This window comes from Peromyscus leucopus, chromosome 8b (assembly GCF_004664715.2).
Source record: "Peromyscus leucopus breed LL Stock chromosome 8b, UCI_PerLeu_2.1, whole genome shotgun sequence".
Classification (NCBI taxonomy): Eukaryota; Metazoa; Chordata; class Mammalia; order Rodentia; family Cricetidae; genus Peromyscus; species Peromyscus leucopus.
Genome location: NC_051086.1, coordinates 3,505,823 through 4,082,538, shown reverse-complemented (window position 1 = coordinate 4,082,538; position 576,716 = coordinate 3,505,823). Strand labels below are relative to the sequence as shown.

Genomic DNA, 576,716 nt, shown 5'->3' with positions numbered 1-576,716 from the left:
TGCTTTTTTGAGGTTCATGGAGGAACTGAGCTCTCATCACTTCCTGTGGGCCTTCCTGAGCACAAGATCCTCTCTCTTGCATCAGCCAACCCAGGAGCTGCTGATAAACCACTCCACAAGCTTGAGCCAGAGTTAATGTTACCCATTGACCACCCACTGAGCACTTGCTGTGTGCTAAGCATTATCTCATTAAGCCCTCACCACATTCCTGCAAGGTAGGTGCTGCTGCTGTCCCCATTTTACAGATGAGGGGACCGAGGCCTAAAGTTCCACTGTGGATAACTTTCAGCATAGGAATTCAACTGCCAGGCAGGTATGGGTGCAATTCCTGGTAATAGAAGAAAATAGTTGTCTTGGGAAGCCATCCATGGTGATCACAAAACCATTGTTCCTATACCTTACCTTGAGATAGCAGGATGAAAATACTCAGAATGAATGAGTTTGTGACTTTAATGAGGTGATTACGTGGGTTGCATTATTTAGTATGGGTGAGTCTCTGGGACTGCTTTGTATTTAGGCCAAGGCTGTGTCCCCTCTGCTCTTCCTGTGGGGTTTCATTGGTGGAGAAGATGGAGGATGTTGAGCAGGAACAGCTAAACACCTTGGGCTTAGCTGAAGAATCTGGTGGTGATTTTACCCCCAAACCCTTAGAACAAAGAACAGACATCTTTTCACTATTTGATCTTTGTGCTGGGGAGGAAGCCCAGACCTGGTGGTGTCTGTGCCAGTGGGTTAGGGTAGAAAAAGGAGTCTTCTTGATACCCAGTTTTCAGTGGAAGTTTCTGTGGCTGGATCAGTAATGTCACAGGATGCTTGTCTATTGTGTTTCGAGCCCTCTTGTCTTGTTTCCAGCCTAAGAACGAGTCACTCAATAGGAGGAGGGGGTTGAGACATGATTTCTCTTTTCCTCTTTTGTCCCCCCACCCCTTCTCCTTTTAACTTAGCCTGGGAAATAATTGAGTGGTTGTTTTCAAACTGAGCTTTTAAGTACAACATTTGTGAGTGAAGTCGCCCCTCTTACTTTCAAGGTAATTGAATCGTATTTTCCTGTGGGTGATTTTCCAAGGCAGGTACCTCATTAACCAACATGTGAGCGAGGCAATGACATTTCAGCGTGGATAGACGACACTAGCCTCTACCGTCAGGCAAACTTCACCAGCAAGCCTTAGACAATGCATTGAGTTCACTATGTTCTCACTTGAAGCACCCCCAAAATGTTCACACATGCCCTTGGCTCATGGCAGGGCTCAGAGGGCCTGGACTCTTGTGTAGAATTGTATCATTCACATGGTGATGCAGGGTGGTCTTCAGGGAAAGCGGGGAGCCTTGGGCTACCTTGCTCAGTGGTGATCTCCAGCACTGGGCAAACGAGAGTTGGTCTTAGGTGGCATTAGGACAGGACTCCACTTCACACTGCATTCTACAGTGACATCACAAGCTGTCTTTCTAACTCTCAGTCCTTAGGAATGCATGAGAGACAAAAATCTCAGCTTTGTAAACTTGTATCTGAAAAAGAAAAGGCAGACCTGGGTCTTGGGCATTTTGAAGGTAACAGTTTCTCATTTGGAGGTGTTAAGCTTTAATTGCTTTGTAAAAATGCCTCCCCAATAATAGTACTTTATGGAAGTTCTAAAGGTAGGATGGAATTTCATTTAAAAATGAATTGACTCAATTCCCCTGAGTCTATAGTGCCTGTGGCTGTGCCAGAATGCACTGGCACAGCACTGTGACCCTCCGAGATTTGGTGCAATGGCAAAGGCAGAGAGTGAGGCTGGCTTCTGCCACACTCTGGTGATTCACTGCTGTTTTCTCAAATGCCACACTGAAACAAGACCATGGGCGCTGAGAATAGGGCTGGCATCACCTTTCCCTGTCCTCATTTCTTGTGTGCCCTGGCCTCCTGGGTCTCTTCATCTTACAGTGAGTCTTATGAGCAGTTGGGGAAAGGTGGGCAGCCTTAGTGTTAAGCAGGATGGGCGATGTGTCTAATAAATTTGTGTCCTCAAGGTCCAGGCTCCCCACCTCCAGGCCAAGTGACTCCCGTTTTCTTATTCATGGGTTTAGGTTTGCCTCTGGAAGGTGGAACCTAGCTTACTCCTGCAGCCTGCTGAAGACCTGTGCTCCAGGGGCCAGGAATGGATGGGGCAGGTGCGGATGGGCCGGTGGACGAAGCAACAGCCGCAGCCGCAGCGCGGAGACAAAGTCACATGTGAGTTCTGCGCTACAGCAATTCCTCGGCTCAGGCTGCAAATCTTTGGCAATCGGAGGCAGGCTCTGAATTAAGCTTAATTAAAATTCACTCTTAATTAGGGCCATTACTTAAAATCAACTCTATGTAATAAAGCTGTGTAATCATAATTAAGCCCCAGGAATGGAATTAGGAAGCACAGGATGTGAAAGCCAAACACAAGGTCTTGGTGTCGGTGGGGCATCGACAGAGTCGTCTGCAATTAACAGAATCTTCAAGTAAACAAGGATCAGCCAGTCATGGTGAGGACTTAGGTAGCTATGGGGATGGTGTGCCCATCAGAAAGGGGACTTGAAGAAAGTAGACCCCAGGGGCAATGGGATCAGGTAGCGTGATGGGCGACAGGGTGGGTCACTCTGAGGAGCCGGGCCATATTCTCACTCGGTGAGTGATGCTCACAAGCCCGACTCTGGATTCTGTTTCCTCAGCTGTGAATTCAGGGATGAAAGCAATGTTTCCCAAACTGCCTTTAGTTCAGAATCCTTGCTTCCTATGGAGCTCCCGTCAGGGGAGCTCAGATCAGCACAGCCAAGGTCAGCGCCATTCACCTGTTTCCTGGTTGTGAATGTCACAGTCACAGTGCTTGATTTTAAAGTCTAAAAAGGAGGAAGTGAAGTGACACTTGATGGCAGCCTCCTACTTTGACGTCATTAATAAGCCACTAAAGAATGGGAACATAATTGGGAATAAAATGGTCAGTTTGGGATTAATAAAAGGGTCAGTTTTGCAAATCAGATGTACCAAGTGCTGGCAGTGGTCTAGGGTTGTGTTTCCTTCTCAATTCCTTGAGCTACAATGTGAGAATTAAAACAGGCAATGCCTTAAGGTTTTCTGATAAACATAAAGCACTTACTTAGCATAGTGCTTATAGTAGTGCCTACAAATAACAGCAAACCTTAGATAGGTTTAATATATGTATGCTACATAAGGCACCGTTCTTGTTTGTATACATGAGACTGCTATTGACCATAGTTATCATATTAAGAAGACATCATTTTCTCCAAGTTATACATAAATAACTGTGGTCTCAAAGAGGCTAAGGAACTCACATAGGAAGCATGACATCACATAGGAAATAAACACATAGCAAGAGCCACACATATGATAGCTATTATAAAGATAATATCTGCCCATCTGTCTTGCCCACTCACCAGAGTCAGTGAAGCTGGGTGGAGAACATGGGCCTAAAAGCACATGTCTCCTGAAGGAGACCGCTCTCCCATGTCCAGTCTTCAGGCCCAAGCTGGTCCATCTAATTCTGCCAGAGAATGAGGCTTGCTTATTCCAGAGCTGTGTGTGGAGTTGGAGGGGAAGGGGAAGCAGAGAGAGAGAGAGAGCTCCTTCTCCCAGCTTCCCATCCATTTCATTTTCTTTGCTGGGGGTTTTGGGGGGTTATTCTCAGAAGTGGAGAAGGGATGTAGACAGCCATAGCCTTCATCACCTGCATCCCTTTATTCCCCTATAAGTCCAAAAATGTCTCCTTCTGTGTGCTGGTGCCAACATCATGCCTGGTACTGAGTTAAACTCTGTACATACGGTGTCTCTGTTATTCTGCATCCTGGCTTCAGGAGTTGGGAATCACCATCTGTGTTCTGCAGACGAGGAAACAGAAGCTCAGAGAGGCAAAGCTCAAACAGCTCACTGGCCACAGTGAAACATGCCATTTGACCCCAGTTGGGGTCCAAGAGACAGTATGTTCTTCCAGAGAGACACGCTGGGCCAGGGCCTCCTGGACCGTTTCTGCCCGTGGCAGCACCAACACCAAGGCTTACGCCTTTGGTGCAGCCAATGTCTTGCAGCTCACATTTCCCAAATATCCTCAAGTCCACACAGCAACTCCCCTCAATGCTTGCAGGCCTCACTGAACTCACTGTGCTCCGTTCTCATGTTTGGCCACCAAGACAGAACTGGGTAGAAATTCGGCTGAGGCCTGGTCTTCATGAAGCCATCCAACTCAGACCTTTAGTATCATCATTAAGCAAATGATCCGCATGCTAATGTTGTTTGGGTGAACTACATTCAAAGTGTTAATTAAGTACTAAGGTCTTGAACCTTTCATAGTTTTGGCAAGGTTGCGGTAGCATTTCCTCACTTGTTAATGAGCAGAGGAACCAGCTAACCTGTGTAGGCCTTGTCACCCTTGTTGAGCTCTGACTGGGGCCTTTGTGCTTTTCTGTTCTCTGGGAGAAGCCACCTTGATACAGGTGTGGGCCTGGAGGGAGAGGGCATTCTGGTTACCACCAAGATACCACTACCAATCACCCACGAGCCTTTCATTCTTGGGGGAAGGAAGCATGTGGTAGTCAGGGGAGCTAGGGGCCAACTTGGGTTCCCCAGGCTCCACTCCCTGCCTGAACAGGGTCCCCACCTGACTCCCATCTCCACACCAAGCTGCCCACGTGGAGGTCCCGACCTGTGTAAACCCATCATGGAGAGCAACCACAGAGTGAGTTAGTACCACATGGGAGGTGAAAGTTCCCTGAAGTGTGTGGTTGGCTTTCAGGTGCTTACAGACCCCCAGCTTCTGACCAGAAGAGGCGGAAGTCTCTTTCCTAGCATGACCCCTTAGTCCTTCAAGATCATTTGCCTCTATTTACACTAAATAGAGCCAGCTCCACTTTTGAGTTCCTGTATTTTGGGCAAGCCAAGCTGGAGGTCCCCACAGCCAGTGCAAGCAGGCATCAGCTGTCCTGGAGATGGTCATGTGGAAGGCTCTCCCAAGCCCGATCCTCTGACAAAGTTTAGCAAACAGCTTATCTCCCACAAAACACGTGAGGTAATGTTTATGAAATATCACCCTGTTCCCTTCACGAGGCCGTGGGGTGCTGGCACGACCGAACAATGCTGGTGGTGGCTGGGCCACCCTGCCCCCTCCTTCGCCACTTCATTAGGGTGGGAAACCACCACCATTATCTTTCCCACAGCGGGTCTGGGAAAAGTAAGGCTCTATAGACATGACTAGTGCTTCTAAGTCTCCATGGTTCAAGACATACTTGAGTGTGGGGTGGGCACAGTTTTCTTCAGGAGGAAATGGAGGCAGAGAGTAGCAGGGCATTTTCTCTAAAGCTGTAAAGTCAGTTGGTGGCCTCGCTGGGGAGCTGGGTCTGACGCCCCAAGTCTCCTCTGAACTGTTCTGTGCTGAACATTCATTTAAAGAAGCAGAGTGCTTAGTAAGGACGGAGAGACAAATAGCTACCTGGGCGGACAGGAAAAAGATAGCTGGCCTGGTGTTCTGGCCCATGCCTGTAATCCCAAAGCTCAGGGAGCTAAAGCAGGACAGTTGTGAGATTCAGGTCAGTCTGGACGACATATACTGATGCTGTTTCAAACAAATAAACAGGCAAACATGAGGGAAGGAAGGGGGGAGAGGGAAGTAGTGGAGGGGGAGATGGAGAGGGGAAGAGAGGGAGATGTACGGGGAAGAAGAGGAAGGGAGGGGAGAAGAGAGGAAAGGAGAGAATTGTTGAAAAGGTGGTTAGAGAAGAAAATGTGTAAGTAAATTCTGGAGGAGTACACCGGGAACTGCAGTGTCTCTGGAATGAGAATGAAGGGCTGGTGTGTGTGTGTGTGTGTGTGATGTATGAGTATATGTGTATATATGTGTGTATGTGTGTGATGTATGTGTATGAGCATATGTGTATATATGTGTGTGTGATGTATGTATGAGCATATGTGTATATATATGTGGTGTGATGTGTGTATGAGCATATGTGTATATATGTGTGTATGTGTGTGTTGTATGTGTGTAATCAGAAGAAAGACCATCACATTCATTACTCTCTACTCCCCTCTGAACTTCTGCATGCTGTGGGTGTGAGCACACTTTCAATACCCACAGGGATCAGGTCCACACTGGTGGGAGGATGCAGGAGATACTGAGAGAAAAACACGGTCATTTCCGTGACTCTGATGCTCTCAGGACCCGGGCAGCTCAGATGTGTCCTGAAAGAACAGCGGTGGAGAGTGAAGCTCAGACTAGGATGTCCGGGAGCTACACAGGGGCTGCCCCGCGACTTCTTCGAAGAACTGGTGACCACAGACTGACTCCCTTAGCGGTGGCCCAGAGCAGAGATGTTTTCTTTCTTGCTGTTTGAGAATATGACAGACTTTAAACAGCCTACATACTCAACAGCTGAGAAGTGGTTAGATGAGCTTTGTTTCGGCTCATGATGGACTACCGTACATTAAGAACAAATCATGAGCCCTACCTTTCCACAGCCAACATTATGGCAAAACAACCAAGAAAACCCTGAAGTCAAGGATCCTCAGGGTGGGGTGTGACTGGAAGTCAGGCCCGAATATGACAGAATGTTAGCACTTAAGGCTACAGAACTAGCATTATTTTTCAATATTTTCCCCATTTCCATGCACCGAAAATGCCATTTTTATTGTAAACATTTTATAAATAATGATCTCTTCAATCAAGAACAATAATATAAATCTGTGTAGAGAAATGAAAGCAAAATGATATATTTGGGTGATAGGATCACATTTATTTTTATGTATTAATCTATTTTGTTTCTAGAGACAGAATATTAATATGTATCCCAGGCTCATCCTGAACTTACTATATAGCCCAGGCTGGCCTCAAACTCACAGTGATCCTTCTGCCTCAGCCTCTGGAATGATGGGATTACAAGTGTTTGCCACCATGCCATGCCTGGCTTCTCCCTTGACTTCATAGTTTCTGAATTTTAAGCACTTCCTGTGGTTTCTTTCATACTGGGACATTCACATTTAAGATGGTTTTTAAAATACAGGTGGAGAGGGAAAGAGATCCACTGCTAAGCGGTCAGTGTTGCCGGCTTCCCTTGACCCACTCCTGGCAATTGGTTGGGTTGAAGCTTTTTTCATGAGCTTCTCAAATGTGCAGGTCAGCTGGTGCTGGGGCGTGGTGCGGGGGTGGGAAACACTAAGTCAGACACAATGCCAGCCCATGAGTGGGGTCAGCCAGGGTCTAGCTGGGGAGACAGACCCTTCGCAGTACAAGTTACAGGTGTCATCCTAAAGGTTCTCGAGAGGAATAATAGCAAAGTCTGTGGCTTCACAGTCACCTCATTTGCAGAGAGGCTCCCCTCCTTTCCTGCTCCCTTCAGCTTCCTTGTCTGTGAATGTAAGCTACGTCTTACTGTCATTGTGGGGGTTAAATGATGTCTGTTTGTAAACAGCTGAGCAAATCCATCCTCAGTGTGAGTCGTATGGTCAGCATCGTGTTGAAGGTGTCTATGACCAACCCTCAGCAAACCAGGGCCCAAATGTGCAGAGCTGGTATTTGATTCACTGAAGAGCTGGTAATTCTGTTCTTAGCAGGCACTTTATCTATCTTCTGTGCTTAGCTGGAATGTGTTCTAAACCTTACCATATGGTCTTGCAGAAAGAACGGCCAATTTTTCACTCAAAGATCACAGGATAAATTAATCCATCTCAAAAAAAAAAACGTAAGAAGAAGCCAGACCTTTCTCTTTACTCTGGATGTTGTGATTTTGTCTACACTGCTGCCATGTTTCTTGGTACAGAAGAGTCCTTCTGAAGCCCATGGTAGTGATGCAGCTGTATGTGGCTTGACTTCTCACTGTGGATGTGACAGAGGCAGAGACATTGCAGTGTAGAAGGTCATGACTGGAGATCTGAAGGTAGGGTTAGGAAAGGGCTGTGCAAAGGGAACAGACCCAGGGACTTGTAACAAAGCAAAGATCCGCAGGGTAGCCTTGGAAGTCCTGGATACCATCCAGCAAGGGGAAACTTGGAGATAAAATCACAGGGGAAAACCTATTTATAGATGTCCACATAATTCCTTATCAATATTAATGATTTGTGTCTGTCCTTTGGGTCATTGGCCTTTTAGAGAGCTACCTCAACTCTCTTACAACCTTTCCTGTCCCACCTTATCCTGCCTTGTGCTGGACATCAGAGTGAAAAGAGAAGATAGCAGGGACCATTCTTGAATAAGGAAGCCATGGGGGAGAATGGAGCAGGGACCACGACTGTACTTCAGAGAGGTGTGAGCCAAGGTAGTGTCTAATGAGGCCAGATGGGCAGAAAAGGTTAAATGCTGTCCAGAGGAGCAGCAACTTGAGCTGAATTCTCAAGGGCGGTGCAAACTGTGACCCAGTAGTAGCTCCAAGAGAGGTGCTTTCGGATGTTTCAGGAGTAGGGTAGTGATATATGAGAACCTGTGCTGTACCTAGATCACAGATGAGTTCCAGGAGTGCTGAGGCAGGAAGGTTATGGTGCAGTGGGATGGCCCCAGGGAGGTCACACGTGACAGGCTAAGGGGTCTACTGCAGTAGTGAGGGGTAGAGCCTGACAAAGGGGTCTAGGTGCCCCACACATGCAGTTGCAGGCTCCTTGTGTCCTCAGGGGCAGAGATTGCAATGAGCAATTTGGAGGTGCAGGCCCCTCATCCTTCATCCTATGCCTTCAGTTAGGAGAGGAGAATTACATTAGTCTATACTGTTATTTATCAGATAACTTTGAAAAAGCACACTGGATCCTAGTGAGATTCATTCATTCAATCATTCATTCAGAATTGTTCTGTGCACCCCTTTCAGACCAGTGCTGCTGAAATTACTTTGGGGGCTGCATGAGTTATCAAGATCTTTCTCCAATTTCAGGAACCCTCCAGCCAGGAGGAGGAAGAGGTGCATACTGACTGATTCCATCGTGTTATCTGTGGGCTGTCACTGTACCTCCATCCAGTACTTGGTGGACTTGGGAGGCCCTCAGGAAAAATGCTGGCCCTTATTACAGCAAGACTGCACCAGCTTCTCTAGCCGCTGTACATTTACTTTTAACGATCTCCATCGTTTTTGTTTTTTTTTTTTTTTTTTTTTTTTTAGCATAGGCAGGTGCTTAGCACATGCTGTCTTCTTGGCCCATGTCCCCTGTCCATGCTATCTGTACTCTAACCTCAGATTAATATTACTTCCAGGGGGAGACTTTCTCAATCTGTCTGACTAGACCAAGTCTTTGGCGGCCTCACACTCCCTAACATCCCTCATAACTCTTATTCTAGTCATCATTATTTTGCATTTATTTGTGCAATGACTATAATGTATCCATACCATCATTTTTAATAACCAAATTTATTGTAGTGTAATTTATGTATAAGAAACAGTATTATCATTATTAATAATCAAATTTATTGTATAATTTATGTATAAGAAACAGTTTTGTTTCAATGAGTACTAGCAAATCTTTACAGAGCTTTTAACTTGTATACCTATCACCATAATCAGTCTAGAGCATTCTATCTCCCCAAAAGTTCAGTGCCCCATCCCAGTCATTCATGTGGTGAACACCGAGTCCAATCCTTTAGACTGCTGAGCAACACTGTTCCCATTGGTTCCTGGGAGTTGCCGTTGGTTCCTTAGGCAGCCTTCAGCTTCTTTAGGGCAGGAGATACATTTCCTGATATTTCACAGGGACGGCCTTTGGAAGTGATGTCATCCATCTTCGTGGATTTGAGTGACTGCTCTGTACCCACACTCAACAGTTGTGCCAACATAGAAAGTGTGCTTTCCCACCCCTTGTCAGGTCAGAGAAGCATGCTCATGCCTGGCTCCCTCCAGGATCACTGATGCCTCCTGGAAATACACAGAAGTTCTGGACCAGCCTTGGCAATGAAGCGGTATGGCCGGTGATGGCAGGCAAATCCTTCTAGTCCTGTGAACTCGGACACCCTCGTTTGCAGTATGGAGACAATGTTGTCCTTACCCAGTCACAAAGCGAATCCAGGTGTGTGAGGGTCTGTATTCTCTGTCCCTTGCTCTCGCTGGACCTTCAGTTTCTTTCTCTGTCAGGCAATGGACAAACTACAGTTCTCCAAGGTGCCTTCCCTCTTGGACCTTGATGGAACTGGAAAGGGGCCTATAGTTTTCCAGCACAGGAAAAAAATTGAGGTGAGAGTTTAGACAATGGCCAGTTTCTCTGACAAGTCTTTTCCTAAATAAAAGGAAATCCACTTCAGTTTCTAGAACAGGCCTGCGGTTTTTTTGATCACTGGGCCGATAGCTTAGCTATTTTGAAGCCCATTAGGGAATGTAATAGAGTTCCCAATTTCCACATGTGACCTCTGGTGTTGTGAAGCATGTCCTTTGCTGGGAACTAACCTTTGATGGGGATAAATGAGTCACAAGTTAACTGAAGGGTGGGGACAGTGTCCCATTTGTAATTCAATAGTTGAGTTAGAACCAACTCTAGATAGGCCCTGTCCTCGACATCCAGCAACAGAGGACTCATGGGGACCTGCTATGTGTCAAGTGTATTATCACTGTCAACTGCTAGAAGTAGTGGTCCTCATCTGTAGATGGAGAAATGAGTTTCTTCTACATGGCTTACCATGTACCCTGATGACCTCTAGGTGGGCAGAGGAGACACAGTGTGTGATTCTCTGTGGCCAGGGATGGGGTGAGGGCAATAGCTTCTGGTTGAAATATGAAAATGCCAGGAACTTACAACTACGTTTAATTCTTCAGACCTCGTGCCCGGACATAGTGGCAGCTGGAACTGTTTCCTACACCCTTGGATTCCCAGATCTGAGGTTTTTACTCTGCAGCCCATTCAAGGACAGAGCGGCAGCTGTTGTCGGAAACAAACAACGGAGCTATTTCCAGATCGTTGTCTCCAGTGCCCAGGGCTCCTGGTAAGGAGAGGGGATCTCCAGAAACAGTGAACAGAGACCGTGTCTTCTTCACTGAGCTCCACAAATATCACAACGTGTCTTCTTTTCCTGCAATGTGCCCAATGCCTGAAGCCAGCGGTGTTCACTAATTGGGAGCTGCTGTCCTTATAACTCACAGATGATGGTACTCAGCTTCCTCCCTGACCACAAGCCCAAAATTGCCTGGTTGAGCATCCCAGAGTCTGTGCCAGCCTGAGAATGGGCTGTGGCTTGGGGGATATTTTGCACTGGCATCCAGGAACCCCATAGACCTCTGTGAATCACGGCCCCCTGCTTCACAGTCTAAATAGAAGCACCCGCTCTGCTGTGTACAGACTGCGGCTTCCCCCACGCCGGGACAGTGATGCTGGCATTGACTTGGAGAGGCTGACATGTAAACCAAAGGAAGACAAAGGAGAACCAAGAATGGATGAAAGCAGATAGAAGAAAGGTGTGAAGGTGATAGCGGAGGCACACTGCACTCACAGGGAGGCAGGACATGACGGGGGCACGGGCATGAAGGACAGGGGTCTGGGTTCACCATGGCTCTCCTCCTCGTGAGTGTGTGATTTGGGACATTGAGGTTTACTTTTCCTATTTGTACAAATGAAGACACTATGAGCTCCTCCATCAGAAGTTGGCATTTAGAGAGATGTAATGGGGTGCTGTGGTGAAACACACTGCCTTGCTCACAAGTGCTCAATAAAATGTATCTGTAATCCTGATGCCTATCATTGTCTGCTGATGGTCAAGTAACCATCCGCTTCTCTGAAGGCTGAGCGTGGGAGACACCGTTCGGATTTACAGGCAGCTGGACCATCCCAGTGTGTCACCCCTCCATTTTGCACCCTGCTGCCATCACGGATGAGTTCTCAGCACTCACCAGTGAGTGGTGCCCAGGGCAGAAGTTGAGCTTTCTCAGCTTCAGACCAGCCCCCTCTGTTCCAGCCCAGACCTTCCCAGCTTCTGAAAAGCTGTGGTGGGGTTTTGAACTGCAGCAGATGACCTCAAGAGGGCAGCACAGTCTTAACAAACCCAGACAGAACACAAGGCCTGGACTGAACTGGCTGCCAGGCTGGTGTCTAGCTAGGTTTCAAAGGTAGAGGGACAGAAGGCACATTGAATTGGAACGTGTGATCTGTCCTGATGTCCCCCTCCCCACCATCCTCACACTGTCCAATACATGAGATGAACCGGGCCAGCAGATACGAGGAATCACTCTCTCTCTAGTGATGGGGAAGTACGGCCTGGGGCTGGAAGACAGCGGTAGTGTACTGAGTGACCTCTAGCCAGGACTGTTGTATTTTAAAAACGGCAGGAAGCAGACACACCATACAACAGGGCCCACGTGGGAGGTTTATTGAGGGGAGGGGAGAGAAGGGACAGAGAGGGGACAGAGACCACTCCCAGGGGATGAGAGCAGAGGAAAAGAAAGAGACAAGAGGTGGGCAAGGCCTGCCTTTTATAAGGTAAAGTAGTGAATGTGCACAGGGGGTGCTCTTAGTGGCTGCAGCTGAGGACATATCCTGTCAGGACCCTAAAGGCCGGCCAGTGCAGATGCCTAAATGCTAACAAAGACTGCATTTCTTAAGACCACTCAGGACTCAATGGTACCCAGGATATTTCTTACGGCTGGCTGTGCCCAGCCCTTTTGGTCTCTACTCACTGTAAGGTTCTGGGTCCCCTGGTAGCTAGGCTCCTGGACCCTCCCCAGATCTCTCAATCAGAAACTATGTCATTTTGGTCAATGGTCCAGTGGAATTCTGAAAGACTCAGCTGGTGACAGAAAATCCTGAAGGGTGGGAAAGGGGAGAACATGGGCATTTACTGATGATTCCCCAAGCTTAGCACTTCATAAATGCTATCCTATGTATTTCCCACCTCCATGCTAGTTCTTATCTGCTCTTTATGGCAAGGGACTAGATCACACTCAGAGAGGTGAGGTGGCCTGCCTGAGGACATAGAGTAGCCAATACTTAGGGTAGTCTCAGAACCCAGAGCTGTCTGGTTTTATAGCCCGAGACCTTTCACTTCCAAGAGATTAGCCTGGGGTTAAAGAAGGCACCTGGTCCACGGTCCATCCCTTGCTCTCAAGAGTGGGTTCTGTCTTGGGCTCCTACCTTGAGGTCTGTTCTATACGGAAGACTGAAATGCATTTTATTGTTCAACATCTGGAAACACAAGTATCTATTCTTGTCTATGGCCTCTTCCTGAAACAGCTTAGTCCTCCTGATCAGACCAAATGTCTGTGGTCCCTGAGCAGAAGCATTGGGAGGAAGGTGGCTGGCAGCGGGGAGGAGGGTCTGGGGTTGGCGTTGTCGGTTGATCCTATTTTTGAATCCTTTCTGCCTCTGGATAGAAGGCTCCTCAGTCCTGTTCCTCTGTGCTTGGACCCTCGCCATGATTTCACTTGGGGAGCAGTGGCTCTCCTGCTCTGTCTGTCCTGGTCACTTGCAGCCACTCTGTGAAGTCCCTTGGAAGGATGGCCTCAGGGTGGTGAGTGGGTGAAAAAGCCAGTTGTCACTGAGAACTGCTGCTGGCTACAGCCTTGCTTCTAGAGAATGGTTTGGGTTTAGGGTGGTCTCTGGCTCTGGTGTCGTGTCTCTCTAGGACAGGAGCCTCTGGTCCTCTTTGTGAGTAGTGCGGGTGAGAACGGTGCCAGTCTTGGTTCTCCCTTCACTGGTTCAGACATACCTTCCCCTACGTTGTATCTCCCCATCCCATCCCATTGCATCCCATCTATAATCTGTCCATCTCGACCTCTTTACTCTTCGGATTAGTTATTGGAATGATTACAAGCCATAAACGTCTTCCCAGACTCAATGACTCAGAATTTGTGGGAAATTCTGCCCCTAAGGTTTCTATGGGATAAAGAATGCCGCCATTCCTCTATGGTCTGATCTACTTTTGCCCCCTGAGATTTCAGTGAGTTTGTTCTGTCAGGCCTTGCCACCCATCCACAAAACACCTGCTTCCCTCCCACCCCCACCCCACCCAGCCAATGAGGGGTGAGGATAAAAAGAGGCTGCCCCACCTCCTCCAGAGGACCAGATACGGGGTCCCTCCATCTTTCTATTAAAGACGGCTGTAGCCAGACTTTTGATGGATTGGTTCCAGGAGGAAGAGGAGCAGAAACTTTAATGACACTTGTTGTTCTACACAGAGGCAGCCTCTTGGGCTGTCCCACTGCCCTCACACCAGACAGCTCTCACTTCTGGAATCTTTCTGGTCTCTCACATCAGGCATCTGCATGCAGCTAGACAGACCCACAGCAGCGGCTGTGAGCTGGTGATAGCCTTGGCTCTACAGCAATATGCATTGGGCTAGGGTCTCAGAATACCCCAATTTGGGCATGTCCCTTCCTCTCTGGGAACTTCCAAGTCCATGTCACACAATGGTGACTCTCTATCCCTGTTTTCCCGTGTCAGGGAAATGGGAGGGTAGACAAGATCACCCACAGATGTAGTATGGCTGGCTCATAGTCAGCATGGCCCTACCCCTTTGCACCACATCTTCAGGCTCTCTGGGATGCTGTGTCGAATCAACCAATGTCTGGCTCAAGGAAAAAAAAACTTGCAAATGCTGTTTTCACCTCGACTAGGAATTGTATTTCTGACACTACAACCAGGAGCAAGGAAAGCTTGTAAGGAACTATGCATATGGGCAGCACGTGAAGCAATGGTGGGGTCGTCAAGAGGAGACTGGAAAAACTTCCAGGACTCCTGCAAATCCACAGGGAAAGCGCTCAGTGAAGTCAGTCAGCTGTGGGACTCTACCCTTGTGGATTCAGAAGCGCTGGATAATCATGAGGGCTTGGTGATCCACCAGGAGACAGCTGCTATTTGTAGCAGGCTTTCTTTTTTTTTGTGATATATATTTTTTATTTTACAATACCATTCAGTTCTACATATTAGCCATGGGTTCCCCTATTCTCCCCCCTCCCACGCCCTCCCCTTTACCCCAGCCCATCCTCCATTCCCACCTCCTCCAGGACAAGTTCTCCCCCGAGGACTGTGATCAACTTGGTAGACTCAGTCCAGGGAGGTCCAGTCCCTTCCTCCCAGACTAAGCCAAGTGTCCCTGCATAAGTTCCAGGTTTCAAACAGCCAACTCATGCAATGAGCACAGGACTTGGTCCCACTGCCTAGGTGCCTCCCAAACTGATCAAGCCAATCAACTGTCTCACCTATTCAGAGGGCCTGATCCAGCTGGGGGCCCCTCAGCCTTTGGTTCATAGTTCATGTGTTTCCATTCATTTGGCTATTTTTTTTCAATAATTGAGTAAAACTGAAATTTATTATATGCCACAGTCGTCCTAGGGACCTCCATGCTATATATATATAGCCTCTATGGTTCTATGGGTTATGGTCTGACTGTTCTCTATTTTATATCTAGAATCCACCAATGAGTGAGTACATACCATAACTGTCTTTCTGGGTTTGGGTTACCTCACTCAGGATGATTTTTTCTAGTTCCATCCATTTGCCTGCAAATTTCATGCTTTCATTGTTTTTCTCTGTAGCAGGCTTTCTTTTGGGCCACCAATCAGCTCCTAAGAAAGACATGGAGACTTACTATTAGTTATGAATGCTTGGCCTTAGCTTAGGCTCCTTTCTTACTAGCTCTTGCTAGCTCTTATAACTTATTTTAACCTGTTTCTCCTCATCTACATTTTGCCTGGGGGGGGTACCTTTCTTTCATTCTGTATGTCTTACTTCAAGTCTGCCTGGCTGGCAGCTGCCTGGCTGTTTCCCTCTCTTTCTCCCTCATTCTCTCCTTTCTCTCAGGAACCTAAGTTCCTCCTACTTATTCTCTCTGCCCACCAGCCCTACCTGTCCCTCCACTGCCTAGCTGTTGGCAGTTCAGCTTTGAATTAGACCAATCAGGTGCTTAGACAGGCAAAGCAACACATCTTTACATGGTTAAACAAATGCAGCATAAACAAAGCTAACACATCGTTGCCTAGTTAAAGTAATATTCCACAACAACGATTCAGTTGGAAAAACAACATACAGAGAGCTATGTGTAGTTGGGAGTAGAACACGTTTGTAATCTCAGTATTCAAGAGCAGAGGTAGGAGGATCCTGAAGTCACAGCCTGGGCTGTATTGCAAGACATTGTCTCAAAAAACACATATGGAGGGGGGAGAGAAGAAGAGAGAAGGGGAAGAGAAGAGAAGAGAGAGGAGAGGAGAGGAGAGAGAGAGAGAGAGAGAGAGAGAGAGAGAGAGAGAGAGAGACTTCTTTCCCTCCACTATATATGAACAAGGATGTTTTTACAATCCCAAAGACAGCTTGAGACGATCCACACCAGCTACTAACATCTTTTACATGGATGGGGACAGACAAGGAACACAAAGGGAAGAAAGAAGATTTTAAAAGTCTATTAAAAATCTTTATTTTTATTAATTTCTGAATAATTCTTTTTCTTAAACACTTCACTTTTTTTTTTTTGAATGAAAGTTGTCAGAAGGCCGCTTCACAGAAGTCTTCAGTGAATGAAATGAGGGACTGAATAAAGGCCAATGATCCTACTATTTGCAAGCCACCAAGCCACCCTTTAGAATTGAGATGTTTACATGTTCCATATTCTCTACCAATATGCAAATATGCTTGCCTGGGGCTGATAGAGCCTGTATTGTCTTTGTTGTCAAGATCTTGAACCAGGAGGTTTTCACTCTCAGATCAAGGTCTCAGCTGCTCGCTCCCTCCCTCCCTCTCTCTCTCTCTCTCTCTCTCTCTCTCTCTCTCTCTCTATCTCTATCTCTCTATCTCTCTCTGTGTGTATGCACATGTGCCGAGGGGAGAAGTGTTAGGTTAGATATCCCTGTGATATCCCTGTGCACCTGACAACTTGCTGGTTATGTAAACACACACACACACACACACACACACACACACACACATCCTGGAGTTCAATGAATGCAGGAAGATTCCTGCACAAGCTCCATTCACACCATTTCATAAAGAAAGGCACCATGAGCTTATGAGTTTCTGACCCAATACATCCTCTGAGTGGAGCCATATGCAGGCACAGGTCACTGCACCCCAAATCAAGGGAGGGAGGTGCTGAAGTTCCTTGCTCACATCACGAAACTTCTGCTTTGAAATGGTGCTGAGGGTAACAGTAGGAGCTACTCACTGTGAAGCCTTAGGCACATCTTTACTCACACTCTATGAAATAGTATAAATGATAGCTTTCAGCTCATCCTCACAAAGGTCCTAGTAGCAGGAACCATTATTATTTCCTTTCGTAAGTGAGGAAACTGAGCCACAAAGAAGACAGGAACTTTGTAGAAAGATACAAACTCAGAAGACTGAAGAAGAAGGAGGTTTGAACCCTGCCATGGCCCTGGAGATCACAGCCACACATTGCGGTTACTCTAGCACTGGGACCCAGGCTTCCGAATGCCCTGCCCTCAACTTTTTATATGACACCAGACTGGTACTGGTGGACAGACATTGCTTAGAGTTAACAACTCTATATGGATAGCCTAGTGTGAATATTCAGCTTGTTCTCTCTCCTGGCTTGTCTTGACAGACTTTCTGAAGCTTCCAGGACTGATTTTGATCATCTCTGGGTCATCTCAGGGCACTTGGGTCCCAGCAAGCTCTTGGACTTCCCATTACCCACTGCCCACAATCCAAGCCCTGTGCAGCCTGGCCTGCTGCCGCTTGCCTCCAGGGTGGTCAGACAAGTTCCTCCAGGGCTGTGTTAAGAACAAGGCCATTCTCATTTACCTAACGCAGTGTATGCCAGAATCCAGCCACTTCCTTCCCGCTCCAATGCTGTCTGCCATGTCTGCCAATCACCTGGAACATTATTTATTTACTGTCTTAAATTAAATTTAAACAGCCCTATTCCTAAGAGAAAAATCTATATATCATGGGTAAAAATGGAGACACAATGTGTCTCGCCACAACAGAAGGTAACTACGCCCTGAAGATAAAGCAGATGCAAAGCGCTCACTGACATTTCTGCAGCTTCTACAGCATGGGGGCTGAATGGAGAGATCACCAATGCTGGAGAGGCAGCGGGGCACCCCAGCATCCACCAGACTTTCTCCTCAATGGCACAGACATTCAGGGGAGCTGGCGTCTGTTGATCTTTGGTACGGCTTTCTGGGTAATTACATGCCTAGGAGGAAGTGAGACCGAGAAGCCCAGCGAGGTACTGCACAATGGTGCCCTCATCTCAATGGCTGTTCAGATGTCTTACCAAAGGTTGGTTTGTGCACAGCTAGGTAAACCATACTCCCCTTCCCTCCAGTCAGCCTCTCCGTCTTCCCATTAACAAACGGAATACAAGTCAATGCCAAACTAGGGCCTACTGGTCAACCCTGCCCTTCAGACTTGTTAGTATAAGCCACATAGTACTTTGTGATTCCAACATTTAAAACACAGAAGACTGATTGCATGCCAATGTCCAGAGTATGTTTATGAGTTTGTGTAGTTTCGGGAGTATCTACAGATCTGACACCCCTGTACGTACATGGTAATGTTCCCTGGGAGCTGTGTAGGGCTGCTTGCTGAGACAAGATTCAGCAACACGGACTTCTTAGCTATTAGGTTAGTAGCTGTCTAGTATTCACAACATATTAGGAAATTGAATTAAACAGAAAGGTTTACTCACCAGCCCCAATTCCCACAAAAGTAGATGGGAGAATTGGGACTGAGGCCCAAGCTGACTCTTGGCTAGGAGACTAAGAGCAGAGCTAGAGCTTCAGAGGACAGAGGTGGAGCTGGAGTATGATGTGCACTCTTTTCTCCACAGGGGTCTTGTTCCCATTCTGAAGCAGGGAGGAGAGAATTAGCATACCCAGTTTCCCCGCCCGGAGACTGCCAGGATGGACCAGGCAGGAGCACAATGTAGGTGGAAAACAGTGCACCCCCTCTCGTGATGACTGCTATTGACCCTGAGAGGAGCCGGAAGCCCAAGCTGACCCCCAGCTGGCCTGGGTGTGCCCCCCAAAGAGTACAGGGGGAGTCTTGCATTTTCTCTGTTTTGACTTGGCAGAGTTGCATACACCCCCCCACCCCCCACCCCCCACCCCCGCCCACCAGTTGCTCCAGCCCTCCTGTTTATCCTGAAAACACTCAAGTGCCCCACACCATCATTTAGAGGCCAGAGGAGCGGCTGGCATGGGGCACCAGGCAGTCTAAGCCTGTTTGAGCTGTCCCAGGACTTGCTGCCCACACGTGCCTAGAACCCATTTGCCTGGGAATTAATGGGCCCACGCCCCTGCTAGGTGCAGACACAAGCCTGAGAGGCAGCCAGGCAAGAGAAGGCTATGATGTGATAAGAGAAAGCACTGCTGGGATCTGCCTGACTAGGCTCCTGTTGAGCCCTGTGACCTTGATCCCCTAGCTTCAATACCTCAGTTTCCACATTCTTATCTGATCTTCCAGAACTCAGACTAGCAAACTCACAACTCAGAAATATCTGCTGAGGGCAAGAGAGTGGACCCTGCTAGTCATATTAACATTTATTGTAATATGTTAACAATATAGAGTTAACAGAGCTTCGCGCTAGGCTTTGAACTAACATGGTGAAAATGTGTCATTGATGTTTACCACAATTTCACAGTAGTAATGGTGCCTAGCTGAATGCATTTGCATACCCTGAACACACTTCTACAATCAGAACCCAGAACTCCCTCACTAGCTCTAAGCCTCGAGGCAGGGTCCTGAATGAACTGTCCTTACAGTCACTGCTTGTCACTGCTTGTCATGGTGCCAGTAGATCCCCGCAGATGTAGACTCACTCAAGTAATTAATAGGCCACTCTCTTACTCGGGTCTCTGAAGCCTAAAAGTCTTGCATTCAAGCATGTCCGTCATCATAAGTAAAATTCAACTGCCCAGCCTCCATGAAGCTTGAGTGCATTTGATTTCAAGGACATATACTGGAAGTGAGCAAGGAGGAAGGGTAGGTCATGGGAGGGATGGAGAAACAGATATCAATGGGCAAGAGGCAGGACTGGGCTCCAGCACAGTGTAGAATGCTGGCCTGGCATGTTCCAATCCCCAGCACCTATTTCAAAATATGGCAGAAGTACAGCAGGGTCTGAATTTTCTCCCCCACCTGCTATTCCCTTCCAATGCCCACTTCTGCTCCTCTCTCTAGTACTTTACAGCCAGATCCCAACTGCCTTGTGTCTAGCCCTAACCCCAAGCATTTCCTCTTTGGGAGGGTGGATGATTCGGCCCCCACTCTGGGGCCTTCCCCAGTCCTTTCTCCTCTCTAATATTCAGTTTTCCTGTCTGTGAAACCAAGGGAAGAGCCAGGTGGCTGCTGTCAGGGTCCTCTGCTCTGGTCATCTGACTCTGCTGTAGTTTACTTACGGAGAATCTTTCCTCTCCTTAAAGGGCTGTCATTGGTATGAAGGACTCCTTGTGTTCCCCTGAATTGTCAGCCAAGTTTCAAAAATGTCAGAAATCTAACAGTAATGAGAACATCAACAGCAGAAACAGAAAATCAAAGCTATCATTTGTAGAGTATTTGGTTTTCCCAGCAGAAAATGGGCATGTCCCATGGGTAGCTGTGGGTATTGTGACTAGGAGAGGCAATAAAAAAAATCACTTGTCCAGGTTTACACTAGAAACAACTGACAAGTTCAGTATTCAAAACCGGGTCATCTACAGTCTAGAGCACATGATATGTGATTTTATTTTTATACCTTGACTTTTCAAGCCAGGGTATCACTAAGTAGTCCAGGCTGAACTCAAACCCAAGATCTTCCAGCCTCTGCCTCCCAAGTGCTGATCATAGGCGAATGTCACCACACTTGTATCAGATGGCCTTAGTGATGACCAGCCTCTAGTCGAAGCTCTCTGTACATGGCAGCAGGTGTCTGCCCTTTGAAGAGGGTCTTAAAGCCTTGACTGCTCTTTGCTCCCAAATCAGAACCAGTGGTGCCACCTGAGGACATTAACTTCTCTCCTAGAAGGAAACTGAGGCACAGATGTTTTAGGGACTCGTGCAGTATGGGTGACTCAGAGGGATTCAAGGAGCAAGTGGAAAAGTAAAACCAGTAACCAAACACATTTTGGGAGCTGGTGGCCATTGTGGTTTGGTGTTTTTTACATGCATGAACAGGGACAAGTGCTTTAGAGTGGCCTCCTGTCCCGCTTCTCTGGGGCCAGTTGCTGTTGGGTCGATGGATGGAGTGAATGTGAAACATTCCTGAGACCTCATGACTCCGCAAATTCTCTCTGGAGGCCTGGGATGCCCAGAGTGACAGGGTCCCAGATCTGGTCACCTTAGAAACCTTAAAGTCTGCAATTCCTACCCTGGCCAGAGGAGGGCAGTAAGAAGCTTGAGGAGCATCTACTATAAAGTGTACCCCCCACAACAGCTCAGATGTCTTTCTCAGTCCCCAAAAGGCTATCACTAGGATGATGTTTTGTTTGTTTATTGAGACAGTCTTGCTATATAACTTAGGCTGGCTTACACTCAGGGTTCTCTTGCCTTGACCTCCCAACTTCTGGGATTTTAAGCACATACCACCATCTCTGATTAAGGATACTTTTTTCTTCAAATACAAATTGCTTATGCAGTATGTTTATTTATTCTTCTATGTAACAAGAACTCAGGAACCATGGAAGTTTCAGAATGTTCTTCCCATGTTTGGATCTTTTTCACATTGACGTGATTTCAGCTCACCCTGTTCAGTTGCAATATGATAAATGCAGCTCCCAGCATCACAAATTCCAAAGTCAACATCCACCCAAGGAAAGATGCCTCCTTCCAAGAACAGATCACATGACCAAGTCTAGGAAGCCTGGAAAATACCGCACCACTGTTTCCAAAATCTACGATGGATGAGTAATGGGCTCTATTTTCTAGGAATAAACCCTTCAGCTTTTGGGAGAGTGACTGTTGGCTGGGAATCACCTCTGCAATGGGTAATGCCCATTCCTGTGAGCAGTTTTGAAGCTGTTTGTGCCATGGGACCAGGGATAATCTAGCCAAGGCAAGCTCCTGCTGGGACTCTGCTTCCTGCTTCTCCAAGACTGCCCATTTATCCATGTCCTTCCACGACATGAGGATGACGTGACATGCAGGCGAATCTCTTGCTACAAAAACAGGCTGCCTGACCCTCACACCATTGCCAGGTCAGTCACCAGCCCCTCACCTGTTGTCTCATTTATCCTTGCAATGTCCCCCATGCTGTAGATTAGGATGGTTCGGAGAGGTGAAGGGACTTACCCAGGGCCACACAGACAGAAAGTGAGGAGAGCATCAGTTCTCCAGGATGCTAATGCCTACCCTCTTAGGGGCTATCATTAAACGATCCTGACTTGAAAATTCTGGGCTCCAGCTCTAGAGCCTGAGCTACAGCCTCACTTTCAATCTGCCAGCATGAATGGCTCAAGACCAAGGAGACATTGCTCCTGCTTCCCCAGCTGGTCTCGCCTCAGCTGACCCTTCGTCTAGATCCTGCTCCTGGCTGAATCCTTTCTACCAGCTGCTTTCTTGGCATGTATATGAAGGTGGGAAGTAGGGTTAGAGGACTCGTGTCTATCTGGCCCTTTCTGGCATACCTTTCTCTGGGCGACTCAGACACCAAGTTACCCCGAGCCCCCACCCTGCCCCTGGCAAGCCTCCGAGGGTGCATGGGCAATCAGACCTGATCTTGGAATCAATGATGTGGAAAATCCAGGGGAACAAATCCTGCCGGCTCTGGGCAGGTGCAGCTGTCATTGTCCCCAGCCCCAAGTTCTGGCTGGCTGGCCCCATCCTGGGGTTCAGATCCAGGCCGGGAGGGGGAGGGTGCTGCAGGTGAGCAAGGACCTGGGTGCTGTGTGTACTTCAGCTGGCCATAGCCACACCAGTCCCAACAGCCTCTCGACTAGAACAAACCTGTTCCTCATCCTGGAGAGAAAACACCTTTGGACAGAGTGATATTGCACCTGCCAAATAAACACGGTTACAATTATTGAACGTTTTCCCCAAAATAAACGCCATCAGACATCCCCATCTCCAGGGCCAGGCTCTTTGAGAAGTTTCCACTCCTACAATTCACCCACACAGGTAAATTAGGCCTCAGAAGTGATTTTTCAAGCATGGATCCAGTGACCTGCTTTATCTTGTGTTTCCCAAGTAGCATCTCTCCTCTGCGTCTAAAATGTCCATAAATGAAGAAGATCTCCCTCAAACCGTGTAGAATCACATTAGGGAAGGAACCTAGTTCCTAAAAAAATGTTACTAGAGCCCACGAAGTGGACTTAGGCTAGCGTCTGTAGCTTGGAGCACTGCATATCCATCTACCTGTCCATTTGTTCATTTATTTATCCACCTGCTGAGTCTATGTCCACTGCTAGACTGTGAGATTCTAGGCAATAATGTTCAATACTAGACCACGAGGCTCTGGGGACTGAGCCCTACTGCCTAAACAGAACTTACGGTGAGTAGAGGCAGACAGATCAGCCTGTGGTCAAAGCGAAGGGAAACGGGACTTAGAGGTTCATTCACGCCTCACTGCAGAGCTTGGCAATGCAGTTTGCTTTACTCTCGCAGCAGCTGATTTCTCTTAGGAAACACTCAAAGCAGTGAGTGGCCAGATTTCCATTTGGAGAAATCACCCTGAGCTTGATGGGTTAGGACTGGACGCAGAGCCTGGCTGAGAGGCTGAACCAGGAGTGAGACACGGAGGTCCGGAGTAGCGGCAGGGTGTGTGCAGAGGAAGGTAGGACTGGAGTGGAAAAGAAAAGGATTCGGGAGCAAGTGTCAATGGAACTAGGTGAGAGATGAGGTGGGGGTGGGGAGGAAGAGAGGACGTGAGTGACACCCACATTTCTAAGATGGGTAACTGGTGGATGTTACCCCATCATCCCTCGTTAGAAGAATTCTGGAGAGCAAGTTGGCTCAGCAGGTGGTACAGAAAGGAGCTGTATGGTACAGGGCTCAGGGAGATGATGATCTTGAGGCACTGGGGGGCAGAGGGCTGCTGTGCACTTTGAGGGGAAAAAAAAAAGATGTCCCCATAGAGCTGCAGTCCTTTGTCAATGCCTGAAGACATCTTTTATTATCACAAGTTAGATATAGACAATTAAATATCCCATGGTGAACAGGGAAGTCCCTCAATAGCCAACAATGTCAACATAACTGAGGTTGCAGAAGCTCACTACAGGGAAGCTGACTAGTGAAGTGTGATCATGGCAGCTGTGGAGCCAGATGCTCAGTGATGCTCTCACATTGCCACTTAGTACCTGTGTGATTATGGACAAAGAACTTAGAAAACTCTGGACCTCTTATTAAGGCAGTGAGTGTGTGGCTGATGCAAAGGATTTCAGCAGTTAGTAAAAGACGACACATGGTCTCTAAGATTGCCCATCAGTCAATACAGGTGACCCTCCCTAGGCCCAGCTCTGGAGACTGGAGGTAATACCTTTACATACACTGCTCATAATCACAGTTGTCATCATTGGGCTTTTATGGCATGAAGGAACCATGCAATGTGTTTTACATGGATTAGCTCATAACTGGGTCTCAGAGAAGTTGGTTGCAGCAGCATACAAAACACAAGAATGTATAGGATACGCTCATCAAGGATCTCTCAGAACTCAATTTAGATATGCTATTGGTAAACAAACCAACACTGCAATATAGAAATAGACATATGCTCATGCATTCAACAGGCCATGGATAAACATGTATTATGACCTACTGTAGACCACCTGTCTTGGTCAGCTAGGTTCTTTACCTTGTGTAGCTTACTATCCACTGGGTGAGGCAGATTACAAGAGGATGCAGACATGCGGCTCACACATCTCCTTTATCATGTAGATTGCTTGGCATTTGGTATTTCCAATGGTCTGACACTTGTAAGCTTTGGCTCATTCGGCTTCTGCTTCATCATGAAGAGGTATTGCTATTCTCATTCTGCAGTTTAGAGACTGCAATTTGAAAAAGTCAGTAACCTGTCCAAAGTCTTATGTGGTTTGTTGTAGAACCAAGTTTTGAACCCTGGTCTCTCTCACTCTAAGGCATAGCAGCTGGAGCAGAATGCTGAGAGCTCACATCTTGAACCACAGGCAGGAGGCAGAGAGGGCAAACTGGGAATGGTGTGTAGCTTTCAAACCTCAGAGCCTGATGCCAGTGATGTGCTTCCCAGTAAGGCCACACTTCCTAAACCTCCCTAAACAGCGCCACCAACTGGGGGCCAGGTGTTCAAACATCTGAGCCTATGGTGGACATTCTCACTCAAACCACACTTCATCTACAGTGTCAGCTGCATGTGCCTGGCACCCAGCAACCTGCCTACTGCCTCATCTGTTTATCTCAGACACCCCTTGGAATGCTATTTTCTAGAAATACAGTCAGGTCCTGGGTTTGCTCAACTTCAGGGAGAGAAGCCTTTGTGCAATTCAAAGCTGTTGGGATCCTGAGAGATGACAGCCAATTGCTTGTCCCCAGAAACCTGAATACACAATAGACATGGCCAGGCAGCTCTAAGGCCTCAATGTGTCACCTCCTCCCCACCTAGATAGGATCTCTTGCAGCAATGTGATCTCTGGTTAGAAAAAATACAGGCTCAGTGTGTTCTCTGAGGGAGGCTGTGGGTCAGTGTGTATCAAAACACCAGGAAGAGGGAATGGGAAACAGTGGTCTCATAAACTGGTGTTCCTTGCCAAAGTCTAGCAAGTTTGATTGCTCTCCCTGAGTCTCTTTTCAAGTATCTTCAATAGAAACCAGTCGAAGTCTCCGAGGAACTTGCATTTGAACAAACCACCAGCCACCAGTTCACAGTCTTGGATACAGATGCTAGGGGACCTAGGGCTATGCTGTGTACTGATGGGATCACCCCCAATAGCTAGCAAGTGCTGCCCATTAATAAACAAGAGCCTTTTTGGCCCCCAATTACTCCCTTTGCATTCTCTGAACATCTCTAAGATGCCAGGCACTGTGTCGGTGAACTGAAGACTGCAGAGATGCCTCCTTTTCCTTTTTCTTCCTTCCTTCCTTCCTTCCTTCCTTCCTTCCTTCCTTCCTTCCTTCCTTCCTCCCTCCCTCCCTCCCTCCCTCCCTCCCTCCCTTCCTTCCTTTCTTCCTTTCTTTTTTTCTTTCTTTCTTTCTGAGACAGGGTTTCCCTTTATAGCTCTGGCTATCCTGGAACTCACTCTGTAGCCCATCCTGGCCTCAAACTCAGAGATCTGCCTGCCTCTGCCTCCCAAGTGCTGGGATCAAGGGCGTGTGTCACCATGCCCGGCTGCCCCCTGTTTTAAAGGGATACACTTTTAGTGGTTTGGGAAATGGCTTTAAAGACTGTCTGACAGAGGTGTGGCGCCTTGCCTCCAGTCACAGTCTCTGCAGGCATTGGGAAGTGGGCACATGTGACAGACAGAGTGTTCTGAGATGAAAGTGTCAAGAAGGTCCCCACAGTTGGCTGGAAGGGACTCAGGAATCCTCTTGAATGTGTTGTCCATTGGGCAGCAAATATTTTCATTAGCAGAGTCAGATAGTCTTTAGGTGGAAGAAAACTGTTACTGTGGATATCTTGGGAATGATTTTGGGAAACTTGCATATTCTGGTCTCAGAGTGAGCATTAGAACTCCCAGAAACAGCAGGGCTTTTAGCAGGGATGGACCTGAGTCACTTCCCTTCATTCCATTCATTTGATGTGCATCTAGTGACGTGCCACAGACAGCACATGGGTTTCCCACTTCTGTTCCTTAGCATCACCGTGGTGTAGGTGCCAACAGCACCATAGGATACAGACAGAGAAACTGAAGCCCAGAGAGGGAAAGATGGAGCCCATAGGTTCACAGTCAGTGGCACTGAGCAGACTGAGTCAAGCTCGGTTCTGCCACCTCCAGCAAAGTGACTGGGAGAAAGGGAACAGGCAACTTGACTGTCTCGGCTTTCCTATGTGCAACATAGCCATAATGTAAAGCTGAGAGGAAGTCACGTTCTCAAGGGACCTGGTTCATAGACACCTTCAGCAAGCTACCATTTTCTCCCGTTTCTCACTCCCAGGCGTCAGGAGTATACTTCTCTCTAGAACCAGCCAGAGCTTTTTATGTCTCCGCTGTGTGTGTGCACTGAGACCATCCATTACCAGTTGGGCAGAGAGCTAGCTGGCATTTCCTTGGTGCCCGACCCATAGAGCACTGTTGGGGAAGGGCAGGAGTTCCCTCCAGCCAAGACTCTGGGGACTCGGCAGCTCTGGCTCTCATCTCTGTATGCCTGGACTCCACTGCCGGAAGCTAGCAAGGCAATAAATGTTTTAAATGGAAGGTAATGAAAATGTGTAGACAAAAATTGAACTGTCGCCTAGTCATCAGTCCCTGAAAGGGGCTGCTTGTCTTATTTGGAGCCAGGTAAACCGGTTTCATTGGAGACACTCATGTCAGCCAAAGACCTGGCCCAGGCAGAAGGGATCACTACTGGCCCCTAACTACTGGTGGCCACTAATGTGGAGGGTTAGTAGTGAGGGAGGACTGGTCTGCTTGCAAAACTCCTGGGCCCTTCTGGGCTGGAAGGCTCAAAAATCAGTCTACAGAAGCTAAGAGGGACGTGGACAACAACAGAGACAGAAGGTAAACAGCTCTAGCCCGGTGGGAATCAGCTTGTCTCCTACCAAGTGGTGTGATAGCTGCTTTCGTCCACATAGCCCCGAGTCTGTACATCATCCCTGTGAGGGGAGAACATGGATGGGATGAGGCTCTGTGCTAGGGCTGGAGGAGGGTGATATGAGGGATGGAAGGTGAAAGGTTTATCAGGGGCCCTACTCTTGGAGGGAAAGTGTGAAACCGCCACTGGAGAGTGGGGCCTCACAGGCTTTCTCCTCATCCCTGTCTTCCTGTGTGCCTAGTGCTGTTGCGTTTGTGGCCTGCACAGCCTCGGTGGCCCAACTGTCTACTGAAGCCACCTCTCAGGCTCGTGAAGGTATTTAGGTGATTGTGTGCATTTCCTTAACATGAACTGGAGCCATCACCAGGGCATTTTACAAAAGAGGAAACGGGCTTAGTGAGATCGCTCACTTCCTAGAAAGATTTGAACCCAGGCCAGGCCAAAGGGCTTGGAGTTATGGGAAAGCTGGGATGTCTGTGAGTTTAGCCTGAAGACAAGGTGAAAGATAAGCCTGATACCGTGGGAGGTCACGTGAGCTGGTGTGGTGACTGTATTAGGACGTCGCTTTCAGAGTTTGGATGTTTCCTGCAGGTTTAGCAAACTTTGTTGAGGAACTGAGGGAAGCTGGAGACTGTCCTCTAAGAATGAATACTGCCACTCCCATGTGGCTTGTTGCATACAGTCTAAGGGGTCTTGTGGCCTTCTCTGAAGCCAGCCTTGGTCCCCATACAAAAGAAGCTCTTGGGGCTGAGGGGATGGCTCAGCACTTACAAGCACTTGGTGATTTTGCGGAGAACCTGGGTAAAATATAGATAAGTATTTTTAAAGTGTTCTTGGCCTTGGCATATTACATTGTACAGGTGCATTATGAAATGAGTCCTGGGCACTGTCTTTATGTTTGTTTTATTGTTATTTATTTGTGTGTGTGTCTGTCTGCTGTAGCAGTCTGTCATGGGGTGGGAGTGAGAACGTAAGACTGATGAAGAAAGCAAGACTTGGCCAGACCATTTGAATACCTGAACCTGCTGGACTGAAGGCCCTTCCTGGTTTTATAAGCCGAGTAACCTTTCGTTTGGTTCTTTCTCTATGTGTGTGTATATGTACGTATGTATGTCTGTCTGTTTTTCTGTCTTTATTTCTTGCCTTACAATGCTAGTTTGCATGGAGGTATCTCTCTCCTGTAACTAAGAGTCCTGACTTTTAATACAGCCGGCTGAACTGTAAGTAGGAGTATTGGCAAGAAGGTGGGGCTTGGGCCACATCAGACCCATAGACCTCTGCGCATCATAGGTCTCTTGCAACAACACAGGGGTGGAGGCAGCCTCTAGAGGCAGCCAGAGAAGAGGACTCAGGAAGCCAGGGGGAGAAGGTTCTGGGAAGAGGGAGGTGGAGGAGAAGGCTCCTCACTCTGCTCCGATGAACTACCACACGGATTGAGAAGTGGATCACATAGATGGGACAGGGTGTTAGGATCTATATGCTCAGGACCCTGGGGGTGATCCCTCTGCACACTATGCAGCATGCTAAGGAAGGATGGGCATTCCACGAGCATTCGCAGTGACACGTTGGCATTGCATGCCTTTGGTTGAGCTGTGAAATATTTGGTATCAGATGCAGTTTTGCAAACCAAGCTTGGTTGCAAACCCACCAAAGGAATTAGCTAAGGAAAACAACCTTAACATTGGCAGCAATGACGAAAAGCAAGGCTGCCTTGCTTTATAGTGTGAAGTGTTACAACGTCCCTCTGGCGGTTGATATCTTAATTAAATTTACTTAAATCGAACCATGACCACACATCCAATTTCCATGCAGCTTCTGTACTTGGTATGTGTTGGGCTGTTGGTAATAACAGGAGCTGTGCTGGATATTTTACATGCAGAGTTATGGAATCCCCACCCCACCCCCTTAGGAGGTAGATATTATTATCGTAGCAAATGAACAAATTAAGGACCATTCAGGAGACATCACTTGGCTTTGTACATTCTGCGTTGACTTTTACTTTCCTTTGGAGATCTTTTCCGATCTAAGCCCCACCCTCATCGCTGCCAGGCTCTCAGAACTCAACTTTGAGTCTCCAACATGAGTTGACTTGTGGTGGTACTGTATTTGTTGGGTTTTGTCAAATTGACATTTTGGAAGAAGGAATCTCAGTTGGGGAATTGCTTTTATCTAGTTGACCTATAGATAAGTCTGTAGGGGCATTTTCTTGGTTGATGATGGATATGGGTGGGTCCAGTCCACTGTGGGTGGTGCTGTCCCTGGGCAGGTGGTCCGAGTTGTATAAGAAAGAAGCCAGTCTCTACACAGCTTCTGCTTCAGTTACTGCCTCAGGTACCTGGCCAGATTTCCCATAATGAAGGACTATAAGCTCTAAGGTGAGAACCCTTTCCTCTGATAAACTGCTTTTGGTCCTGGTGTTTTAGAAATCAAACTAAGGCAGGTAGGTATCAAAGACAGACTGCGTGGTGCCTACCACATGCTGTGCCTGCCGGATTATGAGGCCTCCACACTCCCTTCTCTGAGGTATTTCACATTAAGGTTGCCTTGGGCCTTGAACAGCTGCTATGCCCACTAGGAACATGAGTAAGTCTACACATTTTTCAGGCTAGTTGCCTCAACTCCAGATTACCTTCAAGGATGCTTATGCAGAGGCTGGCCATGGAAGATATGGCATCCCCTTCTAGAGTGCAGAGCAAATATTTACTATACATAACAATAAAGATTGTATCTCCCTATCTTAGTTGGGGTTTCTATTGCTGTGAAGAGACACCACGACCTTGGCAATTCTTGTAAAGGAAAACATTTCATTACAGTTTCAGAGGTTTAGTCCATTATCATCATGGTGGAGCATGGTGGCATGCAGGCAGGCATGGTGCTGGAGAAGAAGTTAAAAGATCTGTATCTTCATCCACAGGGAACAGGAAATGAACTGTCTTACTGAGTGTAGCTTGAGACCTCCCCTTCAACAAGGCCACACTTCCTAATAGTACCCCTCCCTTTGGGGCCACTTGCTTTCAAACCGCCACACTCCCTCAGGAAAAACTCACGTTGGCCTGCTGTCTGTCATCATATGTTTGTGTTCTCTAATCCTGGAGTTTCTTTCTTTAAGTTTGGAGTGCCTTTCACACATACAAGTGCCATCTGGTCCACCCCACTTCATCCTGTGGGAAAGAACAAGAGAAAGTGACCAAATATGAAGGCTGTCTTGCTTGTGGTCCTGTAAACAGTAGTTTTCCATATCTGTCTCACGAGTCTTAGATTGTTTCCCAGGACCAATGAGACCACAGCAGATAAAATTATCAGAGAGCAATGGTAGACTCAGCACAATAGTTTTTCTGGTTCATAGAATTAAATACACAAGCCCTACTTGCTTTGCAAGGCCAGAATTGGTCCTATCCGACGGGCGGTGGTGGCGCATGCCTTTAATCCCAGCACTCGGGAGGCAGAGCCAGACGGATCTCTGTGAGTTCGAGGCCAGCCTGGTATCCAAAGGGAGTTCCAGGAAAGGTGCAAAGCTACACAGAGAAACCCTGTCTCGGAAAAAAAAAAAAAAAGAATTGGTCCTATCTGTATGAAAATCCTACCCTTGGTCTCTATTCCTAAGGATGGGTCAAGTCTTATAGGGCATAAAGCAGTAAGTCTGAATGGCCTTGGTTTGAAACCTATGTGCTGGTAGAGGGCAGGTTTGTAATCTTATGGAGTCCTCCATATTCTCATCAGTAAAATGGGTCTAGTGATTGTTCCTCAGATTAACATGGAGATTAAAGATGATGCATTATCTACAAATGTCTGTTTATATTAGTATTTTCATTACTGCTATTAGTGCTACTATTTTATCCCCCCAATTTAAAAGCACTTGTATATGAGGGGGCCAATAAGTAACTGTTGACATAGAAGAAGAGATTCAAATGCAATAGAATATCCCTCCACAAATGATGTATGTGTTTTAAAATTTTTTAAAAAGTGTCAACCAAATGGATATGATGTTGCAGTGGAATCTGTGGGAATGAGTCTCTAAGCCTTAATATTCTCATCTACAGGATGTATGACATCATACACCGCTCAACAGAGTTTTCTATCTTAGAATGATAGCCATCAAAAGAAGTAGATGATGTCCCCCGGAGAAGCCGGAAGTGATTTGAATCTAACAGGTCCCCTGTCCTCTGCCAAAACAAACAAATAAAAAAACAAAAACAAAAAAAACCCATGTTTTATCTTTTATAATCCTGAGGACTTTGTTGTTATTCCAGTATATAAAATGTCAGTGTTTATCTTAATAGAAAATAGTATGGCTTTTTTTGTTTTTGACTTTTTTGTAAAGGTTATGGCCTGTGCTGACACAAACTGGTATAGCTTGTCATTTTCCTGGCTTGTGTGGTGTGTGTGCCCATACATTCCTTCAGCTTCCCATGTCTGAAAAAGTCCTTATTTCATCTTTTTGTTTGTTTGTCTATTTGTTTCTTTTTTAATTTTTTTTATTTATTTTATATACCAACCACAGTTTCCCTTCCCTCCTCCCCTCCTGTTCCTTCCCTCTACCTCTCTTTTACCCCCTCCCCCATCCACTCCTCCTCCATCTCCATTCAGAAATGGGCAGGCCTCCCACAGGAGTCAACAAAGCAAGGCACATCAAGTTGAGTCAGGACCAAGCTCCTCCTCCTGCATCAAGGTTGGGCAAGGTACCCCAGCATAGGGAATGTGTTTGTTACCAAAAGCTAGCTCAAGCACCAGGGACAGATCCTGATCCCACTGCTAGGAGCCCCACAAACAGACCAAGTTACACAGCTGTCACACACACACACACACACACACACACACACACACACACACACACGCACACGCACGCAGCTGGCCTAGGTCAGTCCCATGCAGGCTCCCTAGCTGTCGGTCCAGAATCAGTGAGCACCCAGGAGCTCAGGTCAGCTGTCTCTGTGGGTGCCCCTGTCATGACCTTGGAGAATAATGAAAGGGTTATCTTGATGGGGCATCATTTTGGGGTTAGGGAGAAACCTGGTGCCAGGGAAACTCCCAGGAATTGATAAGGATGACCCCAGCTAAGACTCCTAATAATAGTGGAGGGGTGCCTGAGCTCTCCTTCTCATGTAATCAGATTGGTGACTATCCTAATTGTCATCAGAGAGTCTTCATCCAGTAACTGATGGAAGCAGATGTAGAGATTCACAGCCAAGCACTGGGTTGAGCTACAGGAGTCCTGCTGAAGAAAGAGAATTGTAGGAGCCAGAGGGTATCAAGGTCATGACTTGGGGGGGGGCGGGGATAGTGTTTTGGATTACTTACTAAGAGCATGATTTAAAAGACTGGATGCTCTATCCGAATACAGTATAGCGCCTCATAGGTAACAGTGATGGGATCAGGTAAAAATTCCATGTCTTGGTGTCAGTTCTGCCTTTTCATGTTTGTGTGACGTTGGTGGAGTCACAGTCTTTTGAAGATTTTTGTTTTGTTTTGTTTTTTTCATCTTTAAAAAAATCAGAATGGGATCTGGCGGAGGATGCCACCCATTTGACAGAGGGCTTGCCTAACATGCATGAAGCCCTCAGTTCAGTCCCCAGCTTGTATCAATCAGGAATGGCCAATCAGGCATGGTGTTGATATACATCTGTAATCCTGGCATATGGGAGGAGGAGGCAGGTGGATCAGAAGTTCATGGTCATCTTAGCAGTAAATTTCAGGACAGCTGAGCTAACCTGTCTACACACACACACACACACACACACACACACTTCAGAATGACACTGATCACAATTACAATAGTAAAGCTATAATCACCACTGACTCCCTAGGGAGACTTTATAAGAAAAAAAGGCAGCAATATGCTTCTGGATGAACAAGAAATTCCAAGCAGCATGCAGTCACTTTAGTCCTCTGACAAGGTCTTTGGCCTCTCAGAGCTTGAATGTCCCCACCCACCCAAGGATTCCTACTTGGCGCTCCTAATACTCTGTTCCTCAGAGGTGTATAAAAGCCATGTGCTCTATGTAAAGAATTGTTCTCATCTACTGCAGAGTGCCTGTTGTCCATGGGTGGCAGATTACTAAGAAGACACCTAGGGTAAAGGGATTCTTGCTAAGCCAGTTGTGTTTGTCTATTTTCTGTGACTATGACAACATACCGAAAGCTGGGCACTTACATATAAGGAAAAAGTTTTAGTAAGTTCCCTTTCAGAGGTGGAAGTCCAAAACCAGGGGTCAAATCACTCCAGCCTTTGTTAGGGGCTCTCATGGTTGCATCACACACGGTCTTGGCATCACAGAAGGATCACATGCCAAGGGAGTAATTATATGCTGACAGAAACAGAGAACACTCTAGGGCCAGGTTTGTCCTTCCCAAAAAACGATTTCATGAGAGCCAACTGTGAAAATTACATTGGTATCTTACAAAGGACAGATGCCCCAGTGACTAAGTACTAAATACTTTCCACAAAGCCCCACCAACTAGAGGCTCCACATCATCTCCCGAAATGCTGCTCTGAGGACCAAGCCCCCAACACATTAACTCAGGCACACACAAGCCATAGCCAAAACGGCACCGCCAGCCTCAGAGCTTCCTTCATAAAGGCAGCCCAAAGACTCAGGTGTCCAAGTTGAGGGTGAAGGATTTGATCTGGTTCTACAGGAGATCAGACAGCCAATGTGTGGAGCGCTTTCTGATCTAACTCAGCAAACCCTTTCTGCAACTGGGCTAGGCAGGCCAAGGCCAAGGCCTAGTCCAAAAGGGACACAAAAGAGCCTGTCTAAAGTTTGGTTAAGGAGAGAGCCATTATCAGCCGGAGTTGGGGGCCTCCTTTTCCTGCACCCCATCTCCTCTGCACTAGAGCAGCTCTGTTTGGGTCTGTTTTAATTTGAATCTATGGATCTTATAGTTCCCTCTCTCTGCCTCTCCCTTTCTCCCTCTCCCTCTTTTTTTCCTTGGGAAGTTCCTGTTTACAGATGGGAAAATGCCATATTGTCAAGACACTCCTGTTTGTTTGGTTTTCCAACTTTATCTGCAGATTTGAGCTAACCTCTATCAAAATCCCGGCAGGTCGTTTTGTAGATACCAATGAGTGGATTCTACCTATGGATTCTAGGAAGAAGGAAAAGACCCAGAAGAGCCAGCACCATATTTCAGAACAAAGAAAGTCAGGAGACATTTATTCAACTTCAACTCCTGGCATTGTGGTACTGGTAAAAGGTAGACAATAGAATAAAACAGAAAGTCCAGGAGTAGACACTCAAATATAGTCAGCTACTCCATGTGTGCATGTGTATGTGAGTGTGTGTGTGCACATGCATGTGTGTCTGTATGCCAGGGACAGAAGCCAGGGCTTTGTGTATGTTAGGCCCTCTACCACTGAGTTATAGCCCAAGCCCTTGGTTCACTGAGACAGGGTTTTTCTATGTAGCTCAGGTTGGTCTGGAATTCATGATCCTCTTACTTCTGCCTCACTACTGGTATTGCAGATGTGCTCCCACTGTATGGCATCATCAGCTGGCCTTTGATAGGGAAGTATAAACGTCACAACAAGGGAAAGAAATACATACTGCTGGAAAAATTAAATACTCACATCGATGACAAAACTAGATAAACAAGTTACATTTCTGCACACACACACACATACACACACACCTGGCTCAAAGTTGATCATAGATATAAAACACCAAAATATAAAAAACTTCTATAAGGTAGCAGGAGACAATTGATAGGAATTTTGGCGTGGCACATGACTTCTTAGATACAGTATCAAAGCCACAATTTGTTGAGCAAATTTGCAGCAAATGTTAGCTGTTTTTATAGTAAAATTATTATGTACATATGGGCAAAGATTAAAGAAACCTTATTTACTGTTAAAATGAAACATAGATAAGCTTTCTTACAGGAATTAAGATTTAAATTACGTTAATGTTACAAAATCTGTAATTGTAATGGAAATGTTTCCTTCCTCTGTCTTTTCCTTTTCTCCCTCCTCTTTATTTCTTCATAAAAAAGATAAATAGGAGTAAAGCTAAATGTCTTCTCTAGGAAGTGCTGGTGGCCTTCATGGAAACGGGTGATTTGCTAAATAGCCCCAAGAGCTTAGACCCCCTGTGGAAGAGGCAACCTGTTAGCCTTTCACCTGAGTTCATGCCCAGGAGTGTGGGGGACACTCTCTCACTGAGTTACAGCCCAAGCCTTGAATCTAGGCAGCCTAGAATCAAAAGGTAAAGCTTAATCCCCCCCCCCCACACACACACACAACACACAGACACATACACACACCTCAGTATCACAGGAAGTTGTCCTGGATCCTGAGACTGTTTCTAATCTTGGAACTCTCCATTCTGGTCCATGGGAACCTCTGATAAAGACCTTTCATGTATGTTAGGGGAATTCGCCATAGCTGTCTGAAGCTGTGAGGCATGCCATGACTCCGGCATCTCTAAGATCTTACAGGAGTTTATGGCTTGGGCAACTTAGAAGGTCTGGTCCTATGTCAAATGAGAGTTAGGCAACAGAACTTCCTGGCAACTATGAGGGTTGGAAATCTGGTCACCATCCTGTGTCTAACTATAGGAAACAGTTGCTAACAAATGGCTGAAACATAGGCCAAGTGTTTCTGGATCTTTCCAGATCTTTTCCATGTGAAAACAGGCAATTTACAGTGCTGTATGAAACCCCTAGATTTCTGAGTGACAATGGTTTGTTCCATATACTTAAAGAACCACACAGGTCAAATGCAGCCTTGGGAACCTTCTTGGTGTGCCTCTGAATAGAGGGAGTCAATTTTTAATTCTGTGTGTGTGTGTGTGTGTGTGTGTGTGTGTGTGTGTGTGTGTGTGTGTGTGAGAGAGAGAGAGAGAGAGAGAGAGAGAGAGAGAGAGAGGAAATTGACCCCCAGAAAATGAAGACTCTTCACTCCTGAGCTAGTGTAGCTTTTCCTTCTCTTAAAAATATCCCTCAAAGACTTCGGTTAAAACAAATGGAGGAGCTGCAGGACTCTAAGTGATTTATTTCAATATTTAGGTAACAAATGGGCCTTTGGTTTAGGCCACCTCACTGGGCAAAGAAAAAGCAAAGAGCAGATTGAGAACTTCACTCAGTTGAACGTGGAACCACAGTTAGACAGTACGTGCTAAGCGATCTCCCCTCCAACACTCGTGGTGTGGACAATGCAAGTGTCTATAAAAACAAACCTATCAAAGAAACACGACCATTATGAAGAAAAACTGGGGCCTGGAGAGCTGGCTCAGTGGTTAACAGCACTGGCTGCTTTTCCAGAGGACCTGGACTCAGTTTACAGAATCCACATGATGGCTCATAACTACCTGGGAACCCGATGCTCTCTTTCTGGCTTCTGTGGGAACCAAGCATGTGTGTGGTGTACATATATACATGCAGGCAAACATTCATACACATGGGAGTTTTTCAAAAGGAAGAAAAATTGGGCTGATGTACTCCTCAATTTAGCCAAGGATCCAACAAAGCCATGATCCATTTTCCTCTCTGCTCTCAGGGAGCAGAGTTCAAATCCCAGATTCTATGCTCATTACTTGTTATGGTCTATGTAATACTGGATCTCATTGAGCTTCTTATAGGTCTTTCAGAGATAAAATTCTTAGAAAAATAATGTACCTACTGCTTAGGCTATTATGGAAAAGAAATGAGACAACCATAAAAACTCTAGACTGCTGGACATTCCTTGTATCTCAGGAATACATCATTTAACCTCATTACTTCAGCATTATTAGCATCCTTAATGCTGTGAGGATGTACACAAGTCCTCAATATATAAGAGACACTGCATTAAGAATTAGCAACACGATGCCATTGTTATCATCATTCTCGTGTTTATTATAGAGACATGCACACTCCTAAGTACTAGGGACATTTCTCTGAACTAAGCTCCCAGCCACTTCAGGAAGCCTGGTATAAGAACTGTGCCTCAAGAGTCATTCTCTAAAACACAAATCTACTCTCTCGACTTTTCTGTGACCCCTTGAATATGTTAAGTATCTTGAAAGAAGATGGACTAGCTTTGTTTGTAAGTAATTTGAAGCTTTTTCTTCTGCACTGATTACGTCACAAGAAATGCTTGTCCAAGGACTGGCCATGCAATAGCCACTAAAGAAATACCTTGTCAAAGTCATTACAAAATGTCAGAGTCAGGAGGGCCTCAAGTTGCAAGAACTGGGTGTGAAACTGTAAATCCAGGGGGCAAGAGCCAGGTATACGAGAGGCAGTCCTGCATATCCAAATGACGGGCATGCTTCTCATGAGAAATCCCAAGGAGAGTGAAGACGGCCGCAAAGAGAAGCAAGGAGCTCCGTGTCCAGACCCAGAATCCCCAGGACATGGGCACAGGGCAGAGTGCAGAAGGATGGAGGCAAGTTAACTGTGGTGAACCTTTGAGCAGTGGAATTGTGGGGGATATGTTCTTTATTTGTTTTTCACTTTGTATATTTGCATGATGATTGTTTTTTCTGCAATGAACTTACAGGACATTTATGATGTGATAAGCGAACATGTTTGAGAACAAGTAAAAAATATATCCATATATGGCTTTTCTCTAACGACATATTATTTGTCAGCACAGCTGAAGGGGCCCAATACTGAGGAAAAGGCAGCATGCTTAATGGGCTCTCAATGTTTATGTCATGATTAATGGCATACTGGACCAGCCTCTGGTAGAGGGAGGGGCACCCTCTCCCTACTTCTTACAGGTGAGCTCAACCAGACCAGGGGGGACATAAAGACTCCTTTATCTTTCTCCAGGTCCCATGGCATTTGTGGCAGGTGGTTTTTTTGAGTCCCTGAGGCTTGTTGAAATTGAGAAGGTCAATTATCAGCCCTGGTTGATGCAGATACTACCCCTGAAGCCCAAGGGCTTCAGGCCTGACCTGTTTCTGTCTGGTCCAAGCTTCCCCACAACCATCTGATAAGACACACTTAGCTGTCTAGTTTGCATGTTCCTGACAATTTTCATTCAAAACAGATGCAAATACTGAGGGCTCGTTGCTGGGGACAGAGGTTGCGGTGAAATGCTTCAAAACTTTTAACCAAATCACTCTATTAACCCCAGGAAGAGGCCTTTTGATTTCGGCTTCTATTTGCATCAAAAGCACAGTTAGGCCCCCTGCTCATCCCTACTCCCAGATGGCAGCTTATCTCACCTCAGGTGGAATTAGTGCTGTGGGACCGCAGTGGTGCCTTGGCTTCTTGCCAAGAGGTCACCGAAGCCCCTCTGAAGGTACAGGCTGGACGCTGGGGGATCCAGAGACTTAACCAGCCCCTAGCTGGTTCCTCAGCCACAGGACAGCAGTCTGGGCCAGAGCCAGCTTGCCAAGTGCAGAGTCTGGGCACCTGCCTGAAGTGTTTATACAGTGGCCAGGTCCGCAGGTTGAGGCTTTAGTGCACAAAGAGAAAAGCGCTGCATAAACCTGCTGATGAATGAAGCTCTGAAAGCAGAACACAGGAGTGGTAATAGGATATCTTACTTAGGCAAAGAACTGATCTGGGCAGGGGTGGGGTGGGGAGTGGGGGTGGGGTGGAGGCAGGAATTTTACAGAGGTATTTCCTGTTTCCTGGTCCTCACCTAGTTGATGCACCCAGCCCGTCAACTCAAAAGTCCCCAGACAACATCTCCCTGTTCAGAACAGTGGTCCTGGAGTCCGCCTCGGACTGCCAGTGTCTGGGGAACTCTACCCTCTCTTTCATGCTTTGCTGTGTCTGTCTTGAAAGTTTTCATAATTTTAGAACAGAGTCCACATTTTTGGTTTGCACTGGGCCAGTTTGACCTCGGTGACCACAGGGCTGGAAGGAGCAGAGGTCATCTCAAGCTACATGCATAACATGGGACACAGAAATACACAGACAAGCACGTCCAGGACTCACTTAAATCTGTACGTCCATCTCCTTGAAATGCACCACAGATCTATACACACTGTAACACCCCCAGATGCCTGCAGCCAGGAGCTCCTGTACAAGCCAGAGCATCACCCAGATTGGCGTCTCTGATGGATTAGGACAGTGGTTGGAAATTAGGGTGGAACGGGTACCCTGAAGGGACAAAAGCCCAGGAGTTAGGAGGCAGAGGAGGAGGCTCAGTGTACAGAGAAGAGTCTAGCTGAACAGGGACAGCAAGGTCCTGCCTACCTGACATAGGAGGGACAGCGTCAGGCCAAGGGAAATAAGGGTGCTGAGGGGAGGTTGGGAGGTATGGGACCTGTGCACAACCATCCATGGACCCGGCCCACACTAGCCATTTCCCAGATGTGGGCATTTCTAGTCATCACACCTACACCATCCAATAGGCAGGATTTTTATCTCCATAACCAGGCTCGGGCCAATGACAGCCTCATTAACTCACCCAGAGCCCAACAGGCAAGAAATTGAACTCATGTGTAGACAGGGTCTTCTGGATTCTGGAGTCTGGGCTGTTTCCACCAGACATTTGGCCAAGGAAGGTGGGTGTTGACCTGTGCATTGTTCTCCTTTCCTTAAAGGACACACACTTGGGTGACTGCCTGCCTCTGGTCACCTCCATGACTCCATGGGAGAAGAAGCAACAGCTGCAAGGTGTGAGATGAAGTCAGACCTGGGCTTCTCTGCCTTGCTACCATTGTAGTGGGGAACTGTTCTAGCTATGACCTTGAAGCACCGCCCCTAGTTAGGTAGCAGGTAACTGTTACACTTGCCTATGACCTTGAAGGACATGCCCCTGAGGCATGGCCGCTAGGGGGCCCTTAAGACCTGGGATGCAGTAGGCAGCTCTCTCTTCACTCCCTTGTGGTTTGGATGCTGGGACTGACCAGGCAGATCTTGGAAGAAGAAGAGCATGGGACATAGCTCGGCTTTCCAGGACCCTACGATAAATACCAGTGCTGTAATGAGTTACCCCCTAATAAATTCCCTTGCTCATTAAATAGGCTCCGTGGGTTTCTCACCTCTCACATTATACCATAGACTTGACACTTGGGGCAAATGGTTCTTTGTGGTGAGGGCTGGAAGTCTGGGAGGAACATGCCCACAGATTGACACCCCCTCTCTGGATTGTCACAAGATGGTGAGGAAAGCCCTATTATATGAACACTGATCCCTTCCTAGGGTCTCCATCCACCTTTTTGACAAGCAAAGGCCCTACTTCCTAATCCCACCATACTGGGGACCAGGATTTCAACCTGTGAAGGTGGGGGACACAAGTGTGCCACCCGGGGAAGGCATGGTGCCTGCAGTATGATGCCTTCTCCCAGTTGCTAGCGGGATAAGCACAAATGTCTCCAGATATTACCAAATGTCCCTCCTTAAATCACCCTCAGGTGAGATCTTCCAGCCTGCTGGGCAGCTAGAGTTGGGATGGTCTGGAGGAGACTAGACAAGTTCATGGCTCTTTCTACGTACTTGGGACAGACCTTTCCTTCTGGCCCAGATGCTGACAAGTCAGACCAGCGGCAGTGGATAGGAAAATGGTCTTCAGAAGCCTTCTAGGTCTTGCAGGCACTGTCCCCACGTTCCCCCATGGGCCACTGGGTTGCCATAGAAATACTTTGTCCAACAGTGCCCTTCAATCTGTACCCCTGGAGCGTGCAGATTCAATGGCCAATTATGAAAATGAAAAATCCAAGTCCTAGCCTCAAATGAGTGTTTTCCTTTGGCACTTTAATCCTCTGGTAATGAGTGCCTGGCGACCAAGGAATTCCAGGAATGCAGCCTTGATAATGAAAATAGGTACCTGGCCCAGAGAGGGCCCCCTTACTGTCCTGGCAGACCTGCCCCATGTGGATGTCCTCTGCATTAGCAGCAGCCACTCCCTAGCTGGGCAGGAACCTTGCTGAGGTTGGCTGTCCCCTCTGGGCCTTGGGCTTGCTCCCACATCCCTGTTGCAGGCTGCCAACTGCAGTGCCTGCCTCCTGGGGAAAGCAGACATCTCTTTGAATATTTGGCTACAAATCAGGAAAAACAACCCCCAATCTAATGTTTTTAATTGTTTTATTTTCCTTTTAAAAATTACTTTTATTTTATATGTAGGAATCTTTTGTCTGCATGTATATAAATGCATTATTTGCATGCCTGGTGTCCCTATAGGTCAAAAGAAGGCATCAGACCCCCTGGAATTCAAGTTAGCAGGTAGTTGTGAGCCACCATGTGGGTCCTTTGGAAGAGCAGCAAGTGCTCTTAACCACTGAGCCATCTCTCCAGCCTCCCTTGTTCTCAAACATCAAAATAATGGAATTCCTGTCTTAATGATGAAGAAGTTGAAGCACAGAACAATAAAGTTAGTGTGTTAACGGCCTGGAGCTTGCAAGGAGGTTGCTGTGAGTGGAGCCAGACATTGGGCTCTGGAGCTGATGCTTCTCAAAGTGGCTGAGTAGGGCCCAGGGTGGTACCTTACTCGGTACTGAAGCAAACTAGGAGGATTGGATAAGTAAAAAGAAGTGCCTTAACTGGCCAATACGTTGAGGTGATTTTTTTTTTAAATTTTTGGTGGTATTTCACTATGTAGCCCAGGTCAACCTTGAACTGTGTTTCTCAAGTGCTAGGGTTACAGGGCTGCATCATGGTGCCCAGCTTATTTCTTTTGCTTTACTTCCAAAGAGCTTGCCCGGCATTCAGAATAGTGATGTCTGTCCAGCCATCAGTACAGTCGTATGGTTTAAGGCACAGACTCAGGTGGTGATGGACTAAAAATGTGTCTCTGCCACCTGATGGCATGAGCTCTCCGGCTCCTTCATCTGTGAGCTAGGGACCGATACCCATTTCAAAGTGTTCTGATATTTGAAGAGATGCAAGGTGTGGGAGTCACTTGAGGCTTCTGGAAGTGAGGAGCCCTGTGTAACCTGGGGACAGGTTCGCCAAACCTGTCTGAGACTCAGAGGGCTCACCTGTCAAGTAAGGGAAAACACAGTTCCGTTCTGGGCCAAGAGCTGTAGGTGAAGCTTGCAGCAGGAGCTGGTGCCTGATTGCAGGTGGGGCAGGATGCTCAGCTGGGTACCAAAAGCCACTCCTGAGAGTCAGACTAGATAGTAGGAAGGGTCCAGGTTTGAGGCTGAGTTTTTCTCTGGGCTTCTGGAGTCCAGGAACCTTGAAGGAACAAAAGGTCCCAACAAGAACTTGAAATGCTTGCTGACTATGCCCTTTTGTTCCCAGTAGCCCTGTGGCCCAGCGGACTGGGTGGGGAGAAAACAGCTTGGCTCCTCTGGAAAGGAAGAGAATTGCAGCAGTAAGGCCCCAGGGGCAGGTCCCTCCTCCTCCTCCTTCCCTGTGCCCTGGTCCCTTCTCATACACACACACCTTTATGTGGTACTCACAGTAGGCTGATTGTGAGCACCAAGGACTTGGGGCAAGGAAGGACCAGAGGGAAACATGACTAATAATTGCCACTCTTTCTGAAGGGCTGACGGCATGCTGGACACCTGGCTGAGGCTTCTCAGGCATTATCTCATTTAAGGTCTGTGGGGATGTGGAGATTATGTTCTCTCTTTCATGAGGAAACTAAGATTCAGAGAGGTTAACTACTGAGCTCAAGGTCAAGGTCATCAATGTGTCAAAAAGCCAAGATCCAGTTCCAAGGCCTTCACTGGTCTACCATCTACAGCCCTTCCCAGGACCTGTTCCAATAACGGTGATGGAGGTGAGGTAGGTACCCCTTAGATCTCCTTTTCCAGCATCCTTAAGAGTTTAGCCCATTGTAATTCAAATAAAGTCAGTTCAGCATTAGAAAAGTCTAGAAATTGTGTTTCCATGTTCAACATTATGATATGTTTCAACTCTTAATGTTCACCTTTGACTTAGCGGTGACTTTCAGAGAGGCAATATGAAGGGAGGCTATGTTTGTGTAAAGGGCTCTGGAGTCAGTAGTTTACACCATGAGAATATGAACATTTCCAAATGAAAGAACTAAAAAGGTCAGGTTTGTGGAGACCCACAGGCTATCTAGTAAGAAATTACTCAGGGTCAGAGAATCTGAACTTGCTTTACCCAGCAGGGGTACATAATGGGATGATTTGACCACAGGTGTGGTTACCGGGTGTTTTGAAGGGTCTACACTTGGCTGTGCGGTGTGCTTGATCTTGCAAGGGGGAGGCCTTTTTGTCTCTCCCCTTGGCATATTATAATAAAGCTCTTTTGAATAAACTTCTGGGCAACTGGGTATTGATCCAGGGCCCTCCTGAAGCTGTCCTGTGTCTCTCTTTGTCTTTCTCCTTGTCATCTAGGTCTATCTTTCTACCTAGTATTTCCTTATTCCTCTCTCTCCTCCACCCAAGAACCCTTCAAAAGGTGGGAGCAGGTTGGAGCTGGTCTCCCATGGATTCCCACGCAGGTTCTGTGTTAAATACTAGCAATTCAAGTATGAGGAAGAAGGCTCATAGTCAAATCTATGCCCATCTATTCTTTCAAGTACTCAGTGCATTTTGTGTTATCTTTTATTTATTTTTTTTTACTATATAATGTACATCCAGCAAGATGCACACATACTAAGCTCCTTCATGAGTTTACATGGAATTACCACCATCTTTGGTGAATATTTATTAAGCACAATTTCTCAAAGGCCATGACCATCATTGGCCAGTTTTTCTTTTTTCAGTGGGACAGAAAGTCTTAGCAGGCAGAAAAACAAGAGCATCTACAAGATGCCTACAATTGTATCAGTATTCAACCAGAGAAAAATCATGAAGAACAGGAAGTCTTTGCCCCATTTTGACCAGGGGTCAGGGGGATTCATGCAAGTAGCTAAAAAAAAAAAAAAAAAAAAGGCGTTTGTTATCCTTAGGTTAAAGAATTCAACCAGGGTGAACAGAGAGCGTGAAATCCCTTAGATGGTCAAGAGCTGGCATTTGTGAAGTCTGACAACAGCAGATGTGAGCAATGGGGAGTGGTGACTGGGGAGATGACATGGGCCTGCCAACTGAGCACTTTAGGTGATCTGGGCTTGCCTCTCTGTGTGAATGTGTACTATAGGGATGCTGGTGCTGTGGTGAGGTCACAGGGGCCTCCAGGAGGTGGCAGTGTTCCAATGCCAGGCAGGCTAGGCACAGGCCGAGGATTCTGAACAAGGTTGTGTGTGTCCAAAGACACAATGGTAGGTATGTTAGTCAGGGTTTCTATTACTGCAATGAAACATCATGACCAAAAAGCAACTTGGGGAGCAAAGGCTTTATTTGGTTGATACTTCCATATTGCTGTTCATCATCAAAGGAAGTCAGGGCAGGAACTCAAACATGGCAGGAACCTGGAGGCAGGAACTAATGCAGAAGCCGTGGAGGAGTGCTGCTTACTGACTTGCTCCCCTGGCTTGCTCAGCCTGCTTTCTTATGGAACCCAGGACCACCACCCCAGGGATGACATGACCCACAATGGCTGGGCCCTCCCCCATCAATCACTAATTAAGAAAATGCCCCACAGGCTTGTGTACAGTCGGATCATATGGAGGCATTTTCTCAACTGAGGCTCCCTTCTCTCTGATGACTCCAGCTTGAGTCAAGTTGACGTAAAACTTACCAGCACAGTAGGAAACAAGGGTTTCCATTCAAGTGAGTTCTGTCTGGCTAAAGATTACAGAAAAGGGGATCTGCAGTCTGAGGGTAGGTGAGCAATGGAGCAGGGGAGGTACCTGCTGATACATTTTTAGGGGAACTCTGGGGAATTTGGATGTTGTCTAAAGAACAAGTCTTGGAAAATCCTCACTGTATCATGGCAAGAAGCCGTGATAGCTATGGTATGCTGTCCATCCCCAGGGCCCTGGAGACATCCCAAATCCTCACTGGACGGATGCTTGTGTTTTGAATGTGAATGTCCCTCAGAGAATCATGTGTTAGAACACTGGGGCACTAGTTTGGAAGGTTTGGAAACTCAAGGAGGTGGAACCTTGCTGGAAGAAGGGAGTCACTGGGAATGAGCTTTAAGACTTTATAGGTAAACTCCTCCTACTTCCTGTCCATTCTGGGCTTCCTGATTGGATGCAATGTGAGCAGCTACCTCATGTATATACTGCTGCATTTTTCCTATCATAATGGACCATATCCCTAAAATTTGAATTCGTTATGGACCCTTCCTCCATATAGTTATATTTTGTAAGTATTTGTTCAGAGCAATAAGAAAAGTAACCAGTACCATCCCTGTGAGCATCCCAGTGCTGTGTCCACTCATAGGACAGAAACCTCTATCTCTGTTACCCTATTCAGGAAACAGTGGTGTGCTTTATTTTTAGGTGCTGATGAATAACAGAATGAGTGAATGAAATCCCCTCTTATACAGACTCCCATCTCCCTTTGGGTGCAGCATCTCCCTATGAGTACTGCCAGTATCCCAGATGCCACCCCACTCACCCCACTGTGTAGCCAGACACTTGACGGTCATGGGCTAAGGACTGGCTCTACTCGTAACTCCTGGCTTTGCTTGCTCACTCTGTGAACTTGGGCCTTGTAGTTGACCTTTCTGAAATACAGTTTCTCTCTCTGTTCCCTAAGCAGAGATAATGATTCCTAGCTCCTGGGGCTGTAGAGAAGACTCAGCAAAGGAACACACACTTCCTGCTGTGATCCCTTTTAGGAAAGAAGGAGGCTGGGCAGCAGTGGGCCTTTTCCATCCAGTCTTCACCCTCCTACTGCTGCCGAGCAGAAAGCGCCAGCCTGCTCAAAGCATAGGCTGTGGCAGCAGACACGGGGCATTTATTTCCTCGTTATCTTGGGTCTGGGACTGTGGGCTGCTGCTTTCCCCAACTGGTACCTCGCTGTAGCTTAATCCAACAAGAGTCCACCCACACTGCTAGCCCAGTTCAGCATACACTGATGGGACTCATTGAAGAGGCGTCCCTGCCACTGTCCCCTGCTTCCTTGCCAGGCCTACCATGAAGAATGTTCACTACCTCTCCATTTTGGGGAGAGTGGCTCCATCAGTGGAGTGGGCTGTTGAATTTGAAGATACAATGATGTAAGAAGAATGGGATGATCTAGGGAGCACCAAAGCCAGGACTTGATCAGATGCTTCTCTATTAGAATTATACCTTCTATATAACCTTTCTTAGCATGAAATTAAGACCAAGAGGCTGGTCAGGCATCCTTGTACATTATCCCACTCCAGCCCAGAACTCTACAGAGTCCCTGGCCTGCTGGGAAACTGTGGTCTAGAATTCTGCTGTCAGGGATCCTGCAAAAGGAATCTCCATTTCTTCCTGGGAATGAGCAACAGAGTTAAGCGTCAAATAATGCTCTGGTCTGAAACCCCGAGGCTTCAGCCCCAGAGTCCAACCATGTGTATACAGGTCACTTAGGGAAACAGAAGGGCTCAGCATGGGGACCAGGGTTGGCATCACGTCATTATATTGCCCTTTATTTGCCCTGTGCTTTTGAAATAGCAAGTGGGATTAAATTAATGTGAAAATAAATAGACACAAAAAAATAATAGCAGCTAAATAAGCCAGAAGGAAGAGTCTGAAATTCAGTAAACTGAGACAAATATGGCACTCCTTGGTGCTAGAGACCCAGGCTCTACTGTACACTGACACACACATACAAAGTTTACCTCATAGACTAAGATAGCTGCTGAGGCTCCAGTACTGAGACTCATGTTCAAGTCAACAGAGAAAATCAAGGAGGAAAGAGAAAGACCACACCCTCTCCTTTGTTTTAAGGATACTTTCTGGAACTGAACATAGCACCTCATTGTACAGACTGTCCTTTAAACCAAACTGCTACATCTTCATAAGTTCAGCTGTGAGAGCATCCCATCTGGGTTTGTTGACTGTTGAGTTCTGTCACAGAAAGAGGGGGTGGGAAGGTCACAGACCCTCACTTGAGTATCCAGCCACTTCTCCCAGCCCAGCTGTGTGCAGTTCTGCCCCAATTACATGTGGCTTTGGGGAGGGGCTAGAGTACAGAAGCCAGGAAGGACTGGGGGGGGGGCTGCATTGGCACAGACGTGGACAACTCAGTCTATTTGGGGTGCAGGTCTTCCAGTGTATCTGCTTTGAGGTCACCCAAGCCTCTGTCCCTAACCCCTCACTCACTGCACGGTAAGCCTGATGAACTCGCTGGTTCCCCAGGTGAATGCTGGTAGAACCAAACCTTGCCTTAAGAGGGGAGGGTAGACATTGTTTAGGTCTCCTCCTGGGAAAGAATTTTAGCAACGTACCTCCACCCAGAGCCCATGGGTTGGTCTTCCTCACCTAGCCTATTTGGATAGAAAGGAACCTTGAGGAAGGTCACTATTCTGTCTGGCCATCGTTCCAGACAAAAACCAGGAAGTCTAGACCTCAATGACTAGAAAGATTATGTATTGAGAAAGAGCTAGCAGCCACTGCCACCACTGAGGAAAACCACTTCCACCCTCAGCTCTCTGTTTTGTTGATCTGTAAAATGTAGTCATCATTTTGTTAGGAGAATTAGCTAAAATTGTATGAAGTGCATACAATTGAAATCCCACTTGAAATAGCAAGTGGGATTAAATTAATGTGAAAATAAATAGACACAAAAAATGTCTGGATATGGTGGGCATTCCATACCTCTCAAGAAATATTCTTAGGACTACATGCTTGCCTTTAAATATACTCCTTACGAAGAAGAGGAATCACTGACTCATGTCCTCTCAGGTGGTATTGAACCCACCCTGGGCTGACTGAATGTTGTGTGATGTAAGCAGAAACATCTGGTCCCCACCAACAGCTGGCGGCTCACAGGGGCTCAGCTGCAGCCATTACCATCATCCCTGTCTCAGCTCAGTGCAATGAGACCCACAAAAGTGCAAGCACATATGCAGAGCTTCCATGCAGAGCCCAGGTTCTTCCAAGCCCAGGCCCTAATCCACTGCCTGGCACCCCATTCTGGGAATGAATGCCACAGAGTGCAGCATCCTTATGGCTGTGGGAATCCAGAGAGAGGCTTTTCTTGCAAGCCTGCCTCGGTAGCAAGGACTTTATAGCCAACTCTGTGTTTGGCAGGATGTTGGCCTGCATCTTCTGCCTGTGCAGAGTTATGGGAAACCCCAAAAATTATCCCCAGAGGCCTGTAGATCCATAGCCACGGAGAATGCTCATTTCCTAGCGGGCCAGAGCTTTCCTCTGGCCCACCAAGGACCATACTCCTCAGAACCGGTGTGTAGTGTGGCTTTGCATGGGTCCATCAGAGGTCCTGTATACCAGTGAGAAACACTGCCGTCAGGAGTGACATCATTAGACTGTCTTTCTCCTCTATAATTACTGCCTGTGGGTGCCATCAGTACGGGCTTAGAGCTGGGGTTCCGGGTTGGCTGCAATACCCAGAAGGAACCACAGTAGTTGCTCGAGGGCCTTATACCAGAAGGATCCAAGAAGGGCCAGCCAAGGAGTGCTGCCAAGCCTGGCACCAGCTCTGCCTAGAGATGGATTGGCCAAAACAAGGCTCCTTCTACCCTCCCCTGGAGCTCTGGAACCGTATGCACCACAGGATCATACACTCCGTCTAGAGGGCAAAGTTTGGAAAGTCCTATGGGTATGAGGAGAAAGACTGCAGGGATGTGAAAAGACAAGCCACTCTGAATCCTGGGCTCCTGTGCTCATCTGTCTGCTGATAGCTCGGCCTCGGGGAAGAAGAGGTGTCGGAATGGTGGGGAAGTGCCAGGGAGTTGGGGGACCTGAGGCTGAAGCTTCAGTGAGTTCTCCATCCTTGGTGGGATGGAGAACCCAACGGATTTTCATACTGGGAGCGTGGAGGATCAGAGATTGTTCAAGCCAAAGTGAAGCCAACCGAACAATGGTTTTAGAAAATTCTCCGGGGAAATATGAAGACAAACACCAGAAACTGTCCTTCAGGATTCTCCAGGGAACTATCCAGAGAGATGGGGAGAAAGGGAGAGCAGGGAGGCAAGAAGGACTGTGTATGTGGTGTGGAGGAGTGGAGAGGAGGAGAGGAGGGAAGGGCGGAGGGAGAGAGGGAGGAAAGGAGGTAAAAGAGACCGCGCGCACGTGTGTGTGTGTGTGTGTGTGTGTGTGTGTGTGTGTGTGTGTTCATGTATGTACACATGTGTGCATAGTTGTATTGGGCAGAGGCATGTATGTACTTGGGTGCATGTGTGTGCCTATGTGAGGAGACCTCGGGTGTCATTTCTGGAAACTGTTCACTTTTTTAGAACAGTCAGGATCTGTTCTAGTCAGGGTTCTTATTGCTGTGATGAAACACCATGACCAAAAGCAACTTGGGGAGGAAAGGGTTCATTTGACTGACATATCCCAAGTTACAGTTCATTGAGGGAAGCCAAGGCAGGAACTCAGACAGGACAGGAACCTGGAGGCAGAGGCTTATGTAGAACACATGGAGGGGTGCTGATTACTAGCTGGTTCCTCATGGCTTGCTCAGCCTGCTTTCTTATAGACCACAGGACCACTGGCCCAGGAGTGGCCCCACCCACAATGGGCTGGTTCCTCCCCAGTCAATCACTAGTTTAAAAAGAAATGCCCTGCAGGCTTGTCTACAGTCCAGTCTTCTGGAGGTATTTTCTCAATTGAGGTTTCCTCCTCTCGAATGACTCTAGCTTGTGTCAAATGGACATAAAACTAGCTAACACAGGATCTCTGGCTGACCAGCAAGCCCCAGGGATCTGCCTGTAGTCACTTTCCCAGCACCGGGATTACAAGTGAACACCACCACCCCGGGTGATTTTCACGTGGGTTTTCAGGATCAAACTCAGGCCCTTGCACTTGCAAGATGAGTACTTCACTGAGCCATTGGCGTCTCCCCAGCCCGCAAGAGGCCTCCCATAGAGGCTCACTGTAAGGGATTGCCCCACCGGGTTCTACATGAGGTCAGAAGGCTGGAGACTCAGGCAGACTTGATGTTTTAGTCTTGGGGCAGGAAACTCTGAGGACTGTATGCTGGGATTTGCACCCAGAGGCCTCTGGGGGTTGTAGAGCTCTTCATGCCTCAGAACTGTGAAATGGTTTCTGCCCAAAGCCAACCTTGGTTTGGGCTTGTCTTCTCCTCTTGGATCTACCTGTTCTGGCCAGGCAGTACCAACACATCTTCTCTGTCCTGCCTAACTTGTAAACTCACCAAAGGTAGAAGCCATGTCCTCTCCCAGAGGCCGCTGCATTCACGTAGGACCTGATGCATAGTAGGTGCTCAATAATCATGAGAGGACAACTTTCCAGCTGGAACCTGTCCCTGTGTCATGTGCATCTCATCATCTCTTCCTGCCTATGCCACTCTGGGTCCCACAGAAACTGGCCGCCACATATCCGTGCAGGACAGAGATGCTGACAGGCTTTATGGTGTAGTACAAAGCAGGGCTGAATCATCATTCTGATATTGGTGTGCAAAGTGTCAACGGGTTTGTTCACTCTCCTGTGTCCTGTTCATTAAATGTCACAGGGACCTGTGTGCAGTCACAGCAGGTCTGGAGTCACACAGCAGAGAACAGCATGGGTTTTTGTTTTTACTCTGAATGAGTTCACTAAGTAATGAGTTCAAAACGACAAAACAGCGCATCTCATGGACAGTGAGGGAAGAAAGGCAGGTTAGAGAAGGGGCAGAGTTGAGACACCCATCCAGAACAAACGGAGGGTCCCCTCTTCTACCAGAGGAGGCAGCTGAGCTGGGTCTGAATGATAAGTAACCATCATTCAGGGCTCCTCAAAGAGGGGCAGGCTGTGAGCTGGCAGTGAGAAATGACATGGGGAAAGTTCCCATGGCACTGCCAGGACAGCCCTGGAGGCCAGTGTGTGACAGAGGAACTGTCCCAATAGAACAATTCTTTGGCTCTCCTGCTGGGAACAGGGCATTTTTTTCCGTGACTTCAGCATCCAGGCCAGCTGCTCATCTGATTCTTGTTATGAACTCCGCTTGTGCAGGCCTCCCTTCCCTTTGCCAGTCCTTGCCCTCATCTGACTTGGCATCTACCTCCTTCAGGAAATCTGAGCCAAGTGGGGAGGGGCCTGGGCCATGGAATGAGGGAGCCAGGAAAGACAGAATGAACAACCCCCGTTAGCTGGAGGATGTCAAGCTCTCTCTGTCCACAGAAACCCCTGGGCAAGTCAAGGTTCTGCCTTGCTAGTCCTATCTGTAAAATAGGGGTGGATAAACATGTTTCACCTACAGACTAAGCCCTTTAATGGGCCAGGGCTGACCTCTGGTGGGCTAAGGTGAACACTCAGACTCAGCCTGTGCCCTACTGAATCCTCAGTTTACCTTTTTCTGGCTCATCAGGGTGGAACCCTATCATCTTGCAGCTTCCTCACAAAAGTTTCCCTGATGTCCCTTGCCAAGGAGCACCTGGCACCCTTAGCTGGCACCCTTACCTTGTCACCCCCGTTGTATCTTCAGTTTTGCTGGGCACCTGTCCGCCCTGTACCTCTGGGTAAACTGTGTCTGGCGAAGCCTCGCTGCTGGAGCATTTTTGTTCCTTTGTTTCCCTGGCATGGAAGTGGCCCAGGGTAGAAACAAGATGTGGGAAGGTAAATGGAGAGCATGGGATTCTAAGTAGTCGTGGCGTTTCTTCCACGAAGCCCCCACGAAGCCCCGCTCCGTCGGACGGTATCCCTTAGGATCTTCTGAGGTTACATTGAAGCCAGTGTTAGTACCGCTTCCTCCTTTAGGACAGGGGGTGTTGGGATCATGTAACTCAAGGGCCTAGTTGAGCCTGTGAATGTTAACTGCATGCCCACCATGTGACAGACACTGACAATGTAGAAGCCTTTTCAGAGATTTTTACCTCCCTAAATTGTCACCCATCACCTTTATATAGTTAGTTGGATCACAGGGTTTGCTCTAAACGAGAGATTAGAAAGGCTTTTAATCCACAGGATTGTATCTCTTTGTCTGGGTCAGTTAATACAAGCATGCTGCTTGTTGTGGAAAAATATCCTGTGTCTATATGGGCTAAATGGTACCCCACAAACCTTTGCCAATCACCTCATCCTTGAAGCCTAAAGATTCTGACCTTACTTGGAAAAGGATTACCAAAGGCAGATACCTTAGAGAAAATGTTTGAAAAAGAAAGAATATTTTGTCTTGTTTGAGATTGCAATTGCTCCCAAAAACATTACAAAGAGGAGATTCTATTAATTACCTAGTATATAAGGTAAGTTTACAAAAAATTCAGCCACAGAAAGTACAAATCAGGAAAGATCAATTATGAAATCTTAATGATTTTCAAAAATTGCTGGTACAACACTTTGGACTCACCAAGTAAGATAAATAATGGAATATCTTCTCTGAATTTGCCAAAAGCAAATGGACTGGACATTGCTAATGTAATTCTTACCTGTATCTATTTGTATATAGTTATTGTACTCACTGTATATAATTTTACTATGTTAGAGTTAAAACCTTCCCTTTTTACTTAGACAAAAAGGAGGGTATCTCTTCACAGGAAGTTGGGGTGGGGGATAGCCAAGTGAAAATGAGGCAGGTACAGAAGTTGTACAGCCACAAGCCAAGGAACACCGGGGCTACTGGGAGCTGGTAAGGGCAAGGAAGAAGTCCTTCAAGTTCTAAGACACCCAGTGTAGCTAGAGTTTTCCTGCCTTGCCCACAGTCAGTACAAATCTCTGTCACCCGCCAGTCCCACAGCCACTCAGACCCAACCAAGTAAACAAAGAGACTTATATTGCTTACAAATTGTATGGCTGTGGCAGGCTTCTTGCTAACTGTTCTTATAGCTTAAATTAATCCATTTCCATAAATCTATACCTTGCCATGTGGCTCGTGGCTTACATGCTGCTTGTCATGGCGGCGGCTGGCAGTGACTCCCTCCGCCTTCCTGTTTTCTCTATTCTCCTCTGTCAGTCCTGCCTATACTTCCTGCCTGGCCACTGGCCAATCAGTGTTTTATTTATTGACCAACAGAGCAATTTGACATATAGACCATCCCATAGCACCCCAGTTTGTGGTGATTTGTCAAGGAGACTTAGGAAGAGAGCATGGTGGTCTTTCCAGGGCCCTGTAGGCAGGAACGCCATGGTACTGATCACGGATAGACTGACTGACTTGAATGCTCTAATCCAGGTCTTCTGGCTGAGGGCTCCCTTGGCTTAGCAGATCCCAGACAATTCTGTTGCAGTGACTCAGCATTACACAGCATACACATGGAGAGAGGAGAGTGGAGATGGGGGGCCCAATGGCCACAAAGCTACATGGTCATCATTGACTGAATGAGTCATCCTGTAACATGGGGAGAGAGATGGCAGAAGCTGGTCTTTTCCATGCACCTCCTGCCACCTCTAGATAGGACCACAGCGAGCCATCCAGGAAGCTGCAGGCCTGCCAGTCAGCCCAGACAGGGTCACTGCTTTTGTTGGACTCATCTGTTGCAGTTTCACATTCTTCCCATCAACGCTTCCCCATCCCTGTGTCACCTCTGAAGCCTTGGCTTCCCACCATCCCCACAGCAAAATAACAGCCAATCTCTTTCCTTCTAAGGAAGGAGCCTAGGGTGAAGACATGCAGTTTGAACCACCATGTAATTGTGGCCTATAACCAGGGGAAACTTCTTATCACTGATCCTGTTTGGTTGTCTGCAAAATGGGAAGAAAACAACAACACATCCTTGTTTGTTTATTTAGGATTCAAGATCGTCATAGGTATAAGCATTCTCCATGCATGCATTTAATAACTGCAAAACGTTAAAGGCAAACCACTGAGACGAACAAGCAGCAGTTGCACACTCAATCCCAGCTCCGATTCCTTTGTTTTCTGGCTTGTTTTTCCTGTTATTGAGCATTGCCTGTATGTCAGGCTCTGTGTTAGGCATCCTCCACGTCTCATTATTCAGTAATTAAGATAGCCCCCTCTTCAGTGGGGGCTACCGTTATGCCTACTTAACAGGGGGACAAAAAGGGCTCAGAGAACAGTGTCTTGTCCAAGGTGACACAAGAAGGTCAACTCTTAATCATCTTGGTCTCCACCCAGAATGCCCCTTTCCTTCATGGGTTTGGAAAGCTGAACCACAGAATGCACACCCTCTGTCTTTACATCCCACAGCACAGGATAAACATCAGTGTATCAGAAAAAGAGTAAATGAAATAAAAAATAAGTGAGTAATCAGGAGTTCTTAGCAAACAGCTTTACACTGAGGTGAAAGAGATTGGCAGGATTGTTCACCTTCTGCTCTCATTTCCTGTGTGACCCTCTGCCTGTCAACCTTCTTTCAAAAGAAGGCGGTGATAATATGCTCTCAGCCTTGGTCTGGATTTGGGCCAGGGGATGATAAAGAGTCCTTTCAGCTTGAACGGAGCCAGCTGCCGCCTCCTGCATTCAATCCTCCGTCCCTAACGGTGTCGTATGGTCTGTGCTCTGTGGTATTTGCAGAGGGGTGAATGACTGCTTGTCTCAGCTGTTTTAGAGTTATTAAAAGTGGAAAAGCCAACTTTGCATAGCTGGCCCCAGAGCCGCAGGGTGGTCTGCTTTGGAGGGACCCCTCCCTCTTCCATCAATGCAACCAGCTGAACACAGAGCCCTGTCCACATTGGCCCCTCAGGGAGGAGAATGTTCCCAGCTGAAATGTCCGCTGCTGCAGCCTTAGAAAGGGTTAAGCCTTGGGCTGTCTCCAGGCCTGGGCGTTCTCCAGCCCTGCCTTGCCTCACTACCTTGCCTCCTGCTGAGACCGGGCCATTAGTTTACTGATAAACAGGGGGCACACTCCACCGCGGCTGCCAAGCACACTGCTGTCCGCACACCCCTCCCCACCTGGAGGCTGCCTTTCCTAGGCAGCTCTAGTCTGACCTTTGGAAACCCTGGGTTTTGAATCAGATTTGGAGGCCCAGATGGACCACTCAGACATACATGAGATCTAAGATGAAAAGTCTTGAGCCACGAAGAGCACTGACAGGCAAGTCTACCCAACCTAGGAGTCAGGCCTTGTCCAAAGAACCCTTACTCCAGAAAGAAGGCCTGAATCTTTCCCCAGGGGAAACAAGTGACTCCTACTTCTTGTCCCATTGTATCTCAATTCTTTGGCCTGCCTCCTTGGTTAGACATTAGGGATAACCATGCGCCATTAAGGAGGTCCTTTGATAGTCCTAATGAATGAATGATATCTTCACTGTCCTGCTCCATTAGAGCCCGTCTGTCAAATTTGGCCGGCCACATGCTAGAAATGAATTTTACATTCTTTCAATGACCGAAAGGAAAATCAAAGACCCTCTATGATGTGTAAGGATCACATGAAGGTCAAAGCCAGTGTCCGGAAAACTTCACTGGAACAAGACACACTTGCTCATTTACACCCTGGCTGACTGCTTTATTGCAGCACCAGCTGGCCTGAGCAGTTCTGACCATTAGCTCTGCCGTGGGACACACTCAAAGCCACAGTGGTGTCTGTCTCATCCATCCATGGGAAGAGACATTTTTAGACATGCCATGAATCTGTCTCAGATCTGCCCTGATGGACGGGCATTTCTAGTTGAATTCAGGTGAGGGACTCTAACTTTGAACCCCAACTACATAAAATGTTATTTCCTCAAACTGGTACCTTCCTCTCATGCTTTCAAAAACTGGACCTGGTTATTATTATAACATTTTCATTTTTATCCATAAACTTTTTTGGACGCTTTTTTTTTTCTGTCTTTATGGCTCCATCATATCCTAGCTTTCATTTTTTGGTTCACAAAGTCTATGTGAAATCTTACAGAAAATCTTTGCTGATCTTTTGACCTTGACCATTGAACTCTGCCAGGAAATTCTCTTTGGATCACACAGCACTGGTAGAGAAGCCAGAAATCATTTATGACCACAATCAACATTTTGGTTCAAGAGCTCCCCTTACCTTGGGAGGCCATGAAAAGCTGCCTAAAGACCTATCAGTGGCACTCACGCCTTGCTTTGGGCCACCTACAGCTCTCCCTTCTCCCTTCCTGGATTCTTCAGTCTCCCTTACTCACAGTGTGTGGGAAGCCTTCTTGCATCTCAAGGACTCTCTTCTCTTCTGCTCTGACTTCCCCTAGGAGAAATTGAATTAATTGCAGTTGTTTGATGGATCCATGGATCCCAAACCAATGGAGAATGAATTCCCTTCTTCATATTCTCAAGCATCATGTTGGTGGTCAAGTCAATAGGAAGCGCTATTTGGCATAGGCCTCATCCTCTGGGATTAAAATGACTTGGGGACCCTGGACTAGACTTTGGACTCTGGAGCCTACCCTGAGCTGAGCTTCATATGTCCTGACTTCGAGGCTTTCCTTTTCTTTGTCTCCAGGGTTCGTCTCCTCATCTGTGAGGATGGGCTCAGGTGTCTTTCCCTCCAGACCCACTCCCTGGACAAGCTGGTAATGAACGACACCATCGGGCACGGAGCTGCAGTCAGTGGCTTCCTACCCTCTAAGGAAAATAGCCCAGGCTCCGAATTTTGACATCCCCAGACTGAGACAAAGATGTCTCCTGAAGCCTTTGCAGATGCCATCTCCACTCCCCCTTCTTGCTCCCCCTCCACTGCATGCCCTGAGGAGTTCTGGATCAGGGATGCACTTCCCACAGCCTGGGGCACAGCCAAGCCCAAGTTCTTTATCCAGGATCAATACTTTTTTTTCTTGTTACCTTAAAGAATAATAATGCATGGGCTGCCAATGCCACAGTCCTCTCTATTAGTCCCTCTGTCTGCCTCTGGACTTCCTCTCCCATTGTGTAATGTGTCCTTTACAATGTCCTTTCTGAGTTAAAAATGAAGCACTTGGGATGGGGGGTGGGAAGGGGACTTTGGTCTGTTGAGCTCTGAATTTGCTGAGTTCTTGACTCTTATTGCTGCGGCTACAGTCCCCAAAGCCTGCTGCCTTTTCTGCACAAGAATAGCTCAACTCCATGGACTGCTTCCAAGTCCTGAGGCCCCAGTGCTAGCAACGCCATCTCTCTCAGAGATGGGACTCCAGCCGCTTCCCCTTCCCCTTGCTCTCTGCACGGCAGCCATAGAAACCTTGTTCAGGGCAGGGCTGCTCACACTTCTCTCTCCTCTTGTTCAAATCCTTGTAAGGTTTCCCACCACCCAAAGGATGAAATCTAGATGTCTTTACACAGAAGAGGCTCACAGCTGGATCATACACACATAGTATACTGGTCTCGAGGGGGAGTTCTAAATGTGATTTTTTTTTTCTTCCTCAGTAGGGCTGCATGCTCAGTGGACTCTGAAAGCATCTGGGCTTCAACTCCTGCTCCATTCTTGCTCTGCTTGCCCCTGTAATCACCTCCCCTCACCCCAGATTAGTGTCCAAGCCTGTCTTACTCTGTGTGAGTCCTAGAAGGAGGCAGGACCTAAGTACTTACCTCTCTATACCCAGGCAGAGTGGGACACAGGACCCAGTGTGGTCAATCAGATGTCTTCCCTGTGTTTTGAGTCTTGAGGACAACACACAGGTGGAGGTTAGGGATTGCTCTTGGGCAGGGGCTGAGGCATCAGCACTCAGGCTCTAATCACATGCGTCCACACTTGACCCACACTGTGTCTTCCTAGACCCCCACTCTCTGCCTGACCCCGACTGATTCTCTAGCCTTCCCTTTGGCTCCATGGGTTACTCCACAGCCTTCCTTTCTGCCCTTTCCCGTGTGTTGTAACCAGAGTGAACTGATGTAATAAGCTGTCCAGCTTGGTGCCCTGGGCCAGCCACTGCAGCCTCTGCTCTTCGACCATTCCGCTCTTCTACATCATGTCCGTCTTTGCTGCTGCTCACGGAGATGCCAGCCTTGTCACAGGACTCTTTCTCTGAGTAGACCAATGACATTTTTCCAATGGCAAGTTTTTGCAATCTGCAAACAAAAGCATCCCCAAACAGCCATTAAATGTAATATTGTCCCCTTTACTTGACACACATTTACTGAGCACATACTTTGGGACAGGCTCAAGGGGAGTCAACACAGAGCCTCTGAGTGTTGTTACCATAGAGAGGGAGTAGACCATGGGAGAAGACAAAATAGAACCTCTTAATGAATACTAATTATCACCACTGGTAGTTTATTAAGTGAGAATTGAACAAATGTACTCTCACTGGTAGGTAAATGTAAATGGACATTTCCTGTTCTGACCACCCAGTTCCAAATAACCACACAGAGGCTTATATTAATTGTAAATGCTCAGCCACTAGCTCAGGCTTATTACTAACTAGCTTTTATGACTTAAATTAACCCATTTCTATTCATCTACATTCTGCCACATGGCTCATGACTTTACCTGTCCTCTAGTATGTCTTGCATCCTGGGCAGCTGGCTAGCATTTCTCCTGACTCCACCTTCTTTATTCTCATCATTTTAAGTTTGGCTTTTCCACCTAACTTCCTGCCCAGCTACCAGCCTGTCAGCTTCTTATTAACCAATGAGAGTAATACATATTCATAGTATTGTTCCACAGCAGGTAAGGAACCCTGAATAAAGCAGACAAACAGGGACCCTGGACCAAGTTTAAGGGGCACCTTCTCCAGTGGGCCTGAATGCCAAGTCTTCAATGCTGGGCAAAAAAGTTCATATATGGCCACCACCAGCCAATATTCTATTTATACCCTCTCAAATGCTTACCCCTAGAGATTTGCCCTGGTGAGTATTATCAAGAAGGGTCCGACTTGCAGTAGTTCTCAACATGTGGGTCACTTTGGGGTCAAACTATCTTTTCACAGGGGTCTCCTAAGACCATTGGGAACCACAGATAATTTAAAATATGATTCATGACAGTAGCAAAATTATAGTTATGAAGTAGCAATGAAAATACTTTTATGGTTGGGGTTACCACAAAATGAGGAACTGTCTTAAAGGGTCACAGCATTAGGAAGGCTGAGAAGCAATAGGTCAGAGAGACATAGAGTTACTTCTACTACCCACTTCTTAGTCCCCTCCAGTCCTGCATTTATCCTCAAGGCTGATGTTCAGAGCCGAAGATTTTGCCCTGTCTGATCTTGTCAAGCTCTTATGCCCTTGTGCCTCAGTTTCCCATCTGTAGCATGACAGAGAGTTGGAACTGCATTATTGATTGGCAGAGTGGCTATGAAGATGGAGATTCCAGTTTTGAGTACATTGGATATGTAACAGCCACATAATTCTACTGGTTAGCTTGACCCAAAGAGCAACTGAGCTCGTGTCTCCAACAGACTGAAGGCATTTAAATTACTGTCATGTTTTTGTAGAATGAGTGGATGAGTCTGAGTTCTTCAAGCCAAAAGGCCCAATAGAACTTTCCCACTGTAGGTCTCCAAATTTATCACACACCCTTTCAGACCATCCCCTTTCCCCACCAAAAAAACAAGACCTGGCTGAGCCTCAGGTCTCTTCTCTTCTTGTTTACCATCTCTTAGGCTTAGCACAATCCTGAATTCCTCCCAGAAAATTTCCAGGACACTTGGACCAAGTCAGATGCCCAGAATGGACAGATAGTAGTGAGCTTGCCTTGTTAGCCACTCTGTCAATTACTGTTGTTTATAATTGGCTCATTGGTACCTGTCTTTCTTTCAGAAACTTACGTTTCTTATAAATAGAGACTATAGGTGGCCTATTTGGCATTGATCCCTAAAGTATCATTGAAAGTGCTCAATAAATATTAGTCAAATGAATAATTTGTTTTTGAGACAGGGTCTTTCTATGTAGTCCTGGCTGTCCTGGAACTCACTGAGTAGACCACGCAGACTTCAAACTCACAGAGATCTGCTTGACTCTGCCTCCCTAGTGCTGGGATTAAAGTTGTACCCCCACCACGCCCAGCACAAATTAATATTTTAATAAACATTAATGTTATTCTTTCTTCACAGTAGGTGTTGAACTAGACAGTGTGACATATCTTGTCTACATCAAAATTCAAGGGCAGCTACGGTGAATTAACTGGTTAATAGATGTCTGAGGGTTACTTTGCTGTGATCAAACACATGATCAAACAACTTATGGAGGAAATGGTTTATTCAGCTTATGCTTCCACATCACAGTTCATCAAAGCAAGTCAGGACAGGAACTCAAACAGAGCAGGAACCTGGAGGCAGGAGCTGATGCAGAGGCCATGGAGGAGTGCTGCTTACTGGCTTGCTCCTCATGGCTTGCTCAGCCTCCTTTCTTATATAACCTAGGTCCACCAGCCCAAGGATGGCCCCAACCACAATGGGCTGGGCCCTCCCCATCAATCACTAATTAGGAAAATGTCCTATAGGCTTCCCTACGGCCTGATCTTATAGAGACAAATCCTCAATTGAGGTTTTAATGACTCTAGCTTGTGACAAATTGACATAAACTAGTCAGTACAATAGAAATATGTGCTTATTTAGGCAGAAATGTACATGGAACCACACCCAGTGGACCTAATCATACATGACTGTCATGCAGTGCCCATTTGGGTCTGACAGAGATAAATCCTTTCTGGTAATATTAAAAACCCAAAAGATTCCAAGGCCTGTCTGAAGGGTTCACAACACGCCCCCACGGTCGCATATACCAGGCGGACACTTCCGCCTAGCCAATTCCAGGTCAGGATAGGCATTTCCGGGTCAAAGCATCTCTCGTAACCAGGATACCCGGAGGACCCGGACACCTCCACCTAGCAAGTTCCGGGTCAAGGCGTCTCGCGTGACCAGGATCCGTGACGTTACATGGCCACATAAGTGTGCAATGTGACCATGTGATCTACGCACACGCGTGGAGTAGTGACGTGACCTGGCCACGCCCCCAGCCGGTTTTAAAGTGGAGCACCATGCTTCCCAGTCCCTCTTCTCCACACACGTGTCTCTTCCACAGGCCTGCACACTCTGTCCCTTTAACTCTAATAAACTCTATAAGCGGATTCTGTCGTGTTTCGTGACATTTCCTTGCAGGGTAAGAACACAACGCAGCTAAATAACTAACACTGTCCAACACTCAATCTGCAGATAGTTAATCAGCACCCACAATCTAGAACCCCATAGATATCAAACTGAGGATATCTAAGCCCATAAAATGGCATAATACATGAGTATAATCTGTGCATTTTTAAAGAATCTCTAGATGATTTATAGTAACCAATACAATGCAGATTCTGTATCATAATTATTATACTGTATTGTTTAGGGAATAATGACAAGGTAAGCCTGGGGATATAGCTCAACTGGTAAAGTGCTTGTAAGCACAAGCATGGGGACCTGAGTCATTTCTCACATCAAAAGCCGGGCACTGCAGCAGAAGCCTGTAATCCCAGCACCAGGGAGGCAGAGATAAGAAGCCGGTGCTGGTCAGCCAGACTAGCCAAGTTGATGAAGAGTTCAGTGAAAGACTCTGTCTCAAAATATAAGATGGAGGGCAACTAAGGACAACATCCAATTGCAACCTCTGACCTCTATGTGCATGTGTGCACTCACATATGCATGCAATGCGTACATGTTCAATACTGGTGCATTTCTTTCCAATTAAGAAAAGTTAAGTGGTTGAATCCAAGGATGAAGAATCAGTGGATACAGAAGACCAATTGTACTGTCTACTGGGGGCCTTGTGTCCTGTACTGGTGTGGCTGAAATAATCAATACTCTGTTCTCAGAGAGTCTACATGCTGGTTGGGGAGACAGAAAACAATAAAGCAATAAAGTATTGGTCTTGAGTAAAGTGTTTTCAAAAACTGTGATTAATTACCATGAATTACCGTATGAACTAGCCAGAGGCAGCCATGGTTCTGAGTTAGGGATGAAGCTCAGAGAGAAGTACCATCCCAAGGGAGTGGATGAGTGGCAGGGCTGCAGTTTGTCCATGCATCCCTCAGGAACATTGCTTCTTTCTTTGTCCCACATCCTGAGCAAGGTGGCAAGAGTCAGAGGCTTTGGGGGCCCAGATGGCGCTGCAATTTTGCATTAAGAGGGATTTGCCCAGGTGTTTCCCGCTGGTTGGAAAGCAGTTTGTCACCATTTGGTGTTTTGGGGAAGACAGCCATAGTGAGAAGCACTGCTAGCTGCAATGTAAATGACAGACCCTGCATGACACTGTGGCAGCCCCATGGCTTGGGTGCTAAGCATGAAGGAGCCCTTTGATTGTTCCTCAGAAAGCCCTGAGCTTATTAACCACCTCTACAGACGCCACCCCACCCCTCGCTCCTGATGCACACATTCTCACCCCAGCAGGTTATCCCCAGGGGGTGTGATCAAGGCAAGGACCTTGCCCAGGCCTTAGAGGACCTATGAGCTTTTGTGCCTCATGCTTCTGTTCATACCAGCCTTGGTCATTTCACAAATAAGCAAAGCTCATTGTACTGAGTGGCCCCAGAAGCTCCAGTTATGCCCTTAGGAGTATCTTTTTAGAGCCGCCTTCTTCACAGGCCTGACTGCTTAAATGTCACCTCTTCAGACAGGGTTTTTGTACCTCCTTGTCTTAAACAGTGTCCCCGGTCACCTTCTGAGGCTTCACTCTGCCTTGTTTCATGTCACAGCCATGATGACTCCCTGGCGTGGAATTAACCTTCACATAACTGTAGCACCTGCTTGTGTTTTATTGGCTGTTTCTCCCACCAACTGGTAAATGCCAGGAGGGGAGGAATTTTACTCACTGCTCTATGTCCTGGATTCAGGGTAGGTGGGAAGGAAAATCTTACTGAGTGGATGAAGTCTCCCTCTGCCCTTCCAGATCATTCCCATTCTACAAGGACAAGCTTTCCATGGTTAGTGGAAGAGGGTGCCATGTGCAATGTGTTCAGTGTCCTGATCCCACTCCCTACCTTCTGCCCCCAACAAATTCCCACAGCTCTGTAGATGACAGTGTGAATGATTGATTGTGGACTTGTACAAGGGATATCTTTGGACAACCATGAGCCTTAGCCACACCACTCTGGGTTTTGATTCTGGCTTTATAACCTCCTGCCGATTGAGTATATGTCTAAAATCTCTGAACCTTAGTCTCCTCTTCTGCAAGATGGGATGGTGGATAGGACCTTCTTCAGTGGTTATAAGCTAATTTATGTGAAGTGCTTAGCAATCAGCATGTATAGTGCTCTAATATAAACATACAACTATGTGTGTGTGTTGCTGGTAGGAGCTTAAGTGAGATGCTGAGGGATACATGGAAAAACCATAGGAGGTAAGTTGGATAAAAAGTAATAATAACTGCTAACATTCTCATCAAAGAGTCGCAGACTCCAAGTCCACTTGGGTCTGGCAAGCCACTTAAACAAGTGGACCAGGCAGAATGGCCAACGGGATGGCTCCATGTAAGGGATAATTTTGTTGCTCATTTCCTGCCAGGATTTGGCAGGGACAATCTTGGCTCAGCAAGATCAGAGCTTCCAGTTCTCAGAGAAACCTTTGAGTCTTTGTGTTGGCTAGAATCTTGCAGTTATCATGTACAGGATCCTCTTTGATGTGGGTTGACATCCTGATAATCCCATTCTAAGTTGAAAATATGCTAAGTTGGAAATGCATTGTAAGTACTTACACAACAGAGTACCCCATCTTAGCAGTCTGTGTAGATCAGTTGTCACCCACACCCACTCCATCCATGGGTGGTTAGGTGCTGCAGCCTTCTGTACTGGCCAACATCATGAAAGAGTGAAGCACAGCAAGTCATGAGCATGGAAAAACATTAACACTTGGAATGTGAGGTACATTTTCTATTGAATGCATATTGTTCTTGCCCCATGGTCAAATCTGTAAATCGTTAGTTGAATCACCCTTAGCCAGGATGGTCTATACTGGCAAATAAGTCATTCAGTGCTCTGCAACCACCAAGCCAAGGTGGGCCACTTCCTGTTGTGAACTGCTAGAGTCTGGTTTTAATTTAATTGACTCCATGGAAGTATCATTTACCTGCAGAATAATGAACCTATATTAAGTGTACAGGTCCATGAACTTTGAAAAATGGACCCATGTAGCCTCATTATCAAGGTATAAAATGCTTCTGCTATCTTAGAAAGTTCAGTGGAGTCCCTTCCCAAACAGCACCTCCACCCCAGCAGGTCTCAGACAACTGCAAATGAACTTCTGTCCCCATGGGACTAGTTTTGCTTATTCTAGAATTCCATATGAACAAGCATGATGGGCTTGATGTGTGTTTGGTTCCCTTCACACACACACACACACACACACACACACACACACACACACACACACATTGTAAATTTCTTTTATCTTTTGTGAGACTTGCTTTATGGCTCAGTGCATTGTGAATACCCCATCTACCCTTCAAAAGAACATGCATTCTACTTTGCGGATGTAGTGCTCTACTAATATTAGTTAGCTGTTTGCTGGCATTGTTCAGATTGTCTGTGTCTTAAACTAATTATTTCCATCTGTTTGTTCCATGGGTTTCTGGGAGGAGGGTGCTAACACCTCTAGCCAAGGTTGTGGGATTACCTACATTCCCCTTCCATTTTGTTAATTTTTGCTTTTTTTATTCAAAATTCTTCTATTTTTGACTATGAATGAACTTAATGGATGTTTAGTAACTAATGATATATGTAATGTATATCTACCTGTCTGTTTCATCACTTGAAAAGTCCTCATTTTGCTTTCATAACACATGTGGTCTCAAAGTCTTGTTTACCTGGTGTTTCGGTGGCCATTTCTACCTATGATAACTGCATCTGTTAAGCATGTTCCATTACTTTAAAATGGGTTTCTTATAGGCAGTGTATACTTGGGTCACTCTTTTCTTACCACTCTAAAAGGTTTTGATCATTTAATTACAGTATTTAGTCCATTAACAGCTAGTGTAACAATTGACATGGTTGGGTTTGGGATTTACTATTTTATTGTATCTGTTCTTTAATTTTTAGAGGATTTATTTTCATAGTTTTTCTGTTCCTTGGTTTCTGTCTTTAGAAATATCACATGAATGTTTCTTACCAGTCAAATTTCAGTTTATCAATTAGCTATCTCTGCTTTCAGCTCCACTCCTTCTAATTATTCCCATGCATTCTCTTTTTCCCTCTCAAATGCAAGAAGCTACACATAAATGTGTAAATATAGCCTGCTGAGCTGATTCAGTGCTGCTTATATATATACAGTTTCAGGGCTAACCACTTGGTAATGTATAACCAGTCAGGAGGCTCATTCCTGGGGTATTTCTCCCTCTCTCAGCAGCCACTAGCTGCCTATACTTCTTTGTATAGGAGTAGGGCCCCATAAGATTTTGACCTTCCACATTAGCATCTCTGTTGGCATTGTTCACATCTTTATTAGGCAACCATATTGTTGCAGTCTCATGGGTGTGACTTCCCTGCCATTTCTAGGAGACATAATCACATAGCAGACTTCCTGGTCCTCTAGCTCTTTCAACCCTCTGTGTACTCTTCTGTGATGGTCCTTGAACTGTCAGGTGCAGGAGTTGTATTGTAGATGTCTCCATAGGGATGGGAGCCTCATGGTCAGTTGTCCTCTGTATTTTGACCAGTTGCGGGTTTCTGGGATGGTTTCCATCGGCTGCACAGGGAAGCTTTTTGGATGAGGGCTGAGAGCTATCTGCGCATATAAGGATGTGTGTTTATGATGCAGTTAAGAGTGGCAATAGCAGGTCCTTAAGACAAGACGACAGTGTTTTCTCTCAGATGTTACTTAGGCTTCTGGTCACACTTGACTTACTGAAACAGATAGTTCTCTCTACATAGACCCTTTTATTCAGCTGCTGCTTCCACTTGAGATGTTGCCTAGCATCTACTTTTCAGTGCCCTCGGACTTCAGTGGTGGCTTGTTTCTGTTTGTCTCAACAATCTGTCGTTTGCTATCTGTTCCTAGGTGGGATCTGTTAAGAGGCACTTTGCCAGAGGCAGAGGCACACAGTGATTTTGAAATTCATCTGCTTTGCACATATCTGCATTTTATTCCTTTTGATTGTTAAGTAGCATTCTGTCTCATTGATATGTGCCACGGCCTTTTTATTCTCATCCACCTCCCTATGGACACTCAGGTTAGTTCTAATTTGGGGACCATAATGAATACAATTACTAGGAGATAGGATGACAAGCCATTGCTTTTAAATATTAGTCCTCTGTACCTTGCACAGTCACTTGATGTCAGAAATTCTGGAAGGCAAGGACTATCACTCTCAACTTATAGATGAGGTTCCTAAGCTTCCTAAGGCTCTCACTTCTTAAACCACACCCAGGGTCTGCGCCATCCCAGTCACCTTGTAGATCTAACTAGGCAGCCCTCACTTCCCACCTTACAGGAAACAGGCAGAGGGGAGGACAGGCAAGCCCCGGATGGACTATTTTAATGTAAATTCATAAATAGTAACTGGTGCTAAATGTACCTTAACATGTTCATCTCTTTCCTCGTTAGACTATGTTTAATGTGGAAACTGTGAGTTTCACCCTTCCACAATGTGTATGCTATTACAAAACTTTTATTTTTTTTATAGAAATAGGCAAGCTTGGTTAAGAATCAGAAAGCATTCCAGCATGGATAGGGAAGGGATACCTGAAACCCCACCCGCCAAGCTATTGACTACTGATGGCCGCCAGGAGAGGGGGAAGTGATGTTGTTCAGTGATGTGGCCACTGGTATTTCTCCCATGCTCCTGTGGATGGCCCCGTATCCATGTGTATACAGGCACCATTTATTAGACTCAGTGGGTTAGCTTTAATTTTAAGTAAGAGGATATGAAGTTGGGAGGGGGATGGAGTATGGTTAGGGAGGAGTTGGGGGAAGGGAGTGGGAGAGGATATGATCAAAATGCATTGTGTGCATATATGAAAACTCAAAGAATTAGTACTATTATTGTATTTTTAATTATTATACCTAACAATTGTTGTATTTTAGAAAAGAATCAAAGCACACGAATTCTTAGTTTTGTTGCCAGTTTACTGTGTGACTGGAAAGTCCCTTCCCTCCATCTCTGGGCCTCAGTTTTTCTCCTTTGCACAGTGAATGAGGGAAGGTTCTTAACACCTATGGGAAGTCAGCTTCTGTGAGTTTGGGGGACTCTGGGCTTTGGGCCTCCGAGGGGAATCACGGGCCAGGAAACCCTTTGACAGATGACCCTGCCACTCCGACAGTGTCTTTGCAAGGCATGCAGCGGTCAGCAGGGCCAGTCCTGAGCACACTGGAATATGTGTGCAGGGTGCTTCCAGCCTGCCTCCTGGGTGTCACAGGGCCCGAAGACCAGGCCTTCCCTGTGGCCTCTTGCTGGGGACAATTCACCCAGTTTCACTGAGATGAACAGAAAGACCCCTGCAGATGATACAGGTGCAGGCTGGCCTGGAGTGAGGACCCAAGCAGCCTCAGTTACCACAGTGGGCAACACCTCCCAGACTTGCCAGTCGACATGCTCCTCCAAGAATACAATCGCTCAGCAGTCTGGAGCAGCTGGCAGGAGGGTCTGGAAGGGCTTCCTGCTCCAGTCAGCACAGACAGTGGCATGTCCTCTGGAGAGGGCAGCAGGGAGAGTCGTCCCCCTCAAGCAAATCTCAGGGCACAGGAACCAGCTCTGTACTCCTCTCCAGTAGCAGAGTTTCTCCAAATTTAGCCACTCAGGTATCACTTCTGCTTTCTTCTTTCTATTTTATGGGAGGAGAGGGCACATCCACATATTATCTGCACTATTGAGTGTGTGTATGCGCGTGTGCGCGTGTGCGCGTGCGTGCGTGCGTGCGTGCGTGTGTGTGTGTGTGTGTGTGTGTGTGTGTGTGTGTGTGTGATTTGACTTATATCCCAGGATGGTCTCATTTCGGTATGTAGCTGAAGCTGGCATTCCACTTTTTTCTGCATTATTGCTCACTTCTATTCTATCTATAATTTCATCCTTATTCTAAAACGAATATAGAAAGGAATCTTTACATTATTACTTAAAAAAATAAGCCAGCTTTACTTATCTAGAGAAGGTAATTGTAAAAGAAAATTCAGTCAAACAAACTGCTATTCAATGAGAGTTGAAAATCATTTTCTGCAAAGGGCTTTGAGCCTTTGCAAAACAGGGAGATAAGCAAGCATTAGGATGTGAAAATGTAATCTGGGGAATTTCCCCTTGGAGGAAATAAGGCCTGAGCAGAGGTTGAAAGGATAAACTTCCTTGACTTAGCGTCACTCAGCACCCTGTGCCCACATCATCCAGGATCACCTTGTGTGTCCCCTCGACAGGTTCTCCCCTGCTTGGGAATTCAGCCTTATCTTTTTGTCCTCACCGTCCCCGGGTGACTTCAGGAGGAGGATAGTTATCTTTCTATGCTCATTGTGAGAGACCCAAAGTTTGGAATTGGACATCTTTTTTTAATGCAAGCTTTGGGCTGAGATGGCTCAGCAGGTATGGTTGCTTGCTGCCAAACTTGCCAATCTGAGTTTGGCCCCTGGCACCCAATCTAGTGTAGAGAGAGCACCAACTTCTGAAAGTTGTCCTTTGATCTTTACAGGTTTGCTGCAGCTCATGTGAGCACCCCCACATACATAAATGAGTATAATTAAATTTAAGAATTAAGGTCTTTGTTATGCAGCACTCCCCACGCATGGCAGAGCGGGACTTGAGAGCTACCCAGGGTTCCATTGGCCTGAACTCCTCCTGGGTCTCTTTTTGGACCAGTACTTTCTCCCCTGCATAACTGAATGCTGTGGCTGAATTGTGTCCCACCACTACCAAAATGTTAAAACTCCAATGGGGCTGTGTTTCGGAGACTTCCACCTCTGTGTCTGTCTTTCGGGCAAAGGAGAGAATTCTAGTCCTTCTTTGCCCCTGTGAGGTCTTCAGAGCATCAGGATAGGATCATGGGTACAAAACAGATTGGCAACACTAACGGAGACAGGGTTCCCTTGGCTCTGCCCCACCTCTCCCGTGAGTAAACCACAGTCAGCTCCATCCTGTTGTGACAGAGTCAGATCTGGAACTGTGGACGTTATTACTCAGTCCAATGCCATCTCCAAAGCTACTGGATAAAGTAAGATGTGGCCTCTCTTGTCAACAGATCCCTGGCATCTTTTCCCTGAGATCAGATAGCATTTTTATTCCTTCTAACAGTTTCTTTTACCTCCATTGTAACTGTTGACCGAGGCTTACCTATCTGCTTCTCTATCATGGGTGTTTCACTAATACAAGCTCTGCCCTGATCCAAACACCTCCATGAAGCACAGTCACGTGCGTGTGTCTTTGCACTGTCACTTTTAAAAAGAAATTCCCAGACAAAAGACATTCCAGATCAAAGGAGATGCAATCAGACCCTCTTATGCTCACTATCAAGAAAGGCTCTTCAGAAAGGCTGTTTTACTTTGTTCTCCATCCAAAAGGAGAAGAGGCAGGAACTCATCTCATCCTGAGCTTGGCAGCCCTTGGCTGTCTTAATGTGCAGGTTGAGGAACATAACATCCATGTGTTCTTTTGCACATTTTCAAATCATTAGTGGGACTGCACATCTCTCCTTACACTGATCATCTATTTAAAGGTCTTCCTTGGTGAAAATAGATTCGCCTATTTTCTACTGGTTAAAAAAAAATCACAAAATAAGAAAAAAAAAAAAAAGCCTGCTAGTTTACCAGAGATCCAATCAAATGGTTGTGAAGTTTTGAGTTGGATGTTGCAATATTGCCCTTTGCTTTGGTTTTCTCTTCTACTCCACAAATAGAGGCGTTGCCACAGGGAAACAGCTCATTTGTATGCGGTCCACTTTGCATACAAAGTTCTTTGAGGGTTCCCTTCAGATGTCAAAGAAGGGGCTTCCATCTGGGCAAGGGGCCAAGCACTTGGCTCTCACTAGAAGACAGTCGGGAGTCGGGGGAAGACACCAGTGTGGCTAAGGTTCATAGCTTCTTGTGCCGCCATTGCAAGGCTCCGTGTGTGTGTGTGTGTGTGTGTGTGTGTGTGTGTGTGTGTGTGTGTGTGTGTGTGTTTGCGCATGCATGCTCTTAGCAGGAATTTGAGGCCTCCAAGGCCCTGCCCTGATTGCTGCTCTCCTGCCTTCTCATTCTTTACTGCTTCAGCTCTGAACACTTGCTCTCTCCTCCTGGTCTTTACACATGCTCCACCTCTGCCTATAATACTCTTTTCTCCTTCCCCAAGGAAACACAACCCTCCTCATACTGGCCCAAACGCCACTGACTCTGGGGACCCTTCCCTGAACCCCTCATCTGAGATAGCTGTCTCTTCCAGTCTAACCCATCCCAACACATGCTCAAACCACGTGCTACTTACTTTGCATTTCTCTACCAGACCATGAGTTCCTCAAAGGTGTGACTGGAATCTGCCAGCCATCATAGTTTTAACACCCAGCACAGTGCTGGGCACACAATGGCTGCTTAATAGACATTTGGAGAATATGTGAATGCATGAATGAGTGTCTGATACTCAGCGACAGCATCCTCCAACCTGTGACTGACTAAGTTAGCTGATCACTGCTAAGGAGGAAAAGCATGTACCATGGGAGACCATGAGGATCTCAGGACAGAATGCTGGAGGACTAGAGGGTCTGAACTTTAAGACAGGTGTCAGGAGGACGGTTTAAGGAAAGGGGCAATCTTTGGATTGGACGTGGTGAGAAAGAGGCATCCAAGGACTGGCCATCTCTGTAATTCTTGCCCAAATGGTGGAAGACTAAGCTGAGGCTCAGGCTGAGCTGGTAATGAGGTAAGCATGCCTTCTTCTTACCCAAAACAAGGGGTGTGTGGCACATTGCAGGATGGACAGTGTTTATGATTCTGTCTTGACCTGTGATGATAAAAAAAAAAGTCTTGCATGGATATTTACGGTCTGAGAAACTGTTTCACATTCAACAGGAGATCATAAGGCCTAGCTTGAAGGGCCAGGCAGCCCCTGCCAGATGCTCATCAGCCCAGTCACCGGCCTGCACCTCTATTTCCCACTTCTTTTCCCTCCCTGCCCCTTTTTATATAGACAGTGTGTGGAAGTGTAGAGACACAGACACGTAGGAAGCCTGGCTGTGGGTGCCTGAGGGCACATCTAGTGTGAACAGGCAATAAGATTCTGACTTTAGTTTTATTTACTTTGTGGGGTTCAATTACCTCAGACTTAAAAGTGATGACTTTCAAACTTGATTCCTAGGAGAGCATTTTGTTCTGCTCTCTGGGGGGGGGGGGGGCGGAAAGATTCCACTATGGTCTCAGGCTACAGCCCAAGTCCTCATTCCCTGTTCAAATCAATGGCATCCAGCACCCATGGATGAGTGTGAGAAAGCTTGTGCCCATGTGCATGCATGCCATGTGGTGTGAACTTTTCTGGCACTTTTAAATTCCACTGTGGATGTAGTTCCCACACGTTACCCAATTCCGGTGCCACCACTGATTTGGGAGTTTGGAATCGTGAGAATGGAGGTGGGAAGTCTAGAGTGGCCCTTTGACTCGTGTTTTCCCGAACTGCTGGGTTAGGAAAGGCATGCGGGGTGGAATAGTGGAGAGAGACCACAGTCCTTCTATAGCTTGTATGTTTCCTAGGTTTTGGAAATTTGTACCTTAGTTCCTAAAATTTATTTTTAAAATTTAAAAAAAAAACATAAAATCAAACAAGTGAGGGAGCAATGATTTAATGATTTGTAAGAAATTGATCATTTAAGAGATTTCCTCTTAGAAAGGCAGTTCTGGACATGGAGTCAACATGAGGATCGAGAAATGTTACTTCTGTTCTGGGCCATTATACCCGGACCACGGCATAATGTTTGTCCGCAATGGTGTTCCAATTCTGCAAATCCAAGTGTCATAAAAACTTCAAGAAGAAGCAGAAACCACGCAATGTCAGGTGGACTAAAGCCTTCAGGAAAGTGGCTGGCAAGGAGCCCACCATGGACAACTCATTTGAATTTGAAAAACATAGAAATGAACCTGTGAAATACCAGCGAGAGCTCTGGAGTAAAACCATTGATGCAATGAAGAGGGTTCAAGAGACCAAGCAGAAATGCCAGGCTAAGTTTATAAGGAACAGGTTGAAGAAGAACAAAGAGCTACAGAAGGTTCAGGACATCAAAGAAGTCAAGCAGAGCATCCATCTTATCCGGGCTCCTCTTGCAGGCAGAGGAAAGCGGCTGGAAGAAAAAATGGTCCAGCAGTTGCAGGAGGATGTGGACATGGAGGATGCTTCCTAATGGTGCCTCCTGCAACCATCCCTGGGCACACTGGAACCCAGTGGAGACTGTCGGTCCCTAAGTTACTGATTGGTTATGTAAGGTCCCTCAGACAAAGGTGATTCACATGCTTCCTTCTTATACTGCAGCCTGTAGAAGCATCCATCGTGGGTGTTAGATCTCAGCTCCATGATCTGCGTCACCGTGCTATGCTCACATAAACACAAAGGTTTGTGTGTAGATGAAGGCATGAACTCTGGGCATAACATGGTTTGAGTTGTTGCTTAATGGCACCAGGCAACATTTCTGTGCTGACTGTCTTGCTAGTATGAAATCTGTCACAATGTAATATTTTCCTTGCACTAGGATAGTCTGTTTATTAGGGTCATTGAAGCAGAGGTCACAACAAGGAACTAGCCATTCTCAGGTCAACCTCAGTCTCTTGCTTTGCTTTAGTCTCCTTAGTAGCTTCTTAGAGTTGCATGCTGGCTGCATATAATGCTGCAATGCAGCCGAATTATACTGGGCTGTCCACCTCGCTTCAGGCAGTCCAATAGGCAGCTTGTGAGGATGGGGGTGGGGCATGGTTGAATAAACTTTGCCGGAATGGTACCTTATTACTGCTTTGGAGAATGCTCAATTCCAAGTTGTATCTTCTGGCCCAACACCCCTCCCCCCACCCCAATTCTCTTCAGCCCAGCAATGGTCTAGAAGCAGAAGAATCTTGGTATCTTTTAAATTTTATTATGTGGCTTTCTTTTTCAGCTTTTTGAGACAGGGTCTTTCATATTATGTAGCTCTGGCTGTCTTGGAACTCACTCTGTAGACCAGGCTGGCCTTGAACTCACAGAGATCCACCTGCTTCTGCCTCCTGAATGCTGGGATTGAAGGTGTATACCATCACACTCAGCATTTTTTATTTTCTTAAAAAAAAAAAAAACAATTGTTTTTGGAAAATAGAATGTATGGATAGAATGTTGCCTATTATTTGTACATAATAAAACCATTTCTGATTCTACTAGAAACACTGACTTTGGCTCCTTTGATCATCTCTTTGATCACGGAGGCTCAGAGAAGTGAGGTCGCTGGTCCACCATTGCCACCATGTCCAAGGTTTGAATCCTAACTCAGACTAGATCCCAAGCCCGCCTTCTCATTCCTTAGCTTGTTTTATGGTCTTTCCTTTCCAGTGCTGGCAGGTTATAATGGTGACTGTTAACCTTCTGTCTTTGCTATAAAACTGGGCCTACCCCATTCTAACACAGTAGCTACACAAGCATACAAGGGTCCGGGGTCAGGGCCATACACAATCTCGTGTGTGTGTGTGTGTGTGTGTGTGTGTGTGTGTGTGTGTGTTTATCATTTAGCCCTTTTCTTGTAATCTAGACTCCAGTAAATCCAATTCTTTCTGGACAAAAAAGCATCAGACCACTTCAGGAAAGCTAGGATTGATAGAGATTGAATTTGGGAGTTAGTCTAGAAAGATGTCACCCATCTAACTGTCTCCTAGAGGGATAAGAGTGTTGGAGTAGCCTGCAAGGCTGAGGGTTGGGGACACTGAAACTTCTCCTGGGGATAAAGAGAAAGACAAAAGGATTAATAACTAGTCTTAAATTACATTTGTTCATTTGTATACCCTATTTCATTCAACATTATTTTTCATTCAACATTAAGCAAACACATTCCCGTCAACCAGGGACTGTGATGATGTCCCTGAAGACCCTTGAGATGAGGTTCTAATCCTTAAGGTCCACAGCTTATAAACTCTAGACAAAGGGAGGAAAAATGGTAACACATGGGTCAGGGACTAATGCTGTAAAGACATGTGGTTGCTGTAGGCACCATTTCCCAGTGCACATACAGTTGTGTGCCACCTGACAGTGAGAACAGGCTAGGAGGTATGCACCCTCAGATGGCGCCTGTCATGAGAATGTTCACACAAACCACAGTGGCTACAAAAATCACCAGGCAGAAGGATCTTAGGACAACACTGTCGTTGTCGCATATGCAGTCTGCCCTTGGCTGGTCTATCAACGTGACTCATGTCTGGAGCTTCTCAGATGAGAAACAAGGGTCCAGGCAGCAAGGAGGGGCTTGGAGAAAGAAAGGAGAGCCTGACAAGGACCGTGGCGACAGCAGGAGCTAGACTCCAGCAGGCTTTCTGCTTTGTTTTATTTTCCTTTTCCCTGAGGAGGAAGTTTAGGGGAAGAGGCCTGTTTATGCCCATAAATTAGAACAAACCCAAGCTGGATCACAAGTGCTGATTTCTAAGTTAGTGGGGGTTACTCTATGCTAAATATACCCATTATTATAACAAAAATTAAATTAAAAACAGAATAAATTTCTCCAAAGACAATAAATTCTCAACTTCAAAAAGTAAATTTTCAGTCACCTCATTGTATTCTTCAATTAGTGGTGTTCTGGATGCTGTCTGCATCTATCCTGTCTGCACAGGAGAGATCCTATTTAATGGGCTACTGTGGGATGGCATGTGGGAACCCTGAGACCAGCCTGCCTTTTCCTCTACAGAGAACCAGTGAGACACCCACCTCACACAATTGAGTTCAATGTACACAAGTAAACATGTAGCAATCACAAATGGAATTTCAACCCTTGATAGTTTTCCTACTGTGAGCATCCCTGTGGCATTACTCAGTTAGAACAAGAGATACTTGCCAGTATCCCAGAAGACCCCTTAGAACCTTTCCCAGATCCACACCTCTCACACAAACACACATAAGGCTAATTACTGTCCTGACTTCCAACACTTGTTGGGATCTTTAAGGAAAGTTGGCTTCTCCCAGTCCCCATTTCCATAACTGTTCACCGACATTTTGGTGTTAACATCTGGGCATTTATTCCCCAACTGTACCATTTTAAATATTTCAAATTTACACTCAAAATACAGCATTCCTAGGCAAATATCATCTTTTCAAGTAGATCAGTCAAGGAGATTGATCCTCTGGGACAAGCAGAGGGACATTGGCTGTGGTTACGTCTGAATCCTGGGGCAATGATGGAGCTGGAGCTGTGACATCTATGCAAATGAGCAAGGACCTAAAGGAAATGGAGCCACCAAAGGCTCTATGCTAGAGACTTTTTTTTCTTTGAGACAGGGTTTCTCTGTGCAGCTCTGGCTGTCCTAAAACTAACTCTGTAGACCAGACTGGCCTTGAACTCACAGAGATCTGCCTGTCTATGCCTCTGGAGTGCTAGAATTAAAGGTGTGCGCCACTATGGTCCAGCCTGCTAGTGACTTTTCTTACCACTGTGACCAGTATCTGAGAGAAACACAGGGGAGGAAGGGGTCTGCTCTGGCTCATAGTTTCAGAGTGTCAGTCAAGGATGGCTGGGGTGAGGACATGGCAAAGAACAGCTCACATCATGGTCGGCAGGAGGCAGAGAAAAAGGGCATAGCTAGGAAGGGGCCAGGGCAAGATATATTCGCAGAGACATGCCCCTAGTCACCCACTCTCTGCACCTGCTACTCTGTACCATCGCCCAGTAATGCCATCAGATTAGGGATCCATCAAAGGATCAATGAATTCAAGAGGTCAGCACCTTCAGGATCCGATTGTCTCTAGAGTGTCCCTCAGAGGCCTATGCAGAGGTATGTGTTACTAATCCCATTAGCATTTCTTAATCCAAGCTGACCGTCAAAGTTAACCATCATAGGACCCAAGGAGTGTGAAGATCACCTTGGCCCCTTAAGAGGGTACCTCTGCAGCTGGAAAGAAGAGAGTGGAGGCAGGGATGCTGCTGTTGGTCAAGAAGATGTAGAAATGGTTGTGCCCCGAGCTGGAACAGCAGCTTGCTTAGGACATTCTTCTACATAAGGTTGTTTCAGAGCACGTGGGTAAGAAGCTGTCTATAGAATCAGGTGGAGAGGAGGAGGCGGCTCTGTTCCCCGTGAGTAGACTTTCTTCCTGTCCCCTGTCCCAAGGTGTTCCCCTAGTATTTAGGTGGAGAGCATGGGCCCTGGAGCTGGGATCACCTCTCTTTGAGGTCTGCCTACTCTGCTGTGTGAACTTGGAAAGTTGACTTCACACTTCTCTGAGTACTAGTTTGCCTCTGAACCAAATGAAAATAATGATCTTCCAGGGCTCAGTGGTGGCTGTGGCTTGGTCTCCAGGAAGCACTTGGTTTACAGGGAGTGGTGGTGGATGTTGGTACTTCTGCCGTAGCCTCTGCCTGGACTAGAAAGAGAATGCATTGCAACACTTACATCACTTTCATGACAAGTGCCGCCACAGGGCTCCTTCCTCCAGGGAGGAAGAGAAGCAAGAGAGAGGGACGGAGTGTGTGCAGGGTAAGAGTCTGAGCTGAGCCCCTCATGAGGATAGGGCTCAGATCTCCAGTGGTGTTCTGGCCAACATGTCCCTCCTGATCCAGATGTGTCGTCATGTTGTCTTAGTTGAGAAACTTCCTTCTGGATTGTTCATCACCAGGTGCCACAATGCCTATTTCCAAGGAAGCATACACCCCCTAGGTTTAGATTATACAGAATGCTGTTTGAGGTCCTGGTGGGTTTTCTAAACTTTTTTGTGCCACTGTGTCTTCATGGCCCAAAGGAGACCATCACAGCAGCAGCTGATCAGGGGTAATGTGATTGCAGGTGCTAGCCACATGCCAGCATGTTCCCACATAGCTATGATACCCACACATGCTGGTGATTCTTCTGTTGACCAGTTTTTCTGTCCTTATGCCCCACTATGGCTTCTTCAGTCCTGCCTCCAGATCTGTCTCATCTGCCAGGGATGCCAATGCCAGCTTCACCCAGCTTGAAGCCTGCACCAAACTCCCATTTGTTTGGCTTTGACCTTACAACAAGCAAGACTTGGGGGGGGGGGCATGTTCTATATAAGCCGCTGGCCTCACATCAATTCCCTTTCATTATAATGTAGCCCTAATGTGTCTGCACAAAGGCCATGTCTGAACTAGGAAACCCATTCCTCCCCCATCATTGGAAATGGGCCTGGGTCACGTGCTATACTAGAGGCTGGTCAACTATTGCATAGGTCGGGGCCAAGCATCAACACAGCAAGTCCTCTGGGTTCCTTTCACTGGAGGAGGTTTCTAGCAGTGGGCTGGGCAGATAGTCTAGTCTCCAAACATGAAGATACATTGTATGACCCAGGGGGAAAGATCAACCTTATATTTCACCACTCACCAGAAAGTGACTAGGACAGCTTAATATTTTATAGGTAGCATTTCCTGACTTTTACCTCCTTGCAAATTTACCCATTAAAATAAATGAGATTATTATATATGTATATAACATGTTATATAATCTATATTATGTAGTCTACTTTGAGGCATTATTCCCCTGACCTCCATGTTAGAAATGCAGACCCTCTAATTTGGGGTGGGTGGTGTAAGGGTGGCTGTATAAACACTGGTGTGTCTCACCTCTCTGTGTAGCCTTCCTGGTCCCTGCAATACTCAGGAAGCCCTTCTTTTAGACTCCCATTGATGCTGGAGTATGCTTTCAGTGCAGAGATGGCTGGTGAGTTAAAAACATTTATAACCTTGCTACGTCACTGAATTTTCTCCATCCCCTTCTTCCTTCCTTCACACCATCTCCCCTCTCTCCAGCTTGCAGCATCCACAAGGTTGAACAGTTAAGATCTTCTTGCTGGCTTCCCTCTTTCTCCTGTACCCAGTCACGTGGTCCCCTTTTCCCATGAACCCCCCAGATGCTACTCAGAGATTCCCCCTGAAGAGCTGTCAGGGTCTCCACATTATAGGAATCCCCAGACTTCCCTCTACTGCTGCCCCCATTAAATTTTGAGCCAAAGAAAACTAGAGAATTGCGTTGTGGAGTTTGGTTTTAAGTTGCTGGCTCCCTTCTGGGGGTGATTTGGCTGCTGTCTTTTGGCCCCTTCCCATCCCTGGCCTTGCTAATTCCCTAACTCACCGCACCTCTCTATGGGAAGACGTTGAGGATGAAGAGCGACCAGCAAGATAAGCAATGGTGAAGGTAGGGTTCTGGGATCTGGGCAAATCTGGTGACAGTGACATGCACTATGACAAAAAAAATCCTGGTTTGGGTTTCAGGGATCTACATTTTCACTCTGCCTCTGATCCATTGCCCCAGAGGCAGAGCCCTTGTCCTCCCAGCAGCAGGCAGCAAGGGGCAGCCTATTCTGACTTTCTTGGTCAGACACAGTGTCCCTTCCCTGCTCTCTGTTAACGGCTGTGAAATAGGCCTTCTATCAGTGCTTTCCTGTAGCCTGGGAGTCCTGGATATGTGGCCCACACAGCAGCAGAATCTCTCAGGGACTTGGTGTGCTCACCCATAACATGGAAATCAAGGAATGGCGGCATTGGATGGTTTTATAGATAAAACACAAAAATCAGGTCAAGTCCAAAAACAGAGCCTGGCATTCAGGAAACCCAGGGTGGATGTGCTTATCATCATAGTATTACTGTGGGTCACCTCCTCCTTTCTGTCACTTCAGAAAAACAAAAACAAAAACAAAAACAAAAAAACCTTGACCTGGCTTGAGCCCTTTCTCTTCTCAACCAAGGAGGAAACCCTTAAGTAGAAGACCTCCAGCTTCAGTGCACGCACGCACGCACACACCACCACCACCACCACCACCACCACCACCACCACCACCATGTACAGGACTGCAGGATGTCACCAGTGCAAACAGACCTGCTGCTGCTAGCAGTGGCCATGGCTGATGCGTTATGGCCATTGCCATAGTGTGATGAGTGCAAAAGTCAGAGAGACCTGGGCAGGGAGCCCATGTGGGCTTCAGGAAGAACTCTTGGACCCTGTTTTTCCCTCTAACTGGACTTGTTGTACCTTCGCATGATTGTGCATGTTCATAGCATAATCACGAGGTTTGCATGGGCTGTGAAGCTGGGATATGTCCATGTCCATATCGTATGTGACACAGGTAGGTTCCCTGCAGGTATGTGCCTACCCCATCCTCCATAACCTTGACTTTACACTGGGGGCCTTTGACTAGCTCCACAGCAGTGTAGCCATGGGAAAGTTTCATTGGTGCCCCAAGCACCTTCAGCCTTAGGCTTCGACCAGGCAACTGAGAAACAGGACAGCTCACAAGGAAGGGCCACACACTTCTGAACAGCTTTCTTTCTTTTCTTTTTAATGAAAAAGAAATAAGAAAAGCAAACAACACTTCTCTGGGTGTGCTGTGATAAGACACCACAGCCGTAAAGAAACTTACAAAACCAAGAGAGAGCAAGCAGTCCCAGAGGCTGTGCTTACAACCACCCTGCCCTCCGAGGACAGAGGACCCCTCCCTCCAGGCCATTGTTTTCTGAGACAAGTGTCCACCTCTCCAGGGCTATAAAAAGGGCCATGCTTATTCTGCTTATTTGGCTTGTTTCTCTTGGAAGCCCAAGCCATATCTTGTTCACTGGTCCATGACACACACACACACACACACAGGAAGCAGGGATTTATGAGATTTTGCAGGTGGGAGGTACTGGGCTGGGATTTTAGGGGTGCATACCACTCTTCTCACTGACCTCCAGCTCTGCTCAAGTTCTGAGGGAGGACAGGAAAGTGAGACCCTGCATTGCACCTGCTAGAGTTACTGTCCTCGGGGGACACGTCACTGGGCACGCCGCTGCTGCTTCCCCTCTTGAGTAGCAGCTAAAGGAGTGCCTGTGTAAGCCAAGGCAAGAAGGAAAAGGACAGCGGGGACAAGTCATACCCAAGTTGGCGTTAAATTCTGATGGGTAACCAGAAGGCAGTGGGGAGGTACGCATGCGCTTGCCATCGCCAGCTTCTTATGCTGGCCCTCTCAACCAGTTCCTCCACCACTGCCCCCTTTGAGTCAGTCTTTGAGGGTTGCCCAGACCCTGCTTTGACATCTTTGTCATTTCTATGACCCTGGAAAGGCTGACAACATTCTCAAGCCTTAATTTCATGATCTGTCAAATGGAGGGGGGTCATATGAACCTCAAAGGATGACTGCCCATAGTGTGACCATGTCATTAAAAAGCCCATGAACGGACCCAGCACATAGTAAGTGCTCAACAAATGGCCACATCACTGGTCTGCCCACTGTAGTTAACACATCTGTGTAGATTCAGATGTGATCATCGGAAGCATTGGACAGTGTTCTAGAAAGAACACAGATTCTTTCTAGCTTCCTGTGCTGTCTGTGAAGTTTAAAGGTCTCAGATCTTGGGGGTAGTGGAGGGTCTGGTCTGGAGGACCTCCATTGCTTTCCCCTTAGACAGCTCTGTGGACCAGAAGCTTCTGTCCCTAGACTTCGGTGCCTTCCCTGGGGAAGAGAACACTGTTGGTGTTGATGCTATTGTAGAAATGTGGGCTGAACTGGTTGAGGACAGAACCTCCATAGCCTAGAGCATTGGTGGGGACCGGGTTGGCCCATTCACCCCCACTCCCGTGGCTACTGAGGTTGGTGAGGGGGGTGTAGGAGTTGAAACTTAGTGAGTTCTGCCCCATCTTGTCAGTCGGCTCCGGGCTCAGTCCTGGTGTGGCCACTGAGCGGCTCATGGGGTTTGTCCCACTCACATAGGCTGTCATGGTGGAGAGGAAGTTGTTGAGGCATGGGGTGCCGGAGGGGGCAGGGGAGGCCCGCTTCTCTGGGGAGCTGGTGGTGTCTGGTGAGGCAGTGTCTAAGACATCCTGAGGCTCCGTGGGCTTGGGACTGCCTGCCAGGAGACCGGTCTCCGTTTTCTCCGATGCCAAGGAGCCTGTGCTAGAAGACGCGTCTGATTTCCTCTTCCTCTTCCTGCGGAAGTTTCCATTGTCGAACATCTTCTCACAGTTGGGGTCCAGAGTCCAGTAATTCCCTTTGCCTGAGACAGAAGTGGGAGATGTGAAGGAAACAGAGAGGTAGACACAAGACCCGGTGCTATTCGTCTGCAACATCCTAAACTAAAATCAGGGGCAACAATGCACAGAAAAGAACAAAGCCTGCCACAGAAATGAAGAAATTTCATAACATCTGCCCACCCTACCACCTCTCTCTAAACACACCCCACACACCTACCTCTCTCTAAGCGCTCCTCCCACATGCCCATCTCTCTGTGAGCACACTCCCACACACCCATCTCTTTCTAAATACCCCTTACCCCCCCCCCACAAGAGGCTCTGGGAGTGCATAGAAATGAGCATAAGTTATGCCTGAAGGAATTGACAGGATTGATCCTTTTAAGAGTAAAGTGTCAGAATGAAGGGATCCAGGGAGGGGTAGGGCAGTGGTGGGGGCCTCTATTTATTACTAAGGTCCAGGAAAAGCCAGGAAACAGTTCTGGACTCCTGAATATGCATCCTGAAGATGACTTGAGCCTTAGCTTTGCTCCTCAGTGACAACTGACTTTGGATAAATCTGTTTTCTAGTCTGAAAAATTCCCGTCTCCCCAGACTCACTGATGGACAGGACAGACATTACATGTGTCCAAGAGCTGTACAACTGAGGTGCCACCAGAAGGGAAACCCCGACTCTTCCCAGCTACTCTGAGCTGGAAAGTGGGAAAAGACCTTGAATGGGACAGTCTCTCTTCTGAGGGACAAATAGATCTGACGAAGGCTGACTTCAAAGGGGGCAGAGGTAGGGTTCCAAGCCATACCCTGGCTTCCTGTGGGAGAACAAAACTAGACTTCAATTCTGGAAACTGGACCCAGGAATATTTTACACTCCTCTCTGCAAGCGTCTGTGGCTCATCATTTGACAGGAACATTCCAGTCTCAGCAATGGAACTGCGTTTAAGTCAAGCGCCATCACTACCACTCCAAACCCTGTCACTCTGGGAAGGCACCTTCACCCATGAACGCTATTTTCCTCACCTGAGCAATAGGTTCACGAAGAGACACCTTGCAGGGTGCTGCCAGGATTAAAGGAGGTTCTGTATGGAAGGGAGGACAGGCAGAGCCATGTCATAAGGCCATCAATGGTGCCCAACCGAGGCCAGGTCCTGTCTGCTACAGGCCTGGCTGCTGTACACTTGGGCTTGGCTTGGTCTAGTTCTACCAAGGACTTCTTATGTGCTGGGCACTGAAGCACAGGGGAATTATAATGACTGCAGCATATTGAGCTTTTGTCCACACCAAAGACTGCGCAGAGACAATTTTTTAATAGACATCCTTTGCATCTTTTTTTTTTTTTTAAAAGAAAAGGAAACTGAGGCTCGGCAAGCTCAGCCTCCCTGAGACAGGGAAGCCTGAATCTGCTTCCAAAGCCCATATTCTCCTCCATGGCAGAGTTTCTTTTTGCCCTGTCTCCTAGCAGCTTCCAGGGTTTCTTTTTGCCCTGTCTCCTAGCAGCTTCCAGTTTTGTGGATCGAGTGGTGGCTGTAGTTAGAACTTTCTAGAATAGAGTTCGGAGCAGAAATGAAGTAAGTCCTTAAGGATCTGCAGCCTTCCTGGGGGTGGTCTCCTACTCCGCATGCACTGCTTGCGGTCTTACCTGGGTCGTCCTCATCTCGGGGCACCTTCTTGAAGCAGTCGTTCAGTGACAGGTTGTGGCGGATGGAGTTCTGCCAGCCAGCCTTGCTCTTGTTGTAAAAGGGGAAGTTATCAGCCACGTACTGGTAGATCTGGCTCAGCGTGAGGCGCTGCTCGGGCGCCCCGTGGATGGCCATGGCAATGAGAGCCGAGTACGAGTATGGTGGACGCACCAGCTTCATGAGCTCCTCCTGAGAGGGGATGGGCAGCCAGCCCAGGTCGCTGGGCAGAAGCTGCCTCTGCATGCCATAGGCCTGGGGCAGGAAGGGACTGGCGTTAGTACCAGGCAGGTAGGGCGGTGGGGTCATGGCTGGCCCATTGAGCCAGAGATAGGGGTTAGGGGTAGCCCCATACTCTCCACCACCCTCGAAGGAGGGGGCGCGCTGAGGGCTGGGCATGCCCTGGGTGTGGAAGAAGTTCTCATAGTAAAGATTCATCTCCGGGGGCTCCTGGCCGATGCTGGGGAACTGGGGGCTGCATCGCGGTGGCGAGGATGCCGGGAGGTCGAAGGAGCTCATGCTGGGGCTGGGTTCGGGTAGCCACCTGCTGCACCTGTGCTCGCTGGAGCTGTCCCTGACAGGTGTTCAGCTGGCCCTGGCCTCCTGTGACTTATACCCCGAGGGCTTGGCTGGGTGGCCCCACCCAGGGGCGGCCACCTGCCAGCAGGTCCGGGCCAGGACCCGCCTCCCTCTTTTCCCTGCTGGCTGTGGCCTAGGTCTCCACTAATGATACACTAAAGGAGACTTATTACAGCGGATACCCCAAAATGACAAGGGTTCCCTTCATTTCTTCTCTCTGCTTACTTTCCCACCATCCCAGCTTACCCTTCTCTTTCCCTCTCCTTTTCCTTCTCTCCTCACTTTCCATCTCTTTCCCCCTGTCTTCTCTACAGCTTATTCTGTTTCTTTCTTTGTTTTTCATATTTGTTTCCCTTCTCTCTTCTGGGTTCTGTCTCTGGCTCCCACTCCCTCTTGCTCCCCACCCCCACCCCTGGTTTCTCCTCTCACCCCTGCCCCTCATTCTCTAACCAATGCCCCGCCCCCACTCTCATGTAGCAACAGCTCCTGCTTTGGCGTTTGGAAGGGAAGATGCATTTTCTGGAGTTGCCAAGGCACCCCCCCCCCCCCCCCCCGAGAGTCAGAGAGGAGCTTGGCCTCTGGAGAGGACTCATGCCGCCGCCCCCTACTCCTCCCCCCCCCATCTCCTCTCTCTCTCTCTCTCTCCCTCCCTCTCTCTCTCTCTCTCTCTCTCTCTCTCTCTCTCTCACACACACACACACACACACACACACTGCAGGCAGGCAGAAGGCACTGGGAAGGCTACCGTGGACATGGCCTGGGGACCCACCAAGATGAGCAGCAGACTTCTTAAAAAGATCATCAATAGGGAGAGGATGGGAATTGGATTTTAGGGAGAAATGAGAAAGAACATCCATGATTCAAGTTTATTTCTAGCTCTAAGGCACAGAAGTCTCCCAGCTCCTCCGTTGATCTCATGTCTGTGGAAGTCCCTTGTGCAGAGGCCCCTGGCACCGAGGGAGCTGGGGCAATGCAAGTGCCCCCAGCTGCCCATGCTCTGCCCCTGTCTTTCAGCTTCAAAGACAATGCTTACAACCAAGCCTCGTCTCCCTTTGCTGCTCAGCCAGGGCCAGTTTCCTCGTGGTTCTATTGTAGATCCGGCTTGAAGATGCCTTGCTCAGCCTCTCTCTCGCTGCTTTAACACACATCAGTCTCTGAGCTTGCGAAGTGGCTGGAGGTCTCCTCGTGGGGCAGACAGTTCTTTCCTGATGAGGTTCTAGAAACACCTAAACCATCACTCTGATGGAACAGGTGGAGGAAACTTGATGCAAGCTGTCTCTAATGCCTCCTGTGGCCTTCCAGCTCTGCTTCCTTCTCCTGACCTCTCCTCACTTCCTCCGGATGCCCATGTTTCTTTGAGGCCGAAGAGAGGGTTGCCACCAAGAGAGGTTGCTTGCCTAGGACTTCTCAATCTGATCTCCTGGACGGTTGTGCCTGGTCACATGAGGAAAGTGACTACCACAGAACTGCTTTCATTTGTAATGTTTGGATGCCTGGTGAGGAGGTTTCTCTAGATTCCAGGAGCCACCTGTCCCCATCATGGACAGTCAGGGAAAGGGCTTCCCTAACAGGGTCTAAACTTTATACTCTAAAAGCTCCCTGAGGTTTAAAATAAGCAAACTTGGCATGTTTTTTCAGAACACATTTCTGTTTCATCTCCCACCTAGGAAGCCTTAGCTAGCTGACAGTGGAGCCCGGATTATCAAAATAATGGGAGCCCAGCAACATGGACGAAAAGATGTACAATTAACCTTGCAACTCTGTTTTTCAGTGTTCATTTTCCAGAACTAAGAGGTGGTGCAGGATCGCCTCCATGGAGTTGCTTATTCCATCACTGTAGCAAACCAGAGCTAACAAATGGCCAGCAACGAGGGCTTGGTTAGTTAAATAGCGCCTCCTCCAAATGATGTGGCCATATGCAGTTATGAAATATAGATTGTGAAAGAACAATTAAATATGAGTGGAGTGGAAAGATGGCTGTGTTTAAAAGAAACTTGGAGAAACGGGCTTTAAGACCATGTTTAAAAAAATAAAACCATACTTATTTTCATATATACACACAAATACAAGATATAGAAACATAAAGATGAATTTTATGGATGGAGATTGTTTTGTTGTGTAGTTTCTAATTTAAGTGACTGGAGAAGCAAGCATGCCATTGCTTTGCTTTGAGGGTGAACGTAAAAGGTCAAAAATAAGGGGTCTAGAGGCCTGGCCCAGCAGTTGAGAGTGTTTGCTGATCTTCAGAGGGCCCTAGTTCAGTTCCCAGCACCCACACTGGGCAACTCGTGACCACCTGTAACTCCAGCTCTGCAAAATCCGATGCCCTCTTCAGGTTTCTATGAGCAACTGTGTGCATATGCATGCATGTACACACACACACACACACACACACACATGTACACCCACATACCCATAAAGAAGCAGTGTTAGAGTCACAGCAAACACAGGTTCTGAGCTCTGGTGGACTCACCTGCCAATGCTAGCTCCCTCAGGGTAGTCCTTACCAAGTGACTTAGCACTTCTCATCCTCAATTTTCTCAGGTGAAAATGGGGGAAAGGCCAGTACTTAACTCACAACTACGTTGTGAAGTAAATCATTTCATATGGCACAGAGCGGCAATGATGGATATTATACTGTGGTCTCTATGGACTTGATAGACACAATCAGGCCCTCCCGGAGCTTACGCCTTGTGGTTAATTGATGGCTTTTGGCAGCCAAAAGCCAAGGGAAGAGGGACAGAATTACAATAAAGGAATGGTGGGGGACATGTTCTGTGTCACAGATCACATACCCAGACTCTGATAGTGGCAGATGATGGGGCTCCCCTTAGGGGTCTCCTAACTGGGAGACATTTTTAGAGACATGCATACCCAAGTCTCCTGAGTTACACATGACTCTGGTTTCTTTTCCCCAGGAGGTCCAAGAAAACCTGGCTGGGTGTAGGAGGCCTTGTCTGGTACCCAGAGGACAGAGGGTCCCTTGCATCATCACAGGGTGAGTCCTTAGACCAGGGGGATCCAGTGTAGGTTTTCATAAACCCTGGCTCAGGCACTGCGGATGGACAGACAGCAGGAGCTGCCTGGCCAAGCTTGGGACTTCTGGGGGAAAAAAATCAAACATCTCATTTATGGAAGAAGTGAAGTCATTTTATACCTTTTAAAAATTCCCAGAAGTGAAATTCAAATCTGAGGAAACATGTTCTGGTTAATCAGACAGACAGGCAGACAAACACATAACTAAAAGATCTGAGTAGGTCTGAGCCATCCCAGGGAAGACTACAGCAGCAGTGAATTTAATGCAGTACAGAGAGACACCTTCTCGAGTGAGAGCAGTCACGTGTTCTGAGCCCCACGTGTCATACGGGGACGAGACAATCGGGCATCACAAACCTAGGCTTGGAGACTGAACCTGGCTTTGCCACGGGTAGCTGTGTGATCTCGGCCAAGTTTCCTAATCTTACAAGGCCTCACTTTGTTTATCTATAATGCGGAGACACAAATAGTATCCTCCTCAAGGCAAGTGAGGAGAAGATTATGTGATACCTGTAAAGCTTAGAGCCTGGAAGCGGTCAGAGGGGCCGACGGTGAGAAGGACAATGCCCGCTCCCAGAGGCCAGGCACTGACAGGCGGGTGGCTCTGGGCAGAAGGCCTGGCATTGTGTCTTCTTCTGTTTGCTTTGGCCATTTGGGAGGGATGCCCCTGGAGGGAAGGAGGAAGGACCTGTCACGTTTTCTGATGTGTGTTCCCAGCATTCAACTGCTGTCTTTACTGGTCCAGAAGCCGGGGTTTACCTCACACTCTGCAGAAAGGGCAAGCTCACAGATGCCTGCCCAGACTAGCTGGCCAGGGGAAGTCACAGCTGGCCTTGACTTTGAGAGGTAGACCATCATCATCTTGCATGATATCAATTCATCATGGGTGCCTCTAATATGAATTTTCATAAACAATGGTTCATGTAGTTCTGTGGACCATATTGTGAAGTGAAGATTCTGTTTTCTTGCCCAGAGCCGGGGACAAAGGCACAGGGCAGGTGAATCACCACAAAGACAGAGAGCAGGTGAGAAGTGACTCGGCTGCCTGCCGTGCCCTGGGACTGAAGCGGACCACACACGGCACACTCAGGAAGAAGAGAAGCCAGGCCTTGTCATTGGGCTTTGAGTTTCCCTCTTACCTGGACCCCTAAGACGCTACTATACCTCAGATTGTAGACTAATGAGTCTTCATTGTTAAAGGGAAAATCCAGCTGTCTCTGAGTGTTGCTTCACGGACTACACAGTGGGCAGGCAGACACAGTAAAACCCAGTTCTCATTTGGCATGCAGGAGATCCCACCAGCTGTGGAGATCCTGCCAGCTGTGGAGATCCCACCCCCTGTGGAGATCCCGCCAGCTGTGGAGATCCCGCCAGCTGTGGAGATCCCACCAGCAGGGCCTCATGGACCTTACCTGTCCTGTGCATTTGCCTTTGATGGGGGCTCCATGGGCTTGTCCTCCTCCCTACACATGAAACCCAAATAGCTAGGTTTTGTGGAGGTTCTTGCTGTAGAAATGGGTTGTGATGGGGATCAGGGCAGGGACTAGTTTAAAGCTATTGCATTATAGTTTTTCTCATCTGCAAGATGGGGATGAGAGTCTTCTTGCTGCATACCTACTCTCTAGGAAGGGCTACCCATAAGAACAATCAGCCCCTACCTGGTTCTCTTACCCTGCCTCGCCAGCAACATTCACAAGAGCATGTTTTGAGTTGTTTGGGGACTTGACACAGGGATCTGATGTCCGTGCCCTGGGGAGAGATTGGTAGAAGTTGAGCTGGAGTGTTCCCCATGCTGAGGGTGATCTTGGTGCTGTCTATGCTTTTCGGCAGCGGCAGAGTTTAGGAAGTAGAAACATAGGTCAATACCGCCCTCTGGCGGTCTTCTCTTTAAAAGCAGGAAAAAGGGAGATGCTGGAATGTGAGTTCCAGGCCAGACCAATGGTTTAAGTAAGGACAGGAGACACAAGTTGAAGTGTCAAGTGTAGTACTTCCAGAACACAACAAAGAACATTTTAGGAAGGAGGCATGACCCTTAAGAAAAATCCCTTGTCTCTCTGCCCTGGCACAGTGAGTACTTGGTTGGAATGACGCGGAGACTTTAAGAGGCAGCCTGGCCATGTTTGAGCTGCATAGATCTGAATTCTATTCCTACAACTGTTTTCTGGGTGTCTCGGTGCTGTTTAGCTTCGGGGCTTCTGCTTTCTCATCTCTAGAATCTGTTGCAAAGACTGAAGTAATACAGCGTACGAGGCAATGTGTCTGTAATTCCACATAGGCTAGGCTGTCTTCACAGTTCTGTGGGGCTGCTGAGGCTGACACCCCCCTTTGGGGTGGCTATATTTGTGCCACTTGGTTTATTTAGAATATTTTTAATTGCCGCTGTATTTTTTAAATGTGGTTAACTTACTTTAAAGATAAAGTTCTGTGAATCTTCTGGAACTGGATCATCAGCAGTTGGCATCATTTTCCATAAGTAGGAAATACAGGTTCTTTAGGCCCTGCAGTGTTCTGGGTCTGAACTCACCCAATTTCATAAGTAGTTATAAAATAACTCCTGTCACACAAATCTCCTCACTGGAGTTATTAAGGGTGGAATCTAAGAAAAAGCAATACGGTCACTTGTGCTTCTTGTTGCAAGAGTTTGGGCTATAAACCCTGATGACTAAAAGGGTTACTAATTACAGACTCTAAAGAGATGAATTCATATCTTATAAACCACTGTGTAAGCCAGAATAGTGTTTTCTCTGTGAGTTCAGTGGGCTTCAACGTTTTTTGTCACTCTCTCCCGGGAGCAAGAGGAGTCTACTCTAAACTCCCTGCTCCAATCTTACCACCTCCTCCCCCTCCTCTCCTCCACTTCCTCTTTTTTTTTCACTATCCCTCTGTCCTTTACCTAATCCATACTCTTCCTTCTAAAGCCACCTCTGAAGCGAACCCCTGGAGAAGGAAATTCTAGATTGGAGCTGGTACCTTCCTCTCCAAGAGACACTCAACCTGGGTCTCACGTCCGTCCGTCCGTCCGTCCACCCCCCCCAAATATTCTCCTTCTCAAACTATCACTAACATGAGCCAATGGTGTACTTGTAGAGAAAACCAAGGCTCTGCACGTACAGAGCACAGTCATGCATCGTGTGATGTTTTCTGGTCAATGGCATGATTGACCGTTCCACATACAGTGGTGACTCCACTGGCTACAATGGAGCTGAGTATTCTTGCTGCCTAACTATGTCTTATAGCTGTGACGATGCTGTAGGAGCACATTCCTTTTGTGTTCATGCTGTTAGTATAAACACACAGAATGCGGCCCGTCATCTGAGCATATATTAGCCACATTATGCACAGCACATAACATTGGAGGATAAACGACCATGTTACTGTTTATGTGCTTCACTGCGCTGCACCTATATCCATTATGACACAGTGAATTCCTCCTTATACAAAATTAAGTGCAACACTGTATGCATTGTGACATCAGCCTCCTATATCCTCATGTCCCTCCATTGTAACAAGAGCCCATCTGGAGTGATTGGCCCAGACCATCTAAGTTTGTGGCAAGTACACTCATGAGATTTGCACAGTGACAAAAATCTCCCATCTGCTTTTCAGAATGCACCCTGATTGCTAAGTGCCACAAGTCCATATCTGTAGGGTGTCAGGTGCTGAATACCCAATTCTTTAGCCTAAATTTCAGAATGATTACAAATTCTAGGGTGGGAAGCTCACCATGGACCCCTTGCTCAATTTGCTTTCCTTTGGGAAAGGGAAAATAAGGTTTTTCTGGGCCCCTAACCTTGGCAATCCTCCACTCTGCATTGGCCAAAGGAATGTTTTGGTTCTTCCCAAGAGTACATATTGTCTCCTAGACAGTATAGCTGGACCAATGGTAATCTGCATCCCCTTCCTAATGATCATTGGATCCTTACGTTTGCTTCAAAGGGCTTCCCTGGTTGCTGCTGCACCCCTGGCATCTACTACAGATCTCTCTGTGTCTGGAGGTATTGGAGTAGTTGAGCCTGGAGGCATGAGCCTAAGTACCTCTGAGGAGGACCCATTCTCCCTGTTCTCTCAATGCTTGAGATGTAGTGCATCCTTCTCAGTGGTCTCTAGACAATACCTTGGCTATAGGGTTGAGGGCTGTATGTGTCTATGTATGTGGCATATCAGTAACACAGCTGCAAACAGTCATATGCACACTTGTGGGAGTCTGCCGGAGTCCAGCTCTGACCTGACCTGTGAAGGGTTCTTGCAGGGAGGAGAGAGGAATGAGGAAATGATAGAGACAATAAGAAAAGACAGAGACACAGGATAGCTTTGGGAGGGCCCTGGGTCGATACCCAGTTGCCTTGAGGTTTATTCCAAAGGGCTTTTTATCCAATGCCAAGGGGTGAGGCAAAAGACCTCCCCCTTTCAAGATCAATGCACAATGTACAGTCAAGTGTTGGCCTTTCAAAACACCTGGTAACCACGCCCATGGCCAAATCATCCCATTATGCAGCTCTGCTGGGTAAAACAAGCTCAGATTCCCTGACCTTGAGTAAGGTCTCGCTAGGAAGCCTCTGTGGGCCTCCACACACACTGAGAATTTTGGGACCTTACCAGGTAGCCATCCTAACCATCCCTTGGCATCTGAAATTTCTCATCTGTGGAGTCAACCACCCATAGATCAAAACACTGAGGAGAAAATTGCATCTGATTACATGTAACTCTTTCTCATGAATCCTGAAATGAAATGTATAACTCTTTCTGTAGAATTTGCATTGCATTAGGGATTACAAAGAATCTGGAAGTCATTTGACATGTGTAAGAGCATTTATCATATGCAAATGCTATGGCATTTTACACTGGAGCCCTGCCTGAGCATCTGTGTCTGTTAGTGTCATGGGTGGTCCTGAAGCCAACTCCTTCATCATGGGTGGTCCTGAAGCCAACTCCTGCAGACACTGAGTGATGACTGAGCCTCCTTAGAATGTAGGTGGAAAATCAGGGAAGGCAGCAATAAAGCCACTTCCAGCTCTGGCCACTGTAACCACTAGGAAGGTCCTAGCCTCTGCTAAGAACTTAGTGAGCTCAACCCGTTGGCAGGAGCTGACTCGGAACTGGGAGCCACCGTTGTCGTATTTTCAGTTCCTTGGCTGGTTTAATAGCCCTCTAGCATTGGCCCCAATCACAGGAGAGGAAATGGGGCTTAGCAAGGTCAAGGCCTTTCTCCAAGGAATCGCAGATCCCAAAACGCTGTGCCCCCATTTGTGTCCTTGAATTTCTAGGGGCTTTGCTGGAAAAAAACAACAACAACAACAAAAAAAAAAAAAAAAAAAAAAACCAGAATGGGTATTGTCTAAGCCATTTCAATTTGGGGGCTATGCTGGTTAGGTTTTTGTTTGTTTGTTTGTTTGTTTGTTTGTTTGTTTGTTTTTTGTCAACTCAATAAGAGCTAGAGTCATGTGGAAAAGAGGAACAGCCTCAATCAGACTGGTCCATAAGCAACTTTTTGCAGTATTTTCTTAATGATTGATATGGGAGGACCCAGCCCACTGGGGGTAGTTGCACCTCTGGGCAGGTAGTCCTGGATTGTAGAAAAAAGCAAGCTGAGTGAGCTGAGGAGCAAAGCAGTAAATAGCAGTCTCTGCCCCAGGTTCCTGACTCAGTTCCTGCTTTTACTTCCCTCTGTGACAGACTGACCCGGCAGTGAAGGATGAAATAGACCCTTTCTTCCCCAAGTTGCTTTTGGTCTTGGTGTTTATCACAGCAACGGAACTCAAGCTAGGACAGGGGCTACGACCCTCTGCATCCTAATTCCTCTGGTGAAAATTCTCCCTTATTCTGAAGAATCAAACAGGCAAGCAAGGTGGTGGGTTAGGTGGGGGTAAGGGAGGGGGTGGTATGCTATTTTTCCGGGCCTTGGCAGAGATTCCAGGCACTGTATCAGGTTCAAGAATGATGAAGTCTGGGTCATACAGGTTCTCCTGTATAAGATGGCCCAATGCATTCCAGTGAGAGTGGATCTGGACTATTTGCAGGTCTACTGGGACCTGCAAAATCTTCCACCCAGGGCCAGTGAGCCATTTGGATGGGAGGAGACTATTTCCCCACCCCCTACACCCTCCACAGCCACACTGGCCAGCTGAATGCTCTGCACCTCGGCTGACACCCATACAAATGAATGAAGTATGGTGGATTTTAGGATCTGTCTTCCCAAGAGCTGCCAAAGGTTGACACTTAGGAAGGAGTGCACGGAATTAGTAATTCTCAGTTTGGCCGATGAGAAATAGGGGATGGGACATTCTCCATCTAACCTGTCCAGGGGTGCCAAGAGCGGATGAGCAGGCACATCTGCCGAGTGGTTGGCTGTCTCTTTACAGTGTGTCACGAAGCTCTGGGCAGCACAGTGATGCATGAGTCTGAATTGTCCCCGTATTTCTCTGCCTCGCTTCTTGGTTGCATAGACATGCATTCCTCACTCTCGCTTTTAAAATACCAACATCTATATATTTAATGTTTCCTCGAATTACCTGGGACTCTTGTTTAGATGCGGAATTATCAGGGGTAGAGCCTGGGTGTCTGCCTTTCTAACCACCTCCCAGGTGAGGCTGATGAAGGTGACCTGTGAATCTTTCAGTGTTGCAGGATTCTATGGGACTTGGGCATGATTGCAAGCAGGAATGGGTTTTCAAAACACAGTCTCAGAATAGGATTTTGGAGTTGCATTGCACAAGGGTCTGAGAGCAATAGTTTCCTGGCTGTTAGTAGTGAGGTCAGCATGGTCATGTCATAAGCCCTGCATTCCGTGTACAAAATGAGGGGCAGGTGCAGCATGTAGTGAGGTATCAAGGTAGTCAGGGTGCTTAACTGGATATAGATGATGACAGTCACAAACATGGCATTGGGTAGCTCTTGGTCACTCTGGAGACCGTTGAAATAGAAAATGACAGGCAGGGGTGACAGAAGGCATGATCTCGAAAGCAGGGGCTCTGGGTTCGCATCCCATCACTGTAACTAGCGGTCTCCCATTTCATGGGCTACGATAACTTGGGCTTTTCCTTAGTTCTATAGGTCAGAATTCTTCTATGACTCTTACTGCGTTAAAATTGTGGTACTGACGGAGATGGTTCTGTCCTTGAGACTCTGGAGGAGATCCTGATTCTTGCATTTTCCTGCTCTAAGAGACTGTTGCACCCCCGAGCTTAGGACTTGCTCCTCTCTATTCAAAACCAGCTGTAACAACAAGTCCACATCCCCTCATGTGGCTTCCGGCCAACCCCCATTTCCTTTTCTAAAGGCCTTTGGATGACACTGGGCTCCTGGGTAATCCAGGGGTGCGTGCACTGTTTGAAGAAGCACTGACAAGTTGATTCTGTTCGCAACCTCCATCTTCCTTCATCACATTACCTATGGCACTTGGGAGCTCCAGGGATTTGGATGTGGACATCTTTGGGTAGGGGTGTTATTCTGCTGTCACAGGTCCTGTGGGGTTTAAGAGACCCCATCTCAAGCAGCTGCAGAGCAGACTATGCTAAAATCAGGACAGAATCTGCTTGAAAAGGAGACAAAGTTGCAAGATAATTAAGGCCCCATCCACTCTCCCAAGGTAAAGTCCGGTCTCTGGATGGGAAGATTAGGTCCTAAGACTAGGCTAGTCATGTTTGGGCACACGAGACAGGACATTGTGAACCTCCCTGCTTTCTCTCTGGTCAGTGGGAAACAGCACCACCTTTCTTTGTGGTCCCACTCATTGGCCAAGTACATTGATGCTTACTCCCCTACCACAGTGATCATGCTATTGGCCTCACTGCCTCCACCGGTGAGAAAATCCACATCTCCCGGCAGCTCAGGAGGGAATGAAGTGTCACGCTTTGGGAAGATGCAGCTTGCAAGCCAAAGGCTGCAGGATCTGAGTCCTGGGACACTGGGAGGATGCGAGTCAGTGGAGGATGCTAACACTTAGGAGACTGTAGGAGTTGCCCCTGGATGGAGAAGAGTTCATTAGCACAAGAGCATGTATTCTTGATTCAGTGTCATGGCAAAGACACCTAGAGCTGCCCTTGTGTTTTCTAAGATGCTCTTTGCAGCTTGGTCTGCTGTATGGTAGCCTACAGTAAATGTAGTAGATGCCAAAACCTCCTTGGTTTATTCAATGCTATTATTTAAGAAAGGGTCAGCAGGCTCAGAGAATAGGGCCTTGGAATAGAGTTATTGCAGACATCCTGAGAATAGATTACCTTCCCAGGGGAGGTTCCATGGCCATATTTTTTTTATTTTCGATAAGAGGAATGTGTTGGCAAGGAGTACCTGTACTGTAGGTGGAATTGTCTCCTCCAGAGATATATAATAATGCCTTCATCCTCCGGTCTCTATGATAATATTTGGAACTAGGGTCTGTGTGGGTGTAATCAAGTTAAAATGAGGTTATACTGGGTTGGCGTAGGCTGCAAACCTGGCCCTTATAATGAGGAGATTTGGAGTCACAGAGACACAGGCACACAGAGGGGAGATGAGCACATAAAAATAGAGGCAGGATTATGGACATAGTGCAACCATGACAGCCAAGGAGCTCCTGGCACTGTGGCCACCAGCAAATGTCTTCCTGGGGGCTCTGACACATTGATTTCAGACTTACAGCCCTGAAACTGTGAGAACAAGTTTGTGTTAACAGATGAAGCCTTTCGTTGTTTGATTATAGCTTTTGCAGAAATCACAGGCAAGGGTCGCAGACCAGTGGACTAGTGACAGGCTTCACAGCCAATGTGTGTGTCCCTCAGACTTCTTATCTCTGAGACAATCACCCGACAGAAACAACTTAAAGCCTTGGTTTGAGAGGTTTCTGTCCGTGGTCATGTGGCTCAGGAGTCTGGGCTACTACCTGGTGGCAGCCAGGAAGCCCAGGACTGACATGAAGGGACAGATGACCAAATGCAGGTTTCCAGGGCACACCTCAGGGACCTACTTCCTCCAAGGAGGCTCTACCTCCATTTTTCAGTACCTACTACTAGTATCACTAATCCATTGAGGGATTTATTAAATTCTTTGTAGTGGTTTGAATGAAAAGGACCTCTGTAGGCTTATTTATTTGAGTGCCTAGTTCCCAGTTGATGAAACTGTTTGGGAAGGATTTGGAGGAGGTGTGTCACTGGGGAAAAGCTTTTGAGGTTTCAAAGCCCACATCATTCCTAGTTAGTTCTCTCTCTCTCTCTCTCTCTCTCTCTCTCTCTCTCTCTCTCTCTCTCTGCCATGCTCCCCACCATGATGGTCATGGACTCTAACCCTCTGAAACTGTAAGCCCCAAATAAACATTTTCTTCTATAAGTTGCCTTAGTCATGGTGTCTTGTCACAGCAATAAAAAAGGAAATAAGACAGTCCTCATGATCTAATCATATCAGTGGAAGCCCATTAGATGACAGCTAAGCCCTCAATACATGAGCCTATGGAAGGCATTCCATATTCAAGTGATAATAGTATTGATAGCTGGGTAGGTTTATACCACAAAACCAGGTTTCCTGATACAATGAAGAGAATGGATTTCCAGTTTGGGAGAGGCAGGTAGCTATACCTAACCATCAGATCCTAAGTGGATTAATCTCCATAGTGGGCAGCCAGCAAGACAGAAAATTAGAGTGTCCTAAGTCACACTGACTAATGGGTCACTGTGTTTCTAGAAGTCAATTCAACGAGCAGCTTCTTAGATTGTAGCTTAATATATATGAGAAAATCAGCCACAACAATAGGAAGCTGTAACTTCCCCGTTCAGCTTTGCAAGCCAAGGTGCAATGGCTATGGGAGGCTGGTCTCTTCAGAGAGAACTTGGCAGTGCACCTGTGTCTTTAGCAAGTAGACCTTTGCTTTGTTCCCAAGGGAAATTCTGGCTAGTAACTATGGAGCAGGGAAAAGGGAATATATAGGAATCTGAAGTGACGTCAAGACCAGGGGACTGAAAACTCTGTTATGGTCCTCAAGTTAGAGAGTCTCCACAGAGAGAAAATGGTAAGGAGTCTGGCCTGATAACTTGATGTATGCATACACATTCGTTTGTTGACCTGTGCTGTAAGACTCATTGTATAAGGAAGTCTGAATGGAACCTCCTACTCGATGAAGCTCCAGAAAGAATGCTTCCAAAGACCTAACAAGTAAGAGCAACGGTCCCCATAGACTTTCCAGTCAATGAATCTGCCTCAAGAGACCATGACTGGTGAGAGTGGACTACTGGATGCTTTTATGGGTTTTTCTGGTTTGCTTGGAACAGATTGACAGTTTCTTCTGCCTGGTGATAGTTGTTCACTTGGTGAAGGCTGAATGCTTTCTGCTCTTCTTGCATATAATAGGAAAATTGTCCTCAGGGATCTTATTTATACGGACACTTCAGGAACATCACACTGTTCCACTGTATTGATAACATCTTGTTCATTAACATGGTAGGTGTAGAATGTCAGGTGTCCCACATTCCTATTACTGAGGGTTTTATGGGACCGGGCATAGAGTCATGGGACTCACTGGCTTTATCTGAAATTTCATCACTCAGAAGCACCCAAAATACTATGGATAATGGGGGATCCTAGATATAACATCTCCAAAAGCTCCTAAACCTAAAAGCCACAACATAGGAGAAGAAGCCCTTCTTACCTTCTCATCCAAAGACCTGCTATCCCTACAGATTTTTTTTTTTATTTTGTCAGGTTTGAGATCCTGGTCTGTATTAGTTTGCTATGGAAGCTGTAACACCAAGAACAAAGTGGGTTAAAGAACAGACATTTGTCACTTAAGATCAGGGTGTCAGCATGCCTGCCTCCTTCTAAGACTGTGAGGAGGAATCTAACCCATGCTTCTTTCTACTTGCTGTGGCTTGCTGGCCACATTGGCTGTCCTGGTCACTGTTTTCATTCATCTTCATGTGATGGTTTTCCTGTGTGCGTTTGTGTCCACATATCCTTCCATAGAAAAATCAATAACATTGAATGATCACCTGGTCTTATGACTCTGCTTCCAAAATGGTCCCATCTCGAGGTATTAGGGTTTGTGACATCAACAAGTTAATTTGCAGGGGACATAGATGAACCCGACATGGTTGCAGGGTAGGAGATGAGGAAAGACCTCAATTGCTGGACATGGCAAAGTCCGCACTGAATAGAGTTGTGACTGAAGCACAGCTGCTGTGACTTTTCATGCCTGTAGACCAAGGGTCTGGGGTGACTGGCAACACAGAGACCTAGATTGTCTTGGTCCAATAGGCACAGGGAGAAGTGTACTCAGAATCAGCGGGCTCAGTGGCATGTTTCTAAGCACTCTCATGCCCACTAAAGACAGTCAACAGGAAATACAAGCAGCCCAAACCAATAAAGGCAGGGCAACTAAGGGCATGGACCATTTGGAGATGGGATATCTGGTCACCCTGCCAGACAAACCACACATGCCTGATGAAATCCCATCATAGGTCAGAGAAACCTAAGTGGATGGTGGAAGAAGGAAGCGATAAATGTTTGTTATAGTCCTGATCCTTTGCAATGATACTGTTGTTGAATCACAAATATTGCTTTCTGATGCATATGGGTCATAACTGGCCACTTCCTTCAAATGGATTATGACTAATTGGACTTGATCACAACAATAGAGGAGCCATGTGACCGACAGGAGCAGGCTGCAACTGGAGGGGTCTGAGGATATTGGCTGTATCAGAGCATCTCACACCCCAGCCCAGCTCAGACCCTCACAGGAATCATGGTTTGCTGAGCGTCCTGCTGTCTGCTCTGCCCCAGTGTCCAGTGAGGTCAGCTGCTTCCACAGTAGCTCCTACCACGAGGACCACCAGTTGCTTGTTTGGAGGCCAGGTTTGCTTCTCCTGTTTGCTGCTGCAGAGACCCTGGCTTCACTAGCCACTGGTTTTTTCAGACAAATCTTGGCCACGAGTACATTACCACCTTGTAGGATGTGGGATCAAGCAGCTACTGAAAGGACCAGGTTTTACAACCCAGAATTACAATCTCAGTTGGATGTACTGGTATACGATTGAGAAACAATAGACTGGGTTAAGGAGAAGCTGGGCAAATCTGTCCCCTCTCTACTTCTTCCCTTGTACAGACTGTGGTGAGGGGAGGTTTTCCATCCATCCTGTCCACAGGTGTCCTGCTCTGTGATGCCTCACAAGCTGAATCTTCCCATGGCTTGCTGCAAAGCAGAGCACAGAATGCTAATGAAAAAAAAAAACCATAGCCTTTCAGTCGTGACCTCAGGGGCTGTTTTCTAGTTAGTTGGAGCTACCCAGGTAAATAGAGGCACCCAGGGTTCAGATAGGATAGTAGACAGAGGAGTGCCAGTATGTCTGGAGAGGGAAGCCATGCTTATTTTTAGATACTTGGAAAGACATTGGACTCCTTCAATTTCTCTCCTACTTTCTGACATGAGCCTGCAAATATGGAAGAAGGAATGCTGACTTTCCATTCCATGCTTTGAGATTTCTCCTATGGAGAGGGGACTTGGTACCCTAGATCATACTGAGTGCAAAGGGATGATGTCATCTGTGTTTTGAGGGCAGGAAGCTTAAGATTGAGTAGAGTGACTGAGGGTCTTGCCCAGGAGGAGACCTAGACTTGGAGTCAAGTCAACCTGGAGCCCAGTTAGGTCCTGCTCATCTCAGCTATGTGGCCTTGAACAGCTCCCTGAACGAGAAAGTGAGAGAGTGGAGTGATTTCTCGGGGTCTGTCATGGTTTGTACCTGGAATGTCCCACATAGACTCAAGGTTTGAATGATCACTAGTTTGGTACTGTTTAGAAGGCTGGGGAGCCTTCAGGAGCCTGGTGGAGGAGATCACTAGGTGGGGGACTTTGAAGGTTACCTGCTTCTGGCTTGCCTGCTTTCTCTCTTGCTGGCTGGCTACCATGTGAACAGCTCCAGCCTATACTCCCAGGCCATGCTTTCTCCATGGCCATGCTTTGTTTTCCCTGTGGCCATGCTTTCCCTGTGGCCATGCTTTCCCCATGGCAATACTTTCCCCATGGCCATGCTTTCTCTGTGGCCATGCATTCCCTGTGGCCATGCTTTCTCTGTGGTCATGCTTTCTCTGTGGCCATGCTTTCCCCGTGGCCATGCTTTCCCTGTGGCCATGCTTTCCCTGTGGCCATGCTTTCTCTGTGGTCATGCTTTTCCCATGGCCATGCTTTCCCTATGGCCATGCTTTCCCCATGGCCATGCTTTCCCTGTGGCCATGCTTTCTCTTTGGCCATGCATTCCCTGTGGCCATGCTTTCTCCGTGGCCATGCTTTCCCTATGGCCATGCATTCCCTGTGGCCATGCTTTCCCCGTGGCCATACTTTTCTCATAACAAACTGAAATTCCCCCTAAAGCCCTGAGCCAAAAACAAGCCTTTCTCTCTTAAGTTGCTTTAGAAGCTATTTTGGTCACATTGGTGCCCCACCCCCAACCACACCACCCATCAGTCCTTTCCTGTGGGAACCTCCTCCTGGGCATACCTATCTGGATTTGGACAGACCTGGCTTACAATTTGGGGGCATCTGGAGGCCTCAGATGAGTTGTACCAAATATGACTCCCCTGCCCTTATCTATCATGGGTGTCACCATCAGCGCTATTGGGGATGATAACCTACGAGCATGGGCTGTGGTATTAGCATCTGGAGCCAGGCTGATGTCAAATGTAAAAGTGAATTAACAGAGGTGGATATGCCTCTGGCTTGGTGGCAAGGACACAGCACAAACCCTCCAGTTCTGACATGGTTTGAATGTATTTCTCCAAAGCTCATGCACTAGAGAACAAATCTTCAACCCTGGTATTAATGGTATGGGGAGGTCATACCTTTGAGGGTGATTAAGATTAAATGAGGTCATAAGAGTGAGGACCCCATTGAGCATTAGTGGCTTGATAAGAAGAGCCACACAACCTAGCACACTTGCTCTGCCTCATCATGTGATTCTCCCTGCTAGGCCATGGTGCAGCGGGAGTGTCTCACTGGACCCCAAGCAGATACAACACTTTCCTCCTGGACTTCCCTGAAACTAGACTTGTAAGAAAGACACTTTTTCCTCCTTTACAAATTCCCAAGTCCCAGGCATTCAGGTATGATAGTGGTAAAGAAACAAAGACTGAATTTTTGCACCAGTTTGAGTGACACCCTGGTATCTACCTTGTAGGGTTGATGTGAGGTGAGGATTTAAGAAAAGGACGTACAGAGTGAGTACCTGGCCAAGGGCAGCTGTGGTATAACTAGTTGTCCTTGTCTCTATTAGCAGGGTTGTGCATATTGGTGTGTACCCATAGCACATGGGATTCTGGCGAAGTGCCAAACCTATTTCCGCACTAGTGACAGTCCTCAGATGTGACTTAGCACTTGATGTGCTTTAGCTGTGTGAACAGGGATCCATGGGTCTCACTTTTTACTCTGTTCTACTAGGAAAACAAATAGAGGTCAAAGGCAATGGTCCTTTCAGACCCAGTAAGGCAATTCACAGATATCGGTAATTTTATGAAGGTAGAACTCGGGGGGCGGGGGGATGTGATTATTACAGGAGTCTGTTGAGGAGCAGGGAGGTGATTGGAGATAGAACTTAGAGAGTTACGGCTATGAAAACAGCCCCTGAGTCCATGTTGCACAAGCCCCCTCCCCCCCTGCACCCCCATGAGAAGAAGTTGAATCTGCAGGCCTACGACAGTCCAGACAGGTCTGTCTGGAGTTACAGGGAATGCAGGACTGTTCTCATTTGCTTGTTGTCATTGGAAGTGCTTCTGTTGGAAGGTTAAACACTAGGATTCTGTTAGTTCATGCTGGTAGGAAAAAGCAAACCCATGAAGTTCAAATGTAGAACTTGGAGAGAAATGGTAACAGAAAGAACAAGGGCCACATGATGCTGACATCTGCATGGGAAGCCATGAGGATACGGTACCTCCCTTCAGCTCCTCTAAGGTCCATCCTCTGCTTATGCATTGAGAGGGATTTTGGGAGGGGGGTCCAGAGGCATTTTGATCTGGGCTGACTCCAAAGCTATCTGTCTGCTGCAACCCAAATGCCCACAGCCACCATAGCAGAGCAAAAATAGGAAGCTAGAGTAGACAACGGGTCTGAGACTTGGAAACAGGGCATAGATACCACCTGGGAGAGACTGGCAGACATAGGTCACCAGGACTCAGGATATCCTGGGAACTAAGTGGTGCTAGAGTATTAGCTAGTGGGAAAGATTTTAGCTTCCCATCAAAGTGCTGGATCCAATATTGGCCTTTTTTAGTCTTAGGTCATTTCTGCCTGTGCCTCAGTTTCTCCATCTGGGTAATATCCTACCTACCTTTTGGGACTAGCTATTACACTTTAGGAAGTAATTTTTTTAAAATCATTCTATCTTATCCTTCACTGGACTTAGCATCTAAGAAATAACCACCCACACCCTAGTTCTGAACCCTACGTTGCCACTCACTTAATTTCCACAAGGGCACAGCCTTATGCTCAGGGCCTTCTTCTCTACACAGCTCTTCTGTCTGAGGCAGAAGAGTTGGAGTAGTTCTCATCTCCCCTGCTCTTCTTCCTTGGGTCTCATCTGAGAAATCTGACCATGGATGTCCTCACGATTTCACTTGCAGATGGCCCTCCAAGAAAGCCACCACTTCTGACCTGATGATAACTCAGAGGCTGGTCTATGAATCCACCAGCCCTCCAACTTCTCCTTTCCAATACTGCTTGGAGGCTTCACTAGACTATCAGGCTAGGTAGTGTAGCCATCTCTGTGTAGAGACGGAGGAAGGTGGTATGGGAATCTTTGCTGTCAAGCTCTAAGAGAAAAATTATAGGGTTTTTTGGCATCCTGATACTCCAGGATTTGGCCCCAAAGAAACCAAGAGTCTTAGAGAAGATTCTCGAGGTGGCCTGAGCTAGGAAGGAAAACATGGCATTGAGATGAGTTAACAGAAGCCTTCCATACTGCTGTAGTCTCCTGGGAACCACCCTGGGAACTTTCTACCCAGTCCTCCAGGAACAGAATTGGGTAACAAAGTTTGTTTCAGCCATGAGACCATTTTAATGTCAGTAAGAAAGAGCAACATTTTGGAAGTGATTGACTAGAAAGGGGCTTATTAAAAAATGTTAAGTACAAAAATGTTAACTGAAAATAGAACATTTAAAGGCTTTTCAGTTCTTTTAAGTGCTGAGACCTAGGAATTAAACAAAACGCAGCTCCTTCTATCTGTGAACCTGAGTTATGATGTGTATGCCTTGGATGCCGGGGAGAGCATCCATCTGGGACTTGCTGACTCCTTGAGGTCCATGGATCCATGGTGGGGCTTCTTTGTCCAGTGAGTCATCCATCACCCTGGTGGTGGCGTCAGGAGACACAAAGCTTGTCATCACTTGGTTTCTGGGGCCCCACTGGGATCCTCTGTCTCTTTTAAGGCTTTGTCCCCTCCTGTAATTCCAATGTCATGTGCATGCCTCTCTCCTGGAGCTCCCACGCTGCTCTGCTCAGCAGTGTCTCACAGGTCTGTGGACAGGAAGTCTGGGAGCTGCTTGCTGTCTTCACTTGATTTGCTGGCCAGCTTGGTGGGAAGACACACAAACACAACAGCAAGATGGGATTCTTATATGCATCATCTTAGAGCACCCCAGACCCCACAACCATGACTGAAGCCTAAACACAAGTGATTGGGAATTGCTATGACCTTGAATTTGGTCAGGAAGCAGCTTTGGGGAAGTTTCATAGACCGCTTGCTAGCTGTATGAATTCTGCACATCACTTAGCTGACTCTGTGAGCCTCGCAAAAACCCTTCTGGAATGGGAGGATCAAACAGGGTAATGACGGGGAAGTGCTTAGCGTGGTGCCTGACTCACTCACGCAGGCTCTCAGGCAACCTGTGATTTTTATAGTATCTGAGCTCTGAATCACAGAGCCCGGAGGATCGGAAGTACGTCCATCCTTTCTTGATCCCAGACAAGGACCGACAGGGTAACAACAGGAGGTGGGACTTCAAGAGTCAGTGATTCAAAACCAACTTTTAATTTGAAGGCTTTTGTAATGTAAGCAGAAGAGAAAAATGCTTTGCTCCCCCCCTCCAAAAAAAAAAAAAAGCATACTTTCAGCTTCTGAAGTTAGATAGCTGGCTGTGGGCTCAGAGAGGAGCTCTAACGGAGAGTTTAAGTCAGGGCTGGCTATCTACTGGCAGTCCCAGAAGACTTTGTGCTCTAAAACTGGGGTCAGTCTTACTCAAGGGAGCCCCAAGAAGTACCACATGATGGACATTGCTGGACAGTTGCCCTAGCCTTGGGACCCGTGGCCATACTCCCCAGGGAATAGCCGAAGGCGCATACCCACAGGTGAAGAACAGACACACCTGTGTAGACCTTCCCTGATTTTTTCTTCAGGTCTCCTCTCCGTGTGTTCCCGCGGCATCCCCCCACCCCGACTGCCGCCATTTCCAGCCACTGGCATCCTCACCATAGTCTTAAAGAACTGATTGACTTTCTTCTTTTTCAGGGTCTTTTTGTCACCGTCTGAGACAGGGAAGAAGGTCTGACTCATCCGGGGAGATGTGCTGGCCTCATCCAACCCAGGCACGCCTGCCACCGAGAGTGTGAAGGCTGGAAAGACAGTAGGGCCCCAGACACGAGTGAGTGGGTGCGGGAAAGGTGGGTCCCAAGGGACAGAAAGAGTATCTTAGGCCTTTTTTGGGGTGGTCCTGTCTCCTGGCCCTTTGAAAAGCCTTGCCCAGAGGTGTCTAGTTGAGAAGAGGGATGAGAAGCGGGGATTCCTTGCCACTTGGGCTGGTATCTTCAGGAAGCACACGACTGAGTCTGGACTCAGCCTCCCACTGACTAGTCGGTCTGTACAGGAGCCTGACATTCAGTGCACTGGTTTGAATATGCAACAATGGATGGGGTGTCATTTTCTACATCATGGGTGGGTACCATGGTGTAAGGGGGATAATGAGTTAGGACAGGGCCTGGCGGGAGCAGGCACTCTGGTGGGAGCAGATGTCTTTACTGACATGCACTGTTTGGCCCCAAGGGGGCAGCACTGTTCCGCCTTGTTCTGTTCTGCCTGGTCCTCAGCACAGGGCCTGTGTGGAGTAACAGACACTAGAACTAGCTGCATGGATGCTGAGCGCCAGCTGTGCATGGGTCTCCCTCTGTGAATGGGGAAGTGAGTGGGGGCTGTCCCGCGTCCCTGAACAGTAAGAGATGGGTACAGGCATCATCCATACACCCAACACCACAGCCACGAGACGCAGGGGCAAGCTTTGCAAATGTAGAAGTAGGCTTCCAGGTTAGCAAAGGTGCCATGGACCATAGAGATATGCCAAAGGCATGCTCCTGGACCTGGAGGAGCTGCGGCCTGCAAGTTGAGGGACTTTTGGTAGGGAGTGGTTCCAGAGGAACAGCAGACTTCTTCTGCTTCCGGGAGAGCTTGGTCACGTGCTTCCTCCATGGGGGATGTTGAGAAGAGTGCAGAAACCAGGGGCTTTGGGCCCTGGATACCCAGCCTGCCTTGCTCTGTAGGAGTAGTTCTCATCCATCTTCTCCCTGACAGCTTGGCAACCCACACTACCTCTTCCCCTGGGTTAGCAGTGGCAGATACATACCTGGGATGGTGGGCATGGACTGGCTGGCAAAACTCATCTGAGAGAGGACAGACACCCTGGTGGGGACGGCTGCATGCTCTGAGAGATTGGTGTCGCTCATGAACTCATGCTTTCTGGAAAGCTGGATGAATACACCACAGATCACAGGGGCTTAGCACAGGCAAATATCCAAGTCCTCAAAGGGCAGGGAAAAGGGATGGACGTGGTTTCTATGGGCCTGGCAGCAGAGAAAGTTCATTTGTTCTGCTTTATACCATTCTGTATCAGTCTGCCTCTTACGGTTACATATTATATAATGGCAGGAGTGTTGGAAAGGGTCTATTCCGTTAGACTACAGATGAATGGTATTCTGTAGAATCCTGGAACATAGAAGACATGCCCATCCTCTTCCTTCACAGGCCCACTAGGACATTTATGGGGTTTTCTTTCTTCACCAGAAGGCGTCAGCTGGCCCTGACGTTTCATCTAGAACCATCCCGACCCCTACGTGCCATAACAACTAATGCTGACTCTCTTTCAATAAACATTTCCAGGGGAGGACTAACACTGAACTCAGGGCTCTCCGATACCAAATCTCATTAGTAATTATTATGGGATTTCTTTTTGAGATAAGGGCTTACTCTGTAGATGAGGCTGCCCTGGAATTTACTATGTAGCACAGGCTGCCCTCAGCCACTCAAAAGTTGATTATATAATCTCTCTTCTCTCTCTCTCTCTCTCTCTCTCTCTCTCTCTCTCTCTCTCTCTCATATATATGTATATATATGTATATATATGCTCAGAGTCTGCTCACCACCACACCCCACAAAGCCTGGCACTCAGAAGCCCAATGGAGTCAGGACAGCCATAGGAGACTGGGAGTTGAGGCCCCGAGTGGCTGCCCTCCTCTGCAGTAGCTGTTCAGTCTCTGGAGTCTTATGGCTTGGGTTCAAATCCTGCCTGTGGGCATGAGTATTTGCTCTACACCTCCCATTGGGCAGCTTCCTTCCTCTAAGACCCACTGCAATGAGGGAGCCAGGCTACAGTCCACCCTCTCGGGAGCCCTGGGCTGCCTGGCACAGTGTTCTGAGAAGAGCTGAGGAGAACCTGGCACCTCTGCTCACCCGCTTCAGTTCTGACTCGGTCGCTGCCTTCTCATCTGCAAACACCACACTGCTCCTCTTGGTCCTTTTCTTGGACCGGCGCAGCTTGACCTCCGGCAGAGTGCTCCCTGGAGAGATGGGCTCCTCCTCCACTTTGGGAGTCTTGGGTGCTGCTGACTCCAGGTCAAAGCTGAAGGGCATGGAAAGAAGCAGTGGAAACTGTAGTTAGAGTTTCAGTGGAACAGCCCGGGAGGGACACGGGAGACCTAAGAGGACCGTCATGCTGACTGAGCTATCACTGTAAGGCTGATCGGTTATCTGGACAGCAAATTGAGGAAGTCACTCATCCACAAACATTCAAAAAAGGTTAGAATGATTGAAGGTGGTAAGCCATCAAAAGCAAGAGGGATGGCAAGGAGATGAAACTGGTTAAGATGTAGGTCGAGGTTCAAATCCAGGGACTGCTGCTTTTTATGAATGACTCCGGGTAAATCCCTTGACTTCTCTGAGTCACCACTTGCTTAGTAAGTGGGGATGTGCAACAACCTGGACACTGGGCACATGGTGCCTAGCATGCAGACAGTGAAGTGGGGTAGGAGAAGAGCCACAGGGCTCCAGGACACAAAGGGGACAAGGCAGGAGATGTGGGAGGGGACATGTCACTATGGAAGTGATGTGGGAAGGATGGGACCCCTGTTAGAGGAAAGAACGTTTACAAAGCAGGCTGGGTGAGGGATGCTGATTGCCAACAGACATCACTGAGCAAGGAGCCCAGTGGCAGCAATGGGGGTGTGTGTGTGTGGCTGCAGTGAGTTCTGGGTTCTTGGGAAAGCCACCAGCCTCTCTCAGCTGCCCAGGATGCTTTAAAAATTGGCACCAGCTAAGGCAACCCACTGAGTGGCTCCAAGGCTTTCCTGAGGTCCTAGCTGGGGAAAGACTTTAAAGGGAAAGGGGAGGAGGCCTGGGCCAGGAGCTCCAGGAAAGGACTGACCTCTCTGAGGTGGCCTTGCTGGGAGTGCTGCAGTCGGAATTCATGGAGGCCAGAGAGATGATGGACATCTGCCGGTAGGAACGCAGCATGGACCTGGGGCGGCCCACTCTCCTGTCATCGAAGTCAGGCTGCAGGTATGAGGACAGTGGTGAGCAGCCAGCAGAGCAGGGCTTTGCCATCGGAGCCCTCCTCCCCTCTGGGCAGGGTGGAACTGTGGGCTGAGGGCATCAGTACAAAGCTTCCAGCCAGCAGGACCATGGGGCTGCAGCCTCTATCCCAGGGGAACAATCGCTAGTCCAATTTCCCCGGGTGAGACAGCATCTGTATTATTCAGTGGCCTCATGGACCATCTTTCTTTATGCTAATGAGATGGCTTGAGATGGAGCCTGCCTGTGCCAGAGAGACCAACCCCGTCATTACAGGGCTGAGACTTTGAGCCATATATTATCAACTCACTCTCCAGGGAGGAGGCAGGGGACAGAGATGAATCTCTAGCCCATGAACAATGATTCACTCAATCTTGGCTACATAGTGAAAGCCCTGGAAAGACACTCCACACTTAAGCTCTAGTGAGCTCCCTGGTAGGTAATCACATACTAGTGTGCCTGACATCACCCTCCAGCGCCCTTTCATACCTCACCCTCTGTGTTCTTCACCTAGCTCCTCTTAAATCATATCATAATCTGAAAGCCTCAGTACAGAAACTCCTCAGTCGATGAGAACACATCCTAATAAGCCTATTATTAAGTTGAAAATGTGGTATGAAAATGTATTGAATCTACCTGGACCGCCAAACATCCTAGCTAGGAACACCATACACAATAGCACACTGGTGCTCACACCACTGTGGGCCTCTTCTTCCATGGCTGCTTGAGAGTTGTGTGTAGGTGCTTTAGTCTAGACTCTTCAAAAAGTGTGTGGTCACACAGCTCTAGCCTCAGAAAGATCTAGATTTGGAGTTCACTTTCTATGGACTGCATATTGTTTTAAAATCATCACAAAGTTCAAAAACTGTTGAGTCACTGCAGTCAGGCGTTCTAGTAAATTACTAGCTCTGCAGGGAGGATGAGAGCCCCCAAATTTGTAGTCATTATGTGCAGAAGTGTGGGGCCTCATTCCCAGGGCCTGGAGTTTGTGGCTGATATCTAAAGTGGATGGAGGACTGTTCTCTCAGCCTGGGAGGTCTGGTCTAAATCCAAGTGTTTAACATCAGAATTGCATTTCAGGAAGAGAGCATGGAAAAGGTCAACTTGTTTCTGCATGAAGGAAAATAGACCCAGGTCCAGCTCTAGGCCCTTCCTGGAACTACGGCTCCTCTCTGAATGTCTGTAGATCAAGAGGGTTGGGGCAAACACTCTTCAAGGTACTACATAGCCCTGACATTTGATGATTCTACTTTATGTGAAAGACACTGTCTCTGAGGGTACTGGCCATTGTCCTCTTCAGGCGGTAGAGTACGGTGGCTTTGGAGATAACACAGCTGGGTAGACACCCTGGCCTTCACTTAACTTGCCATACAGCCTTTAGTAAGTTATTTGATTCTCTTAAATCTAAAAAGATATATAAGGACTTAAAAGCCCTCCTATTTGCCTGTATCGGTCAGTAAATATACATCCACTGTATTTATAGAGGGCCAAGTACATGCTAGGAGCTTCATTAATGTAACTTTTATACTTATATAGTTCCTTGTGTAGTTTCATAGATCTGATATATAACTGGTTTCTCTTTTGGAAGTGACTTTTAAGGGACCAGGAACATATATGGTTACCCCATGTCAATCCCTTCCAGCCTTTATTTCTATAATCCTCCCGCTTGCAGGTCACAGGGATCACTCATACCATTTCTCGGACACCATACTCCTTTTCCACCTTCATTTTCAGGTTCTTGAAACACTCCTCCATCCGGTCATGGAAGGGCCGCAGGTTGTCCGACACTCTTTTCTCGTGGATCTTAATCCCTGCTCCCAAGAATGGAATCTGAAGAGAGATGGTAAGTGAGAGGGGCCTCAGCTTGGGCGCTAGCTCAAGAGCTCGAGCTGGCCTGCTATCTCTTCCTGGAGAACTTCAGATGCTCAGAGACCCACACAGTCCCCAGGACAGCTACAGCCTTAGAATTTGTCATGCAAGGAGACAGCTGCCTTTGCTTCCTTGAAATTGTAGTTGTCCCAGGCATTAGAAGCCACAGGCATGGGGAAATCTGAGTTCGTGAAAAATCTACAAAGAGTCAGAGTTCAGAGGACAGAAAGGAAGAACCTCCAGGGCTTAGGCTTACGGTCTTGCTTTAAAAGTACTTGGCAGTACAAACGTGAAATCATGGGGAAAATGCCTGGCATCAGGGAAGAGCAGAGGAAAGGAGTGGAGAGGAGAGGAAAGGAGTGGAGAGGAGAGGAGAGGAGAGGAGAGGAAAGGAGAGGAGAGGAGAGGAGAGGAGAGGAGAGGAGAGGAGAGGAGAGGAGAGAGGCTACAGTCCAGTCCATCTTACACTATGGGTCACAACTGTTCTTCTCATGGCCACTGAACAAAGCTATGACTGTGCTGGTATCAAAAAGTTCTCTTATTAGTAGAGAGTTTCTAGAAAGTGTTAGCAAATCTTGGGATGATGGGGAGGAGGGGAGAACAGGTAGGAGAGATGCATGAAGGAGATCAGGGCACTGAACCTTAGAGACCTGGGAGGGCGGGGGACAGAGCCATGGGGCTCCCTGCTAGAAGAAAAATGTGAGAAAGTTAACTGCATGACCCTTGGGTAAAATAACTAAGACTACTAGGGTGGAGGATGGGATCTTTCTAGAACAGTAAACACTTCCACCACGAAGTGGAGTAAAGACGTTTCTGTCTCCTCTTGGATGTCTTGAGAGAAGAGTAGGTGAAGGGAGAAATACACTCTGAGTGAGATGTGTACTCGGCTATACACACTCCATCATATGTGCAGGAGGAAGATGGCTGGGGGCTGTAACTGACCTCCAAGAACAGAGGAGAGACTCAGTGGTTAGAAGAGGCCACCCTGCTTCTAGGGACCAAGGAGATACTCAGGGGCAGAGGCAAAGATGCCACAAGAAAGCTGAGAGAGGCACTGAGAGTCTGCACTGGGCCAGTTCCTTTCCCAGGCACCCACCACTTCACCTTGCAGCTATGTATAATGTGTTCCACTTTCTCAAGAAGCAGCGACTTGTCCTCTAAAACAATCAGATCATGAAACCTGGGACTCGGGTGTACCAGACCCAAGGGTAGGAGGAGGAACAGCCACTACCAGACTAGGAACAAGTAGATAAAAAGGAAGTGTGCTTATGGTTAGCTAGATGGCCACTGCACAGTTCCCAAACTGCCCAGTGTAGCATCTGTGATCATCTTCCCATGAACTGTTTTGAAGGATCTACTTCTGGAGAATGTAAATGGTCCCATGCAGGTGTGCAGGTTCCAATGTGTGGGTCACTCAGTTACCAAGCAATGATGCCACCGTGCCAACAAAGCCTTCTCCCAGGCACATTGATTTCCAATTAGCTTCACTATGAACTAGGAGGAATCTGCTGGGGTCACTAGACACTGGAGGAAATTCACCCACAGGAGACAAGACCAAAGCTAACAGGCAGGAGAGAGACCAAGTAGGACCAAAAGGGACAGATGAATGAACATGGAAGAAAGACGATAGAGTGCTTAAGATGTTACTTAAAAAATATTTCCAAAAGTGTCTTCCATAAAGATAATAGAGTAAGATTTAAAATGGAATAAATTTATAGCTTTAGTGTTACACTTTGACAAGACAGGAAATTGGTCCACTTAGCATCAGTCTCAAGGTGTTAAGAGGGATGAGGGAGCCAAGAAGATGCTGAGAGACACAGTGATCTCCAATGAACAGATCAACCAGACCAAAAGAAACCAGCAAAGAAATATGGGCATTGAACTACAGATCAACCAGACTTGCCATTCACAGAACTCTCCATCAAGAGCTTTGGAATGTGCATTTCCCGTCTGTACGTGGCACAGACTTCACAACAGACTTTTTGCTAAATCCCATGGGTTTGGGTATATTGTATTTCTGTTTTCATTCGTTTCAGGGGATTTTTATAACTTTTTCCTTTCTCACATCCTCAATGATCCATTGTTCTTCTAAAGGTGTTATTATTTGGTCTCCATCTATGTATATAATTTTGAAGTTTATCTTGCTATAGATTTTGAGTTTTATTCCACTGTGATCAGAAAGGATAATTAATATGGTTGCCATTTTTACAAGCTAACTTTTGTGTGAGTGTAGGTGAGAATGGAGAGAGCTTCAGACTCTCATGTCTGCTGGTAGACAGAGAAGCTGGTTTGAACACATTGGGTTTCTTATAGCCAGGAAGGTTGAACTTGAATGAACCAGCAATTCACTACTACCTGTACCTTGAGAGAGTGGAGTGTATACACATGTACCAACAGGCGGGTTGGTCAATAAATGGGTCTATGGTTTGTATGCTATACACTTAGACACGGGGCACAAAAGTCAAACCTCTGATATATGCAGCAACCTGGTGGGCTTTAAGGACACCATGTTGTGCAAAGAAGCTAAACACAAGGCAGTATATACTGCATATTCTATTTATATGATGTTGGTTGAATAAACCCTTGCCGATGGAAATGAAGTGATATATTCTAAAGCGACATTTTCCCCTATGTTAAGAGCAAGCATTTCCATGTCTAAACACACCCAACAAAGACACAGCCAAAAGCCTCAAATTGAAACCAACCTAATTCTATGCCAGCGGAAAAATTAATGCATCTGGTATCATTGTATGACCTATCTTATAGACTTCTAGACAGCATGAATACATGATAGTGAGGTGCAACAAAATGGACAAATTTTACAAGCCTAACTGACACAAACGACTGTACATAGTGGTTCCGATTATATGTAGGTCATCAGGAATCCAGGGCAAATGGTGATGCCTAGGAATGTGTGCTTCGAGAGTAGAACACTATTTTTAAAAAGCTAGGAAGTGATTTCTATAAAAGCAGGAAAGTGGTCAGCCTTGGGGAGGGGTGGTGATGTCTACAGGACTATGTAAGACGGGCTTGGGGTACCAGAATAAGCTTATTGCATGTAGGTTAGAGCTCATGTCTATGGATGCTTGATGATAAACCAAAGAACCATGTATATTTGTATGAAGTTTCCTACATGTAATGTTTTGCAGCAAAAAGCTTCAGAGAATAATGTACTGTAGATATTGTCCCATGTAATAAAATCTTTTTACAAAGGAAACACATAGAAAGAGTACAATCTAGAAAGATTCCAATCTTGAAATCTACAAATTCTGACATGAGCTGCCCATTGGAAGCTTCAGCTTTCTCTGGTTTGGTAAGACCATTTCCTTTTAACGTCCAAGGTTCTCAAGTCTTGAGAAAAATCCCAAAGTGTGTGTAGCCTTGCAAAACTATGTCCTCCCTGGAGTTAAGCTCCAATGGACAGGCTCAAGTTTGCCCATCACTATTTCTTTGTTACCTGGCACTGGGCCTGGGACCCAGTGGGAACCCAGTAAACAAGGGCATTGAGGGTGGATGGAAGGGAAACATGCAAGCTGATTTGATGGGAACAGCGCTGTGCCCACACAGCAGGACTGCACTATTTGAATGCACTGTGCCCGCACAGCAGGACTACACTATTCGAATGCACATACCATAGTTAGTAAACCTGGGCAGAGCAGGAGGGACACAGCCTAGTATTTTTTGAGATTAAATCCTTTGGGATTAAAGGGCCTCTGTAACTTGTGGCCTTGGGAGCACAGGCATGCTATGAAGGTGGACACTAGGGGGCGCTGCATGAATGTCCCTCATAATCTTAAGAGGCAGCGGCTTCTAACGCCTGCTGCTTTCATCTATTTGGAGCCCTTCTACATAGCTCCAAGGCTGGGGTAGAATGTTCTTAGAAGGTGTAGCCTACATTAACTTCTCTGCAAGGCTAAGCTCCATCCTCTGAAGGCAGTAGATTCAGCATGGAGAACTATAACCAGAGGAGACGCGGTGCCCGACAGAGTCCTGGCAACGGCACAAACCTGGTAGTATGTGTAACCTGGTAGTCCTCCCTGGATGCCCCAGAAGTACTCAGGGAAAGGACCCACTCAGTTGGCCTTCCTGCCTCTCAGATCAGGGTGGTGAAGGATGTGCTATTGTTTGAATATTAAAGGATACAGGTGGTCCCAGAAAGATGGAAAGACCTGAGGGATGTTTAGCTTTCATGGGTGGTGCGGAGTGGGAAGGGGAGAGAAAATTCCAGACGCACCTAATGCATTCAGGAAAAGTATGTCTGCTGCGCTCGCTCAGCGTTTCATTTTTAAAGTCCCACTTTGCATAAATTGGCAGAGGCAGAGAAGGACCTGAATTAGGAATACTTATTTTAAGAAGAGTCTGCACCCAATGCTTCTCAGTCCCTGATTTCCCTGGAGTAACCAAACTCCCTAGCAGGGAAAGCGCACTTCTCTTTGCATGGTGACTGGCAAGGAGGGAGGAGGAGGGGATGGGCGACCTGTAGACTGCTACTCCTGGCCCAGGCTCCTGCTCACCTCCTCCCCAGCTTACTCTTCCTATAGCCATCCGTGCGCCATCTGCACAGAACCCAGACAGGGCAGCTGTCTGAGGAGGCTGTCTGTCACAGGGCTGGAGCAGGAAGGGTCTGGTTATTTCTTCTCTGGAAAAAGGAGAGAGAAATAAAAGAGGAAGGGAGAGCAGAGAAAGAGCAGAGAGAGGAGGGAGATGTGCAGGCGTAGGAGGCAGAGAGAGAGGCAAATGACAGAGGGGAGAAGAAAGAGCTTCTAAGAGCTAAGAGCGGCGGCAGATGTGCAGAAGGAGGTGGGGAGGAAGAGTGGGCCAGGAGAAGAGAGCAGCAAGACAGTGGATAGGGAGGTAGACACATCACAAGTCCTCAGGCCCAAATCTGCCCGAGCTAGGCAGATGTGGACCCTTTGGACCGCGAGCCAGCCCAACAAACACCTCAATTATTTGCAGGCCCCGATATCCATCTGTGCACTATCTGCAACAAACTGGGTCAGCCTCACAAGGAAGGGGGGAGGACGACAAGTCTTCTATTGTCTGATTGGCACAAGCTGGGGATGGTGGTGGATGTGTGTGTGTGTGGAGGGGGTCATTTGAGCCCCGCTGTGAAAAGCTACCTCCTGAATTTAACATCAAAGAAAGCAATCTCAACCAACTCCGGCACAGCATCCATTGCTGGCTGGCACTACACAATACCCAGGGTAAGGTGCTCCAAATCTGTGTCCTGGTAAGCCTGCTTGGTAATCCAGCCAGAGGTGAGGAGTAACAGAAGGTCATAAGGTCATGTGGAGTGAGGCCAGGCTAGGTGAGCCGAGGGCCAGAGAACTGGGGCAAGGTGAGGGCCTGGATGGATGCTCCCATACCCAGCTAGGCTTTACCTGCCATGCGATCAGGTCCTTGAGGCGGCTCAACTTGTCCTGGTCCTCTGGGTGCTCCCTGCTGTACTCGTCAGTGAAGAAGGCCTGTGGGGGGGGGGCAGGTGGGGACTTAAGATTTCCTGTTTCTCAAAGGAAATCTCAAGATTTCCTTTCTTCACCAGGGACACATGATCCAACTCTGGTGTTGAGACAAAACGTTATGTGAGAGGAGTTTTGAAGCCTCTGGCATTGGGGTGGACCTTGCCCGTATCTGATATTGCTTTCTTTTTCTTTATGGAGGCTCCCTCAGATCAGCACCCGCTGGAAGCAGGCTGCAAACTCCAGGGGAGTACTGCCAAAGGGGGGTGCCAGGACCCCCAGAGCAGCTCCCCTGGAAACTGTTTTGAACTGAGAACTTGACACATTCTCCAGTCCTAATGAGGTTCTACTGAACCAGAACTCTGGGGGCTTGAGTTGGGTGGGGTTCAGGGTAGGGGGTTTCTGTGTTAGGAAGCCTTCGAGGGCTCCTGGGGCTCCTGGAGATCATTGCTGGTGGAAGAGAGCTGAGTGAGGAATTTGCCCTGGTGCTTGTTCAAGTCTGCCTCCCAGAATCCCTCCTGGTTCCTCCATTCCTCCCGTCTCCTAGTTTCAGAGTTCCCATCCTGCTTGTGTGCACACTCTACAAGGACATATTGCAGCAGCTCTGAAGGCTGAGAAGAGTGTGAGCACAGAGGTGTCAGGGTAGACAAAAGGACGGGCTGGGTGAGGGGAGTCACACTCTCTGAACGGGTGTATACTGTGGTATTCTTGCCTTTGCATCAGGGAATGGTAAAGGGCGGGGGGATGTGCAGTGAGGCTTTGTAGGAAGGAGCTCATTCCTCATTCAGGGTCTGTGAACTGAAAGCCAGCTCGGGCTTTCTGTTCTATGCCATGCTGGGGAAAGCATGCCTTCCTGTTGGTACACTGGCGTATCCAAAAGGGGCTACTAGGACTCAAATAATTGATGGTATTTTCTTTTGGCCACCTACACCAGGAGGGCCAAATACACAATCTCAGGCTCAACTGTGTGGGGCTTCTTGAGAGGACTCTGTAACTTACATGTCTAGGTTATGTCTCTGTCTATGGAATTGGGCTCCCAGATTTCTGCATGTTCACATTCTGGGTTTCTTTCTTTCCCTGTGTCTATGTTATATCAAATCCTCTATGGAAGAGGTGAGTTTGCCAAAAGTCATGGTTTGTGGTCACCTCTGAGTCTTTCTTCAACGGAGATGCCAGGGGACTGGAGACCCTTGAGAAATTGCTTCTTGTGTGTCCAGGATGGGAAGGAGATGGGAGGTCAGGTTGGAACCTGATGTCCAGCCAAGCTGAGTATCTGTGTGGGATCAAGCAAGGACAGGTACAGGGGGATAAGTTCCAAGGTCCCTCACCTTCTCATACTTGGCAAAGCCTCCCATGACTGCAGGGTCCACGATCCCATTGAGGAGCATAGAGAGCGGGTTGATGGGAAGGCTCTCATCACTCTGGTACTGGTTTATCATCATCAGGATCTTCTCATTGGCTGTGGACATGGTTTCAATAGCATTCTCCAGAGGACTAATTGTGGTCTGTTGGAAACAAGATTGGCAGAAGAGCCTTAGAGGGTGGCCTGAGAAGCCAACGTCATCATTGGTATTGATTTCACTTGGGTGGGAATTAAAGATAACCCCTAGTCGCCAGGCTACAGCAGGATCTGAGGGTAAGGAGTCAGCTCGGAGGCTGTCTTCTGGCCAAGGACAGGCAGGCTGGCTTTCTGTTCAGAGGGAAAGAATTTCTCTGGGGAGACACAGGCAGGAAGTGCCAGGCTCTGCTCTGACTGCACAGGCTAGTGTACCCAGAGAAGGATTCTCTCCCAGTTAACTGGGTAAAACACACATCGACCCAATTCATCACATACTGGTTGAAAGCTATTGTGTATGCTACTAGCTGGAGAAATCAAGAAAGCTTGCTCTAGGAGCACCCAGCAGGTCCTGAGCGCTCAGGTTAAAGGGAAGAGAAAATGAAACTCAGGAAGCAAGGTAAACAGTGGTATTGGATGACAACAAACACTGCAGTTTGCAGAAGCTTATGATCCAGAGTGAGAACTAAACTAGAGGTCAGCAAACATTTCTGCAACGGGACCAGAGAGTCAATATTTTCGGATTTGCAGGCCAGATGGGCTCAGCTGAAACCACTCCACTCTGTTCCTGCCGGGAAGAGACAACAGCCGGGAAACTGGATGGAAGAAAAAGTATGGTTGTCCTAACCAAACTCGGTGGGTGTTAGGCTAGGACACAACAGTTATTCTGAGAAGGGAAGATCACGGTGGGAAAGGCTGGGCTGGATGGAAGAGGTAAGAAATCTGAGAAACTTCATGGAGGAAGAGAGCTAAATTCATCGTGTCCATCATGGTGGTGATGTGGTGCCTGCTTCGTTGGCTATTTAGTGAAGATTAATTGAGACAATACAACACCCGACGCTGCAGAGTCCTTGAGAAATGCCTCTTACAACATGTACCTACTCTATGTGTGAGAGAAGCAGGTCAGCTTCTGTAGCCATACTCTTAAGTTATTTCTGTAAATCCTGATCTAACACAGATTCCCCAACCTTTTCTCTGAGCGCTTGCTTTTGGAGATTGTGGTGGTTTGAATAAGAACGGTCCCCAGAGGCTCATATATCTGAATACTTACTTACTCCTCAGTTGCTGGAACTATTTGGGCAGAATTAGGAGGTGTGACCTTGGAGGAGGTGTGCCTCTGGGGGAGAGCTTTGAGGTTTCAAAAGGCCACGCTATTCCCAGTTAGCTCTTTCTCTCTGGAGATCTCTTGGAGATCAGGCTGGAAGCTCTTAGGTACTTCTCCAGCACCATGCCTGCCTGCTGCCATGCTTCCCACCATGGCGATCATGAGGGCCTAACCCTCTGAAACCGTGATCTCTGATAAACATTTTCTTTGTTGCCTTGGTCCTGGTGTCTCTTCACAGCAACAGAGAAGCACTAAGACAGTGATGGACGCATCTGCAATGAGAAGCCCTTGAGAACAGACTCTCTGTTGCTGCAGCTGTCTTTCTAATACTGTCTGGTACCAGCGGTATTAGTCAGCATCGCGCTACTACAACTAAATGCATGTGGCAATTTCCTTATCAGAGAAAAGGGTTTGTTTTGCTCATGGTTCTGGAGGTTCTAATTGAATCAGGCAGTTGTCTTGGTTTGGGCCTCAGGTAAAGGCACTAGTTGGCAATGGTGGGAGGGTGTCTCAGTGCAGACTGTCACATCCTTCTTAACTCAAGAACCTCCCCAAGGCACTGCCTTTTAAAAGTTCATAGTTCCTACTATCAGAGCTATTTTGGGGACACCATTTTTATTCAAATTATAGCGACCACATCTGCATACATGCAGGCACATTGACTCACATGCACGTAAATAAACACATAGGGTATGAACTGGAGGGGAATACTGATAGGCCTATTGTGTAAAATTGAAACCCATGTCTGATTTGTGTCCTGCATACAAATCAACTCTAGGGAGCTTTACAAAGCTGAGGTCCAGAATGACTTCTAAGGAAAATCTATCCCTCAGTTAAGGAGCTCAGCACTACCTGGATGCCAACACAGCCTGGGGTGTCTGGTATACGCAAGCTCTGAGGCAAGTCCCTAGAAATGGGAAGGTGTGTTGACTGGCTTGCCTACACACCTTGGAGACTATTTCTGCGTTCCCAGACCTGAATTCTCATTGCAGTCATCAGGAACGGAGACCGGGAGCATAAAAGCTCTGGTTCTCCACAGATGGCATTTGAGCAGGGCACTTGCGCAGCTCTGAGTGGAACTCGGGGTGCTGCATTCGGAGGGAGGCATGGGTGTCAGCCGCTGACAACAGAAATCAAAAGCAAAGCCATCACAACCAGGCCACGGAGATGGTTCCATCCACAGCCGCCTCCCCAGTCAGTTCGTGCTCTCAAGGACAGGTGGAGGGATGCCCGATGGTGGTATGGATGAGAATGACCCCCATAGGTCCAGGTACTGGATCAGTAGCTCCCCATTTGGTGGTGCTGTTTGGGAAGGTGATGTGCACTTTCTGGAGGAAGTATATGTCACTGGGGGTGGGCTTTGAGAGTTATAGCCTTGGCCTCCTTCCGGTTCATCCTCCCTGCTTCCTGTTTATAGTTGAAGATGTGAGCTCTCAGCTTCCTGTTCCTGCCATCCTGTCTGCTGCTTGTTGCCATACCTCCCCACCACGAGGGACTCTTATCCCTCTGGAACCCGACAAGCAAAAGAAACTCTTTCTTCCGTAAGTTGCTTTGGGCCGCGGTGTTTTATCACAGTCATAGAAAGGTAACTAATAACACACATGCCCAAGGGCAGTAGGTGCCAGAGCTGGAGAGGGAAGCTGGGCTGTTCTTGGCTGCAAAGGCTGGCTTCTGTGACAAGCACATCAGACTCTGTCACCAAACCTGCCATCAGCTTCCTGTTGGGACTTCATTAGGCCCTCAGCTCTCTGGCATCCTCGCTGAGCCGAGCCTCAGTTTCTATGGGCAGTGCAGGCAAAATAACTTGTGTCCAACTTATGCCATGGGAACAAGTGCAAAAGTGAGCGGAAAGGGCAGTAACTTCCATTCCCCGCAGCTCCTCCCACCTACTTCCTCAGCTTGAGCCCCACTGTGAGCTAGATGCATGAGGCAGACATCAACAATTGCCATCAATCTGACAAATTCAAGTTCACCACTGGCCTCAGTTTCCTCATGTGCAAAACAGTGCCCTGGACAGTAATCAAGAAAAAATCTGGAGAACAGCAGGTCATGCTGGTCTGCAGAGGTCTGACACTCAGCAAGTACTGGCTAAGAGTCCCCCAGTGTTAACTCAGAAGGGGGAGGTAAGTAGCTGGCTGCCTGCCTTTGCTTCAGCATCTGCCAGTCACTGGTAGCCTAACGTGACATTGTATTTACTTTGTCTTACAGGACTTGGAAGATATTTGAGTTTATAGCTTTGGGATCCAATGGGATCCAATGGATGCTTTTGACATCCATTGCAGCTCTGACATTCCATATTTTGCAGTTCCTATTTTGCAAACTGAGGGTGAAGAAATGTGTAATGGTCCTCCAGCAACACACTGTCATTTATGGCCTAGCTGAATTGGCATATTCCTAGATAGGGCTAAGAACAAGGTAAAGTCCTCAACAAATAGGAGAGACTGTTCCTGAAAGTCCATCCTAAAACAGTTCTGGGGTCATGGCACCACATGAGGGAAAGAACGGGGAATAAGAGACAAGTTCATATAATGAAAATGAATGCTTAGAAATGTCATCACTTAGCAAGGCACCAAACCTCTGTGTCTGAGACACATCCTGAAGCGTGATAAGAGAGGCCAGTAAGAACAAATCTACTGTGACAAACCCGAGAGAGGGTTCCCAAAACCTTTACCAGAAGATGTACCAGATTTGTTTGCATTCCTGTAACAACACACACACAAAACACACACACACACACTCACAAGCACACATACACATATACACACTCATGCACTCACAAGCACATACACACATAAGCACACACAGATACACATACATACACATGCACTTACGAGCACACACACACAAGCACACATACACATATAAACATATACACACGCATGCACTCACAAGCACACATACACACAAGCACACACAGATGCACACATACATACACATGCACTTACAGGCACACACATGCATTCACAAGCACACACACACAAGCACACATACACACATGTAGACATATATACACACCCACTCATAAGTATACATACACATACATACTCATGCACTCACAAGCACACATACACACACATATATATACACATACACATGCACTCACAAGTATACATGCACACTCATGCACTCATAAGCATACATACACACACATGCACTCACAAGCACACATAACATATCTCTATACACACATACACACGCACTTATAAGTACACATACACACGCATACACACTCATGCACTCACAAGCACACACACGCACACATTCACACACACGCACACATGCACACATGCACACACACACACTCTCTCTCTCTCACACACACACCCATGAACCAAGGGAAGGAATAACTTGCTCTGGCTCTCCGTTTCAGAAGGCCCAGTCCGTCCTGAAGGGAAAGGTATGGGGGAACAACTTCCAGCACACAGCAGACAAGAAGCAAAAAGGGGGAATGCTGACACTGGACTGTGTCCCCCCCCCCCGTTTATTCTATCCTGGTCCTCAAACTGTGGGATGGCTCCACTCACATGCAGCATTAGTTAATTCTCTCTGAAAAATAGTGTCATAGACACACCCAGAGGTGTACCTTACCCATCTCCTAGGCGATTCAAACTCACAATCAAAATGAACCACCCCAGAAGCCAACAGCATGAAAGTAAAAAGACGCTGTCTGCTTTCCCCTGGTTTCCGAATTCTGACGTGAAAAATGCAACTCTTTAGACACAGTGGGTGTCAGCACAGCAATTACTTATCTGATTTACTTAAACGTTCTTGAGAAGCAGTGTGGGCCTGGGGCCATTCTCGGCACTTGGAGCAGCACTTCAGGGAGAGAACAGCAGACAAGATGCCTGTCCTCCTGGAATTTATATTGCAGTGGAATCTACAGTCCAACATTGTCTTTAATATTCGGTTAATAAACACTGAAAATAAGCACTCGGAAAATTGTGTAGTCTGTCAGGAAGTGCTAAGAACTTGGAGGAGGAAAGGACACAGGAGGGACTCAGTTTCAGGCTATGGAAAGCTGCAAAGCTCTCTCCCCTCAAGAGTGGGTCTAGTAATGGTCCAGTCATCCTTCTGTATCCATGGTGATTTGGCTCTGGGACCCTCTGAGAATACTGAAATCCACAGTGTTGAAGTCTCTTCTGCAGCATGGCGCCATGCTTCCACATCATCCATACAACCCTCCCAGAGACCTCACATCCTCTCTAGACTACTTACAACCGAATGCAAGGCAAATGCCATGTAAATGGTTATTTTAGCACATTGTTTGGCAACTGACAAAAATACATCCTTACATATTCCGTTCCGATGCAATTTTACCCAAATATATTCAATGTGCAGTCAGTTGACCTGTGGATGTGGGACCGGTGCATACAGAGTGACAACTGTGTACACCTCACAGGATTTTGTCATAGTATATAGGACAAGGCGGGAAAGCCTTTGGCACAGTTCCGGCAGGGGTGGGTTGGGGGGGCATTTGTTGACACTTAACACATGTTAACATGTCTCTGAACCAAAAGCACACCATTTGATTTCTCTCAAGGACACTGCTCACTAGGATGGATGGGACACTCTGAGATGAAGCGCTATCCAGACCCGGAGGATATTATGAGAGGTTAAAGCCAAACTTGACCTCTTCCACTAACCTTGACAACTTAAGAACTCACTCTGTGCCTCAGTTCCCCCATCTGTAAGTGGGAGAAAATATCTATTTCTAAGATTTCTGGGGGGTTTAAATGAAATTATGGTAGTGGACAGTTTAGCACATGTTCAATAAGTATTTTTTTTTTTTTTTTTTTTTTTTTTTTTTTTTTTTGGTTTTTCGGGACAGGATTTCTCTCTGTGTCATTTTGGTGCCTGTCCTGGATCTCGCTCTGTAGCCCAGGCTGGCCTCAAACTCACAGAGATCCGCCTGCCTCTGCCTCCAGAATGCTGGGATTAAAGGCATGCGCCACTGCCGCCCAGCCTTTAATAAGTATTTCTTGCTGACATCATTATCATTCTATTTTCCCAAGGCCTAGGCCATGCCTCTGAAATGGAGCCTGCAGGCCTATTGGTCCAGACTCACTAAAGAGGGCACTGAAGACCAGAGTCAGGTGATCTTAATGCTGACAAAACAGTAGCTTAAAAACCTTAGTCAGACTGTATCCCTCCTCTGTACAGGGCTCTGTGTCACTTACATAGAAGACAAAGTGTCCCTAAGATCCCATATGACCTTGGATCTGATTGCTGTTATTCATTCACCCCTTTGCTGTTGTGATTTGGACATGATCTGGCCCCAGGGCCTCTGTGCTGGCTGCTTGTTCTATTAAAAAGCCTATCTCTTCAGTCAGGCGTGGTGGTGCACACCTTCAATCCTAGCACTTGGGAGGCAGATACAGGTGGATCTCTGAGTTTAAGGCCAGCCTGGTCTACAGAGTGAGTTCTAGGACAGCCAGGAACTACACAGAGAAATCCTGCTTCAAAAAACCAAAACAAAAAACAAAAGGAAAAACAACTGTTCTACCACCAACAACACAAGGAGGGAGGGAGGGAAAGAGGGAGGGAGGGAGGGAGGGAGAGAGGGAAGGAAAAAGAAAGGGAGAGAAAGAGAAAGAAAGAAAGAGAGAGAGAAAGAAAGAAAAAGAGAGAGAGAGAAAGAAAAAGAGAGAAAAAAGGCCCATCTCTTAAATATCTTGTGGACTATTGCTTTCTGCCCCAGGACCCTTGTTCAAAACCATTTGACAGGGACGCTCCCCCTGACTCTGCTATCTAAAATGGCCACCCCTCCTCCTTTTAGCCCTCCCTCACGCTTATCACCATCTGACATTTTGTGTTTACTTTGACTTTTTAGTCATTCTCCCCCACCAGCATGGAAGCTGCACCGTGGAATCTCCAGGTCTCAGGACAGTGTCTGATATGTGTTCGGCACCCACGAAATAGTTTTTGAATGAATAAAAAAATTAAGATATCTCAAATAGATTCCCACCCATAAGGGTTCTCACAACTGTGCTGGCCTGTCCTGAGGATCTTGGGAACTGCGTGGTCCTTAGCTGACAGAGGACATGGAGACTCTAAGATGTGCTGTAAGTAAAGCGTCTGTGCTGGAGCTCCTGGGATGGCTGGGGGGGGGGGGGCGGCAAAGAAACTTTCCACCAAGCCTGACTCTGAGTTCAATCCCAGGAACACACGTGGTGGAAAGAAAGAACAGACTCCAAAAAGTTGTCCTCTGGCAGAGAGAGAGAGAGAGAGAGAGAGAGAGAGAGAGAGAGAGACTAGCATTCATACAAAGGCACACAAAAATTAGAATAAGTAAATATAACAAAAAACATCAATATCTATATATACGAGGGAGCTCAGACATCTGGATTCCAGCCACCTCTGGCTCTCTGAGTTTTCCTCTTTCAGCCTCAGTCTATCCAAATAGAAAATGGTTCACTTTGGAATTCTACAGAATGTCAGACTGTGGTCCTGGGTCTGGGTCGGGATGGAGAACTTTGAAGGGGTAACCAGATGGATGGTCTTCCAGAGCCTGCTTCTTCTCTTTCCCTTCCTCATAGTCCCCACCACAAAAATGTTCCTCATCTACTGATTTCATTACTGGTTTCTAGAGAGCCTTTTATTTACTGGGGACAAAAACTTACCTAGTGATTAAAACACGAAACAAAAAACTCTGACAGTAGATGCCCTGGGCGCTGCCTACTCTGGGATTCCTAGAGGACCTTCCAACAAACTGTCCCCTTTATAAAGTCATCGAGGTCTCTTGAGGCTCACTGTGCCCTGACTGTCAGAGGAGGAGGAGAGGAACTGCTTTGACTTCCCGAAACTCACCTGAGACATGTGAATCACCTCAAACCAGCGCAGGATGCCGGGCAGCTTGTACGCAGTCAGGAAGGAAGTCCTCTCGATCCACATGGACTGTCGGGAGAAGAGCAACAGACTAAGGAATTCTGCTAGTCCTGGCCCTGGTGGCCTCCCGTGCACCCAGAGAAGAAACGTTGCAATTCCCAGATACACAGTGACACCCGACACCCGAGGAATTAACAGTTGTTTCATCTCTCTCTGGACTTAGGCCAAGTTAGTTCTACCCGGTTTTACTAACAGTCTGGATTCTTGGGCAATTTTGAATGTGTCCATTTGTGTGGTCGAGGGGAAGAGTTCACAGTGTTCATCGGATTCCCAAAAGGATGCTAATTCCTAAAAATATTAAGAATCACAGGCTGAGAGCTGAGGGGAACTTAGAGTCACCTCCTCATTCCAGCCTTGTCCTTGAGGAAAGATGACAGGTCCAAGCCAGGAAGCATGCACATAGATGCCTGGCACTCAGGACAGTGACAGCATTTACTCTACAGTGGGTGTGCTGGAGGACTTGCTTCAGCCACACTCAGCCTCCTGGAAATGCACAAGTGTCCTTGACTGTCAAGGTCATCTGACAGGAATCCCCGTTACATCTCGGAAGGAGAAAAACTCAAAGAATGGGAAGACCCAGCAGACATGAGGTCCTGTGTGTGATGTCAGTGCCACGTTCCTTGACTCTGGAACGAGTTCCCCAGCACCTGTGGTTGGCAGAGGTGTGTTCTGGTTGCTCACGATGGCTGAGGAGAGGAGATACTCACAGCAAACTCATTTTCTGGGTCTACAGTGCCCCTGCGCACAGGCCTGGAGTAGTGGAACTTTTGCACGTAATTGGACTTATAAAAGCTGAAAGAAAGGAAAAAGGGGAAGTTTCAGGAAGCCATGCCCAGCTTCTAACATCTTAAACATCAGATCTGTCAGAGCCCTGGTGGTGGCATTTCAAGGTCTGTGTTGGGGCTCCATTAAAAAAAAAAAAATGATTTGCACAGGGTTGCAAGGTGATTCAGAAGGTGTGCTAGGCTTATACCCCGGGCATTTGAAATTTTGGCATTAATGCACCAACAGTGGCCTGTTTCCTGCAGTCCATTGCAGGGTCTAGAATGCCTGAGGACCAAGCTAAACATTCCCAGAGTGACCTCCAAGGATTGCTTTAGGAGCCTCAGACATCCCCCTTCACTTTTTCTGAGCACGTAGGGGAGGACCAATCATCATTGAAAACAGGGTACTATGCTAGTTATAGAGGAGCCTCTGTCCCCAGGTGCCTGGCCAAGTGGAAGAAGGCCACCATCTTATCCGCATTGCATCTATTTGCTGTGATGTTGGCATGAGGCTCCTGGAGGGGCTCTGTCTTCCCAGGGAGCTCTTGCTGCTGGACCGTCTACCCAGAGGGAAGAACTGGGTGTAGGAAGTGGTGCAGCCAAGGACCCCACAGACCACCACCTCATGGCCTACTCAGTGATTGTACAGTCTGATGTGAAGCAGATGGACACCTGCGTGCATGCTGCTTACTTTAACTTTATGACTGTCGGAACATACCCATAATTAACTCACACCTTTGCCAAAGACTGGAAAGACGTTCCTTTGGGAGAATGTGCCCAGCACGCCCAAGGCCACTCTGTTCCATCCCTCTACCAGTCTGCTAGCTGCCAACCCACACTACTTACTTTCTTGGGTCCATTCTAGGATCAGCTTGAGCAACAGGCTCCCACATCAGTTACGTTTGATGCCTACTGAGGACTCGCTATACACAAAGCTAGCCACAGCCCCCCAACCCCGCCCCTCCCATTCACCTCTGACTTTAGCCTTATATCCCGGGTAACTGGGGGCAATTCTATTCCCAGAAGGCAAAGCAGGGATATACTAGCTAAGGAGAAGGGTGCTGGGGCCTATCCTGCTACCAGCTCAGCCCTTTGGACTTCTACCCATCCTCCGCTCAATGGGCTGTGGGTCTTACTTTATGATCTGGTCAGGCACTGGTTTGTTCTTGAACCTGGGGTGTTCATCCAGGACGGGCTGCACAGTGAAGCACTGGATATCTGATGTCACCAGAGTTAAGGATTTGAAACATGTTTGTTGGCCATAGGAGAATTCCAAATGTATCAGGAGCCAGCTAAGAGCGTCTGCGCTGGTCTTTGTGGGACCATGCTTTTATTCAATGGTCAAGTTGCTGGCTTCCGACAAGGCCCTAATGACCAGTGAGCACTCGCTATGGTCTTTATCAGAACTGATTACCACCTTGCAACACTATCCCAGGGTTCTGCTCCAACTATCAGAATTGCTTAGCCACACTTCATCACCATTACCATTGCTATACTGTCATTGACAATAATACCCTCTAATGAATGGATGGCTCGCTATCAATTACAGAGCAGGGCTCCCCACGGTATCCTTTAATCTCTCCAATTCTACTAGATGTCATTGTTAACAATTGTTCCTGTTGGCTCAGAGAAGCCAGGCAACTTGTTGAAGGTCACACAGCTTGTAAGAAAAGAGCGGAGGGGGGGTTATTTAGGGTTCTTAACTCTATGCTTAGAATTATTTAGATATAGTTTATTTTAGATCCACCATTGGGGTCACAGGAAACAATGGCACAAACCATCTTGGGGGCATCAATGCTGTAATTCCAATTCCCTGGAGAATCTGGGGGAGCTGTGTGCTCATGAGAATGTAAGACCAGTCTATCTTCTAAGTTACCTTGCTAAAAAAAAAACCTCTTCATCTGAGACCTTGTTATACATGGTGGATCTCCAGCATTCCCTCAGTACTTCTGAGTCAGGAGTTCTTCATTTTCAAAGACCCTGAGATAATATACATGCACAATAAAGCTGAGGGACATTCTGATCTAGAACACGCAAACATATCATTTTGTCCTCCAACTCTTGACAGCCCCAAAGGGACAACCTATAGTAGGAAGTAAGGAACAGCTGGAAGAAGTTCTGTGAGTGATTAGCGATGTCTGCCACCAGCACAGGATGCAGGCTGGCCAGGCGTTTTGGCCAGACCTTTGGCTTTCCTATTCTAGCCCCATCTTTACTCATATTAAACTGGTCATATGACAGACAAACTAAGTGAAAAGCGTCAGTACTCACTGGTTCCATCATGGACCCCTGCTTTCCTTTCCCTGTTTTTCATTTCTTCTTCCCCCAGCTCTCTTTAGGCATTCAAGTTACTTCCTCCCTCTCTTCTACCCAAAGACCACCGCAACTTCAAAAGTCTTTCCTGAGCCTGGCATGTCTGCCAGCTAGGGACTCAAGAGCTGCTCTTACTGGCTTTTGAAGCTACCCCATGGTGGATAGTAAATGCCTCTATCCACGAGGACTAACTGCCCTCGTCAGGAGTCGTTTTCCTCCATGGCTCCCATGCCCTCTGACTACAGGCCCCCCATTTGATGTGCTAGCATGCAGGGGCTTGACACTTTCCATTCTGAAAAGTACTTCCACATGGAATGAGGATCCCTCAAAGACAAACAACACTTAGTGCATTGGACCAGTCTCACCGGAAACATATCTGCAAACTTCAGGAAACCCCTGAAATCCCAATCAGCCTGTGCTGGGAGATCATTCATTCCCTCTGGAGTGAGTATCTGAGCTGAGGGCAGGGGCTGGCAGACTGTGGTGAGCCTGATCATTGCCCATTTCTATGGCAAGCACAATGGCACAGATGGCCTATTTTCAAATAGCTGTGACATGTGAAAATGATACATGATTTAGTATGTCAATGCCTACATATAAGCCTTTGTGGAAACATGGCCTTGCTCACTAGTTACATGTGATCAGTGACTGCTTACACATTGGGACAGTAGTTAAGGACTTGTGGCCGGGGGCACAAAGCTCTCAAGACTAACCTTTACATGAAGGTTTGCCAACACTTCCTTTAGAGACAATTCTAAGCCATGTATATTGATCTGAGCTACTGGCACTCATCCAAAAGGAAACCCATTCTTGGGAAGCCTATGACATCAGCACCCTCAAATTATTTAACTAGACTCTCCGTCTCTGGTGCACAGATTGGCAGACTTCTGCTAGACCTTCACTTCTAAGTGCCTTCCACTATCTGAACCCCCTAGAGAAGATGTGAGACCCGCCACTTCCCCCAAACTACCTGTTGATCTTTAACGTCAGAAGGAAAGAGGACAAAGTTAACTATTCAAGGTTGTGGCAAGCAGCAGGCCTGAGCGCAAAGCCCAGCTCCATTGCCTTCTCACCACAGCTTTGTGTGAGTTGTTTGCTTTATGAGCCTCAGTTTCCCTAGGGGTCAAATGCAGAGAACAATAGGCTCATCTCTAGGGTTTATGATGCAGCAAAGAAGGGAAAGACACCTGAATGTTGTTTACAGGAAACAGTTAATAGTTTCTGATGCCAGTTTTAAAATCCAAATGATGGTATACTAGAGCACAGATATCAGACAGACAGAACTTGGCATTAACCCACGGCTCCTTCTCTAAACAGCTTCATGACCCCAGGCAAACTGCTTTATCTCTGCCTTGTGTGTTCCTCTCATTGAGATATGGAAATTTAACACCATTCTAGAGCATTCTATGGGGTTTAAGGAAATAATGTTCATGAAGCACTCAGTCTCCTGAAGAGATCTAGCAAATGCCAGAACTTTCTCTTTGATTTACCACCTTGTTCCTGGTACTGAACCAGGCCACGGGGCCCTAAATATGATGCCATGGTTGGGGACACATGCTCTCTCCTCTATACCACATCAAAAGGCCATACAGCTGTTCAGTACCCGGATGTCCACTCTCGGGGCCTCAGTAATAATCCAGACTCACTCGTGTGTAGCCCAACTGGCCTTTGGTGGCAGCCAGCAGCCACCAGTTGCACCTTCTCCAGCAAACGGCCGTGGAGGGCAGGCAAGAAGGGCAGGCGGGCATAATGAAAAGGTCACAGATGAATATTTATCACCCAGGGGGAAAATGTTTGGATTAGGGTTTTCAGCAGACTGGGCAGAGCAGCCCTGCAGCCTGACACCCCACCTTAGAAGCTGTAACTTTATCTGTGCTAAAGGGTGTGGTGCCGCTGGGGCCTCAGCTGAGGTAATGGCCTTCCGGACTACACAGCCGGCCTTAGCCTGGCATTTGTGCCCCCTGCCTCCACAGTCCCACCTCCTGTTAGTGGCAGCACATAGTCCCTGTAGACACCAGGCTTGTTCCACAGCTGCTCAGCTGTGCCGCACTGCCCCACTCCCAAGCTTCAGCTCCTGTCTCTTCACATTGCTCCATGTAGTCCAGGGAAGCCGGTCTCTGCTCCTCCCTCCCTCTCTCTCTCCCCTGCAGCCTTCCCTCCTTCTGATTTCTCTCTCCTTTTCTTTTCTTTCTGTTAAACCATAAATACTTTCCAGAGTGGACTTTGTGCCAAGGACTCTGTGTGTGTGTGTGTGTGTGTGTGTGTGTGTGTGTGTGTGTGTGTGTGTTGCATGTCATGGAAAGCAGGCAACACAGACGTCTTTTCTCAGGGACCTGCCATCCTCTTTGTGTTCATGTATCTTTTTTTTTTTTTTTTTTTTTTTTTTTGGTTTTCCGAGACATGGTTTCTCTGTGTAGCTTTGCGCCTTTCCTGAAACTCACTTGGTAGCCCAGGCTGGCCTCGAACTCACAGAGATCCACCTGGCTCTGCCTCCCGAGTGCTGGGGTTAAAGGCGTGCGCCACCACCGCCCAGCGTGTTCATGAATCTTTAAAAATGAAGAACAATGCAGAACAACAAAGAAAATCAAACAATGAGGGCTGAGGTCACAGGGTCCTGAAGAGCCCGGAAAAGGCCCCTTTAGATCAGGTGCCTCGGAAAGGCTCTTCCTGGAGGTGGCACACCAAATTAGGATCGGACAGGTGAATGGAAACCAGTGGAGCCAGGAGCTCAGGGAACAGCATTCTAAATTGAGGGAACAGAAGTGGAGAAGAACCACAGTAAGAACGAACAGGCCTAGTTAAGGAGTAAAATGGAGTGGCAGAGAGAGGGAAAACTAGAGGGAGGAGCTGGGAGTGAGAACGTCGCACCGCTGGGGGTCAGGGACAGCCTTGAAGCCCGGCTTGAGAGGGGGTTCTTTATCCCCTACTGGCAATGTAAGGCCTTTTCAGTCCTTGGGAAAGGTATCTACACCCAATGCCCTTCCCCATGTCTGGGCCATCTCCCCGCTAACACTAAGATTTGGCTGCTTCTTCAAACCTACCTCATCCAGGAAACCCCAGTCTCTCAGACACAGCACCCTGTATGCCTTCCTCTTGACGTGGGTTATAGTTTTATAATAAATACCTAGTAGTGTAATTACTGGTCTGTATCTCTTGTAGCATTATAGCAACTCTGTACCTACCTGAAAGCAGACCACTTTGGGTGTAAAACCCTGCACAAAGCCAGACACAGAGCCGGGACACAAGGGAGGATTTTCGTGATGAGAACCAAGACATGAGGGAAGGGTTCTGTTCACCCACGGGTGGTGTTGTGTTTTGAATGCACCCCTCCATGAGCACTGGGATGCCACTTACACAAAATGGGTATTCTATCTATACATCTTCCCACACACTAAGCAATCTTAAAATGACCTATGATGCCCAAGAGGGTAAATTCTATATAGGTAGTTGCCATACTGTGTACGTAATAATGATCCCACTTTCCCCCCTCCAAACACCCTAAACTGCGGTTAGTTGAATCCACGCATGCAGACCCCAGGGCTACAGATGAGCAGTTGTACTGACATGAATCTCTGGATCCTCACTGGAGACCCAAATCAGCAGCCAGTGATTCTGATGTCAGCTCTGAGCTCTAAGCTGGCTCTCGTTTAAAACTATGGCCAGCCCTCTGGCTGGGACATCCTCCAAGGATACACTGGCCTGGGGCGTTCTTCACATCATCTCCTGGGGCAGAGGTCGTGTTCATCTTCTCTGCATTGGGGAACTGGCTCAAAAGCTGCATCTGGAAGTCCTCTCTCCGTTCATACTCCTTCCCTCGGTAGATGAAGACTTTGTTCTGCGGAGAGGGGACACACCTGTCAGAGAGGCCAGGCTCTGGGTGTGCAGGACATTTAACTCAAGCAGAGCTGAGAGGCTTTCAAAATGAGCCTGGAGCTGGCGGAAGGGGATGCTTTGGGGTATATCTTTGTCCTTTCAGCTTCTCATCAGGGATTGACTTAGCAGGGTTCGACACTGCTCTAACAGGCCAAGTTCTGAAGGGCAGGGAGATCACGGATGCTGAAGATCTTGTTTAGAGCAACCTACAAACAGCTTCTGGCACCATTCACCATGTCACACCCACTTTATTTACATGCCTGTAAAATTGCCCAATTCCCTTCAATGGGCCTTGAGAGCTGGGACCAGGCCCTTCATTAACTGGCTCCTGACCTTGAACCTATGCAGGTACTCTCTTTACCTGTGACCACATTAGTCTCCTTTAAGAAGTTGTTAATGGGTGATTTGGGCCACCTGGGGACATTGGCAGTTCCCGAAACCTTGTCTTTTGGTTGTTATAACTGAGGGTGATGATGCTCTTGGCAGGGAAGGGAAGAGGCCAGGGATGCTCCTGAGCACCCTACAATACACAGGGGAGCCTCCACAGCAAAGCATTATAAGGTCTACATGTCTAGATAATGAAGTAGGAAACCCTGTTCCAGCCAGACCATGGCTGTGCCATCCTTGTTGAGTCTAATGGCGGCCAAGCTCTTCTGTGCAAACCGAAGTCTATAACTTACCTGTCTGTGCAGCACCAAGCCATGTGGGCATCAGAGTGGCCTGGGGATCAGATTCCCAGGCCTCACTCTAGACCTGCTAAAGTGTAGTCTCTGGGAATCATCCCAGGAATACACATTCCCAGTAAGTTCTCCGGAGTGTCTGACGTGCAGACAGAACTGGGCAGCCACACTGCTCCACCCAGGATGCTCTCCCCACCCATCTCACGGCTGTCCACGGCAGTCTCTCCTGTAAGTCCACTGTGGCACCCATGTGGACTGGAGACAGTGGAAGGCTCAGTTCCTGAACTACACTGTAAACCAAGTGAGGTCAGATCAGAGGTCAGATCTGCTATTTCCCGGCCTCTCCCTGACTAGAATCACAGCACAGATTTGCATAGAAGCAATCCCATGGACGACAAAATCCAACCTGCTACATGCTAAAAGCAGCCACCGAGACACTGATTAGATATGATGCTACAGGGACTCTGCAGGTCCCCACGATCCTTCCAGGGACCACAGGATCAGAATTTCTTCCATAATGATACTAAGATTGCCATTTGTCTTTTTCACTCACGTTTGATCCTGCACACAAGCAGCAGCCTTCCCGAGGCGTAGGCACCCTGTGATGACAACAGACTTCAGAGGTATGTGCCCAGATATAAGTGAAGTCTGCTCTTTTTGCTGTTTTTGTTTGCTTCCTTGACACAGGGTCTCTCTACATAGTCCAGCACAGTCTGGAATGTTCTACATAGACCAGGTTGCTCTATCCTTCTGCCTCTGTTTCCTGAGTCCAGAGATCACACAGGTTCCTCACTGACTTTTTAAGGTGGAAAATTATAGCTATTGTTTTTAATTTATGCTAACGTGTGACCCTACACATGGGCTTATTGTTATTTTTAAGTAAGTTGCCAGACATTTTCAATTTTTCGTTAGTTTTCATTTTTGCATATTACTCATTTGCAGAGATAGTTCACGATAAAGAAGTACTCTGTGCTTCAGTTAAGAGAGCAAAGGAGCCGGGCGGTGGTGGCGCACGCCTTTAATCCCAGCACTCGGGAGGCAGAGCCAGGCAGATCTCTGTGAGTTCTAGGCCAGCCTGGGCTACCAAGTGAGTCCCAGGAAAGGTGCAAAGCTACACAGAGAAACCCTGTCTCGAAAAACCAAAAAAGAGAGAGAGAGAGAGAGAGAGAGAGAGAAAGAGAGAGAGAGAGAGAGAGAGAGCACAAAGGAGTCCCATGACCAAACAGGTGAGAACTACTGCCTTGTAACTCCTCAGCAGTAGATCTTGCCTAGTCTTTTCTTGCATGCCTCCTTCCTGAAATGGGGCCCTCACTACTTCCCCCAGCAGCTCCATTGGTGGCGTAAGAAAGCTATCACTACCACTGATGGTTAGGGTGGAAGGGCCAGCTTAGGGCTCTACTAGGAACAGCGGTAGTCCTTGGCAGAGCAGAGCTCAGCTCCTGAGCCGTGAGCTTCAGAGAACAAGCAGATCTTCAGAGCACAGGGGAACAGCTATGACCCCACGGTTCCCAGACCCTAGCCTGAGTCACTGGCAAACCCACCCGCAGGAAGGTGGGGAATCCCTGGCCGTAGTATCCGACAGCAAAGTAGTCTGGTTTGGGTCTGAGGATTTTCATGATGTTTTCATAGAATTTGGCCTGCTGGATCTGAAAGAGGAAAGCACGGCTTGTATCAGAGGCACATTCAACTGAAAGGGTCCACAGTTATGACATTACTCTCACCCCAGAACCAATGTACAACAGCAGACAATGGTGCATCTCTGGCTATGCCTGTACTACCATGGACAGAGCCATGCTCAGCGCCCATGCCTGCTGTGCTCGGTGTCTCGCCTGCAGGGGTGCGTGACCTATCTCACACTCAGGCCGTTCTTGTGAGCATCTCCAGCGCTTTAAGTAAGGAACCAGCAGCTGGTGGCCCGGCCACCCCTGCTGTACTCTGTAGCAGGAATCTTAAAAGTTCTTATTAATAAAATCAAACCCGAGGCCAGTTATTGGGGTCCATGCTGGTAGATCAGAGAGACAGAACAAGCCACAGCCATCTCACCTTGCCAATTCCTTAGCTGGTCCTGTTTCCTCAGACTGGAAACTTCTGTGTCCTCATCCCAATGAATCTCAGCTGAACTGTGTTGCTCCAAAGCCTGAAAGCTTAACCAGCTGAATGCTTAACCAGCCAAAATCTTCTAGCCAAATGCCTTCTAGTTTCTGGTTCTCACGCCTTATATATCTTTCTACTTTCTACCACCACTCCCTGGGATTAAAGGCTGGCTTTCTGGGATTAAAGGCGTGTCACCATGCTTGGCTGTTTCCAATGTGGCCTTGAACTCACAGAGATCCAGAGGGATTTCTATCTCTGGGATGCTAGGATTAAAGGTGTGAGTGCCACCATTTTCTAGCCTTTGTATCTAGTGGCTGTCTGTTCTCTGACCCCAGATATTTTTATTAGAGTACACAATATTTTGGTGAACACAATACCACCACATCTCCTCTCTTTTTGTCTAAAATTAAAAAAAGCTTATAACTAATACAAGAAAAAACTATCCAATAAGTATATACAATATATACAGCCAAAACTTACATTAATGATGTCTAGTCCATTAACATGACAGATTCATATGAAAACTCCATTATATATATTAACAATGTCCAGTCCAGTAACATCTGATAAACTCAGACCAAAAAATTTTCATTACTTATCTTATTTAAAACAAGTAGTTCCTTTTTAAAAGTAGATTCCATAATCTCCCTTTTTATCTTATCATATCCATATTCTTTTTTTCTTTCATAATACATTCAGTAGTCTACCTTTTGTCATTTTTATATCTTCCCCTTTTCTTCAGTGTAGATTCAGTGATCTACCTATTTATCCTATTATTTCTTTATCTTTTTTCTCAGAGTAGATTCGATGATCTATCTCATATCTATATTCTCTTTTTCTTTTTGCTTTCTAGGGGTGAAGATATCTTTAGGGAATCTTGAAAAGAAAAATTTTGGGGTTAATCATCAAGTCCTGTATCATTTGTCCAGTCTCTGCATAATAGGAAAGTTCAGGGCTTGTTTCAAGTCCTTGTTCAAGTAGTCTGTCAGGCTGGATCATCTCAGCTAGCCATCTCGAAATTGTCCTGACCAGTTTGTAGTCCAAAGTCGATTTTTCCATGGTGTTAATCGGCTTAATAGCTTTATCATAGTCCATGTGGAATCATCGTTGTAGGATCCTGTCATCTTTTTGAAGATTTCAAAGTCACTGTTAGGCATAGTCATGGTTTCCTTCGGATTTTTTTTTTTTTTTTTTTTTTTTTTTTTTTTTTGCCTCCTCTGTGGTTTGGAGCAATCACAGTCTGATAAATGTCTGTCTCTTGGAACCATGAACATTCTTCCCTAGAACAGAAAATCTTCACAGCAATATCTCCCCACCATTTGTCTTGCCAAACTTTTCCAAACTGACCTTTGACGATGCTTTCTTGTAACACGATGGTCCTGTCAATTCTTCTCTGAACCAGCAGCAGTAAACCCTTCGTCCCAGGTAGCAGCATCACCGAAGTCACCAACACGATGAGAAGGAGCTGGCAATGTGGAGCAGTAGCTACTGCTTCCATGGTCCCACCACTGTTTGTGGTTCAGTCCGGGCTAAAGCTTCTCCCAAGCCTCCTAGGCCGGCCTCAAACTCGGGATCCTACTGCCTCTGTCTCCTTCAGCAAATCCTACCGGCATGCGCCACCACAACTGGCTGAGTGTAGCTTGGGCCTGAGCTGGGGCTCACAAGGCCACAGGCAAACAGCTTTTTCATGAATTCGTAACACGAACGTTGGGCGCCAGATGTTGCAGGAATCTTAAAAGTTCTTATTAATAAAATCAAACCCGAGGCCAGTTATTGGGGTCCATGCTGGTAGATCAGAGAGACAGAACAAGCCACAGCCATCTCACCTTGCCAATTCCTTAGCTGGTCCTGTTTCCTCAGACTGGAAACTTCTGTGTCCTCATCCCAATGAATCTCAGCTGAACTGTGTTGCTCCAAAGCCTGAAAGCTTAACCAGCTGAATGCTTAACCAGCCAAAATCTTCTAGCCAAATGCCTTCTAGTTTCTGGTTCTCACGCCTTATATATCTTTCTACTTTCTACCACCACTCCCTGGGATTAAAGGCTGGCTTTCTGGGATTAAAGGCGTGTCACCATGCTTGGCTGTTTCCAATGTGGCCTTGAACTCACAGAGATCCAGAGGGATTTCTATCTCTGGGATGCTAGGATTAAAGGTGTGAGTGCCACCATTTTCTAGCCTTTGTATCTAGTGGCTGTCTGTTCTCTGACCCCAGATATTTTTATTAGAGTACACAATATTTTGGTGAACACAATACCACCACAGTACTCCTTTCTCTGCAAACATGTGGCAGGGACAGGCATTTGGGAGAGTAAACGGATGCCCAAATGTTTCCAGATACAGACATCTTCCTGTGTATGCACACCTATTTTGTCCGCTCCAGGAGGTGTACGCTTTTCAGATGTTAATATCCTTGAAAGTGGTTTGCAGCTCACTCCACACTTCACAGGACCTTGCAATTGCTATTGGTCCCAAAGAAATCTTGATGTAGCACAAACATGTGAAGAGTTGCGTTATAGGGATCATTTGATGTGACATAGAACATACATGTGGATCTTGACAGGTGCCTGGGTGGTATGTGAATGTGCATTGGTAGTGCCCCGGCATGTCTCTATATAAACTCACACATCTGGAAGACTGCACACCTCTGCGTCTGCAAGCGTCTGCATGTTCAGGGCATATTGTCACTGAGTGTCCGTTGGTACAGGCCCATGTTTGTATCTGAGTCATCTCTTACATGCAGCTAAGAGCTCAGCAGATTTTAACACGATTACCACTCTAGCCCTCCATCCCCCACCCTAGCTGTTGACCTTCTCGACATTTTGACTCTCATTTTACCGTTTTCCTGGAAATGTCTACACTGGCCTTTATAGACCGAGTAGGGCGCCTAAGAGCCTGGCACTTGGCAACCAGGGACTGTGGGGAGTTTGGGGGGAGTATGAGGGGCCAAGGAGCAACTGAAAAGCTCTGCATTTCCCCTGGTGAGGCCAACTCCCTGCTAATTCCTAACCTCTGCAGTGTAGTCAGGGAAGGCCGGTCCCTCTACTTCCTATTTCCCCCACCAAGTCCTGAACATCGACATGCTAATGGGAACAGCCAGATGGGGAGCGTGTTAATGTGATTTATCTGTTCATCGAAAAGCACGAAGTTGTGCTTTTATTTAATTGGTTCGGTGATTTGTGGAACTTTTACTGCAAATGTAACAGAACATTTATTGGGTGTGCCACAGCTGCGCCAGCTGGGCTCCATCTAACAATGCAAGGGTGATGCTAACCCTGGCCTCACTCAGGCCCGTCTCCACCCTTCTGTTTCCCTAACCCACGGGCCTCCCTCTTCTCTGTCTCTGAGACGAGTGAGCCCTTTGCACGAGTCTCCGGGCAGGTGGCTTTCGGGGGAAGCCTTACCAGGTTCTGGCTGAGCAGCTCATAGTCAAAGATCTCCATCTCATACTGTTCGGCCAGCTCTTTGCACAAGCTGATAGCCTCTTCCCACATCTACAGGATCATCATGGAGACAAAGGTTAGAGGGGTCTTAGCTTCCAAAGACTTGAGCCTAGCCATGGCCCCCTGGAGTTGCACTGCAGACATCCTCTTACCCAGACAGAGCAAGCCTGGGACTTGGTAGCAGTATAATTTTTCCCTGGCTTCTCATCCTGCTCCTCCAATGAATAATGGAGTGGGCTGTTTAAATGCTCTCTGATTCTTCCCAAGCACCTGGAGAGAAGTCACTAACGGCATCCTCACATTCCAGATGATAAATGGAGGTTCATCTGCCCAAACATGAGTGGGCTTGGAGGCCAACCTCGTGGGACATGACTCGGTTTGCTGCTTTGTAAGTGCCTAGTGGCTGATAACCACCCCCTAAGTCCCTTACCTCCCCAGTGTGTAGCCTAGGCAGGGGAGGCATCAGAACCCTTTTCTAGAGAGGAATGGTTCTCAGTGAAGTAAACAGATTGTCAGCATTTCTGGGGATGGAGTTGGGTCCCAATGTTCAGTCTCTAAAGTTCTCCGCTACCAGCCAATGCCACTTCTTAATGGGGCGATGTGGTTCTGGAAGGCAGTAGGGAGCAGAACCAAGGTGGTGGCAGGAACGTACTAGAGCATTAACACTTCTAAGGTGGGTCTTCTCTGTCTTTAAAGTAAACTGAAAATATCGACCTCAGATATGCAAAGAAGTCCACTCGATTTTATGCCAGAAGCCAAGATCATCCCCCATCTTGGACTGCAAGGCATCAGTATGCTCTGCAGCCAGGCGTGGGGAGATGCAGGGCTGGCTGGAAGCTTGACAGTCTCAGAGGATACCCATTCCCATTCCGCACTGGGTTGAAAACAGAAAGTGCACCTAAATGGAGAAGCTGGGGGCGGCAGGGGAGGAGAGAGTGGAGGCTGCCAAAATTCATCGTGAGCTTCTTAACAAAAGTGCTCTCTGCATCCAAGCATTAAAAATAAATAAAACCAAGTGTGAAGCAGAGGAACCATGGCAGTAAACCCCAGACAGCTTAGCGAGCAGAATAAAAATGCTTTATGTGCCAGGAGGACCCCCGTTTGCAGGCTTTACCCTGAACATGAAGGTTGGGTAATGATCCTGGCTGGGCCAGCGCACTATTGGACACAATGGGGGAGGGGGTACCTTTGCCAACTTCCCACCAGTACAGGAACAGAAAGAAGCAACAGGGTCCCCATGTGCTAAGAGCCTTCTAAGAGGCAGAGAGGGGGCAGGCAGTAGTCAGATGCCCAGCATTTCCTCCAGTCCTCTGGGGCCTTTGACTGTCGTTGATCTCATTGGGCTTCACACATTGGTTATGGAACAGTGACTGGGTTCTGGGAACAGTGCATGGACATCCCTCTGTGTGGTCACTGAACAGCTACAAAGATGGGGAAGACAACATTTCTGTTCTCATGAACATCAGAGGGGAGGCAAAAGGAGGTGGGGAGAACTGTTGGGTTTGGGGAGGCACTATATCAGGTGGTATCAAGATAGACTCGTGGAGGGATAGCCACTGTGTGTGTCTGTAGGGAAGGAAAGCTGAGGGGTGCTAAAGAGTTCAGGATTTATTCTAGAAGCTTCCATGGCAGTGGCTTTCAGGGTGAGCTGAGGCACCATCATGTTCCCCTGTTCCCACCCTCATTATTGTGCAATACCAAAAGATAACATGCAAAATCTGATAGTGATTGGCATGTCTGCTTTATGAACAAGACGATAAATGCTTTGAGCATAGGGCATTTGTGCCTTTTTCCTCTTTGCTCAGTCCAGGGTGGCTGAATCAATTGCCAGCTGGAGACAAACCTTATCCCCTCTTGGGGCTCTCTCAGTGGGACTGATGTAATCAGCAATAAACAAATAGAAAGCTCTTATTTGATGGCTAGTAGGGCAAGAAGTTCAAGAGGTGGCAGGGTCTCTGCCCTCAAGAGGCTTATAATCATAAATTCTAGGACAGTCTTTTCCAACTGCTGAGCCTTAGGAATTTATAAGCCTTCTGTAGACATTACCTCATTTCATCATTCTGGAAAAGGTAGGAAGAGCAGACCAAGACAGAGGCGATGAACTGAAGAGGCAAGACAGGCCTAAACCAAGCATCCAGTGGTATCCCACGAGATGGTGAGAGATCTTGCCAGTCACATGGAAGCAGGGCTACATGTGAGCCAGAGGGCTTACAGAGGGCTTCCGAGAGGAAGTGGCACACACTGGCAGCAATGGTGGCACTTACCGTTGAACAATGTGACATCACTGCACACTAGCTACCATGCTGCCATTTATGACATTTCCCCACCTGGTTTTCACCTTACAACTAAGAAACAGGTACTGTTAGTCTCTCACTATGGTAGAAGGAGAACTAGAATGCCAGAGGGGCCAAGCAAAACTGTGGATAGACATGAGGGATGAAATGTTCAGACATAATGATGCTATGCTGTGCTGTGTTGCCTACAGGGCAGGCAGATGGTGGCATTCAGGCTGGAGATGCCTGAAGATCTGCTAGAAGCCGTGGCTGGGTAGCAGCTGGTCTGCTCCATTTCCTGGGCAATCCTGTTAGAATCCTTGATGAAAAGGTCAATGATGGAACAGTGTCACTTATGAATCTACCCATTTACTCAACACATATCATTGGCTCCTGCACATAAGGTTAGCCACCAGGGATCCAGCAGTGGATGAGCAAAAGTCTTTGCAATTTAGGGATTTCAAAGTGAGGTGCCAGATAGTAAGCCAGTAAATCCCAAGTGAAGGAAGTGCTATCAACATAGCATAGTGCTTTTCTCTGGAGAAACAAGAAGGGTGGCTCAGGGCATGGATGCTGAAGGTCATCTGGGATACTCTTGTGACATCTAAGTAAAACTCTGAACAGTGAAAAGATCCAACCTCCCAGTGGACAGCTGTGTAGGGGATGCACCAAGCTGGGCAAAGCAAGTGCAGGGTTCAGGTGTTAGAAAGAGCTCAACATAGAGCATCCTCCTCAAGGATGAAATGAGAGAGGTGCTTAGGGAATCACATGGGGGAGAGTTATGTAATTTATTCTATGTATAATGGGGAAGTCATTGAAATGATTATTCACAGGTACCTTGGTTAGCTTGTATTGTCAACATGGCACAACCTAGAGTCATCTGGAAAGAGGGAAACTCAACTGAAGAATTTCCTCCATCAGACCGAGGAGGCATTGTCTGTGAGGTCTTGTCTTGGCTCCTAAATGATGTAGGAAGGCCCAGCCCACTGTGGGCAGCACCGTCCCTAGGCAGGTGGTAACTGGGTTGTAAAAGAAAGCTAGCTGAGCATAAGCCAGGGGGCAAGTCAACAAGCTGCATTTCTCCATGGTTCCTTCCTCCAGGCTCCTGTCATGAGTTCCTGCCATGACTTCTCTCAATGATGGGATGTAATTTGAAAATGTAAAAAGCCTTTCCTCCCTAACGTGGTTTTAGTCAGAGTGTTTTTTATCACAGCAACAGAAAAGCAAACTAGAACAGGTAAATGGCATGTCCTAATGTATGTTTCATGGCCCCTTTGCCTTCTACATGGTGGATGCTCTGGTAGGGCTGTAGAGGAAGTAGGGAAACTGCTTAGGATCTGCTGCAGCTCCACAAGTGATGTTTGTAATTAAACAAAGGTGGAAAAGAGATGGAAAGAAGTGATCAGACTTCAGTTGCAGATAGAGAGCTGGCTGGACCTGAGGGTGGACCAAGGACAGAGCACAGGAGAGACTTGTCCTTCCCGGTGGCCAATGTCCCCACATTGAGAGGAGGGCAGGCTCTGATTACCTTTCCTTTGTCAAAGTAACCTATAATGGTCTCATAGAGTGTCTCCTTCAGCTGCCGGTGGGTCTGGGGATGCTGCTGGCCTGTCTGCATGACCTGTGACGCACACTGTTCATCTGACCACTGCAGAGAGAACATAGGGAGGAAAAACAGAGCAAAGTGGCAGCCAAGGACAGATGTCTTCCCAGGATAAAAGGCAGAAACTACCCTCTCCAGGTCCTATCCTTTCTCTCCTGTCCCCATCTCAGCTCATCTTTGAAAACCTGGGGCTCCATTGGTAGAGATGCATCATGGGTATGTGTCCTCAGGATGCTTGGAGGTTGCCCTCCAGCAGCACTGATGATATAAGACAGAGCAGGTGAACTAGTGACCGTGAGCCACGAGAACATCTCTGACGAGGAGCAAGATGAAGTCTTGCGGACACCTGCTAGCCTCCCCAGGGTCCCTGTGTCTGCGGTCAGACAGATGCTGTCTGCAATTTCCATTTGTGAAGTGATTCTGATTTTGGCTAAACTGGACATTTTGACTTTCTAGTGCTTCTATAGTGTGGAGTTTGTAGGGATTTTCTCTAAATCCTAATGAGACATGGTCTCAGTGCTTCAAAAGCCAAAGGAAAGAATTCTTTGCTTTTGCAGCAATGTTCTCTAGATACAGAAAGCAGCTCAGTGGGCATGCTAATGACAACAGATTGGATAGTATATACTATTGAAAATATATGTCCCGGGGACTACTGCAATTATTGAAAGTAAAGGTCACTCAGAACCTCTGGTGTGCAGGTGAAATGGCATACAGAAGTATGCTGCCAGGTTGGGAGTATGGGGGGCACCAAGAAAAGGAAAATTCATTCAATTTGTTCCCTCCTTTTGATTCTTTCTTTCATTCTTTTTAAAAAACACTCTGACTTGCTGTGAGGATCTGATGGGGGTCTCAGCACGGACGTCTTCCTGGGACAGTACCTTGAGAAGCCAGGTGTGGAGGAGGAGCGTGTAGGCAGCCTCTGTGTAATTGTCACAGTCCAGGTGAAGATCGCGGAGTTTGTACAGGTATCTGTTTAGGGAGAAATGGGATGAGTTACAAGATGTGGTAATAAGATGTCTAGTAGGGACAGGAAGGAGCAGGACAAAACAAATGGGCTCTTGCGCAGGGACGTCTTCAGTCCAGGTGGCCAGGCTTCTACGTGGGTGGTAATGATAGCATCTGGCATTTGTTGGACCCTTAGTATGCACCAGGTACTATGCTAAGTGATGCCAGGTACTATGCTAAGTGACTTCTCCCATTTTGCTCCTGAAACAGTTCTGAACCCTGAGGAAAATCCTGTGGAAAGGAACTAAGAGCAGAACCAAGAGCCAAGGTGAGGAGCCCTAATAAGTTGTTGATAATTGATTCCACATTTGCTATCGCAGGCAGTGAACTACGATTTAAGACCCAACGATACCAAGTAACAATGGACTAAAGATTCTCAACCAAAGAGTCAAAATAGAACTTTATTATAAGTTCATTTTCTCAGAGATTCTGTCACAGTGATGGAATGCTGACTAACACAAAAGACTTCTAGCCACACAATTGAGCTGGGAAGATGGTAATGGGGGAGGCAGCCTTGGCAGAAAGATTCAACTCACTCTGCCAGCATTGATCTTAAGATGAAAAACCTGAGGCCTATTAGAACAGAGGGAGAGAGAGAGAGGATGCTGTTTTTACCTCCGTAGCGATGCTCTTTCCTCTCTCTTCCCTAACCCACAATGCTCTGCTGACAGCAGTCAGCAGTGAAATTGCACATGGCCTCCATATAGAGTTTGGAATTTGGAAGAACCTATTCTATATATATGGCTCAATCCTATCTCATTGATTCCTGACCAGCCCATTAGACCCCCTTGATGTCTGAGCTCAACAACCTCTAGGAAAGTGTCCCAAGGAAGACCTCCCCCTGCTATGGTAACTCCTGAACTGACTAAGAGCCCCCACGCCTCTCCTTTGTTAACTTAAGGGCCTAGACATCTGCTATACAGCCCCAAAGAAGACAATTCAATTAGCTCACCAGGGCTACTGAGTCTGATGCCTCTGCATGCTTGAGTGGGGTACCATGGGGAACAGAGAATATCATAGCCACCACCCAATGAGGTGACAACTGTCGGAATGGAATGAGGGGACAATGTTGGGACAACTTCTGAGCTTTACAGGAAAAAGAACTGTTGGTTTTTATAAGGTCTCTAGATTTAAAAATGTTGGCAACTAATTAAAGGTGTTTTAAATACTATATTTGCCAAACAGAGCAGGCTTCCAGAACATCCATTGCCTGTCTACAACGTCTGGAGTGGCCAATATGGCGGCTTTCCTAGATTAACACAGGCCCCAATCTCCAAGCCTGTGGGGGTCTGGGACTTACCATCTGTGCTTCTGAAGTGGAAAAAGAGGAAGAGTTTGGATAGAAGAAAGCCTGTACAGGGCATGCAGCCTACAGTCTCTCATCTTACCCTCAGAGCAGAAGGCAGAATGATTTTTTTTTTAATAGAGAAAAACCATAACAGTGACTGGAGTGAGTCATCTCAAAAGGCTGCTCTGGCCCTGCAGACCCCAAAGTTTCATGTGTTACATGAAGCCTGTGGAATGACTTTTTCTCCACACAACTGGACTAAAGTAAATAAGAACCTAAAAGAAATAAAGTAAGAACCGAAACATGGTGGTCAGAGCAGAGTGAGTTTAGATGTACAGGGTCAGCTTTTGACAGAGCATGCATGGCTGTGGACTCACAGGAAGGAGCAGAGGGGCCTGTGGCCAAGAAGCCTTTGTTGCTATTTATTGTAGAAAAATGTTGGAAACTATGGAACAACACAGGATTGGCTATGTAAATGACAGCATATTCTAGAAAGGAACTTTTATGGTTTCATTACAAATGATGCTGAAATATATCTTGTCAAATGAAAAAAAGCAAGGAGTAAATTATTAGCAATATAACTCCATTTTTGCAGAAATAGCATATGCACAGAATTAGATGCATATATAAGCATAAGTCTGAAAAATAGGTAGGTATTTTAGAAACTTATTTCATATTTTGTTTTGCTAGTCTGTATTTTATGAGGTTTTTTGTTTTGATAAAAAAAAAGTCTGTGTTATTTTTATAATGGGTAAAAAATAACAGTAATACAGTTTTTTTACAGGAAAAATATGAGATTCTGAGTAAATTGGCAAAGGAATATTTTTGCTCCAGGCTAATGTCCTCAGAAAAGCTTCTCATGATAAACTTAAATATCTAGTAAATGTCTATCAGGAAGGAGACATCACGCCATGTGGTATTTTTCTCCCTTTCATTTGTTTATTTATTTTCCTATCACATCTACTTTGTTGTGTACATGTGTGTGGTATGTGTGTGGAAGGGAGCACACATGTCACCGCACATGTGTGGAGGTCAGAGGTTCACCGTTTCATTATGCGGATCCCAGGGATGAACTCAGTCTTCAGGGGGTTAGAAACAAGCACCATTACCTGCTAAGCCATCCCATCATCCCCTTGTCTTCCTTTCAAAGCCTGTTAGCCAAGGGCTTACCATGTGCCTGGGCCACGGAGGATTCCCCATGCTGTCCCATGGCAGAAGCATATGAGTGCACAGCTCAAATGACATGGTTTAGGGGCCATGCACAGAGTAGGACAACAGGCAGTCTGAGAGCTCCAGGCAGTTTCGTGGGGATGACCACAGGAGAACAGACAGTGCCACCAAGTCCTGGGAAGTTGAGAGGCATCAGAACACCAAGAGGTGGCAGGAGCAGTCATGGACGCTGAGCAGAGAGGTACAGAGGCCGAGATTTACGATAAAAATCTTACCTTATGTACATCTCCTCCCGGTTGTTATCTTTGTAGAAATTCTAGGTGGGGAGAAAAAAATAAAACAGTATTGAGTGCTTCTCTTTGCAGGGCTTTGGGGAAAGAGAATACGACGATTGGGGATGAGAGAAAGATGGCTGTTTACTATTTGGGAATCCCAAGAGGGAGCAAGAAGTTCACTTTGCTGAATGCACCCAACATCCTCCCTGGGAGGCTTTGCTCTGCAAGCTTCTTCCCAGCTGTAAGGGACAGAGCAGGCGTCTCAGTCATCACATATTAGGGGGTGCGGCGAGCTATTTGCTGGGCTGAGTGGCAGGTTGCCAAGACCAGGACAGTCTACTTTAAAGGGTAGCCTGGCTTAAATATAGCCGCTCAAAAGCCTATTCTAACTTCACAGAACCTTCTGGAGTTACATAACTAAAGCACTTGAACTTGACAGTGTCCAGTAGATAATACCCCAGGGCCAGCTTAGATGCTTTTTGTTTGTTGTTTTGTTTTGTTTAAAAAATTGCTTTTTGTTGTTACTGTATTTTGAGGTTGTCTCTCTATATAGCTCCAAACTGGTCTCAAATATATCATCTTCCCACATTAGCCTCCCGGGATTACAGGTGTATTCCGCTAAGCCTGGCTCTTAGGAGCTATTTACCATTTTTTTTTTTTAACTTATGTGTCTGTGTGAGGATATGCCACATGTATGTCAGTGTCCATAAGAGCCGTAAGGAGGTGTCAGATGCCACAGAGCTGAAGTTATTACAGGCAGTTGTGAACAGGCTGTTGGGAACTGAACTTGGGTCTTCTAGAAGAGCAGTAAGTGCTCTTACCTGCTGAGCCATCTTTCCAGGTAGGGGTTGTTTAGCCTGGTAGATGGCCTGGACTCTGCCACTGGAGGTCCTAGTCTTGGGACAATTAAAAACAAGTCCTTACAGATTCTGAGCCAATCTAAGGGCCACTGTGGGATATGAGCATCCGCATGCTCTTGAGGCTTAGGGAAGGATGAGTGACTTGTTCCAGGTCATGCAGGCAGCGGCTGAAAGTACTCATCTGCATGCCCTTCACTGACCTCAGTCCCACACGCTGCTCCTCTCTGATTGCTTTGGATGTCCCTGTCCCAGGAACATCCTGGCCTGGCTGGTGAGGGTCAGTTTTTCCAACCATCTCTTGACCTTCCTTAGAGAGACACTGGAAAACCCCTCTCCATGCTGTTTATGTAAATAGGGCCTGGTGGAGTTATTAGCATTGAATTCCTTTCTGCTGTAGTCAGGATTTTTAAAGTCCCTTTGGCATTCTGAAAAATCAATGGCAATATCTAAGCTGTTATAAAAGAGTCCACATCAGACAGGAGAGGCCACACAACGGAGCTGGAGGGGCAGGGTTTGTATTTTCAGCGCTCCAGGAATGGCAGGTGGCACGTGTAATGGCCTAGCGACAATGTTATCTTCCTTCTGTGGGATACATGAAGTCCTTAAAGGAGATCTGTGTACCACCTACTTCATATACAAGGAGACAAAGGTACAGAGAACCTCAAGACACAGAGCATAGATGCCGAGCTGGGATTTTAACTGCCTTTGTCTGAGTTCCACAGCAGTTAGCTCTGCTTCTCTTCCAGGAGCAGAAGGGAGACCCAAGCTTAGCCTGCAGGAGGATATGGATCCCACGTCGTCCCTGGGGACCTGGCAGTCACTCACCAGCAGGTTCACTGTGCAGCTCATCCGGTTGTCTTTGCTCTCGTCCGTCATCACTCCCCGGTAATCCAGCAACTTCTCCAGCAGCCCTTTCACCAAGCTCACAAAGTTCTCCACCGACTTGGCGATGGTCGGGTGCTCCGCTGCGCACTCCATCAGGCTGTGAGGAGAGAAGGCTGCTGTGTTCACACCAGCAAACTGTGTGGTTGTTGAGTGCGACACTACACAAGTGGCCGATGAACTCAAGCTCCGGGTTGGCATATTTTCTTCACCCAAAAACTAATCTATCCACACAGCACAACAAATATTCTTATATTATCAGAATGGGAAAAAATAAAAATTAAAAAAAATTCCCATGTGGCCAGTCGTGTGTGGGCAGGGGATGGTTACATTTACATCCACACTAGGAGTGTGGCAGGGTGACTATCTTGGGTAGTGATTTTCACAACATCGAGCAACACTTTATATGTGTATATCTTCTACTTCGTGATGTCTTCCCTATAGGAGTGTGCACTATAGAAATATTTCCAGAACTACACCAGGGTATATTTATAGGGTTTTTAAATTGTACCAGATAGTGAAACAGCTGGGACCATCTCAAGTGTCCATCAACTAGAAAATGGTTAAGTACATAGAGGTATTTTTCACACAACATGGTTCTATGAAGCCATTAAAAAGTATTAAGGAAGGAATTGGTATTGACATAAAAAGCTCTATAAAACATATGGCTAAATGAGATGTGTAAATACCCAAACAAGTTTATTTCTATTTATTTAGTTGTTTCAGAACTGACCATGTCCCTAGTGCTGTTCTTAGCATCATAAAAAGATGAACTCGTTTAATGTCTCATCGTGGTCTAATGAGATGAGATTCTTATGCATAGGGATACTAAGGGAGGGCAAGGTACCTAACTCGCTCAAGGTCACACAGTCGGTAAATATCAGTAGCTTGACTCTAGCATCCCTGTCTCAATCACCCAATACTGTGTGTTCGAGCCCACAAGGTATCAGGAAGGAGAAATACCAGCCACTGAATTGTGGTCCCTTCTGGTGAGGGGCCCAGGTAAAGAACAGAGGGAAATGCTGTTTCCTATTTAAGCATAGGAGTGTTGGCTGAAAAAAAAAAAAAAAAAAAAAAAAACCTTTATAAAATCAATATAAATTTTTTACCCGTGCCATTCCTAAAACACTTATCAGCTGCTAAATACCATACTAGGCATAGTGTGGTGGAGAGAGTGACACCAGTCTATGCCTGTCCCTGCAAGTTGGGGTGGGAGATGAACAAGGTAAACTTGGGACGGTGACATTACTCTCAATCACACGTGCCTGCCAGGTATTGTATAGAGCCCTTGAGAAATTCTCATGGCAATCTCAACAGCTAAAAATTCTTCCACCCCAGTTACAGAAGATGAAACTGGGACAGAGAAAGGTTTAAAGGACAGCTGGAAGTGTAAGGGGTGACCTTCGGAACAAAGCCAATCACATCGATTTGGGAAGAGATTTTTCCCACAGACATTGCAGTATGTTGTCAGGTGTCTCAGGTCACCCAAGCTGCTGGGTTTATTTCTCGTCGTTTTCCTCTGGGCAGTGGAAGTCCCCAAGAGATCTCAGGAGGAAAAAAATACAAAACAAAAACAACAAGGACTTCAGAGGGTCATTTCATTCCAGAAGCCATGCCTGACTGAAAGGAGGTGACATCTCCAACTGTGGCTGGGATCAAGTGCATCTATCTTCCCCTGGGGAAAGCACTTGTTCCCGGCTCTCAACAAGCAATCCAAAGGGCCTGTGATTTACACCTGTCTGGTTCAGCTGCAGCTGTACCTACTTCTCTGAGACAGGCACTTCCAGCCCTGCTCTCCCCTAGATGATAATTCAGCCAGACTCTGTCTAGCATTTGGTGTGGAATTCCAGGCAAAGGGCCACCCAGGTCCAAGCCTGGCCAGAACAAGATTTCTCAGCCCACCACCATGCTAGAATATCTGGGGGAACTTTCACAAAGCCATGCCCAGCCCAAGCCACATCTTTGGAACCTCTGAAGGCCTGGGCAGCCATGATTTGTTCTGAGGCTCTCCAGGTCATTCTAGTGTTTAGCTGGCATTGGGGACCGCTTCTACAATCGACTTTGCACACTCCAGCCTGGGTGAGCATCATCTGAACACTCTTCTCATGGAGTCTGATTCAGTACTCTGGGCTGGAATCTGAGACCCTGCTACCTAGTTCCAATGCTTCAGGGTCCTGGGCTACCCTGTAGACACAACTGTTTAAAAGGTTTGTCTTGAGTGTCTTGGTGTCTTTGTTCTTTTGGAGTGAGGTAGGAAGGCTGCTCACACTGTAGATGATTGGTGATCTGGGCGGTTAGATATCACTTAACTATCTACCCACTCAACAACCCTGTATTGTTCTACAAACTATGGGTTTGGAGAACATCAAGACCCAGCCACCTGGAGGTCCTTAGTTCAGCAGAGGAGTAACAGAGAGAGATAAAAATGAACTCCAGGGTGCAACCATACCACTCTGCACTAAGAACTGCCTGCCCCAACCCCACACCATGCTAAGCCTGTTTTACTATTTATCCTGTCTAAACCCCGAAACTTTTTAAGGCAGTCATTAGGTTGATCCCCAAACCATATGTGAAATGTGAAGCCTTCGGGGCTGTATTCTGATGGCTGTCCTGTCAAGGTCACACAGTTTTCTCCTTTGTATCCCACAGCAGTCTTAAGTGACAGAAATAAACCTGTGGGGATTGTGGGTCCATGCAGATGACTCCTCCCTCAGTGGATGGAGTATGCTGTCATCATTTTGCAGGTCAAGGCCTTGGGGCTGAAACACTTAGCATAGGAGGCCTCTAGAGGGAGAGGTCTCATTATTCCATCCAAGGTAGGAGGAGAGCTCTGAGGGTAGAGAGGACTGGGGTGCTCTGTAAGTCTGTAGTGCCTGTGTGCTGCACAAAGGCATGTGGAGACTAGGTCTCAGCCTCACTCCATGCCTAAGGTTGTCCCTTGATTCAAAACTAGAACTGGCATACGACAGGAAGTCCTATTCTAGTCACAAAAGCACTATCTAACTTCTAAGCTGAACCAGAAGGCTGGATCTGTCCAGAGAGGTTCTAATCCAGCTCAGGTCCTGAAGGAGGTACTGGAAGGAAGTGCTATAGGAACTGGGGGGACCAAACTGGAGAAAGATGAGCAGCCTCAGGGCTCCCAATGACTACGTTATATTCTACTTGGGCAATAGTAACAATAGAAGCCAATGCACTTACACTATCTACTGGGCATTAGTAACTATGTTAATGAAATAAAACTAAAAGAAGCCAAGAAAGAAAAGCAATCATGAGAAACACCCTGCAGACCTTCCCATTCAGCCCTGACATGTAAGAGGTGGACTATATATTTACCTCTAATTTACAGGCAGAGAAACTGAGGCTCAGGGAGGATGGAAGAAGGATCGGGGACCAGGACCCTTGGCCATTCTGAGGAGGCCCTGACTCCCGTGTTCGGCCTCTTTTATTTTGTGTAAAAAGCATTCACACCTCCATCTCAGGAGGAAAATAATGAGCTGCCTTTAATTTCCCTGACCGCCAAGGACTCCTTTGATAAAGAATCACTCAGGAAGACTTTTGCAAGCCCTGCTGGTAGTCTGAAGCCTGCCACCATGGGGGCTCCTTCTGCTTATAGAAATGGAAATTGCCAGAGCAAACAGGTGTGTGTGTGTGTGTGTGTGTGTGTGTGTGTGTGTGTGTGTGTGTGTGTGTGCAGCTTCTGGTCAATATTTAGGTTTTTCCCTCTCAGAACTTTGAGATAAGCACTGATTTCTGGTCCTGAAGAATCAGATATTCTCCAGGGGTTCTCCCAGCTCTCCCCTAGTGGATCTGGTGTGCAATACAGGTGTATAGGAAACCCGTATACAGCATCAGGCAGAGCCAGGGCCAAGCTGACACCATGCCCCCAGGGGCTCCAATGTTCCTGCTGGGCTCTGACCATGAAGGGCGGGGCGGGGTGAGGACCATGATAGGGGGCCAGGGCAAAGCTTTTTGTTTGCCTTTGCCATGAAAGGCAAACACTCAGAGAGGATTGAGGAAAGAGGCCAAAAGCAGAGCCACACCAGAGCCTCAGTGAACACAGAGGACAGGAAATTGGGATGCCTGACCGTCCTCCTAGTCTCAAGAGAAGGCCTCTCAGGCAGGGCAATTACCAGGCAGCCAATGACAGGAACTGGGAGCCAGGCCGAGGGACCAAAGCACATTCATTAAACATGTACCTGCTGTGTACCAGATGCTTCCTAATTACTCAGTCTTCAAAATAACCACGGGAGCCTATTGTTCCCCCTTTAGAAACGGGGATACTGAGGCCAGAGGGGTTGTGCCATTTGTCCAGAGTCCTACAGCTGCAAAGTAGAGCAGCCAGGATTCAATGCAACGTTCCCCCAACCCCACCCCCAAAGATACAAGTGGATGATAAGCCCCAGAAAAGTGTTCAGTATCTTCAGCCATCATGGAAATGGAGATCAGACCACAAGGGCCTTCAGCACGCTCTCATAATCGTGGCTATAATGGATAGGACAGATAGATGTAAACAGGTGACAGAGGAGGTGGGGGGTTGGAGCCCCCCTGCGTGGCCAGTGCAGAAGGATGTGGAGTTGTGCCTTGGTGTGTCCGTGTCACCTCAAAAGGCTAACGACCTTTGTCCTGATCTCCCTGTGACCTAGCAATTCTACACTAAGGTACTACACTTCCGCGCTCATGGCAGAGTCAATCTAAGAGCAGAGTAGATACAGCCTAAATAACCATCAGCTGGTTGTTGAAAGACAAAAAGGAGTGAATAAACAGTGGATCACAAAGGGCCATAGTCTAGGAAACGTTCACAACAGATAATCCAGAGTCAGAAAGTAGTCACGGCTGCATGGGGCTAAGAAATGGGGAGTGGATTTCTACATGCATGCATATGTGTATAGAGCAGGTGTGCCTGAGAAAGGCAGGGCTCATTTTGCAGAGTAATGAAAATGGTCTAATATTAATGGTTATGGTGGTTGCTCAGCTCAGTAAACACACTGAATCAGTGAGCAGTGCACTCTGGGTAGACAGCATGGTATGTGAATTATAACTAAACATTTGTGAAAACAAAACAAAAATGTCTTGACTTCAAGTCCAGTCATGCTGAGTGCTGTCTCCTGCACAGTGCCTGCCGCTCCGGGTTTGGACACTCAGTCTTGCAGGGCCCAGTGCCTGCCCTGGGACTGGACACTAAGTCTTGCAGGGCCCAGTGCCTGCTCCAGGCTTGGACATTAAGTCCTGCAGGGCCCAGCTCTTCCTGGCATCCTTTGACAATGTCCTTACTTCCCTGAACTTAGGGGGCCACCCAGTGAAATGTGGATCCAAGACAGTAAACCTGATCAGAGAGACACACAATGTAAGCTGCTCACAAACAAATTTGTCAAAAAATGGAAAAGGAAAAATGGCAGTAATTACTCCACACTTCAGATCTTAAGGGCTGATTTCACACTGGCAGCTTCTTTTCTCTTTCCAACACAACCATGATTCTTTTTATCCAGCCCATCCTACCAATACCAAGGCACAACTGCTTCCTGGGAAATGTGTGGTTTCCTCCAAAAAACCAGTTACTTCAGCACCATGAGCTTCTGGGAGAGTCTCCCCAGGAACACAAGCTTCTCAAGACGCTACAGTCAGAACCCTCTACCCGTGGCCAGCCCTTCACAGACTTCCTGGTCCTCCAGCCTGAACTTACATGGACTCCAGCAGCTGCATGTACTGCTCATCACCCCGGCCTCCTTCTACCTCGTGGTCCAGCTTGAGGATGATTTCATTTTCAAACTGAAAAAGTGGATGAAAATCAACAATAAGCACATTAGAGGGCCATGTGTGGGACCAGTTGATTCATTAGTGGAACCAAAGCTTTAGGGAGTAAGTATTATCTCCCATTCCCAGTGTCTGGACCTGTGGATTCAAAATTGAACAGGATTCCATTCATTCTATGAGTGTTCAGAGGGTGGAGGGGAGGGACCTGGGTGGAAGGCTAGAAGATGGGGATATGGGAGGGAGAGGGGAGAGAGAGTGCTTCTCACACACTGTCATTGGAGCTTATTTTCCAAGGTTAAACAGAAGTTTTGCAGGAAGATGAAAGAAAGAGAGGAAAGAGAATCCAAAGCACACACAGAGGCAGGTGACAAGGCCCCGCATCAACGGCACATTGTCACAGGCCACTATTATTTCCACCCTGCACTCTTTCTCCATAGTCTGGCAGTCACACCAGACCTAATCTCAGTCCATGGGGCTCAAGCAGGGACACCTCTTACATGTCAAATGTGGACACCAGGACACAGGCCTAGCTCCTAATCAGTGTATTCCAACATTCAATGTCCCAGGAGTCATGAAGACTCAGGTTGATCCAGTGAATCTAACCTGAGACTTTCTTGGAATGCTTAGCAATGAGAGTCTTGTTGTTCAACATAGAAAGGGAATGTTCTAAGTCTGAGGCTGCTAATGATGACAATAATGAACGTCTGCTTGGATTTACTCCATGGAGGGAAGCAGAGAGGAGGGGTTGAGATGTACACCTGATGCCACTGAGTCCCTGAAAGCCTTTATTTTTATAAGTTGATATGTTTACACACTCCCCCCCCACATACACAGGATGATATATATATATATATATATATATATATATATATATATATATATATATATATATATATATGGAGTTTCATTACCTGCAGTGGAAAAATTGCTGGAAAATATAAATAATATATAAGGTAAATAAGATATAAAGCAAATAGCAGATCTCAAGTTCTCAGGGAGTCAAGACTGATAACAGCAGCAAAATCAGAGATAAGGTTAGTTCCAGTTCCAGAAATCAAGTATCCTTCCATGGTTTTTCCAAATCTTGTTGCATTGAAATCAGAGAATGTTTTCACCCTAGTGCCAATGTCAAGAAGCATTTTGCTCAGTGAGGATCATGGCTTATTCAATATACTGTCTTGACGAATCCTACTGTGTCTCTTCTACAAGACAGTAACTCAAAACAGTTTGCATTGTCTTGATACATACTCTGAAGAATGCATCCAACCAAGCATGCGGTCCACCTCTCCACCATTTATGAATGATATTGGTACCCGTGGAGAGGAAGGGGGACCTTGGCAAAGGCCTCTGAGATCAAAGGAGGCATCTGGGCATATAGCTTCTAATGCAGCCTCTTCACACTCAGTCTTCATAATACCCCATGAGACCTGGAGGTCAAAAGTCACCTTTGAATGCAATAATGCATGAAGAGCAGCCATCTCTGGCCAGGCACGGCCCTGGGTAAGTGTCAGTTACTATTAGAGATGAAGCAGGGCTGTGTGAGTCCTCGGATGAGCGGTGGAAGTCTTTGGGCAGCTCTCTCCTGTGCATAAATGATGGTACCCACTGAGTCAAAATCTTGATGGGATAAAATATTCCTCTGAATTACAATTCATATGATGCCACTGTTCTCCCGCTCAGGGTGCCAGGAGTCAATAGACAGGACCAGAAAACTTATCCTGATCTAGCGCAAGCACAAAGGAGTTTTCTGTAAATGGCCAGGGTTTGAGGAAGACTTTCTGAAAGAGATAAAGGGGGCCGGGAACAACAGGTAGGGCTGTGAGCAATATGAAGGGAAGGGCAGTCCCCACAGGGGAATGGCGTGGCGGCGGTAGGGGTGCAGGGTATTGCTGGAGCAGGAACTTCAAGCGAGGCAGGGAGGAAGGGTGGGGAGAGAATGCAGCCAGCCAGGCAGTCCCTCGATCCAGCCTCTCCCGAAGCCTTCACATTCCTCTCTGTATAAAGGAAGGAAGGAAAGAAGAGAGGAGGGAGACATGGTGAGGACTGTCTGAAGGGACTGGGATGCCAGTCTGTAAACGAGTCTACCCTTTATAGAATGCATTTGGTAGGCATTTTGTCTGTATTAATGATTTCCATGTGTGAGGAGCTAGAGGTATGATACTTAGCGATGTCTTCTATATTAAGAACAGAAAGAAATAAACCCAAAGACGATGAATAGAAAAGCAGGTTCTGTGCCTGGGCCACTGAATTTGAACCTTCAATCCCCTGCAGGCCCAGGTGTTGAATGCTTGGTTCCCAGCAGGTGGCGCTGTTTGGGGAGGCTGTGGAACCTTATGGAGGTGGCCATAGTTGGAGGAAGTAGGTCACTAGGTGTGAGCCTTTGAAGGTTGCACAGGCCTTGGTTCCTGTGATGCTCTTCTTCCTGGCCTACTGTGATGTGAAGATCCTGTGTAAAACACTAGCTTAACCCATGCTTGCCCTCCCATGATGGACAGAAACCTTCTAAAACCACGAGCCAGAATACATCTTCCCAATGTTAAGTTGTTTCTATTGGGTACTTTGGCAGTGGAGGTACAATAGTGAATACATAGGTGTTGGATCCTCCCTCCATTCGCCTGCCATATTGAAGAACTAGAGGGTCTTTCTAGGCCCCAGCTAACTAAGCTATACCATGAGCTGGCAAACATTTTCTGCAACGGGCCGGTGGATCAACATTGGGCCCCAAGGGCAGGATGCTCTCTGTCGCAACTGCTCAGCTCTGTTGTGCAAAGGCAGCCCCAGACAGCACAGAAACACACGGGCATGACGGCTTCCACGATGCTGTGTTTATAAAACAGGTGTTGGGGTGGCTGTAGTTTGTCAACCCTCGCCAGTTCAAAGAGCATCACAGCAGCAGCCACGGCATCGCCGTGTCATAAGGAGGAGAGGAGGTTTGTGCATACAGCACTACAGCTGTGCATAAGTTCACGCGCCCTGAGAGAGCTCCCCCGTTATTGCCAGTAATGTTGCTGTTATTGCTGCGGAATGCTACTGGAAAGTGGCTCTGGGCGAGAAACACAGAATTTCTGTTGCTATTGTCTGAGCGGTTCTCTGGGAAATGCTGGCACCATTCCTCTTGGTGAGATGAACTGCTCTTTGGAGCAGAGCAGTGGATGGGGGTAAATAAGCACTTGTCTCAGGGTCACAAAAGAGCCTGTCTGGAGAGAAATTGCAGGGTACTAGGGAGGGGGCAGAGCCAGAGACTGCACACAGCTCCCGAGCCTTCCGGGGTGGGTAGGAGGGTTAAGGTCTCTGACAGACACATCCTGTGCCATGTTTAGGGTTGCCTATGGCCACGGGCTTTGGCATCAAAAGAATTGCTTGAATGGTACTTGGATGTTTTTTCCCTGGCCATGAGGTTATGAATAAGTAATCTTTCTAATGTCACTCTTTTTATCCATTACACGCAGGTTTGAAACAGCACCTACTTCATGGTAGCAGTGTAAGAAGTTGCTGGAAAAACATGTACAAGACCAAGCCTGGTGCTTTGGGCACAGTGGATGCTCAGAAAGTGTTTGCAGTGACTACCATGGACAGGTCCTTGCTGCGGACATCATAATCGCATGTAATCCTTACTTACAGCAGCAGAGGGAGATGGACAGTATCCCCACTCTATAAATGAGGATGCGGAAACAAAGGCCCTTTCTCTTGGGTTGCAAAGAGAACTGAACTTTAGCTAGGTTAGACTCGGGGCTGCAAGCCTTCCCAGACATACTCTGCCACGTCACTGTAACAGGTCTTGCCACACCGACACTGTCATTATGCAGCACTTAGGATGCAGTCTGCCTCCTCTAAAATAATTCCATCTTCACCCCCGACTTCACATCTACATCCCTTTGTCATTTCCTCTTTCCATCCCTGTCAAGTGTGCATTTGTTAGGGATTAAGTTACTTTAGCAGAGGTCAGATTTTACAGAGGTCTCGTGTGAGCCTTGAGAACTGATTCAAACCAAGTGTGAGAACTCTACACTTCCAGAAAGGACCCTCTCTTATAGCTCTCGAGACTTTCTTTCACACTTCTGCTGCCTTTCTTAGCTGCTGTACAGTATCCCAGGTGTTCCTCTTTTTTTTTTTTTTTTTCTGATAGAATATTTTCTGATGGGAGCCCTGTCCCTCTAACGCTGATGTTTAGGGACCACTTCCTCATATTTTTAATGCTGACTTTAATGGGATGGGGTGTTACACGTCTGGGTGGCAGAGGAATAACAAAGATGAAGCTGTCCATCAGCCTTTGGACTCCTTTGTTAACAAAATGCTGGCTGGTGTGTAGGGGCAGGATTGACAGGAAATTGGAGGTGATGATGTCATGTGGCAAGGGAGGCCTGTGGGAACCAGGGTGCCTTCTCTTGATCTGGTCACTAACTGACCCCATGCATTTCCCCAAGAGCTCAAGTTAGCAATCTGCAATGGTATATAATACTCATCTCACAGGTCAGGAGACAGAACTGGAGAGACCCAAACTAATTCAGCTTACAGGCAGTGGGCCTCACAAGTTGTAAAGCAAAAGAGGTGTTCAGAACATATGTCTGTGTTGATCTTTGCCACATTCATGATCTAAACCATTGGAATTACCATGCCTACTCCACGCCAAGACTCAGTCTCAGTAGAATCTGCTGACCTGACCTCTTGATCTGCTAATTCATTCAGCAATGATTGAGCTCCTACTGTGTACAAGCATGATGCTAGGTGGTGTTACTAAAGGCTATGTTCTCCTCAGCATGATTCTCTCTGGGCTCTGGAGTCTCTCTCCATAGTTAGGGGCTCAGCACTCAGCCTCTCTGGGACACAGTACCATTCTGTAATCTTCACCTTAGATGGTCACTTCACAGTTTCTACCCCAGGGCCCTACCTTCCTACCACCATCAGCCAGGGAGCCTTTATTTTCCTTTTCCACAGAGAAGTGACCTGAAAGTCAGGTCACCTTTTCACCACAGGGCATCACAAACAATGATTAGCATCCCTTAACTTCTAGAACTGTCTCCTTGTAGCTTCTCTGCTCTCTTGCCTTTGACTACATTGCCCCTCCCAAAAAAAGATCATTTTTAATAAAATTCACTGGAGTGTCGTCCTTCAATATGCTGGAATGCCTTTCCCTATGCTGAGGCCATTTTCAAGGAATGTGCTTGGATGGAGGACTTGACATCTGCGTTCAGTATAGGTGCATTTAGTGTTCTGGGCAGAGGACCAGCTTTGGCCTACAGGCACTCCCGCTATAGTGTGGAAAAGGCTCACTAACGAATCTCCACACCGGATGGGTGCTACGGCTGCACCTCACTGGCTGGACACAAGCAGTTTTCCTCCCCCAGGGGAATGGCACCTCCTGCCACAGCAGCCATGATGTGGCCAATCCAAGGCCCCTCTTATTCACATCTCCTCTCCACCAAAAGATTCACCGAGTATACCAGGGAGGGGGCATCCCATCCTAGGCTATGATGGAGTTCTGGAAGGGAGGGAAGGAACCCCTCATGAAGAAGACATCAATTTTATCCCTCAGATCAGTTGCCTATGGGATTTGGGACTTGGGCTAGAGGAGGACACAGGACAATCTGGCCTTGAGATGGCCAAAGAATTACAAAAGAGAGAGGAGGGGTATTCTCCTAGAGTTTCCCCTCCCCAGCCAACTGAGATGCTCAGAGTCTCACACTCTCGTGGCTCCTATCAAGCCTGTTATAATACCCTTGAGCCAGTCTTGGTCTCTGCAGATGAACCATTGCCCCAGGAAGCAGCATAGTCTTTCCTGAAGCCTGAGGCCTGAGCCATCTAGGATCTCTTCAGGCAATTAAGCAAAGGAAGAGCCCACAGAGGGGCAAGACAATTAGTTCTAGGCCAGAACGCCTGTTATGAACGGGGAGCAAAGGCATGGTCTCCTTTTCCTCTTGGCTCTCCTAGCTCCTCTGGGAAAGCTTGTTCTCTAAGAAGGGCACAGGGAAGGGTCCTCTCCTCTCAGACTGTTTGGGAATGATGTAGTTAGCCTGGTTTGCCCAGGAGAGGTCCTACATTCTAGACCCCAATCTGGGTTTTGCTTTTTGGGGGGAGGAAGGGTATCACGGCTGCTTGGGGGCTCACAGGGCCTTGCCTGCCTCCTTTGCAGAGGAGAGCTTCCACAGCCGCTTCCCTGAGCCCAAAGCACGCACCTGGGCCAATTCCTCTCCTGCTGAGCCCCCCTCAAACATCCCTGATAGTTTTCACAAGGACACCTGCCCCATTAGTCAGCCTGATTGTCCTGTCTCTTTTGATAAGGGAGAAGCAAAAAGAAGCAATTGAGGACCGTGCTTACAACGAGGTCTCAATCAGACAGCCACCAGATCTTGTTTAGCACACTGAATGCCATTGGGTACAGAAATGTTTCCTCTGCATACCCTTGTTCAGGACCTCTTCCAAGGTGTCAACTGGTGGGAGGTACTGCTCTGAACAGAAGCAGGATAGCTTTACATCTAATTTCATAGACCCATTTTCCTTTAAATGGGGGTTGATCCTAAATCATCTTCAGATACTCACTCTGGGCTGTCACCTCCAGGTCACTCCAGCCCAGAGGATCAAGTGGAGTTCTTTCTTCCATCTGCACTCCTCTGCCTGATTTCTTCTCAGGCTAACTGCAAAGGGGAAGCTGGTCTTTCTGGGACCTGGGAGCTACCAGTATCCCCAAGGGGCATTCAGAGCATCTGTTTACAAAGGTAACATAATAGCAAACTAGTCTCCTATTCCTTTAGAACCACTCTTTCCAAGTTGGATTTGGAAGAATGTTGGGCCCAATAGATATGTCTTCATGAATACATTTGAGAAATCAAACAGGCCTGTTAGTCATGCAATGAGTCAGCTCCCAGTTAGTGTGCACCAGGAATCTCCAACAGTGTCCACAATGCACAGTGGTGCCCCAAGACCTTTCCCTGGAAACACTCTTCCTTGGAGGGAATTGCCGGACTGATGTTCCATGGAATGCACTGGAGGAAGAACTGCCCTAGAGACTGGCCTTCACTCCTTCCGTTGGTGTTTACTAGAAAATACTGGTGGGTGGATATACAGTAGGCAGAGCATGGGTTTAGGAATAATGCTAACCTGTGTGTTGTAAACTCTGCCATGCCAGCTTAGCAACCTGGGACTCCACTTAGTTTGGGCTATATGCATACACCTAAGATCTCCACTTGCATGTACCATGCATACACATGTCTCTCCTAACAATGTACCTAGCAACCTAGGACTTCCATCTACACCAAGGTGCACATACACTCCATTCTGAAAAATGTAATGTTTCTCTGTCCCTAACAATCATCAAAGACTCTCCTTTTGTAGACAGTTTCTATTCAAATACAGTCTCAACCATACCTTGGTAGGAAGGTAGGCACTTCATCTAGGCTACAGTGGTGTGAGGTGCATGCACAGTAAGACAAACTGTTCTGCAAGTGATCTTTGAGGGAATAATTCCTATGTATCATCTTATATCTGTACATAATTAGACATGAGTATGATTAAAATTAGATGCTCCATGGGAAGGAACACGCAGAGTAGAAAAAAATAACTCTAATCTGTCCACCAAAATAGAGAAGCACCCAAATTACACACCTTACTAATCAGGCCCTCCTTACTCTAGACCCTAGGAGGGGAAGCCCCAAACATGAGCCATGCCCTGGTACTCTCTGGCTCCTGTGTCCTGCAGTCACTCTTGACAGTATATCTGACCTGCATTATTCATTAGTTGTGGAATTGTTTCTCTGCTCCCTGGCCATCGCTGTATGCCTTCATTTCAGTTCTTTGATTAAGACACTAAGAACCTGGACACATCCAGTAGAGACATCAACCACCAGTTAAAAACTTCACTTCTCTGATTTCCGTAAGATGGGCATTGGTGTTACCCATCTCAAAGGGAATAAGAGAGACTACATGAATGAAACTAAGGAAAGAGTGCACCATGTCTGCCACACCGTGAACACTGGCTAGTGTCTGTCACGGCCATCATTGCCAATCTGATTAGGTGAGGTTGAGGAAGAGCCCGACACTTACACAGAAATATCCTATAGGCAGGATACAATAGTCAATACCTCAATACACAAAATGACAAGCAGGGAAGCAAAGATCTCTGAAAGGACACAGCACTTGGGATGTGCCCTACAGGACCAGTCAAAATCTAGAATGAAGAAGTAGGAAGAAGCAGGCAGAGGGAATACATAAAGAACACCCCGTGGGGGCAAAGTCATCCAGGGGAGCTATGGGGAGGCTGGAGAGTGGGTGAAGAGGAGAAGAGAAGGAATGACTGACAAGCTCAACAGCCAGCCAGCGTCGGGGTGGGGATGTGGAGCTGGAACACCAGCCAGCAGGCATGGCCTCCGATGGACAGGAACCTAAGAAACAGTGAGCCAGGGAAGGGCCATAGGAATATGGTTCGTCTAAGAGCACAAGGAAAGGGAATCAGAATCTCTCTTACAGGGGTCGTTCCAGGAGGATTATTAGGAGGCAAGATAGGGCTTGAAATGCTGGGTGAAGGTGAAGAACTCGGAGCTCCCACTGGATGAAGGGCTCCTGGAATGTGGGGCTCCTGGGAAGTCATCAAAATGCAAGGGGAGTGCTCAGGCCGCCTGGCGATGGCTTTGAGACCAACCTTCCTAACAGGGAAGTGACGCAATGGTCCGGGCGCCTGCTATGGGAATGGACACTTTCTACTCCTGTCAAGCTTCTAGAACTGTTTGGCCTTGATAATGCCTCCCGCCCTTTGCCCTCTTCGTTAGGAGTCCCGGTTTCTAATGAAAATACTCGGCCAAGAATTCTTGCACTTGACACGGGTTCTGGCTGACATGCTGAAGGAAGCGTTGAGTTCCTGACACACACACAGGTGCCGCTTGAGGGGCTGGCAGGGCTCTAACTCCATTTGCTGTCTGTCCACTTTGAAGTCCAGCCTGAGTGTGACACTTGGCTAATAGGATTCTTTTTTCTCTGGATAATGTAGATGTTCAAAGTCACTCAGGAAGATGGAGTGCCAGACGAAGTTGGGAGCAAGCATGATGTGGCCGGAGCACATCTAAGGCACGCAGTTAGGCAGTCACTGCGTCTGGAAGGAAGATCCCCTCATCTTGAGAAAGCGATGGAACAAGAACAGAGCCGAAGAGTGCATTTTCATCTTGGCCTCAGGCAGAAGCTGTGATAGAATCCTGGCCAAATGTGATCTGCCAGCTCATTCTGGGCACACAAATAATGTCCCTGTCCTATTGAAGCCTCTGAATGGAGCCCAGGCAGATGGAACGAGGGTGTCATTACGGGGAAATGGGCTGAGGGTTAGGGATGCTGGTGTGAATTTCCAGCCTCATTTTTATTTTTACCTTTTTGAAAGCTCCACTCCTTTGATATTCGCACAGCATCATGTCGAAGAAGATTGGGATGGTGGCTTTCCTGAGCTCAGCCTCGGGGATAAGTGTCATCTCCAATATCGGTCCCACCATGCCTGGGATGAAGCAGATTTTGTTCTGGCCTGCAAAAGAAGAGGGACAGGGGTACATGAAGCAGTTCCATGATGGACAGGTCCTGCTCCTGGAAGCCGGGAAAGGAAGAAAGGAGGAGGGAAGTCAAAACAGCAGTTAACTTTTCTGTAGTTGTTTACTGGGAGCCAGGCAGCTTTGAGCATTATGCATAGGTTGGCTTGCCAAGAGAGGAAGGTGCATCCTCCCAAACAAGCCCTGTTTATGAAGGCCAGTAGCGTACGAAGGCTGGTAGCGATGGCACGTGTAAGTGCGTCAGTGTTCGGGAAGGCTGACAGCGACGGCGGCATGCTTAAGCGAGCCTATGTTTGTGAGGACTTCCACCCGCGTCATCCCTCTGCAATACACAGCCCTAATTGAAAAGAAACGACGGTGATGGCTGCACAAGCATGTTTAGACTTAAATCTGTCTGCATCGTAAGCTATGCTTCTGCAGTCTGGATAAAATGTTTCTAACAACGGCTCCATGACACAAGAAAAGCACATCTCTTTGCTAAGAAGCTGTAGAACAGCTTGGTTAGGGGGAGCAGGATTTAAAACAGCACTTTAGGGCAGATGGACCCCTGACGCCTTCTGCCTCATTACAGGGCATGCCCTTTCTGTCGGCAGTTCAGCCACACCGGCTTGGCTCCAGGGCCACAAGTTTGCCTTGCTTCTGCGGCTCTGAGGCCTTCCTTGAGGATGCTTTCCTTGCCTGCTTCCTGCTCTTCTACATCATCACCTGTTTCCCCTGGATGGCTCCATCTTAGCTCTGACACAAGGAGACAGGCGCTTCCCAACATGGCGGCTGTACGTTTTCTGCCAGTTCTGTGAGTCATCAAGTCTCAGAAATAGTGGGTCTAAGCTTTTATCAAAGCAGTGTGTAGCCCAGAAACCTTTTTTTTTTTTAATAATAATAAAGACTAAATCTACCACACAGCTTAATGTGCCGCTGGCAGACGCCTCATTTCCGCCATACTGATGGTCAAACGCACACGACAGGAACCCGCCAGTGTTCAAACCTGCATTTTGCGGTGTCTAGCTGCCCGTATGAGACAAGTAGCAGGAACCTGGTTTTGGCTCTGTTTAGAATTGGTTATTAAATATTCTCAGGTTTAAGGTGGAAACTCGAGCCGTTGGGCGCCATTTGTTGCTGGAGGGCTTCTCTCCAGCTTCCACCAAGTCCCGCAGTCCCACAATCCACGTATAAAATAATCATTCAGATGCTTATATCACTTATAAACTGTATGGCCATGGCAGGCTTCTTGCTAACTGTTCTTTTATCTTAAATTAACCCATTTCTATAAATCTATACCTTGCCATGTGGCTGGTGGCTTACCGGTGTCTTTACATGCTGCTTGTCCTGGCCGTGGCTGCAGTGTCTCTCTCCCCTTCTTCCTGTTTCCCCAATTCTCCTCTCTCCTTGTCCCACCTATACTTTGTCTGGTCACTGGCCATCAGTGTTTTATTTATATAGAGTGATATCCACAGCACCCCTGCATCTCACCCTCCACCTCAGCTAGACAGACACCTACTCTGTTCTGCCCACAACCTCTCACCCTACTTTGAAATGTCTTTACTTATAGACCCATTTGGTTGATACCTGCTTCCCGTCCTGAACTCCACGAGGGCAGAAACCTGCACCCGTTCTCATCACGTTGGCAGCACTGAATGGAGAACAGACCAGAAACCCAGGCAGTATCAATCCACTGAGGAAAACGCTCTGCCTGGCTCCTTCAGTCACTAGTTATTTGGACATGTGTCTCACAAAAGGCCAAGCAAACCCAGCTCTTGCGAAGACATGTCAAATTATGTCCTCTGTGCGCACTTGGCACAGGACCCCGCAGCACCCCATGGCAAAGACAAAACACACAAGGGCACTGGTTGTGGAGCCTCACTGCCTGAAGTTGTAAATGAAATCAAATCAACTAGATGTACGATGTTGTGCAAGTGCGTCTCACCTCTGGGGCCTCAGTGTCCTCACCTACAACTTAAGGTAACCATAGTATTCATGTCATGAAGCATTTTTAAGAATACATGAGTCATGGGCTGGGGAGAAGGCTCAGTGGGTAAGAGGGCTTACTGCCCAAGCATGAGGACCTGAGTTTGAATCCCCAGAATCCATGTAAAAACCAGACATGTAGCACAAGTGGATATGATCTCGGCAGTACTATGAGGAGATTGGAGGACAAAACAGGAGAATCGCAGAAGCTGATAGATCAGCCTGTCCGGTCTAAACAGTAGAAACCTGACAAAGAGATCCATCTCAAACAAGGTGGAGGGGAGGGCCTCCACATGTATGCCATGCCACGTATGCATCATTTATATTCATGTTTCCCCCCCCCTCATAAAAAAAGCCATTATGCAATGAGCTGCCAGTCAATGCATGGCACATGACATATGTCACAGGGCATTCACTATTGCCACCATGCTGTTCTGTTTTCTCGGAATGAAGCACAGAAAGCAGGCTGTTGAGCAGAGCCCCAGAATGATGACATCCCAGAGGTGAAGGGTGAAGGCTAGCTCTGAGGAACGGCGGCGCCCCCATGGAGCGAGGATAGACAAATCCCAGCAATGCCACCCGAGCAGCTGACACCGCGACTCTGCCTCAGCAGTGGCCCCTCTTTCCCCTTGAGCTGTACAGTGCAGGAGCCCACCTGGTTTCCTCCACTGTGGGGAAGGACATGGGCAAAGGGCTCCTGAGGGGACAGAAACTCAGATGGCACCAGGTGCGGCCTGGCAGGGCTCCTTTCGATTAAAGTGGGGAAAGGAGCTGAAAGGTCAATGGAAGTCAATCCTCATTCGGCCTAAACTGTCCTGTTGGAGGATTTCCCCCAAATCCAGGGAAAAGAGGCATTGCCCAAGGAAACCTGCAGTTACAAGAAGTAAATGAGGAAGTCAGGCAGAGTTGAATGGCACAGAAATGCCTTTCTGGGCGGCCAGCCCCATCACTGAAGGCACTGGGATTAAACTTGAACCTCGGTTCCTCACTTTGGCCCAGATAGACAAAAAGAAAATGCCCTTACTTCTTCCACCTGGTGTGTAGTAGTTGCTAATACAGGTTTCTTTTCAAACAACAGGAGGGTTTTCAGACTCGAAGTTGAGTGCAGCATCAGGCAGAAGGTAACTGGAGCTATCAGATAAGCCACTGGGCTGGGAACGGTGCTTATGCAACAAAGGCCTCTAGACTATCAGAGGGCGCCGGGATGATAGGGATATATTTAAAATGCTTTAAAATAAAGGATGGAGATGCTGCAGACAGGAATTTTTTAGATACTTTTGACCTGTTTTCTCTGAAGTCAGTCTGTTGAGATATTTGGGAGAAAGGGGAGAGAGGAGAAAGAGAGACGCTGATCTTTAAATACACCGTGATTACAATGGCGCTTAACATTGTTCCCAGAAGAAATTTTATCCCTTTATTGAAAAAAATTAGCACATTGGAATTTTTGTCTAAATAGCCAAGTGAGTGCATGGATTTGTATATCTTTATATACATAGGCACATAAACTCACAGAGAAACATTTGTAGCTAATTGAATAGAAACTCATTTGGAAGAAAAGAATTCTCATTCAAGAAACACACCTGCTGCTGTATGAGGGGAGGAAAGAGAGGAATTGGTTTGAGAATTTTTTAGATAATAGATGCTGGATACCACTGGGAAGAGGCCGCGAGGGAAATGTCAGGAAGTTAACTCCAGGTGTGGCAGTGTTGGATGCTGGGAGGGTCCTGCTAGAAATGGGAGTTCAGGGAACACCCACGTGTGTGGATGCAAAGGGACCCTGTGTGTTCTACCTGAACTGCCCATCTACTCAATGGCACTGCTCGTCATTCCTTCAGGGGAGACTGACAATTGAGCACAAAGGCTCTGAGATCACTAGGAAGATGAGCAAGGAGAGGAAGATAGGAAACCTGTGGGAATCTGTCTGAGAAGTAAGCTGGACAGGTTGCTGACCTCATGAGGCTAATACAGGACAGAGGGGGGCAGACTATAATAGCTCACTACATGCTGCCACAGACCCTGACTTATACATCGACAAAGGCAAGCTATGACGTCTTGGGTGTCAGAGTCTGGTAGACCTCCTGGGGACTTACAAATAAAGAAAACATGACTCTGTTCAAAGGGAGAAAAGTGAATGTAGAGCTGTCCATCCTTCCAACTTCAGCTTGGAAAACCATCCTAGCGGCGCTGAGAGGTGCCTGGTCCTGCTTCCCTCAGGCCTATGGAGTCTCTGAGGCCGACACCCGTGGTCAGGTCTCATTTCTTCTACTTCATGGCTTTGTGGTACTGATCATATCACTCAACCTCTCTGGACCTCCAGAATCCCCTGGTACAAGGCAGAAGCTTAAATGGGTGAATGGAAACACAGAAACACCGGGCTTGTCAGTGTCTGGGACCCGAGAGAACTCAGCAGCATTGATGCTGATTAAATATGGTAACATGGAAAGAGCAGGGAATCTTTTGGCCTCAACACTATATCGGGTTCTAGAAAGAGCAGAATGAAAACATAGCATACCACTACGTGAAAGCCATTGGGCCTTTTCATAGGAACTTATAGACTGCTCAGCTTTTTGTCTTATACTTTATTTCACTTATATTGCAAAGAATTAACCAGAGAAAGGATCTAGATGGATTTTCCTTCATTGCTGTGACACTCACAACCCTTCACACTGCTCTCAGGCCCATTGAATACTGTCTGGCCCACCTTCACAGGTGTGTGCAAAGCATTGCACTCGGCAGGCCATTTGCTGGAGGCCCTTTGTGCCCTGTCCATGCCTCATACCTGCCTTCCCTCCGTAGCCTGTCTTCTGCTTCTCCAGTATATCCTGCCTCTTCCACTTTGCCTTTCACACATGGCCTCAGCCTCGCTCCCCACTGGGAACCCCACCCCACATGTGCTCCTGGAGTAAACTCTTAGGCATTTTTTAGGGCCTTAAGGTTCATTCCAGATGCTGTGAACCATGTGCCTTTTAAACACTTGAGATATGGCTGTCCAGATGTAAATGTAGTCCGAGCATACAAAAATCTACCCAAGAATACATTTTTTTAAAACCATAAGAATGTTTTATCTTGATTATCTGTTAAAGTCATACTGGCTGGTGGCCATGTCAGAGGAGCAGCAGGTGGCAATTGAAGTTCAAAGTGTCAGCCCACCAGGAGGAAACTCTCCAATGGGTGAATCTCAGTCAGAGATTCACAGACCCCAGAATGCCTTTTGCTTCTGCTGTGCCTTTATATGTTTGCTGCTGATATCTTTCTCTGCTACATGGCATGGTGTGAATGGGTGTGGGGAGATCCCCACTGCCTGTAATGTAGTGTGTTTATCTCATAGAAACATCCCATTCTACTGGACATTTTTACCTGTGGATTATTATGAAGATGATTTCTTCCTAAGCTGTACCATCTAAATGATAATAGTAATGTTAGTTTAAATAGCGTTTTGATGATTGAAAATATAAACAAGGAAGTATCACACTGCTACAACACATGAGTTTCTATTGAGGAGCCAAATAGACTGTGGCTTAGGTTAATGATTAAGAAAAGCAATGAGTCCCAGTTAGCCCAGCTAGCTTAAAGTCTTTTAAACTTAAGGTTGGGAGATGTGCTCACAGGTTTCAAACTGCATCACAGCTGAAACAAAGCTTTGAAAATACCTAAAAGTTAGACCAAGACATTTTTGTCAAATAGCTTTAAGGCAGAAAAACCCAAGACGACTATCTTTTTTAGTTTTAGAAATTTCAGAAAGGCACACAGTTGAATGCAGAACTCTTTAAGGCCAGGGAACAAGAACAAAGCAGCCCAATTATTACTAGCTGGTGCACTTTCCTTGCTAGGTGATCAAAGGTGATGATTAATTTCTTGTGCTCATTTCTGCCCTCAATCTCCTGATATAAGATACTATTGATGAGTGGGTATGTACCCTAAAGATTTAAAGTAGAGCTGACTATAGCAGGAATCTTAAAAGTTCTTATTAATAAAATCAAACCTGAGCCAGGTATTGGGTGAACTAGAAGATCAGAGAACCAGAACAAGTCACAGCTACCTCACCTCACGGATCCTCAGCTGTGCTACTAGAAGCCTGAATGCTTAACCAGGCCTAATACTTAACCAGGCCAAATGCTTCTAGTTCCTGGTCCTCACGCCTTCTACCACCACTCCCTGGGATTAAAGGCTTGCTTTCTGGGATTAAAGGCGTGAGTCACCATGCTTGGCTGTATCCTTGAACACATGGATTTCTGCCTAGCTCTGCCTCCCAAGTGCTGGGATTAAAGGTGTGTGCTACCACTGCCTATCCTCTATGTTTAATATTGTGGCTGTTCTGTCTCTGACCCCAGATAAGTTTATTAGGGTGCACAATATTTCAGGGAACACAATACCACCACAGCTGACTGATTCTTCATATATAAAAATTTAGGTTTGTGAGTCCTTTAAGATTCCTTATAAGATTACCTTTCAAGATAAGTAATAAAGTAATTGGCCTTTTCTTTGTAACTGCAAAACTGTAGCCTTCCAGTAAAAGATCTGACTGAGAAGAATACCCTGCTTGCCCACACAGTTAATCTATAACAAGCTGCTTGGGTATGAATGTATATGATTTCTTAAGATAATTTGTTTTTCACTGTAATATGTAAAATGTTTAATCGTGTAAGGGATATGGAAAACATGCTGTTTTTTACTGTTTGTTTTGTATTCATTGTAATCATTCACTTGAAAAATAAAATGTAACTACACTGTAATTTTTATATTGTCTGAAAGATTTTGCTGGGGCATATAAGCTGTAGGGGGAAGAATAGAGATAGAGTAGGAGAGAGTTAAAATAGGCTAGAAGGAAAGCATCAAGAATGAGAGTTAAAATGAGTTAGAAGGAAGCATCAGGAATGAGAGCGTTAGAGGAGCTAGAAGGAAGCATCAAGAATAAAAATAAAATTAGAAGGAAACCATCAAGAATGAGAGAAGGAAATCACCAGGAAAATAAAGAATAGAGAATGCAAAAGAAGAATAAAGAAAAGGTCTGAGCCAGGTGGTGGTGGCACACACCTTTAATACCAGCACTTGGGAGGCAGAGCCAGGTGGATCTCTGTGAGTTTGAGGCCAGCCTGGTCTACAGAGCAAGATCCAGGACAGACTCCAAAGCTACACAGAGAAACCCTGTCTCGAAAAAAAAAAAAAAAAAAAAAAAAAAAAAAGAAGAAGAAAGAGAGAGAGAGAGAGAGAGAGAGAGAGAGAGAGAGAGAGAGAGAAGGTCTGAAGGAAACCATCAAGAGAGTGTGTGAGTGTCTTTTTCTCTAATGCCCTCAGATAAAAAAAAAAGTCTAGTATGTGCTGGCGCCATGGATCCCTTTCAAGCCCTGGGCCATCTGGAGGCTGGTCCCCTAGGCAGAGATACATACAACTTTGGAATATGAAGTTGAATAAAATAGAGACCATTCCTTGTTTAAGAGATTAAGTTTAGGATATTCAACTTCACACTAGTACTAAAGCAAAATACATTTCATACAAATTATCTTGAATTTTACTTTCATTTATCTTTTTTTCTCCAGTGCTGGAATTGAACCCGGGGCCTTGTGGATTCCAGGCAAGCATCCTACCTCTGAGCTACATCTCCAGCCCTGTATTTTGAATTCTGAATTTGGATCCTTTTTCTTTTCAGGCTAGTAATATGCAATCCAATCCTCTCTCTTGATGTCAGGCAGATGCAGAAATTTGCACACCCAGCAGCTCACCACTGTGAGGGAAAGCCACCAAAACTCAGTGTGCTGAGTTATTACGCTAGGTGAGGGGTTTGTGATGTATTTTCCACTTACAGTATTTTCAGCTTATGCTGAGTTTATTGGGATATAACTCCATCATAAAGAACATCTGTGCTTCTTTTAATTCTCTCTTTCTCCCTTTCTTTGTCTTTTAGGACAGGGTCTCCTACAGCCCATGCTGGCCTTGAACTCCCCATGTAGCTGAAGTTTAAATTAAACCCCTGATCTTCCTGTTTCCAGCTCCCAAGTGCTGGCATTATAGGCAAGTACCACCATACCCAGGCCTTTTTAATAGTCTGTTAATGTAGGTACTGCAGTATTTAAAACAAGACATGTAGCTCATATTCTATTTCAATAGGATGGGACTATAGAAAGAATAGCTTTTAGCTCATCCTTGTTGGGGTAACCCATGGCTCACTCACTTCACAGGGTCCTCATAGACTTTCTTTATGCCTCAAGTTTCTACTCTACAGTTATTTCATCTTTACAGACATTAATTAAATAATTGCAACCAATATTCTAATTCTCAGTGGTATGGGTGAGTCTATGAGGCCAGGCCTGTGTTGTTCGTCTGTTTTCAGTTTTAACCTCAGTCACATGACCTTAGAAGGTGCTTATACTGGATTCCTGTTATTGATGTGGTAAGTCACAACCAACTGATGACTTCAAACACATTCATTATCTCATACTCTTGGAGAATAGAAGTCTAGAATGGGTTTCACTGTACTAAAACACCAAGGTATGAACATACATGACTGAGGTCAGAAGTCCAAGGAAGAATCTATTTCCTTCCCCCTTCAGGCTCTTAGAGTCTCCTTCTATCCCTTGGTTTATGACCTCTCACCTTCATCCTTATTGGGCCTTCCTCAAATTTCTCTGGTTCTCATTCTCCTGCCAATCTCTACATATATAAGGAACCTTGTAATCATATTGGGCCCATCTGGATAATCCAAGATCCCCTCACCATAAGGATCCTTAATTTGATCATAATATTTGCATCATTTGCTATTTAAGGTATCAGCGTCCACAACTTCTGTTATTCTGTCCACCACAGTGCTCAGTGTTTGCCATTAAGTGTATAGATGTATGGATGGATGTCTCCTCTAACGCCACTCCGTATTTCTTCTGGGCAGCCTATCATCCAACTCTAAGAAGCATGTTTGCTTAAGCTGCTTTCCTGGATCACTTGCCTTGTTGTAGCTTTCCTTCAGCCCCGAGGTGGACCACTCACTCTCTGATGTTCTTTAGGAGACATTTCTCCCATGGTCTCTGGAGCTGTATCATTTCACTTTAAATAGCAATATTCTAAATTTCCACACCTAGACAGTAGGTCCTTCCTTATAGGGTCTGAATCATGCCTTACTTCCCCTCAACCTTCTCACTATTAGTCCACCTGGCTAATAAGGAGCTGTATAAAAAGAAACAGCCCGTCGTTCTCATGGGCTGGCCAGAACTGGTTGTCCCACACATGTGGTCAAGATGCCACAGTCTGTCTTTCCCATGATGACTGCTAACACATCAGTCCAACATTAAACCAAGGGGATGTGGGAAGGTTAAATGCAACGTCATTTTAACAAAATGAGCATTACCCCATGCCCAGCAGAAATCCAGTGTTAGAATACTATACCATTGGCAATGGTCCAGGACCCCAAAACACAAATGGCACAGACCCTTAAATGGCTGGGCTCCTAACAATATGTAGTCTTCCTCACCAAGAACTCCCATCACATGCTTCTTCTCCCAGACCAACATACATGCAAGCATGAACACATACATGCCTAGACTCTTCCCAGAAGAATGATTGTTAAATAACCTTCAAGCCTGAGATGAGCCTTGCAATTAGTTCTCTATAATCACATGGCTGCCACAGACTTTCCTACTAAGAAGAAGATACTGATGCTGAGTCTTATGGTTGCTGCTGGCATAACTAACACGCACAATGATTTACTCATTATCGGTATTCTCTGAAAAAGTTAGTTCACTATTTCATGTCATTTGAAAATGTAAATTATATGGAAAAAATACTCATAAGAACATTAGACTTGGGGTCCAAAGACAAATTCTTCTAACTGCAGCTCAAGGAACCATTTGTTGTTGACCTTGGGTGTGTCCTTCTGCTTCTGCAGACCTGTCAGAGCTACATGACCTGTAAGATCAGAGAGCCAAATTATCTGATTTATTAGTTAGAGGTGTAATTGAAAATCTGGCTACCAAGGCTAACCCAAAAGCTGATTTTCTTCCTTAACAAAACCTCAGAAGATGGTCAGCTCAGAGTTGTGAAATCTGAGAAGACAGAAAGAACTCAATGTCACCTCCAGCCTCAGCATATGACTTTTGTCCTCAAGGCACCAAGACAATTGCTGCCTCTCCAGCCATCATGTCATTTTCCAGAAAGAAAGAAGGGCAAAATAATGATGTGCTGTGCTCTTTGAGCCTCTCTCTCCCCTCTCTCCCTTTCCTCCACCCCCTTCTCTCTGTGAAGAAATACTTTGCTGAATACATACAAACATGTTTCCGCTGATTTTTTTGTGGGGCAGATCTGGGTCACACGACCACCATCTACTCCAAGACATTGTTAGCTGAGCAAATTGCAATCTGACAAAAACAAAAACAAAAACATTATCAGGATCCAGTCAGCTAGGAAGAGAAGAGCTACTGCATGGGCAATCAGCAAAGGCTGCTTCGGAGAGCTCAGCTATTCAATGAGCTGCCCTTTAAACCCATCATTAACTATGTAGTGGTCTCACTGCATCGGTCCCTAATGAACTCAGAGCTTGGTCCTGGTGTGGATTATCAAGCTAATCTCATTAGTGTGCTAACACCAGAATCCCACAGAGCAACAGGGAAGGATGTCAATGAGGCAGCCACTCATCCTCCCTGCCTGGGATTTCTGCTCTTATTCCTGCAAGAGACAAGGAAGGAGAAGGTAGCCGTGACAGTAATGAGTGGAAGCCTGGTGTGTGTGTGTGTGTGTGTGTGTGTGTGTGTGTGTGTGTGTGTGTGTGTGTGAAGGGAAGACCCCTTCAGAATGATGTACTTTCTTCTTCCTCAGAAGTCTGGCCAAGAGGTGAAGGGTGGCTCTTTTGGCAAAGTTTCCTTTGATTTTTTGTTTCCTGCAGTAGACATCATTTGTCTGAATAAGGGGCCATCTAAGGAAGGCCAATGCAGTGGTGCTGTCCTCGACCAGGTCTTTAGCAGGGTGGTGTGGGAATACAGCATTCAGATGACAATGTCAGAGGCCATCTCTAGCCCTCTTTGACACCTAGGGTGGCCTGGGCCTCTCTGTTCTTAAGTCTGCTCTTCAGCAAATGCCATCACCGAGGGCAGTCACAATCGATGGCTCTTTTCTTGCAACCTCCAGACAGGTCTTTTAATTGTGCTAATTCATTCTGCGGGCAGGTTTGAGGAGCAAAGAGCTCTGTGATGTGTCTGAGCAAGGCTTCCTGACAGTATGTGTGTTGGTTTTCCACCTCTAATTCCCTAAATGGTTGTGAATGAGCCCTTTCTCCTCTCTGAGCCTCAGTTTCCTCACTGGTAAAAATAAGGGTCAGATCATATAAATCTCCTTTCCAGCCATCCTCAGGGGTCTGTCCTGGGAGTCAGAAAGTCATTTATAACAGGCTTTGCACCCCTGCTCACTTTAATTACAATATTTCTACTTTTTAATCCCATTTACTTATTGAGCATGAATTCTTCTTTTTATTGGCCCTTAGCTAAAAATAAATGTTTGAAAAATGCTGGACAATATGATCTCTAAAGGGCCCTTCCAGCTCTGGTGTTCTGTGATTCTAAGCAGGTGGAATATTTGGTAACAGCTTTTCATTCATCAGCATAATTGGAAGTACAAGACTCCCTGCCAAAACATAATCTATATCTAAATAAAATCTTCTGTGTGCAAAACAGTGCAGTGAAGGATGTTCAGAGGGGAGCAGGCTGTGTGGAGCCGCTCACAACAAACAAAACAGAGCTCCTTGTTCTGTGATTCTGGCAGAGCCTGGGGTGTGGGGCTGGGAGCAGAGGCCCACCACAGCTTCAGCTAGTCTCTGTTGATACAAACAAAGTATGCAAACTGGGAAGCCATTCTTTCACTGGGAACACGCCACAGTTTGAAAACACTCAATTAATCATCATTGATATTCACACACACACACAGGAAAATGCCTTGAAAGAACTAAGGTATTGGCTTCTTTTGAAAAATCGGAAGATGTGGTAGTGATCAGCTTGCATTCTAGCCAGATAGCAAGCGGCTGGAGAGCTGCAGCCCCTGGTGGTGGCTTTCTGCTGAAGCATTCCAGCAGCACTTTGCTCCAGGCCCTCGTTTCTCCTTACACGTGTCTGCACTGACGTTGTCTCTCTTTTTCTTTTCTTTTCTTCTCTTTCTTATTGCAAAGCAGTGGTGTTAGGGTGAACACACAAAGTCACACATAGGCTCCAGTATTAAAGGCTTGGCTTCTAGCTGGTGTCAATTATTTCCTGGAGGAGAATAAAACTTTAAGAGGCAGGGAGGGTCTGGCTGGAAGAAGTAGGTCTGCGGCTGTATGTCATTGTACGGTAGGGGTGGGGTTATATTGTGCCACCCTCAAGGCCTTTCCACCAGGAGGTGAGGAGCCTCTGCTACACACTGGGCTGCTGCCGTGATGTTCACCACAGGCTCTGAATCCACAGAGCCGAGACTGGTGGACTGGAGCCTCTGAAACTCCACGTCAAGTCAAGGAATTCTCCCAGCTGTTCTCTTGGCTCTTTTGGTCGTTGTTCCCAAAAGCTACTAACACAAATGGAAAATGAGACAAAGTATTTCTGATAGCCCTCTCCTTATCCAAAGTAGCCAGACAAAGGGCACACTAAGAGGACATTCCCTAGGGGACAGGTCACAATAGCTGAAGAGGTTTGGAGAGCTGCAGCTGGGGAGAGTGCCACCAGCATCTTAGAGGATAGAGCCCAGAGTACCCCAAGATAGCCCCTACAGCCAAGGTTACCCTACTCCAAATGCTGGCAGAACCTGCACTGTAGAATCTCTCTGGGTTGTAGGGTCCACCCTACTTCACTTTTTCAGATTACTGCCTGGACCCCATTCTTCGGGCCTTAGTGGTGTATACTGGACTGAGCTTTTATGACAAAGGAGATAGCCCAGTTCGGTTCCATCTCACTGGACCACAGTAAGAACAGGAATAAGAATTCTGACATGTGTGTGCAGGCCTCCACAGCCATATTTACCCCAGTCTTTGCTCTTGCGACCTTCGTAGGCACCTTGTGAGACCGTGTTAGTTCCTTTACTTAAGACAAGGGATGTTAAATTCTCTTGCTTAAGGCTTGGTTGTACATGACTGGGCAAGGCCCCAAGCAGAGCTGTGACAATCTGTTCTGGGCCTAGGTCCTTCACTCTGCTTTAGGCTCTGTGAGCCGACTCGTGGCTTCCCTATCATCAAATGTATGGTCTTAACTGGGGTCTGATGTCACCAACAACCACAGAAACCAGACTGGTAATCTCTCTACTGTACTATACTCCTCCTATTAGAGGATAGACCTTACTCTAAAAGTTATCCAGAGCATCTGCTAAGGGCCAGCCCATATGAAGAGTTCTAGGGAAGTGGGAAACAAAGTCCAGGATGGCCATAGAGGTTAAAGCCAAAGGGCAAATCCCCTTAAAAATGCCCAGAGCAGAAAAATTGTACACAAGAGAGTCAAGGAGAAAGCCAAATACCAGAGATGGACTTGCTCACTCTTCATTGACTCATCCATCCTTCTTTCATGCAGAATTTGGTCCATAAGCAAGATTAATGGACCCCTGTGCTCATAGAATGAAAACCACACTCAGAGACTTCCAGTTGTCTGAGCTCAAGCAAGTAACTTTCCATTTCGAGTTTCCTGATCAGTAAGAGAAAGGAGGGGTGGTCCTAAAGGATGCAATGTGAAGTTTCTCTAGGGTCTCTTTAGTCCATGCCTCACTCAGAATGTCACTAAAGGTCCCTCTGCTTCCATCTCTCCCTTCACCATTAACCCCAAACCATCCTTGCAGCTCACTGTGACAAGGGGCAGCTTCTGGAGTCACTCCCCAGAGAATCCATTCTCCCACCCTGAAGGTTCCAAAGTATTTTATGGACCACATCACCCAAGAAGCAGGATGTAGACTAGCGACCGCCAATCAGCAGCAAGCATTCCTGTGACGCATGAGGACAGTTCCCACGGTAGCCCTGCCTCCTCCTCCCTCTTACAAATTCCTGTTTGACTTCCTAGGTCTGCAGGAACATCACACAGAAGCAGATTCACATATGCTGGGAAGGACAGGTTGGGGACTGGTCTTCAGGGAGGCACTGGAAGCATGCAGATACATCTTTCTGACAAGGGCGCCTACTCACCAAGCTTATACCACATATCACGAATGGAGAAGCCAATGAGCCGTCTCATGTCCCCATACCTAGAAGAAGCGAAAATGCCTGCTTCAAACCCCATTCCGGTGCATTTCATGAAGCCTCACCCCCTCAGAAAATCCAAGACTGCAACCTACTTATTCAGGATTTTGTTGTACTTAGCGTGCGTGAACTGCTCCAGCTGCAGAGAGTCCTGAGTGATAAAAGCCACTGCCAGATGAAAATAGTTGTTCCACAGCTGTAAAAGAAAGAGGAGAGCAGTCATGGAGAGGGTCTGGAAGAGGGGAAGCATATTAAACACTGTGTAATGTGAATAATTTATAAAGATGGCAGACGACAGAGGCAAGACCAGTTTAATTGTGTGCTCTGCAATTTTCTAACTGGCACAGACTCTGAAATTAGCATCCTGGCTGAAGCTAGGACAATGGATGGCTTTCTCTGGGCACTGGCCATGCCTTCCCCCCTCTGACAATGGGCTTGGTCGGGGAGGATTTCAGAGCTGGAATCTTGTCGCTGTGGTGCTTTTGTTGTTCTGGTTTTTGAAAGACAAATAACTCACCTCGATTGGTGAACTGGTTCCTGCCCTGAAATTATAGGTGTGTGAAAGATAAGGCGACTCAGGAAGTTAGAGCTTCACCGGTCTCCCTCCCTGATCAACCTGACAACTCTTAGGAGCCAGCCTGGAATCTGTTCTATCTTCTCCTCCGTTCAATGATCTTAAAGTCTGGTTCCAGGACCATCAGCAGCATCACACCTTTAGGGGCTGGGGAGTGAGGCCCAGAGACGTGTGTACCAAAAAGCATTTGGTGAGGGTGATTCAGGGGCTTTCTAAGGCTAGAATCCTGTCTCTACCAGCTTGTATGTTCTCAGCTGCTGTAAGTTTTCCAGGCATATGATCTGCTGCTGACTGTGAAGGAGACTCGTGGAATCCACTCCCCCAGCTGGTGGTGAGACAGAGCAGAACAAACTTTCAATACATACATATGGAAAGTATTCAGAAGGATGAGCATAGTGATGACAATATTGATATGGGCCACAGATCAGAAAGAAGAAGTTCCAGATTGGGTGTTACTGAGCCTCGGCAAATTCATCTGCAAAGTTGAGGTGACCTGGTACTCACTGCAGAGGGCTGCAACAGAGGCAGCATGAGACGATATGTTTACAGGGCGTGGACCACAGCAAGAGCTTGAAAGGATCTGTCGGTCTCACTGTGGTTCCCTGCTCATTATCCACGTGGATCTCTTTGTACCAATGCTGAGCCTAGCAACTTGGATGCTCACGGGAAAGTCTTTTAAGATGCCTGACTTGCCAAGACTTTGTACACTGTGTAGCAAAAGGACAGACCCAGCAGCAAGAGAGACTGCCCTGCAGTGGAATCGGTCACCTTTCATTCCAGCAGGCCCGTCACAGGCTGCAAATAGCCAACACTGCCAAGGTCATGACTGCTAACAGCCAGACCTTCCATAGGCCTAGGGGTCCAATTTCAGAGACTAGCAGGCCCGGGGGAGGGGGGGGCCGTTTTCCATGAGCTACACTGCTTTATGTCAAAGCAGGAAACTCTAAGAACCAGATGTGTCACATGACCACACACAACTATGTCACTGGTGGACATAAGGATAATGTAGATATTTTTAACTAACCAAAAAAAAAAACAAAAAACAAAAAACCTCTCTTTTATTGCTTCCTAGTATTCTTTCACCTTTAACCTTTCTCCTATGTGTAGACATGTAGCGTGGTCCTGCTTCTTTTCCTCCAGCAGTAGCACTGTATTAACCCTCTCGTTTAAACCTCTTGCTGCCTGAGAATCTCTCTCTGTGGTGTGCATTCCTAGGGCTAGAATCACAGAGCCACAGGACAGAGACAGGTACCACTGTTCGCTATTTGTTTTTGTGGATACTGCCAGGATGCTTTCCAGGGCTACAATCTAATTACCATCTCCACCTTCAGGAGCATGTTACCCTACCTGTCTGAGACTCGGTTCTTTCACCTGGAAAATGAGGATAATGGGCCCCAAAGGGTGCAGTTATAAGGACTAAATGAGGAAATCCTGCCCGGCAAACTCCCATGGACTCTTGCAATATAGGTTTAGACATCAATTCCTATAATAGCCTTCCCCAGTAATGGACACTAAAGCCGAACTGCTGGCATCCATCCTCATTACACCCTGTTCACGGCATTCATGACATATTTTAAACCAAGAAATTTACTTTCTATCTTCACTACTGAATGTAAAGGTCATAGAGACAAAGATTTCATTTTCTTGATCACCATGATATATATGATGTTTAGCTGTATGCCTGACCTAGCATGTATCACAGCAGTATTTGTGGAATGAGTTCATAGTGAATGGCCACACTTTATATGTATTCTTATCAATCCCCCTGAAAAGCTGGAGAGACGATACAGTGGTTAAGGGTACTGGCTGCTCTTGCAGAGGATCTGGGTTCAGTCCCCAGTATCCATATGGCAACATACTTTAAACTCCAGCTCCAGGGTATCTGGTGCCCTCTTCTGGCCTCTATGGGTACCACACACACACATATACATACCCACACACAGACACATACGTATACATAATTTCAAAAAATAATAAAAATCAAATCCCTCTGAGAAGTGATAAAACTTGTGTTTTTCTCCTCATTTAGACATCAAAAAACCGAGGGCCACAGGGAGGAAAATTGCTCCACCCTATTGGCAAACGCAGCATTGGGAGCCAAGTTGATCTCACCCCTGAGCTCTGTTGCTGTAAAAAGCTTTGAATTAAATTACCACATGATCATAGTACAAATTCACATGTTCCAATGAGAAGTTTGGATACATGTATACCACTAGGGCAATTAGTATACTCGTTACCCAAACTTCATAAATTCTTTGTGGTAAAAGTCTCTAGTCTAGTTACTTTAAGATATACATAGCTACCAACTGCGTAGTCTTTCTCCTGTGAAGGACACCAGAATGTACTCCTGCATCATGGCTATACCTTTGTGGGTACTGACCAACCTCTTCCATCTGTCCCCTCCCTAGCTTCTCATAATTATTATTCTACTTGCTACAAATTTGACTTTCATAGAATCTACACACAAATGAATTCACAAAGTGTGTGTCTTTCTGCACTTGGCTTATTTCACTTAACATAGTGTTCTTGAGGTCTATTTAAGCTAAGGCAAAAGACAGGGTTTTGTTTTCTATGGCTGAATAGTATTCCATTGTGTATAAGACATTTCCTTCATGCATGGCTCTGCTGATGGACATGTAGACTTGATACCATGTCCACAGCATGACAATGAACATAGGAATGAATAATGTCCCCTTGGCACTGATTTCCTTTTGTGTCTATGCTTAGTAGTGGAATTACAGAACTCCATGATGAAGTAGCCTGGACCCTCAGCACAAGTCTCTGCAAGGTTAATTTATATCTTCTTCCGGTCTCTGTGACCTTACAAACAGCCATGAGCAGCAGTTCCAGCATCCAGAGGGCACCACTGATCTTAGCTCCCAGCAGAAATCATCATTTCTATAATGCCCGGGCCTTGGCACCTATGGAGTGGGCCTGTGGAACTGTTGGCCTTTTGCCCTTTGAATCACAAAACCACCACTCAGAGGAGAGGTTGGGGCCAATCTCCTTTCCCCTGTCCCTGCTCTGCACAGAGGTGGTTCCTGCTGGTATCACATGCATAATACATGAGCCCACAAGAAGGAGCCCAGGGTGTTCCAGGCAGGATACAGAAAACAAATCCATTCTCACAAGGGGGAGGAAAAGTTAGGGGGAAAAGAAAAAGAGAAGACTGAAAAATGACCCAGTTTTGGGGGGTACTTTTCACTGAATATCTGTGGAAGCCTCATTAGAAAAGAATTATTTGATTCTGTGTTCCTAGCTCTTTGCCATGGTTTACAGAATCCTGTGGGTGTGACAGCCGCGGGCTATGTTGTGTGATCAAAAAGCTGCTTCCCTGCTGGCTTGCCTGTCAAGAACTGACCTGAGTTCCTGATGCTTTTAAGGTCACTACAGATTACCACCACCACCACTGCCACCGCCACCGCCATTACCATCACGATCACCATCACCACCACAATCACCATTATCATCACCACCAGCACTATGATCATCACCATCATCAAAATGATGCTAACAAGGTAGCATTCATTAAATGGCTCTTACATTGCCAGCACCATTCTAAGTGTGTTACATGAACCAATTCTCCTACCCCTTAGAGCTGTCCACAGAAATAGCCCCTAATGGCATCTTCTTTTAACGCTGAAGAAACCAAGGCACAGAGCTGAAATGCTTTACCTAAAACCACACGATTTGGAAGTTTAACATTTGCATATTTGGGATATCCATTTCCTAGGTATCTTTCGTATGTCGTTTTTCTTTCAGGAAAGTTGTATGAAACCTAAACAAATGGCATAGAGGACTGGAGCTCATCCTGTTGTGGGAGAGTGCCTCTTTAAGACCATGGAGGAGAGAGGCAGTCAGACCAGCAGGTCCTGAGGCTGGAATTGCCGACACCAGGGGCAAATGACAAAACAGTTGGCTTTTTTATGGTCACATACTGCCTCTCTGGCCCCCAGGTATGTTGTTCCAAGCTGTCCCACCAAACACAATGGCAATATCCACTTCTCTGAACAGGCTTGTAAGTGGAAGCTGTGGGCATCTGTGCTACATTTTAAGGGAAATAAAACCTTTCTCTTGATTCTAAACAGCCAGAGTGATGTGTTTTGTTGCTCTGTGAAAGATGCATCATCCAGAGAGAAACCCTCACCCAAGACCGTAGTAACACCCTGAATCTAGAGTGTAGCCATGGTTCCACATGGAAGCCTCTCGGCCACTACAGGTTCTAGTCCCAAATGCGTTGACTTCAGGCTCTCTGTGCATGGCTTTTGGGTCTCACTCCTGCGACTTCAGAGAGGACACTCTCTGGCAGCAGTCTCGAAATGGCAGGGCAGCTGAATGGCCCTTGGAGTGATTTCTTCTGAGCTGCTACATAAACTGTGGGAAGATGGCAGCTGGTCTTCTTATCATGAACATTGGTCACCTCAGTTCCCTGATCTGAGCAAGGTCATGGGAGAGAGCAAGAACCTCGTTCAAAGAGGACCATTATCCTTTCAGCCCAGCAAAGGTATCTCATCCCATCTTCCCAGCTGGGTGCATGGCACAGGTCTCAGGCCAGATGCCACCTCCCCCAGGGGACACACTGTACACCAGGCACAGGGCACAGAGTGGCTATGAATACAAGACTGAAAGTCTCATTTTACCAGAAGGAGGAACGAAACATGCCCGGAAGCAGAGGAGCAAGAGCAATGATTTCAAAGGGCAGTCAGTGCCACAAAGAAGCATCCGGAGGCCCAGACGCAACCTCATGACTGCAGGCTCATGGGACAAACCTCAGAAAGGAGCCAGACAGGGCAGGCTCTGTAAGGAGCAACTATTCCAACAGCAGCTGACTGGTAAGCTTTCCCAGCATGTTCCTGGGCTGGGAAAGCCTCCTGAAGTGAGAGGGCAGCTGGCATTTTACGGATGTATCACTCAGGTGGGATGACATCTTTGCCTGAGCCGATGAGTTAGAGAGGCCAGTGTGAGGGAAACACAGCCTCTCAGATGAGCAGGCAGGAAGTAGCGTGGCCCTGAGTGGCTTTACTGGGTGACTTCTGTTCCCGTAGACTCTGCTACCAGAGTCTACCGGAACAGAGGCTCTAAGGTTGAAGACTTCCCTGGAGGGTTTTGTGGGGTTGGGGGTGGGGTTTCTTCTCTCTCACTCCTGCAGAAATGCATGGGCAGTAGTACAGACTTTCCCATCAGGCTTTGAAGAGCATGTTCCTTGTGGGACATTACTCTACTTACCTCAGGGACATTCTTATCATCCCCTGAATGTCTCAGAGGCCCTGAGTCTTGGCTGAGGAAGCACATCAAAATGACTTTTAGAGGAATTGAGAAGTCACAGAGATGTACTTGAAAGCTTTACTGTAAATCATACTTCAGTGTCTGTGACTGGCTGTTTCTAGGCGCCAGTGAACAAAACAGTAAGAAAACGTTACATTTGAAAGGTGGCACCTGCTGGACAGTGAGTAAATGAGAGCCTCTATTATGGGAGGTCACATTTGCATGTGTGTCCCTGTCAAAGCTTCAGAGCGTCTCCTCCTCCCTCCCTGCTTCCCTTCTGCACATCTCCAGAGACCTCTGCAAGGCTTCTGTGTGCTTGCAGGTGGCTGATGGTGTAATCAGCTTGATGATGCCAGGATGGCCCTGAGCATCTCCAACACTTCACACTCACCTGGAACTCAAAGCTTGTGTGTTCTAGAAACTTCTGGTTCATGGTTTCTGCAAACTTGTTGATAGCTCTCAAGAAGACCCTAGAAGAGGAAACAAGGTTACTGGAGCATCTTCTCTCTCTTCTCTTCATGACAGACTAAAATCTCCTCACCTTCTCCCAGGGCAAGGTTGGTCCTCAGATGGGGACTAATGCAGGTCAGCACAAGCGTTGCAGTTGCCTTGCTAAAATTCAAGAACTATCTGTTTGACTTTTTAGGAGTTTGTGTTGTCTTACATTCAAACTCTTAAAAGTTTATGGCTGAACAATCCATGCCATCCAGAAATGATATAAAGATCACTCCTTCCCCAAACAACAGACAGCATTCCATGGGATCCCCTCACCTAGAGAAGGCTGCCACCAACATGTGGGTGAACATCATTTCAAAGGTCTCATGGAAGTGTCTATACAAGTGATATTTTAAGGATGTCATTTTGATAAATAGTGTTACACAGTGAATGCAATTTCATAGCTTGCCTAGTTGACTCAATAATAAATCCTGTGCTCCTTTCACACCAATGAGTGCAGCCGCACGTCATCGTTTTTAATCACCAAAGAGCATCCCACTCTTTGGCTGCATCACAGTTTATTTAATCAGTTTCTTATTGATGGGCCATTTTGTGGTTTCTTGGATTTTTTTCCCCTAATAGACAATGTTCCTATGATCACTCTTCCATGCACCTCACACTCCTTCAAGCGCCTCTTTCTAGTCCTCCGTCCAAGACCCAGTGCCAGTCAAATATCATCCGCATTTCACGTCTTGGTACCTGCTGTAAAAGTACACTCTCTCCATCTCCCTAATCACCTGGTTCTCTCCCTCCTTCCCCACTGACTGATCCTACAGCCTCCCTTCTCTTGCCCTGCCATTCTCAGGGACATCTGGGCCTGTGGAACAACCCCAGCCCCATCGCTGACCTCCATGACTCTCCACTGCCCGTGGACCAGCCAAGCTCTCTCTCTACACTCATTGGTCTTCATGCTTTGGCCCTGACCTTTCTTCCTATGCTTACATTTCACTATTACCCTGTGAATCAGGTCACTGCCTGAGTGACATGTTTTCATTTTACAGCCTGTCCCAATTCTTCTAAGTTAAAATTATGCTTTTCTGGTATATACTTGAGGGTGTCCTGTCCAACCTCTGGACATCGTGATGTGATTTCATCATCTATAAATGTGCTGGGACACATTCATTGCTATCCTGGGACATATGAAGCTCAGGCAGGGCTGCAGGTCAAAAACACCCAGAATGCACTACTCCTTAAAACCTTTGACCATTCTCTTGTGCATAGATCACTGCCCACTTTCTCACTCTCTGGGGGCACTTTGTGTGCTCTTCCTACCACACTTGACATCTTAGATGTCTCCACGACAGCCAAACTTCTGTTTCAGGCCATGGGTCAACCCCAAGGCGGGGCCCTGAGCATGCTCCTTGCAGCTTCATCTGCAGCGCCCTATGTGATCCCGGAGGACCATCTGAATGGCCCAGTGTCTGTTTCCTCCATCACATCACACTTCCCTAGGGATTAGGAACATCTCATGCTTACATGCTTGCTTTCCCAGTGTGTATCTTCATCCTAGGCCTCTCATGAGCCCCGGCTCTCTGCTTTTGACAGAGCTAACTCTCACGGACCTCCTGCCCCACTCCCACTTCTGGACAGTTTTCCCATGGAAGTGAAGAACACTCTCCCAGCCCCCACCCCCCGGCCCCTTGCACTTGCTCCCGGAAGAGGAACGAGACTCAGCCCTGATAACATTGGCTTTGGCTTTGTCTCCTACCCAACACTCTGCCTCTCTGGGCACATCCTCAGCATTGCTTTCAGAACAGATCTAGAGCCACCTACTCCATTCACCCCCTGCTCCAGATGGGGACAAAGCCATAATCATTACTCTTCTGGAGGTTTACAGCTGCCTTCCAACTGAGATGTGGCCAAGGATCCTTTGTGTGCCTACGCTTGTGACTGTGCCTTCTTTTCTCAGGACTGCAGACTGATCTCAGACCCTCATGCATTCTGGGCAAACACTCTGCCACCTTGGTCCCACCATCTTTGATGAGCAGCAGGCAATCAATATCTCCTTGTGCCCTGAATGGCCGGTTCTGGCAAATACCTACAGCCTGCCTGAGGCAACAGAGGAGGCCAATACAGGAAGTGCTGATGAGTGTGGGTAATAATTTGAGCTCCATTCTGCTTAGGAGCCCCTAAGAGACCTTAAACAACACATCTGCACGTCAGAAGTGTCCCCTCCTACGAGACAAGTAAGCTGGGCTACTGATACCACTCTCATTGTCCCTCCGCGGTGAGAAGTTGTTCCTGGGTCGGTCACTCATTCCAAGGGACCAGTGCATTCACACACACCCCTCAGGCAGATAGATGTGCTGAGCACCCTGAAGCCAGAGAAATTCCAGAAAATAAAAGAGGACGCTCACAGGACGTAGGGGACTGTGCATAAAAACTGGTGCTATATTTTGCCTGGGTTGTTGAACATGAGGAATACTCGAGTATTTGCCTCGTGGGGCCCTGCTTGTCAATTGGGCTGTGTCAGCAATTCGTTAAATACTTAACATGTTGTTTGCCAGGGGGAAAGGCAGCATATCCCTGTGTTGGAATCACAGAATTTGGAACATGCACACACCCCTAAATGTTATTTCTGACTTTGCCACTTTCCAGCTCTGTGGATTTGGGTCATGTTCTATCCTTCTGAAGTCTCCAGTTCCTCTCTACTGCACAGTGGTGAGGAAACCATTCCCTGGAGTTGCTGCAGGGAATGATGGGTAAGTACCCAGTGAGCACCCAACCCAGAGCCTGGAGCTACACAGTGGTCATGAGAGCTTTGAATCCTTCCAGTTGCCCAGTTCTCCTTCTAAAACCAGGCACAAATAGTTGAAAAGACAATGCAAACAAGGAATATCCAGCAACCAGGTTTGAGCCAGGTAGGACCACACAGCAACAGAAATGGAAAATCCCACAAAATCCACCACCCTGTCAGGCTGTCAAAGAGCAGGATTTCTTTGGTTCTGCTTTTTTGCCATTTGCTAAGATGCCTTTGAAACAACATCTATATTTTCTCCTTAAAGATTAGTTATCTGATTCTCTAGATGGAAGTGCATTGAGTGGCTGTCATATTGTGTATAAACATCTCAGGAGCTGAAATGTGATACCCAAATGAGGGCTTTCTACGTTCCTGCTGGCAACAAAGCTATCAGTAACTCCAGAATAGACACTATGTAGGTTGTCAGTTTAAACCTGTCTGGGGTGCCCAGAAGCTAGACTAGTGACTGGAGACTGATCAGCCATGTGCTGGTGGTGGCGAGAGTCAGGTGTATCCCCTCCCCCTGGCTTCTCTGATAGCCACAAGCTGAATGTAAAAATCCCACTTAACTCTTGAGTTGTATTTAAGATAGGAAGCATAAGGCTTTTTTCTTCTTTAAAAATTGTTCTGAAGTGGGTAGAAATAAAAACACACTCAACTCTCTGTTGTCCTTAGCAAGAAGCACAAGTTGTTTAAAGCAAGGTTCATTTTCAAATTTCAGCAGAACACCTCTTATCCATGGTGTGTTAGCAGGCTGCATGGTATCCAGGGTGTCCTCTCTGCACCAGGCTCAGTGCATGGAGCTATTGCAAGGACAGCAGTGAGCTTTGCCTGGTCAACTCCCATCCTTCTGAGCTACAACCTTGACCTCCCCAGAATCTCTCACTGGCATCATCTACAAGAGGAGCCAAGTGTGAAGACACAACAAGAGGCAATTTAGAGTCCAGGGCCTCTGCACACGGAGGTCAAATGTCAGGCACTCTTCTCCCGAGTCTAAGCTGGTTGCCACCACATCCAGCAATGGGGGAATCTGAGGCTGGAAGTACTTTGATGTGACAGCACAGCGCCACCCCACGGTAACAAGTTGTATGACATGAATAAAAGCAGAAAAGAGAGTGAGGATCCTCCTCTGTAGAGAACCATCCAAGGGAGCAGCGGACTTCTGTGACTCCCACTCTCCTTTGCCCTGTGGTTCATGGGGTATAGCTGGTTCTATTGGTCAAAACTTAAGGATGGACGTAATAGATACGCCGAGGGGGTGGAGCTCTTATGCTTCCCCTGAGCCTGCCGTGCAGCATGTTCCCAGGATCCTTAAGCTGCTCCTATCACAGTGCCTCAAAGTTCATGCACCAAGAGGTTAAAGCAGTGGTTCTCAGCCTTCTTAATGCTGCGACCCTTTAATATAATTCCTCATATTATGGTGACCCCCAACCATATAATTACTTTGTTGCTACTTCATAACTGTAATTTTGCTACTGTTATGAATCATAATGTAAATATCTGATATGTGACCCCCAAAGGGTTTGCAACCCACAGGTTGAGAACCACTGGGTTAGGGAGAGGTAGTACATCCCAGCTCGTCAGGGCACAGCTCACCTAAAGTGTCTTCAGCGCCAGGGATGTAGCAGGCTCACCAAATCTGGATTCTTTTAGCCAATTGCACTTCAAGATTAGATGTACTGTGTGGAGTAAAGAAACCATGGACCAGCGAGAAGGCTCAGCAGATAGAGGTGTTTGCCATTAAGCCTGCCAAACTGAGTTTGGTCCCTAGAACCTGTATGGTGGAAGGAGAGAACTGATTCCCTCAGGTTGTGCTCTGTTCTCTGTCCTCCACAATGCACCATGGCACGTGCCGACTGGTGCATATACACGTGTGTGCACACGCATGTACATACACACACTCACACACACATTAAAATAAAATGAGAACACATCTTCTGCCTCTGTCTTCCTCTCCCCTGTTCTTTTCTAGTTGAGGTGTATCGCAGGAGGTGGGGACTCTGAGAAGGAATACTCACTGTAGCCTGGGGTAGGCAGCAGGAGGGGGGGCGGGTACCAGCAATTTGCTGTCACACAATGGAAGTGCTAAGCGGTGTCTGCTCAACTTCCTAGAGCCGCCTGCTCTGACCCAACTGGGCACCTATTATGTGCTTGACACTCTATCTTGAAATGCACCACTGAAAAAGATAGTCAAGGTCCAGCCTGTGTCTGCCTCTTCTGCACAGAATTCTAGATGAATCCTGACCACAGGGATAAAAACAATAGCTATACAGTTCTTGCTATGTGCCAACTCTGTGCCAATTACTTTATGCCAGTTAGCCTTTCATTTTAGCCGCATAAACCCCACAATCCTCTGTGGTGGGGATTAATCCCATTTTACAGTGAGGAAAACTGAGTCCAGAGCAGCTAAGTGACTTCCCCAAAGACAATAACTATCTAATGAAGGGCACAGGATTTGAACCCAGGAAGTCATTAGCCTGTATGCCTCCATGCTGTCTCTGGATTCTGCTCTCATGAGGGTCACTGCAGGACTTGGACATGTTTCTGCTCAAACTTACGGTTTCCCTTCCTAGAAGGAAGCCTTCAGGATCACAGCCTGAACGGATCCGTGCCCTCCCTAGAGCCTTAGACACTCAATAAACGTTGATTGACTGCTCTAAGAGAAGCTGTAGAAACGTGTTTAAATCCCTAACCCCCTTGAAGTGCTATGATTCCAGACTGAGGCACAGACACAAGAGAGGGAAGAGAGGTTTCCTGGCATAATTGTGTTAATTTACAACATTAAGAAGAACTTGATCATTTAAAATGTAAACATGTCATGTAAATCAGAGCATGCTGAAGGCTGCATCTTACCAAAAGGAAAAATGCTCCACCAGAAAGTGTGTCTTACAGTAGAGATGTCATCACCTGCACGTACACGAACAGCACACCCCTGGGGGAGACATCCAAAGCTGGACAGCACCCTCCCTCCACCCCCAAACAGAAGCACAGGTAATAGACAACTGATTCACACACGCAAGCCTAAATCAGAGGTAGTAATAGATTAACCACAGTGACACAGATAATGAAGGGCGAGAGATAGCGATCAAGGGAAGGAGAAAGGATTAGAGGGAGGGAAATAGGGAAAGCAAGTTAATTAGTTACAATGCCCAGGCTGACTTAGGGATTGGCTCATTATGTAACTGGGTTGTTTCTTTCTGGGGAAGAGGAAATAGTATCGCAGGTGAGTGCCCCACTAGGCTAAATCATGGTGCAGCTTCTGTTAGCGTATATTCTGCAAAGTAGCTGCATGACCTTGGCAGGCTGTCTCCCCTTCGGGCTGCTGTCTGGATGTCTGTTCAAAGCTCTTCAGATAAATGTCTCTGGTACACAAGGTGAAGAAACCCGGCTTCAGAACTTGGCTCGGGTCGAATGTCTTCGCTCTCTTTCACTGGCATTGCAGCGATGAGTAAGTCAGCTTTGTCGCTGATGAAATGCAGATGGTTGTGGTCCTACCTCATAAGGTTGTTGTGAGAAGAGGGGGAGCTAATGCCTGCAAAGCATTTATAACAGTACACTGATCTAGGTGCTTAATATCAGCTATGAAATTGCACACAAAATGCAGATGTCATGAGCAACCCTCAAGAGCTCCATAAATGGAGACATCCTTGTAGCCAGAATATGAAAGAAATCTATAGACTAAGCTGTTCTAATGCAAGAACAGCCATTGTTAGAGGGAGGTGACATCAGCAGCCCAAGGCCAAGTTGTCATCACTTAGTGATGCCAACATCTGCTTACTGAGGTCTGACTTGTTATCCGGTGTGGTGCTTCGGAACAACTCCATCCTCCCCAAAAGAGAAACATAAAGCCCTGTAAAATGGACCATGGTTATCCTCTCTCCACAGATTAGGAAGCCAGCACTCCAGGAGGATGAATGAATTCTGGGAAAGGGAGGGCAGCCATGCAGGCCTGGAATCCCAGGACTTGAGAGGTTGAGGCAGGAAGACCAGAAATTCAAAATCATCTTCTTTAACTGTCTTTAACTATCTTTAACTAACTTCTTTAACTTCTTTAACTATCATCTGCATAGTGAGTTCAAGGCCAACCTGGGCTACATGAAGACCATGTCGTACCCTCGAGCCTGAGTTTATAAGACACTGAAATGTCAAGGCATGCATTTCACTGCCCAGAGCCATAACTGTTTTTATTTAGGAGGCAACTCCACTTTCTTCAGTTCCTTGGGTTCCATTCTAATTTTCTCATTCATTTTAATGGTCAACTCGACACAGTGTAGAATCGGGTGGGAAGAGAGTCTCAGTGACAGACTGTCTAGGTCAGGTTTGCCTGTGGGCAGATTCCTGAGGGATCTCTTCATTGGCTTGAGGTGAGAAGACTCACCCTGAACGTGAGTGGCCCCATTCTCTGGGCTGGGTGTTCTAGACAGTCTGAGAGTTCAGGAAAGCCAGCTAGGCACAGACATACACACATTCATTTCCTGTCTGCTATTGACTAGTTGTAGTGAGCTGCTCAGAGTCCCTGCCTTGACTTCCCTCCAGTAACAGACTGGGCACAGGAATTTGAAGCCTCATACAAATTCTTTCTCCCTGAAAGTTGCTTTTGTGAGGATATTTAATCACAGCCTCTGGAATGAAACCAGGGGACGTAATGGCTCCACTGCCTGTCCCAACACCTGCTCACACAGATCACCAAGTACTTCTCCCAGAATGCGTGGTACAAGCTCCAAAGGGGAAACTTTGCCTGGTGAACTCCACTCCTGGCCTTGTATTAGCTCAAGTCATCTGCTCCCCTTTCTGCCAGTAATCTGTTCCTCCTACTTACAGCAATTCTAGAGATTTCTTTGGAGAACTACCTTCTCTGTTACTTTCCTGGCTGCCTGTTGTTTGGATAGGATTGGCCACACTACCTCCAGTTCAGAAGGCGGATCGTAAGATCAAAGCTTGACTTAACAATGTCTTTCATTTCTCTGCCATAGGTAACCTAAACCAGACTTTGAAGGTTGGCCTTGGAAATTACACTATTACACTGCACTGAATGAAAAAAAAAAAAAAAAAAAAAAGCTTCTCTTGGAAGATTCGTAGAGAGGGCTCAGCACTTCAGAGCATTAGCTGCTCTTGCAGAACTCTGGTTCCATTCTCAGCCCCCACACAGAAGCTCACGGTTGACCATAATTCCAGTTCCAGGGACCTGATACTCTCTTCTGATGCCCACGGGCATCAGGCACTCAAGTGGCTCACCGGCATACATGCAGGCAAAACGTGCATATGCATAATAAAATGAAATGGTACAGTTGTGACTGCAGAGTGCATTTTCACCCCTCTAAAGGGAGTGTGTCTGTTTGAGAATGAAGCCAACAGAGACAAGATTGAGGGAGAGGCATCGATTTCTTCTGTCATGATCTGAACACCTGGATACAGCCAAGCATGAAACCAGATCTCTGAGCTTTTCAAATTATCTGAACCAGTACGTTTTTTTACTTTCAAAAGTCCAGGTTCCTTTAAAAATCCCAGTCAGGAAGTTCTTTGTGGACACAGAATATCAGTGTACGTGTTCATGAATGTCACGTCATGCTCTGTACTAGGACTAGATACACAGAGTCAAGTTGCCCACGAAGTTTGCTCTTGAAACGTTGGTTCATTGTGTAGAGACTGAGCAGTCCTGTGGCAAATCAGTTACAGGCCCTGAGGCCAGCAGCTAACTGGACATATGAACTAACGCTGAAGGGGAAGCAGGCTTTCCTGCCATGAGGGGGCCACTGGGTTCGGAATTTTCACAGTGATCTCACGGGGAGTCTAGTCTGGAGGAGGACAAGGGATGAGGCAGAGCCATGGCTTATAGAAAAATATATGAGTGTAGAGAGTAAGCAGCTGGAGAAGCTGGACCTATCCAAAATGCAAATGGCTCCTGTACTATCTCTTGGATGCTTCGTATAGTTCGACAGACTTTCTGTTCATCTTCTGGCACACGGTGAAGGGCTGTGTGTAGCATAGCCAGCAGCCCCTACCTCATCCAAGATGCCTCACCATTGGCATCTGAGCAGCCACACAACTTACAGAGCCAGTGCAAGATGAAAGTGGGGGTCCCATTGTCTAAAACTTACTGTGAGTCGAGAGGTGGTAGCGCATGAGCACTAAACCAAGCCTGGGGCCCTTCCAAGTGTGAGGGTCTACGTATCTACACAGGGCTCATGATCAGGAAGCTGGTAGGACACAGGGCCAGGGAGGAGTCTACTTCTGACCCACAATGCACCTGGGAGAATCATCACTGGCATGTTAGTCACTTAGAACCAGCTTCCGCCTGTGAGATGTGAACCATCTGGGGTTAGCCCAGGCCAGCGATGGGATACACCCCGGCACTGTGCTTCTGAGAGAGCTCCCTCTCTCTACAGTAAGCAGAGGTGTCAAGACAGATGGCCCCTTCTGCCTTGACAAATCTCTCCTCCCCAACTGAAGTCCTAAAGCTAGTCCGAGTGTACTGTAGCCAGGTGTCTCTCACACGGTGGGTACTTGGACATCCAGGGAATGGAAGAACAATTTTCCAGAGATCAGTAGGCATTGCAATCAGCTCTTGCAATCATGCAGAAGACAGATCTTCTCAGACTTTATCCAATGACAAAATCATTAATATGTAAATGTGCATAGTCTTTCCTCCAGTTCTTTCGGTAAGGAAAATTCTGGTTTTTCTTCTCTACCACTCTCGGGGGACATCTCTGTCTCTGTCAGCCAATACTTGGCCTGCATGATGGAGAACAGAGGTGATAGGTACAGGGAGATAAAACTAGAAGCCCCTGGGAGATGAAGGGCTTTCCACAGTAAGGACCTGAAATAAATATAAGTAGCCAAAGGAAAGGGGGATAAAGGAAGGGAGGAGCTGGGAAGGCCTTGCTGAAGAGAGGACACAAGTGAGACTTGAGAACGAGGTTCTGACACAGATCAGGGGAACCGGGAAGTGCAGCATGGGAAAGATGCTGGGGGCGGGAGTGGAGGGAGGGCCTGTTAGGGTGACCTAGCGCTGGGACTGGCATTCGCCTGGCAAGATGGCACTGGAGAGACAACAGTGAAGGCTGGGAGCATTTGTAATGGCTTATCCCAGGCTGCGATCGCTCATGTGGGGGTCTGGATTATTCTTGGGTTACACTGATATTCTATGAGATATGAGTAGGTATTACAGATACAAACAAAAATGTGTAAGTTGTACCCTACATTGTTCCAAAGGCATCTGTAAAACATTCCCTCCTATTTCTTCATCTTAGAAAATCATAGTAGCATATTAAAAGCACCCTCCCCCAAGTCCTGTAATGTGGAAACCTGTTTAAAGTTGTCAGACACTAACCTATGGCACGGGAAATATTTTATTATCTTAAACTTTAAATTAATATAATCATGTAACACTTCCCTAAAATTCTCCTATCATAGACAGAGTATCTATTTTAATGGGAACATGAGCACCTCAGAAGGATGGGGGCTATTTAGAGTAGCTTCAGGACTGGTGAGCTCCTTCTTGTATTTGAGCTCAGAAAGGAAAGGCTCTCTCAACATTTTAATCCCTTCTCTCCCATCCACGGCTGCTGGTGTTCTTAAGCCTGGGTGGCCAGTACACAGGTGGCACTCCGGAAGCACTGGCCACTTACCTGTTCTGAACCATGCTCATGGCCATCCAGTCACCGGGGTACACGTTCTTCCCAATCAGGTCCTTGAACATGATGAATGTCTCCATCAGGAAGTCCTGCAAAAGTGCCGAACACACTTGTCACCCCATGTCACAGGGACAGACTGCACCTGTCTAGACCTTGGTGGCAATTTAAATGCCTTCTTTATTTTCCTTTAGAGGGTCAGATTGGGAAGGGGACAGGTTTTGCTAAGGAATTCAAAGTCATAACAATAGGTTGAAATTGCAAGTTTATAAGTCAGCTACCAAGATTCTGCCTCACCAGACACAAGTGGAATTTGAATAATAACTAAAAATGGACTCTCCAAATAAAGTACTATTGGTTCTGTCTTAAAGAATAAAGAAGCAAATGTATTTGCTGATGATTTCGTAATCATCTTCCTAAATATGTATTCAAGAGGTAAATAATCCACACTATATAGTATTGTCTCAGGTCATTGAGCAAACACTATTATTTAAATGAACATCTAATTAGCAATGCGTAGGCACAGCTAATCCAAATGTCACACATGCATATAAGCTCCTAAAGAAGGGAGGTAGCAAGGGTCTTCCTCTCTTTTAAAGAGGTTCAAAGTGGATTTAAACATTCTCCAGCAGATTTTGCAGCAGGCTAACCTTCATCTTTATCTTTAGAGAAAATAAATTCAGCACAAATCTAGTCAGCAAAGTCGAGAACCACCGGTACCAAGAGTGTCTTGAGCTGCAGGTAATGAAGCCAGATCCCCAGGTGATTTAGGTAAAGCTTCGAACTCAGAGTGAACCCGCCCATCTGCAGTTTTTTCGTTAAGCAGTACTTGTCAAGTCATGTTCACTGCAGATTCTGTTCAAAGAAAATCTCACCTAAAACCCAATATATGAAATAGATAAAAGCAGATCAGCTCTGTTTGGTGTGTGTGTGTCTTTATGGTAGGGTAGTAAGGAGACTATATAGTATATCATTTCAAAAACACCGCTTTAAGCTAAATTGTGAAATTCTGGAAATGGTATTGGTTTATTTCCAGCAAATTTTGCTTTTAGAAAAAAGTCACCTCTGTGGTATAAGTTCCCAGCTTCCACATCAGCAGAATGGGGTTATGTCTACCTCCCAAGGTTACCATGAGGATCAAGCATATACTATATACTGGATGCTTGGCAGAGAGCCAAGCTTGTGAATGTTCACTAAAGGCCTGGTGATGGTGGTGGGTGCAGCAGATGAGTACTGAGAGGTAAGTTGGGCTCAGGAACTAGCTTTCTCTGTACATTCATCACAGCACAGTAATAGTTAACTTTTGCTGAGTGCTTACTATTATTCCTATGATAGTAATAGCCTTGTAACACAGATGCTACCATCCTAGTTCAGAAATTAAAAAACAAAACAAAACCAAACCAAAAACAAACCAGCTGAGGCTTAAGAGAAGTTAACTTGCCTAAGGTCACAGTGGCTGATCGAAGATTCCAATGCAAAATTTTCAGGCTCCAACACTCATGGTCTTAAAGCCAAAGCATTCATGATTCATCAATGAATGTTTGCTAATGGGAATCTAGATGTGGGAGCCACAGCACTGAACTCTAATGGACTGCAGATACATTTTAGAAATGAGTCATACAAGATATGGAATCACACACATATGTCATAATCTTCAACACACATACTTGAGATCTGTAGGGGGATCTTCTTGCCCCACACTCATGAGAACAAGAGTGTGGTATGCCATGCCCCTCTTCTCTATCTCTTGCCTGCCCTCCCCCACCATGTCCTGCAGACTTACCACAAGGTCTGAGCTGCTCTTGAAGGTCTCAATGTAGAAGGAATAGTGTTGGTCACCCATCTGGTCTAAGATGGCTGTCATACACGCCACAAAGTGACTCTACAAAACATAAGGAAAAATATAATGACCATGAAATTTGTCCTTTCCATCTCCTTGACTACAGACTTGAAAACATACAGCCATCCCAGGCACTGATAAAGGGCTATCCACCAGTGAAGAGTCTCCTCTTACTGGATGTAAAGCTCCCTAAGAGGAAATGTCCTCACTGCTAATTCATTAAAAAAGCACTCATTGAACACCCATTCTGTGCCTGTAGCTGTGCTAAGAGCTCCAGACACAAAGCTAAGAAGAGATCCAATGCCTCATCTCTGCTGTTTACACATTGGGAACTGTACTCTGTGTGGATGTTGGGAGACTCAGCTGATGTCAGTCAAGATCCTTCAGGGCAGTCAGTTTCATTTTCGGTAAATAATTTTGTCTGTGTAAATCCCCATTGTCTCGTCTGTTGCCATATCCACTCCCAGAGGAGTTCCTGGAAAGATCAATGTCTCCAACAGCTCCGTTGCATGCATTGCAAGTCTCTGTTGAGAAATCAGCTACTGGATCCCCATGAATCAATCAGCTATGAGTGAATTTAGTACCTACCAGAATTGGCACTTGCTGGGGTTAAGGAAGACAAAGGAGATGCGAAGAGACAGCCTTTGCCCTTTACAAGCTTATTATTTAATTGTGAAAGCATGACTAATGTCCATGAGGGAAGGATTCAGACAAGAGGGAAATCAAGGTAGAGACCTGAGGAAGAGGTGGGTCTTGAAGGAACCCTGGGAGTGGAGGAGCCTGAGTTAACCCAGGCATGCAGCAGAAGGCATCAATTCAGCCTCTTCTAGGTCCTCCCTCCCTGAGTAGTAAGTGTCTGTGCTGGGGCATGCTGGTATACATGAGCAGCCCTTGGGGAGATACATTCTGGGAGCCAGTGAAGAAAGCACTGGCCACTGATCAAGGAGGCCTGGGGTGACATTCGCAACTGTTTCTTGTAAGATCCCATGTGGGCTACCATCTTGGCCAGAGGAGGTCTCACTGTGGCCCAGCCCAGGACATGTTTTTAGAAGGTGGCCTAGATGATGGGGTACAGGGACTGTCTAGGGGCTCTCACTGCCTGGAAGTTTCATGTCTGAAAAAAAATAAAGGTGTGTGTGTGTGTGTGTGTGTGTGTGTGTGTGTGTGTGTGTGTGTGTGTGACAGACCTTGGCCTTTATTTTAAAAGTTCTCACTTTGTTAAAAAAATAACAAATATATATGTATGCATGCATGCATGCATGTCTATCTATCTGTATGCCAGCCAGCCTGTAGGCATATTCTAGTGACAGAAGAACACTGGAAATGACCCCAGGAAGCCCTCCCTGCATTCCTTGGTAGGTCTCTTAGGTTGACTAAATGTTTTCCATGCTCTCATTTCCAAAGTAGCTCCCACAAGTATAGGCTCTCATTTGCTTCCTGGTTCTTTTCAGTTAGGAAGTTAGGGGTAGCATGCTTTCCCATCAACAGGGCCAGCTATATAACAGAACAAGGTGAAAACCTTAGGGTCCTCACTTTAAAATACTGATAATTTTGAAATAGCTGAGTGGCTTTTTAAAAGAAGGAATTCTATGATTAGCCAGGCCAGCTGCACAGGAGCCAGTGGCCACTAAACTCACTCTGTGTTTAGGAAACGTGGGCATCTGGCTGAAAGCACCAAGCTGGACTCTCAGGGGCTCCAGCCACTGTATACATAGGAACCTGCAGCCTTGGGGTAGGGGTGGGGGAGGGAAGTAGGAGGGGGTGGGGTCCCACCTGCTTGTTATTTCATGTTCAAGCCTCCAGGGGGTGGTAGTGAGTTTGTGAAATTGTTCACTGCTTTTAATCCAGGCTAAAACAGCTGCATCCTGGCTAACTTAACCAGATCCCACTGAAACCAAGAAATGAATTTTATACCTCTGCCCAGGTTAAATGTAGGAAAGGAAAACTGTAGAGTTTGGAGAGATAGGGGTGTGTGTGTGTGTGTGTGTGTGTGTGTGTGTGTGTGTGTGTGTACACATATACTTCTGCTGCCTCCATCTCTCCTCTCCCTTCCTTAAAGAATTCAGCCTGTGACCACTAGAGGGCTTTCCTTTTCACATGGTAGCTGCCGTGCGGTTTCTTCGGCTTTTTATTTATTCCTACGTGAGCAGACCCACTACACTTCTTGCATATAAACAGTGAAAATTACAATATAAAGGGCTTCTTTTTCCTTCGTTTGGAGTTACCTTGCTGCTGGTCAAAGCCTGGCTCGTTGTGAGGGGAAGGGGGCAACATCCTCTGCAGGTAATTCTACTGCTCTGAGGTAAGAGATGTGGGGAGGCTTGATTTTTTTTTTTTATTTTGTCTTTTTATTTTTATTTAATTTTAAATCGGTGATCTTGTAGGAGAAAATGTGGTCGTCTCTTGGACAACAGCTTACTTTAAAGCTTTGGCTAAATGAGTGCTGAGACTCGTGTGTGTGTGTGTGTGTGTGTGTGTGTGTGTGTGTGTGTGTGTTGAAAATCCACCATTGTCAGAACTGCGGGCTGCCCCAAAAGCCTAGAACCGGAAGGCTTGTTATTCCCAATGGCTTGATTTGAATTGGAAAAGGAGAAAATGCAAAGAGCAAACCTCGGCAGGGCTCAAGTTGCTTGGAATTACCTCGAACAGGCTGCGTTCTCTGAGGATTTGTTTAAGGAAACTTCTATGCTTTTCTTTCTTTCTTTCTCTCTTTCTTTCTTTCTTTCTTTTTTTTTTAATAATGAAAGAGAGGTTTTCCATGTTTCATTAGAGAGCTTGACCATTTTGTGAAATAAACCATTACTGTTATATTGGGAGTCAGCCAGTGTGTGAGAGTTCATGGATCAATCAAAATCACTTTTACCAAAATCACTTGTTAATTTCTTTGTCCTGATCAGCACATAGAAAAGCCCAGTTGGGGTGTCTTCCCCTAGGACTGGTAGTGTACCGTGATGGAAGTTTGCACAAGTCACTTGCATTTGCCTGTTAATCAAAACATGACTCTGTTTTATTTCAAACCGGAAGCATCCTGTTTTCCTACCACGGTACCTAGCTCACTTGGTTATCAATCCTTAGGTGATCACACAGATGGGACTAACAGATACCTAAAATGGAGCGAGCCATAGGTGGTAGGCTCATTAGAGGTTCTTTTTGAATTGAATGGTCATACACGCTTTGTCATGCAATGAAGGGATAATGGAATCACGCTGTGTTTCTCCGACCCGCAGCCCCCTTTCAGGACTGTCTTCAAAATGGCAATTGTGTCTGGGCCATCTCCCATTCTCACAAGTTTGACACCATACTTCCATACCTGCCATGTTTTAAATGCCTAGAGGAAATGGGGTAAGGGTGACCATCAGACTGTTTTTGCCCTGGCAACCAACAGAGCCCTGAGGTTGATGCTGCCCAAACTTTATATCTTTAAAAGTTCAAACTCCCATCCCCACCAACAACCTAGAAAAGCCTCAGCGTTGCGTGGGGTATACTCGGGGCGTTGGGGGATCCCCTCTAATCTGGGCCAATTAGAAGCCTCTTCTTATTCCTGGCAGAAATTCTATAATCGACAAGTATTTACTCCCAAGCACGAGGCAGCCACTCATCCATACCGAAGCAGCCCAGCAGGTGCTTCCGTAGGAAACTGCTTCTAGAAACAGAGTGCCAGTGGGACTTGCATCTTCAATTCCAGAGAGAAACTGAATCCGAGACTGGCGCAAACCAGGCAGAGTCACCTCGCTCCAATCGGGTGGTTTAAAATGTGGCTAATGAATCATAGCACAGAGAGACACAGTTTGAAACTAGGTCAAACGTGTAAAAATAAGTACAATCATCGCAGGCCCTTGGCTGATGAGGGGCTGCTTAACACTGTGAGTGGTGGGGCATGTTTGCCACATAGGACCCTCCCAGCTATCCGAGACGATCAATTCTTTCAATCAATTCAGGCCATCACTACACTCAGAGGTCTCGCACATCTGGGAGAGAACTGAAACTTTGAGGGAAAACAGTCAGGGTCTCTTTACTATGTGCTGGCAAGAGAACAAGAGAAAACCAATCCCGTGTGAGCAGTTCTGGTAGGAACTCTCCCCAAATCATTACCCTGGCTCCTTTGCATGAAAAGTCACATCCATTATCATATTATTATTGGAAATACTAATAGCTCTGCATACAACATTCAATTTAACCATTTCAACTTAGCAACCTTTAGTGCACACACACACACACACACACACACACACACACACACCAGGACTCTTGCAGTGCTGGAGTAAACCAAGGGCAAAGACAAAGCTATCATTTGCTCTGTTTTGACGCACAAAATCGAAGAGGGGGTCTTGGCTGCTGGGAGGCATCCCCGCTCACCTGAGATTGGTGGGAGAGGTGAGATCACAGAGAGAAGGAAACAGGCAACTTGAGGAGCTTGCTACCTAAATGCCAACACTACTATGAGATACCAGCTGGTGACACGTTGCTATAGTAACTTCAAATAATGTGCACGACCAAAATAAAATACAATATAGAGAGCACCAAGGAGAGGAGATGAAGGAAAGTTTGCGTACTGAGGGAGGCTCACAGAGAGATGAAAAGTTCTCTGGAAGGGCCATACTCTGGAGGCTAAGAGTGGACAAGTGCTGCTCTCAGGCTGCTTCTCTGCTCACCCCCGTGTCTGCTATGTGCTTATGTAACAGATTTTATTCTTGGATTAAACTAGTGCTGTCTGTATGGTGGATCCAGGACTGATTGGAGGTGGGAGGCTATGGTGTCAGGAAAAGCAAGGGCTCTGAAATCCATTCATCTTAGAGCTTTGTCAGGCCGCTGGGAGTTGTAATTTGGAACAATCTTTAGGGCGGCTGAGGTGTCAAGTGTGTTCTTTTATAGCAATGCCAAGTTTGGGTCCAGTGCTGGGCAGCGGGGGCTCCAGCAGGCTGGCTGTGGTTATGCACCAAGGCGCTTACATCTAGTGCTTCCTGGACGCAGAGCAGGGCCATGGAGCCAGGCAGCCACAGTTCCAATCTCAGCTACGTGCCCATGACCTTGAGCAGGGTCCTGTGTGCCTTGCTTGTCCAGTGTGTAAAAGAAGATTTAAAAAAAAAAATCTCTATTTCATACGGAGAAGAAAGGATTAATTTATATAAAGAGCCTTGAGTGCAGAGGGCCTTCAGTAAGTGCCAGCTGCTATTATTATTATTATTATTATTATTATTATTATTATTATTATTGCCATACTGCTGACTGTGGTCCAGAAAACTACACAAATCAACCAGGTAAAATTCCCAGGAAATTCCCAGCCTGCACCAGTAGACTGGACCATCTACCCGTGACAGTCTACAAACCTATTAACTGTTCCCTATTGCAACCTGGCACCAGCGGCTATGTGCCCTTCAACTCTGAGTGGCCTTTGGTGACCATGTCTCAAGTCCAGCTGCTCAGTGAACAGAGTGTATGCCTCTTGGAGCAAAGCAGGCTGGGAGCTTCCTTTTTCATGGCGACAGTTGCTGGAAGGTAGGAAAAGCGACTTCGGTGTCCACATTGTTCAAAAGCACGCTCTACCGCTGTCCTTTTGGAAACCTTAATCCCTCGGTCGTCTGGATTTAGGAGGTGCCTGTCTTTGTGTGTCCTGAAACACCTTTGCTACCCAGAGGTCCTGCTGTGTGGTGGGTAAAGCCCGTTCCCTTCCTTCTTGGGGAAGTGAGCACACATCTGGGAGGTTTGGGTGATCTGTTCCACATCAAAGGCAGAAATCTGGACAGAACAGAGAGGTGCCTCTTGGATGGCGTGTCTCTGTGTGCATCCTAACATGGCTCTTTTTAGCATGATAACTCCAGGAGGACTAGAACCACGCACCCCTGCCAGACACAGTGGGCATTAATGACTCTCTAGATAAATCAGGACTAGACCTGTAGATAGTGTCTCCTTAGGCAACAGTCGTCACTGAAGGACTAGTTAGGGAAGCTCGGGAAGGCTGCTTTGAGTCAAGGCTAGAAAAGGAACCTGTATTCCTCATACACTCTTCTCTGTATCAAACACCTCTGATCCTAGCTGGAGCATGGGCCCGCCTGTGAGATCACTTCAAATCTTCCAAAGAGAACAGCGGGGTATTTTGTGGCAAGGGAAAGTCAGAGGAACTGACTCATTCATCCATCCCTCGTTCCCAAGACTATGTTCATCACCTCCCCGAGACTTCTCAGCACACACAAGATAAGCTGTGCACCCATTTTATAGATGAAGGATGTGAGGAGTATAAAGCCAAATAACTTGTCTAGACAGACATTAAGTTTGCGCAGTTGTAGAAATTAAGATCAGAGCAGTTTAGATTCCCAAACTTGCATTTTCGCGGGCCTGTATTTTCATACCACGCCTTCTGTGTCAGCTCCACTCTGCACAGAACTGGGTCTGAGCATTTGCTGCTGTATTGCTAGACTCTAGAATGGAACCAGACTATTGCATAAATGTTATAAATACTAATAGAGAGTGGATTTATTACTGCATTCTCTATCTCTAAAGGAATGGTATGGGGACTCTCCTCCATAAACTGGAAAATTAGTTAGGTATTGTCACCTTTGATTTAGCAGAGGCCAGAAATCTAACAAGTTTTGTCCTATTTCTCACATTCTGCCAAGCCCGAGGGAGGTAACTCTTACACATCCTTTGATTCAACATGTATTTCTTGAGCACCCACTGTGTGAGCACTCACTGTGTGCCAGGCATGGTTCTAGGTGCTGAGGCTACAATGTGAAGATTATCAATGGCATTTTTCTTGTGAAACTCTCATTCCAGATGAGTGGGACTAAAATATGGCTATTACACACCTGAAATAAGCCAGCACATAAAACAATTGTAGGCAATAGTTTTTTCTACTAGGGAAATCCTATAAGGCAATGGACAGGGACAGAATGCAAGGACACTTATTTTGGACTGGGGAGACAGTAGTGGATTCTTGGAGCTAACATCTGAGTAAGAATCTGAGTGATGAGAACAGCTGTGTAAGAAACTGGACTAGCATCATGGGCCAAGTGAAGAACAGAATCATGAGGATAGGCTGAGGGCATCTGAGAGACCTAGCAAAGGCCAGCATGGCCAGAAGCTATGGACAAGGAAGAATAAAATACAAGGTGATGTTAGAAAGACAGGCAGAGGCCAGCTCCCAAGGGTGCATGGAGGTCAAGGGCAGGAGTCTGGCTTTTCTTCTTCTTGCAACGGAAGCTCTCCATCTGAGTTAAGAAGCTTGCTATCTGCCGCCAGCCCATCACCAAGGAGGCACTCAAATACTGTTTCCAGGGTCATGGGTTTGTAGAGCATGTTAAATTGTGCTTTGGTGTTGGCCCTTCCTGGTGTCTGGCGGTATCATGACTCCCGAACAAGTGTTTTTCACTAATGATTACTTCATTGCCCAGGCTGGCCCTCCTATGGGAGCACACGGGGACTCCGGTTTGACATCGATTGCATTTGCCTTCAGATGCCGAGTGCTCGGTGCCCTGGTGTTCACTGCTGACTAAACAGAACGGCTGCTCCTGTCTACTCCCAGTCTCCAGTTAAAACCATCTGAGACAGGGGGGCCGACCCAAGAGGTCAGCTTGCTAGGAAATGGGCTATTAATTGGGATGATTCATGTTTTTTTTTTCCCAAACAGAAGATCATTTTTCTAACTTCATCCATGAAGGTATGGGCAGGGAGGGTCACAAATTTGATTGTGAGAACAACTTTAGAAATAAAGCATTCTTCTCATTGTTCACACCAGTGACAGGTTTCCAAGCATCATACTAAATGTCTTAGGAGGATCTCTAAGTCCTGGACAATAAGGTATAGTCCTCAGCTCACCCTGCCCCACAAATCAAACCCGAGTCACCCTGCCCCACAAATCAAACCCGAGTCACCCTGCCCCACAAGTCAAACCCGAGGTACTGATAGGGTTTGGAGTTTGGGGTACATATCCTAAGAAGCATTTCCACTTTCTCCTGTAAACATGTACATCTAAGTTAAATGACTCAAAGGCACCCCCTCCGTGGGAAAAGGTGTCACAAAAGTCTATGAAATCTGAGGTGGGGGAACTTCAAACTAAATGACAATAGTGACTATCATTTAAAGGACAATGTGCCAGGTACCACGGTAAATTCTGTATTCTCTACCTGAACAGACTGTTTCTAGAGTTATCGCAAGGAAAGAGAAGAATTAGAAGGAAGAGAAACCATTGCCAGTCAGACGCTTCTGTGTCAGGTACAGCTGAGAAGTATGTTGATGGTCAGAACAGTCGTTTGTGTATCACTGTAGGCCAACTGTTACACATGCTTTTCCTCGCTCACCAACTGTGATGGCTGATCTTGGTTGTTGACTTGATACAACTGGGAAGAGGGGATCCCAGCTGAGGAACTGTCTCTACCAACTGGCCTGTGGGCATGTCTGTGCAGTATTTTCTTGATGATTAATGTAGGAGGGCCCAGCCCACTAAGGGTGGTGCCATCCCTGGGTAGGTGGACCTGGGCTGTATAAGAAAGGTAACTGAATGTACGCCTAGAAGCAAGGCCTTCCTCTGTGGCTGCTGCTTTATTTGGTGCCTCCGGATTCCTGGTTTGGTTTCCCTTGATGATGGACGATGAGGTGTAATGCAAATAGCATTTCATCCCTGAGTTGGTTTTGGTCAATGTTCTATCACAGAAACAGGAAAGCAGACTAAGATGTCAGCATTTACTAGATGTTGATAATACTGTTTGTACCTTACAGATGAAGAAATCAAGAAGCAGGGGGATGACAGAATTTTTCTAGACCAACTTGGCTCCAGCAACGCTTTTGCTTTCTTTTATTAAGGAAAAAAAAAAAGCAGGACTATTGAAATAATAACTTATTGTAATTAAAATTAAACAATACCTCAAAACTCAATGAAGCAAAACAATGATAGATTTCATCTTAGCGCTACTGTCAGGTAACTCTTAAATATTAGGAAGCATCCTAGGCATCTTCTGTGCTCCCGTAGGGATGGAAGGAGGGAGAGAGGGAGAGGTGAACACTCACATGCGCTTACGTAAGGCTGCACGGGAGTAGATGAAGACAGGCAGACCAATCATAAGGGAAAACACAGCTTCACAGACAGCCAGGTGCTCAATAACTGTGCTACATTGCTTTAAGACTCTCGTGGCTGTAAGTCCCAGTGAGACTCCGTCATCTGCGCTGCTTTGGGCTCTTTACATAGGGAGAGGTCCCTTGTGTGACACCAATGCCACAGACTAAGAAACATCTGCTGTTCCCTACTGGTAGAATTGCTGGGGCAGCTTTTTTTGACATGCTCGGGGACTCTGGACAAGGTGCTTTATCTCTTGAAGACCCTGTTTTCTCTTTGTGAATGTGGTTATGATGGCCAACTCTAGGACCAAGGTGAGGATGAAGTCAGAAGCCACAAGAAGAGGGTCCCCTAAAATGTCTCTCCCACTGTGCAGCCTCGGCTCCTTCCTGGTACCCCAGGAACAGTGAGTTGACCTGTCCAAATTTGCTTCCATTTGGCTGCTAGAGGGTGATTTAAACCCTCCCCATGGATCCAGGAGCTGCACCACAGATGAGGACTTACACGGTGTCTCCTGCTCTTCCCTTGGCAAAGCCTTCACGATTCAAGGGACAGACGGTAGGCAGAGAGATACGCTCACAGGCAGCCAGGCCAGACGGGGTCAGAGTTTTCTAAACTGTGCATCAAAGGATTCCCTCTGTTAGTCCCCCATGCCTCCCGAGGACTGCAAAAGACTAAGAACTACCTCTCACATCTTACTTTAAACATCAAGCTCCACTCCTTAGCCTAGCCATTGCTAGTACCTTCTTCTAGCTACCATTGCTGTCACAAGTGAGAAACAGGGTTGCTTCAACTGGGTAAAGGCTAGTGCTGATTAAACGCCCTGTAATGCATAGGACACCCCACAAAGCAAAGAGTGACCCAGTCCGAGATGGACCTACCATCATAGTTGAGACACTCTGCTCATGAGGACAAAGACACCTGCGTTAGGATGCTGAATGAGAAGTGAGAAATGAGTGCTGGAGGTGATGTTGGCTCTGGGCTTTTAAGTGAGGACAGAAGTGGGTTAGAGATATTCAAGGGAACGTTCAAAGAAATGTAGATTTGAGGAATGGCAAGGTTGGGAGAGATTAAACTAAGTATGGGAAATGACATCTTAGATATATAACAGAAAATACTTTTCATCTTATAATTTGATTAATCTAATTGATTGGTGGTGACTGCCTAGAGAGTCGTGTCGGGAATGATTTTAAGGCCAAGTCTTAGCTCAGCAGGAAAGACTGTGGTGATCGATTAGTGATGTCTGCCAGAGGCCGGCAAAGGGAGTTGATAGTACAAACACTGAGAAATTGCTGTCCCACTTTTAGACAGTGGAACAGAATGAGGACAGGGCAGAGGTGGAAATGAGCAAGGGGTTTTCGGTGCTGCAGAAGTTTACAGGGGGAGATTGTGAGAGATGTGGAAGGGTCTGGAATGGTAGGCTCTGGGTGGCAAAACTCAATCTGTAGGTAATGGGATGGCGTGCTGGCACCTGCCTACTGTGTTGCCTCTGGGCCAGCTCTGCTGACAAGGTAAAGAAAGCTACTCAAAGTCCTTGCTCCTCATTTCTATAAAGGGAGTGCTATTTCATCTGCTAACAGTGGTAGGATCATGAGGCTCTGGCTTTTATGAAGCTCATCCCAATGATGAAAACACCCCTATGAAGCCGAACTCGGGGGTGACTGAAAAGCTGACTCCGAGGGTTCGCAGTAATGAGTTCCTGTAAAGCCCTTTTAGATGCAGCGTGCCTGCACATGCCCAGGCTCAAGGAGGAGGGGGCAGGAGGGAGGGATGCCCATTCCTGAGCCTCCCAGGCCGCTGACCCTGGCCCGAACACAGCTTTGCCAGCCAACCCAAGTCTTCCTGTCAGGCTCTGGCTCCTCACAGGCAGGCTCCTTTCCTGGCATTGGCCTCCCTGCTCTGGGAATGATACTTACCCATTCATTCATTGCTTTGAAAGTTTTCAGATGACATCATACTAATTTACTGCCCCCCCCCCCATTTCACCCTCTTTTCACCTCTCCCCTCTTTGGTCACATTTGTCCCACGTCCCCGTCCTTCAGAATGGTGGCAGTGCCCTGGCCATCCCTGTCCTCTGCAGTCAGCCTTAGCTTAGCTGCCTGCAGACTCCTACTCCTGTCTCCATTAATAAGGGTGACACTGCAGCTTGGCATGGACACAAATACCCCCCTTCCCGCCCGCCCGCCCGGCCCGCCCTCTGCCTCGGAGCAGAAGGCTCCCTGGCCACAGACCTGCATGGGAAGCTTCCTTCCTGCACGCAGCTCCCATACCTGCACTCCTCTCCACACTCAATTAAAGAAAAGGCAAGTGACACAATGAAAAATGTCATCGAGAGAGCTGGCCCGGGAGTACCCCGATATCAGATCAACGTGACTAAAGCAGGCGATCTACTAATTCCATCTAGAAAAGGAAAAAAAAAAAAAGATGTCAGCTTTGTCTGTAGTGACTTGTTCCATAAATCCCTTGCTGACTCTCTTGCCCCAGCAGGCTGCAAAAATCCTGGGAGAAGTGTAATCGAAGTTAAAGCTTAGCGTTAGAGAGGTGTTGGAGCGAGGGTTTCTGGGACACTATCCTGAAAACCAGCTTCTGTAACATAGGTGAAGGAGACAGAGCCCCAAAAGGCTGGGTGCTTTGCCCCAACATCACACAGCCTCTGGAAGTGGCAGAGCTGAGACCAAAAGCCAGCTGTGTGAGCATGTGGCTACACTGACTATACAACCCTCATCCACCCTCCAAATCGCAGACCCCTGACCCACCAAGCTCCCACAAATTCCACCACCCCCACCCCGAGTCCAGTATCAGTCACAGGGGCGATGCCAATACAGAATTGAACTTAACCCATAAATAAGTCTCATACTTGAAATGTATCTTATTTCTCTCCCTCACAATCTATATTTTGAGGCTTCAGGCAGAACATGCTGCTGTTGCACACTAATTTTATCTTTCAAAGCATTGAATAGGTGTCCCTGTGACCACCGTGGCTCCTGTTTAATCCATCACTCCCTGAGCATCGTCAAAAACCAAACAGATGACTATGGACTTCCCTCTAGAGAATGGCAGTCATCTGAAAGTGTATCTGAGAGGCATGGGGCTGGGCAGTGTGATGAGCCACAGCCCACAGAAATGCTTCGTTTGGCTGACTCCACTTTCTAAAAACACTGGCTCATAAGGCCAGCATGTGAATACCTGTAAAGACTGCATACGATACTCAGTTTTCTGTTTCTCCTGGGCATCAGAAGGTTTAGCAATATTGGGCTATGTTCCCCTAGCCCTGTCAGTTCCACCCTGCAGGGATGAAAGGACATAGCTTTTCCAGGTGGCTGACACTGCCTTATTCAGAGTGGCCAGCCCATCAAAGTGGGTATAGAACCTTTGGGTTTCTGTACGGCAAGCCCTATGTCCCAGAAAGCCCAGCAGTCATACCAGGACTGTTGGTCACCTCACCCAGTTATCTCGTGTTACCAGCCTGACCCCCTGTGAGCACTGTATATGTGATCCCTTCCCATGACTTCTTCATGCTTATAACCCCCACACCCCACACTGGCATTCAAAGTTGCATGCCATCTGGATCCTGCTGCATTTTTCTCTTTATTGTCTACTGTAGACGTCTCTTCCCTCCCTCTCTCCACGATCCAACAGCAGGAACAGCAGTCATTGAAGGATCCACACAGGTGTTTCTTCCTCCAGGAAGCCTTCATGGACTCCACCTAACTCTTTTGTCCCAACCAGGATAGTCTTACCCCTATACTGAGAGCTCCTCTTCCCTTCATTGATGTATCACTAGTGACATAAAATTGAATGAGGAGCATAGATACAGCTAAGATTTGGGGATCTCCAGTTCTGAGTCTAGCAATGCCCACCCTTTTCCGAAAAACATAAAAATGCTGGCTGCACACCTTTGTAAATGACCATAGCCCTATAATGAAGCATCCAACATAATTGACATCACGCGATAATTAAGACAATAAATGCTTACTACACTGAATCAAGTCATCAATTACACTTAGCAGAGTGGGGTTAGAGGTTTGATTTGGGAATGTTAAAGGCCTTGCAACTTTAGAGTGTTATCTGCTGCATATTACCATTTCAAGATTGGCAGCCCATGAGGACAGGACCTTCCCTGTCATTCTGAGGTCAACTGATTATCTTCTGAGTACCCTTGGGTCTCCCAGAAGCCCATGGACCTCAGTTAGCAGGAGGGCATGGTGTGTCTCTACAAGCATGATGCTCACTGCTTCTTGTGTCCATTTTCTACCCAGAAGCCATGTAGGCCACCACCTTAGCAAGCTGGTTGGAGCAAGGGATTGACAGAGAGTAGAGATCAAGAGGCTTGAGTCTAGTCCAAACACTGCCATCAACAAGCTGAGAAAACTTGGGCAAGTCTCTGTTGCACTACAGGTTTCAGTCTCATCTATAAAACCATCAACGGCTCCAGAACTCCAAATCCTAAATGTCTATAATGAGTGTATGACATGGGAAACTGAAAACTTTGATCCTCTCTTTTACTGCTTCCCTGGTTGACTTTGGGCTCTGAGGTCATGGTTTCCAAATGGTATTTTACAATAGAATGCTACACTATCCCTCTCTGTAGACACTGGGATATCATAATGGTTAGCTTTAGTTATCAACTTGACATAACCTAGAATGAACTGGAAAGAGAGTCTCAGTGAGGTGTTGTCTACATTAGGTTGGCCTGTAGACAATGTACATGTGATTTTTATCTTAATTAACTGATGTGAAGACATTCAGCCCACTGTGGGCTGCATCATTCCCTAGGCAGGGAGTCCTGGACTTCATGAGACTAGAAAAGTCAATATCACGTAACAGAAATGAATCTAGGGCATATGTCTACTATTCCCTGAGTGACTGATGGGTGAGATCTTCATGGCAGTGAGTTCATTAAGCAAGAGTGAGCCAGGCTTTATCTGACTTTTGGGCTAGCTGACTATGAGATCTTAGGCAAGGCATATAATCCCACACAACCCATTTCCTCATTTCTAAGCATCTTCAAACAATAAGTGATACAGTACAAGAGGGTTCCAGCTCCTTCCACTCCACTCACCAGTGTGGCCATCTACCACCAGCAGCAGAATTGCCCAGAAGCTCATGAGAAATGCAGACTCTCAGGCACCAACCCTAACCTCAGGATCATAATCTCATCATATGACCTGCAGGTGGGTACTAGGCCCCTTGAAACTTGCACAGAACTGCTGAAGCACACAGTAGGTACTCAATAAAATACAGTCAACCCTCTCATTTCATTTGTTAGTCCTTAATGCTTTCACACTGTGTACAGGGCCAGGGGCATGGGCCTCTACCACAGGATTAGCACACAGTAGGACTTCAGTAGACCTATGGAGATTGATTGAATGTATAGAAAGGGGAATCAGACCTGGCCCATTCTCTTAAACAATTGATGATCCAGGAAGAAATAAAGACAGAAGCCGTGATATCCAAAGCAGAGTAGGACTGCTAGAAGGTAGGGGCTCAGATTCACACTTCTATGAACCAAACATAAACCAAGGAGAGGATAAACATTCTTCTTGACAGTCTTTACAGCCACACCACGAAGTAGATTCCAGTATACACGCCTTTAATAAGCAAGGAAATTTTGGCTCAAAGAGGTAAGGTAGCTCGGCCCAAGCTGCTTTCAGCTAGTGCATACATTGTCAAGACTTAAAGACAGGCAGCCACAGCAAGACCTTTCTGCAGGGGGCCCTGGGGAGAGGAAGCGCTAGGCATGATGACTTGACTTTGACCATGGGCCTCTCAAGGGCATTACCGTCTCTCCGTGCTCAGGGGAGAGGTGGCAGGAGGCCCCACAAGCGAGAGACTGGGTTGCTATTCCCAGTAGAAGAGCTCATCACAGGGCTGCCTGTTCCACGGGCCACTTGTCTGATACACTTCACTGCATCTGGCTGCCCCTGCCCAGGACTCTCTCCTGCACTTGGACATTTTACTTGCAAATACATGCAGCAGATGATGCCAGGCTTCACAATGACAAGTCCAGGCTACAGAGAGAAAGGCTGTGTGAACTTGGGAGTGGAAGAAGAGCCGCTTCCCCAGAACTGTGTCATGTGGACAAGCCTGGGAGTCCTAATCTAAGGAGTCCTAAGCTCCAAGCTGAGCAGCAGTTGTGCACAGGACAGGCCCAAGGTCACCAGAGATAAAGGATGTTATATGGTTCCCCTGGGTCTTCCTCTCCAGATGGATGAGAGTAGAAAATCTGCATGGCAATCATGTTCCAGTCAATATAATTTCACCACTCAACATGAGGCGGTGGACGGCAGGGCACCTGAAGGAAAGATCTATTTCTACTTCAGCCTTGCTGACTTTCTCCTTCCACACTCTCTACTCTCATTCCTCCATTCCTACAGAGGTTGGGCATCTGTTCCCTTCCCAGCAGCAGTTTTTTCAATGGGTTCCTCATGCCCACACCAGCAGCAACTATCTGGGTGCCTGTCTAGAATACACCTTCTCAGGTACCCCCTCACACTCACTGAATCTGAGCCTCTAGAGCAGGCTGTGCCCTGAAATCAGTGAGTAACGAGCCTAGTAGCAGTGGGGGTCTCGGATGGATGCTCAAATTTGAGACCGGGTGCCTAAGGGAGCTTCTGGGTTGGCATTTCCAGTGAGCAGCCCCTATAAGGGAAAGAAAGAGTATGGTCCAATGTGGCTGGTAAGGCCAGAAAGCATAGTGATCCACGCTTGTAATCTCAGCATTTAGGAGGCTGAAGCAGGAGGATGGCTGCCAGATTGAGGCTAGCCTGGGCTATAGTGTAAGACCCTGTCTCAAAACAAACAAACAAGACAAAAAAGACTCCCAAGATTTGGAGAGGGGTGGGAAGTGAGACTGGGAGTAGCAAAGCCCTACTATGTGCCAGTCCTCCTAGCAAGAGCTCATGACCTTGGCTGTGTGCAGTGTGAAAGTACGAAGAGTTAATGAATGAAAGCAGAGGGTTGAGGAGGATGCACACAGAGACTACATTTTATTGAATACCTACTGTGTGCATCGGCAGTGTTGTCCATACTTCAAGGGGCCTGGTACCCACCTGTGGGTCATATAGTGAGATTCTGACTCCTGAGGTCTAGGTTGGCACCCCAGAGTCTGCATTTTCCCTAAGTTCCCAGGTGATTCTGCTGCTGCTGGTGGTGGACCGCCACAACTGGAGTAGAAGAAATCAGAACCTCCCTGCGCTGCCTCGGTGTTCGTAGATGCTTAGGAAATAGAGAAACAGCAGTTTACAGAATTTCCTACATGTCAAGTTGCCTTTGACATGCCTAAGAGAGGAATGTCCCTACCAGAGCTAGTCCTTGAGCCCAGCCCTCCCTCATCAGTACCTGCTCGTAAGAATCTGAATATCTGGACAATGACAATATCAGCAACATCATGGCAGGCTCATGAGACAGCTGTCTATGAACACCGTTGGGAGCAAAGTCTCCAGGGACGTTCATGTCCTCAGTGTGGGGAGGGCCAGATGAAAGTTTGAGACAGGTTCCTTGTCAATGTCAGCTAACTCAGGCCAGGGCTGCTGTGGGTTATATTTAATATGATTTAAAGAAAATGCAATTTGTCATCTTCTAGCTCACCAAGGCAGGAGGCAAGTTTATACCCACCACACATGGGCTATTTTCAAGAGGCTATGGCTGGGGCCTGGAGACACAAAGACAGCCCCATGGCCCACTTCTGTGTTCACTGGGTTTAGGGAACGGAAATATTGCTGTCTCCAAAGCCACCATGTCCACTGATCCTCTTAGCTTCTGTAGGGGGTGGGGTAGGTTCCCTGAAGACCTTCCAGTATTCACCAACATTTTGGTAAATTCTCACCCCCACGGACTCGGCAAGCTGCAGCTGAGGATTTAGTACTCCTCCACCCACACCTGGGAGGACACAGTTCAGGCAGAGTTGGGGCTCATGCAGAGGGAATTCCACCTCCTCAGTCTGGCCCTCTGCCTACTTTCACTTCTGCCACCCCAAAAGAAAGTGCCGTCCGTCTTCTGTCTTCCATGACTCATCAACTCTCTCTCTCTCTCTCTCTCTCTCTCTCTCTCTCTCTCTCTCTCTCTCTCTCTCTCTCTCTCTCTCTCTCTCCCTCTCCCCACATCTCATATTTTTAAAGTCATTTCCCACCTTTGATTGTAGTGTTTCCCCACATACCATCACAACATCACAAGCAGTTGATATTGAGCCCCCAGAGGTCAGGAATCATTACCCGTATCTCCATTCCACTCCCATCATAGGACCTGATACAGATTAGGCTTTCATAAATATTTGCGGGACCCATCATGTACACAGCCTCCTACTTGACAACTCCAGGTGTGTATCTTACAGGCGTCTGAGACTGCAGGTGCTTTGCTTAGAATCCTTGATCTTCCTTCCTCTCTTTACTCCAGCCTCCCACCTGATTCTCTTTTATATCGTGCCAGTGGCAGCCCACCCTCCCTTCCCTTGGCCACCTGTATGGGAGACTTCAGGCACCTTTGACACTTCCTCTATCTGGCCAATCCATCTTGTGGCCAACTTCTTTCCAATTCCACCTCCAAAATATGGCTAGACTCTATTTCTGTCCACCCCAGGGTAGCTCATCCAAGTGTCTCTCATGTACTGCAGCCATAGCTCCAAGAGATGTTCCCCCCTTGCTCCTGATCCTCAAAGAAGCAATCAGAGCTGATCTCACACACTCCTAAGCTCCATGCTCCTGCCTTTACCCAGTCACCATAAAAACTACTGTCCTTACCTGGCTTCTATCTGCCACTGTAGCTTTGGGACAAATGATTCTAATAGCTTCTACTTTTGATTCTTCCTACTCAACCTTACAGTTTTCCATCTCAGCATTCGTCCCAATCCTTAGTTAGGTATTTATTCATACATCGGATTGTTTAGTGCTGGTCTCTGTCCTAGATGAAGCTCCTGAAGGACTGAAAATGTGAGTGTTTAGCCCACCACTGCCTTCACAACACCCAGCACAGGCCCTGGATGTAAGACATACACAGTAAACACCTTCTGAACGAACACATGCTTAAATTCCAAACATGAAGCTCAGAAAGCCATGCTTACTCTCGCTCTGTTGTTAGTGCTGATTGGCTAGCAAAGGTGAGCCATTCCCCTGATGTGAGGCAAGAGTAGGCAATTCAATTTAATTCTTCTCAGTGTGGTACCAGTCGCTTCAATTACATTCAATTCATCTTAATTTAATTCCAAAAGCCTTCACAGACACCAAAGCTCTGACAGCCTTTATTCTAGAAGTAGAAACTTCACTGAGGAAGACAATCTATTCTTTGCCCTGAAGAGGTGCCACCTTTATTCACTCACACTTCTGGCCTAGGACAGGTGTAGGACACATGTTTGATCTAACCCACACATACATGCCTGCAAGCAGGTAACTGGTCAACCTAAACTGGCTCTCAAGGCATCACTCATTGACGAGTGTGTTTCTCAAGGTAGCTGCAGAGGTTCAACACAGCACACTACCAACAACAGTGACTAAGGACATGGGGGTCAAGGGTGCAGAGTCCTGTGCCTGCCCTTTTATGACCGGTGAGGCCAAAAATTGTGACTGAAGTCCTCTAGCCCACCTTTCAAATCTGTTAAAGGGCTTCATGATTATTTTATTAATTGCCCCTATTTTTTTTCACTTCATCTTCAAAATATGAGATTTAAGAGCACTCACTTCGTCCAGTATGTGAAATGACTGACAGTTGAAAACACGTGGTGGATTACCAATGGCCTGAAGTGGTTGTGTTTACTATCAGAAGCAGTATCAGGGAATGCAGCCATCATAGCCAAGCAGACAGAAACAGCAGAGGGTCTGGCTGAGTTCTCTGGCAACCAAGGCATACGGGGAAAAAAGGAAAGAAAAAATATACCAGCTTAAACAGTTTTAATTTTCTGGCATGGAAAGCATGCACAGCTTTCTAAGGAGGCTACATTACTTTCTCTGGTACAATCGTAGCCTGGCAGGAATTTATCATGAGTCCTTATGAAAGGACTTGGAGAGGCAGAGTAGACCTTGCCTTAATCAGTTTCACATAACAACAAATGCTACTCGCTCTGATGCTCCCCCCTCATCCACCCTCAATAAAGGTGAGTCTTTGAGGGGAGGCAGTCTGTCTTCTGAAGAGTAGCTTCATCCCGGGCTTAGTTTAACCAATTTACTTTTCTTTAGATCACAGTGGTAACCGCACAGCCACTTACTGGGAGACTCAGCAATCTAAGCTGTGTCTGCTTCTTCCTTTCCTGGATGAGTTTCTTTTGCATTCTACCCATGCTCCATGGTCTTTGTTCTATAGTTCTGGACCCTTCTAAAACACTCCAGATCTTTACGGATTGTGATGACTTGTGTGTGATTTCAAACGCAATCAGTAGCACAGTCTGGCCTTGAACCTACATCCTCCTGCTTCAGCCTTCTAAGAGCTAGAACTATAATTCTGTGCTATAAGGTCCAGGTTCTACCATAACTCTTAAGAGGTGTGAAGCATAATCAAGGTGTTGTGTTAATAAAATATTGGCACAAGGAACTTGTGAGACCCCAAAATTGCAGAAGCTTTCTATGGGGTTTCATCCCAACACCCATCCTTATAATATCCCAATTAAAGGCACAATGGCCTCAGAAAGAGAGATAAATGCTACCTTCCCCTGGTGCTCTGACAGAGATGTGAGAAAGTTTTCTTATGTTTGGCCTTAAACTTCTCACGATGTGAAGACATTGAACAACTACTGCTTCTATAGGGTGATATAAATGCCACAAAATAGGATTTCTACTGGCCAGAATATTCTGAAATAATACTAAGTTTTCATTTGTTGCTGCTGTCCAGCCCTTGGCTTCAATACATTGGAAGTCAGGGATCTGTTAGTGAGAGCTGTTTGCGTGGGATTCTAAGAAGTCATGTCATCCCTTATGGAGCCTGCCCCAGCTGCTAAGGACAATGAGCCACAGAGCCTGCTGGATGCCCCCACTGCCTTAAGTAGTTTTAGTGAAACAAAAGCGCTAAGAGGTGAGGATCCTTTCCCCCAGTCAATTATAAGGATGACTGGATGGCTGATAGATGACGAGTCTGCCGCCTGCATGGCCTCTCTATTCCGGCTGTCCCTGCCACTCTGTCTTTTCTCCTGGCCTTACTTACCAATCTTTAACAGAGCTCTGTGACTAACACTGAATATTAAAATGGGACATTGTTCTCATAAAATCAATATTTAAACCACATGCTACTAATTCATACCAAAGGGAGAAAAGGGCCCTTCTCTCCCCTCTATTTCAACCCTGGGGGGAAGGGCTACTGTGGCGAAGATAAGCGCCCTGCATGTAAGGGAAAGCTGCAATTTGAATATGTGTGCAGGTTCTCAAGGGGAACATTCCACCCCACCATCAAATGTTATTCCAACGATGGGTTTCCTGCCTTGGCACGTGCGCCCCTCTTGTTTTGTCCACCTCTGGGGCTTTTCACTCCCATAGGAGCCTGCGTTTAGCATGGAGAAGGGGAAAAAAGGCAATCTCTAAAGGGTTGGGGAGGGAGTAATCAGGGAGCTTTCTTCTGCAGTGTGAAGTTTCTAGATTCTCCCTGTGCCCCACTCCCTCAGACCACTCCTCACTTCCTCCCCATCAGCAGAGCAGAAGACTGCCTTGAGGAACATCTGGGCCTTTGCCTTCTGCGGGCCTATGGCAGTAGGTGTCACGGAGGCATACAGGTCTGCTCTGTCCTTGCAGGCAGCACACCCATGGTACATTTTCAAGGGCCCACTGCGCTTGCTCTTTAACACCCAGCATGGCAGCATCCCCGTGGAAAGGAACTGGGAGCCCCCTGCAGGTTCTGGGCTCCCTCAGCACTGCCTTCCCACCCCTGACCTCCCCTGCTGAGCTCTGCAGGCACACAGGCTTGCTCAGGGAACTAGCAGGGCCTGCATGGAGCATTGGGCCAGAGAGGGAGGTCAGCAACACTAAGAGGAACTGAGAGCAGCCTTGGGGCATGAGCAAAAGATCTGCACCCCCAAGGAAAACCCCTCACCCAAGAGCAGAGCGTTGTGTGTGTGTGTGTGTGTGTGTGTGTGTGTGTGTGTGTGTGTGTGTGTGTGTGGTTCAAATGGTCCCTTTTTGTATTTCTCAGTCTTCCCTGAGCACTCAAAACTTCCATAGGCAGGAATGAGGGGCTTCCACAGTGTCAGAATGAACAACCTTCTGCCTGTGACCTTGGGTACTTCCTGACACCCCTGAGCCAGTTTTCTCTCATGTCCAATGGAGACAGTTACCCTTACTCTCATAGAATATTTATTGCAAAGGGCAAAATAGGAGTCTTGGATAGAAATAATGATGAGAGGAATAAATAGTATTTGAGCGCTGTATTTCAGGCAGAATGCTAAATGCTCAGTGTATTTTGTCCCATTTGGTCCTTATGAAAATTCTACAAGGTAGAAACTCTCCCCATTTATGGATGCAGAAACTGAGGCTCAGAGCAATTATGTAACTAGATGAAGGCCACCCAGCTGACTAGTAGAGTGTAATAGTGCCTGTAATCGTTTCCTTGTTCCCTCCCTCGTTGTTATTTATCCGTGCCTCCTCCATACTGGCCATGCAGAAGCCAATCACGTAGCCTCAGGGCACTAACAGTCTTGTTACTGTAACACACAATGTCCAGAATCATGGAAGCTGAATCAATTCCAAATCCCACTGAACCCCAAGTTTGGCTCTGAACTGAACCTCTGGGACAATGCTGCCCCTGTGGCTTTATCTGGTGATAGTGATTGAGACATTACCAAGGAGAGACAGCATGGACTCAGGTGGGCCCTCCAGGGATGGGACCTAGATGCATTGGCCAGGGAAGAATGGTGTACGTGTTTTCCTTATATCTGAAGCACTCCTACACTTCCAGATCAGAAAGGAACCTTGAGAAAGGATAGAACCATTTCTCTGACGAATACCATATCTGAACCCTTCTTTGCAGGAAAGTTGCAGCTAGGGAAACATGCTTTAAAAACCCGGCCAGACAAAGTCTGTATTTACAAACAGGTGGACTTAAGGGCATTCCTGTGCCCTTAGAGATGGAGCCTTCTGCTGCATCTTAAGTGGGATGGATTTAATGAGTTTTCTTAGCACACAGCTTTTCAGGAATGCGAAACACCCCTGCCCCTGGCATCGTCGGCTTTCAGAAAGGTAAACCATGCCTTCTTCCCCATTCTGTTTTGTGTTTATACCTCTAAAAAGAAACTCTGTGGCAGTCCTTCCTTAGATCTGGCTTCCACAGCACTGCACCTGTGATACCTAAGTCATGTTAGTGATTTTTCTTCCTCCTAACACAAACCCAGAGAGGCACTGGGTAGCAGGAGAGGCCGAGTTAGACATTCCCAGGAGACCTGCGGCAGCTCCTTGGTTAATAGTGTCACTTGGGAGTAAAGCTTGGCATCATTGCCTTGAATCTTTCTAGCTACTTCCAGGGTCTCAGGCTGTCTACAAATCCTCTTCTTGAAGACACTCAAAGGGGACCGTTAAGTGGCACTACGCTGTTCTGTGTTTGCTGAACCAGGATGAACCTTCAGGTCAGGTTCCTGCCCTTGCTGCCCAGAGCAGGACGCTCAGAAGCAGAGAATTACCAAGACTTGACAGATGGAGTGAAGCAAACTTGTGGCAGAACCAGAAGGGTCGGCCAGATGAAAGGCCCTGGCACACCCTTCCCTTCCCAGTCTAATGTCCTGCTTGTCATTCCTGAGGTTCAGAGCTATGTCTTGGCCTTCTGTAGAGTCCCGTGACAGATGCAATTGCCCAGCGCTGCTTGGCCTCTTCAGGTTGGGCAGCAAGTTATACCACTGGTTTCTGGCTTGACCACTCTGACCTTGAATCAGGAAAAGGAACTGAGTCTGTGTGGCCTCTGCCACACCAACTACTATGCTCTTCAGGGGCCCTTCCCTTCCTTCCCTTCCCCTCCCCTCCCTTCCTTTTTTCATCTTATCTTCTTTCCCTGTTTCTCTTCTCTTCCATGAGTAGTGTGTGTGTGTGTGTGTGTGTGTGTGTGTGTGTGTGTGTTTGAGACATGTGAGTGCAGGTGTGCACATATCTGTAATCAGAGGACAACTTTTAGGATTCAGTAGTTCTCTCCCTCCACTTTGTTTTGAGGCAATGTCTCTCTTATTTCCACCTCTCTACACTTTCCATGTTAGATGGCCTACAAGCTTCAAGGCCTCACCGCCCATCTCATCATAGGAACGCTGGGATCTCAGATGCACCTCACAACACCCAGCTCTTTGTGGGTTTGAAGACTGAACTAAGGTTGCCAGGCTTTCGTGGCAAGCACTTGTATTCAGTGAGGCCAAAGCATGCTTTCTTGGTGACCATTCTTCAGATGAAGAGGCTGAGTCTCAGAGATGTTAGCCAATGGCCCTATGCTCCACAGCGTAAGGTGACAATGAATGCAATTTGTCATTCTCCTCCTCTTATCTCTTATGTGATCTTGAATTATTCAGTCTCCCGATCCTTAGTGACTGGGGTGGGGCACAAGATAGCAAAAAATAAAAAAAGTGCCTTATTGTCCTAATGACCAAGAAAAGGCCATTTCACCAACTCAAAGATATAAGGCAGAAGCCTCATGCTGGAGATGAGGAATGCTCACGACTGACATGTCTACAGTCCAGATCCTTCATCTTCTTCTTCCTTTCTTAAATATTTGAGCACGGCACATGGTAGGCACTCAGAGATAGCCTGAGCCCATATCCTTCCTATTGACAGGAAAGGCCTTTCACCCTCTGAACATGCCTTGAACTCCGCAGATGACCACTGAACCCCATGATTCTGAGTAGGGGACACCCATCTACTATACCACCCCACAGACATGGCCTCGCTATGATGGCAGCAGCCTGGTGCGCTCGTGTTCCTTGGGGTGGCCCAGAAATGTCTGAGCTCTCTGTCATTCCAAGATCATTCTCTGCATTCCCTGTAGCTGCTGCGTTTTTCGGGAGGGCACAGAGGTGACAGCTCTGTCCAGGTTTGCTCTTAGTGGTCTGAATGCTGCCACTGCTCTTGGTTACCATACTCTCCTCCTAGTGGAGAGGCCAGGCTGCCCGAGATTGATAGCTAATGCCCCCATTGATAGAGATCTGGTGAGGACACTTGCCTGCATTTTACACACAGCCCAGCTAGCATTCAAAGAGCTGTTGATTCTACCCTACAGTTGCCCCACAGCTGAGCCTTGTGGGCCTCCCGAGGTTTCTTGTGACTGTCTGTTTTGACCAGCTGCAATTACTCCCCAGATCTTTGCAAACCAGTCCTTGCAGATCCTTTATGGTGGGAGGTGACTGGAGAGATGGCTCAGTGACTAAAAGATATGTAGTGCTCTTGCAGAGGACCTGAATTTGGGTGCATCGCAGTTGCCTGTAATATATATATTACATTACAAAGATATATATGGATCTGGGAATACTCAGATTGCTACATTTGGGAAACAAAATTCTTCTTTGGGCAAGTCATTCACTACCTTAGACCCCAGAGTCCCCACATAAAGTAGAAGAAACGTCTCCATTCCATTCATAGTTGGATTTGACGGTCCATTCTACGTGTAATCCTGCCTGGCTCTGCTGAGCCCTGGCTGTGGGGAAAGTGGCCAGAGGGGTTTTCTTAACTGCCTGCATCTATTTCCTGAAATTTTAAGATGAAAAATTTTGCTTCAAATATAAAAAAGAGAAAATTGTAAAATCAAAATGAATAAATGTTTAATTAAATATCTACATAATGGGATGTTACATAAACATCATTAATTGTTAAATTTGATAGCCATAAAATTTTCATTATATTTGAAAACAATTTGTTCCCTTGAATTGCTCCCTCTGAAAGGATTTTTCAAATGTGTCCTGTGATTGCTGAGGGCTCACAGCCCTACTTTATTCTTTGCCAAATGCTTTCAAAAGCCAAACCATAAAATTCCCTTTTAAACGTATTACAGCTAAAATTGTTAGCGTGGAATGTGGGTGACTTGCAATATACTTGGTGAGAAGTAGGGTTAAAATCTCTAAAAGTATGAGTGGTGGTGGGAGGCGGCTGAGAGATGGCTCGGTGACTAAGATATGTAGTGCTCTTGCAGAGGGCCTGAATTTGGGTGCATCACAGTTGCCTGTAACTTCTGCTCCAGGGGACCCAACACCCCCTTCTGTAGGGATAACATTCACATGTGCAAACCTACACACAGACACGCACAATAAATAAAGTACAAATGAAAACAAAATCGATATTTAATGAAGCAGTTATTCTGTGCTAGGATCCTGTCAAGCCCTTTGTGTGCATGCGCTTGTCCAATCCTGGAGATAATCTTGAATATACAGTTACATTTGAGCGCCCACGCTGGCATCTATTACATCCACAAACTCAACCCTCATGAATCACAACTATTTTATAACAGTGTCTACATGACATGCATGTGCACTTTTTGGGTCATTGTTCCCTGAACAATGTAGTATAGCCGATCTGTACAGGCTTTACAATGTATTAAGTATTTTAAGTGGTCTGGAAGTGACTTAAAGAACAAGAGACTGTGTACAGGTTATTTAAGGGACTCGACCATCTGTGGGTTTTGGTATCTACCAAGGGATCTGCAGTGCCCAAGATGCAAGAGACCACCGCACTATTCTCATTTTACAGGCAAGAAAAAGAATTCAAATGTCAGTCATCTTTCCAAAGACATGTGATAGCAAGCCATAGTCAGAATTGAAATCAATGGCTTCAGGCTCATGCTCCTAGTGACCTTACCAGATAAGATGCCTGACAACCCTGGATATTTCCAGAAGAGAAAATAAATCCTGGCAGGCTGAAAGGAAGGGATATACACAGCCAGAATTAGGAGTGCAATTCATACTGCATTAAGTAGATTGCAGTTCCTGTTTGCCTCTGCACCCTTCACTCGGCAGCTTCCTGTCCAGAGGTCTTCTTTATCGCTGACCCTCAGACCCACCTACGTGCTGTTAATAATTCAAGTCACAGGTAATGAAGAACTGATGGCTACCAACAGTCCATCAACAACTTCCAATAGCATTTAACCTCCTCCTGTTCTCACAAGAATCCCATTTTATGAACAAGAGAGCTGGGGTGCTTTATAGATTTGAAATATTTTTCCCATGACATCAGCTTTCAGTAGTGAATCACAGAAAACACACTCTGGGCTTACTGGAAAGGTAACTCTGTCTAAACAACTCTGTGAGTTTATTGCATGAAAACCAAAGCCCTCTCTTGGCCACAGCCAACAGCTGATTGCTCTCTGTGTTCTACTGTGAACAGTTTGGTGTGCATCCTTCTAGACTTCAGCCATATGCTTTAGCATCCTACGTATCCATTGATCTGTCTGCTCCTTCTCTCGTTTTGATGGATTCCTTCCCTCTGCGTGGACAGACAGATGCAGAGAGACACTTAGAGAAATGATAACTCTCACTAGGGATGCTCTGACTCCTGGGGCAAGGCTTAGATACTCATGTGATTAGGACAGGTAGGTGGGGTGTTTCCCGCCCCTTCCATCACACTTCTACCTCTTGGCAGGGTTTCTCTCGTGACACACAAGTTATGTCTGCTCTTACAGTGAGGTGAAATGATGTGCCATAGTCTCAGCCATGGGAAGTATTAGCAGCAAGGGAAACCTGCCGAAGAGGAGAGGCAAAAATCTGACTGGATGCTGTTTCTCTGGCCTTTGCTAAAGATGAACCATAATTCAAGTCATCCAGAAAACAGTGTTGGGCAATCAACTAAATTACAGAGTGGTACTGTCTCGATGCATGCCTGCCCAAGGCCAGCAGAACATGTGTAAGTAGGGACTCACTAAACTGTCAAGTGAAGAACTTGGCAGGAGAAGAATGGAATCTCCTCTGGGAGCTGAGTTGGTTACGGCAGGTTCTTACTTGAAAAGATGAGAGAATTCTAGTTCTCCGAGGCTTCTCCTCGCCCCTCAGCCCAGCCCTGTTCTGTTTTCATAGCCACAGTTTATGGCAGAGAAAAGCTTCCATCTCACTGAAACAGCAAGAGAAGCCCTGGGGGTTGGTGACTTAAACTACAATGCTCTTGCTTTTGCACACTGCCTGTGTAGGAGAGCTCGTCAGCCATACTGTCCTGGAGGAGAAGGGTGGCTGGTCAGCATAACACAGCCAAGGGAGAGGCTGGGAGGCCAGGAAACTGGGAAGCCTGTGAATTCAGGGCTGTGTGATCTTGGGCAAAATGCTTACCTTTTCTGTTCTGGAGTTTCATGTGTGAAATGGTGATTGCAACTATATACCCAGGTCATGTAGAACTTTTGCTTGCATAGTATTGTCAGTCCTGCTTGAACTCACATTGTCTATGGAAGAGTATTTTAACTATGTACAAGACAATACAGGCAAAATATTGAACACGATGTTTGGTGTATCTGTGTGTGTATAAAGTAGTTCAAAATCACACTGTTATTCATATTAAAAATGAACTGTGAACCCTCATCACTTATCATTTCAACACCCAAACCTTGATTTCCTTGAACAACTATAGGTTGAGTGACTGTATATACTAGATTGGTCACAGCGAGGTGCTAAAGTGGGAACGTTGCCTGACCCATCTCTCAACCTCTAGACCTGGACAGGCACCACCAACAGCCTCTCTTAGAGTTAGTTAAGGCATCTCATTTGGGAAGTTAACTCTAAATTGACATCCAGAAGATCTAGGTTCGAGTCCTGACTCTGCTACTCATTATTTGGGAGCAAGCATTAAACACCTTATTGCCTGTGTTCACGCATAGCTTCAGAGGGAAAACCTAGGAAGTAGACAAGAGCAGTAAAGGAAGCTGGAAGGACCCCAAGACTGTCCACACAGCAGCTAAGATATGTTCCCCTTTCCTCTGTCCTGTACTCCCTCTCTAAGGCTGGCTTAGGGATGAGAGTGAGCTGCACGACCGTAACACCGGCAAGCAAGCAAGCTGCTCTCCTCAGCATTTCCAGTCCTTGAGACAAGGAACGTGGAGGCCTGGGCTATACTGACTGCTCTCATGCCTCAGGAGCTTTAATTTAAACTTTCATGTGAAACCTCCCACATATTACTCATTACCATTTACCACAAAATTAACTTTAGGACTTCAAGTGGACCAATTACATGAGGATCAGACAAGACACCTTGGGCCATATCTGCCGCAAGGGTATGGGGAACTGTGTTCCCTAGTCTAGCCCAGCAGACTTGGCCTATGAGACAGCATCCTGAAGTCCAGGTCATAGGAGGAGCCTGCCTACAGAGTGATTAGTCATCGAGGTGGGGGTAGAATTTGGTCTTAATATTCTAGCCAATCTTCCAAGCTCACCTGATGCTGTACAGGATGTGGCTATTATATGGAATAATGACCTAATCCCTAGAAAAACACAACACTGGCTGAAATACTTCAGAGGTGAAAATGGCACACCTGAGGCCTCCTGCCTCACAGAAAATCCTAGCAGGAGCCAGTATGTGAACCAAACCAAAGAGAAACCAGTAGGATCCATGTAGAAACAATACTCCGCAAGTCAGACCAGGTCAACACTCCCAGGTGCAGGCCTCTCAGCCTCGGCCATCAATGATCCCACTCTTGTTTGCCCAGATTTGTCTTCTGAAAGCTTGACTGTTGCACTGAGATAATACTAATATTTATTGAGCTTTCTGCACACACCAGACACTGACTAAGCCCTTTGAACGTATCTGTGCACTTAATCCTCAGATATCCTGGTGAGGAAAGCTTGCTAATTCTGTCTTGGGAAAACTGACACCCAGGAAAGGCAGTTAGTTCCCCAAGGGCATCAGACTAGTAAATAGCAGAGCTGGACTTTGGACTCAGACAGGCTGGCTCCAGTATCTGAGCATTTAGCCACCACTCTGATGGTCCCTGTCTCCTCCTGGGATAGCGGGGAGCAGAAAAGGCCACCACCATCTGCTGAGAACCCTGCAAGATGGCGGAGCATGCTGCAGAGCAGAGGGCATCGGGTTGCTTAGTGTGAAACATCTGTGATCCCCAAGATGTAGAGCATTCTTTGCCGTGACTTTTATTTCCCCTTGTAAATGTGAGCTCTGCCAAATGATAAACTACAGCAGTATCCACAGCAAAAGAGTGAGTGTGCTGAAGAGGCGATTTGCATTCCCCACTTGAGAAAAGGAGACCTGGGGCTCTTCTAGCAACACATCTCAAATGACAGGCAACAGCCTCTCGCATTGGCCCCTTTAATTAAGTGAACTCTGAGACGTCACACCTTCATGTACACTCAGAAACTCTCCTGCTCTGCTCCCTTTTGATCTCTGTAATTTATTTTAAAGATCACATTGAACACATTATTTGCCCTGTGAGCCACAGCCCAAATAAATCCAATTCTAACCTGATCACAGCATTCTGAACCGCATCACCCCCATCATTAAAAAGCTCCTGTGCTCTCTCCTCTGGTAACTGATGCCTCCTCCCAGTTACGCTGGGGTTCAAGCTGAGGTGCCGGGCTCTGTGTGCCAGCTTCAGTTATCTTTCACTTTTCATTGACTTGTTCACTGTCCTTTTAAACAAAATGAGTTATGGTTCTTACTGCCTTTAAAAACGTTCCAGGGGCCTGAGGAGGTGGCTCAGAGGGTAAGAGTCCTTCCTCTGCAAGCATGTGTACTAGAATCCCCAGCATTCATGTGAAAAGTCAGAGATAGCTATATGCCTGCAACCCCAGTACTGAAGAGTAGAGACGGGCAGATCCCAAGAGCTTGCTGGCCAGCCAGCCTTGTCCAAACAGTGAGCTTCTGGTTCTCCAAGAGATCCCGCCTCAAAGCAATAAGGCATAGTGATAAAGAAAGACACTTGATATTCTTCTCTGGCTTCTGCACAGGCATGTGTGCTCACACACTCATCACAGAGTGTAGCAAACATGTGCACACCCATGCACTACACCCTGTGAATATGTGAGTACACATGCATGTGCATGTGCATACACACACATATGCGCGCACACACACTTCCAAGGACAACCCCTTCATACAGTCCTAAGGTACCTGGAATAGGCAAGAGCTTCTTATGGGTACTCTCAGGCTTCTGGGCACTTCTATTTACAAGTCTGCCCACTGTTCAATTGGCATCCTCATTCTCTTCATCCTGGACAATCAAACAAGAGGGCACAGGCTCCACCCTCAGTGACCCTTTCCACTGCACACAAGTAAGTGTTCAATGAAGTGTTTCCGAGGTTGAGTCAAATAGTCTGGGAACTGATTCACAATGGAACAGCCTTGGAAACTTGTTGAATTAAAAACAAAAACAAAAAAAGCTAAGGCAACGTGCCAAAGGCTTGAGCTATGCATTTGCCTTCTCCCTTCTGGGTTCCATATTCCCAGGCTCAACATGTTGTAGATAAATCAAAGAAATTTGGGGAAATTTTGCATCTGTATTGAACATGTACAGATTATATTTTCTCCTTGTTATTCCCTAAAACTGTAATATAACTATTTGCTTGGTGTTTGCATTGTGTGGAATCCCAAGTGTCTTCGTGTGATTTCAGCACACAGGTGGATGTGCACAGGTTCAAGCAAACACACTCCTTCTACAAAGGAGAATCAAGCATCCTCAGACACTGGTTACCCACAGGAGAGTCTGAAACAGATCTCCTACAGAGGGACAACTATACATCTGTATGTGAATGTTCTTCTTTTCATGTAATAACGATCCCCTGGCAGCAGACACAGGGTATGCCTTGCCATCTGTTACACCTGGGTAACTACATGTGTAGAAATATGTAGGCCTTCGGTGCTTTTTTAATACATGCTCGTCAGGCCTGTCTTACACAGAACAGGCATGTAGAGGTCATTTGTGGCCAGCAAAGAAAGGGAACAAGATAAACCATGCTTGGCATCTAGTCCTGAGTGGGCATCAGAAATGGTCTAGAGAAAAGTGATGATGAAGGAGACAAGGGGTGGAAAAAAAGTCCTCAGAAGAATTCGTAGATGTTCATGTGTCTACATGAGTGTGACTACACCTGATAGGCAGAGAGAGAGAGAGAGAGAGAGAGAGAGAGAGAGAGAGAGAGAGACAGACAGACAGACAGAAAACAAGATGGAGATCCAAGGAAAACAGAGAAGACAGGTATAGATGAAACAAAACAAGAGATTTTCACTCTCTGTCCCAAGTTGCTCTCCAGGTCATTTCTCCCATTTTATCTTCTTAGCAATCATCACCATCTGAAACTAATATATGTGTATGTCTGTTTGTTTACTTTTTAAATGTTCTCAGGGCCTTTCTGACATGCAAGCTCACTGGGAGAAGGACAATCTGTCCTGCTCCGACACAGAACCCCAGAGACGCGGCCATAGGGACAGAGGAATGCCTGTTATATGAATGGTGACTATTCTCACACCCAGACTTTAACGCAGGAAGGAAAGAGAGGCTGAAAGGAGTTCTCAGGGCCTCTTGGGAGACAAGAAGTCTGCCTCAGGGAAAGTGGGGTAGGAATGGTGACTCACGAGCCTGTTTCTGGCAACTGCAAGGACCCCTGGATAAAGCTTTGCAGAGGCCCTGAGCTATGTGGCCTGGCATTTATTTATGGAACGCCTGTGTGCTCATGCCTGGCCATCAGGTGCCATGACAGTAAGGGATCCTATGAAGCTCCTCCCTTCCAGATATCTGGCAATTTGGAGAAAAAAATGCATGTTAGCTGACAGGTAGCCACTGCATCTCCAGGCAAACAAGTACATTTTTTGGTCAGGCTCCCATCATCAGGGAGATATCTATTTTCACTCTTAGAGGAGGAGAATAAATAAATAATGAAGCAAAAAAGGAGGCAGTTAAATGTCAAGCGTCAGAGAAGCCCTGATGCTAGGGCAGATAGATCTGGACCCAATAGGGCAATCTGGTGCTAGCTGAGTGGCCTTGGACAGGACATATCACCTCTCTGAGTGTGTGTTTCCGCCATCTGCACAGGCTACGTTGGAGCAGGGTTAGGGTAAGGATAATGGATGAGAAAGCATGCCATCCAACGCCTGGCATGCAGCCACAACCCTGTCTAAGTGCCAGCTCTCTCCTCGTTCCCCTTGGGAATGTGCTACCTCTTCCAGGAGCCTTGTCGCCCCTATCCTGGCTCTGTCCATTGATCATTCAAGGGAGTTCACAGTGACTGTACCACACACCAGTTAAAAGAATAGCTTCACTTCCAGAGTGCTCACGTTCATATCAAAGCTCCATCGCTCAGAAGGTGTGTGACCTTGGAAGTGTGGGTAATCTCTCTGGACTCCAGTCTCCAAAACATTACAGCATGGAGAGAGGATAAATGCACACTGTAGGCCATGCATTTAGAGCACTGCCAGGCCCTTCCGTACCTAGACCTCTCTTTTGTCCCACCACCATAGAAAATCCCTTTGTAAACACAGTGCTTCTGCCTAAGCTGGGCCCTCTCCCTGGAATACCATGATCCCATATCTTCCTGTAACTGGTACCACTTTAACATGTAGGTCCAGCCTCAGGGACCTCATCAAAGTGAACATTTTGTTGACTACCCAATCTCAACTTGCCCCTCCGTCCCAAGACACCTCTACGACAAACTTCCACCGTGTCAGTTTGTCTCTTATGATACAAAATTAGTCTTCCTCTGTGGTTGGTTTATTTGTTGTCTCTCCCTGTCCCCCTGGACTGTAGCCACACAAGAATAAGGACTGGCCTGTCTGTCCCTTGAAACAGTGTCTGGTGTATAGAGGAAGGTGAATGAATGAAGTCAATGAATGAATGGATGGATGGATGGATGGATGGATGGATGGATGGATGGATGGATGGATATGCTAAAGGACCTGGTTGCATGCCATTGTTTTCTTAGAATTCTGCTATTCTATGCCCTATTCAGGAGCTGTGGCAAAGGCCAGTTTCTAAAAGTCTCTTCTCTTTCCTCTAAATATGGAACCCAGCTAACTCTGCACTTGACAAAGCCCAAAGACAGCTCCCACAGGGCTCTCTGAGGCATTTTTGTGAAGTGTGGGCTCCCTTCTTCAGTCATGGGGACTCGCAGACTGCCTCCTGAAGCTGCTGCCCCCATGTGCCCATCTCAAAGGTCACAGAGGCTGGGACTGCCTCTTCCTGTAGCCTTCCAAAATGACTCTATCAGGTGGCAGCTTCATCTTCTCTCCAGATGACCAGAAACCTGGATTCCATCCACACTCAAGGGAAGAGGTGGTCAGGCATTCCTAGCAAGGGTCTGTGGAAATGAGCTGCTCTTGGCTCTGATAATTTTCACTCACTTAAGCATTTGTGAGTGGCTTTGGGGCACAAGGAAGGAATGCCACTGGGGCGTTGCCTTAGGGTTCCAACCTGCCTTTGGGGAGCAGACAGCATGAGGGCTGTCCACTTTCCAGAGAACTGTGTGTGGGTAGCGGAGACTCTCATGCAAATGAAGATGTGTCTAAGGACTTGAAACTGGAATAAAATCCAGACTTAATTAAGGATAGGGACTTTGGACAGATGAAACAGTAAGTGCTGGCTGCTATGGAAGAGGTGTGGAGGACCTCAAAGCAAGCATTCTGTAGGCTAGAAGCACAAGTGACTTTTAGATGGAAGGGGTACACCCAGGAGCCCCTCTACTTCTCACGGCATATAGAAAAGGCCTACTGCAACCTGCAAATCCAGCCAGTCAATCAGCTGCAGACCTGGGGTAACCTATGCTACTTCACTGAGCTTCAATATTCTCACCTTTGAAATGGACATAATAATCCTCCCCTAATTTAAGATGCAGCATTAGCTCAGTAGGTAAAATGCCAGACATGCATAAGGATCTGAGTTCAGATCCCCAGCACCTACAGAAACGCTGGGCATGGTACCTCATATCTGTAACACTGGCACTGGGGAGGAGGGAGAAGAAAACTCAGACCAGCTAATTCCTAGAGCTTGCTGGCCGGTCAGTCTGACCAATTGGTATTCTCTGGGTTCAGTAAGAGACTTTGCCTCAAAAAGAGTAGTGAACAATAGTGGAAGATGCCCAGTGTCAGCTCTGGTCTCAACATGTGTGCACACCAACATGTACCCGTATGTACACACAGAGAGACATACAGAGGCGCGCGCGCGCGCGCGCGCGCGCACGCGCACACACACACACACACACACTCCAAAATATTAGAGACAACTGAATGAGATGATACATGTAAAATACTTAGCACCACACTGGGCACTGCCGAGCAACTCAATTAATGGTATCTATCACCACTTCAGTTGAGTCTATTCCCACTGGCTTCTCTCTGTGAGACCCAACAGCTCACATTTGTTCTGCTATTTCTATCTGGTATTTCCTCACAAATGACCCGTCTTCCCTGAATGGAGGATGACCGCCATTCCCATGCACCTGCCAACATTAGAAGATGTCAATGACCTTTGTGGTCAGGTGACTTTCTCAGAGCTGGTAAGTCAGAACCGGGACAACCTACTTTCAAAATCACTTTCTTTTAATTATATCATGGGATTCTTCCAGAGTCAGGAGAGAGAAGAGAGACTACGTTTCCTGCCCTGGAAATTGAGTGGCAATGGATACAAAGGCTCTTTCATCCCGGGCATGCCTGGGAGACAACCCTAAGGTTATAGTCAGGAGCTAATCTTCCCAGAATCCTTCTCCACCCCATTCTGTAAGGACAGATCCCTGAGATGCTTTTTCAAGTCAAAGAATTGGAACATGTGTCGGGCAGAGGCGGGGCAATGAGAAAAGACATTTAGGAAATGAGGTCTGAAAGGCTTCCTCCTATGGCCAGAGAGGATCCCAGCTTTTCCATCATCATGACAGTGATACAAGGTATTTCTAGAACTGTCGAGAGATGGTGAGGATGCTGTGCTTAGGATCGTCACCACTGACTGGGCCCGATGCTTATTATAAACCTATTTGTTCTCTTCATCTTCCCAGCCACTGTGAAGCAGGTATTGTTCTCATTTCACAGACAGGAAAATGAGGCTTGAGGTGACGAAAGTGTTCTCCCAATGGTGCACCATTTTAAGAGATGAACTGAGGCCCTGAGGGGGCCTGTGGAGTTCTAGAGCCTGGCTGGTACACACTCTCTCCTCTCCTCTTGCTCTTTTCTCTGCTCTCCCTCTCCCTCTGTCTCTGTCTCTCTCTCTCTCTCTCTGTCTTTGCTTCTGTCTTTCTCCAGTCCTTCTTTCTCTCTCTCTCTCTCTCTCTCTCTCTCTCTCTCTCTCTCTCTCTCTCTCTCTCTCTCTCTGTGTGTGTGTGTGTGTGTGTGTGTGTGTGTGTGTGTGTGTGTGTGTATCTGTCTCTCCCTCTCCCTCCCACGAGGCCATATTCCTCCCTCTATGAAGGTCCTTTTTGCACACAGGCAGGGAAGGGCACTACTTGTGTTTTTTATTCCTGACGGCTTCCTTACTTGGGAGGATCTGTCCCTTGCCTGCTGTAAGAGACCTGTCAGCTTTAGATGCTGCCCACAGGACCTATCATTGCCTAGCAGACAGGCTAGTGTTGTGCTTAACAGGAGAGGCAGAACAGCAGGGGGCCGAGGGCTCCCTGCCCTCGGGTGACATCTAAGGCAGGTGTCCCCTTACTCCTCTGTGCCTTGCTTGCTTTCTCTGGGTTCACAAAGAGAACCACAGCCACAGTTAGGGTTAAAGACATCTCGGGTAAGAGTCAAATGTTTACCAAGCACTGGCACCTAGTGAGCTCTTTACAGAGGCTAATTATGAGCCCCCAGGCCTACAGAATTAGCTAACTAGATAGCCAGCTTACCACTCTGCAGAGAAAGCAAGTGAGACTCCACAAACAAGGACTCTCCTCAGCTCTCAGGAGACTTACACTGAAGGGTCGACACAGAGAACAATTCTCACTTCCCGGCACTTGTGCCATACCTTCGGCAAGAGTTTCCAACACAGGAGCTTTGGGGCTACCTGGGCAGGGGGCCTAGTCAACCATTTGCAGGTTGCTGGATGCTCCCCTTGGACTCAGCAGGGCTGGGTAGATGGGTGGTCTGTGCTTCTCGGGAGTGCTCAGTGAGGCAGTGGGTGTGGGTCCCAGAATCACCCTTGAGAACTATGGCTGGAGGGTCTGTAAACTGCAGTGCCTGCTGGGCCCGGCTGGTTAGTTCATAGAACAGTCATGCCAGGCGGAAAATGAGAGAGGAATGGGCTCTGAGCCAGGGTAGCTGAAGGGGTGCCAAGTCTTGTGGGAAACGCTGTGCCTCGTCAAACTAGGACGACATGGTGCAGGAATGTGGGAACTTCTGTTTCCTCAAGGAAAGCAGTGAAAGTGTCCTTTCCATGAAAACTAGAATTTAAATGTTAGCAACTAACTCACTCATGTTTTAAACGTTTGCATCACCAAATCACAGCCATACGTTGAATCCGGCTTTTAGACCACAGATTTGGGACCTGCTTAACTTCTGCCCACATGTCCACAGGGGTCCTAGCCCTCAGCAGGCACCAAACCAGTAGACAGCAGTGGCTCATTCCACCAGAGAAATCAGGAGATGTAACCAATGAATATTTTAAAACCTATTCATCCTATTCACATTCCAGAAGCATTCTCCAAAGCTAAAACTAAAGCTCACAGCAAGGATGTCTGTGAGCTGGGCATGGGGGAAAACTCAACATGACCATTCTTGTCATGGAATACAGAAGTGACAGGAAACCTGAGTCCTGCTGGTTCCACTGGTCCATCCTATTTATTCCTAGCCACCACCACCCCGATCCCCTGCCGCTGTTAGAGTCAACAACCATGTTTGTTATATGCATGCGACATATACACTAGTCTACATATGGTCTCCTCCTTTAATTTCTTAATATTATGAAGGGGTTGTTGCCATGCCAATAGTTCAGCTGAGGAAGAAAAACCCACCCAAGGGAGAGAACACGTATCAGGGATGGCAGAGGCGCTCAAGGCCAGGCACAGCAGTACCACGTGCCCGACAGTTAATTTCCTCCTGGTAGTCTGGTTGGTAGTTTAACTGCTGCCTGAGCCAGGGTGTAGACAGCGCACAGAATCTCAGACTCCATGTCTCTGTGACTCCTAAGGCAGAGTCCTGCATGCTCTGCATCATCTCCTCACCATGGAAAAGCTGTAGACAGGAAGCCCCACCATCTTGGTATATATTTCATGTACCTCACCAGAAGGGAGGCAAGGAAGGAAAATTACAGTCTTCCCTAAAATATGGAAATAGATGCTTGCCAACAAGTTCAAATTTATGGTAATTTCCCCATACCTCAAGACATCCCACTTGAACATCTGTGTGGTTCACGGACGAGTGCGTGAACTGCGGCTAATCAGAAATGACTCGTGCCTGCTCCACAGACCCATGTTCCTGGGCATTTCTCAATTCTTCTCTCTCCCACCCAGTCTCCCTTGAAGTTAATTAGACCATGGGAGAGGCATGGATACACTTTGTGATTCAGAGGAGCCAGAAGCCGTGGGGGAGAGAGAACAGACTGAGGAAAACCGTATTTTTCTTGCCTTGACAGCTGATTTTTAATTCCCTTCTCCATCACCGGTACACACACTACCGTAAATAAGATATACTACTGACTTTCTCAGGTGTCAACATCTTAATGAGAGAATCTGCTTTCTGACATCTTGGAAAAGGTCAATAAAGAAAAAAGAAATTAGAGCCAGGCCGGCATCCTTCTCGTGCTGAACTGTTTCCGCGCATGCCAGCAGCACGGCGGAATTGTTGTGTTGCCACTGCAGACCAGATGTGAAGCTCAAATGATATGGTGGGGTGTTATTTTGGAAAGGTGTATATTTTTAAGTGGGGGGTAAAGGCTGCATCTTGACATTTATGGCGGCAGGGCTCCTGCTGCACAGGGACCGGCTGTTAAGCACAAACTCACACAGGCGGTGCTAGATAAGGAGGGGAGCGGGGTTCTGAGCAGCAGGGGCCTGGCCAATCCCAGTTCTCCACCTGAAGAAAGCTGATAATGAGGTCGGCTGGTTTCCTGTGACCACCTGGCTCTGCTCAGCTTGCTTATTCTAGACAACCACCAGAGTGATCCTTTCCCGCCCACGCAGGTTCATGCCCTGCCCTGCAGAAGATTCCCCTTGGTCCCACAGGTATTAATAATTAATATCAAATCCAGAATCTTTGAGATGATCAAGCATTCTTCTGGGTCTTTCCCCTCCTTTTCCCAGTGTTCCCCTCACCTGCTGTGCTCTCCCTTCAAGCTTGTGGGTTTTCAGTCACCTGCCTTCACTCCATAGGACCTATAGGAACTATGCCTACAACTCCTCTCCTCTCTCTCTCTCTCTCTCTCTCTCTCTCTCTGCTTTCTGTACCTCTTGTATCTTAGCCTCCCTAACCATGGTTCTTTGCCATTTCTTTTCCTTGTACCACACACGTTCCTGTCAGGGCACTGCTCTCATGGCGGGTATCATAACACACACCTCCCTGTCCCACAGGCACTCTGTTACTGTCCATTTGGAGAATCTAAGCCTTAGTGTGGTGTCTGTGTGTCTGCGTGTGGGGAGGCGGAGGTTCTTATCCTTTACAAGAAGACATTTTGGAGCAGACAACTCTATGCTGGGGTGAGAAATTATCTTGAATATTCTAGAAGAAGCTGCAGTAGTCCTGCCCTCTATCACTGGAACCAGCAGCAATTTCAAAGTTGGGAAAAACAAAAATGTTTCCAGGATTTGCTAAATGTCCCATGAGACACAAAGGCACCATAAGCTGAGAACCACTGGACTGGAGATAGCCACAGAACTGGCACTCTGAAAGTGAAAGTGTCGTCCACTCTCCAATGACCTCTCCTCCTCCTCCTCCTTCTCCTCCAGAGTAGTAGATCCATTTTTACAACCAGGGAATACAGTAAACAAGGCAACATGATGGTGCCTATGGGTATCCTGGGACACACAAGAAACTTCCAGAGGCCTAAGAGGCATAGGGGTTCAAAGTTTTAAAAATAATACAACTTTACCTTTTTTTTCTTTTTCTTTTTTTTTTTTTTTTTGGTTTTTCCGAGACAGGGTTTCTCTGTGTAGCTTTGCGCCTTTCCTGGAATTCGCTTTGGAGACCAGGCTGGCCTCGAACTCACAGAGATCCGCCTGCCTCTGCCTCCCGAGTGCTGGGATTAAAGGCGTGCGCCACCACCGCCCGGCACAACTTTACCTTTTAATAGCCAAGAATTCCCCCAGAAAGTCATATGCTGAGAGTCTCTGCTTTGTCATTTGCAAAGGCGGAAACCCCTATGTCAGCTCTACAAGCTCATGACAGAGAGTAAAGGCCTGAAATGAGCAGAGTGCACTAACCAGTGCCTGAGAAACAGGCAGAGCTAACCCTAGGGTGACTCACCTTGCTTCTTTCCTTACGTTCTTCAGGGAGCTCAACAGAGAGATGAATCCCTCTGTGTAGTCTAAGGTATCTTCCTAATGTTATATGAAAGCAGATATTCCGGTATGGAGTTTCTAGGAATAGCATTTTTACTTTGATGCAAGAGGAGAAACAAAGGGATATGCTTAAGGTGCAGCTGTCCTGGACACTTGGTTGAGTAAGCAGTAACAGAAAGGAAGCTGTAGATGGTCGGGGACTTTAAATCCTGTAGGGATTACCTTTAAGACCAGTGCGTTCCAGGTACACAGTGGGAGCTGAATAAGCTGACATCTGTCTGCTTTAAGGCTTGATCGCTCCCCTAGACCTTGAAGGTTTCTTTTGAGAGTTTTCACTCTTGGCTTCACCATAGCCAAAGAGGTTGTCTGTGCCTCCCATCTGCCTGGGAGAGTGGGGCATATAAGGGAGGTCAATCTAGGAAAGGCTGACAAGTAGGCAGGATGAAAGAGCAGGACGAACTCTTTCATCATTGCAAGATTAAAGTAGTTTCAATATCTACCTTATAAGATTGTTGTGGGCATTCAATGAAGGCTCGGAACAGGGTCAACAGCACAGTGGACACTCGGCACATGCTGCTGTTATCGTCATTGCCTCATTTTTGAACAGTGTGCTCCAAGGATCGTACCATTTCACTCCAGTCTCACATTCTCAGCAAACAGGCTTTTGCCTGAGAGAGATAATCTCAAGGAATTGGGGGTTATCTATCCAAAGTCACTCATCCAGGTACAGATCCACTTTTGGGTCTGGTAAACATTCTTAAAGGGCCAGATTTTTCAGAAAAGTCCAGGTAATACACATTAGCTTTGGGGACTGTAACACCTCTGCCACCATTACTCGATTCTTCACTGTGCTATCAACGCAGCCGTGGGCATCATGTAAACAGTGAATAGGACTGTGGTCCAATAAAACTTTATTGACAAAAACAGTTATCTGGCTCAAAGTCTGCCAGTGAATTCCTATGCCCAGAAGTTGGGCAGCTCCTATCTACTCACCAGATAGGAAGCCTCCACTCCAGAACATCCAAGCTGCTGTGTTGGCAGAGCAGCGTGTGGTGGGAAATCCCTTCTGTGATGGAAAAGCTTTGTTTGATTTTTCTCTAAGTATGTTTGAATTATTAAGTGCCTGGCTCATTAAGTGAAGGGTGCTGTTATAATTCTATTGCTGGAGACAAAATTGCTATTTAAATTGAGTTTTACCAATTTAGCTAATTTACTAAGTGGGCATTGCCATGTCTTAATTATTATCCTCTGATAAGAGATTATTCAAGGGGACAATGCAGTGTGCATATACCAAGTCTGCATGGGCTGGAGGAGTGAGCCCCCTAGGAGGTCTGTGCCCTCTGGAGAGAGCTACATCCTGTCACAGATCACTAGCCAGATGATTTTCTCTAGTGCTGTTTGAGGATCTGCTAAGTCATAAGGAAAAGAAACTTAGGAATCACTCCAATAAAGACCTGTCGATGATGCTCACCTCCCCTACCTGTAACAGAGGGTGCAATAGATGGTATTATTCATTTTGAGCTCACAATTGGTGGTTTCCCTCTCTGGGCACTAAATTTCTAAGACAAGCTGTGAAGCGTCTGATAATAAATAAATAAAAGCCACTTCAACTTATGATGCCTCCATTTATTCATCTGAATGGCTAAGTGCCTTCAGAGTTTGCATGCAGGGCCAGGATTAGGATGAGCCCAGGGAGGAGCTCTCCGCTTGCACAATGCTCCTTCCAGGTTCCATCCTGGGTACCTCTGTCCTTCCACTCCTGCACATGCTCTATCCTAGAAAGCATCCATAGTCCATTCCCTTCTTGGTGGCACAAAGTTCAGCAGTATCAGCGCTCAGGGTTCTCAGGAAGTTCCATGCTCCTGTAGATGAATTCCATGTGCGTGTCAAAATGTAAATACTGTTCAGTTGGTTCTTTGTCTCTTAGACGGTAGACAGGTGTTTGTGTGCTGTTTTTCCCACCACTAGGAAACGATTATGAGGCTCTTTGTAAGAACGCTTAGAAAACTGAAAGATGCTTCTGCTACATTGTTTGCCTCCACTCCAGTCAGGAAAAATACCCTTGCTAACCTCCCCGAGGCTGTCGACCTGGCCTTTTATTAGTGTGTTTAGAGGCATGAAACTGGAACCATTTAAGGGCAGAGCTGATAGCGAATGCTGTTTTCTGTCTGTTCTCCTGGGTAAATGTCATTCCTAATTATTATTTATCTGCAGGACTTTTGAGTTATAATGCCTTGTTCTATTAGGGATGTCTGACTTTTGATGTTTTTAGAGAGCCCATTTTTCTCCTATGAAGTCAGTGTACTGTGCACAATTTGACAAGTTTTAAGACATAATGTAGCAGTTGGAGCTTTAAGCAAAATAGCACAGTGATGAAAGATGACTTCCCTGGGTATGCAGCGTTCATCATGCCTCTGTATGAAGACCTTCATTTCGCAGCAGACTAGGTAGGACATGACAAAACGTGTTCTCCTCCACAGGCATACTTTAGTGTTCACATCTTAATGTGGAGCCCAAGCCTTGACCTGATATTCCAATGTACAAATGTAGCCTTAGAAACAGGCTTTCATTCTACACGCCTCCACGCTGTTGGCTGTTTAGCATGTCAGCCTTTGGTGACCGAGCACAAAGACAGGGAAGAGGACCGGCAGTGACCTAGTCTTTGGACTGGCTAGGGAACACCAAAGAGACAGTTTCTCTACACTAAATGGGAGTTGAAAGCATCACCTTAGCTGATTTGAAAACTTTGATCCCATGATACATAGAAGACGATCTTGGCCGTGGTGCTGCATATGGCATATGGATTCACTGTGAAGTGACAATGGCCAGGTGGTCTGTAGGCTGTCCCTCCACACTGATGCCCATCCAAATGCAGAGGCTCTTTACTGGCCAGAGCTCTACACAAGCCCTGCCCAGCTGTCAAGCTTGCAGCTTGCCTGCAACAGATTTCCTCTCCAGTGCTCACTTAATATCTTCACCTTTCTGAGATGGCATCCCTGTCTAATGATCACATCAATATGTCATTAACGGAAGTCCATGGATAACTGTCTCCTGATCATAATCACTTTGCAAGCTATTTTCTCAGGTTGTTGCTATTGATTTCTAATCAGAATTCATAATCAAGTTTAAGGTGGTTGGTTGGTAGCATTTCCTACTTCCTTTGTCTGGTTACCAATGGTGCCTACCACAAGGTAATAATGGATGTTGATGACCACAGCGTGACAGTGAGCATTTCCCAAGTACTGACCCTGTAAGCCTCACAACAGTAGCACGTACAAAGTCACATTTAATGATGAGTAGTACTACCACCTACTTATCCCCACCAACATTTAATTCCAGCACTTGGAAGGCAGAGGCAAGATTACAGCAAGTTTAATGCCAGCTATGGCTACAAAGCAAGACCTCCTCAAAAAGCTGAGACATTTACAAAAGAAGAAAATAATTTAGTAGTTCCCAAGTCAGTGGGATCTCCGCAGCAGTGGAAATCTAGAACTGTCGGTGACCAGACTTAGCAAGGGTCTTGCCCAAGGTCAGACAACCAGGAAGCAAAGGCGGGGCTTCGAATGGGACTATGTGAGCTCAGAGCACACTGTTGGTTGGGGGAAGTGGGGAGCAGACAACACTGCGTTCCTGCACAGGGGTGTGTGTTCCCCACTACCTAGGGGTGTGGTGCTAGAGTCTGGGAAGTCCTGCCCATAGGGGCTTGTCCTTAATGGCAGGAAAATAGGTAACTAAATGCACTTTGGAGAGCTGGGATTGACTATGATCTGTCCCAGAGACCATGATCTTGGTGCTTGGAAGAGAATGTGAATCAGTTCAGGGGATGGGGGCAGGGGCTGGGTGGGGGCGTCTTCAAAAACAGCACTAGTCCAGACCCAAAAAGCCACAGTTCAATTCCATTTCTCCTAACTGAAGGAAGTAAATGGCACAAGCCTCACCCCAGTTCGTGGATACTTCCAACCCCCCAACTTGGGACCTGATCCCAAAGCCCTGCTTCTCAGTTCTCAAGCTAGAGTTCATAACCACACAGGTGTGCACTGAGCTATCACTGCAGTGGCCAGTAGATGCACGGCACAAACAAAGACAAGATTGGCATCCTTGGCCCTAGATGAATAAACCATCTGCAGCCACAGGGTCTTCAGCTGAGTGAAGACAGGCATCACACGAGGCCCCCCAGTCTGCACCAGTACTGATGACACCAAGGGTGTGTTGTGCAGAAGGGTTGGATTCTCCCTCCAGAACATTCGGCTCATTCTTCTCTGTGATTATAGCAAGCCTGGACTCCAGCCACCTGCATCCATCCCCTGCCTTGTAAATCGGCACATTGAAATCTTGAATTGAAATCCAAGAAGGGAGGGCAAAGGTCAGCGACTGCCTGGAAGTCAGAGAAGACAGTGTCCAGCCTCACAACTGCCTGAAGGCTGCTGCACACACGAGCTCTCCTAGCGTGGCAGGAGTTCCAGGACAGGGCCAGAGAGGTCTCATGACTTCCTCATGCACCGTTCCTTCCCACAGGGAGAAGGTCAAATCAGGCAAGGAGAGGGAATGTGTTGGACTAGCTCCCTGAAGCATAGTTTCTGAAAGGTGGACAAATGAACAGACTCCCTTCCTGGCGGAATACAGCATCACTATTAAAATAAAACAAAACCCTGTCTTCATTTCTGCTGACTTTTGATGCTTGCTCAGGATGATGACTAATTTATCCTACCAGGAGGACTTGTCTCTGTGCTATGCATTAAAACCATCTATGGACGCCAAGCATCATCACAAGCAAATGAAGCCCCTGGGCTTAGGGGTGGTATCCAGGCACCAATATTTACACAGCCCCAGGAGATCTTAATAGCCAAGCAGTGCTAGGAACTACCACCCTGTCAGATACCAGCTAGCCTGCTATGCTCCAAGTAGAGAAAGCTTCTAGTAAACAGAACCTGGTTTCCATAGCAACACAGCCTTCAGCTTCTTCTCTCCCTTTCAGGGCACACTCAAACGTAAATTATTGTGTTTCCCTGCCCTTATCCCTACCCTGTTCCAGATGATAGGGTTATCCCTACCCTGTTCCAGATGATAGGGCAAGGAGCGAGGGTGTCTCTCTTAATGGCTAGTGGATTGAGCTGAGGCCAGTGATAAAATCTTGTCTGTCAGGATCTGCTACCAGAATCATTGCTTTGCAGAGAATGACAGGCAGACCTGAGTATGCCAAGGATGTTAGGGCATGATAGAGAGACCAGCAGGAGGCTTTTGGCTTTTTAAAATACAATAGCTGTAGTTTGTGGATATTATAACATCAGTGCTAGAATATTCTAGCACTTATTTGGGGGTTTGGTCCCTGAGAAATGATGAGATGTCTTTTAAATAGCCAATAAAACCAGTGTTTAGTTTTTAAACATTATACATAGGTGAATATTTTTATATTTTTAAGAAAAGATCAGAAAGGATGGAAATGTTCACTTTCAATACTAGTCGCTCTCAGAGGCTGGAATCAGGGAAACTGTCTTTTTTCTGTTGATAAGGGTTGGATTATGTCCTACAAGGAGCAACTGGATATTGGCTGGTTGATCCATCCTGGCTCTCATCCAGTGGAGAGTTTTCATAACCCAGGTCTAAAAGGCCCAAAAATCAGCTGTAAGATCATTTGGGATCTGTGGCATTTTCTTGAGCCTTGTCAGGGCTGAGGGTGGGAGTTCAGGATGACACACGTTACTGTGCTCCATCCACAGGGGAATCTTGTTCCTCCTAAGATTCCCAGGTGGCAGCAGCCATCTTTCTTCTCCTATTCCACATAACGTAGCTGCCCCTTCTCTTCAACTCCTCTTCAGTCTGTATCCGTCTAACCACTGACCACCGTTTAGATGAGCCCCAATCCAGCACTCCATGCTCTTTGTTCCCATCACATTATGCTCTCTGCTCATGGTGCCCTACCCTCTATATCATGTGTGTATGCATACATGTACATGCGTGCACACACACACACACACACACACACACACACACACACGAGATGCTAGAGATGGAAGAGTCTAATTAGGTCTCTGCCATTTTTCATTACCCTTAGCCTACATTGCCTTCCACCCAGCACTTACTATTATTGGACACATCTTCATGTGTTTACTGCATCTGTATCTAGGTCCCCACTAAGACATGAACATCATGATCAGGACTCTGGTGGTCAGTGCTGCATTTACAGAGCCTAGAACTGCTCCTGGCAGGCAGTAGCAGTGGTGTTTATTGAGTAGTGAATGAGTCAATCAATGCTATTTTCCCTAACTCGCCATAAACAAGAAGAAACAAAAGAAGGGAAAAGGCATGTTGGAAACACCTCAGAAGGAGTCACTCCCTAGAGTGTTCTCTCTCTCTCTCTCTCTCTCCTCTGTGTGTGTATGTGTGTATATGTATGAGTAAATGTGTGAGTATGTGTGTATGTGAGTCTGTGAGTGTGTATATGTGAGTGTGAGTGTAGGAGTATGAGAGTGTGTGTGTGTGTTATCAGCTTGGTTTCATAGGCCAGAGATGTCGTGACACTTTATATTAAATTCCAACAGCCACTGAGTGACTGAAGTGGAACTAACCCTCTTGGATCTTACCCCAGAGCACTTTCCACTAAACCATAAAATAACCACATAATTTTATGTGCCAGAAAGTCAGTGTACATGGGTATGGGGGAAGAGCTACTCCAAAAAGGTCCAAGATCAAGAAACCAAGCTGATAAGCAAAAGAGCAACATCCACATCAAGCCATCTTGATCTGCTGAGGGATGGCAGTGTCAAGCCAAGGCCCCCCCCCATGAGTGACTCTGGGTTTGTGCCCTTCACATTGACCCACTGTTGATGACAAGCCTGTGCTCCGATGGCTTTTCTTATAATACCTTTCCCTGCATACATACTGTCTCTGCTGAACCTCCTTGGGATGCATATATAAGTAAGATGGTTTCCTGGGACTAGAGAAGTTCTTTTTTTTTTTTTTTTTTTTTTTTAAATTAATTTATTTCTATTTTATGAACATTGGTGTTTTGCCATGGATGTCGGGTCCTCTGAAACTGGAGTAACAGACAGTTGTGAGCTGCCATATGCATGCTGGGAATTGAACCCAGGTCCTTTGGAAGGGCAGTCAGTGCTCTTAACCACTGAGCCATCTCTCCAGCCCCGAGAAGTTCTTCATGGTAGATTTTTTGGGCTTAGCCCTGATGTCAGCGGCACTGTACACTCACCCATGAGCTGAGCCGACCAGGAGGGAAATGAACTCCCGAATTTCCCTGCCCACTTGGCCTGCTTTCTTTAGCACACATGTGTGTGTACAGTATGGCTTCACGGGGACCTGACAGGACAGAGAGGGACCCACAAGGCTGGATGTAGATATGTTCATGCTTCATATAGGTCTTTTCTATTTGGTTTTATTTTGCCAACTGTTCCTTGTATGGTGAATTTGTCAGGAACATGGAGGAAAATAAAATGCCAGCTCTGAGAAGGATGGTGAACAAGAGGAAAGGAACCAAGGGAAATGCTTAAGGTTCCTATGTGCAGGGCTTTCCACATAGCACTCCAAGGATGAAGTCGTGAGTTGAAGAGAGAGAAGCAACCTCTCTTGAAATTAATAATTTAAGGCAAAAATCATCACAAAATTTAATTGCTCTCTGTCAGCCACAGCTCATCCTTTTCTTCCATTATTTTGCACAAATTGACTTGGCAGCATTTCCCAGCCAGCATGTCCGTTCTTAAAGGACTCTCTTGTTATCTATAGCTTGTTAATATGTTCATCCTTCACCTCCCTGAGTAATTCCAGGCAGCTTTTACTCATTTGGAGTGACTGAAGCTCTCATTGACTAGGAAGAGGGAAATTGCCCAAGATGAAATGTCACATATCACCCTAAGGGGCTGTGCAGCTCCTGGGGCTCAGACAGGCAATGCTAGATACAAGTTCACAGGGAATGGATCACAGCCAATGTCGCTGCTGAAGTCTTGTGTTGGTGACTATCCATACACAGCTATTTAAATGTAAGTGGAATTAATTGTAAATAGAACTAAGTTCTATCTTTCCTATTAGTCATCGGATTTCAACTTGGCAGGCATAGCACACTGGTAGCACAAAACAAGATCCCTATGACCATAAAATGCTCTTTAGACAATGCTGGGTAAGAGCTTCTGAATTCACGTTAGGATGGCATCTTACTCTCCAGTCTCTGTCCATGAAAAGATGAGCAATGGAATCTGCATACAGTGTGTTGGGATCTGCTTTGTGGAAAACCCAGATGTGAAACACTAAGAGCTTTGTTGGTGTCTAGTCATACATATGTGGGATGATCATGTGAATGTCAACAGGGCACGAAATGAATGTTTATCATATGGTAAAGGAGGGATAGACACATACACACAAAAAGAAAAAGAAAAAGAAAACAAGATCTTGTACTTGGGTGTCTGGTTCATAAATGTGTCATGATTTGAACTCAAGACCAAGGTCACCTTTATCCTCCTGGTGTTTAACTGTGATTGGCAGTTTGCAAACAGCCTCTGAGCTGGTGCAAATATACAGCATGCTGGTTTCTAGAATTCTCCCTGTAGAATTTCATTCCCCTGGGCCAGAGGTGGCTCAGGTTGACATCAAGTATTCCATCTGCTCTACTCAGGGCATAGAGATAAAATAGGGACACATTGACGGTCATCATCTTACAGGGTTGGTCCTTAGGTCTATTTCTAGACAACCCTTGGCATAATTAATAGTACAGTTATCTGCTAATTATTCCACTATTTGAGCAGGACTAGAAGTACCCGGGGCACAGAATGAGCTTCATGTGCACAATTAATAATTTTCAACACTAAGTAATTACGTGTATGGTATTTAACCTAATAACATTAGATGCACATTACTGGGCTCTGATTGCTGTTTTCTTCCAGCCACCCACTCTTGGATAGCTGTTCTCTATAAAGTAGACATAATGCACTCATATATCATGTTGGTTAGTTTTTAGATTTCTTACACTCCTGAAGAGTATGGATGCATTGGGACCTTTATGCCTATGTGTCCTTCACACTGACCCACTGTTAATGGCAAGCCTATGCTTCTGTGGCCTTTGTTAACAATTCCTTCTGCTACTCTCAAGATCCTCTTTGAGATGTACAAGTATGTGTAAGGGTTTTATTTTTAATATGCTTTTTTAAAAATCTCTCTTGCTAAGCCATGATGCTATTCTTCCACTGTATCCTGACCTCAGTGGTGTGGACCATGCTTCATGTCACTCACTGATTTTGTTCTTTTGCCCAGAAGCATTGCTCTCCTATCTTCGATGCATCTGCAGATTGATGAGAAAAAGGATATAGGACTCTTCTGGAACTAAGGCTATGAAGCTGTCAGGTTGCATGGGAACAGTGGAATGTTCTGGCTTGAGAAGCAGGACAGGGCTGACCAGACCTGGTCCACTTCATTGAAGTAGAAAATCCCAGGAAGCATGGTCAATGGTCAGAAGAAATGGTCTGGTTCACTTTCAGATGAGCTGTGATCAGGATGATTAGAATGCTTTGTCACAGCAAGACAGACTGAACTAGGGCAGGCATCTTTGGGATAGACTTCTCACTGCTGACTTGGACAGGAGTCCCCTGGAGGGCCTTCTCTCTGGACCAGCAGTATCAACATCACAACTTGCTAGAGATGTACCTTCCCAGGCCCCTAGAACCTCTGGGTATGAGGGCCAGAAACCCATAGCTAATGAGCCTTCCAGGTGATTCTGATTCACTTTCAAGTTTGAGGACTTGTGTCCATTGCAGGATGTATTGAAACGTCTCAAACCCCTTGCCTGGCCCAAGAACTCTGACTCCAGTTGCTTCCCTCCAAGCATAGGTGAAGGCGAGCTGCCTTCCTCTCTTTAGCCAGTGGCCTGCTTCAAATCCCGGAGAGGACTGCGATCTCCCTTCCCAAACCTCCTCCATCTAGAATGTCCTTGTGCTTATTGGCCCCCTTCTCACTCTCCACCGATAGGCTCCTTTCACTTTAATTCTCAAGTGGCAGTGAGCTCGTGCCTGCTCCCTCCTGAGGTAGCCTGTGGCCATCTCGCCTTCTGTTTTGCACTTTGCTTCCTGCAGGTCTGTCTCCCATGGTTTTCAGTGTCATAAGTAGATCCTTTTATTTCATTACCATCATTTTGATTGAATTACTGATGGGAGTGAACAAGTAAAATTAAAGTCTACTGACTTCTTCAAATTTTCCACATCATTTAATTTCTTGCCTCCTTAACCAATATCTCCAAGAAATATGTTAAAGTTTTCCCATTATGATAATTTTTTCATTTTCTCCTTATGATTATGTCATTTTTCTCTATCTTAATTTGAAACTTTGTTTTTAGATGCATTAAAACTGAATAACTTCCTCAAGTAAATGTTTTCTCGGTAGCTAAAAAAAAAAAGAAAAGAGAAGAGATCTAGCCTCATTGTCTTGTTTACCCTTGAGTTTCCACTGGGGCGACTGAGACCCAGCAGCAGCCTAATGATTAGCTGGCTGCGGAGTGAGGAGGTCCAACCCACCTTCGCTTCTGTTTATCTCACTACAAGCCTTGGAGGCACTGACGCTTTTCAAGCTCTCACAGTGGCGTGGCGGGCGATGCACGATATGCACGTTTGTGTGACGAGGCCTAAGCCCCGCTCTGGCCAGCTTTGGAATCGTTGCTGCTCTCATTGCCCAGCCTGTGCAACCGCCAGGTTCTCCTTCTCAGTTCCCCCTTCAACAACACAATCTTTGATCACGGCCACAGGCACTTACAGAGGGTCCATGCTGTCTGCTTAACTCCAGGGCTTGTGTGTCAAGGGCCAGCTATGGCCAGAGGTAAAAGATTAGAGATTCATTCTGCAGCCGCATATCAGAAGTAAGAAAGGTGCCTTTAGACTTAAATAACAGTGTTTCTCCTTTAATAGCAAGAAAAAAAGTATGTGGGCAGAAGGTCTGCCTGGGACAGGTAGAAACAATGAGGTGAGTGGCCTCCCTTTGTTGACACTGGGTGTGGAGTTGAGGAGACACCTAGTCTTAGACCCTTTGGCTTTATTTTGCAGGTTCATGAGAGATGGCTTAGTTTGCTATGCTCATCCCTAGATTAAGAGGCTCACAGATCCAGGCAAATGCCATCCTGCCACACTATGAAGCCATGTTGTGAGCTCCTGGGCACACAGTGATGCTCAGGGGTGAAGCTCACAAAACACCTTCAGGAAATTCATCCACATTTCTAGGGAGATGCAAGGCCTAATACAGGCCTGGTGGTGGGAAACATCTCAGAAGCCATCTAGAAGAGAAGATCCGAAATTACTAAATTCCACAATAATGGAATAACAGCTAATAGACAGTACAGGTTGGGCACTCCTATATGAAATAGTTCAGATTAGAAATATTTTGGATGCTTTTCGATATTGGACTATTTGCATGTACATAATAAGGTATCTTGGGGATGTGACCCCCAGTCTAAACACAAAACTCACGTATGGTTCGTGGATACCTGACCTACATATCCCAAATGCAATTTTATACTGTGTCTTCTTTTTTAATCAGTTTTTTTCTATGAAATTGATGTCAAAATGTTCTCAATTTTGGAGTGTTTGGGGTTTGAGATTTTTGGATTTGGAATGCTCAATCTATATATTTGGAGAACTTATTTTTACCCAAAGTGCCAAAAAACACTTTAAATTTATGACTCCATTGAATCTCCCCAGCACCCTCAGAATGTATCAGCTATCAATTATTGATTATGTCTCTTCTGACAGCTTTTTTGCTTGAGGAGCCAGGGGGAGAGAGACATCTATGCAGCAGGTGTCATGGCGTCTATTCTACAGGTGAAGAGTCTGAACTACTACAGAGGTCCCCAAGTGTCACAAGTACTCATCACCAAACTGGGGTCCTATCCCAGGACGGCACACTCCCTATGCCCTCCCTGTCTCAGTGCTTCCTCCCGAGTCCCCAGAGGCAGGTGTGGCCTGGTCCATCTTCACGTGAAGACCAATGAATCTGGACCCAGGCACACTGTATGCTAGACAGCCCAGTGTTTCCCCGTGTTCTATGTACCACCTTTAGACCTCACCTACAAAAGAGCATACAGATGGGGGAGGGGGAGGAGAAAGCAGAGCAGCGAAGCTGAAGGTCAGTCTGTTGTCACAGATGTGAAATGACCTGGGTAAACAGTCTCAAACGGAACAAGCATGGATTTCCAGGACGAAAGAGCCCCTAGGGGCGCTGCAGCGGAATGACTGCACGCAGGGCCTGCACACAGACCATCAGTGTTTAGTTCTAGGGGCTTCGAGGGATGTCATTGCCAGGGAAGTCTCAGATTGAGGAATGCAGTTTGGCCTTCCACAGTGTCTCCCTATTCTGGTGCCAGGCCCAGCAGAGTGTCAGCCAGAGTTCTTTATACTGATGAAAAAAGGCACAAGGGACTGGGAAATATGGTTTTGTTTAATTATTCAGTCTTCAGTCCTCTCGGATCTGCTGTGAGGGCGGAAGGAGACCTCATTTTTTAAACAGGATGGAGATGCTAAATAGGAAGTCACAGACACTTCAAATGAACTCCAGTGTGATTGAGCAGAGCTGAGGAGGAGAATGGGTGTTCAGTGGGAGCCTAGATTGCTCTCCAGGAAGCAGCTGAGAGATCAAGAGTCCTGGATTGTTAGATCTTCTCAACAACAAATGAATGTGAAGCATCAGCCAGACTTGAAGGGTGCCCAGGAAGGGAGCACAGGGAGGATGGAACTCACTAACTGGATGGTAGGAGAACTGGGAAGTGAGTCATCTGGATGCAGAGATGATGCAGAAACCCCATGTAGGATGGGAACTCATGGGTCAGAAAGAAGATGGTTCTGGGACTCGCTACCTCCGATAACATGCCTCATCACTCATATTTAGTGTCTTCTCAACTTCTAGGCCTGCTCTCAGTCACTCCCATCTCAGGGTCCAGGCCAGCGTGTTTTCTTAGTAAGTCATCCCAGTACCCACTCCTGATGACTGTGGCCTACAGGGATCAGCAGGTAGGGGCAACAGTGAGAGAGCATCCAGCAGCACCACAGGTCGGGGAGGAAGAAGGGAGCAGAGGTGGCCAAGGGACAACTAATTACCAAGTCCTTTGCAAACACAAGGGCTTCAGAACTCCCTCTGCTCTGCCTTGCCAAGTTCACTGCTTCTACTTGCAAATGCAGAGAATTCTCCAAGGAAGCAGCAAATTGCTTAGCCCACAAAACGTCCCCCCAGTAGCTGGCATCTTGTCTGGCAAAGGGCAACAGGGGAGAAAACCCTTCCTGGCCAACCTTCCGGCACACAGGCAGGCTGCATAACATCCATACCAACAATGGAATGTGGGAGGTTTGAAGATATGTGCCTCCCCCGCCTTGTGTTTTTCTCTGAACATCATCCACATTCTTTCCATGATTTATATGTGCATATCCATTGGTCTACCCAGCCCTCCTGATGTCCTCCTGATGTACCGGAGGGGGGAAAGTGGCTCACAAACTTGCAGAGCTATGCCCGAGATTGCAAAAGCAATGGCTATGGGTAGGTACCACTGGGGTCTCGGGTAGAAAGTTCTCTTTTGTATGAGCCTGTGTGTGTGTGTGTGTGTGTGTGTGTGTGTGGCTCAGGATGGTGGTGGTGTACAAATATGTTGCCAATATCAGCATCAGTACCAAGGATAAAAGCCACAATCCTATACTCAAAATACACACTTTGGGTGGTTGTCCTTTGATTATTATGAAAATGATACACAAATGCTATAGGAAAATTAGAGAATATATAAAAGCACATGACAGAAAAGAGAGGGAGGGAGGGAGGGAGGGAGGGAGGGAGGGAGGGAGGGGCAGGGAAAGAGAACTCTGGGGAATGAGACAGTGTAATATGAAGGAGAAGTAATGGGCTGAGATCTGGCTCTAGCTCTGCTATGGATTAGCTGTATGACTATACACAAATCACTTAACATCTCTGAATCCTACAAACTTACAAAACGAGATTCCTCTGCCAGCCTAGGAAGAGAATGTAGGCAATACTCTAGAAACTGCAAGCTCCTTTCTCACTGGCTTTGTTTCTCTAATGCGGCTATTATAAAAGTAATGGTCAAGATCTACCTTGTTGACAAAATTAAAAGGATTTAATAGCCAAGGTCCTAGGAAAGGCAAATTGACTAAATGGATCAGTCCTGTTTCTGCTGATTCCATTTACACTGCCGTTTACGGTTTACTATTGTTGCTTCTTAATATTCCTGATAAATAGGACCACGGCTCTAATTTGTGTGAGTGGAGGCTGGGTTCTCTGAGCCTCTAACTCTGCATGCATTAATCAGGAGGACTTGCTCCCTGGAGCCTCAGACGCTGGAGACAACCTATTGGAATTGTTTCTGGAAAGCTGCCTTCCAAAGCTGCACCCCAGCTTCACAAGTACTGAGGAAATGACATTATTGCACGTTGTGTTAACATTGTCTTTTGAAAGTGGAGTGACCTTAAAGCCAAAGAGCACAGGAGAACTGAATGCAAAGGTCATCAGAGCTCAGGCAAAGCACTCCCATAACACCTGCCCACTCTCGGGATGCGCATGGCTGTTTTGTACCACACCGCCCACTCAGTGACTGCTGAGATACAGCTGTCTCCCTCCATGCCCGATAGGCTTTCGTTGCATTACTGTGTATGAGTATGCTCCTTCCAGGAACGGGACAGAGCACTGTGATGTACACTATTCACTAGAGAAAGTTACAGGTTCAGTTCAGATCTTCTGGGAAATGATTGCCACTAACGCTGCCAACAGCCTGTTCTCAACAGCAGGTCCTAATCATCAAGAAAGCAATTATTTCAATGAACTCCCCAGGTGCAGTCCCACACCTGTGCTGGGCTGGTCCCGAGCACTGCTGATCTACAGCTGTGAAAGGACTCTTTGATGAAGTGAGATTGGAAAATACTGGGTTAAGCAAAGTTAGAGAGCTATCTACACTTGCTGCAGGAATTCTTGAGCTTTCGGGGCATATGGAAAAGTCCTGAAAGGTAGAAGCACTAGGTTTCCTAACTAGGAGCCCTATGTTGCCAAGAGAAGAAAGCCATACTGTCTCACTTTCCAAGTTGCTGTGATGAAATACCCCAATAGAAGCAAGTTCAGGGAGAATGGGCTTATTCTGACTCACAATTAGAGGTACAGTCCATCATGGCAGGGAAGTTGAGGCAGTAGGAGCCTGAAGCAGCTAATCATAATACATGTCTAAAAAGAAGGCAAAGAGCAAGGAAAGCCTGTTGCTGCCCAGCCCCCTTTATCCACTTACATAGTCTGGGATCTCAGCCAGGGAGTGGTACCACCCATGGTGAGCATGTCTTTCCATCTCAATACACTCAAGATACCTCCCCCCACGGGCCTGCCCAGAGGCATGGCCTATCCCAGATAATTTTTGATTCAGTCACATTGACCATGACCACTAACACACACACACACACACACACACACACACACACACACACACACACAGTGGAAGAAAATATTGGCTGCTTCTCATTAGGAAATGACAATCTTCAATGTCTAATGTAAAACTTTTCATCGTGGGGCCTGGAGAGATGATTGAGCAGTGAAGAGCACATCATGTTCTTCAGGGGACCCTTAGGGGAAGGGGAAGACTGTGGGCCTCTCTTTTAAAAGAAGGAACTGGAATACAAACAGTTAAAAAGAACCAATCATATTCTCCAAAGGCAATTGGGAAGTGTCTATAAATTGAGCAGTCTTAAAGAAATGGATCTTAGTTCACTTAAGGAATCACAGAGCTAATAACTTGACAATCAGACCTGCCAGTCTCTGGCAGGGCTTCCTGTTCCCAGGCTTGGAGGACCTCCTGGAGGTCAGTAAAATGGTAAGAGCCTTGCTCACAGATCTTGATAAGCTCAGCCATTCAGCTCATCGGCTTTCCTGTAAGTCCAAAGGAAGGGCCAAGGCCTAGCCATAAATTAAGCCTGCAGAGATGGGAACCAGCAGAGCTGATGTGCTCTTGAGGTACCCCGTCCATCATCTGCCACCAGGGCCCAGTAATCACCTTTATGACGTTGGTGGAATTCTTCCACTGAGTGACGACTGTGCCCTCCTACCAAGCCCTGTGGTTACCCAGGAAGTGATGCGTGACCCTACAAGTGCTGTGAATGGTGGCATCTGGGGCTACATTTATCTTTTATGGATGAGTTCCAGCCAGCAAACTGTTGAGCCAAGAAAGAAGTGGTGAGAAGCACTTTATAAAAGCAGCCCAACCCACCCAGTTTCTGGAATTCTATTAACAATCCTCTAAGAAAGTGCTTTTTCTCCCCTTTGGCATCTCTGAGATCAAAGTATGCAAATGAGTACCCACACAGCTAATGGCGTGTAATTACCCCTTGCATAATATTGTATTTGATTGTATTGCATTTTATTTTCACAATCATAATAATTGCGTAACCGTTACAATAGTAGCAGCAATGTGACACGCTGAGGAAGAACCAAGGCTCTGAAGTCACCTTGCCTGGGTTCAGAGCCAGCTCTGCCTCCTCCCTGGCTGGACTGTTACATCTCAAGAGGTCAAGGATGGAAACAGACTCTACCTCATAAAGTGGTGTTAGGAGTTAAGTGACCTAATTCCTGCAGAGTACTGTACTGGGTTCTAAATTCAACAGCATTGACAATGATTGCCAGTAGGATCTGTGCTAATAATCACCAGAAAGTGTAATTGTTTGGGTATAAATGAAGGAAAATTAGGAAGGCAAAATATGCAATAAAACTCTACACATACTAATCTTCCAGTTAATGTCTAAGCTTCTGCCTTTATGGCACCATCAAACTCAACTTCAGGTCCTGTTGTGTTAGCTTGCAGATACTCCGGGAAAGAGTGATATGTTAGTTGCTTCCAGCCACCTGCCCATTAGCAGTACCCACTAGCACTCAAGGGATTACCAGAGAGAAAAGGCCATGAGCACTGTTTATCCAAGGTAGGACATGGACACAAGCCAAGGCGAGTGGCCTTCTGATGAGTGTAATTCCTATGCTAGGAAACACCTACTCACCATCTACTTCACCTTTCCAGCCCATTATTGACATTACATTCTAATGCTCACAACAAGTAAGCATAAGACAGAAAATAAAGGTAGACTCCTAAGAAAAAGTCAGGGGGCCTTGGGTATATGCTGCTGGGCTTAGCAGTGTGGCCATTACTTTTTACTTTGTGACTCAGAGGAAGTAAAATTTGATGAGGATTGTTCAGTTTGTGTCCAGCCATTTATTTCCATGGAGTTAAGTCAACTTAATAACTCCACTGGAGCCCGTGTAGGAGAGCATTCTCCAGCCGTGAATCAGGGAGCAGGAGTTAGGACACCCGGGGTTCTGTCCCTGCCCAGATGTTGGCATGACTCCAGGTCATGACTGCAGTTCTCAGGACCCCAGTTCTCTTGACACAAAACCATGAGTTGAACACCACCACCCCTGGTCTGCGTTTCAAATTTATTTAAAAGCAGCACTCAGTTCTATGAGATTATAATGTTCTTAAGACAAAGCTGAGCTCATAGAGGCTACCCTAGCAAACCCCAGCCCATCCCCCCACCCAAATCAACTCTTGTCAGGACTATGACACGTGTTTATTTTCTATCTTACACACAGAGATACAGCTGTAAAATATGTTTTAAGTTAGTTTTCATTTTCAGACATCTAGGGCAATGTACACAGTTCGACTGCAGGATATCGCACCCCAGGGTGGCACCCCTAGCATCCTATGGCTGCTGTGTTGGACTTTATAACCCATGCTGCAGTGTGCTCTCTGACACATATGGGGCCACTTATCTAGTCTGAATCGTCTGCTCATCATTGCGTTCGATGTAGAGTTTAGTTTAGCATCCAAACCAGAACACCTATGTGAGACAGTTAATCATACAGCACAACAGGTAGAAATGGGCCTTCCCCAGGAAGAGAGTATGTGGTCTCCGTAGGCAAGGAACCTACACAGCTCCGGAATTAAAAAAAAAAAATCACTGAAACTGATTAATGCTGTCCAGAGAAATTGAATGTGACATTTAAAGCTTTCAATGCTGCTAAGGTTTGAAATGAGGGTAGACATATCCCAAGTTTATGCTAATCCTCAGATACCAGCTAAATGCCTTTCCTTGCTGAGAGGCAGACTGCTTTCACAGGGAGCACACATTAGCTGGGAGCCCCTTTCAGCCCTGGTAGTGATCCTTTGTAAGTCTCTCTCCTTTGAAATGTGGTGGTCCTCTCCATTTAATGCTCCATTTCAGCTTGCAGAATGGAAAGCTTGTGTGTGGGGGGGGGGGCGATCTGCTTCCACACAGCAAGTTCTTCCTAATTCCCAGACTTATCTCTCAAGTGCAATGTCATCATTTTCTACACGTGACCAGAAAAGGTTCTGCATGAGTCTGGTGGTTTCATGGTTTCTGCCGCCCTCAATTACTTTCCCTATGGATGCCTCCTCTTGGCTTCTCTTTTTATGTGTATCTGCTTCCTTTGGGACTTTACAGAGATTTTACAATCACTGAAACACAGCAAGCCATCAATTAAGTAATCTTCAACAAACATCCAATTTTCATCTCATCCTGCAATTCTCCTTACTAGAAATCAAAGGTGGTCAGCAGAACTTCGCCTCTGTATGGAGCTTTCTTTGCAGACAAAGGCAGAGACTGCACTAGCTACAGGGCCAGTGGGCTATGCTAACAGCCCCGGGCATTAAAAAGCACTAGAACTTGAACTTGGCACCACAGGAGAAACCCTGGCCTGACTATGGGAAAAGTCATTGTTGGTATCAATAGCCCAAAGGTTGGTTTTTGTCCAAAGAAACATTTGAGTTGACAGTTTGAATATATGAATTTCACTAGTTTTCCTTTCTCTCTCTCTTTTTTCCATTGAGCAATTGTTTGTATATGTATACACTCTTTGCACACACTTGCTACAGAACACAGTTGGAGGTAAGAAGACAGACAGCATGTGGGAATCTACGTGTGGGTACCCAGGGATCGAACTCTGGCCAAGTTATCAGCCTTGGCCAGTGTGTTTGCCCACTGAGCCATCTCACCTAGCCTTCACTGGTGTTCAGTTGCAGGTGATGAGACAATAACATTTGTACCCATCTTTTGCCTCAGCAAAAGTGGCCCTGTGTATCCGCAATGAATGAACTCAATCTTATATTTAGAACAGTAAGTATGGAATTCATTTGCATCTCTTTGTAAAGTAGTAGCTAAGTACATGGGTTCCAGAGACTGCCACCTGCTTTTCAATCTGGACTTCCTTACTAATTGTGTGGCCTGGATGCCTCAGTTTTTCTTAACTGAAAATGGAGGTGATAATTGGTGGTATTTGCTATAGTCTGCAAATGCATCTTGAATACTCTGAACACTAAATGGCTTGCTGTGTGCCAAAGTCTTGACGCATAAAAGAGGTTGAATAGTTGTGCTTGTTACTAAAAACAAGTCACGTCTTGAGGTTATAAAACAAGCCCAATAGGATACTCACTATCTGCCAGATACTGCTGTGAAAACTTTAAATATATGAAGTAGTTTGAACCACTAACAATTTTGTGAAGACGATCTCATCCTCACAGACAGGGGAGTGAGACACAGAAAGTTTCCCCAATGCCAGAGAGTGGCAGAGCCAGCACTTAAACCCACGCTCTAGGGGTCATGCTCCCAACCACTCCATTCCCATTGGCTGTGCTCACCCTCTGAGTGACCTCAGGACAAAGTCTCTTGAGTCTCACCACAAGGATATGAGGAACAGCAGCATACGACAACCAGAGGGACAGACACAAAGGTCCCCGTGAAGTGGCTGGCTCCTCAGCTCCATGAACGTTCAGACCTGGGTCCGACACAACAGGTTCTTATCCAACAAACACACGTAGCACTTCCCAGTGTCCAGGAGGCAGGCAGAGTGTTTTCATGGATTATCTGTGAATCCCATGCTCCGAGGACTCTAATTTCAGTCTGTAAAGCTGCTTATGCTTCAGCCTGGCAGAGAAGAACGTGGCAGCCAAGAACACCTCAGCTCCATCTTGAATTCTCACATCTCCCAGCTAACCCTCTGCTCTGCCCCATGAGCTGCCTGCTTATATTTGAGTGCAAATATGAGAAGATAAGAAATAGAGAATCAAAGGGCTTTTTCTCTCCTGTATTTCTGTTCTAGTGTGACCAGTTTAATCTTACAGAATTCAGCATAATTTTTTTTTTAAAAAAAAAAATAGGATTTGCTCTGATACTTTCAAAACCAAATTGTATCTTTAATCAAATTTGCCATGGGGCTCAACTCCTGAGTCACCCAGCTACACCTGGATTTCTTGTATCTATCTGCCACCTCACTTTTAGTGCATCATCTAGTTCCACATGTGGACTCTTGTATGGAACACGTTGCTCGTGGGCCATTGGTGGCTTATTACAGCAGAAATAAGTATGATGCCAATTCCTTTTTAATATTGAAGAAAGGTCCAGTTAATAGATCTCTGTCTGTCCTTCATGTGTCTCAACATAATCAAGCAAATTTAGAAACGAGGTAAAACTCACTAAAACATTTAACACATTAGTTACATGACCATTGTAAGACAGGTAACTCAATTCACTAAGGTCTCAATTTTATACAACTATAAAATGGGAATAGGGGCTTAAGTTAACGACCTAGGTCATTATATAAAGGGTCCAAAATTAATATTAACTGCCATTTCTGTTGCTTCTCTTGGTGATCTTTTTTATTTTTATTTATATGTATGTCTGCGTGTCTGTTGAATGAATGCCACATGTGTACAGGTACCCATGGATTCTAGAAGAGTGCATCATGTTTCTCAGGGCTGGAGTTACAGGCAGTTGTGAACTGCCTAATGTGGGTGCTGGGATCTGAACTCACGTACTCTGGAAGAGCAGAAATTGCTCCTAACCACTGGGCGATTTCTTCAGACCTGTTGCTGACCATCAGTAACATTTTTAAGCTACTACAAACCAAATTTAAAGATATTGACAATAAACATAGTTCCGGGACTTAAGAAGCCTTGGTATTCAGGCAAAGGAACTTCTCCACACTCACTGTTCTCTCCTATTCATTTCTGATTCACTTGATTCCTATCATATAATTCACAACTATTTAGGTTTGTTGGTTTTGTTAACTTAAACTATATCTCTGGGGAGTTCTAAGTGTTGAGACCTCAACACTGAAGTCCGGCACAGAAAATGGTAGCAGGTCACTGTCTAAGTGCCAGATATACTGTGAGTCTGCCTGGGACCCTCTGGGACCACACAGATTTTGTATGGCTTCCCACTCTAGATCAGGTAATGACAATGAAGAGAGAACTCTTTGAGTCTATAGCATGCAAAGCAGAGGCCCTGTTAGTATATGATTTCGTAGGTCATTCAGCACCCAGAGGCCTCAGAGGAGTCTATAGAAATCAATAGATGGATCACTTCTGCTTATGAAGCTGGGTATACAAAAGCATGGATAAGATGCAGGTAGCTGCAAGGCCTTCTTCCCTCCCATCCGGGAATCTCGGAATACCTTTATCATATGGGTTGATGTCAAGTGTTCTCAGTGGACCCAGGTTACCACTGAAAGGCTGGAAATTTGCATTGCTTTCTATCTGGAATCCCTTGCTTTTAAAATATTAACATTGGATTCAATTTTGAAGATACAGGCCAAATTAAATATAAGCATTCACAAATTTTAGAATTCTGAGTCATACTTTGACTTTCTGTTAGCATTCATATTCTGTGCTTCCCAATGACCCTTCCATCCCAAGAGTGTAGGCTAGAGGAGAACCCATTGGTCTGGTTCACCAATGTATTTTAACAGCATTTGCTGGCTCAGAAGGGGCAGTGGATATTATTCATTTTCTGAATAGACAAATTGATGGGATTCTTTAAGAAAGGTTTAGGAAGATAAAACTGTTGGTATGAGTTATGAAAAAAAAAAAAAAAAAACCAGAAAGCACAAAGCAAAGCTAGTTAGGCTTTAGAGGGACCGGGTATGAAGGAAGAATCCACTGAAAATCAAGGAAGCTTAGTGTTAGGAGGAGATGGTGGAAGAGTATAAGGATCACCAGCAGGTGTAAAACACCCAATGCTCAGGGCTTCTGAGAAGAAAAGCATCCCTGTTCCTGTAGCTGGAAGCCCCCTTGGAAAGGGTATCCTTGTCAACTTAGACATCCACCCAAGTCAACCACCAACCTGCCCTGTGGTGTGAGTCTCAACTGCTTTTCCCAAGCTTAATCATTTGTAGAAATGGCCATGAGCCCACCTTGGCAGCTAGAACTGAGGATTAAAAGATAATGTTTTCAAAGCCTCTTAATGGGCACCCAGAATGTTCTTCAATGGGATCAACACTGTGTTTGCTGTAATAATACATAAACACATAATCCCCCCTTGTTAAAATGAGAGTCAGATCACAAGGATCATTGTTTAGACCTAATTTGGCTAAAGATATGCCACGATAAGACCATGCTGACCTCCCACTGAATATAACAGCCAGGTAGAATCATTTTTGCTCATAAACTTCTCACTTCCAGAAAACCTAAATCCTACAAACGGTCAGAAATAGCATAGGGAATGTCAATGTGTTCCTTTTTGTTGTTGTTGTATTTCAAAATTTCCAGGGCTCCTTTTGAGTCACACATTTGAGTGCCATCCTCCAAAGAGCAGATTGAATATAGATCCAAACAGTACTCCACCATCAGTGAGTTTCCTTGGCAATGAGCTTGTCCAACTCCCAGGGTGTCACTGGGGAGAGACGAGGGCAGGCAAATTGTAAACAGGTTCTGGAGAGTCTCCCTATAGTCCTAGACATACATCAGGCTGATAAATAAGACTCAGGCAGAGTAGAATTTCAACCAAACAATTTTGTGTACAAAGAAAAAGGTTATCTCTCCTCCTGGGATGGGTAGAGCCGAACTGTTGGCATCAGGAGCTGCTGAGCTCTATAAACTTCAATAGTGCTTCCCCACTTCTCCCAGCACACTAATGAAACTGAAAGTATAGTTGTCCTTTAAATGTTTGTGCCTGGAGTTATGACCTGTTTCAAATGACAGGGAACTGGAGACAACATTTTAATGGTTATGAATGCATTTAGAAAGAAGCCTTGGTGTCTAATGAGAGTGAAGAAGGCACTACAATTGAGGAACAATTTACTACCAAGAAATCAATTTGAAAATTCTATACAAGATTATCACCCATTAAATTGTCTTTCTTCAGAACTGCAGGCCCTAAAATGGTACTTCTGGACAAAGAATTTTACAAACAATAAATGCTAATTAAGTAATCTATTCAAATGGTTGATTGAAAGAATAAAAGAAGTATCCTCTGGTTGGGGGGGGCACCCCTCCAGCTGTTTCTACTTTAGACCCTCTTTTCTTTCAAAACTGATGGGTATCAGGCAAGAGGCTGAAACACTCCAATATTCTACTATTGGTACTTCATAGATACAATGCAGTGTGAATGTGAATACACACCACACACACACACACACACACACACACACACACACACACACATACACACACACACACACTCCTACCTGTATATATACATATAGTCTAACATCCTACAACACACAATACATCTACCACATACATATGCACATACATTCTAACACATATTCTACCATACAGGTATTCTAATGCACAGACATATGCACATTCTAACACACTCTGTACATCCATTCTAATACATTCTAACACACACATTCTTACACATTAAACCATACACATACACATTCTAGCAGATATATTTTCTAATACACACATATGTACACATGTGTATACACACACACACACACACACACACACACACACACACTACTCCACCCAGTTGCACCTGAAGATTCTGTTTAGATGGAACAAGTCACATAGGCCGATTTCTCTGTTGCAGCAGTTAATGTGCAGGAGAATGCTGGTCATTCCAGAAGATTCTAGAACACACACAGAGAATGCAGATACAATTCTAATACTAAAGAGTGAATCTGTGTATGGCTAAAATTATTTAAGACTCTTGATCAGAAGAATCTTGAAAGCCAAAAGATAAGAAGAGAATATTTATAATAAGAACCACACTTTCTCCAAGGAAGCCAGTGCGTTTCCTAATCAAAAATAAGAAGAGCTAGCCTGGCCAATAACTAAAACACAAAACAAAAGGTGTCAGAAGGGAAGACAGACACAATCACTTCCCTGTTCTCACAGCCTGGGTACCTCCTATCACCAGGACCTTCAGCAGATGCCAGTTCCTAGGAGAACAAGGGGCTCTGATAGCTCTCTAGCCTGGAACGCATAGGCAAGCCTGTGCCCTGCCCCCAGCTCAGAGATGGGGGGTGTGATTAAATCACCTAAAGAAGACAGTTCCCACCCAGAAAGCATCATGGGAATTGAAAGCAGGAACAGCACTCACAGTCCCATAGGGACATGGGTGGTGAAGACTCCCCCAAGGGGAATAGAATATGGTTCCCTCCTTTGATTTTCTTTCCTTGTCTCTAGGCCTCCAAGGAACCTGTCGTTATGAGCTGGTGACTGGCATGCTACCTCCCTGTCTTTTATTGGTTTTGAAGTCAGACAAAGGATTTGTAGTCCATTTGCACCATTTGTATGGCGTGGACTTCTGGGCTAATTACAGGCAACTTTAATGTTGTTCCCTTTTACATGAACACAGGCAAAGATGAGCCGAACGTGAGCACTGGGTTAGTATCATGTGAAATTAAACCTGAAGGGCATTATGCCCTCATAAAGTATAATCACTCCTAAAGTTTTACCTCAGATTGTCTCAGAGGAATGCTCACCGGCAGGTAATAAACCGACTTGGAGAAATGTCACTGGCCACATTATACATCCCATAGTTGGGACAAGGAGGGTAATTTGATGAACACCTCTGCAGAGTGATAACAGCTGTTGGTGCCTCTGAAATGTTGTGTGCCCCACACATGAGGGGGGGAGGGCTCTCTCATAAACAGCAATTTGTACAAGACCTACATGTGCGTGGAATACAGTGTAACCTTAATAAGGATCTGAGGAAGACATGCAATTCTTAAACAAATAATAATAATCTCTTTTTTCCTAAGCATAGCACCTGTTAAATAAATTAATAGGGGTCATTGATAATAAACCAAAATAAAAGCATCAGTGAAAGAATAAGCCCAGAAAAGATGCTAAGTCCCTAGATTAGCAGCCAGAACAGTAGGTGCCCTTTGCTGGGTGGCCAATGAGCATCTACAGATGTGGAAATATATTTCCTGGGTGTCTTGGAAAAACCTCAGGGTTTTGCTTGTCATTCTTATGCCTAGATGACCATACCTCAAATACATGCAGCGTTTAGAAATTGGACCTTATTAGGATAGTCTCTTGGGAGCAAATGGTTAACCTAGCCAGAATGATAAAAAAATCAAGGCGAACTAGACACAGTCATCTGCCCCAGAGTGACAGGCACTGGTTGCCTGACCAGAAACAAGGAGACACCCATCATATTTCTCTGGAAAGTGACCTTAAAACTCACAGTCCCAAGTTCAGGTGCCTCTGGGAGCCCATTAGAAATTGCTGGCCTGCCTTCCCCAGCCTTGTGGCTAAAGGTGTGATGGGTCATTCTGGGGACTTCATTTCCACTCCTCCTCCTGGGCCACCTGGTTGAACATGGCATGCTGTTTTCATTCAGTGCTAAACCTTTAGTGCTGTGACCTCGGGTGGCGGGCGGGGAGGGGGGGGCGGGGCTTGCTATGCACAGAGGGAATGGTACCAGAAGCAGGTCAGTGATGGTTTATGAATCAGGCCCAAGAAAAGGTGAGCATGTCTCCCACCACGGGCAGTGCAATCTATCTGCTGGTCTTTAAAAAAAAAGTTTAAAGCCAGCAATAAATCAACAGGGAGGAGTGGTAGGTCCTCTGCCATCAAGCTGCCTTGAGATGCAATTTTAAATGACTTTATGGTGACCTTGCCTACTTGTAATTTCAAGGCTCAAAAGAGAGTTTCCCTACACATTCCATGAGGCAGACTGCTTGGGAAAATATCCTGCTTCTTTTAGATGGCTACGTGTAGTGATTGTGTGTCTGTCTGGTGGGCAGGCTCAGGATGTGCATTTGGGATTTTGGTCATAGAGAACTGTGAAAGCCATCTGGGCCAGGAATGTGTATTGTGAGAACATATGTCTCAGTTAACACCAAGCCCCAGACATGGATGAGCCTTGTGGCTTTGGTGCCATTAAGAGTAAACACTAAGTGTCGTCAGGACCCGTTCCGTGCCGAACCTCTTCCAAATGCTGGGAGAAAGGCACCCCGGTGACTTGCAGTCATTAAAACAACAGTGCTGGTGGCAGAAGCTGAGTGGCATTTTGTGGTGCAAACTGTCTGAGTGCCAGCTGTGTGGCTAGGAAGCAAAGGCTGGGAGAATTGGGATGAAGAAAAGTGAGCGTTCCTGTGTGTTATGCCAACACTTACACACTCAGACCAAATTCCTGGAGCTGGATGGCAATTACGTTTGCCCCTGATGAACTTGGAGTATACTTGACTCAAGGTGACACTGAGAGACAAAGTTCTTATTTGTATTGAGGACTGAGGTATAGATAGAGAATAAAGGGGATGTGTAGGCTTGGAGAGCAAACCTGGGTTTGAATCTCTCTTCTGCTACTTAGAATACTCAATCATCATGTAACTGAACTTCAGGGGCTTCAACCACCCAGTGGGGCTAACAGTTCTCCCCAGAGGACTGGCTGAGAATGAGCATGAATTGCTTGTCACATGACTGAGGGTCCCCAACAACTCTTAGAATTCCTTTCTTCAAAAGCAAAAATCTTAGAGGTCTGTACTTGTTTGTGTTGTTACAGACTGACTTAGCATCTTTCTAACCCTTCCTGAGACACTAGATATCTAGCCCCCTGGCTTTCTTTCCTTAATCTCTCTAATCCAGTGTGTTTTAATAGAGGGAAATGTCTTGTATTGCCCAATGTGACAGCTACTAGCTGCAGTTGGCTATCAGCACATGAAAGGTGGCTCCTGTGACTAGGAACTAGATTTTTAATTGTATTTAATTTTAATCAAGGTAAATGTAAATAGCTTCATGTGGTACGCAGCTTCTATGTTCTAAAGGTGTCAAGTGATGAAGAACATGGTCTCAGCTAATAGCCATGGTGTGGATGATTAAATTACTCACCGATGCTCTCATAGTCCCACCACCAGCCTGTTAGGTGGATTAACTAACAAGGTCTTGCCCACATTCACTGCAGGAGCTCTCTATGCCAGAACTGAGTTCTGTGACCGTGAACATGTTTCCAAATGTTCAGAACCTGAATTCTCATTTATAAAGTGGGATGAATGCTCCAGAGCTTGTTTTAAAGTGGAACACAACAAGAGATGCCCAGTGCACCAGCACGGACAAGATGAGAGGAAACCATAAAAGAGGACAAGACTAGCTCGCAGTGCCCTTAGTTCTCCAATACTGGTCATGGTGCTGCCATTCATTATGTTGCTTGTCCTTATGGACTGGCAGGAGTGCCATCGAGGATGCCATGCTTTAAGAAATGCCCTCTCTGGTCCCAAATGTTTGAGTTGGGCTCAGTTTTAAAATTTGGACTATATTCAGAGAGCACGTGTGAGTATGTCTGTCTGTCTATGTGGGTGTCTGTACAAGTACTGAATTTTATATTTGCAAATAACAAATCACATGCTCCTGTGCTTTATTGATTTGCCTCAGCTGTTAAAAATGCCCTAATAAATCTAGTTGCTACCCAAGGACCAGCTATAAAAATAAAGCCTAGCTTAAATTAAAGGTGAAGTTATTAACATTTGTCCTGCAGCCTGTAAGACTCTAATGAGTTCTTTTCTGGCATTCATGAACTTGAACCTGAAATGGGGCTGCAAAAACCCATTGGGGTTTCCCTTGTTCTGTTGTTCATTGAAAGCTTTAGCTAGGAATGGCTTGATCTAAATTGCTCCATTGCAGATTCTAGATGAGGTCAGGGCAAGCGAGGGTTTTAAGAACAACCCTTTAGTGAAGGCCAGGACTATTTTGTGAGATGCAAAATGATATAGATTGGTGATGGTAAGCACTGTGGTTCCAGAACGGGGCTGCATTGTTGGGCCTTTTGGCATTTGAGGTTATTCTTTGATGTAGGGGTGGGAGTGTGCTATCCTGTGTACTGTGGAATATCCAGAACATCCTTAGTGTCTACACAAGTGTGTCAGTGAAACACCCCTCCTAGTAGTGACAACCAAAAATATCTGCACAGTTTGCAAAATGCTATGGATGGTGAGTGTGCCCTAGATAAGAAGCAAGACAGGCTCTAGAGCTAGCCAGCCCTGGTTCACTTTTCCCTTTGTCAGTTTCCAGCAGTGTGACCTTGAGTGAGGATTTGACCTCTCCTAGCCTTAATTTCCTCCTGGATAAAACAGAGATAACTGCACTTTTAAACTGGAGGGGTTCTATGAGAAGTGAATTACATAATGCAAGTAATGCACTTACAATGCCTGGCAACTAGTCTTCACTAAATGGTAGTTACTGTTATCATTAACTACTTTGACTTTCTAAACTGTTCCAATCACACAAGCCACAAACTCTAGCTGCTTCTCTGCATGAGCCCAATTATTAGGCACTTAATCCCAACAGAGTAAACAGAGAAGAAGTGGCCAGGGAATTTTTCCCAGAGTACCCTCCTGGAAAGGCGTGCTGCTTCTGCCTCCAGGTAAGAGCAGACTTCTCCTAGGACAGGCTTTGTGAGTATAAACTCAACACCTCGGCATGCCTCCGCATCCCCAAGATTGAGCATGGCCAGATGCAAAATCAGATTCTTGGCAATAAGGAAAGAAGAAAAAAAGAAAAAGAAAAACAAGCAGAAAGGCATCATCACCAGAAATACTTGAGCAACCGTCATGCCTGGGTCTCAAGTTCATGTCTAGCCTTATCTTTTGCTCCATTTCATTGATAACTTCTCAGTCCTTACATGTTTTGCATCTTTCCATCTGCAGGACTTTAACAGGTCATAGCTTAGTGAGGTCAGCAACTACTCCACTCACTGCCCAGTTCCTAGTCAGCTGGGCAGTGCCCGCCTCTGAAAAGGATTCAAGACATATTTGTTGAGTGGTCTCATTTCCCTCTGCATAGCATCTGTTTTCTCAGCACCCTGAGCACATTTCCAGTGGTGGTAAGAGCTGCTCAGTTGTCTCTCTACTTCACATTCTCAACTCCATCACAGTCTTCCTAGGAACACTTAAGGGCAGGAATGCTTCCGACAGTAAAGCAAGCTGGCCAGGAGTGGCTGGTGACTGGCTTGAACACTTGCTTAGGCACATGCCTTCTAAGTTAATTAATCAACCATAGAACTATTTGCTCCTACTAGAATGACAAGGGGGAAGAAAAGTCTGCACATGTTCGGTATAAATGTAACAAGACTTTGCTGAATGCTTTTGACAAACAGTTGATGGAATCTGCACATGTGGAGCCTCAGATCCAAAGGACCAATATTGCCAAACTCAATTCAAGAAAGTAGGTTTTATGACATCACTTTGACTCTCTGAATGATTGTTTAGGTGTGCCTCTGTCAGTGTGTGATAACTTCTTGCCCTGCTATAATTACCCCAAAGCTTTCTCATTTGTCCCAAGTCCTTAAATGACAGAGGGACCAATCACAGCTATGTTGATTACTCTTGTGTTACCATGACCACCAAGAACACAACCTAAAGGAGGAAATAGTCATCTTGGCTCACGTTTCCAGAGGACTTGGTCCATAGCCAATGGCTCCTCAATCCTGAGCACAGAATCATGGCAGCTGGAGTGTGTGGCTAGAAATAGCTGTTCCTATCATGTGGGGACTGGAAGGAGAGGGCAAGACAGGAAGCAAGCAGAGATAATATGCTTCCAAAGCCAACATCCCCAGTGACTTCTTTCAGCTTGACCCTACGTCCTAAGTTTCTAGAACCTTGCCTAATAAAGCCACCACCTAGGTACTAAGCATTCAAATCATGACCCTATTGTGATGGGGGTTAGCAGTAGATATTGCATATTCAAATGAAAACAGCAGCCAGAATGAACACAGAATACATGGTTTAGAATTTCAGGATGTAGATGCTGCCATTTTGCTATCTACCTTCAAGGGATACTTTACTGTGGTGCCTACCTGCCATACCCCATCTATCTCTATTTTGAGTTGATTGTGAATATCCTACAAACTTATACGCAGGGCCTGATGAGTAAATGATATTGCCCCAGAAGGCTAGGGCATTTCATTGCCTTCAACCTGACACAGCCTGCCATCCCTCAGCTTTGTAAAAGATAGCCCCAGGCTATTTACATCTAGGACCCAGGTTTAAACCACCTCTTTGCAGAAAAGGAAATCCAGAGGGTTCCAAGGGCTGCTTTCAGATGAGTTCAGTTTACTCTTAAGTGATTTAAAAACTAAACCAGCTACCAACATTTAAAGGCTGGTGTATTTCACATACGTTCTAGCTTCTTTCAAAGAATTATTGGCTCTAATTATATTGGAGCTAGATTTTATCCAAACACAGGGCTGTAGTTACTGGTGTTACTTGGAAGGCATTTAAGTCCAGAGCTCTTAATAAATACACTATAGAAAAACATGCATGGCCTCCTTTTACCATGACCTACAGCAAAGTGAGAGGATTTCAACTGCTATTTTAACATTGCAAATGAATAACTGAGGCCTGGGGTCATCCAATAGCTTGTCAAAAGTCGCACAGCTGGAAAATGGTAGAGTTGGGCTTCAAACTTGGGTCTACCTGGTCCAGGGGCCATTTTCTTCCGTGATAATGAGCTGCCTCTGTTGGGGAGCAACTGTAAAGCTCTGTCCTCTGCATAGGCATTCACACATAGAGATAATCTCTTTTAAGAGTGTTGTGGGGTTAATAAACCTGCCAACCAGCTCTGTATAGCATTGCCAATTGAAATTCTGGTATGGTCAATCCAGTTCCTGTTTGGTGAGTTGAGACCACTCCCAGTATCCATCAGTCACTTTCCATTTAAACGAAGAGACTCTTTTCAATTGATGGAGGAACCCTCACTAGAAAGAGAAGCTGAATGAGAAGTCTTCCTACAAATGATAAAGCAGAGGCTGTCAGAGCTCCTGAATTCTCCAGCATCCTACAAGCCCAGAGTCTCAGTTGGCCCTTCCCAGACTGTCCTGTAGTTTTTTTGGGGAAATGCCCACTTAGGCCAGTATAACATCAACCAAAGAAAAGAACTGAGGATGCAGACCACCCTAGGAAGGCACCTCCTTTTCCTCCTACAAACTCTCCAGAGGACAGAGGACCAGAAATCCCCCCTTCCTTATGTCTCTAGCCATACTGCCCCTTCAATGGATCTTTCTTGGAGCCCTGTCCTGTTTCCATACCCAGAGGCCTTTGCACCTACTGTTACCTGGAGTGATTTTCCTCCTCCCTGCTCCTGGGCAGTGTGCTGACTCCACAGGCCTTACTCCCTAGGGGTCCTGTTACGGAAATACTTCTCCCAGCCTCTTATACTTATACCACTACAAGGTATCAGAGAGACCTGCTGGACCCATGAATTCCCTAGGCACCTTGACCTCCAACCATTTCAGTATTAATCCAGGCCTTTGCTTGTTCTGGAGGAATATCTGAGCTCATGGCTACATCCCCAGACCAGACTCATATCCTATATACCTAGTGTGCTCAGAAAGGAATTCCAGGGGGATTTTAAGAGTAACAGGAGTGGCCTCTCCACAGTAAGACAGACACACAGCTTCATGCCTGAAACCCAGCTTCTGGACAGCCTCCTGGAAACTTGATGGCATGTATCTGCAGAGCAACGGAAGTACAGGACTTTCAATTGGTGTCAACCTAAGTTAAGACGTCCCCCTTCAGAGGACCGCATCTCCTGACCTGAGCGGCTTGTGGCCTCTTGCTATATAATCACACAGTAGGTGAGAGCATGCGCGGTAAACTAGACACCCCTTCTTCATACCCTGCTGTGCTACTTGCAGGAGTTTGGCGAAGTCTCCACTTCTCTGGGCCTCAGCATTCTGTGGTTGTGAGGATGAGGTGAGAAGGCACCCACAGTCCTCAGAGCAAACATGCTCAGTGGTGCTAACTGTTGCTGTGTTCTCCCCACAGGGGAGGCTCTTCTGGGTGGTTCACTGGCCTTTTGTGGGGGAGTTGGAAGGGTAGCGTGAGTACCAGGGCTATGCTATCCCACCGTTTTCCGTGTTTTCGTTGTTTGGGGTGGTGTTTCTCACAATGGCGCAATCACTGCAGATTTGGATGTCCAGATTCAACCTTTTTGTTCCTTTGGCATGGGAAAATGGACCATGTGGGCATTCTGGTACTTCCTCCAATGCAGTGTGCGCCTGAGACAGCGTGGTGCACACCACCCTATTCCAAGACCTAGAGCAAGACATTGTCCCCAGACTTCCTTATAGAAGAATGTGCTTTCTCCTCCAATAGATAGAAGCAAACATGGCAGCCACATCATACTACACAGCCAAGAAGGTCGGGCCTCATGTAGCCCACAAGCTACCTGACGGTACCAGGGTAACTGTCTCAGAAGGTTGAGTCCCAATGTCACGAACATAGAAGTATTTCCTGCTTCTACATTTTCCCCTCCAGCATCACCCTGAACAACTAACTTATGAAGCTTACCCCATTTTAAAAACTTATTTATGAGGGGAGGAGGCACGTGCCACGTGGAGGTTAGAGAACACATGTGTAGAGTTGGTGCTCTCCTTTCACTATGTGGGTCCCAGGGATTGAACTCATGGCACAGGGCTTGGCAGCAAGCGCCTTTACCCTCTGAGCCATTTCACTAGCCTACCCAAAATGTTTTTTTAAGCTGTTCAATTCTTACCACCTTCACTATTCAGCTCACCAAACTGCCACCATTTCCCACCTAGATGATGGTGACAGACACCTTGCTGGTCACCTTTGCCCATCTGGCTCATTTTTCTCAGGATAACCAGAGAGATAATTTTATAGGGCAAACATTGCCCTTTTATATGCCTCCTAGCTGCACCCCCCCCCGCCCCCGGGGACTAACACTACTTTAACAACTCATGATGTCATCCTATTTTTTTTGTATCAGCCAAAACCCAAATATTATGTCCTTTGGGACCAACATTACTGCTCCCATAAAACTCTTCAGAACTCCGTTCTCCAGCCACTCCAGCCTTCTGCTAGCTGTCACAGATACCAAGAGCCTTTGCTGCCTGAGGCATTGTGTGCAGAGTTTTTCTGCCTGGACTCCCCTCCCACCTCTGGGAACCCCCTCCCCAAGCAATGCCCACTATCTCCCATGTGCCACTCATACCCTTCACGTCCCCAGGGTAGGTTGTGCAGCTCATTATTATCTTCTCATAGGACTCCGTTTTCTTTGTCACAACACTTAGTCCACAGTCGCATACTGAGCAGGACCACAACTGTGTGGCATATTGGATGCCTTCCAAGATGGAACGCGGAACCAGACAAATGGCTAATCTACCATTGGTTTGTTTCTGTTTGCCGCTTTATTGCAATTCAATTCCAGATCACGTTTGGTCTAATTTCAATAATAAGAAGGAATATTTTCCTGTCCTTCACTCTGATGATCCTCTTTGGTCTGTGCCCCCCCCTTCTCCTTCCCCAGCCCTTGCTGGTCCCTGACTCCAAGCATTAAGAGATAGTGGATATCAGCTTCTACACACTAAGTCAAAATCAGTTTATGTTATCAGTTCATTCATCAAAGGCATGTAATACTGCTAATCAGTTTCCATTTGGTAGCAGTAGACTAAGCAGACAATATTCTTAACATAATTACAGCAAGTGCTGAGAGAACTGATATTTAAGCCAGCTTCCTACGTGGACTGTTTACCTCAGCTTTCACATGCTGGGAGTAGTTCCAGAAGACCTGTTTAACCTACAGAGTCCTTCAGACGAGGCCTCCCACCAGCCAGGTTTCTCCAGACATTTGCCCCTTTCCTCAGTCCCACCCAGACCACCAAGGTCATATGGAAAGATCTCTCAATTCTTCATCTTTGTGGAAGTCATTTCTCTGGAGCTGATGTGACCTATTTTACCACTTGAACTTGTCCATATTCCCAAATCTCAGCTGAGCTTTTTTTCCCCTCCAACAGACAGGATGGTCAGAGGCTAGCTACATCTAGGCAAGCTTGGGGGCCTAGCAGAGGACAGTCACAGCATGTACACTTGCCTAGGCCAGCCTCTCACCACCCTGTCTTTTATTGCCCATCTCCCTCAAGAGCTGGAAGGTGTTTCTGGTGTTCAGTACAGTGTTTGGTATATAATGGGAGCTTAATGGAACTGTAGAAAAGGGAAGAAGGGTAGAAGAAGAGAGAAATGAAAAAACAAGCTTGCGGGTTTAACACTGGGGTCCCTGATAGAAAAAAAAAAAAAATGTGAGAATCTTATGATCTTAGGGGAAGGAGATGACGTAAGTGAACATCAATGCCAATTAGTATATGATTGGGGCAAAGGCTTTATAGCATTAGTTAGGACTCTGGGAATCCATTTCCTCCCCCTCCAAAAAAAAAAATCTAAGGCAAAGAAAATGTTAAAAAAAAAAAAAAAAAAAAAAAAAAAAAAAAAAAAAAAAAAAAAAAAAAAACTTCTGGAATAGATAGAGGCAGATAGACAGACAGACAGCACAGTCTGCACCTTGGGTATACACGTCTGTCAGGCAGCCTTTGTGCACAGTAAAGAGTGGGAAGGGACACTGTGAGCCTCACCTCTGACAGCAATAATCATCCTCCAACACAATGTGCACTGCAGACAGTTTCCAGGACACTAATATCAAGCAAAGCAGTGCAGCACCGAGGGGTTTCCAAGGGCTGCTCCAAACCTGTCCCTAGGCAGCTCCGCACAGCCTGAGACAAAAATTCATATTCTCCAAGACTGATCTTTGACCTAGCTGTTCTCAGATCCACTTGAGAACAGTGAGAGGGACATGCCGAGGCTTTGTATCCAACTTGCAGTCATCTGTCTGCTCTGGTGCTCTGGTGCTGAAGGGGTGTGGGAATTCTAAGTCACTGGTGAGCAGGCTCTCCTTCTACAGTCCCATCCCAGCTGGCTTGGGGTCAGATGGCTGTCAGGAGTCTGTCCCCCACACCCTAGAAGTGAAAGAGACAACTCCCTCAGGATCCAACTCTCCAGTCTTACAGCAGTCATTTGGGTTTTAGTTCTGTTTTCTTCTGATCTTATACTTCCACATCTGTCATCAGTCCCCCCCCCCCACTGTATGCTTTACAGATGAGAACACTTTGTTCCTTATCTCCAATAGATCCTAAAGACAGTGCCACCAAAGAGTAAAAAGATTTGCCACCAAGTTGTATTAAGTACTTCTAACCTGACGGGTACTTTTCTGATGGGTGTGTCCCCTTATTTAAAGCACTCTGGGGGCTTCTGAAGGAATAGCACTAGTCATATATGAAGATGGGAAAATTAAAGCATGGGGTTGTTGAGTGATTTACCCTCCAAAATAGACGGAGAAATCAGCAGGGCCAGCACAGAAACCTAAGTAGTTGGTGCTCAGAACAAAAATGTCTGCCCACTGGGCTTCACTACCTAAACTGATAGACCTCTGATTACTTTTGGGCTCTTGGTAGTCCAGATGATGCAAGCCACTCACAGCAGACCTGGACCCAAAAGACTCTGGACCTCCCTCTTGAGAAGGCTGCCGTGAGCTGCTGGAGCTCCTCATTTCTGGCTGACTACAGAGTAGCAATGGTGTCAGCTTCCTACCATCTGTCCAAAATGCTAGGATCGCCTGCCAATTCCTGTGTCCCTAGGCAGAGAGTCGGCTCAGATCAGCTCTGGGAAACAGAGGCCACCCCTAGTCAACAGCCCAGCAAGGACTGTGGCATGTAGCCACAGCCTGGCTGAAACAGGATCCCTCATATTAAAGTTCCTACTAAGGCAACACATTGAAGCCCCACACAAGGGTATGGAGGGGGACGGCAAGGGACTATCTCTAGGCCAGGAGATGGGAAGAAAGGAAGCCACACTAGCGGTCCTCACAACCTACTGTGTGCCAGACACTACCTCTAAGAGCCAAATGAGGAAGCTAGGCCAACAGATATGAGTGGACTTATCCTGGGCTACTTTGCAGAGTATGGTGTGAGCATAGGACTTCCTCCTCAGGGACAAACCTCACTGTGTCATCAGAGGTTGTCACTCAAGGAGATGGGTGGCAAGTAGGGTAGTGGATGTAACTAAGGATGTAGAGGAAAGGTAAAGGCCTGTGGCTGGAGTCGAGGTTAACAGGACACTGAAGGGCTCCAGGAAGTATGATCCTACTGCCAAAGAGAGATGGAAGACCAAGACGTGCTAGCAGATTTACATCCCACACACCAGCCAGGGAGGAGGACAGTCAAGTGGGTGTGGGCGGCTAGGAGTGAGCAACGCCTACCCCTTGGTCCCTAGTCAGGTCACCAGTGATGAATGGGTGATGAATGAGTGATGAATGGGCTTGGGGCTGCCCAGACTACTAACAGTGGGTGATGAATGAGTGATGAATGGGCTTGGGGCTGCCCAGGCTACTGACAGTGGCCAGTGCTTGGTTTGATCAGCCCACATGATCTTCTGATTGCAAGAAGTCAGAGACGGAATAAGAATGTTTACCCAGGAGGCTTTTTTAAAACGTTATGATTTAACGCAAGCAGGACATCCTTGTTATTATGCAAACACCATGGACCCATCATACAGGAAATACATAGAAGAGGTACTGTCATCATTAAGTCACGTGAAAGACACGTGGGGCTTCTGTTCTGAGCTAGCACAGATAACATGTCTCACAACGGGATGCTATTTCAGCCATGGTAGAGTATACCAGGAAGGGATCCAAAGGAGGAGGAAACCAATCACAGGGAGGCAGAGATAGTTCTTGGTCCCACGGCACCAAAGCTGGGGATACCCACAGCAGCCCTTTCCCCTGAGGCCTCATTTCCTTACTGCTCTGAATGGTACTTGAGGCTTGCCAAAGCTCTCAGTACGGTCTCTCAGACATAGTCCAGTGCACTCCAGTGATGTGAATGGCAGCCACTGTTTGTAGCATTGGCGGGCGCTGCGGTACACTATTGACTCACCTAGAAACAAAGCATGGCCCTTTAATGGCACCAGTGTGCTGTGCCTCTGCCAACTGCTGGCCGCCCTGAGTTCTCTGTTCTTCTGGGATGAGCTCCTACCATAAACTCCCCCCTTTCCTTCCTCTCGTGAAAATTCTGCAGTGTAGGCAGGGATCCAGAAGAGGGAAAATCGCTGCAGTTCCCAGCAGCACTCAGCAATACGACAGTGGATGGTTCACTGCAGAGTGCATGGCTGCCATTTGTCTCTGGAAGGTGTGCCGTGATTGCCTGTCAGGAGTGGGGCTTCCTGCCCAGTCCACATATTCTACAATGGGTCCTCAGTTTCCTCCAGCTCCCATGGAAGTTCCCAAATCGAAACAAGTTTTGCAGCTCTTGTGGTCCTGCCAGACATTTTGGTCAAATATTTCCTCACCATTACAGTTTTGTCAGATGCAAAATGACAGGGGTGAGGGCTGGTTTGTAAGACCTTGAAGAGAGGTACATAGGAGCCGCCTTTGATGCTTTGAGAACATCAGCAGAGCTACTGAGGGGCAAGGGGCTGCAGGAGTCTTTCTTATCTTTAATCTCAGGACTAATATTTTAATCAGGCACATATGCCTGTCAAAACAGGAGCAAAGGTTCCTTTGGGATGGAAGAGGTCACTTAGAAAGTACACAGGTTGAGACCACCCAGTACAAATAAGCCTAATTAAGAGGGAAACAGTCTCAGGCATCACAAAATCAAAGGAAATGGTCCTGAGGTGGAGGACAAAACTGGACCCCACCCACCATGGAAACAGAAACTCAGCATTGACCTTAGGAGTGGCTGTAGTTGTTCTGTAGCCTCCAAGCGAACCTTTCAAGCACTATGCGCCATTGCTGTGGGCTACTTGTCTTCAGAGGATACAGGAAGGAAGTGGGACACTGTCACTTATTCCCACCCACACTCAGCTGACACCGTGACTCCCCCAGGTACTCCTCCAAAAGCTCTCAGTTCTTTTATTTCTCTGAACAGACAGCTCCCCTAGTGTGTGGTCACATAAAGAATAAATCAAAGGCAAATTAAAGATAAAGTGATATAACCTAAGAAAACAGTAGAAAGCATCCCCAGTCATGTGATGAGGTAGAAATGCCATCTGGAAATACCAAGAGAGCCCCTGGGAGGAACTCTTAGCGCCACACAAGCTCAAGACAATATTAAGACAATACTCTTTCACCGATGAGACCACGCTGGACCACCTGGCTGGCAAGCGTGGCAGTGGCAGTAAGGTTTTCCCTTTGAGAGACCAAGCTGGAGATGACCTTTTGGAAATACCAGCATGAGTAGGCAATGCCTCTAACTGGGACACTGTGGAGAGGGGCAGAATCCCCATGAGGCTGATGTCCCAAGGTCTGCAAGGTAGGTGATCTCAAGAGATGCTCACCACCACCTTCACTAGGCTCCCATACCCTTGGCAAAGAAATCCAGAAGGATGAATCACTAATCCAAAACACTTATTAAAGATGCAGAATGAAAAGGTTGGAAAAGAGGCTAGAGAGGGAAAAATGAAAGAAAGAAAGAAAGAAAAGGAAGAGGAGGAGAAAGGAACAGTGTACGGAAAAAGAGGTTGAGAGATAGGGCATAGAAGAGTGAGGTGAGAGAAAGGGGATTTGGTGGGGTTGGAGAGAGAAATGAAGATTGTACAGGGGAAAGATGAGGAGGAAGAGGGAGTTGAAGGAGAGAGGGAAAAGTGGGGGTGGGGGGACTTTGGTTGGATCTGTGGCATTTGATGTCTTAAGCTGAGCTGAGTTCGTCCAGCACAGTAGGCTCATTACAGCATCCCCTGCACTGTTCCATATGCCTGAAGCATTTTTGTTAATTTTTTAAATGCACGATGAAGGAGAAGAAGAATTAAAATGAAAATAAGGTGAAGTTTTCTTCTCTGGTTTCTTTGACCAATGCAGTTAGTGGCCAAGAGCGCTTGGAAAATAATAGCAGCCATGACCTGCTTTCTGGGGAACAGGGAGCTGGCCTTCTCCCTCAGACTGGCTCCACGGGCTGACTCTGACCCTGACCCAGATGGAGATCAAGCTTCCATCACCGTTCTTGATGCTCTAGGGGAGAACAGGATGCCCTAGCCCTCTAGGCATGCCACCAGGTTTCTGCCTCCTGGGCATGCCACCCAAGCCACTCCACTGCTTCCTGAGCCCCTGGGACTTGCCAGGAGCCATACTGCCTAGGATATAAAGCAGTAACACTATTCTTCAGGCATTTACAGATAGAGCAGGACAACTTAGAGCCCCACCTCTTTCTCATCTATAAAATGAAGAGAATTGTCTTGGGAGGTTTTAGGCTTGGTTTTCTTGAACATCTCAAATCCTATAGGGTAAGGCTCAGAGTGACTGGGGGATACTAAGATTCCCCACTTTTCCTAGAGCAGCTCTACTTCATTCTGTTGAAGACATTGATATACTACCTAAGCTTGAATTTGTAAAGATGCTTCCACTACTCAGGGAGCTTTGAGAACTGGTGAATAAGATTCTTCCATGTTCTAAAATTTAAAGTTCTCTGTTTTATTACTAAGGTTGTATTAGTCCTTGGAGGCTCTGCCTATAGAGAGAATCACTATAGATTGAATCACTCATTCAATCATCAAACACTCAAGGAGATTCCTACCATGAAGGGAGCTAATAGACAGCAAATGAATGAATGAACAAGCTAAGAAGACAGTGCCCACTATACAGAAGGACATGGGAGGTAAAAAGAGGCAGGAGAGAGAGTCATAGGTCTGATTAGCCTTGGAGCCAAGGCTTCAAATGAAAGGGACAGCTTTGGAAGATGAGGCAAAGATGACTTTAGAGACAGAAACAAAGGTGAAAGCCAGATGAAGAGAATGACCCTGGCATTCCAGGACCAGGAAAACCAGGTCACAGAGGGCCCAGGAAGAGTGGTAAGAGATGAGAGGGGATCAGGAGGGTGGCAGGGCCAGGTGGCTGTGGGACTTGCAGACTGCAGGGATAGCTTAGAATGAACTAAAGTGCAGAGGGACATCATCTTTGTTGGGTTACATGGAGGGGCTGGTGTGATCTCACTGTACTGTATGAAGAACACTGAAGAGTCAAAAGGAAGGCTGAGAATCAAACAAGCAAAAATGGAAAGCACTCTCAGGCTGGTGCAGATACCAGACAAGGGAGAGCTGAGGCTGGGTAGCTGGAACTGTGTGGGAAGGTCCAGTGAGGCATGGGCGGGGCGGGGAGAGGAAAAGAAGGTCCTGTCATCGGTACGCAAAGGACTATAGTCTTTTGATATGGAACACATACAATTTGGGGTCTTAACCTCACCTTCCAGAGACTAGTTCTGCCTTCTGCTCACCCATTTTGGTAAAAATACCAAAAGTTGAGCTAGTTTCCTTCATCTTTTTGAGCACTTGGGGGGAAGTGCGGCTTTAGATAGACCCAAAACATGCATATCCCTCTTTGAAAAATCTTATGGCGAAAAGTGCTGGGGCAATCTCCATATTGGAAACTTGGATAAAATATTTAGACTATAGCACTAACTCTTTGATTGTAGATGTGTGTGCAGTAACACCTGCCAACAGATAGGACCAAGCAATTAAATGGAAAGGAATAGAGACTGATTCAAAGATCCAGGGGAGAGTGATCAATTGTGACGCCAAGGGCCTGCCACAGACTCAGAACTGTGCCTCAAATTCAGAGACCGAGGGGACTACTACGACACCCTTTTCTCCTATGGGAACATGTTCTCCAGCTAGGAAAACAAGACCACATAAAAATAGACAGACATCTAACTAACTAAAGGAAAAGAATAAGGGATCAGGGTCTTGAGGATGATAGCTTGTTCGAGTACCAACCCTGAGACTTGGGTCAATTTATATAATCCTCTTTAAACCAGATGCAATGCTTAACAGCTTTCTAGTGGGGATTACGTGGGATTTGAAAATATTTTGTTATAAAATGTGGCATAAATAGTAAGGGTCATTGCTGATTCTAAGCACAGAAAGAGAAGGGAGGGGGTAAACGTGTCAGCAAATAAAGCTGTACAAAAGGAAAAAGAATCAAATTAAGAGCCTCCTGCTCAAACTCACCAATGGCTTCCCAGTATCTAAAATGGGGATTGGCAACCCATGGCCTCAGGCCTATTCCACCACCTGTTTTATAAATAAATGTGTATTAAACACAACCACAGACATTGTCTACACATCACTTATCACTTCTTCCCACCGTTAACAGACATGAATGACTTAAACAGAACTACAGCAGAGCAAAGTGAAATGTTTGCTCTTTGGTCCTAGGCCTAAAGGTTAAACCCCAGTTAACAAAGAAAAGTGTTCTGATAGTTAAATAAATGTGAAATGAGCCATATCTTTCCTCCATGTCACCTACAACTCTGTGTCACATTTGGTACCACTTCCCAAGAGCCCATTTCATCCCTCAGTGGCATTACAGGATCTCATCCCCCTACCACAGTAGGAATGTGGATGGATTCTTGTTCAGAGTCTGTATCATATCCTTTATAGTGCACACCTCTAACAAGTCCCAAGTTTGACCAAGTCAATCTGAGTCATATACGGGAAATCATAATATACTAAAAGGATGGATGTATTTCATTCATTCTAAAAGTATTGATAACACATTATTGAGAGGGAAAGAAAGCTGAAGGCAAATGTGCTCTTAATTAAATAGGTATGCAAATATTGATGCCACACTAGCTATAGCACTCTGTGCAGTGGGTGTAGTAGTGTGTGCGTAGAGTCCCAGCTGCTCTGAAGACTGAGGCAAGAAGTCAAGGATACCTTGAGCAACATAGCAAGATCTCACCTCTTAGATAAATTTTTAAAAATCGCTGTATGACAAAAGGCAAGTTAGATAATATGTGATTCAATTCATTTGTTCTATGAAAATTCATTGAAGATCTGCTCTGTGCCAATCCAGGGGCAAAAGTTCAGAGCAGACTATCACCACGTTTTGTTCTCGGGGAGCTCCTGGTTTAGTTGAAAAGGCAGAGTGTCAGGAGATAATGACACTACAGGAGACAAGGACATACCAAAGTGTGTCAAGCATGGGGGTGATGGGGAGACAAGTGTGCTCCCTGGGAACACCACTTTCATGTATTCCCCCGTAAGTTGTGGCAGAAGGTCCAAGACCCACTTACAAACATCTCATGCCTTTATTTGCCTTCTATCAAATGAGCTAGTGTTGACCTAGTAACCACCATAGATATATCTTTTAATCATCACAATTATGTGATGTTTTATGTCGCCCAATTCACATGTCCCAGACCAGCAAGTAATCCAAGCCAATCAAGAGTCCAATCCTATTATGCGCTTAACCCTTCACAGTATCACCTACACACACTCCAGAACAGAGAGCTGGAGTGCGGTGCAGAGGAAGCCTGAGGTGCACAACTCACAGAGGTGACATTGGTGGCTCTGGCGGCCAACCAGATGGACACTGACTGACTCTCTGAGGACCTCTGATATGGGCAAAAGGCACAGTTGGAATACAAACAGTTTGTGTTTAGTAAGTCAATGACCAAGGGAAAACTAGAAACTACTGCAGAGAGCAGCCCGGACTCCCAGGCTCCAGGCATGCAGCAGGATGCTGGACCACTCCGGGAATGATTCTGGACTCTAGCCAGGTTATTAATTAAGCCCTAACCACCAAGGCCAAAGGAACTCCCTATCAATTAGTGGATAGCTGAGAGCCCATGAGACTTAAGGCCTCCCGAGGGCTGTGTCTTTCAACCAGGTGAACTCCCCAGGATAGGGCCCAGACAGGACTGGAGACAGAAGAGTTGGAACACAAATATGTGGCTCATTGAAAGAGAAGACTGTGTTTCCTAAACTTCCTAGGCCCTGTCTAGGACACAGAATTTTCACATTAGCTTAGTGATTCAGATACTCAGCTTCAAGTTCTCACTCTGCCTGTACCAAACACAATGCGGGACACAAAATTTTAAATGACCATAATTAAAAATAAAATCAAACTTCTAAAAATTATGTGGAGCTGGAGAAACGGCTCAGCTGTTCAGAACACTTGCTGCTCTTGCAGAGGACCAAGTTCAGTTTCCAGCACCCGCTTCAGGTTCTCACAACTGCCTGTAACTCCAGCTCCAACATTCCCTGAACCTGTCACACTCTGCACTCACATGTGCACCCCCAATTTAAAAATTAATTGTTAAAAAACATTAAAAATGCTCATTTAAAATAACATCCACCCAAGAATGAGCTATAGCATTTCCTTTCCTTTATTAGCAATGATTAAAAAACATTAGTCGTCATGAACTGACCAAGTGTAAGGGCAGAGGCATTGGTGAAAGAGCCTCCTGTACACAGTGGTGAGGGTGCAGACACACAAAACTTTCCAGAAGGCGAAGCTGTAAAGTGATCATTTCAACAGAGAGTTAAATATAGTTACTTTCACCTGCTAATTCTTCTATGAATTTATTCAGAGGAGATAATTAGACAAATGTGCCAAGGTTTACACAGAAAACATGTTGCTTATGGCATTATTAAAATACCAAGTATTTAGAAATATCTAAATATCATCAAATGGAGATTATTTAAAGAGATGAAGGCACATTACATAACAGAGTCCTGCCCCTAGTTAGAAGGATATCTGAAACCTGGGAGGCACAGTGTGACACTTCTTCAGATTCTTCATTGAAGGGAAGACTTCCTATCCACCGTTCCATCCACACAAACAGACAGCATGCACACATACTGCACCATAAGACCCGTCCAAGTTTAGAAGTGCTTACTGGCCCTGGGTGGTGAGGTAGCCATGATTTTTTTCTTTCTTTATAGAAATACCTATGTTATTTGAATTTTTATAATGAGTGTGTGCTATCTTTACAAACAGAAAATCAACTATATTTAAGGGTCAAATGAAAACTTCTAAAAGGGGCATAGCTTTCCAGAGAAGGGACATAGCTGAGATTGGAATGACAGCTAGTTTTAGAGGAGAATGGAAAGGGAGTCTGAAACCTGCTGCAGGTTTTGTGTGGAGTAATTCAAGCCCTAGACAAGCTAGCAAGGCCCACCACTGAGGAATCTGCTCCAGAGTCAGTCCTGAAGCTGAAAGGCCACTCTGTCATTTTCCAAATAACCAAACGTGGGACAAATTACTTATCCTTCTGTTTCTTGGTGTCCAAATTTATAAAGTAAGAAACTGATACCACCTGCCTCTAAGAGTGTCAGGAGGACTCAGAGAGTAATGAAAAACACCCATCACAATGCCTGGCATATAACCAATGGTCACTAGACACCAACACTCACAAAACCCAAGTCTATCTTGTTGAGTTCACATTCTCAGAGTTGAAGTGCTAATGAACGGTAAAGGACCATTAGACAATAAAATCCACAGAAGCAGGCATTGGGATGTCTAGGCTGTGAAGTTCAAAGTGAAGGGTACAAGATGCATGGGTTCAGGCATGTGACCTTCTCATCAATCTCAGTTTTTCACTTTGTAAGCTGAGAATCATGTATAGAAGGTCATGTTGAGGATTTAGTGTCAAATGCCCACACCCCACTTAGTCACAGTGAGTTTTCAATACATACTTCTTACTCTAAACATACACTAATCATCTGACAATGAAGCAAGCAGCAAGCTTCCTGTCCTCACAGGTATCCTGGTAGACTTAGCAACCACTTACGGAAGGATACAGGGACTTATTCATGAAAGGACCATACTTCTAGATTCAACTAGACCTAAAAACCTATGCAAAGTCATAGGCTGATGGGACTGACTTTAAAGCTGTTGGTTGGCATGACATGCAGGGTGAGATGACAGGGTCATCACCTTAGGGAGTCACACGACAATGCCATGGTCAAAGACTAGCCTGATTTTCAGGCCGGTGAGCCAGGTGGTGATGATTCTTCTAAACTGCTCATTCTTCCTTAAACCCAGCTCTACTGCTCTGGGAAAGCTGAGGAGGGTGGTTTACAGAGCCCATGGGTATGGCTGGCTCCAAGCTACATTCCCTCTCCCCACAAACACACACAACTACACAGTCCCTGGGACCCATAAGGAGACATGGTTCCAGGCAGATACTACCCCAACAGGAAGCGCATGCTAGTCACTTCCTGTCTGCTAGGTTGTGCTCTTAGCTCCTTGTCAACATTATCTCACTTACTCCTCATGAGACTGAGCCACTGCTGGGTATCAGCCCATTTTACAGATGACAATTTAAAAAAATGGAGTCCTTCAGTGAGGAAGAAATAGGGTCTAAGGTATACTTAGAACGTGAAGGTGATTGACTTCAAAAAGCTTTATGGCAGCATCTCAAATGGACTTGAATCCATTTTAGAACCAGACACATATGTGCACCCAGGATCTGGGTCAGGTGAACCCTCTCAAGGCATTAGGAGTGGGGGAAGCCAGTGTGGTCAGGGGTAATCTAGAACCCTAGAGAAAGCAGAAGACCGAGAGAGAAAGTCTAGGCTGCACTCCACCCGCTACACAGGAACCGACACGCAGCAGAAACTGAGTGTGTCTTCAGGAGTTCCTGCTTCAGGAGCAAAGGACTACTGTTAGAGAAGCCAAGAGTTTGGGTCGGCTCAGTAAGATGAGGTGCCATACAGCTTACTCTCTCTAAGATTACCAAGTGCTGGGAAGGGAGATGTATTTGTCACTTACTTTCTTTTCAGATCCCTCGGTTAACCAGGCAGGCTATGAACTGGCATCCATGCACACCTCTCTGGCTTGCTTTGGTGTGCCAAGGCTAGGTCAGGACAGTCCCCTATCTCTCTCATACCTGGAGTGATTTTTCAAACCACTGCTAGCATCTGTCCACACACCAGGCAGATCCCTGGGGGACAAGCCAAAGCTTCCTGACTTGAGATTGCAGATACCCAGATTCAAATTGTATCTCTTTGACCTTCTGCGAGCCCTGAGCTTTCTCATCAGTCAGGATGATACCTCACCCTCCTGTTGTAAAAGTTAAATGAGATACTCATATACTAGAAAGGCAGCGGGGGCAAAGTCTGTGAGCCAAAGTCTGGAGCTTCACAGTTTAGGGTCAGAACCTGGCTCTACCACTAGCCATTTATCTTTAGACATGCTACTTAACCTTTCTGAGCCTCAGTGTCATCGACTGTAAAATGGGTGGGATAGCACCTATCTACGTAGGAGTTTTGGGGTGAGTGAACGGGTTCAGAATTGCAAAGTGCTTGCCACCACCCCTGTCACATTAGTGGCAACTCAGTAAATGTGAGTTGTTATGATTAATGTGTGGAAAGCCCTCAGCACGGTAAAAATGAGTATTCAATAAATGGTGGCTGTTATTCTTACAAGGTACATGCTCCTCGGAGAATTTTGTGCACATTTATCTCCTTGAAAGCAATAAAAATGAAGATGTTAGCGAAGAATCTGGTCCTTAAGTAAATGTCAGTCATAGCTGAGAAAAGCCACAGTTCCTTTGTCCCTGCAGGGTACCCGGAACCTCCACCCGCCAGGCCTATGCCTAGGCTCTCCTCTGCTTCCTGTGGACCTGTCCTTCGCTCAGCCATCCACCCTCTCAGCACATGTTCATTAAGCACCTACAGAGAGCCCAAAGGAGGCCTGGAAACCCAAGCATAGAACGCAAAAGCTCCAGCTGCATCCTCTCTAGTTACAGGGTAGTGGGCAATTCACATTAAGTAAGTGTGCACACAAACGGTTTTTTAATGGCAGCTGGTTTTGTATCCTAAAGGATGTGAGGGTAGGGATCCCTTGTGATACCATTTTGCCACTGTCTCCACTCCCCTGCCCTCCCACCTCCCTGGCAATTAAAATTATCTATTAAAATTCTGTTTTAATTTCAAGAAGGCTGTGCAAATGAAATCATGCAAAGCAATCTTTTGAGACAGTCTTGTTTTTCCTACTCTGCCCGGGTGATGTATGCCAATATTTTCTTCCTTTTTATTGCTGAGTAGTATTTCACGTGTTGGACGTAGCATAGACATCTAAGATGGTGTGTGTGGTCTGGCATTAGGGATATGGCTAAGGAGGAAGTCCTTGTGAAGGCTCCTTAAAGAAGTGCTATTTAAGCTGGTTGCTCACTGATGGCAAGTTGGCTGGGTGGTGATTACAGGAAAAGGAAATGATCTAGGTAGATCGGGGAATTTCGTTTTAAGGCCCTACACCCCAAGGGCACCTCACTCACTCAGGGGACTGAGAGAAGGTGGCATGGTGGGTTGAATCCTAGACCCTCACTCAAAGGAAGCTCGGCTAAGAGGTTAGAACTTGCTGATTGTGGTTTCTCCCTTTTCATGGTTCTCAGCTGAACACCTCCAAAAAAAAAAAAAGGCTGCGGAGATGACTCACTGCCCACATGTGAACTTCAACCAAGACTCCACAACCAAGCCCAGCCCTCTGAGTTTCCCTGATGCCTCAATTCTGTCCTAGTCCTACCCTTCTGGGTTTAGTGAGGCTGTTTAAGAAGTTAAGTTACCCTCGCCGAAACACGGGGAAGCAACATGGAAGAAAATGGCCCCAATGGAGAAATTTCTGATTGACGTAAGTGGGGACGTTCCCTTAGGAACATCATGTACCATCTAAGCAGCAGAGCCCCAGGTCATCTCTTACTCTGTTTATTTACATGCTATGACAAGAAGATGCGTTTAAGGCTCCCATAGCCTTGCACCGCAATTCAATGCTCTGGGAAAAGCAGCCATATGGTCTAGACATAGCAGGTTCATTTCAGAGTTCACACATTCCGAGTGTGGCACTGTCCCCTAAATGGTACTTTTGTTGTCCTTCTGTTCAAGACAACAAGCTTCTTCTAGGATCAGAACTGTTTCTTGGAATCCACTGGCAGACAAGCCCATCAGTTCTCTTGGAAGGTCAGATGTTTCATAATTAGCCTAACTCACTGGTTATCTACTCAGTGATCATGACTACAGTGACATAATATTTCAACTGCAGGGGAAACATTCCAGACAGCTAAGTAGCACAGTCAGGCTGGGAATGGCCGGCAGGGCTTCCTGCATCAAGAGGAGTGGACCACTACATCCTGCCTGGCCATTCTCCTTGTCTCCATCATTAGACAGTACTCTAAAGACCTAAAGGAGATGTGCCCAGGACAAGTGTGTGATCCTTCTCCCTCTCACTGAGGCTCGATGGCCCAGCAAAGTATGAAAGTGAGGCCCGTGCTCCTAAAGCGAAGCAGTCTGGAGTCTGTGGAGCTTGTGAAACCACCACACCACCGCAGGAGCAAATCACAACAGGTGCGATTCAAGGAAGATGGGAACACGAAGAGTCCAACTGGTGTAACTGAGGCTGATACCCAAACGCCTGAAGACCAGGGGCTAATGGGGAAGACGCAAGCATCCCGGCACCATCACCCTGCCACCTACTCACTGTCTTTCCCCAGGTCCCACAAGGCAGGAGGCTTCCGCAGCATCTCTATCCAGACCTCCCCCAGTCTCAGGAAGCATTTCCCAGTTTTCAAAAGGAAGAAACTCACAACTAGCAAGTCTCTGGTGGAAATGCCAACAGCCTCCCCAAGTGCCATCCAGGTCAACGGCAACCTCTCTGAACAGGATATTCTGTCCTCTGACCTTGCCTTCCTGAGGCTGGCTCAGCATCTCGAGGATGGGCCTCGAAGACTCAAAATGCCCCACCCATTTCTCCCTAGGATGTCCAAGGTGCAAAGCAATGGGCCTGTTAGCTTCTGCTTGGAATCTGGGACTTGGAGGTCTTCAGAGAAAGCAACAGCTGCCATTCAGGTTCCAGATGATATTTGTCATAGTCCAGGCTGGGAAGCTAGAGAGCCTACTTTCGGCCCAGAAAGCTCAGTTGAAGGAAGCAACTGTATACCCGCTTTGGTCACCACGTGCCCAGGGGATGGGCAAAGAGTGCTGACATCAGATCTGGAAAGATTCCCCTCCTGCTTAAACACCAACAGCAGTGCCAACAACACCCCAGGCACAGGAAAACTCACACCTGAATTGCTTTTGCCCAAAGATAACCCTGACAGCAAAGACCTTGGCCTTCTGTCTTCTCAGTCAAAGAAGACGTGTGTTCCCTCACCATCACGGACTCACATCTCCTCTGAGCCAGGCTCCCATAGCCAGCCAGCCCATGTAGGAAGAACCTCTGATTGCCCAGCATTGAGTGACAATCACCAGGACCTGGAGTCACTCAAAAGTGGCAATGCATCCAAGTCTGTCCCTGTGTGTCGGGAGCATGTGACAAAGCTCCCCAGCCAGTCAGACAGCTTAGACCTTCAGACTGGCCTTGGAAGTGAGCACCTTGCTTCCTCCTTCCCAAGGCACGAGAACAAACCTCAGAGCAGCAGGGAGCTTGGTGGTAATAATCACAGTCACCTGGCACAGGGCGAGGAGCTCTGTGACCTCCAAGGCCGGCTGCAATCAGTAGAGGAATCACTGCACTCAAACCAAGAGAAAATTAAAGTCCTGTTGAATGTGATTCAAGATCTGGAGAAAGCTCGCGCTCTCACTGAAGGGTAAGGTGAACTTCTTTATATTAAAATCTCTGGGTGAAGTAAGTCATTTGCTGGGAAGGGGTAGAATGGAAGCGCAGGATAATGATGGATGAGGTTGTGTCCTCCGAGTGAGTTAACAAATTTGTATTGCTTTAGTTTCATGTGTGTTTGTCCCAAAAGAATTAAGGGAACCATTAAGCTAGGCTTCGTCTCTACTAACTACTTGGATGACTTGGGCTAGTCTGACACTGAGCAGCTCTGTTATGTGAAAATGAGGCCGAAGTTCTGACAGAACGATGGGCACGGTAACGGTATGGAGAACATCAGGCAGTATTTGTTGAGGTATAGAGTGTCACCCCTCTAGAAAGGCTCTGAATTCCAAGAGAAGCAATGGTTGAAGCTCATCAAACAAGGCTGGAAGGAGAAGAAAGTACTAGGAATCACCCCAGACTGCCTTAGGAGACTGTGCTGACGGAGAATCACCAAGCACAGGGATCAGGAGTCTCCATATTCACCGGCTACTCATTTGCAAAATTCCTCATCTTTCAGGACCAAGAGCAGGAAAAACACATAACATTTGAAAGCAGTTAAAGATAGACCAAGCAGCCCCCAAATGGGGGGTTCCATTGTCACAACCTCATCCATCATTATCCTTGTATCTTCATGTCTCTTGGGGGCATCATGAATACTGAGCTGTGGGGACTAAGATCATTTGCTGAGGTGATCGAATGTGTGTCTCACGTGGCTTTTGCCTATGTGTTTATCATCAACCCGTTCTGTCTTACAGGAGGAACTTCTATCGGACTGGCCAAGATCTCAACAACTGCAGCACCTGTCAGAACACGGCATGCATCATATACAGGTATCAGCCCAAACTGTGGCCTGCTCTACAGAGCAGGAAGCTGTGGGTCCACAGAACACACAAGCACAATGTCCAAAGTGCAGAAAGCTGGGAGAGGCAAAGACAAGTACCTGAGCCTTAAAATGGAAGGTGTTTGTGCAATGTTTTACCTGGTTCCAAAGCAGGGACTCTTTCTTTTCTTATCTACAGGGTCTAGGAGCAAATCCTCTGATGCAATAGGTAGCCAGGAAAATAGGTGCCCATCCACCTCTGCATACACATCTGCATCTCATCTCAGTTATTTGTCAGGAGGTGGGGAGAGGAATTCAGGAAGTTTAGAGGCTTGCCCAACTCATGCAGAATATCTTAAGAGCAGAAGAGGCCAGGATTGGGCCTCATATCCAGATCTTTCTAATCCTAGTCCCTATCTCACTGCCTCTTCTCTACACTTAATCTCCTATACCACACATGTCTTCTATGTCAATAACCATGAGTACTTTGTGTTCACTCGTAAGTACACCATTTCTTCCCAGGGCAAGACAACCTGCAGCAAAAACAATTATTAGACCTGTGTTTGAATCCCCAAATCTGAGCGCAGCCTGCTGGTCCTGGCCTCACTTTCCTTGTGTGGAGTAGGTTTAGTGGCCTCTATTCAGACTTGCCAGGAAAACAACTGACACAACATCTGTGAATGCACTTGGAGACTGCAAACATCTGCTCACACCTGGAGGTTCATTGCTGTGATTACTGGAAAGATCAGTGGTCTCCTCACCAAGAAGCCCGCTTGGCAGTACAGTGCAAACACAGCCAGAGCACTCATTCTAGTTGACAACATCTAATTTTGTTGGACAAAGAAGTATGGTTTTGTTTTCTACATGACATTTCTCTTTGGAAAGAAAGAGCAAGGACCTGAGCAAACCATTGCTCTACCAGGCTGCCTGTCTTCTCTCAGAGCTTTTCCTTCCCTCTGTAGTAGCCTGGGATCTCATCCTAATGAGGCACTGTATACCTGGACACCAGCCAGTTCTCCCATGTAGGCAAGGCCCTGAGCATCTTCTCATTGGCCAGTTGGCTCCCTACATGGAAGATCACGTGCCTACACCAAATAATGGGAGACTCAAGACTACTTGCAAAGTTTCTCCAAAGCTAAAAGCAGGCCTTCATATCTCAAAGCAATAGCCCCTCCAGAAAAGAGGATTCTTGAGAAAGGCCTGCAGCACTGGAAAGTGAAGTAGGAAGTCCTCTCAGTTGCTGCTCTCTGTTTTTAATCTCTCATCTTAAGCAAAGTTCCTAATCAAAAAAGAGTACAAAAATTATTACATGTCTAGACAGCAAAGAAGAATAAAAAAACTATTCATCAGAAGCAGAATTGATTTGGACTAACTTCCACTTACATTTTAGACAGAATTCCTTCAAGTACCCAGGTGATGTGTTTTCTATTATTTTTAGTAATTTTCTTTTTTAATATAGCTTATGTTAGTAAAAGAAGCATGTGATTGTTTTCCAGTCTAATGCAAGTTTCATGACCTTCCCCTGAGCAAGTCATTTTTGGCTTCTGGGATTCCTTATTGGAGAAATGAGAGGTTTTAATTAGATGGTCCCAATGGTGCCTTGTAGTTCTGACATTATGTTATTCCAAGTTAAATTAACAGTGACAATATTTGGTGAAACTGTGACTTTCCAGAGTCTGAGACTGTTTGCTGTAGCACAAATTGTTAGAAGGTCTTACTAATAAAATCAAACCCAGGTATTGGGGTAAATTCTGAAAGATCAGAGAGACAGAATAAGCCACAGCTACTTCACCTTGCCAATTCCTCAGCTGATCCTGTTTCCTCAGACTGGAAGCCTCTATGTCCTCATCCAAATGGATCTCAGCTGAACTGCTGCTAAAAGCCTAAAAGCTTAACCAGCTCTAGTTCCTGGTCCTCATGCCTTATATACCTTTCTGCTTTCTGACATCACTTCCTGGGATTAAAGACGTGAGTCACCATGCCTAGCTGTTTCCAGTGTGGCTTTGAACTCACAGAGATCCCGATGGATCTCTGCCTTAGGAATGCTAGGATTAAAGGTGTGTGTGCCACCATTTTCTGGCCTCTATGTCTATCTAGTGACTGTTCTGTCCTCTGACCCCAGATAAGTTTATTAGGGTACATAATGTATTGGGGGACACAATATATCACCACAGTTTGCATTTTCCTAACCCTTGATTCACAGATCCCAAGCCAGCATTCTAAGGCAAGTTACATCCCAGCTGGCATTGCACACCTCCATGCTCTCCTCCCATGCTTCACCAGCATGCATTGTTTGTATCTGTCCCTCAAAACATCCAGTCTGTGTTGCCCTTCAAACCTGACTGTCATCCCAGACAGTATCTGTATCCTTGCTTCTAAATCACTGCAAAGGAATGGGCAATTAATTTGATGAAAGCAAAAAAGATCAGAACAGCATCCCTGTCATGGCAACAGTGAGATGAGAGTTGTCATTTAAGGGAAAAAAATTCAAATGACTTCAAACTTGTGTTGTGTCCTGGAAAGTCAGATCTTAGAAGCTAATGAGCAAGTGATGTGAAATACTCATCCGCAGGCTGTGGTCTCTCTCCCTGATGATGGATGGGTCCAGGACTCGTCACTATACATAAAGCACATGGTACATGATGGATTGCCCACTAGCTTTTCTTCCCCAGAGAGGCTGCTAAGTTAGCAACACATAAGGTTTGCTAAGTGCTGTTGCCCACTGGCCTCACCTCATCAGCTACGGGCTATAGCTGTGCTTCCTGCTCCTGTCAAGATGTTGAGGTCACTGGTTCTAAGCAGCTCGTTCTCTCTGACCCCCAAGCCTCCTTGGCTCCCTCCTCTTGCCAGGAATCTCTTGGATAAACCATCAAGGAATACATCCTTGCTACCGATGCCTAAAGGCACCAGGCATGGCTCTCCAGGCAGGGCTTCCAGAAGTTCAATGTACCAAGGAGAATGACTTGAAGTTGTTTTTTTTTTTTTGAAGGGGGGGGGCAGTATCTTGTTTTGTTTTTTGTTTTTTTCAGGGGTGGGGGTGCTGTTTTACAGTACTGGAGATCAGACATGGGGCTTTACAACACCAGGCAAGCAGAGGACCACTGGGCTAGGTCCCCGGCACTGTGTATTTTCTAACTAAACTCCCAGGGGAGGGGTGGGAGTTGGCTTTACCCCAGCTTAAGCTGCTTCTAGCCTGTTCAGCCTCCATTCGCTCTTGTTAGCTTTAGTCTCAGGTCATTTACCCAAGGGGTTGTATGAATGCCACTGGTGGTTCCCGAGATTAAATAACACAGAATTACTTAGTGAGAAACTTGTTCTCTTTTCAATTTCATTTCAATTCTTCTGATTACCTAGAAGGGAAAACTCTGTGCTCCTTGCCACAGCATCTTTCAACCCTTCCTAGTGCGCGCTTATCACATTTCTTTGCAAAGAGAGAACAGATCTCAGGTTCATAGCCACAGGCAAGCAACAGTATCTAGTCAGATTGTAGGCATTTTAAGCATTTTTGTTGAAGCTTTTAACTTGTAAAACTAATCTCTTAAATATTCATGAGGAATGATACAGGTCCATGTTTCTAAAATTATCTTGCTTGGTTTGTCTACTTGTTTAGATTTTAAAAGTAGACTGATTTTGAGCAGAAAAGGTTAAGTAAAAAATTGTGAAGTGGGGGTGGGAAACTCTCATAGAGACCATGAGGACATCGAGGTGTGGTGGGACACACCTGTAATCCCAGGATTTGGTAGACAAAGGCAGGGGCATTGCTGCTAGATCAAGGCCATGGTGTGTGTGTGTGTGTGTGTGTGTGTGTGTGTGTGTGTGTGTGTGTGTAACCACAAAAGAGGAAAATATCTGGTTGAAGTTTAGAAAACAGTCCAGCCCCCTTTTCTTCTCAATAGCAGGCCATCTCTAGGAGACACACCCCTTTCCTTCATCCTTCACCCTGTCCCCTTGTAGCACAAATTTTAAAAGGTCTTATTAATTAAAACAAACCCAGAGCCAGGTATTGGAATGAATGCTAAAAGATCAGAGAGACAGAACAGGCTCCAGCTAACCTCACTTCTCAGTTGATCTTGTTTCCTTAAACTGGAAGCCTCTGAGTCCTCATCCAGAATGAATCTCAGCTGAACTGCTGCTAAAAGCCTAAAAGCTCTAGTTCCTGGTCCTCATGTCTTATATACCTTTCTGCTTCCTGCCATCACTTCCTGGGATTAAAGGCATGAGTCACCATGCCTGGTTGTTTCCAGTGTGGCTTTAAACTCACAAAGATCCAGACAGATCTCTGTCTCTGGAATACTAGCATTAAAGGCGTGTGTGCCACCATTTTCTGGCCTCTATGTCTAATCTAATGGCTGTTCTGTTCTCTGACCTTCAGATAAGTTTATTAGTATATACACATTTCCCCTTTTTTTGTCTAAAATAAAAAAGAGTTATAACTAATGTAAGAAAAACTATATACACTAAGTATGTACAATATATACAGCCAAGAATTACATTATCAATGTCTAGTCAATTAACATTTGACAGATTCAGACAAAAAACTCCATTATATTCATTAACAATGTCCAGTCCATTAACGTTTGACAAATTCAGATAAAAAATTTTCATTACTTATCCTATTTAAAACAAGTAGTTCCTTTTTAAGTTTAGAAAACAGTCCAGCCCCCTTTTTCTTCTCAATAGCAGGCCATCTCTAGGAGACACACCCCTTTCCTCCATCCTTCACCCTGTCCCCTGATCCCCCAGCCATATCTGCCTGAATTTCATCATTACACTCTAAGAATAGTCAGCAGAGCCTCTTTGGAGGACTTTGGTTACATGGTTCATGCATTTATTTTTCTGGATATAGCTCTCGGGGAGAAAAATCTGCTTGATTTAAGTTGTAAAATGCCTCTAACATTTTGAGGGAAAATAATAGGATAGTTTTTTTCTCCCTAAGGGGCTGGAATCCATCTCCCATTCAAGCATATTCCTTAGGAAGTGGAAATAATTTGCAAGCTTGTGGGTCAATAGAAATTCTGGCCATGTGATATTTGCAAGGTGCTAGAGAGAAAAGGGAAATGGAAGAACATCAGGGGTTCTCTGTCCAACGTCTCATTCTTAGCCTCTTCCCATCCTTTCAGGGGCACTCATGGACTTGAATTCTGTGTCACACTTTTCCTTACCTCTTTTTTGAAATATGTAGGTCTATGTATGTTTTGTGGGCATGCGTGTGCACACACATGTACACACACACACACACACACACACACACACACACACACACACGCAGTTTTCAACTAACTACTGATAAGTAATGCTTAACATCTATCAGTTCCCTGTTTCTATCACCAAATACCTGAGGCAACTAGCTTATAAATAGTGAAAAGGGTTATTTAGCTCATGGTTCTAAAGGTTTCAGTCCAAACTTGGGCTGTCCTATTGTATTCAGCCTCCTGTATGGCAGCACAACCCAGCAGAAATCCAACATGGAGCAAGCCACTTATATCATAAACAAGGAAGCAAAGAAAGATTAAGACCAGTTCACAATTATCTTCAAGGTTAACCTCCCAATGACCTAAAGATCTCTCATAAAGACCCACCTGTTAAAAACTCACAGGAGCCCCTAACACTTTGTGGCCAAACTTCTAACACAGGACACCACTGGGGTACTCATTTAAATCACAGTGACACCCCAAGTTCATATCATACTCTTCATTTTCCCTTAGAAAATTAGCTCCCTTGCCACACTGTCTTGCTCAACACCATTGGCTGTGTGGGGACTCTGTAAAGACACCACAGTCCCTTTGTCATTTACTCTGGTTCTTTACAACATTCACACCTTTAGCTATTAATTCTCCTTATTCAAACTAGTTCCCACATGTCAACCCCTTTGCTCTGGCTAAGTAAATTTCCAGACCACAAAGTTCTGTCACTTCAATGCTGGTTGGTGTTTTTTTCCAACAGGTCTTTCTTGTCCTATCCTGAATATTCCTCTAGGCACATTACCAAATTATACCTGAAAATAGAATCTGGCCAGGTAACTCCCCTGCTGAACAACCTTGTCCTGGCTCCCCTTTCCTCGAGCTGACTTTTCAAGGCCCTTGGAACATGATGCTAAGGCTTTCATTTGCAGTGTCTCCAGCTCCTCTCCAGACACACAGACTGCTGAGCTGCGTGCTCAAGCCTCAGGCCCTTGGCCTGGGCCACCTCACTCTTCTGGAGTACCTCTTGCTCCATGATTCTTTATCAACATATTTTTTTAATCTTGCCAGGAAATCCAGTTCTTCCCTGAAAGACTCAAAAAAGGCCCCAGTGGCATACCTGTTCTTCTGCTATACCATGAATCTGTATCACAGTCCAGTGTGTAGTACACAGTTAGGACTTCATTGATGCTTACAAGGGAACAAAAAGTGTGACTATATTGATGTGAGGTGAAGAGTTAAAAGTAGTGGCGGGCCTGAGACAGCTGTGTGGATCACCCAAGAATAAAGTCATTGTTGCCATTTATGTGCAACCCTACTTTGAATGGGGGGTTGGGGGTCTGTAATAATCAAATGTTCCTATTAGGAATGAAGGACTTCTACATAGCAGGTCCTTTGAGCTGAATCCAATAAAGACTGGATGTAGCCCATGGATTGTCAATTTAAAATACTTGGAACACTGTATACTCTCAATGAGATGGAACCTAATCAAATCTTCCTCAGATGACTCAGACAGCCGCTGCACTTTCACAGGACATTGAGATCCTGCTCTTCAGGGCTGTCTAGCATTACCGTTCAGGACTTTTGTGCCAGCTCTGGAAGGAAGGGAAGATTCGATTGTAGACAGCCACAAAACTCCCCTAGGCCAAAGTCCCCTTGCCCTGGCATCCAGGCAATCCTGATGCTCTCTAAAGCATTAGAGCTGCAGGCTCTCCAGGGTGATGAGCAGGTGCCTCCTCAGATATTTACACTGTAATTCCTGAACCCTGGGAAGATGCAACTTTATCTGGCAGAAGGGATTTTTGACCTGCTGACGTCCCACACAACCTAAGTCAGAAGCTCATTTTTTAGTAAAAGGGGAACCTGTAGGGTCCTGGCCCCCGTTTTAGGTAACTGTTGCCTTGCTTGCTGACCTTGACCTTGATATCCTCCCTATGCTAATTCCCTGCCAGGTTCCACCCTCCTGAATGCTTAAGGGAAGTTCCTTGTCTGTGTGTCCTGCATAATGGGTGTTAACAGCTTAGATGCAAGATTGTAAAACATCATAGTGAACTTCTGGGGTTCTCCCATTGTGCTGTAAGCCTGTATTTAAGACCTCTTCCCTCCTTCAATAAACAACATTCGGCATTAAAAAAAAAAAAAAAAAAAAAAGCCATGCACCACCACTGCCCAGGGATATATACATTCTGAAGCACTGGTGGTGTAAAATAACAAAACAAAACAAAAAAACAGAAAAAAAGTGTGACTAAGTTAAAGTCTTGAGATGGGGGAAATTACCTGGGTGGTCTGAGCATTACACAGAGGTCACCATGAGGATAGAGAGAGTGGAGAGTCAGAAGAGGAGACACAGTGATAGTGCCAGATCTCACATGCCTAGGGATGTGTGCAGCCCCCAAATCTGGAGTGGGTAGACTCCATGTCTCCTCACAGCACTTCCAGAAGGAACTATTGTCCACACCTTCACTTACAGTGCTGGAGGGTTTTGGCTTGCCACAACAAGAAGATTGAAAATCATGATTGTTTCTCAAGCCATGAAATTTCTGGCCCTTTGCTCAGTGGCAATAAGAACCAGACCTTTCACATTAAACACATGTAATATAGAAATCCTACTTGTCTCATTGTAGGTCAGTTTGTCAGATTTTATTTGATCACTTTCATAACTTCAACAGCTGAGGACAGGTATCTGAGAAGAAAGTTAAGGGAAAGAAATAAGAGTTACCAGTGAGTGAGTCACAGCTTACTGCCCATCTATTATTTGCAGGCAAAATGTCACAGCCCTACTACATAATATATAGGATACATTAAAGTACCCCCATTCTACAGATGAGGAAACGGGGGCTGTGGCAGAGCCTGGCATTTGTACAATACTCAAATTAAGCAATCAAGACTGAAAAAAGATGCTTACTTACAATTGTCTTGGTACTAGTCATTGAAAGAGTCTCAGTGCCGAGTTGTGACTTCCTACAAGGCAGATCCTAGAGCACACTATTTCCAAAGGCCAAACCCATTTGATGGCTGCTGGAACATGGTAAAAGTTGTCTTATTACTGAATTCTACTCCATCAACAACATCGTAAGCCTTTGCACTAAAGATGCATTCCCTGCATGGGACTCCCAGAACACCACCATGGCCCACTTGCTTCAGAAACTCAGCTCTCTTTGTGTCATTGGTTCATTCCCTGCTCTCCTCCCTCTGAAGGAGTTGTAACAAGGTCTTTGGAAAGGTCTGAGGACCTCTGAACAAGGTGAAATTGGGGAAACCTTAAGAAAGAGGAAATGATAACTTCTTTGTTAGATTTTTTCATAGCCCATCCATGAATGGAATTGTGGAACTCATAGCACTTCTCTGTCATACATTTTTGGGAGGCTGAGGTACCCTGCTTGGCCTTGATTTGGGGGTTAGATGGTCACATACAGACCTCCTCATATTCAGTAAGGTGCCATGGGAATGGAGGTGAACAGGAAGGAATGAACGAAGGTATTGTTCTTGGAATGAGTGTTTTCTTCACATGCTTCTTGTTTGTGAAGCCACTCTGGGGCTTTGGCTTGTATTACACATTGCTTAGGGAAATCATCTGAAATCTTTCACCAGAGATGAGGTACCATTGGCAATGCAGGCTGACATTTCTCCTGTAATTAAAATTAAGAACAAAGAAAGCCCAAGCCTGCTTCTCAGCAAAGAACTCAAAGGCTGGCACTGCCCTCTGCAAAATCCTAGGAGATTCACAGCAGTTGCCTGACCAGGTGGGTGTGCCAAGCACTGACCTTCACAACCATGGCTTCCCTTCAGGGGAGGGGTGTGATCACACAGGATGCTAAGTGCCACACAGGAAGCTTCCGCAACCCCCCTAAGCTCTTCAAATTCGGCAGACCACAAGATACTTGAATTCTGTTACTCTCATTACAGACATCTCCACTGGTAGAGTCCTTCTGAACACACTGGGAAATGGGCAGATTTTCAAAAGGAGGTTCCCTGCAGGAGCTTTCCTTTGTGCCTAGCGCTCTCTTTCCAGGGGCTTTCTCCTCTTAGTTTTGATAGTGACAGAACATGACAAAGAGGCTCCCTGGGACACAGGTCACAGCCTCACAGCTGTGCACCCTGCAGGGGAAAAAAATGAAGGCTTCATTTTACAGAGCAAAGAGAGCCTCGGAGAGCCAGTGAGCTGCCTCAGGTCATGCGGTGGGTGGTGCCCTGAGCCCCTCCGGGAGTTTCTCTCTGTGGTTAAGCTGTTTGGCCACCCGGTCTCCATCCTGCTTGTCACTTACTGCTATTACCTAACCAGAGAAAAAGGCATCTCTAGAAACTGCAGTACGCTTCAGCCCTGTGGGTTTAGCAACCAACTCTCCCCTTAAATTATTTAGTATCTTTTTTCCTTTTGTCTGTTGCTCATGCTCTTTTGGCATGGAGGCAGGTAAAAAGAGAACCACCGCTTTCTGCTCTCTAGACAGTGATGAAATCTTCAGGGGCGGGCAGGTAGGACATTTCTAAAGCACACAGCAGAACTGTCCTCTCTGGTAATCACAAGTGCGTCTCTAGCCCTCGTTAAATTCCATTACGGACTGAGCCACACTATCTCAATATGAATGTGACCATGAGTGTCACCTAGCATCATCCAGCTACTGGCCACAAGCACAGCTTAAAGACTCTCTTGGGGTACCGGTGGCAGCTTCTCAGAGGCCGGCAGGTTGATAGCCAAGTCATTTATTTGTCCTTACTCCCTGCCTCTTTTGGTAGCTTGATCCCTTTCTTCTCTCTTAAGAGTGGGAGGGGAAAGGAGTAAGATTTACAGCAACAGCAATTTATCTGCAATAAAAAGTGAAGCCTACTTTAATGCATTAATAGCTAAAGAGGCTAAAACATGCCATAAATACAGTCAAGCACATCGAGTATCACACAGGAATAACAAGAGGGTGCTGCAGGGACACAGGCCACAGATGACAACACTGTGACCCAAGCCTTTACTTCTTTGTCAAGTCCATAGAGAAATCATTAACATCCATTAAAGAAGTCAACATGCCAGGGATTTGTGCTAAATAAATACTGCACTTGGGTGAGTCATCTCATTTCAGAGTCCAGATGGCAGGGTTATTACTCCCATCGTGCAGATAAGGAAACCAAACCTTGGAGAGGTTGAGTTGCCCAAGAACCTAGTTTACTTAGTTAGGTTCAAACCCTGGTCCCTACTTGCAGATGGCTTTTCTGTTTCCTAGTTCCTTTTGATCTTGCTTTATCAGTTAAAACACGTGTTACAATTCTGAGAGATGGCCGACCCTTTAAGAGAGCTTAGAAAGCTTCTCATCATGGAGGTCTAGATTGCTCTACAGCTTAGCTCTGTTTTTCTGTGTGCTCAGATAACAATCTGTGGTCCTCTGAGGAGTCACCAGCAGACAGATGCCCTAGGAGAAGGGGTGTGTTTGACAGTTGAAAATGGTTCCAAGTTATGATGGCCAAACTTACAACCCATAAATAATCAACAGTCACAGAGAAAAAGTTAGAAGGACACTACCCCTTGAAGCAGTAGTGGCATTTGGGGGGCATACACACTAAGGCTATTTTCCCAAACCGTGATTGTCCCCCCCCAAAATGATGTGATTTGCCCTCCCTAGACACATCAACACCCACAGCTGATTCTCTGTAAAGGAAAGCTGCAGGAGGCTAACTCACATGTGGTATACTGTTTCGGTGGAGAGGACTGCAGTGTGCTCCAAATAGAGGTAGGAAAGGAGCAGAGATGCATCTGGAGGGGTCCTAGCTCCAGGGAAATGCTCTAGAGTCCAGCTGTCTCTCGGTGTAGGCTGAGGACAGGAACACTCCTCTTTACAGAGCTGTGAGAACCACTTTCCAAGAAGAGAGTGTCAAGGGCCACTGGGGAGAGACATCAGCAGCCAAAACCCAACACGCAAACTAATGATAGCCGAGACCACATATAATCTTAACTAAGTTGTCCCCTAATGGGGAATGTCTTTTCTGGGTACATCGGCTTCCTGTGAGGGCTTCTCTGAAGTATAGAAAGGATATTGGCAGATGAGAAGTCAGCTACGATGTCGGGACCACCCACACAGCCCAGCCGGAGCCTTGTTCTACAGACAACTGTGGTGTCACACAGGCTATCTAGGTCTTTGTTTCCACCCTATCCCACATCTGCACACCTCTGGCATCCAGCTCTTACATGAGTACATGGAGCTATGCTCCTTCAGCGCAGTGTGTGTGTGTGCTGGTACATAATCTTCAGGATTAGATTTATGGTCCAAATCACTGGAAGAACTTTTATCCCCTCTGCCTCAGTTTCTTCAACTGGTAAATGAAGATAATACTGTTTTTCTCCTGGAACTCTGAGAATTATGAGAGGGAGTGTTACTTTATAGTATGGTGTATAATAGTATAGTATAGTATGGTGTCTAGAATATAGAGTTAACTCCATAAATGACAGTTGCGCTTCCTCTTATTATTATTACTGCACATTTAAATTGCTACATATCCAGCTCTAACAGGGTTTAGGTACTCATTGCTTCTCTTCAGAGCATGACCCTCATGTGGACATATTCGCTCTTTAGAGATAAAGAGCAAAGAAGTAAGAATCAGGAAGGCAGGCACTATAGGCTATGGCCTTCCTGAATCCATATATTAAATCTATTTTTTTTTTCCGAGACAGGGTTTCTCTGTGTAGCTTTGCGCCTTTCCTGAAACTCACTTGGTAGCTCAGGCTGGCCTCGAACTCATAGAGATCCGCCTGCCTCTGTCTCCCGAGTGCTGGGATTAAAGGCGTGCGCCACCACCGCCCGGCCATATATTAAATCTTAGTGTCACATTTCATGGCAATTTGAAAGTGAGAGATGATTGGATCAGAAGAGTACAACCTCCATGAATGAGATCGGTGTCCTTGTGGACAAGACTCTAGTGAGTCTGCCGGGCCCTTCTACCATTTAAAGTGCTGGGAGGTGATGGCCATCACCAGGAAGCAGGCTCTCACCAGACACCAATCTATAATGCTTTGTCCTTGGATGTCCCAGCCCTTTGGAACAATGAGAATTGCTTATCTGTTGTTTGAGTCATCTACTGTACAGTATTTGTTTTTATAAAAACCTGAATTACAGGCTTAGACACACAATTTAGGTTTAGGTCTGATCATAGCTCCTGGTATGATTTATCTTAACTTGCTCATCAATTAAGTAGGTTTAACAATCTTCCATCTTCCTGGGACATCTTGAAACTAAAATGAAATACATATTTGAAGTTTTGTAAAGCTGAAGATGTTATATAAAAGCAAGAGCCCCCTACCCCAATCTCCTACCTTTCTTAATTTGGTTCTATACATTTGTTTTATTTTTGAATGTTGAATCTTAGGATGAAGCTCTTCATTCTGGGAATTGTGCCTCATTTTGGCTTACCCAATTTCTGCATACCCAGCCAAGATCATCAAGAGCCTAGAGATGGTGTTTGGTCATGCATTTATATGTTTTTTTTTTTTAATTATTTTTAATTATGTCTGTGTTTCTCTGTGTGGGCATGTTGCCAGAAGAGGGCGTTGGATCCGCTGGAGTTGGAGATAGAGAGGCCGTTGTGAGCCGTTCTACCTGGGAACTGAACTCGGGTCCTCTACAAGAGCAGTGTGTGTTACTAACCACTGAGTCATCTCTTTCCCTTACTGGAACTTCAGCCCGGGGAGCCACAGCACAGGGCTCCCTCTGTTTCCTACAACATTCTTCTGCTTTGCATCCACATGATGGCAGACGCTAGATCAGTCGTCTGTCCCACAGCTTGCCAATTAAATGCACAGAGGCAGCATGCTTCGACGTGTCCTTGGGTGTCAAGGGCGCTCAGCCTCCCCAGGAACCGGGCATTCCTGACCTCATACACCCCCCCCCCCAGAGGAAGACCTTCACACATCTTGACAGATCTAGGCTATCATAGTGCTTCCGGTTCTGGATGCAACATTGTAACAACTCCTTGCCTAATGTTTATTCCTCACAGTCCTCAAGGAATCTGCCCAAACTAGATGGCAAATGCTCAGCTTTCTGTTTAGGACTCTGCCTGGACTGCCGGGAGCATTGATGGAGGGCTACAGTGGTGGCGATACAGGGGGTGGGAAGGACAAAGGAAAGAGGGGGGAGGGTAGTACTGTCAAGGTAGTAGTGCTCTACTCAGACCTGGGGCCCCGGCCTCAAACATGCGGCTCATCCCTAGAATTTACAAACTAAGCTGCCAATTTATTCCTCTTCCCAAGGGGTTGATGAACATGGTCTAGGCTGTCATCTCTTCTTGTCTACTCAGCCTTGAGATGGAAGGCAGATGAGGGAGGCAGGGCACGGCCCCTCCTCGTTTGTAAGCCAGCTGCCACCAAAGCAAAATGTCCTCCCTCCTCGCCTCTCTAAACTAAACAGTAGTTTGTCAAACGGGTGAATAAGAAGAAAAGTGACAATTTTCCTTTATGTTAATAAATTGCTTTGGCCTAAAAAACATTAATCAATTTCTTTCCAAAGCACACACACTTCTCAATACTCTGCTATTTGCTTGGCCTTGAAAAGAAAGTCACTTTCAATCCCCTTTAAACTGTCAAGACCAGTGGGGGGAGACACCTGGGGGAGGGGCAGCTCCCTAAATCCTAGTGATTATAATGGAACCCTGCTGTGTTTCCATAGAAACATAACGATGTATTCTTCCCTGACTGTACATGGGGGAGGAGTGAAGAGCAAGGTGTACGATGTCTGAAGCGCTGTAGCGCGGGTGAGGAGGTGAGACATTTGTCCCTACAAGAGGAAGACAAAGCACTCAGTGAGGAAGAGCCAAGTGGGCAGAGACCGTGCCCCACAGAGCAGGATCACACCTGTTACGCCTCCCAGCAGCACGGCTACCCAGTGCTTAGGTTGTTATTATAACTCCCACATACAGCTGAGTCCTGGGGAAAAAAGAAAGTTGTCCAAGGTCACCCAGCCAGGAAATGATGCAGCTTCAGTTCAAACCCAGGAGTGCTCAACGAGAAAGCCTTTTGCTTTCCTCTGTGATGGGCAGCACTTCAAGTTGAGGAGACGGAGTTTACATTGTCTTCTAGCTATTTCCTTCCCAGGCCTGCTAGTTCTGGGCACATGATTAGACCCACTCAGAAACGTATTTTCTAGTAGGTTTGGAGATGTTTGTAAATCTTGGGAAATATAGGCAGTTCATTGTTGTTAGTGTGCTTTGGACTAGGCAGTCAGAAACTTCACACAGAAGGAGAGAAAAGGAGCCGGTGGTACATGGGTGCTCAGATAACGTGGCAGGAACACATGGACAAAGACCTGGAAAGAAGGGCTACTTGAGAAGTGGGGAGCATATTTGGATCACCTGTCTTAAACTCTGGGAAGCAAGCTCCACAGAGATGGTGTCCCAGTCTGCCTAGCCAAGTCGCTGGAACACAGCGCCAGAGCGGTTTGGTAGGTGGATAGATGGGGGGGGGGGGTGTAGATGGATGGGTAAGTGGGTGGGTGGATGGGATGTTCTATACCAGACAGCATGGAGTCTTAGCATGAGCAGGCATTATTCGTTTCCTTTGACTCCATCTTGTACTCTATAATGAAGATTGTTTCCTGCCACGGTAGGTAAGGCAAGGCTATTTCAGGAGCTAAAAGCACTGTGAATATGATTGTTCCTTATCAACCAAGCATGCGTGCCCCCAGTGACATAGAGGCTGAGAATCAGAGCTTGCAACTTGCTGCTTTAAAGACCTTCCTTGGTGCAATGCAGAGGTTGCCTGATGGCCGTTCCTACCCTCTGGATATGGCTCCCAAGTTTCCTCTGGGGGGAAGCAAGTATCGGTGATGTTGACAGGGGGCTGCTCTATCACCCAAGACAAACTAGGGTGCAATACTGGGCAACCATGGAAGGATGAGACTCAGGGTGTGGGTTTGGATGTCTCTGAAGACTGAGCTAGCAAAACCATGGACTTGGAAGGTTTCAAATAGCTGATGATGTGGGATAGCATTTGCTAGGGACACAGAGTCACTGGTCAAGCAATGCCGGTGCTCGCTGGCCAGACATTTACTCTATCTGCCACTCCTTTCTCAGCATCTAGAGGAGGATCTGGCATATGGACGATACCTAATCTTGGTTGAATGCCGGGGTGGACATGTGGTGCCTAATCTGTGTTACATATTGAACATGCACCTGTTTGCTCTCCTTGCCGGGGAGTGGGAATCATACTTCTTCAGCAGAGTACCACTCTGCTCCTTGAGAATCGGGGAGCGACTCGCGGTTGCTTCGCTCTGGAGCCTTGTTTTGAAAAACACAATCTGTGTTTCATCCATTATGTAGGTCAACCTGCCAGGAGTATGTCCCTGTAGAGAGAACCAGAGAGCAGCAGAAAGACAAGGATGTCTGAAAAGGAGAGGAAGATCTGGAGGACAGTTATTGATACCTCCTCCTGCTGGCCACATGACAGGCCACTCTGCCCTTCTGTCTCTTCCATTTCAGAATGCTCGGGACAGTGCTGGATTCGGGCTTCCTTTCTCACATGTGACAATTGTGATTTACTTCTACAGCAGTGCTAACTCTGATCTTCAGCTCTGGGAGGTGACATGGGTATCACAGGCGAGGGCAGGTGGTCTTTTCATGATGGCTGCTTTTCAGCACTGCTGGGCACAAAGGCCCCTGCCAGTCACCCTGCATCCCAGAGCAACGTGGAGTCTTTTCTTCCTTACACAGCATCTCATCTCTCCCCAGCTAAACAAGGGGCATGCTCTGTTTTCGTGACTGCACTGCTGCCATTTTCTACAACCCCGTGCTAGATTCTCAGCGTGGACCTTCTGAGGATCCACGTAACAAGCACTTAGCACAGAAATGCACCCAAAAGCGGAAGTGAAGTGACCAGTCAAGGATACAGGCTGGGTAGGATGGCCTAACAGGAGCTGTTCTTCCTAGCCCAGTTCCCTGGGTTCAGGGGAAGCCAATCAGAGAGAGGAGGAAAGCAAAGGATCCTGACACATGTTTACCTCCTTTCCAGGCACAAAGAGGCTGAGGGAACAGCAGGCTCCTTCCCTAGGCCCAGGTTCTTTGCTGACTCTACATTCCTGGGGCTTCTGGGCACCTTGGTCCCATACGACTTTGTGTTTACCTCACACACCTTTGTGGTAGTCACCATGATACAAATGAAATACACTGTACGTTAATGACTCCAAGTCACATGTGAAACAGGAAAAAGGAGGAGCTATCTACCCACAGAAGAGTATTTCAGTCTCTCTGTATGGAGGAATGCAGAAAGGCAGCCTTATACATAAAGCTCTCTAAGACACATCACTGAAAGGTCATTCAAAAAGCACAATGTATAAATGGTAATAATGTTAATAATGTTACCAATGCAGAAATAGGAGTCAACATATGCAAAAGGAGTCTAGTATGCCAGGCACTGCTCTGAGCATGTCATTTATATCATCTTACTTTACATGTGTTGATTTCAAAGAAAGCATTAACGTTAGAGGCCTTTATGATTTCCACTTTACAGTGTGCACCTTTATATTGTTTACATGTTAATAAATTAGTTTTCATAAATACTGTTTAAAAAACAACAAACATTAGCAATGAAGACCACTAGATGAGGATGAGAAGAAAGCTAGCCCAATATATGCTGACAGGCTCTGTGCTTGATTCATTTGACAATATCCCCGCGAGGTATCATCAAAGGTACTAATTGAATTCCATGGGGAGGAATGGGAGAATCTGAGAAACTCTCCCAAAGCCACACAGGCACTTGGTGGACCTGCTCTTGTGTGCTCTGGGTAATAGGATGCTACATCAGTGTGTGTCATTTTGAAGTTACCCTCCTTCCTTCCTCTCTGTCTTCCAGCGTGGAGTATGATTTCCGGCAGCAGGAAGGCAGATTCCATGAGGTTCTTCAGAGCCTGGAGGAGGCGGAGCCAGCTGAGGAAGCTCCTTCCCCACCCACGTCCCCAGCAGAAGCCCCGGTCCCTGAGAAACAGGACTTACGGCGAAAAAGCAAGAAGGTGAAGAAGAAATGTTTCTGGTGGATATAAGAGGAGATGGGGGATCCCCTGCCCTCAAGGCCACCCTGCTTCTCTACAAAAGCCCAGGCTGAGGTCCCTTGACCTGTGACATGGGAGTGCCTCCGAGCTGGTACACTGTTGGACACCGGGCCATCAACCTTAGCTGAGTGTGTGCCACCGCTTGCTGAGGATTGTGTGGCCACTTGTGTGGCCACGTGCTGAGCTGCCTGTCACACACAGCCAGGCCTCATCCTCCTCTCCTAAGCTCAGATTCCCACCATAAGCAAAGCCCCACTGCACTCCCATCATTTCCATGACAACAAGCATCTCCTCCCCACCCTGAGTTCATCAACCCCAGAGAAACAGAAATAGGTGTGTGCCATGCACTGCAGAAAGACAAAGGTGATAAGCAGGTATCCTAGAAAACATCCCACAATAAACTAACATGGTTCTAGGATTTGTTGTTCAAAAGCACAATAGAACCGAGCGGGTCCTAACAATGCCAGGTCACCCTGATGGGTTAAGTTGTCCTCTTTTTTTTTTTTTAAACTAGTCCTTAGACCTCAAATCGAGGGGCTGCCTTTTCACAAAGTATGGGCCATGCAGGGTGGCAAAGTAAGTTTCAGGTGGGTATTAGGCACCTGTTGTGTGATTGTTCTATGTGACTGAACTCAAGTGACTTTCACAGCCGTAGTCTTTCTGGGGCCACTTAACTGTCATATGTCTCTGTATGGCAAGTGGGATATAAATGAGAGGGGCTTTAACTTTAGGATCCCATCATTTACCTGTAACATTAAGGGTCATGAGACTCAGCAACCTATATGTCAGTATATAGTATCAAGCAACATTAATAAAGCTGAGCTACAATACAGCACCTTTTCTCATCCATGCATCCTTGTGACAACCATGTAGATAGGCCTAAACATGCTACTCGACAGTTTCCCTTCCTGGTGACCAGGCTGCCGTCACCTGATCTAGGAAGAAGTGGGACTGAGAACTGGTACGAAAGCCCCATCTTCCACAAAGTTTGAGTTCCTTAAGATCTGGCTCATTCTGTTGACAAGACCTCCGCCCACGGATGTCTGGTCAAGCTTGCATGCCGAGCAAACTCCTAAGGCAGTGTAATTAAGTGATTGCTACATACTCGGGCTGAGTCGGGAGCAAGGCTTGGATTCCTTTGCATTAAATTCAGTATTCTGCCAGCCTGTGATTGGACTGACACTGTCGAAACGTGAGCCACACCTAAATAAGGAAGCATTTTATAAGCCCCCACACCCCTGCCGAAGACCTAGTGTCTGAGTGAGTCTCTGCTGTGCACGTGGGATGTGCGTACCCCACTACAAATTGAGATTAATTGAGCAAACCGCCCCCAACAATTTCACTTCCCCATCACAGTGCTGCAGTGCAAAAGCTATTTCGGGGAGAGCGAGGGAAATTTGGCAAGGAGTCTTGGCTTGCACTATTTAAGTCTTGGGATGTCATTTGAGATGTTCTTTCTCTGTTTCTAGTGTAATGTTTAAATCCACGAAGTGAGACCAGAATATATAACATCAAGTTAGAATGAAGATAAATACACTTGCCTTGCTTAAGAAACCACATTTCAATTAGATATGTTACCACTGGCCAAAAGCCACAGATCTTTCTTTCTGTATCTACACACTCAACTCTCAGTTGGCCCCAGCAATGGAAAAAAACAGTACAGAGGATAATCCAATAAAGCAAAATCATTTGGGATCTCTTATGTAATTTTATCTTGTAGTGGTGCTTCTGTCTTAATTTGTTTTGCTTACACTAATTTCAAATGAGTTTATATTCCACAGCATCAGGCTGTAATGAAAATATTCTTGCACTTAGATTTAGAGACCCAGGCAATAGAATAGCCTATTCCACTAACCTGGAGAAAATGGTGTAATCGTGTCCTTTTTTTGACTGGGGAGAAGAACGGCTGCTCCCCCTGATTTCTAAGTTCTGTGTAGCTTCTGACAGCCAAGGAGCACACACTGTGAGAGCTAGCTGTAGCCTTTGCCCTGGCTAGCCTGGAAAGGTGAGGAGATGTCTGGGGTAGCTCATGTCTTTACATACACATGGTGAGTTAGGGGCCTTGCATAAACTCTGAACTGAAGGAGATGAAATTAGGATTGGAAAATGTTGACATTCCCAGAAGTAAAACAAACCAAGAATATGTGATTCTAAACCAAAGCACAACACCTCATTGCATGGCTTAGGCCACTATCCTACACCTGGAGAGGAGGTTCCTTCTGATAACTGAATCCCCAAAGTCAGGATGTGGGAAAAGGATTGATAACCACCAGCCTGCTGCTGAACAGGAAGGCTCATCTCTACATGTAATAAAAACCATACACATATATACCAAAACTCTATACTCCGTTACTTGTGTCGAGTACCACTGCTTCTTTGTAAACTAGTGTGTAATATGATCATCTACAGAAATGTTATCCTTGAGAGTATATGGTTTTATGGAAAGAGATTAATTTAGCAAAAATTACTTTTGTGAAATGGGAGGGACTGATTCATCTGTTCAAATTGCAGGGGTTTAATGTAGCTGCTCGCTCTATAGTTAAAACACTCACTATCCCTGGAACTTAATGCCAGCTCATCTGTGGAGCGCCTTCTTGAAGACAATGTATCACTGTAAGGTTTTGTAAATTTCTAAACTATTTTAAATGGGATATTATCTTTTGCAATAAACTTAAGTATTTTTCCTAGGTCTTAAGACTCCATTATTAGTTTGGGTTGAATTGAGTTGTTAAATTTTAACTCAAAAAAATAAAAGCCTTAACAGCCCCAAAGGCAAAGATAGTGATAATGTTTAACATACTATTTGTTTCTAAACAAAGAACTGATCCAGAAACGCCTGTGACAGACATCACAGGAGTCTTGTGTCCTGACCATAAGGGAGGTGACCTGAACCAAGGAGACATTCCCAGCTGCATTCCAGGTGGGACACATCTCATCCATGGTTTATCTTCATGCACAGACACCTGACTCTAGCTTGGTTAATATTCCTCTTTAGTTAGTTTCTGATGAACAGTTTTCTTTAAAAGACATCTTTGGATCATCAATACTGAGAAAATTAGTGTCGTATTCCAAAACTGAAACATGAAATAGCAGTTTGATTAAATTCAAACGAGCTCCCACTTTTGAAGGTTGAGGGATCTAAGCATGAGACCAGCAATTTGTGGAAAACATATTTGCAAATATCCAATGTGTGCTAATGGCACATTAACACCAAACCAAGTTCTATTTGGCTAGTCAGAGGGAGAATTGAAGGAAGAGGATTTTTTTCATCATGTGAGTCCGTGTTTGCCCTGCTGTGTCACTGGAGACTGGTTTCTGTCGGGAGGATGAGCCTCCCGCTCTGGAAGATACCACCTAGGAGGAAATGAAAGCAAAACAACACCCTGGACATGGAAACAGAAGTCTTGGTTTGACAGCCTTCTTTTTCCTGAGTGACCTTCTGGTTCTGGTTCTGCATCTTATGAACTGGACCGCCCATCTTAAGGGGACACCCTGGCAATTAACTAAAGGAAGCTCTAAACACAGTGTAGGGTACACAGCAGGTGCCCAGTAAACACACACTCATCCGTTTACTCATTGAAGTAAACTGGGAGGAAGAAGAGCCAGTGTTTCTATGAGGTGACAGTTGGTATCAGATACAGGTTTAAGACCCTCTCAGGGCAAGGAACCAACTCATTCTGGCTTACCAAAACCTTAGCAAGCAGGACAATACGTGTTAAGTAATTGTGTTCAACGACTCAGTAGAACACACGATCCAAGAGCACCCAGCACAGTATTGAGGAAAGAAGAGTGCTGTGCCGAGGTCTCAAATTCCCCAGTGTGGGAAAGCCTTGGAGGGCCAGACCTTTCCATATGCAGCATGAGACATCCAGGTATAACTGGATGGTTTGTTCAAGGCTACTAGAACTGGGGAAATGGGCCAAGAGCACCAATGTGAGTGTGCAATATGTGAGACGCCAGCCACCACTCACCTTAGACCTGAAGTCTGTTCTTACTCTTGTCAGCTGATCAGAGTCCCCAGCATGATCTTCACTTGAAAAGGATCTAATTTTAGGTCACTCTGGGCAACTTTGTGGGATGCTAAAAATACATCTGTTTTTAAGTTCCAAGCCACAAAGATGTTTTATGAATGTTACTCCAATCAAACAGGAAAGGGCTGGGGCACACATCCAAATTCAAGGCTGTTTGCTATGATCCGTGTTTGGCCAACTTAATGATCATAGTCACCCTTTTGAATACTTCCACCTCAATTTCTTCCCATCTCCCTTAAACCAACTGATAGCCCCAAATAATTAGTAGTGACCATGTGATACTACCCCTAAACCCAAAAGTTTCACAAGTTCATGATTTTTTTTTCCTGCCTTCTATGGAGCCCTTAGCCCACAAAAGGCAGAAGGCAGAAATGCACATTCAGACACCACACAGCTTGGTTCTCCCCTAAGGTCAGACAGCTTCCCCATGGCAGCCATCTTAATGTCTACCACAGTAACATCCCTTAAAGGGTCTCGAAGAACCCTTTTTCCTGCCTAGAACATACTTACATCACACCCCTCCCAGCCCAGTTTCTGGCAACAGGTAATGCCATCTCAACCAGCCACCACCATGACCACAAACCACACTAGATGTTCTTCTTAGTCATTTACCCGCACCAGGGACCCTGCCCTCAAATTCCATGACAGAGCTGCCATTGAACATATATCCATGTCATTCCTTAGTGTATGTACTTGTCTCTATAATGTTCCTGGGGAAGGAATCCTGCTTATTGTCAATTGCCTGTGCATACCCAGCACTCACCACAGTGTGCCTTAGGGGGACAAGTTAATTAGTAAATAGGATCGAGTGAAGGAGATTCTAACTCTCAACCCCTACTTTCCCCTTGCCCATTGGAGGGGCACTCACAAGGGATGGCACAGTGCTGGCACCCAACCTCGGTATCTGCACCCATGGAGTTGGAGGCTTTAGCAAAAAACACTGCCCAAGGCCCTCAACTCTTCCATGGTCTGCCTGGGTTTCAGGACTTAGGAACATCAGGACACAGCTGTCCTCACCCTGCACCTTTGTTGACAGCTCCCACTTAACCTTGTTTCAGAATAAATTGCCATCATAATTAAATCCCAATGCATTTTGCACATTTTACCAAGATACTGCCCAACTGTGTGAGAGAGAAAATGAGTTTTGAAATTAAAGCAGATTGTTAACTATTTTTCCTGTAATGTTTCTATTAAAATGCCAGCATTTATCACATGTGACCTAGTCCATTTCAGACACAATGCAATTTAAAGCAGACAGGGGCTGTCTACTCAAGGAGCATTTTAGGCAAAGCGTTTTGCCTTGACTTCAACCATGATTAAAGTGGAAAAGACAATAACATCACACCAAAGGATTATTTGCTCCCAAACAAATAAAAGCTTTATTATCATGAAAGGCTTTCAAAAAATTCTCAGAATCCATAAATATATTAAATTTCATTCAAATGAAACCCATTATTTTCTTCCTGACAGAATCTGAATATACATTTTGTAGACCATTAGCTAGTCCAGTGACCTCTACTTGGCACACCAGCCTGGTTACCCAGATAGCACACTCAATATTATGAAACCTGGTTATGCTTTAAAAAAAAAAAAAAAAAAAAAAAAAAAAAGCAGCCTTCTTTCGAGAGTACCAAACCAACTGACGTATTTCAACTGCCAGACTCCAGAGGGTTCCCACAGCCTCAGCACGCAGCTCACCAGCTACCTGAACTCCACCCCACCCCAGGCAGAAATCAGACACAAATGACAGAAGGACCTTAGATTTGCTTGCTGTATTGTCTTCTGTTAGCAATTTTTTTGTTTCAAATACAAAATATTATATCTTCAATGGTTTAGGTTTGAAGATGAAAGGGTAAAATCAAAATGCAACTCCAAACATCAACATTTATAAATCCAGACTGCTGGCCTGACTGCCATTTGCAGGGTTAGACGTTTGTCTCTCCTCCACTAAGAGGTATCCCCCGGGCTCTGAAGAAACATAGATGAACCTTAGTCCATCATCAATGCACAGTTACCCAGCATCTTCTCTGTGTCATGACCACTACCAAGGACACTGAGAAGCCCATGGTAGCCCTGACCTCACCAGGTATGGTCTAAGGAGGACTGCCCCACTGTAAGCAGAGGACCATCCTGGATTTTCTCTACCTGGATGTCACACCGCTCTCCTTTGAACTGAAGATGAGGATATAAATACTCCTGGGACTCTGTCCATCATCTCGCCCTTACCCCCACTGTGTGGTAAACTCCCTGGAGGAGCCTTTTGAGATAGATGTTCGGCTAAATCGCCCCCGATTCCCGTGTCTCTAACTGCACCCCACCACCACCCCAGAGCACAGACGCCCACTTCCACAGTAAGTAATGCTCATAACTGGACTCCAAGTTAATGTTCATCCCCTAACCTCCTGCTAACTCCCCTCCCCCCCCATCTCACTGCCACTCTGGAAAGTCAGAGGGTGTTAAATGTCCGTGGCTGCATCTTCTCTTCTCTGCCCGAAACAGCCATCAGCCATCTATCATGAGGAACAGCATGCACTTCGAGGAGGATACAAGATGGGGTTCACACTACTATATTAATTAATAGTGATGATAAGCAGCAGATGCCCGAAATCTCAGCACTTACGAGGCTGAGGCAGTCTGGGCTTCATAGTAAGACTCCATGTCAAATCAAATCAAAACCAACCAACTAAGCACCAATCCAGTGATAACGAGCTCTCTGTTTCCTTGAGGTGGCAGTGGGTAATGACCAGGGCTTCCCTGCTTGTCACATGTACCCCCAAACATTTCCCACCAGGTATTTATGACGATGGCCACTTTCCAGCAGAATGAATGGAGGCTTGAGGACAGAGGAACAATTCGTCAAAGTCCAAGATATGGGGGGGTGGTGAAGAGGATAGAGTTCTCTTACAGTCTGCCAAACTTGGCTCTTAGAACTCCCAGGACAACAGCGAGCACCAAATTAAATATCGTCTCCTCCCTGTCGCTCTCTCGTCATCTCCTGTCCCTGCGCTGGTGCTAGTCACTCCATCCCGAGTGCCCACAGGATTGCACAGGCCGTCACTTTTCATGGGACAGTGAGATTCCTCTCATCGATCCCTCATGCTCATCTCTACGAGGATGCAATGTCCTTGGAGACGAGAGTTGTCACTCCATCTCTGGGAACCTCCATGGGCTTCCCAAGTCAGGTGAGATGCCATAAATGCTTTGTACATTCTGTTGAGTGAATTAAGAGAAAACGTGGCTAGGAGCACACTGAGAGGAAACACTGGGGCAGACAGACAGACAGACAGACAGGGCCAAGGCCCAGTCCTGACTGTTCCCTCCCCCCATCCACTGCCCTCATCTTTCAAATGAATCCCCAGGATTTCCTGGCTTCGACTGCTATTTAGAAGGTGAGATTATATCCAGGAAAGGGGCTTCGGGGAGCTGGGCTTTCTCAGTAATTCCTATTTTTAAAGATATGGTATTTGAGGTTTTCTGATCAGAAAAAGAAAGTGACATTATTTCAGAAAAAAAAAAAATGAAATTCTAGAAATTTGCGAACCCTGGGTCTGCCTAACAGAAGATGCAGAACACTAGTCCCTGGGTCTGGCCTCTGGGAGGCTGCTGGTCTAGTGAGGACAAGGCTTCTCTCTCCCTGTCTTTAGCCTCCTTGATGACTTTCCTATTGTTCTCCCTGTGGCCCTTCTTCCAGGTGAGTCACAGAATATTATTGGTTACTTGAGAAAGCCCTGACAGATGCCCACTAAAGAATAAAGGGCACCCCTGAATGAGTTTGGCAATAAGTCTAGAAAAGTAGGTTCTGACTGTGAAGGACCACTTGACAGAATTAATTCCTTTAACTCAAGAAGAGCCATATCCTGAGAGGGATATCAGGGACCAGAGGTTCATGCCTGTTTCATTACAGCTGTTCCAAGGGCTTGATCTTTCTCCATGGGGAGTCAGTCCTTAGATGACTGGGGACACCATTAGCAGGTGGTTCTTATGGAACTTTTTAGTAGCTCTCATGAGAGGGTTGCTATAAGGGCCCAAGTTTGGTGCCACCCAGCTCTCTCTGTTTTCTGGCTTGGGATATTACCGCTTAAGGTGCCAGGCCTCACCAGAGCCATCTACCGGTGCCTTTAGGTCTTCATACAATGAGTGAGAAAATAGAGCTGATGGGCCCTAGAGCCTCCATAACATGGGCTATTTAAACTTTTTCTTACTTTATAACTAGTCTGTTTTAGGTTCTTTGTTATAGTAATAGAAAGCTGACAGACACATGCTACCTTACATGTCCACTGAACATCCCAATAAAGGGCCATGGAACCCTCGGAACCTGTCACCATGTCCAGTCAGGAAAATGGACTTTAGCATGAAAAACTAAACAAACAAACAAACAAACAAAAAACCAAAAAGAGTACCAGCAAGATCTTGGCTCAACACTCAAGGATTCTCACTGCCTAAGGGCCTGCTATCCGTTAAAGCCAATTCTTCTAAGATAAAGAAGTAAGGACCCACGTCATTAAAGAGGCTCACCATTCCTTGAGAAAGGACGATATCAGTTCCCCACCTGTCAGATCCCTTCAGACTCCACAGCTTGCTTCATGGCCCTTCAAAAGCAACACTGGCTGAGATAGTGGTCAGCCAAGGCCAAGGGCAGACATTCTGTTCTAAAGACCGGCCCCAGTGCCGGGAAACAGGACAAGAGATTCTGCGGAGTCTTCATCTTTAAGAACACACTTAAAATCACTTGCCCCAAATCAGATTTGCATAGTTCCACTAACAGAGGCCAAAAAGCACTGGCCTATCTGGAGGTAATTTGGTTAAAATTTGATGACATAATAACAGTTCATTTCCCGGCATTTGCTGAATGATTCCCAAATGCTCTGTGCATCTCCCTCTCTGGGTGCTGATAGCTGCAGCCCTGGTGTGGCCAGGGATGGTCCCACTGGGATACCAGTTTCCCCAGGTCCCAAGCTGAGCTGTTCTTCAGAACCCCAAGGATAAGGTCCCCAAGTAAAATGGGAAACACCTTTGGCAGTAGTGGTAACAGCATAAGTTTACCAACTAGGGCCACTGTCCCTGCACAGGCTGTTCTGTGGACAGACCAGAAATGAGGCGTGCCAATGAATGCCCTCTGAATCTCCATCTCTGAAGCTGATTTGGGATCACAAGGATGGTTCTGAGCATGAACCAGGCTCTTCTCCAATCTGTCAAAAAGAATTCTCTGATGTGGATAGGGCAGAATTGTAGAATTATATGTGTGTGTGGGTGGGTGTGTATGTATGTATGTATGTATGTATGTATGTATGTATGTATGTATGTATGTATATGATCCTTAAAGGGAAACCTGGCATGAAACAGACCTTTTCTCGCCTATTTTTTAAATCAGAACTTTAAAAAATCTCATCATCCACTTGTCCTTTGAACTGGTTTGTCCTTCCCATTAATTCATTCCCTAAGTTTGGACTGAGTGTCTGCTATACATCAAGTCCTTGACAGTGGGACAGGAACCCCAAAGACCCTAAGACACAGCTCCTTCCCCCAGGAATCACAGCCCACTATGGAGCACAGATAGGAAAAAGAAGAAGAAAATCTCTGTCCAGTGAGGAAATAACGCAATTGCAACAGCTACAGGTCACTGAAAGTGAGGCCTAAGGAATGGAAAACCACAAGACAGAACAAGGCAGAGTCCTGCACCCACTTGAGTTCAGTCCACCCATCAGATCATTCAAGAATCAGCTTCATTTCTGGGATGCCAACCCTAAAAATCACTTCTGTCCTATATGCAGTGGTGCTCCTTGAGAGTTGAAAGTTTCTGTGTGTGTGCATGCGTGTGTACGTGCATGTGTGTGTGTGTGTCCAATTATTTTCTGATATGCAGTTGTGAGATTCCATACCAGAGCACTGTGTTCCCAGCATAGGACCCATGCCCTCCCAAACACCACCAGCTTAGACAGCAGCCAAGATACCCTGAGCTAATGATGCCATCTTTGAGTTACCAACCTGAAGTCGGGTCCCTTGATAAACTTTAGTGATTTTTTTCTTACAATTTAACTTTCTTATTCTTCCCCCCCTTAACAAACACATATGCATAAGCATAAAATTCCCATGCACATACATAAATGCACATACATATACAGGGATGCTCACATACTGTGTGACTTTAAGCCAGCAAACTCATATCTTAAACACATGGAGTGACAGGCTTACCATGTAGGCTTAGCGCACTAACAGAACCATGATATAGATTCCAGCTTCCTCCTTACTGGATTTGCAGCACTGGGCAGGGTGTTTCCTCTGTAAGAGGGAACATTAATTTTTTTTTTTTTTTTTTTAAAGATTTATTTATTTATTATGTATACAGAAGAGGGCACCAGATCTCATTACAGATGGTTGTGAGCCACCATGTGGTTGCTGGGAATCGAACTCAGGACCTCTGGAAGAGCAGTCGGTGCTCTTAACCACTGAACCATCTCTGAGGGAACATTAATTTTTGCTAATGCCCTGAACTAAATTTGATTATGTTCTCATGGTGCGTGGTCCATCTGTTCGCACAAGTGTTCCCTCAGTGTGCATGGTTGTTATCACCAACACACGTGTCTTCTGGAGATGTACTCCGCCCCCACTTTCCATTCCTTTCCCATAAAGTTATTACTTCAGAACATTGCCTGCTCTACCTGGCATCCCCTGGCCTGACCATGGCATAAGGGAACAGTAAGTGACACTTGAGTGTCAGGGAAAAGAATAATAGCTTGTATGTACATGAAAACAGACCAGAGAAATGCTTCATTGAGAAGATGTTCATTAGTATCCATGCCCAGGGCCACATTATTTGCTAGAGATAGAGTGGTGGACATGGTAGGCTTTGCTGGAGGAAGAACACACCTACAGCACTGTGATGGGCACATCAGCAGGGTACGCAAATGGAGCAAGTGGTCTGAACTTCGGGGAGATGGTGTGAGTTGAGGTGTACATCTCTGCTCAGCACAGACACATGGGGGGCGGGAGGAGAGGAGTTCTAAGGTTGATAGCCAGACGGTCTGTCAAAAGAAGGGTAGAGGGGAACACAGCAAGCAGACAAAGTGACCAGTAGGAGAACCCAGAGTAGAAAAGGAGCATGGTGGATAACAGAGCCGACGTTCCACTGCACTGATGGGGGTTGGGTGGAAACACTGTGGAGAAAGACAGATGCTGGGTACCCAGAGGGTCCCACTCCAAGAGGCCTCCATCCTTCAACGTTGTGGGGTCACAGATTCTTCCTCAACCAGAAAGGTCTTCGGGGGACCCCTTTGGTTGAAGACTAGCTCTAGACTGGACAAGTGGGGAGGCCATGTGTGCTCTTAGGAGAAGCAGCAGGAGCAGAGATGACGGCTCCACCCTGGCTAGGAAACATTGTTAGCTGGGAGGTCTTCAGGAACTGGATGGGTAGCTGGGGGTGAAGGAGGAGCCTCCCCAGCACTTAAGTGATTCATCCCAGCCTCCCCCTCTACTGCCAAGCTGGCTGGTCAGCCCCCCAGCCCCAGTAAACACACTAAATATTTCAATAAACAAAGGTTTTTTTCCCCTCTAGTTTTAGCTCTGAGATTTAAGTGTCAGAATTGAGACAACTGTCTCTAAACATGTCTTTGCCATCCAAATCGACCCCAAATCTATGCCTTTCTGAAGTTTTCTGAAAGGTCATCACATGGGCTATCTCCTTAGTTCCCACAGTCAAGGCAATTGGCAGCTGAGAGTTCAACATGCTCACTAGGAACCCAACGGTATGCAATGCAGCCTTAAGAGAGGGGGTTCTAGAACAGCCATCCCCTGTTTCAGACCTCAGCTCCTCCACTACCATCAAGCTGTGTGCTCACAGGCAAGTCACACAACCTCTCTGTGCCTCAACTGTCAACTGTACAACAGCAGTAACCGACCCAAGCCAAGTGAGGTCAAAGACGTTAGCCTGTCGGGTGAGCATCTGCTCAGCAAGCGACCAAGTTTGATAAACACTGTAATTTAACAAGGGGTCGGGTTGCCGAGTGAAGGTCCAGGTGGGCACCACATGCATCCTCTCCGTGGACTCTCCATCCAGTAGGGTGGAGGTGGGAGAAGGTGTCGCTAAGGGTCTGGCCGTGGCTCTGAGCAGGCCACCTGGAGTCCCTGGCTCATCTTCTGGTGGTGGCGTCCCACTCAGCACCACAAGAATGAAGAGAATTGAAGTCAGGGCATAGACTCTGGTGACACGGGACGGGTTTCCTGGGCTCCTGTTAGGTGAGGCAGTAGAGTTGGGGTGACTTCCGGATTTCCCCCTTGGTTCCTTTTTAACAAAGTGCTCTGAATGCCAACGGCAGTTACCTTCCCTTAATCACTCCGCAGACAGACTCCTCTGTGAAAAGCGGGGTAATTAGGCCCAAAATATATCACCCAGAGGCTCATTTGAACTACTCGAAATAAAAGCTAGATCCCAATTTCAACAAAATTACCAGATCGCTTTCCTCCTGGCAGTGGGTGTGTTCTGTGCTTGATTCTTGCTGTGGGGTGACTGTCCCCAGCCTGGGTAAAGGAGGGACAGGGTCCAGCCCTCTCTGGGATAAACAGGCCTGGAAGTCTGCCTTGCTCTGCAGCCCTCAGGTAGGATAATACCTCTCCAGGAGGGAAACTCAGGTGATGCTGTTTGTATCCTGCCTCGTTCCTCTAGCTGTGTGACCTTAGCTATACGGGACTTCCTCCCTCTGACTCAGTACCGCAGTGTCTGTTCTAGCCTTGGACAGAATGGTTAAGTCTGCACCTTAGACCTCAGGATAGGATTCATATACCACAAGGTCAAACTTTCTTGTATGTGCAAACATCTCTGAAGGAGACAGCATTTTCTCTGTCTTATGACCACAGAAAACCAAAGTGCACCTTATATATTGGATACAGACATGGCATATTTTACATAGGAACAGTTAACAGGTAAAATGTGGGGTCTTCAAGATTATGTGTCTTTTTGTCATTCTTCTGCTCCCACATCAGCCTTCATAAAGGAAACAAAGAGGTACAGAAGAAAATATCGACTATAAAAACACTTTTAGACTAGGCCAGAACAGAAACACCAACAGTTGCAGTCAATGTGTAATATTTACAAATATTTTCTATATATCACTGTTCACTCATTCCAGCTATGACAGACAGCACTAACCAGTTCAGTTCTTCACATTGAGCTAACATGGAGCTCTTTCAGTCGTTTTCAAGACAGTATTTCAGGTGGACATCGCTAGTCAACAAGAGTAGTCATGGGCAGCACACTATTTTATGGCCCTGACTGAAGCTAGGAACACAGAACTCTTACGGGCTGTAAGAATATATTATAGAGATTCAGCTGGATATTAAAGCTATACCTAGAAATTTCAAGACATTTTTTTCTAGAGGAAGCCATCTATCACAGAACATTTGGTGTTATTCAGCTTTTAATATTTCAGCTATCTTCTGCTATGAAATTCTTGTAGGTCCATATGTTACTAGACCATTTGGCCAACAGTTCAGCTTCTCAGACCTGCTGAACCTCTAGGTAACTAACCCACCGCCCCCTGAGCCTAGGAAACAAGCAGGCTGTAGATGCATAGCTTTGCTTCTTGTGCAAATGAAGCTCAGACCATCCCTTGCCTTCAGGCCTAGTGGCATTCCAGAGCAACTGACAGAGGACTGAGGTTTTTGCATAACCAGGTGCAGTAAGGACTGGTGCAGGATTCCAGAGGGGCAGACCTGGTGAGGAGGGGAAGGAAAAGGGCAGTTTTTCTGTAAAGGGTAGACAGAGTCACTTGACTAGAGAGAAGAGAGAAAGGCAGAGATTCTGTAGAGTGGAAGGCAGATCTCTTATAGAGTTTATCAGCGCCAGGAGTAAGGAGCCAGGAAATATAGATGGAGGACGGAGGAACAGAGGACGAAGATGAGACCAAAAGCATAAGGGCTTAGTTATTACAAGGGCTATGAGGGGACAGAAAAAGTAGGTACAAAGAGGAACTGAGACTCAGGACAGAACTGAAGCTGTGTAGAGTTTGTCATAAAGGAATAAAGTAAACGAACAAAAGAGTGTGGTGTACATAGATTCCTTTCCCTCAGATATCCCACACCTGATGTAGCCTCTTCCCCAGGACTCTGGGAGGAGTTTTCTCAGGGCTAGAACTTGGGAAAACTCCATTACAAAACAAAAACCAAGATTTAAAGATGTTAAATTGTGTTTTGCTCATTCTCTGTGGAGAGATTGTGGAGCCCTTCTTGTCTCCCTTCTCAAATGCCCCTTCTACCAAATCAAGCCACCCCTCTCGCCATCAAAGTCAAGCTCCTCCTTGGTAATTCAGGTGAACAATTTGTTCTGTGACAGATTAGAATCTGGCAAAGAGAAATGGAGATGCATCAGGCTTCTGAGTCCTTGACTTTGGTTTTTATAGACTTTGCTTTGCTCATTTGCCATCACCAGCAATCCATTGTTCAAGCAGGTGACTTACAGCAAATCAGGGGTGGCCATCTCTAGCAAATGATAATTACAATGTGCTGAGCCACAGCAGATACTATCTGACCCATAGAAAGAGGCATGCTGCGGTTGCCACCTGCCTCCAGTCAAGGTCTTGTTTGGGATTTCAGAAGCACTGTTCATGAATGGCGTGTGTCAAAAATATTGATTGTTTAATATTCCCAAGCAATGGAAACTAACCAATAAAAATCAAGTCTGGAAAATTAAAAGTGATGGGTGGAATGGGAATATCTCCTCCTTGTCAAATCTCAATTTGAAATTAAATCAGGGCCTTGGGCACTAAGACAGGGACCCCTGACCCCTGAGTAATTACTTTCCAATATCATTTTCTTTACTTTGAAAGAGATCTTTCTATTCTTGGAATTTCTAGAAAGGTCTCTTTTGTGAAAATGAAACTTTCACAAGGAAACTCCTTTTGGGTTTTCCTTCTGTTTCTTATTTTTCCCAATTCAGCTCTTTCCTCATTGTAGTTACATCAGCAAAGACTAAAGATTAGCTTGTAACAGCATCCCCACAAGGCTCTGGGACCAGACCAAGGGACAAAGAAATTGGGAACAGGCCAACCTTACATCCCCCTCTCACTCCCTGAAATGTGGGCACCTGTTACTGAGAAAGCACATTTGCTGAAAAGAAAAGACAATCTGGGGGAAATACCCAGGTTTCGCTTCCCCAGCCTTTCCGGGGAAAGTTTCCTTCATTCATGAGTTCCTTTACTTGCTCACTAAGTGTGTGCTCCATACCCTCTCTTCACAAGGCTCTCTGCTAAGGATAAAAGGACATGTGGAACAAAGTCTCTCCCCTTCGGGGTCTTAGAATGTAGGAGAGAAACAACAGAATCTCGGCTTGTTGTGTACTAAGGAAGTCCATGAGCCGATGGCCCTACCTGACACTTGGGCTCTGAAAACAAATACCTAGAGGGTAAGGTATAGATTCCTCCAGCCCTAGGAGGGAAGGGAAAAACCTGAGCTCCCGAATATATGGATGGTGAATGTGGGGGACCATGAGATTGGAATACTTGGCAGATGTCCCACCGGATGAGATCTTTTTTCTGGAGGACACAGATCATGTACCACTTGTGTCTGAGCCTCTTCTAAGGATAGCACAGGTTCTCACAAATGTTGAAGAAATGCATGAGTACTCTGTGCAGATGGTACATGCACAAATGTATCTCATATGGAGAATCCGTTTTCAAAGCAATTGCATGAAGAAGGCAGATTATGCACTGGACAGACAGGTACAACCTTTCAAACATCATATGGCAAAGAGAGGAGCTAGAGCAAGCTCACAAACAAAAGTGACTCAGAAACAGAACAACAGAAAGGTCAGATGAGATGAAAAGGTCTCAGTAGTCCTGTTCTAAGTCCATTAGGATTGATAGAGTCTGCAGCTTTGTCGATGCAAGAATGGGGGACTAGATCTGTCAGTCACAGCTTGTAGAATGTGGCATGACACAGCCACTCTGGAGCATGGTTGGGTGGTTTCCTAGAAAGAAATTAATTGCCTCAGCAATTCCACTACTAGATTTCTACTCAAGAGAAACTAAAATACGCTCACACTAAATCTATAAGCAAATTACCATAGCAGCATAACCTATAACAGCCAAAAGTTGAAGACAATCCAAAAATCCAGCAACTAGTACATGAATAAGAAAACATTATGTTCATACACTGGGATATTATCCAGCAATAAAAAAGGACAAAGCATGACATGTCCCCAAATATGGATGAATTGCAGAACACGCTAAGAAGCCAGGCATGAGAAATGAAACTTGTGTAATTTCACCTTATGAAGTCCCCCAAAGAGGCAAATGGATACAGCCAGAGATATCAGCAGTTACTTAGGGACAGGGGCAGGGGGATGGAGAGTGACCACAAATGAAGTTGAGGTGGGGAAGGAAGTGATCCAGACTGTGATGGTCATACAACTGCATAAAAGTATGTTTGGCGGTTACATTCTAAAGCATGTTCTAAAGTGTGCATCTGGGCTGGACCTCGAAAGTTAGGTAAGCGATTACCAGGCTGAGAAGGCACACGAAGGCCTGGTAGACAACGCAAGATGCCCAGGCAATGGAGAAAGCAAGGGTGTCAGGTATGTGCAGGCAATACCCAGACATCACCTTTCTAGAAATAGAGACAAAAAGTCAGATGAAAGCCTAAAGGAAAGAGTAACTGAGACCACAGTGGACTCCAGACAGCGAGAATGATCTCCATGTCTTTATGAGCTGTATCACAGACAGTGGGGAAAGCACTGGACATTTGAGAGGAGGGGCATATCCAGACAGCAAGAGGAACCTGTGTTGGAAGCCCAGTCACGATAGTAAAGCATCAATGAACACACACATAAAACCGGCAGTAGGGAACCAGGACCACTCTGCCATCACTCACTGGAGCTGATAATGCAGAGGGACAGAGACTCATTGGACCAGATAGACAGGAAAATAACACCAGACACCACTTACTTAGTGTGTTCTACAGTTCAGATCCCGCTCTAAAGAACTGGTGCTCTAAAGGAAAGGCAGGGAGTTAAGAGCCTGCTATATACAGAACGAGCCAAATGGATTGATGATCACCTTCAGGTTCGTTTCAAAGAAAAGGAATAAAGATTAGGAAGGTCATAAAATGCTTATCTAAGGTGCGCTCCGGGAACCACGCATGGGAGGCTTCTAACTCAGTAAGAAATGGTGGTACTTCAGCACTGGAAGAATGGTAAGTGAGAAAAATGGTAGACTACTGACAAGACTGTGCAGCCCAGGAAGCAGAAGCTCCTGACACTGCAGCATTCTGTGGGTGCCACCAAATCTTCAGTGTTCTGTCTGTCTGTCTGTCTGTAGGTCTGTCTATCTATCTATCTTTATCTACCTATCACTATCTATCTATCATCTATCAACCTATCTATCATCTATCTGTCTGTCTATCTATCTATCTATCTATCTATCTATCTATCTATCTATCTATCATCTTTGCATGCTAGGACACAGAATTCTGGGTCTTACACATATAAAGCTCACTTCCAGCCCAGCCTTGCTTCTTTAGATGTATGGAACACACAGTAACTGATCAGGCACAGAGAGTAAATAAGCAGGAGTAGACAGAGCCACATTCATAGAGGACTGTGGCACTCAGGCTCCTTTTAGGAACCACAGTCTCCTCAGCCACCATTAGAACAATATTTGTTTCTTGGGCTCTGTATCCATGAAGCAGCCATCACTGGATATCCCCACCCTGGCTCCTTCCACACCACAGTAAAACAGAGATGCCACTCTGCCTTTGGAAAGCTGAAGCCAGTTCATAATCATTCACTACTTAAATGTTAGGAAATTTCACACACAGTATTTCTTAATTAAAATTTTTCATTTAATGTATTTTGTTCATACTTTTTCCCTCTTCTCACATTTCCCAGGTCCTCCCCACCTCCCAACTTCATGTTCTCTCTTTATCTCAAAAAATAAAGAAAATCAAAATAAACAAACAAAAAACAGTAAGACAAAAAATGCTAAAACAAAACAACATGAAATATGGGGTTTGTTATGTGTTGGCCAACCAACTGGACAACGTGCAGAGAGTGAGACTTCAAAGCACTCAGTCCTAAACAGGATGTCTTCCTCAAGCCCCGCCCCTCAAGGTTCAGGGATCTATGTGGAAGAGGAGGCAGAAAGATTTCAGGATCCAGAGGTGGGGATGACACCAAGGACAACAGGGTCTTCTGGACAAAACAGGACTGGTGCTCGTATGGACTCAGAGACTGTGACAGGGCAGGTTCAAGCCAGCCAGTCCCAGGACTGAAGGAACAAGGAGACACGAAGTCCCACCCCTAATCAGGAAACATTGATACCTGGTGGGAAAGGGAAAATCCATTTCCTCCAATGGAAAGTCACTGGCTAGGTCAACCACACTGCAAGGCAGGCCCCATGGCCAGGAGTAGTTAGTCATCACAAAACATACAGGATGATTTTTATCTTATCTCAGGGACATGGGAATTCTGTTAACTATTATGATCTTCTCTAGCATGGAGCCAGTCAGTCTGAGCTGAATAGCATTGGTCTTTACACATTAGCACATATGCTTGGTGTGCTTCATTCATTCACTCATTTATTCATTCCTTCATTCACTTACACATTCATTCACATCTTTATTCCGTTTTTATTGAGTACCAACTATTCTGGCTGATGTTAGGGGACTCAAAAATTCTGTAGGGATTAAAAAAGAAATCGCTTCCCTGGGCTTCCACTTTCAAAATGAGAACAAGACAATAACCAAATACAGCACAGGGGAGACATGCTGAGAAAGAGTCAGAACCATGTCACAGTGTTGGAAGTGGATGGAGGGATCCAAGCGCGGCAGACTGGCATCAGAACCAGGAAACCTCTCTGATTAGATGATTCCTGGGCCAATCTGATTACAGCGAGAGAACTGGCATGCAGACACCAAGTAGAATTCTGTTTTATGTGTGGGAGGAACACATAAAGGAATGAACAAGGGGGAAGGGGGGCCTCCAGAGCTGGCAGTGGTTTGAATTTTCTCCTACCTGAGATGAGAAACTGCCAGTGGGTTAGAGCAGAGGAGAGGCATGGCTGGGTGTGCTCATCTCTGCTAGTAATTGGTCCCTGTTAGGGTCTCAAAGTTTGGCCCTTGTTCAAAGCAAGATGGGAGAGATCACAGTGTTAGTCATGGGTTTTTTTTTGTTTGTTTGTTTGGGAGCAGCAATCTTCCCTGCTTCAGAAAAAAAAGTGTTTGTGCAGAAAATTTACCCCCAAATTAGCACTGACCTCTGTATGTGAGAGGGTATAGTAAGGAAACTGCCAACATGACCACTCCATGATATGGTTAAGGGGAAGGTTTTTATTGCAGGTAAAAGAAAGAAAATATCCAGAGGCATCTGGAAGAGTACAAAGCAGAAAGAAAAAGAGACTGGCCATGGCCAGGGCTATCTACAAGAGGAGGGAGAATAGCCACAGCCTGGTCGGGGTCGGGGAGAGGAGGACCTGGCCATTATAAAGGGTATCTGGGAGGAGGAAATCCTGGGAAGTGAGAAAGGCCAGGATGCTCCTGGAGGGTTTTGGAATGTATAACAAGTACTCTTGGGTAGGGACCCAGGGAGCCTGTAGCCAGCATGGGCTTTGGTGTGCAATCATAGGTGGATCCCAATGGAACCATTTGTCTCTTCTGTCAGAGGCAAGGGGAATAATTCCTTTTGGCAGAGGGGAACCAGTTCCTGAGGAATGCTGGCTTTTACCACCAGAAATCCTCCTAACAGTCCATCTCAAGCTCATTTCTGGATATATGGACTACCTGTTGGACTGCCTGAGACCTAACATAGGCAGAGTTCACACAATAAAGCCACTTAGAAAATCAAGTCCATAGAACCCTGAGTCTAAGCCACCTCTTGAACAAGGCCAAAAGAAAAGATAAACAAGTCTCCAGAACATTCTACCTTGTTCGTTTGTAAAAGCCCTCTCCCCTCTCTCTGTTTACTGGCGACACCCCACACCTGCTGGTATTCTCGACAAACCCCAAGTCATACAAATTTTGACAACTTGAGTTCAAGTTTCCATGTTCTCCCAACTCAGATGGGGAAAATCTAATCCTTTATTATAAAAACGAAGCAATGACCAGTTGCTACATTCAGCGAAGGCATCCAGAAACATCCACTCTGAGACTTTAAACTTGATTGACAAGAAGAAGGGTTTACTCACAATCAGAACGTGATCACGGCCCATCGTGATGACTGTCCGGTTCACTGTGCGCAGCAGCTGGACCATGATCTCTTGGATGTGGTCATAGGTGAAGGCCTACAATGCATTGAGAAACATCACTGTTATAATCATGACGCTGGACCAGCTCACTCTTCCAAAGACACGGGAGTGAGCAGACAGATCATGCACACCACGGATAGAACCAGTCTCTGGGTCCATCAAGCTAAGACAGATCTCGGTCTTTGTCTAGACTTGAGCTCCACTCTCCATCCCCATAACCTCCCAAGATTCAAGGGTAGGAGGGACAGGGAAGCTCTCGACTTCTTTATTTTTACAATTCCTTTTGCTGACATCACTTCCTATAGCTTGTATCACATAAGTATGTCATTCATGGTTACAGTACAAGGAACTAACATTTGAGTACTTACTAAACACCTGGTACTCAGCTAAGCACCCATTTTCTCATCAAGAGCAACATTATGATTGCCACTATTCAGATGAAGAGATTTGAGCTCAGAAAGGCGAAGGAACTTGTCTGGGGGTTACCCAGCAAGGAACTTGGGGGAAATGTCGAATCTGGCAGTCCGGCTCTGAGTGTGCTCCTTTTTCACACTCACTGGCGCATTGAGGACAGGGTCACAGATCTCTGGTTGCTGCGGAGGCTTCATTAGTCTCCCCCATCTGTCAAGATGGATATACTGTTTTCAATTGGGCCAACTTCTAGCTCCTTCCATGACTTCTGATCTTTTTTCTCTTAGAATATCTTCAATGCTATGTATTCATTACTCTTTTATCTTTTCTTCATTCCTTTACAATTGCATCAAATTTATATAATGGCCTCCATGCAGCGTACTTTTCCCCAGGATTACATCTCTTGCCTTACAAAAATAGATATTAAAAGTACCCCTTTCCTCTAGACCTCCTGACCCTAGCTTCTTTTAAACATCCATTTCTTTTTAGTCCGAAGAGCATCAATTAGGCTGTTGGAGAAGTTTGGTATTTAAAGTGCAAACCTGTCACATTCCATTCGTTCATTCTGAAAGTCCCACTATGGAACTGTGTCAGGGAGTGTTCTGAGATCAGGTGGACTCGACTTTCCACTTGACTTTGTATTCCACCTCACCTAATCGAAGCTGGGTGACCTTGGGCAAAAATCTCTTTTCTTCTCTGTATTGCCATTTCTGTATGTATAAATGTGGCCAACTTCAAAAACTTGAGGTTACTGACTTGAAGCATCAGTTAGGGACCAAGGTAAAGCCCTCCATGCCCAGAGTTTTGAAGTGTCCACCTACAACAAGTGCTGAGTGGCTGCTGTGACTCAACATTCGCTTGGTCTGCATCAGCATCCTTGGCCAAGCTTGCAGATTCCCTGCACGTAGCAGAAAGTGCAGTCTGAGGCAATGCATAATATAAACCTTGGCTGATATGGAAATGTCACCCAAAGAATGTATAGCTTATATGCAAATGGAAAACCTTCAAGATGATAAACCTGTGCTAAGCCATAAAAGTGCAGCCACAAATCAGCCACTCTTAATTGCTCCAGTGCCAGGCAAGTGGAGGCTAACCCAATCGAAGTGTCTTCCAGACCCAAACCGAACGGTGGCTTGTAATTGAAATGACAAAATCAGTCTTCCTATTATGGCCCTGGCAAAGAAATTAATCCACCCAACCTAAACACATTGCAAATTGCGGTGATTTTTTTTTTCTTTTAATAATTATAGGTGATGATATCTGGAAGGGACTCTAATTGATCTCTCCTGTACAAGCCCAGTAGGAAGAGGAAGAGAGCTGGGGGTGGCTAGGCTGAAGTGTGGCCAATCCATCTTTTTGAGTCACCCTAAACCCTTGGTGTTTTGAAATACAGAACAGTATCTCCCCAATATGAGATCATATCACCTATGAGGTGAGTTTAAGCCAAGAGAACCCAGACATGGTTCTGAATCACAACCCAAATCCAGTCGTAGGAGGGGTTATGCCCTTTGTTCTTTCTTTCAACCGTCTGAAAAGTGAACTGGATAATCTCTCTCTGGTGTGAACGTTTTTTAATGCTGCTCTTCCATTTATGCAAACACCACCCCCCTTTTTAATTGACTTTTCTGTTTGTTTGTTTTACTGTGTACCCCTGGCTGTCCTGGAACTCACTCTGTAGACCAGGCTGGCCTCGAACTCAGAGATCTGCCTGCCTCTGCCTCCAGAGTGCAAGGATTACAGGGTGCGCCACCACTGCCTAATGCACACACTCCCTTTTATCAGGGGCAGTCCTCTCAGGGCAGAGCAGGCAGGAGGTGAATAGCATCTAGTTAGTAAGACTGCATTGTTTTCAGTGGGTTTTAAGGTTAGATTTATGGCAAATGTGCAAGGAAAAAAAAAAACCCAAAACTTGAAAAGAAAGCAAAATAAGGATTACATGACACTTTAATAGAACATTTTTGATAAAATCAACTGAGGAGACTCTCTCGGGAAATACAGTTCTGACAGACCGTCCACAGCTGAGTAGATACCAAAAGTTTATTTCTCTGCAGAGCTTGAGAATTCTACAGGGGTGAGAGGTCACCATGTGGAAGATAGCATCTCGTGTCGGCTCATTGCTTTGGAAAAGGCTATGGCTTATTGCTCTGTGCTGACATCACCTGTCTGAGACCTGATGGCAGTGTTCCATCTCTTCTCCCACAAAAGATCAGGGCTTATATGCTTTCTCTAAAGATTTACTTTATTTTTATTTATGTGTGTCTCTGTGCATGTGAGTGCTGGTGCCCTTGGAAGGCAAAAGAAGATGTCAGATCCCCTGGAGCTATTGGAACAGAGGGTCATGAGTCACTGACCTGCTATGGATGCTGGGAACTGAACCTGGGTCCTCTGAAAAGGCAGGACATACTCTTAACCAGTGAGCAGTCTCTCCAGGAAACCAAGGTTCATATACTGTGAAGCATCTCATTTGTTATTTGTCTCTTTTCCTATTTTATCAGTGAAGTAAAACCTTGACACATGCCAGCTTGTAATTGGATAACCTGATATTTTTTTCCATAGTTTGAGAATTCTACTTTGACACAAGGGATGCTGAACACTTACAGTGGGTAGCTATATAAAATGTTATTAATTTTTATGAAAATTATAAATGCATACATTTTTAAGAATTTTCAAAAAATCTATTTCAAACAAAACAACAAAATCCTGGGTCTCTCCTTCACACAGACTCTCCACTATTCCAGTTGTCAGAGTTGTGACTCTGGTATTTGTGAGCATGCCACCTACGACAGGCTTACATCATTCCATTTTAAAACAGTTTGTTTTTTTTCCCACCTGATGGCTATATAAACTGAGGACATAAATCCTCCAAGGTGTGGATTGGGGGAGGATTTTATTGTAGATACAAGGGGGAGTATAGACAGAGGCATCTGGAGAGTCCAGAGCAGAGAGAGAAAGTAGTGAACTGAACATGGCCAGCAGACTGGACCAGGCCATGAGAGAGGGCAGGAGAGAGGAAGATGAAGAGAGTGAGGCCAAGGGAGACCAAAAGAGGGAGCAAGAGAGGAGGACAAAAGAGGGTGGGGACCAAGAGAGCACAAAATCGAATTGGCAACGTTGTAAGGGAATCAGACGTTGGGTGAAGGGAAGTCCGTGAGCTGGAGACATTTGTGGTAGGGGCAGGAAGAGAAGAACTGAGAAGAGCCAGGGTGCCAGCATGGACTCTGTAACAGGTATTTGTGATGCCAAGGCAGCCTGGAGGCCAGCATGTGTTATGGTATGCCAATAGGCACTACCGATGCCAACGCCATTTGTCCAGAATTCCTCTTGAACCTGACAGTGGTATTATGTATTAAGCACTGGCTTGAAAGACGAGTACTTTACTCTCTTCCTCATGTATCCTACCATTCCTCCTGACCATCAGATTATCATTTTTAATATTTATATTTATATTTTAATATTTATATGTTTTAAACACATACATGCCATTTCATCTGAGTCATAAGCCATGATCAATTCTCATTTCTTTGTGTATAGTTGTGTGTATGTATTTATATATGTATATATGTATGCACGTGTATGTGTATACATGTGTATCTATGTGTATATGGTATATGTATGTATACATTGGAGTGGGGGTATACATGTGTGTGCGTGCACATAATGTGCTTATACCTATAGAGGCCAGAAGGTTCCTCAATCACTTTTTACTTTATTATTTGAGACAGTCTTTCACTGAACCCAGAGCTCATCCATTCAGGCCAAAGTCCTTGAGGGATTTGCCTGTCCCCCCAGCACCCCACCTCCAAAGACTGGGGTTAGAGACAAGATTAAGGATAAAAGGTCATATATACAGCATTAAATCTAAATGGAGAGAGAGAGAGAGAGCATGAATTCACCCTCTGCCCAGGAACAGTTGTAATATGTGGTTGTTAGCATTTTCCTTGGCTGTATTCTTGAAGAATCACAAACACTCACCTGGAAAGAAAGTGCCTGACTTTGAAGAGACAGTAACAGCTACCGTCTAGCACAGACTCATACCCTTGCTCCCTTCGGCCACCACTAGAGATATGATTTTTCATGAATGTGAGGTTTGATTTGGTAGTCTCTCTTTTTTTCCTCCCGTTTTAATTAGATACTATCCTTGAAGAGTTTGCTGGACCAACAGCTGACTTTGGAACACAAGCTGCAGAAGCAGCCGGGGGTGGTGGGGACTCAGTGTAGTGGAGTCAGGGCTAAGGTGGGCAGTAGTGCCACATCCTGTCACTTCACAGGGTGACTGTTCATTTTCTGGGTAAAATTGGGGCAATATCTGCCTGAGAATTACAATGGAATTAGACTTTTGCGGGGAGGAGAGATCTAGAGTCAGCAGCAAAGATATGGTCAAATGGGGGGTGGGGGGTGGGCATGGGTTCTAATTCTGACATTGTCGGCTAATGTGGTTTGTAGTCTCACTGCATCTCACAGTCTATACATGCAGACGTGGCGACTCATTAAATGTCTCACTTCACTTAATATAAAGCTCCACTGGGGTCCCAGATGTAAACCATCAGGATTATTAGCTAATTCCATGACTTATCTGAGAATGATCTACTCGGACCCAAGCTCTGTTCCAACTGCTTCAAGATCTTCCAGTGGTTCAAAGCGTGATGCTGCCTTCAGCCCTCCAAGACGACTGCAGCTGTCTTCATCAGTCTGAGCAGTGCCGTGCAGAACAGTGTCTCGATGCAGAAACTGCAGAATGGCCACTAGCCATGCTCTCGCCTTGTCTGTCTCCACTCTAAACAAACTTAGCCCTCTGGGCCTCTGTTTCTTCATCTATACATTAGGTACAATGCCCCCACACTGCCAGAACTGAGAAATTCTGACTAGTTCTAACCCTGACAGGTCATGTTTTCTGAGGTTTTACTTCATTACATATTCTTCCAAGTACTTTGCAGACATTAACTCAATCTACTACTTCTAAATGCAGAGCTAACTGCAGCTCAGCACTCTCAAGGATGTGAGTGAGTGCCCAGTCTCCTGTGAGCAGGAGACTCCTGAAAGCATCTAGGAAAGAAGGGAAATGCTTCTATATTCCAGATGTTCAAATGAGGAAAATGAGGCTCCAGATTTGGTCACACAGTAAAGAAGTGTCAATCCAAGCCCCAGTCTCAGCCTGCCCAATTCCAGTACCAGCCTGCCTGATTCCAGTTCAGGCTTGTCCCATCTAGTCCTTGCCTGCTCAATTCCAGTCCAGGCTTGCGCACTATCTACCTCTCTAGGAATGAATTGGTGAAGGGATAGAGCATTTCGAGAAGCAAAGTCACTCTTCAAATCTATCCAAAGAGCATCCTAAGATATACATCTGTGTTCACATCTGTTTATATAATATCTCCCTGATTATTATGTCCTCAGGTAGCAAGTCATAAGAGTTCTCGAGTCAGAAATCCTATTCGATGCATGGTGTCTCATCCATACAATGGAGTAAACAATAGACATACCTTGATTTGGAAAGAGACTCTTGGTGCATTCTGTAATTGACCACAAAGTACTACTTTAAAAAAAAAAAAGCTTACTTTTTACCAAAAATTCTGGGAAAACGCATGAAATTGTTAATGCTGAAGTCTGACAAAGAGAAAGAGGAATATATATGATACTAAAGGGAAACTTTTTACTTGCTAGGGTTCATTGAAAATTTTCACAATAGTTGACACTAGAAGAAAGATAACCTCTTTCCCTGTGACGGAGTAATAAAGGGCAGCCTGTACCGCTGAGAAAATGAACTCACAGGAGACACTGGATCCATCTCAAGGACTGCAGTGCACTGTGGCAGCCCTCAGTCTCCCTGTTAGGGAGGTGACGTGTTTCAGGAATGCTCCCTGCCCCCTTTTCTGAGACCTCCCACCCATGCTAGGGCTACAGATGCAACCCTAGTCTCACATTCTGGTCGCTCTTGTTAGCATCACTCCTGACAGAAATGCAAAGTAACGTGAGTTAACCTTTTCTTTTAAATGGTACAGCTACGAAATGTCTTATCCCATTTACTGAATGCTTTTAACTTCCATTCCCTGACAGATTTAAAAACACACACATACAACAAAACCATCATTTTCAACGACAATGCAAGTCTCGATGTGCTTAGCAAATCGCTGCTTTTATGCAGATCTTGCATGCTGTTTTTTGAGGGCTTTTATTAGAATACACAGGAATCTCCAACCTTCAGCCTAGAGAAGCAAAAAAATTCAAACCTTTCTAAATGTGTAACTCTGACACTTTAATGCTGATAAATGAAGACTGGATGAAGCCACATATATAAGTATGCATATCAGACATGCTCTAATCTGCTCTCCGTTCTTCAAAATAAGAGTCGCTTATGGAGGCTGAATAAAGGGATCGGAATAAAGACCATAATTCACATTTGTTAAGTTCTGACTACATTCCAGGCAATGGGTTGTGTGCTCTGTATTTATCTCAGTGCACCTTGACAAACATATTGGAGCTAAGCACTGTCCTATTGCAAGGTGTAAAACAGGATCTGTTCTAGCTACTATCATTCAGTTTACACCTGAGGACTTGATATGCACCAGGCATTGTAGGTGCTCCATATCTCCGAATCCTGAGAACAAGCTTGCATGTCTGCTACACTGGCTCTTCCCATGATTAAGGTAAGGAAACAGAGATGTATATGACTGGTTTAGGCAGGGAGCTCTGGTGATAGAACCAGAGGGGAATCCTTGTCTTTCTGGTTGCAAGGCTCCTTTGCTTCCTGTGATAATTATAGCAACACTTCACTATCTGTAATATCCAAATGGACAAGCGAAGTAAATGTTCCCAAATCAATAATCTTGTTGCAGCTGGGTATGGTGATGCAAGCCTTTAATTCCAGCACTTAGGAGGCAGAGGCAGGTAGATCTCTGTGAGTTCAAGGCCATCCTGGTCTACATAGTGAGTTCCAGGACAGCCAGAGCTGCATAGTGAGACACAGTATAAAAAGAGGAGGAGGAGGAGGAGGAGGAGGAGGAGGAGGAGGAGGAGGAGGAGGAGGAGGAGGAGAAGAAGAAGAAGAAGAAGAAGAAGAAGAAGAAGAAGAAGAAGAAGAAGGAGTCTTGTAAAACTGACAGCTTACCCACAATAAGGAATAACAAGTATTAAATGACCAGGGGATCTGCAACCCCAACTGTTTCACCCTAAAAACAGGTTCAGCAGCCTTCAACTCTGAGGCTGTGCTTCTCGCTATCCTTTTCAGAGTTCCTTGAGCAAAGCAACAGGCTTAGACAGACTTACTTTGAAAGCCCATCTGACACATATCAAGGCTATTAAAAAGAAAATTCCCTCCAGTAAAAAGATAATCAATACAATCACACAAGAATTGAGTTGTAATTGAGTATTAGCTAATATACTATTCATCTTTAAATAGTTACTTAAGCAATTATTAGTTTCAATTATTTGTTTCATATTTTGGTGCTGATTAACCATTTATGTCCAAATACTCTAGGCTTCTTTATCTAAACTGTTTTAAAATATTAACTCTCCATGCTTAAATGCAAACTGAATCAAAAGAGTAAATGGCCCTGCAGCCATGGGTTCCTCTGAGGTCTCTAACATAAAAGTGGGACGCTGTAGGGTATTTGTAATCATTCCAGAAACTGCATACTCATCTCTCATCAATATTCTTGCATGGGCTACTGAAAATGTCAAGATTCATTGGAACAAGAACACATTGAACAAGGCAACCTGTTCATTAAATTTAATGGTCAGAAAATTCAGAATGGTGCTTACGTAACATTGATTTTTATTAATGAGTAAACAAATTACTTAATCTTTAATAAATGCTGCTTGTTTGGTAGATGATATATTTGAAAAGCATCCATGGGAACAGGATAACAAAAGAATTTCATTATGTTAAAGACTTTTGAAACTCCTTATTTAGAAAGCTATCAAAGATGGACTTTCCATGCCTTCACACCCCACTTCCCAGTGAGTCCCCTGTCTGCCCTCAAGGTTTCTCTCCCTTCTCTTTACCCCTTCCTTCACTGACTATTGAGTTTCATCTCCACTCAGTTTTTCTTCTTTCCCCTTTCATCTTCAGCTTTCATCTCCACTTCTTGCACAGCTTTAGTCATACTGTGGTACCTGTGTGTGTGCCTGTGGATATCAGCAAGATCTCCCATATCCCAGACATACCTGTAACTCTGACACCTGAAGTATTGCATCCTTGACTCAAAGATAACTCTCTTGTTACAATGCAGCCTTAGTGAGAGGCTTAAGAAAACAAGCTCCTCTGAGGGGGAGGTGGTAATACTCCCACCCCTACCTGCCCCCTCACACTCCCAAACAAGTAGATCGTGAGTCATCAGAGAATTCTCTTGTGAATAAGAATTGGGTCCATGTCATTGTTTTAGTTCACCATCTAGCAGGAGTAGCTCACACATAAGTAATTGTGAAGATTCTTATAAAGTAGATATAGATCTTCTATAATTAATTAGGAGATCTACTAGGAGGGCAATAGTAATGGTTGAGAGAATGAGGAGTGATTCTTTAAACAAGGAGATGGAATCAGTGAAGAACCTGGGAGCTTCAGGGCATAGAAGTTTTTTTTTGTTATTGTTGTTTTGTTTTTGTTTGTTTGTTTGTTCATTTGTTTGTATTTTTGTTTTTGTTGTTGGGGGTTTTTAGCTGCTATTGAAATACAGTTTGACCTCACACAAAAGACAGGGGGAGAAAGAGAGAAGCCAAAATCAACACAATCTTTTCTCTTTCCTATGGTGAAAATACCCCTAATCATCCATCCTATCATCCTTCAGGGACAGAACATAGATATCAGCAACTCATTCAGCGATGACTGATAGAGTTCCCACAGCAGGAACTCCCCGAATTAAAGCACTATGGCTCTCTTGTTTTACAACATGCTCTCCTATCATTTCCTTCCAAGTCAGGCAGACATGACCCCAAGCCTGGAGTCAAAAGAAATCTAAGTATGCTATACCTGCACAGAACTCAGCACTCTCACTAACTAATCCACTAGGGATCGATTACACCAGTGACTGTTGAGAAATTGCCAGCCAAAGAGGCTTTAGAATCATAGCCCTGAACTGCTTTCCTTTCACCAGGACAAGACTGAAGAAGGATGCCAACCTCAAGTGCATGAGAAGTGGCCAGAAAAGGCCCGAAAAGCTGAAGGATGAGTATGTTCCCTCCACCCTTACACAAACACGTCACCATTGTTCCTTTGGTTCGGAATGGATATGATGATGAAAGCCTTCCCCAGAAAGCCATGGCTGTAAAGAATGCCTTCCTCTGGTCTGGCCCTGTCCATGGTGCTGAAAAAAACAAGCCTTGTAGTCGAAGTTATTTCTCCTCGTTTGGAAAGGGGCAACTTCTCTTCTTCCTGATCCCGCAAAGAAGGTGTTTTCATTTTAATGGTGACAACTTCCATGTGCTTTCTTTTTCTCCACTTCCGAATTTGACTGTATTTTTAAAGTCATATTTCCAGTCCTATCTTATTATTAATAGTGCTTTCCTCACCCAACGCCTTCCACATTTAGGTAGTGTGCACCATTTCATCAACTTTTTCTTCTCTCTGTGATCAACCTCTATTCCTACAGTAAATTTGGGAAAGCTAGATGTTGTTTTATTTTTCCTGATGTGTTGAAAATTTCTAATACCATTATGTTTTCTTGGCCCTCTATTTTATTTTTAATGTAAAATGAAGTTATCTACCTCATTCTAAGTCTATGTCTTCAGTGTCCTATTTTTAAGAAAATTGGGGGTTTTTAATTGAAATAAATTTTTTCATACTATATTTTGGTCATGTTTTCTTCTACCTCAATTCATCCTGGATCTTCCCCACCTCTCTACCCACCCAACTTTATGTTCACTTTCTCTCTCTCTTTGATAAACAAACAAAACATACAAAAGCAAAAAAAAAAAACACATACAAACCCCCACAAAAATGGAAAACAAAATATACAAACAAAAGACCAATAAAAAAGGTGACAGCACCCACAAGATCTGCACAGATCAAGACAAAGCCCTTATATCTAATGCATAGTTCCAGTCCTTCCCTGACCAGCTCAAGGGTAAGAAAGGCTTTCTTCTGAATGTTCAATCAGAAGCAGGTCAACCTAGTTGATGACTATAATCAAATTTTTTTCTGAGCCAAACACCCGTGTTCATTTCTGGAAGAACATTGCGGGTTTCTTGGGGAGGAGTATTCAGTGTTTGGAAGTAGTTATCTGCCTCTTCTACTTCCTAAGATCTGAGGTGATTTTGGATCCTTTCAAAGCTACCTGGATGCCAGGCTGATGTTCCCCCACAACCTCTATTCAAGTGAGATGGTCAGAAGAACATCTGTTAGAATTCAGCACTTAGCATTTGCCATTTCAGCCAACAATGTTGTGAGATAGTGTAAACTCTTAAAGCAAGGGGTTGCTTTTCTCTGTCTCTGACTTTCTAGCATTAGACACAGCATGGGAGGGTGGGACATAAAAACCAACCATATCTGCTTCTCTAATTGATGTGTAGAGCTTCCCAAAAGTGCTTCAGTTTCACTCGCAGATATTAGTAATTACCAAATACATATGTAAATACATGACCATTACCTGTCAGCGATGGACATGCTAATGAAAGAATAAGCAGGACATGCTAATGAAAGAATAAGCAGGACATGCTAATGAAAGAATAAGCAGATAAGCCAAAGAGGATTGCCCAAGTCTACTCGATATTTTAGCATCAAACTAGAATTTAATGCAGAAATAATAGATATGCCAGACATCTGTTAAGATCAAAGATGCTAGCAACCTTTTTCTTGTATGTACCACCTTATTTTCAGTTTTTACCATACAACTATAAAGACGTAGCATTGCATTGTCTTCCAGGACAGATTTCAAATATATTAATAATTAGAAATGGGGAGTGCTTTAGGAAGATTAGAATTATTCCTCTCTGACCTTCTTCAGATGATGTAATTCTTGCACCCAGATATGAAGGCACCCCTTTTCTCTAGGGACCAGCTCTATCCACAGGAAAAAATATTTCACTTTTGCAGAGATTGGTTTTCCGACTCTTGTCTTCAGAGACATAAACAGTATCAGCCTTGCCAGCGTTCTTACACCTCTGGCCCCGGGGGGAAATGTGTGGTATAAACTGTAATACCGAGCGAAGTCAGCCATCTCTTTATCCATTCAGATTACACCTCTAAATTATGCAGGGTATTCTTTTTAAAAACATCTATCATTTACTGTACAAGCATTACCAGAAATGAAAATGAAGTCATACATATGAAAGCTCTGGGTTCACAGTTTCTCATTCTGTGATGTGCTCAAGTCCTTCTGCCTGCAGACGCTCCATGCAGCATGCAGACATTTGTATTCTGCTTTTCCAGTTAATATGTCAGAAGCGTTTTTATGAACACACTGGGTAGATAAGGGGCCTCTCTGTTTTTATTTACCCTTGATGAGATGCTGGAGGAAAGGTTTAGATCTAAACAGATTAAATTCTGGCTCTGCCACAAAACTGCTCTGTAGCTGGAGACTACTTAAGCCTCCATTTTGTTCATCGTAGCACTTAACCATAGGGTTGAGGCAAAAGCCCTTTGTTATATTTTGTATATAAATTTCTTGATATTGTATTCAATTCATGTATAGCATATTCATATTTTAATACATGGATCTATCATGAAGTTTAATATAAAGCCTTATATGAATCATTAGAACTAAAGACTGAGTTCAGATATCTCAGCCTTTGGGGAGCATCCCAGAGCACTGAGTGTTTACTCTCACCCACCTGAAGTCACCACACTCAGATGGAAAAGTCAGAAGACAAATGAAATCCAGTATTCCTTGGCAGATGTGCTTGAGTGAACTGCCTCCAATCAGAGTCTATTAGACATGAATCTAGAAATAGAACCCGCATGTCCCTAAAGACTGCTGGAAAGCCCTGACATCCTACATCATTTTTCTTGCTACCAGGACCTCAACCAGGGCTGTACAGGCGTTGCTGACTAAACAAATGCATTTACTTCTTTTGTGATAGTTAAACTCTAACTACATCATTTACCCCCTTCCTCCGTCCATCGTCTCTCACACAACCCTCCGGCTCTCATTCAAATCCTTGGATTTTTCTTTGTTATTTCATATGTATGTGTATATGTATATATGCCCCTAAATACATAAATAAAATCTGTTCGGTATGTATAATGTTACTTTTGTGTACATAATCTCAGGACTGACCACTTGGTATTAGATAACCAATTGGGGAAGTATCATACACATTTTTGAGGAGTTGCACTCCAGTAAAAGGGAGGGAAAGAGGAACCACATTAAGTACTACCGTCAGCAACTTCATAGTTACTGTTGACAAATTCAAATTCAAAGAAATTCCATCAAGATCCCACAGCTGGTTTGTGGTGACACTGGACTGAAATGCATTGCCTGTGCATTCCCAACATCCTTGATCTTTGAACTAGAATTTAACTCAATACAAACCAAATTGCGTACTCACTATCCAAAATGTGTTTTGTGTTGTATAAGGATGTGACAGTGAACAAGAGAAATGCAGTCTTTGTGCTCCTGGGTTTGTTGTCTGTTGAGAAAGCAGGCATGGTAAAGGCAAGCCAGATGTGATGTGCATGCCACATATAGTAGTGTGCGCACAGGGTCCATGCACTGTTTAGATGAGGAGGGAATGGGAGTCTCTAATCCTGGCCTCCGAGTTCAGTTACTCAGTGAGTTAAGGATGCTTGAACAGCCAGTCTGAGAATGACATATGATCTCGATGAGAAATGTTTGCAATGCTCTAAACTGAGGGCTCAACAACTTTTGGGGTCACTGCCACATTCAAGGTTGGTCCCTGCTTTTTATGTAGCATTTAATGCAGTGGCAGCAGATTTACCTTTCTCATTAGGTTCTGCTGAGCATCAAATATAAAATCAGTGTCAGCATGTCTTTCTAGGAAGTCGACTAATTGAAGATGGAAAGATCAATCAAACAACAGAGACTCATTATGCAGTGTCTGCTTAAAATTTGGAACTATGTCAAGAAGTGTAGACATACAGGAGAAACATGGGGTTGGCTTTAGCTGCTCCCTTGTGAAGTCTACAGACCTGATATAGGACCCTTTAGAAGAGTACTTTTGGGAGCTAGAGAAATAGCTCAGAGGTTAAGAGCACTGGTTGCTCATCCAGAGGACCTGAGTTCAATTTCCAGCACCCAGTTTAAAAAAAAAAAAAGAGTACTTTTAGTAAATGAAAGTCTATGTCACATTTTCAAGAGACAAGGGGGATCCCAGTATGTGGAATAGGCTTGGTGGATCAGACAGTGAAAAAACTGACCATGGGCTTCAAAAGACTGCCATGCTTAAATGCTCAGAGCAAAACTCACTATAGACATGGTACTAGTCATGGTTCTAGGCCAGTGATAAAGTCCTCCCAGACATATTAGTAGACTCGGTACTAGAGACTGAAGCTGGAGGATGCTGGGAAATGCGATCTCTGAGGCAACTCATCTTCATTGCCTTCCCATTCCTAATGCTCAGCATGCTGTCTGACAAACAGTAGCTGCTTAATTAACATTCAGTGAGTGGTTATATAGAAAGATGTTGCTTTAGTTCAAAGGGGAAATAACAAGATGTATGTAGTTGTCCCAACATGTGCCAGAATTTGAAACATGAACAAGTGTAAAACCACACACCATCACTCTCTGAATTGGAGCACGCTGGCTGTAGTGTTATCAGAAGGCAGTAGAGATGACTACAAAAATTATGAGAGGAACATCAGAGGGTTTCTCAATGGACAAGGAAACTGGATTAGGCCTGTCAGGAAAGGCAAGGGCCGCCTCTGAGGGGTCACAATTCAGATATCTACATGGGAAGAACAGATCATTCTAAGAGTGAATCCAGTCACCCAGAAAACAACAAGAAGTGGGACTGTGGCTTTTGTTGAATAATTTCACAAACAAAACAAGATAGGTGTGCTAGATTCAAGGTGTGCATCACCTGCTGAATACCTTTAGGACTGGCAAAAAAAAAAAAAAAAAAAAAAAAAAAAAAAAAAAAAAAAAAAAAAAAAAAAGGAAGGTGCCTTTCAGTGTATTCAAAACACAGGACAGATGACATGGGAGGAGGAGAGGCTGTTAGGATGTAAAATGTGAGTTACAAACAGCAGGAAAGAGAGGAAAAAGCTGTGTGCAGAACTTGGATTCCAGGTAGGAGACAGGAGAACAGAGACTCACAAAGGAGGTTAGCATGCCAGGTTGCTCAGAGAAACTTCAGGGATTAAAGTTCCTTTCCAATTTGGGCTCCTGGATCAATTGTGTTTATCTCCAGCACATCCCTGAGAAAATGTCCGTTTGTTGAAGTTCCCCTGCTGTAGTCCCTGGTTACTGTCCCCAGATGGTATGTGACAGCTGAAGCCTTGTAGACAGAGGGATGGCTCAAAAGCACTCCCCTACACACACACACACACACACACACACACACACACACACACACACACACACACACACTTCACCCTTTCATATGCTTCACTTCAGGATTTACATTTATACCCACTGAACTATCAAAGTCACGTTTCCCACAGTAACTAGTGGGACCATGCATGGCCAGTACTTACTGCTGCTGAGGGAGCTTTTGACTCATCCTCCAAGTGGTGGAGGGGAGAGGTAATTCAGGTATTATGCAAAATATACTTTTTAGGAAGTGAGTGGCCAGCCACTGAAGGCTTAGTGTACATGGCAGCTCTTTCCAAGCAGGGCCTTTATGCAAGGGTTCCCTGTGTGCAGACTTCTTCCACAGAACCAGCACTGTCTTGGGTTATAGAAGGGGCAGGATCCCCTCTGCCCCTCACACTGCCATACTCATGTGTGAGTTACAGCTCCACTTGTATTACAGGGGAGAAGTTATTTTGTCTTTTTTGCAAGAGTGAGAGAAAAATGTGAGTGAGGCATTCATCTACTGGGAGAAGTTGAAGTGTGCCTAAAAAAAAAAAACCTCATAGTCAAGGAAAACAAAATCTAATGTACTATTTTTTTTAATTTAAAAGTAAGAAAAATTGCATGATGAAAAAATACTATTAATACTGATGTTTTAACTTTTGTATCAATATTCAAGTTTTTTTTTTCTTTTAAAAGTTGTTTTTTACTTTTGGTGTGTGTTTTTGAAATAGGGTCTCTCTCTGAGCCCAGGCTGGCTTGAAACTTGTGGTGATTCCCTTGCCTCAGTTTCTCAAGTGCTGAGGCTAGAGGAGTGTGCCGCCACACTGCACTTTTTCTAGGCTACCGAACTCTGGTGCCTACTTGCACTTCGCACCCCCAGGCATGTGGCTCACTTCTGTCACACTGTCCTTGACGCTAGGGACACAAGAAGGGGGAGGGGCTGAGGAAAGAGTGGAGTAGAGGTGGAGAGCCCACCGTGGCTGTAGGCAAAGAAGTCTTTCAAACTTTGGTCACGGGAGATTAAAAACAGCACGGAACCCTTCAGGAAGCATTGTGAGATGGTGCTGAGCTGATGAGACAGAGCACGTTGGATTATTAACTTTATTGGGGAGTCCTAGTCAAACATCACCAAGGGGCTGTCTTCTTATTTTCTAAGTAGATCTCTGAACAACAAATGACCCAATGACCATCTGGAAAATGAAGCCAAATCCCCCATTTTCTGAGTCTGTCAGGCAAACAGCAGGTAGCTAGCACTCAAGCTGAACATTCTTGCTTAGGAATTGCAGTACAGACGTGGCTGTCCAATAGCCCAGGCGACATGCTGCAGCATGGGAAGTCGGGAACAGGCAGTAGTCGTATGCACCTCAAATCACTGGTCCTGGCTCAGTCTTGGGTAAGCGTTCTCCAATCCGCTACCTAACTGGGCAGCACTAGGAAACTCCATTGGCCCCTCATGATCTCAGTAGCCAATGGCTATTTTGCTAGTGCAGTCCCCTAGTAAGGTTTGCCCTTGGTAGTAGATTCTGTTGTTCCTAACTATAACCAGAGAAAGCCTTTATCTACACGCTGGCACAGGTGACCTGAAACCCCACTCTCTGGGCTCCCCGTTTGCAATGAGTCACCACTTAAATACTTATACATTTAAAATGTTTCCATTTGGAAATAACATTAGGTTTACAGAAAAGTTACAAATAGAGGTTCTCTCTCACCTTGGCCCAGTACCCCCTCTAAGATGTTAAACAAAGAGGGTACTATTATCTAAATGTGGGTTTTGCTGTAATTTTTCCCATTGTTGCTCTAAATGTCCATTTTCTGGCCCAGAAGCGCACTCAAGGGCCCATGGTGATAGTTTCCTAAAGCCTCTCCAGTCTGTGCCAGTACCTCAACCTTCACCAACTTTTGGAACTCAACTTCTGTAGACACTAATCTAGTAAGGACTTTGTTCTCCTCAGCCTAATCTCCTTTACTACCTTGCTGTTAGGTGAAGGTTGTCTGGGCAAGGCTACCAGAGAAGTGATACGCCTTTCTCAGGGTATCCTACAAAGAGGCACATGATGTTAGCTAGTCCGTTTCCCTGCCTGTAATCTCTCCTTCACTTGATGAATATCATATACAATAATATGATATGAATTGGGTGGTTTTCATCTGTGGTTTCCTCCATCAGTCAGGGCACAGAATCTAGGCTCCCTCTTTTCAGAGACTGGTCACAGAAACTCCAAATCCCTTCCTCAGTTACTCTCTAGTGCTGTGTGTGTGTATCAGGTACATGAGCTTATGGGGCCATTCTCATTCAAACCACCACACTCCCCAATATTCCTGTCTTAGAGTGGGGGACCATAACGAATTTCCCATAGGTCCCCTTGTCTAATAGCAAAGATGAGACCTTCATTCTAGGTCTGCCATCCAGCTTCAAGGAAGACATGGAGAAAAATGCAAACTCTCAGGCCAGTGGTTACGCTCTTGCTGGTGCAGTGATGTTTCCACAAAACTGCACAGGCCAGGCTTGAGACAGCTTCCAGACTGCTGGACATGTGGAAGGTTCTAGAGCAGTGGTTCTCAACCTTCCTAATGCTGTGACCCTTTAATATAGTTCTTCATGTTGTGGTGACCCCCAACCATAAAATTAGTTCATAACTGTAGTTTTGCTACTGTTATGAATCACAATATTTGATAAGCAGGATAGGTGATATATGGCCCCCAAATGAGTCATGACAGGTTGAGAACTGCTGTTCTAGAGGGTGAAGTTCCCATACAGAATCTAGAAGCCTAGAGCCCATTTTCCCATATGGATCCATCATCCCTTTTAATAAGCCAGTAAACACAAGAGCCTCCCTGAGTCCTAGGAGTTGCTCCAGGATATCAATTGAATCAAAGGAGGGTGTTAGGTAACCCCAAGTTATCTAACAGTCAGAAGCTCAAGTAAAGCAACTAGCTCCAGAAGTAGGGACAGACAAGGACTGAGGGACAGCACTCCACCTCCAGGTAGACAGGGTCAGAGTGAGGGGTACCAAGTCGGTGTTTGTTGCATGAATTATTGCTTACCTAGCCTGTGGGACTCATCCCTCCAACCTGGAATCCAAAGCGTCCTGTGTTCCCAGAGTACTATAAGAAAAACTGGAGCCAGAGTTTCTTTTCTACTGGCCATATCTGTCTGGTCCCTCCACTCTGAAGTTAGTGCTTCTCCCTACCATTAAAAAAATAGACACTTCTAGCACAACAGTTAGGGCGTTTGGCCATCCGATCACCAGAGTAGATCAGTTCAGGCTGTCACTCGACCATTGCCAGTAGTCTACTATGAAAGTATCTTTGTGGATTTCTGGGGACCTCTCTAGCACTTTGCTTCTTCCTATTCCCATGGGGTCTTCATTTATCAGGGGAGTCCTTGCCCCACAGGAGATGGGAATGGGGGGTGGGCTGGGGAGAGGGCGGGGGGGGGGCAGGAGGAGGAGGACAGTGGAATCCGTGGCTGATATGTAAAATTAAACCAAATTATAAAATAAAAAAAATAGACACTTAAGAAAAATGCTTTAAGACTCCTTAAATATTCTGCTTCTCATACTTTTACTCATTTCTTTAGGACCCATTGTTGGCTCTTCCTGTTAACAATGAATTCACTGGTGCTCACTTAATCAAAAGATCAACTTCTACACTGTCATTAAGGGTAAAGATAATCCCCAATAAAAGCTGACTTTCCCACAGCCATAGGTTCAGACCTCTAGAGGAGATGTAGCAAATCCACTGTCCCGCTCCCTCCCCACTCTCTAGGCTCTTTTTTTTTTTTTTTTTTTTTTTTTTTTTTTTTTTTTTTTTTTGCAGTGGCCTACACAAGACTTCATTCAAAATCCTCAGCACTCTTGGGGAAGAAGCCATCACCAATCAATATGCACTGTCACAAGAAATGAGCCATACATCCCCTCTCTGGCCTAAGGTTGGATGTTCAGTTTGTCTTCAAATCAATACATCCCCAGAAGGTTTTCCCACCAATCCTGTGAGGACCACAGCACACCATCAGATTCAAAGTCACCAGGGTCAGAATGGTAGCACCTAGGCAGCACCCACAGGCTTTGAGGTTTTTCTGGTTTGGGGTAACCCATCTGGATCCTTGGCAGCATTATGAAAGTAGACTTTTGTGAACTGGCTTCCCTGGGAAATTTAGTTTTAAATGCTGGCCATGATATATAATGTTTACATGTTTACTCCCACCTTTTTGTTTGTTTGTTTGTTTGTTTGTTTTAAATATTCTTCCTGGTTGATTTCTAGGCACAATAACCAAACATTCCATCGAATTTCTGCCACTCAGATTATAATAGGTATAAATAATCTTAAGTGCATAGGTAAGAATAAAACCTTACAAGCTAATTAGGAATGCTTTGAGTATCTACTACTTTTGATTTTAATGTGACCCATTTAATTACAGACTTAAATAAATGTTTAATCAAGGCAGTTACTTAGCAATTGTCTCATAAAATTCCTAAGAAGTCAACCTCTGACACCCGGGAATTGGTATAAGTGAATTCCAAGATACCACAATTGGTACAATGGTTTTCATAAGGCCCAGGAGATCTGGAATGCTCCAAAGGAGCCCTTGAAAAGCAGCATGACATTTCCCTCTAGGATCCCCCGATGGACTAAGCCCTGCCACCACCGAAAGCTGTACCCAGAAGCAACATCTGCTGCTCCTTGGCAAGCCTCCTACCAGCCAGAGAGGGATGAAAACATCTGTAACCACCAGTTCTGGCCTGGAGCTTACCTTCCAGGCTAATCAGGCTACAGTTTCCAGTCCCTGTCTGTCATTCCCACGGCAGGCTGCTTGGCCCTTTTGCTGACCTTAAAAGGATTCTACGTTTGCTTTCAAAGCAGCTTGCAATAGTGTAGGAGCACAGAGGAACAGGGGACACCAAGGAAGAAGGAAAGCATCACAAAGAGCAGGTTATAGGCCTGGAATATGCTGGCTCTTTCCACAGGCATTCATTACTGTAATCCAGACCCTGCTGGAGACTGTGTCCAATTTTTAATGAGAGCTTTTATGGTTTTCCAGGACTCCAGATAAAAAGCAAAAGTAGGACTTCTTCCCTACCCTAGTGGGTGGCACCATGTTGCACATACTAAGAACAGTCCAAACACTAGTGGAATAAGCCATGAGCTTATCCATGGAATAAGCTCCAAAGTATGATCACTGACCTCTAGGGCAAGAACACTAGAGAAACAGCAATGTCAGTGTGCAGTGGTGGGGGGCAAAGGGCTGTGACTTGGGGGTGAGAGGAGAGTTTTCCTCCTGGTGGAGTCACAGTTGGAATGATAACCCACTGCTCTCGGAGGCTTAGCTTCCTCCGTAGCATAAGGAGCATCATGAACCCCATTTCTGCATGTGACAGACACAGATAAACAAGAGTTGTGTCATCCTTTCAGGACAGCCATTGCAGCAGCCTGGGGAGGGCACATTTCATCCCATGGAATTGGAAGAAGAGTGAGGGGGTAGAGGGACCGGGTTTCCCAAGTGTTCAGCTTGGAGTCTTGCCACCATGCGCTGCTCTATGGAACGCCCCACAGACAAAAGAATTTCAACAAACCTTGTCTCCATGCCTTTAATTTGAATACTAGGAAGGGGGCAGGTAGGTTAGAAGAAACCCTGGCTGCTTTGGCGGGGTGGTATTGATTCCAGGGAATTAGATGGTAATGGCAAAAGGCAGCAGTGGCCTCTTTTGACCCTCTTCCAGGCAGGTTGCCCAGAGCTCTGGGTTCTCTGAGAAGTGGGAATAGAAAATGAGGATAAAAATGTAAGAATTATTAGGTGGAAATAAAGAAGGCCATTGGTCAGAACCAGGCTCCTGCCTGGAGCCCAACAGAGCATGCCAAACAGTCAACAATACTAAGTGCAGTATAATAATAATAATAATAATAATAATAATAATAATAATAATCCCTAAAGAGACCTTTTTTCCCCCAAACAAAATAACAAAAAAAAAAAAAAACCTAGGAGAGTCAGAACAACCAACTGGAAAGGGCTCAGCTAAGTGTGAGTTTTCATAAAAGTTCCCACCCCACCCCACCCCACCCCACCCCATTTTAATCCTTACCTAAAGAAGCGTCATAATAAACAACCAGCATTATGCATCATTCTGTTTCCAAGGCAGCCCAGGCTACTCTGCACAAACCAGCTGTTCAGCCACACCCAGTGGGATTTCTTCTAATGTTGAGAAAGGACACTGACTGCTCCACTAATAAAAACCAATTAAGTTCTCCAAAATCAATTGAATAAAAAATTGGTTTTGACAAAACAGGAGGTCTCATGCAGACCAGTGGGAAGCTGGGATTAATTGGACCCCTTTGCCAATGACCTCCATAGAGAGCAAAGAAAATGGCCCTCCAGCACCAGAACATCCGTGGAGAGATTCCTTGTTTGAGAGGGCATGTGAAGCACTTAGCACACCTTCCTCCAGGCAGTCTCAGGGACCATTCACTGCTGGGCTGGCAGCAGCAAAGGTCAACATAGCTGGTCTCTACCTCAGGCCACCTCTGCCCTGCAGCAGACAGGCTAGTCCTCAGAGTATGACCACACAAGTGCATACTGCAACAGGTAACTGGCTCCCGGGACCGCAGCAGAAGAGGGGAGGAGGATTAGAGAAGACTCCCCAAGGATGGTGACATTTGTGTGACTTCAGAACTAGGCTTAGGTAGGCAAGAGCAACGGCCACTTTCATGTGTCGCTAAGAGGACATAGAAGCTGAGAAAGGAAACACAGTACAAATTAGGAAGCTTAGGACTTGAGCAGAATGATGGAGGGAGGTGGGACTGGTCCATGGTGACATGAAGGGTGAGGCTTGTACTCTGAGCATCTGTGCTCCAAGCCTGGCTGGGAGAGATGCAGAAGAGTGTAACATAAAAGAGTTGGTCCATGAATATCTCAGACAACACACAGGAAAAATGCAGAATTAAAGATAAGGAAGTTCTTCATTCTACCTGGGGATGGCGGGGAGTGGAGATGAAGGGAGAAAGCTCTGAAGATCTCTAAAGCTGACTGTAGCAAGAATCTTAAAGGGTCTTATTAATAAAAACAAACCTGAGCCAGGTATTGGGTTAAAGCTGGAAGATCAGAGAAGCAGAACAAGCCACAGCTAACTCACCTCGCCAGTTCCTCAGCTGATCCTGTTTCCTCAGGCTGGAAGCCTGAGTCCTCATCCAGAATGAATCTCAGCTGAACTGCTGCTCAAAAGTCTGAAAGCTTAACCAGCTCTAGTTCCTGGTCCTCATGCCTTATATACCTTTCTGCTTCCTGCCATCACTTCCTGGGATTAAAGGCATGAGTCACCATGCCTGGCTGTTTCCAGTGTGGCTTTGAACTCACAGAGATCCGTATGGATCTCTGCCTCCCAAGTGATAGGATTAAAGGTGTGAGTGCCATCATTTTCTAGCCTCTGTATTTAGTGGCTGTTCTGTTCTTTGACCCCAGATAAGTTTATTAGGGTGCACAATATTTTGGGGAACACAATACCACCAAATTTCCCCTTTTTTGTCTAAAATTTAAAAAAGCTTATAACTAATACAAGAAAAACTATCCAATAAGTATATATACTATATACAGTCAAGAATTACATTAACAATGTCTAGTCCATTAACATTTGACAGATTCAGACAAAAAACTCCATTATATATATTAACAATGTCCAGTCCAGTAACATTTGATAAACTCAAACAAAAAATTTCATTACTTATCTTATTTAAAACAAGTAGTTCATTTCTAAAAGTAGATTCAAAAATTGACCTTTTATCTTATCATATTCATATTCTCTTTTTTCTTTTCATAATAGATTCAGTAATCTTCCTTTTTGTCATTTTTATATCTTCCCCTTTTTCTTTTTAGAGTAGATTCAGTGATCTACCCATTTATCCTATTATTTCTTTATCTTTTTTATCAGAGTAGAGTCAATGATCTACCTCAGCTGACAGGAATTTGGAGTCCTCCCCACAGAGAAGGAATGGGGACTTGGAAGAGCCCTCTGGGTAAGAGAAGCTGCACATGCAGAATTTCTCCATCCCAGTGTTGACGCTAATGAGAAGCCAAAGGCTCACATTGAGATGGACTGGCATTAACACTTTCTTCATGCCCACACCCAGGCACAGGCAACAGACTAAAAAACCCATGTCTTTAAAAGATACTTTGAGACAGGGTTTCAGTTTGCATCCCAGATGGGTCTTGAACTTGCAGGTGACCCTCCTGCCTGTGTCTGCCCAGTGCTGGGATTAAAGGTATAGGTCACCACATCTTCCGTTTTTCTTAACTGGTGATTCTAGGCACCCCTAGCTCCATGGTTCAGGTATGAACAACCCTTTTCCATTTTGAGAATGCAAACTCATCTTTACCCACTTGGTTGCTATGTGAGGTATAAAATGGTCACCCTCCTTTCTCCTCATGGAATAGGATGTAAAAATGAAAACCCTGGTTTGAGAGAGAGAGAGAGAGAAAAACCCCTAAAACTCCATCAAGTTCAGGTACAAAATTCAATTGTATGAGTTCCTCAGAAGGCTATGAGGTACAGAATGAGTCCCTGGAAAGCCACCTTTGGGGGTGACTGGAGCTGACAGCCCATCTTGCTCAGTGACAAAGAAAAAGGGGAGTGAATGGGAATAGAAGGCAGGCTGCTCCTCCTCACCTGAACCAGCACCTTTCATATGTTAAGGCAAAGTATGGCAGCTGTGTGAGGAAATTTAACACTATCGTTTACATAGATAATAATTAAAACCCTCTGCCCAGGCTAAGACAGACAGCTTGCCCGGAGTCATAAGCCACCCAGGCTTACAGAGAACCTGGTAGGCCTCCTGGGTGGCACTGTAATTACTCCAACAGCGACAACTAAAGATAAGCATCCTTTCCCATCCTCCAAACACAGGTGCCAGCCTCAAAGGGAAACTTGTCCTACAGGACACTCTAACTGCTGCACTTACACACACGGTTCTTCCCCAGAAATAGTTCCAGTCAGCGGTCATTGTCTAAGCCTGGGCTGGTAAGGAACTGCCACATGGCATCAACTAAGAATCAGCAATTACTGGCTGTTCTGGTATGAAGATAGCAGGTCCAAGCAGCAGAAGGAAAATTCAGGACATTTGCTCTGGGTAGCTGTTCTAAATGTGTTTCCAAAGTCCAAGCTTTGGGAAGTTGGCACCTGTGCAAAACAAACATGATATCCCGTGGTCTGGGTTCCTTCCCGCCCCTCTTCTAAACTGATTTGGTATGTGGACATACAAAGCAATGGGTCTCACCCTCAAACCTGTGTTGTTACGCATTGTTCCCATTGGCTCCACTCCCCCACTGCCCTGCCCTGTGGCCCTCCCACCTCCAGCTCTCCCTCCCCTAGTTAATCACATCTGCTTTCCTGTTACATACATTCCATTACCCTCTCTATTCCAGACTTCCATAAGGTCTTCTCCTCCCTCATCATGATCCCCTTTTTAGCTTTGTAACCTACAAGCACATATATAAGCATAAATGTAAAGTGACACATATGTATATATAATTTTAAACTTAGGTTCTACGTATGAGAAAGTACGTGCACACTCATCTTCCTGAGTCTGGCTTATTTTGCTTGACATAATGATTTCCAGTTGCATCCACTTTCCTCCAAATGTCATAATTTCATTTTTGAAAATGTCTGCATAAAATCCTGTTGTTCATATGTCTGGATTTTCAAAGTCGGGTCTCTGCACACTCCATGTCACTGCTAACCTGCCAGAATGAATTCCTGAGTGGGATGAATAGGTTGGGAGCCTTTGTTACCCTGTGGCTTATTAAATGTATATTGGATAGGTTCTTGAATTAAGGAGATAAAGAAGTGAGAAGGAGCCTAGCTAGTCCTCTAGTTCAGTGATGCTCAACCCATGGGTCATGACCCCTTTGGGGATCACTTACCAGATCTTTTCATAATGATTCGAAACAATAGCAAAAGTACAGTTATGCAGTACCAACAAAAATAATTTTATGGTTGGGAGTCATCATGACATGAAGAACTGTATTAAGGGGTCACAGCATTTGGAAGGTTGAGAACCACTGCTCTAATTCAAGGAAATAGTGAAAAAAAGGTGAAATTGGGCACATTCCCGTATGATCCTTAGCCCAGCAACATAGAAGTCACCTGGGCACTTGAGAGAAACAAGCAATTGGGTATCGGATCCCAGTCTCCAGAAGTGATGATCAAACCATGCTTCAGTGTTCCTCCAGATCACTAGGGTGTAAGCTAAAGATGGAGACCCTCTGCACAGGAACCATGGCCCTTGGCCAGCCATTCATTACCCAGCAAACTTCTCACTGCAATGCCTCCTCTGCTCCCTTAGCAATGAAATCCCAGTGCTTGGGCTGGGGCTCAGCATTGTCATCTTTCAAAAGCTCCCCAGGTGAAGTGACCCTGAGAGTCACAATCAACTAGAATGAGAGAGATTTCAATTAGGTAGTTGGGGATTTCCGATGTGCAGCCCCGGCTCCCTGTGCTCAGAACCAGAGTCTTAGAAGAAAATGTTCAGCAGAGACACAGTTTTGCCTTCATAAACTGGAGGTGTGTGAAGCTTACCAGATTAGAATCTTGCACCGACTCAGTGGTGATAATATCATTGGATAACTCACCTACCAGACAACCGCTTATCCTGAGAGAGGAGTGGACTACAACTCTAGTCAGACCTCATTACCAAAGTGACTTAGGCTGTGAAGGAGACAGCACACCTCCTACACACTGAGTCCAGGAGTTACTCAAGGGCCTCCTACTCCCTGTAGGCTTCTGAAGCCCTGAGTCCTGAGGCTGGGTGAGACAGCAGCCTCCTCTCACCGAAGGGAGGCAGGGTCTGTAATGTTACTGACGTTGCAAAATGATAATGATGACAATATGTAGAGCCGAGCTGGAAGCACCATTTCCCTGAGGTGGATGGAGCTTCAGCGGCTGCTGTTCAAAAGAACTGGACACTACCTACATTGGGAATAAGAGGAATAGGAATGCTCATTATAGCTGTGCTTCCGCAAACTATGAATTCCCAAGCATTTATGAAAGGTAAAGAACCACTGCATATTGGCTAGTCAACAGAAAGAAACATTCCTTCAGATGGTTCTAAAGAAATGAAGACACACACACACACACACACACACACACACACACACACACACACACAACAATAAGGATTAAATGGCAAAGCCCAGTGCCAGCTCAACAGCTGGCAGGCAGATGTACTGAGAAACACTATCAGCCTGGTCTCATCTCAGGAAGGACTGTTGTATTCAAGCTCTCCGGGTCCATTTTCTGCTTCCATTCCAAACAAGGATGTGGAGTGGAGGAAATGGCATTCCCTTGTACCTTCACATCCATGATTACACAGACCACATAGTCTGATGAATCTTAGCTTGAATTACTTTGTCTGGCCTTAAATATTAATGGATTATGAATTTCAATGTTTTTCATGAAATGGGAATAACAAACTTTACTGCTTAGGAGCAGATTAATAAGACTGCATGGATTGCATTTTGCACAGTGCCCAGCAAACAGAAAATAGCAAGAGTCATAATTATTTTTAACCTTTGAACACCAGCTGAAGTTTCACTTTCTTTGTGAATGCTTCCTAGATGAACCCCCCCATACACGAGTGCTCCCACATACACACTTAGTCACTCCTTGGGTGACTAAGTACATTTAGCATCCTATAGTTTAGCTATGACATTACATGTTGTTTTTTGATTTTAAAGACATGTTTATTCCATATATTCCATGACATATCTTGTGTTTGGGACACATGTCTAAGCATGAAACTCTTTTCTTTTTCACACATACTTTAGATATATAGTATGAAAATAATTTTATTAAGATATATAGAATGAAAATTATTTTAGGCAATTTTATTAACCAGAGTATAAACTTTTTAACCAAAATGGTCATAATTTAGGGATCATCTATTGATTATATAATAAATAATTGGTAATATTAATTTGTGCATGAAACAAGATTTCAAGGACTAGAACTTTCTACCTATGTCCTCAACACGTGGCACTTTGAAGTTTTCATTCTGGGGGCATTTCAGAGTTGGGATTTCAAGTTACAGATGCTAAGCCTGCATATTCCAGTTGCTTATTTACATTTCTGTAATGACATTCCTGAGGAATCATTTCATGCTCTGTATTCCCAGTGCCTAGCACACACTTGTGCACTTCATGTATTTCCTGAGTGATAGATGAGTGAATAAATGAAGCAAAATCTGCTCTCACCCGGTGATCAGAAGACTGTTACTTAGGATGGTAAGGACAGAAGGAAGAAATAAGAGAAACCACAATAGGGAGGTCAATCATTATGGCTGACTATGAGATTTAAGCAGTACAGAAACATCACCATTCGAAGGTTTAAACCACAGAAGAGAGTTCATCCAGAAAGCTCTTCTCTGAGGACTGTGCAGGAAGAGAAAGTGGTGAGGAGCAATGTTTGCATAAATACTCAGGAAAGACTTCTTGACTGTTTGGGCCTAAGTCTTCTGAGTACAGTCCCACATAAGGGCAGGGCACATTGAGATCTTTCCACACAAACTTAGGCCAAACCAACCAATAAGCCGTTCCTCTCTCTTGAGGTTCTCAGCAAGTCTGAGCTGTGTCTCAGCACTGCTTTCCAGCCTGCGTCACTCTCCTAGGGTCTGTCCTTTGGACGCCTCCAGCACTCCATTGAGACATTTCCCTTAGGCTCCAGGTCTGTCCCTGGATGGCTGGACAATGACAATCAAGTGCACACTGGCTTCACAGTTTCAGCCCTGCCCCTCCCACACTCACACACCACACCCTTTCTCTGGAGCATGGGCCTGGGAAATTGGCTGAGGCAGGAAGTCTTTTTTTTTTTTTTAATTGTATTTGTTTTTATTTTATGTATAAGTGCTCTGCATATATACCTGCAGGCCAGAAGAGGGCACCAGATCTCATTACACATGGTTGTGAGCCACCATGTGGTTGCTAGGAATTGAACTCAGGACCTCTGGAAGAGCAGCCAGTTCTCTTATCCACTGAGCCATCTCTCCAGCTCCAGGAAGAGCCTTAACTATTTCTACCACTATAAGAGGTCTTCTGAGACACCAAACTCAAGCCCCTTGGGGTGAAAACTGCTGAGCTTGTTCTCTTGCCCATATGAGCATAAGAAGTTCCCCTTGGCAGCCCTGAACTAGGGATGCAAAAACAGACAAGCTATGTGCAAACCACCTAGAAAGGCTATGATGATATTCATGCCTGCATTTGGGGAAACCTGTCCACTAGGACACAGGATAACAAAATGTGCACTCGTGACTGCTGTCTATCCCAGCTCCATCATTCACAGCCATGAAAGACATGTCACTGGAATAGCCAGGCTGCCGAGCAGGTGTTGATTTCTCTCTTTAGATTTCAGATGCTCTTCACCAAGCATCAATAGTTTACAGCTTAGTCAGCTGAGCCCAGATCTGAGCCCAGGGCAGCAACCGCATACTGAGGACTCACCGCATCCTGACAACTAAGGACCTCCAAGATGCTGTTGAGCAGTTCCACACAGTACTTCTTCTCCAAGACCTGGTGCTGCCCATCATCCCTCTGCTCCAGTAGCTCCTTCAGCTCTTTGGTGATGACAGGAAGCAGAATGTCCCGGCATTCTGGAAGCAAAGTAGTGACAGGCATGTATATAGGCTTCCTGTTTAGTTTCCTTTCTTCCCTTCATATATAATATGTATGTATGTATACATATAGGAACTCCATTGTTCTTTATCATTTCTCATGAAAACATTTACCTTTATGTTACAATACAGTCATAAATGCAATGTGCTATATATAATTATAATAGATATACCCTATTAAATATTTGTAATTATATTATTACAGAACTTAAATAACAATTTATATGATTTTTCATTAGCTGATAATTAACAAATATATTTTCTGTGTAAAAAGATTAAGTATTAAAGGTTAGGGTAAGATTTCCTTAGAATATAATTCACAATTCTGGTTTCTCCCCTGTCTTTCATTCCCTAGAATCAACTAGCTATTTTATTTTATGTGTTTAAATATGTAAATACATATACATGTATGCACATGTTGCAGTATAAATTCTCCTAGTCTCATTTTCATTTTGTGCTTACTTTAATTCATATAATATTGTGGTTATAAACTATCATGATCTTTGTGTATGACTTTCCATATATAGCAGAATAAATCCTACAGTGTCCTCTGCCTCTATCTGTTTTCAAAAGGAGGCATGGTTGAATGGAAACACATGAACTATGAACCAAAGGCTGAGGGGCCCCCAACTGGATCAGGCCTTCTGAATAGGTGAGACAGTTGATTGGCTTGATCTGTTTGGGAGGCATCTAGGCAGTAGTACCAGGACCTGGGCTCATTGCATGAGTTGGCTGTTTGAAGCCTGGAGCTTATGCAGGGACACTTGGCTCAATCTGGGAGGAGGGGACTGGACCTGCCTGGACTGAGTCTACCAGGTTGATCACAGTCCTGGGGGGGGGACCTTGATCTGGAGGAGGTGGGAATAGGGGGTGTGCTGGGGGGAAGGGGAGGGGGCAGGAAGGGAGAGAACAAGGGAATCTGTGGCTATTATGTAGAACTGAATAGTATTGTAAAATAAAATTTAAAAAAAAAGGAGGCATGGTTACAGGTGTGGCTTAGTTCCTTGACACCATTCACTTACCAATATTCCTTGGAGCAATTTTTATATTTTTATATGTAGCAACTAACTTAATTCTTTAACTACTATAACATTCTCACATCACAGATATGTTTTCTTATTTGGCCATAATCCTATTGTTGGACATTTTTCAAATTACAAAACAATACAAAGGCTGAACAATCTTCCGCTTGGCTCCTGTGCACATTGCCCTCAGAGTGAAATAAACTAGAACTTGAGTGGAGAAGAGGATCTCTCCTAACAGTGCTGTCTCAGGACATTTCTGGAGTGTTCTAAAGTCTTACACAATTTTATCTCTACATTTCCCTTAAAAAACAAAACCTTTAAGGGGAAAAAAAAAGATCCAAAACCATTTCAAATCATCTACAGCCAGATGCCACTTGAGCTAAGACATGAATCATATACACCAGAATGTCATTTAAATTCAATCCAACAACTAGATGTTGAATGTTTCCTTTATTTTTTGAGGCACCAGGTTTCTGAAGGTACAGGGATGAGCTTGATTATTTCCCATTAGGTACTTAAAATCCAACCAAGGTAATGAACAATAAGAAAGGGCAGAAGCTAAATCAAGGTGAAGAGGAAAGACACCAAGCACAGCTCTTGCTTTCTACCCCGACATCTGCACTCCTCTCTTCTGGCCAGCGCCCTGACTGACTCTAGGGAAGACATCCCACCATGGGCTCCAACCCTGAGAAACTGTTGAAAGGTGTCTGTAGTCCTTAGGATAAGGGCTGAGCACTGAGTCCTAAATATGGTGGTGTCTGACATGGGAATCTCCAAGGACCATTTGTAATAGTAACCGATGACATTATTAACTGCTAACATATATGGGGTGCTTCCAGCATGCTAGGTTTAAATGCACCATTTGAAGTATTTAGCAAGAGTTAACTGAGTTACTCTTTCTGTTCACTAGAGGAGAAGGTGCTATCTCCTCATTTTGCCAATGTTATGTGTGCACAGGTAGGAAGTGATGGATCCCTGTACTCTGAACCATTGCACAGAGATTCCAGACCTCATGGAGTTCAGCTGTCATCTGCATGGAGGAGGCCATATCCTCACCTCTGTTCCCTCCTCAGAACTACTCTAGCTCTGCCCTCCCTGTTGACTCGCTCTACAGCTTCTCCAGGGTCTACGAATGGCTCATCTTCTGAATACATTTGTTTAGATGTAACTTTTCTAAAGTAGGTTTTTGTTGCTCGCAGGTCCAGAGAAGAAGTGTCCTACATGTTTGTTCAGATGTTTGCTTCAAAATGCATTTTTAAAGGGATATTGACTTGCAACTTGAAAACATTGGATTTGTTAGAGGAAATCCCAGGTGTTAGAGTACATGCGACAGGAAAACCAAATAAGATCATTTCAGGCAGGAAGCCCTTGCTCAGAATATGGAGAATTCCAACTTCAGAATACTCCACTGCCCAGTTATGCCTCGCAATTGTTCCTGTCTTTAAACAATCAGAAGATGAGCACCATCCTTCTCCTCAAAAGTTAGTTTTGCAAGTAAATTCACAACAGAGATCTACAGTGCAGCAGAATGTCTTCCTCCTCTACAGCTGCCTGGACAGAGAGTCCCCAAAAGTGCCCCTTGAGAAGATTCATTGTCACTGCACTGTATAGAACGGCTGGAGCAGCTGAAGAGCACAGAGCTGCTACTGTGGTGGACCAGTGTGACAGTAAGAACAGGTGTGTGCACTGGTCCCTCATTGTTACACCGGGTTCCTACTTCTGACATCAAATGTATTCTTTTGAGGCTAAGGGTCTCCAAAGACCTCGAAGGAAGGTGGAAAAACTGATGAAGAGTGGTCCGTTATCTTGAGTCTAAAATATGGCTATGGCTGGGAATGTAGTGCTGAGTAGAGCATGTGCTTAGTATGCATGAGATGCTTGGCTCAGTCTTCAGGATCCAAGAGAGAAAAGGTTAGGAACCCAATGAGTTAGGGCTGTTGTAACTTAAAACTTAAAAATCATTTGTAAAATGAGATCAATCGGACCTGCAAGAAGAAGACGTCAAGTCAGATAAAGGATTAACCCATTTGTGCAATTTAACTAACTCAGTCACACACCCTTTGTTAAATCGAATCATCGTTAAAGCTTCATCCAAAATTCTACAACCACATAAATACAGGTTCACAGAAGTGGCAGGCAGAAGGGCGGATAGATGGACATTTGCACTAGAGTAGATCAGGCCCCTGCAGAAGCAGCGCTCCATCCATCTGAAAGGTGTAGGCTTTACATATTAGCAAAACCAGCATCCCTGGATGATGGAGGCTGCTGATATTGAAACTCAGCAAGATTCTCACCAAGGAAGCCATCAATATTGCAGCCTACTTTGCAGAAAAGACTTTGTCTTCTTGTTAACTCTGATTTCTCAGAAACGTCTGGCTCCCCTGTTTGGGGATGAAATAATTTTTTTCTGGTTTGTAATTGGAGCTGTGAAATTACATTAGCTAGTGAAGCTTCAGGAAGCAGCATTTCTAAATCATTGCTTGATTGTCAAGCAAACAGACACAAATGGTTTAAAGGACAGATCTTGCAAAGCCTTAAATCAATCTTTGTAGGCAGAGATAATGAGGATCACAGACCTGCATCCCATGTGAGATGGTTGCCTCAGGTACCCACACTGACAAAGGCTAGGCGATCTGCCATCAGGTGTCAAGTCCAAATTGTAATTCAGACCACTATTGAGGAGTCGGCATAGTTACTCGATTCTCTGTGTTTTAATCGAAAGTTTCTTTTGTCCAAGTGACTGCGGAGAAAAATGCAGCATGCCTGGGCTCTGTTTTCATTTTTTTTTCTCAAGAAAGTTTGGTCCATGGTGGGTGGTTTTGCCTGCCTGACCTCATAGCCTTTCTGAAGTGGGATGTGCCTTTTCAGTGTGATATCACCCAGGGATAGAAAGAAAGAAAGAAAGAAAGAAAGAAAGAAAGAAAGAAAGAGAGAGAGAGAGAGAGAGAGAGAGAGAGGGAGGGAGGGAGGAGGGAGGGAGGGAGGGAGGGAGGGAGGGAGGGAAGGAAGGAAGGAAGGAAGGAAGGAAGGAAGGAAGGAAGGAAGGAAGGAAGGAAGGAAGGAAGGGCAGTTCCCACCCTCTTTGAAGAACCACCTTGAAGAGCATTGAGCCAAAACTGCTTCTGCGGCCACAGCCACAGCCTGAGCTCCAGAGGAAAGTGGTCCACATCTGCATGTGACATCTTCCCTCAAACCTGTCCTCTTTGGCTTCCTCTCAGAGTGAAGAAAAAACCCTGTCACAGTCAACCAAGAAAATTGGGGTACCATCTTTGATTTTTATCCCTTTCTCAATATCAACACCCAACCTGTCATGAATCAGCTGTTTTCACGTTCTGGGCCACATGTCCTAAGTTATCTCTCATCTCTCTATACAGTCACTGCAGTCTAGAAATTTTTCAGTGACTTCTAGTTGCTCTCAGGGTGTCTTAGAGCCCTTTTGGTACAGCTACAGACCCTTTGTGAGACCTCTTTTCCACCTCTCCATCACCGTCCTTTACTTCTGGATCTTTCTACACATTGCTTTCATTGACAGGAATACCCTTCACCTGACTGATCCTTGCCTTCTAGGTCTGAACTGAGAGGTCAAATCCTCTAGGACAGCTTTCTTGGTGCTTCCATTCTAACCGGGGTGACCGTCCCCTGTGTCCCTGTAGCACCCAGAATGTGTTTCTATTTTACCAGGAATCATACTATGTCATTATCTTTGGAAATGGACAGACAATGTGATTCTTACTGATCACCCTGGAAATAAAGCCAAGACAACAGATGCTAATCATCATGCATTCTAAACCTCTCCCCACTAGATGGGCTATGGCAGCATTCTTCCAGATTTCTGAGCGGTACCAGCTCTGCGCCAGCACAAGGCCAATGTCTGTGCACTCATTCTAGGACAGAGTGGGTGTCATCAGGAGCCTCTGGATATAGTGCAGCACACACAATAAGAAACTTTGACCCTTCTCTTCTGAAAAGAAGGTTGAGAGAGAGAAAATGCAAACAAATCTCTCATAAACTAAGAAGGCAAGACTGGCACCTCATGTCACCAATAGAGAGACGTTTGCTAGTCTCTGGCCTCAGGTACCACTTCAGTCCATCCCGTGGGGAGTCTGTGGAACATTCTACAGATTGGTAAACTCAGAGGAAGGGGTTAGACACAGCACATGGCTATGTCCTGTTGTGTCTTCAGGTGGTTACCCAGCCCTGTAAGCCTGACCGTGGTATCTGTAATTTCATTCCAAGCCAGCCTTCCACTTTGTCACCAGCACTAGTTAATCGTCTCTTCAATCCTGGTCAATATTTCACAGACTTTAAGGTGAAACTCATTGGGCTTTGGCCAAGTTCCTATTGACTGGGAGGCAAAGTCAGCTCAGCTTAACCCTCTTGGGGAACTGAGGGCTTCTGGCTGTCAAGGCTCACTCTGCCTCCCCAGTGTGTTCTGGCGCACTGGGAAAGCCCTTGATTAAAACCCCAGCTCCACTGGGCAGGGCTGAGCTCAGTAAGCAGGGCTCTGCTTCCCTTTTTCCCTTGGGCTCACGGAGCATCTGCAGATGTGAAAGGCCACTTGGCTGGATCAGTTACACGAGAAGGAGGCACTCCATAGACACAGCACGACTCTGACAGTCAGCAATTTGTTCTCCCAACCTCCCTGCTCCAGCCAGGGTGTCACGGAGCAAACACATTCCACCTACTGAGGGAAATCAATAACCGCTCACAAACTTTATATTCCAGATCAGGTTACAGTTCTTGTGTGATTCTACTAACATCTCTCCCAACTCATTTTTTCAGTGGCAACTCATGGATTACTCCCAGAAAACACACCTAATTACTATATCCAGATCATCACTGCCCCCTCCAGCCCTTGCCATGATGTACATCTCCCCACTTTAAACCTACAGGCCAAAATATGCCTCCCCAGCCAGACAACATAGGCTATTTAGAGATCATAGAACTCAGCAATGGCTAAAATGACTTCAGAAATCTCAGCAGAAGCAGATCTAATTAGGTGGCAGTGGACCCTCCGGAAGAGACATGATTCTACAGCTTTATTCCAGACACCCACTGACACTCCAAAACAAACTCCCACTTTGATCAGATAGATTTAACATTCAAGGCTTGTAAGCTTCTATCACATATATTTTATAGTTAACATAAAATGGGATTTTTGCAAGCAGAAGCCCTATAATGACTGGATAGTCCACAAAGTAGCGCAGCCATGGTAGAAAAAAAAATAGACTGACACAAACTCACCAAAACTTTGTACTTCTCCCTCCCTGCCTGATCCTCCTTCTCCTCCTCTCTGTACCGTGTGTGTGTGTGTGTGTGTGTGTGTGTGTGTGTGTGTGTGTGTGTTGTGATTAGGTATACATGTGCATGTGTGTTGGCACAAGTGCCCTTGACAGGTTAATATCATCTGTCTGTATCATTCTCCACCTGGAGCTCAGATTCCAATTCAGCTAGACTGGGATCCTCTGTCTCTGCCCCTACAAACCTGGAACCATCTCCCATATCCAAGTTGCAGGAATTTTTAAGAGGCAGTGATACGGATGTATCCCTCAAGTCACACTGATTATAGATAGATACATTTTAAACCTCTGACAATCTATATGTTGCATAATGTATGCCTGCAATATGTATGTGTCCTTTGTATATAACATGTATGTCATACATTGTTTACTGTGTGCTGTGTGTATATACATACAGAAACACATCTTGATGACTTCTTATTGTGACAAGCACTACTTTTGAAGATGTTCTAGTCTACAGGCTGTGATAAACAAAGAAAGAAACTAATGATTGGCTTGTCCATTAGCAAGGCCCAAGATAAGGTCTGCATGCAACAGCAACTCCTGGAACAGGAGCGGGAAAGTGGGGACCCATGGGGAACAGGAAGAAGAGGGCATAATCCTCCAGACCTCCTGTAGCCTCTCTGAAGGCAAGCCCATGGGGACGGAGGACCTAGGGCATTCAAACCCAGAGGATGGACAGCCCAAGGCCCTTTTTGTGTTTCCAGTCCACAGATTAAAGCAGTCCTGCCAGGGAGGCAGCCTTAAGAGCAGACTCTGGCTGTGCTAGGCAGAGAATGGGGATAAGGCTTTGACACAGGATCTAGTAAACAAGCTATAGAGAACCTGAGTGAAAGAACCATTTCCTGAATGCCCTCACAGAGGTGTCTGAGACTAAATCCAGAGCTGATAGGAAACAGCCATACAAAGAAGATCTCAGGGCAGAGCATTTGGAAGCAGAGGAAACAGGAGGCCCTGACCCTCGGTGCAGATTTGATATTAGAAATTTGCCTGGTGACAAGTGTGGCTAGAATGTAGAAAGGGGTGGACTGTAACATGGGACCGAAAATTTGGAGAGGAGGGCAGGGGGCAGGACTCATCTGGGCTATGATGAGGATTTGTCAGTACAAAGAGTTAAGCCAGATTTAGTGCACAGATATAAGCAAGGTTTTGTTTCTGTGTTTCTCTGGGGACCTGGGGGTTAGTTCTAGAAAGGAAGGCAGTCAACAGAAGGAGCTTCCTGGAGAGGAAAGGGAGGGGTGTTGAGCCTCCACGCTCTCCTGGCCATTCTTCCTAAAGCTCAGGATCTCACACCTCTTCTATGGACAAGGGTTCAGAGACATTCATTAATTTAACAAAAAACTAAAGCTAGCAGTGAGAGAGCTGCTCTAAACCCAGAAAACAGCACTCTAGAGCCCATGTTCACAGCTCCTGAACTATCTATCCTACCTCCTTGCTATAGCAGTGTGGATGAGAGAAGATGGAAAGCTTGGTGAGTTTTGTTTGCTCATTTGTTTTTTAATAGCAATGAGGCAGAATATGGACTGACTTAGGCTACACTTTGGAAACTAGGTCAATACAGCCTGCAGATGGACTGGTACACACGTGGTGAACATTGGCATCTTTAAGTGTTGGGTACCAAGCAACAGATTCCTTATAGAGCTTATCAAATTAGAATCTAATCAGGAAGCCTCTTGCTTCAGCTAGCAGGTCATGAAAGGCTCCTGTGAACACCTCCCAGGAGGTGCAAAGTGGCTGTGGCAGGGACTGCCTAGCATCACACTTTCCAAAGCTGTCAGGACAGTCATGTGCTAACAGGTTCTTGTGCTTTTAGTTGGACCCACTCCACTGCAGCTGCTGACCTGCCCCCTCTCTGAAGCTTCTTCATTAAACCACACAGCTCCAAAGAGGATGGTCTTAGGAAAACAAACTTGTAACCCAGGCTAGCTGAGTGGCTAGCTCCACAATTCGACATGCCCCTTATGCTCAGAATGGTCACATTTGCCATGCTACACTGTTTATGAGAGCAACCCCACCTGGTAAAAGACCTTGTCTCGCCCACCTACCAAGCTAGGAGAGCTGGGGGAGCTGAACTGAGTTACCTCTGTCCTGGATGATCCTGGATACCTGAGGAAGCAGTGTGTATCACCTCAAAGGCACTTAATGAAGTGTGCTCTGTAGCCTTTTGAATAATGCCATGAACTGGCTCTGACATTCCTCTACCATATTTGGCTCCAAATCAATAATACATGCAACTCAGCCCCATCTCTAAGCATCTGGGACATTGCTGGAACAGTCAGTCAGCAACACCCACATCCGTCCAGAACTAAGTCTTCTTGACCCACTGCCTCTCCTATGTACCACATAGCACAGAGTTCCCAACTCCCCTCCCCACAACCTGTCCCTTCTGGACACACCTGTACCCATGCATTCATGAATCCCAAACTCTCCCTAACCAGGGACTCTAACTCTGTAACTTTTGTAAGTTAGTCTGTAATAATATGCTTGAACAGGGCTTCCTCAGCAGGCAGGGGCATTATGACAGACATATCTTAGTCAGGGACAGAGCTATTAGGAAAAAGGAGGAGAGTGGAATGTTGACTTTGAGTCTCCTTATCTCATTCCACTCAGCTAGTGAACAGCAATTGTGACTTTTGCACAGTTTGGTACCTTTCCCCCAGTAGACCTCAGAAGCTGGGGAGAAATAACCAAGTGTAATCAAGCCACGTCTCCCACAATTCCTGCACAATCTTGCTCATGCAGTGGGATCCTACTAAGTGTGGGGTGAACTATGAGTGTCTGCTAATGGCAGAGGGGATCTTGCCTGTCTGAATGTAGGGATACTCTCAGGACCAAAATAATGCTTCATGTTGGTGTATTACACTATTATTTATTCTGTAATCCTTAAGGAAATGAGATGGTCACATCTGGGGACTGCGTGGTAAAGGAGAATTGTATGGCATATCTTCCTCGACTTCACTACTTCCTGTGGTCATTCCTTCTGGTAATATCTCACCCTTCTGTGGCTTTACCTTACTACAAAAGGAGGTGTGAGGAAATGTATAGAGCTCTGGGGTCAGGGTTGAAAGACCTAGGTTTCAATACCAGCCTTACTATTGCCTAGCTGTGTGACCTTGGAGAGGACACTTCTCTTTCCCCATAGATGGAATTTCAAAAGCCTCTTTCATGAGATGATCCAAATGCAATGTGATCTACATTCTAGTGCAGCTCTTGTGTGTAATGAGGCATCCGGATTGGATGCTGAGTCCAAGAAGTTTTGGGTCCACAGTAGAGTGTGCTGGGCCTTCAGCTGGAGCTAAGTTATGTACGTCACCAATGCCTGGTCCAGTCACACTGGGATGAAGTGGACTGGAGTGATCCTCTGCATCACTCAAAGTACATTGTGTGTGTGTGTGTGTGTGTGTGTGTGTGTGTGTGTGTGTGTGTGTAAGGGAAAAATACAAAATGCAGAGAACTGAGCTCTGCCAGGCAGGCGGGTATAAATCAAAGTGATTGCTACATGTGCCTTGCATTTGCCTTCTCCTTTTCTGTGTGGGGACAGACTGCAGAGGGCTCAGGCAAGCTCTCTATGAGTGCCTCTTACATTGCTCTTTGCAACTTAGAGTAATAATGCCACTTACAGACAGTCCTCAAGCCACCCAGGAGCCCTCTGCTACTGCCATCACCAAACTTACAAATATCAAAAAGAACAAAACCCAACAGCGATGTCTCGGATCAACGGGAGTGCTAGTATTCCATTTCTGGGAAAACCGCACATTAAAAAGCCTCCTGTTTGCATTTTAAGGCTAACAGAGGGGCTCCTGCTTTCAGAGAAGTAAATGAGAAAATGCGTCTGGATTCAAGCATTTTCGAAATGAAATGGTAATTGTTTTCAATCATTCCCTGGCTCCCTCTCCCTCCCTTCTCCTCCTCCCCAGCTCAGCTGCAAAGAAGGGTGACTGGCGCTGCACTTAAAGCTCCCCACCTTTAAACCCACCATTGTCTGTTATGAAGGGAAATCAGAGACATGTCACATGCTTCAAACAAGCTAGAACTTCAAAAGGGAAAGTCTAAAATCTACACCATTCCCCTCCCTAGAAATAAAAATGGAAATGGGAAGGTTTATCCTCCAGCTTTTCTTTTCTAAGTGTGGACTAAGAAAGTGGAGAGCAGAGTCCCTTGAGGGCAGGGCCTCTTATTGTTTTGTTGTTGTTGTTGTTGTATTTGAGTAACAGCCACCAGCCCCTATGCGTCCTGCCCCAGAGAGCCCAAAGTGAAGAGTGATTTAATGAGCCACACGCTTAGGCCTAATATTTAAATAAGAGAGTCAAAGAGATTCTGCTTGGACTGTAAAGCAATAGTAGAGGAGCTGGGGAGAGTGAGAGGAGGAAGCTGGGAGAATAAATATCCCACAACGACTTGTAATGAGCTCTCCGCACAAAGCAACAAGGATATAGAGTCCTCACCCTCAGGGCAGTCCAAGTGGAATAGAGAAAGGAACAGACAATTGACAGGAACAGTATAAAAACCACACACAATGAAACGCACTGCATTTCCAATTATGTTCGGTCCCTGAGGATGAATCTCAGATTGTGCTCATATGAAACTGATATTAATATTTTATTTGGGGCATTACTTGTTCATATATTCATTATTAGTTGCATATACTTCCTCATATGCTACCTTAGTCCAAAAAGAATAAAAAGGAGAGAAGATGTCAGAGGGACCTGAAGGTCAACACACAGGCCCAAGCCATCCTCCTTGGGACCATGAAGAAAATCAGCCAAACCCTGGAGGTCTCTGAGCAAAAGAGCACTTTTCCCCCAGTAAACACATGGTCTTCCAACATTAAAGTTTTAAAGAAAACTCTTCCTACCGACTTTGAATGTTAACATTCTGAATCGCTGTTCTACATTAAGTGATCCGCTGCCTTCGATGTCAGGTAGTACAATGCTCATTCTGAAAAGAACCCAGGAAAAGCAAGTGCTGGCAGCTCCTTCAATGTGTCACCAGCTCTTATACAACTAAATAAAGGGGGAACAAAGGGGTTCCACAGCCTGTGCTAGTCCTTGACGTGCCGTATACGACAGTGAACCACTGTGTACTGAACAGCTGCAAACGTCAACAGGGAGGTACCTGACCAGGACACAGGTGATAAGAACAGATGTGATCAGGGCCAAAGCGAATGTGATGCCAAGCCTTCGGTGATGGGCAGAGAGAAGAAAAGAATGTAACAGAAGATCAGCAGGCGAGGGTGCTCAGTCTGAGGAAACAAGATCAGCTGAGAAATTGGCGAGGTGGTGGCTGTGGCTTGTTCTGCTTCTCTGATCTTCCAGCATTCACCCCAATACCTGACTCTGAGCTTTTTATTAATAAGACTCTTTAAGATTCATGCTACATCTGGCGCCCAACTTATCGGGTACAAATTTGTGAAAAAGCTGTTTGCCTGTGGCCTTGCGGGCCCCAGCTCAGGCCCAAGCTACACTCGGCCAGTTGTGGTGGTACACGCACATAGGATTTACTGAAGGAGTCAGAGGCAGGAGGATCTCAAATTTGAGGCCAAGCTACAAATGGTGACGGTGGGACCCTGGAGGTGGTGGCTGCTGCTCCAAGTTGCCGACTGCTTCTCATCCTGTTGGTGACTGCGGTGATGCTGCTACCTGGGATGAAGGGTTTCCTGCTGCTTGTTCAGAGAAGAATTTCCAGGACCATCATGTTACAAGAAAGCATCCACAAAGGTAAGTTTGGCAAGACAAATGGTGGACAGAAATTGCTGTGAAGATTTTCACTTCTAGGGAAGAACATTCATGGTTCTGAGAGAGAGACATTTATCAGACTGTGATTGCTCCAAACCACAGAGGAGACAGAAAAAAAAAATGTCTGCAGGGAACCATGACCACACCTAACAGCAACTTTGAAATCTCCAAAAGGATGCCAGGACCTACAATGATGATTCCACATGGACTATGGTAAAGCCATTAAGCTGATTAACACTACAGAAAGATCAACTTTGGACTACAAACTGGTCAGGACAATATCGAGATGGCTAGCTCAGATGATCCAGATTCACAGACTACTCCAGCAAGGACTTGAGACAAGCTCTGCACTTTCCCATTATGCAGATAGTGGACAAATGATACAACTAACTCTCTCAGGACCTGACAATTAACCCAAAAATCTTTTCAGGATGCTCTAAAGATGTCTTTGCCCCCAGAGAGCAGGAAGTAATTTAAGAACATGACACCCACATTCACAAGAGGTGGGGTGGATGTTTTTTCATCATTTAATGAGTTATGGATATTGTCATTGTTTACTATGGCTGGTTACAAGTTATTAATTGTTAATGGTCAAAAAAAAGCTAAACAAAGGAGATTATATACAAGGTTCTTGTTTTTTAAAAAAAGAGGATGTAGAAAAGGGTAGATCATTGAATCTACTCTGAAAAAAGGGAAGATATAGAAATGATAAGATAAAAGGTAGATTTTTGGATCTACTCAGAAAAAAAAGAGACTATGGATATGATAAGATATAAAGGGAGATTATTGAGTCTACTTTTAAAAAGGAACTACTTGTTTTAAATAGGATAAGTAATGAAAATTTTTATCTGAATTTGTCAAATGATAATGAACTGGACATTGTTAATATATATAATGGAGTTTTTTGTCTGAATCTGTCAAATGTTAATGGACTAGACATTGTTAATGTAATTCTTAACTGTATATATTATATATACTTATTGGATAGTTTTTCTTGTATTAGTTATAAGCTTTTTAAATTTCAGACAAAAAAGGGGAAATGTGGTGATACTGTGTTCCCCGAAATATTGTGCACCCTAATAAACTTATCTGGGGTCAGAGAACAGAACAAACACTAGATAAACATAGAGTCCAGAAAATAGTGGCACTCACACCTTTAATCCTAGCATTCTGGAGGCAGAGATCCACCCAGATCTCTGTGAATTCAAAGCCACACTGGAAACAGCCAGGCATGGTGACACACGCCTTTAATCCCAGGAAGTGATGGCAGGAAGCAGAAAGGTATATAAGGTGTGAGGACCAGGAACTAGAGCCTTGTTAAGCTTTTAGGCTTTTAGCAGTAGTCCAGCTGAGATCCATTCGGATGAGGACACAGAGGCTTCCAGTCTGAGGAAACAGGATCAGCTGAGGAATTGTCAAGGTAAGGTGGCTGTGGCTGGTTCTGCTTCTCTGATCTTCTAGCGTTCACCCCAATACCTGGCTCTGAGTTTTTATTAATAAGACCCTTTAAGATTCGTCCTATAGTGCTCTGACTGACTAGCAGAAATAGCATGGAAGAGAACAGAATAAATACTGCCATGGAAATAGCTTGAGAACCTGTGAGATATCCTGATGGGCTTCACAAAAGCCCTGGTGGCTAAATACATCTAAGAATGGGTAGATACCAGTTTAGTTACGTTTAATTATGTGAACGATACAGTGAATGTGGCTGTTTCCCACCCACAAGAGTTCACAGCAGGGAAATGGGATATTGTTGGCAGAATGGCTGCCTAGGTTATTTGGTGGCGACCGTGATGAAATGAGAAGAAAGGGGAAGGAGGAAGCAACGAGAGGATGAACATGAAGCAAATCGGAAGGGAAGGGAAGAAGATGCAGGGGAGAGGAAGAGGGAGGGAAGGAAAGCGGGAAGCAGTACTTGAAGGGCAGTGGGGATGGATGTACAGGGGTGCATCTGACAACAGGTGCTCAGAAACATGGGGGATTTTCACTTGAGATGCTTAGGCCAACACAAGACTAAGGCTTACACATTGTCATGTGTCCAGATCATGCTAGCTGGGTGGGAGCTGAACAGCAGGGTTTTCCAACAGGCCAGTCAACAGCCACTGCCACAATCCTTTCCCTGTGCCTCCAGAGGAGGGCCGGGGGAGAACAACCTACTCTCTCCAGGACACTCAGCAAGTGTTTCAGCATCACCTGATTGTCCACGTACGTACCGGAAGCCCCAGAAGACAAGGAAGGCAAGAGGCGAAGAGAAATGGCAGCCATCAGGCAGGCTCTATTTGTGTTCCTCTGATGTTCTTAGTAACAGGCCACGGGACACACACAACACAATCTACACTTAAGAAGAGTATGAGAACAGGGTTTCAGTCACCATCTTCATATCTTGGGCAAACTTCTTAACCCCTCTACATATCTGTTTCCTCATCTACACAGTGGAGTAAAACAAAGTTTGTGAGATGGAATACAACAGTGTGCTAATCAGGCTTTTCAGTGCTGACAACAAATACCACTCCCCGAAAACACACACACACACACACACACACACACACACACACACACACACACACCATATGGAGAAAGGTCTCCTTTGGGTTTTCTAGTCCATGGAGAGCTAATGCCATTACGTTTAGGTATGTGGCGAGACAGCCACGGTGGCAGAAGGGCATGACAAGGAAAGCTTGGACATGACATCCAGGAAGCAGAGTAGCAAAGCTGGACCAGGGGTCGGGTACAACCCTCAGGGTTCAACCCACGGTGACCCATTTCCATCAACTAGACCACACCCACCAAAGTTCCACCACTGCCCAATAACTTGTTTAAACTTTGATTCAATCAAACTCTCTGCAAACTCCCTCATAGGGGAGTTAGGCTTTTCAAATTTCCTGGGTGCTTCTTGGGCCAATCAAGTTGACAGCCAGTGCTAACCATCACTAATCCTGCTCACAAAGAATTCAGTACCACACATCTGGCTGACAGTAAGCACCAGAAATATATGAATTGGTATTACTTAGTTTTTAATATACTTATATCTCACTGTCCAGATAATAGAACTGTGTTGGTATATATGGTGGATAGAGGCAAGAATACATATGCAAAAAAAAAGCACAGGACTATGTACTTAAGCTGTGTATTCTTATACACAAATTACATTAAAATTAAATCTCTGAAATTGTATAATAAAACAAATATATATAAATGCAGTATGCTTGGTAACCTATGTATATAAATAAATAAGTGTATGTACTACTTTATATTACATAGTATTATAAAAATCCTTCCTTCAGGAAGTCAGGGAAGTTAGCCAGGGCATAATGCCAGAACTGACACATTTCCATTCATCTTTCAGACTCTATGCTCCTCCGGTTTGGGTTCCACTGGACCTTAGTACTTAACAGGGAGGAAGACAGTACCCAGTTACCCAAAGGTGCTTTATTTACCACATAGCATTTGGAGAGTCACCTGCCACTGGGAGAGGGAGAGGCTCTTCCCTCCTCTGGCCCACCACCCACCTTCCACCTTGCTTCTCATTTCAACTCAGCCTCAGAGTCTCATTAATGATTAACAACAAGATCCCTGCCAAATGGGAACCCGGAGGGTGATGAAGTACACACATCCCAGCAGGGCCACACCCAGCAGAGGGCTAGCAGTGTAAGGACCGAAAAGAACATGCCCAAGCTCCCCACAATGTTCAGGGGCCAAGGATACCCCATGACTTAAATATGCCCACTCAGGGCATGCATGTGATACTTGCATAGACCAAGTATAAGCCAAAGAAGATGGAGGGGTGAAAATTTATGAGGTGCTGTAGAAATTAATTTTGTATGCCTCCTCCATTACCGGTGTGTCTGAATTAACTTTAATATGCAAGTTATCATGTTAATCTTTGGTACTAAAAAAGAATGTATCATCATTAACCTTGCTGGCCCTGCATTTAGCAATGCGGTCTTTTTATTAGCAGGGATCTCAGCAGTATTACTTCTTGGTGTCTCAATATTTTTACTTATTGGTATGCAGTCCTTCCAGTCACTCTGCAAAACCTCCGCTGACTCCAAGGCCCGTTTTTCAAACTTTTGACTCTAACTGCCCTTAAGTCACCAGACACTGACTGCCCCTCCATCTCCCCACCTTACTCTAAATGAGAGTACATTCCCTACAGAAGGAGCCATCCTCAGAAAACACATTGACCACAGGAGGAGGGCCACAGAGACGGGGACAGGAACAAGATCGGGAAGATGGTCGTGAGAGGCAAGTTCGCCTCAGGCCATCAGGAGCTGGTCTTCAAAGCTCTGGATCCCTGGATAACACAGCTGTGAGGAAATCCTGCTTCAAGGAGCAGGAAAACAAATTAAGTGATCCTGGGAGATTCACAGTAAAAGATAATAAGGAAATCACCTAAATCGTGTAATCTAGTACATCGTGTCCATGTGTTCACATGATATAAGGAAATAACAGGTTTAAAATGTGGAAAGTTCTATGCCCCATTTTGATGAATAGCTTTAATATCCTATTTCACTTAGCCATACATGCTAATCTTTAAAATGTAGTAACAGCAGGGAAATGCTGGATAAATTGCATCTTGCCATTTCTCTCCTCCATGTATTTCCTCTAATTGAATAATAGGTAATCAGAGAACTTCTTAGGGGGAAAGCAGAAAAGCAGAGAATAAGGACTAAAATATGATCTTCAAACAGAGAAGCAGTGCCTCAAAAATAAAACTAGCTTTTGCTCTCTACAAGTGCAACAGGGCATGGCTTATGATTCAGGATACAGGCAAAAAAAAAAAAAAAAAATACCAAACACTGGCTGCTGGTCAAGCTCTCTGGCTTCTCTGCTCAATTTGATAAGCTGCCAATAATGAGACTGTTGACACATTTGAATTGATCTTTGGTACATGGCTAGTTCTTGGTTTTCATTTTAGGGTTTCTAGTTGCTTTTGTGGCTACTTATTCTATGAATAAGAAGAAGACGGAGATTCATCTCTCTCCTCTTTCCCTAAAGATGCTGAACATTCTAGAGGGCAGAGTTGAAGAAAGCATTTCCAGAGCTTTAGCTAGTCATTGATTTTGCCAACAGGAGACCCACTGGGTGCCCACCCTAGTTCCTAACCCACGGTTATTTCCTTGGTGTTGTTTTTAATAACATAAATTCATTTTAGGCTGTTCATACTTGTTTTAGAGCATTTTTCTATCTCAGACAGAAAGTCAGCAGCACTTCCCACAACTGAATGTAAGGCTGACAACTAGTACCAGGAAGACAAAGGAGTTTTAGGACAGTCCAAGAAGAGGGTGAGCCGGAAATGCTTCCTCTTTGTTAGCCATGGAGATTAGTAGGAAAAGAGTAAGGTGCGCACGGGGGATGCTGGATCAGGAGGAGGCCATTGGTGCCATTCTGACTGTCTTCCCCAAGTAGTAGGCCCGGGATAGTCTGTCCTTGGTCTTCTCCTACTAGGAAACCCACCTACCTATGGGGCGGATCCGTACTTCAAGAAACACTAGTAAAAGGAGAGAAAGAATTTTTGGCATTCATGACCTCTAGTCCCAACTCTGCCTCTAACTCATATTGTGACTTTGGACAGCTCATGAGATTTGATTCTCTAGTCTCTCCAAAGAGATCCTCAACTATACCCACAGTGTGTTCTGTGGAATATTCAAATGTCTTCAATAATCTCTCCCCAACACCTCAGTGTGTGACTGTTAATTGCAATTTGCCCTGTTATCTCACAGGTTAACTGGCAGAAATAGCAGAGCTTTGGAAAGATCAGCAACCTGGGGGCAAAGTTTAAAAAAAAAAAGTGCTTAAAGTTGCAATGTTGAAAAAAAAATCAATGAGATACACTACAGTCTACCCACAACAGAAGTCAACTTTCCAGGTGTAGGCTGATGCATCTGTGGACATCAGAAGTGGGGTGCTGCTTCAAATAGATATGAGAGACCCCTTATCATCTGCTAGACTCCTCAAATAGTAGTCTATGAGAGAGAGTATGGAGATCAAATGGCCAATTGTATCTCCCTCTTCCTATGACAAAAAAGGTAATGGTAAAAAAGAAAAAAATAAGCAAAAGCCAGTGGTTTAAAATTAGCTACGTATCTGCAAGCATGTGGACAGCATCCCGCATAAAGATTCCCTGCCAGTGATGACCGCGACCTCCTTTATAAGGCTCCCATAAGAAAATGATTGTCTTAGTCATTTTGCTAGACATGCATGTCTTCTCTCACACAGTTTTTGTTTTCTGTCTTGATATTTTGAAAAAAAGTTAATTTCAATTTAAGCAGTGCTTTATTTTTAATATACTACTTTGGATCCAACTCTGAATTGATGATAAAAGTGAGCCTGGCAATGGTAAATGAATAGCTGAGATGGAACTAATAATCATGCTAATGGGAAGCTTCCCTGGGTTAAGCACTTAGGACCATCCAGGAGTGGTACCGGGTGTCATTCCATCTAATGTCCGCATTCACTCCATTGCTATTTCCATTGTAAAAACTGAAAACCAAACGAGTGACAGGACTTTTCCCAAGTCACTGATGGCTACGACTCAAGAAATTACAAAACAAAATAAAAAACAGCAGCAACGCTTCCCAGCTCCCGAGAAACCTTCCAAAGGATACCACTGGGAAGCTCTCTTTACACATTGGAGGCGGAACTCAAGATGATGAAGAAATCAAAGGTTGCCCAAATATAACTGAATAAGGGCAGAACCATGATGATTTCAAAAGCCCTATGATGTCTCCTGTATGTTTTTTAAAATAAATTTCAATGCTTTTTTAAGTTATATTTAATGTATGTGTATGTGTGTGTGTCTCTATGTGAGTATCCACATGTATAGAAAGGTGTCAACAGAGGCCAAGAAATAGTCAGCTCCCCGGGAGCTGAGAAGTCAAGGCAGTTGTGAGCCGCCTGATTTGAGTGCTAGGAATTGGATCCCGGTCATCAGCAAAAACAAGTGGTCTTAACTACCTAGCGTTCTCTCCAGCCCCTTAAATATTTTAATATGTTATAAACAACACTGTGACTTTAAAATCCTTTGGTTCCTCTGGATTCCCAGGGCACTTTGCTTAGACCTCTACCAACCACAGTCTTCACTTTGCAGCACAGGCAGCCTCCTTGTGGCATCACTATATTGTTGTTACTTTTGTGTCTACTCAATGCTTTGTTTTTATAACATAGTCAATGAACAAAGAACGGGTTGTAAGACTCATTCTAAAAATCATCTCTCCTCTTAGGATCTCTGGGGAATTTGATGCGACAGATAACTGTTTTATTTGTGAAGACAAATACTTAGGGTGAGGTGAAGTTCAGGACTGTATAGTCTGGCTGGACTGGGCCATTGGGTGGCCGTTTTTTACTGGGCCAGAACAGGAAGAACAAAACCAGAACCAGCAGGGCTGGAGCTGAACATGGACATTCAGTGAGTTTCTTCTCCCATAGGGTAACTGTCCTCTTTCCTGAAGGCACAGGCATCCCATCTGTCAATATCAAATGCAAGGGCCCTACTGAGAACCATCCAGTGTTGACCTCTAGGATGGCAAAAGAGGTAGCCAGGTGTAGACCTGAAGAACTTTGCTACAAGGAAGGGGCCTCTGTGTATCCACTGCTGCCCTTCCAGGACAGGAGCCGGAAACAAGCATCTCTCTTGCTTGCCCCCAAATCCTGGGTGTGATTATATGGATGTGATTATAATCTTACGGTAAAAAAGAGATCTGCACATCTTGACTTCAGGGAATTCCTTTCTCTTCTTCCCACTGAACCACAACACAAGCTACTATCTATTGTGCATACAGGTCCCACCATTTACCAAGATTTGCAGCCCACTGAGGGACCCTGAAATACAACAAATTTCCTGAGTAGTAACTAGGACCTATTTGATTTATTTTCACAGGCAGAACTGTGGTGAAACTCCTGTTACCTGGCTTGTAATTGATTTTAAACCTGCCAGTGCAACCAGAGATGAAGCCCAGAACACACAAAAACCCACCAAACTCAACAAAACATTCTGCTGTTCACACAAATCCTGGTAAATCTGGGCCACAGGTAGGGTGAACGTGATGAAGGATACCTTTTCAAGACCCACACAGGCATTTGTGTGGAAGGAATGTCCCCCTATAAAGGACAACATTGTCCTGACGGCTGCCACCTCTCTCTGGTGGCTGGCAGCTTGAGGATGCCAGGTCCCAGACAAGGCCCCATGCAGAACACTGCCCGCTGGACCCTACTCCCCAGCACAGTATAGACTCACATTCCAGGGCTGGGAAGCCCTGCAGTTCATCTGAACACAGCCTTTTGGTGTCTCTCATGTCAGGCTGACACCAGCGCCCTCAAAGCCCTGGGATGACGATGCTTCTCAAGCTGTTTGCATAGTACATGAAGCTTTTCTTTGTTGTCCTGGTAACAAAGACCTGCTGACAGGATCTTAGAGATTCAACTCTGATCCCAAACATGGGCAATGGAGCCCCGAAAAGTGGCTTGTCTGAGGTCACACTACTTATCAGTAACTTTCTTGAAATGGAATTCAAATCTTTTAAATCTTCGATAAAGCATTTCCTCTTGGAGAAGGCTCCTTCAATTAAGACAGCTGTCCCTTTCCTGATCACCTACTTGATTCTCCTTATTAGACACACAGAGAAGTGTAGGCGCTTGACCGGAAGTCACACACAAAGTCAGCAATGTATGAACACAGTGAATGTCTCCAAGAAGCATGAGGGCTCCCGAGATCCAGAACATGCCAGTTTTTGCTGCATTTCTTTGGATTTTAATAAACAAACATTATAAGAAAGAGCTCCTAGCCTGGTTTGAGTGGGGGTTTGGAGGTACTGTAATGGGTACCAAATTCTTTTTATTCATCACAGGAGGAAAACCGACCGATTTTCCAACCAACTTACAGCATCCTCACAAATCTCACCAGAGGAGGGCATAACCACATCCATGTGAGCAATGCACATTAAACATGTACCCACAGCTAGATACACAGCTACTCATTTTTATTGAAGGCTTATGACTAAAACTCTCGTCACAGTTGACACAGTCTCCTCTAGGTAACAGGATGATCACCAACTAGAAAGATAAGGCAATTCTCAGGCCAACTGGGTCCCAAGTTTGGTGGGAATAAGCCAGCAGGACCCCTAGATCCAAAAGAATCAAGGCCAAAGTCACATTAAGGGAAAATATGCATATCCAAATGAGATTAGCCTGTGCTGCATCTGAGAAAAAAACATGCTCACCTTGGTAGGTGTCCCTTCTCATGTGACCCAGAAAGGAAATTGCTGGGAGCACTCTCCAGGAGGTAAAGCATAATGAGACAAATTGCTCCAGCCCACATTCTCTCTGTGGAGACTACAGTAAGTCACCTGATCTGCCCCACATCCTAGCGCTGAAGAGCCAGGGCAGCAGAGAGCCCTGCTGAGACCTGGCTGATGACGGAGGCAGGTACAATGGGTTCTGATTTGAGATGAGAGCAGGGGGTGGGTAGATCTTCTGGATGGTGACTGAAGGCGGTGGGTTTATAGAGGGGCTGCATGAGATGATGTGGGGCTGGAGGAAATGACAGAGTAAACAAGAGACCTGAAGGAGAAAGACGTAAAAAAGACATACAGCTGCTAGTTAGGACAGGAGGAAACCTGACCATAGTCCCATCTAAGCTCTAGCATGGGAATCCAGCCCATTACGACCAGCACCCTCTGCAGAAACACACTAGCCCAAAGCCAGCCATGATGGCTCCTGCTGGCACAGGCGGTGAAAACAAAGTCCCCCAGCACTTCCCTAATGCGCTGCGATGTCCTTAGAGCCAGAGTGTGTGTGTGTGTGTGTGTGTGTGTGTGTGTGTGTGTGTGTGAGAGAGAGAGAGAGAGAGAGAGAGAGAGAGAGAGAGAGAGAGAGAGAGAGAGAGAGAGAGAGAGTAGTTGTTGTCTCCCAAGGTGAGGCAGTAGAGCCTCTGGACCTAGGCACTCTTAATTACAGCCATAGAAAACCAAATCTTCCCAGGCCTTCTGAAAATGGACCAAAGGGAAGGAGACTGGTGAACTAGATGGGGCTGTGTGTTCTCTAAAGGTTTAATTTCTAATAGATACTTTAAAAAGAAGTTTTAGGTTCATAGCAAAACTGAATAGAAAGTACAAAGTACCCCACACGTCCCCTGCTTTCATGCACGTTTAGAACCTCCCCAACTTCAAGTTCCCATCAGAATCAGCTCCATCTCCACACTGTGCTAAGTCAGCTGACCCAGGCATAGGAAACACATGTCACGTGTTGACTTAGACTTAAGACCTTTATTTTGCTTGAGGTTCTCTTGAGATGGAGAGAGCTGTTCGGTCGGATGCCAGGAGGAACCAGGTTGTTGCGTGCATCAGGGTGAAGCCTCTTCAGAGTTTCCCTAAACTGCTGACGTGGATCTTTCATCAGCTGGCTGTGGAATCCATCCACCTCAGACACTGATAAAGGCAGTGCATTAACCTCTTTAATATTCTCTCTCCCTCTCTCCCTCTCTCCCCCTCCCCTTCTCCCTCTGTCCCCCACCCTCTCCACTAACAAGATAACTCAAGCAGGCAGGTAGGGTTGTGTTTGCTGGTCTCATTTCACTGTGAAAGTTGGGCAAAGCTTGTGTATCAGAAGATCCTCCTGAAGTCTGACGGGTCCCCTTCTTAACTTCCATGCCTTTAATTTTGGGGAAATGGAATAAATGCCTGAGACAGGAAGCATGTAACAAGGGCATCTCAAGAGAACCTCAAGCAAAATACATCCTGCTTCCAAAGTTTCAGCTGCAGCAGCTTCCACAAGACAATACAGCTCTGAATACATGGGGATCATGTGAGGATTCTCAAAGATGACGCCATGTGGTTTCAGCACAATGGCCACTCAAAGCTGAACCTCTGGGTGGTCAGCTCAGTCCACAGACATTGGGGTGAAAGTGGGCAGAAGCACCCCTAATTCAGGTTTCTCACTTGAGATCAAGGAATGACCCCACTAAATCGTAATGCGCAGGAAGGGCCAAGTAAGAACACATCACCACTGACTTCCAGCCCGTTAACACAGGTAAGAGCAGGCCTGGAAACACTTACTGCTGACCAGGGTGATGACACTCCACCTATGAGTTCCTGACTAAATGCCAGACTCTGCCTTGCATGGGAATGATTCTACTTAATACTCACAACAGAGCAGCAAGGAAACCACGCCGCATCTGCGTTTGTTAGATGGAAGCCGATGCTGCTAGAAGTAAAGGGTCATGGTAAGGGCGGCAACGTCAGGTCCTGATGTAGGCCTTTGCTCTGAACAACTATTCTGGGCAGTACCTAACTGGAGAAGCCTCTCCTTCAATAATTTCCCCTCTTCAGCGCAAGCTGTAATTAGAGTCTCATTTGCCTTTGGGTAATTGGCTTCCTTCTTTGCTCTGCTGTCTGAATCCACTTGGCAATCTCTCCAGCCAGGCGGGTGTCCCACAGCTAACCTCCTTTGGCTGTCCTGGACGACTGAGGGCTCTCAGTGCCCAGTACCTCCCACACTGGAGCTCTCCAGTTCCAGTTCAAGAAAACCTGACTCTGCTTGGTGCCGAATTTTTTATAGAGAGGAGGAGAAGAAAAAAGGCCTGTGTTAAAGTTTGTGTGCACTGTGCACAAGTGCACACATACATAGCTGTATGTGCAGATGTGAGGGGGTTGCAGGTGTAGGGGTGTGTGTGTGTGTGTGTGTGTGTGTGTGTGTGTGTGTGTGTGTTTCTAATGAGGTGGAATAAGGAAGAATCAAAACCCTAGATATACCTGAGAAATCTGGGTGACATTCATAACCAATATTGGGACCAATGAGGAAAGAGGATGATGACTTGTCTATTAAAAGTAGGAATGCCAGTGAGTTTCTAGCACATGATAGAATGAATGTATGTGTCTATACATAACAGAATATGAAATTAGTTATGGGTCACTGATATGAAGTCCCTGAAAATATAATGGGAACATATTCTCAATAGTTCCCAACAGATGACAGACCTACCCTGCTTACACAAAATCTACAAGACACAATGAGACAGGTGATGAGCAGAGGTTAGCTATAAACCATGACATCACAGGTTAGTTATAAACCATAATGTCACAGGTACATTAATACATCTCCAAATAGTCTCTGTAAATCTCACAATGTTTGGGTAACAACATTACCTTCTATTAATTGTCATTTTTCCAGCTAAGGAGAGCATCTCCAGAGATTCCTGTCAGAGCCCGCCTGTAGTCTGAGGCCCAGCCCTAAGGGCCTGTGTCAAGCAAGAACGGACCCTGAACTCTCGTGAGATTTGAGAAGAGGCTGTCCGCAGCTCCGACCCTCCAGGGTCCTCACAGACTGGTGTCTGGATAGCACCCATGTCACACTCCTCATGTCTCTTTGGGTCTGATTAACACCCTGCCTCCTCTGGAAACCCGTCCCCAACATTTCAAAAGTCTGTTTCACTGAATTCTGCTGATAGTCATTCTTTTAGGATAAACACAATCTATAAAACCATATTCAAAACTAACCCATAATAAACGTATGAAAAATTCTCCATTTGTCAAAGCCTTATAAACTATGAATGACAAATTTACAGAGGCAGCCAACATCACGAAACTGTGTGTGTGTCTTGCTCAGTCTATAGTGTTTAAAAGCAAATCAGCTCACTCGCTCTCTCTCGTCCCCCCCTCTCTCCCAATAAAGATCTAAAAAGGTAAAAAAAAAAAAAAAAAAAAAAAAAAAAAAAAGCAAATCAGCAGATTCCACAGATCTCAACAAAGCCTCACGTGCAACTGCTTTCCAAAAACGCGTTATACCAGGCAGCAAGCAAAGAACTCTACCTGGCCCTCCTTTCTCACCCCCTCCTTCCTCACCCCCTCCTTCCTCACCCTCTCCTTCCTCACCCCCTCCTTCCTCACCCCCCTCCTTCCTCACCCCCGTCTCGGCCTGCTCCCTAGTCCTCACCTCTCACTATCCTCCTCTAGCTAAGCATCATTGATCATTTCCACTCTCGTTCCCTTAGAGAAATATCCCCCCAAATACTGAACTTGGTGATACACAAGGAAGGACCAAAGGAAGGCCAAATGGTACCATGTTTTAAAGGAAAACGAAAACCAACAGCACAGTCATACTTCCCCGTGCTAAAACTTCCCACCAGCTGAACAGGTGGGCAGAAAATGTGTTGTTAAGACTGGGGGTTTGAACGTATCTGTTTGGTGAGCTAGACAGGACCCTGCCCTCTTCCTCATCTGCATTGCTTACCTGGTCCAGATATGCACACGTCTCAGAAGACTTTAGGGCCTGTCTTTTCTCCTGCAGTGCAAGCTTTCTGGGGCAGAAGCTCTTTGTCCACATGCCATAAAGCATGGAGGTTGAGAAGATGCACCAGGGATCGGGCAGATTGCAACAGGAAGGCTGGCCCTGCCTTATTGAGACGTAACTGGCTCTTGTCTAAAGCTCTCTAACCTTCCACTTCACCTGTACAATGAGGATAAGACATACACCGTGGGGATGTGGAAACAGCTAAAGAGGATAATGTGTAGAAGCTTTACATAGAAAATACCATAAATAATGGTCAAAATGGTAGCCATAAAATTATGTGCCACTGTATTTCTATTATATTTGCATGTTCTCAATATTTAAAAAAAATCTCAGATTTTTAAAATAAGTATCACTTCAACTGAAATGAATCAGTAGCTGGATTTCAATTTAATCATACTGTAGTCTTAAGGAATCTTCTATTTAGGAAAATATCAGGGATAAAAATAGCAAAAATCAAACATTTACAGTCAACCTAAAAGTCTCAGAATGCTCTGAAAACCTGCCTCACTGTAATTCAAACTGCTCATGACTACAGTTCCACGGTGAAAACCACAACCAGATTGTTGGGGTAAACATAAAACCTCATGAACATTTATGTGAACTCACATCATGTGGGCATCCGCTAACAGAATCACTTCATTAGAAAAGAATCCTGTGTCACATGGGTAGGAAGACATAACCAGCCTGACACCTGTGGAAGAATTGGCATGAAGTGCCATTAAAGAAACGACCTGGGATATTTTCTTCCCCAAGTTAATTGTGCTTCATTCATAGCGCCATTAGAACATGGCATTCTGCGTATTTTGTAAGTCAAGAGAATTTTTTTCCCTTTGATTTAACTTCAATATGTTTTTTAACTTCAGCCCCCGCCTTTTCCCCAAAAGACTCTTTTTAAAACGTCTCCTGGATTTGTTCTATAGCCTATTAAACCACTCTCCTCTCTGATTCTGGATCTGAAGGCTTCTCTCTGAGACTCTCTGCAATCAGTCACAAATGGGGGAAGAGATGGGAGGGAGTGTTCTCAGATCCGCAGAGGGACTGGGAGCCTGGAGCTGGGAGCTGGACATGGCTCTGTAACACAACACTGCAGACCGGCAAAATGGCCTCCCTATTTGAAGATCTTTGATGCCTCAAAATGTTCTGATGAGAAGCTTAACTCCTCAAAACTCAAGGACACTTTCTTGAAGAAACAAAATTGGCTCTAATACTTAAATCCTTTGAACTTTCCCAGGGTTCTGAGAGGATGGACTAGGCGAACTAAAGACATTACATAATCTCTCTTCATCCAAAGCAGCTTCTGTGAAATGGTCCAATTCCTTGTCTTTAATGGTGAAAAGAGATTTGGGGATATTATTGTGGGTTGCAGGATAATATTTGAGATAGACTTTCATTGTTGGAGGTACTCTAGAAGACCTTTTTCAAGCCCATCATTTAATGGGTCACGTGATTTGCTGAAGCTCACACAGCGTTTATGAAGTGAGCTGACACACATGGCTGCGGCACACAACGCCTGCCGCATGGTAAGCACTTAGTAAGTTTCAGCTGCTGATGCTGATGGAATTGTTGCTACCACAACAGAGGTTTCCCTGCTCCCAGTTCAATGTTGTCTTTGTGAGAGGTGTAAAGAAACTCTATGAAGCTGACCCTATGGGCCCCAGCAAGTTTTTGGCATGGGGAAAATTACTTCTCTCATAACTAAGCAAGTCTAAGTCTGTACAAGGTTAAGTGTTATGCCTTGGTAAATAATTCCCATGATGCTCATACCACTCCAGAGCCTAATATGGAGATGCCTTGGTGGGAAGAGACTGCCCCCTTTCCTGACCTTTCTGATCGCTCGCTGTTGAAGCAATCATAGTGCCAAGGACCTAGGCAGCTAGTATTCCATGGACCAGGGATGGAGTCCAGGCTGTGGGAAACCCTGCTCTCAGTCTCCAAGTAAAACAATGGCCCAAAAACATAAAATGACTTCAACATGAAAAAGGAAAGTCTGCCCAAAAGGAGAAACTAGGAAACATGAATGGACAAGCAGAAAAAAAGACCAGGTTTGTGTATGAGATTATACACAAAGTATAAGCTCACAGATGGGCTAGAAACCCATATGTCATAAATAAAACTATAAAACACTTGTTTTTCTTTTTTTGTTTGTTTGTTTGATTGATTGGTTTTTGTTGTTGTTTTTCAGTACAGGGTTTCTCTGTGTAACAGCCCTGGCTGTCCTGGAACTCACATTATAGACTAGATTGGCCTCAAACCCACAGGGATCCACCTGCTTCTTCCTCTTGAGTGCTGGGATTAAAGGAATATGCCACCACTGCCCGTATTTTTGACTTTCTGATTGAAAAAAAAATTCTGAAGCATGAAATAAAGAGATTTGGTTATTAAAATGACCAATAATTGTATTCATTTCTTTTTCTAAAACTGTACCTTAAAATGAAGAGAATCATTAGGAATAGAATATTTTTAAGTCAGCAAAATAAGAATGTGAGAAATATATAAAATATACTAGAATCAGTAAGAGAAATACAAATCTTGGGCTTCATATGTGAAATGCTCCCCCATAGGTTCATGTGTTTAAATTCTTGGTCCCCAGTTGGTGGTCCAGTTTTGAAAGATGGTGGAAACTTTTTGAGGCAGGGCCTTGCTGGAGAATGTGGGCACTGGGTTTTTATGGGTTCTCTCACTTTCAATCTACTCTCTGCCTCCTGACTGCAGATGAAATGTGATGAACCACTGCTCACCATCCTGTCTCCATTTCTTCCCCAGCATGATGGACTGTAACCCCCAAAACTATAAGCCAGAATAAACTCCTCCTCACTTAAGTTGTTTGTTGTTGGGCATTCGGTCACAGCAAAAGGAAAAAATAACTAACAGTGCCACAATTAACCCAGTAAGAAAGCTGACATGATTTGTAAATAGGCACTCAAATTACATGCCGCAAAGAAACCCAGGGAAGACGGTGAGCAGCACTGTTGATCGGGGAGCACACACACACTGAGAGATGAGGACGTATTTTAAAGCCATCTTATCGGCAAAAACTAAGAAATGGGTTAATCCTAGGTGCTGAAGAGTGTCTGGATCCATGGGATATCTCCCAGGTTGCTGGTGAGAACAAACATTGGTGCAGCCACCTTTGGCAAATAGTTTGGCATCATCTGCTAAGGTGAAATATTCAGATCCCCCAAGACTAAGAGAGTCTTCCAGTAATTAACACCCTCCCCAAAACTTCAGTATTTACAAAACAGTTGAGTGAGACTATCCACATCAGAAAAGCTTACAAGTGAAAAAAAAATGGCAACAAATGTGTAAAACCCAATGCTTAAAACAGATGCATGGTGAATAAATTGATTTCTTCACGCAGCAAATCTTCCCAGTCATCAAAACAATGAACTTCAGCAGCCTATGAAATGGATGGATCTTAGGAAAGTATTAAATGGAGACGTTTCCCAATTACCAATAGTTCAAAAGTTCAAATAACTAAAACACTAGCAATAGATATAGACTCAGTACAATTGCACTAAGAAAGCAGCGCAATGATGGATTCAAGATCTGGCTGCTCACTAGGAAAGGGGTTGTGATTTTAGAGAAGCAACTGCTAGCTTTCTAGTTTTTGCTGGGAGTAGGGGTTGTATGGGTGCTAATTGGGTTGTTACTGATAACCAAATGAGTATGTAGTGTGGGGAGTGAACGCATGTTGTTGACATGAGCATCACCACATCTAGGACCCAGTGCCTCAGACACATAGGAACGACAATGCTTTCTCTGGGTCTGCCAAAGCCTTCCCCTGGTCCATCTGCAGGTGTTGACAGAGGGTGCAGAAAATGTGCACCAAAGCTTACAACTTGAGGCTGATCGCTTGCAGAGACCACTACCAAGATTAGCTGACCTGTCCTCCTCCATAAGCACTACACAATAAACCCACCTTCTGATTCAGATGTATATAGTAGTAAACACACTGAGTTTCTGGGCTGCTAGTGAGTCTCTACCAGAGTGCACAGCAATAGACCCCAGCTTTTCTGTATCTGTGTGTCTGTCCCTTCTTCATTCCACATTGCCCCAGTTAGGTCAGTCTCTATGCTGTGCAGGTCACAGCAATATAGATCAATAAAGGCAGACCTTGCAACAACCAAAGGAATCAAAATCCACTACTCTTCCAGTTGGGCACAAGTGAGGTACTGACTTCCCTTGGTTTTTCTTGTTTTGTTTTGTTTTGGTTTTTTATTTTTGGTTGTTTGTTTTTTGTTTGTTTGTTTTTAGGTATACTAGCCATTGACCGTGGAGTGTTTTTCTGCAAGGTCTAAGGGCAGGCATTCAAGAGCTGGTGCCATTAGCCCCTAAGCAGACAGTGCACAGAAAGAGATACTCTTCTTTGGGACTTCATTTCCTCAGCGCAGAGTTGCATGAAGAAGGCTAAAAGGAGAGACCGAGTGCCACGAGGCAAGCTCGGCTGGACAGGAGCTGCTTCTCTCTGCCTCTTCCTCCCCCCAGGCTCCTGAAGCTGTGCTTTATCCTGATAGGGCCCACCTCCTCTATCAGAATCCCTGTGATGACTGGCATCATGTACAGTCATGCCCGCCCCAAATCCTTCCCTGGATTTTCAGAACTTGCATGTTTGACATAGGGTTGAGGATGCTACCATTTAGACAAGGCTCTCAGCTGTATCTAAGCTTGAGGAATCTCTCTCAGAGACCGAACACCTTCTTTCCTCTCTGTGAATCCATGATGCACTTCTGAACATATTAAACTTCCTACTGTCATGCCTCCCCTCATCTGGTCCACTGTATAGCCCCAGGGAAAGAACTAAGGAAGAGGACAGGAGAGAGTGGACAGGCCAGCTGCTGTTTCATCTGGCATGGAGACTCAAAGCCACCAAAGACATGTGTATCTAAAATCCCTTCTTAGGTGAAATCCCCAGGTCGGGGGAGCTGTTTTAAATAATTTTTAAAGGAAATGCCAAAGGCAGTCTTTCATCTCTGTCCTAATCGAGTATCTGTGACACTGGCTCAGATGTCATTTGGGAGAGACAGTGTGAACTGCTTTGCTAAACCTCAAGCCATAAGGCATCTCTAATTGTAATTTCAGGTTGCCACTGTATAAAGTAAAGACCAAAGGAAGATGAAAACCACAGAAACTAAAGCAAGCAATTTCATCTCCTCTGCACAGGGGCATGGGGACACGGTGTGCAGAGCGGTGATAGATAGTTGTCCCCCGGTACAGTGCTACATCTGACCTACAGCAGGGATAGAAAACAGTGTTGGATGATACCAGACTGAATCATATGAGCCATTGGGGGGGCCTGCTGGAGAATGGATGGTGAGTGTACCATGACAAGGGGGACTAGGAAGGCTGGAGAACTCCAGGCAGCACACCAAGAGCAGAGGCATGCAAGTGTGTGTGCAACAGATGGGAAAGGGGGCCTGCATAAGGCTAGAGTCTGCCCTGGGTATGGGGTGGGATCCGCCCCCCTACCCCCCCCCCCACACACACACATTTTCCTCTTGGCTAAAGCCTGATGCCAGCATGCTACTCAGACTGTCTGCTGCAGATGAGCTGCAGGCTCACGCCTCTGCAAGGCCTCCTGCCCGCATCTGCCAGAGTGTGACACTCAGCACTTGGAGCGGGGTGGCCAGGGAGCAGTGAAAGAGACCAAAGTCCTTCAAGGGATTGGTGAGACACGGTTTCAAGTGGGAAAGGAAGCGCTTGTAACAAAAAGAAAATGTAAAAACAAAACATGCTAACGTAGGAAAAGGAGATGGATTTTGATTTTAAACGATCTGTGTTCTGGTCCAATTCTAAAATGCAGTCGCAGCAGGAGGCAGGCGTGGTCTCCCCGAGTGTCCTTCCCATCACATCCCCGCAGTGAGGTAGGCAGTGTGGCTTTAGCCAGCACACTGGGTGGAACTGGCAGGCGTCACTGCAGGCTGAGATGGATCCTTGTCATTCTGCTCGGCCCTTCTGTCATCTTCCTGCTAGGATGCCTCAGGTACCAACCGCCTGAACTTTCATGGGGACAAAAGGCCTATGACCTTCATCAGATACAACTCCACAATGTTCAACTCACTGGGAATTGGGGAGAGACTTGTTACCCCAGAACCATATTGCTCAAAACCCTAAAACACCAATAGATTGTATATCCTTTGGTCTCATTGTCATACAAAATGTCCCGAGTTTCTAGGCTTCAGTTATCCCAAATGTAAGTCAAGAATGATGATGCCTACATCAAGTTATAAGAACACGATATATATTCTTGTTCTAAGCAGTACCTGATGCATGGCTGATTTTAAAAAAAAAACAACAGATTTCTTTTTAATGTGTGTGTATCTGGATGGATTTATGTGCATCACATGTGTGCAGGCATCTGTGGAAGCCAGAGAGCATTACATCCCCTGGAACTGGAGTTATAGGTGGTGGTGAGCCATCCGACATGGTGCTGTTAACCAAACCTGGGTCCTCTGGAAGACCAGTAAGCACTCTTGACTGGTGAGGCATCTCTGCAGCCTCCATAGCTGGCGTTCACTTGCTGTGACTCTCCAGCAGGATGTTGTCGGCACTGTTACTGTGCTGGGGTTGTTACAATTATACAGCAGACACAGCAGACACTTTTTAATATGCAGCTAGCCCATCTTGGGATATATGTGTGTGTGTGTGTGTGTGTGTGTGTGTGTGTGTGTGTGTCTGTGTGTCTCCGTGTGTGTTTGTGTGTGTGTCTATGTGTGTGTTTGTGTGTGTATCTATGTGTGTGTTTGTGTTTGTGTGTGTGTCTATGTGTGTGTCTATGTGTGTGTTTGTGTGTGTGTGTGTGTGCAGTTTTGTCCCTAAAGAAACTGAAGCCCAGAAAGGCTGCTCATTCAAAGCAACATGGCAAGTATGCAATTCAGCCAGGACTCAGAGCCAAGGGTGTCCTAGACCAAAGTCCCTTGTGTTCGGTAATATTCACAGTCACATTTTTCAGACATGAAACTGGAGGCTCAGAGGTGTTCCTAACTTCAGCAAGGAAGTTTTAAAAGCTAAGTGAGAGACCTACTGCCCTGCCAAAGCTACGGGGGTGTGATGATTGGAAAAGTGCCTATGGTGTTGGGCACAAATGTTCTTGCTTCTCCCCTGTATCTCCAGCAGTCTCCTGTCCAGTGTGCATTGTTCCTGGAGAACATGGCAGCTCTAGACACTTGGCAAAGGACAGGGATGGGACTCAGAGGCAGCTGCTCCACAGTGGACAGCCAGGTGTCTTATAGTCTCCATTCTGCCTCCCCAGGAAGTTCTCAGTGAGAAGACCCAAAGACTGAAGCTAGATGGTAGAAGAGCTTCCAACCCCTGACCCATGCCCGCCTCTCCCTCCTCTGTTTTGGAGAAGTTAGCAGTGTGGATACTCAAGCAGCTTACACTGGCCAGATGGAGCATGTGATCGGCCTCAGACTGAATGACGGCCGGCCTGAGAGGTTAGTTCTACACCATCAGAGCCACTCCATGGCTACAGATGGCTGGCTTTCCCACAGACTCTTGCAAGCTGTCCAGGTGGATTTGAACACTTCTCCCCCCTCGCATCCCCAGGCAAGTCTGGGCTTGTGTAGAAGAAAATGCAAATTAATATATTGGGTTTTCCTGCTGCAGTAAAACACTAACAGGGACAGCCATGCACAGTGGGCCATGGCTACAGGACTCCTCCCTCCTCATGCCCAGAGTAACACGCCATATGATGCTACCTGGTCTATATAACAACTCAGTAGGACCTGGGAGAGCAGCCCTGCTTTACATATGAGGAAATTAAGTCCACTAAAATTATGTGAGTTACTCAAGGACACAGGTCAAGTAAATGGAGGTTAATGGAGATTCACTTACTCTCCATAGAACAAAGTGGAGAGGGTCTTATGGGTGTATTTTAAAGGAACCGTGAGGGACAAGAGAGGGCAGTGGGGATCTGAATATGATCCAAGTATGTTATATTCATGTATGAAAATGTCACAATGAAGCCTATTATTTTGTACAATTGATGTTATGTTTTTAAAGGGGCAGAGTCCTGGGTATAAAACCATCAGAGAAGATGGCTCCCAAGTGTCACAAACTATGTGGCTACATGACGTGAGGCAAGAAAGAAAGAGAACTTCAGACACTGTGCCAGACCCAGACCTGGCCTCCTATGTGCACAGCACACAGGCCTTTTGCAAAAATACTCTAGGAAAACATTTTTTAAATGGGAGAAAGGCATTCAAATCCAGAATGGGGAGAACATACAGATCGGGGGCTTCTAGTCACTGAGTCCTGTGTTTCTTGAGAAACAGGGAGCGTCAAGGAACCAGGAGTCTTGGTTAAGTATCCAACACAAAGAGACATCCTTATTGCAAGAAATCTGAAAGTCAGAGCAGAAGCTGGGACAGTGCCAGGAGAAGGAAAGATACCCACAACTCTAACCCTGCTTGGTCTGACCCTGCACTGAGACTTTTAAAAGGCTCGTCTATGTCAGTACCTTACCAGACCGACTTTTGAGACACGCATTAGTTTTATTATTCCCAAATTTACAAATAAGCTTACTAAGGACCAGAGAGGTTAAGAAAACCACCCATAGTCACACAGCTGATAAGTGAATGAACCAGGAATGAAACTATGGTCTAAGTGTGACCCATGAACTGGCACTGTCCACCCTACATCCTATCAGTTCTCCACAGGAGCCAATAGAGTAATATGTCAAAAGCTCAGCAAAGGGCTTTCAAGTCTTCCAACTCCTCTGCTTGGTGGTTACACAAATGATCCAGACTGCAGGTACAAGTTCATGCCACTGACAATACGCCAGACAGCTTTGCACATCTGGCATTTCAAGGAGTGAAGCTCAAAGCAAACCATATCCCTGAGGCACAGGACACTCCACAGGGTGAATAACAGGGATTTCATCGCAGCTCAAATGGCAGAGAATCAAACTCACCGTATTCAGGAGTTGAAAGAGAGATGCTCACTGAAGAGCAAGGGACCCCGGGATGTCCCCATGAATTCAGACTTGATTCATTTTGAACTTAAGAACATGAGAAGCTCAGGAGGCGAAGCTTCCCTCCTGACTTCCTTTGTTAACAGGGTTCACTTAGCCAATGCATCCTGGGAGAGGCATTACCAGAAAGCTTGGTGTAAGAGCCCACTGTTTTCATTTGTGAGCCATGGTTGGACGGACTAACTATTCTTTGCATACTCTGGAAAATGGATCCCCCAAGGGACACTTTGTTTTTGAAGGTAGGACTTTTATATCTCTTTTATAATGGTGTGCAGCTCCAGGGCTGTCCTTCTGTCGGTTGGCATTAATCAGAGCACTTTTACTGGATTTAAGCCTTACACACACAGCAGGAGAGATGAGCAGGAGCTATCTAGGCTGCCTTGTGATTCTGTGAACCCTTAGGGGCCCCCTCCTGGCCCAGGAGATGGGGCTCCCATAAAGGAATTAGCCTTCTTCCCCAAGGCTGCTGCAACTGATACCACGTGCCATGCTTGGGCCCTTGCTAGCACTCCATCTGTCCTCTGTGCAGAGCTGGCCCCGGACAGTGATGGAAGCTCTGAGCAGGGCGGCAAAGCCCACTTTCTACTGCCTGTGCAGAGCTGTCTATGTGCAATGAATGCCGTCCTCACCATGTCTCTCAGCCTGGCTTCAAGCTCTCTCCACAATGACACACTCCAAAGTCCTGCTAGGGTGTGCCAGGCCATGAAGGGCTAGACATACCTCAAAACCTTCAGAGTAAGGACAACCAACTCATTGGGTTATGGAGTTGGAGTTTTCAAAAACATAGAAATCTCGCCAGGCAGCGTTAGCGCAGGCCTTCAATCCCAGCACTCGGGAGGCAGAGCCAGGTGGATCTCTGTGAGTTTGAGGCCAGCCTGGTCTACAGAGCGAGATCCATGACACGCACCAAAACCCTGTCTCGGAAAAACCAAGAGAGACAGACAGACAGACATCTCCCTTTGAAAAGCCAGTGACAAATGAAACACAACTATGAGAACTCATCTCCCTTTCCTGGAGAAGCTGTATATGTCTTGGTGTACTCTGTGGCCACACATCTCTCTAAATGTCAGGAAGTGACACCCATGACCAGGTTGTCTTCTAATCTTTCCTTAACTCTGGCAGGTGATTTGGATAGCGACTGTGCACGCACCATGCTAACCAGACACTGGGGAGGAAATCATCTTTACAGTGAAGTGGTTCCTGAATAGTTCTGTGATTATGAGCTAATTTGCGTAACTATTCAAGCTTTACTCCCTGAATAAATTCCAGTTGGGTAACAGCTGATCCTCCATATTCTAAGGCCTCTTGTCTCTTCCACAGTTTGCTTCTGGTTTTAGAACAAAAGAATTTAAAACCAGAAAGGGCTGGTCTTGGGGCATAGAAAACAATGATGACCGACAAGGTTGGTTGGTTGGTTGGTTGGTTGGTTGGTTGGTTTGTTTGTCTGTTTTTTCTTCATGGAAGAAAGAGGGAAGAAATGTCGGGTTTCTGGATAGACGAAGCATTTATGTGAAGCAAACTGCACGGTTGGTTTAGTTTGATCCAGAAATGCAAAGTTGCTGGAAAAGATGTGGAGGGTGAATGTGAACATCTAACCCTCGCACTGCCATCTCTGGAAGGAGCCCTGGACCGCCTGAGTCACTGGTTGCAAAACAAGGGAGCCGCTGGTCCTTCACAATGACTAATAGATAACATGGTGGAACAGAATCACGGACCACAACTTTGCCCAAATCTTCTCTCATTCCTTAACTCCCCAAATTATCATTAAACAAAAAAAAAAAAAAAAAGACAAAGAATGGCCACATGAGACACAGTCATTTACGGGATATAGTAAAAGGGAGAGAGAGAATGTATGCGCAGATGGATTCCATTCTACCTCCAAGGAGCAAACACCAGAAGCTATGGTCCCTCCTCCAAGAAGGGACTGTCCAGGGTCTGAAGGACCCTCTTCATGTGGCACCTTTCATGCTTCGCATTTGATTGTGTAGATGCCTCACCTAGTCAAGAATAATTTGCACTTCTTCTAAAAGCTCAAAAATGCTGCTAATTCCTACTTAATCAGACTCACTGAGACGGGCCCAGAAATTTGCATTTCAACAAGCTCTCCAGTTTATTCTGACACATTCAAGATCTGGAGAACTGCTCAGCTAAAGGTTCTTTCTATTTAAGGAAACGTTGCCCACCTCCCTCCAAGTAAAAGACAGCAGTAACAGATGATACAGGGAAAACTGGCACTCGGCGGATAATGCCAAACTTCTCAACTCATTAAACTGTCTCCAGAAAAAGGAGTAATGCAGCTTAAACTTCCTTAAAATCAATGCAGATTCTAAGATCCGAACTGTTCACTGCTTTTCACACCTACGGAGGAAGAACACTGATAGCCAAGAGGCACTGTAATGCTGGGCAGGTCTGCTCTCTAGCCCCAGCTTCCCAGAGAGGACCCACCCAGCAGGAGGCCCCACACTCACCTTGCTTTTTGAAGAGGTTGCTCTGTACAATCTCATTCATTGACTGAACCTTCTGCTTCTGCAGCTTCACGGGAGGGATACATGTGTAGAACTCATATAGGAGCTGGCTGGAGAAAAGAAAAATAGGAGTTGTCAGAGGTTAGACCTAAGCCATCCACATCATGGTACTGAGGCTCCATCTTGGGCAGTTAGTGCTCTAGGGCCGGAATTGGCATCACTCCCAAGTCCTGCAGAGCACCAGGTGCACAGTGAACCTTCAGTGAACATGCTGATGTTAGCATTGAATAGTAATAGCATCCAAACAGATGTGAAAATCTGAAAATAATACCAATAACCCTGAGCACGTACTATGCAGCAGAGGAATGCTTTATACATATGTTCACTCTGTGTCGTAAACATTCTAACACTATGATGCTAAGGAAAGGTGCTGTGGGATGTTCTGTATGTCCTGTAGGAGCTCGTTCACGGGTTCCTCGTGGCTTTATCCAGCAGGTCCACATAGAGGATGATTAGGACCATGGGCCTGAGTGCAGGTGTCTGAGATGGTCTGCACTTGGCTGTGCTGTGGGATGTTCTGTATGTCAAATTGCTCTGATTGGTCAATAAATAAAACCTGACTGCCCAGGGGCTAGGCAGGAAGTATAGGCGGAACTAACAGAGAGGAGAAATAAAAGAACAGGAAGGCAAAAGGAGTCACTGCCAGCCGCCACCCTGACAAGCAGCATGAAAAGATGCCGGTAAGCCACGAGCCGCGTGGCAGGGTATAGATTTGTGGAAATGGATTAATTTAAGATATTAGAACAGTTAGCAAGAAGCCTGCCACGGCCATACAGTTTGTAAGCAATATAAGTCTCTGTGTTTACTTGGTTGGGTCTGAGTGGCTGTGGGACTGGCGGGTGACAAAGATTTGTCCTGACTGTGGGCAAGGCAGGAAAACTCTAGCTACAGAAAGGTATCCCAATTTTTTATTTTACCTATTTATTACTTGGTGGGGGGAGGTTGAGGCAGGTTCTCTTCATTCAGTGAAGGCTGGCTTTGAACCCCTGACCCTTCTATTTTGGCCTGAGCGCTGAGGTTACTATGAGGACACTATATCAGGCTGACAAGTGTGGAGAACTAAGGTTAGAAAGGCCAGCTAACTTTCCAAAGGTCATGCAGGTAAAGCAGTAAAGAAACAAGCATTGAAAACCAGATTCTGATTTTTTTTTAACTGTATCCTTTTTCCATGAGAGGCACTTAGCCAACTAGCTTCTAAGCTACATTACTAAATCATTTCATTTAAAAGTGTCTTATACCTGGCAATCCTTTATAATTCATCTCAAGATCTAAAGGGGGTCCTAGTATTTTTCAGAGGGCTATGGAAAAGTTGTGGGGTTGGAACCAGCACAGGACATCGGAAAGGAGGTGGCTCTCCCCAGAGGTTAACATCCCCTCCCCTCAACTACAGCTCCTGTCAGCTCACTATAGTCACCCACCCCCACTAAGTAAACATTTACGTAGTGTGCAATGGGCAATACGCAGAGAGGTGGGGATATAACGAGCCAAACTTGGTGAGTGTTGGCATGACAGATTCTAATGAAGGCCGGTATATAACACAAAACAAATAAACCAATACAAATGCAACAGATGCAATGTGTGCAGAGAGTTCCAGACAATAACGGCAAGGAGTGTAAGGAGAACGTAGGGAGTGGGAGGAGTTGAATTTATTTCTAATAGGCGGAGGCAGTTTTCCTGGCGATATTAATGCTTGAAGCCTAAAGAATGAGGAGGCGCTGCACTGCATAGAAAGGGGGAAGGAAAGGGTGATTTAAAACAAACAAACAAACAAGCAACAACCAACTACTGGTGCTGTCCCAGCCGGGCCCAAATGCAGCTCAGAGAACAGCGCCCATGGTAATGTCTCAGTCTCAATCATTTGTTACAGTAACGGGAGTATCTGCGGGAAGGGCGTACAGGAATGCTTCTAATCTGAACGTGTTTCCATGTAAAAAGTGTTCTGTTTTGTTTTGTATCATCTGTTATGCCATCTGGTAATTTCAGGGGATTTAAGAAAAAGTAACAGGTATGGGTCAGACCCAGATGCCCCAGTCCCACAGTGTAACCTCATTAGAATCATTTGTTCATCCGTGGTATGAACGGAGCTAAAAAGGGGAGAGCAGTCTCCAAGATCTCTTTCCCATTGGCAGCTACGGGATTTACCAGGCAGATGCTGGGACCTAAAACAAACAACCCACAGGTCCGTGTGCCGCAGGTCTGTGTGCCGTGGAGCGTTCCGGGTCAAACAAAGCTGCATGTTCAAGTCACATTCTATATCTTCAGAGAAGGATGATGTTTTCATTACGCACTGGTTATCACCAAAGCCTGGCATAATGAAACTAAAAACTCTCCCCCTAAGCCCCACCCCCACCCCCCAGCAAGGCTCCCACTGTGTTTCCCTCCTGGAGCTGAAGCTGAGAGTTTGTATGGAACCCCACGGGAGGGCCCTGCTTTTCTTTCAATCCCTGGTGCAGCCTCGGAGCTGGGGAGAGAACATCACAAGCCCTCACCTGAGCAACTTTGCATCAAAGACCGTTTCCACATCGTGAAGGACAGACGGGATGTATTTCAAAGCCGCCACCTGGGTAGAACATGAAATAAACATGAATGATGCCCACATCCAACACCGCCGTGCTGTTGAGGCAGACACTTTGTGACATGACGCAGATCAGAGAATGACCCTGTATTCCAGACACTTCCATAGTCGCTCAAGGCTCCAGGGAACGTGAGCTTCTTTGTGTGCACAAGAGAGATCACAGGTGGGGAGGACGGCCTGTCCAGTAAACAAGCTGATACACAGATGCAAGGAGTGGAGTTCAGGTCCCCAACACCCACGTGAAGGTCAGGCAAGGCAGGCATACATCTGTCCTAGCTTTGAGAACCTGGACACAAGGAAGATTCTAGAAGCTCACTGTCTAGCCAACCAGTGAGCTTTTTTAAAATTATTATTAATTTTACATACCAACCACAGATTCCCCTCTCATCCCTCCTCCCTGTCCTCCCCCACCTTCGCCCCCACTCCTCCAACAGGGTAAGTTCTCCCATGGGAGGACAGCTAAGCCTGGGAAATTCACTTGAGGCAGGACCAAGCCCCTCTCAGCTTTATCAAGGGTGAGCAAGGTGTCCGACTATAGGTAATGAGATCCAGAAAGCCAGCTCATGCACCAGGGATAGATCTTGCCTCACACTGCCAGGGGTCCCTCAAACAGACCCAGCTGCACAACTGTATCCCATAAGCAGAGGGTCCAGGAATCCACAAGGATGACCCAGATTAGACCACTAGCAACAGTGGTGAAGGTGCCTGACTTGGCCTTCCCTGATAATCAGATTGGAATACCCTAACTGTCATCATAGAGCCTTCATCCAGTAACTGATGGAAGCAGATGCAGAGATCCACAGCCAAGCACCAGGCTGAGCTCCAGGAGTCCAGTCAAAGAGAGGGAAGAGGGATTCTATGAGCAAGGGGCATCAAGATCATGATGGGGAAATCTATAGACAACTGGACCAAGCTCAAAGGAACTCATGAACTTTAGCCCGACAGCTATGGAAGCTGCATGGGACTGGACTAGACCCTCTGCATTCGAGAGCTCTTACTTTCATTGAGACACTCTGTTCTGGTGATAAAACACTGACAAAAAAGAGCTTAAAGGATTTTTATCACCTTAGTAGTTGCAGTGTGTCATTGAAGGTCAAGGCAGGAACTTGAATCAGAAGCCATGGCAAAATGACACTTGTTGGCTCACTCACAGACTCACTGTTAGCTAACTTATCCTTACATAGTCCAGGACCACCTGCCCAGGGAATGGTACCACCTACAGTGGGCTGGGCTCTCCTCTATCAGTTAACAATCAAGACCACCCACAGACCGATCTGATCTGGACAATTCCTCAATTATGACTCCTTCTCAGCTGACTCTCAGGGTGTCAAATCCACAGTTACAGCTAACTAAAATGAACCCTGTCACAAAAATAAGGTGAAGAGTAAAAGAAGAAGCCACTGATGTCAACACCTGACCTCCACAAGTGCTCTTGCACATGCACACACACACACACACACACACACACACACACACACACACGAACACACATGCATGTGCACAAGGAAATCACAACTCCTACCTTCAAAAAGGCAGTCACGTGAGTAAAATGTTGGAAGCACCTTGGCTCTGTGGATGGATTCTGATTCCACCTTCTTAGCCATGTGGCTTTGGACAAAAACATCTTTACTGTCTCAATTTCTGTACATATGTGAGGCATCAAAGCCGGGCATAAAGCATGTTTGGGGTGCTTAATAATGGACACCTCTCTTGCAAGGTGCTGTGCTGGAACTGATCTGCTGGTGGCTAGGGATGTGAACTGAGTTATTTATATTTTCTCTCTGTGGTCACTATAGAGTCAGAAAACAGTACCCATGTCTATAATAGTATGTTTTGCCCCAGTGGCTGGGCTAAGAAAACTGAACAGCAAGATGGATTTTCTTTTCCTCTCTTTATCCAGAGGTACAAACCACTCTCCAACCCCTGGAAGGAATATAGTTTGCTTAGCCGTGGGCAGCCTACAATTTCAGCGGGAGCCATAAGTCACATGGAGGGAGCATAATGACTACGGGTCTAATAGAAGTGTGTGTTTTTATTTTATATTCTCTGGGCTCTCCATGATACCAATATGTATCATCCTTGTGCAATCAGTCTAGAATAAACAGAGTGAAGATTATTTTCTTCAAGAATATCTTGGGATGGAAAAAGTGGTTGAGTAGGAACACCACCATGCCTGATGACCTGAGTTCCAGTCCCTGGATCTACATAGCGGAAGGCGAGAACTGACTCCCACAAGTTGTCCTCTGAGTGAAGTGTGTGCACACACATGCACAGAGACACACACAAATAAAAAAATGATAAAAAATATCTTACCCCTAGATATACACCAATGAGCTTCTTAAATAATGACTGACTTTTCTCTGAGGATTTATAATGGGGGCAAATACTGTGCCGAACACTGGGAATACATTATCTTCTCAACCACAGCCCTACAGGGGTTACGGGATTTTCAAAGACAAGGAGGCCTGGTCACATCTGGATTCAGCAACTTGCTTCAGGTTACTGTGGAGTCCCTCAGGGTTCAGATTCAGGCAGCTGCAATGAGAGCCACTCCTGTGACCTCTGATGCCACGGCCACCTTCCTCACACAATGCCCTTCTCAGCACATCAACCTTTTCTCCCTGATTACGGTTTCTAAAAGTTGGTACTATGTTTTTGTTGTCAAAGAAAATCACACAAAATAAGGGGGGAAACTACCCCTCAAATCGCCTCTCTTCATCTGAGCTTCAGTCTCTATGCCCCAGACAGAAAGAAACACAGTTAACATCACAGTGAGTTTTCTTCTGAACTGCTTGAACATGCATGGACATGGACATGTGTGTGTTTGTACACACATGTGTGTATATATTGAATTCAACTTGGTTTTGTGGCTATTTTCCACTAGATCCTTAGCATGCTGTCTCCTGGAGCACATTCTCTTAATTTCCAAGCCCCATTCAGCAATGCCCAATGGGTGCACCATGCTTCCTTCACCTTACCCTGCTTGTGGAGACTTCAGAAATTGCTATTGGAAAAGACTTATTTTTTACTGTGGAAAACTTGAGCATTATTAATATCAAAATGGAAAGTTTGGATTTAAGGATAACATGACCTCAATTAAATGTTTTCTTTTATAAGAGTTGCTGTAGTCATGGTGTCTCTTCACAGCAATAGTAACTAAGACAGCTACTGTCCAACCTAGCACTAACCACAAGACCCCTTGTTTATGATCTTCCCTTGAAATACATGAGTTGACTACAGCAGGTATTACCACCACCAACTCCTAGGAAGGAACAAGTCAATCATATAACTTATTGGAGCCCTCTGCCTGTTGCATGTCTGAAGCTTGAAGACTGGAAACAGACTGGCTTTGTAGATCCGCTAGCCACCCAGGAATGGTACAACTTAACTGTACTTCCTACTGCTGCTGCCCTCATATCTACTGTTTTAACTTGCATTCCATAGTATATGTTCCTATATTGTTGCATTATTTTAAATATATGGTACCTACATACTTATGTAATAGGATTATTATTCATAGGGTTTTCAAGTAGGAGCCATTAATGGAAAGTTCCTGTGTACTTTACATGTAATATCTTGCTTAATTTTTACAACTACTCTGAGCAGAAGAATACTGTCATCCCAATTTACCAATGAGGAAATCGTGGTACATAGATATTTAAAATTTCGACAGAAGCCATATAGTAACAAGCCAGGATGTGTCCTGATGGCCCACATGACTCTTAACCAGCATGCTCTCCTACTGCCCTTCATGCTGAATGAAAGGCATTCTGTCTTGGCAAACTAGGCCATTTCTGTAGGGTACAGAAGGCTGATTTGGGAAAGAAATGAATTAAAAACCATCTCTATTTTGTCCTTTTTAATTTTTTTGAACAAAAGTACAGTTTTACTGGCATTCTTTAAGTCAAGGACCCTCCTCAGCACCTGTATGTATAGTCAAAAGATTGGCCATCAGGAAAACTAGCCATATCAGTAAGTAGTCTCATGACAACAATGGAATTTCCCTCCTTCCTCTGTCAAAGGCCAGGCACTACCCTTGAGAAGAGACCTGGACCCAGCCGCAACTCAATGTCCGCCTGTCTCAGACAGAAGGCATAGGAGGATACTAGAAATCAGCACTGTGTAGATCAGTGGTTCTCAATCCTACTAATGCTGTGACCCCCAACCATACAGTTCCTCATGTTGTGATGACCCCCAACCACAAAATTATTTTTGCTGCTACTTCATTACAGTAACTTTGCTACGCTATGAACTGTAATGTAAATACCTGATATGCAGGATATCTGATATGTGACCCTCAAAGGAGTCAAGAACCACAGGTTGAGAACCACTGGCCTAGATAGACATGACCTAGATCTGACCACCTTGGCCTGGGAGGAAACAATGAAAACAACACCAAACAACTGATCTCCAAAAACTCTGAGGGGCTTGTATGTTGAGTGTTTCCAGGTATACATTAATTCTACCCCCCAACCCAAGTGGCCATCATTGTCACCAACAGATACAGCTTTATTTCCAAACAGGACATGTGTATGAGGAATACACAATTACAAAACAAAGCTTGACATCTTTCTCATTGTCACAGGTGTTTCAAACAAACACTAGTCTCTCCTGGCAAGTTTCAATCATTTTAGTGTAGCCAGAAGACAGGTAGTCAAGATCCATGGAAATGGGAGACACGGTGTCACAGGAATCCACCACAGCATGAAGGCAGCTTCCTTGGAGACACTGAACTGTCTTGGAGGAAAGCAGACGCACTGTTGTCTCAGGGCCTGCTCATTGCTGCAGTCCTTGGCTGTGAATCCAGGCTGTAGACAATTAGAGCTCAGGCTCCTGGTCACCACCAAACAGCAGTGTCTTTTCATTCAAGAGTATACACTTCCTGGCTCAGGCACTGAGAAGAGGACCAGAGAACTCTTGAACGTGAGTTTTTCCATTTTTTTCTGCAACTCAATATCATGTTGGCCCTCAAGGTTGGCAGGAAGCAGAAGGACTCGGTGCTTAAAGTAGCAGGGTCTAGGCTAATGGTGTAGCTCAGAGATAGATTCCTTACCTACTATGGGCAAGACCAGGGATCTGATCCTTAGCATGGTGGGAAGGTGGAGGAGTAGCGGAAGCAACCAAAGCCACAGCAGCAGCATGAAAAGGCCGACTGTCTGCGCTCAAGTTCAACAAGAGTCTACAGCTTTATTCTGTGCTCCTGTTACCTAACCAACAAAAGGAAGAGAACACAGTTGCCTAACCATTTAGTGTTGGTATGAAGAGTGCATTTAACAAACAAACAAAAAACAGAGCTAGTAGTATCACTCCAGCTTTTTGGGACAAATTTCCGTAACTACCCACCCCAGAACCTGTCATTCCCAAACATTACCCCAAGTATGGAATGTGTGGTAGAGAAACAGGACAAGATTAAGTAACCACGAATCACTTGAAGATCTGAAGGAAAATTCCTGGTTTTTGCTGTTCAAACAGAATTTCATCTCCCTTGCTCTGGGAATTCAGGATATAATCTGTGAGCCACATCTCAGGAATGGGCTATTTTTTTTCCTGTTAGTTTGGATGTTTGGACATTTTACACCTATTAAAAAGGAGAGTAGAGCTGTTCTAAAACAGCTTGCCTTCATGACTGGACATCTGCCCATCTTGCTATTATGTAGCTTTCATCTGCCTTTTGCCAAAAGATTCGGATCTTTAGTGGAACCATTCCACACTGCTATTGATGGTGACTAAGAAATCTAACTCAACTCTTCCACAGCTTTCGTCCAAATCCAAGTACAAATTTTTCATGGTTGTGATTAAGTTTCTCAACCTCTCAGAGTCTCCCTTTCTTCATGTTAAAAGCAGAGATAGAATATTTACATTACAAGGTGTTGCTGCAAAGATCAAAGGAACTAACAATATCTGTAAAGATTTTACTCCATAACATGGCATTCACTAAATGATAAAACACAAAAGAAGCAGACTGAACACAATAGGAAGACAGAAGCCAGTTCTCACCCTTTCGTTCATCCCACCAATAGATGTTTGAGCATTTACTGTTGCCAGCTGTTGGTGAATACCCCTGGCCCTCTGGACAGTCCAACCGCTGTAAGCATGAGTGTCAGAGAAGAATGCAAGAGAGCATGGCATTGTAATCCATCTATTCACTGAATTCTGCTGGTACCATCAAAATGGGCATTATGCAGGATCATGAATTTAGAGGAGAAGGTGACAAATTGTCTGTTCAATTATCACCATATTCCCTTCACACACAGTGCAGCTCCACATAGATCAGGAGTGTCTACTGCTGAGCCTGTCAGTCTGCCCTCAGCTTTATCAACCCTTAAGACACAGCTTGTGCACACAGGGACTTCTGAACATTATTGAAAATACTTAGAAGCCTTTGGCCCAAATCATTCCTGAGGTATGGAGAAGAACATTGACTTTGGAGTCAGGAGGCCTTGATGGCATTAAATTCTAGCCCCACCACTTTGGGCAGGTCTAATTTGGAGCGAACTTATTAATTTATAAGCCTCTGTGAGCACTGAGGACCATGGTTCCCTGCAGATTTCTGATTAGATTAATAACGCTGTATGTGAAGAGCCCCGCTCTACACCAGGCATATATATATTAGGTACTCAAGCCCTGGAAAGCATTTGCATTGTTTTTTTCTACTCTGAACAACTGGCTTTAATGTCATGGTTTTGAGTGAGCTGTTGCCATGCCAACAAAGAATAAAGAAAACCACAGAAAATACCTCACAAAGCCAGATGAGCCTTAGGAACAGGAAATAACTTGCTTAGGCCCCAGAACTCGTGATGGACAAAGCCAAGATTTGAACCAGACCCACTTCACTTGTAACTAAAGCAATCATGAACAAGGGCTTCTGCCTTAAGTGTCTACCCAGCTGCAAGTGTTCAGTCTGAACCAAGAATGTCAACGATGAGCATTCTCACACTCTCACGCAGACTTGCCCATGGACCAATAGGATCGAAGCAATTCCTCAATTGAGATTCCCTATTCCTAGATAATGCTAGGACATGTCAGGTTGACCAAAACTAGCCAGCACAATGACTAACAATTATTTGTTAAATTAATTTAATCACTGCTAGATGATGTAACAGGCCTGTGTTTCATGTTTTCCACAGGTTACTTTCTTTAATCCTACAAACTATCCCAGCCTAAAAAATGAAGTGATATGCTTAACACTGAGAATAGCATGCCCATGTTGTGGAAGACTGACTTCCCACTCAGGCTTCTCAGCGGCAAAGTCACAGCTCTCCCTCCTACTGTGAAGGTCATAGACTGTAGAATATTCCTCGTGTCGGGTTTGCTAGCATGAACTTGACCTCCCTCCTGTGTTTAGCCCATTCCTCACACCATAAAACAGGCTTACATTGTCTTCCAATGGTACTGCTCTTAATTTTTGAGATAACTCTAAATCCCTTCTGATAACTTTTCAGGAGCCATATAAATAGGTACAAAGTACCTTTGACTTTATGCAAATCCCCAAAGCTAAATTTGGCCATTGGAGCAAATTTTAAAATGAGATAAAGCCCCTTTGCATGGCTCAGGGATGGAAGCCTTGAGAAGAAAGTAGTGTGATCAGAGAAAGTGCGGCTTTTCTAACAGTTTACCCAGACAATAAGAAGCGGACTAAAATGACTTATGCACAAACCGTAGCAATCGCATTAGTTTTACACAGTTGTACAGCATTTTGTAATCTGCTCTTTTGCAGAGATTGTTTCTTGCATTTTCCTCAAAGAGTGCAGTTTTATGTATAAAGAAACAGAGGCTGAGAAGTTGCATGATCCACATAATTAGTCCACACAGTCCATGAAGAACATTCCCCTTAACCCAGGCTCCTGATAGGTAAGTGTCCACTCCCCCTCGCTGCTCCCTGACTGCATCATTTCTTTTTTCTTCTTTCCCTACCTTTCTACTCCCTCTCTCCTTGTCTCCCCTGCAATCCATCCCAGGGAATCAGGTGTAGAAATGGGACAAAATGGCTCTAGGATGGCCTCTTTCTCTCTCTCTCTCTCCATGGCACTTCTAGCTCTTTGGGCCTCTGCTCCATTCTACTTTTCTCCAAAGAGCTTTCTCTCTTTGCTTCTCTGGAGATTCTCTCATGGTAACTGGTCACCCTTGGCCCTCACTGGTTATCCTAACCCTCCTGCTGTTCCTACCACTGTACAGCCTCTGCATGATACAGGCCAGGGTGAGAGACAGGTTCTACCCCTGTCACATTTCAAGCTACTCCTGCTCCAGTTATCCATTTTGTTATAGTAAATTTTTAGGAATACAGAAACTACGTTTGTAAGCAGCAAAGGGAATATTCGAAAGGCATTTTTAAAAACTGGCAAAGGGAAAGGAAGGTGTAAACTGTAAAGTCAGTGGTCCTAAATAATTCCAAGGACATCGGCATCCATGGTGGGCACTTAATGAGTGGTATCAAGCACAGTGGAATGCAATTGGTGGAGTCCTGTTCCCAGAGCTGGGCAGGAAGATCTGAATCCCACTCATCCCACTCGCCAGCATGAAGATTGAAGGAAGACATGTCAACGGGCTGGATTGCAGCTTCCACACTGATGTGTATTCCCTCACTCCACCATCTTTTCTTAAGTACCAACATCAGGACTCTCCTAAGTGCTAAGGATATAAAGATGCACGACTCCAAGACCTCTCTAATATTCACAGGTTCTCAATATTCATCAAACCCAAAGAAACCAATAGTTCAGTGATTCTCAAACTTGGCTTCAAGTTAAAATCTCCCAGAGAGTTTTCTCCCCCTTGTCCTAGTCACACTCTGCACCAATTAAATGAGAAAACCCCTATGATGGTGACTCAGTATCCAAGTGATCATATGTGCAAAGTTTGGCACCCAAGGCACCAGCAGCAAATGCCCTGTAGGCAGATGCTGCCTCTGCCTCTTCACCTCCTTCCTCCCTGAATGCTCCTTTCTCATTAACTCCAACCAGAGGCTAGGCAGTCCTGGGCATAATGGCAGGCATCGTGGCTATTTAAATTAGCAACTAAAAGGATAATGTAGGTTTTTGTTTTGCTTTGTTTTGTTTTAAGAAGCAATCTGCATTAACTCATTGATCCAGATAAATGTGTTTGGGTTTTCTTTATTCAGAAAACATCAGGCTAAATTCCACCCTAGCTCCAGTCCTTGGGAGTTAATGCTGTGAAACTTTTTAATCACAAGCTGCTGGGGTTTTTTTTCCCAACACAGAAAGAGCCTTCAAGAAGTCTACAGGCTTGCATAGTGTATGGCTGAGTACCAAAAACCACTGTGAGATGACCCATCCTCTATTTTACCCATTGAGGAGATGCTTTAATCCCAAAAGGATACCTGAGTTGATGGTGATGAGAACTAAAATTTAGACTATCAGCACCCTAATGGATAAGAGTACCACACTCCCAGTCCCACCACTAGAAGTAGCCAGAGTTAGCCTCTTTCTCTCCAGATAACAAAAGCTTCAGAGTTATTTCAAAGGGAAATACTGGTACGTCCATGGGAAACAAGCAATAAATCAGTTTCCTCCCACCAGTGGAGTCCCTGGTCCTCACAATCCTAAAAGCAGGTTGCCATTTCAGCCCTTTAACAAATGGTTAAAAGCAGATGATTCTGAGCACACTCTCAGCATTGGGTGGCCAAGGACAAACATGGAAGCTGAGCACACTGTCAGCATTGGGTGACCAAGGACCAACATGGAGGCTGAACACACTGTTAGCATTGGGTGGCCAAGGACAAACAGGGCATCTTTCTGTAGTGTGAACCAACCTGCAGAAGGATGGTGGTTTTATACTGACTTTTCATCAGGTTGTTGATGGATTCGAAGAGCCGTCTCATAGATTCTTCAAACTCCATCTGTTCTTTGCCTTCATAAAGCCTGAAAGGAGACACATCTGGGTCATTCTCAAGCCAGCTGGCGAGACATCTGAAAGCGTGCACCACCACAACCTTCCTTTCCAGTGTGGGAGAGGAGGACTTGTGGGGAGAGGGAGGAGCTGATGTGGTAGCTCTCACAGAGAGGAGCCGCAGATGCTCTGTGCTAAGAGGCACCTTTGGACTCAGAGTGTTATAAAGCTGCCCCTCTTCCAACTTCTTCCTTTTACCTTGAAGAACCACAAAGAGAGGAATGCTATCTGAGCTGTGGACCTTGGATTTTCAAAGTCTCCTGGAAACCCCAAGGGAAAATATTTTCAAGTGTACAGTCCCTTCCACTTGGCCACCACCTGCGGGTCACTTGAACTCCCACAGCCAGTCCTGGGGTCACGGCTAATGCTACCCTGCCCCCTCAATTCAGAAGCACACTTATGACCTATTGCAAAACTGCATTTCTCTGATTATAAAGATCCTATGTTAGCATTGTAAAAACTAACATTAACATAACAGAAATATATAATTTACAAAACAGACCCTCATTCATCTAACCAAGGAGATCAGTTACTATGAAAATACTTCCAAAGACTCAGGTCCTCTCCTAATATAAACATGGGCTGCTGCCTGGAAACCATCCCTCACAGAATCTGAGCCTCTTCCCCCAGCCTCGCTCAGCTCAGAGCTTCTCCAAACAAGCTTTTATCAGCAAGCATGAAATATCCACAGCCTAATCTGTGGCATCCAGTGTAAAGCACACACAAGAGCACTCTTGTCCTCGGCTCAGATAAAGAGTACCTCTCCTGTCACAGCCCACACGTCAGGAACCAGCCTGAGCCTGTTCTGGTAAAGGTGCTTTCCTGAGATAAAGCTCTGACACACTTAACGGGTTTGTTCGCTCCCCTTCCCCAACAGGCCAGCCAATCACAGCCACTTTACTACTGCCTCCTCCTCCTCCGTGAAATCTCTACCTGCTCCTCACCTTCTCCTGCCTTCCCCGGGCTCTCTGTCTCAGCTTGCCATCTCCAGCCACACTTACTCACTCTCCCTGTGGCTCTGTCTCTAGTCCCCGCCCCATCCCTTTCCTCCCCTCTGTCCTTTTTTCTTTCTGCCCATCACTCTTTCTGTCCTCCTCCCTCAGTCTTCCTTCCTCACTTCCTTCCCTACTGGCCCATCTTTTACTCTTTCCCCCGCCCACAGCTGCCTGGAAATCATCAATAAACTGTATCACTGTGGCTCTTTCTGGTCTGTGGTCCTGAGCTTGTCCACTCCCTCTAGCCTCATTAAACCTACGGATTGGCCGCCCAGTATTTCTGCACAGATGTGTTTTCTCTATATGAGGCATCCTGCCCTGTGCATTTGGATGTGACAAAAGCAGTTTTGAGCAGGCCCTCTTCATGAACCCACCTGCTCCACTCACAAAGATGGTTTCTAGTCACATTTTTTTTCTGCTAGATGACCTGCCCATCCTTCCTCTACCCTCCACATAAAAATTCTTTCCCCTGCCTGTGGGACTTGACAACTTTATTTAAAAAGAAAACATTATAATGGGTCTTATTGGTGCTGGAGAGATGCCTCAGTGGTTAAGAACACCTGCTGCTCTTGCAGAGGACGTGGGTTCAGTTCACAGCAACCACAGCTTAAAAAATAAAATCTAGAACTTCAGTTCCAGGCAATCCAATGTCTTCTGATCCCTGGTAACACTACACACACGTGGTATACTAACACACATACAGCCAAAATATTCATGCACATAAAATAAAAATAAATCTATTTTTAAATGGGTTTTGTTGAGTCGTCTTAACAGTAGGACGAATGTTTAGGAACTCTCCCCTGAAGAGATTTTGGGGACCATCTGGGGTCCCAGTTGTGCCACATCTCATCAAATCTATTTGAGTTTTGTAAGTTGTACAACTGCCCTTAAGATAAACTTCCTTCTTTATGCAGATCAGCCCCAATTGCTTTTGTCTCAACTTCTCTGTAGTTAGATCTTCACAGAGTACTGCTTTTTCATGTAGCTCCCTGGTTTGGGGTTCAAAGCCAAGAGCTCTTGGGAAGTCTAGTAAGCCTTTAGTCCATGGCCTAACTAGACAAAGAAGAGACACGGGGCCAGAGTGGGGAGTAACTCAGAATTGCTCTCTTCTAAATATCCTTTCATTGAGGTGGGAAGGACAAGAGACTTGCAGAGCAAAGCAAGGACTTCACTGACCATTGCCTTTGTAGGACACTGAATTTAGTGTCTACCTGCAAGAGATGCGATTTGCTCTAGGTCACAGGATGTACCCATAGCTTGAACTCAGTGTTCTTCTCCTATGCTCTGGGGCTCTAAATAGGGAAGGCAGATGATGCTAATCCCATGAAGCAAAGACATGGGGTCCCTGCCTCAGTGGGAATCCAATCTGCTTCTTTTACATATGTCAAAGCTAAGTATCTATGTACCACTCAAGCCAGGGATAGGAACAGGTACTGTGCCTGCCTGGCTTCCACAGAGGAAGCAGAATGACATGCCCATCAGTCAACAGCTGGGATGGGCAACCTTGCAACAGCTGAGAGGAAAATAGGGATCTACCTCCCAGAAATGACTTTATGGTGGAGTCATGCTCCTCCATGTACTGCCCCCCCCCAAAATAAAAATCCTGCTTTTCTGGACTCTTACTCCCCTTGTTAACATATAGAAGATATACTGTTCATGGAAAGGTATTTCCTAAAGTAGTTTTATTTATTTTTATTTTATGTGTATGTGTGTTTCACCTGCATGTATGTCTATGCATCTCTTGTGTGCCTGGTGCCCATGGAGGCCAGAAGAGGGTATCCAGTCTCCTGGAACTGGAGTTACAGACTATTGTGAGCCATCACATAGGCATTAGGAATTTAACCTGGGTTGTCCACAAGCAAAATCAGCCAGAGCTCTTAACCAGCAAGTCAGCCCCACAAAAGTTATTTATTGTGAGAACAACAACAACAAAAAAAAGATGCGTTTTGAGTGCCTAATATTTTAGCTGTGACTTAATAAGTGCTTAACTGAACATCAGCAATCATTTGTTGCTTGCTGAACATAGATGTTCTTATGTTGACAAGCTCTCTGATTTGAGTATAAATAAGTAAATAGAATATTTCAAGTTATTAGGGATTAAAGGAAAAAACACGGGCATTTTAGAGTATATGGAAAAGTTAACTGCATGAGAGTGAGGCAGTTAGGCATCCGGGTATTCCCTGGGAAGGAAAAACTAAGCCTCATATAGCTGGCATGCTTTAACCATGGCCTTGAAGTCAAGGGTATGGCAGATGGACTCTCTACATCATTCCCAGCCCTTGCTCTGTGTCTTGGCTTTGTGAAGGAAACATTTTTTTTTCTGGCCTAGAACATTAGAAAGATGCTTCTGGAACCTGCTGAGTCTGCCAGAGAACAAATTATTGAAGGGTCCTGAGGCCCTGACCACAAGGAAACCTAGAGCAGCCTGTGAGGCCCGGCTTCCGGGCGTGCCAGCCTAACCACAGCTGGCACTGCGGCCCCCACGGCCTGTGGAACTAGCCCAGCATGCTGGGAGACGCTGTGCAGCTGAGCACTCAGTCAATGCAGCAGGGCCCATCTGGTATGCGCAGGACCTGCCACCACCTCCTCCGTGGGAACGAAAAGCCTCAGCCTGTGCTCAAGATGCCTGCCGAGTCCTGAACAGCAGCCCAGGGAAGGCGACCTAAACAAAGCAGCCCCGGGCTGGGAAAAGACAAAAGAGGGTCCCCTTCTTTCCATATCTCAGCCAGTTTTAGATGCTCTGGCTAAGTCATCTTTTCAGGTACCTTCCCAACAGCTTCCAGATTCTCCGAGATAAGACTTTTTGGGTCCCCAGCCATGCTCTGTCACTTATGAGGTCGTGACCTTGGCACTGTTTTCTTAACTAGTGAAATACTGTTCCATAAGGTTCTTCTAAAAATCAAACATAAATAGTATAACGCTTGGCCCTGAGAGGGACGAGGGAAAGGTGCTTCAGATTCAGAATGCTTTCTGGGGTTTCTGCATGTAAGTAACGATCTACCTCTAGACAGGAAAGTCATTTACAGCCCATCTATACCTTATATACAAAGTGTGAAGGTAATTTTATACACCACTTCAAATAATTCTGTACAGAAAATGAAATTTCTGCGTAGGGAATTTTCTGCTTGTGGAGTTAGGTTGGCACTGAGAAAATCTTGGATTTTGGAGCATTTGAGATTTCAGATGTTAGGATAAAGGACACTCCCACCATGCTATGCATATGAAACTACCAGCAGTCTAGAGCATAGTCCACAGTTGGTAAATATTAGCTATCATTACAACACCCCCAGTTTCTCCTCTGGATCCATCTTATTCGGCTTCGTGCATCTGATGGAGGAAGAGGTCAGCATCTCCATAAGGCCTGTCCCTCACTGAGCACGTACCACATGCCAGGCACTGCACTGGAGACTAATGGGGAAAACTCACACAGAAAGGAGTCCCACCTCAGTCACTGACCACCATACACTGAGAAAAAGCAGATAATAGTGCTGTTGCTCAGTATTCCCACAACTCAGGCACTGTGCTGTGTCTCTGCTCCAGACTGGCTCATTTGACAGAGCCTGTCAGTATCTGTGTCTCCCATGGGAGAAAAGAAAGGCTTCGAAAGGTGTGACGCTCTGAGGGAGCCTGAGCTCTGGGTGGCTCTGTCACCTCCTTGGGAGCGCCTCTCTGTCTTTGTGTCCACTCCTCCTGTGTTTCCACCCACCACTGCCTGTCTGTCCCACCATCTCTCCTCGGTGGCAGTACCAGAAATCCACCCCACAGGTTAGTCCTCTGCCCAGGACCCTTCTTCTCTCTCACCCTGTCACATTCTTGCGTAATTTTTTTTTTTCTTAGCAAGACACACACCTCACATCTCACAGAAGTCTGGGGGAAAGATCAAATGAATTGAAAGCTTTTTAAATGAAAAAAAATCTATTTTAAATGATTTCATGATCTTCTATAGAGCCAGGTAAAGTTACTCAAACAGTGAGATCACTACACCATTTTGTTATCTTGCATACAAGGTCAGGATACTTTTGTGCCCCCAAGAGACACCAGGCACTCAATGAACGCTGAAAAGAGGCCACTTCCTTACAGTGAACTCCCCATGCTAACTGATACATGCTCAATACACCACTCATTCCCAGTAACAAAGCACCTAAGATGTCCCTGTCACGGAGCTTTGTTTTTCATGATCACTTGTATGCCTGCTTTCTCCACCTAGGATAGAACCCCAGGACAGATACTAAAGCATTTTGTGTCATAAGAGTCTCATCTCCAGCAACAGATATGGACCATTAAGAACAAGTCAGAAATAAATGATAGATCACAGAGTAAACCAATTTTGCCCCTTGGTGGTGACTCTGAAGATAATACCTTGGTAAGTCAGAACTGAGTCTCATTCTTCTCAGTTCAAGAACAGCCGCCCAAGCTCTCGAGCATGGTCTGAGCGTTCTCTTTGGCTACACAGCCTGCATTAATATCCCATTTATTACCAAACAACTATGGCTACAAGAAATTGCTACTTACTAAGCATTTCCTTGGCATTTTGTGGTTTGATTGCTTTGATCTACACAGCAACCCGATGTTGCAGTTGCTGTGACCATTCAGTGATGAGGACACAGATGCTCAGCTACATTTCACTCCATAACAAAGGACACAGCCAGCACGGGTGCCTCCGAGTGTCCCTGGCTCCACATTTCACCCCTGTATGCACTAGACAAGGTCACCACTAAGAAACAGAGCCTGACAATGGCCAGCATAGCTGGAGCGGGTGGGTGCACGGGGGGGGGGGGGGAGGATCATTTACCCCAGGGGTGGCTTTGGAGGACTGGTGGGAGTGATGGGGGCAGCTGTGTAACTGGTTCCAGCCTTTTTCTAGTTAAGCTCTAAATCCAAGGTAACCTGGCTGTGCTCCTACATCTGAGCCCATCACTTGTTTTATTAGGACAGCCTGTCCAGTGAGCAGCTCCTAGTTTCTAAAGAGTGATTGCTCCAGATCAGAGCCAAGGGCTCGGGTGTGCTTTCTCTCTCCCTCCATCTCCATCTCTGTCTTTATTGCTTCACTTGAGTTAAGAATAATTACAGCCACACAACCTGTCTGAGTCTATCTGAAAATTCTCCTTGCGCTTTGCAATTCTTCTGATTGAACAAAACTCAACGCATTCTTCAGGCTTGTTGAACATCAATGCAGCAGGGCAAGAAAGGGTCATGAAAGGGAGGACCTTATCCACCTCCTTCCCGGAAGGTCGCTGTCACCACCCCACCCTTCCCAGAGCACCAAGATTCATAGGCCTTTAGTAAGAGCTTGCTGGTGGAGACATGGAATTTTGGTACAATGAGCTGAAAGGCTGTTACCTCGCTTCACAGTAGCCAGAGAAAAATCTCATTTGAAGAGTGACCCGCTTGAAAGGGAAGCAGGAATGAATAAAGCAGAAATCTATAAGGGTGGGATGAATATGCTACAGTCAATAACAATGTGAGCTGTCAACCGGCCCTGCTGGCCAGAGAGACCCCACACAGCCGTTATTTCATGGAGCGCCGACAGCAGCCAACAGGCCGGGCTCAGATGGCACCTGGTACCAGTCCTTTTGTCAAGGACAAAGTTATCTGTGCTTAAGTCCTTGTTCCTCCAGAGGGTGACAGTTAAAGAAGGATCACCCCCTCAGGGCAGACTGCAAGGAAGCATCCTAAAGAACCCGTCTCTAAATCACCCCAGGGGAGAATGATTTGTGGACGGGAGGAGAGAAGACGAGCTCAACCCGTGGAGAATCTGCTTTGAAAAATGTCTAGATTGGATGCGCAAAAATTAATGTAATCACTGAAGAAAAGCCGCCTCAGGTGAAGAGTAAACAGTCTGAATAATAATATATATATAAAAAGAAGTCAACAATATGGGGGGAAATGAAAGAAAAATAATCCATCCATAGCGTTCACTTTACTTCTAAATTATGGCAACCTTGTGTGATAAATTAAGAGTTAAGGAGGTAATAAGATACAAGCAAAGACTTGGAAGGAGCTGTAAGTCACGAGCAGACTATGACGTGTGTCTTGTGCCATCCTTCATCCTACTGAGAGAAGCCACCGGCTTTATATCATTTGGCAGGAACCACTGAGTCACATAATTCTGCTCTTAAGTAAATTTCTCCATTAACATGAAAAATGATATTCCAGGCATTTTTACTCTGATATAATTAGAAATTGAATGTTCCCAAACAATGTTTCTAAGGATAGAAACACATATATACTCTTTCATGCTTCAAGACACTTAGAGAAAAATCCAGATTTTTCAAGGAGAATCTAGTCTCCACCAGTGTGTTAGCTCCCTCTCTATGGACCAGTTGGGGTAAAAGTGCAGGTGCCTAGAAGAAACTAAGTACTTCCTGTATGACTTACCATTTTATCCAATAATTTTTTCTTTTAATAGCATACTAGACCTCTATGAGACCTTAAATGGTAACAAAAAATAAGCTTTAAAGTGACTACTCACACGCAGCTAATAAAACTAGAAACCAATGCTGTCTTAGTTAGGGTTTCTGTTGCTGGAATGAAACACCATGACCAAAAGCAACTTGGGGAGGAAAGGGTTTATTTCACTTGCATTTCCATATCATAAATTCATCATCGAAGGCAATCAGGGTAGGAACTCAAATAGGACAGGAACCTAGAGGCAGGAGCTGATGCAGAGGCTGTGGAGGAGTGCTGCTTACTGGCTTGCCCCTTACGGCTTCCTCAGCCAACTTTCTTATAAAACCCAGAACCATGAGCATAGGGGTGGCACCGCCCACAATGGGCGGAGCCCTCCCCATCAATCACTAATTAAGAAAATGCCGTACAGGCTTACTTATAGCTGGAGCTTATGGAGGAGGCGTTTTCTCAATTGAGGTTCCCTCCTCTCAGATGATTCTACTTGTGTCAAGTTGACATAAAAACCAGCCAGGACAGATGTATTAAGCTGGTAATTTAGTTACCTCTTAGAAAAGGGATAAGTGACAACTGTCCCACAATGCACTTGCATAACATACTGATGTTTAAGCAAGAGAATATTACAGTTTTTCACAGGGAGAGCTACTCTTTCTTCGGGGTGAATGTATCTTGCTCTCCAGCTCCTTTCTACAGCCTTCCTTTTCTGCAGTCTCCCCTGATTTTCTCATTTCACTGGGGACACGGGGCGAGTGCTGGAATCTAACACAAAGTCACACAACTAGAGGCAGATTCCCTGGATGCTCACAGAGTGGAGAATCTGATCTTTCTCCTGCCTCCTGGTTTCTGGCATTGACTGCGGCTAGACAGACAATTACCCAAGAAATGTCAAGTTATTATTGCTCTAAGCTGTGGTCATGCCTCAAGCATGTGAACCTTGTTCTTTGAGTCCTGGCTTCCTGAGAGGGATAATTAACCTCAAGCTTCCTGCTCTGTTCCACTGAGAGCCCTGGCATTTGGTATATGTAGTTAAAAACAATTCTTTAACATTTTCCCTACTAATACCTTGGATCATAAAAAAATACCTGTGCAGTAAAACTTGAGGATATCCAAGGAAAATCAAGTTCAAACGCAGTACCGTTTGCATCACTGGAGACCTCACTTTACTAGCAGCGAGACAGAAGGCCAGGAGGCTGCCAGCAGAGGGGAACTCAGCTGAAGGGACGATGGTTTGAGTTTCAGGGACTGAGTTATAGACTAACACCAGCACTGGTAAAGGCTGTGACCTTCCCTCCTCTCTCTCCCTCCCTCCCCCTTTCTCTCTCTCCCCTTCCCTCCCTCTCTCTCTCTCTCTCTCTCTCTCTCTCTCTCTCCCTCCCTCCCTCCCTCTCCCTCTCTCTCCCTCCCTCCCCCTTTCTCTCTCTCCCCTTCCCTCTCTCTCTCTTTTCCCTACTACTGCTGGGAAATGCATCTAGGAGTTTTTACCATTCATACAAACACATATGCTTTACTGCTGAGCTACAGTCAAAGCCCCAAATCTCAGGGAACTCCCTCTGGCTTCATTCACCTTTTGTACCTTCCTCCACTTCATTTCACCCCACAGCACATGCTCAGCACTGAGGCCACAGTTTGGATGACATTTGTCCAGAAAAACCTCCAGGCTCCATGGCAAGACTAATCTCATTAGGCTACTACCGCACACCTCTTGATTGACATGCACCGACAAGATTATCTGCTCAATGATTCTTCCCCACTCAACTAAAAGGTCCAGGAACCCTAAGTGTGAGTTTACCCAATTCATGGGTGCATTCCAGTACCTGGCATGGTGACCTGCCCAATCGGCATGTGTCAGTGCTCAATCGCTAATGCTGCCCGAGCTGTTACCACAGACAGAGATTTTTTAACTTATTTGAAATGGAAACTTGTGCTATCAATGCAGGTGTTTAAAAGAGGAAGAGTCTTATGGGCTAATGTGCATGGAACAGACATTCACTGTGTCATTGCTGAGTGTTAGGAAGAATAAACGCTAAGCTAAAGCATTAGAAGCTGTCAGCTCTAGGAGCAGCTCGAAAACTCCCAAGAAATACCCAGGCGCTGAAAGGCTGTTCATCTCTATTTCCAGACCTTGATATCGCCTGTGAATTAGCAACAGATCAGGCATTCTACCTGCCCAGCAGATGCCTAAGGAAGCCGGGTGGGGAACAGCAAAAGCCCAGGCTCAGGAAAGCTGATCCTGGAATGCACACAGCAGATAAAGGCTGTAGTGTAAGCCAGGGGAAAGTCTTCAACGAGTTATCTGTCTGTAGACATTTAGAGCTTAGGAGATGCCAAGTTCTGCTATTTGCTGTAAACGGGGAGGCAACAGATTTTATACAAAACCTAATCAAAGTAGGAAATATTGATAGAGGAAGAGATCCCTGGCCCAAGCAGGCAGGCTTTACAGTCCGGGGCAGCATTTTTGTCGTTGGACCGTGCTGACTCAGCAGTACATACCTGGCGTGAAATCAAATGAGTACTGCAATCGAGTTATCTCGGGGAGAAAGCCGTAAGGCAAGGGGAAGAAGAGCTGAAAAACAGTTGGCCCTGAGTCCTCGGCTACAGTATTTAAGCAGGTGTGCTTTCACAAGACGATCATTTGGCTGACAAAAACATGTGGAGGGAGCATTACCGTGCAGCAGATGCTCTGTGCCACTACAGTCACCCTGCACAGTCACCATACACAGTCATGATGCAACTGTCGCAATGTGTCATTCACTACACACAGCTACCACATACCGGTCACTGTGCACAATCACTCTGCACAGTCACTGTACACAGTCATGATGCAACTATTACAATGTACCAGTCACCATGCACAGTCACTCCAAAGAGTCACTATCATTTTGCACTGTCACTGTGCTAACAATGTATGATGGGAGCCAGGCAGTGGTGGCGCACGCCTTTAATCCCAGCACTCGGGAGGCAGAGGTAGGCGGATCTCTGTGAGTTCAAGGCCAGCCTGGTCTACAGAGCGAGATCCAGGAAAGGCGCAAAGCTACACAGAAGAAACTCTGTCTCGAAAAACAAACAAACAAAAAAAAATGTATGATGGGAAATAAAAATAGCAACCAAACAATTAAACAGCAATTGTGGCATGCGCTGCACAGAGAAGTCACATAGACAATGATTTGGCCAAGCCAGTAAAGACTGGGCTGGCAGGGCATAGAGCTTAGGGTGACACAGGAAAGCAGAGTGAAGAGGAGAAAGGCACAGTCACATCAAGTTCACAGACCCTCAGCAGGAGGGACTGCGGGAATCAAAGGGACGGAGGGCAGAGTGGCCGAGGGAGATGGATAAACCGGGATCAGATGGAAACAAGGGGCAGGGGCTGCCGGGAGCATGGCAGCAGCTCTCCCAGGCTCCCAGTTTTCCTCCGAAGTCCAGGAGTTGGGGTGCAGCCGCCTCACCCCCTCCACCTGAAGTCTCACTGCCTGCAGTGTCAATCACCTTAACTCTTGGGAGACAGTTGGGAGAGGGAGAAGGAAAGGGGACATAGTCACGTCACCTCCACGACAGCACACTGTTTCAGTTGCTGTGTGCTACCCCCGGCCACTGTGTTTAGTTTATTACTACGCTAGTTTATAAGTTAAACGTCATCACAGGTATGTACAGGATAAGAATGTGCAGAGCTCAGCACCTTCTTCAGTTTCAGGCATCTACCGGGCCCTAGTAACGAGGGTCTTAGACTGTATCCCTGTGAACAAGGGAGGCAGCAGCCCTGCATCTAACTTGAACTCTGGAAAGATCCCTCTGGTTACAACACAGGATGAAGTTTGCAGAGCTCTAACACTGACTGTTTGGTGGACAAAATACCCCAGGAAGAATTGCAAATGCGAACTATTGCCAAAGATGGATTTAACATCGGATCACAAGGCTGCCTGGAGAGACGGCTCAGCAATTTGGAGCACTGGCTGCTCTTCTAGAGGACCCGGGTTCCATTCCCAGCATTCACATGGATGTTCACAACCATCTGTAATTCCAGACCCAGAAAACCCAACAGTTTCTCTCTTCAGGCATCACCTCCACAGGCCTGGCTATGCATGTGGCACATTTACATACATGCAGGCAAAAATAAGTACATCTCTTTTAAAAATTGAATCACAAAATTGTCAAGAAAACAAGGCATCCACAAGGGACAACCCAAAGCAAAGCCGTATAATAAATCCAGCCTTGCCATGAAGGATTCTGCCAGACTCTAGTGTCATAACATTGATGGCTACTGGGGAATGTGAACAATATAGAGGCTCCTTGGGCCTTCTTATTGGAGACTGTTATGGTTTAAATAGAAAGTATCCCCTTGCCCCACCCCAAAAAGCCTCATGTGTTGAAGGCTTGGACCCCAGCTGGAGAATCCAATCATTGAGAGGTGATGGGGTTGTGAGGGCCCTGACATAATCTCCTGGATTAATCCATCAGTTGATTTATGATTTGATAGCACTACTGGGAGGTGGTGGAAACTTTGGGGGGCCTAGAAGAAAGAGGTCCCTAGGGGCGTGTCCATGAAGGCTACATTATCCTGGGACTGCCTCCCTTGTGTCCCTCTCCTCCCCAGCCACCATGCAGTGAGGTAAGAAGTCTCCTCTGCTGTACATCCCCGCTCCACAGTGTTCCTCCTCACCACAGACCTGATATCAAGGAAAGCAGCTGGCCATTAACCAAACACTTGAAACCATGAGCCAAAAGGACTAATTTCTCCTTTAAGTGCTATGTGCCAGGTGATTTATCAGGGATTAATAGCTGGTTAACCCAGAGGCCCTAGCCCACAGCAGTTCTCCCAGTCTGTTACACCTTCTCTGTAAGGAAGATGAGAAGACATGGATTGCAGCGAAGGGAACACTAGGAAGGTACCCGTCCTTGGCTCTGAGTGAGAAGGAAAGCACATCCCTGCTGAGGACTCCTAATCACAAGCCAGTCTTCTCCTGGGCTTTGGGGTTCTGTTGCCCAAATGCATGCTCTTTGCTGTGTCCACAGGCAGAACATCTGGTTAAAGAGGTCTCTGGTTGGAAATGCTTTTAGGTAGCAGTGCCTGAATGATAGAGGGGGAGTCTGATTTTCCTTAGAACATAATACCTGAAGTCATGCGAATACACAGACATACAAACAGTGTACTCTGAAGCCATACATATACACACACAAACACACACACAACACAATCTGAAGACATGCATACACACAGAGATATACATACAACACACTATAAAGCCATATATATATACACACACAGCACAATCTGAAGGCATGCATACACACAGAGATACACACAACACACTCTGAAGCCATGCATATACTCACAGACACACACATCACACCCTGAAGCCATGCATACACACACACACATACACACACAGACCTACACAGCACACTCTGAAGTCATGTACACACATAAACACAACACATGCTGAAGCCATGAATACACACACAGACACACACACACCACACTCTGAAGTCATGCATATACTCACAGACACAAACACAGTACATCCTGAAGACAAAGACAGACACGTACAGCACATTTTGTCATGCATATACACACAGACACACAAACAGAACACTCTGAAGTTGTGTGTATGCACACAGACACACACAGAACACTCAAGTCTACTGCTAAATGAAACTTAGCTTCAATAAATATGGCTGAGCTCTTCAACAAATAGCTCTCAGAAAACTGAGTATTCACACTCGGAAGGATGCAGGCAGGTCCTTACCTCTCACCCAGCACAAAATCAATGAAAAATAGATCAAGGACCTTAATATAAAACCTGGAAGTCTGAAGCGGCTAGAAGAAAACACTTCAAGACAGACATTGCTAGGACTTTCTGACAAGTACACAGTATCATAAACAGGGCCAAAAGGAGAAATCATGTTCACAGTCACTGTCAGCCAGGCCCAGTGTGCGCACGGCAGCCCCAGATTCCAGGAGAATGAAGCGGGAGGGATGCTGGGAGGTCCAAGCCATCTAGTACACACAGCAAGACCTTGTCGCAAAAGAATAGAAAATAAAAAACAAGACAAAAGCCCACACAATTATCAAGAATGAATTTCAAAAACCAAGAAAGTAAGGAATATGAATTTATGAGGAGCCAGGTGGTGGCACACGCCTTTAATCCCAGCACTCGGGAGGCAGAGGCAGGTGGATCTCTGAGTTCGAGGCCAGCCTGGTCTACAGAGCGAGTTCCAGGACAGTCAGGGCTACACAGATAAACCCCATCTCGAAAAAAACAATAACAAAAAAGCAAACAAAAGAGTTTGTGAGACCTGGAGAACAGGAGTGAGATGCATCACACTCGTACACCTGAGACGGGACAGGAGGAAGAGAGTGTGGAAGAAGCCGGATCTTTCCGCTTGGGTAGTCACCACACAAGACCCCAGATCTGAGAAGACTTGATTCCGGCAGGACAAGCAAATCCCTCCCTGCAGACACCCCAGAGACACTGCAGAACATGGCAAACAAGGCAGAGGCTCACAAGGCCTCAAAGAAAAGTCAGCTATGCTTAAAAAACACAACTTACTACAGCTCGATCTTACCCATATGCCCACCATCAGGAAAAGTTAAATATCTCCTCAGACCAGTTCTAATACCAGGTCTTTTTTCCAAGCCTCCAACTGTTCCAGATAGCCTGTTAACCCCTCTTTTATGTCACCTAAGGTCTATTCTATGGAGCTATGCGGACTGCTCACTGCCTCAGCCGTGTGACAATCCTTGCCCATCTCCAATACACATTGGGGATCAGGTTCTTCTGTTTCCTCCAGGCCAGCGCCCTTTACCCCTTTCCCCTAAGTGGCAGGGACCCTTCAAGGTAATTCTTGTAACCCCCACAGCTGCTAAAATCGAGGGCTTTCCTCACTGGGTCCACCTGTCTCACCTAAAACCTTTTATCTCACCTCCATCCCAGAAAAATCTCTCTTCATATACAGTGAAACAAACAGGGCCTCTCACTCTCAAGCTCCAGAGGACATCAGGATTCACTGCCCTGTCACCAATTCCAGAGGAATAAGGTATCACCCCTCCCTTTCCCAACCAGGGCCACACAGAGCCGGAGGCAAAAAAGGACCATCAAAAATATCCAGGTGGTAAGGAATAATGTAATACAACAATTTATCATTGTTCAATACTCGGCAACTGATCACCTGTGTTTCCTAAGTGCTAACCAAATAAGGGAAACAGGTGCCTTAAATAAACCACCTCCAGCAAGGCTTGACTAAGGAAAACAGGTGCCTTAAATGAACTACTTCTAATGAGGCTTGTCTCAGATAAAAATTAAGCAGGGTACTAAGACCAGATCTACCTCTGGTAAATGTCACATGCCTCTATCTGGGCAGGCCAGATCTACCTCAGACAAATGCCAACTCCAAAATAAAATAATAATGATTCTTTCTCTCTAAGCTCTCTCTATGTCAACAGTATCTTGTTAAATGGGAGGTCCCCAGCAGCAGCATGGATGGACAGCCGCAGAACCAGGAGACGGCGGAACGTCGTTCCAGGACCTCCACCATCATCCCCGGACTTCACAAGATACCCCTCACCCCCCCCCAAGAGCCAACCAACGCCCACTATTCAGCTGGAAGCAGTTTTTGAGAGAAACGTCGCCCCCGTACCCAGTCAACCACAATTTTTTCTTTTTTTAAAAAATAAAAGAGTCGGGAATGAAGGGTTCACAACACGCCCCCCCACACACGGTTGCATTTACCAGGCGGACACTTCCGCCTAGCCAATTCCGGTCAGGCCAGACACCTCTGCCTAGCAAGTTCCGGCCAAGGCATCTCGCATGACCAGAATCCGTGACGTTACATGGCTACGTAAGCGCGCAACGTGACCATGTGATCTACGCACACGCGTGGAGTAGTGACGTGACCCGGCCACGCCCCCAGCCGGTTTAAAAGCGGAGCGCCATATTCCCGGTTCTCTTTCTCTTCTCTCCTCTTCCTCTTCTCCACGCACGTGTCTCTCCCACAGGCCTGCGCACTCTGTCCCTTTAACTCTAATAAACTCTTATAAGTGGAAAAAAAAAAAAACACTTACAAAAAGCGCCTCAATACGACACGATAAAGTTAACCCTAACAGCAGACAGCAATCAGCAGACAAATGACAACCAAGTCTATAGCTACAAAAACTTTCTTTCACACCTCCGAATAAAATCAGTCAATGAGAGGTTTGCAACTGATTCTAAAGTATTTCCTTCAGAAATAGGAAAACAAGCATGAAGGGCACAGGAGGTGTGAAGAACTTCTTTTAAATCGTTATCAAAAGCATCAAATTTACATCCTTCATTATTTTTAAAAATTTATTTATTTTTACTTGATGTGTATGAGTGGTTTTTTGCAGGTCTGTGTTGGTGGAAGCCCAATGAGGGCCTCGGGTCACCCCGAACGGAATGGTGCGCAGTTGTGAGCGTTGGTGCTGGGAATGGAACCCAGGTCAGAGCCAGGGCTCCTAACACACCCACCTCTCCTGCCCCACCCCTCAGTCATTTTTAGGTATTGTACTGGTCCATGTTTACCAGTACAATAGTATTGGTGAAATTTTATTGATTAAAAACATACAAAAATGCCAAATATTTAAAATGATACTTTATAAAAGTCAAATTAAAATGCTTCATAATAATAGCACAATATTTAAGAGAGAAGTGAGTTTTCCAAAGATCCCTTTATTATTCAGGAGGAATGTAAAAGATATTAACTTTGAACTTTATTAAGTTAAATATGTATGATACAATGCCTGGGTAGCCATTAAAATTCGACTATAAAGTATAACTCCCAAAGTAATAAAAAGGGAAGAAGAAAATGAAAAAATTGGAGACAAGTCAAAAGAAGGAAAAAGGACAAAAATCAGGGAAAAAATGAACAGTTAAGATGGTTGAAATAAATCCAAACCATCACAATAAAATCTATTAGCCCTTCACAGTGAACATCATCATCAAATTACTAATAGCCCATAATTCCTTAAGCTCATAATAGACAGAGAAGGTACAGTGTGTACACTATTTCTGTCCAGTGCCGACCTAGAATCCTAGCCAGGGCTATAGGACAGGGAGAAAAAAGAATCTGGACTGGAGTGAGAAATAAGCTTCTCCATATTTGAGATACTAGAGCTATCTATTGAAGAAACCCAAAATTTCTGCAGAGAATTGGCCATTTGCAGAGACTGGATGCTAAAGGATACTGGGCCTCCTGTTCTGTGAGAAGGAAGGGGAGGCAGATGAAATAAAGATGGTAAGATGTGGTAGATTACAAGACTTAAAGGGACAAGCATTCGGATTCCATTGTGGATCGGGCATGGAGTACTTACAGCCTCAAGAATAAGGCCTTCTGTTCTGCCTCCTGCCGCATGCTGGGTTGTGGGTCCACTGTGAGAGCGGACACATTGTAAGTCTGCTTCTAAATGTAACTTTGAGTTTCCGTCAAAGAAGAGAGAGAGACAGAGACAGACAGAGACTGAGACCGAGACAGAGACAGAGAATGCATAGATCTGGAGCTTGAGTCTCTGCAGAGTTGACAGCTGAAGTGATGGGTTTGGGTACACCGAACAATGAGACCTAGGTGACAGGTGGGGGATGCCTGCCTGAGCACTTGGGACCTCCAAATAGAGAGCAGCAGGGCTGTCTGTAGAACAGGGAGACTAAGAAAATAAGTAATAGTACTCTAGGCTGGATAAGATGGCAGGACTAATGCTCTCTCTGTGAACCAGAGAAGGAGACAGTCAGAATAAGAAAATTATTCCCAACGTGATTCTATCCCAATGTGAAGAAAGAAGAAGGGCTTTGGAGTTCCACCTTGGAGGAAAGGGTACCAGAGAAGAGCTGGAAAGAAGACATGCCGCTGAGAACAGCCTCGCAGCCTTAGCTGCACAGTTCCTGGAAAGGAGAGGGACAGACGCTACCTCCACAAGGTAGCGCTGTCCAGCGCTCAGGTGTCTGGGCCAGGAAGTCCCCACAACAATATGAGAACACGGGTTGGGGGCTCTAGATTCTGCTCTTAGAGGTCTCCTAATGCCTCACAGCCCCTCAGTGAGGCAGAGACTATGCACTTGGGAAAGGCCTCAGCATGGTGGGTATCCCAGCACCTTTGGACAGAACCATGCTTCCCAAGGCAAATCACAATGATGTCAGGTCAGTCTTAGTTCCCAAGTCTGTGAGCCCCAGGCCAGCACTGACCAACCATGATGGCCTAGAGCTTGCCCTTAGGGTGTCCTCAGCATCTCCACAACCTGCCTTGCACCCTTGTCTGGGCTCTGGTATACCTGTTTTCCTCTACAAAATAGAAGACTAACTACCTTGGACCAGATATTCAATCTGGTCTAGAGAAGCACTCGGCAAACAGCCCATTCACTGAGGCCACTGAGTAGCCAGGGAGGGGTGGGACCCTAGGGGCTCCTCATGTTTGTTTGGTATACAAGAGTGCTAAGTGATTGATTGATTGATAGATAGATTGATTGATTGATTGATTGACTGATTGAATAGATGAATGTAGTCCCCGTGTCTCTGCTTGAGCTACATCAGGGAATACATCTAGGAGATGCAAACGAGGCTTAGAGACCGGAAGGACAGTACCCAGATGTGCCTCATAAGGTTCCTTATAGTTTTTCTTCTATCCTAAAGATATAATAAACAGCAGGTTCAATAATTGAATGATATATTATTCTTACTAAGGAAACAAACGCTTCTTCGGGCAATGCTTACCTCTAGTGCATTAGAAGCACATGCAGCTATCCTAACACAGCTGCCCATCCCTGACAACCACGTTAGCTTGCTGACCTTTACTCCTCTGGCATACTAGACCTTTCTTACCCAGGAAGTTCATACTTAGTTACAGGGATTTGCAAACACATTTGCTAAATCTCCGTATTATTCAGTAGATAGCTCCCACGTGTGAGTCATTCTCCGAGGAACTGTGAGCCCTGACACGACAGAAACAGCCATTTTTGCTCTTGGCCAAGGATTCATCTAGCTAGCTCACAGACAGCTAACGAGGAGTTAACAAGAAAAGAAAACCAGCTCCCGCTTCATCCTGAAAGGAGAAACATCTCATGTCCTCCATGGCTTCTTCCTACCTGTCTACAGCGGATAGTCTTGTTCTACAAAATTAAGCCATTTAAAGGGACAATGGAAGCAGACAAGACAGTGTCTTATACTTGGCTGTGAGCAGAATATGAAAAAGTTTGCCCAGCCACTGAAGGCCGCAATTAGAGAAGTGGGCCTAGGATCATACCCCAGCACAAGACATCCAAAAGTTGGTGATTCACATGCGGATGATGGGAAATCAATTCTACGTTGAGCCCAGATCTCTTGGCTTTCTCCAGTGGCCTCTAGACTGAACGGTAGAGAAGATGCTACTAGGGCTTGAATGTGGTTTGTCTGTGTCCCACCCACAGGGTTCCTAAGTTGGGAGCCTGGTCATCAGTGTGGTGGTGGGGGGTGTGGAACCTCCAATGGCCACTCCCCAGTCATCTAGCTTCCAGACTGGTTACATATCCCTCCACTCTTGAATCATTCCTGCCATGGGATGCAGCCCACCATAAAGCCTCAGCAGAGCTGAGGTGATGCAGGCACCACTCTAGAACTGAGAGCTTGCCTTGGGTATTCTGTGATTGTAAGAGAACACAAGTTCAAATAATGCTAAGCTCTAGGAAGGGTCGGCTCCTTACTGGAATTCCCATGAGCTCTCATGCACCATGGCCTCACTTGCATGCACCATGAAGTTTTCATGCACCTCACTGCAGCAGGCAGCGATGCTGACTCTCCCTCTACAAGCTCCCAGAATACAGGTCCTTCCTGCTTCTTCTCCTGTGTCCCTGACCTGGCTTACTTGGAACTCTTGCCCACCCCTTTCAATGTGCTAATTTCCTGGATCACATCCTCAATGTTATCATACCCCTTAGCTTGTGCTATAGCTTCAAAGGCAGTTACAGATGGATTTGCACAAAAACACTATTTCCATGCCCCATTCTTACCCAAAACACACACACACACACACACACACACACACACACACACACACACACACTTATTAAAGCACACTTTTGCTCTGCACTCATCATGCTTGGAATTGCTAAGTGATGAATGTCTTTTTGCTTGTTAATGAGATGACAGGTGACTGGGACTTTTAGTAGCTTCCAGATAGAGGGTGATCCCTGGGAAGACCAAGGTAAGATTATTGGGTTGGGACCTTGAGCCTTACTCTTCAGTATCCAAGCAGGTGAGAGATGCCTCAGGTTAAATCACTCACCAACACCTTATGGTTTAGCTCACCATATCCATGAAATAAAGCCTCCAGAAGCCCCAAAGGGAGAACTGGACAGCTGAACATGTGGAGAGCCCCAGAGGGTGGCAGTCTGAAGGGTATATGTGTGGCAGCAATACATTTTTATGAAAATATCTTTTACATACTAGAAGACTAAACTGCTGGACCTCACAGCAAATTAATACTGCACGTTGAGGTCACTTCAGACCTAAAACTGCTGTCCTGCTGTGCATTCAGCCTGTTTGTTTGACCTGCTTTTAAGAGAACAATGTAACAAGCAACCTGATTTGCCTCGAATTTCCCATGTACTCAGTTTCTGCAACGATGCATGGCTTTAATCTTAAGTTTTGTACTCTTCCATGTCCCTGACCCAGAGAGCAATGCCTGTGTAGACGGAGGTGTGCTATCATAATCATTTGCTGAAAACAGCACGCACATCAAAGATCTGTATCTTATAAGGCAGATGTCTGCCATACGTGTTGACAGTAACATGGATACAGGTTGCTAGTCTGTTTGTCGTGTTATATTTGCTTTTCTGGGTGCTTCCGGGTCATGGAGTCAGTAAGCTGCAGTCCCTGTAAAACTCTGCTAAAGATTTATGCATGTATCCCTCATTCCTTCCCTGAGTGATGCTTTCTGTGTTGCTCAATAAACACAGAGCAAAAGTTCTTTGTTAGGGACTCATACGTAGGGACAGACAGACGTAAGGCAGGCATTGACAGACTACAGACAAGCCAGAAACCGTGCACTGCAAAAGACACAGGGAGAGAAGTGGAGAATTCGAATCTGGGCTGGCTCTTGGTCAAATTAGCTCAAGAGGAAGCGCTTTGATTTTTTTCTTTAATGGGACACCGATGCAGTCGGTGCCTCTGGGGCTACCTTTAAAGGGTTTAATTGACACACATATTCGAGCTGCTCACCTCTGCCCTGTCAGGCAGCTCTTTACCCAGTATGCTCTGGTGTCGTTGTAATGGCCTATGTACTTAGTAAATGTAAGTGTTCCCTTAGCTCTGCAAACTACTCTAACAAGTTATTTAGTCTGAGAGGGGTGTTGTGGGAAACCCGATTTATAGATTTGTAGCTGGTTAGTCAGAAGCACAGCTAAAACACCTCTGGCTTGAGCTGGGCCCAGCATCTGAAGTGGGGGCAACCTCAGGAACTGAGCCCCTGACCTGTGGGATCCGACACCACCTCCAGGTACACAGTGTCAGAACTGGGCTGAAGTGGAGGGACCCCCTCACGCTTGTCGTGCGGGAAAGCTCCACACACATTTGGTCACAGATATCTTTCCTGCTGACTCTGGTAGGGAACAGGGGACAAGCTTGTTTTTCTACAGACTTCACTTTTTCCTTCCTTCTCCAGGCCACTACGCCACTGAACCTGAGTTCAAGTCCTCACGCCCACATTGCCACAACAGCTTCAATTTTCCATTGTCTTTCTCCCACAAAGCAACTCCACGGCAGTCCTCCTAAACCATGGTAATCTGCTGCGTCAGACCTCCAAAGGCTCCTCTCCCACAAAGCAGGGTTTTTTGGACTGTTCCTATAAGAAAACAACTTAACCAGGACTTTCATTAGATGTTCATTGACTTGTAAAGTTTGTCCAGATCCTATGCCAACTGTTTATAAAGTCTGATTTCTTTATATACAATGAAAGAATTGGCTGGGTCAGTCGGCACATTTTCCAGGAATGAAGAACAGCACCTAAGCAAAAATCTCCCTACGTGAGGATAAAGGCAAGCTTTCACAAATTAGCTTCCACCCATCTGTCCAGGTGCCCTCTAGTCCCCTGCCTTTACCAGGACCACTCTACCCACAAGCTACCTGTATTAGCCAGCTGTCCCTCAAGGTCACAAACACCTGACATAATCAACTTAGAAAGTGAAAGGTTCATTTTGGTTCCCATTTGGAGACCCAGTTGGAGACACCTCGGGAACAAAAGATTCCCTAGGGTCTCTAATCCTCTCCACACGGCATTTCTCCACTAGTCTAAACCCCACCTCTTAAAGGGTCTACCACTTTCCAAAAGCACCCCAGGCTGGGAACCAAGCATCCAACACATGGACCTTTGGGGGCCATTACCCAAACCATAGTGCTGTCCTTCACACACCTGCTTTCGTATATAACAGAATACACTACAAGTGACAGTCTCTCCCATCAGCATGCGGCTGGGTGACCTACAGCATGTTCTATACCTTTGCGGGCTCTATTTTCTCTTCAATATAACACATACAATGCTGATGGCTTGTATGTTTCTTATATCAGGTGATGCAGAGTCAAGATCAGAGAAGACTTCAGGGACGATGGCAAGAGCACCCAGGGTTCCTATGACATGGTATCAGGAAGGAGGGATTGTCTTTTCCCCCACGGCTTCCTTCCCAAACACCTTTCAGCATTAAAAATACCTCCTGTGAAAAGAGCCACTGATGTTTGCCAGGTGGGGCATTGTTGCCACCTCTGTCTGTCTCCTGTGAACCACTGGCAAGTATCTAAGGTTGCCCTTCATCATTGGTCATTGCCAACCCCTGGGAAGAAGGACTTGATGGCGGGTGGCATGTTTATTGTACCTAATACATCACCATGACTTACTAATTTCCCCGCTCTTAGCAAAGTGCCTAGCCTATAAAACATACTCAACAAATGTTTACCAATATTTCCAAAACCAAAGGAAAAAAAGAACTGTTTAAAAGTCTTTGCATGTGCACAATTTATCCTAACAGCAACTTACTCCACAGTTGACAGAGTGCTTCCATGTATGCTCCTGAGAAACAGGCTGTTAGCTCCCCCTCAGCAGCTCAGCAACTCACAAAACAGATAATAAATTAAAGAGATGTAACCGTTAGACAATATTCCTTTGATGACACTTTTCTCTTCCATCTTGATATGATGCCAAGTTAATGTTATCATAAAATAACCCCATTTAACTGCAATTGTGCCATTTACAGAGCCATTACTGTCATCAAAAACTGAAATTATATTCAAACCCGAAAACAGAGGCTTACATAGGAATAAATGGCATTAACATGCAAACAAATTACATGCGGGAGAAGTGGGGACAGTGGTGTGACAGGCATTCCAGTTTGTGCTCAGCATAAACAGATGATTGCATTTTAATATTTATTCATACATGAACAATGAAAACAAATCACACCGGCAAGTTGAATTCATATTTGTTTAAGAAGACGGAGGTTTATGCATTCCCTCTAAGTACAGACTGCACTGGGCATGCCTGGGCTTTTTTCAACCTGGCTGCCCAGTGCATCCATGACCTGGAGGTCAGCTACTGTGACTGTTTTCATGGGAGAAATCTGGACTTCGAGAGGTGTGAGTAGAGGCCAGGGAGGCAGGATATGGGCAGAATAAATCAAGATACAAAATGAAAACGCCAAGGGAGCTCTGAGAAATGCTGCCCGGGTTCAGCTTGATGATATTAAAAACATACAAAGAAGGGGAGGGAGTGTTCAGTTCAGGATGAGATGAGCTAGACCGGAGGTCCTGACTGCAGCTGTGCACCATACTCCTACAGCCCGTATTAATGAATGGCACCAATGCAGTCTAAAAACACCATCTACACCGTAGCAGTCTTCCTAGGTGAACTGCAGAGAGAAGGCTTACACTTCAGATGTTATGACTCCCGTAAGAATGTATTGTGTGTGTTTCTCTTCCTAAGGAGCTGCTCTGTAGCAGTTTTTCTTTATTCATCCCTTGGGAATGAGGATAAACTCATAGCGGCCTGCAGGGTTTTATCAATAGCAAGGATGGCTTTCCACATCCTCCCAGGACCTCACATGCTTTACTGATTGCCTATTGAGTGATAAAGAGGAATGACATGTGTCAGTTGCAGGAGAAAGGATGCAACTGGAGACAGTCATGTTAAGTGAAATACACCAGACTAAGGAAGAAGTATGGCGACTGTTTTCTCTCATATGCAATATCTAGAATTAAATACACGCATGTGCACTCGCGCACACACAATGTGAAAGGATATGCAAACTATGAGAGGGAAGAAGTCTAGGAGACAAAATGTCTTATGTTTTTCTCATGTATAGAATCTAGATTATACACAGATATCGGTATACAACCTATATAACTTAATTGGGGTTTCTATTGCCTTGATAATACACCATGGCCAAAAGCAATTTGGGGAACCATGACCAAAAGCAATTTGGGGAGAAAAGAGTTTATTTTATTTTACAAATCTCAGGTCACACTCCATTACTGAGGGAAGGAAGGGCAGGAATTCAGGGAAGAAACCTGGAGACAGGAATTGAAGCAGAGACTGTGGTGGAATGCAGTTTACTGGCTTGCTCCTCATGGCTTGCCCAACCTACTTTCTTATGGCATCCAGTGCTGCACTGTTGATAGTGGTCTGGGCCCTCCCATATCAATCATCAATTAAGAAAAATGCCCACAGGCTGTCCCACAGGCCAATCTGGAAGGAGCATTTTCTCAACTAAGGTTCCTTCTTCCCAAATGACTCTGGCTTGTATAAAGTTGACATGAAATGAGATAACACACTATGTTGTTCTCTCATGTGTACAATATGAGTGAAGAAGGGGGACCATTGAGAGAAGAGGGTAGGCTGGAGAGATGGCTCAGAGGTTAAGAGCACTGACTGCTCTTCCAGAGGTTCTGAGTTCAATTCCCAGCAACCACATGGTGGCTCACAACCATCTGTAATGAGGTCTGGTGCCCTCTTCTGACTTGTAGTCATAAATGCTGTATACAAAATAAATAAATAAATCTTTAGAAAGAGAGAAGAGGGTAATCAATGGAACATGGTAGTAAAGGTAGATATGAGCAAGACTCAATAATACATGTATGAAAATATCATAATAAGCACCATTATAATGTACATTAACTAAAAAGGGTAAAGGAAAGAAAAGATGTTCAATCAAAAGTATGAAAGAGGTTAGGGAATTAGCAAGCAAATATACATAGGGAAGGATACAGAGAGCTTCATTGAAGCACCTATTGAAGTCCAGTGTGGAGCATGGGTGTAACAGATGCAGTCCTATGCTGGGCTTCTGCAAATCCTACTGGACTTGATGTATGACATGCTTCATGAATAAGAATGGCTGTACATTTTTGCTGTATAGCACCTGCAATGTAAGTGCTCCCCATCCTCCAGCTGTTAACACACCCTGAACAGTAACCCTGCCTGCATGGCAGGTACTGTTGCTGTGCAGTTATATTTGAGGGAACTGGGCAATCTGCAGATTAAGTAATTTCTCTCAAGGCCCTAAACACCTGTACATGGTGATGTACCGAATCCAAACTCAAGCAACAGGGCTCTGAAGACTGTGTCTCTCCCATGCAAAGGGATGGGGCTGGAGAAGGAGGAGAAATTGTGGAAGGCAGATTGGTCTAGGAGAATGTGCCTGAATGGAGGAGGAGAAGGAAGCAAGGACCAAAGAAGCAGGGATGGAAGGTGTGCAGAAGACAAGTACAAAGAAAACACTGGCACAGGAGTTAAGGTGGCCAAGGGGGCCCAACCACCCTCCAGGAAAACCAGTGCAGCAGAGCTGGGGTCCACCCACACAAGCCAGCAGCAGACCAAGTGAGTCACGGTATCAGGACAGTCTCTACATTGTGGTCCTCAAAGAAGTCAGACACAAAGTCAAAGGTATCTCAACACCCAGGAAGTAAATGTTTATCATAGCTTGATTAAGAAGTCACATTTTAAGCATGAAGACACCAAAACTACTTCTTTCTAATTTAAGTCTGTTCAAAGTTCCCAAAACAGGAAGTGTCCTATTTTTCTTTCTGTTGCTGACAAAACATTGACCAAAAGCAACTTGGAAGGAGTTCATTTGCCTTGCACTTCCTTATCACAGTTCATCATTTGGAGAAATTAAGGCAGGAATTCAGTTACCTGGAGGCAGGCACTGAAGCAGAGACCATAAAGGAGGGCTGCTTACTGGCTTGCCTGCTATGATTTGTTCAGCTTGCTTACTTATATAGCCCACTTGCTTACGGATGGTACTGCCCACAGTGGGCTAGGCCTTCCCACATCAAGCATTAACCAAGGAAAATGCCCCCACAAATAGGACCACATGTTGATCTTATGGAAGGAATTCTTCAGTTGAGGTTCCCTCTTCCCAAGTGACTCCAGATTGTGTCAAGTTGACAAAAACTAACCAGCATAACCAGGCTTTCTGTATCTCCTAGGTGATGGCATGGCCACATCCTACTATCCTGGTATCACATTCATGGACTCCCACAAGGAGTACATTATCTGAACAATTTCATCATTAAAACACTAAAAGATGGGTCCCTGCTTATAGATAGGGAAACTGAGGCTAGCAGAAGCTGAGTCCTTTCCTCAAACAAGTGCTTCCTGTGACAGAAATACCCTCTAGGTCTGCATACATGACCGTGTGCTTGGGGGCCATCACACCCAATGCCTCCTGAGTTATAGCACTATTGGGATCTGTGAAGAGCAAGGATGAATGGAACCAAAGGATGATGCAGCTCCAGGCTCTGGGTCTCCTCCCCTCTAGCACCATCCTCTCATTGGCTCTGCAGATTCATTGATCAGTGCCTGGCCAATGTCCATCACAGAACTAGGGAATGCAATCTACTTCCAACTCCATGTAAAGCCACAATTCAGAAACCTCACGGATCGTACTACCAGGTATTTGAGCCTCGGGATTAAAGATGCTGAAGGGGGCTTTGTAAAGAAGGTCAATGTTTAGTAGACAATCCTTCCACTGTTTCTGGATGCTTTCCACTTGTGGTTTGTCCCACCTGAGAAAAGCCTAGTGGATATCAGTCATGTTTATGGCCACTCAGAATCTGTTGAACACACGCACCACAATTTAGGGATTCATGAAGCAGACGCTGGGTCCTATTCTGCCAGCTTCCATTATGGCTGTGGCCCAGACTCATGTCCAGCCAGAGACATCTACCCCACACACTAGGCAGCTAGTGACATAACAGGGCTACAAGAAACTCACCTTCTTCAGTTCTGGATAAAAACAAATCATCTCCCCTCAAACACAGTAAAATAAAAATGCCACCTAAGAACTGCTTCTCTTCTGTCTGTGCCCAGTTGCATTCTGCATGTTGATACAGAAGAATCCTCACCCTCTCAAGTGTTTGGAAAATACAAAGAAAATTGGCAAGGGAACAAATACTGAGAGCTAGATCAGTAATTACGGACATGGGACAAAGAACAAAGGCGTACCTAGAAACAACACCATGAGCCCCAAAGCAATAATTATGTTATTCCTCTCCAGATGGCCGAAGAATCTCAAAGCATGGATATTCTGCTTTCTAGTTTCCAAGGAAGATGTTCCTGGTTATGGGAAAGTAGCCCAACCTCCCAGTGCCCTTATAGACTCAGGAGAAAGCAGACCATTGCTAAAGACTCTACAATGAACAGGACACACAGCATCTACCAGCTCCTGTAGACACTGGCTGCAGACACTCAGTGGGTCAACATGCATTTTTGTTTAGAGGAAGTATTTGAGATTATTCCTTTGTTGCCATAAAGACATTACTTCTAGACAAATGTCAGTGACATCTCATAGGCTGGAGATACAAAAAATACCAGACTGCCTCACACTCTAGGAAACCAGAGGCCACTGAGGTCTGAAATGACCTTGATGTGTTAGAAGTTCTACAAAATGATGTGCTTGGAAGTAGAGAAGAAAGAAAAGGAGCAAATGTGCTTTGTTCCAGGACATGGGAAAGAAATGTGAAAAGAAACAGACAAGAAGGATGGGAAAGAGGGATAGAGTAGAAAGGAAAAGGAGATGATACCAAAAGGAAGAGTTGAAGACGAATGAACCAAAAGGTATGATCTATCCTTATAGATCACATATTCTCTCTCAGAAGAAGAGATGAGAAATCCTGATCCATGTAGCTGGAACAACAAAGTCTGATGCCTTGAATTCCAAGAAGGTCAACTCTTATAAAGACAAGAAGCTACTGATGGTTCACAACTAATTGTAAAAAAAAAAAAAAGAAAAGAAAAGAAAGAAAGAAAAGAAAAGAAAAGAAAAAAAATCACCTAAACTTGCAAGAATAGTTGCCAAGATCTAACTAATTGGCAAGCTAGGGGATTCGGAACAGATACTTGGCTTTTTAAATAAACTAAGGCATACAGATTTGGGGTGTCATTCTATTCCTTACCTGAAGTTTCAGTGTTTTAGGAAAAGTTCAAAGGGAACACCTTGTTGAGTGTGAAACTTGTGTTATTATCCATCCACTATCACTATCAGATGACGGTAGAGATTTCAGCTTTCTTTTGGTAAGCCACCTCTCCAGCCAAAGTCTATACTCTAGGAAACTGACCTTACCCATGCCACACATGACCACAAACACACAGTTCACTTGAGTCCCACAGTCACACTGTCTGATTACATTAGCACATGACCTAAGACTGTTCTTGACATAAAATTTTGCTGGAATAACAAGGAAGCCAGGACAGCTTCAGCTAATAGAATATGTAGTTCTGTCGTGGAACCCTTGCCTCAAAAGAGGCCAACCAAATGAAAGCAGAGAGTTGCAGAGAAAGAGGCTCCTATAACACAGCGTCTAGAGGTAGCCACACCTGGGTGCCATCTACTCTCTGAGCTTTTCAATATTAGGAACTAAAATGAAGTCTTGTTCTCAGTCAGTTTCAGTTGAGCAGTCTTCATTCATGCTAATAACAGTCCAGACAATATAACCTCTGAAGGTGTTTTTCTTATTTCCTATCATGTACAACCAATCTACCACAGAGTTAGTCAACAGGCTGCCTCACTTTATCATACAGCTAAGATAAATGTAAAGCAATCTTTGGTTGACTACATCTCCATCTCCAGAGCCCTTCAGGGAGACAGCCAAGCTCTGATCCTGACTATCAAAGTCCCTTAAGGTTCTCTGATATGTAATCCCACTTGCTGCCTGTGAGGATCTCCAGAGCAGGCAGCAAAGCCTCAGGAATGATTAATCTGCAGTTACAGCCTTCGAGAGCCAGATCAGTGGCAACCCCTTGCATTCTGCTCTCCCACTAGCACCTCCAGTACTGAGCACAGAGAGAGTCCTAGGAATTCCCCTTAAATAATCTTAAATCAAATGAAGGATGTTAAACAAAACAAAGAATAACTTCAAATCACATAAATCACATTCACTGAGCGAAACATCATTGTCATGTGGTATTATTCCTTTTGTCTTTCCCAAAGGGCTTAGAGAATAAAATTATTATATATTCATGATCTCTAGGCTAGATTTAAATTTTCAAGGTTGCTTTTTAAAAATCAAAATCTAGCTACATGTTTTTCTTGTCTTTGTTTTGTTTGTTTGTGGTACTAGGGATAGAGACCAGGGCCACACGCATGTTCTGCAAACCCTCTACCACCTAGCCAGATCTCCAATCCTGGTATAATTTCTTTAAAAAAAAAATTTCTCCTATCTTCAATAAAAGAAAAAAATCTCCTATATCAAAAAAAAATTGTTGTATTGTTGTATCATATTGATTACAGAGCTAATCAATCACTTTGGCACAACAAATACTTACTGTGAGAATAATGTCCTCGATCGAACGATGAACTTGAACACATACTCTAAAGCTTTTAGAGTTCTAAGGATGGGTTCACACTGTTCCCCTCTGCTGGAGGTATCCAAGTAAGTCTTCAGCACCGTCATCAATTTCCTGAATAAGGGATAATATTTTCAAAATACAGCTCTTTCTAGTCCACAGTGTGGTAATTAGTTTGCTCGGGAAATTATAAGGCATTCAATCAAAGGTTAGAGGTGGCGGAGCAGCAAAGCTCACGACTCATTTGCAAGCACAAAAATAACTGCTTCAAAATATATTTATTACAGGCAATGAATAAGTATTTCCTGCCCATAAAGAAGCCAGCAAAGATAGAGTGGTGAGGGGAAAAAAATAATCTTTTGAGAAGGAAAAAACTAGGCATAATCAGGGGATGTGTGAGGATGATGGTGATAATGTCTTTTTTAACTTCTATTTAGACATGTTATTGTCATTTTCATGGAGCTCCTTTGCTCAGACACTTTCTACAGCTATTCGATACCAGTAGGTCAGACTTTAGAGTGCTTGACCCATCTTTCAAGGTTTCTTCACAACCTGGCTGCCGCCGAATTTGCCTGTGGGTTTCCATCTTTGACCCTGCGTCTCCTGCGTCCAATCAGCACTGACCTACTGAACATGCACATTGGTGCTCTCAGATGACTTCTTAATAAACAGCAGTCAACTAGCTGAATGATCCCATAAACTGCTTGTGTATTTGCCACTGTAAACTATTCACCCACTTTCTGGGTTTTTTGGTTATTTTTAGGATATGTGAATCATTCAAGTATGGGTTGCATAATTCGTTAGAAAAGGGAAAATTCACACAGACTAGTGTCACTGGGAAATGCTCAAGTTCCCTGTGGCCTATGCATCTTGGCAGGACAAACACAGGTGCATAGGAAATCCCTGTACACAGTTACTTACTTGTAGGCCAGGGTAGCACTAAAATGCTGTTGAATGTAAGCCTCCAGGACAGTGTTAAAATGCTGGAATTTCCGGTCTGCAATGAGTCCTATTATGTAGATCTGAAGAGGAGTCAGAATTATTGGGGGTCCTTGAGGGGAGTACCCAGAGCAGGAAACTATTCCCCTGTTATAACTGAGCCCTTGTCACATTTCCTTTGTCCAAGAGATAATCCCTCTAATGAATAATTAATCCTTTTCACTAATACATTGTCTCTCAAAAAAAAAGAATATTTCAAAAAGCGTGCTTTAGGGTATTAGGAGATAAAAGAATTTTCTACTCAACTAAGAGAAATCTCAGGTTGTCATTTGACCGCTTTCTCTGTTGTAGGACTTCCAGAGTCGGTGATATACTCCTGTGCATTACAAATCTACAGGAGACTCGTTCCACATTCAGCTCTTCCATCAGGAATTTCAGCAAAGGACCTTTTAGTCACGGAGCATCTTTCCTGTATGGCCAGCATTCTAGAGGACCTTCTTTAAATGCACTTGAGAAAGCCAGTTATCTCCAAGCAACCTCTTCCGAGATGCAAACATTCATGACACAAGGCTATTTTACCAAGAGTTGGCTGGTCATGGATAACCCTAACAGCCTTCTTTCTCTCCTCTAAGTTATATTAAATGTATTCATTAATTTGTGGATTGACAGTGCTGGGGGTGAAACTCAGAGCTTCCCACATGCTGGTGAGTGTTCTAACACAGGGTTAGACCCCCCTGCCCGTTTCCCACGCTTCTTTTCACAAAGCATGGAGAAATTGGAATGCAAGAGAGAGATAAGAATGAGACCCTATGGGAAAGCAGGAGAAAAGTGTGGATGGCTTTCCACCTTGGAAAGTTCACTGGGAAGGTCAAAATGACCCAGGTTAATTAATTATAGGACATCAAGAAGAGATGGCAAGACAGATAGGGTAACACCTGGGTGGTTTATAACCTGGCCTCCGACTCACTCCTAGCATTCCTGGAAAGCTAAGGCTGTCATTTACCAGTCCCCAGTCTCATGAACTGTCAACCAGACATCAACACTCTAACATCAACATGTAATCCCACCCCTACTCCCATCACTTGTCAAGCCTCAGACCCTCAGATGAACTGGAAACATGGAAGATAACCAGCAGCTACTCACTAGTCTGCTCGTCAAAGGTTCTAAAACCTTAAAATATCCATGGCAAGAACCACATAGCCTGTATGTTCTTATTTTTCTCACAGTATGACAAGCATTCAAACCTGATGTTGCTGAACAGTTGCCCCCACTCTCTTACCAAAGCATCAAAGACGAGGATGTCATACTCATTACTTTGAGAGTGTTCCATCATGATGTTGAAGAGGGCATCCAGAGTGTCCTGGAGGAACTGGATAAAGAAGGACAGTTGCATTCAGAAAGAGGACAGATAGCCCACAAATCTCATCCCTGTGTGTCCTTCCAAGAGAACAGGAGCACACACTCTCCATGTGCCACATTCCAGAGCCAGGGGTCCAGAGCAGTTTCATGCATAAGCTCCAGGACTTGGAGTGACATGATCTCACAGCAGTAGCACAGATACATGTATTAAGACATTTTCCATGACAGGATTCTGCACCATACAGAAGAGCAAAACCACTTCCATGCGCCACAACGAGGAAGACCCTACAAACACTGGATTGAGTAAACAAATCAGACCTGTAATGTCCATTCTCAGTTACTCTGTATTTATGAACTCCAAGAGTAAGGTGGAAAAAAATCAGTGATGATAGCGATCAGCCTAATGGTTGCCCCTCTGATGGAAGTGTATGAGGAACATTCAGAAAACCTAGCAATATTCTGCACCTTCATAAGCTAGATGGGGTGCACATGCATAAGAATTCTTTGAGCTGCCCTTGGCTGTTCTCTGTACCTATATTATTGTATGTATATAACAAAAAATTCTATAACCAAATGTTTATAAAGAAGGAAATAATAGAAGACAGAGAAGATAATGTAACTGGCCCCCGCACCCCAGCAAGCTGACTTCTCCAGGCTGCCCAAAGACAACAGATCTGGGGGAATTCCTTTGCCATTCCTAAATTAGGTAGATGGGTCAATGGTATATATTTAAAGCATTGATCAGGAAATTCTGCCACGTTTCATTTGGGCAATTAAATAAAACGTGATTCCATTTCTTCCCTCCTAAGAGTAAGTCAATAAATTTCCCACAATCCCTCAAGACTCAGTGACCACACAAAGATGTCTGATCTCTACTTTCTAGCTATTCCAAGTTCTTGATGGAAACACAATCGCCAGGACTATCGGGAAAACCTGCTTCAATTCACAGTGCTACAGAGGAGAGCTGGTTTAATTAGACCTGCTGTTCAGCTGCATCGCACTCTCCACCACCACGAGGAAGCAGTGTCTGATATTTGCATAGTTTTCTACTTGCTTCACTTAAAATGTAAGCTCTGGTGTCTTTCTTTCTCTTACCATTAATATATAATGCTTTCCAAGGGGCACAAACTAAATATTTTGCATATAGTGTTAAGATGCCATACTGTTACTCTATTACTATATGTGACCATGGGTAACAGCCAAAAAGTTAGTGTATCTTGACTTTCCCAAGTTTTATATGCTTTAGCACACCTATTATTATGCACTATGTATAAGAGACTCTGTTGAGTGATTTTTAAATGTTATCACTTCAAAGGCTCATAACAATCCTGAGAAATGTGTCATAGTCATAATATTATGACATGAAAACATGCAAGTGGGAGAATTGAGATCTACATCCAAGTTGGTTTATTTCCAGGGCCTAATTCAGCCAGGTTTTTTGTTTGGTTGGTTTTTTTGGTTTTTGTTTTTTTGTTTGTTTGTTTGGTTGGTTGGTTGGTTGGTTTTGTTTTGATGCCCTATGTTTAGAGCCTGCCTGGATTTCCCAATAGGGTTGTTTCCTCCCGGTGGATTGGGGCAGTATGTTATCATCAGAGGTCAAGTCATCCCACTCCTTCAACATTTTGTTCTGCCCCTTACAGCTCCAACACTGGTAGATGAATCCAAGCAAAGTCCACTGACCTTCACCACCTCCTCTCCATCCACAATCTTCAACTTCTCTAAATTCTCCTGGAGCAGCTGTGGCTTCATCCGCCACTTCAGCAAACCCAGCAGACCCACTAGAGAAGAATCCAGAAAGAGATTTATCATTCCTGGCCAAACCGTCCCACCTGTCCCGATCCCCCCCCCCCCAGACCTTACGCTCACGGGCACAAGCTCCACAGACCCAACTCTCAATGGTTCCATTACCGTTCTGGGTGAGCTTTGTGGAGCACACCAGGGTGGAAATGGAGAACACATCCCGGGAGCTGACAGAAAGCCCCCCAACGCTGCTGGAGCTCCGACTCAGCGTGGCTCCCTTGTTTTCCGAATGGTGTCGATAAGACGGAAGTGTCAGGTAAGCGCTGGCGTCTTCCATCTTCTTGCTGTCTCCCTAGAAACAACACTTTGGTCACTGCTCCAGGGCAAGCCACACAGAGCCTGTGGTGGTCAAATTACATACCCTGTGAGGCTGGAAGTTCTGAAACAGTGAGGAAATCGTGGAAGAAGCGATATGAGGCAGCACTGTTTTCCCACAAAATAGGTAGGCATCCAAAATCACACAAATGGAAAGGGGGTGGCTCTATGAACCGTATATAAGAGAACTGAAACTCCCAGACCATAAATAACCCATCTTAACTTTTTGAGGCAAAAAGAAAGGGTAAGATGCCCACCAGTAATATAGGAAATCCATTCTAAACTAGAGGTTAATGATGAAGGCCATAAGTCTGAACCTTGTCATTCAAGTCCATGTCGCCTTGGATTCATTCTTTGGCCTCTCTGGGTCATCTTTCTCACTCATAACCTGTGTCACCTGTGTCACAGGGTTTCTCAGAAGCGTAGGTATTATAGGAGGCCATACTGTGTCCTCACTCTGTAGCAGGAGCTGTACCAGGCCCCTTTTCTGCCTTAGTTCACCTCATTTAAGGCTCAAAATCATTCAGAACACAGCCTCCTAGCCTCAGTTTGCAGATGGGGAAAATTAGGATTGGTGCAACTAGGTAGAAAAAAAAAAAAACCAGCTGTCGCTGCTCCTCTGCCCCCAAGTTCACAGACTGATGGGGAAGAAAGAGTCCAAGCCCATTTGTACTCCAGTGTGGTGAGGAGGAAACAGAGGCCATAGAAGAAAGGCAAAGAGTCTCAGAGAAAAGTATCATGTGATGTGGTTATGTCCGACATGGGCATCAGGACAATTGCAACTTGAAAGCCAAGAAATCTGAGATGAAGGTCTGACCCTGCCAGTCTCTTAACTATGCCCATTTCATGCTTTGCCTCCAGCCCCAGGCTGATAATCCTTCTGTCATGACAGTGGGAAACAATGCAAGGAAGATCCAAGAAAACACTCCGCACACCATTTGTGAACAGCCCAAGTCCCTGGAGGTAAAAATCAGAAGAGTGGGCACAGGGAGGTATGTACTTTAGAGCTTACACAGCCCTTTCATCTTGTTGAGTTTTCACGCATGCCGCCATAACTGCTTGCTGTGGCTTAACTATGATGGTTAGCATCAACTGCTAACCTGACAGGATCTAGGACCACTTAGGAGACAAGCCTCTGGGCATGCCTCTGAGGGAGTTCCTGGACTAAGTTAATTAGCAAGCTGGCATAGCTATATCTTTAATCCTAGGTCTTAGAAGACAGAGGCAAGCAGATCTCCGTGAGTTCAAGGTCAGTCTGGTCTACATACGGAGTTCCAGGCCAATTGGGATTCCATAGTGAATAATAAATAATAGACTGGATCAATTAAGGTTGGAAGATCTACCCTAGATGTAAGCAGTATCATCCATTGGCTGAGGTCTCTGATTAACAACAGTGGTTATCTCCTGCTTGCTGACTAGAGTGCAATGTGGTCAGTGGCCTGAAGCTCCTGTCTCCATGACTGCCCCAGCATGATGGATTTTACTCTGGAATTATGAGCCCAAATGAGCCTTCCTTCGGTGTTCTTGCCAGGAATACCGTCACAGCAATAAGAGAAGTAACTAATACTGCTCCAACATTCATATGCTGGACTCGTGCTGGCCAGTGCAGAGTTGAAATCACAAGAGCTTTTGAAGATCCTTGGGCCATTGAGGCACTGTCCTTGGAAGGAATTAGGTAATTCTCACGGGATTATGGTTACTTCTCAAGAAAGGATTGTTATAAAATCCTGGCTTGGCGCCACTGAGTCTATCTGACTTCCTTTTTGGGATGTGGTCTCTCTCACACACATAGACTATTGCCAATGATAGGACACAGCCAGGGCAGCCTTCACCAGAGCTTAGCAGTGTGGACGCCATGTTCTCCAACCCCCACAGCTGTGGGCTGAGAAATGCCTCTGAGTTACAGCGCAGTCTGCCTCAGGTATTTTGTTATAATATCATGAAGTAGACTAAAATACCGCTTATGAAAAATGAAGCAGAACTGAAACTTCTACTTAGTGATGGAGTGTTTGCCTCATGTGATGCCCTGGGATCAGTCCCTGGGACTGTCCTCTCCCCTTCTTCCAGGAAGAAGAAAAGAGAGAGGTGGGGAAGGAAACTGAGACTTAGGAAGCTGTGAAATGAGCAGCAGGGGCTGGGGCCCTAGATTTTAACAGCTACAGCGCAGCATCCCTCAAATGTTTCTTGTATGTTTTCTACACATTCCTGACAAGGGTCCAGAGCCCCTTCCTTCACAGAGGCCTTTGCTCATCACTGTCCTGTTTGTATTCAATGCCTCATTTCCTCCCCGTAAGGATTCACAGAGGGCTCAAAGAAGAGGAAACAGAGGTCCAGAGAAGTTAAGATTTTGTCCAAGGTCACACAGCTTATGAGCCCTGGGGAGCGTAATTTTGGAGTCCCCGCTGTTAGCAACCAAGCCAGGCCGCCACCACTCCTCTGCGGCCTGCATGACCTCCTCCACCTTACCTTGAGAACAATCAATTCGTGGTATCCGTCCTGCAAAGTGGTTCCATCTTCTTTCATGAGCTTCACATATGACATGGCGAAGTTCTTTTCTCCTTTGTCTTTAGCTGGAGACAGCATTGCAAAGTCAGAAGACAAAAGAATTGAAAAGCCAAGCTCCCGCCAACTGTTCTGTCCCCCTCTCCTCGCCGGAACGGCAGGCATGTCGTGAGGGGCATACTCACATTCCAGTGATGACCGGTGTCGGAACATGAACCGCAGATGGATCCTCTGCATGTCCTCGATAGGGACAGCCACCTCAGCGGGCAGAAAGGACAGCTCAGGAGACAATGAGTTGCACAGACCCCCACCCCACCCCAGCCTCAGCAGCCTGACCATTTAACTTGGAACAGTACATGCTGATTTACTTCCCATCCATCAAGACTGATGAGCTGTAAATAAATTACATAAGAACTAGCTATAAGGAGAAAATAAAGTATCAGATGTAATCCATTTGGCAAATTGCATCCCCAGCCAATGAAAAGAAGTCCATAAATTATAGTGAGGAAAAATGAATCTCCCCAAATTGATATAAAAGTCACATAACTTTAGCATGTGATTTGATGCAGTGCAAGCTGCAGTATGCACATTTTTCCTGCATATCCTGGGAGCCCTGGAAATTGCAGCCTGACTTGGGGGCTTTGCTTGATGGCTCTTGCATATGCAAACTAATAAAAGTGCTTTAGTTATATATATATGTGTGTGTGTTTGTATCCCAATATGTTCCAATCTATATTTAATCATATATATGTATATATACATATACACATATGTATACAATGTGTATATGTATATATATGTATATATATATATATATATATATATATATATATATATATATATATTCTAGACTCATCCCCTCTTCGGTCGACACATGTCCTGATGCCTTTGCTTTCAAAGCCACTACATGAGGACAATCACCCACAAGGTCACCTCAGCATCATCCTCCAACTCAACCCCCTCGAGTCCACTGACACCTTCAACTGAAGTGCTTTCATCCTGGCCCTTGAGCACACTGCTTCCTAAGTCTCAGGAGGCAATTCAGGACAACACAGACAAACTAGGCTATCTGCAAGAATCAGACTTGGATTGGAAAGTACAGAAGGCTTGCACTGTGCAGGTGACTATTAAAAAACAGAGGTGTGTGCTGTGATACTTTCTGTTTCAAAAAACAAAATTCGAGACAGAGGAGGTCCACCATTCTGTCTGTGTTTGAGACTGAGCAAAAGAGCTGAGAGGCTAAGAGGTGCCCACACTCTCTTGTCCTCTCCTTAAAGACTGAAAGGGGTTATCAGGAGCTGCAGTCATGCAAGGCACTAGCCAAGCTGATGTATGGTAGACCCTGCACCCAAAGAGCTTATGCTCCACATAGACGACAGTAATGGATATGTGGCAATGGCTAACACAGAAGGAAACTAACCAGGGTGCAAGGGAGCTCACAGAGCACAAAACCTACCTGGTCCCTTTTCAGAGAGAGTGTACAAAGAGACCTGCTGTGGAAAATAGGAACCTAAGTGACAAGGCAAAGCCCATGGTGTGAATAGCCATAGCCAAATAAAAGTTATATATCTGTCTTGAGTCAGTAGTCAGAGCACAGGCTGAGGAAAGAATCTACTAATGTCTGGCAAAGCTAGTTGAAGCTTTGATCATGCTTTACTGTTCAGAGAGTTGTTTTCTAAGTCTTGTTCCAATGGCGATGTTCCTCTCTGCCTACTATAATGATTCGGCAGTTTGTCCATAGGGCCGCTTCTGTCTGAAGTACTACTCACAAAAGTCATTTTGATTGACTCACAGTCATTTGCAATCTTTGTCTCTCTTCCCTACTCAACACAACAACACAGGTTCCATTCACAAGAAGTCTAGTCCACTTTGGCTAACTGAGCAAGAGAACTGGTGGCTAACTCATTGGGCCACCATGGACATGCTACCAGACACAATCTAAGTTACTGTTTCAGAGCTGTGGAGGTTCCTCAGAGGAGCCCATGCTCTCATGGATGATGACGTCTGTAACTCAAGAGCCAAAAACCAAGTTGATTCCGTCATTCTGTATCCCTCTGGTAAGTATGGTCAATTGGTTCCAGAATTGAGCAGGGCATCCCATGAAGGAAAACATGCATATTCTTACATACTGTTCAAAGGTGTGTGTCAAATCTCACACCTCCCCAGATTGGAACAACATTCTGGTTCCATTGGAACCATTCTGGTTCAACAGAATGCTATACCTAGGATATGGTTCTACCAGGAAAAGGAGCAGCCAGCCCACTGGCCAGTGAGGCCTGGGTATGCACTACTCTCTTTCCTTTGCACTGCTGGAGAGCACACCCACATTAGACCCTGAAATGAAGAATCCCCCTTTTGAAGCCTATATTTGTCTCATAGTTCTCAGCATCCCTCATATTTATCTAATCGGGGAGTACTTTTTTTTAACGAAACATCACTTAGTAGCTTCAGAATGTTGGGGGACTGGGAGATTTATATGAGAAAGACTTTAAAGAGCACAATACTACATCCTTCTCTTCCTTCTCCACCACAATCAATATCCTTGTATTGTCAACTTGACGGTACCCTTCAGTCACCTGGGAAGAAGGACCCTCAATTGAAGAATTCTCCAGATCAGATTGGCCTGTGGCCATGTCTGTGAGAGATTGTCTTGATTGATGACAGATGTGAGAGGCTTCAGCCCACTGTGGGTACTATCATTCCTAGGCAGGTAGCCCTTGGCTGTGTAAGAAAGCTAGCTAAACATAACCCAGTGAGCCAGCCAGTCAGTAGCATTCTTCCGTGGCTCCTGCTTCCAGATTCTATCTTGATTTCCTGCCCTTCCTTCCATCACTGATAGCTTGTGATCTGGGCGTATGAGTGAAGTCAAGCCTCCCCTCATCTGTTGCCTTTATCTTGGTGTTTATCATAGCAACAGAGTGAGTCCACTAGAATAATGGAGCAGGCATGAAGGTGCCTGGAACGGTGGGTTAAAGTGTCGCGTTGGGGGAGACACTTGAAGAAATGCCTAGTCTGGACTCCATAAAACTGCCTCTCATCATCTAAGGCAGTCAAGAGTAAGTCGTATTGACTGAATGCCTACTCCCTTAGGGAGCCTTCCGGGTGCATTAAATCATTCCTTCTACGCAGTTATCATGTTACTCCCACTTTACACGGGAGGAAACGAATGCACAGAGTGCTTGAACGACTCGCCCCTGGTGAAGGGGCGGTAGAGCTGAAGTATGAACCCTGGGCCTCTAAGGATCTGCTCTCGCTCTGCTTGTAAGACTGAACTCCTAAAAGGAAGGCGGAATGCTAATGGCCCCAGCCCACCCCTAACCTCTCCGCTGGCAGAGAAGGGCATGAACCTTGAGCTCTGCTCAGGCTGCAACCCTAGCTTGAACACAGTGACAGTGGGGCCACTTGTTCTGTACCAGGTTCCTCACCTGAAAAATGAGGGACATGGAATACAAACTCACAGGGTGGTTGTACGCAATAAGTGGATCACTTAAATAAAACCCAACACTGTGCCCGACTTACTGCAAAACTAGGTATACACTCACTGCCATTGTTACTGTTAATGTCATTATTACCTTGACTGTTTCCATCCAGCGTGGCTGTTTGACTTGATAGTATACCACTGAGTGGTACTCGTTCATGGGCTTGTCCCCAGCTCCCACACAAATTGCATTCTGACCAAGACAAAAATGGAGAGAAAAAAAAAAAACAGTAATATTGCCATTATCTGAGCTTGGGTAGTTTTGGCCCCAGGGACAAAGCTAATCTTAGGATCCAAGAACAGCTTCACCTTCTCTAACCCTTCTGCCAGGCTCCTATACCGACAGCCCTTTTACGTTATGGATTTCTCCACTGTCATCCCCAGCCTGGGAGTGACAGCCGCTTAACTACAGAAAGTCTATTACTTCTCTTCTGAAATGAACTGGAGCCCGCCAGGCACTGACATGGCAGCCTTGTTGTAAATGGTAACTATAACCAGCCTTGGAGTTACTGTGTGCTGTCAGTCTTACTAAATCCTGTCTGTTGCCCGAAAGTGAATGTTCATAACGTTTACACGCAGTAACCCCCTTCTGATGGACTCCCAAAGCTAATGCACCACAGTGGGTGTGTGCTTACTGGGCAGCAGGAGATGGCAGCCGCTTCAGAGAGACACCTGCGTGACTGATCTGGAGAACAAGTGTGGGGTGAGAGGCTGAGGGAGGGTGATTCAGGGAAGCACAGATGAGCATTCTCTGGGACCAGACCTAGGCCAAGCTCGAGAGGACTGAATGTGATGTGAACTTTGTGGGTAAGAGCTCAGACAAGCTTACCAGTCATTTTGACAATGGGATATGATAGCAGGTGCATGGACAGACAGACAGACAGATTACAAGAAGGATATTTAAGCACAGCTGAGGAATCAGGAAAGTTTCCTTGGAGGTAAAGACAGCCAAGCATTCTAAGCTAACTTTGTGTGGGAATATGGGGAGTTCTGAGTAGGGAACGCAGAACGTGCTAGTCAGCAGAGGGTATTTGTTCTTTGCCATTAGAAAAAAAAAATCACCTTCAGTGCTTCAGAAAGGAGCTAAGTGATCAGCTCCTAACTCTCATTCCTTCCCCATCCCTCACTCTCCTCCTCCAACCTCTCTGTGTTTATTAAATCACTTGGGGCCTCAGCACAATATCCAAGCCAAGATCAGCCCAAAGGGGCCAAAGTGTGGTTTGCATGCCCCTTTTCAATCTTTAACCTCAAGTCTCCAGACTCTCAGGAACATGATGATTGGTTTTGGGGTAGCAATCTCTGAAGCTATCAGTTGAGTCACTCTGGGAAATTTTCTGGTGGGTGAGGAGGGCAGGCCTCTCACCAGATTCCATGGGATGCTCCAATAGATCCTTAACCAGACTGAGTCACCAAAGCTAGCCACAGACTGGTATTCTGTGAGAAAGAATACTACACTGTGAGAAAGAGGACCTTCTGCTGATACTGGAAACCTCTTTCTACTTGCCAAGATACCAGCAAGAAATAAGCTCAGCTTCTGGGAGGTTTGAATGAGAATTGACTCCTACAGGCTCCTATATTTGAATGCTTGGTCTGCAGTTTGTGGAACTGTTTGAGAAGAATTAGGAGGTGTGGCCTTGTTGGAGGAGGTGTGTCACTGGGGGTGGATGTTTGAGGTTTTAAAAGCCCATGCCAGGCCCAGACTAACTCACTCTCTCTCTCTCTCTCTCTCTCTCTCTCTCTCTCTCTCTCTCTCTCTCTCTCTCTGTCTCTCTCTCTCTCTCTCTCTCTCTCTCTCTGTCTCTCTCTCTCTCTCTCTCTCTTCTTGAATCAGATATAAGCTCTTAGCCTGCCTGTCTACTGACATGCTCCCACCATAAGGATAACAGTCAGATTCTAACCCTCTGAAACCATAAGTAAACCCACAATTAAATGCTTTCTTTTATAAGTTGTCTTGGTCATGGTGTCTCTTTGTAGCAATAGAACAGTCACTAAGGCAACTTCAGTGCTGAAGGATGGTACCTCTGACAAAATCCATTATAAAATAGGACACAGAATCCTACTAGAACACCCCTTCTGTAGAACAAAGATACCCATGAACTGGAAGTGAAGGAAGATACTGTTTATGACAGGAGGAAGCCTTGCAGAGCTTCTGGAAGCAGTAAGCTGAAATGTGCTTCCTAAGGTTTCTGCTCTTTAGGGGAGACTCTGTACCATGCTCAGTCCTTACTACATGCCACCCAACTCAAGTCAAACCTCACGCTCACTTCTTCTGTTATAACCATTCCAAAGCTGGGTAAACTGAGGCTCTGAGGGGCAGAGCTGGAACAACACCCCAGGCCCACTAGCCCCTGTGCAGTGTCCCCTCTTTCACAGCTGGCATGCCTTCCAGCCTGGAGAGATTTATCCTGGTGTCATTTACAGGCTCACAGTTTCTGTAGCCTCAGTGACTCTCGTGTAGCCTATAAAATCCGAAAACATTTCTATTTCTCCGGTGAAACAGACACTGCCTCATAGACGACAACTGGCTATCACAAAGCTCTCTTGCTCACGACTCTTTATGTCCTAATGGCAGAGAAAAAGGTCTCACTGCTATTCTGAGAATGGTGGCGACTGTCCTTGTCTCAACCTCCACACTTCAGAGAAAGTGAATACCGCAGGTGTCAAGGGAGCATCCTAGGGAGGACTCACAGAGCCCACCCCTTGTTAAAGAGCTTTGCCAGGTGATGGCTCCTGAGAGAGGGCATTTCTTCAAGGATGCTGAACCAGATAGGGTGCCTATGCCCCAATGGATGGCCCTGTAGCATCAGACAAGCTCTGTAGTTAGAAACATAAGGAGTGCATAGAGTTTAGAGGATGATGTGATGAAGGGCATCTAGGAGTTGAGGGGAGATAGATGGAGTAGATTTAATCAAACCACATTGTATTCCTGTATGAAAATCTCAATGAATAATTTTTTTAAATTTTTTTAAAAGAAAGAAAGCACTCTGACTAGGCACTGAGCCCATTTTTAGGGGTGATACATAAGTGCATATGTCTCAGTAAGACTTTTTTCTTCATATTGCCCTTCCCATGGCCCTCAACTAGTCATAAGAGCCTCCAGCTAGTGTCAACAACTTCAGTTGAAAATCTGAGTGGGCATCAGGAAGCCTGGAGGCTTTAATGCAGGCCTGACCTTGAAAAGTGGCTTCTCATCAGGAGAATCCAGGGTCCTAACACATGCTCAGATTGCTTTGCAGGAATCATATGAGGGTTGGACCCTAGATTTGAGAAAGAGTATGCTGTAAGCTGACAAGGCCACACAGTGGGAAAATGCCAATTAACACCCACAGGTGGAATCAGGGCTGGTACTCACAATGCCTTCCTGATAATAATGACCGAAGTAATGGATGCCTATTATGTAGATGACCTCATCTGATATTGACAGGAGTAAGGTGCCATCCCTGGCCCCATTCGGGGCTGCTCTAGGCTCTCGGGTGCAGCATCAATCCAAGGTCCTTTTGCTAATGCAGCCTGTTCTGGTCTTTCAGCCGGGCTGCCTGGTCCGCAGTCATGGTTTTCATCATATTGTCACATTGTCCCCTGCCTCTACCTGCTTGTCCTGGCAGCATTTCTGGAAACTATCTTCAGTCTGGGTTGCCTATTTGACCCCCTCAATTCCCTCCTAAAGTTTCCTTCACCCATGATCAGCCGTCTCTGCATCCTGCTCTCCTGTTACCTGGTATCGAGTGTGTGCCATTTCTTGTATCTACTCTCCTGTTTAACTTGCAGCACCACAAGAAGAGATTGTATCTCCAGTTTTTAAGGGTAAAAGAAGCTATGTAAGATCGTAGGGATAATAGGATGGATACTGAGCATTTGGACCCTGGATTTCTGACCCTAGAACTCACCATCCCATTAGCTTTTCTGCTATAACCCCACCAAAGCAAGGTCCTTGAGATCCCAAATGGGGGCTGGGGTATGCTTGCTACTTGCTACTGGGTCTGTTCTGTCAAAATGGCTGGAGAGAAGAAGCCATTTTCAGAGGGACCATTTCCACAGGAACCCACCAATACAGCTCAGGGCCATTTGAATGTGCTGCATGACACTTAATTAGGCAGTAATATTCATTTCTGCAAATAGGGAAAGAAAAGCCTCCCACGGGCTTCCTCGGCAATTTTCAATAGTCAGTCAACTGCACTCCCCCATAACTGTACTAATATATGAAACTGCAAATTATCAGCATGCCACACGGTTACCCTTTCTCCTCAGCCTCCGGATCCCCACACGCTTGTCTGCAGTAAGTGTGTCTGTCACCCCAGGTCTGGCTGAACGAGTGACAAGGGTGCACAGAAGAACAGATCAGACACCAGGCAAGATGTCGGTTTACCCGTGACCTGTCCCTTCGGTTGGCCCTTTGCCAGAGTGGAAGGCAAGTGACACCAGTATCTTAACAATGGGGCTGAGGTTTAAAAGGTCTCTGGACAGGGAACTGGGCAAAAGTAACTTCAAGGCAAGGATCTACACGTTCACAAAATGCAAATTGTCCTTCCAGATAAGACCCTCCCATCTCCTTTGTGTTCTTTCAAGCCAACTGTGTCTCACTTGCTTTGTTTTTCAGAAAAGTGTTAGTATCCAACAAAGAGGGATGAGGCAGATGCTAGTGTTTTTCTCCAGCAGATATTAATTAACTGGGGTGGTTTTAAGAACAAAAGGACAGTTGCAAAACCTTCTTTACATTTAAAACTGATACTGAGCCTTCGCAGGGTTTTTGTTGAAGCAGCTAGAAGCTTCGATTTGAAATTGGAATTAAGTTGGAGACTCTTCTGAATGTCTAGGCACTGTAATGGGGAGGCTGGGGTCAATCCCCATCCTTGCCACTGTGAACTGCGGGACCTAAGGCCCGTTTTCCTCCACAGGAATTTTTGCTCTCCCTTTGTAGACCTGAGGTGATAATGGGCATCCTGCCACTACCCAGCCTGACACAGAGACTATTATCCTCACGGGGCTGCTAGTCATCCTTGGGCAGAAGGTGCCAGTACCAGGCCTGAGCTCCAGGCCCCAGGGCTAGAGCTGCTGGCCCACCCATCTATCTACACACCCCTTCTTCCTTGGCTGTCTGATTCCCTATAGGTGGCCTAGGAGGGATGTTTGCCCACGCTATAACTTCTGCTGAGAGCTGATCTCATTTTCAGCTAAGCGTTCTGAGAGGAAGGATTCAGAAGCAAAACCCTCCCACACACTGGACACAGCTGCCGACACCCTTAAAGGAAACATAAGCAAATAGATGTAAACACACATGACAGAGACCGTACAGGACATATGCTGTGTAAATATAACCATGTGCTTTGCCTTCTTGAGCGCATGCTGCTAACCCTCTGGAGACCAATTTGCGAGTCAGACTTTCCACCCAAATTTCTGGCTGAGCACTGGGGAGTTGGATTAAGTGCTGAGAATGTCTGCTTTGAAGACATTCTGAGCCTCCACACCAGCCCAGGGCTCTGTATTGATCTTTACCATGGATTTTGCCTGAATAAACCAGCTCGGGTTTCAGTGAAAACATTTTAACTGCAAAAAGATAACCTATAAACAAGCGTGAGAGAGTGTGTATACACACACACACACACACACACACACACACACACACACACACACGGGGTGGGGGCGGGGAGAATGGGGAAGTATATATTGAAGAATGCTTAGGTGAAAGACTGAGGAACACGAGGTCTTGTTAGACCATAGGACACTGTGCTAAGCAAGCTACAAGGTGTCGATGGATCATGTGACTCATCATCTTCCCTACAGTTCTGATCCTTTAGAGAGCAGATGTTTATGATGAGTCCCCCAGCCCAGGTCCTGTCACGGAGTCCCTTACAGGTAGTACTTTGCCATCTTCTGTGCACACACACATAATCACTTCCACGTTCCGCTGCGTAGTCTTGTTGTACTTGTCAAAGTCACCTTGTAAGAGAGTGATGTAGATGTCATTCCTGACATCCCCTGAGGATGGAGAGAAGACAAGAGTTAGAGTCCGACCCCGGCTAACCACAGAGGTTGAGGGAAGGAGGAGGAAGAAGAACCATCAATAAAATTAAAATCAGGGCAGTTTAGAAAGGGCATTTTTTAACCTGGCAGGAGGGATGGAGAAGTAGCCAGCAAGGGTAGGAACGCTAGAAAAACCAGCAGCAGAAAGCGAGGGGGTAGGGTGGTCCAAACTGGCCATGTTGTCGCCGTTAAAATCGTTTAATTTCCGTCCTCTAGTGACACCTTCTGGGAAGTGAAGGAAAGCCCCAAAGGAAACGATCTTGGTCCCCACCATCAGAATGTTGTGTATCCATATGCCTTTTTGTCGCACAACAGTAAGGTTCAGGGATTTCCCGTGTACCACAGAGCCCAAGGGGGAAGGGCAAGAAGCACAGGGTTTCCAGGAAGGAAGTGTAAAGTAGAAACTGGGAGAGATCTCGAGTAGAGCAGCTCTGAGTAAACCACAGGACCAGCCCCACCCTGGACCACCTTCAACTCCAGGAGACAAACAGATGAGTCAGAGAGGGTGATGCAAGTCATAGCCTAAGAATGAGGTTGAAGTCCAGAGGGACATATCGGAAGAGTGTCATCACAGGGTCTCCCTTTGGAGAAGCCTGCGTGCACAGCTTGAATGTATGAATAGTGCTGGTTAGAGCTGCACAGAAGACTTGAGGGGACTGAACCACTGACACCTGCTCTGCTGTTTGAACACGTTACTAAACTTCAAGAGAGTGACAACACCCCAGGTAGAATAGGATTGCCCTGTGTAGAGTACAACAAAGATGCCGTCCATGCTGAGTTACGGGATGACAAAGCGGGTTGGGTAGCTCCATGACACGCCTGTTAAATTCAGCTCATGTCTGTAAAGTATGACTGGGGGGGAGTATATGTCTATGTATTTCCATGTTTGTGTTTACTTCGAGAATGCCGAGAAGTATATGAAAAAGTTGTTTGGTGTGGTTTCGTTGAGGCAGGACGAAATAAAGCTGGCTCTCGAGAAGAAGATGATGAATTACACAAACCTGACTCCTCACCCCTGCTGCTGTCCCTGCCCCTGAGGAAGGCCACTGCAGCTGTGTCCCACCTGGCATGATGATCTCTGGGAAGCCCAGCTTCCGGGCCACCACAGTGGTCCTGTCCACCAAGTGCGGATAGTCTTTGCGGATCTGAATGATGTCACCCACCAGCATCTTCATGGTCACCCACAGGCCTGGAAGGGAACACTCGCCATGAACACTCACATCTCTACAGCACTCTCTCTGCCCTCTCACTGCCTCTCTCCCATGCCTCCTGCAGGAGACTACCAAAATCACAGACACACGCACAGATGCAGCGATCCAGCCCCCTGGGGCTGTACAGTTAACACAGTCGGTTACAGCCATGTCAGCCTCTGATAATTACCCCCCCCCCCCTCTTAAAGCACATAGGACACCAGTTGTCTGTCTCACAGATTTGGGGAAGGATGAAATCAGATGTGTAACTTCTGACACACAGGAGCTAGCAGCTCCTTTCTTCGTTAGGTAGGAAGGAAACACCCGCCCCATACTTCAGTGAGTGGTCTGTATTGCTATAGACCACATGCTCTTAGGTTTCCCAGTGTATTGTCTGGATCCAGGACTTGGATCCATTTACTGATGTATCAGAGGCCCCGGGCTGCAGTGAGCTCAGCATACTTGTACTCTGCATGATGATGCCATACCTTGTCCTCCACTGTCTCCCTTGGAAGCTGTGACTTTGCCCAGAAGGCTATGAAGGAAATCATTCTCAGCTGAGACCCTAGAAAGCAAAAGCGAGCACAAATGTTCATGCAGTACTCCCATGGGGTTTCCATCTCATGTCCCACGTTGCCATAGGCAGCTCCCCAGTGGTACTTAGGGGCAAAGTCAGCCCGCCTGTGTCAGCTCAGAGAACACAATGCTCTCTTCTCAAACAGCATGGCTCTGAAACTTGAGGAAAACCAATGAATGCCACAAGTCGCAGGCATTCGCGTGACAGAAAAGATTCCTGAGTCTTTGACATGAATGTCTTCTCTGGAAGGTGACAAGAACTCAGTTGTTCCAGGGACCTAATCACTTGCCTTGACTAGAGTCACTGGCCGGGTTACCTGGAGATCTTTGGGGGTGCTTAATCTTGACATTGCTCTCAATGTGGAGTCATTTTCAAGCAGGGAAATGATAATTACCTTCTTTGTCGTCCCTGCCTCTCCTGTCACAGATATATGTGTGGCTTCTATGAAGGGACTCCCAACAGGCTGCTCCTTCACAGCTCTGTGGCCCCTGTTACACTTATAATTAAGGACTTAAGCTTTGGTTGATTATCTGCTTAATTGCCCATCTGAAGCATAAGCTCCAGGAAAGCAGGTCACATTGACCTTGTCACCACTTCACCCCCATGCCTGGCACTCTTCCCAGGGCTGCAATAAAGTCCCTGGATCGGTAGCATGTCAGGATGCTCTCTCTCTAGGGAGGCCCTGCCCGCCTACCCCCTTACTAAGGGTCAGGAAGCAGCTCACACAGGGCTGCAGAGAGCCTGGGCTGGGCAGCTTGGAGAGACCCAGGAATGACTTACGGGTGAAAAGGAATAAAATGCTGCTTTTCTTCATCGCTCTCTGCTTTCCCCTTGATGATGTCAGTGATGTCCATAACTACAAAGACAAAGGAAGTGAACTAGTGGTTAAGTCAGGCAGGGGTGGGTTATAAGACAGGGGAGAAGGGGGGAAGCATTGGAGGGAGGGACCCAGGGTGGAGCAGAGGGCAAAGGAAATGGTTAGCTCGGTGGCAACAAAGTTGAGCAGCAAGGCTCTTGTTGTATGTGTATACTGAATCTCTTCTGTACCCACAAAACCCATGGGCAGGGACTCTCTGTAGGACCTGAGCGTCCAGTGAAATACCCTCTGTTCATGCCCATGCTCATGGCACATGCACAGAATTGTTGAACCCTTGAGCCTTGCCAAATGACTTCATAGCCAATAGACAAATGTATCTAGGATGGCTGGAAAGCCAGGGGACATGTGACGGCAGAAAGAAGAGTCTCCCAAGGTGACAAATGGATGAGATGCAGGAATTGGAAAGGGTTCATGATTTAAAACTTATATTTTATTTTATTATTTTGAAATATTTGTTTTAGTATTTATTCATATGTATGTATCTGTGTGAATGTTCATGTGTTTAGGAGTGTATGCAGAGGTGTGAAGGCATCAGTGACCCTGGAGCTGGAGTTATAGGTGATTTTGAGCTGTCAGATGTGGGTGCTGGGAACTGAACTCTGGTCCTCTGGAAGAACAGCAGCAAGCACTCTTAACTGCTGAGCCATCCCTCCAGCCCCCCAAATTTATTTTTTAATAATAAGAAAAATACCGGTATATCCAATTGCCATGTCACAGGTATTTAAATTGTCTTTTGAGAAAAATATACTTTAGTTGAAATAAAGTGGGTTAATTATAAAAGAAAATATATTAGGTAAATAATAGTGCCTTCCACTAATAGCTAAATAGCACATAAACCACAAAAGTAGGGCAGGGATGATGAAGCTTCGGGCGTGCTCACAGCTAGCGCCAGGGGAAAGGTGGAGCTGTGTGGCTCCCGGCAGGCAGCACACAAGGACCCTGCGGTGCCCTCCCTCTCTGAATGTCCGTTCTCATCTGGAATTCAGATGGATGGCATGACTCACTCTGCGTAACTGCATTTCCTATCCTGGATATTTTTTTTCCAAAATGATTTGCTCCCCATAATTAGATCCAGACCGTATTGTTCTTCCTTTTTCACAAGCGCTAGGGAGCTGAGGCGCCAACTGCTCAGACTGTGCCGCGCTCCTGGGTGCTCTGAGCCAGACCTTTAGGACCACATTATTCGCTGAGCTTATCATAAATCTGGACTCAGTCACCAGTGACTTCAGTTAGCCGCCACAAATGTAGTTATTAAAGGCTGCTCGGCCCAGATTTTGCAGGGGTGGAGGTGTAGAAATAATCTTTTAAATTCAGCCATATAAAACGTGTGCTACAATAAAATCTAACTGCCGGCATCAGTCATCACCTGCCACCCCAAAGGGCCTCCTCAGCCCCTGAGTGCACTTCTTGGTATTAGTATCCTTAAGATCCATCTTCCCGATTCGGACTATTTGGCAAATCAAGTAAATCTTATCCCTGTTGAGGTCTTTGTTTCCAAGATCCTGTAAGGACAGGAAAGAAAACAGTTACAATCGTGTGTTTAATAAAAACAAGTAAATAGGAACAAAGCAGTGGCCATTTCTAAGGAGTGTGTTTACCACTGCAATGTCACCATTAGTCTTAGGAAAGGTAGAAACTGAAGTCACCACACCCTTTGGACAGATAAGGACCCAGTCGAGACCCTGAGTGGCAGGATTCTCAAGATTCCATCCTGCATCATCTCTTCTGACCCCTGGCAGTTCTCTCAAGTACCTCTAAGATGATGCCATTTTTGCATCCACCTTCCCCTTATAAGAACACTTCCTCTGGATCATGACTTTGGTCCTTGGTGACCCTGGGATCAAAATTAGTAACTGAAGCTGCATCACAGAGGCATGCCCTGAGCCTCTCAGCATCCTACTGCAGTGTATTTAGATGTCCTATCTTCGTGGGGCTCCCTGCCAGCTAGGCTGAGCTAAGGCAGAAACAGCAAGATGTGCATGCTATTGTGTTGGCTTAGACAGTCAACCCTGGGCCCACTCTTGCTGGGGAGCAGCTCACCCTCTGAGCTAATTCTCTCGTGAGCACATGCACGGGGAACAAGCTACCAGCTCACATCAGAGCCAGGGCCCAGGCAGAGCAGCCAGCCCCAGTCTCTCACTGTGAGTGGTAAGAGAAGAAGGGAAGGCAGAGGAGAGAGTCTCTGGGTATAAGACAAGGCCTGACATGGCCCACATCTCCCTAAAGGAAACCTGGCCGGTTAAATTTCTGATTTGGCTAAGCTACGATGTATAACTAGTCAAACACTAGTCTCAATGTTGCTATGAAGGTATAAACCTCCTCAGTTGACGTCACTGAATGAGGTTCTCTTCCATAACATCCATAGGCCATGAACATTAAGGCCTTCATAACAAAACCTGAGTTTTCCTACAAAAGGAGGAATTCTACTCCAAACTGTACTCTAGAACTTCTGAGTTTCCAGCTGTCTTGCTTCCCCACAGATTCAAGCACCTATCTTCTAGATTGTTCCTGAAACCCCAGTCACTAAGGAAACCTCCTTTCACCAACTGGCAGAGTGGACAACGGCTCCTCCATCCCTGGGGTCACCCCAATGGGCAGGGAGAAAGAGAGGCAGAAGAACAAGGGTACCCTGAGAGAGCCTGCTGCACCTGCACCCAGCCTGGCCCCGAAGGACCTGCAGGGCTCCTCCGACCGTTCCTCTCCAGAAGCCATGCTGATTATTTTTTTTAAACGTCTCATCCCCCAACAACTTCAACAGCTCCCTGTTTCCTGCCCCATTAGTGCCCATCTTTCCAAGCTGACATGAAAGGGCCAGACATAATACAGCCAGCTGTCCTCGCCAGCTGATTCCGCGCTCTTCTCTCTATTTTTATCCACAAAGATTGCTTTATTGCTCTGGAGATATACAATTCTCTCTCTCTCTCTCTCTCTCTCTCTCTCTCTCTCTCTCTCTCTCTCTCTCTCTCGATCTTTCCTTTTAAACACACCTTCACCCCAAATGCCTGCCTCTTATTCCTCTGTATGATCAAGTTCTCTCCATCCTTAACATCTCTGTCCTCAGTCATTTAAAATACACTCCATTCTTTTTTTTTTTTAAAGATTTATTTTATTTATTATATAAACAGTGTTCTTTCTGCAAGTTTGCCTGTACACCAGAAGAGGGCATCGGATCTCATTACAGATGGTTGTGAGCCACCATGTGGTTGCTGGGAATTGAACTCAGGACCTCTGGAAGAGCAGTCAGTGCTCTTAACCTCTGAGCCATCTCTCCAGCCCCAATACACTCCATTCTTAATTACTTCTCCCCTATGTCAAGATTTTCTTTTTATATTTTTGAAATGTTTAGACTTGTGTCTCTGAGAGACATTTAGGAGCCTCTGGGGCCTCGACACCCAAAAGGTTTCTGCCAACACACGATTCCTGCTCTGAAGTCCTGACCTCAGTACCTCAGAGCATGACTACATTTAGAAATCAGCCTTTGAAGAGATAAGGTGGTTAAAACAGGGTCATTAGAGTGGGTTGATCCACTATGATATCTGTTTTCACAAGCAGAGGAGACTAGGAGACACACACACATGCACACACACATACGCGCGCTCACATGCTTCCATGCACACACAACCAGGAAAAAGGAAGAAGGGTGCTGTCTACAAATCAAAGACTGCCCTCAGACAAACCAACTCTGCCAACACATTGTTGCCAGATGCCTAGTCTCCAGAACTCGGAGAATAACAAATAAATGTCTGTTAAGTCAGCCAATCCATGAAGCTTTGTTACAGCAGCGCTGTCAGACTAATACACTAGATACACTCGTCACATTCTGAGACATCATCCCCTCTCCCCATACTCCAAGGAAAGATGTCACTTGTCCTCAAGGGAAATACAGTTCTTGAAGAGCTGCTTGGGAGGACTCCTGACTCTAGAGAATCTGAAGAGTCTCTACACCACAGTGAAACTGCCTGAACACACGCCTCACAGCTCAGGTGGAATTCTTGGGGTGGTGTGTCAATAGCAATCCTTACCGAGAGTGTAGGCTGCAGGCTAAGCCTGCCCCACCCCAGTCACTTCTACTCTGGTCTCACAAAGTTTTAACATTTGGGGGAAAGCCGAACAATCGAACTTAAAATAAGCATCGCTCCCTATAACAACAGGCGCACCAGCATGCCTTTCCTCCTCAGTCCTCTCTCCTGAAGCTTCGGACTGGGCTAAAGTGTAGGAGGCCTCATGATACACCCCATTTTCCTACTGCAGGCCAAGGAGGGGAAATTCTTAGGAAGCAGGAGGAGGAGACATCAGCCATCAGCCAGCCAGACCCATATGACAGCTTCCCAGGCCCAAGGAGCCACAACCCTGACCCCAAATGGGAGGCCAGAGAGAGCAGGCACCCAGAGAGTAGAGAAGGAGGCCAGTTGGTGCCCCAGCTGCCAGGGCGTGGCTCATGTCCATCTTAAGGAAACATCACTGTGACCCAGTTGAAAGTGACCCGCAGTCACACAGCATCATCGTGTCACCCCACTTTAATCGCCTTTGGATTTGGATTGCTTTCTGACACTGCTGCTGTGTACTTACTCATTTATTTATTTATTTTATGTTAGTAAATTTTGTTTTATGTTAATTCATTAATTAATTTTAAAAATCTACTTTCCTGAAGTTTGAAGCAGAGGAAAAAGGACTGGGAAGGGAAAGGCATGCTGATGACCTGGTAATTGCAGCAGACGATGCTTATTCTAAGTTCTATTGTTTGGCTCCCCCGCCCTCCCCATGTTAGAATTTTGTAAGACCAAAGTATAAGGGTTTTTTTTTATAAAACTAATAAAAAATGAATTAATTTGATGTCAATTATTATTAATAATTTATGATTATTTCAGGACCCCCACCAGTGGGCCTGAGAGCAGAGGCTTCATCAGCATGCTTGCTGCTGTACCCTAGCAGCAGGCGCTGAGCTTACATGTGGCTCATGAATCCATACAAAACACAAGAACACCATGACCTTTCAGATTCCCAAATGAAGCTGTCAGTCATCTCAAGCAAGGGAAGCATCAGTCTGTCCAACCAATCAACTGAAGGTCTCAAGTTCACTTGTTCTGCAGAGCAGAGGTGTGGCACCACAGAATTCTGTGACGCCAGACTCCCATTCTCACTAATCCTGTGTGCCACAAACTTGCCCATGCCCTTTCCTTCACGCTCATATCATGGATTGGTCCTCTGCACAGCAAAGCACTGATTGATTCCCTGTCCTCGCCCATCTCATGAAACATATGTCTCCTGGTTTAATCACGGAGCCCTGTGGGACTCTCCTATTTATCAAGCAAATAAATAGGCTCCTCCTTCTAACTAGTACAGATATACAAGATTGAAGCACATTTGTATATGCCAAGAAAACTCTGTCTAAGCAATTAGGACCTATGATCCCACTCCATGCCTCTGGCCTATTTTTTCAGAAAATAACAAACAAAATAAATCAACTATCCCCCAATCTAATCAAAATGTAACACAAGACACTGCACTTAATGGGTTGTAACAGGAAAATTATTGTAGAGCAAGGTAGCTTAATCTAGCATGTCGGTCACTTCTGGATCCCACTCATCGGTTTGGTCAATGCCAAAACCCATCCCAGCTCCTCCTCCGTAATTTCCCCATCTAATGCAGGCAACTGAGCAGAAAGGCATGTAGCATTCTCCCCAAAGGAGCTTGCAGACAGTGCTTGTATCCTTAGTGAAGAAAAGACAGGAGAGAGCGGTCTCTGCTTGAAATTACAACCCTTGTCTCATTCTGTTCACTACTCGGAGCTAAAGGGTCAAGTTCACTCTCAGAAATAACCCATCCAGGCTGAAGGGATGGCTCAGAGGTTAAGAACACTGGCTCCTCTTCCAGAGGTCCTGAGTTCAATTCCCAGCAACCACAGGGTGGCTCACGACCATCTATAATGAGATCTGATGCCCTCTTCTGGCACAAAGGTGTACATGCAGATAGAAATAACCCATCCAAATAACAATTGATTTTATCCTTCTACATATAAGTCGTGTTTATTAAGTATTAGTATTTGGAAGGATGGTCCTAAGGACTTGCCAGGTCCTTAGCTACCTGTGGCTTAATGATATTCAGAATGTCCAACTGACTAAGGCAGCCAATGTTCTTGAAAGATCCTAATTTTTTTTCCTGATGAATTTTAGAAGTGTTCTCAGAAAGGCCTGAACCAAAGAAAGAAAATTAGATTTACTGTGAATTAACAAGAAAATCAAAAATAGTAGCTTCTGTGCCCTGGTCACCTAGCCATTGCTGATCAGGGAGCCATACTTGCTTACAGGGCACTGTGTTGTCAGTGTGTAAGGGAATGAGAAAGATGGGGGGGAGCAAAGGAGAAAACCCATCTTCCCAGTGACATCTTCAGGACACACAATGACTCCATGAGCAATGAATCCCTATATAAAGCCCAGAACACAGCTCTGCATGGAGCCTCTGCTCCATCCTGATCAATGCCCAACCAGCCTCTTTCCCAGGGCCAGGTCATTGGGTGTGCAGAGCACAGTGAACAGAGAATGCACACTCACCGTGAAGACCACCTTCAGGTTATTGAGCATCTCAATCTCCTTTGGGAATCCTTTGCTGCCCCATCGCACCAGGTAGTTCTCACTGTGGGAGGAAGAGTAGCAGCCTGTTACAGGTGGGGCATCCATTCAAAGATACACCAGCTACGTTTTCAGCACCATAGTGTAGTAGTGGCTGCTCAAGATGGGGCAGTGTCTGAGAAAGATCTTTTCCTCTGAAGGACAAGTCATGTTGGGAGACAGACATTAAGCGGGGGAAGAATTATGAACATATGTGTATCCATGCACACCTTTCCTCCCCAACTACTAAGAACTTTCTGGCACAGCTGCCTAATATTTTTGCCGAGCAGCTGCATACTCTGTAGAGGTTATTGACAAAGTCAGAGATGAGAAAGGAGAGGATTTTAGCAGACTCCACAGAACACCAAGAGCACTTCTCCCTTTCCAGTCTGCTCTCTCTCTGAGACTGAGCCGGGATTTGGATTTTTGAAGTTATCCTTTGAATGCACAACTGTTTCTACATTATGATAGAATGTCTTACTGTGATGGACCATACAGTTGTTACCTTTGATACATTTAAATGAACTATTCTAATGTTATTTGCCAACCACATAATAATGATATGCAAGTGTGCTGTAACATTCAAGATGTTATAAGAATGCACATTGAAAAGTTTTGCCCTAGTCTGGGTGGTTAGAGACATCTTTGCTAAGGAAAACACATGTAATCCCATTGAGCATGGACTAGAAAAGGTTTCAGGTGAGGTAAAGTTGTATGCAAAAGTCACAGAAGGAGTCTAAGAAAGAGCTTTATGAGTTAAATTGTATGGGAAAAAATATAAAGAGAACCAGAGTAAATGGGCCTTGTAGATCATTTGGGATTTTGACTCTATCTTAAAACTAATGGAGGGGGCTGGAGAGATGGATCAGGGTTTATGAGTGCTCGCTGTTCTTGAAAAGGACCCAGGTTTTGTTCTCAGCACCCACATACAGAAGCTCACATTGGCTTGTAACTCCAGTTCCAGGATATCTGACACCCTCATTTGGACTCTGCAGGCATCTTCACGAACGTGGTGTGCATACAAATAGGCACATGCTAGGCAGTGGTGGCACATGCCTTTAATCCCAGCACTTGGGAGGCAGAAGCAGGCAGATCTCAGTGAGTTCAAGGCCAGCCTGGTCTACAGAGTGAGTTCCAAGACAGCCAGGACCATTACATAGAGAAACCCTGTCTTGAAAAAATAAAACAACAACAAAACCCCAAAGAAACAAATAGGCACACACATACATATAAAATAAAACAAACTTTGAAGAAAACTCTAAAGTGATGGAAATTCAGTGAAGAATTATATAAGGCAATGGTGACAACCCGTCACTCAGAGATCCCACAAGACTCAGGCATCATCATTTGCCATCAACCACATACACCCCGTGTGGTGAGGACTACCTGGTCCACCAGGCCAGAAAGACTGATGTCAGTACTAATGTTACTTAGAAGCATAGTACACTTTGCTGAGTTCAGTCATTAGATGTTCTATGCCATCCAGAAGCATACAGTTGGTGCCAAATAAATGCCCACTAATTTGAATTAAGAAAATTAAAATAATATAACTAAATTCAATCCAGTAGGCAGCATAAAAGAATTCAGTCAGGTGAAAGAAAACTGCCTTACTTAGACTCTCTCTCTCTCTCTCTCTCTCTCTCTCTCTCTCTCTCTCTCTCTCACACACACACACACACACACACACACACACACACTCCTTCCTTCAACTCAGAATGGCAGTTGTTTGTTTGGAGTTTTATTGTTAGGTTATTGTTTTTGTTTTTGCTTATTTTGAAAACAGTGAGTATTGAAGCCATGGGCTTGTGCATGCCGTGGGCTTGTGCATGCCGTGGGCTTGTGCATGCCGTGGGCTTGTGCATGCCCGGTAAGTGCTCAGCTGCAGAGCTTTACCCTCAGTCCTGTTGTTGTTGCTAATTTTGAAACAGGTCTTGCTAAGTTTCCCAGAGTGGCCTTGAACTCACAATCCCTTTGCCTCAGTCTTCAGGATAGCTGAGACGACAAGCCTACTCCAGCCAGCCAGACTTACAATGTTAACCAAAGGAGCTGGAACAAAACTAGAGAAGGACATGGAACCTAAAGCACATGGGGTCCAGCCTTCAATCAACCAATAGTCAAAACACAATCAAATTAAATATACAATTTCATTTTTTTTGTAAGAGATAAAATTTTCAGTGGGATTGATAACAAACTATCCAAGGAGGATCTGTCAAAAAAATTTAAATGATTCCCTTTGGTTATTTATGGATTGCTCTTATTGAAGTACCTGGGTTCAGTCCAGTACCTTTCATCACATGTAGCCATCCCCTTTCTGACCAGCCTGCTACATCTAAACAGCAGGCACCAGCAATTTTCTTCAGGGAGAAATGTAATCATAAATAAGAAAAGCAATTTAGAGGGCTGAACTGCTCCCATCCATTCTTGCTCAAGAAGAGCTGATGACAGAATCTTAAGGGTCGAGCCAGTGACACAGGTGAGGAGGAGGAAGGATTGTCCCATCCTCTTAAACTCTAGGGGACAGAAGCTCAGGACTGGCCTCATGCCCGGGCCACTGAGTTTTTGTCCTACAAAACTGTATTTTCAATTTCCAACCAGATCTCTTTGGGGATCCTGGGAACCTGGCCACAAATGGTCCTGACATGGGAAGATCAGTACCAGACAAGTTGTCTCCAGTCCACATCTGAACCCCCACAGAGGATGCCTTAACTTCTGGTTGGGACAGCAGGTGAAGAGTGGATAGAGTGGATAGAGTGGGTAGGAATGGAGATTTCACTTTGAGAAAAAGAGCATCTAGGCCAAGTCAGACTAACACTAGGGTGTTCCCGGCCTCTCTTCTGGACTTTGTTTTCACCTGTTCTGCATTTTCATGATCTTGGTGCTTTTATCCACCCCCCCTCCCTTTCTGCTCTTCCTAAGGGCTTCCCTGTGTCCCAGGCACTCCCAAAGGCATCACTCAGACACATCCCATAGAGCATATCATCCAGGGTGACACATCAGGGAGCAAAGCAGCCATCTCTGTGATCTATGGCCTCCCTCCACAAAGCTGGCTGAGGCCATCCATCACTGAGTGGGCCAGGGGGCCAGGCACCCTCACCAAAGCAGATGCAAGCTGTCACGTATCTAAGGGACTCGGGGGTCCTAACAATGCTGTCAAGATCCTTTTTTCACCGGTGCCTCCAATGCAGTTTTTAGGAGATAGCAAGGAGCCTGTGACACACGACTCAAGGGCCCTAAAGGAGCAGGAACTAGTTTATTTCTAGTATCTAGTGGATGTGATCACGTATCTAGTTCTAGCATCACATCCACTAAAATTGAGCCAGGTGAAATATAAGGACTTGGATGTATGATAAAGTCTAACTTTCCATGGGAATGGAGCTAAAACTCGGGTGGTAACCATAAAGTATATGGCACAACTCATACCTGGGAGGCAAAATTAAATGGGATATAACTTGTCTTTGAAGTAAGGTGGGCATGGGTATAAGCTTCAGCGCTGTCATTTATAAACATGTGTGACTTTGGGCATGTTTTCTGACCTCTTCAAGTTTCACCTTCTCACCCAAATTTAACTCCAGGATCAAATGAGGTTGGATACAGACCTCGGCCAGTGCAGTCATCCTAGCTGAACTGCCCTGCCATGTTTCACCATCCCCGTGGTTAACAGTTTAGAACCACTGTTAACGAAAGCACCACTATTCACTAGGCACTGCCTGAGACTTCGTCTAATCACCTCAACATTGAACTAGGAAAATGTCATTTTCCCATAAACATGGAAAGAGCATAATCCTGCTCCAGGTTAATATATCAACAGGAACTATTGCTCCAAAACTCCCACTGCATAGAAACAGGTAAGGATCACCTCACAGCAAGGACTGGCTGAGCCACAAGCCCAGGGGAGGCGGATGGAGCTGGGGGTGACAATCTTCTTCAAGATTCCCAAAGGGATTTCCCCTCCTTGAGCTGAGGCACCCAGGAATTCCTTCACTTCCTCCATTCCCAAGAGCAGGCAATGGCACAGAGCCATGATGATAGCCCACTGGTATGCTGGGCCCATATTCACCTGTGCTTTTTCTCATTAAAGCCTGAAAGTAATGGCCCAGAGAGGTCAACGCTCACAGTTTGCAAGCAGCAGGCTCTGGGGTAAGACTGTTTAGCAGCCTCACTGGGGTTGAGGAAAACAAACAGAAGAACAGGGATATGAGCTTTTATGGAGGGTTGAGATTTTTCACCATTCATTTCTCAGCTCACGTTTTAAAGACAGGTACTTTTATTCTGCCCATTGCTATTTATCTGAATCTTGTAATTTTCTGAAACCAAAACACATTATCATAACCATAAACCCACTGAGAAAAAAAATCTAGGGGCAAATAGCACTTCCATCCAACTCCCAAACCCTCCAAAGGAGTTCTCCCACACCTTCATTGATGCTCAGTTTCTTTTCTGGCAGGAATTACTCCACAAAGAATGGTGGGAAGAAAAGATCCTCTGTGTACTGCCAAGTCCAACTTCCCATAGGAGAGAAGCCAGGACACACTGAACACACTGACCTTATGACCCTTTGCTTGTTGGGGTCATAGAGAGACATGAAGAGCTCAGCATCCTCCCCAATTCTGCACACGAAGTTTCTCACAAAGACATAGAGGCTGTGGGTGGGAGATGAGGAGATCCGAGAATACATCCCATAATCGGGCTGGTCTTTTGACTGAAGCATAGAAAGAAGAAGAAGAAAGGAAGATAAACAAGTTATCCCAGTACTGCTTAAAACAACAGAACACTGTCCAGAGTCTGAGAAGCTCTTCCACTTAAGCCTGAATAGTTGAACTGGATCCAGCCAGTTCAACCACCATAAGTGTCTGCGGTCTGAGGGTTGTCACTTTGATCCTGCTTTCATCTTCCTATCTTGGGAGATGTCACCACTGACCCATAATTTCCCATGAAGTTAGTAGCATAAAAAGCACAAGCCATAAAGAAAATGTATGTTTGTAAGTGCTTGTGTTTGGGCTAATTTCATGTCAACTTGACACAAACTAAATTCACATGGAAAGGAAGACTCTCAACTGAGAAAATCCCTCCATAACATTATCCCACAGGCAAGTGTGTGTGTCAAGAATGTTCTTGATTGCTAACTGAGAGAAGAGGACATAGCCCACTGTGGGCAGTGGCATGCCTGGGCAGGTAGGCCTGAGTTGAATAAGAAAGCAGGCTGAGCAAGCTCTGAGGAGCAGGATAGTAAGCAGCATTCCTCCACAGCCTCTGCTCCTGTTCCTCCCTTGAGTGCCAGCCCTGACTCCCCTTAGTGATGGCGTGTGAGTTACAAGATGAAGTAAACCCTTTCCTCAAGTTGCTTTTGGTCATGAGGTTTAATCACAGCAACAGAAACACTAAGACAAAGCTCTTAGCAGTGTTATGCCAGTTGCACATTGGCAGCTACCCAAACACCCTACAATCAGTGATATAGACCATCAGCATGACCAGTGATAAACACATCAACACTAGGTCAGCAATAGCCTGGCTCAGTAATGAAAAGAACCAAAATGTTCATTAGTATGTGTACGAAAATGAATTCCTAAAGCAATGTGCTAAGTCAGACATGTCCAAGAGAAATAACACTGGATATTCTACTTGGAAACTCTAGAAGAGTCAGAACTAGCAAAAGAGTACAAATTAGGGGTTGCTGGACTGTGGGATGAGGAAGGTGCGTGAAGAAGTTTGTCAGGGAGGTGGTGGCACTGTCTATATGCTAACTGTTAAGTGGAACATCCACCTAAGTGACGCTCAGAGAGAGTAGTTTTTACTACATGATAGCAACACCACCAAATTGCAGTTGCTTTCCAATAACTCACAGCAATTAACCAGAGCCAAAGTCTATACATCTTAATGAACTATACAGTTAAAACCACCATTCTGAGACCACAGAGCTCCACATTATACTCTTCATTTTCACTATCAAATCTATTTTTTATGCACTTATCCATGAATAATTGATTTTGGTGCATGATGTTTTTATTTACAGGTTTCTTAAAAACAAAGTTTTAATAAGATTAAAAATACACGGCAGCTAAAGTGACCATTTTTTTTTGGGGGGGGGGTTCGAGACAGGGTTTCTCTGTGTAACTTTGCGCCTTTCCTGGAACTCACTTGGTAGCCCAGGCTGGCCTCGAACTCAGAGATCCACCTGCCCCTGCCTCCCGAGTGCTGGGATTAAAGGCTTGCGCCACCACCGCCCGGCTGACCATTTTTAAATGTAAATCAGACTTAATCTTCCTTGAAGTCTTTTGCTGGCTTGCCATCCTACTTGGACTGACATCTGATCTCTTTCCCACAATCCCCCAGGCTGCTCTGGAGTCAGGCTCTGCTGCCTACCTCTGCAATTCAGTTCACTCCGCACAGCTGAGCATGCCCCGCCCACACTGGACTTCAGAACTCCACCTTCCCTCAGTGCCTTTGCATTTGCTGTTTCCCCTGCCTGGAGCACCTGCTGTTTCCCCTGCCTGGAGCACCTGCTGTTTCCCCTGCCTGGAGCACCTGCTGTTTCCCCTGCCTGGAGCACCTGCTTTTTCCTCTGCCTGGAGCACCTGCTGTTTCTCCTGCCTGGAGCACCTGCTGTTTCCCCTGCCTGGAGCACCTGCTGTTTCCCCTGCCTGGAGCACCTGCTTTTTCCTCTGCCTGGAGCACCTGCTGTTTCTCCTGCCTGGAGCACCTGCTGTTTCCCCTGCCTGGAGCACCTGCTGTTTCCCCTGCCTGGAGCACCTGCTTTTTTCTCTGCCTGGAGTACCTGCTTTTTCCCCTGCCTGGAGCACCTGCTTTTTCCTCTGCCTGGAGCACCTGCTTTTTCCCCTGCCTGGAGCACCTGCTTTTTCCTCTGCCTGGAGCACCTGCTGTTTCCCCTGCCTGGAGCACCTACTGTTTCCCCTGCCTGGAGCATCTGCTGTTTCCCCTGCCTGGAGCACCTGCTGTTTCCCCTGCCTGGAGCACTGGCCAACACATCCCCTCAGTACTGGTGGCTTCCACATTATTCTTTCACTCCTCCAAGAGACCTTTCCTGCCCAAACCTCTTAAAGCAACCCTGACTCACAGTGCCTACTTTATTGTATTTTAACATTAGCTGCAATTAATTTTTAACTAATTAATTTACATTTTGCTATCTTTCTTCTCTTCTTTACTCTAGAATCTAAAAGCTCCGAGACTGGGAAACATGCCTAGCATTTAACTACTTGTGGGATGCTTGCCTAATGACTTACAGATCCAAGTACACAAACTTAATAAAGCCTGCATTATTACTGATCATCTCAGGTTGTAGGACAGATGGCCCTTTGAATGACACAGTGCAGTCCACTGGCCTATTATTTTAAGTTTAGGATGCGCTAAATGCCAGCTTTGCTTGGACAAAGCCTCTAGAATAAAGCTCACCATTTCTTCTTTGATGCGCTCTGTGATCTTTTCAGTAGCCTCCTCATGAGCATGGAACAAGCTGATGATGCTGGTGTTATCAGGGTCCAGTATGTTTCCATCTTCATCTCTGACAATCAGATCGAGCTCAAGGATTCTGTAAGGCAAGAACCGGAGGTGACACTCACTGTAGAGGCCTTTAGGGTGTCTTCTGCAGCAAAGGGTTGATTAAAAGCTAAAACCTCTAGGAAAAGGAAATGGCTAAGTAAACTGATCAGTAATGGAAAACTAGGGAGTGGTTTAAAAGTGTATCATTTGGGGGCTGGTGAGATGGCTCAGTCAGGAAAATGCTCTTTCCAAGCAAGGGGACCTGAGTTAGAGTCTCTGAAGCCACAGAACAAAAGCAGGTATGGTGGCAGATGCTTGAAATCCCAGCGCTGGAGAAACAAGCAGATCCCTAGCGCTCACTGGCTGGCCAGCCCAGACAACTTGGTGAGTTCTCGGCCAGTGAAAGACCCTGTGCAACACAAATAAATGAGAACCAGTGGATGGAGCCTGAAGAAGGACCGTTCAGGTTGTCCTCTCGCCTCTGTCTGCATCTGCACACACATGTGCACCTGCGTACATGAAAACATGCACACACAGAGATAGTATGTAGCTTTGGCATGTCTAGTAAAATATCTCCATGAACAAAATAAAACGTGGAAAAATAGTGTATTTTATGTGAAATAAATCAAGCCACAGAAAACAGAACAATGACAAACCTAGCCAGATGTGTGTCAGATGTGTGTCCTAGTTGTGTGTACAAGAATAGCTATGAAGCCGGGCGGTGGTGGCGCACGCCTTTAATCCCAGCACTCGGGAGGCAGAGGCAGGCGGATCTCTGTGAGTTCGAGGCCAGCCTGGGCTACCAAGTGAGCTCCAGGAAAGGTGCAAAGCTACACAGAGAAACCCTGTCTCGAAAAACCAAAAAAAAAAAAAAAAAAAAAAAAAAAAAAGAATAGCTATGAACAGAGATCTAAATGCAAAAAGGACCATACCACAGATTTGGGTTACCCAGGAAAAAAGCAGAGTGCCTGGGGCTGGGAGACCTGGAGAAGTCAAAGGAAGCATGTGCAGTATCTCAGATTGTTTAATGTTTTACTACACACACACACACACACACATGTGCGCACACACACATACATACACATGCACACACACATACACACACACACACATACACACACACACACACACACACACACGCGCGCGCACATACACACACACACATGCACACACACACATGCACACACACACATGCACACACACACACACACACACACACACACAAACATGGAGGTATTCCTATATCATTCAACAAATATGTGAAATGGTTGTTGGGGTCAAACAATCTGAGATATAGTGATTGCTACCCACTGCTTGCTCTTCATCTGCTTGGCTTCAGGCCACAGGCTTTCACTTCTTTGGTATTGATCTGTGTCAACAGCACCTGTCACTCTGCCTGTCACCGGAGATGCCAACAGCACTGACAGGAAACTCACAAGCATCAGCTATCTTCAGCCGTGGTACCCTCACCACCCCCAACCCTGAAAAGCAGGTTCTGTTAGTAGCCCCATTTTCCAGATTTAAAAGAGACTACGAAGAGGGAGCTAGTTAGTTTTCTCGAAATCAGTGTTAATACAAGCTAACACAGCTCCCTGCCTGCTCTCTGAACCTCTACTGTAAACTTTTTTGCTCTTAGGAGCAGTGTATGGATTGGGCTGGGAGGAGGAGCCGGTTGGCAGGTTGTAACTTGAAGCTCCTCTTGCACTTAATGCTGGTTAGAGCGTGTCAATCATCCATGCTCGGAAGAAAGGTCAGAAGAGCTGGAGGTTCAGAGAAGGCCAACAGTCATCTTGCTAGGTCCCATCACAACATACCAGACTTCAGAAGGACATCAAGGGCAAACGAAGGAGATTACTTACGTCTTCACTCTTATTTAAGCACCAGAATTGGAGGCACACCTTGCATCTCATCCAAATACAAACAGGAGAGAGCCAAGGATCACCCATTTGACATTCATTATGAAATTAACTCCCAGCTAGATATGACTCATAACATTGCATGGCCATGCTGCCCAGACAACGGTGCCAAGGGGGATAAATGCTCTCAGCTAATGCTGAGCAGACGCTCGTGTGACTCAGAAAAGATGGAGCAAAGCCGATACATAATTTAGCCTCGAGATCTCTCTAGCTCTTCCCCTCAAAATTGATCAAAGTGGATTCAGTTCTGAAGTGAATGAATAATACATCCTCCCAGGTCCAGCTGTCTTGGGACTTTGAGAAGTCATTTGAGGTTTTCTCATTGCTTGGATATGGAAGAGCTTGCTCACTGTCATTCTCTCTTAGAACCTGGGAGCAGCGGAGGCTGTCTTTCAAGTGGACACCACTGTGCTGAATCAGCATTTATTCATTTTGGGGGACGGGGTGTTTCGATGCGGTCTCCTCAGGAGGGAGCCCCATTGCTCTCTTCTGTTCAAAAAAGTAATACTACAAATCTGAGGAGGGGTATGAAAGGAAACCCTCCCCCACCCCACAAATATTTTTAAAAGAAAGAGCATAAAGGAAACCTATACTAGATTTTGCCAAGCTCACCATTACACACTGAACAAATCCAGGCTGCTCTACGAGACCCTCAAGGCTCCTTCCTAGCACTTGTCTGCGTTCATCACCCATTTCCCTGACCGTTGCTCTGAGTTTCTCGTGACTACTTGTGTTAACCAGACCTTCTGGTTGTTGTCACCAAATGCTTTAGGGAAACAGATTTTGCCTTGGCTCACCAATTCAGGTGGGGACATGATGACGGAGCAGTGCAGTTCACATTATGGTGGCCTTGAAGGAGAGAAAGGGGGATCCAGGCTGGGAGCAGGGTAAGATGTAGCTCCCAAGAACACATCCCATAGACACCTACTTCCTCTCGTCACCTTCCAATAATGCTGCCATACTATGAATCCATCAAGGAATTACAACAGCCTGAGTTCTCAGGGTCCCTGGTAACACCTTCACAGACACACCTGAACTAACGTTTTATTCATCCTCAGCATTTAGTAATCCAATCAACTGACAGTTAAGATTAGCCATTGCAACCCTTCACCTAGTGTCCTAGTTAGTTTTAATTGTTAGCTTGACTGCCTAGAGTCACCAATTGAGGAACTTCCTAGAGCAGGTTAGCCTATGCCAGTGGCTCTCAACCTGCAGGTCATGACCCCCACAGGGGTTACATATCAGATATTTATGTTATGATTCATAACAGTAGCAAAATTATAATTATAAAGTAGCAATGAAATAATTTTATGGTTGGGGGGTCACCACAGCATGAGGAACTGTGTTAAAGGGTCTCAGTGTTAGGGAGGTTGAGGACCATTGGCCTATGCATATGTCTGTGGGGAACTATCTTGATGAGTAATTGATGCAGGAGGCTGCAGTCCACTGTGGGCAGCACCATCCCCAGACAGGTGGTTCTGTGCTATCTAAGCATGAGCCTATGAGTGAGCCAGAAAGCAGAATTCCTCTATGAATTCTCCTTCAAGCTCCTGTTTGAGTACCTGCCTTGAATTCTCACAATGATGGACTGTGTCCTAGAAATGTAAGCCACGTAAATCTTTTCCACTTTTGGGTTGCTTTCGGTTAGAGTGTTTCCCATAGCAACAGAGGAGATTGGAACACCCAGGAAGTGACTTCTGTTGCTTGTCAGTCAGGGCAGTTGCCATCCACTTCGTTTCCTTACCCCTCTTGTCTGTGTGCACTCCACCCATGATAGGTAGGTATGTCTTCTCACCCAAAGTGTCTCGGCTTCTCTGCCTCCCTCACTAAGCCATGCAGACCCTTGGAGGAAGAGCACAGGATGGGAGCACTTGGACTCTGGAGCTATACTACCTGGCTGCTGCCTCTGGAGTCAAAGCACCTAGCACCCTGTGAGCCTCAGTTTCCTTGTAGAGTACCCACCTTCTAAGCTCATTGTATGATGAGCTGAATTCATATGTGGGAGGTGATTAAAATATTCCTGCCAAATAGAGAGTGCTCAGAAAGCTGCCACCAGTGTTCTGTGCCTACTCACTTCCTGTTTCACATGGAGGCTGTAGTACACATAAGTCTGTATCCAAAGACACTACCCTACATACAATCTACAATACAGGTCTGATATCTGAACAGTGGAATGGAGGGACTCAACATCTTTCCAAGACTCAGATCCATCTGCTCTGATGTTCTTTTTGCTGCCTTGAAGTTCTGTCCAGATGCTGGCCTCCTGGATGCAAGGAAACCATCCATCCTGTAGAAGAGCCACGAGCCCAAGATATTAGAGCAACAGTAAAGTGCCCAGTTCTCTCACTTCCAGCTGAAGCCGCGGGCAAGGGGAGCAAGAAGCAAAGGACCCCTGAGCTCAGGTCCCCGGTCTCCATGGTAGGACATCTGTCACTTCCCCAAAAGGAATGGCTGAAACTGAAGACATCAGACTGGGCTAGGGACTGTTACAGAGGGGAGCCTAGTTTAGGGGGAGCTGTCTTCCTCTCCCCTCTCTCACTATCACCCTCCACTCATTCAGTTACCACTGTGGGAGAACCCCCCACCACCACCCCAGCACAGAGTCGGAGATGACTCAGACAGTCATGGATTCAGAGGACAGAGACTATGATTGGCTCTTCCGGGTACTCAGGGGCTCAGGAATACCTACCACAGCCAGAGGGGCAGTAAGGGAACTGAGGAGGACTTCCTCTAAATGATGGTCATTTCTACCACCCTAGACCTTCTCAGGAGACCCACTGAGGAAATAAAGTCTGAAGATTATTCTGCAAAGCAGAAAACACCCTCAATTCCCACAGGCTCAGCTGCAACTGTCCTCATCTGCAGACACTAGCAGACCCATGGCAAAAGCAGCTGCATGGAAAACCCTATCACTGTGGGATGACATGCTGTGGAAATAGATTTGGACACACTTCCAAGATGCCATCAGCGGTCCAGCAGAGGGACAAACTTCTGGGATGGGAAGCAGGTGACCACTGGCCTCAGCTTTCTACATTGGAGCCTCATCCTAGTGAACTCGATGAAGGCAAGGGAGCCTGACTGACTACCAAGGAATGTCCTCCTATTCTCTAGAGACTCCCCCTCCGGCCCAGGGTTCAGCTCCCCTCTGCAGTCTCTGAACATGCAATGATCTCTCCTATACCTCGATGCCCCCTTTGTGGCAGCTGAAAACCTCTTTATCCTTCAAAACCCAAGGACCATCTCCTTCAAGGAGCTTCCCCTAGTGTCCATCTCCAAATCGATGAACAGCATTCTTGCTTCCTAAGTTATCAAACTCATGACAATACACAGCTGTTCGCTCATCACACACTCCTAACTGGACTGTAGCCCTGGGTAGCCCTTAATGGATAGGGACTTTCATTTCTGCAGTACCCACACATAGGAGGAAATCAATCTAATTATAATTGCTTCACACATTTATGCTGAAATAAGTGAAAATATGCCTAGGGGTTTGGACATTAAAAAAGGGGGAGGGGCTTTATAGTTTTCCAACAGCATAGGTCTACACCCTGCCGGTCTATACCCTGGGGGGTCTACACCCTGGGGGCCTACACCCTGGGGGGTCTACACCCTGGGGGCCTACACCCTGGGGGCCTACACCCTGGGGGTCTACACCCTGCTGGTCTACAGCGGGGGGTCTACACCCTGGGAGTCTATACCCTGCTGGTTTACACCCTGGGGGGTCTACACCCTGGGGGCCTACACCCTGGGGGGTCTACACCCTGGGGGCCTACACCCTGGGGGCCTACACCCTGGGGGTCTACACGGGGTCTACACCCTGGGAGTCTATACCCTGCTGGTTTACACCCTGGGGGGTCTACACCCTGGGGGCCTATACCCTGGAGGTCTACACCTTGGGGGTCTACACCCTGGAGGCCTACATCCTGCTGGTCTATACCCTGCTGGTCTATACCTTGGAGTGCCATTGACCAGCTATGCAACTCTGAAAAACTAACTTCATTCCTTAAAAAAATGAGTTATTTTATTTTTATTTGGTGTTCATGTGTGTGTGCACATACATGCACATGTGTGAGTGCAGATGCTCTCAGAGTCCACGAGGGAGGGTTGGATCCCCTAGAGCTGGCATTATAAGCATTGTGAGTCACCATGTATGTGTGGGAATTAAACTGGCATCCTGTGTAAGAGCAATGAGTGATTTTTTTTTTTTTTTTTTTTTAGATAGGGTTTCTCTGTGTAGCTCTGGCTGTCCTGGAACTTGCTTTGTAGACCAGACTGGCCTCGAACTCAGAGATTTGTCTGCCTCTGCCTCCTGAGTGCTGGGATTAAAAGCGTGTGCTACCACCACCCTGCTATAATGAGTGCTCTTAACTCTGGAGACATCTCTCCAGCCCAGCCTCATGTCTTTAAGAGCCTCAGTTCCTTCATCCAAAATGAAGAATAAAATGGGAATAATAAAACTACATGCCCTACAGAGTTATTGAAAGAATTAAGTGAAACCATGTCTGTAAGAAACTCAGCACAAAGCCTGGTGTTTAACAAGCACCAATCGCGTGTTAATTCTAACACTAACGTTACTGCTGTTGGTGTCAGTGGACAGCCTTGCCTCGTCAATTTGTTTCATTTTCTCCACAACGCCAGAGCATTCAGATGTCAACCACCTCTTGCCTCTGTTTCCATTGGTAAACACTTCTGTAACTGTGTGAGTCAGCTGGAGGCGTGGGTGACTCCAAATGGGGCATGGGACAGTAAAGCTCCCACGATGAGTTAAAGGGGAGCTTTGTCCACGCAGAGGTACAGTGGCAGCAAGCTGAAATGAGCATGGCTGCACTCCCCCGTCCCTCGGAAGTAGGTTAAATAGTGTCCTAAATCTGTGCAGAACCCAGTAATAGCGACCGCAGAAGCAAGCCTGTGTGCCCCTGCGCCCCCGGGTGTGATAACACAGACACACACGTGGGGAGAAGGTATCAGCCTTCTCCCAAATAGAAAGTGTCAAACTCCCCGTCTAAAAATGAAACCAGGCTTCTCTAAGGAAGAAGAGGAAGAAGGAGAGGCTGGGGAGGGAAGCAGGTCTTCAGAGACAAGAGGTACTTGTTGCCGTAGTCGATCTTCGACGTGACCTTCTGCTTCAGCTCCTTCAGCTCATCCTTGGGAAGAGTTCCTGAGAGGAGCTGGGACCGCCATTCCATCAGGTCGTACATCATGGACTGCACTTGAAGGAAGCGTTCCTTCTTGCTGGCCTATGAGACAGAAACATGGTGAATGTCTACCCACACCAAAGATATTCAACAAGTTAGGCCCCAGTCGTGGGTGAGGAGTGCACAATCAGACCTCTCCCCACCTTGCCCAGCCGTGAAGAGACAGAGCGATGCTCAGCTACCAATATATTCCTCCTCCTTGGGCCACTGGAATTTTCCAAAAGCAGAATTATTCCCAATGTCTTCCCAGTTAAAAAAATAAATAAATAAAAATCTAACAGCCAGGGCTGGAAACATGGCTCAGCAGTTATTAACACTAGCTGCTCTTTAGAGGACCTAGGTTTGATTCCCAACACCCACACAGTGGCTTCTAACTCTCTGCATCCCTAGTTCCAGGAGCTCTGAACCCCTCTTTGGGCCTCTGCTGGAATAGACATTCATGCAGTACACAGACATGCATAGAGGCAAAATTGTCATACACATAAAATAAAAATAAAAAATAAATCTAATAGCCAAAAACTGGTACTCAAAGACAGTCCATTTTGCAAATATTTTCTTCCATTCATTTTGGTAAATATATAAGATAGCTAAAGAAACAGAGTTTTCTGACTTGTGTCCACGAGAGGTGTTACAATGTGAATATGAAATGGCATGTATTAAATGTTCGCTCCTCACTGATGGCTCTTCTTTGGGAGGTGGGTCATTGGAGGTTCTATCAAGTCTCTGACCCCACATCCCACCTTCTGCTTCCTGTCCATCACGATGTAGACAGTTCTTCTCCTCCATGTGTTCATACTTCGATGATGCCAGGCCAAATCATGGAGCTAGAATCAATGACTGAAGCCACGAACCAAAAAGAATCTCCCTACGCTTACGTCATCTCTCTCAGGTAACTGGACAAGCTGAAAGTGGGAGAATTTCCAACACAAAGGGGCTCATTGTACATGAACGTCATCATGAACACCTGCTATAATGGAAGCTCCAGAGCTTGGGTCTTTTAAGACAGGGGACCAGAACTATTTCTCTGATCGAAGGGGCTGTTGTTAGGGCAGCATGCCTAAGACATGGCTTCTGTGGGATGCAGGGTGGGTGGACAAAGATACAACGTCAAGTAACCCTGACCTATCATGTGGCCCTTGTTTCTTTCCATCTTTAACAGAAATAGAAAGGCATAGTTTCCTCTTGCACATTTATTATCGTGTGTGTGTGTGTGTGTGTGTGTGTGTGTGTGTGTGTGTGTATTACAGATGTTAGCATATGAATACAGACACATCTGTACCACAGCATGTATATAGAGGTCAGAGGAAAGCCTTGGCTGGTGCTCCTCTCCTTCTACAGAGTCTCTTGCAGTTTTTCCTGCTCTGTATGCCTGGCTGGTCTGGGAGCATCCAGGGATTCTCTTAAATCTGCCTCCCATCTCACATTAGCAGTGCAGGGGCTGCAGATGATCACACTGCACATCTGACTTTTACACAGGGTGTGAGGATTCGAACTCAGGTCCTCTTGCCTGCACAGCAAGCACTTTCATCCATTGCGCCATCTCTTCAGCTCAACTCATGTTTTAACAGAGAAGGAAGGTTTGGGACTCGGAGCTTGCTTTTTGACAGGTACTATAATAAGCACTGAGTAACAACACTTGGTTTGCTGCAGTAAAATCCCCTGACAAATAGCAACTCAAGGGAGGGAGGATTTATTCCTGCTCATAGTGCCAAGTACAGTCCATCATGGTGGGAAAGTTAAGACAGCAGGAGCTTGAAGCAACTGGTCACATCTCGTGCATAACAGGAGAGCAGAAGGCAAGGGATGCGCACTAGTGCTCAGGTGAACCTCTGCCCAGGCAGGTGTTCTAACACTAAGTGCCATCCTTGGCCCATCTTGTTTTTACTGCACTTATTTGGAAAATCATCTTCCAACGATGCCAAATACTTTTACCTCTCCCTTAGGAAAAGTGTTGTGATATAATGAAAAACATACATATTTGGCCTTTGTCTCTGGTTTAGGGCAGTGCTCATAAAGCCCTTAAAATACATACTAAACAACAGGAATGTCTTCCATGGTTTTGAAAGAGCTCTTTCCATCCATTGGTGGTTTTGTGCTAATAATGTAACTTTGGTGGACCCCTAAATAGCTTCGGGATGGGGTCTGATGACCAGAAAAACCAGCCACACAATTGATTAGAGAGCAGAACTTTCAGCCCCACTCTGAGCTGCCTTGTCTCTCCAATGGCAGATGATACAATGCATTGAGTCTACATAATGCAACTTTAATTAAGACTCTTGAGCAATAAGCTGCCTGAGCATCCCAGGCGGTACAGACAGGGTGCACTAGCTAGAGGACATGACTGCCCTACCTGTCTCTTCCATCAGGCTGACCCTGGGTTTGTATCTTTTACACTACAGTTGTCATCTTCCGTATAGCACTTTCCTGATGTCTGGGAAATTCCAATGAATCTTGAAACCTACCGTGAGAAAGGGGTCACCCAGGTGGGGATCCCACAGTCTGTAGCCACCTGCAACAGAAATGCAGATGGCCTGGGGACCCTGGCTGTAACTGGCATCTGAAGTGAGGACTGGGTTAAGGAGTCTAAGGCCAACTCTAGGCAATCAGTGACTAACGGAATTGTCATGCATGCACTTGGCTTGGAGTAATCAGAAATGTGATATTGGGGTGACAGGGCGTGCTGTGACATTCTTCATATAAATTTTCTACGTCTACTAAAAGGACATCCAATTTAGGTAGTACGTGTCACATATATGCTGTGCAGATATGGCTAAAGTCATAGACACAGCAGTGAAATGACTTAACTATTCCTACCGTAGGGTAGAAGGCATGGTTGACTTGCTATAGAAGCATCTTAGAGCAAAATGTTGGATTTCTACAGTACCTGTGTAAAGAGGTAAAGTACTTCTATGTAAAGAGCAGTGCAATGAATAAGAAATCACTCAAGCCCCAAGGATCCTGTTTGCTCCTCTGCTTGTGTGAATATGATTTGAGTGATCTACAGGTGCCGGTGACCACGTCAGGGGAGCTGCAGTCAGCAATGGAGCCTATGGAGAACAATTTACCGAACAGCGAAGCTAAACCCTGGAGAGGCAAAGCCCAGGGAGACCGGGAGACCGTCCCCAGTCTCCAGAACGCCCCTTGTTCCTGCTGTGCTCCCTCCTGCCTGGGCTGCCGGGCCCCTGCTGTGTGCGGCACGGTGGGAACACTGTGTGAGAGGATCCCACTGTATCTGGTAGAGTGTGACGGTCTCTTGGGGAAATCCCACGCCTCACTGGGCAGTTTACTTGCAGAGCATACTGAAGATGGCTTTTAGAAGAGCAACGATTTGTTAGATATGTGGTTTAACTGGACTTTTTGAGTTGGCCTAAGAGACATAGGTGATTAGGACAGTGAGTAAAGACGATTAGGGAAGTGGTTTAGGTGATTCTGCCCATTGCTCCAAGAAGAAATACAAAAAAAAAAAAGACAACCATAGACTAAAAGTCACCTTCCCCTTTGTTAGATATGAGATTTGCAGGGGATGGAAAAATAAAAACAAGATAGTTTCATGCATTATGAATTCTGGCTGTGAGAGAACAGGTTGGTGGCTAAAGAGGACAATTATGTCCCTACACCCCAGGTTCGGCCTGAGTTCCTTGGTCATGTAGCTTACAGAGCTAGTCACAGGCCCCAGTATGCATCTTGAAAAAAACAAAGTTGTAAAGGGGAATTCAATGACTCTATCATGTGAAAAAGAAAAGAGATGGTTAGCTGGCCACTCTTTAAGGTTTCTCTAGATAGAAAATAAAAATCTGTTACACACACTGAAACTGTGAACATCCACCTGCGGCACAGAAGGAACTGGCTGAACTAGACACGGCTTGTTAAAATGTTGTTAATCAACTATAAAAGAATCATGACTTTCGGGTGAAGAAAAATGTTTAGCTACCTGTGGGCTTCTAAGAAAAGCATGTAACTTGTGGTCTTAATGTAAAATTATGTAACTTGTTTTTGGAAAGTCTGTAACTTGTGGTTATGAGGTAATCTTTTCTTGCATAGAATTCTTTGTATTAGGAGGTATAAAAGGGATAAGAGAAAACTAGAGAGAGGAGGAGAAAATAGGAGAAGGAAAGATGTAAAGGAGAACATTGGGAAAGAAGTAAACAGATAAGATCAGGAAATGTGGAAAGAGAAACAACTGAAAAGAAGAAGCAAAAGGAAAACAGTGGGAAGAGGACCAGGGCAGGAACAACAGGCAGAGAGAAAAACAAAATGAAGAATTAAGCTTTGGCCCGTGTGTGCATGCACATCTATCTCTGAGTGCTGAAAGCCGGTCCTCACGGCAGCACACAGGGTTTCATGTGTTAGACTTTTATCCCAATCGTGAGGTACTAAGACTCAAAACTTAACCCAATTGTGATTTTTTTTTTGAAATGAGGTTTTGGGAAAGTGATTAGGATTAGATAAGGTCATTAGGGTGGAGTCCCAAATGATTGAAAAGATGAGGGAGAGTAATCAAATAAATGCGCGCGCACACGCACACACACAGACACACACACACACAGACACACACACACACACACACACACACACACACACAAGAATCTTCCCTGTCTCTTCCTATGTTGATGTTCAGCACCACTCTGGAAACCTGCCATCAAGAATGCTTCTTTGTAATAAGTCAGCCTGCCTCAGGTGCTTCAGTATAGTGGTGAAAAGCAGAAAAATACATACCCCAAATTTTACTGACAAGCGTGAAAGCTTACAGAATTCAATGTGCCTATCACCTCATGTTTGGAGACTTCCGTATGGGTGTCAATATTTACCATAGAAGGTGAGTCTACAGACATCATGCACACATCAGTGGGTGTGCGTCAGCTATAACAAACTTGCAGTGAGCCTTGGCTGACATTTTCGCTCTCAGCCTAATCATTTGGTTAGCTAATTGTTTTCATTAGAAGCTTTGATGCATCAAAGGAGAATTTTAAATTAAATTTGCTTTGAAACAGAGAAAACACATAAAATGTGGTCTTTGTGTTTTCAGGGTCAAAGCATCTTCGAGAATCTGAAGACAATAGCCATCAGTTAATTAATACATGACAAGAGTATATTTCAGGTCGGCAGAACACCGAAGCAAATCCCCCGAGAATATTAAAGAGGCAGGTTACTAAGCCTGGAGGATTTGTTTTAGAAACAGATATCAAGGCAATTCATGTGCAAACCCAAGTTCAACAGCTTCTGCGCCTGTTTAAAAACACAAGGCTCCCACCCAACCTTATTGACGCTAGCTGTCATTGCTAGCTGTGTGGCTTCAGTGAAAGCGCTTAACCTCTCTGGGTCTATGTCCTCATACATGACAGTGTGTGCTCTCTCTTCTCTGTCCTGAAGCTCCACTGAAGGCTCAGCGCCAGACTTCCACCCAAGTGGAAGCTGCAGGGCTCCTCAGTCCTGGGAACAGGTTGTATCTCACCACATAGAGCTGCTTCCAGATGCCTCCCCACTCCCAGAGCGTCGTGGTCACTTCCTGTGCCAGTGGGATTTCTGCAGGAATGATGTTCTCTATGTTCCTATTTAGGGTGGGAGAGAAGGAGGGGTGGAATTGAGACCCAGACACAAAAGAGAGAAAGGGCTAGGAACTTTGCAGTGCGCGGCAGCTGTGGGGAGGAGGCTTGCCGAGACACCTCCACCCCACCCCAACCCACCCCCACCCCCGGCTTTGGCAGCTGCACAGACTGCATCATGTAAATACATGGGATTTCTCTCTAAATAAGGCCCAAAGGCAGCTACTAGTGAAAAGTCGGATTCTCCAAACTGACTAATCCCCCCTCAGAATCAGATTCCTGCTAGAATCAATTTGGATTAGCTCCTCGTGGAGAGAGAGAGAGAAGACACAAATACACACAGCCACACTGCAGCTGAACGAGCTGGGCCCTGCATATCTGCCAGCTCAAATGGCCAAAGCTAACTAGACAAAGGCATCCGTGAGCCAGGAGAGCCCAGCCTGGCAAATAATACAAGTACCACTGTGTGTCGGGGGACGGGAGGCAGGCTGTGAGTGTCCACACTTGTGCTTTCTATACAGAAGCCAGAGGACCTCGAGGGACTGTTCCTCGGGGCAACCCCCTGCCTTTGCTTTTTTGTGGCTTTACTTTTGTTTTGAGACAGGGTCTCCCACTGGCCTATACCTTGACAAGCAGGCTAGGCTAGGTAGCCAGAGGGCCCCAGGGACCTGGCTGTCACCCCCATCCTCAGCACTGGGACTGCAAGCACATAGTACCATGCCCAGCTCCTTTGACATGTGTTCTGAAGGAACTCAACTTGCAAGGAGGACACTTAAGCCACTGAGTCTCTCACCCGGGTCCCCACAAGTACCTTCTTTTCTCCACCGTCACTTCCTTGACATGGATGAAGGATGTCGGGAAAATGCCCTGAAGGAAGCAAAACAAAACAGGATAGAAGACACATCACAGAAAAGTAACTGACTCATTGTCTGCCCAGGTTTTATTTTTTATCCACTAAGCTACTGGATTTCAAGACCATCCGACTGCAGAAGAACAATCTAGACAGCAGACAGAGCAGGCATAGACGCCAATCCCACATGCTGCAGGCTGCAAGTAGATGAAACAGAGATGCAGCTGTATACGGCAGAGCGATACCTAGAGGGGTCAAGGAATTCTCCTAGAGGAAAGCCAAATATCAGGGAATATTTGATATTATTTGGCTTTTAATATATCAGCTGTTTCCTACTATCAATTTCTTGTGTGCCCATAACTCCTGGGCCATAAAGGCAAACAGTATAAGCTTCTCAGACCTACTGCTGATCTGAACTAGGTAACGCCCCTACAGAGACAACACCTGTCTCCTATGTAGATGCATAGCTTTGTTTCTTGTGCAAATGAAGCTCAGACCATCCCTTTCCTTCCTGCCTAATGGCATTCCAGAGCTACTGACCCAGGACAAAAGGGTTTTTTGTATAACCAGGTATGAGTGAAGGCTGGGGCAGAATTCCTGGTCTGGCAAAGTCACATGGCTGTGGCTGGAGAAGAGAGAACAGGGCAGAGTTTTTGGATGAGTAGGGATTGGGTCAGAACAGGAGAAGAGGAAGGAAAGATGGAGGGCAGAGGAACGGAGGACGAGGATGAGGTCGAGAGCATAAGAGCTTAGTTATGACTAGGGCTATGAGAGGACAGGAAGAGAAGGGACAGAGAGGAACTGAGCGTCAGGACGGAACTGAAGCTGTGTAGACAGAACTTTGTCTGAGAGGAATAAAGTGCACGGTCAAAAGAGCCTGGTGTACTTATTCTTATCCCACAGAATAACCCCACACCGGCCGTAGAGTCTTCCCCAGGACCCTGGGAGGAAGCTTCTCAGGGCAGGCCCCTGGGAAAATTCTGACACCCATATGTGTAGATCTTCCTGTTCTCCACTCTACTCCCTAAGGATACTTCAGTACCATCATGGGCACTTGTCCTCCCAGGTGGATAAGAAGAGAAATCAGTAGAAAATAGGTCTGAGCCCCTCACTTGTGGAGACATGAGCTCTGCTTCTCTGCTTCTCTGCTTCTCCCCTTCCGGTCCACTTCCAGGGAAGCAGCATCCCTTAAGCTGGGGTTGTCAAGGGGACCCTGGGTCTGAAGCAAGTCCTTGGCCTTACTGGAGCTTCTAAGATGTGAGACCTCTCCTCCCTGGATTTAACTCACTGTCCTTTGAGAAGGCAGAGCAGGATTGTGCCACCCTGAACAACACATCAGGGAAAAATGCTTCATAACCATGGCCCAGGTGGCAAGGGAGCTTTACTGGTTGCTTAGGAATTCCTCCATGATTTCAAGCATCGTGCACGGAGGGGACATGCAGCCACTCACTTTGCTGAGCACCAGCTGGGAAAAACTGAAACAGGCAAAGCAAGTGCCTGCTGTTGGGAAGATGACATGACAGAGTGGCCCTGTCATCTGCAAGGGTGTCCCAGGCCTGTCCTTTGATGTCACATGGGGAGACGAGTGAATGCCCACACAATGCTGAAGGGAAGAGCAGAGGTCAGCTTCTACTACAAAGGGCACCATTTCCTGGGGACCCGAGGGAGGGGAAGTCACAAGCAAATGGCATATTAGCCAAGGCTGCAAAGAGAAGAGGGTGCCAGAGACCACCTTAAAGAATAGAGGAAGAGGAGGGACTAGAGGCCGCGTGGGCACAGTGAGGCACAGGCGTGGGAGCCAAGAGCACAGATCTGAAAGGAAGGAGCGGACTCACTCTGCTGAGGAGCAGTGCAGGGAAAGAGTTGCCCAGGAGAGGCGGCAGGGCCAGGTGAAGACATCCTGCATTGTCCCAGATGAAAACAAAGTGACCTTACCTGTGACACTTTATGCTTTATGAGGTACCCTCTGTACCAGTCTGCAAAGGGAAAACAAAGGCAAAGGTTTTTCATTTGCTCTGCATCGTTTGTTCGCTTGCTGGCTTTTGCTTTTGTCTGTTTTCACCTAGTAAGGAAATGGCTACACTCTGCTTGAGACCTGCGGTATGGGACAAACCGAGAAACCCACAGCATGAACTATGTTGTGTGGTTTGCTGAAAGCACCATCTACAGGTCCATGGTTTCAGTCACAGACTGACGTCAAGCTCCTTCTCCTTTTGAGAAAGAGGGTGCCTTGGTGAGGCCATCAGTGCACTGGGTCCCATGATCCCAAGTGCCCTTGGAGAGAGGCCTCAGCACACACCATGCAGACAGATGCCTCAAAGCCACAGCCCAGGCTTCCTTTCCTCATGTACCTGCTTGTGGTCACGTGCATGTTTACAACTCCTGTCTTAGGCATGGAAAGGCTCGGGGACCTGGGCAATCATCTTAAAATAGTATGAACCATTCCAACAGCAACAAATGATGTCTAAAATGTGATTTTTCTGAGGTTAGTCATTACCAAACAGATATATTGGTGAACAGGTAAAGGGACAGGAATTTTTAAAAAATCTCCCCTTTGCAGGACTGTAAAAGGAAAAAAAAAAAAAAGCTCAATTAACAGAAATCCAACTGACTCAGAGTCCTCTAACAAAACAAGCGTGAGTTTAGCATGCTGTAAGGAGTCCACTGGCCTTTTGAAATGATTGGAGCACAGCCACGAGGTGGCATTTCTCATCTTTGTAAATAAAAAACTGCCAAGTTCCTCCTTAACAGACCCTCATTTTGGGGCTGACAGATTGTCGCCAGAATACATTCTCAGCAGATATTCACACAAACCCCCACCACCAAAATGACTGACATGCAAAGTCACTCACTCTCCCAGTCATGGCCAGCTTGAAGGTCAGCACTAAGGGGAGTTTTGAAGCCATGGTAATCCATGGGGATCCTATTTTGAGTGGCAGAAAGTGAGAGAAATGGGAAAGGATAACAGAAAACAGAAGGAAAATTAGCAAAGTTGTGGCGGAAGAATCTGGAGTTTGGAATGAAAGCGTTCTTCCAGGAGCTATTCTGCATTAAGCCTTTTCATCTTCTTGACAACCATATGGGGCAGGAATCCTCATTATTTCATTGTACAGCTGAGCAGCCTACCCGAGAAACAGAGAAATTGAGCAATTTTTCCACAGTCACTCAATTAGTGACGTATTTGGATGTAGAAGAAGCAGCCCCTTCTAGTCTTAGGGGAAGGAGTTTGGTGGTCATATAATGCCCTAGTCTTATTTCTGCTGTGATTTAGAGGGAAAAAAAAAAACAACCTTGATGAAAGGAAATGGGGTGGAGGGATTTTGGTCACAATCCCAGGTTACAGTCTAGCATGTGGGGAAGCCAAAGCAGGGGGAGGTACAAATAACTAGTCACATCACACCCACAGCCAGAGAGAAACGAACGCCTGCATGCTTCTTGCCTGCTTATGCTCAGCTCCATTTCTCCACTCTCAGACAACTCAAGATCCCCTGCCTAGGGAATGCTGCTGCCCACCCTGGACTGTGCCTCCCACCATCGATTAAAACAAACCCACAGACATGCCCACAGGCCAACCCAGTGGAACAGCTCTTCCTTGAGACTCTTCCCAGGTGACTCTCAGTTGTGTCTGGTTAACAAAGCTAACCCTCACATCAAATGTGTCACCATCTCGCCATCAGAGGCCCTCAAGCTAAATCTCTAAGCTACTTGGCAACTGAGGATTTCTGGGGATGGAAGTTCTGTTTCATAAAGTGCAGCCTTCTATTTTGAGTTGCCTCTGAGTGTTTGCCAGTTACGATAGAAAATAATTAACAAGATCATGATGGGGAAACCTACAGAGACAACCAAACCAAACTAATGGGAACTCATGAACTTTAGACCAACACCCATGGATCCTCCACAGAACTGGACTAGGCCCTCTGCATAATCGAGACAGTTATACAGCTTGATCTGCTTAAGGGGCCCCTGGCAGTAAGATCAGGATCCATCCCTGGTGCGTGAGCCGGCTTTTTGGAGCCCACTACCTATGGTGGGACACCTCACACAGTCTTGAGACAAGGGGCAGGGAAGGTGGGGGAGCTTGGACCTGCTGACTCCCCATGGGAGGCCTTACCTTCTTGTAAGAGGGAAGAGCAGGGAAGGGTGAGTTGGGGGAAGGGAGGCGGGAGGGATAGGAGGAGGGAAGAGGGGGCTCTGTGATTGGTATGTAAAATGAATTTTTAAAAAATTCTTAATAAAAAAATAAATAAAATATCCAATCTCTTAAAAAAAATTAACAGTGACCCATAGGGTTTAATCTCTCTAAGGGGTTTGCTATATGCCAGTTGCTTTCTAAAGGCATTGATTTTGTTTTTTTCAAACTTTGAATTTAGTGGGCTGGAGATGTAGCTCAGTGGTAGTGCACTTGACTACCAGATTAAAGATGAATCTTCATGACAATCCTATCGAGGATGCACTATTACTACTTCAGTTTTGTAAATGAAAACAGAAAGGCACAGAGAATAAGCAACTTCCTAATTGTCACACAGCTTGAAATTTAAACTTAAGCACTTGACATTTGAATTCTACTGTATTAACTGAAACACAATGACCTTGTTTGCCAACTCGATATAAGTGTATCTTTGGAATATTGTTACTAGCTGCCATTCACAATCACTTTAATCACAAGCACTATATAGATTATCTTGGTACACTCGCAGAAATCCTATAAGCTAAGTATTATCATTCCTGCTTCATTGATGGAGTTGAAACGCAAGTCAGCTGATGTACTGAGCTGGGATCATACAAATAGAGCTTTTGTCCAAGTCTGTCAATTCAAAGCCAGAACACTTAGAACTCCTCAGCCACACTGATGGGAACAGAGAAAAGGGCTACCCAGGTTGCACTGGCCTGGAGCAACGTAATGGTCAAGGCTACTTCAATCCACTTTGGAGCATGAAAATAATAGGGAACCAATAGTCCACACTCAAAGCGATGCTCACATCCTATCTCTGGGTACCCATCAGAGTGGAGCCAAGGACTTCACCTTCATGAACCCTTGAGATTCAGTCACATGTGCACACCTTATAGGCCTCCCGACCCTCAATGCTTTGCTTGCTCCTGGGTAACTCTCACCCCCAAAATCCATATTCTGCCTCCAAAAGTCACATTCATTCAGCACCAATTGTGCTCCCAGTGTATACTGTGTATATACTAGGTTGCCTATTTTCAGAAACAGATCTACGATGATCTTTTGGATAAAAATATCACTGTTAAGCAAGACAGGGATATGATCCCCTTAGCAACATCATCAAAACTACCCTCAGGCTTTCCCAGCCCTACTGACCACCTCTGAAGCTTGATGTCAATTCTCTAATCAGGCCCACTGTCAACTGTCTCCATATGTGTGCCAGACTTTATGGGCAGATAACTGTTGGCAAAAACCCCAGAGAGAGGCTACTATGATCAAAAGTAATCTCTGTAACACAGCACTTATCAGATGCTGATGTATCAAAACTGAGCGCTGTTTTAAGGTCAATAATATCAAGAGTCATTGAACTTTGTCACAAAACAATCACTTACGCCTCCCCTGATTCCTAGGTCAAAATCATAAGCCCCAGTGTAATGGTGCAAGGAGGTGTGACCTTAAGGAGATGCTTAGCTCATGCAGGTGGAACTTATCTGGATGGTAGTTGCCATCTTACAGGGGAGATTCCTCCCTCAATCTCCACCACTAGGTGAAGAAACAGGAAGAAAGCCTTGAGCAGAGGAGGAACCAGCCCTCACCGGCCACCACATCTGCCAACACCTTGAGCCTGGATTCCCTGACTCTACAACAGAATTACATTCCTGCTGTTTAACATGCCAAGTCTATGGCTCTCTCTACAGCAGCCTGAATGGCTAAGACATGCACCCCGAGGGAAGATGAGCCAAGGCGAATTTCCTTACAATTCTTTTGGACAGCTGTGAAATACCAGCTATTCAAACTGTGCCCCCATCCTACAGCACAAATGCAACCTGAAATACACCAAAGGGAGAGGGGAGCGATTCTAAATATCCCAGAACCACAAAAGAAGAACCCTCTGCCTGCCGTTTCAGGGCAGTATGGTCCTTTGTCATGTCAATTAAGCTTCACTGCTTTCATCTGAGAAAAACAGCATCTCTCCTCAGAGTATTGTCACAAAAACTATTTTAATAACATGATTATGGGGGCTGGAAAAGTAGCTCCACAGTTAAAATCACCTACTGCTCTTGCAGAAGACCTGAATTCAGTTCCATGTTGGGGGGTTCACAACTGCCTGAAAGTCAGGTTCCGGGGGAGCTGAGATCTCTGGCTTCTGCAGGCACCTGGGCTCAAATGTACGCATCCATCCATCCACACACACATACACATAATTCCAAATAAACAAATAACATGATTAGGAAGGAATTCATCTGTTAAAGGTACAAAATGTTGTACAGAAAGAAGGCATCCTAGTTTCAAGATAGCTGTGGCCTGCATGTGGATAAAAGGAAAGGGACCACAGGCATAGTAAGCTGCAGATTTCAATCATATCTGAGATTTTGTTTTGTTTTGTTTTGTTTTGTTTTGTTTTGAGATAGGGTTTCTCTGTGTAGCCCTGGCTATCCTGCTCTGTGGATCAAGCTGGCCTCAAACTCAAGATCTGCCTGCTTCTGCCTCCCAAGTGTTGGGATCAAAGGCATGTGCTACCACTGACCAGCTAAAATCTGAGTATTTTTAAGAAATATCTGAAGCAAGAATATTACTATTTATCTGAGTGATGAGTGCCTGAGAATACTTTTAGCTTCCTGTATATTAAGATACGTAATAATATCAAGATCAAATAGGAGCTATTTGATCAGAGGTTAAGTGCTGTGGATATTGCTCTATATAAATAAAACACTGATGGCCAGTGACCAGGCAGGAAGTAGGTTGCCAGGCAGGAAGTAGGTGGGGCAAGGAGAGAGGAGAATTCTGGGAAGCAGAAGGCTGAGGGGGGAGACACTGCAGCCACTGCCAGGATAAGCAGCATGTAAAGACTCTGGTAAGCCACCAGCCACGTGGCAAGGTATAGATTTATAAAAATGGGTTAATTTAAGATAAAAGAACAGTTAGCAAGAAGCCTGCCACGGCCATACAGTTTATAAGTGATATAAGTGTCTGAGTGATTATTTTATAAGTGGATTGTGGGACTGCGGGGCTTGGGGAACCTGGAGAGAAGCCCTCCAGCAACAAATGGAGCCCAACGGCTCGAGTTTCCACCTTAAACCTGAGAATATTTAATAATCAATTCTAAAAAGAGCCAAAACCAGGTTCCTGCTTCTTGTCTCATACGGGCAGCTAGATGCCGCAAAACGCAGGTTTGAACACTGGTGGGGTCCTGGTGTGTGCATTTGACCGGCAGTATGGCGGAAATGAGGCGTCTGCCAGTGGCACATTAAGCTGTGTGGTAGATTTAGTCTTTACTAGTATTAAAAAAAAAAAAAAAAAAAAAAAAAAAAAAGAGGTTTCTGGGCTACACACTGCTTTGATAAAAGCTTAGACCCACTATTTCTGAGACTTGATGACTCCCAGAGCTGGTGGAAAACGTACCACTGCCATGTTGGGAAGCTGAAGTGGGCGGAGCCAGCAGCCACAGCGCCTTTTCAGTCTTAGAATGGTGCAGTTTAAAGCAATAGGCTCAAGGTAATATAAAAATTAAGCCACGTAAAGATGGCTACCACACAGAGAATCTGGATTATGTTGTCTTTGACATTCGTAACTGAAGAAAAATATTTGATTGCAAAAGCTGTTGAGTTATGCCAAAATGTATATTTTAAAGGTACCTTGACTTCAAAATTTGGATTTAAGGATATGTTGCTTTGGAAAAGAGGTTCTGCTTTTGTTTCCACAGAAAGCCAGAGGCTGTGGATTTGTTCCAGATTAAGATACATCAGGTTTCACCAGCCAAGACCCCCTGAAAGGTCTCCGATGACACCATGGCCCAGATGATCCAACATCCAGAGCGGTTTCAAGGCAACTGGTTCACACAATACAGCCTCACAGACTACCCCATAATCCTAAAATTTTCTTTGCGTCCCCATAAGATACAGCGCCCCCCTCCAGCAGGAAGTAGTAAGAGATGCTACGCCCAAATTCCCAAATATACCAAGCTGGCTTTAGAGGTGGAATTGGCTCACTCCCCCTCTAAACCCAGACATATTGCTTTAAAAAAAAAAAATGGTTAAGAGATTCTTGTGTCCCAAATCAGAAGAGCCCTCTGGTGTGGGACAGAGAAAAACCAATATTTTTATTTAAAACAGGTTGATTATAAATGTGATCTCTTTCTAAAAAATAAAGGGGATATGATATAGATATATAGGAGGATATGGAGATGATAAGATAAAAGGGTAGATTAATGAACCTACTTTTAAAGAACAACTTGTTTAAAATGTTTTACATTGGTATAAATTTTAGTTTATTGATACAAACTTGAAGTTAATTTTGTTATACTGTATATATATATATATATTTCTATTCTTGTTTGAGGTATTATGTTTATGTAACTCATTTAAAATTGTAATGGATAATTAAAAAATAGATTAATAATTAGTCATCTATGATAATCATATCTTCAAACACTTCATAGACCTAGAGAATATAGAATTTAAATAACTTAAAATTCTGTTGACGTGAGACACAATTGTTCCTGGCTGCACCAATTGATCCCGAGAGAATGTTGGGCTTCTAAGACATTTCCATTTGGAAGTTTGTCTTTTTGGCACAAAATGGCCTACTGGGCAAAGAACTGCCCTTGCCTTGATGGCTGACAGTACAAATATAATGCTGTCCTTTCTGGACAAGTGGGACACAAGGAAAGTGACCACTGTACTCTGCCAAGACAGGGTAAGATGGTCTCTCAGAATTCCTGCTTCTAAAAATGGTCTGTCAGATACTCTAGGCCTGTAGCCAATTTAAATGCACCAACAATGCTGAGAAACATTAGGTGACTGTCCAGGCTGCCAGCTGTCTTGGTCTACTTTTGCAAGATTCCCGAAAGTTGCTTGCATCCATCTACCATTTCTCAGGTACCATTATGTTCCTTCTCAGGTCTTTGATGTGGTTGAAAACTAGATAATTGTAATTTCCTCAGTTATGATAAAAGATAAGTTAGATATAAAACCTTAAACTCACAAATATAAGATAGATAGGACATCTTCTTTAATATTGTAACTATAATTCTTGCTCAGTAATTGTTTTGTTATATGTAATTTTACCATGTTAAAGTTAAAACCTTCCTTTTTAAAAAAAGAAAAAAAGGGGAAGTGCTGTGGATATTGCTCTATATAAATAAAACACTGATGGCCAGTGACCAGGCAGGAAATAGGTTGCCAGGCAGGAAGTAGGTGGGACAAGGAGAGAGGAGAATTCTGGGAAGCAGAAGGCTGAGGGGGGAGACACTGCAGCCACTGCCATGATAAGCAGCATGTAAAGACTCTGGTAAGCCACCAGACACGTGGCAAGGTATAGATTTATAAAAATGGGTTAATTTAAGATAAAAGAACAGTTAGCAAGAAGCCTGCCACGGCCATACAGTTTATAAGTGATATAAGTGTCTGAGTGATTATTTTATAAGTGGATTGTGGGACTGCGGGGCTTGGGGAACCTGGAGAGAAGCCCTCCAACAACAGTTAAGAGTAGGGACTCTGATTAAAGCCTCACACAAAGTAAAAGAAATAATAAACAAAATTAGATGGCAAATAAGAGATTGGGAAAAATATTTGCCAACTATTTGTCTAATAATGGATAAATATCCAAATTAATAAAGGACTCGTGTAATCTAATAGTACAAAAGCAAACAATCCATTTAAAACCTAAGACATTTCTCTAGAGAATATACAAAAATGGCTGATTACTAGTCATCAGGACAATGCAAATCAAAACCACAGCAAGATAACGCCCCAACCTGACCCTTGAGAAGGATACTTTCAAACAGTCAAGAGGCAGTAAATGCTGGCAAGGGGATGGGAGAAAAGGATGCCAAGTAAACTGTTGGAAGGAAGATAGACAGGTACAGCTACTGTGGAAAACAGTCTGGTGGTTAATAAAGAACTTAAAGACAGAATTACCACATGACCAACAAGCTCTCTTCTAGGCATCTGCCCACATGAAAAGACATCATCAGTTCTTAAAGATGTCTCTACTCCCATGCTCACATTATAAAATACAGCTCTGTTCATAAAAGTCAAGGTAAAAAGCAAAGGAAGCCCCTACCCGTGAATAAACAAAGAAACTGCGGTGTACACACTGTGCTATCCAAACTGCATACTGCTTAGCCTTTGAAGAAGAGACTCTGTTAGCTAACATAACAGGATGATGTGCTGAGTCAGATAAGCACATGCCAGAAAAGAAAAACTGTATGAATGCATCAGTGTGTGGAGTCTAAGAACCATAAAGAGCCAGAGAGTCAGGGAGTTTGCTGTAAGATGGTGTCTCCTCGTCATATCAGAAGTTACATCTTAAGAGTCTCACCAACGTGACAGCCGGAATATGAGCTAAACAAGGGTGACACCAATGGACATGGCAAGCTGGACAAGGAAAAGGCCACGGAGGCCACGGCCATAAACAAAGAACTGCAGGCAAGCAGGGGAAGCAGTGAGTGAGAGAGGTGGTCTTCCCAGGGACGAGCACACCAATTGGCTGCTCAGTCCCAAAGGGTCAGCCCTGAAAACACACATACAAGTAACATTATAAGAACTGTACAGGCTATATTCAGGAATATGTATACACGTATACACAGATGCATACAATAACCACTGTTTTAGTTAAAAAATAAAAAAGGCCACAAATTTGAAGGAGAGCAGGGAGGGGTATATGGGAGAGTTTGGAATGAGGGAAGAGAAGGGAGAAATGTAATTAAATTATAATCTCAAAAAATAAAAAAATAAATAAATTAAGAAGTCTAATGTGTAGAATTGGAAAACAAAACCATGGTAATGGAGGGAGCTAGAGAGAGTGTGCAGAGGAAATGAAGAGATCTAGGTGAGAAGTTACAAATCAGTAGATATGGAAGGTGAAGAACTCGAGAGTGGGAAGGGCAGCACGAAGCATGAGGACTACAGTTAATAAAACAATAACCAAAGCTGGGGAGCTGTGTGATGAGGGACAGCCATGTCAGCCTTCCCCGCTGGAGTGAACAGCCGCTCTCCGTATGCCATGGCGTCGTGCCGTAGACCTCAACTAGACATAACAAATGGATGGATTTAAAAGTGAGTCTGCAGCCGGGCGGTGGTGGCGCACGCCTTTAGTCCCAGCACTCGGGAGGCAGAGCCAGGCTGATCGCTGTGAGTTCGAGGCCAGCCTGGGCTACCAAGTGAGCTCCAGGAAAGGCGCAAAACTACGCAGAGAAACCCTGTCTCGAAAAAAGTGAGTCTGCACTCTGGAATCAACGCTTGGATTCAAAAGAAGATCTGAGTCTCACTGCCTGAGTGATTATTGACCCGTGATATCACAGCACCTGTCTCATCAAGATGAAATTAGGAGAAAACTTCAGAGATTTTCCTGCTCCTGCCAGAGGGGAAATAGTCAAAAAGTTAGTAGATATGATTTCCTTTTAGAAATTAATTAAAATAATATCATAATCCAGCAAGTGGACGTGTTTTCTATTTTGTTTCCAGAACCTACAGATTCAGAATACCATTCTTTTAATTGATGTCCTTTCCTCATATTTCCATGACAACAGAATAGAGATAGAATTCAAGTTCGCTGACGTCTCAGCCCCACCCTCACTCAAACAACAGGAAAACTGGGCTTTGAAATCCAGAGAGGAGCAGCATCTTCAAAACAATAGAGTCCCTTTCACACCCAGCTGCTTCCAGCACAGATCTGAACAAAGGAAGGCTCTTGGCAAAGTGCTGCTTTAAAAGAGCCCCTGTGAAGAGCTCATAACATCCCCATTGTTTGGGTCATGATCACCCCTTGACAGGGTTGCTAGTACAGAAGGTGCTGTGGGTTCTGGGGAGCCCCACTCCACATGTGGTAGATGCAAGCCTTCACCAGCTCTTTGCAGCCCACACAGCCATGCATGCGTAGGCATCTGCCAGCTCTGAAGAGCTGTAGATGATGCCAGGTGAGAAGATTGGGTCTCAGAACAGCGCCATCGAATACTCTCTGCAGAAAACAGCAGCAACATCACATTGCTTTATTACAACCAAAGATCTCACATCGGCCTCTCCCCTCACCCCTCCCTGTGGCCTTATTTTATGGGCAACTGAAATGCAAACACTTCTTGGAGTCTCAGTCTAGAAGCCCCCCCCCCAACGTCCTGCCATGATAGACCCCAAGGTCCTGACATACACAAGTATCAGTAGACAGAATAAGACCTGTCCTGCCATTCCAAAAACAGACAAGCCAGGCAGCAAATTAAGTGCAGAACATACATCCCCCAGGAAGGCTTTATGAAGAAGACGGTAAATAAGTTCAGCTTCCTCAGAAGAATGCCTACTGTGGTCTAAGAGACAACTAGGCACAGTGGCCCAGGCCTTTAATCCCAGTACTTGGGAGGCGAGGCATATATATAACCAGTTCCAGGCCAGCTAGAGCTACATAGTGAGACTCTGTCTCAAAATAAAAAGTCATTTGGAGGTGGGCAATTGTTGTCTTGGTACACATAGGCATGGTGGGATGCATGCCAGGAGCATCATCACATGAATATGTCACAGGTACCTGGTACCTTAGTCTCCAGCTGATCAGCTATTTAGCCATGAGCTAGCTCATCTTAGTGCTTAACTGAGTAAGGAAGACAGCACTCTCTGCCACCTCTATTTAAACTGTGGATAGAGAGGGAAGTAGGCATTACATTAGACTGGAGTTTTGGAGGTCACTAAATATTTGGAAAAGTGACAGCCCTTCTGAACTATGTGAGTTTGTATCATAACACATTAGCTTTGTAATAAAACCCATTCATATCTATAAAACCCATTCATTGTGTTTGCACTATTCATACTGAATGCACGCAGTGCATAGATGTTTATGGCTCGTGATTCTAGAGGTTCAAGGTCCCATAGCACATTGCAGCCTCTGGTAAGGGCCCCCCTTGGCTTGTCACATCAGCCTCTACATTTCTCTATATCTGTGTGGTCTTTCTCCCACTTGCTATAAAGCGTCCAGAATTTACTCATGAGGCCTCCACCCTAATGATTTTACTTTCCAAAGGTCTTATCTCTAACAACATGGTTAAGTTCCACCTCCTTCATACTATTGGCATAAGGTTTCAGAGTCCTTTACCCTCACGTGAACTCCAAGAAGACAAATCCTAGCTAAAGCATGATGTTGAGCAAGGGGTCTAACCTCATCCATTCTAGGCATGAAAGATTCGGCTTCCTTCCAAGTGACCAGGATAGGGACCCATGCTGGTCCCTCCCGCAGCTCTACTGGATGAAGAAAGGAACACAAAATGCAAGCATGGGGCTCAACTGCTTTGCTCATCCGCCCTTTTTGATTCAGACAAGTCCAGGAGCAGTGTGATCATAACTCTTCAGGTGAGGCACCTAGAGCCACTGAGCCAAGACCTCTTAGCTGGTAGAGGCAGGAAGCACTATTCTGATTCCAGTGCTTTAAAAACAAAGTACGAGATATTTGTCACTCATATTTCAACCTCCCCAAGTTAATCATTGTTAACCTCTTAGGATAGTTGAAAAATATTTTTGGGTCTAAATAGATATCTTATAATAAGTAATTAAAACTGATGAGAAGATTACAAACGTAAGTTTCTCTACCGCGGGTAGAATTAGACGTGTGAAACAGGCTGTGCTTAGAAAGGGTTGTACCGTGGGTGTTAGAATTCCTAGCCACTCCCCCAGCTACATGACCCTGCATGCGCTGTCCAGTAGCCAGGCAAGATGCTTAGTCATCCTGGGGCCTTATGTCCTATGTAATATGTGCACTGCATCATCACGTAATCTATGCACATGCGTGGTGTAGCTACATAAACCCATATGTGCATGGGGGGAACCTATAAAAGCGGGTTCCACCTATTCCTTCCCTCTCTTCCTTCACGGTCATTCCATAGGCCTATGCACACCCCTTCTATTTCCTTCCCTTACTAAATTCTTATAGTGGGCTTTGTTGTGCCTTGTGGCTTCACTCGAATGTTAAACTGTGCCACTTAATAAATAACATTGGTGCCAAGATAAATCAGGTGTTCCCGGTGCCCTGTGCCTGGGACTCTACCAAGGTTTGTTCTACCTACAACTGCCCACTTTTCCATTTGCCCAGCTGCTGGAATGCTTCACACAACACAAGCTGCTTCACTTGGGGAGTTTTCCTTTTACCAGTCAGTGTAAACAGTTCTCTGGACCCATGGGAATGACGGCAGATGTCCAGTATCCTTCTGGTGTCCTGGGGACTGGGGGAACACCCATCAACAGCCTTTCTTGGCTATGGTCGGTCCCCATTGAAGGCTTAAACCTTTAGCCATTTCACCATGACTGCAGTCTGAGATATTACTCTCACTGTTGGACACTGGTCTTTGGGCTCCATATGCCCTGGCCCTCATTCTCTTGCTTGCTGAAGCATTGAATGACTTGTGCCAATTGTGATTCTCCCTTGACCTTGGGGACCCCTGAGATTGTAGTCTTGGATCACGTTTGTTTTTTGTTTTGTTTTGTTTTGTTTGCTCTCTGCTGCAGCCATGGGAAACAAGGCTTCTGACCCTATTAGTCCCACCTCTCCTCTAGGATGTCTTCTAGAAACTCTTAAGCCTCTCAGCTTAATACCTTACTTAAAGAACTCAGCTTGTCTGCTTGTGCACTAAAAAATGGCCCAAATATTCCTTAGATAACAATAAAAAATGGCTACCTAATGGTTCGCTGGACCAATATTTTACGGGATTATTATCGAACTTATGCTAGCAAACAGGCAAATGGAAAGAGTTACCTGACATCCAAGCTTTTTTTTTTAAACCTCAGCTCTAAATCCTCCCCTCTTGATTCCTTTCTCCTGCCCACATGCTCCTAGCTGTGCAACCTGAACCTGAGGAACCTCTGACTCCGACCATGTCAAACTGGCAACCATTCTCCCTTTCCGAGAAGTAGCTGGCATGGATGGACTCGTTAAAGTTCATGTCTCTTTCTCTCTCACAGAACTTACTCAGATAGAAAAAAACTGGGCTCTTATAGCTCTAATTCTGCTCCCTTTATTAAATAATTCCGATATATTACCCAGTCTCATACCCTCACCTTTCATGATATATACATGATCCTTGCTAATAACGTCTGAAGAGCACAGATGAGTTTGGGAGTGGGCTAGGACACATGCAGATGAGGTTCATCAAACTAATGCTGCCCATTTACCCGGGGCTGAGGCAGTTCCTGATCAGGACCCATAGTGGGATTATAATACCCCAGGTGGCTCTCTAGCTAGGGATCGGTTTACAACCTGCCTCCTGATAGGTCTTAGTAAGGCTGCCCTCAAACCAGTAAATTATAAAAAGCTTAAAAACATAATTCAAGATAAGGAAGGAAATCCATCTCAATTCTTAGAATGGTTTACAAAGGCTCTCTTAGAATACACTAGTCTGGATCCTGAGAGCCCAGAGGGCAGGCAGCTCCTTATGACCCACTTTGTCTCACAGAGCTTCCCCGATATTAGGGCTAAACTCAAGTGTCTGAAGAGAGGGTTTCTGACCCCACAGGCAGAAGTCTTAGCTGTGGCATTTACGGTGTACTGTGAAAGAGATGAGAAAGCCTGTAAACAGAACTACCAAATGCTGGCACAGGCTATCTGACCAGCCACCCAAAGGCCTCCAGGCCCCTGTAGTAAATGTGGTAAAGAAGGCCACTGGGCTCGTGCCTGCCCTACCCCATGCGGGTCACCATCTGGGCCTTGTCCAGAGTGCCACCAAGAGGGACACTGGTCAGTTAACTGCCCTCATGCACCTTGTGGAATGGGGACTTCAAACAAAGGTCACCTCCAGCTCATCTTCAAGGCTTGGAGATGGACGACTGAAGGTGCTCAGTTCCTGGCCTGACCACAGTCATCTCTCACGGGGAACCTAGAGGAGCCATTACAGTGTCAGGGTGATCCATTTCCTTCCTTTTGGACACCAGAGCCACTTGCTCAGCCCTAAGGGAGTTTTGGGGTCCCACCTCTCCTTCTCACCTCCCTATTTTGTTGGAGTAGGCTTTACCTACCTCACCAGACCTCACCACTTAATTGTATTTTCAGGGGTATCCATCTCACCCACACATTTTTAGTGGTGCCAACCTGTCGCTGTGCTAGAAGAGATTTTCTAGCTAAGGTAGGAGCTTTTATTTCATTTGCTCCCCCCATTTACCTTACCCCAAACTCATCAGCAACTCCTCTCCTCCTCCTAGCCACCTAGCCTACTAGCTCTAACATTCCATTTCCCTCGCCAGCCTCTCAGGTGGACCCCAAAGTCTGGCACACCCAGAACTTTTCTATTGTTAGGCACCATCCCCACATTATTATTCAGTTGCAGGACCCTACCAGGTACATTACCCAAGTTCAGTATCCTCTCTCACTCCAGAGCCTTAGGGGACTTAAGCCTATCATTTCTGACCTTCTCAGAAAAAAAGTTGCTCTGCCCAACCTCTTCTCCTTTTAACATTTCCATACTTGCAGTTAAAAAGTCTAATGGAACCTACCCCCTGGTCCAGTCCAGAGGTATTCACACCCCCAGACTCAAAGGGGTCTGGACTCTGAAAAAAAAAGACTTTAATATAACAATCTATTACTGTTAAATGCCCTCAGTAACTGATCATCTGTGTCTCCTGGATGCTACAATAATAAAGGAAACAGGTGCCTTAAGATTTGTCTCAGGTGAAGATAAAAAACCTAACTGATAATAATAATTAAAACATTAAAAACATGTTCCAGGTCTCTCTCTCTCTCTCTCTCTCTCTCTCTCTCTCTCTCTCTCTCTCTCTCTCTCTCTAACACTAACCAATAAAATTCTAATAGCAGAGTACTAAACATTATAATATCATGGCTACCAGCTCAAGATTTTAAATTCCCTGTGGCTGCTTCTTAATATGTTGAAAAATTCTTCTGAGCTCCAGAGCCAGCTTGAATCCACGTGGACAGGTCAGACCCACTTCAGCTTGTCAGACCCAAACAGTCAAATTCAAGTGGTGACAAACAGTTCCACAGAGCCTGAAGCAGCAGACGGTGATGGACAATTCCCAAAGCAGCAGAGGACAACCCACTACCTCAGGACATCCTGCTATCTCAAAAGCCCCCTTCCCTACCCCCAAAAGCTAACCAACACCCACCAAGTCAGCTGGAAGCAGTTTCGGAAGACATGGCACCTCCATTCCCGTTCACCCACCATTTTTTATAAGAACAAAGAGTGTGGAATGTTAGAATTCCTAGCCACTCCCCCAGCTACGTGACCCTGCATGCGCTGTCCAGAAGCCAGGCGAGATGCTTAGTCATCCTGGGGCCTTACATCTAGTAATCCATGAGTCATGTAATCTATGCACATGCATGACATAGCTATGTAAGCCCATATGCGCATGTGCAGGGGGACCTATAAAAGCAGGTTCCACCTTCCCTCTCCTCCTTCCAGGCATTCCCGTCCCTTCCATTCCCTTCCCTTCATAAACTCTTACAGTGGGTTTTGTTGTGTCTCGTGGCTTCTCTCACATGTTAAACAGCACCACTTACTAAATAACAATGGGAAGGGGTGGCAAGTTTAGAATAACAGGCTTGAGACTGCAGGAAGGTAGCCCCTCTCCCACCCACTCCTCACCATCCCCCCCACCCACTTCCTGAACCACGCTCATCCTCTGTGTTCAAAATCTTTAAAAGAAACCAAGGCCGAGGTGCTTCCTGGTCCTGGGCACTGAACAGTGTACGGTATCCTATTAGCTGTAACCAAAGAAAAGAATACTGCCAAAGCACACAACCCAAGCAGGCAGGTCTCGCTTCTCTCTAGTGATCCCTTTAAAAGCTGCTTTGAAATACAAAATACTAAATTACCCTCCTCAAAGAAAAGTTTTCCATTTGCATGTTTTCTTGGTTGGCACCTGTTTTTATGCATACATGTATAGGCATGACTTTGTGTGTGCTTTTCTGTGCATAGCCGTGTTTTCGTATGTGTGTATCGTGGTTGGGAGGTGATAGGTGTCTGGATGAATGTCGTTGTGCACACGTGCACAAGCGTGTACAAATCTGCAGAGAGAGCTGGCGCTCCACTGCCCAAAAGCCTCATGTAGCTCATCCAGCACCACAGAGGACTGTGTCTGTGCAGTGGGTGGATGTGAGGCCTGAGCAGGATTCTGTGTTCTCCAGGATGGAGGGCAGGGTCTGGTCTGTGGGAGTGACAAGATGGCTCTTGGCTGCTGAGTCCCAGCAGAGGCCTACCCTGCAGCACACCTGCCCCTACCACCCTGTACTCCTTCCCAGGGCCTCATCTGATGGATTCGCTGGGAGATGGCACAGCTGTACTTCAGGCCAGTCTCCTCTTCCTCCTTTGTCCTGCCAGCCACGGGAAACATATATTCCTTATACGCTGTGTCTGTTGTGGAGGAGGAGTCATAGGCTGGCCCGGCAAGGAGAGAACTCGGGAAGTTCAGCTTGGGCGGGTGGGATGGGAGGGTCTACTGAACATCGGTGCCACATTAACAAACTCATTAAGTTACTAGTCCCACCCACAGCATCAAGTGTGTCAGTAACACAGATGATAATTTTCAGTTGCCTGTGTTCATTAGTCTAAGGCCATTAGTCTTTGAGGAAATATTCATATGCTCCGCTCTCACCACCGTCGTGGGTGAACCGAACTCAACATACACTTTTAGCTTCATGACCAGGTGTCTTTTCAGGAAGAAAGAGCTGCCACTTTACCCCGCACACAGCCCCAGTCTGGGCCCCTGCTCCATGGGGAGCTGCATTTACATAACACTTCTGTATGGCACAGCCTCTGTCTTGGAGTCAGGAGGATAATTTGCAGCACCCTCCTGCATCTTGATGATGCTTATTTTTCTTTACAATAGTGTACATATTAATAAAGAACTACATCTAGAAAGATCCACAGGCCCAAAATCCCATAGTCCCCTGACTGTGGCAAATGCAGAGCATAGCAACCATCAAGTCAGCCAGTTAGGTCTTTGTTACGAAACTAACATTCCTAAAATAATAAAGCACTTTTTTTTTTGTTCAGTAAACTCTAATTGCAGTCATTTCTCAAAATAGTGGAGAGATTGGCTCCAGGATTGCTGCACCAAAGCCCACAGAGGCTTAAGCCCCTTATATAAAATGGTACCATATCTATGTAGACCATATGGAGGTCCTCACATATTTTAAATCATCTCTATGCCATTTCTAATACCTAATGAGTGGCAATGTCATATAAATAATCATAGTGTTGTATTGTTTATGGAGTAACAAGAACTGAATATACATTTTGCAGATACAATATTGTCTGTCTGTTGTTGGTTGAACCCATGGATGCAGAACCCATGGGCACAAAGGGCTGACTGCACTAAATTAGCAAGATGTGTTTAAACATGTTATGCAAGTGCATGCTTAGAGAAAGTACTGTAAGTGCCTGGGTTCCTACAGTGAAGCAACCAACATGTGAGGGGCACATAGGCAATAATGACTCACCTCCACAGGTCTCCTGTATTCGTACCACATCGCCAATCTGTAGAGTGAGATGCTGGGCTCCATTGCCTTGGAAGTTGTAGATGGCTGTAAAATGGAACATGGAGGCAGTCAGTGAGACCTCTAGGTATCTTGACTCCTTGCTCCACTTCGCTGCCTCTGCCTTGAGTCGATCACACACTTAGGAAGCCCACATGGGCTACAGAAAGCCAGTGCAAAAACCATCTGCCTACTTCACTTGTCAATCCAGACCCACTTAACTTAAACCGAACCTGACCTCTTCCCACTCTGGTCCTGCACTGTAGCCTTGGCAACCAGGAGGCTGCTCATATCATCCACACATCTGGCCCCTTGCTGTGCTCCAGGCATGAGGTTGTGTATCTTCTCCTTCCCTCCTCACAGCAGCCCAGAGCATGTATGAGGCAGGAACCGTGAGCCCAGAAGAGGAAATGAAGACATTCTGGTCAAAGTCCTCAAGACAAGAAAAGCCAGGAAACTCTGATCAGCTTCCACATTCTCACCTCTAAGTGGGCTGCCTAGTGCTCCCCATCTACTCCATCTCAGCAACAAAATTCCAACACGCAGGGCTCTCCATTTTCTGTTGTCACATGATCATCTATGTCTAATAAGTAGGACAGCATGGGCTCATGGTTTGGAAGCTTGGTTACCAGATTATGACACTGTTTCGAAAGTTATGAGTGTTGGACCTGATTGGTGGAAACAGGTGACTAGGGGTGGGCCTTTTGACTATGCCCTTCTCTAATTCCAGTCTTTGCTTCCTAATCCATTTGGATATGACAAGTGATTGCCAGAAGCTCCCAAGCACCCAGACTCTGCTATGTCTTCCTCCTACGGTGGACAAAATTGCTTTTGTGAGCCAAAATTGACGCCCTTCCTCTGGAGTTGTTACCTGGGGCCTTTTGTCATGACAAAGGACAGCTATACAATATGTCTTACCTGATTCCTACCCAAGTATAGCCAACCTAGAACTCACCAAAACAAACCCTTCAGGCTCCTGCAGGCCACAGCCACACTGTTTCCCAATGATTATAGGGTTCATGGAGGAGCCCTTAACATTCAGGAATGCATTCCCATCTACTGCTCAATAATAGAGTGTTTCCTTAGCAAATGCAAGGTCCAGGGTTCAGTCCCCAGCATGGGAGTGTGGGGGAGGGAGATTGCAAAAAATCACCAAGGGAATTCTCATCCAAACTATTGGTTCCTGGGGGCAGGAATTGTCAGAGATCCCCTCTAGTTGGGTGGAACATGAGATCGCCCACACCATTGCTAGGGAGGGTGAGCTGTACAGCATCACTGTCATGGTCTCCTTTCTCCATGGCAGTGGCAGTCTTGATGATGGCTATGTCTCTGACATAGGTTCCCAATCTGTGAACAGCAAAAGGACCTTGTCTCAAAAAGTTTTGACGTGTGTGTGTGTGTGTGTGTGTGTGTGTGTGTGTGTGTGTTCCCTGCATGACTTACATCTCTAGCTAGCTCTGAACACTCACTCACAAAAGCAACTCTATAGTGCCCAATCTCAAAATCGTTAAAGCCAACTACCTCCACCCGCCAGGGCAAAGACTTTAAGAACAACGATAAAATATCTTCCCCAGACCCTGGGAGTTTAGGATCAGGGCTGAAATACTTCCAAGAATAATGGCTTGGAAAGACATCCATCTACAGCAAGGAATTTCCAAGACTGCATGAGTTTTGGGCATAGGAGGGGGCGGTTAGCAAAGGAACCCCTAAACTCTCAGCTCTGACTGAGTCTCAACAGCCATGCAGGCAGGAAGTCAGGGTGAGCAGAGTTGCAGAAGCCTGAGTAAATGCTGAAGGCATGCCAGCACACTGAGCCAGCTGCAAAGACCAGCCTTTCCTCACTCTCTTTTGACTCCAGGTATTTAGAGTCTCCAGTATATACACAACAAACAGCACAGTCTCCATAAAAATATTTCTAAAAGCAACTAACCATCCAAACAGTGCCACCCATCTCACGCAATGGCAGAAGGCTCTGGGCAAGGAGAACATGTCTTCCACAGTTAGCACATCATAATTAATATTCAAATATTCATAATAATATCTAGTTTCAATTCCAAATTATGAGGTATGTTAAGAAGAAAGATGGTATAGGCAGTTCATGGGAAAGAATAAATTTAAAAAATTGGACAAGAAAAAGGACAAATATTGGACTGGGAGATGAAGGGTTAAGTCAACCATCTTACATATGTTTGAAGAACTGAAGGAAAATAGGACACATAGACAGGAAACAAGAATGGTGATTCTGGACCAAAGAACGTCACTGATGACATAGAAATTACAAAATGGAGCTGGCTGTGGTGGTATGCAGTGACAATCCCAGCATTAGAGGTTGAAGCAGGAGGATCACAAGTTTGAGCAAGACCAGTGTGATTTCATAGTGAGAACTTACCTCAAAAAAATTACACAAAGAAATCAAGCCGGGCGGTGGTGGCGCACGCCTTTAATCCCAGCACTCGGGAGGCAGAGGCAGGCGGATCTCTGTGAGTTCGAGGCCAGCCTGGGCTACCAAGTGAGTTCCAGGAAAGGCGCAAAGCTACACAGAGAAACCCTGTCTCGAAAAACCAAAAAAAAAAAAAAAAAAAAGAAAGAAATCAAATAGGAACTCTGGACAGAGACAACAAATACGAAAAAAAAATTGTCAAAGAAATTCAACAGCAGAGTCAATAGGGTGGGAGAGAAAATCGGTGATCTTGGAGACAGGGCAGCTGAGATCAAACCAGACCAAGATGCACTGAGAGAAAATGGCAAACAAAGGCGAAGCCGATCAGAGACCTATGCTGGCAGCCACATGATCGACATTCCCATAATGGGAGCTCCAGAGGGAGAGGAGGGAGAAAAACAGACAGAAAAAACGAAGAAGTAATGGTCGGAAACCACCCCACTCTAACGGAAGATGCAAGTCTCCATTGCGAGGGACACAATGAAACGAAAGCAGGGTAAACACAAAGCATTGCGCACTGAGATGCACTGAAGTCCAACTGTTTTACACAAAGACAAAAAATGTTCAATGGCAGCAAAGAAACAAATCACTCTGTACGAAAGATCTTAATGAGATCATAACACAGTTCCTATTTAAAAACCATGACGGCAATTAGGGGACTAAAAGGGGCAAACGGAGAATTCCATAGCTAATAAGATTTTCCTTCAAAAATGAAGAGAAAATTAAGAAATGAAAAAAACTGATTAAAAAAATGAAACCATAGCTGATAGATTGCAGTCTCAATGAACTGATATGCCCGAGACAAAGACATAAAATAATGTCTTTGATAATGGGCACACAATATGAAGACATGATTGTAACATAACATAAAGGGCAATTCCGGGCTGTGCTGGAGCAGAGCAGGGCATATGCTATGGAACACGGCTAATGCCAGCTCTAACTAGATTGTTTTAAACAAAGGTAATTAATTGTAAAGATCAAACTAAACCAGTAACCACTAACAAAAACCTAGGGGCTAGAGAGACAGCTCAGCAGTTAAGAGCACCAACGATCTTCCAGAGTACTCTGGTTTGATTCCCAGCTCTCACATGGCAACTCACAACCATCTGTCACCCCAATTCCAAGGAGATCTGACGCCCTCTGCTGGCCCCTCCAGGCACTGTACACATGTGGTGTACAAACAAAATATTCACACACACAAAAAAAAAAAATAAATAATTTAAAAAGTTAAATAACTTTTAAAACATTTAAAAAGGGAAACCAGAACTTGGAAAAAAAATAGACAAATGGGAAAGAGAGACAAATAAAAACAAAATATAAAGATACACAGGTGTGAACACGGAATAATGAAACCCTTTGTTAAAGCATGAATAGCAAAAGCAAAAAATAATTAAATATAAAGTGAAAAAAATCCCAATCCAAAACCAGATTTGCTTTAGGTGCACATGTCTACGGCCATACCACCCTGAACGCACCCGATCTCGTCTGCTTTAGGTGCACAAGTAGATTTGATATTTAAAAAAAAAAAAAAGGCTGGGGAAAATGTTCTCTATACCCACAGGAAACCAAAACAAATGACAGTAGGTGTATGATAGGAGACACAGACTTCAAGTGGAATTTAATAGATGAGACAGAAGAACTCTCTAGGGCAAAGGGTCCACACACTAAGGGGGCAGTTACAAATGTAGACATACGTAACCATAGAACAGGAAAGTGTGTTAGCAAACACTGATACAATTGAAGAGACAGGCAGTTCCTCAGCCACAGCTGAAGATCTCGTCAACCTGCTCTCAGCAGTGGAGAGAAAAATTAGGCACAAAGTCACAAAGGAAACAGAAGAACTGACCAACACCACGAACAACTGGATCTGACCAACATCTGTAGAGCACTGCCCTCTAGAGCAGCAGAATCCAAACTCTCAAGATTCACAGACATTCTACATCAAAGACCACAAGTTAGACCGCACCACGAGACTCAGTGAGTTAAAATGACTACAATCATGAAAAGTATCTTTTGTGACCACAGAGAAATAAAGCTAGAGATTCCTTCAGAAACAAAGCTGGAAAAGTCACAAATGAGTGTGAAAAGCACAGGCAAAAGTAAAATGGCTAACAGATGCACAAGAAAAATTAGAAAATCTTTTCAGACAAATTAAAATGAAAACACAACCTCCCAAAACTCACGAATACCACAAAAAGCATGATTAGAAAATTTTATAGCTGTAAGTATCTACCTTGAAACACAACATAGACTTCAAATTAATTACCTATATTTCTACTTTTTAACAACTAACAAAAGAAAAGCAAATTAAAAATAAAATAATACATATTAAACAATGAGAAATGGACCATAGGACAGAATGCATTAAAAACACAAGAAAAACAGAATTTTTTATTCTCTGCTTATCACTCCTTTGAAGTGATAAACAGGCAGGGAGACTAAAAATAGACAGAGGCCTCAAGTTACCAAAGTCAGAGGGACAGTGAGGACATTACCGCCAACTGTTCAGAAAGGAAAGGGATTATGAGCCGATGGTTCTCTAGCTGCTGCCTCGTCTACTGCCCCTTACAGCCAGCTCAGTCAACAAAGAAGCTTTATAAGAGTGGGCTTTCAACACTTATAAACCAAAAGATGAGATAACCCGGATGAAATGGACTCATCCCTAGAAACAAACTACCAGTATTGACTCATGAAAAAGCAAAATTCAGTCATCAAAAAACCTCCCAAAAGTCCTGTGGAGATAGCTCCATTGGTAAAGTACCTAATGAGCAAGGATGAAAACCTAAGTCTGGATGTCTAGCACCAATGCAAAAAGTCAAGCGTGGGTAGCATGCATCTGCAAGCCCAGCCCTGGAAGAAGTGGAGAGAGGCAGGTCCTTGAGTTCATTGGCCAGCCAGGCTAGCTCAGTCAGTGAGCTCCAGATTCAGAGAGAACCTGTCTCCAAAAAGGTAAGACAAAGACCAACTGAAGAAGACACCTGTCATTGACTTTTGGCCATCACACACATGCAAACATACATAGAAACCCACATGAATATGTACATAGAAAACATACAAGTGCATACACACACATGCATACACACTCCAAAGAAGAAAACACAATGTCAGATAACATCAATATGAATTTTATAAAATATTTAGAAATAATGAATACCTATTCTCAAACTCTTCCACAAAAGAAAGGAGGAAATACTTCACAAAGCATTATGGGTAGTCTTGGCTTACCAGGAAGAATTTGCAAGTAAAGACCAGTATCCCTTGTGGATATAGATGCACAAGAGATTATTAGCAAATGGAATCTAGCAGCATATTAAAAAGACACCATGGACAAGTAGGAATTTCCCCAGAAATGCAAGAATGGTTCAATATCCAAAACAATAAAAGAAAAATGTTTGTATCAATAGCATAAAGGAAAAAAATTACATGATCATGTCAATCAATGAAGAAAAGGCATTTGCAAAATTTATCAACATTTTATGATTAAAAAGAGTCAACAAGTTAGCAATATACAGAATAGCTTCACCTAAAACATAGAAATCTGTTGCCACATGAGTCAGACATCTCTCATGCTATGACAAATAGCTTTCACAAACAGATTCATTTTGGCTCACTGTTTCAGAAGTCTCCTTCCCTGTCCTTTGCTCCATGGCACCCAGGTCTGTGGTAAGGGAGAACATCGTGGCAATGGAAGGATGTGGCAGGTCCACTGACCTCACAACAGATAGGAAGCAGAGAGAGTGAAGAGGAAGGTACCATAGACAAGAAACAGTCCTCCAAGGACCACTGTCAGCTAGGCACCACCTTCTAAAATCAGTACCAGCAGCCGGTGACCACCTTTTCATCATGTAAGTCTGTGGGGGACATTTCACATTCTAACTAGAACAGGGGCTTATCTTACACCTTCAAAAATTAACTCGAAATTATATATATTTATAAAACTCTTAGAAGAAAGCATAGCTGTACATGTTCATGATCTGAGTTGGCCATGGTTTCTTAGATAGACAATGTGGTGGTTTGAATGAGAAGGGCCCCATAGGCTCGTATATTTAAATGTCTGGTTCCCAGTAGGTAGACTGTTTAGGAAGGATTAGAACATGTGGCCTTGTTGGAGGAAGTGTGTCAGTGAAGGTGGGCTTTGAGGTTTCAAAAGCCCATGCCAGGCCCAATCTCACTCACTCTCTCTACCTGCTGCCTGTGGGTCAGGATAGCTCTTAGCTACTCAGTGCCATGCCTGCCTGCTGCCACGCCATCCACTATGATGGTCATGGACTAACCCTCGGAAACTGTAAGCGAGCCCCCGATTAAATGTTTTCTTTCATAAGTTTCCTTGGTCCTGGTGTTTCATCACAACCCTAACTAAGATGTATAACAACAGCATCTGTTACCTAAAAATTAGAAAGAAAATTTGGACTTCATCAAAATTTTAAAACCTTTGTGCATCTAAGTCCACTACCAAGAAAGTGGAATGATGTCATTTTAAGGGGAAATGGATACAGCTGGATAATTACACTGAGTGAGGTATCCAGGCTCAGACACACAGATACCTTCACATTTGTCTTTTATGTGAATCCTAGTTTTTAATCTGTAGGTTTGTGTGTTAAGTCAGAGTGTTTGTAGAAATCAGGAAGCTAGAAATGTCCCAAAAGAGGGAGGGGAAATGGCCTTAAGAGCAATCAGAAAGTAGAAAATATGTAATAGATATGTAATTTTAAAGTACACAGCTGGAGAATTTGTGGGTGGAAAGGTTAATACAGGGGTAGGGAGGAGGAAAAGGTGGAGGGACAGGTCAATCAAAGCTAAGAATGCATGAAAAGGCCACATGGAAACCCACTACTTTGTAAGTTAATTAAAAATAGAATTTTTAAAAAGAGTTTGGATGGAGTCACCCTACAAAAGTGGATAATGTTCATCTACAAGCTATAGGTTATTAAGCACACATCCCAGTGCCAAGCACAGAATACCTCCCTGTGAGTTGGTGACCAGGGAGGTTCCAGAGCCCCTCCCCCCCCCAATGATACAGGCCATTGCCATTGCTCTTGATTGCTCACAGAGCTAGATAGCAAGACCCTGCGGTAGACCCCAGGACATACTTGGTTGCAGAACATAGAGAAAGCAAGTTGGAACTGAGCTGGAAGCTTCCTCCCTGCTGGCTAGCTCTCACAGTGCCCAGTGGTGCTCTGCAGGCTGATGGAGGAGAAACGTCACCAACGGTCTTACCCAGTGGTGGACCCTGCATTCTATAATAATGACCATTCAGGCAGGATATACCCACCGGTGTAATAGTGACATGACTCTTACAGGGATTGCAAACTGATTTCTGTTTAGATTTGAGGTCTGCTCCATAGGAGGGAACTCATGCCTGGTACTGTAATACAAGGAATTATAGTATTAACTATTTACACCAAAAAAACCTACAATGCAGGTAATTCAGTGTATAAATATGCATATATAGTTTTAACCAAGTTTTATCATCTGGACTGATAGTGCCACCTCCAAGAGCCAAAGAACACCTAACAAAACCCCCAATACCTGACATGAGAAGCCCTCTTTTGAGTTGTTTGCCAGAACTGTCTAGGGTTGTATGCCCCCATACAACCTTTTGCTGTTGCCCTTATTTACCCCTAGAAGTAAAAGGTAAGTCCCTTTTGCTGAAGACAGCACACGCTTCAGAAACAGGGCCCAGAGGCTCCCAGGTTGGAGCTGACCTGAATGCCCCCTCCCTAAGGACTAGCTTCATGATACCTTCATGAAGGCGCCCTGCGAGCTTCCAAAGGAGGGAGGTAACCAACAGTCCTACCCATCTACACTGCCTATGAACCACATCAATGGGCAGCATGGCACAGTAACCCTCCAGGTGCAGTAGCGGCACACGCCTTGGAGGTAACCAACCGCTCTCTAATTGGATTAAGACCTGCTCAACAAAAGGAACACCATGCCCGGTATCTAAAACCTAGCTGTCTACTCAATGCTAATGAAGTCCTGGTTATTAGTGGAGAATCTACAACCACTGGTTTACTAAACCAGCATAATCCCTAACAACAATCTATAAACATTTGTCCTTATACCCACAGATAACCGTAGTCTTCCCCCTCAACAAGGAAACTTCTCTTTGCAACAGACAGAGACCACTACAGAAAACCACAACCATTCACAATGCAGAGTTGTGGAGCTCAGTCCTAAAGAAGACAGCTGCAAAACCCTCCAGCATCTAAGGCTCAGGGAACGTTGAAAAAGAGGGAGTGGGAAGATTCTGAGAGCCAGGCAACCAAGGCATTTGCTATGAAATTTCATCTCCTGTTAATGTTAGAAGTTACACACATAAAATCTCACCAACATGACCGGCCCAATGTGAGCTGAACGAACCAACAGACATGCCAAGGGGGACAAGGAAAAGTCTAGAAGGCCTCAACCCTACCAAAAATACAGAGGAAAGTTGGAAGTAGGAGAGACAGCCCTCTCCAGAGAAGAGCATACCAATAGGTTGTCCAGTGCCAAATGGTCAACCCTAAGAACAGACATACAAATAACATAATATGGACTAAATAGGTTCTATTTAGGAAGATATATGGATATATAAACATATATATGCATGCAATAACAATTAATGAATAAAGAGGCTATGGATTTGAAGGAGGGTAGGGAGGAGTATGAGGGGGCGTGGGTTAGGAAAGGGAGAGGAGAAATGTTATAATTAAATTGCAATCTCAAAAACAAACAAAAACCAAAGAACTCATGGGTAGGGAGGTTGCAGACCTTAGGGGAGAACCTACTCCTGTTGCTTTACTAAGTAGACATGCCATCAAAGTTCATTTAGGTATCTATATCTATAGTCATAAAATGCAGTCATATTTAGCTGCTCTTTGCAATGGGCAGTGGTTACTGCAGAGACTCAGATCTGTAGTAAAAGTCTAGACCATTCCATCTTTTATAAAGAACTCTTACATATTACCAACAAAAAGACAACACAGACCAATTTGCAAATGGACAAAGGAATTAAAAACCTATTTCACCAAAGACCCACAAATACCAAAGAGCACATGAAAAGATCTTCAGCATTAAAGTCATTAGGGAACTGCCAATCAGAACCACAGCATGCCACCCCATACCCACTGGTGTGACCATAATTGTTCTTTTAGTGTTTGAAAGGGATACAGAAAAATTGGAATCCTCAAAACTTAGCATGGGTACAAGACATGTGTAGCAATTAGAGGAGAGTGTGTCTGGTCTTCAAAGGCAAGCAGAATTAACATGGGACCCAGCAATTCCATTCCCAACTCACACCCAAAAATTGTCAACAAGAGTTCAAACAAAAAACCTTTGCATGAATTTTCATTGGATGCTATTAGCATAAGTTAAAAGATCAAAACAACCCAGATATCTATCAGTAGCTGTATGAACTAAATGCACTATATGCACACACTGGAATACTATTCAACTAGATAAAGGTACAAGCTGCAAGTACATGCCACAGTACAGATGGCCTTAGAACAATATCATACAAGTAAAAGAAGTCAGACCCCAAAAGCCGCATACTGCTCCATTCCATTTATAGGAAAGATCAGAGACGGAAAGGCAGAGATGGCAAGCAGCCAAATGGTCTCTGAAGCAGACTGAGGGGTGACAGCTCAGTGGGTGTTAGATTCATTTGGAGAAATGAGACTCTTCTACAGCTAGGCAATGGAGATGTGGCTGTGGTCAGTACTACCGAACTGTGCATCTTAGAATGGTTAAAAGAGGCAAGCTGAGAATGCGTGTGTTCGGTCAAAATTACCAAGAAATAACTGTGCACCAAGCACCTGAAGCGTGCTGAGGTGCTGCTAGGAGGGAGAAGTGTGTGTTGGTGAGCAGGAGAGCAGAGAAGAACGTTGGGCCTCGGGGAGCCAGGGACTAGAGAGATGGTGGCCATGTATGGACCATTCTCCCAGTGACACAAGGTCATCAGTAACCTAGCAGGGGACTTAGGCAGCCTGGCTTCCACAGGCACCTCCCACCTGCCTTGGCAGCTGCCCCCTGCAGGCCGGACGTCCTCTCTCTGTCTTAAAGAAGGCATCATTATGCCAGCTCTGACGACCCAGAAAGGCATGTGGGGAACCAAGCAAGTAAATTACACTTTACACAGGTCAGGGTTCCTAGAGAGAAAATGCATGTAACTAGGCCTCACTTACCTGGGAGGGAGTGTGGACTGATACTGACCCTGACAAGAACCTGTGTTGGTCAGATGTTTGCCTTGTACTGTTCGAAGCTCCCTCCTCTTACGCATTTACTTATCTAATCCACATGGCCCTGTCACCAAGTAGGAAGAATCATGTCCATATGTCAAATGAGGAACAGAGAGATCAAGTTACCCAATGACTCGCAGTGCCTGAGCTGAGGGTACATTGCACCATGCCTGACCCTGTACACATCCTGAGTGATGATTCTGCATCACAGACACCCTCTCCCAACTCATTTTCTCTCTTCTCTCTTCTCTTCTTCTTTACTTTCCCACCTCTATGACATATGCCCCCCCCCCTGAAACCACATCAAAGAGAACTGAGTGACTCAGAAAGATGCCAGTCCTGCCATTTTGTGCAGTGTGACCTCCTTGGGTCTCATTGTCTTACAAGGAGTATACTAATGGTATCTGCCGGACAAGGTCGCTAGGACACTACATGGGGTCCAGTGCGAGGTGTGCCCTTTTGCCCCAACCTCCCTTTGGGAGTGCTCTCAGGAATGGCAATGAAAAGGCCAGGGAGATGAAGAAGCTTAGGAAGCATGAGGCAGGGTCTCAGCCCCCAGCTCAAGTGGTCAGTTCGGTTCTGTATGGCTCTGGCCTCAAGCTCAAGGCCACTGTATGCCAGTTTCAGCTCGCAGGCCACACAAGACCAAGAGACCGGTGAAACTGGGACCGAACCTGACGGGGGTCTGCCCGCCTGAGTGTGTGTGTCTGCCCCATTTTATCCTTCTGTAATCCAGACAGCCTGCTCGAACAGGAGAGTCCATCATTCTGGGCCTCAGCAGCTCCAGCTCCCACTAAAGGACACTAGGATGTCCTCTCTGGTCTCAGGCATGTCTGCAGCTGCTCCTGGGACCTGGGCTACCGCGCACGGGCACTCGGAAGAACAAACCAGCTATGATTCGCTGGCTCTTACTAGCCATTCTGAGACTTCCTGCTTCCTCTAAATAACCTAGAGATTGAGACAACACCCAGTCCCTTTTCTTACAAGACAGCCAGTCACAGCTCCGGATGAGCAAATGATGTAACCGCACACCACCTGCAACCTAAAGCCACCCACCTGGGAGTGCATTCTAGCACCTGTCTCCTCCTTTGCAGTCCCAGTTAGCCAAGATTCCATGCGGCCACCCTCGTTCTCAATGAAGTCGATTGTATTTCCTGTCAAAAGATACCTAAAAGACCCACCCAATATTATTCACAAAGGGCTGAACTGTACACCCAGCCACAGTAAGAGCTCAATCAATGTGTGTCACATTTCTTTCAAGCAGTAGTACGAGATCTGCAAAAGCCAGCTATTCAGAACACCACTAACTCCTTCCAAGCTTCATGTGACCTTTAACTCCACTTTCCAGCAGTTTGCAGTCAGTGGCACAGGGGGTCAGCATTGAGTGAAGTTAATCCTTTGTCTAAGAGCAAGTCTGGAGAGAGCCCCGGGGACCCAGAGGCTTCTCCATTCCCTCCCCACATGGCCCAGCTTACAGTCCTCTTCCTGCACTGGCTGCTGGCACTTGGACACATGCCAGTGTGCCAGTGTCTTTGCTAAACGGGCTCCGCACTGACTCTGCTCCTGCAACCCAGAGGTTGGCCTGAGACTTGGCCTTGGAGCTGACAGGGCTGCAGGATCAACTGTGGTTTCCCCTGAAGGAAACCACCCAGATGGGGGTTTGCCTATGCAGCAAATCAGGTCAGCACACAGACACTTGGAGGGCAGGGCACACTGAGTTTTGCTCAGTGTCCTGTGGCTTTTGTCCAGAGTCCTTTCCCTCACACTCTGCCTACTCATTTCAGCCAAGAGAGTTCAAATCTGTCAACGTAAGATGTCTCAGAAACATTTTCAAACTGGGTCTCCAATGGAACGTCTGTATCGGTCCGAGGGACTCACTGGTTATAAATAGGAAAGTAAATGATGCCACACAGAAGGCCATCCTCCCTTTGCTTGAGGACCTCTGTTCTCAAAGCTTCATTTAGTAGGGGAAACAGACAAAGGAAGTGACTGCTCACCAGTACCCACTTCTGTTCAATTTTCTAAATGACTAACAGGAAACCCCGGGGCAGAACACCACCCTTCGACTGAGTGCGATTGCTTATCTCTGTGCGTTTCTGACCAGGCTGAGGGGAGGCCCACTTGTTCCCACTCAAAGAGGCTCAGCCACTGTCAACATGTTAAGTATGCAATGGAAGAGGCCAAAAATCCTCTGGAACGGGAGCCGCTGGAGTGGCTTGGTGGGTGAAGTCCTCTACAGCCAAGCCTGATCACCTGAGTTCTGCCCCCAGTAAAAGTAACTCCCGTATGATGTCCTCTGACCTCCACATAGAGCCTTGACATTCACATACACACACACAATGAACAAATAAACAAGCACGAGGCAGGCAAAGACAATTCAGAACAAGGGCCGCTGATATTGTGGCCACAGACACAGGCAAGTGTGGGCGTTTACCCACAGCCTTGGTCCCCAGTCAACTTACAGACCCCCATCTAGCCTCCTCACCACAGACGGTCCTGTCCCCTCCCCCGACCCATCACAGGTGTCTAGCTCCACACAGAGGACCTGAGCATTTCCTGTATCAAGTGCTACACCCAGGAACCCCAGCCTCAAGAAGTCAATGAGAGCCCATGAAGACGTTGTTCCCGCAGCTAAGGATCAAAGGGGTGTTTCCAAGGACTGGGGCCACCTGAGGCCACCAACTCCAGCAGGGACTCATATAGAAACCCCAGACTGGCAATCCTCAGAACAGCTATTGTGAGGCTTTGATGGGATACCTATCAGCCTTGGAAATGGAGCCCACTGGTTCCACCCCAGTTCTTCCTAAAGATACTACAGTGTTCTGCTCATCAAGAATTCAAACCCAGGTGCAGGAGAGATGGCTCAGTGGTTAAGAGTACTGATCGCTCTTCCCAAGGACCTAGGTTGAATTCTCAGCACCCACGTGATGCTCACAATCATCTCTAACTCAAATTCCAGAGGATCTGATGGCCTCTTCTGATGGCCTCCTCCCACCAGTCATGTAGGTGGTAAACAGACAGACATGCAGAGAAAACACTCATACACATAATTTTAAAACAAATCTAGAGAAATAAGGTAAAATTGAACGTCATTGTGATAGCCCTGTGACTCACAGATACCATAAGTGTCTTGTCTCTATGTCATGTACATGTTAGGAAATCAATATATTTCCCCTTGTTTATACAAGTGAGGAAACGAAGGCACAGGAAGAAGGGTACACACTTACCTATCAGAAAGAAAGCTAGATAGATTGGTAGACAGACAGACAGGCAATCCAGATGTCTAAATTCTAGCCACGGCACACAATTTTCCAAGAAAGTGGTTGTTTGACATTTACCGAGTCTTGTCATAGGCCAAGCACAGACACTGTGACTTCCTTAAGGGACAGACACAGGAGCATCTCCTGGGTGCTAACTCCTGTTCTGAGAACCGAAGCTGTGGTGAGGGAGAAAACAAGCAAAGGCCTTTCATTCATGTCGCTTCATTTGATCATCAGGGTAACTCTCCAAAGTATTGTCACCCATCTAATACAAGAAACCCAGCACCTCACAAAGACTAGGATGTAATTCAATGGTAGAGCACCAGCTTAGCGAGTGATGTGTGATGCCCTAGCCAAATGGGAGGGGAGAGGAGGGGAAAGGAGGGGGGGAAGGAAGGATTTGTCTGCTGTCACACCACTAGAAAGCTGTAGAAAAGTGATTCTCAACCTTCCTAATGCTGAAACCCTTTAATACACTTCTTCATGTTGTGGTGACCTCCAACCGTAAAATTATTTTGTTGCTGCTTCTTATAATTTTGCTATTGGTATAAATCATAATGTAAACATCTGATATGCAGGATATCTGATATGTGACCCTCAGTGGGTCATGACCCACAGGTTGAGAACAGCTGCTATGGAAGGTAGATTTGAACTCAGCAGATTCCAAAGTCCTTGCTTCTCTGACCAGCTCATTCTTGACATCATGACTTATTCTGTACACACTAGACTTGTTCATATCCTATCTTCCCTGAAGCTCAAGGATGCTGACTTCCCAATGCCAAGAACATCACTTGGCCTACAGTAGATGTATAGTAATATTTACTGGGCTCTGCATGAATACCTGTTGAAGGGATGGGGTGTGAATGAAGACAAAGGACAGGTAAGTCTTTTCTTGAATGTCTTGAGATTGTTTCAAGAGATGTTGACCCAGCACAGCTGCTATCAAGTGCACTTCAGCATGAGTCTGGACCTCATTTGAGGTTCTGGCATTTGCTGACATGGTTGAAAACAAAAGCTGCAGCCAACACCAAGTGTTAATAGAGTTTAGACAAGTTACTATATAAGAGGAACAAACCCAATCGGGGAAAGAGAGAGAATGCAATAGGCCAAAGCTCACTTCTAGAGCCTGAGCTGGGCTTTGGAGGGCTTCCCCAATGGAACAGAACCAATGGGCACATCGCTAGGTCAAGTGTGCAGTGCATTCAGTGACACATACGAGGCACGTGTCAGAGTCCGTGGGCAGGGACAACACCAGAGCAACACCCTGATAGAGAGAGCTCCAGAGAGGGCAACTGCAGGGACTAGCAGAGCTCCAAACCCACACGCAATGCAGCAAATGACTTGCAATGGTGCCCAGCCTGGGAGACAGATGGAGAGGAGGGGAGGAAGAGGAAGAAGAGGCAAGAGGGAAGAGAAAGAAGAGAGAGCAGAAGGGCAAGAAAATGAGACAGATAATCAAAAAAGGGGGGAGGGGAGAAGTTCCCTCACCAGACCTTAGAGAACCACAGCTCCCCTCCACTAAATCTTTGCCATACAACTGTTGATGGGTGTTAAGTGTTTTCTCTACTTTACAGATCAGAAAACTGAGGCAGTGCAAGATTAAGCACAAGGTGCTGTGGTGAGGAAGGAGCCAAGCCAGGATTTCTCTGCAAGCAGACTGGCCTCAGAGATTTGATCTCCACCCCTGCATACTCCACCTCTTACAAAGATGGGCCTGTCATCTGAGCTATTGGGGGGGCTCCAAGGCCCTCACTGGGTCATGACAACAGGCCTTGGGCCTGCACATCATTGTGTAGTCTTCGGTGAGCCAAAGTGATCCCACCTAGGCAATAGAAATTAGGGTGGGACTCCAATGATGAGTTCTCTAATCCGGAGCTCCTCGGTTGGGGGCTGTTTTCCCCTCCAGTAGTATTCATCTTTGCCCTAGTTTGGGGCCAGGTAGAAGGCTGAATGTACCTTCTAATAGGTAGAGGCCAGAGATGCTGCTTAACCATCCTATATGGTTTACACATGGACTGAGCATGTACCATGAGCTCACACACTGGAGGTGGTGCCTCGATGACGCAACACTGGAAATGGTAGAACCTTCAAGAGGCAGACCCCAGTGAAAGGGGTTAGGTCACTGAAGCATTGCATTTGGAAATGGGATTTATTTGTCCCCCAGAGAAAGTTGTTATTAAAAGAGCCACCTGGTCCCTTCCCAGTCTCTGGCTTCTCTTTGTTTGTCTCTGCTCTGACCACTGGGGCTCAGGTGACCCTGAGGTCCTCCCCTGCTGCTGAGTAGACAAAGCCAATGATCAGTCTCAGATTTTCACCTACTAAACTGTGACCTACACAAACCTCTCTTCTTTGTAAGTATTCTGCCTTGAGCATGAAAAATGGACTGATACACAACTGTATAATGGAAGAGATAGCCCTGTATCAAAGAATCATCCCTGACTCACAGCATCAGCTAGGTCAAGATTTAAAAGATGGGTAAATCCTGCTTAGAACATGATGTGGACATTCCCACAGCATAGGCATCCACGCCCTCGTACAAAGCCTTACTTTCACCTACAACTATAGAGTTAGAAAGAAGGACTACAACAAAATCACCCACATCAGCCCTCTTTACAGAAATTCAGAGTCTCTGGCAATCTGGTGAATCCTGCAGGTTAGAGAGGCTCTGGTTCTCCTGGATCCACACATAGGAGAAGCAAGGAGCTGTGTGGGCACTGAACTGCCAAGCTGCCAGGCACAGCAGCGGTGGGGCTCTCAGAGCGCTCGGAGGGAAGTGAGACTAGAGCTAGGGAGGAGCAGAGCACAGGCAGGAGGCAAAAGAAAAGGGGTGGGAGGGTGGTGAGGGCAGGGAGGCGGGGGAAGTCGGTGTGATGTGTGAGGACACTGCAGGGCCGTCTTAACGGAGTTCCAGGGTGTAAACAAGTGGCCTTGGTCCAGTGGCCAACTGCAAGGGCTCAACATCAAAAAGAAGTTCAAGAGCTGTAGCACTTTCAAAGGAAGGAAAGGATGGGGTGAGAAGATGGAGGCAAGATGGGTAACTCAATCCATCTGAACTTTGTGAGGCCCGGAAATGGGAAAACTTCGAATTCTACCTCCCTGGTCCCTCCCTCATCCATCCATCTATTTATCCATTCATCCACCTATCTGTCCATCCACGTACCCATCCATCTACTCATCCTTCTGCACATCCATGCGTCCAATCAACAACTAAAGAAGCATCTTACACAATTCCACCAGGCAGAGGGTCAGTCTTGCCTTGTTGGAGCTCAGAGTCTATGAAGGGTCCTGGACAATTCAACAGAAGACGGCAGAGGAATGTGATGGGAGTGATATCGGGAGTCATGGTAATGCAAAGCAAGGGGTCCACTAGCCCTGCCTGAGAAACAGGAGATTAATAGTAACTGTGTTGCTATTTGCTGCCTCCTGCAGAGATTTACTGCTGGACTGCAGTCCCCAAGGCAGGGATGCTGTACCCACCATTCATTCCCAACAGGGCCTGCTGGACTGATCTGAATAGACTGTGAAAACCCTTTTCTGGCTGGTGGCAGCTCCTGAGTCCAAGAATTCATACTTTGGAACAGAGAGCCTTGGCTGTATCCATTGCAACACTTTACAGAGTGGGAACACACCACACTTTCTCAGGAACCCTGACTAGCTTCCAGAGATGGGAATGACTGAATGATAACACAGACTGCATATGCGCATGCTTTCTAGAAAGATGGGCCAACAGCTTCTGCTGGATTCTCAAGGGAACCCACTGTTAAACAATTGATTCTCTACCCTCCCATTCTTCCTATTACTCTTGGGCTGGATGGATTCAGAATGAATCTCCAATGGAGCTCTGCCCTCAGAGTGGATCACCTACTGGGAAAGGCAATGTATATTTACATAATTCATAGACAATGTGTGCCCCAAAAGCCCATGGGTTGGCAATGTTATCCCCAAATTTTTGTATTAGGATTAGATGACATTTTAAGCCTAGACCCCCAAGATATCATGACTTACTTTAAACAAAAGAAGGAAGAATTGAGTTAGTACACATGCTCTGCCTCATCGTGTGGTATCCCCCACCATGTTAATAAGCAGCAAGAACTCTCAGTAGATGTTGAGAAGATGCCCATGCCAAGTTGTCAGCCTTCCCAGCCTCCAAAAACATGAGCTAAATCAACTTCTATTCTTAAATAATTACCCAGTCTATGTGTTCCATTATAGCAATAGAAAGTGGACCGTGGTGCAGGCGAAAAGTGACAAAGCAGAAGAGCTGAGGTGTGATTCCAAAAAAACCTACATCGAGCTGGAAACCTTTCTCCACCTCAGTCTCCTCACCTGTAAAGGTAAGTTTTTTGTTTTTTTGTTTTTTTTTTTAAAAAAGTCCACCTCCTGGGGGCTGGTGAGGTTGGGATACAGTAACACACACCTTTGGAAACGCACCACACTGTGAAAGGGTGAGGCAACTCCCTATTTATAAGGAGGTTGGTGATAACTTAGATCCAGAATGAGGAGAGAAATCCCATACACTGTTCTGGCACTTTCGGTTGTTCATGCCAGAAGCCTTAGGACCACCCTGGACTCCTCTTTGTTTCTCATACCCATGTCTAATCTACGAGGAAAACCCACTTGCTCCGCCTACACTACATCTGTCCAGAAGTGAGGCTCATGTCAGCACACCTACAGCCACCTTCATATTGAGCCACTGCCCCTTCATATCTAGGTCACTGCTACAACTGTTTCACCAGCCTCTCTGCTATGACACTTAGCTCCCTTTTTGTCACATCCCATGAAACTGTCAGCCCAAGTGTAAGATGTGGCACTTCTCGATTCTGCTCCAACCCCTGAAATACCTCACCCCATCTTCCATCAACTATAAAGTCCCCGTGATACCCACACATCATTTCTCCCCATGACCACTTCCCACAGAATCCATCCTTACACTTTCACCCCTGATCCAGCCACCCTGGCCTCCTACACATCAAAGGGACTTCCTCCTTGAGGCATCATTTGCCCTGTATCTGCTTTCCAAACAGAATATTCTTCCCTTAGGAAACCCCTTACTGCTGCAGCCACTTGCCAGGTGTGATGGTTTGAATGAAAATGGACCCTAAAGGCTCATATGTTTGAACGCCTGGTGCTTAGCTGGTGGAATTGCTTGGGAAGGATTAGGGAGGATGGCATTGTGGGAGGGGCTGTGTCACTAGGGGTGGGCTTTGAGGTTTCAAAAGCCCACACCAATCCCAGTTAGCTTTCTCTCTCTGCCTCCAACTTGCAGATCGGGCTGCAAGCTCTTAGCTACTGCTCCAGCACCATGTCTGCACGACTTCTGCCATGGCCCCTGCTGTGATGATCATGGATTCTAATCCGATGGAACCATGAGCCCCAAAGCAAATTCTTTCTTTTATAAGTCACCTTGGTTATAGTGTCTCTTCAGAGCAATAGAAAAGTAACAGACACCAAGCAAAACCTCAGCATTTAGCTGGATCCATTGTTGTCACTGCAGCAGTTGATCGTGCCCGTCAGGGTGTCTCAGGGTCTGCCCCCCACATGTCACCCTCTGCCATGTTATAATGTAGCAAGAACCCCCTCTTTGTCTCTTTGATAAAGTGTAGCCTTTGACCTAAGGGCTGTGTGTTGTCAGAACTCTGAATTCTCTGAGCAGTTGTTGGGGAGAAATCTGCAACAGTATCCATCCTCATGTCAGTCAGGCCCAGTTTCTGCCACTGAAATTAAACCAGTGCAGAAGCCAGCAGCATCTTTGTTGGGGCAGGGAGAGAATGGATGTACTTCTCTGAGAACAAAATACAGTATGTCTTCAGCGGCTCACTGACTCAGCCTGACTACTCTACTGTTCAATTCACACCAATTACAGGAGGGAGGGAGGGAAGGAGAGAGGGAGGGAGGGAGGAAGGTAGCGAGAGAGGGAGGGAGAGAAGGAGGAAGGGAGCAAGTGCCTATTAGAGGGGACATTTGAGGTGTCTCTGCACAGATTCCTCTAGAGGTGGGTGACAACAACAAACATTATCATCCCACATTTGCTCAGTATATGCTGCCAAATACAGACCGGGTGCCTATGCGTGATTGATGATTAAAGGCCTTCAAGCTTTAAAAGCAGCAGCAAATCCAGACATCCAGAAATAAGCAGAACATTATGGCACTACACTTCCTGTCTCAAAATACAACAAAACCACCGAAGATGCTGGACTCAGGAGAAAGCAGAATTTGGGAAATGCACCTTTCACCAAAGTTCCTTCAGACGTAGACATGATGTTTGGAGCCAAGCTGGATATTGACTCATGAGGCTCCCATATATCCAGGTAGTAGGATGATCTCCTTACATGGACCTAATCAACCAACCTAAAGGGTTCATCTAAACGACCCCGAGTTGCTGGAACATCACAAAGGAGGCCAGGCACCAAAGAATTAGCATTGGGAAGGAACTGCATTTTTCAGTCCTGTGTTTCTGTTACACCAGACGAATATTTGGGGACTGGTCCCAAGACACAGTTATCCTCTTTTCCCAAGATGCCCCCACTAAGAGATCTGCTCTGATGGTCCACGCTAAAACTCTTCTCCACAATATACTCATCCATGGACAAGCATTCATTTATTTCAACAGAACACGGCACAGTTTCTAACTATATGCCTGTGATTGACTCGCAAAGTCCCTTTGTCTTCATTACCAGCTATAAGCTCCTAAAGCCTCGGTGACTAACATGATGCCTGGGACTTGGGAAATGTCAAGCAAATATGCAGGAAATAAATAAAGAATGAACTAGTGAGTGAGCAGCTGAGTGACAAGTTTCCTGTTGCCTTGCCGACTACAGGAGTGGAGCCGACTCCTCTGAAGGAGTGCTCACTCTAGCTGTTAGTGAAGCACGTCACATGTTTGCCTCCTATGCAGACAGCATCCTTCCCTCCACACACCTCTAGCTAGAAGAGTAACAAGTCAGTGACTTGACGATAGCCATCAGAAATTGAACCAGCAGTGGCCGCACCCTGAGTAGAGTGGAGCCTGTTCTTAGGCTGACAGTGACTTGGGTGGCCTTTTTAAAAATCAAAACAAAGTATTTATTAAGAAGCAACATTATTTTGCTGTTTTTATTGATTTTATGAAAGGGGTTTGTTTCAGTAAATACAGACTTTGAAATAAATGCTTTGAGTTCCTACATATAATATTTAAGATAACAATCATTTCTGTGCTAGTATAAGATTTGGCTTTGCTCTTTCATATATTTTAAATTAAAATATAATTACATTAGTTTCCCTTTCCCTTTCCTCTCCAATCCTCTTGAATCAACCCCCTGCTCCCTCTCAAAATCATGGCCTGTTTTACGGGTTGTCATTTTGTAAAGATGGAACAGGCCACCATTCTGTCCCCTCTTGGGACACAGAAGATTCACTGGATGCCAAAACACAAAGTTATACAGATTTCAGGCAGGGTCATGATGGGTTGCTAGAGAATACCAAAATTAAGAAAGAGTGAAGGAACCAGAGGGAGGTGATGAGGATAAACCAGAGAACAGAACTGAGGTATTTAGAGAGGCGGGGAAGCCAGGAAAGGAGGCCTATGTTTTCAAGGGCTCTCAAGTTCATGACCTTTAGAAGGCCTGACTGCTCATACTTCCTGAATTTCTAGGTGATTTTTCTTGAACTTAAAATGCATCACTTGCCCACATATCACACATACCTAAAATGAACTATTTGAATGAATATTATCCTTCATTATAAGAGCCCAGGAGGGGGGAAAAATAAAAAACAAAAAAACAAAAAACAAAACAAAACAAAACAAAAAGCCCAAACCAGCTCTGTCCAAGGTTCTGGGCTCTAAGTGTCTCCACAGCCTTGAACTAGGAAGTAGACAAAAACCCTTCCATATCCTTCCCACTGAAATAGAGGAAAGAATCCCTCTCTGTTTCTGCAGAGCCCATTAGGATTTGAATCTTGTCCCAACCCTTTAAAACAGAGTGACCTCAGTGTCCTAATTCCCACTATCCTAGAATGTGAATTCATGTCAATATATGGTCTTTCCAGAAGTAATCAAGTTAAAATAGGTCACTATGTTTTCCTCTAATCCAATAGAATTCAGTGTTCTCATTAAAAAAGGAAAGGTGGGGACATACTGACACAGGGGGAATGCCAGGTGATGATGGAGGTGATGTACTGATGAGCCAAGAAATGCCCCAAAATGCCAGCCATCACCAGCACCTGCAAAAGAGGCTCAGGGAAGATCATTCCTCACCTCTCAGCTGGAGACAAGTTGTAAGGACAAACATCTCACCTTTAAGGAATCAAAATACACCATCCCTCAATTATGCCACTTTAATTTGGTTATTTTAAGTAGAAGAAAGTGAGACTCAAGAACTGCAAAAGGAAGCTTCGGAGGACCACTCCTTACATGAGAAAAATCAGGTAGTTAGAAAAACAGGACAGTCATAAACGCTCGCCCACAAAGGCCTTTTGTGGCCATGAAAACCATAGAAAGTTGGCTCCAAGACAGGCTTCACTGAGTGAGAGTCCCGATCCTGAGTCGGCCTCCATTGGAAGCCCATACCCATTCCTTTTATCCAGGCACTTCTCTGAGATTCTACTCTCCCCTTGTGGAGCTGCCATATAGGGGCATGTTCAAAGCAGCCCTGAGATGCTCCTTCCTGGATGCTCCCTGAACTAGCATGATGTGCATGCTAACCACCTTCTGCTCATTTTGCTCCTGTTCATCTGTCCTTTGTTTGTATTTACAGGGCACTAGCCAAGAAAGGGAGAGAAAGGAGATGTTCTTCCCCTCCCTAGGAGCATAAGGGAGGCGCCATACAAATTTGCCTAAGGGACCCACTTCAGGGCAAACATATTTTTTCTATCCTAGCTCTCAATCTGAAGACCCTGCCTTGAGACCTCACTTATAATCCCTGACCGCCATGGCAGAGACCACACATGATCTGTTATGGACTTAACTGTGTCTCCTGAAAACATAAAGGCTAGAGTCCTAATCTCTACTGTTCTGGAAGAGAGCTCTATCTGCAGCAAGTTCTTGAAGAGCTGAATAAATTAAAATGAAGCCCCTGATTGTGAGGCTCTAACCTAACCTATTCTGACCAATGTTCTTTGTGTGTGTGTGTGTGTGTGTGTGTGTGTGTGTGTGTGTGTGTTTATTATTAAGAGATTTTCTATTTATTTTACATACCAACCACAGATTCCCCTCACCTCCCTCCTCCTGCCTCCCAGCCTTCCCCCCAAACCCCACCCATTCCCACCTCCTCCAAGGCAAGGTCTCCCATGGGGAGTCAGCAGAGCCTGGCACACTCAGCTGAGGCACTGAGCAATGTTCTTATGAGGAGATAAAGGGGCAGCGAAGGTGTGCATGCCAAGAGGGCAGCCAAGGAAAAAGGCAGTAAATCAGTAAATGGCCCTCTGCCAATCAACTAGAGGCCACAGAAGACCCATCTTCCAAGCAGCTTTGATCTTGGGCTCTCAGCTTCCAGAAACATGAATCTTGTCGTGTGAGTCACTATTTTATCTACAATACCATTCTTTCTTGCTTGCTTTGGGAGTGAAATTACTAAATGTTAGCTGAGTACCTGCTGACTGTTATACAGACTACATTTCCCAGCTCTTCTTGCAGGTAGGTTTGGTCAAATGATTAGGTCTTAGCCCATAGGCTGGAAGAGGAAATGCCAAGTCTACCTTCAGATAAGTGTTTTTAAAGGGAAAGGCCATGCCTTCCATGTTCCTTTATCATTCTTGATGACTGCCAAAGGAACATGATGGCTGCAGCTTGTGCAGGCAGCCTGATTCAAGAGGCAGAGGGGGCATCCCAAGGAAGCAGCATGGAAGACATAATGGACTGATCTACCTCTCCTCTCCTCTCACAGCATTTCTGGATCAAGGCTTCCAAGGACAGGAAACCGTGGCCGGAATACAAGAGGGAACTAATGGGAAATGGGTGTCATTCAATCAAGTCCACCTTGGAACCACCGTTCTTTGGATTTTGTGAGCAGCAAAATGAACGTGTACCTCAATCAATCCACTATTTCAGATGTTCACTTTTACCTGCAGTCAGATTTAAGCCCAACTGACACCGTTTTCTTCTCTGTCTCCCTTCTCCCTCTATCCCTTCCCATACCTCTTCCAAGAAAAAAAAAACATCACTGACCGGAGTCTCACACAGATTGAAAAGCCAAAGCCATGCTAATTTTAAGTGGATTTAAGTGAGACCGACCAATTAGACAGAGACTCACAGAAATATTACCCATTGCCCTGCCAGTCTATGTCCAATCCCTGCCCATGTCTCAACTGCTTTTATTGGCTTCTTACATGGGACACTCCCACTTAAAAGCCCAAGAACCACAGAAGGAAGTCCAGACAGGTAAGTCCCTTCCCCTCTAACCGTAAGTAACCTCCTCTCCTGGGCCTTTTCTCTACAAACATCTACTAAAACCAATTCAGATGTCTTGCTTGATCCAATTGCTATGCACAAGCTTTCTACTTTTATCCATGACATCCTCCTTCAAGGGCCCCTCTGATACAGTCAAGAATGCCTATAGTACTTAAAGCCTGAAGTGTTAGGGCCATGGAATCTAAGAGCCAGCTTCATTATCACCAAATCACGTGAACTTGGGGTCTTCCCCTGTAAAATGGGAATAATAATACACTCTCTCATATAGACGTCTCAAAGCCAGAGATGAGAATGGGCCTCGAAAATTTAAACCACTACCCTCTTACTAGGAACAACTGTTCTGAAGCTGGCATTGGGACCATCTTTCTGTCTCTCTTGATTCTGCAGCTGCTCATTTTAAGATGAGTCCCTTGATCTTGAACAGGAGTATTACAGAATGCTTTATAATTATCACTCCAGGTAGTCCCCAGAACAATCCCATCAGACCTGCGACATCATCATCATCATCATCATCATCACTTCATTATAGATGAAGAAACAAGTGTAGATTTGAACTTAGGCCTGATGTCACAACCCAAACAAACTTCTAACCTTCTTCAGACTCCTCAAGGCAGAGGCTGTGCTCTCTTATTTTGTAAGCACACTGCCTTGCCTGGGAAGAGTCTACTCCACTTCTACCCCAGGCCTTTCTAGAGTTCTGAAGGGGTGCTGTGCCAAGGCTGCAGCAGGAACAGGAAATAACCTGGTGCAGATTGCCTGCTGCCCACTAGACCTCAAGGTGACCAAGAGAGCACCTGGTTCTGTTGGTGAATGGTCTTCAGCAAGGGACATCATCACCCCTTTCAATGAGGCCACAAGGACAGCTAATGACACCCATTCTGAAGAATGAATCAAGCGGAAAAGCACCCAGAGATGGCCCAGCTGTCTTAACCCCTCACACAATTCTAGCTTTTTGTCTTCCTCCAAGTCCTTATGCCCCCCATTTCCAGTGTCCTTCACAAAGGAGTGCTATGGACTAGGAAAGTGTTACCACCTGGACTTAGAGTGAGAAAACAAGAACATGGTCTAGATGTGGCTTCCGTTTACCCTGTACCAAACCATTGCCTCTTCTCACAGCAGGTGCTAAGAGCCCTTGCTTTCCAGACACATACTTCTCCAGGCCCCCTTTCATCCCCAGGACACAAGGGCTCCTCTGCCCACACGCCCTGCCCACCTCACAGTCCCTCTGTTCACGTGCCGATTGCTAGCAGGGTACCTCCAGCTGGAAAAGGCAGAGTTGGAGAAGCTTCGAAGCTTTAAGGAGGCCTTTACTGAGTCTAGTTCAAACTTCCCATTTTACAGATGGAGAACCTGAGGCCCCTTGCAGATATAACTTGTCTGTTCTCTGGTAGGGACCTTTCATCTTAAAGTGCCAAATGCTTGTCCGTGGGTGGATAGATCTGAGCACCCACAAAGTAGCCATTCTTAAGTTGTGGCCCAGGAACACACACACACACACACACACACACACACACACACACATACACACACACACACACACACACACCTGCATCTATAACTCCCACTTCTGAGTTCCCTTGGGCATGGCCTGTTGAATTGTCCATTCTTTGGTGGGATCTGTAATCCGGCAATGTGGAAATCCCCTACATGAACTTTAAATTTGCACTTAGAGTTTGGGAGGATTGCATCACCGATGCCACTTAGAGTCACAGTACCTGACACCTCCCTTCCCCCCAGCCACCACTTCCGCCCCCAATTTGACGCAGAGGCCTCTGGGAGCTTAGACGGCTGAAGCTCTCTTCTCGGCGATCTTCAGATAATCTGACAGGAACCATTCTCTCAAAGGTTCTCCAGGGACCCTTGGCTTCAGCCCTGCTCCAAACTGGGTGCTTGGGATATTGGAGCAGATCAGGGGTCACCTGACTCAGAGAAACAGGCAGAGCAAACCAGCAGCTGGTGTGGCTTTGGAGATGGGTAGAGGGAGCCATGGTGGCTTCAAGATCGACAGGTGGAGAGTGCTCTATGCCCTGCAAAGCCTGGCACTCGGGGCTGAACATCAAAAGGTCAACAACAACACCTCATCTTGAGGATGCGGTGAGTGCTTGGGAGAGGCTGAAGGAAAGGATGCCCTTTCTCTGCCCTCATTTTCTCCTTTAACCCAACGGCCGCAGCAGCCAGAGAGAAGCACTGTGTCCCAGACCCGAGTTTGCATGGCATGTCCTGCCCTCAGCCATGCTGCACATCCCATCACATCCACCTGCGTGGTGAAGCCTCCAGCCACCTGCCCTCCTCCGCGCAGAAACCCCAGTGCCCACACCTACCCACACCGTGCCGCTCCTTGTCAGTTTTGCGCCAGGGGGCCATGGCCAGACGGGAGCCTTGAGAGCCTCCTGTTCTCTAGTGGAGAAGCTGGCTGGGGTGGCTAGGCTCCTTGCAAGGGCCTCACTTCCTTCCTCTTTTTAAACTCTCTCTCTCAAGGTCCGCCTTCCTCTCCTCTGGGTTCCCACTCCCCCCTCCCCCTTCTGCTCCTGCGGGGACACACGATTTTGCGATTTTGCCGATTTTGCTGAGGACTAGAAGGCTGCCCGCAAAAGTTAGAGCCCACCCTCAATTTGTCTCTTCCCCGGGTAAACGGCTACAAGCCGGACAGGTAGTTAAAGCCAACCCAGACCACCAAGTGCAGTTTCCCTGACTTCTGAACCCCGTGAGTGACTAAACATGAGCTTTGTGGGCTGATCATCATCTCTCTGTGATTCGGTTTTTCATTTGGAAGACAGGACGTGAGTGCCTCCTCCTCCTCCACATGCTTTTCCTGAGGATTAGAGAAGACCGTGTCACAGCGGGTGACACACTAAAGATAGAGAAGTCACTTTAGTTAGCATCCTTGCTGCGCCATGGACCCAATGGAGAATCTGATGAAAGCTTAGGACACTCCCCTCTAACCCTACTCAAGCACACCATTGGCTGACAGTGCCAGGAGATCAAGGGCATCCTCATCACCAGCAAGAGCCAACTGGGAAAAACATAGGGAGGGTGGCTCATACAGACATTTCCCCACAAAACTTGAATTTCGCTCTTGGAATAGACTCTATCCGAAAAAGGAAAATATCTCTCAGGGATACGCTAATGGTGATCTAAGTCTTCTTGAATTTTCTATCTCTATTACCATTTCTCATAATGCCTTTCTGCCCTACTCCAGAGACATTAGGAAAGACTAGGCAATATCACCACTGACAGCTAGCTATCACAAAATACCACCTTTCTTTCATTTTAATGTATTGACTTTTCAGTTTTCTAACAGCACAGGTTAGGTGCATCTGTCATGTGAATTTTTCCTAGGAACACATGAACCCTCTACTCACCCTGGACAGGGTGCTAAGGACAGACCATAGCAATGATTCTTCTCAAGTCTAGGTAGGCAAACTAAAGTTTGTTGGGCTTGCTTATTAGTGCACAGCTGAGGGGTTACTCACAGGAGCATGGGTGACTCCCAAAACAGCCGCATCACTCAAATGCCTCACCCCAGCATGCATGACCACTTCCCTATAACTGCATAGGTAGTCTCTTAGGTTAATCTATTACATACTACAAACTCTATCACCTCTCAGACTATGGGACTATGTACATCTGGAACTGATTTACATGCAGCTGCCAGGGAGACACAGAAAGGAGTGGCTAAAATCCCAGAAGAGGTTCTAATGACCCCCCACAGTCCCTTGTCAACAGGCCAAATCTTGAGGGTCTCTTGGGAATAGTCCCAACTGCTCTACTGAGCCTGGTAATGGCTGTCAGACTTGGAGGACAGCACTCCATAGCAGCATCCCTCACAGTAAGCAGTTGGATCAGGGGTTTGCCATAAGATCAAAGCCAGAAGAATGTCAGTGTGTGTTTAATACTCAGGTCTTAGTAACTGTTTTGCTGCTGTGATAAGACGCTATGACCAAGGCAACTTATAAAGAAAGCATTTAATTTAGGGCTCATGGTTCAAGAGGGTAGTACAGTCCATGACCATCTTGGTGGGGAACATGGAAACAAGCAGGCAGACATAGGGCTAGAGCAGAGTTGAGAGCTTACATCTGATCCACAAGCATGAGGCAGGAGAGCTAACTGAGACTACCATGGGCTTTTGAAATCTCAAAGCCCATCCCCAGTGACACACCTCTTCCAACAGGGCCACACCTCCTTATCCTTCCCAAACAGTTTCACCAACTGGGGACCAAGCATTCTAGTATATGAGCCTACGAGAGCCATTCTCATTCAAACAACCATCACAAAACACACACACACACACACACACACACACACACACACACACACACACACACACAAATATGGTGATATTTCATTTGTACTGAAATGTGATTTTATTTGTATGTTAATAAAGTTGCCTGGGGGTCAGAGCTAATAGCAAGCCATAGCAGAAGCTGGGCAGTGGTGGTGCACGCCTTTAATCCCAGCACTTGAGAGGCAGAGCTAGGCGGATCTCTGTGTGTTCAAGGATACAGCCAGCATGGAGACACACGCCTTTAATCTCAATACCAACCTTAGAAGACCTGGAGGTCTGTACAGATGGGCAGTGACGAGGAGGTCATGTGGTTGGGTTTACAACCAATGAGAAGGCAGAACTGAAAGTCAATAAAAGGACAGACACACAGGAAGTAGGTCTCTTTCTGAGGGGAAGGACAACATTGGCAGCTAAGGGTAAAAAAGGTGGTTTTAAGTCTCAGCTCTCAGCGACTGCTCTGACCTCTTGGGCTTTTAACTCTGCAATTGGCTCTGTGTTTCTTATTTAATAAGACTGTTCATCTTCTCTCTCTCTCTCTCTCTCTCTCTCTCTCTCTCTCTCTCTCTCTCATACACATATATGTGCACAAATAAATATTTGTATATGTATTTATCTGTAGTTCAGATTGTGGAAGCTCCCTTTCTCTTATAAAGAACTTACATTATTTCCTTGATATTACCCCTTGACTTTCAAAAAACTAAAAGATACACCTGAGTCTATGGGGCAGGCTGAAAACTCAGCCAGGAGCTAAGAGATACAATTTCATCTTTGTCAAGGACCCCCAGCCTTGCCCTTAAAGGCTGTGAACTGATCGGGTCAGACCCACCTAGATCATTGAGAATCATCTCATTTAAGCCCCAATGAATGGGCCTGGCAAACATTTTCTGAATTAGCCCAGATAGTAACTATTTTAGTCTTTGAAGGTAAATTCAGGATGCTGTGAAAGCACTTACACAACGGCAAGCACATCATTCTATCTTACAGTAACAGTCAGCATCTAGAAGCCAGTGTGGAAGGGAGGGTTGGAGAAAAGCAAGGGCTGAAAGCGTTCCTGCCTGTCTGTGAGTTACTTATACCGTTATCGGCTACTCTTTTTCAAATCTTATTTTCTGTGTATGGATATTTTGCCTACATGTATGTCTGTACACATGCACACAATGCCTATGGGAACCAGGACAGGGCATCAGCTCCCTTGGAACTTGGGTTACAGTGGTTGTGAGCTGCCATGCGATTGCTGGGAACTGAACCTGTGTCCTCTGGAAGAGCAGCCAGTGCTGTTAACCCAGTGGTTCTCAACCTTCCTAACACTGCGACCCTTTAATACAGTTCCTCATGTTGTGCTGACCCCCCTCCCAACCACAAAATTGCTTTTGTTGTTACTTCATAACTGTCATTTTGCTACTGTTATAAATCATAAATGTAAATATCTGTGTTTTCTGATGGTCTTAGGCAACCTCTGTGAAGGGTTGTGCCCCACAAGTTGATAACCACTGTCTTATCACTGAACCATTTCTCCAGCCCTTAAATGCATTTAAAAACGTATTGCTAATGAGCATGCCATAGGGCTAGCAATGGGATCTCTCTCAGTTCTTATACATCAAGACCTGATGTCCAGCTCACAACGCATCTTGCATACCCATCAGAACACTATTTTTCAAGAAAACCAAATATGCACTCAGGGCATGATGAAGCTCTAGCTCCCCCCGATAGCTTTGCTTCCTGGCTCCTCTGCCATTTTTTTTACCCACTCCTTTCCTATACCACATACAGAATCACCCTCAACTAGTGGCCAGAAAGTACTCTCTGAAGACCCCTAAGCACGCCACAAGGACCTATAGCCTACATAGTCTACCCTTCCTCCCGAGAGAACTCCCTTTCTTCTCCAGAATGACCTGTTCCAGGAAGACTCCCAGTGGTCCTCCCTATCTCCTAAATTCCTCCCGTCCTACCTACAACAGCCATGCTCAAGAACTGCTCACTTCTCCCAGTCCATCTGGAGGTTGGCTTTGCTCTTTCTGCAATGTTGCTGAGGCTCGTTTTGTGTGTGAGGACTTCATCCTTGTCTGCATATGATTGGCAGCAAGAAAGTCCTTGCCTAGAGACATTTATACTGACCAAATCCCAACACTAGCAGCTCAAGGCCAAACCAGAGGATGGCCTCTTTAACAGTTGTATTTAGTTCTCATAGTGGTTAATATTTTTTAGTGGAAAAGATTAATTTTTTAATGGAGGGGTTTCATCTAAATTCCGGCACTCTGGTTTCTAAATAACTGAGGAATCTACCTTGTGGCAGAGTCATTGAGATCACCTTAGCGGCCATCCTTCAGCCAGAGTATATACTCTAATTGTCTCATGCACAGTCCTCTCCTTTCCCCTGATTCTCCAGTGTATACAATGGCTTTTCTGAAGGCCAAAACAATGAAACACGACTGAAGCCCGTGTTCCATCAAAAGAGAGGAACTAAGACAGACTAAGGAGATGCATGACGGGAAAGGGTGTGCACATTCACAGATGTGGAGGAGGCTTGGATGCAGGTTTATGTTGGGAGAATATTTCTTTACCCTTTATTATTTTATTTTTAATTAGCTTGCAGAGTCACAAGTTGCCTTGTGGAACTTTCAGACACAGTGAGTTTGGGTAGTTTTTGTCCCCAAACCCATGTCTCTCCCCACCTTCAGGTCCCCCACTTCCCCACTGTATCCTTTCATAACATGAAATCCCCCTACTTTGATTCCTTAGCCCGTCCACCTCCCCCCAACCTCCTTTTTCCCCTGTCACAGGAGCTTCTGGCTAGTTTCTAGGTTTTTACCCATATTTACTCACATTTAAATTTGCGAATTTAACAATGAATAATTGAATTGTTAAAATCCTCTTTTCCTTATGACTCAATGAAATTCCATTATGTGTATGTTTCACATCTTCATTATCCATTCATCTGGTGATGGACGTCTAAGACGATCCCATTTCCTTGCTATTGTAAATAGAGCAGCAATAAGCATGGATCTGCAAATCTCTGTGGTAGGATGTGGAGTCCTTTGAGTGCATGCCCAGAAGTCATATATCTGGGTCATATGGTAGTTCTATTTTTAGTTTTTTGAGCAACTCCACACTGATTTCCATAATGATTACAGCAGTTTACATTCCCGCCAACACTGAATGGCGGTTCCTCTTTCTAGAACCCTCTCTAGCCCTTGTCATTGGTTTTCTTTATGGTCGCCATTCTGGGTGAGATGGAATCTCAAAGTGGTTTGAATTTGCAGTGAAAATGGATGGAACTGGAAAACATAATATAAGCATAATCCAGACTCGGAAAGAGCACTCCTTGACTGCCGTGATGGACACAGTTTGCTGCAGTGACTTAAGGTTTCCTACCTAGTGTCTGAATGAGCACGGAGATTCGTGACCTTGGGCAGAAGACATGCTGGAAATATTTTCTGTTCAACAAGGAAGGTTTGTTTTGGGTGAGAAACCTACTCACTCAGGTTCTGGGGATCTTTCAGTCCTCGTCTTCTGGAAGGGAAGAATGCAGTGCAGAGACACAATTTAAGTTGAAATTAATTTAACCAAGCAAATATTCTGAAGACAGGTTGGAATGGGATGCTCCTAAGTGGGGTAGCAGCATAGTGAGTTCTTTGTGGTGGGTTTTAAAGAAGGGTCTGTGACTAGTCACAAAGTAGGCAAAGTATTCATGGGGTAAGGTTACCTGTTTCTACTTCCAACTCATGGATGGATCTCTTTTTAAGGCATGTCTTCCTTAGTTTGCACATATGGATAAGGTGCCTGGCATTTGACATAGCGGCCATAACCTAGCTGTGACCTCAAGGACGTTGAAGTGCAAATGGGCACCGTGACTGACAGAAGACACAGTTGTTTTCTTGGTTGCCGCCCATCTAACTCCTTCTGAGACTGTTCAAGGCCCATGTTGATTTGATGGTTAAGATAACTGAGGCTTTATCATGGAGGCTGTGGCCAAGGCTTTACACCGGATTGGCAGGCAGTGTTAACAGGAAACCAGACTGTTAGTAGGGCCGTCAGCTGGACTCTCTTCCCCCAGCTCCACTGTTCGTGTTTATGCTCACCGAGCACCCTCCTTTCCGAAGTGTGCGAGGCAGGCAGGTATTCCTGGGGAAAACAAATTTCTAAAGGAAAACATGCCTCAGACCTGGAGGAATCACACCAGAGCAGTTGTATGCTGTAGAGGAAGACAGAAAAGTTGAGGAGCAAACCTTTGTGTTCTGGCAGGAATCCTCCCACGGTGTGGGTGTGTCTCTTTCCCAAGAGGCCCAGCACACACATCTGTCTGCACTCTGTGCTGTAAAGGTTGACTTTTCTGGATCTTCATCAGCTCCCCCCCGCAAGGCTGAGTTCATTTGTTCCACATTTATTGAGAATCCATCTTGTGAAAAGCCAGCTTGGGCACTCTGGATGTATCCTAGGGAACAGCGAGAGCCTGTTCTGGATCTTACAGCATCCCAGGGAGGCAGGAAAGCAGTACATGTTCAGTTAGGCTAAGGAAAACAGAGCAGAGATATGATAGACAGGGTGTCCTGTGAGAAGTGGGAAAGGCGGAGTGACACCTGGGAAGTGAGTGTCAAGGGGGTCAGCCACAAATGTAAGGGTCCCAATGGTAGACAGCGTAGTGGACTCAAGGACTGGAAAGGAAGGAGCCAGTGTTATGGGACTGTGATGGTGTAGTGGAGGGAGGTTAGGAACAGTGTGGAAGCCAGGTTATGTAGAGTCTTGAAGGCCACAGGGGAATTTGGGTTTCAACATAGGCACTGGAAAGTTAAGTGTGACATACAGCCCTGACAGATGCTGGGGGGCCTCACTGCTGGGCTCACTGTTCTGCTGAACAGGAACACTTTCTCAATTTTTCAAGACAAAACCAAGACCTTGGGTAATTAGAGGTGAACAGACACCCTGTAGGCACTGTGCAGATGTATGAATTAACAAACATCACCCTGCCACGGAGAATGTGATAAATGCTGACTTTTTAAAAAATCAAGTTCAGCTCGTATAGTGGTGGCGCATGCTTTTACTCCCAGCCCTCAGGAGGCAGATGCGGGTGGATCTCTGAGTTTGAGGCCAGTTTGGTTCATATAGTGAGTTATAGACCAGCTAGGGTTACAATGTGAGACCCTGTCTTAAAAGATTCAAGAAAGAAAAGTCAAATTTAATTTTAGCCTCATTCTAGTAGTCTTCCACCAGGACTAGATTTTTTAAATATATTGTAGTAGGATTATCTCTGTTTTGTTTTTAAAGACTTATTGTTATTATTGTTTTTACACACACACTGTCTGTCTGTCTGTCTGTCTGTCTGTCTGTCTCTCTCTCTCTCTCTCTCTCTCTCTGTGTGTGTGTGTGTGTGTGTGTGTGTGTGTGTGTGTGTGTGTGTGTTGGCTGCATGTATGTGTACCATGAGTGTGCCTGGTGTCCAAGGAATTCAGAAGAGGACATCAGGTCTCTTGGAACTGGAGTTGGGGATGGTTGTGAGCCACAGAATGAGTGACAGGAACTGATTCTGAGTCCTCTGAAAGAGCAGTCAGTGCTCTTAAGTGCTGAGCCATCTCTCCAGTGCCCACACTTTTATTCACATGTACAACTGTGTGCATGAATGCTAAAAGAAGATCAAATCCTATAGTAAAGCCCCTTTAGCAAACTTCTGAGATGCCAGGTGTGTACTCACCATAGCGTGTCCTCGCCAGCAATAAATCCTGCGTTTTCTACGATTGCCGTGTCCAGGTGGTCTTTGGATAGAGAGCAGTGAGAGATGTCACTGGGGGATTGTCAGTTCTACTGACCATCTCTGAAATACATCTTTATTTGACTAGTGCCCCCCCCCACCTTGGTCCTATTCGTAATCAGCAGTCCCTGGACACTGAAACACCTTTAACTCTTCTTATCACATCTACTTTTGAGCTAGGAAGTCTATTTCCCAATTATAAGACTAGTGCTTCTTATCTGTTATTTCACTTTTTGAGTTACCCATGGTCCAAAAACATTAAATAGAAAATTTGAGAACTATACTATCTGCAGGGGCAATATCATTTCTTTTTTTTAAAAAAAAAAAAAAAAAAACAATCTGCAATAGCTCCCTACTTCTCAACCTGATGTAAGACCCCAGATGCACTCCTGGAGCTGAGCCCTGTGGGTGCTGTTTTTTCTGTGTTCCCTGTAGTGCTGAGACAGAGGACAAGGGTCAGTCTGGCTCCCCATACCTTACCCCGTGGTGCCTCTATTAAATCACTGGATTGCACCCTGGGACATTAGTAAGTAAACTAGAGTTACCTGAACACAAGCAGCGCAGTATCCCACCAATAAGTCTGATAACCAGGACAGCACTGAGTGACTCACTGGCAGACTGTATAGACCGTGTGGATATGCTGTACCAAAGGACAACACATATCACATATGGGACAATGAGGAGACACAAGATCTTATCACACTACTCCCAACAGCACACCACTGAAAACCTACATAGTGTAGAGCTCTGAAAAATTCTCTTTAATAATTTTGGACCATGGGTAACTCAAAAGAGTGAAATAACAGATAAGAAGCACTGTTTTCACAATTGGAAAATATACTTTGTAGCTAAGGGTTAATGTGATAAGAACGGCTAAAGGTGTCTCAGCCTCCAGGGACTGCTGACCGTGCATGGGACCCAGGCGGTGGGGATAATAGTCAAAGACTTAATTCATAGATGGTGTCTGCAAAATGGATCCGTGCATAGAGGTGTCAAACCACAGCCAGACACCCAAAGTAAAGTGAGCTAAAACAAGATCAAAATCTGTCTCTTTTTTGCATGTCAGTAATACTTTCCTGTGTATGCTGTTTTGGAGAAGTTGGCTCTCAGGCTATTCCTTTTGCTTTTGCAACCTATTTGATCTTTAGACTTTAGATTCTGAGGATTACATTTAAACATTTACTACAGATTATCTCTTACTAAAAATCTTTGGAATGAGACATGTTACTGATTTTTTTTTTCTCATGTTGATACATTGACACAGACACGATTTGATTTTGAGTGCTTTTAAAATAAGGTCTTACTGTGCATCAGGCTGGCCCAGAACTTGCGACAGTCCTCCTGTTCTCCATACCCCCAAATGCTGAGTTGACAGGCGTCAGATGGCTCCTAAGTCTAAACAGAAAACACGTGTGTATTTCATATACACACAACTTCAGGGCGACGCGACACAGTGTCTGTAGTGGACTTGGATTTTGCTGCCTGACATCGGTGTAGACTCCCCACTTGTTACAATGTCAGCATTCAACCGTTTTAAATTGTGGAGCTCCAACCCTTCGGATTAAGGATGTTCAACATGGAACTTTACGTGTCCCCTAGATCCCTCTCCCCCAGTTTGGGGTGCTGTCCTGTAGTTAGCCTCTCTCTCTCTGCTCTGCATGGCATTGTAGGGTGTTAGAGGAGTTGACCAGCTAGCTGCAAAGGCCTTGTTTCTCTTTCCTTCCCATAATAACGGTTTTAGTTATTGTTGCCCGTCTATGGCATCGGGCATTGCCTACCAGGTTCCCTGTTAAAGGGCGCCCTCCTCTGTCTGTGCGTCGAAATACAGTCTTCAATAGTTTTGGTTGACAGTGGTGGAGACCTTGAGAAATTCTGAGGTTCAGGGTCCTCTCTTGTCTTGGTCCTCTGTCTCACATGGATCAAAACATTTGGATTTTGCTCTTGAGGATGTCTTGCTAGTTCTCAGAAAACTTTTAATCTGATTTCTTTCTTTACAGAGAAAAAAAGTTATTGAAATTCTAATAAGAACTCCTCTGACACTGCAGATCACTTGGGTAGATCTCTGGACTGAATGTGCTCCCCTGATCCCGCCTCATGTGCATTCATTTGTTCAAATCCTAACCTCCAATGCAACGGCATTAGGAAGTGGTGCCTGCAGAAGTGAATCTGGTCATGAGAATGGAACCTTCCTGAATAGAACTAGTGACTATGAGGAAAGTGAGCTCTCTCTCTCTCTCTCTCTCTCTCTCTCTCTCTCTCTCTCTCTCTCTCTCTCTCTCTCTCCCCCTCCCCCACCACATAAACACTGGTGGTCATCTACAAACCAGAAACTGGGCCTTCATGATACTGGCTCCCCTGGACCTGTGACCTTTAGTTTCTCAGCTTACAGAACTGAGGGTAATCGAGTGAGTTTAAACCACCCAGTACAATTTGTTACTTGGCGGCAGCAGCCTGACAGATTAAGGCAGGAGCATTTCCATCACGCACATAGAATGTCCTTCCATTCACACTGCTTTGCTTTCCACAGTTTAACCCAATCGTGAACACCTGGGACAAATCTTCTTGACCATGGTGTATCCTCTCACACAGGGCTGACCTGTATTTGGAGATTTTTCCATTCACATTTCTTCTGAATGTTCAATAGTTTTCTTCTGATGTAATATCTCAAAGAATAAGGAAACTCTTCTACTTTAGGGAAAAATATTGAAAAGAATCAGGGTTAGCTCCTTTTACAATATTTGGCAGTTCCGTAGTGAAGCCAAGTGGTCATGGAAATTTCTAGATTTTTTTTTTTAAGATGAGGTCTCTCATATACTCACAAGGTTCTGGCTGTCCTGGAACTCAGTATGTAGACCAGCCTGGCCTTGAACTCGCGAGATCTGCCTGCTTCTTTCTCCCAAGTGCTGGGATTAAATGCCACAATGCCCAGCTGGAAGTTTCTAGATTCCTGTAGCAATTTCTGTTAATCTTATACTGTATTCTGGTTTTTTAATCTAAAGTTTGGTAGTTTCAGTTATTTAACAATTTCATTACCATATCCAGTTGATAATTGTTCACACTTACAGAAATAATAGTAACACTTTTGTTTGTATCCCTGTATTGGATAGTTTTATGTCAACTTGACACAAGCTAAAGTCATTTGAGATGAGGGAGCCTCTATTGTGAAAGTGTCTTTATTAGATCAAGCTGTAGGTTGTAGGAAAGCCTGTAGGGCATTTTCTTAATTAGTGATTGATTGGGGGAGGGTCCAGCACATTGTGGGTCATCCCTGGGCTGGTGGTCCTGGAGTTTATAGGAAACCAGGTTGAGCAAGTCAGAGGGAGCAAGCCAGGCAGCAGCACCCCTCCACGGCCTCTGCATCAGCTCCTGGTTCTACTTTCCTGCTCTGTTTGAGTTCCTGTCCTGATTCCTATGATGATGAACAGTGATGTGGAAGTACAAGCCAAGTAAAGCATTTCCTCCCCAAGTCGATTCGGTCATGGTGCTTGATCACAGCAACAGTCACCCTGACTAAGACGATGCCCCCTATTCTTAGTTACTTCGGTCATTTCCCCTCTGCCTTGGCTGGTGTAATAAGTCTGTCGACTTTGTTGAGGTTTTCAAAGACCGAACGTTTGTTGCATACATTCTACAACTTTATTGCTTTTTAGAGGTTGATTTGATTTTTGTGTGTATGTGTGAGTGCCTACACATGAGTACGTACGGCCCATTCATGCCTGGGTGCCCACAGCACATACCCTGGAACTGGAGTTACTACTGGCCATTGTGAACTGCCATCTGGGTGCTGGGAATTGAACCTGGGTCCTCCGCAAGAATGAGTGCTCTCGACTGCTGAGCCATCTCTCCAGCTCCCAGTCTTCGGTTCTTAGACTAGTTATCTCTGTTCTTCTATTTTCTTCCTTCTCTAGCTTGAGTTTGGTTTTCTTTTCAACGTGTGAAGCCCATGTTATTGATTTGAGACCTTTAAAAAATCATATATGGGTATTTTGCTTTTGTCTGTGTACCAGGTGTATGCCTTCAGGGTACCTGCAGAGGCCAGAAGGGGTTGTCAGATCCCCTGGAAAAGGAATGACAGATGGTTGTGAGCTGCTGTGTGGGTGCTGGAAACTGAACCCTGGTCCTCACCCGCTCTAAACCACTGAGCCTGCTTTCCAGCTCAAGATCTTCCTCTGTACATACAAGTATTTATTGCTGATAATTTCCCCTGAGCACTTTATATTTGTTGTATTCTCATTTTTATTGTTTTGTCTTTCATTCATCTTAGGGTGTTTTTAACTTCTTTAAAGTACATCTCTGGTGACTTCTTCCTTGATCTGGTGGTTGGTGTATGTTGTTTTATTACTAGTGACTCACCCAGGGTTTCTTAAGTGCCAACACTCCTCTGACTGGTTTCTTCCTGGTCATTTGCTGCCTGAACCCTCCACCACTTTCCCGAGTCCCAGTAAGGCACATCCTGCTTTCTCTGAGTCTTGTCAGCTAACTGGCTGATTGTGTGGGACAAAGGACTTTTGGATCTGTGACCCTGTCTAGCACTTTTCTCAGACACCACTGGGATGGTATTTTTATCTAAGAAAAGGCGTGAATATTTACCATACCCTTTAGGAGAAGGAAAAGTGGGGGTTCATAAAATCAAATCAAACATGGATCCCTGTGAGAGAAAGGAGGGAGCAAGGATAAGAGCTAAGTCCCTTTAAATATACTGTTGTGTGTACTTAACTTTGGGTCTATATTTTACATTATGAAAAATTAAGATACTGAGACTAGAGAGATGGTTCAGTGGTTAAGAGCACTGGCTGCTTTTCCAGAGGACTCAGGTTCAGTTCCTAGCACCCACATTGTAGCTCACAACCATCTTTCACCCCAGTTCCAAAGGGATCTGACATCCTCTCCTGGCCTCCATTAGCCCTTCACAGACATACATGCAGATAAAATATCCATATACATAAAATAAAAATAAAATCTCAAAAAATAAGATATTTTAAAAGTAGCACCTGGCCTGATCACCATGCCCAGCGAAAGCTGCCCATGTTTAATATTGTCTGTGGAGGTTAGATTTGAGTAGTCTTCATCACTAGGTTAAGCCATGTCACACTTGAAGATGTATAGCACACAGCAAGACACATGAACTCCTCCCATCCACACTTCACTTAGAAGACAAAACATGATTCATTTGCCATCTGTGGTCTAGGTTTCTAGTGGTGGTCCACTACAGACTGAGTAAGTCAGGCCATAACATTTGACCCATACAACTACTTTCTCTTTTATGTGTGTGTTGTAATTGCATGTGTGTTGCTGGAGGGCTTCTCTCCAGGTTTCACCAAGCCCCGCAGTCCCACAATCCATGTATAAAATAATCACTTAGACACTTATATTACTTATAAACTGTATGGCCTTGGCAGGCTTCTTGCTAACTGTTCTTATATCTTAAATTAACCCATTTCTATAAATCTATACCTTGCCACATGGCTGGTGGCTTACCGGAGTCTTTACATGCTGCTTATCCTGGCGGTGGCTGCAGTGTCTCTCCCTCTCTCTTCCTGTTTCCCCAATTCTCCTCTCTCCTTGTCCCACCTATACTTCCTGTCTGGTCACTGGCCATCAGTGTTTTATTTCTATAAAGCGATATCCACAGCACATATGTGTGTGGTGTGTATGTGGGTGTGTGCATGCCTGTGTGTATACAGAGATCAGAGGTCATTGGGTGCTCTCCCCTGTCATTCTTCACCTTATTCCATTGAAAGAGGGGCTCTCACTGAGTGTGGCGCTCACTGTTTTTGGGTAAGCTGGCTGGCCAGCAAGTCATAGTGGTCCTCACTCCCTAAAAGTGCTTGGGTTACAAACGTGTGTATGTCCATGTCCAGCTTTTTACATGGGCGTTGGGCATCTAAATTCAGTTCTTCAGGTTTGCACAAGTGCTGTTACTCAGAGTCATCCCCCAGCCTCTGACTTTTTCTTCTGTACTAGATTATAAGTTTTCCTGTGCTAGGGTCAAGCTCAGGGAAGTTCACTTTTTCCGTAGTAACAGAGGGAGGGTTTGTCTCCCCCCCCTCACTTCCTTTCTCACACTCTTCCCTTTTCCCTTGCCCTCTGCAAAGCAAAGGCAGCCCAGTTGCCTGGCCCCTGTAGCTCAGCCTCCTGAGACTCTGCTCTGTCATCTGACTGCGGAGCTCTGCCCCTCTTTTTTCCAGTCCACGTTTAATAGAAACTCGCGCATCTTCACCCCCATCACCCCCTTTCTTGGCTCTTCCACTTGCCCTTCTCTGTATGGCCCCCTCTTCTCTAGAACCTAACACTAATCACTAGCCCAGTCGTGACTGCTTTCTGCATTTTTTCCTTTCCGCCATAGCTGATGCATTAGTCCACAGGCTCCCTTTACACCTTAAGGCAATTGGTGTTCAAGGAGCGATTGTTTTGAAAACAGGTGCTATTCCATTTTCATCATGGGCTTCCTAGTGGATGGTGGCTGTTGTTGTAGATAGCACCGCACTTTCAAGGCAGGGCTGGGGATGGGGCCTGGGGCCCTGAACAGCAGTCTACCGGGGAAGCCAGCACCTCAGTGTGGCTGCGACCTAGTCTCTCCTGAACTCCGCAAATGCATCCACTCAAAGAAGAAAGGCAACCTGGAGAGAGAGAGAGACAGAGAGACAGACAGAGAGGCTTAACTAACAGTCTAACCCCAAGATGAGCAAGCCCCAAACAAGAGTACAAATAACATGAAAAACCAAGGCTCCTCCTTACCAATTCCAAAATAATTCCCAATGAGAGCAATGTAAATGAAACTTTAGAAAACGAAATTAAAAGAATCATCACAACTATGTCCGAGGAGTTCACAGACAACATGAATAAATTCCTAAGTGAATTGCGGAAGAAAACAAACAGCTGAATGAAGGAAGAAAGTCAATTCAGGATATGAAAACAGAATTTAGTAAAAATCTTAAAATCTGTACGGAAGCACAAAAGACCCTGGATAGCCAGGGCAATCATAAGCCACAAGAATACTGCTGAAGATAAAATCATACTCAACTTCTAGCTATACTATAGGGCCATAGATGCTGTCTTAGTTAAGGTTTCTATTGCTGTGAAGAGACAACATGACCACGGCAACTCTTATAAGGACAACCTTTAATTGGGGTGGCTTACGGTTTCAGAGGTTCAGTCCTTTATCATCATGGTGGGACATGACAGCATGCAGGCAGACATGGTGCTGGAGAAGGAGCCAAGAGTGGAAAAAGAGCTAATTTTTTTTTTTTTTTTTTTTTTGAGACAGGGTTTCTCCATGTAGTTTTGGTACCTGTCCTGGATCTTGCTCTATAGACCAGGCTGGCCTAGAACTCACAGAGATCTGTCTGGCTCTTCCTCCTGAGTGCTGAGATTAAAGGCATGCACCACTGCCACCCGGCTTGAGAGCTACATCTTGATCCAAAGGCAACAGGAAGTGCACTGAGACACTGGGCATGGCCTGGGCATATGTATAAGACCTCCAAGCCTGCCTCCACACTGGCACACTTCCTCCAAAGAGGCCACACCTACTCCAACAAGGCCACACCTCCTAATAGTGCCACTCCCTATGAGCTTATAGGGGTCAACTAGAATCGAGGACCCAGATGTGACTCTGCGCAACTACAGCTACCTAATATTCAACAAAGCTGCTATTTCTTCAACAAATGATACTGGGAAAATCTGATATCTACATGTAGGAGAAAAATACTAGATCCTTCTCTCTAAGCCTGCACAAAAATCAACCCCAGATAGATTAGGAGTACCAAAGCATAAACCCTAAAACTCTGAAAGTGTAGGGGGAAGGGGGAAGGGGAAGGGATACATTTAAACACTAAGGAAGAGGTAAGGACTTTCCGAACAGGATCCTTGTTGTTAAGAAAATAAGGCCAGAAACTGGTGACAGGGACCTCATGAAACTAAAAGCCTCTGTCCAGCAAAGGAAACTTAATTAACTGAGGAGACAGCCTACGGAATGGAATAAAATCTTTGCCAGCTTTGCCTTCAACAGGGATTAATAGCCAGAATATACAAAGAACTCAAAAAACTAAACACCAAGAAAACAAACCACCCAATAAAAAATGGTCAAAGGAACTTAACAGAGTCCTCAGAAGAAATACAAATGGCCAAGATATTTTAACAGGTGTTTAAAAATCTGTAGCTATCAGGGAAATGTAAATTAAAACTACTTAGAGATTCCATCTCACTCCAGTCAGAGTATCGATTATCAAGAGAACAAATGGCAATAGACGCGAGTGAGGTCGCAGGGAAAGGGGAGCCCCTGTTCACTGTGGTGGGACTGTAAACTGTGTGGCCCCACAGAAATCAGTGTGCAGGCTTCTCAAAAAGTTAAAAACAGAGCTGCCATATTCCATTCCTTGATATGTACCTGCTGTGGGATGGTCTGTATGTGCTCTGATTGGTCAATAAATAAAACACTGATTGCAGGCAGGAAGTATAGGTGGGACTAACAGAGAGGAGAATTGAGAGAACAGGAAGGAGGAGGGAAACACTGCCAGCCGCCACCATGACGAGCAGCATGTGAAGATGCTGGCAAGCCACAAGCCATGTGGCAAGGTATAGATTTGTGGAAATGGATTAATTTAAGATGTAAGAACTAGATAGCTAGAAGCCTGAGCCATTAGGCCAAACAATTTAAATAATATAAGCACCTGTGTGTTTATTATAAGTGGGCTGTCAAACTGCCGGGGCTCGGCAGGACCGGGAGAGAAGCTCTCCAGCTACATGAACCTAACGAATTCTCTATCCCACTACATGAACCTAACAAATTCTCTATCCCACTGCAGAGATACTTACACACCCACGGCCACACTGATCTTGTCACAATTGCCAAGAAATGGAATCAGTCTGGATGGACGGATGGATCAGAAGATAAAATTGTGGTCCATAAATACAGTAGAATTTTACTCAGATGTAAAGAAAATCCAAATTGTGAAGTTTGCCAGAAAATGGATGAAACTGGACAATACTAACTGAATGAGGCAAGCCAGCAAATGATGGATGTTTTTCCCTGTGTACAGATTGTAGCTTGACTTCTTAGTGTATTTAATTTAGGGTGCTTATCAAGGCCAGGAAGCTAGAAAGGGACCTGGGGGAGGTGGGGTAGAGACATTAAGGAAGGAGGGAGAGTGATATGAATGTAGAGTGGAGATACTATAATCAGCCTGGCAGAAACAAAGATATTCTAAAGACATACTTGAAACAATGGGCCACCCACTTTCTCCCCCTAATTAGAATTCCCCAAGAATCTCATACTGGGTGAAGAAAAGAGCCCCAGCCAGAGGGAAAATTTGTGTCCCAGAAAGATATTTCACAGTTTTAACAACTTGTCAGACCATACATGTCACCATACATGATGAGGTTGAAGCCCAAACAATGGTGGATGAGAACACACCTTGACCAAGACTGCTGAGATGTGCATATCTCTTCCCTGGCTCTCTATTCAAACCTCACTTAGGGATCCCCAAAGACAGACTTGCAGGGTGTCTTAGTAAGTGTTCTATTGCTGTGAAGAGATACAGAGAACATGACAACTCTTATAAAAGAAATCATTTAATTGGGGCTTGCTTACAGTTTCAGAAGTTTAGTTTTCCTCATGGTGAGGAGCATGTTAGCACACAGACATGGATCTTCCCTTTTGGCCTGAGAATTCGGTAGTGGTGAGAAGTTTCTCTAGTGGCTTGTTCCTTTGTCTCTGGTCTTTCAGCATTTACCCCCATATCTGGCTCCAGGTTTCTATTAGAGACCATTTAGGATTCGTGCAACATCGTTGGAGAAGTAGCTGAGAGTTCTACTTCCGGATCTGCAGGCAGCAGGAAGAGCCACTAGACCTGACTCGAGCTTTGAACTTCAGAGCCCACCCCAGTGACACACTTCCTCCAGCGTGGCCACACTTCTTACTCCTCCCAAACAGTGGGGCTCCCTGGTGACCAAGTATTCAAATCTATGAGCCTATGGGGGCCATTCTCATTCAAACCACCTCAGAGGGGATCCCCAGATCTTTGTCCCTCTTCCCAATGTGGCCACAATTGATTAAATTCCCTTTTCTGCCTTCCACTATTAATTTGGCTCTTTTGTCTTAACCGAGGATGGGCAGCTGAAACAGGCTAGAGGCACAGGCTGTGAACATTAGGAGTGGAGGTCTTTAAACAAGGGCAGGAGAGCTCTGAAGATGGGGAGTTAACCCAAACCAAGGGGGCATAGAAAAGCCTAATGAGACCCTAGCCACTTACAAGCTTTTAAAGATAATTTAAATTACCAATTATATATTAATTACCAATTAATACTAATATATTGATAATGTTAAAGATATATTTAAAATTTATAAATGAATAAGTTCCCACTAAGCTTTTAGATATATTTATAGAGCTTTTATATATATATATATATATATATATATATATATATATATATATATATATCTAAAAGCTTAGTGGGAGCTTTTATATATATATATGTGGGGGGTGGTAGCACTTAGCAGATAGCTAGATAATATTCTCCCAAGAAGCCATGGGGTTAAGTGAAGCCCTCAGTGCCAAGTGTGGGATACCTCCTTACGATTCTTTGGTCAGGGAGACCTCACACTCTACCGACTTGGCATTGCTCTCGGTCGCTCAACAGAACTGAACAGTCAAGAGCCGCAGCTGAAGAAGCCACAAGCTGCGGTTTCAGGACACAGGAATCAAGCTGGAGCCCAGCTGGCAGTTCCTCCATGCGGGGTAGCATTCAACATGCCTGGCGGTGCTATGCAGTCTGCTGGGGAAGAAAAGCCATCGAAGGTCTTACCTAACTGTGAACCCCACAAGTTACAATGATTGCCCGGCAAGATGTGCCCGCCGGTACAATAGTGGTGTAGCTATAATGGGAACAAGCAGTCACTTTGTGATAGATTTGAGGACCACTTCACAGGAGGGAGCTCGTGCCTAGTACTGTAAACCCGGTCAAGAGCTCATGGGTGGGGAAGTCATAGACCCTACTACCGCTCATTTGCACACTTTGTCCAGCTGCCCTCTAAATTCCTATCCTTATTTTCACAGACGTGCACCACTAGCAGCCTTTGCCAGAGAAGCTTCTTTTCGTAATAGGCAGTGGCTAGTGGAGACTCATAACCAGCTAAAGTGCCGAGGGGAAGTGCCCACTGAGGGTTCAGCCCCAGCAGGGCATCATTATACCCCGTTCCAAGGCTCTGGGAACATTTTCCGGAGGGGGGCGCATAAAGAGTGTGATGGCTGGAGGATGGGGAGGAGGGCTCAGAACAGACACGGCTGCTGCACTCATGGACTCACAGCCGCTGTGGTTACAAGCACCGGACCCGCCCTGGACTGGGCCTGTTGGTGTCTCACCGTGGAGGGGCTCATAGGCCCCACCCCTCACTGATGTTAGCAGCCACTGGGAGTAGGGGTGTTGATTTATTCAGCGGTGTAGCCACATGTTGCTCATGCTTCAGTAGTAAATTAGCCCCCACTCATATCCATCCACACAACTCTCAACTCAGTGTGTCACACTCACACAAAGTAGGAGAGAGAACTGTGGGGTTTCCTGGGGAGGCAGGCAGAGCTCAATGGGGGAGTGTTATTAAATTGTCCAGATAAAATGTTTCGCACTCACTCTCTGAATATTCTCCTGTGATGTCACTTTTCTCCATGTCTTAGCAAGCTTAATCGTCTAGGCAGCTTGCTTCTCCAGCACTCCACTCTATTGTCTCCAATCTTTTTCATTGTCACCACTTAGGACCCTAGACAAGCATGCTTTTCTTATCTTCAACGTGGGGTTACTATCACACCTAGCTGGCAGATATGTCCAGTTAAATGTAGTACCGCACAGAGAGTGCCTGGCACGTGGGATTTGCATAAAAGCTAATCATAGCCAATTCTGGCGCTACACTTGTCGATTCTCATCCACTTAACAGTGAGCTCAGAGGGCTTCTGTTTTGTTTTTGAAGATGTTCAAGTAAGAACTGTGTGTACGCTGACTGGCTTTATGTCAACTTGACACAAGGCAGAGTCATTTGGGAAGAAGGAACCTCAATAGAGAAAATGGCCCTACAGATTGGCCCGTAGTGCATTTTCTTGATTGATGTGGGAGGGTTCAGCTCACTATGGGTGGTGCCACCCCTAGGTGCTGCAAGAAAACAGGCTGAGGAAGCCTCCAGGAACAAGCCAACAGGCAGCACTCCTCCGTGGCTTGTGTCAGCTCCTGCTTCCAAATTCCCACTCTGCATGAGTTCCTGCCCTACAGCAACAGTCAACGGTAGACTGCAGTGTGGAACTGGACAGCTGAAATAAGCCCTTTCCTCCCCAAGTCGCTTCTGGTTGTGGTGTTTATTGTAGCAATAAAACCCAGCCAAGACAGTGTTGGGAGAAACTAATGTACATTTCTCTAACATGCACTGAACACGGACTCTGATTTGATACTATCCTCAGGTTGAAATTGTTATCTATCCCCTAGTGCCTTCAGGTACTTCATTTCGTGAGATATTCAACATGAAAATCCTAATTTCATAAAGTATGCTTTTTGCAAATTAAAACAAGCAAGTTTATTTGGATCTGTTTGGATGCTAGAAGCAATTTGCTCTTGCCTAACGTATTTCAATAGAGTTATTTGAGATAGAATCCCATTGTCTTTATTTTACACCTCCTCAATGTGCCCAAGTACATGGTCATTCCTGTGTTTTGGGATGAAAAGTCAAGCAGACTGCTTGCTGCAGGGGGACCTCCCAATCCAGTAGCAATCTTTGTGGGCGCACTGGGATTGACTTAGAGGACATGTAGAAAGCATGATGTGATTTGTGACAAGGCTTCAAAATTTTTAATGTATGATAAATACCTAACAAAAAGGCCCAGAGAGGCCTAATTAAAATACTAAGTAAAATGGGATGACAACACAACACAAAGATCCAAAGTGGGACCCTGGACTAACCGTCATGTTATTATCTCTTCTCAAGCTTGCCAATACCCACTGTGTATTTAGACTTAAGAGACTGTGAGCTAATTCCTGAGATGAAACATTCTCTTCTCTATCTATATACTGTAGTGGGTAGACATTCCAGCTTGGATCTGGAAGTTCCAACCCCCATTGAGACTCTGGCAACTGTCACGCCTACGAGGCGGGGCGAGGGGAGGCGCCTGGGGACCTGAGAGCTGGATGGGCCAGCACTCTCTCTGTGCGCTCTCTCGGTGCCGGGACGCTGAACGGTGAAAGTGGACTGTGTAGAGCTCCAGAGAACACCGCTGGACTGCATTACACCTTCCCCAGACCCTGCGACCTACCCATTACTTAATTTGTGAGTTACGCCATTAAATAAATATCCTTTTAACTACGTGGAGTGGCCAAAATAATTTCTCCAATAATATACACCCTGCTAGTTTTCTGAAGAGGCCCAATTCACCTACCTACAGAAAATAATATATGGAATTAAGTTATCAACAAATCTATAATCACTTAAATTTTAAAAAAAACTACTTGGTAAGTTTAGTATCTTTTGCTATGTGTGTGTACATGTTGTTATATACAAACAAGTAAAGTTACATAAGAGGTAAGCCATAATATATGTACAATATGTTACCGGCAAATAAGAATCCATGAAACTCATTTTTCTTCTCATTATCTTTCATTAACATCCCATTGTTTATGCAGACTTAAGAAAATACAAATAGAAGAAATTACTGCAATCCTATTTTAAATTTCAAAATTATTTATTTAGTAAGCTTGAGCCATGAAAATCTAAACTACTTATTAATTAATATAGGCACTTTAAACCTTTAACACATTTTATAATATATATTTTCAAGCAATATTCACTATTTTTACAAGACAGGGAAAATAAATTTTATTTATTCATAAAATTATACATAGGAAAATACAATTAACAACTTCAATGTTCTGTTGTCCAATTTTCAGTTCTTAAGGTACATTATTTATCACGTAACTTTCAAAATCCAGATCCAGTGCAGCAAATAGGTTTAAACTCTAACATTTCCTCTGAGAGTGGTTTGCTCACTGAGATTCAGTTCTGTGAAGGATCATCACGTAGGGAACCTCTGGTCAGCATCACAGCCATAGCTGAAGTCTTGGTCAAGCAGTGTGAGCACATGAGGTCTCAGCACTGGCTTGTGCCAATGCTCCACGAGGGCGTCCTGTGCACGGGGACGATCTTCAGTGAGCCCATAGTGCAAGCCCCTCACCACTGCTGTGGGCACAGCATGAGCCCCTCACTACTGCTATGGGCACGGCATGAGCCCCTCACTACTGCTGTGGGCACTGAATCTCCGGGGCTGACTTGGAGGACACGAACATGATGGTGTCTGATTTCTTACAAGCCCCCTTTTCCAATTTGCTTGTAGTTTCTTTCCTTTTTTTCACTTCTGTTGAAAGCTTTGACTCTGCAGTTAACCTACAAGCATGAAAGCATATATTCTGAATTCAAGGATGGTCAAGAAAAAGAAGTAAATGCCTAGCAGAGTGGGCCTCGAACACTACTTGACCGACTCTAAAGAACTTTTATATCAAGGAGGCTTCATTTTTAAAAATAAAAATAATTAATATAAAATAATAATTAATATAAAAATAAGTATCTTCAAATCTGATAAGAGGTCAAGCAATGCCTGAGTTAAAGTATTAGGTAAAAGGAGATACACATCATCAGAACCCAGAACACAAAATTCAAAATGCTAAAGCAATATTTTAAGGTAGACATCACATAGGAAAAGGTTAACAAGCACAAGATAAAATAACATGGAACCCAGGCTACCCAAGTAGATGTCTGTCTCAGACAAGGAAACAGAAAGCAAGCAAGCAAACAAAAAAAACAAACAAAAACCCTTCAAACCAACTTTCCATCAGGCAAGCAGTAAACAAACAGCGCAGGAGATGTTTAAATAAAAATTCTTGCTAGGCGTGGTGGCGCACACCTTTAATCCCAGCACTCAGGAGGCAGAGGCCAGCCTGCTTTACATTGTGAGTTCCAGGACAGCCAGGAATACACAGAGAAACCCTGCCTCGAAAAACAAACAAATTCTTACTGGAAGAACATTCATTAAGTGAAGACTGAAAGTGTAGTATTTCAGTTCTCAACAAAGCCCATCCTTACTGTGACAAAGCTAACCTCAAACTGTGAGTCTAAGTTAAACATGCAGAAAATATGTAAGGCTGGAAATGTTAGTAGATGGACTTACACACTTAAAAACAAATTTCTGTGGTATTTTCTTGTGTGCGTGTTTTTTTAAGCAGACAAAAACTTTCCAACGTGCAATGTGAGTCCATCAGGAACATGTGGTCATGTGATGTTTCTCAAGAAACCAAGGGCAGGAAAAGAAAGGCGGACAACAGACAGCGAGATGCAGTGGCCACCTAGAAACCACCTAGACGCCCTGTCAAACACGGACTCACACAGCAGGCAGCCCCTGCTGAACCCCGTCCAGACCTGCCTGAGACTAGGCGTATGGGCTAGAACACGGAGTTCCATTCCATGTGTCACATAGATGGAAACATTATTAAAATCAACAGAATAACACAACAGCAGCAGCTGATGTTTTCCTGGTGAATACTGCACTTGGCAGCACTGAGAACTTAACCCCAGGACACGCACTAGGCAGCCCTTGGCTACGGGGTGCGCTGGGTCTTGCTATCTCAGCTCAGCGTCTGATGCTGCACCTGCTCTCTGACTCACGTAGCTCTAGCAGTCCCCAGAGAGCTCGTCCCCTGGTGCAAACGCTCAACAAGCTCACTTGTCAAGTGTGTGAGGGCACTATTTTAAATAAACTTGTCAAGTGTGTGAGGGCACTATTTTAAATAAACTTGTCAAGTGTGTGAGGGCACTATTTTAAATAAACTTGTCAAGTGTGTGAGGGCACTATTTTAAATAAACTTGTCACCGCACTGCATGCAGACACCACCCATCTCCTTAAAACTACTTGACTCCTTCCTTTTCTTTAATCACTTTTTAAACTTTGTGTACAAGTGTGTGGGTCCATGTGTTCTAGCCTATCCTTCCTGCGCCTGTCCCTTCCTCCCATTAGTCCCTAAAGAAGATTTTCTTTGCATTTTCATGTCACATGCACACACGTTTTATGTACAGATAAAACCTGAGCCACAAATGAGAGAAACATGCACTATTTGTCTGAGGTTGGCTTAATTCGTTTAGTATGATGTCTCCATTTACATTCATCTTCCTCCAAATTACCCAGCTCTGTTCCCTCATGGCTGACCAAGATCCACTGTGTGTCTAGACCACGCATCCCTCAGCCCTGGCTGTGGTCCCCCGTGGCTGACAAAGATCCACTGTGTGTCTAGACCACGCATCCCTCAGCCCTGCCTGTGGTTCCCCGTGGCTGACAAAGATCCACTGTGTGTCTAGACCACGCATCCCTAGCCCTGGCTGTGATCCTCGTGGCTGACAAAGATCCACTGTGTCTCTAGACCACGCATCCCTCAGCCCTGGCTGTGGTTCCCCGTGGCTGACAAAGATCCACTGTCTCTAGACCACGCATCCCTCAGCCCTGGCTGTGGTCTCCCGTGGCTGACAAAGATCCACTGTGTCTAGACCACGCATCCCTCAGCCCTGGCTGTGGTCCCCCGTGGCTGACAAAGATCCACTGTGTCTAGACCACGCATCCCTCAGCCCTGGCTGTGGTCTCCCGTGGCTGACAAAGATCCACTGTGTGTCTAGACCACGCATCCCTCAGCCCTGGCTGTGGTCCCCCGTGGCTGACAAAGATCCACTGTGTCTAGACCACGCATCCCTCAGCCCTGGCTGTGGTTCCCCATGGCTGACAAAGATCCACTGTCTCTAGACCACGCATCCCTCAGCCCTGGCTCTGTTCCCTCGTGACTGACAAAGATCCACTGTGTCTCTAGACCACGCATCCCTAGCCCTGGCTGTGCTGCTGGACGTCTAGGTCAGTCCCACTGTCCTCCTGATGCTGCCGTAGAGATCCAGAACCTTCGGTCAGTTCCCTGTGCCATTCCCTCTTCCGCCTTCTCGCCTCTGTCAGCTTTGCTTTCTTGAAGGACGAAGCCCTTAGACGTTGCCCTTCATTTACCACCTGACACGTCCTCTTTTAGTTACAAACTCAATTACACAGAAACTGGAATCTTTGAAGTTTTGGAATAAAAATGAAACTAAATTAGCTTTGATATTTAAAAATGTCAAGCAGGCATCAAAGCCTACTTCTGAAGGCTTGGTATAAATATCAAAAACCATAAAAACTTTTACCTGCTCTTACCCCAAAATTTAAGTCTAAATGTCTTAGACTACTGAAAAGTCCTTTGAGAAAGTAAGGTTTTCTTTCATGGCTACTCTTGAACCGAGAGAAAAACAACAGTACATTTATTCCACTCAGCAAAGCGCCCACGTATGCTAGGCTGTACGGTTTTGGTTTCATGGACAAAGGAAGTGTAACCACCTAGCATCACTTGCTATTCACTGTCCTTTCTTCCTGCAGTCACCTTAGTCTTCCTGAGGTGCTGAAAAGAATTGAAGGAAGACAGACCAAACTGCAGCGTTACAGTGCACACACCCAGGAACACAGAGCAGCATGGCACACCCAGGAACACAGAGCAGCGTGGAACAGTCAGGAACACAGAGCAGCATGGACCAGTCAGGAACACAGAGAAGCATGGAACAGTCAGGAACACAGAGAAGCATGGAACAGTCAGGAACACAGAGCAGCATGGCACAGTCAGGAACACAGAGCAGCATGGAACAGTCAGGAACACAGAGCAGCATGGAACAGTCAGGAACACAGAGCAGCGTGGCACACCCAGGAACACAGAGCAGCACGGCACAGTCAGGAACACAGAGCAGCATGGACCAGTCAGGAACACAGAGCAGCGTGGACCAGTCAGGAACACAGAGCAGCATAGAACAGTCAGGAACACAGCAGCATGGCACAATCAGGAACACAGAGCAGCGTGGCATAGTCATGAACACAGAGCAGCATGGCACAACTCAGGAAAGATGGAGAAGGCTGTTGACAGCCAGGCAGAAGGACACACTGACCTGGGAGAGCTGGGGGTGTTCCCATTTTGTTCACGTAAGGCCTCAGCATTGGCTGGACCATCCACAAGCTTCACACATTTTTTCTCCTTCTTTGGCTGCATGTCCAGAGGCAGGCTCTTGTGGGGAGAGAGGCTGGCTGGCTGAATGGCTGAAGAGGCTGGCTGGCCCCACTGTACAGTGTTATCATTGAAGCTATTAAGGCTGGACTCTTTCTCCTCTCTCTGAAGTGGCAGTCTAGAAACTTCTTCCCTAGGGGCACTGGCAGCAGGTGTTTCTTCTGGAGTAGTTATATCCAATGGCAGCACCTCACGTCTCTTTTTGAGTACAGGTACTTCAATTTTCTCTGAGAAGAAAAAAATTAATAAAATATATGCTCAGTGAATCAAAACAAAGATACAACCTGAGGAAACCAAGGGAGTTATATATAAATTTGTTCCTTTTTTGGTACTTTTTTTTTTTTTTTTAAAGATTCATTTATTTATTTTGTATGCAGCATGTATGACTACAGGTCAGAAGAGGGCACCAGATCTCATTACAGATGGTTGTGAGCCACCATGTGGTTGCTGGGAATTGAACTCAGGACCTCTGGAAGAGCAATCAGTGCTCTTAACCTCTGAGCCATCTCTCCAACCCTCTGTTTTGGTACTCTTAATATACATTTTTCTCTTTGATAAAATATATATACATTTAACTACTGTACCTTTTCCCAATACTTTCACATTTTCATATAAGCAGATATTTATTGCATGTGTGTCTCCGTTCTCTCCCTCCTGCTGCCCCTCAGTCTCCTCGTCAGCCTCACTTCTACTTTCGTGTGCTGTCTCCCCCCCTCCCCCCCATCTTCTGAGAGACACCCTTCGCTGTCTGTCTGTGTCCAGGAAAGGACTCCAGGCTCTATCCTCACTGAGCACCATCAACTCTATGGGGAAGAGCATCTATCACTTTCTCCTTGTAAATTCCGTGTCCATACAGCTCTCGGAATGATCAGATCAGTGCTGGAGGGCAGGAAGGTCTACTGCGATCTCTGGCAGGTGAAGCAGCAGTGGCAGAGTCCAGGAGTTCTGGTTCGAATCCCACAGTGCAGCCAGGACCTAGTGCAGCCCCCTCTCTGCACTTCAGCATCTTTAAGACTGTTTCACTCAGTACCACCTTGTAGGGAGGGAATGAGAGACAGCTGGGACTCTGAACACTAGTAATGCACGCCTACCACTATGTCTAAAATGTACTCAGAATCTGGCCACTTCGTTGACGGCTATCTCCCCAGTCCCAACCACACCCTGCTCACAGTGGCTGCTACAGAGCCTCTATGCTCAGGGCCTACCGATTCCCTGTGGGGTCCCACACAGCCCCCCAATTACTCTAATGTCTTTCTCCCACTGCCACCCCAACGTGCCCTTTCATTTTCAACCCCAAAACGTCAGAGGTCTGAGGTGCTACCGCAAAGACGGGGCCCCGCTCCACACTTCTGCCTTCAGATCAGCGTGCCCCGCCCCCTCTCTTTTGCACTGCTCTTCCGAATCACCCAGACCCCACCCGTGTCTGTGCTGGGCTGGCAGACCTCGGGAATTCATACTGGGTAATTCTTAACCAGGGGAGCCTGCTGGATCCCGGAAGAGAAAAAGCACAAAGAAAGACGTCTTTTAAAAGCTATACAAATCTTCCTATTGTCAACAACCTCCCCCTAGTGGTGAGAGTCACTGTAGTTCACAGAGATGATCTCAAAGTTAGGCAAAACGAACCTGGTTAAGAATCCTTAAGCCGGGCGGTGGTGGCGCACGCCTTTAATCCCAGCACTCGGGAGGCAGAGCCAGGAGGATCTCTGTGAGTTCGAGGCCAGCCTGGGCTACCAAGTGAGTCCCAGGAAAGGCGCAAAGCTACACAGAGAAACCCTGTCTCGAAAAAACAAAAAAAAAAAAAAAAAGAATCCTTAAACTCAAACATGCTAACACAACCTTTTGAGGAGGGGGTGGGGTCAGAACCACAGCATTCATAGATTTCTTAATATTGACTTTCTATTTTTCAACTTAAACACTATAAAAGCCACTGTTTGTAGTATATCAGCCGCAGAGACTGTATGGGTAGGCTATTTTCTGAGTAGTTAAGATTTATTGTATTTCCTGCATCAAAATGTTTTTCTGTAAAAACAGAATTCCTGGGCCAGGCATGATGGTGCACACCTTTAACCCCAGCACTTAGCAGGAATCAGTGATAGGATCTCTGTGAATTCAAGACCAATCTGGTTTATACAATGAGTTCCAGGCTAGCCAGTGTGAGTCTGTTTCAAAATTAAATATAAATAAGTGAATGAATAAATAAATAAATCCAAGATGAATGATGGAAGATGATAGAATCTGTGCTGCCATCAATTATCCCTTGAGTTTGAATAACCACGCACTAGAAAACATCTCATAGAGCCCAGAAAACCCAAATACAAAAGCAAGATGGTGAAGACTCTGGAACACACACACACACACACACACACACACACACACACACACACACACACACAGCGACTGAACTATGGAAGGTCCTCTGTTACTGTGGTCCTCCTTCCTCAAGCCACTTGGGCATCCTGCACAGAACGGTGACTGTGCTGGAAGATCAGAGGGGACATCTGACTTCCCATCACCCTGATCCCCTGTGGTGTTTCACTCCTACACTGGCCCACAAGGGAGACGACCGGGGCTATTCTACCCCAAGCCAGCAGAGAACAAGAAGAAATGGGCAAACAGGAATTAATATCCAGATCTTGCCGTGGTCCTTCATCCCTGCCACACCTTCCAGACAGACTATGTACAGGCCCTGTCCTGCTAGAGGCACAGTCCACATGGTCTTTGGACTCGAGTGTGGGACTGGCTCGCCCACATGTCCTGGGTGCCCCCTTATACACTGTCCATGGCCACCAGGTGGACACTGTACCAGCCATAGAGCTATCACAAAACTGACAGCTAACCTGAGCTGAGGGTGACCTTGAAATGCTCAAGTGGAATGTAAGAAGTTGGTTTACTGAGAATTTCAATAAACAAACAAACCAAAAGTAAAAAATCAAAACCCACCCCAAAACACCGAAACAATGAAACAGAAGTCACAGGCAAACACAGATGGCAAGGAATATGATAACGAACACCTATTTCATGAGTCCAGAGATGTGTGTAGGGACTGAGAAAGGCAAGGAGGGAGGGCCTTAACAAGGTGCCCACCACAGAACTCAAGCCATGTGTGGGACAGTTGGAGACAAAGGGCTTAACCATTTGGGGAAAACCAGAGAACTCAAACCTACAAGCCAGATGCAGAAAATGAGAAGTGAAGTCTAAGACATTCACAGCAGAGCTGATCAGTCAGAGTAAAGAGTTGGTGAGTCTGAGACAGGCTGTTCAAAACAAAGAAAAAGAGAGTGAGTGAGAAGGAAGGAAGAAAACTTCAGCGTCTTCTGAGACACCATCCAAAGGGAAGTTGAGGCCACTGGCACCAAGAGAGAACCAGAGAATGAGGAAGGGCACAGAGTTTGCTCAAAGAAGTAACAGAAAGCCCCATGAACCCAGGAAGAAATGTCCTTCCCGTGGGAAGGTCAAAGTTTGCTCAGACCCAACCAGAGTCAAACTCTCAAAGGTCACAGAACATTCCGAGAGCAGCACAGGGGAGGTGAGGGGACAGCCATGTCCCCAGCAGCAGACTTCAGAGGCTGAAGGGAAAAGCTGCCAGGCAAAGCGATTCTGTGGAGATGGGACATGGACACCCTTCCCTAATAAAAGCTGAAGCAATCACTGTGACTAGACATGTTCAAAAGGAGAGGGCGAAGATGCTCATGCGCAACGTGAAACCATCTGAAGGTGAGCTGGGCTGGAGTAACAGTAACAACAGTTCAGTGGTCAAGAGCACTGGTGCTCTCCCAGAGGACCTGGGTTCAATTCCCAGCACCCACATGGCAGCTCACAACTGTCCTTAACACCAGTTCCTGGGGATCTGATGTCCTCTTCTGACCTCTGCAGGAACCAGGCATGCACATGGTGTACAGACATACATGCAGACAAAACGCCCATATACACAGAAATAAATAAATCTTCGTGGGGGCGGGGAGCACCTAAAGTTTTAAAAACTGAAATGATCAGAGAAAATCTAAATATTTAGACATGATAGTCACATAGATCCTATGCACTCAGCAGGAAGATTTAAAAATAGCACTAACAAAGGAACAATTATAATCAATTGTTAAAGGACAGGAAATATAAAAAAGGCATGAATTTTGACATCAAAACTCAAAGCAAGGAGAGAAATGGAGCTAAGAGAAGGGTTTTTTTTTTGTGGGTTTTTTTGCCTTTGTATTCACACTTCAGTTCAATATAACTTGTTTTAAATATAGGGTGTTCTTTATGAGCTTGTGGCATTTATGGACAAAAAAGCTAAGGTCTAAAGGATGGAAACAAACATACTGACCAAGAAACACCTCTCAGCAATGAAGACAGTAGGAGAGAAAGAAAGGAAGAAAAGGTCTGCCAGAAAACAACCAGCAATATGGCTGGTTCTTAACGATCAGTAATTACTCTGGATGCAGATGGATTACATTATCTAATTAAAAGACAGTGGCTGAAGGGATTACAAAAACAAGAACAGAGGATGCTGCCAATGTGAGACTCATTTCATCTGCAAGGATGTGCAGAGGCTGCAAATTAATAAATGAAAAATGTAATCCACATGGAGACCAGAACAAAGGGGGATATTATGTCAGGTCAAATAAACTTCACATCAAAACTATGAGATTAGGACATTAAAGAATGGTAAAGGGGGTCTGGAGAGATGGCTCAGTGGTTAACTGCTTGCCCTTCCTGAGTTCAATTCCCATCAACCACATGGTAGCTCTCAACCATCTGTAATGAGATCTGGTGCCCTCTTCTGACCTGCAGGGATACGTGCAGACAGAACACTGTCTACGTAATAAATAAAATCTTTAGAAAAAAAAAAAGAATGGTAAATTGGTCAAAACCAACCCTGTAGCATACATATACACACACACAACACACAAACAAACATTGATACAGCTCTCTGTATGACAGACAGCAGCATACATATACACACACACAACACACAAACACACAGATATAGCTCTCTGTATGAGACAGCAGCATACATATACACACACACACAACACACAAACACACATTGATACAGCTCTCTGTATGAGAGACAACAGCATACATACACACAACACACAAACATTGATACAGCTCTCTGCATGAGAGCAGCATACATATACACACACACAACACACACACACACACAAACACTGATACAGCTCTCTGTATGAGAGACAGCAGACAAGTGACACCTGGGGATGGCCACGCCCACTTACAGCAGTGGAAAATCATCCAGACAGGAAGTCAGCAGACACTCTGGATTTAAAGTACACTACAGACTTCAAATGGAGCTAAGAGAAACTTATAGAACATTCTACCCAACAGCTGTAGAATCCATTCTCTATTGCATATGAAGATCATGTTAGAAAAAAAAAAACAAGTCTGATCAAAAACATACAAACATTTGTTTTGGTGGGACCCCAAACCAAGGTTCCATCAAACATCTTTTCTGACCCCAAACAAACAAACAATAGGAAGACATTGATCAACGCAGCTGAACAGAAAGCTGGGGAATTAACCAGTTCATTCAGACAGCTCGTATGTTCACAACGTCAAAACACAGAACAGGGAAAGGACCTTCAATTAACGGTGCTAAGAAAACTGGCCACTACATGCAAAGTACCAAACACCTCATCTCTCATATGAAACACAACCAGCTAAAAATGGACTAATCACTGATGTAACATGAAAATACTAGAAAAAACAGGGCAAGTGCTACTTGACTGCTAGTGAGGACCTTTAGAGAAGACCTCAACAAGTACAACAATAAAAGCAAAAATAAAAAGTAAAAGCAAGAAAATGGATGATATCAAACTAAATCTTCTGTAACAGCAAAGTAAACAACAATGGAAAGGATCTACAGAATGAAGAAAAGTCGGCAAAGTATATGCCTAATAAAATAGTAACATCTATAAAAATTATAAAGACCCAGAAACAAAATACCTCAAAAACAATCTGATTTGTTAAAAAGAGCAAACCAGGGGCTAAAGAACGGCCCACAGGGTAAAGATGCTTGCCCTGTGAGCCTGGCAACCTGAGTTAGAGCTCCAGGAACTATACAGAGGAAGAAGGAGAGAGCCAGCTTTCCAATGCTGCTGACTGATCACCACATACACTGTGGTGTGTAAGCACATACCACACACAGGAACGCACTCACACGCAGTAATAATAAATACATATGTAAAAGCCAAACACTGTGTGACCTCATTCATCTGGGAGCTCCTACAGCATGATGACTATAGTTAACAGTAACACACTGTGTATTTCAGATAGTTAGAGGAAAGAACTTTCAAAGTTCTCACAACAAAGAAAGGGAAAAGTTTAAGATACTAAAACCATGAGTAGTTCTGAGATATTAATTACCTTGATTTGATCATTATACAATACATACATGAATGGAAGTACCACATTGTACCCTATAAATGTGTCCAATTACTATGTGTCACAAGAAAAACAAACAGAACTTTCACTATGGAGTTGGAGACATAGAAAGCCCTTGAGATCAAGACTCCATCTCAGCCTTTCTGGTGGTGGATCCCAAGGACACATGACTAATTTCTGGACAATGGAATGGCAGCAGACAACATATGCACTGTATTTATCAGTCCTGGAATGCTCCTCCAGAGGTTCAGTAGAGGGGGGGGGATAGGGAGGGAGGGAGGGAGGAAGGGAGGGAGGGAGGAGATAAGTACTTAAACCTAAGCCTTGCTTAGTTCTTCTATAAACAAACTTAGCCGGTCTAGTTCCCAGTATCAGCTGTTTCAACACAATGAAACTCTTTGGCCTGTGCATGGTCATATGTATCTATGATCCCACTCAGAAGGCAGAGTAAAGAAGGGCAGAAGTATGAGGCCAGCTTGGGCTGCACAGTGAGATCCTTTCTCAAAATAACTCTTTGGGACATCACGAGATGCTACAATCTTCAAGGGGAGAAACTCAAGTTCTTGCTGTTCAGTATGATGAACTCAGATATCCTAAGAAAAAACATTATTATATTCATGTTCAGGTAACCAGTTCTCTTAATTTTCTTACACATTTGACAGCTAAGCTTTACTACAGATATATGATCACAAGTTAAGCTTTGATGACACTGGTAAAAAGCTACAAAACATGTCTTCGCTTCTCAGAGACAAAAGCCTACGAAACACACACCTTCAGGCTCATACTTCAGCTTTAATTCATCTAGCTTAGCTCTCAGCTTCATGTTTTCACTTTCTGTAAGCTGAAGGTGCCTTTCATTTGCAAACAGTTTCCGCTCGATATCCAGGGCCCGCTGGCTCTCAAATAACGCCTTCATTCTCTGTATGGACAGTTCACCCTTTGTGCCTTCGTTTTCTTTTCTACAGTAACAGAAAAGAGTAATTAAAGAATATTAAAATAGCCAGGCGGTGGTGGCGCACGTCTTTAATCCCAGCACTCAGGAGGCAGAGGCAGGCGGATCTCTGTGAGTTCGAGGCCAACCTGGTCTACAGAGTGAGTTCCAGGACAGGCATCAAAACTACACAGAGAAACCCTGTCTCGAATTAAAATCGTACATAGTGCAAACATGGTAAACTAAGTCTTGTGTATTAAAAAGGCATTTCTCTGAGTTTTTAGTAATAAAGAAGAGAAACAGTAAATTAAAGTAAGCAACCCCCCACAAAAACTTCATGGATTCTTTAAAGGAAACAGAGAAAGAAAATATTATTTTCCAAATGCACACATACATATCCCTTTACATTTTGAATTATATGAAATTTATTTTTGAATTTTGATGGAGAAACTTAAGAGTTTGTTTCACTTACCAATCCAAATGCTAAACACAAAAGAAATGCATATTTTATATAAACTCATATGCTACACAAGGATATTTTATTGACTTTCTTCTGGAGATTATTTTTAACAATTAAAAACAAACAAAAAAAAATCAGTCAGTAATACTATGATAAGCAAGTAAAACCTTTCATCATTGTATTCACAATCGCAAACACTTACTTTAACTTATCAAGCTTTAGTTGAAGTAAATCTGCATAGTAGGTGCTGTCTTCTAGAGTACCAGGGCTGGCTGGTGTGGAAGGCTTAGAGTCCATACTTTCATATAAGTTCTAACGAAAGCAAAAACTCTTATTACACAGAGCAGACAACAGACCAGGTCTGCTGTAACAGCAGCAGGCACCACGAAGCTGGAACTCACCAGTTTACAGTCACCAAGCTAAGACCCACCCTCTTAACTCACCTGCCTTCTGCAGTAGGGAGAATAAGCATTTCTCTTTTCAAATAAGGAAAGTGGCTCAATGTGACATGGGCATGACAATAACATGTTTAGTTCTGAAACTAAGGCTTCCAACCACACCCGTCCCACAGCTCCCTCTCCTAGCTTTTAGAATGGAAGACGCAATGACTGTGGGTTCAATTCTGGACTTTAGAGAAAGGCTATAAAATGGAAAAACACAGAGAGGAAAACTTTGATGTTACTAAAGAAAATTCTTTGTATTTCTGGGGGGGGGGCGCGTGTGGTAAATTTGTTCAAAAATTTGCAAACAATTTTAGAGAGTGCAAAAACCCAACTCTCCTTAATTTCAAAATGTACTTTTCAAAGTACGGTGATCAGCTCATGTAGACACACCATTGCCCAGTAACACACTACACATTTAACAAAAATGTCATCTTTTCCACAGTTTTCTAAAAGATGGAAGTAAAACTTTCTATTTAATAACAGACTAATGGCCACAATACAGAATGCCTAAGGGATCATTAATATTTACAAAATCTGTCACTTATATAAACTTGAATCGTTTACTAGATGCTTAATGAAAAGATACTAATGCTCCCTAAGGTAATTAAAAAATTTGAAAATTTGTAAATGTAATATAATCCTACAAAACACCACCAAATAGTTCTTTCTAGTGTGTATGTGTGTGTGTGTTGCGTGCATCAGACAAGAGAAAAGCAAACATGTAAAAGCAACCAGAACACTATGAAGAAAAAACTAGTGGAACTAAAGTCTAAAAATAAAAACATATACTAAAAAACATCTGTAACTTAAACAGTATAGTACTGCTGTACAGAGGTCAACCAAAACATAGAAAATGTTGAAAGATTCATGCACACACAGAAACTTGTTATGCGATAAACCTGGCATCTCACTGGAGCCAAATTTAACAAATGATGCCAGGACTGACTTCACATCCTACAAAAAAGACTGAGGTAAGACTGCCGTGAGCTCCAAAAAAATCTAAACATTGGATCAACTTGTACTGAAACTGGAATACTGAAATTATGAGTCATCTGCATAATAAACTATAGAAGCCAAAAATGTAGAGATTTTTCAATTCAAACTTTGGCTATATTTTTGAAAAGATGTTACATATACCTTAAATTTCTCCAGATTTTTAATTTCACCTAAAAGGTCTTTTATTTCACCATTCTTCTGTTCCAACATGGCAAACAACCGTTCCTGCTGCTCAAATTCGGTTTGAGATCCCCTCATCCTCAGCAATGTGGAGATTTGTAACTAGAAAAACAACCACCCCCAAAATCACAATCAAGATCCTGGGAAGCATACTTCTGGTATAATTCCTGTCTTGTGCGCCACTGATCTGAATTCAGCCTGGAAAGTAAAGAGTTCTTTTTCATCTCATAATCTGAAAACATTTGCATCAAAAGTTTTGTTGTGGGTAACTTTCAAGTACTTATTTTGACTACTTTTATGTTATCGGAGGCCTTTACCATAATTATTGATGTGTCTGTGAAATGCACATGAAACTACATGCTGAGGTCAGGCAGCATGCCATTCAGACAGTACATAGCTTGGTCAAACATCACCTGCTACTCGTCACTTGAATAACACTATGAGTCGACTGGGGGGGTCTTCTAGAATTTGTAAGTGAGTAGGGAAATTGTTAAGTTACTCACAGAAACTAACGACAAGGATGGGTAAATGTTTTACTACATGTTAAGTCCAGGACAACTCTACAAGGCAGGTTTTGGCTAGCACCTTCCTATTTACAACATGAAAAATGAACACCCCATCTCAAGAGGCTCATCTAACTCCCAAGTTTGATTACTGACTTTCCTCATAGTTTTGGTAAAACACTTATGGAGGGGAAATGAGGAGGGAGCCTTTCTAGCAATCCATTACTACCTCAGCAGCACTGGGCACAGGGGGGAGGGGTCAGACCCAAAGGACGGGTGCAGTGAGGAGAACTGGTGCTTTTTCTCACTGCCCTAAGCTTCTTGTCATGAGGAAAGGAAGACAGTCTACTTGACCTAGTGAGCTGCAGGGCTAAGAGGCCATGAGGAGTACAGAATTCAATAAAAATAAGCCTTCGTGTGAGAGCTGGTGAGAGAGTTAAGTCTAGATGACATAGGAAACAGTGTTATGCTCAAGAACACACCATGCTATGCACAAAAAATAATAAACTATTTCTCATTCCAACTGGACAAGACGACTCACTGTCTACCTGGTGAGTCAGTGAATAACCACTAGAGCAATTTGCAGCTGCCTTCCCAAGGTGATATTTGAAATATAGACTCATGCATTCTACAAATAATTACATAGAATACTTCCTGAAGGAAGACAGTTTCCTATATACAGCTGCTAAGACAAAGCAGACTTAAAGCCTTTACCAGTCTATACCTTCATTTTGTTCATCTGCTCTCTGGTGAATGCATTTTGCTTCTTCATTGACTGATACTTGACTTTCATCAAGTTGAGCTGGCGTTCCATAGCCACCCTCCGATCCTCCACCTGGAAAATATTAACGTGTTTGTTCTTATAGTAAATGAAACCCCAATTTAGTCAATTTGGTCATGAGAACACTTGTAAGTACCTCTGCAAACAAGGAGTTTCCTTTACTGTTGGGATCCAAGGCTTGCTGAAGGGCATGACCCAACTGCACCTGAAGATCTTGATTTTCTATGCGAGCTTTCTAGATTGAAAGGAAAGCAGTTTCACTGGCGGAGATGAGCAAGAGGGCGCTGGGTGACTAACTGGAAGCACGACAGCACTCTCACCATACCTCTAAGGCGTTATAATACGACACCGCTTCCTTCTCTCGCTCCTCTTTTTCTTCTTTAAGCCGGTCTACCTGGTGCATTAAGGAAGTATTGAAGCATTCCAGTTGCTCTTGTTTGTACTGCAGTTCATCCACCTCTTCCTTGAGAGCAGCCTATTCAACACGAATACAGAGTTCTCGTGAATAATCTCTCACACAGCAGCTGATTCATCTATTGGCTCCCACCTCATATTAAAACAAAACCATTCAAAGACTGCCAAGTAAATTTTACAAGGTTTTTAATTAATGAATTTTTTGGCAGAAAGCCAATGAAAATACCTTGGAAACTGCCCCTTTTTCCTTTGAATTTTAATTATCCACATTTGAAATGAAAAATCTATATTGACATGCATTTTAATTTCCACTATGCTAACACTGTATATTGGGCTTTTATGATCCAGACCAATATCAGAATAAAAGCCTATAAATGGTTCCAGAGTTTCCATAATGTAAAATCTGCCTTAAGTAATCATGAAATAGAAAACTATTTTATGAATGAATTAATCCACCCGAAAACTCTGCAGAGTGCTTTTTGGTCACATCCAAAACCATTTCAGCCTCAAACTGCTTCTTAAGAACAACTACAACATGTTCTAAGAACATGCAGAACGATTCTAAAGTAAAATGATGAAATACCTGAAATATAAATTACCTTTACACCTTGCATTTCAGTTAGCTCAATCTGAAGAGCCAGCACCTCCGAAGACGTGCTATTGACCATGCGCTGCTCAGACATTAGCCGGAGCTCTTCTGATTTGCGAGCGAGAACTTCCTCTTGGTGATCCAGCTTCTGCTTCAGCTGCTTTTCACTTAACCTTGCTTCATCTAGTTCCACTTTCAGTGTCTCTAACTAAATCAGGAAAAGAGAAAGAGGCACAACCTTTGAACTCAGAGTTCCGTGAGCTTCCTTTGACTTTCCATCCTGAAAACTGTATTTAGAGTCTATACCTGATTTTCCAGATGCTACTCTACAGAAACTCACTGGATCTCAGTGACATGAGCAAAGCACCTTTCCCTCCCCACCCGCAGTGCTGGGAACTGAACACAGGGTCTTGGGTTTGCAAGTTAAACATCTCTCACCAAGTTACATCCCCACCCACTAAGCGTCTTTTAAACAGTGACCTATACTGTTCTAGAAATTCAGGAATAACCCACACTAGTCACCCAAGTAGACCTGGTTTGTTTCGAGGCAACTGAAGGTGGTATAACCAACCACCAGGCAGCTGTAAAGAATGGGAAGCAGTCCTCATCCCCAGCCCTTAAGAAGAGACATGGGTAACAACGACACAAGCAGGTAACCTGATCAGAAGACCACAGCAGTGTGATGATGGTCTGGACTACAGGGACAGGAGCTACCGAGAGAGCTTATAGGTCAACTCTTGGAATTCAGTGACAGATTCAACGTGAGAAATAGGACAAAGATAATGAGTAAACCTTGAGAATTTTAAAACAAATGGTTTGAGAATATCGGCAACACCATTTTTTAATATTTACTCTTTCTTCAATAAAAAGGCCATCTTTATAATTATCTTTGCTTTACTTAGTCCCAAGTATTTCCTCTATCATATCTGCTTACGTAATTAGGGCGACCGCTAAATCCATGCAGGAATGAAAGACAAGAATACATCATTTCCAGTTATCCATATCTCTAATCAGATTAGCTGCAAACAGGATTACTACCTGTCAGTGCTACAGGCAAGATGATTCTGATTTCACCGATACCATTATTCAAAATGGAAAAATATGTTGTAGCTTAATGAAAAATTATAGGTGGAAACAGACATGGAAAAATATTAAAAGACTACAAAAACTACTAAAAACTGAAAAACAGACTTCTAAGAAAATAGGGCATTAAAAAAATCTTATCAAGTTTTCATAGAGTAGGATCTGAAAAAAAAAAAACAGGGTACAAACTGCACATGAAGAGAAGGATAAGCAGAGCCCTAGATTTCTTGGAGGGAACTGGAGGTCCAGGGCAGCTGGGGGTTCTGAGAGTGAAGGGCACTCACTGAACAGCTGCCCTGTTTACAGCGGAGCCAGCACATGAGGAATCAGCAGACCACGGCACAAGTTCAGTACCGGGACTAACTGTCCGACAGCCGCAGTCAAACAGCAGCTGACAGTTTCTAGCTCGTATTTTTTCCTCAGTTTGCCAGGCAGCCATTAGCATCCTGTTCCGTCACCATGGAGATAGGATGACATCCTTCACAAACTTTGTTCGGAAACGGGATCTTCCCTAATTTTTTCTTTCACAAACACTTGTTTCACCTCTAAAGCACATTAGCTCACCAGACAGTACTGGTTTGTATGTGGAGTAGCAGCACATTACTAACTGCAGGAACTGCTACAGGACTAGTTAGTTCTCTTGCAAGGTGAACCAACCACATGCTATAAGGAGGCCATACTGATCACCAATATTACAAATATTCCAAAAACAAATATTCAATACCCAATTTAAATAATTAAGTAATTAATTTCACGTCATTAGAAGGCTAGTACGTACACAAATTCCTTTCGTAGCTTATTTCTCAGTGTTTCCACTCAGAGCATGAAGCCAGAGGAAACTGATCTCTGGCCTTTTTGCATAGCTAGTCCTTGAGCAACCCCCCGCCCCCATGCTCACAGGCATCTAAACAACACAGGCTGTTTTGAGGACACAGATCCAAACCTTGTTTTTCAGGCCGCTCACTTCCTGCCTGTGGCTTCTGTTCAGCTGCATTTCCAGCTGCTCCAGCTGCGTCTTCTGTTGTTGTTTCACAGTTTCACATTCACAGCTCAAACTTTCCAACATCCGACTCTTGAGCTCAACTTCTCTTTGTAGGGCATACTTCTCTTGGTTATAATTCTGAAAACACACTTCATTGCATTAAAAAAACTTAAATCATTAGGTATTAGTTAGCATCTTAAACTGGCTCATACCTGTTTCATTTGCTACCATCCAAATAACAACCACCTGTCAACTTGGGAATAACGCAGTTATCAGTTTTTTACTTTTCTGGGGTGTGGGCAGGGTTACACGCATGTTCACGTGGGCAAGCACACATGTACATGTGTGTTAGTGTAGGCCAGACAACAGCCTCAGATGACCATCTTATTTTGGGGACAGAGTCTCTCACTGACCTAGAACTTGCCTGCCAAGTAGACTAGGTGGGCCTGCCAGTGAACTGAGCCCCAGGGACCCACCTATTTCTGCCTCTCCTGCACTAGAATTGATAAGCATGTACCAACATGTCAGCTTTTTAAGTATGGGTTCTGGGAACTAACTCAGGTAAGCATTTTACCAAATGAGCTATGAGCCCAACCCTACTAATCAGTCCCAATGAACCCCAAAAAATGGAGATTGCAGTGGCCTCAAAACAGTCAAGCTGAAGGTAGAAAGGCGCTGGTCCCAGGAAATTACTGACTTCTGCTTCCCAAACTGTGGTCTCTGGTGCCCTTACAGCCAGCAGAGGAAATGGTAATGGAGGAAGCATTCTCTGGATTCCAAATTCAATGAACCCCCATACTGATGAGTGATAAGACTTTCCTGAAAAATTCTTGCCCTTGGCTAAACATCAACCATCATGGTAGCAGCCAAGTCTTATCTCAAGCTCATCAAAAACTAGGAATTTGACTGATTATTAGGAAAGTTACCTTTTACTAAATACAGTACAACAACAGAATCTTTCCAAAATTAAAATCCACTTGAGAGACAAGAAAAAGTAAAGGGATCTTTGGTAGTGCAATACCAGAATCACTGTAACCACCTTACAAAGACAGTCAGCTGTCCTCCCAACAACTGTCCTTCCATTCCATGCTCACTTAAACAGCCAGCAAATGTGCCAGGTAACAAACCCAGAGCTAGATAAAACATGGCGCCTAACCTCAAGATCAGTCTAGAACGGACACACACTTAAAAACTGTCAGTCACAGTGATCGGTAATGAGGACAAGGGTGGGCTAAGAGGAGGTTTTTTTTTTTTCAGAACTAGATCCTGCAAACACTATATGGAGGACCAAGGAGAAATTTAATTCTACTTAATATTATGCAAAGAATCCCAAGGAGTTATGAAGTGATTAAAAGAAAATCTCTCATGTTTATGCCTTCAAGGAATATGCATATGCCACATTCTTAAGTCTAAGTGCCCAACACAGAGATTCCAAGACAGCTAAGAATTCTTTTCAAGTACACACCATAATTCTGACTAATATAATCCTTATTATTTCAACAACTGAGTAGACTTACCACTATGGCATTATCTATCGGGTGGAATGTTTTATGAGAGCCTATATCACCATGAAATCCCAGTACTAGGAAAGAAGTGACACTGGGCAGAGAAAGGTATATAAGGCTTGAGGAGACAGGAACTAAAGCCCTTTTCAGCTGGAGAGCTTTTCAGGCTGAGGAGTCCCAGAGGTAAGACATGGCAGTGGCTTGTTCCTTTGTCTCTCTGCTCTTTCAGCATTTATCCCCAATATCTGGCTCCAGGTTTTTAATTAAAAGGCCAGTTTAAGAATTCGTGTTACAATTGGTTGCCCTCCACAATTTGCCATAAGACCCAACATGGAGAAATCTAGCTGGCATCCAGCTAGAAGCTTCATGCTACTGGCTAGTGTTCATAGTGATGAAAAGTGCTATGTACAACATCAGAGGAGAAAAGCAATAATCAAGCAAGAAGCCCGCCATAGGCCGTGCAATCGGTAATTAATATTAAACCTCTGAATGATTATTTTGTAAGTGGCTATGGGACCTTGGGGCCAGGCGAGACCAGAGAAACCTTCTGACTACATTCCACCACAGAGGTAGGGAAGAGGGCACAAATCCCACCCCTAACCGAGAAGCTATTTGCATTGCCAGCTGCTGGGAGAGGGGAAAGCAGTTTCCCCAGTGGAGTGGCAATGGGTATGTCAACCACAACCTAGATACAACCCACACCCAGGAGTCGTCAGCCAACACAAACTGCACTCCATGGTTGTTGTTTGCGTGTTTCTTTTTTTTTTTTTTTTTTTTTTTTTTTTTTTTTTTTGGTTTTTCGAGACAGGGTTTCTCTGTGTAGCTTTGCGCCTTTCCTGGATCTCACTTGGTAGCCCAGGCTGGCCTCGAACTCACAGAGATCCGCCTACCTCTGCCTCCCGAGTGCTGGGATTAAAGGCGTGCGCCACCACCGCCCCGCTGTTTGCGTGTTTCTTAAAGAGAGAGAAAACATGAAGTTGGGTGGGGAGGTGGAGAGAATCTGGGAAGAGCTGGGGGAGGTGGGGAAAGAACATGATCAAAATATATTGTAAGCCGGGCGGTGGTGGCGCACGCCTTTAATCCCAGCACTCGGGAGGCAGAGGCAGGCGGATCTTTGTGAGTTTGAGGCCAGCCTGGGCTACCAAGTGAGTTCCAGGAAAGGCGCAAAGCTACACAGAGAAACCCTATCTCGGGGGGGAAAAAAAAAAAAAAAAAAAAAAATATATATATATATATATATATATATTAAAAAATTTCAAAGAATAAATGAAAACGTTAAAAACAACAAAACAAAGGTAAATAAAATTTAATGAAATTAAGAAAAAAACAGCCGGAATTATTTACATCACTCCCCTCAAAACTCCTCTATTTCAAAGGAAACCTAAACCTGGTGAGGTATTTTCAAAACAATTGTGCAACTTTATTTCCACTCTGAGGTTTGCAATCTTTGTTTTATGATCTGGCATTGAGGGTTTATCAAGAACAGGAGTACATGGAAAAATGACAACCACGTTAGTGGTTTGTACCTGTTATATTCCAACCTCTGAGATTCAAAGGTAAAACACCAAGCATTTAGTATTAAACTGATTTAGTTGTTTTAATAATATATGTGTGCCAGGCAACAGGGGTGTATCAGTGAGTCAGAGGAGACAAACTTCCTCTCATGTAGTTTGCAACTCTGGAGATAATCAGCACTCCAGAGAACTAAGACCAAATCTGACAACTTTACATCACAGTGTTTGCTCTGCTGAAATACATTTCACTGAAAGTCTGAGGTTGAGGACGGAATCAAGAAGCGCAGGGACAAGTCACTCCAGGAGGGGAAGAAGCGTCTAGTATAAAGCCAGTGTAGGAAAGACGGAAGGAAAGTGGATTGAGAGGTGGTGATAAGTTAGGCAGAGGCCAAAGCACAGGGGTGCACACCCAAGCAAAGAGCTCAGATTCTGCCAAAAATAGAACAGAAAGCCCCGTAAGGTTTTCAGAAGGAAAGAAACGAGACTTCTTGTGTATTTTTTCTCATGACCACTTGGATGGGTGAAGACTGAATGGTAGTGATGGAAGAAGCTGGCAACCAGTTAGAAGGCTGGAGCAGCAGTTCAGTAAAAAGATGGCCATGGTCTGGGCTAGAGCAGCAGTGCCCCAGGCAGATGCTTTGGTTGTGCTAGTTGGATTTTTTTTTTTTTAAACAATTTAGCACAAACCTAGACATACATGGGAAGAGGAGATCTTAACCGAGAAAATGCCTCCATAGGACTGGCCTGCAGGTAAGTCTGTGAGGCATTTTCTTGGTTAATGACTGATGTGGGAAGGCTCAGCTCACTGTGGGTGGTGCCACCCCTGGGCATGTGGTCCTGGATAGTATCAGGAAACAGGCTGGCCAAGCCAGTGAGTAGAACTCCTCCATGGCCTCTACTGCAGTTCCTGCCTCCAGGCTCCTGCCCTGACATCTCTAGATGATGGGTTACAAGCTGTAAGATGAAATCAACCCTTTCCTCCCCAAGCTGTTTTTGGTCATGTTTCATCACAGCAATAGAAATGATAACTAATATGTAAGTTGAGTCCTTAGATTTGTTAATGGATAAAATGTGGGACTTCTTGACTTGAAGCTCAAGCAACTGGATGAATGCCAATCCACTTACTAAATCAAGAAACCATTCAGTTAGCAGACAGGGGACGAGCTGTTCTTTCTGTGTCAAGCTTGAGATGTCCGTTAACGGCAAGTACTTGAATACACTAGTTTAGCCTTCAGGGAGAACTAAAGGCTTGGTGAGATGCCATGGAGCATTTAGATGTTTAGAACTAGGAAACAAGTGAGGTCACTTCAGTACAGCGCAGACTAAACAAAGCCTGGCAGTAAATGCATCAAACGGAGCAAATGTTATTTGACTTTTCAAACTCAGAGCACACTGTTGGAAAGAACACTGGAAATTCATTTGTTCATTCTCTTTTTCAATGGAACTAGGGTAGGTAAGATTTAGGTCTTCAAAAAAGAATGAATAATTGTTAGGCAAAACAAGTTTATAGTCCCTAAGCACATCCTCCTCCTCCTTTTTTTTTTTGGGGGGGGGGGGTTCAAGACAGGGTTTCTCTGTGTAGCTTTGGGCCTTTCCTGGAACTCAACTCTGAAGACCAGGCTGGCCTCGAACTCACAGAAATCCACCTGCCTCTGCCTCCCTAGTGCTGGGATTAAAGGTGTGCGCCACCACCGCCCAGCAAGCACATTCTTCTAAACAGGTGTTCAGGATCCTACCTCTGTCACGGTCATCATTTCCTCGTGACATTTATCCAACTGATTCTGCAGTTCAGTTTGCCTCTCCAGCAGCTGCAGGCCATACTGTGCAGCTTTCAGTCGCTCCTTTTCACACTCTTTGAGTTTGTTTCGGAGATCCGTGATATCTGCCTCCATGCTTGCTGTTCTCAGTCTACTATAAAGAGAAAATGCAACCACTTGAGCTGAACCTGGAACTAAATGCAGTGATCAGAGCAAGAGAAGTACATAGTTTAACACTACTGTCATATAAAACCAAAGGGATATTAGGTTTTAGTCCTGATCTGTACGACAACACCTCTAATCAACAATAGCACGGTACTGTCCACTGGATTTCAATGAATGCAGACCACTGGCCCAAGGGCTGTTCTGTAGAAGTGGGCTGAAAGCCTGACTGAGATAGATTTGAGAGAGAACGGTAGATGATACAGGATGTGAATAAATGACATAAAAATCAAAGTGGAGCTCTAAAGCCTGATGTTCTAACCACTTTTTGGTCCAACCTTTCAAAAACACAACCTGCATAAGGCATTAACAAGAAGCTGTGGGTGAGCTACCGAAGTTCTAAGTCCACTTCCACCACTGACCCACTGCATTGTTTTGTAAACACCTTGTTTTATCTATAAGAACAGTCAAAAGCTTCTAACTAGACGCATTAAAGCTGACAACGCATGAACGCTGATTAGGCATCAACAGAAATACCATGTGAGCCAGTTGGGGTTTTAAACTTTCTGAGGGCCACATCTTCAAAAGTAAGCACGGTGGAAAACATTTAACCCGATACATCCAAAATGTTACCATTGCAAACTCTAATCATTGTTAAATAAATACAATGAGATGCTCCAGTGAGAATCCATTGTGTGTGTGTTCCACTGGCTAGGGATCATGGTACTGGAGAACTCCTACCCGGAGTTTACTGAACTGGGTATCAAGACCACCCGGTACCCGTATTTAGGAGCAGCCGAGCGGGCAGCGAAGCGGTCCGACCTAAGACTACACCGACCTGGAAAGCGACTCCTGAGAATTCAGGTTCCGGGAGAGCAGGAGTTTCGCCTGCGGCCGCCCGGTTCTTCCTTCCCCCGGCTGGCCCTTACCTCCCTCCTCACACTTCCCAGCTGCTGCAACCAGAGGCCCGTCCAGAGAGCACTGGGGGCCCGGATTCGTGACACTACATCCACCTCAGCACAGAAAAACCGTCCCGTTCATTCAGCAGAACCACTGCTAAAGAGCCGGGGTTCTTTTTGAAAATTGTTCTCGCGAGAACTCGCATGTCTCACGAGATGTCTTGTCCAATCCGCGCCTCCGAGACAAACAAGAGCCGCGACTTGCAGCGACTGCGCAGGCGCGTGCGGCGCGCCCAAGTAGGCTTTCTTCCTGGTCAGTCTTCCCGTGAGCTGTTTGTTGTTGTTTTCCGCTGAGTGTCTACTTTTAAGTGAATTGTGTTTCTGGGTTTTATTTATTTGTTGTCGTCTTTAGCAGCGCCATTGTAGAGGCAGTGTCGCTGGGCCCCAGAGAGGCGACAGCAGGCAGGCCAGTGTGGGGCTGACAGTGTCGCTGTCACCTCCTGCAGCGAAGGCATTTCGTCTCAGCCGTGCCAGGACAGTGCCACATTCCACACGGATCCTCCCGGGTAGACCCGCAAACCATCTTGCCAAGTCCACGGCATCCTTCAGTTTGCAGAGGAAATCAAGGCCTCCCCCAAAGAAACGTGACCTGTCAAAGTAGTGGACTGCTGGTCAAACGAACGCCAGCTGCTCGGCAGGACAGCTGGGGCGCATCCGTGTTCAAATGGAAATGTCTTGTAAATATGCTTACTCTTTAAAAATGTAAGCACTTGGAAATCTGGAAAGTTCTAGTACCTGGTACATGGCATCATTTCTTGTATATCTAAGGACTTGGCTCTGTCTCTTTTATCGTCATGCTTTACTGTGTTGAATCCTCCCCACCAGTAGACGAAGGTGCTGAAATGACTCCCCTTGCAAAATTTAATGAAAACTTCCCTGACTCCAGTCAACCACAACCCCATTTCGTTTTTCTTTATATAACAAAATGAAAAAAAGCCTTTCACTATTCAGTTTCTATTATTACTATGATGATGATGATGATGATTATGATTTTTGAGACAAGGTCTCCATATACCTCTGGCTGTCCTGGAACTTTCCCTGCAGACCATGCTGGCCTTGAATTCACGAAGATCCTCTTGTCTTTGCCTCCTGAGCTCTGGGATGTTGTAGAATATTAAAGATGTGTTACAGTTGTTTATGGGGTGGAACATTGGTTTGATGAAGCAATGATGTGTTGCGCTCTTACGTCGCATTTGTGTAATTTGTGAAGCTGTGTTTCTTTGCCTGTCTAAAGCGCCTGATTGGTCTAATAAAGAGCTGAACGGCCCATGGCAAAGCAGAAGAAAGGCTAGGTGGGGCTGGCAGGCAGAGAGAATAAATAGTAGGAGAAATCTGGGAGAAGATCAAGGAGTGAGAAAAGGGGCTAAACCCCCAGCTACACAGCCAGACATGGAATAAGAAGGAAAGAAAAGATACTCAGAATAGAGAAAAGTAAAAAGCCTAGAGGCAAAAGATAGACGGGATAATTTTAAAAAAGCTGGCTAGAAATTAAGCTAAGGCCAGGCATTCATACGAAAGAATAAGTCTCAATTTATATTTATTTGGGAGCTGGGTTGCGGCTCCCCAAAGAGCCAAAAGAGGAAGAAAAAAAAAACAGACAACTACACTAGGATTAGTTTCTTCTATTGTTTTGGTATTCCCATCAACTGTGGTCTGGTCTTAAACCAGTACTGTGAATTATCTCTTGACAACATCACCAGTGATTTTTTTTTTTTTTTTTACATTCAGACCAAATCTGAACTGTACCACAGCACCCCAGTGATTTCTTCCCTGCATTGTCTGGTAGTCGATATCCTCTCTTCCCCTTTTCTGCATTTGGCGGAGTTGAATGCCTCCATTAAGTTTTAATGTCTTGATGCGCCATACCCCTTGACTCCCTGTCTTCATATTCACGTGTAGACCTGTATTTCTGATGGAGCTAGACTAGGCTTTAAAGGAGTGAACTGAATTTTAAGATAAGCAACAATGATCCTTCAAGCATATTTAGTCATCCCTGAGTTCTTGATTAAATAAAGCAAATTCTATTTCCCCTATTATTTTCAAATTCCTTGACCCAGGAGCCAAATAACTCCTTTTTTTCTCCTCTGTTTTAAAAGATGGTAAATCATATATCATCTCTCATGTAACGGATTAAGTGAGGTAGACATTGGGAGGCTGTGATAAAATGTACCATCTAGGGGTTGCCCACAATATAGTGTATTATTTACATATATTTAATATATATTTAAAATCAGGGCTGTTTAAATTCATATGGACATGAATGATATGTGCCCCTACATGAGAGGAAAAGTGTTGTGGTTTTTTTTGGTCTAGATATTCATTTTTTTTATAAAATTACCAATCTAGTGACCCTAAGCAGAGCCTCAAAAGATGGTGGACCTAGGGAAGAATGAATTCAAAGGGGAAAAGACCATGTTCACAGTCTTAAAGGCCACTCACCCTGTAATTGTTAACTAGAGTTTATAGGAGAACACTGACTTGAGCTAGGCCTCTACACTGGCCCACTACACGAAAGTAACATGGAGTCACTTGTGGTAATGGGCACATGAATAACTAAGCTCCAAGGCCATCATCAGTGGGCAGGTGATCCAAATCAGTAAATACTGAGCTGGGACCAGTGAAGCTGTCTCTACACTTCACTCGTTCCCTGTCCACAAATACTGCCTGATCTTGTTGTTTAAAGGAGTTGTTTGAACTTCTTCTGATTCAGAGAGCTGCCTTCTCTTAGCATCATAAATAAAAGTCAGTTATGGTCTTTAAAGTCAATTTGTCTTGGCTTTTGTCTTTTGGACATAGCTAAGTCACTGTTTAGGAATGCCCTGGATAGAGTGCAGCCAATACCATCACTGGACACTAGATGTCACAAGTAAGATGAATTTTAATAGTCAGCTTCATAGATCAACTTGGACTGTTACATAGTGCTAAGTGTAGATCTCCCAGATCAGGCTGGGGTCCACATACATGCCCTACATGCCAAAGGTGGGGGTGGGGTGGTATCTTTTGTGTCTGCCATTTTCATTTTACATAATAAGAGATGGGACATTCCTCCTCACATGATAGTGGGTTCACCAAGCATAGGAAAGGACTCTGAAATCTGAGAAGCAGCAAAAATATCCATTCCAACCCCCGTTCAAATTCCTAATACTACAGCTATTCACGTGGGGGTTGGCCGCTGTAGTGACTTGTCCTCACTCGCTCATGTGGCAGTACTAACCTACTTGTTAGAAATGGTGTCCTGGGGTGTTGTGTTGTCTTGGAAAGGTGCGTATTTTGGTGCACATTTATTTCGTGAGTGCTTAGAGTAGGGTACTACAAAGGGAAAGCTCCTGTACTCAGGAAGCTTAGAGTTCAGTGGAAGAGGCATCCGTCAAATGATTCTTCCTTAGAGGATGCCTTCAGCATCCTTGTTCTTTCATTATTAAATAGAGCTGTGAGCTAGATGACTTTGGGACCAGGCAAAAATGAGTACAGGACTCTGAAACACCAAGCAATCTGAAATAAAACTGGATCAATTAATAAAGTTCCATGATTGGTAGAATGGACTGAGAAATGAGGTTTTAAAGGTTATGATGAAGTTCGTGGCCATTGAAACTTGTAGAATAGCTAGACAAAGAAAAGAGAATAGCTGTCTGGATGCAGGATATGGGGGTTGTCCTAATCCATGGAATAAATAAGGAGAATAGCTATCTGGGTGCAGGATACAGAGATTGTCCTAATCCATGGAATAAATAAGGAGAATAGCTGTCTGGGTGCAGGATACGGGGATTGTCCTAATCCATGGAGTAAGTATGGCAATAGGATCTAACCCAGTGATTCTCAACCTTCCTAATGCTGTGACCTTTTAATACAGTTCCTCATGTTGTGGTGACCCCCAACCATAAAGTTATTTTCATTGCTACTTCATAACTGTAATTTTGCTACTACTATGAAACATAATGTAAATATCTGGGTTTTCTGATGGTCTTAGGCAACCCCTATGAAAGGGTTCTTTAACCCCTAAAGGGGCCATGACCCACACATTGAGAACCTCTGATCTAAAAAGAGAAAGAAGAAACATGAGATGGGCTGGAAATTGAACTGTCACAATTCCCCATGTGACAGTCAGTTATCATAAAGAGTAGTTGTCCAGGCAGGCAGATTTGACTGCTTAATAGAAATAACGATAGTGAAGCCTGGCCTGCAGTCTCTTCCTGCACCACTGTTAACTCCTAATGAGTCCCATTGCTACGTTCCATTTTTTGTTTGAATAAATGAAGTCTTCATTCAGCAACATTGTGCTATCTCAGTACAATGCATTGATAAACTTCTTGTTTTTCCTGCCCAGAGCATTGTGTATTTTATAAGCAATTCATCTTTTCCATCCATGTTCAGCCACGTGGACTTGTTACAGCTGATTCTTCCCTTCAGCTCCAGTGAACTTTAACCTGTAGGACACTCATCATCTTGATTACAGAAATTGGTTGAAAGATGGCCTATGAAGGACAAGCCAATGGGATTTTCATGGGGACTTCTGGGAAAATGGATTGTGTTAATCCTCTCTCTTGTGGCCTGAAGTGTAGCTACCTGAGAAGATGCTGGCCCTCCATAACATTGTGCCCTGCAGCTTCCAGCGCCGTCTGGCTTGAGAAAGGAATGAAAAGGGATGGAAGTGGAGAGTGATAGGAGCCCTTTTCTTGCCATTAGAGTGCTCCGAGCATGCCCTGAAGCTATAGCTATCATCATTCTGCTGCTCACAGCACTTCAGTTTGAGGTCTCTGTTTTTGGGAAGATAAAATGTTTCAACCAATATACAATGCTCTGTCTGAGAGGAAGTGTCTCAGAGCGCTCACCCCTGACTGAAATCTGTAGGGCACCCTTCCTCTCAGGGTTCAGAGGGCACTGCACAAGAGAGGGTGGAAAGACTGTCAGAGCCAGGGGTAGGGATGACTGCTGCGACACTGGTGTCCCAGACAAGAGGCCTTCCTCCCACCCACAAACTCAAGGCAAAATCAAGTGAGTCACGAAGTCCCGGCGGAGGGCAGGAGCAGTTGGCCAGCGTCAGCTGCTGGGAGAGTCCATTTTCTTTAGAAATGCAGTCACTGAGGGGCTGCCCACGCTCCAGTAAATGGCCTGCACCCATCTGTGCTAGCCTGGCAGCACTAAGTAGCCTCAGTGGATGTAGAAGAAGAACACCTGAACCTGAAGAGAAAGGTGCTGAGGTGATGGGGAGGGGTTTGATCACAGCACACTACAGTTATGTATGAAATTATCAAACAGTAAAATAAAATCATACGTCTGTCTGAGCTCAAGTGGACCCAAACTGCTAAGTTCCAAACTTACAGTTAGGAGTTCTGCTGACTTCTAGACAGAATGGCCTCTTTGAGGGGGAAAAAGACTTGCCTGAAGGAAAAAGAAGGTTTATCCTAAGTGAAGGGCCCAGCGAATGGTAAAGGAAATAAAGGTCTCAAACATTATACTGACTAGTTCTGTCAACTTGACCCAAGCTGGAGTCATCAGAGAGGAGGGAGCCTCAGTTGAGAAAATGCCTCCATATGATCCAGCTGTACACAAGCCTGTGGGGCATTTTCTTAATTAGTGATTGATGGCGGAGGGCCCAGCCATTGTGGGTGGTGTTATCCCTGGGCTGGTGGTCCTGGGTTCTGTAGGAAAGCAGGCTGAGCAAGCCAGGGGAGCAAATCAGTGAGCAGCACTCCTCTGCGGCTTCAGCATCAGCTCCTGCCTCCAGGTTCCTGCCCTGTTTGAGTTCCTGTCCTGACTCCCTTCAGTGATGAACAGTGATGTGGAAGCATAAACAGATAAACTCTCCTCAGTTGCTTTGGTCATGGAGTTTCATCACAGCAATAGTCACCCTAAGACAGACATCTTGTGGGTAATCCTTTTCTTGCCCCTGCTTCAGATGACCTCCTGGCTCCATTTAAGTTGACCCCCACCCCACCCCACCCCAATAATCTAAGCACTTTAGAATTAAGATTGCCATGTTTACAGACATTAGGTCTTTTGCTTGATAAGAACAGGATATAACTTGTTAGTTTGTTTATGGGTATAAAAAACAAAAGTCATATTTTTGGTTGTGAGCCTAGCCTTTAACAGCTGAGCTAGCCCTAAGATCAAGTGTAGTATCTGTTCTTATCAGTTTAATAAAAAAAAAAAAGTCTTCATTTTTTTTTTACTATTTACAAGATTGTGTTTCTACTGAAAACCCACTTTCCAGCACCCATTCCATATCCCTGTTGTTTTCAGACAGTGCTACAATTCACTGGAGCTCTTGGACTAGTGGGATGCTCGAATGCTCTCTCATAAAACACGTTCCCTAGTTATACTGATTCTCCTCTTGACTTAAATTCATTTGGGCCAAGTCAAAGGGGAGTGAGTGTCTTAAGGTCTGAGGTCTTGAATTGGTCACAGTAAACTTTTGAGAAGGGGATTCAGACTGCCTAATTCTTAATGTATCTTATTTATAGGGTAAACTATTGGGAAATACACACTTTAGAGTCTGATCTACCAGGTAAGCAACTGGATATCAGTTCATAACCACCTCCTGCCTATTGCCACTAGGTGGCAGTCTTAGCAAATATTTTATGTGAAGGGAGCATCTTTCTGTCATAGAAACTAAATCCTACTGTTGGAAGAGGAGACTACTTGCTAGTGTCCCTTAGATTACACACACCTGCAATGTTAGGCATCTGCCCATGGTTCTGCCTTAACAGGAATAGTCTTTCTCTCCTGCTTAACTCATTCGTCTCATCCTTTTTCTCTGGAGAGGCCAGATGACTAATGTCTAAGTATGTAATATAGAGAGAGATAAAAATAATACTGCATGTTCTGAATCTAGCACTGACATTGAAGAGCGTGCTGTGTTACAGACTAGCCACAGTCACAAGCAGCTGGCCTTCCTGAGCCTCCACTTCCCTGGGGATGGTCAAAGAATCTAACTTAACAGATAGCTGTGAACTTCAATGAGCAAGCTATTTAGCATGGCATCAATGACTCATAGTTGTTCTGATTAAGACCATCTTTCCATTCAGATATCACTCCCTTTTGGACCCTTTCCTGGCTTCCTAGTCTAGGACTTACCTCCTGCGTATGGTTCATAGCACCCTGTGCTTAGCCTTCCGTTTGTGGTAATTTGCATCTGCCTTCAGCACTAAACTCCCAAGTCTTTTGAACCTAAAGAAGACCTTTATCTATTTTGCTCTTACAGATCTTTTTTCCCTGGCTTTCATCTCCAACATGCCAAGAAATTAGGAAGAGGGAGAAAAGGTGTCTTCTCTGACTCCTATCTTCTTCCAGCTCTCAGATTTCCCAAGCAGCTGGGAAAAGGCCCATATCCTCTCACAATTCGAGTTTCTTTGGAAATTCAGATCTACGAGCTTTTGGGACTAAAGTTACATTCTTTTTACTCTGTGTTAGCTCAGGACTGAGAAATCTCTTGAGGGTGAGTAACTGTTTAAATGTTAGAGGACAAACAGTTCCAGGATCAGTGTGCATTTAGCAGTTTGCAAGAAAGGTCGCTGTCCCTTATCACTACACTTAAATTAGCAAAGCCCATGTTGTATTTTGTGTTCTTGTGAAACTAGGCTGGAGGTTGACGTGGTCCTCTTTTCACGTCCAGCTGTGTGAGATCTCCCTGCTGGTGCAATCTGCACACAGGAATGAAGTGTAGTTTCTGGTTAAGTCTGTATAGCTTTCAAGTTTTCCCTATTCTGGAGTCACGAATTGTTTAGCAATGTAAACACCTCCTGAGAACTGTGGTAATTTTGTCACTGTATGAACACCACAGAGTACAGGTACACAACCCAGACAGCCCAGGTCAATCATGCGATGTGCTTTCTTGATGTTAAGATGTAAAGTCAATAGCTTCAGAACACACCTATGGTATCAGCACTCAGGAAGCCAAGGCAGGAGGTTGACAAGATCTAGGCCCACCTGAGCCACATAATGAAACCCTATCCCGGGAAGAGAAGGGTGGGGGAAACGGGATGCACGAAGCTGCTGCCCGTCTAAAGTGTGCTGTTTTTCAGTAACTTCCAAACAGTTGATTGTTCCGTGCTGCTGGTTGAAACAAGAGCTTTGAACTTGCGAGGCCAGCAAGTCTGCTGAGCGACACCCCAGTACTAAACAACAGGTTTTTTTAATGTCTTATTGTAGTGTTTGTCTCTGTGTCATGAACCATCTCTCCAACACCTGTTATTGCCATTGTTTCTATTTAATAAATAGGAGTCCACTCCAAAACACTATTAGGAAGTATAGTAAGTCCATAAACAAAATCATCATCATTATTATTATCAAATATTATTGCACTGTGTATAATTAAATGTGTGATACATGTATGTGACAAACAGAATGGGTTTGTTTTCCCAGCATCACTGCAGACATATTTGCAATGCATTGATCTGTGACTTTAAGAGGCTGTAGTACCACTTGGGGACTAGACTTGTTCAACTCCTTATAAAGGAGTCATAAAAACATATGGGACCTCTGTTGTGCATGTGGCAATCATTGACCAAAACATTGTTTCGTGGCCATCACTATGTGGGATTCAAGGCATTTCACTGTGGAAAGACATTGTGTGACCATCACTTCCCCCACAGAATTTCTGGCAAAGGGGTTAATATGCATCCTACAAACAGAGCCAGGTCTGAGTTCTTGAAAATGACACCTCATTCATAAGGTTTGAATCCTCCAGCCAATGTAGGGATTTGTTAATTTAATAATTTGGCTAGAAGGTTAGATTTCACTTCTGCTTGCACAAAAGTCGTTAATGCAGCTCTCATCCTAAGAAGAGTGGTTTCCAAACCTTGCTGTGCCTTAGAAACTCCTTCATTAGAGCGTTGGCAGCTCCTGATGCCTACAGACCTTACCCAATACTAATTAAATCAGAATGTGCCAGCATCAATAAGTTTTGCAAATCCCATGAGTTCAGTGTGCGCCAGAGTTTGAGAACCTCACGTTGTAGCAATCACATACTCTCTACTATACCATTGAGCTCTGTTGCCTCTGTAGCTCAGTGGTTCTCAGCCTCGCTGTTCATGAGCATTGCCCAGATTCTTACAAAAAGTCCCATTCTGATCTGTTACGTAAGGGACACATCTAAGTCTCAAAAATGTTTAGCTGCTCCCCCAAGTGACTCTGCTGTCAGCTGGTGGTAGAGAGTCACCTCGCCCAAAAGGCGTTAAAGTAGTAGTACAATGGGAGTCCCTGAGCATTTTCCTGGCAGTTAAAAGCATTATACATTGTTAAAATTCCCATTCACTACTAATTTCATAGAATTTATGGAATGTTCATTTTTCTTCAGTTCTCTCATCTTTAATGTCCAACCATTTTGTTTAATCATCACTGGGGACTTGTCCAATAAAATGCAGGTTTCATCTCAGCTAAACAAGTTTTGTCTCGATTATAAGTGCATCCATATAATATTTGGAATGGATAATACAAATTTACCATTTATCTGAAAATCAAAATCTGTTTTTATGTATGTGCTGACACTAATTGCTGTGAGGGCATGGATTATCCTTGGGAAAGTCAGCAGCTGAACTAATGTTGGAAGGGCATGGGTTATCCTTGGGAAAGTCAGCAGTTGAACTGATGTTGGGAGAGTGTGGGTTATCCTTGGGAAAGTCAGCAGCTGAACTGATGTTGGGAGAGTGTGGGTTATCCTTGGGAAAGTCAGCAGCTGAACTGATGTTGGGAGAGTGTGGGTTATCCTTGGGAAAGTCAGCAGTTGAACTGATGTTGGGAGAGTGTGGGTTATCCTTGGGAAAGTCAGCAGCTGAACTGATGTTGGGAGAGTGTGGGTTATCCTTGGGGAAGTCAGCAGCTGAACTGATGTTGGGGAGAGCATCGCATCATTAATTTCAGGTCTGGAGCCTGTGTTGTAGTTC

The 576,716-nt window shown here is 45.6% G+C and overlaps 4 protein-coding genes, 1 long non-coding RNA gene and 1 pseudogene across 6 annotated transcripts in view; 3 read left to right on the top strand and 3 right to left on the bottom strand.

Moving 5' to 3' along the window:
• LOC119086948 overlaps positions 1 to 11,635 on the top strand; it is an 11,884-nt gene extending 249 nt beyond the window's left edge. The window contains exons 1-4 of the long non-coding RNA XR_005090361.1: positions 1 to 215; positions 2,065 to 2,209; positions 9,785 to 9,985; positions 10,726 to 11,635. The exon at positions 1 to 215 is cut by the window's left edge and continues 249 nt beyond it. This is a non-coding gene — a long non-coding RNA (uncharacterized LOC119086948). The remainder of the gene's footprint in view (positions 216 to 2,064; positions 2,210 to 9,784; positions 9,986 to 10,725) is intronic.
• Positions 11,636 to 71,853: 60,218 nt separating this feature from the next.
• On the top strand, positions 71,854 to 72,621 carry LOC114710657 (annotated as a pseudogene).
• A 7,047-nt stretch (positions 72,622 to 79,668) lies between these two features.
• On the bottom strand, positions 79,669 to 83,345 carry Foxi1 (forkhead box I1). The gene is made up of 2 exons (XM_028894907.2): positions 82,738 to 83,345; positions 79,669 to 81,127 (listed from the first exon to the last, which is right to left on the bottom strand). Exons 1-2 carry the CDS (start codon positions 83,291 to 83,293, stop codon positions 80,568 to 80,570), a joined length of 1,116 nt encoding a protein of 371 aa, XP_028750740.1. The 5' UTR covers positions 83,294 to 83,345; the 3' UTR covers positions 79,669 to 80,567.
• Positions 83,346 to 102,366: 19,021 nt separating this feature from the next.
• Dock2 (dedicator of cytokinesis 2) lies at positions 102,367 to 521,464 on the bottom strand. Its single transcript, XM_028894904.2, has 52 exons — positions 521,342 to 521,464; positions 494,682 to 494,765; positions 477,032 to 477,072; positions 475,058 to 475,113; positions 474,156 to 474,252; positions 468,597 to 468,745; positions 461,506 to 461,641; positions 458,643 to 458,797; positions 454,042 to 454,123; positions 448,857 to 448,992; positions 447,394 to 447,469; positions 446,525 to 446,601; positions 445,910 to 446,035; positions 444,677 to 444,801; positions 438,920 to 439,018; positions 435,533 to 435,605; positions 435,312 to 435,415; positions 432,639 to 432,822; positions 432,411 to 432,508; positions 430,651 to 430,740; positions 429,354 to 429,454; positions 428,412 to 428,546; positions 399,092 to 399,200; positions 389,240 to 389,310; positions 386,694 to 386,800; positions 349,741 to 349,889; positions 321,391 to 321,486; positions 194,437 to 194,535; positions 192,651 to 192,745; positions 182,179 to 182,257; positions 176,044 to 176,144; positions 175,895 to 175,953; positions 161,656 to 161,804; positions 152,238 to 152,323; positions 146,501 to 146,657; positions 144,816 to 144,856; positions 141,956 to 142,046; positions 141,003 to 141,122; positions 137,163 to 137,252; positions 133,209 to 133,313; positions 130,808 to 130,949; positions 125,938 to 126,019; positions 124,745 to 124,829; positions 123,960 to 124,046; positions 115,821 to 115,997; positions 114,415 to 114,498; positions 108,857 to 108,994; positions 107,019 to 107,146; positions 106,049 to 106,217; positions 104,946 to 105,066; positions 103,802 to 103,944; positions 102,367 to 102,904 (listed from the first exon to the last, which is right to left on the bottom strand). The coding sequence occupies exons 1-52, from the start codon at positions 521,382 to 521,384 to the stop codon at positions 102,842 to 102,844; spliced, it is 5,490 nt and encodes a 1,829-aa protein (XP_028750737.1). The 5' UTR covers positions 521,385 to 521,464; the 3' UTR covers positions 102,367 to 102,841.
• Insyn2b (inhibitory synaptic factor family member 2B) lies at positions 280,719 to 303,882 on the top strand. The gene is made up of 3 exons (XM_028894906.2): positions 280,719 to 283,171; positions 283,938 to 284,012; positions 300,998 to 303,882. The coding sequence occupies exons 1-3, from the start codon at positions 281,823 to 281,825 to the stop codon at positions 301,182 to 301,184; spliced, it is 1,611 nt and encodes a 536-aa protein (XP_028750739.1). The 5' UTR covers positions 280,719 to 281,822; the 3' UTR covers positions 301,185 to 303,882.
• A 21,277-nt stretch (positions 521,465 to 542,741) lies between the features above and the next one.
• Positions 542,742 to 566,977, bottom strand: Spdl1 (spindle apparatus coiled-coil protein 1). 2 transcript variants are annotated; one of them, XM_037200943.1, is made up of 12 exons: positions 566,715 to 566,977; positions 565,694 to 565,868; positions 560,900 to 561,076; positions 558,884 to 559,081; positions 558,196 to 558,345; positions 558,007 to 558,105; positions 557,814 to 557,924; positions 556,548 to 556,688; positions 555,170 to 555,279; positions 554,348 to 554,535; positions 547,065 to 547,407; positions 542,742 to 543,458 (listed from the first exon to the last, which is right to left on the bottom strand). In XM_037200943.1, the coding sequence occupies exons 2-12, from the start codon at positions 565,847 to 565,849 to the stop codon at positions 543,311 to 543,313; spliced, it is 1,821 nt and encodes a 606-aa protein (XP_037056838.1). In that variant the 5' UTR covers positions 565,850 to 565,868; positions 566,715 to 566,977; the 3' UTR covers positions 542,742 to 543,310. The 2 variants fall into 2 exon arrangements, with proteins under 2 accessions (XP_037056838.1, XP_028750741.1); XM_028894908.2 differs by having other exon boundaries at positions 566,806 to 566,977.
• Positions 566,978 to 576,716: the final 9,739 nt, after the last annotated feature.

What these genes read in the sequence shown, in the direction of transcription:
- Foxi1 (XM_028894907.2), bottom strand. Translation starts at nt 83,293, where the DNA reads ATGAGCTCCTTCGACCTCCCGGCATCCTCGCCACCGCGATGCAGCCCC. An exon ending in CCGAGATGAGGACGACCCAG is followed by an intron (nt 81,128 to 82,737) that starts GTAAGACCGCAA and finishes CTTCTGTCTCAG; the next exon opens with GCAAAGGGAATTACTGGACT.
- Insyn2b (XM_028894906.2), top strand. Translation starts at nt 281,823, where the DNA reads ATGGCCCAGCAAAGTATGAAAGTGAGGCCCGTGCTCCTAAAGCGAAGC. An exon ending in GCTCGCGCTCTCACTGAAGG is followed by an intron (nt 283,172 to 283,937) that starts GTAAGGTGAACT and finishes TCTGTCTTACAG; the next exon opens with GAGGAACTTCTATCGGACTG. An exon ending in ACGGCATGCATCATATACAG is followed by an intron (nt 284,013 to 300,997) that starts GTATCAGCCCAA and finishes TCTGTCTTCCAG; the next exon opens with CGTGGAGTATGATTTCCGGC.
- Dock2 (XM_028894904.2), bottom strand. Translation starts at nt 521,384, where the DNA reads ATGGCCCCCTGGCGCAAAACTGACAAGGAGCGGCACGGTGTGG. An exon ending in AGTGCTACCCTGGCCTACAA is followed by an intron (nt 428,547 to 429,353) that starts GTAAGTAACTGT and finishes TCCCTTATTCAG; the next exon opens with GAAATTGATGACGGTGCTGA. An exon ending in AGGACCTGATCGCATGGCAG is followed by an intron (nt 108,995 to 114,414) that starts GTAAAGCCTAGC and finishes ATCTCTCTTCAG; the next exon opens with ATTCCATTCTTGGGAGCAGG.
- Spdl1 (XM_037200943.1), bottom strand. Translation starts at nt 565,849, where the DNA reads ATGGAGGCAGATATCACGGATCTCCGAAACAAACTCAAAGAGTGTGAA. An exon ending in CTGAAATGCAAGGTGTAAAG is followed by an intron (nt 558,346 to 558,883) that starts GTAATTTATATT and finishes CGTGTTGAATAG; the next exon opens with GCTGCTCTCAAGGAAGAGGT. An exon ending in GCTGAAGTATGAGCCTGAAG is followed by an intron (nt 547,408 to 554,347) that starts GTGTGTGTTTCG and finishes TTTTCTTCTCAG; the next exon opens with AGAAAATTGAAGTACCTGTA.